At 44.1% G+C, this 576,716-nt stretch overlaps 1 protein-coding gene and 1 pseudogene across 2 annotated transcripts; one reads left to right on the forward strand and one right to left on the reverse strand.

Annotated features, from left to right (window-relative positions):
* The first annotated feature begins 200,420 nt into the window (after window positions 1-200,420).
* Window positions 200,421-468,785, forward strand: GNAT1 (G protein subunit alpha transducin 1). 2 transcript variants are annotated; one of them, XM_078661255.1, is made up of 10 exons: window positions 200,421-200,554; window positions 232,185-232,289; window positions 388,569-388,611; window positions 401,009-401,150; window positions 417,488-417,645; window positions 458,663-458,791; window positions 463,201-463,330; window positions 464,526-464,679; window positions 465,721-465,918; window positions 468,138-468,782. In XM_078661255.1, exons 2-9 carry the CDS (start codon window positions 232,283-232,285, stop codon window positions 465,909-465,911), a joined length of 954 nt encoding a protein of 317 aa, XP_078517381.1. In that variant the 5' UTR covers window positions 200,421-200,554; window positions 232,185-232,282; the 3' UTR covers window positions 465,912-465,918; window positions 468,138-468,782. The 2 variants fall into 2 exon arrangements, with proteins under 2 accessions (XP_078517381.1, XP_078517380.1); XM_078661254.1 differs by lacking the exons at window positions 200,421-200,554; window positions 232,185-232,289 and adding an exon at window positions 311,652-311,956 and having other exon boundaries at window positions 468,138-468,785.
* Window positions 468,786-498,395: 29,610 nt separating this feature from the next.
* On the reverse strand, window positions 498,396-515,455 carry LOC144783332 (homeobox protein Hox-B1-like; annotated as a pseudogene).
* Window positions 515,456-576,716: the final 61,261 nt, after the last annotated feature.

Genomic DNA, 576,716 nt, shown 5'->3' on the forward strand with positions numbered 1-576,716 from the left:
TCTTCGCTGAGGAGAGACGCACTCCTGTGATTTCCGCTTCTTTACTTCAATAAATCTTATCTTGAATACTTGGAGCAATTTTCATCGATTCATTGCCAAGCTCCACATTTTACACTTACCTGTAGTAATGTTATCTGCGTTTAGTGCTGTAGATTCCAATTCACCCTCTCATTCCCCACATTCAAGCTCACTGTGTGACATGTGTACTACATACATATTTATCTACCAGTACACATTCACCTCACTTCGTCTACTCCTACACCTACTATTACCCATAGAGAAGAAACACAATTTAAGGTGGAATTTGTGTCCTGATGCATTTTGGGTTTCATAGGAGGTATCACCAGTCACTACAAAGAAAAACAGATTGCAATGACTGCACCAACACTAGATGGCAGTAGTCTGCACAGCATGTGATCTACTGCACTACACTCTATACATTTTGATTGTTATAAGTAAGAAATGTTTTCCCCAGGGTGGATACATAGGCTTCCTGCAAATTCTTCATATATAAATGGACGGTGCACAGAAAGAAAGGGGTGCTCGGAAGCTCCAACGTGTATTCCAAGAATCCTTTATTTCATATTCGTAAAACAACCTCTTCAGCCAACGCGTTTCGTTCACAACGAACTTCGTCAGGGCTGCAATCATTAAAAATATACAAAACTCAGTACCAAAAATAGAAAACCCAAATACAAAAGAAACACCAATACAAAAACTTCATTGGCGGCCAAGACATGGAACTCCCTACCCATCCACCTTCGGCTGACCCAGGACCACCTCACCTTCAGGAGACAACTCAAGACCTGGCTGTTCGAGCAGTAGCGGACCCCCTCCCCCAAGCGCCTTGAGACCCTCCGGGTGAGTAGCGCGCTATACAAGTATTATGATTGATTGATTGATTGATACATGTTAAAAACACTACTTCTTGAAGTTAAAAATTCATATAATCAAATTGTAGTTCTTAGCTTGAAAAGGGATGACCCAAAAAGGGCCTACATATCACAATGTGATACATAGCATCAATGTCTTCACATAATTTAAAATTTGGCAGAAAATCTATCTAGTTTAAAGCATAGTAATACATCAATCAGTACTTATCTATAGCACAAAGCATATCATATACATATCTTTTTGAACGGACCAAGATAGACATAATTTCACAAACTCATATTGCAGTCCAAAAGATAATAAAATGAAACAGTAGAGTGATATTATCAAACAGGGAGCGCTGTCATACCAGAATTGGACTAATGTCAGTTCATTATGTAAAATGGTTCTCAATCCATACCAGCAAGTAGTAAAAGAAGGTGAATGTGTGACACCAAAGTTTGGATTCAAAATGCAAAATCACGAGAGGAGAGGAACTCCAAGTTTCTATAAAGGAAAAGAATATATACTTTGTGTCCAGAAAAAGTCTGAATGATATAATGCTTCCGTTATCAAAAAGGGCACGAATTTAGATAAGTATAGTTATTCCCAAATCTCTCTCCAACCATTACTAACTAGGGAAAAAACTCCTCACCTTACAAATATGCGATTTTCGTAGTCCAAGTTATTTATGGGTCAATATGATAATCGCCCACTGGTCAAGAAAATAGATGTATATACTGCAAAAATATTTAATCAAAAACTGGGATCAGTCATCAGAACCCTACGTATCTATCACAAAACTAAACACCAATAAAGTATCTGGTGTATTTCACATATAACTAAGACTAAAAAGGGGAAAAAGGTAAACAAGGGGTGGAAAGAGGAGTGGAGTGGGAACGTGGGGAGAAAAGAGGGAGAGAGGGCGCACCCACTCGTGCTGAGGACACATCTTACCTCGATAGTATGATGAACAGGTCCCCACCGTGTGGTAGCGTTGGGAGGGTCGGACCTAGTTCTTATATATATGTTCTATCGAAAAATAAAAAACGAGATATAACTAAGGGCTGATAGACGTTCTAAGTAACAAAAGTACATATTCAAGCCAATCGACATAACACTCATGGATAAATATGCCTATAATGAATATGTATTATATAATGCAAGATTAAAGACAATGCGGCAATGTTAATATTTTCGACAAGTACCGGCATGGGGGTGCCCAAGAAGAAATGTTCTTCTATATACTATGATGCGCTCAGTAGGAGGTAATGCTACTCAGAAACTAAAAAGAAATATATACACATCAATACGATCTGAGTTACTTGAGAAATCAACCTAAGCAGAAAGTTTTATATTCAAATTCCGCCCACATCGACCAAAAGGTAAGAGTCACATAATAAAATATATCTGGGTAATGTCAAACGACTCAAAGAAAAAGAAGTTTGCGCCCCAACTATTATGTCCCCAATCACTTACCGTGTACAAACAGCAACAAGTCGATATGGTAATCGCAAACCGAGCCATCGTTCTTGCTTGGTTTAAATATCCCGGCAAAACCCTCAGTCGGGTCCCACCCCCGCATTTCCATCGCAAAACGGAAAAAGTCATGTGTCACTGTGATCGTATGTGTCCGCCATCTTCAAATGTGTGATTGCTATTGTTAGGAATATAGTATATCCATATGTATAAATAAGATTGTAGGCCAAATACAATAAACAAATGTGGAAGTAATGTGTATTTCACCAAAAAGGAATATATCGATTAAAGTATGACGATTCCCACAACATTCTTATAGGTTTATGATTCGACGTCGAAAAATGATTAAACTTCCAAATAAGTGCCTAACGAATTCGGCAGGACAACATATCACTCCCCAGCCTCCCATGTACTCATCTTGTATCATGATGCAACTTATCGGACAAATGATTCGATATCCATACGCACGCCATCTTTGAATATCCGAAGGCTAGAAACATACATTATATAATTATAATTTAAACGAGTTTCGATATAAATCTAATACAGCAAGTTGGGTTGAAATTATATATACCGATTCCAAAAAGATAAATAGTTGTCACTATGATGCCTATCTCAAGTTATGTTATGTTAATTTTATTTTTATAGCGCGCTGCTGCCCCAGCAAAGGGGCGTCCAGGCGCTCAGACAGGTACTATAACATAACACGCAGAAAAATAGGAGGGAGCGGCTACTCAGAGACAGGAAACAAAAAAGTTTTAATAGCACGCCTGAAGGTGGACAGGTCATTCAGAGCTCGGATGTGCACCGGGAGCGAGTTCCACAGTCCCGCGGCAAGCACCCGGTAAGAGCGGCCACCCATTCTACTGAGTTTGAAACGGGGGCAGACCGCCAGATGCAAAGCCTCTGATCTTAAAGATCTCGGAGGAATGTAGGGAATGAGCAAGTTAACAAGAGCCGGCGGCGAGGAAAGTTTCATGATTTTAAAAGGCAGACAGAGCGCTTTAAACTTAATCCTCTGTCTGACCGGTAACCAGTGAAGGGCAGAGATAGTGCCAGAAACAGAGCAATGTCTGGGAAGTCCAACAATGGCCCGCGCCGCGGCGTTTTGTACCCTCTGAAGCCTGGATGCCTCAGCCTGATTAACCCCTAACATCAACGCACTTCCGTAGTCCAACCGAGATAAAACCGAGGCTTGAACCACGAGCTGCCGAGTGGGAGGGTCGAAGTATTTAAGAACCGGCCTTATGCCTCGCAAAATACCGTAACAAGTGGCTGCAACCTTCTTCGTATGACCTGTGAAAGTGAGCGCAGGATCCAGCCAGATCCCTAAGTTTTTCACTTCGGACGCTGGAATGGGAGTAATGCCCAGCTCTGGAGGCCACCACTGGTCTCCCCATAGCTCAGCATGTTTCCCTAAAACCAACACTTCAGTTTTAGTGGCATTCAATTGTAAACAATTGGTACGTAGCCAACTAGCTACTGCCACAAGTCCAGCTCGGAATCTGGGGGCCTCCACTTCCGGGTCTCCACTCAGTGTCACCGCCAGCTGCGTGTCGTCAGCATATGAGGTCATCGTCAAACCCCACTGTTTGACGACTGCTGCTAGCGGTTTCACATATAGGTTGAACAGAGTGGGGCTCAACGAGGAGCCCTGTGGGACCCCCAGATCCAAGGGATGAATGGTGGATTGGCAGGGTGGTATAGCCACTTTAAAGGTTCGATCTGAGAGGGAAGATCGAAACCACTGGAGAGCGGTTCCAGCTACTCCGGCTTCCTCAAGGCGCTGAATCAGTATATGGTGGGACACAGTATCGAAAGCAGCGCTCAGATCTAATAATAGGCGCGCTGCCGTACGTCCGGAGTCAAGCACCAGGCGTAAATGCTCGATAATATGGAGCAAAGCGGTCTCAGTACTGTGTCCTGGCCGGAAGCCAGAATGCTGCAACGAGAATTTCACAAAAGATACATTAAACAAGCCAGCGTCGTCGGTGTATAATACAACACCAGCGTCTTCAGTCCATCGTTAATCAAAAATAGGACAAATAAAAATCCGTCCTGTTTCAACAACAGTCATAACCATAATAGTGTAGGCCTGCATATCATGGACTTTTCTATCCTGCAATACTGGATATGCAAAAGAAAGAAAAAGAAAAAGAAAAAGGGAGGGGGTGGGGGTTTAGAGATAAATATAAAAGGAAGGAAAAAGGTAGAGAGAACCAAGGGTGGAACACGATAAGTCAAGGTTAATTCCTTAGTGCATTTGTGGTTACTCTCATTTGTGATATTAATAAAAAAACAGACCCCACATAGCGTATTATTCTGAGTATGATTCATATATACATATTTTCACATGGTTTCATACAGTTCTATTCTCGAAAAGATGATATCACTACAGACAACTCACATATTGTCATATTCCTTATAATTGACATACTTTTGTACATTGATTCTTAGTGGAGGGTATATATAGACAATTCCACTGAGCCCAGTGGAATAACTACAGTTCATATACTTTACAGAAAATAGTGCATCTCACCATCAGTATTGTGCCCCAAACTGGTCGCCCTCAAACGACAAATCCACCTTGCCTCTTTTTGTCGAAAAGCGAGTTCTCTATTTCCACCTCGTTTGGGCACTGGGCTGTGATCAATGGCATGAAACCAGAAGTTAAGATCGTTAGGATGTTCAATGGCATAATGATTTGTTGTAGGATATCTCGTGTCTTTGGTCATTATGGCACGTCTGTGTTCTTGAATCCTGAGTTTCAGCGGACGCACAGTGCTGCCCACATAGATAATTTTACATCTACAGCCCAGGACATATACCAATATATTTTCCATCAAATTCTTTATCACACTCCCACCTGAGCGAGTACCATATAATACGATTCCTGTTAGAACCACTTTGAGAGGGCATTGGGGCAAGAAGGAGCTACTGGGCCCAACTGTGGAGGATGAGGGCTTTTCCTCACAATATGCCAGAGACTGACATACTATGGGCTCGGAATAACTGGGCCAGGTACTACTGGATTCCTTCTTCCCTGCCCATTTTTCTCCAGATTGACCTCTGTGCCCATGGGTGGACAAGGGAGGCAACCCAAGGTGTAGCCCCACTAGCGTGGGCATCAAAGTCTAGCTTGCTGCCATTACGGTTTTACTCACAGATGGATTACCACCAAGCTCCAACAAGTCTCACTCAGGCCTACAACCCTGTTTCCACCTTACAACATCCACGACTTTCAGAAGAGTCCAGGAGCCAGGGTCCTTCTCTCTGCCTTATTACCCATTGAGCAGGTCGTACCGCACCCTTCCAGCGGTTGGTGAGTCGGTGCAAAAGGGAGGTCACAGATGGCTACCTGGTGTAGCAGATAATTCGTTTTCCTGCTTTCCATAGGTAAATCTGTGAAGCAGCTGTGCCCTTATAGGTGACGTCTCAACTTGCTCCTGGGTCCCTTCTGAATTGCGGGGGCTCCTTGGCACAGCAACAGCTTCAACTGTCCTTGGTGACCCTCTCCTGTTATATGGTGTTAAAGACATGGGCAACAGTCTCGATGTGGTCAGGTCCTCTGGGTGTTAGCCCCATTCATCCTGGGTGGGCCCCCCTGGCACACAGAGGGTCACAGACACTGGTGACGTGCCCACAGTTTCAGTCGTATGGTTGACAACAGCCCTTAGCCTCAGTAGTACAGATTATCATTATTATTATTATTATTATTATTATTCTTGATTGGCCAATTAATAAAAATCGTTACAATCATGGAAAACAACTAATTTCATAAAACAGAGCTATTAAATAAGTTAATTACAAATACTGTGGTAGAGATATCATACCATAATAAACCATTGAAATTGCATAAAATATCATAAAACAGTATTTCCTTCATAGCCTAGTAAGAACATTTTATCACATTATTGATCACCATAACTCTATATATTGATAAAAAAAACATACGATCAATCTTAGCAGCCTCTCTCAACCAATAATTAAAATATCTTTGTGAAGTCCCCTGAAACAAACTATACATAGAACAAAGCGGTACAAAAGGGGGTAGTGATGGACGGAGCATCTGAACCAATCAAACACTCACACCCAGTCAACAGATCTGGGTTTAAGCCATCACCGTTCTTTAGCCCACTCTGCCACCCCAGTTCAGACATGGCCATATGCAAATCAGTCTGACCCTGTGCCTGCCTCATGGGAACAGTCCAGCCCAAACTGCCAAGCCATGCCTTCCCTGGACCGGATTCAAGCTTCCTAGGACCGGTTTCTGGCATTACAGCCGCCTTGCTTGAATCCAGTGGCAAAGTGAGCAAGGGACTCACGTCTGAGCATACCCTGCCAACTTATGGCGAACAAAGCGGTACAAAAAGGGGTGGCATGTGGCCATGTCTGAACTGGGGTGGCAGAGTGGGCTAAAGAACGGTGATGGATTAAACCCAGATCTGTTGACTGGGTGTGAGTGTTTGATTGGTTCAGATGCTCCGTCCATCACCACCCCCTTCTGTACCGCTTTGTTTGCCATAAGTTGGCAGGGTATGCTCAGACGTGAGTAGTAAAGTTCTAACTTTAGGACTCCTAAACTGAGAAAAATCCTAGCTTTAAGACTTTCGGTATTCACAGAAGGCATTTAGGAGTCCTAAAGTTAGGACTCCTAACTTCTGTGAATACCGAAATTAGTAAGTGCCTTCTGTGAATACCAAAATGAGTAAGTGCCTTCTGTGAATACCAAAATGGTAGTAAGTTTAGGATTTTGTCTTAAGTTAGTTCTGTGAATCGTGCCCAGAGATTAGTAATATGCCCTTGAAGGCACAATATAATCGCTTTGCGGCACGTTCTCACCCCTAATTCCTTGAATACCTGTTTTAACAGTTTTACCCTCGCTTGACGCAATCTGAGTCAAATACATACAATGTGCAATAATGTTTAATGATACAGGCACATAATCTACAATTTTGCGATTGCCAATTTTGTACCCATCTTTGGGTCCCATCCTTTTTTGGATAGTGGCCAAATCTTAATTTAAGGAATCTATCCCTTATCACCAGTTTTAAGTAGGAGGTTAAATAAGATTGAGGCTTGATTTTATTATACAAGTTAATAACCGACCAGGCATGCTTTTCTTTTTGCAATCATCTCCTGATCCAATAATAATGATATAAAATTATTTGTCTGATTTAAAATCAGTTTTAAAACAGTCCTATTTCTATCCAAATGGTCAAAAGATGGGAGCTTGAAGGTATTCAGTCTCTCCGTTAAATATAACCTCAGTACACTGGTATACACTTTCTTATTTATTTTTTGCCAGCACATATATGCAAGGGACTCAAGGTCCAATAAATAGAATGAAAATAAACATTTTAGAAACACAGTTTGCCTCACCTGCTGTCTTTGCCCCAAACAATTATTGACCCATATGTGAGTGAAGGAATCAGTTTTGCCTTCATTACCTTCAATAAATACTTGTAACTCGGGCATAATAGCTTATCTCACAATAATCTAAAAGCAAAAGTCAAGGAAGTTGCTTTAGCCTTTAAGTTATCAAAATGTTGTTTATATGTAATTCTGTCATCAAGCGTAACTCCTAAATATTTATAGTAGTACAGGTGATGGTGATGGTCCACAGTCTTGGTTGCCTGGACAATGGCCTGAATACTCCAAGTGGCTCTCTTCTGACACATGGAGGGTCATGGGCATGGGTGACGGTCCCAGCACGAGCAACTACTCTGGGTGATGGTCTTCAAATTCATGGCAGTCCCGACAGGGGTTTCCGACTTCCGCAGGAGAGTGGGCAGCTCTCTTGCAACACCGGTCCCAACTGGAGACCGGACGCCTCACACTCTGCTCAATTGGATTCACTCGCCTTGGACCCTGCTGGGCCTCACTCACTTCAGGCTCTCTCCTCTTCCTCGCAGAATCCACTAATCTTGGCAGGCAGGCTTCTAAACACTCTCTTCCTCCTCAAAGAGGCCACTAGTCTTGGCAGTCAGTAAGGCAAGCAGAAAGCAAGCTAGTGGTCCAGGGTCAGGGCAATTCCTGCCTCCTGGTTGATGGCCCCTCATCCTAGATGGGTGGTTGGTAGACATTGGCCCCCAGTCCTGATTCCAGCAGCAAAGTAGTTTTGGAAGTTTTCCTTCTCCTGATCAGACAGTGCTGCTCAACGAAATATGGGGTACATGTCCCACCTTATAGTCCAAATCCAGATACCTATGTGATTTAGAGTCTGGCCTTTGAAATTCATGTTAGGGGTGTCAGCTTCTTCAAACTGCTCTCTTCTATGCACTGCTCAACAGGACAGTCTGCCACAGCAGGAATAGCTCTAATTTTGAGCCCATGACACAGGCCTAGAAAGTTATGAGGGATCACACCTACCTCTCAACCTCCACTGAAATATGCCCCATAAAGGTTCTAAGAACTAAGCCTTCCTCTCTACCAGATTCCCTGGTAGTGTCAATGTTATCAGTGCCACCATCTCCCTGACAATGAGCCCTGGCCGAGCTGACCAGTAACCCTTCCCGGAACCAAAAAAACATTTGATGTGCAGAGAGGATGCTCTGCTACTCTCTCTTCAGTGCATGTGTCCCACCCAGCCCTCAAGAATGTCAGCAATACACATCTCCTGTATGGGGATTGTAGTCCTTACCTCTCCGGTCTCTCAAGTCCCTGGGCTTCCATAATAGAACCCAAAGGTCTCCATGTTATGTACTATACACAGGCACACACATGCAACCCAGCAAGCACATGCCTGTTTCACATCCTGTCCAGTTCTACACACACTTCATGCAGCCCAATGGTGAGTTAAGTAAACAGCCACGGAATTTCACATGAGTGGGCCAGTAGGCCCCACTCCTGTGACACAGGTAAAAAGGCCTGGTCACATTACTGTGTTTAGAGAACACAAATACAGGTATGCTGCCATCACCAAACTCATATCACTTAGCTCCAGATAAGCACAGTAGCCTCCACCTTCACAAGGTTAGTGCTTGCTGCACCCCTCTTGGTTAAGCAGACTGCTTTACCATGAGACCTGCCAAGGTCATGGCACACACGTAATCTGTGTTCACCATGACCAATGATCATTACAGGAGGACCAGGTGTCATTCCAGCTGGGTTACACAGGGCAGGTGTGCGTGTCCAACCCCATGCCAGGGACTTTGCTGTCCCAAAAATCCCGATATATGCAAAAGTGCTATGTGTTGTTATTATTCCTACGATTGGTGTACTCTCAGTTCCTCTCACCTTGTCTCTGAGGAATACATGATTGACCACCACACATTCAAACAAGACTGAAACAGCCAGATTTGCCTCTGCAGGAATAACTTTAATATTTTTCACTTCTTTTTTTTTTTAAGTTCAAAGATAAGTTTATTAGAATAAATAATAACATTAGTGTACAAAATATAGGAATAAAGAAGGTAAAAGAATTTCATACAATGCATCAGTTGGAAGAGATAAGCACAAAGTATGTAAAACAATCAATCAAATACATCATATAGATACAAGATAACGATCACATAAGTTACATTGGTTCTGTAAAGAATTATAATATACAATAACAATATGAAGGAGGTCATGGAGGTTCAGTAACTTCTTGTTGTAGAGGAGCAGGGAGCACAGAGCATCTAACATTAGTATCAAGGAATAGTGTAACTGGTGCCCACAGATCTAAACGTTTGGAAGCCATATGTATTGGGTACACAAATGTCGTGTCTAGCCTATGATGGTAGCAAACAGCATAACACCATGCTTGATATGAGAGTTTAGTGAAATCTTTCCAATTCTTAGTAATTTGTTGCAAGGCCACTGCTAATAACAGGTCAATTATTTTTACGTTGGTGTCGCAATTTTCCCATATAGGAGATAAGCTACCTAAAAAGATATGTGAAACTGAGAAGAGATGAGTGGATTGAAAAATGGAATTAAGTTGTGACCCTACCTTTTCCCAGAAAACCCGGACAAACTTGCATGTGAAAAGCAAATGAAATAAGTCAGCATGTGGAACCGAACAAGACCAGCAGTTATCCGAAAAATCGGAATGTCTTGCATTGAGGGTGAATGGAGATAGTAGGAGCTTATTGTAAATGAAAAATAGTGTCTGTGTAGTATTTGCGGCCCTGGAAGACTTCCTGAGTTTGAGCCATATTCTATCCCAGAAGTCTACAGGCCAGGAAACCTCAAGCTCCTTCTCCCACGATAATTCTACCTTAGTTTTGTCTCTTTGAATAAGAGAGCTATGTAAAAGTTTATATATGTTGGAAGCTCTGGGACCATGAATCTGGTGGGTTCGCAGTTTATCCATATGATCTGATACAGTGGGGGGGGGGCTTATGCTGGGATGATGTGTGCTGTAGTCGAGCAGATTGGATGGCTTGTGTTAAGAGATAATATTTGAGGTGGAAAGTGGAAGGAAAACCAAAAACGGTGCTGGCATGTGAAAAGGATATAATTACGTCCTGACTATATAATTGGTTCACCCAAATCAACCCTCGTTGTCTCCAGGATTTCCAAAATAAAGGTTTATTATTTATTAAAATGTGTATGTTGTGCCATATAGGAGTACAGAGAAAGGATGTCAAGGGGGCCAGTAAAATGATCTTGGAAGCATGTTTAATTATGGGAGTGGAAACAGATGGCGGCTAGCGTGTGAAGGATAGATATACTTGTAAGGAGAAGGGGGAAATAAAAGATTGTTCAAGTGTAGTCCAAAGAGGACAATTTGTGAAAGGATCCAATAGCCAACGTGACGACTGATTTAGTATGAAGGACTTATGGTAGATAGGGAAGTCAGGGAAATATACCCCACCCTCCGATTTTGGACGAATCAATTTTAGGATGGACATATGTGACTGTTGTGCCCCCAATTGAGTTTTTAAAAATATTTGAGAGGAATCGATCGTGGGATATTAGAAATTGTATATAAGACTATGGGAGAAAGCATCATTTTTATAGTGTCTAAACGACCCCACCAGGACAAATATAGTGGATGCCTTTTTGTTGTTAAAGAGGATAATCTCTGTATGCAATTGTCCATGCAACGTGATACTGTTCCCGAAATGGAAGAAGTAAAGTGAAGTCCTAAATATTTAATGAATTGGGGACTCCATGCGAAACCCGAAGTAGCAAAGTCAGCCTTAAAAGTATATTTTGTTAAAGGTAGTATCTCACACTTGTCTTTATTCAATTTATAGCCAGAAACATACGCAAAAGAGTCTACTTCTTCTAGAAAAGCAGGGAGAGAAACTTGAGCTTGCGAAAGAAATAAAATCACATAATCAGCATAAGCTGCCATTTTAATACTGGTATCCTTAAAAGTGAAGGCGTGAACGTTACTGTTTTGGCGAATTCTCAGCAAAAAAGGTTTTAAAGCGAGGTTAAAAAGAAATGGAGAGAGTGAGCATCCCTGTCTAACTCCCCCACCAAGGTTAAAATTGAAAGGCGATACCACCATTCGCTGTTACAGCTGCTCTAGGATTTGAATACAAAATAGAGATTAAAGCAATAATTTTTGGACCAAAGGCAAACCACTGAAGTGTACGAAAAAGATAGGGCCATTCGACTCTGTCGAATGCTTTTTCTGCATCCAAGGCAATGGCTGCCAAGGGATGAGAAATATGTAAGACTTTGGAGAGAATATCAAAAAATAAACGAGTGTTGTCTGTAATGAGCCTTACCTTAACAAAGCCGGATTGCTCTGCTCCCAGCTAATCAGGCATGTGAGATTCTAAACGTAATGCTAGAGCTTTTGAAAAGATCTTATAGTCTATGTTGACCAGGGAGATAGGTCGATCATTTTTACAATGTTGAGGGTCCTTACCATCCTTAGGTATGAGACAGATAAGAGCATCGGAAAAAGAGCCAGTAGACTCTCCAGATTGCAAAAAGGTATGTATAAGGGTATGCAATTTGGGAATTAGTCGGTGTGCCAAATGAGTAAAACATTCTACAGTGAAGCCATCTGGGCCAGGGGCCTTATCTTTTTTTTAGTATTTTTAAAGCAGCATGAATTTCTTTCTGTGTAAAGTCTGAATCTAAAAGGGTCAACTCTGGGCGTGTATCAGGGGAGCGATGTATTTTAGAGAGAAATTCAGAGATAGAATGGTCAGAAGAAAGGGTCTCAGATGTATATAATGATTTATAAAAGTGAAGAAATTCATTCAAGATCTCTTCGTCTTTACGTTTTAGTGAATTATCTGTGCCGAAAATAGAATCTATATTGAGTTTGTTTTGTTTAACTTTTAAATAGTTACCCAATAATTTCCCGGCTTTATTCTGACCACCATAGAATTTCGCGCTGGATTTCAGTAAATAATTTGAAGCATTATTAGTAGTATCTTGATTTAATTGAAATTTGACTTTTAGGAGCTCAGATAGACACGTTTTTGATTTAGAGCACTAATAAGAATGTTCCAGTTGTTTTATTTTAGCTAACAGAGCAGTGGTGACTTGTTGTGCTTTTTTGCGTTTTTTGGAGACAAAACGGATAATAAAGTCTCTGGCTGATGCCTTGAAAGCATCCCACCACATGAAAAGATATGGCATCTGAGTAAAATATTCGTTAAAGAAAGAGGTGAAGGATTATGTGAAAAGCGGGTCCAAAAGGAGGGCAATATTAAAGTGCCATTTCCTGAGCAACTTGGGTTTCTGCAAAATATCAAGGTTAATAGTCACAGGGGCATGATCTGATATTAGTATGGAACAAATATCCGCCGCCGTTAATGATTGAGAAATTTTATGAGATACAAAGATATAGTCTAGGTGGGACTGGGTATGATGAGCTGGTGAGTAAAAGGAATATTCTCTCAAGGTGGGATTGCAGAGTCTCCAAGCATCTATGAGTTTGTGTTGTTTTATAATTCGTGTAAATAGTTTATGAGATTTATGAGGTACAAAGTGAGATGATGAGTTCCGATCTAAAAAAGGGTCCAAAATTTCATTGCAGTCTCCTGCAAGAATAAAGTTGTGGTCGTAATATTGTGTGATGTGTTGGGCCAGGGAAACCCAGAAAGAGGGATCACCAACTGTGGGTGCGTAAATATTCAATAAAGAGACTGGAACATTATCCACCACGAATTTAACCAGTACCCATCTACCTATTTGGTCTGTACAATGTGATGGTATCTTAACAAAAAGGGACTTGCGAAAAAGAATAAGGACTCCATTGCGTTTGCCATCACCTGGGGAGAAGAAAGCATCACCCACCCAACCTCTTTTTAATTTTTGCAGCTTCTTCATCTGTTAAATGAGATTCTTGTATACATGCAATATCTACTCCCAATTTAGCCAAATGGGTCAAAACTCTCTGTCGTTTGATAGGTGAATGTAAACCTTTGACATTCCATGAAATGGTTTTTAAAGGCATAGATTAGGACTAAGAATATATGAAAAATGCTGATGAAAGCAACATCTTGAACTATTTAAGCTATAATTGATAACAAACCAACTGTACATAAACTGAAATATTTGAAACAGAAAAACAAAGTAAGAAGAAGAAGAGAAGGGAATACAACAAATAAACAACCTTTTAAGAATAGAAGAAAGATGTGAAGAAAAAAGAGGCAATGAGAAGGATACAGATTGAGATAAAGCGGTCAGAAGTAAAGAAAGAGAGAAAGAGAGAAAAGTGGCACAAAATAGGTAAAGCGCAATTGAAGAAAAAGACTTACATGAAATACAGGACATACGAGGGGTGGAGGGATGGAAGGCCACACGGGACAATGACACGTCCAAGACCCATGTGGGAAGGCGGGACGGAGGACAGAACGAACAGACGTCATAACATAGGGAAGACAATAACACGCAGGGGCAACCTGTTTGGAGAGAAAAGAGGTTAGTTATATAATAAAAACAGTAACAATGAAAAGTAACTTCTGTTAACAAATTAATAAATGACAAATGAGTCAAATTCAAATCCAAAGGTCATGAAAACAGTAGAAAACATAACAGAGTCCATAGATTGTCTATTTGGCAATAAATGAGGAAGTAGTATCCATCGTGTCAGCATTGTAGGAGTATAAGAAACTCTTCAGCTTTATTGGGTCCTCATATGTGGTAGTTTTATTGTTGATGGTCACTTTAAATAGACATGGGTGAAAGAGACCATATTGTGCACCTATTGAGCGTAGTTGCGGTCATAGTGCTAGGAATTCCTTGCGTCGATCAGCAATCGGCTTAGCATAGTCTTGAGGGAAAAATAAGGAATTTCCTGACCACGTTATGCGATTCATTGCTCTGGCTGCTGACAAAACTTTTAATAAATCAGTATATTAGAGAAAATATAAGATCACTTCTTTTGGTCGTTTTGCTGGGGAAGAAGACTTTAGATGTGATGGTGGACCTAATGGATGTGCTCTTTGGATGTTTAGAATAGTGCTCTCAGGTAACTTAAGAAGTCGCGCAAGAAAGGACTTGAAAAAAGTGATTGGATCTGAGCCTTCTGTTTCCTCAGGAAGTCCATAAATACGAAGGTTATTACTCCTATTTCTGTTTTCCAAATTTTCAATTTGCTTGTGTAGTGAGGATACCTGAGAACATAGAGAGTCTACTCTAGAAGTAGAGGAAGAAAGAGAGCCAACATTCTGTTCCAATGTAGTAACTCTTTCATCCATATTTAAACATTTATCAGAGAGCATCTGAAGCTTAGAACTAGTCTCCTCAACAAATGGGCGTAATCTCTAATTTCTTCTATCAACAAGTCCATTGTGCCAGAAGTAGATTGTTTAGGAGGAGAAGGAGGGTTCTTCTTCAACCTCTTCGTTGATGCTTTAGCGGTGCTAGAGCCTGAAGTCGTAAGAGGTGTAAATGAACACTTAGGTGAGGTATTGGCTAGGTCATCCATGGAAAGACAGTTGTAGCGTGAGCTAGTATGGACCAAACATCTATGAGATAAAGGTTTAGATAAAGGGAGATTCCTAGGTAATCTTCCCATAAGAAAAATGAACTTTGACAACAAGTATCAGCATATACTACAAATCAGGCTATAATAGCCCCCCAAAAAAAAGTAACTTTGTGGCATAAACACATAAAGCAATGGTCAAGGTTTTGTGCAATTAAACAATTTGGTTTATCATTGGAAGCACATCTCAAGTAATATCATGAAAGTAAAAAGAAGAAAGAAGGAATGGTCCTAAGAGACAGGCATCCAGAAGACGTCAAAGAGACTGGAACAGAGACTTATAGAATTAACTTCGTGCCACAAAGGAGCGCGCTCAAAAGTGTATCATGACCAAACCAGTTAATTATTTGAGAAAAAGACATATAATCAACATAATATACATTGCTTAAATCATAACAATTGAAACACCATAGGGAGAAAACCTAAAAAACATATTATCCTCACATTAGAAATGAAATATGCTAGACTAAAAGTTCAGTCAAAATTTTGGGGAAGGCACATCTTTTGGGGTGAAGTGTGAAACTGTAGATTTCAAAAATGTCCAAGAGCACTAGTAGGAGGCCCAAATTTAAAAGAGCACGTGAAGAGAAATGCTGTGTTATTCAGCGCTCAACTCCCTTAAGATTAGATGGCAAGGCAATACACAAGGAAGAGGGTCATAACGTAGGAGCATAAAATGCCTGGCGTATGATCAGCGAGGCTGTGCTGAAAATGCGCTTGCAGGTTGAAAGGCTTCACAGTACCTGCAGTAGCATGCGGGAACATTAGGAACGTCTTCTGACATAAAACGAGCCACTAGGAAAGAACTCCGTCAGCGGCTGAAGAATCCCACAAAATGGCGGACGCGTGCTCATCGGAGCTGCGCCGCGATCCACTCACAAGCACCTATGCCGGCAGACCTCGGAAAGCCTAAAAAACAGACTCCTTTAGCTCCGGATATATTCGCACAACATCTCCTCTGTTTTAGATATGCTACGTGTAGAAAAACACAGCGTTCGCTCCGTCCTCCCCACCGTCGTCCCAGGAGAGTCACGGAGGAGCCGCCATTTCCTTTGGGCATTAGCCACGCCCCCCAATATTTTTCACTTCTAATATTAAGGAAACTGTCCTTTGCGCTCTTTTGGCTTTTGGGTATACTCTCCTCTGAGTCCTTTCAAAAAGTTTCATCTTCTGTATTCTGTATGTATTTAATTTTGCTCCAACCACTGCAAATGGCAACCAATTTTACCAGCCATGAATCAGCAAAAACACACACCAACTGGATCAGATTTTTTTCATAGAACAATAAATGCTGTTTATTCAATGTAAACAACACATCAAAGGACTATGAATACAAATATTGTCTTCTTTAAACTAACATGGCCTATTCAGTAATAAGTTGAAGTATATAACATTATATTGCTAACTTAAATTTCATTAAAGTAATATTTTGCAGTGTCATTCCTCTGGCCAAAAAAATGTTGTGTTTTAGTTGTGTGCAGAGCTTTTAATTTTTTGGTGATTGATGCTTTCAACCACATGAAGTTTGACATATTTAAAATTATACCGGTTAATCCATTTTACTTTTTCATTGTATGCATCACTGGCCGTCTTAGCAGAGGCAGGCTGAAACCTGGCTTCTTTCTGTCTAGCACAAATTGTGTTTCTGATGTAAAATCGATGATGTAACAAAGCTGATTGACGTCACAGAAGTAGTGTGGAACAGTAGCTTTTTTAACTGGCAGTTATTGTGCCATCCTGCTGACTTGAACAACAAGTCTGTCTTTATCATGAAGCTAGTGATTTTATGTCAAGACAGGAGGCTAGCATTATGCGTCAACTTGTAGTCCCTTCTTCTGAGCATCAAACGATTAAAAGCTTCTAAAACAGAACCTTATAACATCACAAAGTGAAATGAATGTTCAGAACCATTATATACTGTCCGTACTCCATCTTCCTCATCTTTTGTTTGCTGCTTCTAAACAGATAAGTATATAGGAGATATAAGTAGTATGATTTGTTGGCTGCGAGTATGGTTTGAGTATGACTAATTTTACCTAATTTCGGGTTTTATTATGAATGGGAGAATGTTTTGTTGTATCTAGTATAAAGTTTCTTATTCCTAGAGAGAATGGAAATTTTATATTTTACACAGTAAAATACTTTCAGGATTATTCTGTAGCTTACTCGATTGGGTGATTGTGGGGGATGGGCCTTCTGGCTCGAGCACATGAAACCTTTGTTGTCGGTTCTGTGCAGACAGCAGGCCGCTCTGCACGCAGCAGTGCGTTTGGATTTGGAGGCCATATTGGGTCTTGAATGTGTTGCGTATGCAACCGCTCAATGTCTTTAAGTAGTTTTGGGTTTGTTTAAGGGGCAGTTGCCCTTATTTCATTTTTAGGGCATTTAGGCTTCTATTATTATTGTTTTGCGCAACGAGGCATTCCTTTAAAGGAATTAAGGCCTTTTTCAACGTTGCCGCTTTTTTCTAAGGGTGGTAGGCGTGTGCGGATGTAACCACGAGAGCGAAGCGATGTGTTGCACAGTCATTAGTCGGGAACAGTCTCAAAAGTATTGTTTGAACTGAGGAGAGTAGTTTTTTTAATAAAAATGTAGTATATTTAGATGGGAGGTTTATGAAACCTTTTTTTAAAGTGACACAGTTGGTGTTACATTTGTAATTTAGGTTTGCTGTTTGATTTTGCACAAAAAAAGTCAATATTTATTTAAGATGGAAATAGATAAGAATGAGCACGAGATAAAAGGAAGAGATGTTAAGGAAGTTGGTGAGTGAGGCTGTACAAAGAAAGTTTTAGGGAATAGAGAACATACAGTGGTCGATGAGGAGGAATTATTCTCTGTGTCAGATAATGAAGACACAAATAGAGGTCCTCGGGGAAAATGTCTCAGGAAAAAGAGGCACTTGGATGTTTCATTCAAAAATAGAGGGGGAGCAAGCAGCTTGCAAGGAGTGGGTGTCCGAGGTGGCACGCCAGGGGGTAAGTTTAACACAGACAGAGGAAAAATATTTAGAGGTGAGTTGGAGATGAGAAAAGATGTAACAAGTGAGGATTTAGATGAATATGTACTAGATTTGGAGTACAAAGATGGTCTGGATTAGGAAAGTGAGCTGAGCAGTTAGCCTAAGACTAGGGATGCATTAACTGTAATGGATCCTTTTTGGGGGCAAATTGTTTGATCCTCTGGAGATAAGACATCCCAGGGCCAAAAACTGGTGGGCCTTAGCTCATGTTGTGGACTGTATAAAGTTTACATAGATCCTTAGAGAAGGTTGCGTAGATCCTTAGAGAAGGAAGAAAGCAATATTATTAGGGTGGAATGTTCTAGGCCTGTCATAGAAGAAAAGTAACTCAGACACCAAATATAAAGCCTGATTTAATCACATATATGTTTAAAATGGGGAAAGGTCCCAGGAAGGTTCAGAGAAATCACTTAAAATATGTCAGGACAAAGTTTTGGATTTCCTAGGGTCCCTTGGAAAGATTTTCGATTCAGTGGAAGCGGCCTACTTGAAAGGCACTAATGTAGATTAAACTCTTTTAAGAGGATGGTGACAGAAGGCGATATGTTTTCTGGGCAAAGCAAATGCGGGTTTGTTGGCTGAAAGTAAAACCCTGCTTATGAGAATTAATAGAAAATTAAGTGATTTGGCAAAAAGAGAATAATCTGAGGAAGCTAAAGAATTGTTTTTCGGAGAAGTATGTGGCAAAATATGTGAAGACTTTCACCAGTCTAGATACAGTGCAGTATTCCATACACAGAGTTTTTTCAAATGGACGCTTTAATGGCAGGGTTGGTAGGAGAGGGCACCCTATTGGTGGGGCAGGTTTCAGAGCACAGTACCAAAATGTATCATACCAAGGTTATGGAGCATACAGGGGAAACCCTAGTAGCGGACAGTTTTACCCACAGAGGGGTAGAAACCAAGGAAGGAGAGGCAATCGAGGAAGGGGTCATCTACCCAATCAGAGTCAAGGACAAGGTGAGTACAGGGACTTCTCGCTTTACCCCTTCAGGTGTAGGAGGAAGGTTTAGGTTTTTCAAGGTTCAGTGGGAGATAATAACGAAAGATGCATGGATGTTGCAGGATGTTGCAGGCAATAAATGGGTATTGAGTGGAGTTCAAATCAGAACCACGTCAACTGGCAGAGCCAAATAAGTTGGCGTGTTAAAAAGATTTGGAAAATGTGGTTCTGGAAGAGATGAGCCAAATGTAGAGAAGAATGCAATCTGAAAAGTATCAGGGTACGAAAGAGGATTTGTAAGTACCTTGTTCCTGGTAGAGAAAAAAAGACAAGGGTTGGAGGCCTGTAATTAATATGCGGAATTTCAAGATGGAGGGAATTCATTTGTTAAGGGATTTCTTTCAGGACATAGATTAGATGGTAAAAAGAGACATAAAGAAATGCTTATTTCACTGTGCCGATAGCAGAGGAACGTTAGTGTTACTTGCAATTCAGGTGTAAGGGACAGTTGCATCTGTTCCTAGCTCTTCCTTCCGGGCTGTCAGCAGCTCCTTTTGCTTCATGAAAGCGATGCGTCCAGTGGTAGGTTTCTTGAAGGAAAGAGGGTTGAGAATGATTTTATTTGGACAACATACTTATAATGAATCAGGATCTGAATGAGTTACAGAAGGAGTTGGAGGTGGTGGTAAGTCTACTTCAGAGTTTAGGGTTTTACATAAACATTGACAAGTCGGTAATGGTACACTGTGACAAGTCACTTGCGTTTACCTGAGAAGAAGGTGAGGAAGATAAGACAATATGTTTGCTCTATGTCAAGAAAGGATTCAGTGAAGTTGAGGGGGTTGGCACGTGTAATAGGTCTCTTGTCATCATCAATACACACAGTGTTTCCGGGTCCTTTGCACTACAGGGCTCTTCAGTGGTTAAAGAGATCTGGTCTAGCGAAGGGTTTATGGTATGGAGACACGGTTTGTCTAAGCAAAGATGTAAAGGAAGAGTTAGTGCGATGGAAGGAGAATTCGGTGGCCTGGAATGGAAGAGCAATTTCAGGAATTTCAGAAATGTGGGAGTTTTCAGCGACCAAAAATTGAGAGAGGATGTTTTTTAATACATCAATGTTGATGGGTCGGTTGGTAGTGGATCCTTTTGCTTCTAGACTGGCTTATCAATTGCCAAGTTATGTGTGTTGGAGACCGGATCCAGGAACAGTGGCGATAGAAATCTTTTTTTACAGGATTGGAGCGAAGCGAGGGATTATGCCTTTCCCACTTTTCGATGTTTCAGAGAGTGTTGGTTCATGTAAGGAGACAGAGATGTCAGTTGGGCCTGGTAACTCCCTTTTGGAAGACTCAATCTTGGTTCCCAGCGGTGATGGAACTGGGAGTGGAACAGCCATATTTGATAAGGCCCTTCAAGGGACTGTTGAGAGGAAGGAATTTTCTTCGGTGGAGTCGGGCTTTCTCAACCTACTAGTTTAGAGGATGTCAGGTGTTCCGGAAGAGGCACAGGGCTTTCAGAGTCAGCTTCAAGTTTACTCAATGAGTCATGGGCTCCTGGGACCAAGAAGAGATCAAGAGGAGCATGGAGAGTGTGGCGACGTTAGTGCGTGAAAAGAGATTTGGACCAATTAGAAGCCAATGGCATAGAGAAAGTGAATTTTTTGGTGGAGCTTTTTGAGAAAGGAATGTCTTACAGGATGGTAAATTGTTACAGGTCAGCAGTGGCAGTGGGACATTCTTTGAGTGTTGAAGGAAATTCATATGAAGAAACCACCTAATGCAAAGTATCAGACGCTGTGGGATGCAGGTTTAGTGTTATGGTTATTTAGGGATTGGCCAGGCAATAGATATCTGGAGGTGAGAGAATTGATTTGGAGGTTGGCCATTTTAGTATGTCTTGTATCTTTTATAAGGATTTCAGACGCCAAGGCTTTAGAAGTGTCACATAGATTTTTTCAACCAGATGGTGTGTTTTTTAAAATTTGTAAGAGAACTAAGACCATGTCTGGTTCTATTTTTATCCAAGATTTGTGATGAGGCACCTAATTTATGTGTAGTGAACTGTATGAGCGAATATGAAGCAAGGATGTTGGATAAAAGGGGTGCAGGAGTTGAACAGCTGTTGATTTACGACGTGAAACTACTTAAGCCAGTGACAAATGCTACGATTGCAAGGTGAGGGTAAGCAACTGTGAAGAAAGAAGGAGTGGATGTGTCTATGTTTATAGCTCACTCAGTTAGGGAAGCTGTGGCAAATAAAGTTTATCTGTTGGGTGGTCGATTGGAAGATATTTTGAAAGCAGCTGATTGATCATCTGCAGAAATGTTTAGGAGAGTTTCTTTAAAGGTGGTGGATCATGTTTCAAAATGTGTTTTGAAAGATTTTGAACAGGCATAATGCTAGCCTCCTGTATTGCCAAAAAATGACAATTCTTATAGGTTAACTGAATGAATCGAGATTTTATTTAAAAAACGGAGGCTAGCATTATCCCACCCCCTTTCTCTTATGGGAGGAGGGGATGAGGATAGAGATATATGAAAGTATGTTCTTTCTAGGTTGTGTTAGTATAATGTTTTTTTCACATGATTGAATATGTTTGGAGTTGAATTTTGTTTCTTAATGTATTTTTTTGTTTACAGATAATTAAAGAGGATAGTCTTGTTGGAATGTTATTTCAAAGGAGTTTTAAGGTAGATCAAACAAAAGATTAAGAAGATGGAGGGTGGACAGTATATAATGGGACTGAACATTCTTTTCACTTTTTGATGTTATAAGTTTCTGTTTTGGAAGCTTTGAATGGTTTGCTGCTCAGATGAAGTGAATAAAAGTTGATGGATAATGCTAGCCTCATTGTCTTTAATAAAATCTTGATTCTTTCTACAGTTAACCTATGAGAATCGCCATTCTCATCAGTTTGCTGAACATAAGTGCATATAACATAATGAACATGGAATGGGAGGATGGCAAGCTGCATGTTTTCCTACGAGATTCCTCTGTGAGCAACAGATCACAAGTATCTTTCACTGCAAGATCCGTCCTGGAGAACTTTGAGGGATATTCTGACAGCAAAGCAAAGGAACCAATCTACATGAAAGGACATTTTGTTAACCTTGTGAGAAAGGCTGCTGTCTCTCTATTACAGATAGCTTGGTACCTGTTTCCTATGGTAACTTCTTCATGGTCCTATGTTGCTTTATGCTCTTCACCGGCGTCAAGATTGGCACAAGATGAGCTGTTCTTTGTCATTATTTTTAGGCTTTTTGTTTTTGGTTTACAAAAACAATCACATACATATTTACAGCAAAATGTAAAATGTGCACATTTTATGAAAAGCATTTCAAAAGTAAACACATTGGTTGAAATGACAGGAGAATGTAGCCCTTTATGCTTGCTCTCCCACCGTTAGTAAAAATGTCAACTGCATGGGAGATCTTAGGACTCCATATAGTAAGTGCTCTTACAGTCACAATGCATTTTGATCACATATTCACAAGTCGTAATATGCTAAAGGTAATTTCCACTGACTCATTCCAAATCCCAAATTGGAGGGGGTGTGAAATGGGCATCCCTCACATCACTGTGACTCGCAATAGTATGTGTCAATGCTATGGCAGCCACAATTGCAGGTTATTGCCAAGTGACATGATGCTTGAGAATAAGTTGCTGATAACACTACTGGCAATAATTATCAAGAACACCATGAATCTGTAATATTTTCACCAGAGATATCAGCTGCTAAAAGCAACGGAAATCTCTGGCCAGTGAAAATGACTGTGGAAAATGGAGAATTAATGGGCAATCAAACTTGGAATGAACTGATACCCCTGAAAATTCTTCAAAACAGGTGGGATTTTCCACCCATAATTGCTGTTCATTCAGCAGCCCCTGAAGCTAACAGGACCTCTGGTATCACTAACTGTGAGGTGCTGAATTAACACCCTATAAACTGGAGCACTGGCATCCAAGTGGTGGCAAGCAACCCATTCACAAAGTGGAAGCTACCTTTTGGACAGCTTTCACCTTGGGAATGATGCTGGGCGACAACTGGGGAAGTAACAGATCCATGGTTATACAGTATGCTCTTTCGATATAATTCCCTGCACTTCCATTTTTTCCTTTTAAAAACAGCCCCTGTCCCTTTAGTGGGAATGCGAATGCAGGGAGGGAAAGTTTGCTGTCTCGCATACGCCCTCTTCCCTGCATTCACAGGAGTGTCACAACATGCCTTCTGCCTCATTCACAAAAATGAGCCAGGAGGTTTTGCCACCTACTACGATTGTGCATTTTGGGACATAGCTTAGGGCATAATTAGTACATCAGTTGCATTGCAAAATGGGTGGGGCAGGTGGCAAGCTAGTTGCTGTGCAAAAAACACAGACTGCTTTACACGCTGCCCTTTGTTCATTAGGCCTATATTTCCCTATCCCAGTAGACAAAACCAGGATGGGCTCAACCTATATATCTAAAAAAACTAGAGGAAGCCCTCCAGTGCTGGAGTGGTGGAAAAGTGAGTGGTTTTTTTTTTGTGGTCCTCATTTTCCACCATGGTTTTCCCGTTAAGGTCAACAGAGAGCGACACGCTGCCACAGTAAACTGGATGGATCGGCTTACTATTCAATCAGCCTCACCAATCAGTGGTGTCATGAACTCCAGGACCCTCGAGCTGAGATCAATGGGGAGCGATATTGCTACAATTGTACACCAACAGCCTTGACCAGACTGGTATACATAAGTGCGCCAGAAATGGGAGAAAAACCCAAAGCAGCATAATCACTGGACCATGGGGGACAAAAACACCCAAAAAAATCATCAGTCAATTTACAGTTGGTCCCACTTCAAGAGGTGCCAAAAAGCTCTTTTATCTTGATTACCTGATCTCGCCAAGTCCAACTTCGACACCAGCAATACAGATGCCCACCAGTCGAGAAGGGAGCGTGGTATCGAGTCCTTCCATTTTTTACAAATTTCACTCCTGGCCAGCAAGATGGTGTAGAAAAGAAGATGTTTGGCCAGACCCCCAACCTCATCCGTGACACCAAATATTGCAAGAGCAGGATTTATCGTAATTTGGAAACCCAAAGAGGTCATAAGTGAAGAACTTATAGAATCCCAAAAGGGAGACAAGAAGGGACAGTCAAAAAACATGTGTAGGTCCGAGGCAGCCAGTACCCCACATCTAACACGCCACAGGAGAGTCCTTAGAGAATTTTGATAGCCTCTGTGGAAAGTAATAGGCCCTATGGAGAGTGAAGAGGTGATTCCTTCGGAGCCAAGCTGGCTTAACAATATCCCACAGTAACTTGAAGGAAGTAAGCCAAAGGTTTTCCACATCATAGTCCTCGAAGGAGGACCCCCACAGTTTCTCAGGCAGTTGGAATTCGCCGTCGATCTCTTCTAACATTAAATTATACCAAAACATGACCTCCTTTCTAGCCGGAGTTTTATCAAGAATGGACTCTAAATGACTACGCCCCCCCCCCTACTGGGAATCTACTCTTAACAATGATCTGTGAATGAGCCTAGCTGGCAATCTGTAAATATTTGAACCTAGAGAGGTTTGGTCCAATTCTATCTTTCAGAGATTCCCATGGTACCAGACCTCCTTCTACAAACAGATCGCCCCAAACCTCCACCCCCGCCTCTCTCAAGGGCAAAGCTATGGTATCAGCGAGTCAACCCGGGCTCCCAGGTGAGTCCCACAGCGGTGACCTACTCGAAAAATACCCCAACCTTATGGAGCTCCTGAGCTTGACCCATGTTCTCGCCATACCCTGCAAGATCTTCAGTTTTATCTTTTAAAAAAATGTAGGATCTCCAAATTTAAACAAAAAGCCTACCTGTGCTGCATTTACCCCTCTAAGCTTGGCCCTAAACATGCAACCAATCCCGATGTCAGTGGGCATCTTCAATAGCATGCAAGCATGGGTGAATTGAAATGCCCATGCATACAATTGGAGATCTGGAGCTGCTAAGCCTCCCTTTTCTCTACAACGCCTACGTTTTTTCCAGGCGATCCTGGGTATATTTTGGGCCCAAATAAAGGAACTAATATCGCTCTGTAACTTAGACAAAAGTGAGGGTTCAAAGTAAAGAGGAATAGTATTAAACAAAAAAGTGATTTTTGGTAAGGTCATCTTTATCAGATTTACCCTTCCTAGAATAGACAAAGGGAGCGAAGACCATGATCGCATAAGTCTACGGCAATCTTTAGCTACAGCAGAAAAGTTATTTTTGACAATCTTATTAACATCATGGACGATATTTAGACCGAGGTAGCGCATTTTTGGACTGGGCTGCACCCCTGCCCCTAGATCGTTATCATTCCACACCATGACCTCTGTTTTAGAGGCATTTACCTCATAACCAGAATTTCCCCAAAGTCTTGAGCCAATTTAATAGCCGATGGAAGGGCTGTACGTAATTCTGAAGAAAAAATCAGGATGTCATCAGCGTACAGGGCCACCTTCCTCTCCCATCCCCTATAGCTAAAGGACTTGATATTAAGATCGTCCCTCAGCCGTTGGGCGAAGGGTTCGATGTATAGGTCGAATAGGAGAGGGGAGAGAGGGCAGCGTTGACGTGTTCCCCTTGTGATGTTAAATGGGTCTGATAGTACTCCATTCACCATAAGGCAAGCTGAGGGATTCTCGTAAAGCAGTCTCACTGCTCGGCGAAATCCATCCCCGATGTTAAATCTGCCTAAAACCCTGACAGGTATGACCAGTCACCCTGTCAAAAGCCTTAGTAGCATCGAGCGTAAGAACAGCCAAGGGAAGAGAGTCAGTGGTTGCCATGTCGATTGCCCCTATAAGATCGTAGGTCAATTCATAAAGTTGTCGACTCCTCACAAAACCCCTCTGGTCTCGGTGTAAGATGTCAGCAGCTACCGCGCCCAATCTATTGGCCATAACAGTAGCAAAGATTTTATAGTCGATAGAAATTGGTCTATACGACACACAGCTAGATGCCGGTTTACCCGGTTTTAAAATCAAAGTTATAGACGCACTATCCCAAGAGGCAGGGGATGACAACCCCTCCTGAAGGATCTGGTTAAATAAAGTGGTAAGGAAAGGAACAGTTGCCTGCTCCAAGGCCCTATAAATTTCGTCCGGAAGGCCGTCCGGGCCTACCGCCTTCCCATTCTTGCTACTTAGAATGGCAGCTTTAACCTCGTCCTGTGAAATCACCAGATCTAATGAGGCGAAATGTTGTTCCGAGGTCAATGAAGGCAATGGAATCCCCCTCAACCAGTCCTCAATGCGATCTGCCTCAATATATTTGTCTTCTCCTAATGTCATCATCTGAAGAGTAAACCTCATTATCATAGGTAATTGAGTCGTTATTGTTTCGAAACTGGTTAGTTTTTGCCTTCCAGGATAAAAGTTTCCCTGCTCCTTCTCCATGCTGGAAATGGGAAATTTTACTGGCTTCCCACCTTTGAAGGATACGTGCATTCAGGACTGAGCCCAAGTGCCCCTTTAGGTAGAGTAACTTATTTTACAATTCCTGCAGGGTATTGGTGGAAGCAGCTGAGTACAGGTCAATTTCCCCTTGTATCTTGGCAATCTCAGCTTCATTAGATGATACCTCCTCTCTATATACAGCTTCCTCCTATAAGTGACCCTGTTAGTTATTAGGCCCCTTAAAAAGGCCTTAAAGGAGTCCCAAACACATCCCAACAAAGCTGAGCTGATGTTCATGTTCATAAAGCACTCAGCTTCCATTACTAAAAAGGAAATATCCTCTGGTAATGAAAGAAGTGAACGGTCAAACAACCAAATTCCAGGGGAGACTTTAGGAAAACTTTCCAATACCATACATATAGCTGAATGATCTGATAGATTTGAGGGGAGGTAAAAGATGTTTTTAACTAAGTTAACCAATTTCTGGCTAATCAGAATAAAATCAATTCTTGATTGATGGTGGTATTTGTAATTGCGAAATGAAACACCCTGATGTTGACCTGACCTAATTCTCCAGATATCTGAATAACCATACTGCTTCATATTATCCAGTAAAAAAGCCCTTGTTTTAGAAGGAGTTAAGGCCCGACTGTTAGGAGTTTTATCAAGAAGAGAGTCCAAAACTATATTGAAGTCCCCAGCATGGATGGTGGGCTCTGAAAAAGATGATAAATGTGAAAAGATGGACTTCAAGACCGAGGGGTCATCCTGATTCTGACCGTAATATCCTAGTATAGTAATTTGTGCCCCTGCGATGATTACTGTTGCAATGACCCATCTGCCACCTGGGTGTACTAATTTAGAGACAAGTCAGGCTTTTACAGATTTCTTGAAAAGGATCGTAACTCCCCTAATATTCATGGATTGCGTTGTTGAAATACATAAATCAATCCATCTTTTTTTTAACCAAGGAAAGCATCTCCAACTCTATAAGATGCGTCTCCTGGAGAACAATGACATGCGCATCAGAATCACGAAGATACTGCAATATTTTGTCCCTTCTGGGTCTGGTGTGGAGGCCATTGATATTCCAGGAGAGAATTTGCAGACTATTCATGGAAAGAGGTGCCTCCCCCTTCATTCCCCCGATTACCAACCAGAACCCACCAAAAACCATACAATACTGCGATAAAGTACTAAATCCACCAAACATCTCTCTAATAAAAATAAAGAAAAACAGTACCAGGCAGAAAATGAGGAATATTTTACCTTTTCTCCCTTGCAACACCCTCCCACTAGCCCTGTGCCCTAATCTACCCACCCCACCCCCATGGGAAACCCTTGCCCTATCTATCCGGAACAAGTCCAGAAGATAGTGCTCCTCCGGACTCCCGCCATGCTTACTATCTAGTAAAAACCAGAAACACCTAAGTATCAATAGTTTGCTATTAAGATGCCTACAGATGATAATTCAGACGAAGTATAATTATTATTAATATTATTCTCTTCCATCCATTAAATTTAAGAGCCTAAAAGCAGCAAATTTTTTTTTTTATTTGTTCACCCCATTTCTTTTATTATAATTTTTTTTTGTTGAAACTTTTTCCTAATTTCCAGAACAGATGGGTAGGGATGAAGACACATAAAAAAGCTCGACACTAGCTGGGGGCTAACCTGATGGACCTTTCTCGTTCCCCAAAGCCAACAGTAATTAATCTGCCGCCTGTACAGATCTAATATTATGCATTTTATTGTTATTCATGATTTTTAATGCAGCAGGAAACATGAGTTGTGCGACTGCCCCTAAGTTCCTGAAAGCATCTAGCCTCCTCCCCAACTCCCACTGTTTATCCAAAGTAGCCCTGGATAAATCTGACCTTATCTGGAAGGTAAACCCCTTTCCGTTCAAGGATTTCTGCTTCAGGGCTAAATTAAGAATACTCTCTTTAACCGCATCGCTGCTAGAGCGATTCCCCTGCTGTGCTGGACAGCAATAAAAATGGGTGTGGTCATGACGAGCTCAGCTCGTCATGAGCACAGGAGCACTGTGCTGCATGACGAGCTGAGCACGTCATGAGCATGGAAGGGGTTAAAAGAGTGCGTATGAAAATTAACTAGAATTTTCTAGGTTTTGATCTTTGAGGATTCTTTCTAAAAGGGTCCCTGTGGATTAGTTGGATGTCAGTGCCTAGCTCTTCAGCTGACTGCTCAAGGCCTAAAGAATCCTTTAAAAGCAAGATAACGTACTGCTTTATATCGGAACCCTCACTCCCCTCGGGAACGTTAAGAATTCGGAGGTTGCTGCGCCGAGCATTGTTCTCCAAGGTCTCCATTCTTTCAGACAGAGCAAGATCTTCTTTTTTAAGTTTAGCAATATCAGCCTTGGCCTGGTCTAAATGTAGTGAAAGTCCCGCCACCGTGTCTTCTAACACCGCTGTTCGGGTGTTGAGACCATCGATTTTGTTGTCTAAGGATTCGCAGAAGTTCCTAATTTCTGTCTGATTGGCAGCTGACACCCCGAACCCACTTTATATATCGGATGACAAAGAAAAGAACATGGATTGCAAAGAGGCTCCCACCAAACCACTGCTACCCTCATCCACCAAACTGCTAGACAGTGTGGCCATGCTCTCCTGTAGAGCCTCACCTTGCATCACTGGCTCTGCCTCTACAACCACTAATGCATCTGATGTCCGCAGTTGTTGCTGAGGTTCTAAGGCCGCTTTGTCCGGACACCCTCTAGCTTCTAAACTTTCAACAACCACCTCCATTACCCCATCCTTACTGGAGTCCACGTTGCTAATATCAGGCTCCTTAGCCCCCAATGAGAGCCCCTCAAGATCCATTAAGACGAGAGGGACAGGGGACAGAGGAATAATAGGAGATATCGGCCCAGACAATAGTCGCTCTTTCGCCAGATCTAACACTTGCGGGACCACTATGAAGTAGGATCTTAAAGATGGTGTTATCTTTGAGTCAAGAATAGCAGCAGCCTTAGTTACCTTTGCCGATTTACAACCTTTAGAACGCTTAGCTTTAACCTCGCCGTATAAAAACGTAGAGGTTTTTTTTAGCAGCTGAGGAGCTAAGACCTAGTGTCTGAGTCTCATCACTCTTACTTGGCACTGATGAAGGGTCGTTGTCGTTGTCTCCTCTCACTTTGTTTTTCTTAGAGTGGATTTTAGCCCCTCGTCTGCCTTTTTTCTTCCCCGTAAAAGGCGCTAGCACCGCTGGCTCCATTGTTGTTAATAGTAAGCCAATCTCACTATGCTCACTAGACCCCCTCCGTAACGCACATAGGGGACGAAAGAAAGCCAAAAACCAAGAAATCAACTCGGCAGGCCTGGGCGTGCCCCCCGAACAAAACACAGCAAACGCAGCAAACGGCAACGAGACGCTAGGACACCGACCCAGCAACGCGCCCAGGTAAGAATATCGTATATACAAATTAACACGATTTACGCGTCTTGAAATCTTCATGCGTGGGTAAATGCCATATTTATGCTAAACCCCATCTCTGGCATCTCCGGCATCAATCCTCAAGTAGGAAAAACAAGCATTACGGGAGCCCGAGTCCGGAGCACTGTGGCGGCTCAACTTGCTGCCACCATGTTTCCCCCAGAGTCCAATGGTGGAAAAGTGAGTGTTGTGTGTTTCATGTTGTGTACGCCCATAAATATCTCCCAGTATGAAATAAACATCAGTTTCGTATACACCCCATCCATTTTGCATTAAGAGTAAAGAATTGCTATTTTTCGAGGGAGGGGGGGGCACTGGCGGTGGATCCCCCATTGTGCAATTTTTGTATCCCTGAAAGTAACAATTGATTGTAACAATGTCAAACTTGATGTGTATAAGACTCACCAGCTGATGTTTTGGTTGATGTTTAAACATTTGGGCTGAGGTTTAAAAATAAAAACAATTAAAAAAAAAAGAATTGCTAGTTCTCATAAATAACCCAGACTCACTTTTGGGACAGTTGCTCATTGGTGCTGAGAAATATGTGTGTAGTTCTTTACCAATGGTTTGAGGCGGTGGGAGGCATTATGGATGATAATGAAAGAGATCCCTGTGTAATAATTAAGAAGTTGCACTACCATCTGTGTTTTCAGAATTTGCCTAGGTTCAAGTGAACTGTTACAATAAGTGCATGTACCGCAGCTGAACCCTTACATGTATTTTAATTACCTCAATACCACAACTGCATCCTCCTTTTTACCTACTTTCATGATCTCCAGAGTATTCTCTCTTCTCTCATACCTAGGGGAGAATCATATCATATGTAGGTAGACACAGAAATATACTATATCAATTCAATTCTAAAATTATTATTTTTTTGAAGCCAGGGTTGAAAGTTTTTCTTAGGAGGGTGCCACCCATTTCTAATACTGGCACTATCCATTACCAGTGTCAGCATCACTATCTTTTGAAGCACTGTAAATCAGGATGTTATCTTCACCCAATTTAGCAGTGCTAAATTTATGAACTTTAAAAGAATTAACTCTGAGTTAGCATTGATTGGATGCAAACTCATGAGTTGCTTTAGGGCTTCATTAAGCACTTGAGACACAACATCACATAATAAAGCCATCAGATCACAACACATCAGAGTTTTGGCTACTTAGAAGCAAAACTATAAGTGCAAGAATGCAAAGCAATTCTGGGTAAAAATCAACAACTGGCCAAAGGTGATGGGCGACACTGGGCCCATTGCCCTCTGTGTATGTCACTCCAAATTCAGGTCAGAAACGTTTTTGACATATATATTTTTGTATAGTAATGATATTACACTTGTCCAGGTACATTAAAAACTGTATTAAAAGTGGCTCTGCAATTTCTGAAAACAAAACTAAAAGAGAATGCCATGAGTGGGAGAGCCCTCAAAGCTGTTCAAATAGATTCAGGGAGACAATTATTCAACTAAACAAGAAGTCCTAAATGCTTTTCTTCCAAATAATATCGTTACTCAAGCGCCATCTTCAAAAAAGAGATTCAGATGTTGTTGGTTAAAAAAAGGGATTCAATCTTTATTATTTATTGCATCTTTATTAAAAGCAGACAGCAACAGCCCAGTCAACATGTTTCGTTCCCACACAGGACTTCATCAGGGTCACATAAAATTTGCGATATGTTTGTACACCACGTGATTTCTTTCAAATTCCTTCGAATCCATGGATTCACAGGTATGTAGAAAAGCCTGTTGCTTGTATCGGTTGTTTTAGACATTTCGCGGCTGTGTCTTGTGCACAAGGCACAGCCGCGAAACATCTAAAACAACCGGTAAGACACCGAGCGGATCTCTAATCTAATCTGTTAAAGTAACGCGCATACCGATAAACCTCTGTGTACTAATTTGAATGTTTGTGTTCATTCTTGTGTAGAACGAGCACGTTCAGGATCCAACAAACAGGTCAGCCTATTATGTGTATGAGCTTCAGCTAAACCACCATGGACACACAGATTTATTTTGAATACGGGCACATTAGATCACAAAGCCGGCGCATGCAGCTAAACGAAGTAGCATAATTACAATCGATCGTAAATACCACGGAAAGTAGTTTAGACCACCATGCACATGAATTCACCTTTACACACTTTACACACTTTACACCGGGTGTAGTGGCAACAACATATTGATGTAGAAATGTACGAGTGACTATTTGTATTATATACTTTCAGATGTTACAAAGTCCCCCGATGAAGGGCAGTGCGCCCGAAATCCATTGGGCTCAAATTTGAAATATAAATCAACGAAGTGAATAATGAAAAGATTATGATTGAAATAGTCAAACATTATGAACAAATAAATACACCTTGAAGATAAGAAGAGTACGTACACTTGATTTTGAAAATTGATGATTGAGTGCGAGCTTGGTGATGTGTTTTGGAGTACAGAACACACATGTTAATACATCCAAATTACCATCAACATCATCTTATGAAAGAACTGAGTACCGATTCAACCCAAGTTCCCGGGGCCATTGCAGTGCCTCCTTGCGCATTTTCAGCACCCTCCTAGCTTTTTCTGGTGCACCTCCAGACTCCAACCCCACAGATCTGGGAAGGCCTCCAGTCAGGTTACCGCAGCAGGGTCCATCCTGACTCCAGAGCTGGTACACATCCCAGCTTTGACTTCGGCACCACAACCCATGTGGATTTCCCTCAGGTTGGCACTGACTACAACCCCGCAGATGCCTGAGGATGTACACATTGCGCTATCAGATTTAGACCCCTATTCGACACAATCTCAGCTGAAGTCACGTCCCCCAACACATTTGCCACAACCAAAAGCACAATCTCTTTCAAATAAGACTTTGCGATTGCCTCAAAATAGAAACTCCCCTGTAGAATCACTTTGTATCGGATTCAGAACATACCCAGAATATTCTTGATGATAATCAGGATAACATAGACAAGCCACTGTATGACAAAGACATAGACGAGCCAGTGTATGACAGACACTTTCTACATGGATCTTTGGAAGATCAGACGGATTGCTACTTCTCCTGATACTGGGTTGACTTCTTCTATAGCCCCTCTACTGAGGAATCATACTCCTTCACAGTGGTCGTACAATGTGCTGAGAAAGTCCTTGTCCGTGAACTACTTTCTGTGTACATTAAAGCCAATAGGTTCACAGAAGTCCTGAAGACTAGGCCAACCTCATTTGAACCACGCTTTCCCTTCAGCAATGCTTTGATTGCTTTTGGAAAAAAGGATATTCTCCTACACCAGCTCTGCCTTAAAATCAGTCATAGGTAACTGTCTTCTAGAACGTTGCTTGCACACATTGTGGGACATGGCTGTCAAGATCTTGACGACTGTCTCAGAGTAATACAGACTCTGCGTCAACATGGTACAGATTACCCAAGATGGGCAGGATGCAGCCAAGTACGTCATCCAATCAGGGCGGGATACTACCACCTGCTTGGGCAGGATGGTCAGTACCAGTGTAATCAAAATATTTCTTGAGAAAAAACTGTTATATGCGAAAGTGAAAAATAATGCATCATTTGTCAAAATATGATTAAGGAGGTTGTCGTAGAGAAATAATAGTTATAGATACACAAAAGTGTCTTGCACAAGACACAGCCGCGAAATGTCTAAAACAACCGGTAAGACACCGAGCGGATCTCTAATCTAATCTGTTAAAGTAACGCGCATACCGATAAACCTCCGTGTACTAATTTAAATGTTTGTGTTCATTCTTGTGTAGAACGAGCACGTTCAGGATCCAACAAACAGGTCAGCATATTATGTGTATGAGCTTTGGCTAAACCACCATGGACACAGATTTAGTTTGCATACGGGCACATTAGATCACAAAGCCGGCGCATGCAGCTTAACGAAGTAGCATAATTACAATTGATCGTAAATACCACGGAAAGTAGTTTAGACCACCATGCACATGAATTCACGTTTACACACTTTACAAACTTTACACCGGGTGTAGTGGCAACAACATATTGATGTAAAAATGTACGAGTGACTATTTGTATTATATACTTTCAGATGTTACAAAGTCCCCTGATGAAGGGAAGTGCGCCCGAAATGCATTGGGCTCAAATTTGAAATATAAATCAACAAAGTGAATAATGAAAAGACTATGACTGAAATAGTAAAAAATTATGAACAAACAAAAATACACCTTGAAGATAAGAAGAGTACGTACACTTGATTTTGAACATTGATGATTGAGTGCGAGCTTGGTGATGTGTTTTGGAGTACAGAACACACATGTTAATACATCCAAAATACCATCAACATCATCTTCCACGCCAAGAAAGCGAGGGAAAGTGAACCCACCCTCTCCTACTAACTCTTCTTCACCACTTTCCTTGGAGCTTCTCCTTGAAGAGATTCGCTCTCAAACCATATATGGAAGAAATCAACACTCGTTTGCAGAGTCTGGAAGATAACTGGTCTCATACTGAGCAAAGAGTTGATGTCCTGGAGAAACGAGTGGACTCTGTTCAAGAATTCACTGTTCAAGTTCCTCTTATACATAAAGAGATAGAACAACTCAAACAACAGGTTGAAAATTTGGAAAATCCCAATAGGCGTAACAAATTGCGCATTTATGGTATGACTGAGGGCCTTGAAGGATCTGACCCAATATCCTATTTTCAATCCTTTCTTCCAACTCTTCTTGGTCTTCCAGATGCTCCACCATTGAATATCCAACATGCGCAACGCTTGGGGCAAAACACTTGTTCTACATCTTCTTCAGCGAAACCTAGAGGAGTCATTTTGTACTTCCTAGAGTACACTGATTTACTTAAGGTCCTACATGCTGCCAAACAATGAGAAAAAATCACTTGGGACGGATCAAACCTATTTTTTGCCCAGGACTATGCCAAAATAACTGCTGATCGTCGGAAGAAGTTCTGAGATATGAGACCAGCACTTCGCAGCCTGAATACCCAATATGGCCTATTTCATTCCTGCCTCTTCAAAGTGACTTACAATGACAGAACAACAAACTATGAAAATCCTGCTCTGCTACAACAATTTATGAACTCTTGTAGGGGAAACTAGATGGATACTCCATAAGCAATAAAATTGCCTGATTATCTCAATGCCAACTGTTTGTTGTTTGTTTTTTGTTTGTTCTTAGTCATAAATTCGTTTAACTCCTGATGTACTTGTAATTTTGGTATTATTATAATATTCCTCATTAGTTAATATTTTATATTTCTCTTTTACCAGGATGCGGTTTTTGTGATCGCTCGTTTTCTGTTCCCTTAATTTTTTCCTGGATGATGTTCTCCGTGTTGTTCTCGTCCTGGAATCTGCCGTCCGGCGTCTGATCTCCCCCATGTGGCTCCACCTACCCCGTCATTATTGTCCTTTTGTGGTATGTTTCTTGTTACCGTATCTTCTTATCAGATGTTTGTTTTGTTTTGTCTCTCTGTTTTTTGTTGTGCTCACTCCTTCCCCCTTCTTCTCCCTAATTTCTTGTTTCACCTTAATGTCTGGTCTTTCTTTTATTTTTCTTGTTCATATCAACCTTTTTCTCATCTTCACTTCTTTTTCTATTCTACACTTTTGTGTTTCTATAACTATTATTTCTCTACGACAACCTCCTTAATCATATTTTGACAAATGATGCATTATTTTTCACTTTCGCATATAACAGTTTTTTCTCAAGAAATGTTTTGATTATAATGTATAAGATTTAGATGTCGTTAAATATCATATCTTGGAATGTTAAAGGTTTGGGCTCTCATATTAAGCCTCAGCGAGTTTTATCGCATATTGCAAATTTAAAAGGAGATATTGCTTTACTGCAAGAAATTCATGTAACAGATACTGAGATAACTAAACTACGACATCATTGGGTAGGACATGTTTTTGCTTCACCAGGATCAGGAAAACGCAATGGCATTGCTATTCTTTGCCATAAACGCTTGATTGTTCAACTCATAAGACAAGATAATGATTCCGAAGGTAGATGGGTTGCAGTTTCCTCATTGATTAACAAGATCCTTCTCACTATTTTTAATGTCTATGCTCCCACTAACCAAGATAAATTGTTCTGGCCCCAAACCCTTTCCTCTCTGATACAATACACTGATGAGTATCTGATTTTTGGTGGTGACTGTAATAATTAGGGGCGACCCACGTTGCTATCGCCCGATTTCCTTAATAGATGCTTCATGCAAAATCCTGGGTAGGGTAATCCTAGCGAGATTAGAAAGTTGGGCAGATTCTACAGGACTTATAGTTGACTCCCAATACGGTTTTAGGCGTGGAAAGGGGACCAACGAGCAGTGTCTCAACCTGGCACTAATTCTAGGCAAGTACATGAAGGCAAAAAAGTCCTCAATACATCTTGCCTTCATGGACTTGACAAGTGCATTCGACACTGTTTGTAGACATAAGTTGTGGCGCATGATGGATGACATGGGCTTTGAGGAACCTTTGGTCACATTGCTTCGTAGGTTACATGCAGTAACAACTGTATCAGTTAGATTTGGCTCTGGAGGTGAAATGACAAAACCAATTCCTTCTACTGAGGGTGTGCGTCAAGGATGCATTTTGGCGCCTTTTCTTTTTCCGGTTTATACAAATGGGCTAGAAAAGTATCTACTAAACCAGGGTTGTGACTTTCCAAAAATTAAAGGCAAAAGTATTCCCATGCTTTCTTATGCAGACGATACTGTCCTAATGACATTAACTGGAAATAGCATGCAAGTATGTCTAGAAGCCTTCAATACTTTCATGCTTGACCTTGACTTAAAAGTGAACTTTGATAAATCCTTTGTAATGTCTTGTGGCCCTAAGGGGTCAAACATTAGGAAGTTTGTGGTAAATAATCGCATAATTGGAAAAGTGGAAAATTTTAATTACCTTGGTAACTTGTTTAATAGCAAATTAATCTGGACGCCAGTCATGAAGGTTCGAGCCCAGAGCGCGACTCGGGCTATAGAGGGCATCTTCCGTTTCTGTAGCAAACTGGGGCAAAAACATGTTACGCACCTCAAAACCCTCTATACATCAAAATGTATACCGGTGGCCACCTATGGGGCAGGGGTGTGGGGGACTGAAACACCATCTATGATACAGGTGGTGGAAAATAATTTTATAAAAAGGGTTTTATCAGTTCCCAAAGGCTGTTCAAACATCTTCTGCCACAAGGAAATTGGAATGGTCAGTGTTTCGGATACGATTCGTTTGTCCCCTTTATTGTTATGGGGCAAAGTATGGCAATCTGAAGACCTGCAACTTACTAAAGACATTATCACTGATTGCATGGCTTTAGAAAATTCAAAACAGATCCCCTGGTTGTCCTATGTTTGTAATATGTAATATGTTAAACAAAATTGGATTGGGTTCCTATTATGACAATCCTGAAAAAATAGAGGGAAACCATAAGGCGGACATAAAGGCAATGTATTGGAAATCATTGAATCCACCATCCTCGGACAATGTTAATGTTTATGCTCGTAAGCTCCAATCTCAGCTTTACCTAACATTTACCCTTAATGTGCAATGGCGATTCCTACTAACAAGGTTTAGACTGGACATTTTGCATTTTTTGCTTGCCTTCCCGAAACAAGGGGGTTGGTGTGAGAGGCTGCCCCCTTGTCCATGTAATAATAGGGATAGCCAAAGCACTATACATGTGGTCCTTTTTTGCTCCTTATATCAAGAGCCAAGACTCCGGTTTATTAAACCAATCTTGAAGGGGAGGCAACCTTGCACCTATAAGGAAGGGTATGATTATTTGTCAGCATTATCCTCTGTAGAAATTTGCTGTGCCATGCTAAATTTTATCAGAGTTTCGCTAAAGATCAGGAAGGCCTATGGTTAGCATCACATTATATAGAATATCCTCTGGTGAAAATCATGTATTATATATTTTTATAACAGTCATTATTATGTCTTTTTAAATTTCGGAAAAATGTGTATTTAAACAAAACTTTTCTTTGTTATGAGGTATGAAATATTGTATGTTCAGTACTTTTATGATCCATTTTATGAATCGAATAAAGTTTTTTGAATACGAATACGACTGTAATATGATTCTGGACCCCTTTATTGTTAGAAGATCTAACTCCAGATTCTCTCCCTCTTGCATGCATTCTCAATTCACTTCAAATATCTCTCAAAGGTCTCTTGTGGACTCCTGGAGACTCTGTCATCCGATGCTACAAGAATACACCTATTTCTCACCTGCTAACTCCTCACAATCCTGAATAGACTATTTTTTTATTTCCAAAGCCCTAATTCAACACATTTCCAACTCTGATTGTTCTATTTTAATTTCCGACCATGCTCCAGTTTCATTAAGTTTGGACCTACTCCCTCCCATTAAAGGTACTAGACGCCTAAATTCACAACAGCCTTTCTTGATTTTGCAACCTTGTTTTTTGAAGAAACCAAATCTCCCCAGTTATCCCCTCAACTTATTTGGGATTCCTTTAAAGCTACCTCCAGAGACTTTATTATTTCTTTTGTTGCTCAAAAGCGACGTGCAGCTTCTCAATCAAAACGATTGCTTTATATGCAGATAAAAAAATAAAACACCTCTATTACTTAACAAATAGCCAATCTGACTTAAAGAAACTTATGAAAGACAAGCTTTCTTTTAATAAACTTTCTACTGATTCTGCAAATCTGTACCTACTTAAATCCAGTGCTAAATTCTATAATGCACTAAATACATCTGGCAATTTCTTGCTAATTATCTCAAAGTCAAAAAAGAATGTACTAAAATTGAATCTATTTTATCCTCATCAAATTCTATAATCCATAAAGGCGAAGGAATTCTCTTAGAATTCTCCAACTTCTATCGATCATTGTATACACCTGAATCTTCTCCCCATCCAAATGCCATTGCTCATTATTTATCCTCTATTTCTCCACCTTCCTCCCTAGATGTAGAATTCGCTTCCTTGGAAGCTGATATACAAACTAAAGACATTCTCACAGCCATTCAAACACTTAAAAAAGGAATAGCTCCTGGACCTGATGGTTTTACCATAGAATTTTATACTCATTTTTCCAATCTACTCATTCCCAAATTACATCAATTATTCTTATTTTTTATAGCATCCCAGAAATCTGAAGGCTCATTTCAAGAAGCTTTGCTTTGTCTCATCCCTAAAGAAAATAAATATCATACATTGTGTAAGAATTACAGACCCATTTCTATAATTAATCTGGATTATAAGATATTTGCGGAAATTCTTGCACTGCGTTTGGACAACATTCTACCGAAATTAATTGGCAAAGAAAAATGTGGCTTCATTAAGGGCCGCCACCTATCTGATAATACTCGTCTCTTTTTCAATGTTCTTAGTAAATCCCACTCCTATAGTCATTCGTTAGCAGCTGTTGCATGCGATGCTGAGAAAGCATTTGACATGGTTAATTGGCAGTTTATCTTTTCAACACTCACTTGGTTTGGCTTTGGCCCTAAATTTCTTTCTAATATCTCACTTCTTTATTCTTTTCCTAGATCCTTTATTCTAGCAAATGGCCTCGTCTCCTCCTCATTTCCTATTTTCAGAGGCGTCCAACAAGGCTGTCCTATTTCTCCTCTTTTATTTATTTTGGCTTTAGAACCTTCCCAACTAAAATTAGTTTGCACAAGGATATTACAGGCTTTACATATGGTGATAAACAGTTAAAACTCTCAGCATATGCCGATGATATCCTTTTATTTATATCTAATCCTCAAACTTCTATACCAACTTTTCTTTCAGAGGTTTCCACTTTTGCTTTAGTTTCAGGATATAAACTCAATGTTCATAAATGCGAAATCCTTCCTTTAAATAAACATTGTTTCCATGCTGATTTCTTAGCTTCCTCTTTTCACTGGAGCCCTACAAAGATCAAATACTTAGGCCTATGATTTACTCCTTCTATTAAAGATACTGTATCACTCAATTAAAAAAATCTACAATCAAGCCTAACTAATTCCACGTCACAATGGCATCCCTTATTTCTATCCTGGTGGGGTAGATTAGATTCTGTGAAAATGATGTTAGTTTCAATAATTTTATTTTTCCTATCTAATCTTCCAATTAATATTCCTAAATCCTGTTACAAGAATATCTATCCCATTTTATAATTTTTTTGTGGCAAAACAAAAAAGCTAGGATGTCTGTTTCTAAACTTAAGCGACCTAAACATTTCAGTGGGGTCAATTTTCCAGATTTTTCTTCGTATCATACTTCATTTGTTCTTAAATACTCTTCCTCTCTGTTAACACAGAATATGAATGATTCTATATCTTTATCTTTATGGGTAGAAATTGAATCTTCTTTCATTTATCCTTTCTCATTTGAAGAATTTGTGTATATCTCTAATACCCCTAAAAATATTTCTCTCCGCATTCTTAAAAATATTCTTAAAATCTTTCATCCATTCATATTAGACGGCCTAGATGATCGTAACCGTTTTTTTGCAATCCCCGATTTGGTATAACACTTACATCAAAATGAACAATAGAACTCTTTTTTGGAAAGATTGGCTCAATCTTGGTCTTAAATGGACTCATCAACTTTTTCAAGTTGGTACTTGTATACCCTTCTCTAATGCAAATCCGTTATTCTCTCCCTTCTTCTTATCACTCTAAATATATATTATTGACTCTCGCTGCTCAAACTTCCTATGATACTCTCATGGTCTCCTCATCTCATACTAAGGCTTCGCCTGTTACCCTTTCATTCTTAAGTTCTTTCCCCTCTGCATCTCAAATGTATAATAAATTAAGAGAAACTGTTCATACTCGTGTTTATAGAGAAGGTATTGTATTGTAATTTAAATGCTATATTTAAAAAAAAAACAGTCCAGTTATACTAGTATTGGATTTACTATTCCCCCTACCCTTTCCCTCCCTACATATCCTACTTTCTTTATGGTATAAAACATATTAATATTATATAGTCATTATACATTGTCTTGTATTACTGTTATATCTTACCCAATAAGCTTTCTTTTAAACTTAAAAAAATAAATAAATGTGTGAGACTGACCATTCCTAAGTGTGTTTCTGATGTCTCGGATAATCATTCGATTCCAGGTTTTGCAAAGTCTCTTCCAGAATGAATCCAAAGGTAAACCATTAATTAGAAGCCAATTTGTACATCGCAGAACATTGTCATATTCAAAGAAAGACTGTTACTGATTAAAGTTGAGGGCGTACACTTGCTTGCCCTGGCGAGGCTCTTCTCGTAAAAGATCAACATCCTACTGCAGATGTTTACATAAGTCCAGTTCTAAAAAGAAGCACAAGAAGTTGACTTTCATTCTGAGAAGTTACACGGACACGAGGACAGCACTAAGTCTAGTTCTTCAACTCTTATGAAAGAACTGAGTACCGATTCAACCCAAGTTCCCGGGGCCATTGCAGTGCCTCCTTGCGCATTTTCAGCACCCTCCTAGCTTTTTCTGGTGCACCTCCAGACTCCAACCCCACAGATCTGGGAAGGCCTCCAGTCAGGTTACCGCAGCAGGGTCCATCCTGACTCCAGAGCTGGTACACATCCCAGCTTTGACTTCGGCACCACAACCCATGTGGATTTCCCTCAGGTTGGCACTGACTACAACCCCGCAGATGCCGAGGATGTACACATTGCGCTATCAGATTTAGACCCCTATTCGACACGATCTCAGCTGAAGTCACGTCCCCCAACACATTTGCCACAACCAAAAGCACAATCTCTTTCAAATAAGACTTTGCGATTTCCTCAAAATAGAAACTCCCCTGTAGGATCACTTTGTATCGGATTCAGAACATACCCAGCATATTCTTGATGATAATCAGGATAACATAGACAAGCCACTGTATGACAAAGACATAGACGAGCCAGTGCATGACAGACACTTTCTACATGGATCTTCGGAAGATCAGACGGATTGCTACTTCTCCTGATACTGGGTTGACTTCTTCTATGGCCCCTCTACTGAGGAATCATACTCCTTCACAGTGGTCGTACAATGTGCTGAGAAAGTCCTTGTCCGTGAACTACTTTCTGTGTACATTAAAGCCAACAGGCTCACAGAAGTCCTGAAGACTAGGCCAACCTCATTTGAACCACGCTTTCCCTTCAGCAATGCTTTGACTGCTTTTGGAAAAAAGGATATTCTCCTACACCAGCTCTGCCTTAAAATCAGTCATAGGTAACTGTCTTCTAGAACGTTGCTTGCACACATTGTGGGACATGGCTGGCAAGATCTTGACGACTGTCTCAGAGTAATACAGACTCTGCGTCAACATGGTACAGATTACCGGGTTTTGAGCGCCGATGGTGGAGGTCGCCTGAGCGCTCGGCTCCGCGATCGAGCCACCTTTTATCCTGATTCCTGGGAGTTCCGGGCGCCCCGACCCCCGCACCGCTGGGCGCTGTGGGTGCTGAGCCGGGAGGAGACTTTGGGGCGCTGGAGCGAGGTCCGCTTGGGGAGAACGAGAGCTCACGAAGCGAGCAGTGCGGAGCTTAAGATGGTGCCTGCTCCGTCTCCATAGTCCGGAAGCGGCCCGTTGGCCTGAGGGGGCCAGTGCCTCTGGCGTCATCTTCCTTTTCCTTTCCCCCTGGAGGGGTGACGACATTGCCTGCCACCTGGGCGACTGCGGACACCGGTGAACTTTTCAGGCGGTGTCTATCGAGACCGCCGCTTGCCCTGGCTGCGCCACGGAGCCTTGAGAGGGGAGCGGCTGGACACGTCGTGCTGCTCGGAGCGGCACGGACTTGCACTATCTTGGCCCCCGGAATCGGCAGCGGGCGTGCCCACTCGCACCGCACCGCACTGGGAGGGATTTGAGCCCCGCCCGCGATCTGCGGAACAACGAGAGTGGCTGTGCGGTGCTCGGACTAGTTGCCTGGGGGTCGGCTGGGCCTGCAGCTGGTGGCGGAGGCGACGGTGCCTCGTGGACTTTGAAGGCCCCGGCGGAATACAACTGCCTAGCAGTGTCCCCTCCCTCTCCCCCTTTTGCTTCCGAGGACGGGGCCGCTGGCCCCCGCCCGACCTTCTGCCTCTGTGGACCGCGGACCGGCGAAAGAGAGGGTGCGCTGGATGCCCGCGCCACGTGGCATTAGCGAAGGACGCCATCGTTGACTGTTTCCAGTGTCCTCAATGACCCTGTGATGTTCCGCTGTCGGTCTCACTGGCTTCCCTGATACTCGTCGGACAGCCAAGCCCTTTTGGGAGCATACCTCTCTCGGTGCAATTGGTGTCTGGATAGCTGGGGAGTCCCCTACTACTACACCGGGGTCCTGCCCGTGGCCCGCACCGCCACGGATCTTCCGACGACGACCGGGGGCACTCTGATTGGCCCCCCCTCGACTGGGTGTCCACCTGGTTCCCCGCTGGAGACCACGGCCGCTATGGGGAAGCCGAGGGGCGCTAAGGGTGGCACTCAGGCTACCTCGGATGTGGAGGCGCCTGATAAAGAAGATCGATCGGATCCGGAGAGGTCGGGGAGCCCACACCTTCACCAACAACTCGACAGGATCTTGGTGGCGATCACTGACACACGATCGGCCCTTCAACAAGATATCGCCCAAGTCGCTGCGAGCCTGGGTTTGCTCAGGGCGGACCACGGTAAGCTCTCGGACAGAGTCAAGGAAGTGGAGAGCTCGGTAGGAATCTTGGAACCCACACAAAAGACTTTGGCCGCTGCCGTGAAGGACGCTCTGACCCGCATAGATGCTCTGGAGAGACGGGCGGAAGACGCGGAAGGGCGTAATAGAAGGAATAACATCCGTGTAGTGGGCCTACCGGAAAAAATTGAAGATGATGACATGGTGGCCTATCTGGAGGATTGGCTTCGGACTGTGGTGGCACCCGAGGGGCTTTCCTCCTTCTACACTCTGGAATGGGCACACAGGGTGCCGGCTAGACCGCCGCAGCAGGGCCGATCCCCACGCCCGGTAGTGGCGCGGCTACTACATTTTCGCGACAGGGACTTCCTTCTCAACGCCGCCAGACAAAATGGACCGTACCAGGTGGCAAACAGTAGAGTGAATATCTTTCCAGATTACACCTACGAAACCCAGCGGAAACGGGCCTCCTTCTTGGCGATCAAACGAGAACTGCGGAGTGAGAGCATCCAGTACTCTTTGCTGTTTCCGGCAAGGCTCCGCATCATCCTGGACGGCATGACCAAATTCTTCGATAACCCGGAGGACGCGTGCAGTTGGCTTGAGCTATACAGAGCTGGCAAAGATGGCTTTGGGTCCTCCTTCCAGTCTACCTCGGAGACAGGCCTACAACGGAGGTCTAAAAGGATCCGGAATCGCCGAGGTAGACCTGGCCGTCCCTCTACGGTGGAGACTGCGGCGGAGCGGCGGGGGGTGCTGGAGATGGTTTCCAGTATATCTGGCTCCCAAGGCGGACCCATCATTGAAGAGTCGGAGCCCGGCGGGGGTGGAGGCCACTCGGACACGGGGGACTCTGAAACTGATGCGTGAACCTCCCTGTGATTACCCCAGAGACGGCGGAAGGCCTGCTTGATGGACAAGGATGATTTCGGGTGAGCCGGTGCCGGTTGGAGGAGGGGAGGTGGCGGGGGGAGGGGGGCAACTTTGTGGGAACTGTTGGGTAACTGATTATTAGGTGGGTTGGGGTCGCACCCTTATCCGGCCCTCATAATTTAGGGCTCGGCTGCACTTTAGTAGCATTGTGGTGCGGAGACCCCCTATCGACGCTCGGCCCCCCACTTTGCCCTTAAGGCACACCTGCGGTGGCTAACGTCAGGTTAGTTTGGGAGGGTTTTTTCTTTGTGGGTGCAGTTTGGATGGGAACTAGATGGTACTATTTGGGACCTGTTCTGGGGAGGGTGGAGGGGGGACGGGGCTCGGGGGGTGTTGTGTTGTTGTTGGGGGGGGACTCGCCACCGGTGTGGGACTACCACTGTGTTTAATTGCATTTGGGCTTTGTTGGGGGAGACTTGATGAGAAACCATGGGACAATGGCTGATCTATCCACTTTGAAATGCATCACCTGGAATGTACGGGGGCTGCACTCCATGTCCAGGCGACACAAGGTCCACGCTTACCTGGTGCGCAGGTGTATACAGATCGCGCTGCTACAGGAGACACACCTCACCAAGTCAGAGGGGTTGGCGTTGCAGCATAGGTGGAGAGGGCAGGTATACAACACCGCATACTCAGCTTATGCTAGAGGCGCGCTGATTTGGGTGCGGGCCGGGGTTCCCTTGCAGGTAACTAAGTACACTGTGGATCCGGAGGGGAGATTCGTGGCAATTGCGGGCAAACTAGGGGGACGGGAACTGAACATTTGCTGCATTTATGCGCCCAACGTGGACCAGCTCGCCTTCTTGGCTGCGCTGTCGGGCTCCCTGGCCCACTACTTTTCGGGACCGCTTTTGATAGGGGGAGACTTCAACTCGGTGGTGGACGTTGAGCTCGACAGATCTCATCCTCCTCTCCCGGACTCGCCAACCCACCGGGTTGCCAAGGGCAGGAGGGACTGGCAGACTAAATGGGGACTGACGGACATTTGGCGAGCCCAGCACCCTCATGTTCGAGACTACACCCACTTCTCCGGCATGCACGAGCTGCATGTGCGGTTGGACGGTTTGTTGGGGTCGACGGAGCTGGTATCCTCGGCCGTGAGGTCTGAGTATCTGACAAGGACCATCTCCGACCACAACCCTCTAGTGGCTGACTTTCGGTGGCTTCTGAGTACCCCCTGCGTACCTGCTTGGAGGCTGCGCCCCGAGCTATTGGAAGATCTGGTGTTCAAGAGGGAACTGGAAGACAGAATAGTTGAGTACTTCGCGGAGAACGAGGGCACAGCTGGGGCGAGGGCCGTGGAATGGGACGCATTTAAAGTGGTGGTTAGGGGCTACTGCATAACAAAGAAGGTGGGAGTGCGACGGGTCCTTCTGGCAGACCTGGCTAACGCTGATCAGAAACTCCGTGAGATGGAGCTCCTCCGTCCCGGCCGCCCGGAGCTACAACAACAGACTTCGGCGGCGAGGGAAGCGGTAGCTGTGGAAGTTGAACGGCTGCGTAGCTTCGACTACAAGGCTTATCTGACTAGGTCGCTAGCTGAGGGGGATGAATCAGGAGCGCTCCTGGCTTGGCTGGCCAACCCTGCGAGGCGTACTTCTCCCACGGTGGCCATGCACAATGCGGAGGGCATGGAGGTTTATACCCAACCTGAGATCCTTGGTTGCTTTCTGCGCTACTATGAGGGATTGTACCGCAGCAGACTATCACTGGACACTACCCCGATAGACGAATTCCTACATGATTTGCCAATCCCCGCCCTGGAGCCTGATCAGGCGAAGGACCTGGGGCGAGACGTGGAGCTGAGGGAGATCCGCAGCGCCATAAAAGGGATGGCGCGAAACAAGACCCCAGGCCTAGACGGACTTCCGGTGGAGTTTTACTCCACCTACGCTGACCTCCTAGCCCCACGGCTTTTGGTAGTCTACAGGGAGGCGAAGCGCCTGGGACGCCTCCCTGGCTCGATGCGTGAGGCCCTGGTGGTCGCCCTACTCAAACCCGGTAAGGAGGGCAATGACCCGGCGTCTTATAGGCCGCTTTCGATGCTCACGGTCGATTATAAGATTTTGAGCAGCATTTTAGCCTCGAGATTGCTGGGTCATATGGGCTCCCTCGTGCATGACGACCAAGCGGGATTCATCCCGAAGCGCAATACTACAATGAATATCCGCTGCCTGTTCCACCTGCTGGAGGGGGACCACGCTGAGGCCCCCAGACCCATGATCATCTCGATTGATCTGGAGAAGGCTTTTGACAGCTTGGAATGGGAATACCTCCGTAGAGTGCTTGGCTCCTTTGGCCTGGGGGAGGGGTTCCTGCGATGGACCTCGGTGCTATACGCCTCGGCGGTGGCTACAGTACGATCGGGCCAGCTGATTTCCCAACAATACTCAGTGGAACGGGGCACGATGCAGGGATGCTCGTTGTCCCCGCTGCTCTTTGCGCTCGCGGTGGAACCCCTGGCGTTGTCGATTCGTACCGGGGCTTATTACAGGGGATTGCGGGTCTTAACGGGGCAGCAATACATTTCCCTCTATGCTGACGACCTATTGCTTTTCCTAGAGGATGCTGGAGAAGCGTTGGCCGGGGCCGACGCAGTACTCACGGCTTTCGGAGAACTTTCGGGCCTCAGAGTGAATTGGGCGAAAACTTGCCTGTTCCCGGTTCGAAGGGTAGAGACCAGACCTGACACCCCCAGAGCGATCAGATGGGAGCCTAGCTGCCTTAAATATCTAGGGGTGTACGTATATCATTGCCCTGCTGACATCCTTGAGGGCAACATTTCCCGATGCGTCCGGGCGTTGAAGGGTAGTATGTCCTTTTGGGCCACCCTGCCGCTGCCGGTGGCAGGACGTATTGCACTGCTGAAGATGGTGGTGCTTCCTCGGCTACTATATTACTTCAGGACGCTTCCGGTCTGGATTCCGCCGACCGTCTTTCGGAACTTGAACTCTTTGCTTGTGGCGTTCCTTTGGGGATCGGGACGCCGCAGGGTGGCGCTTAAGACCCTGATGAGACCTAAAGCGGAGGTGGGTTAGCTGTGCCAGACTTTGAAACGTATTACTTGGCTGCCCAACTGCAGTCTTACACCCAGGAGGTAGCGCAAGAGTTTCAAGGCCCGGAGGAGGAACGGGGGCGCGGCATACCCAGGCACGTCCTATCCTATATTGCACTACAACAGAGGCTGGCTCTGAGGGACCTCACACAAGAGGAACGCACTATACGATCGTGCTGGAACCGGGTGCACCGCAGGTCGGGAATGAAACGCCCTTATGCCCCAGAAATCCCGTTGGGGATGCTCACTGCTTTGCCGCATGGTGGCGATTGGTCGCAGCTGCGGATTTGGGAAGACGCGGGGATACAGCTCGTAGGCGACCTTTATGAGGATGGAGTGCTGCTGCCCTTTCGGGTGATTCTAGACCGTTTCGACATCCCCCCGGGCGACTTCTTGCTTCTTGCGGCGGTCACGAGAGCACTCCAGGCGCACTGGCAGAATGGTTTTGAGGAACCACAGACGTCAGCGGCGTGTCAGTATGTCATGATGGCGGCGGGGACGGTCAAGGCCGTAACGTGCTTGTACTCCAGGATGGTCAACGAGAGGCTACCCCCACTGGACACACTCAGGACACGATGGGAGGCTGACATAGGGAAGGACATCCCGGAGACCACGTGGGCCCAGCTGATGCGCCGGGCCTGGAAGAGCACACGTAACGCTCGATTCCAGTTGGTCCACTTTTATATACTGCATCGGGCCTACCTGACCCCGGAGAAAATACAAAAATACTTTGCCTCGGACACGGTGGCCTGCCCGAGATGCCGGACGCTCTGGGCTGACCTCATTCACATGTTGTGGTCCTGCTCCGCGTTGTCCTTATACTGGACGCTGATTGGGGACACTCTTAACAGGGTCACTGAAAGGTCCCTGTAGTTTGACGCCGCGGTGGGGATCCTGCACTGGTTTCCGCATACCCCCAAAAACAAAATGACTAGTAAATTTATCGACATGGGGCTACTCCTGGCGAAGCGGGAAATAACCAGACACTGGAAGGCACGGGTTGGTCCAACAGGCACTAAATGGCGCAATGAACTTCTTAAATGGGCTGAGGGCGAGAGCACCTTGAGATATCAGTTGGCGAGGCGGCAGCGGAACGAGAAGGCGCTAGAATCAGCACAGGCATGCGAGGCATTGGTGCAGGCCCTGCGCGATCACGACACACCCAGTGACACTGATAGTGATGATGGTGCACAACCTCCGTCCCTGTAGAGTTGCATGGACGTGGTATCCCCGTCAGGAAGGATACTGTCTCCTACCACACGCTCTTTGCACGTATACTAGATCACCGATGGCGGGGTGGGAGGGGGGAGGTGGATAGACTGAAGGGGGAGTGACATAAGCTCCCACCAGCATCGAGGATTTCTTGCACCGAAGGTTTGGAACTTAGTCCTCTGGGGGTGTTTGTTTCATTGGGAGGGGAGGGGTGTTTTTCATGTTGTTTAGAAAAGCAGAAGAGAACCTTTCATTTATAGCTGGTCAACCCTAGAAGGCCGCTGGACCCTCATGCATCGATTCAATGTCAACGCAGCGGGTTGTGGGCTGAATGGCCGTGGATTAGTGTTAATTCGTCACCGATGTTTTCGGTACTGATTACCGTACAGCAGCCCAACGTGCAACTTGTGCCAATCCCTGCAATAAAAATATATTTACAAAAAAAAAAACCATGGTACAGATTACCCAAGATGGGCAGGATGCAGCCAAGTACGTCATCCAATCAGGGCGGGATACTACCACCTGCTTGGGCAGGATGGTCAGTACCAGTGTAATCAAAATATTTCTTGAGAAAAAACTGTTATATGCGAAAGTGAAAAATAATGCATCATTTGTCAAAATATGATTAAGGAGGTTGTCGTAGAGAAATAATAGTTATAGATACACAAAAGTGTCTTGTGCACAAGACACAGCCGCGAAATGTCTAAAACAACCGGTAAGACACCGAGCGCATCTCTAATCTAATCTGTTAAAGTAACGCGCATACCGATGAACCTTTGTGTACTAATTTGAATGTTTGTGTTCATTCTTGTGTAGAACGAGCACGTTCAGGATCCAACAAACAGGTCAGCATATTATGTGTATGAGGTTTGGCTAAACCACCATGGACACGGATTAGGTTTGCATACGGGCACATTAGATCACAAAGCCGGAGCATGCAGCTAAACGAAGTAGCATAATTACAATCGATCGTAAATACCACGGAAAGTAGTTTAGACCACCATGCACATGAATTCACGTTTACACACTTTACACCGGGTGTAGTGGCAACAACATATTGATGTAAAAATGTACGAGTGACTATTTGTATTATATACTTTCAGATGTTACAAAGTCCCCTGATGAAAGGAAGTGCGCCCGAAATGCATTGGGCTCAAATTTGAAATATAAATCAACAAAGTGAATAATGAAAAGACTATGACTGAAATAGTAAAAAATTATGAACAAATAAATACACCTTGAAGATAAGAAGAGTACGTACACTTGATTTTGAGCATTGATGATTGAGTGCGAGCTTGGTGATGTCTTTTGGAGTACAGAACACACATGTTAATACATCCAAAATACCATCAACATCATCTTCCACGTCAAGAAAGCGAGGGAAAGTGAACCCACCCTCTCCTACTAACTCTTCTTCACCACTTTCCTTGGAGCTTCTACTTGAAGAGATTCGCTCTCAAACCATATATGGAAGAAATCAACACTCGTTTGCGGAGTCTGGAAGATAACTGGTCTCATACTGAGCAAAGAGTTGATGTCCTGGAGAAACGAGTGGACTCTGTTCAAGAATTCACTGTTCAAGTTCCTCTTATACATAAAGAGATAGAACAACTCAAACAACAGGTTGAAAATTTGCAAAATCCCAATAGGCGTAACAACTTACGCATTTATGGTATGACTGAGGGCCTTGAAGGATCTGACCCAATATCCTATTTTCAATCCTTTCTTCCAACTCTTCTTGGTCTTCCAGATGCTCCACCATTGAATATCCAACATGCACATCGCTTGGGGCAAAACACTTGTTCTACATCTTCTTCAGCGAAACCTAGAGGAGTCATTTTGTACTTCCTAGAGTACACTGATTTACTTAAGGCCCTACATGCTGCCAAACAACGAGAAAAAATCACTTGGAACGGATGAAACCTCTTTTTTGCCCAGGACTATGCCAAAATAACTACTGATCGTCGGAAGAAGTTCTTAGATCTGAGACCATGACTTCGCAGCCTGAATGCCCGATATGGCCTATTTCATCCCTGCCTCTTCAAAGTGACTTACAATAACAGAACAACAAACTATGAAGATCCTGCTCTGCTACAACAATTTATGAACTCTAGTAGGGGAAACTAGATGGATACTCCTAGGCCATAAAATGGCCTGATTATCTCAATGCCAACTGTTTGTTGTTTGCTTTTTGTTTGTTCTTAGTCATAAATTCGTTTAACTCCTCATGTATTTGTAATTTTTGTATTATTATATCATTATAATATTCCTCATTAATTAATGTTTTATATTTCTCTTTTACCAGGATGCGGTTTTTGTGATCCCTCGTTTTTTGTTTCCTTCATTTTTTCCTGGATGATGTTCTCCGTGTTGGTCTCGTCCTGGAATCTGCCGTCCGGCGTCTGATCTCCCCCATGTGGCTCCACCTACCTAGTCATTATTGTCCTTTTGTGGTATGTTTTCTTGTTACCGTATCTTCTTATCAGATGTTTGTTTTGTTTTGTCTGTCTGTTTTTTGTTGTGCTCACTCCTTTCCCCTTCTTCTCCCTAATTTCTTGTTTCACCTTAATTTCTGGTCTTTCTTTTCTTTTTCTTGTTCATATCAACCTTTTTCTCATCTTCCCTTCTTTTTCTATTCTACACTTTTGTGTATCTATAACTATTATTTCTCTACGACAACCTCCTTAATCATATTTTGACAAATGATGCATTATTTTTCACTTTCGCATATAACAGTTTTTTCTCAAGAAATGTTTTGATTATAATGTATAAGATTTAGATGTCGTTAAATATCATATCTTGGAATGTTAAAGGTTTGGGCTCTCATATTAAGCGTCAGCGAGTTTTATAGCATATTGCAAATTTAAAAGGAGATATTGCTTTACTGCAAGAAATTCATGTAACAGATACTGAGATAACTAAACTACGACATCATTGGGTAGGACATGTTTTTGCATCACCAGGATCAGGAAAACGCAATTGCATTGCTATTCATTGCCATAAACGCTTGATTGTTCAACTCATAAGACAAGATAATGATTCCGAAGGTAGATGGGTTGCAGTTTCCTCATTGATTAACAAGATTCTTCTCACTATTTTTAATGTCTATGCTCCCACTAACCAAGATAAATTGTTCTGGCCCCAAACCCTTTCCTCTTTGATACAATAAACTGATGAGTATCTGATTTTTGGTGGTGACTGTAATATGATTCTGGACCCCTTTATTGTTAGAAGATCTAACTCCAGATTCTCTCCCTCTTGCATGCAGTCTCAATTCACTTCCAATATCTCTCAAAGGTCTCTTGTGGACTCCTGGAGACTCTGTCATCCGATGCTACAAGAATACACCTATTTCTCACCTGCTAACTCCTCACAATCCTGAATAGACTATTTTTTTATTTCCAAAGCCCTAATTCAACACATTTCCAACTCTGATTGTTCTATTTTAATTTCCGACCATGCTCCAGTTTCATTAAGTTTGGACCTACTCCCTCCCATTAAAGGTACTAGACGCCTAAATTCACGACAGCCTTTCTTGATTTTGCAACCTTGTTTTTTGAAGAAACCAAATCTCCCCAGTTATCCCCTCAACTTATTTGGGATTCCTTTAAAGCTACCTCCAGAGACTTTATTATTTCTTTTGTTGCTCAAAAGCGACTTGCAGCTTCTCAATCAATACGATTTCTTTATATGCAGATGAAAAAAAATAAAACACCTCTATTACTTAACAAATAGCCAATCTGACTTAAAGCAACTTATTAAAGACAAGCTTTCTTTTAATAAACTTTCTACTGATTCTGCAAATCTGTACCTACTTAAATCCAGTGCTAAATTCTATAATGCACTAAATAAATCTGGCAATTTCTTGCTAATTATCTCAAAGTCAAAAAAGAATGTACTAAAATTGAATCTATTTTATCCCCATCAAATTCTATAATCCATAAAGACGAAGGAATTCTCTTAGAATTCTCCAACTTCTATCGATCATTGTATACACCTGAATCTTCTCCCCATCCAAATGCCATTGCTCATTATTTATCCTCTATTTCTCCACCTTCCTCCCTAGATGTAGAATTCGCTTCCTTGGAAGCTGATATACAAACTAAAGACATTCTCACAGCCATTCAAACACTTAAAAAAGGAATAGCTCCTGGACCTGATGGTTTTACCATAGAATTTTATACTCATTTTTCCAATCTACTCATTCCCAAATTACATCAATTATTCTTATTTTTTATAGCATCCCAGAAAACTGAAGGCTCATTTCAAGAAGCTTTGATTTGTCTCGTCCATAAAGAAAATAAAGATCATACATTGTGTAAGAATTACAGACCCATTTCTATAATTAATCTGGATTATAAAATATATGCGGAAATTCTTGCACTGCGTTTGGACAACATTCTACCGAAATTAATTGGCAAAGAACAATGTGGCTTCATTAAGGGCCGCCACCTATATGATAATACTCGTCTCTTTTTCAATGTTCTTAGTAAATCCCACTCCTATAGTCATTCGTTAGCAGCTGTTGCATTAGATGCTGAGAAAGCATTTGACAGTGTTAATTGGCAGTTTATCTTTTCAACACTCACTTGGTTTGGCTTTGGCCCTAAATTTCTTTCTAATATCTCACTTCTTTATTCTTTTCCTAGATCCTTTATTCTAGCAAATGGCCTTGTCTCCTCCTCATTTCCTATTTTCAGAGGCGTCCAACAAGGCTGTCCTCTTTCTCCTCTTTTATTTATTTTGGCTTTAGAACCTTCCCTAACTAAATTTAGTTTGCACAAGGATATTACAGGCTTTACGTATGGTGATAAACAGTTAAAACTCTCAGCATATGCCGATGATATCCTTTTATTTATATCTAATCCTCAAACTTCTATACCAACTTTTCTTTCAGAGGTTTCCACTTTTGCTTTAGTTTCAGGATATAAACTCAATGTTCATAAATGCGAAATCCTTCCTTTAAATAAACATTGTTTCCATGCTGATTTCTTAGCTTCCTCTTTTCACTGGAGCCCTACAAAGATCAAATACTTAGGCCTATGATTTACTCCTTCTATTAAAGATACTGTATCACTCAATTAAAATAATCTACAATCAAGCCTAACTAATTCCACATCACAATGGCATCCCTTATTTCTATCCTGGTGGGGTAGATTAGATTCTGTGAAAATGATGTTAGTTTCAATATTTTATTTTTCTTATCTAATCTTCCAATTAATATTCCTAAATCCTGTTACAAGAATATCTATACCATTTTATCATTTTTTTGTGGCAAAACAAAAAAGCTAGGATGTCTGTTTCTAAACTTAAGCGACCTAAACATTTCAGTGGGGTCAATTTTCCAGATTTTTCTTCGTATCATACTTCATTTGTTCTTAAATACTCTTCCTCTCTGTTAACACAGAATATGAATGATTCTATATCTTTATCTTTATGGGTAGAAATTGAATCTTCTTTCATTCATCCTTTCTCATTTGAAGAATTTGTGTATATCTCTAATACCCCTTAAAATATTTCTCTCCGCATTCCTAAAAATATTCTTAAAATCTTTCATCCACTCATATTAGACGGCCTAGATGATCGTAACCGTTTTTTTGCAATCCCCGATTTGGTATAACACTTACATCAAAATGAACAATAGAACTCTTTTTTGGAAAGATTGGCTCAATCTTGGTCTTAAATGGACTCATCAACTTTTTCAAGGTGGTACTTGTATACCCTTCTCTAATGCAAATCCGTTATTCTCTCCCTTCTTCTTATCACTCTAAATATCTATTTTTGACTCTGGCTGCTCAAACTTCCTATGATACTCTTATGGTCTCCTCCTCTCATACTAAGGCTTCGCCTGTTACCCTTTCATTCTTAAGTTCTTCCCCCTCTGCATCTCAAATTTATAATAAATTAAGAGAAACTGTTCATACTCGTGATAAAGCTAAAGCAGAAATTAGTTGGGAATTTGATTTGAACACATCCTTTTCTATTCCTACGTGGGACAAAATTTGGACAAAATGAAGGAAGTCTTCTAGAGCAGCAAATACTACACAAACATTATTTTTCATATATAATAAACTTTTCACCACTCTGGCCAAACTTCATCATATTGACCCTATCACTCTCTTTACTTGTTGGTCTTGCCCTGCCCCTGTAGCAGACCTTAAACATATGGTATTCACATGTCCAGTTATTGATCAGTTCTGGGTCAAAGTATAGCAACAAATCAACAACATTTTCATACACATATATCTTTTTCTTTCTCCCATATTTTTCTAGGTAGTGTTTCAGAGGTTTGGTCCTCGTCCACCACTATTAATGTCTCCATTATTGATTTACCTATAGCTGTTGCATTTCAACAAATCACTAAGTCATGGAAAAATGCCCCAAATGTTTCTTTTCAAGCCTGGTGGTATGGAATTTGTTATAATCACACACTAGATAGGGCTTATGTACATCCAATTGCAATTGTTATTAAGCGTGATTTATTATGGTTACCCATTACTAATTTTCTAAATACGTCTGCTCAATCGTTACCTTTATGTTATGTTATGTTACTTTATTTCTTTTATAGCGCACGGCGACTCCAGAGGAGCATCCCGGCGCTTTGGCAAAGAAAGACAGCATAGAAAGCAACCACACAACAGAAAAAAACAGAAAAGGAGACTATTTCCTAAAAAGCCATGTCTTCAGATCCTTTCTAAAAGTCAGAAGACAAGGAGCCGATCTCAGGGACAATGGTAATTCGTTCCATGCCTTGGGCGTCAGGTAGCGGAAAGATCGACCTCCCAATCGTGCACGACGAATTACAGGAACAGTAAGCAGAAACCGACCAGATGACCTGAGATTCCTGCTTGGCACATACCGGGAGATACGTTTCCCAATATATTTGGGGCCAATACCATGTAAGGCCGTAAAGGCCACAGTCAGGCATTTAAAAAGGACTCGCTTGGAGATAGGTAGCCAATGAAGAGTGTTCAATAAGGCAGTGGCTCCAGCTCTCCTCGGGAGTCCAAAGATGGCACGGGCTGCCGAATTCTGGACTACTTGCAAACGGGTCATGAGATATTTTGGTAGACCCAAAAAAAGAGCGTTTTGCATAGTCCAGTCGCGACCCGATTAACGCCTGAACGACTGTTTTCCTGTGGTTGAGTGATAGTAGAGGGAGAAATTTCCTCAGCATCCGTAAGATGCCAAAGCATTTCCCAACAATGGACAAGATGTGGGGTCCAAAGGATAAATCACAGTCCACTACCACTCCCAAATTCTTGGCCTTCACAGCAACCTTGTCAGGAGGAAACATATCCTGTGGCCACCAAGATTTCCAGTCGTGTTCCGGTGCGCAACCGAAAAAAAGCAACTCTGACTTGTCAGAGTTGCATTTTAAGCCATGACCTCTGAACCACTCAAACACCGCACCAAGGCAATCCCTGATCTTTATGCCATCAAATGACCCACCCCTGTCACATGTGAACAGGAGTTGGGTGTCATCAGCATAAGACACGATCCGGGCGCCAAAAGATTCCGCGACTTCCGCCAGAGGGGCCATAAAGATGTTAAACAGCATAGGGCTAAGAATGGAGCCCTGCGGGACTCCCACCTCTAGCGGAGCCATATCAGCGGAAAAAGGAGGCGCCCAGATCGTTTGTCGGCGGTCGGCTAGAAATGATTTTAGCCAGTTCCACACCGTTCCTCGAAGGCCACACTCCCAGAGTCTTACAAGGAGGGCATCATGAGGAACGGTGTCGAAAGCCGCCGACAAGTCAAGCATGACTAACACGGCCTTTCCCCCCAAGTCGAGTACTTCCCTGATGGCATCAGTGACCTCCAGCAGAGCCGACTCCGTGCTAAAATTAGCACGGAAGCCGGACTGCGAGGTGTGCAATAGGTCGTTTCCTTCGATGAAACTGGAAATTGTCCTATGCACATAACGCTCGGCCACTTTTGCCAGAGCAGGGAGAAGGGAGATTGGCCTGTAGTTGGCATGTATCAGGGGGTCCAAGGTGGGCTTTTTGAGCAGTGGTAAAATCATGGCTCGCTTCCAGGCCTGAGGCACCTCCCCTGTCGACAAAGATGTGTTCAGCAGGGGATTCACCAAGATGTTAATGGCGGAAGCCACTTTTCCCAAGCATTTAGCCGGACATGGATCTAGAGGAGAGCCGGATTTCAAGCCGGACAACAACTCTAAAGATGTACTGAGATCCATAGGAGGAAATGCAGAGAGGAAAGGGCCATGGTCTTCCACAGAACAAGGTAGCGATAGATGGCTCACATCCGATTGCGCACTAGAGAGAGAGGCCTGGATGGCTGTGATCTTACTGACAAAGAAGGTGGCAAGTTGTTGTATCCACGCATCCGTATGAGTGTGGCTGGGGGTGCAAACCGCAGGAGAGATAAAATCCTGGACCACTTTGAAAATTTCCTTGCAGACATTGTCAGCCTCATCAATACGATGCTCAAAATAGGCCTTTTTTCCGTCCCAAATAGAATGATGATAGGCTTTAATGGCTGCCCGAAATTTCAATTTCTCAGTTGGGTCGTAAGTCCGCCTCCAGGCCCTCTCCGCCCTTTTACACTCCTGACGTTGAATCCTCAACTGAGGAGAAAACCATGGGGCAGACGCCCTACGCTCTCCTAGTTTAGATCTTTTTTTGGGGATTAGGGTCTCAAATCTTGCTAAAAGCCATTTATGCAAGAGGACAAGATTCTCCTCCAGACTTCCCAAAAGAGGGCAAGGTGAGGAGATGAGAGCCTCGGACAGCATGTCCCCAGAGAGCAGATGAAACGGGCGTGAAGTTCTCGTGGCCGCAATTTCTCTCACCCGAACAAAGGCAGTAGCCGGCAAAGAAAAGGAGATTAAGAAGTGATCCGACCAAAGTACTGGCTGTATGGCACAGACCGAAATGGGTTTTGTTGAAAATACCTGATCTAAGGTATGGCCTTTATTATGTGTAGGGCCTTTCACAAAGGGAAATAACCCTAATGAAGCCGTGATATCGTTGAGTTTTATAGTGTCGGGTCACAGCTATTGTCCATGTGGACATTGAGGTCTCCGAGAAGAATACAGTGATCTGACCTGAGACAAGAGACTGCTAATGCTTCTTGCAGTTCATCAAAGAAAGGCCCTATAGATCCAGGGGTTCTATATACTAGTATCCCAGTACAGGCCTGGAGGGGGGAAAGGTGTAAGGTGAAACCAAGTGCTTCACATCCCTGAATATTCTCCACCGAAAAGGTAGAGCAGGGAGTACTCTTTTCCACAATAAGAGCAACTCCGCCACCTCTGCCCGATGTTCTATCCCTCCTAAAGATGGTATAATTCGGAGGGATGGCATTTGCCAGGTCTGGTGCAGAGAAATCGCCCAACCAGGTCTCGGTCAAAAACAAACACGTAATGTTTGAATTATACAACAAATTCCAAATGTCACTAGAGTGACTGTTCACGGACCTGGTATTGAGGAGGAGGCATTGAAAGGGGACAGGAGTATTGTCGAACCTTTACATGATCCTACCAGTGAGGAAGTTTCCAAACCTCCCTGAAGTTAATGTTACTTATTTGTTATCGTATTTTATTGATGTCCTAAATATATTAGAAAGTTTATAATAGAGAAGTTATTGTAATTTAAATGCTATATTTAAAAGAAATAGTCCAGTTATACTAGTATTGGATTTACTATTCCCCCTACCCTTTCCCTCCCTACATATCCTACTTTCTTTATGGTATAAAACATATTAATATTATATTGTCATTATACATTGTATTGTATTACTGTTATATCTTACCCAATAAGCTTTCTTTTAAACTTAAAAAAATAAATAAATGTGTGAGACTGACCATTCCTAAGTGTGTTTCTGATGTCTCGGATAATCATTCGATTCCAGGTTTTGCAAAGTCTCTTCCAGAATGAATCCAAAGGTAAACCATAATTAGAAGCCAATTTGTACATCGCAGAACATTGTCATATTCAAAGAAAGACTGTTACTGATTAAAGTTGAGGGCGTAGACTTGCTTGCCCTGGCGAGGCCCTTCTCGTAAAAGATCAACATCCTACTGCAGATGTTTACATAAGTCCAGTTCTAAAAAGAAGCACAAGAAGTTGACTTTCATTCTGAGAAGTTACACGGACACGAGGACAGCACTAAGTCTAGGTCTTCAACTCTTATGAAAGAACTGAGTACCGATTCAACCCAAGTTCCCGGGGCCATTGCAGTGCCTCCTTGCGCATTTTCAGCACCCTCCTAACTTTTTCTGGTGCACCTCCAGACTCCAACCCCACAGATCTGGGAAGGCTTCCAGTCAGGTTACCGCAGCAGGGTCCATTCTGACTCCAGAGCTGGTACACATCCCAGCTTTGACTTCAGCACCACAACCCATGTGGATTTCCCTCAGGTTGGCACTGACAACAACCCCGCAGATGCCTGAGGATGTACACATTGCGCTATCAGATTCAGACCCCTATTCGACACGATCTCAGCTGAAGTCACGTCCCCCAACACATTTGCCACAACCAAAAGCACAATCTCTTTCAAATAAGACTTTGCGATTGCCTCAAAATAGAAACTCCCCTGTAGAATCACTTTGTATCGGATTCAGAACATACCCAGCATATTCTTGATGATAATCAGGATAACATAGACAAGCCACTGTATGACAAAGACATAGACGAGCCAGTGTATGACAGACACTTTCTACATGGATCTTCGGAAGATCAGACGGATTGCTACTTCTCCTGATACTGGGTTGACTTCTTCTATAGCCCCTCTACTGAGGAATCATACTCCTTCACAGTGGTCGTACAATGTGCTGAGAAAGTCCTTGTCCGTGAACAACTTTCTGTGTACATTAAAGCCAATAGGTTCACAGAAGTCCTGAAGACTAGGCCAACCTCATTTGAACCACCCTTTCCCTTCAGCAATGCTTTGACTGCTTTTGGAAAAAAGGATATTCTCCTACACCAGCTCTGCCTTAAAATCAGTCATAGGTAACTGTCTTCTAGAACGTTGCTTGCACACATTGTGGGACATGGCTGGCAAGATCTTGACGACTGTCTCAGAGTAATACAGACTCTGCGTCAACATGGTACAGATTACCCAAGATGGGCAGGATGCAGCCAAGTACGTCATCCAATCAGGGCGGGATACTACCACCTGCTTGGGCAGGATGGTCAGTACCAGTGTAATCAAAATATTTCTTGAGAAAAAACTGTTATATGCGAAAGTGAAAAATAATGCATCATTTGTCAAAATATGATTAAGGAGGTTGTCGTAGAGAAATAATAGTTATAGATACACAAAAGTGTCTTGCACAAGACACAGCCGGGAAATGTCTAAAACAACCGGTGAGACACCAGGCGGATCTCTAATCTAATCTGTTAAAGTAACGCGCATACCGATAAACCTCCGTGTACTAATTTGAATGTTTGTGTTCATTCTTGTGTAGAACGAGCACGTTCAGGATCCAACAAACAGGTCAGCATATTATGTGTATGAGCTTTGGCTAAACCACCATGTACACAGATTTAGTTTGCATAGGGGCACATTAGATCACAAAGCCGGCGCATGCAGCTTAACGAAGTAGCATAATTACAATTGATCGTAAATACCACGGAAAGTAGTTTAGACCACCATGCACATGAATTCACGTTTACACACTTTACAAACTTTACACCGGGTGTAGTGGCAACAACATATTGATGTAAAAATGTACGAGTGACTATTTGTATTATATACTTTCAGATGTTACAAAGTCCCCTGATGAAGGGAAGTGCGCCCGAAATGCATTGGGCTCAAATTTGAAATGTAAATCAACGAAGTGAATAATGAAAAGACTATGACTGAAATAGTAAAAAATTATGAACAAATAAATACACCTTGAAGATAAGAAGAGTACGTACACTTGATTTTGAACATTGATGATTGAGTGCGAGCTTGGTGATGTGTTTTGGAGTACAGAACACACATGTTAATACATCCAAAATACCATCAACATCATCTTCCACGCCAAGAAAGCGAGGGAAAGTGAACCCACCCTCTCCTACTAACTCTTCTTCACCACTTTTCTTGGAGCTTTTACTTGAAGAGATTCGCTCTCAAACCATATATGGAAGAAATCAACACTCGTTTGCAGAGTCTGGAAGATAACTGGTCTCATACTGAGCAAAGAGTTGATGTCCTGGAGAAACGAGTGGACTCTGTTCAAGAATTCACTGTTCAAGTTCCTCTTATACATAAAGAGATAGAACAACTCAAACAACAGGTTGAAAATTTGCAAAATCCCAATAGGCCTAACAACTTACGCATTTATGGTATGACTGAGGGCCTTGAAGGATCTGACCCAATATCCTATTTTCAATCCTTTCTTCCAACTCTTCTTGGTCTTCCAGATGCTCCACCATTGAATATCCAACATGCACATCGCTTGGGGCAAAACACTTGTTCTACATCTTCTTCAGCGAAACCTAGAGGAGTAATTTTGTACTTCCTAGAGTACACTGATTTACTTAAGGCCCTACATGCTGCCAAACAACGAAAAAAATCACTTGGAACGGATCAAACCTCTTTTTTGCCCAGGACTATGCCAAACTAACTACTGATCGTCGGAAGAAGTTCTTAGATTTGAGACCATGACTTCGCAGCCTGAATGCCCGATATGGCCTATTTCATCCCTGCCTCTTCAAAGTGACTTACAATAACAGAACAACAAACTATGAAGATCCTGCTCTGCTACAACAATTTATGAACTCTTGTAGGGGAAACTAGATGGATACTCCTAGGCCATAAAAGGGGCTGACTATCTCAATGCCAACTGTTTGTTGTTTGCTTTTTGTATGTTCTTAGTCATAAATTCGTTTAACTCCTCATGTATTTGTAATTTTTGTCTTATTATAATATTCCTCATTAATTAATGTTTTATATTTCTCTTTTACCAGGATGCGGTTTTTGTGATCCCTCGTTTTTTGTTTCCTTCATTTTTTCCTGGATGATGTTCTCCGTGTTGTTCTCGTCCTGGAATCTGCCATCCGGCGTCTGATCTCCCCCATGTGGCTCCACCTACCTAGTCATTATTGTCCTTTTGTGGTATGTTTTCTTGTTACCGTATCTTCTTATCAGATGTTTGTTTTGTTTTGTCTCTCTGTTTTTTGTTGTGCTCACTCCTTCCCCCTTCTTCTCCCTAATTTCTTGTTTCACCTTAATTTCTGGTCTTTCTTTTCTTTTTCTTGTTCATATCAACCTTTTTCTCATCTTCACTTCTTTTTCTATTCTACACTTTTGTGTATCTATAACTATTATTTCTCTACGACAACCTCCTTAATCATATTTTGACAAATGATGCATTATTTTTCACTTTCGCATATAACAGTTTTTTCTCAAGAAATGTTTTGATTATAATGTATAAGATGTAGATGTCGTTAAATATCATATCTTGGAATGTTAAAGGTTTGGGCTCTCATATTAAGCGTCAGCGAGTTTTATCGCATATTGCAAATTTAAAAGGAGATATTGCTTTACTGCAAGAAATTCATGTAACAGATACTGAGATAACTAAACTACGACATCATTGGGTAGGACATGTTTTTGCATCACCAGGATCAGGAAAACGCAATGGCATTGCTATTCTTTGCCATAAACGCTTGATTGTTCAACTCATAAGACAAGATAATGATTCCGAAGGTAGATGGGTTGCAGTTTCCTCATTGATTAACACGATTCTTCTCACTATTTTTAATGTCTATGCTCCCACTAACCAAGCTAAATTGTTCTGGCCCCAAACCCTTTCCTCTTTGATACAATACACTGATGAGTATCAGATTGTTGGTGGTGACTGTAATATGATTCTGGACCCCTTTATTGTTAGAAGATCTAACTCCAGATTCTCTCCCTCTTGCATGCATTCTCAATTCACTTCCAATATCTCTCAAAGGTCTCTTGTGGACTCCTGGAGACTCTGTCATCCGATGCTACAAGAATACACCTATTTCTCACCTGCTAACTCCTCACAATCCTGAATAGACTATTTTTTTATTTCCAAAGCCCTAATTCAACACATTTCCAACTCTGATTGTTCTATTTTAATTTCCGACCATGCTCCAGTTTCATTAAGTTTGGACCTACTCCCTCCCATTAAAGGTACTAGACGCCTAAATTCACGACAGCCTTTCTTGATTTTGCAACCTTGTTTTTTTAAGAAACCGAGGGGCATATTATCAAGGGGGTTTATCTCCGTTTTTTTGGCTTTAAAAGCCAAGAAAGCGGAGATAAAATTATCTCCCTATTACCTAGCTGTCGCTAACACCAGTTAGCGACAGCTAGTAGGAGATAGCGACCATCTTGGGCCCCACTTTGCATGTCAGTGATATTTATCACTAATGACATGCAAAGTGGGCGTGCCAAGATGTTAGCAACTGGAAACAGTCGCTAACATCGCTATCTCCTATTACCAACTTTTGGAGATAGTCGCGCTAAGCGCGAATATCTCCAAAAACTAACACCTGCCCTGAGCAGTTCTTAGCCATTTTATCCAATGGGAGGTGGATAACATGGCTAAGAGCATTAGCTCGGTAATCCATGAATATCGCGGACTTTTCAGCGATATTCATGCATTGTGGCCGTTTTTTATCGCATTTGCGATAAACCTTGATAATAGCAAGGTTTATCTGCGATAATTTTTAGCGTTAAAAAATTTGTTGCTAAGCATCGTTAGCGATAAATATCGCTTAACGTTGGTAATATGCCCCCAAAGCTCCCCAGTTATCCCCTCAACTTATTTGGGATTCCTTTAAAGCTACCTCCAGAGACTTTATTATTTCTTTTGTTGCTCAAAAGCGACGTGCAGCTTCTCAATCAATACGATTTCTTTATATGCAGATTAAAAAAATAAAACACCTCTATTACTTAACAAATAGCCAATCTGACTTAAAGCAACTTATTAAAGACAAGCTTTCTTTTAATATACTTTCTACTGATTCTGCAAATCTGTACCTACTTAAATCCAGTGCTAAATTCTATAATGCACTAAATAAATCTGGCAATTTCTTGCTAATTATCTCAAAGTCAAAAAAGAATGTACTAAAATTGAATCTATTTTATCCTCATCAAATTCTATAATCCATAAAGACGAAGGAATTCTCTTAGAATTCTCCAACTTCTATCGATCATTGTATACACCTGAATCTTCTCCCCATCCAAATGCCATTGCTCATTATTTATCCTCTATTTCTCCACCTTCCTCCCTAGATGTAGAATTCGCTTCCTTGGAAGCTGATATACAAACTAAAGACATTCTCACAGCCATTCAAACATTTAAAAAAGGAATAGCTCCTGGACCTGATGGTTTTACCATAGAATTTTATACTCATTTTTCCAATCTACTCATTCCCAAATTACATCAATTATTCTTATTTTTTATAGCATCCCAGAAATCTGAAGGCTCATTTCAAGAAGCTTTGATTTGTCTCGTCCCTAAAGAAAATAAAGATCATACATTGTGTAAGAATTACAGGCCCATTTCTATAATTAATCTGGATTATAAAATATATGCGGAAATTCTTGTACTGCGTTTGGACAACATTCTACCGAAATTAATTGGCAAAGAACAATGTGGCTTCATTAAGGGCCGCCACCTATCTGATAATACTCGTCTCTTTTTCAATGTTCTTAGTAAATCCCACTCCTATAGTCATTCGTTAGCAGCTGTTGCATTAGATGGTGAGAAAGCATTTGACAGGGTTAATTAGCAGTTTATCTTTTCAACACTCACTTGGTTTGGCTTTGGCCCTAAATTTCTTTGTAATATCTCACTTCTTTATTCTTTTCCTAGATCCTTTATTCTAGCAAATGGCCTCGTCTCCTCCTCATTTCCTATTTTCAGAGGCGTCCAACAAGGCTGTCCTCTTTCTCCTCTTTTATTTATTTTGGCTTTAGAACCTTCCCTAACTAAATTTAGTTTGCACAAGGATATTACAGGCTTTACATATGGTGATAAACAGTTAAAACTCTCAGCATATGCCGATGATATCCTTTTATTTATATCTAATCCTCAAACTTCTATACCAACTTTTCTTTCAGAGGTTTCCACTTTTGCTTTAGTTTCAGGATATAAACTCAATGTTCATAAATGCGAAATCCTTCCTTTAAATAAACATTGTTTCCATGCTGATTTCTTAGCTTCCTCTTTTCACTGGAGCCCTACAAAGATCAAATACTTAGGCCTATGATTTACTCCTTCTATTAAAGATACTGTATCACTCAATTAAAAAAAATCTACAATCAGGCCTAACTAATTCCACATCACAATGGCATCCCTTATTTCTATCCTGGTGGGGTAGATTAGATTCTGTGAAAATGATGTTAGTTTCAATAATTTTATTTTTCTTATCTAATCTTCCAATTAATATTCCTAAATCCTGTTACAAGAATATCTATACCATTTTATCATTTTTTTGTGGCAAAACAAAAAAGCTAGTATGTCTGTTTCTAAACTTAAGCGACCTAAACATTTCAGTGGGGTCAATTTTCCAGATTTTTCTTCGTATCATACTTCATTTGTTCTTAAATACTCTTCCTCTCTGTTAACACAGAATATGAATGATTCTATATCTTTATCTTTATGGGTAGAAATTGAATCTTCTTTCATTTATCCTTTCTCATTTGAAGAATTTGTGTATATCTCTAATACCCCTTAAAATATTTCTCTCCGCATTCTTAAAAATATTCTTAAAATCTTTCATCCACTCATATTAGACGGCCTAGATGATCGTAACCGTTTTTTTTGCAATCCCTGATTTGGTATAACACTTACATCAAAATGAACAATAGAACTCTTTTTTGGAAAGATTGGCTCAATCTTGGTCTTAAATGGACTCATCAACTTTTTCAAGGTGGTACTTGTATACCCTTCTCTAATTCAAATCCGTTATTCTCTCCCTTCTTCTTATCACTCTAAATATGTATTATTGACTCGGGCTGCTCAAACTTCCTATGATACTCTCATAGTCTCCTCCTCTCATACTAAGGCTTCGCCTGTTACCCTTTCATTCTTAAGTTCTTCCCCCTCTGCATCTCAAATTTATAATAAATTAAGAGAAACTGTTCATACTCGTGATAAAGCTAAAGCAGAAATTAGTTGGGAATTTGATTTGAACACATCCTTTTCTATTCCTACGTGGGACAAAATTTGGACAAAATGAAGGAAGTCTTCTAGAGCAGCAAATACTACACAAACGTTATTTTTCATATATAATAAACCTTTCACCACTCTGGCCAAACTTCATCATATTGACTCTATCACTCTCTTTACTTGTTGGTCTTGCCCTGCCCCTGTAGCAGACCTTAAACATATGGTATTCACATGTCCAGTTATTGATCAGTTCTGGGTCAAAGTATAGCAACAAATCAACAACATTTTCATACACATATATCTTTTTCTTTCTCCCATATTTTTCTAGGTATTGTTTCAGAGGTTTGGTTCTCGTCCACCACTATTAATGTCTCCATTATTGATTTACCTATAGCTGTTGCATTTCAACAAATCACTAAGTCATGGAAAAATGCCCCAAATGTTTCTTTTCAAGCCTGGTGGTATGGAATTTGTTATAATCACACACTAGATAGGGCTTATGTACATCCAATTGCAATTGTTATTAAGCGTGATTTATTATGGTTACCCATTACTAATTTTCTAAATACGTCTGCTCAATCGTTACCTTTACATGATCCTACCAGTGAGGAAGTTTCCAAACTTCCCTGAAGTTAATGTTACTTATTTGTTATCGTATTTAATTTATGTCCTAAATATATTATAAAGTTTATAATAGAGAAGTTATTGTAATTTAAATGCTATATTTAAAAAACAATAGTCCAGTTATACTAGTATTGGATTAACTATTCCCCCTACCCTTTCACTCCCTACATATCCTACTTTCTTTATGGTATAAAACATATTAATATTATATTGTCATTATACATTGTATTGTATTACTGTTATATCTTACCCAATAAGCGTTCTTTTAAACTTAAAAAAATAAATAAATGTGTGAGACTGACCATTCCTAAGTGTGTTTCTGATGTCTCGGATAATCATTCGATTCCAGGTTTTACAAAGTCTCTTCCAGAATGAATCCAAAGGTAGACCATAATTAGAAGCCAATTTGTACATCGCAGAACATTGTCATATTCAAAGAAAGACTGTTACTGATTAAAGTTGAGGGCGTAGACTTGCTTGCCCTGGCGAGGCCCTTCTCGTAAAAGATCAACATCCTACTGCAGATGTTTACATAAGTCCAGTTCTAAAAAGAAGCACAAGAAGTTGACTTTCATTCTGAGAAGTTACACGGACACGAGGACAGCACTAAGTCTAGTTCTTCAACTCTTATGAAAGAACTGAGTACCGATTCAACCCAAGTTCCCGGGGCCATTGCAGTGCCTCCTTGCGCATTTTCAGCACCCTCCTAGCTTTTTCTGGTGCACCTCCAGACTCCAACCCCACAGATCTGGGAAGGCCTCCAGTCAGGTTACCGCAGCAGGGTCCATCCTGACTCCAGAGCTGGTACACATCCCAGCTTTGACTTCGGCACCACAACCCATGTGGATTTCCCTCAGGTTGGCACTGACTACAACCCCGCAGATGCCTGAGGATGTACACATTGCGCTATCAGATTTAGACCCCTATTCAACACAATCTCAGCTGAAGTCACGTCCCCCAACACATTTGCCACAACCAAAAGCACAATCTCTTTCAAATAAGACTTTGCGATTGCCTCAAAATAGAAACTCCCCTGTAGAATCACTTTGTATCGGATTCAGAACATACCCAGCATATTCTTGATGATAATCAGGATAACATAGACAAGCCACTGTATGACAAAGACATAGACGAGCCAGTGTATGACAGACACTTTCTACATGGATCTTTGGAAGATCAGACGGATTGCTACTTCTCCTGATACTGGGTTGACTTCTTCTATAGCCCCTCTACTGAGGAATCATACTCCTTCACAGTGGTCGTACAATGTGCTGAGAAAGTCCTTGTCCGTGAACTACTTTCTGTGTACATTAAAGCCAATAGGTTCACAGAAGTCCTGAAGACTAGGCCAACCTCATTTGAACCACGCTTTCCCTTCAGCAATGCTTTGATTGCTTTTGGAAAAAAGGATATTCTCCTACACCAGCTCTGCCTTAAAATCAGTCATAGGTAACTGTCTTCTAGAACGTTGCTTGCACACATTGTGGGACATGGCTGTCAAGATCTTGACGACTGTCTCAGAGTAATACAGACTCTGCGTCAACATGGTACAGATTACCCAAGATGGGCAGGATGCAGCCAAGTACGTCATCCAATCAGGGCGGGATACTACCACCTGCTTGGGCAGGATGGTCAGTACCAGTGTAATCAAAATATTTCTTGAGAAAAAACTGTTATATGCGAAAGTGAAAAATAATGCATCATTTGTCAAAATATGATTAAGGAGGTTGTCGTAGAGAAATAATAGTTATAGATACACAAAAGTGTCTTGCACAAGACACAGCCGCGAAATGTCTAAAACAACCGGTAAGACACCGAGCGGATCTCTAATCTAATCTGTTAAAGTAACGCGCATACCGATAAACCTCCGTGTACTAATTTAAATGTTTGTGTTCATTCTTGTGTAGAACGAGCACGTTCAGGATCCAACAAACAGGTCAGCATATTATGTGTATGAGCTTTGGCTAAACCACCATGGACACAGATTTAGTTTGCATACGGGCACATTAGATCACAAAGCCGGCGCATGCAGCTTAACGAAGTAGCATAATTACAATTGATCGTAAATACCACGGAAAGTAGTTTAGACCACCATGCACATGAATTCACGTTTACACACTTTACAAACTTTACACCGGGTGTAGTGGCAACAACATATTGATGTAAAAATGTACGAGTGACTATTTGTATTATATACTTTCAGATTTTACAAAGTCCCCTGATGAAGGGAAGTGCGCCCGAAATGCATTGGGCTCAAATTTGAAATATAAATCAACAAAGTGAATAATGAAAAGACTATGACTGAAATAGTAAAAAATTATGAACAAACAAAAATACACCTTGAAGATAAGAAGAGTACGTACACTTGATTTTGAACATTGATGATTGAGTGCGAGCTTGGTGATGTGTTTTGGAGTACAGAACACACATGTTAATACATCCAAAATACCATCAACATCATCTTCCACGCCAAGAAAGCGAGGGAAAGTAAACCCACCCTCTCCTACTAACTCTTCTTCACCACTTTTCTTGGAGCTTTTACTTGAAGAGATTCGCTCTCAAACCATATATGGAAGAAATCAACACTCGTTTGCAGAGTCTGGAAGATAACTGGTCTCATACTGAGCAAAGAGTTGATGTCCTGGAGAAACGAGTGGACTCTGTTCAAGAATTCACTGTTCAAGTTCCTCTTATACATAAAGAGATAGAACAACTCAAACAACAGGTTGAAAATTTGCAAAATCCCAATAGGCCTAACAACTTACGCATTTATGGTATGACTGAGGGCCTTGAAGGATCTGACCCAATATCCTATTTTCAATCCTTTCTTCCAACTCTTCTTGGTCTTCCAGATGCTCCACCATTGAATATCCAACATGCACATCGCTTGGGGCAAAACACTTGTTCTACATCTTCTTCAGCAAAACAAAGAGGAGTCATTTTGTACTTCCTAGAGTACACTGATTTACTTAAGGCCCTACATGCTGCCAAACAACGAGAAAAAATCACTTGGAATGGATCAAACCTCTTTTTTGCCCAGGACTATGCCAAACTAACTACTGATCGTCGGAAGAAGTTCTTAGATTTGAGACCATGACTTCGCAGCCTGAATGCCCGATATGGCCTATTTCATCCCTGCCTCTTCAAAGTGCCTTACAATAACAGAACAACAAACTATGAAGATCCTGCTCTGCTACAACAATTTATGAACTCTTGTAGGGGAAACTAGATGGATACTCCTAGGCCATAAAAGGGCCTGATTATCTCAATGCCAACTGTTTGTTGTTTGCTTTTTGTATGTTCTTAGTCATAAATTCGTTTAACTCCTCATGTATTTGTAATTTTTGTATTATTATAATATTCCTCATTAATTAATGTTTTATATTTCTCTTTTACCAGGATGCGGTTTTTGTGATCCCTCGTTTTTTGTTTCCTTCATTTTTTCCTGGATGATGTTCTCCGTGTTGTTCTCGTCCTGGAATCTGCCGTCCGGCGTCTGATCTCCCCCATGTGGCTCCACCTACCTAGTCATTATTGTCCTTTTGTGGTATGTTTTCTTGTTACCGTATCTTCTTATCAGATGTTTGTTTTGTTTTGTCTCTCTGTTTTTTGTTGTGCTCACTCCTTCCCCCTTCTTCTCCCTAATTTCTTGTTTCACCTTAATTTCTGGTCTTTCTTTTCTTTTTCTTGTTCATATCAATCTTTTTCTCATCTTCACTTCTTTTTCTATTCTACACTTTTGTGTATCTATAACTATTATTTCTCTACGACAACCTCCTTAATCATATTTTGACAAATGATGCATTATTTTTCACTTTCGCATATAACAGTTTTTTCTCAAGAAATGTTTTGATTATAATGTATAAGATTTAGATGTCGTTAAATATCATATCTTGGAATGTTAAAGGTTTGGGCTCTCATATTAAGCGTCAGCGAGTTTTATCGCATATTGCAAATTTAAAAGGAGATATTGCTTTACTGCAAGAAATTCATGTAACAGATACTGAGATAACTAAACTACGACATCATTGGGTAGGACATGTTTTTGCATCACCAGGATCAGGAAAACGCAATGGCATTGCTATTCTTTGCCATAAACGCTTGATTGTTCAACTCATAAGACAAGATAATGATTCCGAAGGTAGATGGGTTGCAGTTTCCTCATTGATTTACAAGATTCTTCTCACTATTTTTAATGTCTATGCTCCCACTAACCAAGATAAATTGTTCTGGCCCCAAACCCTTTCCTCTTTGATACAATACACTGATGAGTATCTGATTTTTGGTGGTGACTGTAATATGATTCTGGACCCCTTTATTGTTAGAAGATCTAACTCCAGATTCTCTCCCTCTTGCATGCATTCTCAATTCACTTCCAATATCTCTCAAAGGTCTCTTGTGGACTCCTGGAGACTCTGTCATCCGATGCTACAAGAATACACCTATTTCTCACCTGCTAACTCCTCGCAATCCTGATTAGACTATTTTTTTTATTTCCAAAGCCCTAATTCAACACATTTCCAACTCTGATTGTTCTATTTTAATTTCCGACCATGCTCCAGTTTCATTAAGTTTGGACCTACTCCCTCCCATTAAAGGTACTAGACGCCTAAATTCACGACAGCCTTTCTTGATTTTGCAACCTTGTTTTTTGAAGAAACCAAATCTCCCCAGTTATCCCCTCAACTTATTTGGGATTCCTTTAAAGCTACCTCCAGAGACTTTATTATTTCTTTTGTTGCTCAAAAGCGACGTGCAGCTTCTCAATCAATACAATTTCTTTATATGCAGATAAAAAAAATAAAACACCTCTATTACTTAACAAATAGCCAATCTGACTTAAAGCAACTTATTAAAGACAAGCTTTCTTTTAATATACTTTCTACTGATTCTGCAAATCTGTACCTACTTAAATCCAGTGCTAAATTCTATAATGCACTAAATAAATCTGGCAATTTCTTGCTAATTATCTCAAAGTCAAAAAAGAATGTACTAAAATTGAATCTATTTTATCCTCATCAAATTCTATAATCCATAAAGACGAAGGAATTCTCTTAGAATTCTCCAACTTCTATCGATCATTGTATACACCTGAATCTTCTCCCCATCCAAATGCCATTGCTCATTATTTATCCTCTATTTCTCCACCTTCCTCCCTAGATGTAGAATTCGCTTCCTTGGAAGCTGATATACAAACTAAAGACATTCTCACAGCCATTCAAACACTTAAAAAAGGAATAGCTCCTGGACCTGATGGTTTTACCATAGAATTTTATACTCATTTTTCCAATCTACTCATTCCCAAATCACATCAATTATTCTTGTTTTTTTATAGCATCCCAGAAATCTGAAGGCTCATTTCAAGAAGCTTTGATTTGTCTCGTCCCTAAAGAAAATAAAGATCATACATTGTGTAAGAATTACAGGCCCATTTCTATAATTAATCTGGATTATAAAATATATGCGGAAATTCTTGTACTGCGTTTGGACAACATTCTACCGAAATTAATTGGCAAAGAACAATGTGGCTTCATTAAGGGCCGCCACCTATCTGATAATACTCGTCTCTTTTTCAATGTTCTTAGTAAATCCCACTCCTATAGTCATTCGTTAGCAGCTGTTGCATTAGATGGTGAGAAAGCATTTGACAGGGTTAATTGGCAGTTTATCTTTTCAACACTCACTTGGTTTGGCTTTGGCCCTAAATTTCTTTGTAATATCTCACTTCTTTATTCTTTTCCTAGATCCTTTATTCTAGCAAATGGCCTCGTCTCCTCCTCATTTCCTATTTTCAGAGGCGTCCAACAAGGCTGTCCTCTTTCTCCTCTTTTATTTATTTTGGCTTTAGAACCTTCCCTAACTAAATTTAGTTTGCACAAGGATATTACAGGCTTTACATATGGTGATAAACAGTTAAAACTCTCAGCATATGCCGATGATATCCTTTTATTTATATCTAATCCTCAAACTTCTATACCAACTTTTCTTTCAGAGGTTTCCACTTTTGCTTTAGTTTCAGGATATAAACTCAATGTTCATAAATGCGAAATCCTTCCTTTAAATAAACATTGTTTCCATGCTGATTTCTTAGCTTCCTCTTTTCACTGGAGCCCTACAAAGATCAAATACTTAGGCCTATGATTTACTCCTTCTATTAAAGATACTGTATCACTCAATTAAAAAAATCTACAATCAAGCCTAACTAATTCCACATCACAATGGCATCCCTTATTTCTATCCTGGTGGGGTAGATTAGATTCTGTGAAAATGATGTTAGTTTCAATAATTTTATTTTTCTTATCTAATCTTCCAATTAATATTCCTAAATCCTGTTACAAGAATATCTATACAATTTTATCATTTTTTTGTGGCAAAACAAAAAAGCTAGTATGTCTGTTTCTAAACTTAAGCGACCTAAACATTTCAGTGGGGTCAATTTTCCAGATTTTTCTTCGTATCATACTTCTTTGGTCTTAAATACTCTTCCTCTCTGTTAACACAGAATATGAATGATTCTATATCTTTATCTTTATGGGTAGAAATTGAATCTTCTTTCATTTATCCTTTCTCATTTGAAGAATTTGTGTATATCTCTAATACCCCTTAAAATATTTCTCTCCGCATTCTTAAAAATATTCTTAAAATCTTTCATCCACTCATATTAGACGGCCTAGATGATCGTAACCGTTTTTTTTGCAATCCCTGATTTGGTATAACACTTACATCAAAATGAACAATAGAACTCTTTTTTGGAAAGATTGGCTCAATCTTGGTCTTAAATGGACTCATCAACTTTTTCAAGGTGGTACTTGTATACCCTTCTCTAATTCAAATCCGTTATTCTCTCCCTTCTTCTTATCACTCTAAATATATATTATTGACTCTGGCTGCTCAAACTTCCTATGATACTCTCATAGTCTCCTCCTCTCATACTAAGGCTTCGCCTGTTACCCTTTCATTCTTAAGTTCTTCCCCCTCTGCATCTCAAATTTATAATAAATTAAGAGAAACTGTTCATACTCGTGATAAAGCTAAAGCAGAAATTAGTTGGGAATTTGATTTGAACACATCCTTTTCTATTCCTACGTGGGACAAAATTTGGACAAAATGAAGGAAGTCTTCTAGAGCAGCAAATACTACACAAACGTTATTTTTCATATATAATAAACTTTTCACCACTCTGGCCAAACTTCATCATATTGACTCTATCACTCTCTTTACTTGTTGGTCTTGCCCTGCCCCTGTAGCAGACCTTAAAGATATGGTATTCACATGTCCAGTTATTGATCAGTTCTGGGTCAAAGTATAGCAACAAATCAACAACATTTTCATACACATATATCTTTTTCTTTCTCCCATATTTTTCTAGGTAGTGTTTCAGAGGTTTGGTCCTCGTCCACCACTATTAATGTCTCCATTATTGATTTACCTATAGCTGTTGCATTTCAACAAATCACTAAGTCATGGAAAAATGCCCCAAATGTTTCTTTTCAAGCCTGGTGGTATGGAATTTGTTATAATCACACACTAGATAGGGCTTATGTACATCCAATTGCAATTGTTATTAAGCGTGATTTATTATGGTTACCCATTACTAATTTTCTAAATACGTCTGCTCAATCGTTACCTTTACATGATCCTACCAGTGAGGAAGTTTCCAAACCTCCCTGAAGTTAATGTTACTTATTTGTTATCGTATTTTATTTATGTCCTAAATATATTATAAAGTTTATAATAGAGAAGTTATTGTAATTTAAATGCTATATTTAAAAAACAATAGTCCAGTTATACTAGTATTGGATTAACTATTTCCCCCTACCCTTTCACTCCCTACATATCCTACTTTCTTTATGGTATAAAACATATTAATATTATATTGTCATTATACATTGTATTGTATTACTGTTATATCTTACCCAATAAGCGTTCTTTTAAACTTAAAAAAATAAATAAATGTGTGAGACTGACCATTCCTAAGTGTGTTTCTGATGTCTCGGATAATCATTCGATTCCAGGTTTTACAAAGTCTCTTCCAGAATGAATCCAAAGGTAGACCATAATTAGAAGCCAATTTGTACATCGCAGAACATTGTCATATTCAAAGAAAGACTGTTACTGATTAAAGTTGAGGGCGTAGGCTTGCTTGCCCTGGCGAGGCCCTTCTCGTAAAAGATCAACATCCTACTGCAGATGTTTACATAAGTCCAGTTCTAAAAAGAAGCACAAGAAGTTGACTTTCATTCTGAGAAGTTACACGGACACGAGGACAGCACTAAGTCTAGTTCTTCAACTCTTATGAAAGAACTGAGTACCGATTCAACCCAAGTTCCCGGGGCCATTGCAGTGCCTCCTTGCGCATTTTCAGCACCCTCCTAGCTTTTTCTGGTGCACCTCCAGACTCCAACCCCACAGATCTGGGAAGGCCTCCAGTCAGGTTACCGCAGCAGGGTCCATCCTGACTCCAGAGCTGGTACACATCCCAGCTTTGACTTCGGCACCACAACCCATGTGGATTTCCCTCAGGTTGGCACTGACTACAACCCCGCAGATGCCTGAGGATGTACACATTGCGCTATCAGATTTAGACCCCTATTCGACACGATCTCAGCTGAAGTCACGTCCCCCAACACATTTGCCACAACCAAAAGCACAATCTCTTTCAAATAAGACTTTGCGATTGCCTCAAAATAGAAACTCTTCTGTAGAATCACTTTGTATCGGATTCAGAACATACCCAGCATATTCTTGATGATAATCAGGATAACATAGACAAGCCACTGTATGACAAAGACATAGACGAGCCAGTGTATGACAGACACTTTCTACATGGATCTTTGGAAGATCAGACGGATTGCTACTTCTCCTGATACTGGGTTGACTTCTTCTATAGCCCCTCTACTGAGGAATCATACTCCTTCACAGTGGTCGTACAATGTGCTGAGAAAGTCCTTGTCCGTGAACTACTTTCTGTGTACATTAAAGCCAATAGGTTCACAGAAGTCCTGAAGACTAGGCCAACCTCATTTGAACCACGCTTTCCCTTCAGCAATGCTTTGACTGCTTTTGGAAAAAAGGATATTCTCCTACACCAGCTCTGCCTTAAAATCAGTCATAGGTAACTGTCTTCTAGAACGTTGCTTGCACACATTGTGGGACATGGCTGGCAAGATCTTGACGACTGTCTCAGAGTAATACAGACTCTGCGTCAACATGGTACAGATTACCCAAGATGGGCAGGATGCAGCCAAGTACGTCATCCAATCAGGGCGGGATACTACCACCTGCTTGGGCAGGATGGTCAGTACCAGTGTAATCAAAATATTTCTTGAGAAAAAACTGTTATATGCGAAAGTGAAAAATAATGCATCATTTGTCAAAATATGATTAAGGAGGTTGTCGTAGAGAAATAATAGTTATAGATACACAAAAGTGTCTTGCACAAGACACAGCCGCGAAATGTCTAAAACAACCGGTAAGACACCGAGCGGATCTCTAATCTAATCTGTTAAAGTAATGCGCATACCGATAAACCTCCGTGTACTAATTTGAATGTTTGTGTTCATTCTTGTGTAGAACGAGCACGTTCAGGATCCAACAAACAGGTCAGCATATTATGTGTATGAGCTTTGGCTAAACCACCATGGACACAGATTTAGTTTGCATACGGGCACATTAGATCACAAAGCCGGCGCATGCAGCTTAACGAAGTAGCATAATTACAATTGATCGTAAATACCACGGAAAGAAGTTTAGACCACCATGCACATGAATTCACGTTTACACACTTTACAAACTTTACACCGGGTGTAGTGGCAACAACATATTGATGTAAAAATGTACGAGTGACTATTTGTATTATATACTTTCAGATGTTACAAAGTCCCCTGATGAAGGGAAGTGCGCCCGAAATGCATTGGGCTCAAATTTGAAATATAAATCAACGAAGTGAATAATGAAAAGACTATGACTGAAATAGTAAAAAATTATGAACAAATAAATACACCTTGAAGATAAGAAGAGTACGTACACTTGATTTTGAACATTGATGATTGAGTGCGAGCTTGGTGATGTGTTTTGGAGTACAGAACACACATGTTAATACATCCAAAATACCATCAACATCATCTTCCACGCCAAGAAAGCGAGGGAAAGTGAACCCACCCTCTCCTACTAACTCTTCTTTACCACTTTTCTTGGAGCTTTTACTTGAAGAGATTCGCTCTCAAACCATATATGGAAGAAATCAACACTCGTTTGCAGAGTCTGGAAGATAACTGGTCTCATACTGAGCAAAGAGTTGATGTCCTGGAGAAACGAGTGGACTCTGTTCAAGAATTCACTGTTCAAGTTCCTCTTATACATAAAGAGATAGAACAACTCAAACAACAGGTTGAAAATTTGCAAAATCCCAATAGGCCTAACAACTTACGCATTTATGGTATGACTGAGGGCCTTGAAGGATCTGACCCAATATCCTATTTTCAATCCTTTCTTCCAACTCTTCTTGGTCTTCCAGATGCTCCACCATTGAATATCCAACATGCACATCGCTTGGGGCAAAACACTTGTTCTACATCTTCTTCAGCGAAACCTAGAGGAGTCATTTTGTACTTCCTAGAGTACACTGATTTACGTAAGGCCCTACATGCTGCCAAACAACGAGAAAAAATCACTTGGAACGAATCAAACCTCTTTTTTGCCCAGGACTATGCCAAACTAACTACTGATCGTCGGAAGAAGTTCTTAGATTTGAGCCCATGACTTCGCAGCCTGAATGCCCGATATGGCCTATTTCATCCCTGCCTCTTCAAAGTGACTTACAATAACAGAACAACAAACTATGAAGATCCTGCTCTGCTACAGCAATTTATGAACTCTTGTAGGGGAAACTAGATGGATACTCCTAGGCCATAAAAGGGCCTGATTATCTCAATGCCAACTGTTTGTTGTTTGCTTTTTGTATGTTCTTAGTCATAAATTCGTTTAACTCCTCATGTATTTGTAATTTTTGTATTATTATAATATTCCTCATTAATTAATGTTTTATATTTCTCTTTTACCAGGATGCGGTTTTTGTGATCCCTCGTTTTTTGTTTCCTTCATTTTTTCCTGGATGATGTTCTCCGTGTTGTTCTCGTCCTGGAATTTGCCGTCCGGCGTCTGATCTCCCCCATGTGGCTCCACCTACCTAGTCATTATTGTCCTTTTGTGGTATGTTTTCTTGTTACCGTATCTTCTTATCAGATGTTTGTTTTGTTTTGTCTCTCTGTTTTTTGTTGTGCTCACTCCTTCCCCCTTCTTCTCCCTAATTTCTTGTTTCACCTTAATTTCTGGTCTTTCTTTTCTTTTTCTTGTTCATATCAACCTTTTTCTCATCTTCACTTCTTTTTCTATTCTACACTTTTGTGTATCTATAACTATTATTTCTCTACGACAACCTCCTTAATCATATTTTGACAAATGATGCATTATTTTTCACTTTCGCATATAACAGTTTTTTCTCAAGAAATGTTTTGATTATAATGTATAAGATTTAGATGTCGTTAAATATCATATCTTGGAATGTTAAAGGTTTGGGCTCTCATATTAAGCGTCAGCGAGTTTTATCGCATATTGCAAATTTAAAAGGAGATATTGCTTTACTGCAAGAAATTCATGTAACAGATACTGAGATAACTAAACTACGACATCATTGGGTAGGACATGTTTTTGCATCACCAGGATCAGGAAACCGCAATGGCATTGCTATTCTTTGCCATAAACGCTTGATTGTTCAACTCATAAGACAAGATAATGATTCCGAAGGTAGATGGGTTGCAGTTTCCTCATTGATTTACAAGATTCTTCTCACTATTTTTAATGTCTATGCTCCCACTAACCAAGATAAATTGTTCTGGCCCCAAACCCTTTCCTCTTTGATACAATACACTGATGAGTATCTGATTTTTGGTGGTGACTGTAATATGATTCTGGACCCCTTTATTGTTAGAAGATCTAACTCCAAATTCTCTCCCTCTTGCATGCATTCTCAATTCACTTCCAATATCTCTCAAAGGTCTCTTGTGGACTCCTGGAGACTCTGTCATCCGATGCTACAAGAATACACCTATTTCTCACCTGCTAACTCCTCACAATCCTGAATAGACTATTTTTTTATTTCCAAAGCCCTAATTCAACACATTTCCAACTCTGATTGTTCTATTTTAATTTCCGACCATGCTCCAGTTTCATTAAGTTTGGACCTACTCCCTCCCATTAAAGGTACTAGACGCCTAAATTCACGACAGCCTTTCTTGATTTTGCAACCTTGTTTTTTGAAGAAACCAAATCTCCCCAGTTATCCCCTCAACTTATTTGGGATTCCTTTAAAGCTACCTCCAGAGACTTTATTATTTCTTTTGTTGCTCAAAAGCGACGTGCAGCTTCTCAATCAATACGATTTCTTTATATGCAGATAAAAAAAATAAAACACCTCTATTACTTAACAAATAGCCAATCTGACTTAAAGCAACTTATTAAAGACAAGCTTTCTTTTAATATACTTTCTACTGATTCTGCAAATCTGTACCTACTTAAATCCTGTGCTAAATTCTATAATGCACTAAATAAATCTGGCAATTTCTTGCTAATTATCTCAAAGTCAAAAAATAATGTACTAAAATTGAATCTATTTTATCCTCATCAAATTCTATAATCCATAAAGACGAAGGAATTCTCTTAGAATTCTCCAACTTCTATCGATCAATGTATACACCTGAATCTTCTCCCCATCCAAATGCCATTGCTCATTATTTCTCCTCTATTTCTCCACCTTCCTCCCTAGATGTAGAATTTGCTTCCTTGGAAGCTGATATACAAACTAAAGACATTCTCACAGCCATTCAAACACTTAAAAAAGGAATAGCTCCTGGACCTGATGCTTTTACCATAGAATTTTATACTCATTTTTCCAATCTACTCATTCCCACATTACATCAATTATTCTTATTTTTTTATAGCATCCCAGAAATCTGAAGGCTCATTTCAAGAAGCTTTGATTTGTCTCGTCCCTAAAGAAAATAAAGATCATACATTGTGTAAGAATTACAGGCCCATTTCTATAATTAATCTGGATTATAAAATATATACTGAAATTCTTGTACTGCGTTTGGACAACATTCTACCGAAATTAATTGGCAAAGAACAATGTGGCTTCATTAAGGGCCGCCACCTATCTGATAATACTCGTCTCTTTTTCAATGTTCTTAGTAAATCCCACTCCTATAGTCATTCGTTAGCAGCTGTTGCATTAGATGGTGAGAAAGCATTTGACAGGGTTAATTGGCAGTTTATCTTTTCAACACTCACTTGGTTTGGCTTTGGCCCTAAATTTCTTTGTAATATCTCACTTCTTTATTCTTTTCCTAGATCCTTTATTCTAGCAAATGGCCTCGTCTCCTCCTCATTTCCTATTTTCAGAGGCGTCCAACAAGGCTGTCCTCTTTCTCCTCTTTTATTTATTTTGGCTTTAGAACCTTCCCTAACTAAATTTAGTTTGCACAAGGATATTACAGGCTTTACATATGGTGATAAACAGTTAAAACTCTCAGCATATGCCGATGATATCCTTTTATTTATATCTAATCCTCAAACTTCTATACCAACTTTTCTTTCAAAGGTTTCCACTTTTGCTTTAGTTTCAGGATATAAACTCAATGTTCATAAATGCGAAATCTTTCCTTTAAATAAACATTGTTTCCATGCTGATTTCTTAGCTTCCTCTTTTCACTGGAGCCCTACAAAGATCAAATACTTAGGCCTATGATTTACTCCTTCTATTAAAGATACTGTATCACTCAATTAAAAAAATCTACAATCAAGCCTAACTAATTCCACATCACAATGGCATCCCTTATTTCTATCCTGGTGGGGTAGATTAGATTCTGTGAAAATGATGTTAGTTTCAATAATTTTATTTTTCTTATCTAATCTTCCAATTAATATTCCTAAATCCTGTTACAAGAATATCTATACAATTTTATCATTTTTTTGTGGCAAAACAAAAAAGCTAGTATGTCTGTTTCTAAACTTAAGCGACCTAAACATTTCAGTCGGGTCAATTTTCCAGATTTTTCTTCGTATCATACTTCATTTGTTCTTAAATACTCTTCCTCTCTGTTAACACAGAATATGAATGATTCTATATCTTTATCTTCATGGGTAGAAATTGAATCTTCTTTCATTTATCCTTTCTCATTTGAAGAATTTGTGTATATCTCTAATACCCCTTAAAATATTTCTCTCCGCATTCTTAAAAATATTCTTAAAATCTTTCATCCACTCATATTAGACGGCCTAGATGATCGTAACCGTTTTTTTTTTGCAATCCCTGATTTGGTATAACACTTACATCAAAATGAACAATAGAACTCTTTTTTGGAAAGATTGGCTCAATCTTGGTCTTAAATGGACTCATCAACTTTTTCAAGGTGGTACTTGTATACCCTTCTCTAATTCAAATCCGTTATTCTCTCCCTTCTTCTTATCACTCTAAATATATATTATTGACTCTGGCTGCTCAAACTTCCTATGATACTCTCATGGTCTCCTCCTCTCATACTAAGGCTTCGCCTGTTACCCTTTCATTCTTAAGTTCTTCCCCCACTGCATCTCAAATTTATAATAAATTAAGAGAAACTGTTCATACTCGTGATAAAGCAAAAGCAGAAATTAGTTGGGAATTTGATTTGAACACATCCTTTTCTATTCCTACGTGGGACAAAATTTGGACAAAATGAAGGAAGTCTTCTAGAGCAGCAAATACTACACAAACGTTATTTTTCATATATAATAAACTTTTCACCACTCTGGCCAAACTTCATCATATTGACTCTATCACTCTCTTTACTTGTTGGTCTTGCCCTGCCCCTGTAGCAGACCTTAAACATATGGTATTCACATGTCCAGTTATTGATCAGTTCTGGGTCAAAGTATAGCAACAAATCAACAACATTTTCATACACATATCTTTTTCTTTCTCCCATATTTTTCTAGGTAGTGTTTCAGAGGTTTGGTCCTCGTCCACCACTATTAATGTCTCCATTATTGATTTACCTATAGCTGTTGCATTTCAACAAATCACTAAGTCATGGAAAAATGCCCCAAATGTTTCTTTTCAAGCCTGGTGGTATGGAATTTGTTATAATCACACACTAGATAGGGCTTATGTACATCCAATTGCAATTGTTATTAAGCGTGATTTATTATGGTTACCCATTACTAATTTTCTAAATACGTCTGCTCAATCGTTACCTTTACATGATCCTACCAGTGAGGAAGTTTCCAAACCTCCCTGAAGTTAATGTTACTTATTTGTTATCGTATTTTATTTATGTCCTAAATATATTATAAAGTTTATAATAGAGAAGTTATTGTAATTTAAATGCTATATTTAAAAAACAATAGTCCAGTTATACTAGTATTGGATTTACTATTCCCCCTACCCTTTCCCTCCCTACATATCCTACTTTCTTTATGGTATAAAACATATTAATATTATATTGTCATTATACATTGTATTGTATTACTGTTATATCTTACCCAATAAGCGTTCTTTTAAACTTAAAAAAATAAATAAATGTGTGAGACTGACCATTCCTAAGTGTGTTTCTGATGTCTCGGATAATCATTCGATTCCAGGTTTTGCAAAGTCTCTTCCAGAATGAATCCAAAGGTAGACCATAATTAGAAGCCAATTTGTACATCGCAGAACATTGTCATATTCAAAGAAAGACTGTTACTGATTAAAGTTGAGGGCGTAGACTTGCTTGCCCTGGCGAGGCCCTTCTCGTAAAAGATCAACATCCTACTGCAGATGTTTACATAAGTCCAGTTCAAAAAAGAAGCACAAGAAGTTGACTTTCATTCTGAGAAGTTACACGGACACGAGGACAGCACTAAGTCTAGTTCTTCAACTCTTATGAAAGAACTGAGTACCGATTCAACCCAAGTTCCCGGGGCCATTGCAGTTCCTCCTTGCGCATTTTCAGCACCCTCCTAGCTTTTTCTGGTGCACCTCCAGACTCCAACCCCACAGATCTGGGAAGGCCTCCAGTCAGGTTACCGCAACAGGGTCCATCCTGACTCCAGAGCTGGTACACATCCCAGCTTTGACTTCGGCACCACAACCCATGTGGATTTCCCTCAGGTTGGCACTGACTACAACCCCGCAGATGCCTGAGGATGTACCCATTGCGCTATCAGATTTAGACCCCTATTCGACACGATCTCAGCTGAAGTCACGTCCCCCAACACATTTGCCACAACCAAAAGCACAATCTCTTTCAAATAAGACTTTGCGATTGCCTCAAAATAGAAACTCCCCTGTAGAATCACTTTGTATCGGATTCAGAACATACCCAGCATATTCTTGATGATAATCAGGATAACATAGACAAGCCACTGTATGGCAAAGACATAGACGAGCCAGTGTATGACAGACACTTTCTACATGGATCTTTGGAAGATCAGACGGATTGCTACTTCTCCTGATACTGGGTTGACTTCTTCTATAGCCCCTCTACTGAGGAATCATACTCCTTCACAGTGGTCGTACAATGTGCTGAGAAAGTCCTTGTCCGTGAACTACTTTCTGTGTACATTAAAGCCAATAGGTTCACAGAAGTCCTGAAGACTAGGCCAACCTCATTTGAACCACGCTTTCCCTTCAGCAATGCTTTGACTGCTTTTGGAAAAAAGGATATTCTCCTACACCAGCTCTGCCTTAAAATCAGTCATAGGTAACTGTCTTCTAGAACGTTGCTTGCACACATTGTGGGACATGGCTGGCAAGATCTTGACGACTGTCTCAGAGTAATACAGACCCTGCGTCAACATGGTACAGATTACCCAAGATGGGCAGGATGCAGCCAAGTACGTCATCCAATCAGGGCGGGATACTACCACCTGCTTGGGCAGGATGGTCAGTACCAGTGTAATCAAAATATTTCTTGAGAAAAAACTGTTATATGCGAAAGTGAAAAATAATGCATCATTTGTCAAAATATGATTAAGGAGGTTGTCGTAGAGAAATAATAGTTATAGATACACAAAAGTGTCTTGCACAAGACACAGCCGCGAAATGTCTAAAACAACCGGTAAGACACCGAGCGGATCTCTAATCTAATCTGTTAAAGTAACGCGCATACCGATAAACCTCCGTGTACTAATTTGAATGTTTGTGTTTATTCTTGTGTAGAACGAGCACGTTCAGGATCCAACAAACAGGTCAGCATATTATGTGTATGAGCTTTGGCTAAACCACCATGGACACAGATTTAGTTTGCATACGGGCACATTAGATCACAAAGCCGGCGCATGCAGCTTAACGAAGTAGCATAATTACAATTGATCGTAAATACCACGGAAAGTAGTTTAGACCACCATGCACATGAATTCACGTTTACACACTTTACAAACTTTACACCGGGTGTAGTGGCAACAACATATTGATGTAAAAATGTACGAGTGACTATTTGTATTATATACTTTCAGATGTTACAAAGTCCCCTGATGAAGGGAAGTGCGCCCGAAATGCATTGGGCTCAAATTTGAAATATAAATCAACGAAGTGAATAATGAAAAGACTATGACTGAAATAGTAAAAAATTATGAACAAATAAATACACCTTGAAGATAAGAAGAGTATGTACACTTGATTTTGAACATTGATGATTGAGTGCGAGCTTGGTGATGTGTTTTGGAGTACAGAACACACATGTTAATACATCCAAAATACCATCAACATCATCTTCCACGCCAAGAAAGCGAGGGAAAGTGAACCCACCCTCTCCTACTAACTCTTCTTTACCACTTTTCTTGGAGCATTTACTTGAAGAGATTCGCTCTCAAACCATATATGGAAGAAATCAACACTCGTTTGCAGAGTCTGGAAGATAACTGGTCTCATACTGAGCAAAGAGTTGATGTCCTGGAGAAACGAGTGGACTCTGTTCAAGAATTCACTGTTCAAGTTCCTCTTATACATAAAGAGATAGAACAACTCAAACAACAGGTTGAAAATTTGCAAAATCCCAATAGGCCTAACAACTTACGCATTTATGGTATGACTGAGGGCCTTGAAGGATCTGACCCAATATCCTATTTTCAATCCTTTCTTCCAACTCTTCTTGGTCTTCCAGATGCTCCACCATTGAATATCCAACATGCACATCGCTTGGGGCAAAACACTTGTTCTACATCTTCTTCAGCGAAACCTAGAGGAGTCATTTTGTACGTCCTAGAGTACACTGATTTACTTAAGGCCCTACATGCTGCCAAACAACGAGAAAAAATCACTTGGAACGGATCAAACCTCTTTTTTGCCCAGGACTATGCCAAACTAACTACTGATCGTCGGAAGAAGTTCTTAGATTTGAGACCATGACTTCGCAGCCTGAATGCCCGATATGGCCTATTTCATCCCTGCCTCTTCAAAGTGACTTACAATAACAGAACAACAAACTATGAAGATCCTGCTCTGCTACAACAATTTATGAACTCTTGTAGGGGAAACTAGATGGATACTCCTAGGCCATAAAAGGGCCTGATTATCTCAATGCCAACTGTTTGTTGTTTGCTTTTTGTATGTTCTTAGTCATAAATTCGTTTAACTCCTCATGTATTTGTAATTTTTGTATTATTATAATATTCCTCATTAATTAATGTTTTATATTTCTCTTTTACCAGGATGCGGTTTTTGTGATCCCTCGTTTTTTGTTTCCTTCATTTTTTCCTGGATGATGTTCTCCGTGTTGTTATCGTCCTGGAATCTGCCGTCCGGCGTCTGATCTCCCCCATGTGGCTCCACCTACCTAGTCATTATTGTCCTTTTGTGGTATGTTTTCTTGTTACCGTATCTTCTTATCAGATGTTTGTTTTGTTTTGTCTCTCTGTTTTTTGTTGTGCTCACTCCTTCCCCCTTCTTCTCCCTAATTTCTTGTTTCACCTTAATTTCTGGTCTTTCTTTTCTTTTTCTTGTTCATATCAATCTTTTTCTCATCTTCACTTCTTTTTCTATTCTACACTTTTGTGTATCTATAACTATTATTTCTCTACGACAACCTCCTTAATCATATTTTGACAAATGATGCATTATTTTTCACTTTCGCATATAACAGTTTTTTCTCAAGAAATGTTTTGATTATAATGTATAAGATTTAGATGTCGTTAAATATCATATCTTGGAATGTTAAAGGTTTGGGCTCTCATATTAAGCGTCAGCGAGTTTTATCGCATATTGCAAATTTAAAAGGAGATATTGCTTTACTGCAAGAAATTCATGTAACAGATACTGAGATAACTAAACTACGACATCATTGGGTAGGACATGTTTTTGCATCACCAGGATCAGGAAACCGCAATGGCATTGCTATTCTTTGCCATAAACGCTTGATTGTTCAACTCATAAGACAAGATAATGATTCCGAAGGTAGATGGGTTGCAGTTTCCTCATTGATTTACAAGATTCTTCTCACTATTTTTAATGTCTATGCTCCCACTAACCAAGATAAATTTTTCTGGCCCCAAACCCTTTCCTCTTTGATACAATACACTGATGAGTATCTGATTTTTGGTGGTGACTGTAATATGATTCTGGACCCCTTTATTGTTAGAAGATCTAACTCCAGATTCTCTCCCTCTTGCATGCATTCTCAATTCACTTCCAATATCTCTCAAAGGTCTCTTGTGGACTCCTGGAGACTCTGTCATCCGATGCTACAAGAATACACCTATTTCTCACCTGCTAACTCCTCGCAATCCTGATTAGACTATTTTTTTATTTCCAAAGCCCTAATTCAACACATTTCCAACTCTGATTGTTCTATTTTAATTTCCGACCATGCTCCAGTTTCATTAAGTTTGGACCTACTCCCTCCCATTAAAGGTACTAGACGCCTAAATTCACGACAGCCTTTCTTGATTTTGCAACCTTGTTTTTTGAAGAAACCAAATCTCCCCAGTTATCCCCTCAACTTATTTGGGATTCCTTTAAAGCTACCTCCAGAGACTTTATTATTTCTTTTGTTGCTCAAAAGCGACGTGCAGCTTCTCAATCAATACGATTTCTTTATATGCAGATAAAAAAAATAAAACACCTCTATTACTTAACAAATAGCCAATCTGACTTAAAGCAACTTATTAAAGACAAGCTTTCTTTTAATATACTTTCTACTGATTCTGCAAATCTGTACCTACTTAAATCCAGTGCTAAATTCTATAATGCACTAAATAAATCTGGCAATTTCTTGCTAATTATCTCAAAGTCAAAAAAGAATGTACTAAAATTGAATCTATTTTATCCTCATCAAATTCTATAATCCATAAAGACGAAGGAATTCTCTTAGAATTCTCCAACTTCTATCGATCATTGTATACACCTGAATCTTCTCCCCATCCAAATGCCATTGCTCATTATTTATCCTCTATTTCTCCACCTTCCTCCCTAGATGTAGAATTCGCTTCCTTGGAAGCTGATATACAAACTAAAGACATTCTCACAGCCATTCAAACACTTAAAAAAGGAATAGCTCCTGGACCTGATGGTTTTACCATATAATTTTATACTCATTTTTCCAATCTACTCATTCCCAAAGTACATCAATTATTCTTATTTTTTTATAGCATCCCAGAAATCTGAAGGCTCATTTCAAGAAGCTTTGATTTGTCTCGTCCCTAAAGAAAATAAAGATCATACATTGTGTAAGAATTACAGGCCCATTTCTATAATTAATCTGGATTATAAAATAAAATTCTTGTACTGCTTTTGGACAACATTCTACCGAAATTAATTGGCAAAGAACAATGTGGCTTCATTAAGGGCCGCCACCTATCTGATAATACTCGTCTCTTTTTCAATGTTCTTAGTAAATCCCACTCCTATAGTCATTCGTTAGCAGCTGTTGCATTAGATGGTGAGAAAGCATTTGACAGGGTTAATTGGCAGTTTATCTTTTCAACACTCACTTGGTTTGGCTTTGGCCCTAAATTTCTTTGTAATATCTCACTTCTTTATTCTTTTCCTAGATCCTTTATTCTAGCAAATGGCCTCGTCTCCTCCTCATTTCCTATTTTCAGAGGCGTCCAACAAGGCTGTCCTCTTTCTCCTCTTTTATTTATTTTGGCTTTAGAACCTTCCCTAACTAAATTTAGTTTGCACAAGGATATTACAGGCTTTACAAATGGTGATAAACAGTTAAAACTCTCAGCATATGCCGATGATATCCTTTTATTTATATCTAATCCTCAAACTTCTATACCAACTTTTCTTTCAGAGGTTTCCACTTTTGCTTTAGTTTCAGGATATAAACTCAATGTTCATAAATGCGAAATCCTTCCTTTAAATAAACATTGTTTCCATGCTGATTTCTTAGCTTCCTCTTTTCACTGGAGCCCTACAAAGATCAAATACTTAGGCCTATGATTTACTCCTTCTATTAAAGATACTGTATCACTCAATTAAAAAAATCTACAATCAAGCCTAACTAATTCCACATCACAATGGCATCCCTTATTTCTATCCTGGTGGGGTAGATTAGATTCTGTGAAAATGATGTTAGTTTCAATAATTTTATTTTTCTTATCTAATCTTCCAATTAATATTCCTAAATCCTGTTACAAGAATATCTATACAATTTTATCATTTTATTTGTGGCAAAACAAAAAAGCTAGTATGTCTGTTTCTAAACTTAAGCGACCTAAACATTTCAGTCGGGTCAATTTTCCAGATTTTTCTTCGTATCATACTTCATTTGTTCTTAAATACTCTTCCTCTCTGTTAACACAGAATATGAATGATTCTATATCTTTATCTTTATGGGTAGAAATTGAATCTTCTTTCATTTATCCTTTCTCATTTGAAGAATTTGTGTATATCTCTAATACTCCTTAAAATATTTCTCTCCGCATTCTTAAAAATATTCTTAAAATCTTTCATCCACTCATATTAGACGGCCTAGATTATCGTAACCGTTTTTTTTGCAATCCCTGATTTGGTATAACACTTACATCAAAATGAACAATAGAACTCTTTTTTGGAAAGATTGGCTCAATCTTGGTCTTAAATAGACTCATCAACTTTTTCAAGGTGGTACTTGTATACCCTTCTCTAATTCAAATCCGTTATTCTCTCCCTTCTTCTTATCACTCTAAATATATATTATTGACTCTGGCTGCTCAAACTTCCTATGATACTCTCATGGTCTCCTCCTCTCATACTAAGGCTTCGCCTGTTACCCTTTCATTCTTAAGTTCTTCCCCCTCTGCATCTCAAATTTATAATAAATTAAGAGAAACTGTTCATACTCGTGATAAAGCTAAAGCAGAAATTAGTTGGGAATTTGATTTGAACACATCCTTTTCTATTCCTACGTGGGACAAAATTTGGACAAAATGAAGGAAGTCTTCTAGAGCAGCAAATACTACACAAACGTTATTTTTCATATATAATAAACTTTTCACCACTCTGGCCAAACTTCATCATATTGACTCTATCACTCTCTTTACTTGTTGGTCTTGCCCTGCCCCTGTAGCAGACCTTAAACATATGGTATTCACATGTCCAGTTATTGATCAGTTCTGGGTCAAAGTATAGCAACAAATCAACAACATTTTCATACACATATCTTTTTCTTTCTCCCATATTTTTCTAGGTAGTGTTTCAGAGGTTTGGTCCTCGTCCACCACTATTAATGTCTCCATTATTGATTTACCTATAGCTGTTGCATTTCAACAAATCACTAAGTCATGGAAAAATGCCCCAAATGTTTCTTTTCAAGCCTGGTGGTATGGAATTTGTTATAATCACACACTAGATAGGGCTTATGTACATCCAATTGCAATTGTTATTAAGCGTGATTTATTATGGTTACCCATTACTAATTTTCTAAATACGTCTGCTCAATCGTTACCTTTACATGATCCTACCAGTGAGGAAGTTTCCAAACCTCCCTGAAGTTAATGTTACTTATTTGTTATCGTATTTTATTTATGTCCTAAATATATTATAAAGTTTATAATAGAGAAGTTATTGTAATTTAAATGCTATATTTAAAAAACAATAGTCCAGTTATACTAGTATTGGATTTACTATTCCCCCTACCCTTTCCCTCCCTACATATCCTACTTTCTTTATGGTATAAAACATATTAATATTATATTGTCATTATACATTGTATTGTATTACTGTTATATCTTACCCAATAAGCGTTCTTTTAAACTTAAAAAAACTAAATAAATGTGTGAGACTGACCATTCCTAAGTGTGTTTCTGATGTCTCGGATAATCATTCGATTCCAGGTTTTACAAAGTCTCTTCCAGAATGAATCCAAAGGTAGACCATAATTAGAAGCCAATTTGTACATCGCAGAACATTGTCATATTCAAAGAAAGACTGTTACTGATTAAAGTTGAGGGCGTACACTTGCTTGCCCTGGCGAGGCCCTTCTCGTAAAAGATCAACATCCTACTGCAGATGTTTACATAAGTCCAGTTCTAAAAAGAAGCACAAGAAGTTGACTTTCATTCTGAGAAGTTACACGGACACGAGGACAGCACTAAGTCTAGTTCTTCAACTCTTATGAAAGAACTGAGTACCGATTCAACCCAAGTTCCCGGGGCCATTGCAGTGCCTCCTTGCGCATTTTCAGCACCCTCCTAGCTTTTTCTGGTGCACCTCCAGACTCCAACCCCACAGATCTGGGAAGGCCTCCAGTCAGGTTACCGCAGCAGGGTCCATCCTGACTCCAGAGCTGGTACACATCCCAGCTTTGACTTCGGCACCACAACCCATGTGGATTTCCCTCAGGTTGGCACTGACTACAACCCCGCAGATGCCTGAGGATGTACACATTGCGCTATCAGATTTAGACCCCTATTCGACACGATCTCAGCTGAAGTCACGTCCCCCAACACATTTGCCACAACCAAAAGCACAATCTCTTTCAAATAAGACTTTGCGATTGCCTCAGAATAGAAACTCCCCTGTAGAATCACTTTGTATCAGATTCAGAACATACCCAGCATATTCTTGATGATAATCAGGATAACATAGACAAGCCACTGTATGACAAAGACATAGACGAGCCAGTGTATGACAGACACTTTCTACATGGATCTTTGGAAGATCAGACGGATTGCTACTTCTCCTGATACTGGGTTGACTTCTTCTATAGCCCCTCTACTGAGGAATCATACTCCTTCACAGTGGTCGTACAATGTGCTGAGAAAGTCCTTGTCCGTGAACTACTTTCTGTGTACATTAAAGCCAATAGGTTCACAGAAGTCCTGAAGACTAGGCCAACCTCATTTGAACCACGCTTTCCCTTCAGCAATGCTTTGACTGCTTTTGGAAAAAAGGATATTCTCCTACACCAGCTCTGCCTTAAAATCAGTCATAGGTAACTGTCTTCTAGAACGTTGCTTGCACACATTGTGGGACATGGCTGGCAAGATCTTGACGACTGTCTCAGAGTAATACAGACTCTGCGTCAACATGGTACAGATTACCCAAGATGGGCAGGATGCAGCCAAGTACGTCATCCAATCAGGGCGGGATACTACCACCTGCTTGGGCAGGATGGTCAGTACCAGTGTAATCAAAATATTTCTTGAGAAAAAACTGTTATATGCGAAAGTGAAAAATAATGCATCATTTGTCAAAATATGATTAAGGAGGTTGTCGTAGAGAAATAATAGTTATAGATACACAAAAGTGTCTTGCACAAGACACAGCCGCGAAATGTCTAAAACAACCGGTAAGACACCGAGCGGATCTCTAATCTAATCTGTTAAAGTAACGCGCATACCGATAAACCTCCGTGTACTAATTTGAATGTTTGTGTTCATTCTTGTGTAGAACGAGCACGTTCAGGATCCAACAAACAGGTCAGCATATTATGTGTATGAGCTTTGGCTAAACCACCATGGACACAGATTTAGTTTGCATACGGGCACATTAGATCACAAAGCCGGCGCATGCAGCTTAACGAAGTAGCATAATTACAATTGATCGTAAATACCACGGAAAGTAGTTTAGACCACCATGCACATGAATTCACGTTTACACACTTTACAAACTTTACACCGGGTGTAGTGGCAACAACATATTGATGTAAAAATGTACGAGTGACTATTTGTATTATATACTTTCAGATGTTACAAAGTCCCCTGATGAAGGGAAGTGCGCCCGAAATGCATTGGGCTCAAATTTGAAATATAAATCAACGAAGTGAATAATGAAAAGACTATGACTGAAATAGTAAAAAATTATGAACAAATAAATACACCTTGAAGATAAGAAGAGTACGTACACTTGATTTTGAACATTGATGATTGAGTGCGAGCTTGGTGATGTGTTTTGGAGTACAGAACACACATGTTAATACATCCAAAATACCATCAACATCATCTTCCACGCCAAGAAAGCGAGGGAAAGTGAACCCACCCTCTCCTACTAACTCTTCTTCACCACTTTTCTTGGAGCTTTTACTTGAAGAGATTCGCTCTCAAACCATATATGGAAGAAATCAACACTCGTTTGCAGAGTCTGGAAGATAACTGGTCTCATACTGAGCAAAGAGTTGATGTCCTGGAGAAACGAGTGGACTCTGTTCAAGAATTCACTGTTCAAGTTCCTCTTATACATAAAGAGATAGAACAACTCAAACAACAGGTTGAAAATTTGCAAAATCCCAATAGGCCTAACAACTTACGCATTTATGGTATGACTGAGGGCCTTGAAGGATCTGACCCAATATCCTATTTTCAATCCTTTCTTCCAACTCTTCTTGGTCTTCCAGATGCTCCACCATTGAATATCCAACATGCACATCGCTTGGGGCAAAACACTTGTTCTACATCTTCTTCAGCGAAACCTAGAGGAGTCATTTTGTACTTCCTAGAGTACACTGATTTACTTAAGGCCCTACATGCTGCCAAACAACGAGAAAAAATCACTTGGAACGGATCAAACCTCTTTTTTGCCCAGGACTATGCCAAACTAACTACTGATCGTCGGAAGAAGTTCTTAGATTTGAGACCATGACTTCGCAGCCTGAATGCCCGATATGGCCTATTTCATCCCTGCCTCTTCAAAGTGACTTACAATAACAGAACAACAAACTATGAAGATCCTGCTCTGCTACAACAATTTATGAACTCTTGTAGGGGAAACTAGATGGATACTCCTAGGCCATAAAAGGGCCTGATTATCTCAATGCCAACTGTTTGTTGTTTGCTTTTTGTATGTTCTTAGTCATAAATTCGTTTAACTCCTCATGTATTTGTAATTTTTGTATTATTATAATATTCCTCATTAATTAATGTTTTATATTTCTCTTTTACCAGGATGCGGTTTTTGTGATCCCTCGTTTTTTTTCCTTCATTTTTTCCTGGATGATGTTCTCCGTGTTGTTCTCGTCCTGGAATCTGCTGTCCGGCGTCTGATCTCCCCCATGTGGCTCCACCTACCTAGTCATTATTGTCCTTTTGTGGTATATTTTCTTGTTACCGTATCTTCTTATCAGATGTTTGTTTTGTTTTGTCTCTCTGTTTTTTGTTGTGCTCACTCCTTCCCCCTTCTTCTCCCTAATTTCTTGTTTCACCTTAATTTCTAGTCTTTCTTTTCTTTTTCTTGTTCATATCAACCTTTTTCTCATCTTCACTTCTTTTTCTAGTCTACACTTTTGTGTATCTATAACTATTATTTCTCTACGACAACCTCCTTAATCATATTTTGACAAATGATGCATTATTTTTCACTTTCGCATATAACAGTTTTTTCTCAAGAAATGTTTTGATTATAATGTATAAGATTTAGATGTCGTTAAATATCATATCTTGGAATGTTAAAGGTTTGGGCTCTTATATTAAGCGTCAGAGAGTTTTATCGCATATTGCAAATTTAAAAGGAGATATTGCTTTACTGCAAGAAATTCATGTAACAGATACTGAGATAACTAAACTACGACATCATTGGGTAGGACATGTTTTTGTATCACCAGGATCAGGAAAACGCAATGGCATTGCTATTCTTTGCCATAAACGCTTGATTGTTCAACTCATAAGACAAGATAATGATTCCGAAGGTAGATGGGTTGCAGTTTCCTCATTGATTAACAAGATTCTTCTCACTATTTTTAATGTCTATGCTCCCACTAACCAAGATAAATTGTTCTGGCCCCAAACCCTTTCCTCTTTGATACAATACACTGATGAGTATCTGATTTTTGGTGGTGACTGTAATATGATTCTGGACCCCTTTATTGTTAGAAGATCTAACTCCAGATTCTCTCCCTCTTGCATGCATTCTCAATTCACTTCCAATATCTCTCAAAGGTCTCTTGTGGACTCCTGGAGACTCTGTCATCCGATGCTACAAGAATACACCTATTTCTCACCTGCTAACTCCTCACAATCCTGAATAGACTATTTTTTTATTTCCAAAGCCCTAATTCAACACATTTCCAACTCTGATTGTTCTATTTTAATTTCCGACCATGCTCCAGTTTCATTAAGTTTGGACCTACTCCCTCCCATTAAAGGTACTAGACGCCTAAATTCACGACAGCCTTTCTTGATTTTGCAACCTTGTTTTTTGAAGAAACCAAATCTCCCCAGTTATCCCCTCAACTTATTTGGGATTCCTTTAAAGCTACCTCCAGAGACTTTATTATTTCTTTTGTTGCTCAAAAGCGACGTGCAGCTTCTCAATCAATACGATTTCTTTATATGCAGATAAAAAAAATAAAACACCTCTATTACTTAACAAATAGCCAATCTGACTTAAAGCAACTTATTAAAGACAAGCTTTCTTTTAATATACTTTCTACTGATTCTGCAAATCTGTACCTACTTAAATCCAGTGCTAAATTTTATAATGCACTAAATAAATCTGCCATTTTCTTGCTAATTATCTCAAAGTCAAAAAAGAATGTACTAAAATTGAATCTATTTTATCCTCATCAAATTCTATAATCCATAAAGACGAAGGAATTCTCTTAGAATTCTCCAACTTCTATCGATCATTGTATACACCTGAATCTTCTCCCCATCCAAATGCCATTGCTCATTATTTATCCTCTATTTCTCCACCTTCCTCCCTAGATGTAGAATTCGCTTCCTTGGAAGCTGATATACAAACTAAAGACATTCTCACAGCCATTCAAACACTTAAAAAAGGAATAGCTCCTGGACCTGATGGTTTTACCATAGAATTTTATACTCATTTTTCCAATCTACTCATTCCCAAATTACATCAATTATTCTTATTTTTTATAGCATCCCAGAAATCTGAAGGCTCATTTCAAGAAGCTTTGATTTGTCTCGTCCCTAAAGAAAATAAAGATCATACATTGTGTAAGAATTACAGGCCCATTTCTATAATTAATCTGGATTATAAAATATATGCGGAAATTCTTGTACTGCGTTTGGACAACATTCTACCTAAATTAATTGGCAAAGAACAATGTGGCTTCATTAAGGGCCGCCACCTATCTGATAATACTCGTCTCTTTTTCAATGTTCTCAGTAAATCCCACTCCTATAGTCATTCGTTAGCAGCTGTTGCATTAGATGGTGAGAAAGCATTTGACAGGGTTAATTGGCAGTTTATCTTTTCAACACTCACTTGGTTTGGCTTTGGCCCTAAATTTCTTTCTAATATCTCACTTCTTTATTCTTTTCTTAGATCCTTTATTCTAGCAAATGGCCTCGTCTCCTCCTCATTTCCTATTTTCAGAGGCATCCAACAAGGCTGTCCTCTTTCTCCTCTTTTATTTATTTTGGCTTTAGAACCTTCCCTAACTAAATTTAGTTTGCACAAGGATATTACAGGCTTTACATATGGTGATAAACAGTTAAAACTCTCAGCATATGCCGATGATATCCTATTATTTATATCTAATCCTCAAACTTCTATACCAACTTTTCTTTCAGAGGTTTCCACTTTTGCTTTAGTTTCAGGATATAAACTCAATGTTCATAAATGCGAAATCCTTCCTTTAAATAAACATCGTTTCCATGCTGATTTCTTAGCTTCCTCTTTTCACTGGAGCCCTACAAAGATCAAAAACTTAGGCCTATGATTTACTCCTTCTATTAAAGATACTGTATCACTCAATTAAAAAAATCTACAATCAAGCCTAACTAATTCCACATCACAATGGCATCCCTTATTTCTATCCTGGTGGGGTAGATTAGATTCTGTGAAAATGATGTTAGTTTCAATAATTTTATTTTTCTTATCTAATCTTCCAATTAATATTCCTAAATCCTGTTACAAGAATATCTATACAATTTTATCATTTTTTTGTGGCAAAACAAAAAAGCTAGTATGTCTGTTTCTAAACTTAAGCGACCTAAACATTTCAGTGGGGTCAATTTTCCAGATTTTTCTTCGTATCATACTTCATTTGTTCTTAAATACTCTTCCTCTCTGTTAACACAGAATATGAATGATTCTATATCTTTATCTTTATGGGTAGAAATTGAATCTTCTTTCATTTATCCTTTCTCATTTGAAGAATTTGTGTATATCTCTAATACCCCTTAAAATATTTCTCTCCGCATTCTTAAAAATATTCTTAAAATCCTTCATCCACTCATATTAGACGGCCTAGATGATCGTAACCGTTTTTTTTGCAATCCCTGATTTGGTATAACACTTACATCAAAATGAACAATAGAACTCTTTTTTGGAAAGATTGGCTCAATCTTGGTCTTAAATGGACTCATCAACTTTTTCAAGGTGGTACTTGTATACCCTTCTCTAATTCAAATCCGTTATTCTCTCCCTTCTTCTTATCACTCTAAATATATATTATTGACTCTGGCTGCTCAAACTTCCTATGATACTCTCATGGTCTCCTCCTCTCATACTAAGGCTTCGCCTGTTACCCTTTCATTCTTAAGTTCTTCCCCCTCTGCATCTCAAATTTATAATAAATTAAGAGAAACTGTTCATACTCGTGATAAAGCTAAAGCAGAAATTAGTTGGGAATTTGATTTGAACACATCCTTTTCTACTCCTACGTGGGACAAAATTTGGACAAAATGAAGGAAGTCTTCTAGAGCAGCAAATACTACACAAACGTTATTTTTCATATATAATAAACTTTTCACCACTCTGGCCAAACTTCATCATATTGACTCTATCACTCTCTTTACTTGTTGGTCTTGCCATGCCCCTGTAGCAGATCTTAAACATATGGTATTCACATGTCCAGTTATTGATCAGTTCTGGGTCAAAGTATAGCAACAAATCAACAACATTTTCATACACATATCTTTTTCTTTCTCCCATATTTTTCTAGGTAGTGTTTCAGAGGTTTGGTCCTCGTCCACCACTATTAATGTCTCCATTATTGATTTACCTATAGCTGTTGCATTTCAACAAATCACTAAGTCATGGAAAAATGCCCCAAATGTTTCTTTTCAAGCCTGGTGGTATGGAATTTGTTATAATCACACACTAGATAGGGCTTATGTACATCCAATTGCAATTGTTATTAAGCGTGATTTATTATGGTTACCCATTACTAATTTTCTAAATACGTCTGCTCAATCGTTACCTTTACATGATCCTACCAGTGAGGAAGTTTCCAAACCTCCCTGAAGTTAATGTTACTTATTTGTTATCGTATTTTATTTATGTCCTAAATATATTATAAAGTTTATAATAGAGAAGTTATTGTAATTTAAATGCTATATTTAAAAAACAATAGTCCAGTTATACTAGTATTGGATTTACTATTCCCCCTACCCTTTCCCTCCCTACATATCCTACTTTCTTTATGGTATAAAACATATTAATATTATATTGTCATTATACATTGTATTGTATTACTCTTATATCTTACCCAATAAGCGTTCTTTTAAACTTAAAAAAATAAATAAATGTGTGAGACTGACCATTCCTAAGTGTGTTTCTGATGTCTCGGATAATCATTCGATTCCAGGTTTTGCAAAGTCTCTTCCAGAATGAATCCAAAGGTAGACCATAATTAGAAGCCAATTTGTACATCGCAGAACATTGTCATATTCAAAGAAAGACTGTTACTGATTAAAGTTGAGGGCGTAGACTTGCTTGCCCTGGCGAGGCCCTTCTCGTAAAAGATCAACATCCTACTGCAGATGTTTACATAAGTCCAGTTCTAAAAAGAAGCACAAGAAGTTGACTTTCATTCTGAGAAGTTACACGGACACGAGGACAGCACTAAGTCTAGTTCTTCAACTCTTATGAAAGAACTGAGTACCGATTCAACCCAAGTTCCCGGGGCCATTGCAGTGCCTCCTTGCGCATTTTCAGCACCCTCCTAGATTTTTCTGGTGCACCTCCAGACTCCAACCCCACAGATCTGGGAAGGCCTCCAGTCAGGTTACCGCAGCAGGGTCCATCCTGACTCCAGAGCTGGTACACATCCCAGCTTTGACTTCGGCACCACTACCCATGTGGATTTCCCTCAGGTTGGCACTGACTACAACCCCGCAGATGCCTGAGGATGTACACATTGCGCTATCAGATTTAGACCCCTATTCGACACGATCTCAGCTGAAGTCACGTCCCCCAACACATTTGCCACAACCAAAAGCACAATCTCTTTCAAATAAGACTTTGCGATTGCCTCAAAATAGAAACTCCCCTGTAGAATCACTTTGTATCGAATTCAGAACATACCCAGCATATTCTTGATGATAATCAGGATAACATAGACAAGCCACTGTATGACAAAGACATAGACGAGCCAGTGTATGACAGACACTTTCTACATGGATCTTTGGAAGATCAGACGGATTGCTACTTCTCCTGATACTGGGTTGACTTCTTCTATAGCCCCTCTACTGAGGAATCATACTCCTTCACAGTGGTCGTACAATGTGCTGAGAAAGTCCTTGTCCGTGAACTACTTTCTGTGTACATTAAAGCCAATAGGTTCACAGAAGTCCTGAAGACTAGGCCAACCTCATTTGAACCACGCTTTCCCTTCAGCAATGCTTTGACTGCTTTTGGAAAAAAGGATATTCTCCTACACCAGCTCTGCCTTAAAATCAGTCATAGGTAACTGTCTTCTAGAACGTTGCTTGCACACATTGTGGGACATGGCTGGCAAGATCTTGACGACTGTCTCAGAGTAATACAGACTCTGCGTCAACATGGTACAGATTACCCAAGATGGGCAGGATGCAGCCAAGTACGTCATCCAATCAGGGCGGGATACTACCACCTGCTTGGGCAGGATGGTCAGTACCAGTGTAATCAAAATATTTCTTGAGAAAAAACTGTTATATGCGAAAGTGAAAAATAATGCATCATTTGTCAAAATATGATTAAGGAGGTTGTCGTAGAGAAATAATAGTTATAGATACACAAAAGTGTCTTGCACAAGACACAGCCGCGAAATGTCTAAAACAACCGGTAAGACACCGAGCGGATCTCTAATCTAATCTGTTAAAGTAACGCGCATACCGATAAACCTCCGTGTACTAATTTGAATGTTTGTGTTCATTCTTGTGTAGAACGAGCACGTTCAGGATCCAACAAACAGGTCAGCATATTATGTGTATGAGCTTTGGCTAAACCACCATGGACACAGATTTCGTTTGCATACGGGCACATTAGATCACAAAGCCGGCGCATGCAGCTTAACGAAGTAGCATAATTACAATTGATCGTAAATACCACGGAAAGTAGTTTAGACCACCATGCACATGAATTCACATTTACACACTTTACAAACTTTACACCGGGTGTAGTGGCAACAACATATTGATGTAAAAATGTACGAGTGACTATTTGTATTATATACTTTCAGATGTTACAAAGTCCCCTGATGAAGGGAAGTGCGCCCGAAATGCATTGGGCTCAAATTTGAAATATAAATCAACGAAGTGAATAATGAAAAGACTATGACTGAAATAGTAAAAAATTATGAACAAATAAATACACCTTGAAGATAAGAAGAGTACGTACACTTGATTTTGAACATTGATGATTGAGTGCGAGCTTGGTGATGTGTTTTGGAGTACAGAACACACATGTTAATACATCCAAAATACCATCAACATCATCTTCCACGCCAAGAAAGCGAGGGAAAGTGAACCCACCCTCTCCTACTAACTCTTCTTCACCACTTTTCTTGGAGCTTTTACTTGAAGAGATTCGCTCTCAAACCATATATGGAAGAAATCAACACTCGTTTGCAGAGTCTGGAAGATAACTGGTCTCATACTGAGCAAAGAGCTGATGTCCTGGAGAAACGAGTGGACTCTGTTCAAGAATTCACTGTTCAAGTTCCTCTTATACATAAAGAGATAGAACAACTCAAACAACAGGTTGAAAATTTGCAAAATCCCAATAGGCCTAACAACTTACGCATTTATGGTATGACTGAGGGCCTTGAAGGATCTGACCCAATATCCTATTTTCAATCCTTTCTTCCAACTCTTCTTGGTCTTCCAGATGCTCCACCATTGAATATCCAACATGCACATCGCTTGGGGCAAAACACTTGTTCTACATCTTCTTCAGCGAAACCTAGATGAGTCATTTTGTACTTCCTAGAGTACACTGATTTACTTAAGGCCCTACATGCTGCCAAACAACGAGAAAAAATCACTTGGAACGGATCAAACCTCTTTTTTGCCCAGGACTATGCCAAACTAACTACTGATCGTCGGAAGAAGTTCTTAGATTTGAGACCATGACTTCGCAGCCTGAATGCCCGATCCGGCGTATTTCATCCCTGCCTCTTCAAAGTGACTTACAATAACAGAACAACAAACTATGAAGATCCTGCTCTGCTACAACAATTTATGAACTCTTGTAGGGGAAACTAGATGGATACTCCTAGGCCATAAAAGGGCCTGATTATCTCAATGCCAACTGTTTGGTTTTTTTTTTAAATCTGTTTATTAGTATAGTATTTCGAGCAGCAACATGTATACATTTGCATATATATACGAGTACATTAACAATCTCGGTGGTACATGTATGCATTGCTCAGATCATAGTAAGAAACACAGTGTATTTGATTTTACATTTTCAGATTGTACCAAACTAACAATCCCCAACTATACCGGATCCCACCCTCCACCCTCATGGAATCCCACCCGACACTCTCTCAACAGGTACATCATTGAAAGATCGACAAATGGGCGACACCCACCTTATGAACACATATTGGAAGTCGAACACACAGATAAGGTGTGGTAGCGTGTACTGTGGGTCAGGGCCCCCGTATCCCATCGCAGTGCACCGTATGCTGCGTCCGTGCATGGAAAAGTGAAGCAGGGCTTAGTTATACTACTAGTGGCTACTCACTCGTGTCTCCTTCATCTTCGGTATTGTCAGCCTCAAATGCCCCCACCATGGCAAACCAATCCAGTGAGATCGGATTTTTCCTGAGCCCCCTGCGTTCCTCTCTCTGTAGGGCCTCACCCTCCGCTTTACCCCAGCGCACTACTTCTGCCCGCCATAGGTCAGGGTTAGGTGGTTTAGACGATTTCCATCTGATCGTGACAGCGCGCTTCGCCAGCAACAGAGCCAGATCTGAGAAGCGCGTCGCCACGGACCTGGTGCGTGTTGATGGTCCTAGTCCCAGTATGGTATGTTCTAGTGTAGGGGATCTGGACAGAGTACCAGCTTGCTCAAGGGAGGCATGTACAGAGGACCAGAAATACCCTAGTTTAGGGCATTGCCATAACATATGTACCAATGTTGCATCGTCTGCATCACATCTGGGGCAGTTGCTCTTGGAGGCAGGGAACATCACATGGAGGCGGTGTGGTGTCAGGTACGCTCTGTGTAGTAACATCAGTTGGATAAACTTGTATTTGGGGTTTCTAGCTACTTTTTTGGGGAACTGAAGTATGCGCTTCCACTCAGTGTCTCGCAACGGCCTTCCTAAGTCTGTTTCCCATGCCGCCCTCAGTGGTGACAGTGTAAGTGCCCTCCCTGTTTTTATGCCAGCCGTGAGCCACCTGGTCAGATGGCCACCCGTTCCCATGAGGTAGAGCATGGCGAAATGCCAACAGTTTTTTGTTTGCTTTTTGTATGTTCTTAGTCATAAATTCGTTTAACTCCTCATGTATTTGTAATTTTTGTATTATTATAATATTCCTCATTAATTAATGTTTTATTTTACTCTTTTACCAGGATGCGGTTTTTGTGATCCCTCGTTTTTTGTTTCCTTCATTTTTTCCTGGATGATGTTCTCCGTGTTGTTCTCGTCCTGGAATCTGCCGTCCGGCTTCTGATCTCCCCCATGTGGCTCCACCTACCTAGTCATTATTGTCCTTTTGTGGTATGTTTTCTTGTTACCGTATCTTCTTATCAGATGTTTGTTTTGTTTTGTCTCTCTGTTTTTTGTTGTGCTCACTCCTTCCCCCTTCTTCTCCCTAATTTCTTGTTTCACCTTAATTTCTGGTCTTTCTTTTCTTTTTCTTGTTCATATCAACCTTTTTCTCATCTTCACTTCTTTTTCTAGTCTACACTTTTGTGTATCTATAACTATTATTTCTATACGACAACCTCCTTAATCATATTTTGACAAATGATGCATTATTTTTTACTTTCGCATATAACAGTTTTTTCTCAAGAAATGTTTTGATTATAATGTATAAGATTTAGATGTCGTTAAATATCATATCTTGGAATGTTAAAGGTTTGGGCTCTCATATTAAGCGTCAGAGAGTTTTATCGCATATTGCAAATTTAAAAGGAGATATTGCTTTACTGCAAGAAATTCATGTAACAGATACTGAGATAACTAAACTACAACATCATTGGGTAGGACATGTTTTTGCATCACCAGGATCAGGAAAACGCAATGGCATTGCTATTCTTTACCATAAACGCTTGATTGTTCAACTCATAAGACAAGATAATGATTCCGAAGGTAGATGGGTTGCAGTTTCCTCATTGATTAACAAGATTCTTCTCACTATTTTTAATGTCTATGCTCCCACTAACCAAGATAAATTGTTCTGGCCCCAAACCCTTTCCTCTTTGATATAATACACTGATGAGTATCTGATTTTTGGTGGTGACTGTAATATGATTCTGGACCCCTTTATTGTTAGAAGATCTAACTCCAGATTCTCTCCCTCTTGCATGCATTCTCAATTCACTTCCAATATCTCTCAAAGGTCTCTTGTGGACTCCTGGAGACTCTGTCATCCGATGCTACAAGAATACACCTATTTCTCACCTGCTAACTCCTCACAATCCTGAATAGACTATTTTTTTATTTCCAAAGCCCTAATTCAACACATTTCCAACTCTGATTGTTCTATTTTAATTTCCGACCATGCTCCAGTTTCATTAAGTTTGGACCTACTCCCTCCCATTAAAGGTACTAGACGCCTAAATTCACAACAGCCTTTCTTGATTTTGCAACCTTGTTTTTTGAAGAAACCAAATCTCCCCAGTTATCCCCTCAACTTATTTGGGATTCCTTTAAAGCTACCTCCAGAGACTTTATTATTTCTTTTGTTGCTCAAAAGCGACGTGCAGCTTCTCAATCAATACGATTTCTTTATATGCAGATAAAAAAATAAAACACCTCTATTACTTAACAAATAGCCAATCTGACTTAAAGCAACTTATTAAAGACAAGCTTTCTTTTAATAAACTTTCTACTGATTCTGCAAATCTGTACCTACTTAAATCCAGTGCTAAATTTTATAATGCACTAAATAAATCTGGTAATTCCTTGCTAATTATCTCAAAGTCAAAAAAGAATGTACTAAAATTGAATCTATTTTATCCTCATCAAATTCTATAATCCATAAAGACGAAGGAATTCTCTTAGAATTCTCCAACTTCTATCGATCATTGTATACACCTGAATCTTCTCCCCATCCAAATGCCATTGCTCATTATTTATCCTCTATTTCTCCACCTTCCTCCCTAGATGTAGAATTTGCTTCCTTGGAAGCTGATATACAAACTAAAGACATTCTCACAGCCATTCAAACACTTAAAAAAGGAATAGCTCCTGGACCTGATGGTTTTACCATAGAATTTTATACTCATTTTTCCAATCTACTCATTCCCAAATTACATCAATTATTCTTATTTTTTATAGCATCCCAGAAATCTGAAGGCTCATTTCAAGAAGCTTTGATTTGTCTCGTCCCTAAAGAAAATAAAGATCATACATTGTGTAAGAATTACAGGCCCATTTCTATAATTAATCTGGATTATAAAATATATGCGGAAATTCTTGTACTGCGTTTGGACAACATTCTACCGAAATTAATTGGCAAAGAACAATGTGGCTTCATTAAGGGCCGCCACCTATCTGATAATACTCGTCTCTTTTTCAATGTTCTTAGTAAATCCCACTCCTATAGTCATTCGTTAGCAGCTGTTGCATTAGATGGTGAGAAAGCATTTGACAGGGTTAATTGGCAGTTTATCTTTTCAACACTCACTTGGTTTGGCTTTGGCCCTAAATTTCTTTCTAATATCTCACTTCTTTATTCTTTTCTTAGATCCTTTATTCTAGCAAATGGCCTCGTCTCCTCCTCATTTCCTATTTTCAGAGGCGTCCAACAAGGCTGTCCTCTTTCTCCTCTTTTATTTATTTTGGCTTTAGAACCTTCCCTAACTAAATTTAGTTTGCACAAGGATATTACAGGCTTTACATATGGTGATAAACAGTTAAAACTCTCAGCATATGCCGATGATATCCTTTTATTTATATCTAATCCTCAAACTTCTATACCAACTTTTCTTTCAGAGGTTTCCACTTTTGCTTTAGTTTCAGGATATAAACTCAATGTTCATAAATGCGAAATCCTTCCTTTAAATAAACATTGTTTCCATGCTGATTTCTTAGCTTCCTCTTTTCACTGGAGCCCTACAAAGATCAAATACTTAGGCCTATGATTTACTCCTTCTATTAAAGATACTGTATCACTCAATTAAAAAAATCTACAATCAAGCCTAACTAATTCCACATCACAATGGCATCCCTTATTTCTATCCTGGCGGGGTAGATTAGATTCTGTGAAAATGATGTTAGTTTCAATAATTTTATTTTTCTTATCTAATCTTCCAATTAATATTCCTAAATCCTGTTACAAGAATATCTATACAATTTTATCATTTTTTTGTGGCAAAACAAAAAAGCTAGTATGTCTGTTTCTAAACTTAAGCGACCTAAACATTTCAGTGGGGTCAATTTTCCAGATTTTTCTTCGTATCATACTTCATTTGTTCTTAAATACTCTTCCTCTCTGTTAACACAGAATATGAATGATTCTATATCTTTATCTTTATGGGTAGAAATTGAATCTTCTTTCATTCATCCTTTCTCATTTGAAGAATTTGTGTATATCTCTAATACCCCTTAAAATATTTCTCTCCGCATTCTTAAAAATATTCTTAAAATCTTTCATCCACTCATATTAGACGGCCTAGATGATCGTAACCGTTTTTTTTGCAATCCCTGATTTGGTATAACACTTACATCAAAATGAACAATAGAACTCTTTTTTGGAAAGATTGGCTCAATCTTGGTCTTAAATGGACTCATCAACTTTTTCAAGGTGGTACTTGTATACCCTTCTCTAATTCAAATCCGTTATTCTCTCCCTTCTTCTTATCACTCTAAATATATATTATTGACTCTGGCTGCTCAAACTTCCTATGATACTCTCATGGTCTCCTCCTCTCATACTAAGGCTTCGCCTGTTACCCTTTCATTCTTAAGTTCTTCCCCCTCTGCATCTCAAATTTATAATAAATTAAGAGAAACTGTTCATACTCGTGATAAAGCTAAAGCAGAAATTAGTTGGGAATTTGATTTGAACACATCCTTTTCTATTCCTACGTGGGACAAAATTTGGACAAAATGAAGGAAGTCTTCTAGAGCAGCAAATACTACACAAACGTTATTTTTCATATATAATAAACTTTTCACCACTCTGGCCAAACTTCATCATATTGACTCTATCACTCTCTTTACTTGTTGGTCTTGCCATGCCCCTGTAGCAGACCTTAAACATATGGTATTCACATGTCCAGTTATTGATCAGTTCTGGGTCAAAGTATAGCAACAAATCAACAACATTTTCATACACATATCTTTTTCTTTCTCCCATATTTTTCTAGGTAGTGTTTCAGAGGTTTGGTCCTCGTCCACCACTATTAATGTCTCCATTATTGATTTACCTATAGCTGTTGCATTTCAACAAATGACTAAGTCATGGAAAAATGCCCCAAATGTTTCTTTTCAAGCCTGGTGGTATGGAATTTGTTATAATCACACACTAGATAGGGCTTATGTACATCCAATTGCAATTGTTATTAAGCGTGATTTATTATGGTTACCCATTACTAATTTTCTAAATACGTCTGCTCAATCGTTACCTTTACATGATCCTACCAGTGAGGAAGTTTCCAAACCTCCCTGAAGTTAATGTTACTTATTTGTTATCGTATTTTATTTACGTCCTAAATATATTATAAAGTATATAATAGAGAAGTTATTGTAATTTAAATGCTATATTTAAAAAACAATAGTCCAGTTATACTAGTATTGGATTTACTATTCCCCCTACCCTTTCCCTCCCTACATATCCTACTTTCTTTATGGTATAAAACATATTAATATTATATTGTCATTATACATTGTATTGTATTACTGTTATATCTTACCCAATAAGCGTTCTTTTAAACTTAAAAAAATAAATAAATGTGTGAGACTGACCATTCCTAAGTGTGTTTCTGATGTCTCGGATAATCATTCGATTCCAGGTTTTGCAAAGTCTCTTCCAGAATGAATCCAAAGGTAGACCATAATTAGAAGCCAATTTGTACATCGCAGAACATTGTCATATTCAAAGAAAGACTGTTACTGATTAAAGTTGAGGGCGTAGACTTGCTTGCCCTGGCGAGGCCCTTCTCGTAAAAGATCAACATCCTACTGCAGATGTTTACATAAGTCCAGTTCTAAAAAGAAGCACAAGAAGTTGACTTTCATTCTGAGAAGTTACACGGACACGAGGACAGCACTAAGTCTAGTTCTTCAACTCTTATGAAAGAACTGAGTACCGATTCAACCCAAGTTCCCGGGGCCATTGCAGTGCCTCCTTGCGCATTTTCAGCACCCTCCTAGCTTTTTCTGGTGCACCTCCAGACTCCAACCCCACAGATCTGGGAAGGCCTCCAGTCAGGTTACCGCAGCAGGGTCCATCCTGACTCCAGAGCTGGTACACATCCCAGCTTTGACTTCGGCACCACAACCCATGTGGATTTCCCTCAGGTTGGCACTGACTACAACCCCGCAGATGCCTGAGGATGTACACATTGCGCTATCAGATTTAGACCCCTATTCGACACGATCTCAGCTGAAGTCACGTCCCCCAACACATTTGCCACAACCAAAAGCACAATCTCTTTCAAATAAGACTTTGCGATTGCCTCAAAATAGAAACTCCCCTGTAGAATCACTTTGTATCGAATTCAGAACATACCCAGCATATTCTTGATGATAATCAGGATAACATAGACAAGCCACTGTATGACAAAGACATAGACGAGCCAGTGTATGACAGACACTTTCTACATGGATCTTTGGAAGATCAGACGGATTGCTACTTCTCCTGATACTGGGTTGACTTCTTCTATAGCCCCTCTACTGAGGAATCATACTCCTTCACAGTGGTCGTACAATGTGCTGAGAAAGTCCTTGTCCGTGAACTACTTTCTGTGTACATTAAAGCCAATAGGTTCACAGAAGTCCTGAAGACTAGGCCAACCTCATTTGAACCACGCTTTCCCTTCAGCAATGCTTTGACTGCTTTTGGAAAAAAGGATATTCTCCTACACCAGCTCTGCCTTAAAATCAGTCATAGGTAACTGTCTTCTAGAACGTTGCTTGCACACATTGTGGGACATGGCTGGCAAGATCTTGACGACTGTCTCAGAGTAATACAGACTCTGCGTCAACATGGTACAGATTACCCAAGATGGGCAGGATGCAGCCAAGTACGTCATCCAATCAGGGCGGGATACTACCACCTGCTTGGGCAGGATGGTCAGTACCAGTGTAATCAAAATATTTCTTGAGAAAAAACTGTTATATGCGAAAGTGAAAAATAATGCATCATTTGTCAAAATATGATTAAGGAGGTTGTCGTAGAGAAATAATAGTTATAGATACACAAAAGTGTCTTGCACAAGACACAGCCGCGAAATGTCTAAAACAACCGGTAAGACACCGAGCGGATCTCTAATCTAATCTGTTAAAGTAACGCGCATACCGATAAACCTCCGTGTACTAATTTGAATGTTTGTGTTCATTCTTGTGTAGAACGAGCACGTTCAGGATCCAACAAACAGGTCAGCATATTATGTGTATGAGCTTTGGCTAAACCACCATGGACACAGATTTCGTTTGCATACGGGCACATTAGATCACAAAGCCGGCGCATGCAGCTTAACGAAGTAGCATAATTACAATTGATCGTAAATACCACGGAAAGTAGTTTAGACCACCATGCACATGAATTCACGTTTACACACTTTACAAACTTTACACCGGGTGTAGTGGCAACAACATATTGATGTAAAAATGTACGAGTGGGGGCGTGGCCAGCAGCCGGAGATGGCGGCAGCCTAACAGGAGAGCTCCGTGATTGAAGCGGCCTCCTAGCTTATCCGTGCAATCATCCGCTTGTAATACTTCCCAGGCGGGAAGGCTACGAAGCCCAGGACCGGGCGGCAGCGTCCTGTGCTATCGGGATCACGATCGGTGATCAGAATCATCAGTTCTAGCCGACGCAAGTGGGGGCCTGTACTCGGCACCCGGACCGGGGAGTGTCCTGCCCTGCCCAGCGGACAGGAAGTGTGCTGTTCCGGGCGGAGGAACACCGGAAGCGCCCGCCGGAGCCTGGCGACGGGAAGGAGGGACCCGCAACATCCTTGCGCACTGCAGGCGTCTGCCGGTGCGGAGTATACACCCGGACGCCCCGCCGAGTAGGAGAGGTGAGGAGGGGGCCGCTCAAATCTTGTCGGCCTGCGGAGTCGGGAGGAACGGTGAGGAGAGTGAACTCCGGTGGTGAGGAGCCGCCATTTTGGGACACATACTGCGGACCCGGGCTCACACGCAGTGGATCCCACCCTGAGCTGAACCGGCGGTGCTGGGTCTTGGGGCTCGGCTGCTGGGCGGTGCACACTGGCCCGCCGGGGATCTTCCGATACGTAAGGCCCTCACTGGAACTATCTGAAATAGCGGGGGGCCTGGCGCTTGGCCCTGATTCCCTGGGTTTGGCCCGTTCAATATACCGGTATCCACTGCCCTGACAGCTTGACCGGGACAGCGGGCTGAATGCCCCGAGGACACCGAGGCAGTGGTGCCGAATAAGACGCTGCGGTTGGGGCACCTCCACACTTCTTGGATTGGCAGCTCCCACACCCACCCCACACACGAGCGGGGCGGAATTGTTTCTACGCTTCAGCGGAGCACTGTGGGAGGGCCCGGTGCTGCCTGGCAATCCGAACTAGCACATTGTGCGTGCCCTGGGAACGGCTTGAACCGACATACTGACTCAGTGGCGTGGGACGCCGACTTCACTCGGTTTGGCCGTCCGCCACGGATAAGATGGCTGGCAAAGGTCCGAAGGCGGGGGGGTCGCAATCCCGCCTTGACCGATTCGCGTATGAAAAGCCCACTTCTGCATCGTCACCCCCCGACGCCAAATCGCAGCAGGGCAAGTCAGCGGAGACGGCGGGGACCAAGAAGGCGACCCTGGACGATGTTATGAGAGCCCTCACGCAAGTACAAGCCACGGTTGGTTCGATCTCGGCCGAAATCACGCTCATAAGGGCGGATTTCCATAAGATGTCGGAGAAAGTGAACAGTATGGAAGTGGTGACCAAGTCCTTAGTGGAAGATGTGTCGGAGCTGCAGATTGGTATGGAACGAGTGCTGAAAGAGAATAAGGTCCTACGTGAGAAACTCGATGACCAGGAGGGACGCTCGAGGCGGAACAACGTTCGTATCGTAGGTGTGCCGGAATCGGAAGACACAAGGGCAATGGATCTATATGTGGAGGACTTAATCAAGCAGAAACTTCAACCTAAAGGCCTCTCCGCATTCTTCACGGTGGAAAGGGCGCACAGGGTCCCTGGAGGACGCAGGCAGACGGGGGCCAACCCTAGACCGATCATTGCACGACTTTTTAACTTCAGGGATCGTGATGCCATCCTGCAGGCGGCAAGGAACTCTCCACCTCTTAAGATACAGAACTCTACTGTAGCCTTTTTTCCTGATTACACGGCCGAAGTCGCACGGAGGAGGAGAACCTTTTTCGAAGTGAAGAAGGAACTAAGGGCGAGAGAAATTTCATACTCCATGCTGTTTCCGGCCAAGCTTCGAATTGTGGCAGACAATAAGACGTGGTTTTTTGACTCCCCAGAAGTGGCACAGGAGTGGCTGGAGGGTTGGAGACAGGTGGACCCCCCGCGTCGCTCTAACAGGCACAACAAGAACCGTAATGCAGGCTCCCGACAGAGCTCACAGTCCGCTGAGGAGGGTGCAGTGGCACTTTCCCCCTTGAACGACCTTCAGGAGGATGATGCGGAGGAGGAACAGTGATTCACGATTCTTGGACGGCTGAACTGAGCAATGTGTTGATTGACGATGCCGCCTTGGACACTGGGCGGAGGGCCTCCGCGGCCGTAGGTGGAGGCCGCTGATACCGGAGGGTCCTTCACCCCAGCAAGCAAGTACTTTGTTTTGGGTTGGGATCGGGCACTCTGCTGAGTTGGGGGGGCGGGCAGTTCTGAGTCCGTTGAGCAGGGGGGCAGGGAGGGGGGAGTTGGGGGTAGGATGGGTTCTTGGTTTTCAAATGCTACGCAGGGTCAGGGTCTGTTCCGTGAGAGTAGAGCGTGCAGAGTAGGGGTACCGCAAGGGGGACTACATGTTCACTTTTTAGATTGTTTATTGCTAGGCGACGGTCGGCCGCCCGACCACTTCCTTTGCCATGGGGGGGGGAGGATGCTAATATGGGGCGGGTGTCACCATTGACCCTGATGTCTTGGAATGTGAGGGGCCTGGGGGATAAGGTGAAGCGGGGTTTGGTCTTACAAAGTATAAAGAGGGCGACCCCGGCCCTGGTTTTGTTGCAGGAAACTCATTTGACGGGCACGGCCACCAGGGCCCTTGATAGGAAAGGATATAGAATGCTTGTTCACTCAGAATTTACTAGAGGGTCCAGGGGGACTGGGATACTGATGCATCGTTCGTCCAGGTTTATTCTACAATCAGTTAGCGCCGACACACAGGGTCGCTTTGCGGCGGCTCACGGACATTGGGAAGGGAGGCCGCTTAATGTGGTCTCAGTGTACATCCCGCCAGCCTTGCACGCCATAGCCCTCCCAGAACTGGGCACCTTTTTGTTAGGCCTCCCGGAAGGGGATCTTATAGTGGGGGGTGATTTCAATGCGGTGGTACATAGCTCTATGGACCGCTACCCCGTGCACTCGCGCTCGTCAGGGCCCTCCAAGCTACATGATTTTCTGGAAGCACAGGGGTTGGTGGACATATGGAGGCAGTTACATCCAGAGGACCGCCAGTACACATACCACTCGGCAGTACACGACAGCCTGTCGAGGATTGACTACTTCCTCACACTAGGGGGGGCCGTCCTAATATTACTGACACCCACATCAAACCACGAGGAATTTCAGACCACTCCCCGCTGATACTCACTCTGTCCAGCCAAATTTGCACCTATAAGCGCCTCTATCCCATATACCCGGGTTTCCTCAAAGAGCCGGTCGTAGCTAAGGCTTTAAAGGCGGGCACGAGATCTTATTTCGCTGACAATGAGGGTTCGGTGACTTCCCATGTAACGTTATGGGAGGCTTATAAAACGGTCCTACGAGGGCAGGCAATCTCGGCTATCACACAACACAAGCGCACACAGAGCCGGGACCTACTAGATCTGGAAGAGCAGCTTGGCAAGGCGACACAAGACCATGAACATAACCCGAGTGAAGCAACCCAACACACGCTCCGGTTGTGTCAGCAAAGATACACGGACCATATGCGATGCAAAGTGATGGGCAATATGGCGGCAACTAGGAATAGAATCTATGAAATGGGCGATAAGGCAGGTAGATTGTTGGCCTGGTTGGAGAGGAAGCGTGGAGGGCAGAGAGCGATACTGCAGCTGAAAGATTCGGAGGGGGCGTTACAGACCAACCCGGTTAGGATAGTAGAGCTCCTGGCAGACCACTTTCATTCTGTCTATTCCCCTGAAATTGAGGTCACACGTGAGATGGTGGAGGGGTCGCTCCTAGGGGTGCCGACCCGTACTCTCCCCCAGGACGCTCGGGACGAACTTGAATCGAACTTAACGTCTGAAGAGATACAGCTGGCCATAGCGGCGCTCCACCCTGGGAAGGCGATGGGCCCTAATGGGGTGCCGATAGAATGGTACAAGATCATGGGTGAAGCGCTTTCCGCGCCCATGCTCGCTATGTATATGGAAAGCCGGGAGCGTGGGTTGCTTCCCCCTGACCAGCGTGTGGCTACCATAGTGGCGATACCGAAGCCCGGCAAACCCCCTGAGGACTGCGGGTCTTACCGCCCTATTTCACTCCTTAATGCGGAGAATAAAATTTTGGCGAAATTACTGGCCACCAGACTCCTGCCCCACCTACCGCTTCTGGTCCATCCTGACCAGTCGGGCTTTATGCCACACCGGAGCACGGCGCTGAATCTGCGACGGCTCCACGGAGTGCTGGCTCGCGCCCCGTCATTGACGGAACCGGCAGCGGTGCTCTCCTTGGATGCCAAAATGGCGTTCGACATGGTGGAGTGGCGGTATCTCTTTGCGGTCTTGGAGCACATGGGTATAGGACCCGGATTCATCTCATGGGTCAGATTGCTATATGCCGAACCGGTTGCGAGGGTGACGGCCAATGGTTGTATCTCGAGGGAATTTCCACTGGCAAGGGGCACGAGACAGGGATGCCCTCTCTCGCCGTTGCTTTTTGCTTTAGTGCTGGAACCCCTGGCTGTGATAATCAGATCCACTCAGCTGTTGAGGGGCATACATTGGGGAGATGGTTGGGAGGATAGGGTATCCCTGTATGCGGATGATATGCTCATCTACCTGATGGACCTCGAGAGCAGTATTTCGGTACTGCTAGCCCTGTGCGAGAAGCATGGCGCGGCGTCAGGCTATAAGCTTAACTGGTCCAAGTCCATACTATATATGATACGGGGCGACCCACCGGTTCTGCCTCCGGATTGCCAGTTAGTAGTGGAGCACCGTGCCTTCAGATACCTGGGGATCCAAATCGCGAGAGACTCGGCAACCTTTTTGGAGCTGAATCTTGTGCCCCTAGTGACTAGGTTGAAGGCGGATGTACGCCATTGGAAGGCCCTTCCGCTGACGTTGTTGGGTAGAGCGGCACTATTTAAAATGCTGGCGTTGCCCCGCTTCCTCTATGCACTGGAGAACGCACCGGAGATGGTTCCACCATTGTTCTTCCGCCGAGTGTCGGCGCAGCTGTCGGCCTTGCTGTGGAGTGGCAAACCAGCTAGAGTGGCGCACCTAAAAATGGTTAGGGACTGGTACAGTGGAGGGATAGCGCTCCCGCACCTTGAACTGTACTACTGGGCTGCGCACCTCAAGGTAATCAACCAGTGGATACACGGTGCACAGGATGACCCGGCATTTATGGCGGATAGGCGGCAACTGGGTGCGAACACTCTTCTGGCCCCGCTTTACGACAAAGGCCTGGTGGGAAGGCTGGAGGGCCCTACCAAACACACGATCGCTATCTGGCATAAGGCTCAGAGACGGCTGGGCTGGGAGGGAGTGATTACTAATCTCACGCCGCTGTGGGATTCCAAAGCCCTTGGTAATTTGCGCACTAGCAAGGGGTTTGATCGATGGGACACCATCGGGATATCCACGGTTGGAGATTTGTGGTCCAGGGGTGCGGTGATAACCTTCGAGACACTGAGAGAACAATATGACCTTGGGGTGACAGAAACATACCGATACATACAGGTTAGACACGCACTCATGTCAGTGTTGGAATTGGGAGCGCAGATCCCGGAATCGGCTCCGTTGGAGGATCGGCTCCTTACCGACTACATGGAGAGTGGTGCAACATCCCTCACCTACCGTAAACTGTTAAACAACCTACCGGATCCGCTGGTGCGTCTGAAGGAGAAATGGGTGGAGGAGATTGGGGACTTGAATGACACGGAGTGGAATGCAGCGCTGGCGTCCCCTAGGGAGGCAGGTATATCCACACGTTTTAGACTGGTCCAATTTAAGGTACTACATAGGGTGTACTATACCCGCACAACACTACACAAGATACGTAGGGCAGACCATCCATACTGTCTGAGGAACTGTGGGGAGGAGGGTACGCTGTTCCATACTCTGTGGGATTGTCCTGCTATACACACCTATTGGACGCGGGTAGCACGGACGATCAGTCAAACACTAGGGTCATCATTCTCGCATGACCCTCGGATATGCTTACTGAATGTGTGGGGTCCAACTGATCTGTCACCGCAGGGGAAGCGCTGGGCGATCATTGGTGTGATGCTGGCGAAGAGGGATATAGCACAGAACTGGGGGGCACCGACTACTCCGACACTGTCGCAGTGGTGCCGGAACATGGACATGCTTATGGTGACGGAGAGAGCGATTTACAAACAGAGGCTTAATCCACGCAAGTGGAACAAGACGTGGTCACCGTGGAATTCGTACAGAGGAGACATTTGTGAACCTTTGCCTGAGGAAGAGGATCTAGATAGCTCTGAGGAGGGTGAAGACATGGAGTAATGATGGAACTAAAAGGTTCAGTTAAGAGGGGTGGGATTGCCCGGGCGTCTGACACTGAACATGTGGATGTACTTAATTCGGAACGACAATGTGAATACTGCTTGTTATGCCTCTATTGACGCTAATGATATCATTGATTCGCGAAACGATATGTTGTCCCTGACCTTTGAGTAGTATGTTTTCTGTTGGGGAGAAAAATGTGAAAATTTGAAAAGTTGCTATTTTGACTGCATGCAGCTGAATGTTGACGCTGCAATATACTTTGAATGTGTATGCATAATTCTTCTGTGTTGGCAACAATAAAAACACATTTCACAAAAATGTACGAGTGACTATTTGTATTATATACTTTCAGATGTTACAAAGTCCCCTGATGAAGGGAAGTGCGCCCGAAATGCATTGGGCTCAAATTTGAAATATAAATCAACGAAGTGAATAATGAAAAGACTATGACTGAAATAGTAAAAAATTATGAACAAATAAATACACCTTGAAGATAAGAAGAGTACGTACACTTGATTTTGAACATTGATGATTGAGTGCGAGCTTGGTGATGTGTTTTGGAGTACAGAACACACATGTTAATACATCCAAAATACCATCAACATCATCTTCCACGCCAAGAAAGCGAGGGAAAGTGAACCCACCCTCTCCTACTAACTCTTCTTCACCACTTTTCTTGGAGCTTTTACTTGAAGAGATTCGCTCTCAAACCATATATGGAAGAAATCAACACTTGTTTGCAGAGTCTGGAAGATAACTGGTCTCATACTGAGCAAAGAGTTGATGTCCTGGAGAAACGAGTGGACTCTGTTCAAGAATTCACTGTTCAAGTTCCTCTTATACATAAAGAGATAGAACAACTCAAACAACAGGTTGAAAATTTGCAAAATCCCAATAGGCCTAACAACTTACGCATTTATGGTATGACTGAGGGCCTTGAAGGATCTGACCCAATATCCTATTTTCAATCCTTTCTTCCAACTCTTCTTGGTCTTCCAGATGCTCCACCATTGAATATCCAACATGCACATCGCTTGGGGCAAAACACTTGTTCTACATCTTCTTCAGCGAAACCTAGAGGAGTCATTTTGTACTTCCTAGAGTACACTGATTTACTTAAGGCCCTACATGCTGCCAAACAACGAGAAAAAATCACTTGGAACGGATCAAACCTCTTTTTTGCCCAGGACTATGCCAAACTAACTACTGATCGTCGGAAGAAGTTCTTAGATTTGAGACCATGACTTCGCAGCCTGAATGCCCGATATGGCGTATTTCATCCCTGCCTCTTCAAAGTGACTTACAATAACAGAACAACAAACTATGAAGATCCTGCTCTGCTACAACAATTTATGAACTCTTGTAGGGGAAACTAGATGGATACTCCTAGGCCATAAAAGGGCCTGATTATCTCAATGCCAACTGTTTTTTTTTTTTTTTAAATCTGTTTATTAGTATAGTATTTCGAGCAGCAACATGTATACATTTGCATATATATACGAGTACATTAACAATCTCGGTGGTACATGTATGCATTGCTCAGATCATAGTAAGAAACACAGTGTATTTGATTTTACATTTTCAGATTGTACCAAACTAACAATCCCCAACTATACCGGATCCCACCCTCCACCCTCATGGAATCCCACCCGACACTCTCTCAACAGGTACATCATTGAAAGATCGACAAATGGGCGACACCCACCTTATGAACACATATTGGAAGTCGAACACACAGATAAGGTGTGGTAGCGTGTACTGTGGGTCAGGGCCCCCGTATCCCATCGCAGTGCACCGTATGCTGCGTCCGTGCATGGAAAAGTGAAGCAGGGCTTAGTTATACTACTAGTGGCTACTCACTCGTGTCTCCTTCATCTTCGGTATTGTCAGCCTCAAATGCCCCCACCATGGCAAACCAATCCAGTGAGATCGGATTTTTCCTGAGCCCCCTGCGTTCCTCTCTCTGTAGGGCCTCACCCTCCGCTTTACCCCAGCGCACTACTTCTGCCCGCCATAGGTCAGGGTTAGGTGGTTTAGACGATTTCCATCTGATCGTGACAGCGCGCTTCGCCAGCAACAGAGCCAGATCTGAGAAGCGCGTCGCCACGGAACTGGTGCGTGTTGATGGTCCTAGTCCCAGTATGGTATGTTCTAGTGTAGGGGATCTGGACAGAGTACCAGCTTGCTCAAGGGAGGCATGTACAGAGGACCAGAAATACCCTAGTTTAGGGCATTGCCATAACATATGTACCAATGTTGCATCGTCTGCATCACATCTGGGGCAGTTGCTCTTGGAGGCAGGGAACATCACATGGAGGCGGTGTGGTGTCAGGTACGCTCTGTGTAGTAACATCAGTTGGATAAACTTGTATTTGGGGTTTCTAGCTACTTTTTTGGGGAACTGAAGTATGCGCTTCCACTCAGTGTCTCGCAACGGCTTTCCTAAGTCTGTTTCCCATGCCGCCCTCAGTGGTGACAGTGTAAGTGCCCTCCCTGTTTTTATGCCAGCCGTGAGCCACCTGGTCAGAAGGCCACCCATTCCCATGAGGTAGAGCATGGCGAAATGCCAACTGTTTGTTGTTTGCTTTTTGTATGTTCTTAGTCATAAATTCGTTTAACTCCTCATGTATTTGTAATTTTTGTATTATTATAATATTCCTCATTAATTAATGTTTTATATTTCTCTTTTACCAGGATGCGGTTTTTGTGATCCCTCGTTTTTTGTTTCCTTCATTTTTTCCTGGATGATGTTCTCCGTGTTGTTCTCGTCCTGGAATCTGCCGTCCGGCTTCTGATCTCCCCCATGTGGCTCCACCTACCTAGTCATTATTGTCCTTTTGTGGTATGTTTTCTTGTTACCGTATCTTCTTATCAGATGTTTGTTTTGTTTTGTCTCTCTGTTTTTTGTTGTGCTCACTCCTTCCCCCTTCTTCTCCCTAATTTCTTGTTTCACCTTAATTTCTGGTCTTTCTTTTCTTTTTCTTGTTCATATCAACCTTTTTCTCATCTTCACTTCTTTTTCTAGTCTACACTTTTGTGTATCTATAACTATTATTTCTCTACGACAACCTCCTTAATCATATTTTGACAAATGATGCATTATTTTTTACTTTCGCATATAACAGTTTTTTCTCAAGAAATGTTTTGATTATAATGTATAAGATTTAGATGTCGTTAAATATCATATCTTGGAATGTTAAAGGTTTGGGCTCTCATATTAAGCGTCAGAGAGTTTTATCGCATATTGCAAATTTAAAAGGAGATATTGCTTTACTGCAAGAAATTCATGTAACAGATACTGAGATAACTAAACTACGACATCATTGGGTAGGACATGTTTTTGCATCACCAGGATCAGGAAAACGCAATGGCATTGCTATTCTTTGCCATAAACGCTTGATTGTTCAACTCATAAGACAAGATAATGATTCAGAAGGTAGATGGGTTGCAGTTTCCTCATTGATTAACAAGATTCTTCTCACTATTTTTAATGTCTATGCTCCCACTAACCAAGATAAATTGTTCTGGCCCCAAACCCTTTCCTCTTTGATATAATACACTAATGAGTATCTGATTTTTGGTGGTGACTGTAATATGATTCTGGACCCCTTTATTGTTAGAAGATCTAACTCCAGATTCTCTCCCTCTTGCATGCATTCTCAATTCACTTCCAATATCTCTCAAAGGTCTCTTGTGGACTCCTGGAGACTCTGTCATCCGATGCTACAAGAATACACCTATTTCTCACCTGCTAACTCCTCACAATCCTGAATAGACTATTTTTTTATTTCCAAAGCCCTAATTCAACAAATTTCCAACTCTGATTGTTCTATTTTAATTTCCGACCATGCTCCAGTTTCATTAAGTTTGGACCTACTCCCTCCCATTAAAGGTACTAGACGCCTAAATTCACGACAGCCTTTCTTGATTTTGCAACCTTGTTTTTTGAAGAAACCAAATCTCCCCAGTTATCCCCTCAACTTATTTGGGATTCCTTTAAAGCTACCTCCAGAGACTTTATTATTTCTTTTGTTGCTCAAAAGCGACGTGCAGCTTCTCAATCAATACGATTTCTTTATATGCAGATAAAAAAATAAAACACCTCTATTACTTAACAAATAGCCAATCTGACTTAAAGCAACTTATTAAAGACAAGCTTTCTTTTAATAAACTTTCTACTGATTCTGCAAATCTGTACCTACTTAAATCCAGTGCTAAATTTTATAATGCACTAAATAAATCTGGTAATTTCTTGCTAATTATCTCAAAGTCAAAAAAGAATGTACTAAAATTGAATCTATTTTATCCTCATCAAATTCTATAATCCATAAAGACGAAGGAATTCTCTTAGAATTCTCCAACTTCTATCGATCATTGTATACACCTGAATCTTCTCCCCATCCAAATGCCATTGCTCATTATTTATCCTCTATTTCTCCACCTTCCTCCCTAGATGTAGAATTTGCTTCCTTGGAAGCTGATATACAAACTAAAGACATTCTCACAGCCATTCAAACACTTAAAAAAGGAATAGCTCCTGGACCTGATGGTTTTACCATAGAATTTTATACTCATTTTTCCAATCTACTCATTCCCAAATTACATCAATTATTCTTATTTTTTATAGCATCCCAGAAATCTGAAGGCTCATTTCAAGAAGCTTTGATTTGTCTCGTCCCTAAAGAAAATAAAGATCATACATTGTGTAAGAATTACAGGCCCATTTCTATAATTAATCTGGATTATAAAATATATGCGGAAATTCTTGTACTGCGTTTGGACAACATTCTACCGAAATTAATTGGCAAAGAACAATGTGGCTTCATTAAGGGCAGCCACCTATCTGATAATACTCGTCTCTTTTTCAATGTTCTTAGTAAATCCCACTCCTATAGTCATTCGTTAGCAGCTGTTGCATTAGATGGTGAGAAAGCATTTGACAGGGTTAATTGGCAGTTTATCTTTTCAACACTCACTTGGTTTGGCTTTGGCCCTAAATTTCTTTCTAATATCTCACTTCTTTATTCTTTTCTTAGATCCTTTATTCTAGCAAATGGCCTCGTCTCCTCCTCATTTCCTATTTTCAGAGGCGTCCAACAAGGCTGTCCTCTTTCTCCTCTTTTATTTATTTTGGCTTTAGAACCTTCCCTAACTAAATTTAGTTTGCACAAGGATATTACAGGCTTTACATATGGTGATAAACAGTTAAAACTCTTAGCATATGCCGATGATATCCTTTTATTTATATCTAATCCTCAAACTTCTATACCAACTTTTCTTTCAGAGGTTTCCACTTTTGCTTTAGTTTCAGGATATAAACTCAATGTTCATAAATGCGAAATCCTTCCTTTAAATAAACATTGTTTCCATACTGATTTCTTAGCTTCCTCTTTTCACTGGAGCCCTACAAAGATCAAATACTTAGGCCTATGATTTACTCCTTCTATTAAAGATACTGTATCACTCAATTAAAAAAATCTACAATCAAGCCTAACTAATTCCACATCACAATGGCATCCCTTATTTCTATCCTGGCGGGGTAGATTAGATTCTGTGAAAATTATGTTAGTTTCAATAATTTTATTTTTCTTATCTAATCTTCCAATTAATATTCCTAAATCCTGTTACAAGAATATCTATAAAATGTTATCATTTTTTTGTGGCAAAACAAAAAAGCTAGTATGTCTGTTTCTAAACTTAAGCGACCTAAACATTTCAGTGGGGTCAATTTTCCAGATTTTTCTTCGTATCATACTTCATTTGTTCTTAAATACTCTTCCTCTCTGTTAACACAGAATATGAATGATTCTATATCTTTATCTTTATGGGTAGAAATTGAATCTTCTTTCATTTATCCTTTCTCATTTGAAGAATTTGTGTATATCTCTAATACCCCTTAAAATATTTCTCTCCGCATTCTTAAAAATATTCTTAAAATCTTTCATCCACTCATATTAGACGGCCTAGATGATCGTAACCGTTTTTTTTGCAATCCCTGATTTGGTATAACACTTACATCAAAATGAACAATAGAACTCTTTTTTGGAAAGATTGGCTCAATCTTGGTCTTAAATGGACTCATCAACTTTTTCAAGGTGGTACTTGTATACCCTTCTCTAATTCAAATCCGTTATTCTCTCCCTTCTTCTTATCACTCTAAATATATATTATTGACTCTGGCTGCTCAAACTTCCTATGATACTCTCATGGTCTCCTCCTCTCATACTAAGGCTTCGCCTGTTACCCTTTCATTCTTAAGTTCTTCCCCCTCTGCATCTCAAATTTATAATAAATTAAGAGAAACTGTTCATACTCGTGATAAAGCTAAAGCAGAAATTAGTTGGGAATTTGATTTGAACACATCCTTTTCTATTCCTACGTGGGACAAAATTTGGACAAAATGAAGGAAGTCTTCTAGAGCAGCAAATACTACACAAACGTTATTTTTCATATATAATAAACTTTTCACCACTCTGGCCAAACTTCATCATATTGACTCTATCACTCTCTTTACTTGTTGGTCTTGCCCTGCCCCTGTAGCAGACCTTAAACATATGGTATTCACATGTCCAGTTATTGATCAGTTCTGGGTCAAAGTATAGCAACAAATCAACAACATTTTCATACACATATCTTCTTCTTTCTCCCATATTTTTCTAGGTAGTGTTTCAGAGGTTTGGTCCTCGTCCACCACTATTAATGTCTCCATTATTGATTTACCTATAGCTGTTGCATTTCAACAAATCACTAAGTCATGGAAAAATGCCCCAAATGTTTCTTTTCAAGCCTGGTGGTATGGAATTTGTTATAATCACACACTAGATAGGGCTTATGTACATCCAATTGCAATTGTTATTAAGCGTGATTTATTATGGTTACCCATTACTAATTTTCTAAATACGTCTGCTCAATCGTTACCTTTACATGATCCTACCAGTGAGGAAGTTTCCAAACCTCCCTGAAGTTAATGTTACTTATTTGTTATCGTATTTTATTTATGTCCTAAATATATTATAAAGTTTATAATAGAGAAGTTATTGTAATTTAAATGCTATATTTAAAAAACAATAGTCCAGTTATACTAGTATTGGATTTACTATTCCCCCTACCCTTTCCCTCCCTACATATCCTACTTTCTTTATGGTATAAAACATATTAATATTATATTGTCATTATACATTGTATTGTATTACTGTTATATCTTACCCAATAAGCGTTCTTTTAAACTTAAAAAAATAAATAAATGTGTGAGACTGACCATTCCTAAGTGTGTTTCTGATGTCTCGGATAATCATTCGATTCCAGGTTTTGCAAAGTCTCTTCCAGAATGAATCCAAAGGTAGACCATAATTAGAAGCCAATTTGTACATCGCAGAACATTGTCATATTCAAAGAAAGACTGTTACTGATTAAAGTTGAGGGCGTAGACTTGCTTGCCCTGGCGAGGCCCTTCTCGTAAAAGATCAACATCCTACTGCAGATGTTTACATAAGTCCAGTTCTAAAAAGAAGCACAAGAAGTTGACTTTCATTCTGAGAAGTTACACGGACACGAGGACAGCACTAAGTCTAGTTCTTCAACTCTTATGAAAGAACTGAGTACCGATTCAACCCAAGTTCCCGGGGCCATTGCAGTGCCTCCTTGCGCATTTTCAGCACCCTCCTAGCTTTTTCTGGTGCACCTCCAGACTCCAACCCCACAGATCTGGGAAGGCCTCCAGTCAGGTTACCGCAGCAGGGTCCATCCTGACTCCAGAGCTGGTACACATCCCAGCTTTGACTTCGGCACCACAACCCATGTGGATTTCCCTCAAGTTGGCACTGACTACAACCCCGCAGATGCCTGAGGATGTACACATTGCGCTATCAGATTTAGACCCCTATTCGACACGATCTCAGCTGAAGTCACGTCCCCCAACACATTTGCCACAACCAAAAGCACAATCTCTTTCAAATAAGACTTTGCGATTGCCTCAAAATAGAAACTCCCCTGTAGAATCACTTTGTATCGGATTCAGAACATACCCAGCATATTCTTGATGATAATCAGGATAACATAGACAAGCCACTGTATGACAAAGACATAGACGAGCCAGTGTATGACAGACACTTTCTACATGGATCTTTGGAAGATCAGACGGATTGCTACTTCTCCTGATACTGGGTTGACTTCTTCTATAGCCCCTCTACTGAGGAATCATACTCCTTCACAGTGGTCGTACAATGTGCTGAGAAAGTCCTTGTCCGTGAACTACTTTCTGTGTACATTAAAGCCAATAGGTTCACAGAAGTCCTGAAGACTAGGCCAACCTCATTTGAACCACGCTTTCCCTTCAGCAATGCTTTGACTGCTTTTGGAAAAAAGGATATTCTCCTACACCAGCTCTGCCTTAAAATCAGTCATAGGTAATTGTCTTCTAGAACGTTGCTTGCACACATTGTGGGACATGGCTGGCAAGATCTTGACGACTGTCTCAGAGTAATACAGACTCTGCGTCAACATGGTACAGATTACCCAAGATGGGCAGGATGCAGCCAAGTACGTCATCCAATCAGGGCGGGATACTACCACCTGCTTGGGCAGGATGGTCAGTACCAGTGTAATCAAAATATTTCTTGAGAAAAAACTGTTATATGCGAAAGTGAAAAATAATGCATCATTTGTCAAAATATGATTAAGGAGGTTGTCGTAGAGAAATAATAGTTATAGATACACAAAAGTGTCTTGCACAAGACACAGCCACGAAATGTCTAAAACAACCGGTAAGACACCGAGCGGATCTCTAATCTAATCTGTTAAAGTAACGCGCATACCGATAAACCTCCGTGTACTAATTTGAATGTTTGTGTTCATTCTTGTGTAGAACGAGCACGTTCAGGATCCAACAAACAGGTCAGCATATTATGTGTATGAGCTTTGGCTAAACCACCATGGACACAGATTTAGTTTGCATACGGGCACATTAGATCACAAAGCCGGCGCATGCAGCTTAACGAAGTAGCATAATTACAATTGATCGTAAATACCACGGAAAGTAGTTTAGACCACCATGCACATGAGTTCACGTTTACACACTTTACAAACTTTACACCGGGTGTAGTGGCAACAACATATTGATGTAAAAATGTACGAGTGACTATTTGTATTATATACTTTCAGATGTTACAAAGTCCCCTGATGAAGGGAAGTGCGCCCGAAATGCATTGGGCTCAAATTTGAAATATAAATCAACGAAGTGAATAATGAAAAGACTATGACTGAAATAGTAAAAAATTATGAACAAATAAATACACCTTGAAGATAAGAAGAGTACGTACACTTGATTTTGAACATTGATGATTGAGTGCGAGCTTGGTGATGTGTTTTGGAGTACAGAACACACATGTTAATACATCCAAAATACCATCAACATCATCTTCCACGCCAAGAAAGCGAGGGAAAGTGAACCCACCCTCTCCTACTAACTCTTCTTCACCACTTTTCTTGGAGCTTTTACTTGAAGAGATTCGCTCTCAAACCATATATGGAAGAAATCAACACTCGTTTGCAGAGTCTGGAAGATAACTGGTCTCATACTGAGCAAAGAGTTGATGTCCTGGAGAAACGAGTGGACTCTGTTCAAGAATTCACTGTTCAAGTTCCTCTTATACATAAAGAGATAGAACAACTCAAACAACAGGTTGAAAATTTGCAAAATCCCAATAGGCCTAACAACGTACGCATTTATGGTATGACTGAGGGCCTTGAAGGATCTGACCCAATATCCTATTTTCAATCCTTTCTTCCAACTCTTCTTGGTCTTCCAGATGCTCCTCCATTGAATATCCAACATGCACATCGCTTGGGGCAAAACACTTGTTCTACATCTTCTTGAGCGAAACCTAGAGGAGTCATTTTGTACTTCCTAGAGTACACTGATTTACTTAAGGCCCTACATGCTGCCAAACAACGAGAAAAAATCACTTGGAACGGATCAAACCTCTTTTTTGCCCAGGACTATGCCAAACTAACTACTGATCGTCGGAAGAAGTTCTTAGATTTGAGACCATGACTTCGCAGCCTGAATGCCCGATATGGCGTATTTCATCCCTGCCTCTTCAAAGTGACTTACAATAACAGAACAACAAACTATGAAGATCCTGCTCTGCTACAACAATTTATGAACTCTTGTAGGGGAAACTAGATGGATACTCCTAGGCCATAAAAGGGCCTGATTATCTCAATGCCAACTGTTTGTTGTTTGCTTTTTGTATGTTCTTAGTCATAAATTCGTTTAACTCCTCATGTATTTGTAATTTTTGTATTATTATAATATTCCTCATTAATTAATGTTTTATATTTCTCTTTTACCAGGATGCGGTTTTTGTGATCCCTCGTTTTTTGTTTCCTTCATTTTTTCCTGGATGATGTTCTCCGTGTTGTTCTCGTCCTGGAATCTGCTGTCCGGCGTCTGATCTCCCCCATGTGGCTCCACCTACCTAGTCATTATTGTCCTTTTGTGGTATGTTTTCTTGTTACCGTATCTTCTTATCAGATGTTTGTTTTGTTTTGTCTCTCTGTTTTTTGTTGTGCTCACTCCTTCCCCCTTCTTCTCCCTAATTTCTTGTTTCACCTTAATTTCTGGTCTTTCTTTTCTTTTTCTTGTTCATATCAACCTTTTTCTCATCTTCACTTCTTTTTCTAGTCTACACTTTTGTGTATCTATAACTATTATTTCTCTACGACAACCTCCTTAATCATATTTTGACAAATGATGCATTATTTTTTACTTTCGCATATAACAGTTTTTTCTCAAGAAATGTTTTGATTATAATGTATAAGATTTAGATGTCGTTAAATATCATATCTTGGAATGTTAAAGGTTTGGGCTCTCATATTAAGCGTCAGAGAGTTTTATCGCATATTGCAAATTTAAAAGGAGATATTGCTTTACTGCAAGAAATTCATGTAACAGATACTGAGATAACTAAACTACGACATCATTGGGTAGGACATGTTTTTGCATCACCAGGATCAGGAAAACGCAATGGCATTGCTATTCTTTGCCATAAACGCTTGATTGTTCAACTCATAAGACAAGATAATGATTCCGAAGGTAGATGGGTTGCAGTTTCCTCATTGATTAACAAGATTCTTCTCACTATTTTTAATGTCTATGCTCCCACTAACCAAGATAAATTGTTCTGGCCCCAAACCCTTTCCTCTTTGATACAATACACTGATGAGTATCTGATTTTTGGTGGTGACTGTAATATGATTCTGGACCCCTTTATTGTTAGAAGATCTAACTCCAGATTCTCTCCCTCTTGCATGCATTCTCAATTCACTTCCAATATCTCTCAAAGGTCTCTTGTGGACTCCTGGAGACTCTGTCATCCGATGCTACAAGAATACACCTATTTCTCACCTGCTAACTCCTCACAATCCTGAATAGACTATTTTTTTATTTCCAAAGCCCTAATTCAACACATTTCCAACTCTGATTGTTCTATTTTAATTTCCGACCATGCTCCAGTTTCATTAAGTTTGGACCTACTCCCTCCCATTAAAGGTACTAGACGCCTAAATTCACGACAGCCTTTCTTGATTTTGCAACCTTGTTTTTTGAAGAAACCAAATCTCCCCAGTTATCCCCTCAACTTATTTGGGATTCCTTTAAAGCTACCTCCAGAGACTTTATTATTTCTTTTGTTGCTCAAAAGCGACGTGCAGCTTCTCAATCAATATGATTTCTTTATATGCAGATAAAAAAAATAAAACACCTCTATTACTTAACAAATAGCCAATCTGACTTAAAGCAACTTATTAAAGACAAGCTTTCTTTTAATAAACTTTCTACTGATTCTGCAAATCTGTACCTACTTAAATCCAGTGCTAAATTCTATAATGCACTAAATAAATCTGGTAATTTCTTGCTAATTATCTCAAAGTCAAAAAAGAATGTACTAAAATTGAATCTATTTTATCCTCATCAAATTCTATAATCCATAAAGACGAAGGAATTCTCTTAGAATTCTCCAACTTCTATCGATCATTGTATACACCTGAATCTTCTCCCCATCCAAATGCCATTGCTCATTATTTATCCTCTATTTCTCCACCTTCCTCCCTAGATGTAGAATTTGCTTCCTTGGAAGCTGATATACAAACAAAAGACATTCTCACAGCCATTCAAACACTTAAAAAAGGAATAGCTCCTGGACCTGATGGTTTTACCATAGAATTTTATACTCATTTTTCCAATCTACTCATTCCCAAATTACATCAATTATTCTTATTTTTTATAGCATCCCAGAAATCTGAAGGCTCATTTCAAGAAGCTTTGATTTGTCTTGTCCCTAAAGAAAATAAAGATCATACATTGTGTAAGAATTACAGACCCATTTCTATAATTAATCTGGATTATAAAATATATGCGGAAATTCTTGTACTGCGTTTGGACAACATTCTACCGAAATTAATTGGCAAAGAACAATGTGGCTTCATTAAGGGCCGCCACCTATCTGATAATACTCGTCTCTTTTTCAATGTTCTTAGTAAATCCCACTCCTATAGTCATTCGTTAGCAGCTGTTGCATTAGATGGTGAGAAAGCATTTGACAGGGTTAATTGGCAGTTTATCTTTTCAACACTCACTTGGTTTGGCTTTGGCCCTAAATTTCTTTCTAATATCTCACTTCTTTATTCTTTTCCTAGATCCTTTATTCTAGCAAATGGCCTCGTCTCCTCCTCATTTCCTATTTTCAGAGGCGTCCAACAAGGCTGTCCTCTTTCTCCTCTTTTATTTATTTTGGCTTTAGAACCTTCCCTAACTAAATTTAGTTTGCACAAGGATATTACAGGCTTTACATATGGTGATAAACAGTTAAAACTCTCAGCATATGCCGATGATATCCTTTTATTTATATCTAATCCTCAAACTTCTATACCAACTTTTCTTTCAGAGGTTTCCACTTTTGCTTTAGTTTCAGGATATAAACTCAATGTTCATAAATGAAAAATCCTTCCTTTAAATAAACATTGTTTCCATGCTGATTTCTTAGCTTCCTCTTTTCACTGGAGCCCTACAAAGATCAAATACTTAGGCCTATGATTTACTCCTTCTATTAAAGATACTGTATCACTCAATTAAAAAAATCTACAATCAAGCCTAACTAATTCCACATCACAATGGCATCCCTTATTTCTATCCTGGTGGGGTAGATTAGATTCTGTGAAAATGATGTTAGTTTCAATAATTTTATTTTTCTTATCTAATCTTCCAATTAATATTCCTAAATCCTGTTACAAGAATATCTATACAATTTTATCATTTTTTGTGGCAAAACAAAAAAGCTAGTATGTCTGTTTCTAAACTTAAGCGACCTAAACATTTCAGTGGGGTCAATTTTCCAGATTTTTCTTCGTATCATACTTCATTTGTTCTTAAATACTCTTCCTCTCTGTTAACACAGAATATGAATGATTCTATATCTTTATCTTTATGGGTAGAAATTGAATCTTCTTTCATTTATCCTTTCTCATTTGAAGAATTTTGTGTATATCTCTAATACCCCTTAAAATATTTCTCTCCGCATTCTTAAAAATATTCTTAAAATCTTTCATCCACTCATATTAGACGGCCTAGATGATCGTAACCGTTTTTTTGCAATCCCTGATTTGGTATAACACTTACATCAAAATGAACAATAGAACTCTTTTTTGGAAAGATTGGCTGAATCTTGGTCTTAAATGGACTCATCAACTTTTTCAAGGTGGTACTTGTATACCCTTCTCTAATTCAAATCCGTTATTCTCTCCCTTCTTCTTATCACTCTAAATATATATTATTGACTCTGGCTGCTCAAACTTCCTATGATACTCTCATGGTCTCCTCCTCTCATACTAAGACTTCGCCTGTTACCCTTTCATTCTTAAGTTCTTCCCCCTCTGCATCTCAAATTTATAATAAATTAAGAGAAACTGTTCATACTCGTGATAAAGCTAAAGCAGAAATTAGTTGGGAATTTGATTTGAACACATCCTTTTCTATTCCTACGTGGGACAAAATTTGGACAAAAAGAAGGAAGTCTTCTAGAGCAGCAAATACTACACAAACGTTATTTTTCATATATAATAAACTTTTCACCACTCTGGCCAAACTTCATCATATTGACTCTATCACTCTCTTTACTTGTTGGTCTTGCCCTGCCCCTGTAGCAGACCTTAAACATATGGTATTCACATGTCCAGTTATTGATCAGTTCTGGGTCAAAGTATAGCAACAAATCAACAACATTTTCATACACATATATCTTTTTCTTTCTCCCATATTTTTCTAGGTAGTGTTTCAGAGGTTTGGTCCTCGTCCACCACTATTAATGTCTCCATTATTGATTTACCTATAGCTGTTGCATTTCAACAAATCACTAAGTCATGGAAAAATGCCCCAAATGTTTCTTTTCAAGCCTGGTGGTATGGAGTTTGTTATAATCACACACTAGATAGGGCTTATGTACATCCAATTGCAATTGTTATTAAGCGTGATTTATTATGGTTACCCATTATTAATTTTCAAAATACGTCTGCTCAATCGTTACCTTTACATGATCCTACCAGTGAGGAAGTTTCCAAACCTCCCTGAAGTTAATGTTACTTATTTGTTATCGTATTTTATTTATGTCCTAAATATATTATAAAGTTTATAATAGAGAAGTTATTGTAATTTAAATGCTATATTTAAAAAACAATAGTCCAGTTATACTAGTATTGGATTTACTATTCCCCCTACCCTTTCCCTCCCTACATATCCTACTTTCTTTATGGTATAAAACATATTAATATTATATTGTCATTATACATTGTATTGTATTACTGTTATATCTTACCCAATAGGCGTTCTTTTAAACTTAAAAAAATAAATAAATGTGTGAGACTGACCATTCATAAGTGTGTTTCTGATGTCTCGGATAATCATTCGATTCCAGGTTTTGCAAAGTCTCTTCCAGAATGAATCCAAAGGGAGACCATAATTAGAAGCCAATTTGTACATCGCAGAACATTGTCATATTCAAAGAAAGACTGTTACTGATTAAAGTTGAGGGCGTAGACTTGCTTGCCCTGGCGAGGCCCTTCTCGTAAAAGATCAACATCCTACTGCAGATGTTTACATAAGTCCAGTTCTAAAAAGAAGCACAAGAAGTTGACTTTCATTCTGAGAAGTTACACGGACACGAGGACAGCACTAAGTCTAGTTCTTCAACTCTTATGAAAGAACTGAGTACCGATTCAACCCAAGTTCCCGGGGCCATTGCAGTGCCTCCTTGCGCATTTTCAGCACCCTCCTAGCTTTTTCTGGTGCACCTCCAGACTCCAACCCCACAGATCTGGGAAGGCCTCCAGTCAGGTTACCGCAGCAGGGTCCATCCTGACTCCAGAGCTGGTACACATCCCAGCTTTGACTTCGGCACCACAACCCATGTGGATTTCCCTCAGGTTGGCACTGACTACAACCCCGCCGATGCCTGAGGATGTACACATTGCGCTATCAGATTTAGACCCCTATTCGACACGATCTCAGCTGAAGTCACGTCCCCCAACACATTTGCCACAACCAAAAGCACAATCTCTTTCAAATAAGACTTTGCGATTGCCTCAAAATAGAAACTCCCCTGTAGAATCACTTTGTATCGGATTCAGAACATACCCAGCATATTCTTGATGATAATCAGGATAACATAGACAAGCCACTGTATGACAAAGATATAGACGAGCCAGTGTATGACAGACACTTTCTACATGGATCTTTGGAAGATCAGACGGATTGCTACTTCTCCTGATACTGGGTTGACTTCTTCTATAGCCCCTCTACTGAGGAATCATACTCCTTCACAGTGGTCGTACAATGTGCTGAGAAAGTCCTTATCCAAGAACTACTTTCTGTGTACATTAAAGCCAATAGGTTCACAGAAGTCCTGAAGACTAGGCCAACCTCATTTGAACCATGCTTTCCCTTCAGCAATGCTTTGACTGCTTTTGGAAAAAAGGATATTCTCCTACACCAGCTCTGCCTTAAAATCAGTCATAGGTAAGAGTCTTCTAGAACGTTGCTTGCACACATTGTGGGACATGGCTGGCAAGATCTTGACGACTGTCTCAGAGTAGTACAGACTCTGCGTCAACATGGTACAGATTACCCAAGATGGGCAGGATGCAGCCAAGTACGTCATCCAATCAGGGCGGGATACTACCACCTGCTTGGGCAGGATGGTCAGTACCAGTGTAATCAAAATATTTCTTGAGAAAAAAACTGTTATATGCGAAAGTGAAAAATAATGCATCATTTGTCAAAATATGATTAAGGAGGTTGTCGTAGAGAAATAATAGTTATAGATACACAAAAGTGTCTTGCACAAGACACAGCCGCGAAATGTCTAAAACAACCGGTAAGACACCAAGCGTCTCTCTAATCTAATCTGTTAAAGTAACGCGCATACCGATAAACCTCCGTGTACTAATTTGAATGTTTGTGTTCATTCTTGTGTAGAACGAGCACGTTCAGGATCCAACAAACAGGTCAGCATATTATGTGTATGAGCTTTGGCTAAACCACCATGGACACAGATTTAGTTTGCACACGGGCACATTAGATCACAAAGCCGGAGCATGCAGCTTAACGAAGTAGCATAATTACAATCGATCGTAAATACCACGGAAAGTAGTTTAGACCACCATGCACATGAATTCACGTTTACACACTTTACAAACTTTACACCGGGTGTAGTGGCAACAACATATTGATGTAAAAATGTACGAGTGACTATTTGTATTATATACTTTCAGATGTTACAAAGTCCCCTGATGAAGGGAAGTGCGCCCGAAATGCATTGGGCTCAAATTTGAAATATAAATCAACGAAGTGAATAATGAAAAGACTATGACTGAAATAGTAAAAAATTATCAACAAATAAATACACCTTGAAGATAAGAAGAGTACGTACACTTGATTTTGAACATTGATGATTGAGTGCGAGCTTGGTGATGTGTTTTGGAGTACAGAACACACATGTTAATACATCCAAAATACCATCAACATCATCTTCCACGTCAAGAAAGCGAGGGAAAATGAACCCACCCTCTCTTATTAACTCTTCTTCACCACTTTTCTTGGAGCTTCTACTTGAAGAGATTCGCTCTCAAACCATATATGGAAGAAATCAACACTCGTTTGCAGAGTCTGGAAGATAACTGGTCTCATACTGAGCAAAGAGTTGATGTCCTGGAGAAACGAGTGGACTCTGTTCAAGAATTCACTGTTCAAGTTCCTCTTATACATAAAGAGATAGAACAACTCAAACAACAGGTTGAAAATTTGCAAAATCTCAATAGGCCTAACAACTTACGCATTTATGGTATGACTGGGGGCCTTGAAGGATCTGACCCAATATCCTATTTTCAATCCTTTCTTCCAACTCTTCTTGGTCTTCCAGATGCTCCACCATTGAATATCCAACATGCGCATCGCTTGGGGCAAAACACTTGTTCTACATCTTCTTCTGCGAAACCTAGAGGAGTCATTTTGTACTTTCTAGAGTACACTGATTTACTTAAGGCCCTACATGCTGCCAAACAACGAGAAAAATCATTTGGAACGGATCAAACCACTTTTTTGCCCAGGACTATGCCAAAATAACTACTGATCGTCGGAAGAAGTTCTTAGATCTGAGACCATGACTTCGCAGCCTGAATGCCCGATATGGCCTATTTCATCCCTGCCTCTTCAAAGTGACTTACAATAACAGAACAACAAACTATGAAGATCCTGCTCTGCTACAACAATTTATGAACTCTTGTAGGGGAAACTAGATGGATACTCCTAGGCCATAAAATGGCCTGATTATCTCAATGCCAACTGTTTGTTGTTTGCTTTTTGTTTGTTCTTAGTCATAAATTCGTTTAACTCCTCATGTATTTGTAATTTTTGTATTATTATAATATTCCTCATTAATTAATGTTTTATATTTCTCTTTTACCAGGATGCGGTTTTTGTGATCCCTCGTTTTTTGTTTCCTTCATTTTTTCCTGGATGATGTGCTCCGTGTTGTTCTCGTCCTGGAATCTGCCGTACGGCGTCTGATCTCCCCCATGTGGCTCCACCTACCCCGTCATTATTGTCCTTTTGTGGTATGTTTTCTTGTTACCGTATCTTCTTATCAGATGTTTATTTTGTTTTGTCTCTCTGTTTTTTGTTGTGCTCACTCCTTCCCCCTTCTTCTCCCTAATTTCTTGTTTCACCTTAATTTCTGGTCTTACTTTTATTTTTCTTGTTCATATCAACCTTTTTCTCATCTTCACTTCTTTTTCTAGTCTACACTTTTGTGTATCTATAACTATTATTTCTCTACGACAACCTCCTTAATCATATTTTGACAAAAGATGCATTATTTTTTACTTTCGCATATAACAGTTTTTTCTCAAGAAATGTTTTGATTATAATGTATAAGATTTAGATGTCGTTAAATATCATATCTTGGAATGTTAAAGGTTTGGGCTCTCATATTAAGCGTCAGAGAGTTTTATCGCATATTGCAAATTTAAAAGGAGATATTGCTTTACTGCAAGAAATTCATGTAACAGATACTGAGATAACTAAACTACGACATCATTGGGTAGGACATGTTTTTGCATCACCAGGATCAGGAAAACGCAATGGCATTGCTATTCTTTGCCATAAACGCTTGATTGTTCAACTCATAAGACAAGATAATGATTCCGAAGGTAGATGGGTTGCAGTTTCCTCATTGATTAACAAGATTCTTCTCACTATTTTTAATGTCTATGCTCCCACTAACCAAGATAAATTGTTCTGGCCCCAAACCCTTTCCTCTTTGATATAATACACTGATGAGTATCTGATTTTTGGTGGTGACTGTAATATGATTCTGGACCCCTTTATTGTTAGAAGATCTAACTCCAGATTCTCTCCCTCTTGCATGCATTCTCAATTCACTTCCAATATCTCTCAAAGGTCTCTTGTGGACTCCTGGAGACTCTGTCATCCGATGCTACAAGAATACACCTATTTCTCACCTGCTAACTCCTCACAATCCTGAATAGACTATTTTTTTATTTCCAAAGCCCTAATTCAACACATTTCCAACTCTGATTGTTCTATTTTAATTTCCGACCATGCTCCAGTTTCATTAAGTTTGGACCTACTCCCTCCCATTAAAGGTACTAGACGCCTAAATTCACGACAGCCTTTCTTGATTTTGCAACCTTGTTTTTTGAAGAAACCAAATCTCCCCAGTTATCCCCTCAACTTATTTGGGATTCCTTTAAAGCTACCTCCAGAGACTTTATTATTTCTTTTGTTGCTCAAAAGCGACGTGCAGCTTCTCAATCAATACGATTTCTTTATATGCAGATAAAAAAATAAAACACCTCTATTACTTAACAAATAGCCAATCTGACTTAAAGCAACTTATTAAAGACAAGCTTTCTTTTAATAAACTTTCTACTGATTCTGCAAATCTGTACCTACTTAAATCCAGTGCTAAATTCTATAATGCACTAAATAAATCTGGTAATTTCTTGCTAATTATCTCAAAGTCAAAAAAGAATGTACTAAAATTGAATCTATTTTATCCTCATCAAATTCTATAATCCATAAAGACGAAGGAATTCTCTTAGAATTCTCCAACTTCTATCGATCATTGTATACACCTGAATCTTCTCCCCATCCAAATGCCATTGCTCATTATTTATCCTCTATTTCTCCACCTTCCTCCCTAGATGTAGAATTCGCTTCCTTGGAAGCTGATATACAAACTAGACATTCTCACAGCCATTCAAACACTTAAAAAAGGAATAGCTCCTGGACCTGATGGTTTTACCATAGAATTTTATACTCATTTTTCCAATCTACTCATTCCCAAATTACATCAATTATTCTTATTTTTTATAGCATCCCAGAAATCTGAAGGCTCATTTCAAGAAGCTTTGATTTGTCTCGTCCCTAAAGAAAATAAAGATCATACATTGTGTAAGAATTACAGGCCCATTTCTATAATTAATCTGGATTATAAAATATATGCGGAAATTCTTGTACTGCGTTTGGACAACATTCTACCGAAATTAATTGGCAAAGAACAATGTGGCTTCATTAAGGGCCGCCACCTATCTGATAATACTCGTCTCTTTTTCAATGTTCTTAGTAAATCCCACTCCTATAGTCATTCGTTAGCAGCTGTTGCATTAGATGGTGAGAAAGCATTTGACAGGGTTAATTGGCAGTTTATCTTTTCAACACTCACTTGGTTTGGCTTTGGCCCTAAATTTCTTTCTAATATCTCACTTCTTTATTCTTTTCTTAGATCCTTTATTCTAGCAAATGGCCTCGTCTCCTCCTCATTTCCTATTTTCAGAGGCGTCCAACAAGGCTTTCCTCTTTCTCCTCTTTTATTTATTTTGGCTTTAGAACCTTCCCTAACAAAATTTAGTTTGCACAAGGATATTACAGGCTTTACATATGGTGATAAACAGTTAAAACTCTCAGCATATGCCGATGATATCCTTTTATTTATATCTAATCCTCAAACTTCTATACCAACTTTTCTTTCAGAGGTTTCCACTTTTGCTTTAGTTTCAGGATATAAACTCAATGTTCATAAATGCGAAATCCTTCCTTTAAATAAACATTGTTTCCATGCTGATTTCTTAGCTTCCTCTTTTCACTGGAGCCCTACAAAGATCAAATACTTAGGCCTATGATTTACTCCTTCTATTAAAGATACTGTATCACTCAATTAAAAAAATCTACAATCAAGCCTAACTAATTCCACATCACAATGGCATCCCTTATTTCTATCCTGGTGGGGTAGATTAGATTTTGTGAAAATGATGTTAGTTTCAATAATTTTATTTTTCTTATCTAATCTTCCAATTAATATTCCTAAATCCTGTTACAAGAATATCTATACAATTTTATCATTTTTTTGTGGCAAAACAAAAAAGCTAGTATGTCTGTTTCTAAACTTAAGCGACCTAAACATTTCAGTGGGGTCAATTTTCCAGATTTTTCTTCGTATCATACTTCATTTGTTCTTAAATACTCTTCCTCTCTGTTAACACAGAATATGAATGATTCTATATCTTTATCTTTATGGGTAGAAATTGAATCTTCTTTCATTTATCCTTTCTCATTTGAAGAATTTGTGTATATCTCTAATACCCCTTAAAATATTTCTCTCCGCATTCTTAAAAATATTCTTAAAATCTTTCATCCACTCATATTAGACGGCCTAGATGACCGTAACCGGTTTTTTTGCAATCCCTGATTTGGTATAACACTTACATCAAAATGAACAATAGAACTCTTTTTTGGAAAGATTGGCTCAATCTTGGTCTTAAATGGACTCATCAACTTTTTCAAGGTGGTACTTGTATACCCTTCTCTAATTCAAATCCGTTATTCTCTCCCTTCTTCTTATCACTCTAAATATATATTATTGACTCTGGCTGCTCAAACTTCCTATGATACTCTCATGGTCTCCTCCTCTCATACTAAGGTTTCGCCTGTTACCCTTTCATTCTTAAGTTCTTCCCCCTCTGCATCTCAAATTTATAATAAATTAAGAGAAACTGTTCATACTCGTGATAAAGCTAAAGCAGAAATTAGTTGGGAATTTGATTTGAACACATCCTTTTCTATTCCTACGTGGGACAAAATTTGGACAAAATGAAGGAAGTCTTCTAGAGCAGCAAATACTACACAAACGTTATTTTTCATATATAATAAACTTTTCACCACTCTGGCCAAACTTCATCATATTGACTCTATCACTCTCTTTACTTGTTGGTCTTGCCCTGCCCCTGTAGCAGACCTTAAACATATGGTATTCACATGTCCAGTTATTGATCAGTTCTGGGTCAAAGTATAGCAACAAATCAACAACATTTTCATACACATATCTTTTTCTTTCTCCCATATTTTTCTAGGTAGTGTTTAAGAGGTTTGGTCCTCGTCCACCACTATTAATGTCTCCATTATTGATTTACCTATAGCTGTTGCATTTCAACAAATCACTAAGTCATGGAAAAATGCCCCAAATGTTTCTTTTCAAGCCTGGTGGTATGGAATTTGTTATAATCACACACTAGATAGGGCTTATGTACATCCAATTGCAATTGTTATTAAGCGTGATTTATTATGGTTACCCATTACTAATTTTCTAAATACGTCTGCTCAATCGTTACCTTTACATGATCCTACCAGTGAGGAAGTTTCCAAACCTCCCTGAAGTTAATGTTACTTATTTGTTATCGTATTTTATTTATGTCCTAAATATATTATAAAGTTTATAATAGAGAAGTTATTGTAATTTAAATGCTATATTTAAAAAACAATAGTCCAGTTATACTAGTATTGGATTTACTATTCCCCCTACCCTTTCCCTCCCTACATATCCTACTTTCTTTATGGTATAAAACATATTAATATTATATTGTCATTATACATTGTATTGTATTACTGTTATATCTTACCCAATAAGCGTTCTTTTAAACTTAAAAAAATAAATAAATGTGTGAGACTGACCATTCCTAAGTGTGTTTCTGATGTCTCGGATAATCATTCGATTCCAGGTTTTGCAAAGTCTCTTCCAGAATGAATCCAAAGGTAGACCATAATTAGAAGCCAATTTGTACATCGCAGAACATTGTCATATTCAAAGAAAGACTGTTACTGATTAAAGTTGAGGGCGTAGACTTGCTTGCCCTGGCGAGGCCCTTCTCGTAAAAGATCAACATCCTACTGCAGATGTTTACATAAGTCCAGTTCTAAAAAGAAGCACAAGAAGTTGACTTTCATTCTGAGAAGTTACACGGACACGAGGACAGCACTAAGTCTAGTTCTTCAACTCTTATGAAAGAACTGAGTACCGATTCAACCCAAGTTCCCGGGGCCATTGCAGTGCCTCCTTGCGCATTTTCAGCACCCTCCTAGCTTTTTCTGGTGCACCTCCAGACTCCAACCCCACAGATCTGGGAAGGCCTCCAGTCAGGTTACCGCAGCAGGGTCCATCCTGACTCCAGAGCTGGTACACATCCCAGCTTTGACTTCGGCACCACAACCCATGTGGATTTCCCTCAGGTTGGCACTGACTACAACCCCGCAGATGCCTGAGGATGTACACATTGCGCTATCAGATTTAGACCCCTATTCGACACGATCTCAGCTGAAGTCACGTCCCCCAACACATTTGCCACAACCAAAAGCACAATCTCTTTCAAATAAGACTTTGCGATTGCCTCAAAATAGAAACTCCCCTGTAGAATCACTTTGTATCGGATTCAGAACATACCCAGCATATTCTTGATGATAATCAGGATAACATAGACAAGCCACTGTATGACAAAGACATAGACGAGCCAGTGTATGACAGACACTTTCTACATGGATCTTTGGAAGATCAGACGGATTGCTACTTCTCCTGATACTGGGTTGACTTCTTCTATAGCCCCTCTACTGAGGAATCATACTCCTTCACAGTGGTCGTACAATGTGCTGAGAAAGTCCTTGTCCGTGAACTACTTTCTGTGTACATTAAAGCCAATAGGTTCACAGAAGTCCTGAAGACTAGGCCAACCTCATTTGAACCACGCTTTCCCTTCAGCAATGCTTTGACTGCTTTTGGAAAAAAGGATATTCTCCTACACCAGCTCTGCCTTAAAATCAGTCATAGGTAACTGTCTTCTAGAACGTTGCTTGCACACATTGTGGGACATGGCTGGCAAGATCTTGACGACTGTCTCAGAGTAATACAGACTCTGCGTCAACATGGTACAGATTACCCAAGATGGGCAGGATGCAGCCAAGTACGTCATCCAATCAGGGCGGGATACTACCACCTGCTTGGGCAGGATGGTCAGTACCAGTGTAATCAAAATATTTCTTGAGAAAAAACTGTTATATGCGAAAGTGAAAAATAATGCATCATTTGTCAAAATATGATTAAGGAGGTTGTCGTAGAGAAATAATAGTTATAGATACACAAAAGTGTCTTGCACAAGACACAGCCGCGAAATGTGTAAAACAACCGGTAAGACACCGAGCGGATCTCTAATCTAATCTGTTAAAGTAACGCGCATACCGATAAACCTCCGTGTACTAATTTGAATGTTTGTGTTCATTCTTGTGTAGAACGAGCACGTTCAGGATCCAACAAACAGGTCAGCATATTATGTGTATGAGCTTTGGCTAAACCACCATGGACACAGATTTAGTTTGCATACGGGCACATTAGATCACAAAGCCGGCGCATGCAGCTTAACGAAGTAGCATAATTACAATTGATTCTAAATACCACGGAAAGTAGTTTAGACCACCATGCACATGAATTCACGTTTACACACTTTACAAATTTTACACCGGGTGTAGTGGCAACAACATATTGATGTAAAAATGTACGAGTGACTATTTGTATTATATACTTTCAGATGTTACAAAGTCCCCTGATGAAGGGAAGTGCGCCCGAAATGCATTGGGCTCAAATTTGAAATATAAATCAACGAAGTGAATAATGAAAAGACTATGACTGAAATAGTAAAAAATTATGAACAAATAAATACACCTTGAAGATAAGAAGAGTACGTACACTTGATTTTGAACATTGATGATTGAGTGCGAGCTTGGTGATGTGTTTTGGAGTACAGAACACACATGTTAATACATCCAAAATACCATCAACATCATCTTCCACGCCAAGAAAGCGAGGGAAAGTGAACCCACCCTCTCCTACTAACTCTTCTTCACCACTTTTCTTGGAGCTTTTACTTGAAGAGATTCGCTCTTAATCCATATATGGAAGAAATCAACACTTGTTTGCAGAGTCTGGAAGATAACTGGTCTCATACTGAGCAAAGAGTTGATGTCCTGGAGAAACGAGTGGACTCTGTTCAAGAATTCACTGTTCAAGTTCCTCTTATACATAAAGAGATAGAACAACTCAAACAACAGGTTGAAAATTTGCAAAATCCCAATAGGCCTAACAACGTACGCATTTATGGTATGACTGAGGGCCTTGAAGGATCTGACCCAATATCCTATTTTCAATCCTTTCTTCCAACTCTTCTTGGTCTTCCAGATGCTCCTCCATTGAATATCCAACATGCACATCGCTTGGGGCAAAACACTTGTTCTACATCTTCTTCAGCGAAACCTAGAGGAGTCATTTTGTACTTCCTAGAGTACACTGATTTACTTAAGGCCCTACATGCTGCCAAACAACGAGAAAAAATCACTTGGAACGGATCAAACCTCTTTTTTGCCCAGGACTATGCCAAACTAACTACTGATCGTCGGAAGAAGTTCTTAGATTTGAGACCATGACTTCGCAGCCTGAATGCCCGATATGGCGTATTTCATCCCTGCCTCTTCAAAGTGACTTACAATAACAGAACAACAAACTATGAAGATCCTGCTCTTGTGGTATATAAATAAATAATACCGGATCTAGGTTTGACTAGGCATAGCAATAACAGATAGCTCAATAAATAAGAGTCAAGATTCGAGGTAGTAGGAGTTTGCAGGTTTATTACAGCATAAAGGACAGGAACAGGACAACCTGCATAGGAATAGGATGGCAGGGCCCGGCAGCTGCCGGGGCTGGATCTGGGATGAGCGCGCTAGCTTTTAATAACAATACACAAGTATATATAGTAAAACAGTTGCATTACAGTACATATGACAGGCGGAGCAGTGGGTGGAGCAAAGGGTGTGACGCGTAGCAGTCGCGAAAGATAAGGGTGAAAGTAGGTGTAACAGGGCGTATACATAGACATGTGATGCAAACGTAACAGAATATGTCATGAATGGGGCGGAAACATGGAGGGGGCTACCTAAGGAGCCGGGACCTCTAACCTGATGGTGCGCGCAAACTGGCAATGACGTATTACTAGGAGAAGCTGGGGGCTACGAACTCTGTGCTAGGAGCAGAGACTGAAGTCTGGAGAGTCAGGGCGACATGTACCTAAGCAGTATCTAGTATCTGATGTTTAGAGAACATGTTGATAGAATCCAAAAGCTATCGGGGTAAAGGCTATCAGACTCTAAGACTGGAGCATGCATTATTCTACATGTAGTGCGTGATGAAGAATATTAAATGACCATTAATACAGTATTTCTCTTACATGGAGACGTAAAGGCTAGACAATGACGGAAACTATTGATGCGATTCAGTAGCTTTAGGAATGCAGAGAAGGAGGGCTGGACTGATAACTAGGATCATAACATACTCTTGGCAGACTCAGAGGTAGAGCCAGGCTGAACCGGGCACTGTGAGGCAGGAAGTAAGTGAAGGGTCAGGGATACAGGTGGGGGCTGTATCGCTCCTCAGCGAGGGCTCAGGAGACAGGAGCTGAATCTGGTGTCCGGGCCCTTTTGAGGCCTAGAAACGGGGACTTTACAATGGAATAACGTGCACACTGAGAAACGTGGCAACGTAACTTTACATAGGCCTGATATTCGTAGTATTCACGAGAACTGGAAATTGACATACTAGAGATGGACACAACTATAATTGCGTCTTTAATCGAACATGGGGAATACATATGCATATTAATCATGCACAGATAACATATGATGGAGGACGCGTAGGGACACAGAACATGGCAAAATTTACTTTTCCACATTCCCTCCTTGTCACTACGTTTCCATCAGGAAACATCAATATTCATGATACCATCTATCATTTCATACAGTATCATTTGCTCGTCTCGAATTTTCTTGGAACGGGATTTAGAACGGGGCTTGGGACTAGGAATACAAGAGGTAGCACAAATGCCGCAAATCGCAGGGCCACATTGTATACAGAGGCAGCAACTGAATATGATCGCTACTGCAATACCTAGAAAGGACAATACTTTCCATCCCCAGGTGGAAATTATATTCCAGAACCAACCGGACCATGTCCAGGTGCCTGGATCCTGGTGTAACAGATGGGCAATTTTATGGAGTCTGGTTATAGCTGAATAAACAGACGGCGCGTTATTTGGAATGAAAATGCAGCAACTAGATCCGATGACTCTACAGGCCCCGCCCCTATCGGCCAGTATGACGTCAAGGACGAGACGATTCTGTAAAACGACAAATCTCATAGCAGATTGCTCTTCAGTCAAATTACCTAGGGCAGAGGCAGTCTCATTAACTACTGCTTCAAGGGTTCTGGTTAACCTACGAATTAGCTTGCTATTCTGGATAGGGCCTATAAAAAAGAAGAAACCTCTATTGAAATCTGTATACTGTTCTAGAGCAGTTTCAGTATAATCGACAATCGGGGACTCGATCTCCCTTCTATGTCTAATGTGTACTAGATGTGTATTTCTGTGATAATCAGATGGGGCTAGGAAAACTGGTGGCAGTAGGAAGGCAATGTAACAGGTTCCCTCCCAATCGAGGGGCAGACGAACATATGCGGTTTGGCCACAAATAAAATAAGAATGACGTGAAGCTTTGAAAATAGATTTCCTACTGTCACTATACTTGACAATAGTAGTACAATCACTATGTCCTACATGTACGGAACCATTATTTCGGACACATAATTCGCCTTTGACTGGTAATACTGAAATAGCAGGTAAGTTCGGAGTAGAATCAGACTGAACATTCAGGACCATGAAATTCGAAGAATAATTTCCTAAATTGTAAACTTCGTTTTCTAGATCTAACCCGGTTCTGTGGGGAAGACCTTGCTTGTCTGGAAAACATGTACTGTTAAGGAAAGACATATCTGTTGAGGATGACGTTAACGTGGACCATGCTCCACACGAACCATTATGTGAAAATGGATAAGGAAAGAGTGGCAGAACTCCCTTCGGTGTCTGGAAAGGGGGGAGTCGACCACACACCCAACAATTAGTGGCATTGCTGGTCTGGTGTGAGTAATGTAACATGCGGATAAAAGAATTGTTACGCATAGCGAGGCGGTAAGAGAGTTCATGAGGAGGCAGATCACTAAACGTGTGCTCTACTGTAACATTAGAAGACTTATTTACATGAGAAACTGGAAAATACAAGTAAAATGCATAACTGGTGCAGGAAATCATAATGCTGAGAAATAAAACGAAACTTAGAAAAACGATACATCGGATTGAGTTTTGACTAACTCTCTCACTATGTGGGTCTATTTTATACATGTCAGAAACCGGTCTAACCGTTTCACCTAGGGGAGGACTTAGACAATCAAACTGGCTGACTTATTTTACTAGACCTTAACTTTTTCTTATACTCCTGTTGCGGAGTTGTCTCTAACAGGGAGGGTGCAATATCATTGTCTTTTGCGGGACAGTCCTTAAGAATAGTACTTTGGCAGTCCTTTAAATCCTCGGAAATGTTCTTTGAAACTGGTTTCAATCCATAAAACTTTTTGATATGCGAAAGATGCACCCAGCCTTTTCGTCCCTCCAACTTCACGGCTGTACGGGTGGCCAAGAGGACCTGTCGGGGCTCCTTCCAGCGAGGCTCCAGCGGACTTGAGCGATCAAAATTTCGCACTAGGACCATGGATCCGGGAACGATTTCATGCGGTGCCACCTCGGTATTGTCTGGAAATGCGGCGGCAACCTGTGAACGACAAGAGTTGAGGGCAGACATCAAGGAAGCTAGGTAATCTGTCAGCATATTACTTGAAACATCGGTAATACTTCGGGGTCTAGGAGTACCCCACATGTTAGGGGGGCGGCCGAATACGACCTCATACGGGGACAGACCTGATCTGGAATGTGCGACCATGCGCATATAGAACAGGGCAACTGGCAGAGCTATTAGCCAGTCCACACCTTTCTCTTGACAAACTTTTGCAATTCGAATTTTCAGGGTCTGATTATGTCTCTCTACGAGACCAGCTGCTTCTGGATGGCGTACACAATGGAACTTCCACTGGTACCCTAACAACAGGGAAACGTGTTTCATCAACTCAGATGAGAATGGCTGGCTGTTATCAGAATATACGACTCTAGGGAGTCCATAACGGGGGAAGAACTCACGAACCAACTGCTTGGCAGTGGTCGCGGCTGTGTAATCTGGGACTGGATATGCTTCTGTCCACCTGGACAAAGCGCATACAGCTACAAGGACATACTTGAAACCTCGACATCGCTCCATCTGAATGTAATCCATCTGGAGGACTTCAAAAGGGTGGTCAGGGGGCTGGAATCCACCTTGTTCCACCGGGACACTTTTACCTGGATTAAACTGACAACATATCATACAGGTACGGACTTTCTGCTTGGCTGCAGCTCGTAAATGCTTGTTGAACCAAATGTTCTGGATACTGTCTAACATTGCTTTTTCTCCTAAATGTGCTGGACTATGTGCGGTATTGATAATGACTTGAACCATGGAGTCGGGGAGAAACCATGTGGTTTTACCCCTCGTCACCCATCCCTGATCTGTCTGGACCCCTCCTTGTTCGGACCATTTCTTGATTTCTCCAGGAGTAGCATGTAACTGGATATCTATGACATCTTGAGTAGGGTCCTTAACTGTCATACATGTAGTCGGACCTGGAGTGTGTGTCAGTGTCATGTTAACTGGAATGTCTGGAGTCTGAGCTGTGAGCTTGGCTGTTCGATCTGCTAGATCATTACCTTGAGAAATAATGTCAGTGACTTTCGTATGTGCTTTGCACTTCATGATAGCGATAGCTGTCGGTAAATGTATTGCATCTAACAGAGCTTGAATAAGGAGACCATGCTGAATCTTGGTTCCATGAGAAGTCATGAAACCTCTCTCCTGCCAGAGCACTCCGAAGTCGTGTACAACTCCAAATGCGTAACGTGAATCTGTGTAAACATTAACTTTCAGGTTCTTGGCGTGTATGCAGGCTTGTGTCAGAGCAACTAGCTCTGCTGCTTGAGCAGACAGGGTGTCAATGCGGTGTGTCTCTATAACTTCGGTGTCGGTAGTCACTGCATACGCGGCTACTAGTTCTCCTGTACTTGTTCTCATGCATGAACCATCCACATAAAGTGTCAGGTCGGGATCTGGTAATGGAATATCTGTCAGATCTTGTCTTGGCTTGGTCATGATGTTAACTACTTCCACACAGTCGTGTGTGGCAGGATTTGGATTAGCTGATGGTAACAGTGTAGCAGGATTTAGAACATTGCAGCGTCTGATTTCTATGTGTGGCTGGAACAGTGTCAATTCATAACCTGTTAAACGTGCAATTGTCAAGTGCTGAGTTTGTGTTCGGTTTAAAAGAACTTCCACGGAGTGTGGAACTTGTACTGTCAGGGAGTGTCCTAAGACTATGGAATCACTTTGTCTGATAGCTAGTGCTGTGGCTGCAACTGACTTGAGGCACGCAGGCAGAGCCTGGGCTACAGGATCTAATGTGCTCGAAAAATAAGCACAAGGCTTGTATTGTCCTGCTTGATCTTGTGTGAGAACAGATAATGCTGTACCTTCGCGTTCAGTTACGAAAAGTGTAAAAGGCTTACTGTAGTTCGGTGTAGCTAGAACTGGAGCTTGGCATAGGGCTTTCTTTAACTCATTGAAACTAAGCGTATGTTCAGATGTCCAAGGGAGAACAGTCGATACGGCTGCCTCCTGTGTTGTTAACTGTATCAGTGGCTTGGCTAGAAATGCATACTGAGGAATCCATTGTCTGCAATAAGAAGTAAGGCCAATAAAAGCACGTACCTCCTTCTGGGTCCTTGGCTGAGGAAGACTCGCTATTAACTGGATACGGTCTGGTGTCAACTGCCTACCCCTCTTGGACAGTAAGTGTCCCAAGTAGACCACTTGCTGGACACAGAATTGAAGCTTCGAAGGGGACACCTTGTGTCCCATCTCGGCTAGGAAATACAAGACTGTAAGTGAGGCTCGCTCGCAAGCACGTTCAGAACGGGCTGTGATCAGTAGATCATCGACATACTGGAGCAGGGCAGTGTCAGTTGGCATGTGAATATTGTCTAGTTGTCTCTTGAGTGCTTGACTGTAAATACTAGGACTTTCTGTGAAACCTTGAGGAGCGCGTGTGAACATATAGCTCCTTCCATTTAAACAAAATCCGAAAAGGAACTGGCTGTCCGGATGAATGGGGACACTAAAAAATGCGTTCTTGAGGTCTATGACAGTGAAAAATGAGGCTTCGGAATCAATGGCTGTCAATAGGGAAGAGATATCTGGGACAACTGGGTACTGGGGAATAATACATTTATTAAGTTCTCGAAGGTCAATCACTAAACGATATACTGGAGGTGCATTTGGATCAGTACGTTTCATGACAGGAATGATCGGAGAATTACATACATTGGAGTCAGTTTCTACCACTACTCCTTGAGCCATGAGCTCGTCAATAATTTTGGATAAGGCTGCTACAGCCTCAGGCGGCAATCTGTACTGTCTGATTCGTGGCAGGACTACACCTGGCTTGAGAGTCACACGATGGGGTGTGATTTGCATATAGCCAACATCAGTTGGACCTTGCGCCCATAGATGCTGCGGAACATTAGACAATCTCGGATCAAAATCTCGTAATACATAGTGACCCTTGAAGTCACGTAGGAACAATCGTATTCCCTCTGGGGAACAGCATATGACTGCACCTAACTCTTTCAGTGTTTTAATGCCTAACAAATTCTCTGGACATAACTTCGTAAGTAACAGATCAGTAGTGCGGGACAATGGACCTACTTCTAGAGTAACTGGCTTTGAAATTTCATTTACAATACGCTTACCTGAAAATCCAAGGGAAACATTTCTAGAGCCTGAGAGCGGAGCCCCTGGAACTTCGGCGTGACTGATGGTGGTCCTACTTGCCCCTGTATCAATCAGAAACTTTCTGTCTTTCCCTAGTACTTGACTATGAACATAGGGACCCTCTTGATCTACAGGTATCTCGATGAGAGGCAAGCCTACCTCCCTCTCTAGGCTGTTTCATGAATATGGCTGATACTCTGGATACTCGGACTGCGCATACTGGTACATCTGCTGTGTAACATGCTGTGTTGCAGCGATGGGCTGCGGTACAGTAACTGTCTGTGGTGCATTCTGTGGCTGAGAAATCTGTGAAACTTGCTCTTGTCTAGGCGGACGTGGTCTTTCTTTAGTCTTACCGGTAGCTATGTTGTGTTTCAGAACTGCACACTCGTTTATAAAATGACCTGGCTGTTTACAATAATTGCAGGTCCCTTTAACGGGAGCTGCAGGGTGACTGGCTTGATTCGGACCCCTCTTCTGACTGTCTTGAGGAACAGATTGTGCAACTAGTACTTTCATTTTCGTGTCTTTCATACGCTTTCTCTCGTGTTCTTGCTCTTCTCTGATTCTATTCTGGTGATATTGAAGCATCTGTAACATCTGGGACGGGGTATTAGCTTGCCAGGTACTTTCGACTTTCAAAACTCGATTCTTAACTTGTGGACTTGAATTCTCGACTAGTTTAGTAACAAAAAGATGAGGGTATGACTCGCTACTCGTCTTGAGGCCACTGTTTATAATAAAACATTTTTCAAATCTAGAGTAAAAATCACTAGTGTCTTCGTCTTGTTTCTGTTTACATGCTGAGATTGCATCCCAGTCTTCCTTTTTAGTGGTTAATAATCTGGGCAAAACTTGTATTAACAGTTCAGGTAATTCTTTACATTTATCTCCAAGACCGGTACCTGGTACTCGTGCCTTATCTTCAGCTTCTAGAACTGCCCAATCGATCTTTTTCTCTCCCACCTCCCATTCCTTTTCCTTGAGTTTCTCATATACCCCTGCGGGCAACAAGACTTTTAACATTTTAATGATATCTGGATACGTGTATTCTCCCATACGGAGCATGTCTTTTAATTCTCGGTGGAACCCTGCTGGATCTTTATCATGACAGGGAATTAACTTTTTCATCTCTAAGAGTTCCATCTTTGTGATCGGGGTGTAAACAAACACTCGTTCTAGTTCGCCACCCGTTCCTCTAACTGGGTGGACTTCTCGTAACGGATTCTGTCTGTCTATGTAAAAGGGTTTACTTTCTGGGGGTGAGACATGAACAAAATGCGGGTTCAGGAACGTTCTATATTTGTGGCGCTGTTCTAGAATGACACTAATTAAATCAGTACCTAAACCTTTCCATTTATACTGGAGTAACTCGTTCAGGACATCGTGTAACGGACCTGGATCAGAATGTTGACCCTCATACAATGTAATGAGGTGCTGGATCATATACTTACCCACCAGTCGCTGTTCGGCTGGGGGCATTTTCAGAAACATTTGTGCCACTATTTCGTCTGGAAAAGTGGTAGAATCAGTAATCCATCGGACTGCTGATCGGGCTAGTTCTTGTTCATGCATAGTACTTAATTCACTGTAACCGATTCGTGATTTCAGAATGTGATCGGTAGCTTGAAATACTTGTTCCAGAGAACCTTGTTCTGGTGCTGGATGATGAAAAATTTTCTTGTGTTCTAGGCGTAAATGGTGGTCTGGAAATCTAGATTTTCCTACATACGCAATTCTGTCGGGATTCTCGTCCTCTACCTCTTCAGTATCTGAGTTACTTTCTTTCTCGCTTACTTGTGCTGCTTTACGTTGTTCGTGTAACTTTATTATTTCTTTACGAATTTTCTTGTACATACTCTCTATACTACTGATAGTCTTGTGCTTACCCTCGGCTATATTATCACTCCACTTTGTCAGGATTTTCATTTCGGCTTGATCTTTGGTCGGATAATCTTGTTCTCTTATTAGACAATTAATCAGAAACTTTAATAGCATGAGCTGGACTTCAACTTTTCTTTGGCACATGACGTCACTAATACTTTCTGGATCATTCCCTGTACGGATGAAACGATATATTCTGTCTAGATCTCCTTTCATATCTGGTAGGGTGACTAGATACTCGGTCACCTTTCTCACGCGTAATGAATATAGAACCATATTATCCTCGCCTGGGACTGGATCATAGCCACATTCGTTAAGGGCTTTTCTTATTTCTGCAACAGACTGATACCTGGGCGTACGCTGTGACGCTTGTGCATGTAATTCGGCTAACGTTAAACGCTTGTGTGGCGGCGGGGTTCCTGGAGGACCTCCCCCTGCGGCCCCTAAACTAGAGTCGTCTACTGATGCTCTTCGTCCTGGCAGAGTGGGAAATGGAAATGCAGGCTGGACTTGTATGGCGGGCTGGACCGGGGGTACCGTAACAGGTACTCCGGTGTCTGGAGGAGCGGGAAGTGCCTGATTTACAGGGACTGGCGGAGCGGGATTTGCATATTCTGGGACTGTGTCGTCCAAATAGGACGAAATGAAAATATCAGCTGCGGTCGGTTTGTGACGTAGCTTGGTCGGAACTAAGGGTGGCGGAAAATTACTGAATGCCTCCGGGGTCGCTTTTGGCAAGCCCTCGGCAAGAAGAGGATACATACCCTTAATAAGAGCATGCCTCTGTCTGTCTTACTGTTCGGCTTTAACTCGTTCACCTATCTCGATTAATTCTTTTTCTTGTGCTCGCTCTAAGGATTCTCTACTTAATTCAGACTTTCTGATTTCTTTTTCGGTTCTTTTATGAGATTCTTTGCGCCATAACTCAATGGCATCTTTCTGTGACTGTCTGGCTTTCTTTTTCCATAATGCCTCTTCTACTCTCATGATGCACTCGGCATCCCACGTACCTGATACGGGCCATCTATATTTTTCCTCTAACTCTTTGGTATACTCTACCCATAAATCTAGATATAATATGGCACTTATGCCGTGCTTCTGATACATAAAATGACCTGGACTGTCCCTAGGCGGGACAGGAACTGCTTCTTCTAGCAGACCCTTTCTAGTTTTTAACTGACGTAATCTCGAAAAGAGGGACATTGCAAACTTGAATCTGAACACAATACAATACACGAGGAACAATAACAATTGAGAAAACAATTCAGGCATACCACGACACTGAAAATACATTGAATAACATTATGAAGCAACAGTTCGGACAGAATACTACCTGGAACACTGAGAACAGAAACACATGAATTTCTCGAGAACGGAACAGGCTAGAATTACTGGATGCGCTGCTGAAACAGCACGGAACATACCGGTCCCATAAAGGGACGCATCAAGACCCGTATCCACCTAGGTGAACACTTCGTTTCAGATCTGCGTACCCGGACCCATCGGACCAGAGACAATTTAGATTGACCCTGTCTAGATACTACCCCAGCAACGGTACTCACCGGGCAGCAAGAACGGAAAGCCTCGGACTGGACTGGACTGCTTCGACGCCGGACGGACGAACTTCGAACTTCTGTTACGGGTGGGCCTCCGGATACCTCGGACCTTGGACTCTCGGCTTGGGCTCTGGTCGGGACTTGCCGCGTTCCTCCACCGCCTCGTCTGGATGCTGGACCGCCACCTCCGTCTCCTCTGTGGGCCTGAGGGATACTTGAAGCAGAAATATCTGCCGGTGCACGGTATGGTTCCGTCACGGCTGCAGAGGGTCAGGGGGCCGGCGTGGCTTCACCGGCGCGTGGGGAAAGGGCAAGTCCCTGTTCGGGCGCCATTATGTGGTATATAAATAAATAATACCGGATCTAGGTTTGACTAGGCATAGCAATAACAGATAGCTCAATAAATAAGAGTCAAGATTCGAGGTAGTAGGAGTTTGCAGGTTTATTACAGCATAAAGGACAGGAACAGGACAACCTGCATAGGAATAGGATGGCAGGGCCCGGCAGCTGCCGGGGCTGGATCTGGGATGAGCGCGCTAGCTTTTAATAACAATACACAAGTATATATAGTAAAACAGTTGCATTACAGTACATATGACAGGCGGAGCAGTGGGTGGAGCAAAGGGTGTGACGCGTAGCAGTCGCGAAAGATAAGGGTGAAAGTAGGTGTTACAGGGCGTATACATAGACATGTGATGCAAACGTAACAGAATATGTCATGAATGGGGCGGAAACATGGAGGGGGCTACCTAAGGAGCCGGGACCTCTAACCTGATGGTGCGCGCAAACTGGCAATGACGTATTACTAGGAGAAGCTGGGGGCTACGAACTCTGTGCTAGGAGCAGAGACTGAAGTCTGGAGAGTCAGGGCGACATGTACCTAAGCAGTATCTAGTATCTGATGTTTAGAGAACATGTTGATAGAATCCAAAAGCTATCGGGGTAAAGGCTAACAGACTCTAAGACTGGAGCATGCATTATTCTACATGTAGTGCGTGATGAAGAATATTAAATGACCATTAATACAGTATTTCTCTTACATGGAGACGTAAAGGCTAGACAATGACGGAAACTATTGATGCGATTCAGTAGCTTTAGGAATGCAGAGAAGGAGGGCTGGACTGATAACTAGGATCATAACATACTCTTGGCAGACTCAGAGGTAGAGCCAGGCTGAACCGGGCACTGTGAGGCAGGAAGTAAGTGAAGGGTCAGGGATACAGGTGGGGGCTGTATCGCTCCTCAGCGAGGGCTCAGGAGACAGGAGCTGAATCTGGTGTCCGGGCCCTTTTGAGGCCTAGAAACGGGGACTTTACAATGGAATAACGTGCACACTGAGAAACGTGGCAACGTAACTTTACATAGGCCTGATATTCGTAGTATTCACGAGAACTGGAAATTGACATACTAGAGATGGACACAACTATAATTGCGTCTTTAATCGAACATGGGGAATACATATGCATATTAATCATGCACAGATAACATATGATGGAGGACGCGTAGGGACACAGAACATGGCAAAATTTACTTTTCCACACTCTGCTACAACAATTTATGAACTCTTGTAGGGGAAACTAGATGGATACTCCTAGGCCATAAAAGGGCCTGATTATCTCAATGCCAACTGTTTGTTGTTTGCTTTTTGTATGTTCTTAGTCATAAATTTGTTTAACTCCTCATGTATTTGTAATTTTTGTATTATTATAATATTCCTCATTAATTAATGTTTTATATTTCTCTTTTACCAGGATGCGGTTTTTGTGATCCCTCGTTTTTTGTTTCCTTCATTTTTTCCTGGATGATGTTCTCCGTGTTGTTCTTGTCCTGGAATCTGCTGTCCGGCGTCTGATCTCCCCCATGTGGCTCCACCTACCTAGTCATTATTGTCCTTTTGTGGTATGTTTTCTTGTTACCGTATCTTCTTATCAGATGTTTGTTTTGTTTTGTCTCTCTGTTTTTTGTTGTGCTCACTCCTTCCCCCTTCTTCTCCCTAATTTCTTGTTTCACCTTAATTTCTGGTCTTTCTTTTCTTTTTCTTGTTCATATCAACCTTTTTCTCATCTTCACTTCTTTTTCTAGTCTACACTTTTGTGTATCTATAACTATTATTTCTCTACGACAACCTCCTTAATCATATTTTGACAAATGATGCATTATTTTTTACTTTCGCATATAACAGTTTTTTCTCAAGAAATGTTTTGATTATAATGTATAAGATTTAGATGTCGTTAAATATCATATCTTGGAATGTTAAAGGTTTGGGCTCTCATATTAAGCGTCAGAGAGTTTTATCGCATATTGCAAATTTATGTTTACAGTATTTTATTAGAAAGGTACAGTCGCATAGTAGAACAAACATACAGATATGCCCAATACGTAGCAGGAACAGTCCCATGAGTAGAGTGCAAATGTCCCAGCCCCGGGGGCTGCCTCAATATCCTGCCACTGGCATGGGAACGTGCAAAAAAGGGGAAAAAGAAGGAGCGTCGCCCCCACATCCTATACCTCTCTTTAAGTAAACAACACCCCCCAACAAACTTCCCCCCTCCCACCACCCTCCCTGTCCAGTGCTGCGTATCGTGGAAGTAAATTGCCATCCGCATCATCCATCCCGAATCCCTTAGCTCCTGAATGGCCCTGCTCCCCCCCCTCAATGAAACAGTGCTTCAAAACGGGGGCGTAAGCCTCAGCAGTCTCAGATACCTAGGGCATGTAATTTCCTTAAATTCAGTGGCCAATAGCGAGTGAAAGGGCTGCCACAGTTCCTCAAAACAGGTCACGTCTCCCGCCAGTGTGAGAGACAGCTTTTCCATCCCCAGAACATGCCACAATCTGTGCAGCCAACCTGTGTGTGATGGAATGGTAGGCGTGCGCCAGTGTATCAGTATGTTTTGGACTGCCGAACCCAGCATGATAGCAATCTGCCGTCCCCTCCTAGATTTCAGTGGGTACATCAAGCTATTCGGGAGACCCAGCAAGGCATACGCTGGAAATCGGGGCAATTCAATCTCAAAGCATGCATCAATCTCATCAATCACCGCCGACCAGTAGGCGTGCAGTACGGGGCAGCCCCAGAGGATGTGTGTCAATGTACCAACCCTCCCACATTCCCGCCAGCATTTGTCACTAAGGAGCCCGTTCATTTCATGCAATCGCTCAGGGGTGTGGTACCAATATGTGGAAATCTTGGTAAAGGTTTCCGTGAGGCCCACGTGATAAGCTGAGTGTCGCGCCCTATACGAAATATGGTCCCACTCCGTAGGGCTAAGCGTCCTCCCCAGCTCCCTGTTCCAGCGCTCCCGACCAGGAATGTGGAAGTGGGAAGATGGGAGCTGGAGCATCCTGTACAGGTCAGTTATGAGTTTGGCGTCCGAGGTGCGGGTTATTAGCCACTTTTCATACGGCAGCAACTTCCTATCTGCGGACTCTCTAACGCTCGGCTGCAGGGCCCAGTGTCTTACCTGCCAATAACGCATGCGCTCTGACTCGGCCATCTGATATTCATCTCTAAAGCTCTGGAAGGGAATGACCCCCTCCGTAGTGTACATGTGGAAAAGTGCCCTACATCCCCGGTCCCTCCAGTGTGAGAAGGCCCCCTGCTCTGTCCCCGGCACGAAATCAGGATTGTCCACAATAGGTGTGAATGGCGAGGGAAAGGTGGTGAGATCGAAAGTGCGACAGGTAGAGTCCCACACTTTCAGCGGAACACGCGTGATATAAGACGCATAGAGATTCGGGGGCGGTGTGGCCTGCCTAGGAACGGTATTTCCTGTAAAGGGCGCCCAGCCACAGCCTGGTCCTGGAAGAGCCAGTGTTTGTCGGACTCCCACCTACTCCACTCCACCAAGTATCGCAATTGGGACGCTTGGAAGTATTTGCGGAGGTCGGGGACTCCCAGCCCCCCAGCCTCCGGCGCCAGAGTCGTGAGGGCGCGGCGCATTCGGGGCTTACGGCCCTGCCACACAAAGCGGGACACTTCAGTTTGCATCCGTTGAATCCAACCCTTGGGGGGCTGTAGTGGTAGTGCTCGGAATAGGTACAAAATTTGGGGTAAAACTGTCATTTTGACCGCCGCAACCCTGCCCAGCCAAGAGATCGTCCCTTTGCTCCATCTACCAAGTTCCTCCCTCACCTTCACACCCATGGCCTCATAGTTACTGGAGACCATTGCCTGCAGTGTCGGGGCCAGTGCAATCCCCAGGTATTGCACCTGATCCCGTGACCAACGCAGGGGAAAGAGCCTCTGCAGGTCGTTTCTCGTCGCCGGAGACAGGGAAATGTCCAAGGCTGTGGATTTCTCCACATTCATCCGAAAGCCAGCTACACTCTCAAAGGCCTTAAGTTCAGCCATACAAGCGGGCAGGGCGCGTCCCGGATTCTCCAACGTAAAAAGTACATCGTCCGCGTACAGGCTTACAGCATGGGAGAAGCCACCCATTCGTACCCCAGTGACGGCTACATTCTGCCGAACCCGCTGGGCGAAGGGCTCCATGTAGAGCGCGAAGAGGAGGGGGGAGAGCGGGCATCCCTGTCTTGTACCGCGTTCGATAGCAAACCTTCGGGATCCACAGCCATTCACCCGTACAGTTGCAGAAGGGAATTTATAGCAGTTAAACACCATGTTCCGGAATTTCTCTCCCAATCCCAACCGCGCCATCACCCTTTCGAGGTAGGGCCAATGCACCCGGTCAAACGCCTTCTCGGCGTCAACCGAGAGCAGCATCCTCTCCCCGGGAATACGGGAGGCCTTTTCCAAGATGTGAGCTATTCTCTTAGTGTTATCCACAGTCTGCCGTCCGGGCACGAAGCCAGCCTGATCAGGGTCAATCAGGCCGGGAAGGTACTGTGCCAATCTCGTCGCCAGGATCCCCGTGTAGAGTTTCAGGTCCACGTTCAGTAGGGAGATTGGTCTATAGGAGCCGCACTGTGTCCTATCTTTCCCCGGTTTGGGAATTACCGATACCGTCGCCTGTAGGAGATCTGGAGGAATAGCCCCTGAGTCAGAGAAAGAGTTAAACAGCCTGGTCAAGATTGGGGCTAGCGTCGTGCAGAACGTCCTGTAGAAGAGGGCGGTATAACCGTCCGGACCCGGGGCCTTCCCTAATTTAAGCCTAGAAATCGCTGCTATAACCTCCTCTACCCTAATCTCTCTCTCTAGGTAGTCTGCTTGCTCGGGGGTTAGGGAGGACAGTGATACCGAGTCAAGGTAATCTTCCGGGTTCCCCATTTGTGCGGCCTCAGCTGCATATAGGTCGCATAGAATCGACGGAAGGCCTCGGCAATTTCAGCATCACCCGTAATCCCCTGTCCCGCGCTCCCCGCCAACTCCTTCACTTGGCGACTCTGGTGTGCTACTCTCAGTTTGGCCGCAAGGAGGCGGCCACAGCGGTCCCCTCCTGTGTAGTAAGCGTGTTTTAAGTGCAGCGCCGCGTATTCAGCCCTATCCAGGTCTAGTGAGGACAAGAGTTTCCTGGCCACCTTCAGCTGTTTCCAGACTCTCGGAGCCCCTGTGCGACGGTGTACGTGCTCAAGCTCCCTAACCCTCTGAGTGAGCTCGTCCCGCTTCATTTTCCTATCGCGGTTGTCTGCGGTCGAGATCGCAATGAATTCTCCCCGAATTACCGCCTTAAGAGCCCCCCATTGAGTCGATAGCGAGGTGTCAGGGTTAGAATTGTGTAGCTGAAAATCCCTAATAGAATCCACTATACTCTGCACTACCGCTTTTTTATGCAGAAGCGTGTCTCGGAGCCTCCAGACCCCCTTCCGGGGCGAGCCCGGCGGGAGAAGGAAGGTCCCCGAGACCGGTGCGTGGTCCGAAAGGGATAGGACTCCCATATCCGAGGCGGTAGCTAAGGCACGAGCCGGTCCAGAGACCAGTAGGTAATCTAGCCTGGCATACGTCTTGTGTGCGTGCGAGTAGTAGGAAAAGTCCCTGTCGGTTGGGTGGAGCTCGCGCCAGAGGTCGTGCAGGTCTGATTCAACTAGCTGCGCCTTCACCGCTTGCGAGAGTTCCCCAGTCTGCGGGTATCGCTGCGCTGATCTGTCTTTCGAGGAATCAAAGACTAAATTAATGTCCCCTCCCAGTATTATATACATGTCCGGTGACGCTGTGACATCCTCCAAAGCCTTGCGTAAAAATCTATCTTGCTGTTCGTTCGGGCCATAAACTGTGCCCACCGTGAATACCAGGGTGCCCAATTTAAATCTGTAGGCTAGAAGTCTCCCCTTTTGTTCCACTAGTTTGTGCAGCACCTCCCCCTTGAATGATTTGGACAAAAGAATGGCCACCCCCGCCGTTTTGGCCGTGTTGGAGGAGAAGAACTGTGTAGGGAAGTGGCGGGACCTCAACCTGTGACAGTCCCCGGCTAACCGGTGGGTTTCCTGGAGCAGACAGATGTCAGCCTGGGAGTTTTCCAATAACGAGAGGACAGCCCTCCTCTTCGCGGGATTATTCAGGCCCTTAACATTCAGGGTGACTATCTTTAACTCAGCCATGGACAGTCGGGACTACTGTTTCTATATGTGTGGACCATAGTGTGTGGCACCATGATGACTCCCAAGTGAGCATACGTTCCTAGTGGGATATTCGCAGACACCGAAGAAGCACTGGACAAGGCAAACCCCAACTCACCCCCATCAACTATCCCCTTCCCCAACCCCCAACCCCCATTCCCCTCCCTCCCTCTCAAGCCACCCCCCAACTCCCCCCCCCTCTCCCGCACAACCCCTAGCATCAGAACCCCAGCCCTCCGCCCCAAACTACCCAAAACTTCCTGAAATAGTCCCAGACAGGCCCTAACGGACCAGTCCGTGGAATGTTACCTTAGTGGACGTCCAGCCACACGTGTCCAACCTTCGCCCCCCCCCCCCTTCAGCCAGCTGTTGGAACAGTGCTGTAACGAACTCCCCCCGGAGCACGATTAAGCGGTCGATGCGACAACCACCGGATCTCTAAGTTCCTCGGACGCTGTCCGAACAGCAGCCTCACGTTCTGCTCTAATAGTCGGAGACCCTGGCCTCCGGGACCTCTCCGTCGTCCTTCTCCTGCGTGCAACCTGTTGCCAATCTCCCTCCGCTGTGCGCCGTCTTCTTGGTGTGCTGGGCTCTTCCCCTTCCGTGGTGATGCCCAGGATCTCGCAGGTGTCCTGTAGGTTCCGCAATTGGTGAGTCTTTCCCTGCCACTGAAAGATGATACGGAAGGGGTGCCCCCAGGAGTAAGGCGTGTCGTGTTGCCTGAGAAAATCCGTCACAATCTTAAATGATTTACGCTTCTGAAGCGTGAGGGTAGACAAGTCCTGATATAGCGCCACAGGGTGATCTCGGAAGGTGAGCGAGTGCGCTTTTCGTGCTTCTGCCATGATCCTTTCCTTCAGCGGGTAGTCCGGGAGGAACGCCAGGATGTCCGGGGGGGGGCCATTAGCCCTTCTGCGGGGTCCTACTCTGTGTGCTCTGTCAATTCTAATGAGGAAATCGTCCCCTTCTCCCAAGACCATGCGAAAGAGTTCCTGCAGGTACCTAACTATATCAGGGTTCTCTTCCGATGACGGCACACCCCGGACCCTAATGTTATTTCTTCGTGACCTATTCTCCAAGTCTTCATTGTGCGATTGGAGATCCAAGTGCTGTTCCCTGAGAGTCAGTACTTCCTGCTGCAAAAGAGCGATCTCCTCATCCTGTCTGTTCGTGGAGTTCTCCACAGTGTCCACTCTCTCGCCCAAACCTTCCACTTCCCTGCGGACTTCTCTCACCTCACCTGCCACTTCCTGCTTCAAGGTTTGGAAGTCGTCCCTCAATGTGCTGAATAGAGACTCCAAAAAGGATCTGGTGACCGGGGGTTCCATCGCCGCACCCAAGTGCGAGCTCCCAGCTGCTCCAGGCGAAGAGGAGGTCTTGTCACCCTTGGACGGCTGTCTGTTGAGCATCTCTGGAAGCGTGCGGTCATTGCGTTTACCCCCTCGCTGACCAGCCATGATGTAAGCTCCTCCACCCGGCCTATCGCCCGTCTCGGCTCCTTAGCACGTCCACTCCCGTGCCCCTAGGGGTCCACCTCCAGGCCAGGGCGGGCGGCGGTCCACTGCAGCACCAGAAACCACGGGGAGATCCGCGCTCGCTATTCACAGGGGGTCACAGGCGCTGCTTTTCCGGGGCGAACAGCGGCTCAGGGGTTCCGGTGTCTTCACCGATGTCCAGCCGGTACTCGTGGCCAAAGGGCTCACCACGTCAGCCCGGTCGTGTTCCTGCGTCACCCCGTGGACGACTGTAGACGTGGCAAACGTCGAGAGGGGAGGCCAGAACCCCCATGTCACCCCCCTGTATCTGGGGGACGTGAGCTCCGTCCAGGGTGTGACCGCTGTTCCCCCACTCGCCTCAAATCTCTGCAGGCCTCGCTGGTGGCCTCATGCACAAGTGAGTCAGTGCCAGGGGCGTGGGGGCGCCACAAGTAGGCGAGGCGCTTGTGCCCATGCAGTCTCAATCCGGGCTCGATATGGCCGATCTTGCAGGAAGTAGCGCCCGGCTCCTCGCAAAGGTCGGGGAGGCCTCCAAGCCGGGCGCTCGCGTAGGTCCTACCCCGGTCACGTCTGTACCTTGAGTGGGGAGATCACCCAGCACCGGCCGGAGGGACCGCTGTGTCCGGCGCCTCGTCCGCCTCGTTGCCAGGGAGGCCCCGCCTAGCAGCGGGGAGCAACCGCTCCTGCCAGCGCACTCACTTGTCAGTCCCAGGGCTGTCGGCCAGTCCGGGCGGGGATCTCCGGTCCCGGCGCGCCGCCATCTTGGGGCATAGAGGGGACAGCAGGGACGCCCCGGACACCGCGCCGCACCACACCGCTATAGGGGCTCCGAAGTCCGTTGCCCTCCAGGTGCTCCGTACTCTCCAGCTTGGAAGATCAGCGCCCCCTCGCCGTCCCGATGCTACTGATCCGGCGGGACCCAGGCGCGGCGCCGTCACCGGTCCGCAGCTCGTCACCGCGAACTCGGTGAGTTTTGCTCTGCGGGGCACCGGCGGCGGCGACCAGGCGGCGACCAGCCCCTGGACAGCACAGCTGCTCTGTATGGCTCTGGGGGGGAGTTCTAGCAGCAATCAGGGCTTAGGGCCTCGGATGGGGTCGGGAGCTCCGGCAAACACGTCTTCCTACCCCGCCATCTTGGCCACGCCCCCCATATTGCAAATTTAAAAGGAGATATTGCTTTACTGCAAGAAATTCATGTAACAGATACTGAGATAACTAAACTACGACATCATTGGGTAGGACATGTTTTTGCATCACCAGGATCAGGAAAACGCAATGGCATTGCTATTCTTTGCCATAAACGCTTGATTGTTCAACTCATAAGACAAGATAATGATTCCGAAGGTAGATGGGTTGCAGTTTCCTCATTGATTAACAAGATTCTTCTCACTATTTTTAATGTCTATGCTCCCACTAACCAAGATAAATTGTTCTGGCCCCAAACCCTTTCCTCTTTGATACAATACACTGATGAGTATCTGATTTTTGGTGGTGACTGTAATATGATTCTGGACCCCTTTATTGTTAGAAGATCTAACTCCAGATTCTCTCCCTCTTGCATGCATTCTCAATTCACTTCCAATATCTCTCAAAGGTCTCTTGTGGACTCCTGGAGACTCTGTCATCCGATGCTACAAGAATACACCTATTTCTCACCTGCTAACTCCTCACAATCCTGAATAGACTATTTTTTTATTTCCAAAGCCCTAATTCAACACATTTCTCACTCTGATTGTTCTATTTTAATTTCCGACCATGCTCCAGTTTCATTAAGTTTGGACCTACTCCCTCCCATTAAAGGTACTAGACGCCTAAATTCACGACAGCCTTTCTTGATTTTGCAACCTTGTTTTTTGAAAAAACCAAATCTCCCCAGTTATCACCTCAACTTATTTGGGATTCCTTTAAAGCTACCTCCAGAGACTTTATTATTTCTTTTGTTGCTCAAAAGCGACGTGCAGCTTCTCAATCAATACGATTTCTTTATATGCAGATAAAAAAAATAAAACACCTCTATTACTTAACAAAGAGCCAATCTGACTTAAAGGAACTTATTAAAGACAAGCTTTCTTTTAATAAACTTTCTACTGATTCTGCAAATCTGTACCTACTTAAATCCAGCGCTAAATTCTATAATGCACTAAATAAATCTGGCAATTTCTTGCTAATTATCTCAAAGTCAAAAAAGAATGTACTAAAATTGAATCTATTTTATCCTCATCAAATTCTATAATCCATGAAGACGAAGAAATTCTCTTAGAATTCTCTAACTTCTATAGATCATTGTATACACCTGAATCTTCTCCCCATCCAAATGTCATTGCTCAATATTTATCCTCTATTTATCCACCTTCCTCCCTAGATGTAGAATTCGCTTCCTTGGAAGCTGATATACAAACTAAAGACATTCTCACAGCCATTCAATAACTTAAAAAAGGAATAGCTCCTGGACCTTATGGTTTTACCATAGAATTTTATACTCATTTTTCCAATCTACTCATTCCCAAATTACATCAATTATTCTTATTTTTTATAGCATCCCAGAAATCTGAAGGCATTTCAAGAAGCTTTGATTTGTCTCATCCCTAAAGAAAATAAAGATCATACATTGTGTAAGAATTACAGACCCATTTCTATAATTAATCTGGATTATAAGATATTTGCGGAAATTCTTGCACTGCGTTTGGACAACATTCTACCGAAATTAATTGGCAAAGAACAATGAGGCTTCATTAAGGGCCGCCACCTTTCTGATAATACTCGTCTCGTTTTCAATGTTCTTAGTAAATCCCACTCCTATAGTCATTCATTAGCAGCTGTTGCATTAGATGCTGAGAAAGCATTTGACAGGGTTAATTGGCAGTTTATCTTTTCAACACTCACTTGGTTTGGCTTTGGCCCTAAATTTCTTTCTAATATCTCACTTCTTTATTCTTTTCCTAGATCCTTTATTCTAGCAAATGGCCTCGTCTTCTCCTCATTTCCTCTTTTCAGAGGCGTCCAACAAGGCTGTCCTCTTTCTCCTCTTTTATTTATTTTGGCTTTAGAACCTTTCCTAACTAAAATTAGTTTGCACAAGGATATTACAGGCTTTACATATGGTGATAAACAAAGATCAATGTAGAGGGAAGGGAGGAATTCGTGATCCGTCCAATTTCCTGTAATTATATACTCTGATCAAGGAGGGGAGGATCACTTGTCCTGCATAACGTCGGGTATGCCGGAACGGTTCTGACTAGTCCCAAAAAAAAACCCTCATGCACGTGTTGGTGAGTTAACGATGTTAAGCGGTATATATTGGTTCTCCGCTGTCCCTCACACGTGTCTGCATAATCATTGGGTTTAGTAGTTTATGCAACCTCCATCCAGGAGGCAATACCCTCAGTTAAAAACAGTAGTGATCAGTGATAGTGACTGTGACGTGATAAAGTGCAAAATAGTAAAATGTCTCTCTCATCCAGAAAAGATTATTTATTTGTTCTGAGTTTAGGAGGCAACATTTTAATTTTTTTTAGAGGTGAACTAGAGTGGTTATGACTCTTTCACGCTAAGGTTGTGGTATAGGTCGACATGTTTCAGCCCTAGAATCGCCAGAAGGTCGTTGGGGCTTTCATCAGGACCACGGTGCAAAGTGCATAGAGACCTCTCACGTCTCTATTTGTGAAAAGAAAAGAACATTTTAAGTCTAAAGGAACATGTCGTTATGCTGCTCCTTTGCGTTACATATTTTCATAAGGGCTGGGAGTGGCTTTGAACCTACCCTCTTTGCAAAACCCAAGACGGCCCCCGAAGACCTAGATAGGCTATTCTTTTTTAAAGTACGCTGCATAGCCCATGATCTTCTTTCATCAAATACTATCCCTAGATATGGGAAGGTTGGTACTTTAGTGAGTTCCAGGTCTTTACAGAAAAATCTTGCCCTTTTCGCCCGCTTCCCACATATCGTCATAGATTGTGACGTCTTAAAATTGATTATTAGATCGAGAGAGTCCATAAAACTAATAAAACGGTCTAAAAGCAATGGCAGCCCTCTTGCTGTTCTAGCCACCAAAACTGCATTGTCTGCGTATAGTAGTGCTGGGATCTTTTTTAAACCTAGCCTTGGGATATCTTTGCAGGATGATATTAATGCATCTCCCAAGTTATTTATATAAAGCGAGAACAGTAAAGGGGCAAGGATACATCCTTGCCTTACTCCACATTTAACTGGCCACGCTTCAGTTAAACTCCCATTTTCATTATAACGGACCGCTGCAGTATTGTTCGCATGTATATCAGCCAGGAAGGATACTAGAGTAGGTTCCAGCCCAATGTCAGAAAGAGAGGCCCATAACTTTTGCCTATTTACAAGGTCAAAAGCAGTGGACAAATCCATGAAGGCTAAATGGATGTCCCCCTGCTTTACGACCGTGTACTTTCCTATAACCAAGTATAAATTAAGGCATTGGCCTACCGTACTTTTCCCCTGTCTGAAACCATACTGCAAATCCGAAATGATGGAGTTTTTGTCCAGCCAATCTGAAAGACGTGTTAGTATAACTTTTCCCATTATCTTAGCAGCAGAGTCCAAGAGTGAGATTGGCCTATAACAGGCCGGATCTTCTCTTGAACCCTTTTTAGGTCTCGCTGGAGTTAGCATCCGAAGGATGCGTCCAGCTAGAGACGTATAGCTGCCCGTCTCGGGGGAATTAGGGACAGGAGGGTGTTATGAGCTTTTCGTGTGGATTTGGGTGCGCGAACGCGCACGTCCAGCACGGCGCCGTGCACACTGTCTTAAACACGGGCACCCGCAGGGAGGGAAAGCACACGGGGGGGCGGCCACCGGCAATGTGCCCCGACGCCCCCCTCTGCTACCACAACACCGGCCCCACTTACCGGTAGGCTGCTGGTCTGCTCTGGAGCTCCCGTTCTTAGGGGCTCCTGCGGCGGCATCTCCTCATGTAGCGCGGGGCTCGCTCCATCATACAGGAGCCCCGCGCAGCTCCACCGGCTTCCCCTTCACCCGGCAGCTCCACCGGCTTCCCCTTCACCCGTACCCCCTCCTGGGACCCGGGGCTTTCTGCAGCAACTCCGGTCTCCCTCCACCGCATGGGAGACTGGCAACAACAGCTAAAGTTTCCCCCAGGCAGGGGAAAGCGGAAACCTCGATCAGGCCCCGCCCACGTCTCCTACGCGTTTGCCTGTCTTCCTCCCTCGGCGGCCGCCAATGACAGCGCGGCCCCGAGCAGGGAGGCGGGCACAGCGTCTCCCGTCCACAGTACAGCGAGGTAGGCTCTCGCTTGGAGAAATCCATTGTTTGGAAGGCATTGCACCCGGGGATCTTGTTCCATAACAAAGCGTGCTGCATTTCAGCTGCTCTCTTGGCAGGGGTCACAGGAGACAGCCAAGCTTCTTCCCGCCTTGGCACCAACACAGCTGGGGAAGATGATCACATTAGCATATCTATAGAATCTGGGGAGCAACCCCGCCCCCCATCGAGTCTCCCCTCCCATTCTCCCCCAAGAGACAAACTTTAAGGAGCTGAGAGGGCTTGGGGGTCACAATCCTACAATCCTGAGCGAAAGCAGAGCAAGATGGCGAGCCTTCTGACTCTGGCAGGTGGAACCAGCGAGGAGAGGGGGGTCCGCAGGGACCCAGGCGCCTGCGCAGAGCCCGAGGTATGGCAGATCTTCATTCCGGTGCTCTCCCTCTCGCCCACCGTGCTGGGCCTCCAGAGACACCAGGGTGCACCGGGGCCAAGGAGCGCACCCAAGAGCCGGCCTTTAGGAGCCAGAGGATGGCACAGAGGTGAGAACCGATGACTGTACACTAGAGGGCAGCCCCGTTCACCACTGACGTCTGGGCAAGTGGGCAGGCCAAGAGGTGCACACTCAGTGCCACATAATTATATGCCACACAATTACACTATACTGAATACAACATACACTCACACAATACCACTCAGTGCCACGTAATTATATGCTACATAATTACACTGCGCTCAACGCAACATACACTCCAAATACCACTCAATGCCACATCATTCCACACCACATAATTACACTCTACTGAATGCAGCACACACTCCACACAATACCACTCAGTGCCACATAATTACACGCCACACAATTAACTGAATACAACATACACTCCTCATAATACCACTCAGTGCCACATTATTATATGCTACATAATTACTGCGCTCACACAACATACACTCCAAATACCACTCAATGCCATATAATTACACGCCACATAATTACACTGCACTCAATGCAACATACACTCCAAATACCACTTAGTGCCACATAATTACATGCTACATAATTACACTGCACTCAATGCAACATACAATCCAAATACTACTCAGTGCCACATAATTACACGCCACATAATTACACTGCTCTCAATGCAACATACACTCCAAATACCACTCAATGCCACATAATTACACTGCACTCAATGCAACATACACTCCAAATACCACTCAGTGCCATATAATTACAAGCCACATAATTACACTGTACTCAATGCAACACACTCCACACAATACCACTCAGTGCCACATAATTATATGTTACATAATTACACTGCACTCAATGCAACATACACTCCAAATACCACTCAGTGCCACATAATTACACGCCACATAATTACACTGCTCTCAATGCAACATACACTCCAAATACCACTCAATGCCACATAATTACACTGCACTCAATGCAACATACACTCCAAATACCACTCAGTGCCATATAATTACAAGCCACATAATTACACTGTACTCAATGCAACACACACTCCACACAATACCACTCAGTGCCACAAAATTATATGTTACATAATTACACTGCACTCAATGCAACATACACTCCAAATACCACTCAGTGCCACATAATTACACGCCACATAATTACACTCTACTAAATATAACATACACTCCAGACAATACCACTCAGTGCCACATAATTATATGCTACATAATTACACTGCGCTCAATGCAACATACACTCCAAATACTACTCAGTGCACATAATTACACAACACATAATTACACTGCACTCAATGCAACATACACTCCAAATACCACTCAGTGCCACATAATTACACGCCACATAATTACACTGCACTCAATGCAACATACACTCCAAATACCTCTCCGTGCCACATAATTACACGCCACATAATTACACTGCACGCAATGCAACATACACTCCAAATATCACTCAGTGCCACATAATTACACACCACATAATTACACTGCACTCAATGCAACATACACTCCAAATACAACTCAGTGCCACATAATTACACGCCACATAATTACACTGCACTCAATGCTACATACACTCTAAATACCACTCAGTGCCACATAATTACACGCCACACATTTACACTGCTCTCAATGCAACATACACTCCAAATACCACTCAGTGCCACATAATTACACGCCACAAAATTACACTGCACTCAATGCAACATACACTCCAAATACCACTCAGTGCCACATAATTACACGCCACATAATTACACTGCACGCAATGCAACATACACTCTAAATATCACTCAGTGCCACATAATTACACGCCGCATAATTACGCTGCACTCAATGCAGCAATACACTCCAAATACCACTCAGTGCCACACAGTTACACGCCACATAATTACACTGCACTCAATGCAACATACACTCCAAATACAACTCAGTGCCACATAATTACACGCCACATAATTACACTGCACTCAATGCTACATACACTCCAAATACCACTCAGTGCCACATAATTACACGCCACATAATTACACTGCACTCAATGCAACATACACTCCAAATACCACTCAGTGCCACATAATTGCACGGCACATAATTACACTGCACGCAATGCAACATACACTCCAAATATCACTCAGTGCCACATAATTACACGGCACATAATTACACTGCACTCGATGCAACAATACACTCCAAATACCACTCAGTGCCACATAGTTACACGCCACATAATTACACTGCACTCAATGCAACATATTTTTTTTTTTTTTTTTGCAGAGTTTTATATAGCGCGAACTAGACCCGAACCGAATCAGGTATCAGAGCGCTTTACATATTTTTCCCAGTTACGTTACATTTTTACGTTTTCATTTTAGGCACGGGGAGATTAAGTGATTTGCCCAGAATCACAGGAGGTTTTGGCGTCGTTACCGAGACTCGAACCCAGTTCCTCCAGGTCCGAGGTCGAGCGCCCTAGCCGTTAGGCCAAACATACACTCCAAATACAACTCAGTGCCACATAATTACATGCCACATAATTACACTGCACTCAATGCAACATACACTCCAAATACCACTCAGTGCTACATAATTACACGCCCCATAATTACACTCTACTGAATGCAACACACACACTCCACACAATACCACTCAGTGCCACATAATTATATCTATCTATCGCCCTCACTCTATCTATCGCCCTCACTCTATCAATCTATCTATCTATCTATCTATCTATCTATCTATCTATCTATCTATCTATCTATCTATCTATCTATCTATCTATCTATCTATCTATCTATCTATCTATCTATCTATCTATCACCCTCACTCTATTTATCTATCGCCCCCACTTTATCCATCGCCCCCACTCTATCACCCTTTCTCTATCTATATATCGCCCTCACTCTATATATCACATCACCACAACATCACTCAGCACCACCACAGCATCACTCAGGGGCACCACAACATCACTCAGCGCCACCACAGCATCAATCTGTGCAACCATTCAACAACAACTAGTTCAAATATGTTCTCTCAATATTTCAAGCTTTATTATAAATGTCACAAAAAAGATGTTAATATTTCACATCTATTCTTGGATTTTCGTCACAATAAAATACACTGAACATAATCTTCACAAAAGTTATTTACAAAACTTTAAGCTATTGCCATTATAAATTACAATAACTTTTATTTAAGTATTAATTATTAAAAAATAAATAAAAGCCATTTATTTGTAATATCAATACATGTAAGTCACGTAAATAAAACACATATTGCATTACAAATGCTATAGGTGTCACATTTGCGAAAGCTATACCTATTAGCATTGTAAATGACAAAGCTATTAATTTCGCTATTTTCAAAACCAACACATAAATACAAAATTTGTCATTTACAATACCAATAGCTCAAACTTTCCTAATGCGAGACCTATTGCATTGCAAATGCTTGTTATATATTGGGACTATGACTGCTTTGCCCCAGGACGCTGGGAAACCAGCCTTGGTAGCAGCGTTAAAAACACAAGTTTAAATCTTTGCCCACACACTTGAGTCAGACCTGTACAAATCCACCGGGACCCCATCCGGGCCCGGTGCTTTCCCCTTGGCTGTGGACACAATTGCCTCCATAACTTCCTCCTCTCGGAAAATAATTTTTGGTGCCTGGTTAAAATCCCTATGAGGAGTATGTAACAAGTTAATTCTCACGGAGTACAGGCCACTAAAATGTTCCACACATCTTTCTGGAGAAATGAGGCAGTCCTTGATAGTGTTATCTGCCTCATTAAAAACTGGACTATTTATTACTTTCCAGAAATGGGTACTACTTTTTAGGGTACTAGCTTGACTCAGCTCATCCCAAGCCATCTCCTTGAGCTCAGTTTTCCGCTATCTAATTGCATTTTTATAGATCCTCCTAGCTTCAGTGATCCTAATAGTGTCCCTTACAGGATCCTTCAGGACCGCCATAAGGGCATTGTGTGCAGGAATGCACACTTGGTCAAAACAATTTTTTAATTTCTTTAGCCTCGGTTTGCCCCGCCGAGTCAGATTGACCGCTATCTGATTAGTGATGCGGTCGAAGGCACCTAAGATTTCTTTGGATTCAGCGCCCATATTAGTACAGAGGCTAAAATCTTCATGGTTACTATAATACAAGTTACCAAGAAAATCGACTGGAGCAATTACCTCCCATCTCAGCCTTCGACCCTGGCAATTAGCAACTATATTAGAATTTGAGATAAGAGTCAGAGGTGACTCATATTTAAGGGCCTTAATTTTAATGTCCATCCTAAGGGGATTGCGATCACTCATCCTAACCTGTCTAACTTCAAAAGAGCCAATACGGTCCATCAAGGGACATGACACTAAAATGTAATCAATAATGCTGTCATGGCCTTGACCTATATAGGTTGGGATCGGGTTTGAAATGTCTGATTGCTCAGTGCAAAACAAGTAGTGGGCGGCTAAAAGACTCTCTAGATACAACCCGCTTCTCGTATGCTCAAAATGTGTGAGCCCCTGCGAAACGAATTCATACTCAATACTTTGCAAACAATTTAGGTGACAAACATGAATATTAAAATCTCCAAGAAATATTAGATGGTAAGGAGCATCATTGTTTACTTCAAAGTCATCTAAAAATGAGGACAGTGCTTTTAAATGATCTAATTCTTCTTTCCTAGTAAAGGAGTTGTAAAAATGTACCACTAGTAAGGCTGGAAGAATATTATTTCCCTCCAGCTTCACAGCTAAAATATTTGGAGAATTTGACACAACTAACTCTGGGCTATATAATAATTTTAAACTAAATAATAACAAGAGGCCCCCCCTTGGTCTCCCCATTAACGATGGTTCAGCAAACTTATTAAAGGAGAGATAACCATCTAAATGATAACAATCTCTAGTCTCCCATGTCTCCTGCGACGCAATAATATGACATGTAGACAGGAAACCCTCCCAATTTATATCCCCTCTTTTTGACCGCAACCCAGCGATATTCCATGAGAGGATCTCTACTTTATTCCTGGTTGCGGTCTGCCCTGTTACATTTTCCCCCAAGGTCAGTGTACTCACTAAATTAGATTGGGCAGACTGGTGAGTGGGGTCTGTCTCAAGGTCGGCTATAATGGGAGGCAAACTCCCCTCTGCCATTTGCCTAATAACTGGCTGTGGCATTTCGGGCTCATGCCTGTCCTGCAGTCAGCCTTGATCATCTAAACCAGATAGAACCTCATATCTGTTTGAGACCGGAGTTGGTAAATTGGTCCCCCCTTGTAATCTTACTTGTGGTTTTTTAAAAATAGCCCAAAGGGAGGGCAGCAATACATGTGGTAATAAAAGAATAATCCTGTGCTTCCAAAACCGTTTGGACAAAATCACCCTTATTTTATTAGGCGAGTTCCCCAGCCAGGCCACTCTGCGAACCATCAATATATGGTTTGAAAGAAAGGGTCTAAAGCCTTTGTGCCTAATAAGCCAATCCACAGTTTTGTTCTTTAACTCGGCCCATGTCTCAGTTTGTTCTGCCCTCAGTGAGGGGACGCCAGCCAAGACTACCACCAGGGGTTTGCTGCTGGGGGTAAATCTATAACGTATTGAGCTGGTATCGGCCCACGACCATGGATTTGGTTATCAGGCCCGCATGCTTGCCCTATTTTAGGCACATTTTTCAGTCCAGATGGGTCATTCACAGCTTGCACATGGTTCACCCCTGGGTGCTGTAAATTACTTTTTGGGGCTGAATTCTGCTGTGATTGGCCAGCTGCTCGTATCTGACTATCAAGAGGCACACTCCCATCTGGCACTAATGGTTTTGGGACAACTTTCCTAATATTCCTAATATTCAGAGGGTTTGCAGCCGTAGGATTTCCCTGGTTGCCCAAAGTCCCACCTAACTCTAAACTCCCTATAGGAGTAAAGGGTATGCCTTCTCCCCTCGCATTTAATTGGTATATGCTATTTCCTTCTTTAACATCTTTGGCCAAACTACTAATCTTACTCTCCAAGACCTCTAGCTTAGACCAAAAAGGGGCGAGAGAAGACGATATCAGTGACTCCATGCGCACCCAGAATGCCTGAGAGCCCCCTGGGTCACTTGGGTCGAATGTATGACGATACAACACATGCTTTTACCACGCATGCTGTTACAACGCAGGTTTTACCACGCATACCATTACAACGCATTACACTTGGGGGTGCTGGATAGTGAATAGTTTAATTTACTATTCCAACTCCAGTCCCCGTGGATAGTAGGGAAGGTGTTGGATAGTAAATTAAACTTATTCCCTATCCTAGAGCGCCCCCCCAGTGTAATGCGTTGTAATGGTATGCGTGGTAAAACCTGCGTTGTAACAGCACTGCGTGGTAAAAGTTTTGTTGTAATGGTTGTAAACCCTTGGGTCACTTACAATGGAGGTAACAGCTTCCTCGTGATCATCCCCGGCATCAAGAGTACTTGTCGTTTTAGCCTTAGGGGCTTCACTTTTCCCTTTGGTCTTATTTTATGACCGAGTTGCTGGGCCACCCCTTGTTCGTTTTGCCAAAGGCTCAATCCGCCCGCCATTTGCTCAAATACATTCGCTGGCTGGCCTTCTTGGCCTAGTAGATCGAGTGTCACAAGTTTCCCTCTTGTTAATAGTTGCGTGAGTGCTGATGTCAGAGGGAATCTCATCAGGACGACTGGACACAGTAGGGGGATTTAGAGGTATCACACTCCTATCTTGGACAGCCACAGAAACAGTACTAACCACATCAGTAATACACTCAACAAATGATTGATTATGCCCAGCCCTCACTTCAATTATTGGACTTAGGGCTATATCCCCCGTGGCCCCCTGTGAATGATCTAAAATATCTACATGGATTAAAGGTTGGGCGTTAACTCTGGAGACTTGACAAGTTGAATATGGCCCATAGAAGATCTTTTTGGGCAGCATAGACTCCAAGTGAGAGCCTTTTTTCTGTTAGCGTTATTTCCTGCTGGAGCATATTCCCAGCTCTAATCAGAAATGCGCCCATAGTACCAACAAAACTTCCCCCAGCCCCTGATTTTAGCCCTGCTCCATTTTGCTTAGAGGTTATGATCACGCTACACACCTTGTAAGATTTCAAATATCCAAGTGTGTTTAAGGGGGATTTTATCATGCAATTTAAGGAGCTATTAAATATCTGGGAAGCACTTAAATGGACCTAGGTAGAGTGGTTACAACGTGCAATCAGGTATTAAAAGTGTAACACTCTTCCAACTACCATCAACTTTAATTTGCTTGCTTGGTCCCCCCAAAATCAGGTAATTATGCGGCCCAGTATACCTTATTGAGAGGCGCAAAACATAATCCCAACATAAACATAAGCAAGGCCCTCCTGTTACAATACACACTCTAGTAGCACAGAGTAAGTAGATAAGGATAGTCTTTCAAATAGGCTCCGAAACTGGCCAAACGCCACCGTACATAGAATATTACCAACTACTGACCATAATGTCTGAAATGTCAGGGAAAGGGCCCAGCCCAGCCTCTTCTGGCCTCGGACGGCCTCAGACGGTCCCGCCCTTGTCCCGGGCTTCTCCCGGGATGCTCCCGTGCAGCGGGTGCCCAAGCTTATTATATGTCACGTGTGATATCCTGTGGGCGGGGCTGGCGGCAGAACGCGAGACCAGGTGTTATTAGTCAAGCAGGGACACCTGGTACATCGAGTACCTACTGGTGTTCAGTGCGTGATCTCCTTCCTTGCAGAACCGCCCCAGGTCTCAGGCAGCAACGATAGCCCAGGTAGGATGCTCTCTCCTCGCTCAGAACGGCAATGCGGCACCCGCGAAGCGGGTGGGGCAAGCAGTAGCAAAAGTTCTCTCCCAAAGCGGCAAACAGTAACAGAGCACTCCTCACTCCTCTAAAGATGCGTCACCCAGGGAGTGGTTGTAGCAAGGGGTTTTAAATGCGTGTGATATCCTGTGGGCGGGGCTGGCAGCAGAACGCAGGACCAGGTGTTATTAGTCAAGCAGGGACTTCTGATACATCGAGTCCCTGCTGGCGTTCAGTGCGTGATCTCCTTGTTGTAGAACCGCCCCAGGTCTCAGGCAGCATCGAGAGCCCAGGTAGGATGCTCTCTCCTGGCTCAGAACGGCGATGCGGCACCCGTGAAGTGGGTGTGGCAAGCAGTGGCGAAAGTTCTCTCCCAAAGCGGCAAACAGTAACAAAGCACTCCTCACTCCTCTAAAGATGCGGCACCCCGCAGAGAATCATGTCAGAACCATGGGTGCTTCAGATCATTCAACAAGGATATGCCTTATCATTCTTGGCTAATCTACCACATATTCTTCTGGTTCCATGCCAGCTTTCTGGGGACCATTTGTCCATCCTCCAGCAGAGAGCCCATGCTATTTTAGCCAAAGGAGCCACAGAGAGGCTTCCGACATCTGAAGTAGGTACTAGAAGCTACACCTGCTATTTCCTTGTGCCGAAGAAGCAAGAAGACCTTTGACCTATTTTAGATCTCCGCACTCTCAACGTCTTTCTATAGAAGGAAACATTGAAGATGGTCACTCTCGACTAAATTCTATCTGCTATGGATCCAGGTGACTGAATGGTGGTGTTGGATTTGCAGGACACCTATTTTCACATTCTGTGCAGATCATAATTGGCAAGAACTTTAATCCCCTTCTAACTCTAGGTTGGCTGGACTGCCTGGGGCACGCCTCTTGCCCCCAATGCTGTTATTAAAAGTCTGGGAGTATGAATGGATATTTCTCTTACCATGGAAGCTAAGCAGCAAAGCATTTGGCCAGCTGCTACAGCATTCTTAGGCTGCTTCGCAAAATCCTTCATCTGCTTCCATTCCTTTCCAGAAGGCTGTTGGTCCAGGCACTAATTCTCTCCCGCCTGGACTATGGGAATTCTCTATACTTAGGAGCACCAAAAGCCATAACCAAAACATCCCAGGTGGTACAGAATGCTGCTGCTTGAACCTTGCTCACCATCCCCAGACACAACTCTGCCCAGAAGGCTCTAGCCACCCTCCATTGGCTTCCGGTCGAGCAGGGAGTCAAATTCAAGGCCCTGTGCATTGACCATAGGGCACTTCTAATCAAATGCCCTTCCATCCTCCAACCTCTGGTCTCACAGTACACCCTGAGCAGAACCCTTAGATCCACCAGTGCTAGACTTGCCACGGTCTCAACCATATGAAGACCAAGACGAGTAGGGTGCTCATTCAGCTACAATGTGGCCAAGTTGTGGAGCTTCCTTCCTCACAACATGCGGCTAATGAACAATGAACTGGTATTTGGGAAATCTCTAAAAACATGGCTATCTGACAGCTAATATTTCCCAAACTCTGTTAAGCGTAGTGTAGTGTTGTAATCTATGTTGTTTCTGTCACTGAGATGCTCAAGGGTAGCCCATGTGCTCTATAAATGTGCATAAGATAAGATGAGATCAAGGGAGTCAAGTCCATTTTCAGTTCTCAGTGCTCACCTTCCGTCTCAGTGGTGCCCCTTGAGTGTTCAGAAAAATGATGGCAGTGTTTGCAGCACATCTTCGGAGGTTGGCAACACCAGTCTTTCCGTACCTCGACATCTGGCTGGTGGAAACAAGTTCACCACAGTTAATCGTAGACCATCTCAAGATGACTGCAAACCTCCTCATGTCTTTGAGGTTTGAGATCAACGTGCCAAAGTCACACATGACTCCTTCCCAGAGGCTCTCATTCATCTTAGCTGTTTTGAATAAGGAACTTTTGTTTGAACTTTTCCTCCGGCTCACTGACGTTTAGACTATGAACCCGAAGCTCCTTCCTCTGTCGTGGGCCTCCGTGTGAGCAGCTCTAAGGCTTATGAGCCTGATGGCACATTCTAGTTCTGCTGTAGGATTAGTATCAGTGGACTAAGCACCAAGGAAACCTGGTGGAATCCAATTAGGTGTTGGCGTAGGCTACAAAGGATCCGCAGTGGTTGCTGGCAGACAGCAACTTCACCTGCAGCTGACCCCTCTCCCTTCCTCACCCACAGTTGACATTGGTGAACAATGCATCCTTGCTAGCTTGGGCGGCATGTGGGAGAGGAGGAGATCAGAGGGTGCTGGTGTCTGGCAGAAACCCGGATCCACATACATCTGTTGGATCTTTGGGCCATTCGCTTGGCACTGAAAGCTTTCCTGACGTCAAGGGAAAGCTGGTACAGGTCTCATGAACAACACTCCCACTAGCTGGTGAATGGGTGTTGTGCTTCTGGAGTTGGCTTGAGTGACAGGAGACATTACCCATATTGTGAACCACCTAGCTGGATTCCTATACGCCAGGGCAGACTAAATCAGTCGCTGACATCTTGTGGATAACGATTAGCAACTGCATCCAGAAGTGATGTATGGCGTCTTCCAACTATTTGGGGAGCCCTGGCTAGATCTCTTCTCCGCCACCGAGAACGCATGTGTCAAAACGTTTGCGTATTGAAGTTCCCAAGAAGGCTGACTCTCGGAGATACATTCCTCATAGAGTGGGTCACAGGACTCCTGTATGCTTTTCCACCACGGTCTCTCCTGCTCAAAGTTATGAAAAAAATCAAGAACGACCGAGTCCAAGTCATCCTAGTGTTTCCTGATTGGGCCAGGAGAATATGGTACCCATAACATCTGGGATTGAGCATATGTTCTAAGATCAGAATACAGCTTCGGGAGGATCTTCTGTCACAGCAACATAGCATCGCAGAGTTCTTCACCCAGGACTGCGCAGTCTGCACCTCATTGCAACACTGACAGCTGACTGCTTTGGCCCTCCCTCCCAAGATAGCAGATGTCATCTTGGCAACCAGGCGTCCATCTGCAAAGAACGTCTTTACTAGATGCTGGTAGTTTGTTGCTTTGTGCACCTCTCATCGGTTAGATCCAATACAAGCCAAATTATCAGATGTGCTGCTCTTTATCCTCATATTGGCCCAGCAAGAATTAGAAATGACCATTGTCATAGGTTACTTGTCAGCCTTTTTTATGTTTACCAGTCTAACCATCATTCTTTAAATCATCTGTTGTGGTGCTTTTTTTTTTAAAAGGTTAGTCTAGATGTTTTCACATTAACCTTTTGTAGTACGACAGTGGAACCTTCCCTTGGTTTCCATGTATTTGATGTGCACTCTGTTTTCACTAATGCATATGTGTTCCCTATGACTTCTGACTTTGAAGACAGTCATTCGCATATCGATATCCGTTTGCCTTGTGAACAGATTACAAGCACTGTCGGACCTGCATCCACAAAACTCTTTTATTCCGGACAAACTGATACTATGGTTTAGGGCAGCATTGCTGCCCAAGTACATGACGCATTTTCCCTTCAAACAGTGCATAACCCCTCATACATTCTTTGGACCACCTCATCCCGTGAAAGAGGCAGAAAGGCTCTATCCTAACAGCACCTAATCTTCTCTAGCTCATCAACAATTAACCCCACCAAACATCTGCATGAACTCACATATCTCCCTTTTCCTACTAATGATCACACCTAACTCCTGTTACTTTAATCTACTACGAAGAAATTGGAGTGAATGCGTGGGACGGTTTGAATGCACAAGACTAATCCCAATAACCAACAATAACCAATAATACTTGACTACCTACTAATCTTGGGTTCCAGAGCAGTGTGCTGCCCAGTGTAAACTAAAACACTTCAACTCCACATCTGCGGAAGTAAGTAATACATAAATTCAATTACATTTAAATAACAATCGCCCCAGCTAAGCATAACAGGCTGATGTGGTGAAGCTTCATGAAAATGTCTAGTCTTGCTTATTTGCCTGGTGTTGATTTCAGTAATGTGTGTTCATGATATTCAGAATGGTATGAAGAACATTCTATGTGGACTCCAAGCACATGATCTGATGCTATAGGTTTACTAGAATGAGCTAATGCAAAAATGTGATAGCCCTAGGAACGTGGCAGAGACTAACACTTGTTTTGAGCATAATGTGATTCTACCAGTGTTAATTCTTGCCCTTTGTATCTGGCCATCCTTTAACTCATTTGCTCTGCTTCTGTAATAGAGGTTGCTGTACACATCGTTGTCAAATCACCTAGCTTTTACATAGTTTTTTGTTAAGCCACTAGGCACGCACATATCATTTCTCATTGTCTCTCTGCACAATTAGTGGACCCTGCTTGCTATACTCTCGTCTCACTTCCCCTCTGATGTCCTTTACGTATTATCTCTGGGGCAGATTTACTACTTCTGGCGCATCTCTGCTAATCAGCAGGAATACACCAGAAGAGTTGCGATGCATCTGCCCACCCGTGCGCCACCACTGATGCGCCGCAATTACAATGCGGCGCACAGATGGGCAGATGCGTGTCGCATACCCCGTCTAAAGGCAGCGCATTGCTGGAGTTAGCAGGGGTTGGGGGTGCCCTATCCCTAACATGCTGCGTCAATCGTTATGGCTGCTTCAAGCAGGCGCAGGGTTTTGACGCAGCATGGCCTCAAAAGTGACTGAGTGAAATCGTGTAGATTTTACTCAGTCACTTTTAGGAGGCGTTCCTGCTCCAGAACACCCCCCCCCTGCACCGGAACGCCTACATGTGGCGCAGGGCTTTACAATGTGACGCATCTGCCAGGTGCATCACATTGTAAATACCCCGTAGCATGGCGCTGGCTTTGCGCCGCCGCTGCGTCACAAAAAATGACGCAACGGTGGCCGAAAATTGGCGCAAAGGGCTTGTAAATCTGCCCCTACGTATTTTGGGCGTGCCCCTTAACCTCCTCTCTCTTCCATAGTTTAGCTTGGTTTTCCACATCTTCACTGCATCCAAATGCATCATGTTCCTCTTTCACGCTTGTCCGTCTTCCTCTTTTTTGTACCATTTCTGCTTATATCTCCGAGTAGGAACAGGAAGGGGTGGGAGAACACTGATGACCTCCCAGCACAGTTCGCCCCTTAGCATTATGGTAAATGCAGTTTGCAGTGCGCGCTTACTTGGTATTTTGCTAGAGTGTTCCACCAAAGTTGGTGCAGATTAGTGCTGTCATCTCTAGACACATGTGTTTCTGGATTTTATCCGTCATCAGTAGAGATCAAAAACGATTTTCTTCTGGGGTTTGCTGAGCAGGCTGCCACAATTCTTACAGGTCTCAGTACCTCTCACAGGTTTCTTCACTGTTCTCTTTCAAGGCTTTGCACTAACAATGCATCTGCATTGCACTGTACTGGAAGAAGAGACAGAAAAAGCAGCCTCACATAGACCCATTTAATGTAAATTAGGTATAAAGTAAAGAGGATGAAGCATAGAGCACATTTCTTATATGCAGTAAGATAGAGCTGATGACACCTCTCTTGGATGTGATGTGGAACAATTTTTCCTCCAAATTTCATTTTATGAAGGATTGTCCCAATATAGTTAAGATTAGTTGCCGACCTATTTTTATACAAACAAGTCCACAGTAACTATAACTTTAATTTTACACCGTCTTGTTCATCGATGAAATGTATCCTCCCTTGTTGCAGTAAATGTGAGAGAAAAAGAGAAAGGAATACTGTTTATGAATGCAGGCCTAACACCACAATCAGGTGAGACTATGTAGGTGCCTTTGAGTACCACTAGAAGAGGAGTGAGAGCACATAAAAAACAAAATGTAATAATACCTTAGACCAGTGGTTCCCAGACTGTGGTCCTCAGGGGTCCACGACACATTCCCAGAGGGTCCGCAGGCAGCAGTTTTAAAAGCACTGCAAAGTTTCTTGTATAATCAGCAGTTTTCGGGCAACAATAAAATTGTCACAATAACTCTGCTGATTAATGTATCTGCTGGAGAGAGAGGTGAGTTTTATCCACTGGAAGCTATGACTCATCTAAGGTAGCGCAGAGGTTTAATATGCCCCCTGCAAAGAATATATACCATGCATTTCAAAAAACAATATTTTATGTGCATAGCTCAGTGGGTTACTGCTGTTGTCACAAAGATTCTGAAGTTACTGTGTAGTTCATAAGTTACAATCGCAATCTAGCAGTGAGCTGTGAACTGCCATCAAAGAGCTGCATGCAACTGTATGGTACAAGTTTGTAAGTTATGTTTTTTCCCAGTCTTTCATTATCCTGATGCTGCTAAAAAATAGGTTTGTTTGGGTAGAAATAAATTATTTGTATTAAAGTCAACGGTAACCACTTTGTTATGTTCTGAATCCTGAATTTGTGCATCTCCAGACCAAGCACTCTTACAAAATGCCTACCAGTATGGATGACATGTGAATCCTACACCTTGTAGTCCCCTATGCCTTATGTAACATTTTCTATAAACTGATTTACACACGTAATATTCATTTTGTCTGTATGTGTGTGATGTGAAGCACCCTACACCCTACACTGGTATGAGGGGTGCTATAAAACTAATGACATACATGTGGCAGAGGGGCTATGGAGCGACAAGAAGCACTGTTTGCAATAGTGAGGGAATCACTGAAGAGCCCCAACAAGGATTGTCGCATTCTAGTACACAGTAAGGTCATCATTTACTTGCTTTAAAAGCTAATACAATTCAAAATATAATGACAAATGTGTTGAAGAACGCACCAATTTTCCACTAATTTTCTCAGGGGAGAGCCCCCCAAAAACCCTGTTGTAGTTGTCAGGCTCACTCGTTGCACTTGGTGTGCACCGCACGGGGACAGGTCTGACAACATTTGCCAGGGCTGCTTTGGGTTTCCAGTCCGGCCCTGGCAAGAGCAGAAGCCTCGTACCGCAAAATAAAACCAAGTATTGAAAAGTTAATTGCCGAGATGCAGCACCAACCTCCCCATTGAAAAGTTTAGTTTTTTGCAAATGTTTTCAATATAAAATATTAAAATCTTTACTAATTCGAGTATTTGCTTGGAGTGCACTTGTTTGTGTATTTTTTGAGAATTCTTGTTTTAATGTTTAAAATTTAAATAGTATAAATTGCTTGGAGGCCCTTCACTTCCGTAGTTACCAAATGGGGGTCCTCAGGAGTCAAAAGTTTGGGAACTATGTAAATCCTCTTCTTCTTGATTGTTGCAGGTGCCTAAACCTATGATTTTTATTACACATTGATGCATGTATACTAACCAGAAGCAGCTAGAGGTTGCAGCTGTTACTCCTGTTTTGCCCCATTGGTATACATGGTACTGCACCTGCAAAGTCTGGTCCTAGGGGTGATGAAGCTGTTAGGCAGGAGTAACATAAAGGAAACAGGCTCAGAAATGCTTCTCTTGCTGTTCCCTCCGCCTCTCTGTAGTCACTAGGAGACTGATGATGGGCTAAAATTGTGATATTTTTTGGATTTGAAAGGTGTGCAATGTTGCTTCTGCTACTGTTGGCATTTTGGTAAATCATTATCCAAGCTCCGCAGGACACATTGAGATACCAGAAGGCCTGCTGCAGAGTGTTGGTGTCCAAGGTACAATTGCCAAGTACACCCCATCATACCTCTCCTCGTGAACAGCAAGGACAGTGATTCAGACCTTTCAACAGCCACAAACAATATCAGAGATTCCCCACTACCTAGACAGCCTCTGAAACTGGTATAGAGACATTCAAACACCCTGAGGCCAGAATAACAGCCCCTCAAAATCTCAGAAACTTCATAAGTAACATTCACACTTTTAAAGAAACTGATGCACAGTGCCTAATCTGATTGATAATCCTAACTGCAGATTCCTCATATTGGGAATACCATCAGGTTCCAGACTGGATTCATATATTTTTCTTAGCAGTTCATTTACACGCCGGTAGATGACATCAAACGTATCTATGTCAAGTCCAACCTGCCCCGGAAGTGACTCATGAGTCACATATAGCTACAAACCCTGCTAGCTGACATGAGCTCACTCCCTCATTATTCTGTCACTGACAGAAGATTTGTTTCCGAACAATGTACGCAATGTGCAGTGGAAATGTCTCCACCAATACCTTTGAAGGCTGCTTTAAGCAGATGTGGGTGACAGATCCACATGAGGTCATCTCTCATGTCCAACTCCTCACACAGCTCAAAGTTGTGCAACAACTGTGTTCGAATGAACCTGAAGTCAATCGAAGACTGTGAGGGCATGCTGTACACTACTGAACACCACCGGACCATGAGTAAAGGCCATGTCTTATTCAAAGTTGAGGACATGTCCTCAAGATCGCTTGAGAGAGATGTGCACATCCCAGTCCAAGTTGTCTGTGTAGTGTGTAGCCACTGCAAGCATATTGTTTCCTCGTGCTGATGTTCTGGGTCGAGGATGTCTTGGTCTTTCATTTATGTTAATTTGAAAAGGATTCCACGATCGGACGAAGCGCGGCGTGTTTCAGGGTTCTGACAACGTTAATCAGTTGTCAGTAATCCTGGTGTGCGGCGGAGGCGTCTGGTCGTGGGAGTAGTATTTCTAAGAATACATTTCTTCATTTCATCTACAAAGCCTCCAGTCTTTTATACAACAATTTGGCAACGAGCGGACGAATCTACGCGCTCTGCACCCTCCAGCCAAACCTTTTATTCTCGGCATTTCTTCATTGGGCATCCCTCTCCTCTCTCCTCAGTGCCACCTATCCAGGCGGAAGATCGCAGGCGGTTTCTGTTTGTCTACACCTCCCCTCAGAAGATCGCTGAGGGTTCCGGTTTGTCTATCTCCACTTACAGGCAGGATTTCAAGCAAATTGGGAGTCTGCTAGATGACGTCAGGTTCTTCGGCGTTGGTCTCCCATCACCTTGCAACGGGAGCTGAACACCGATGTTCCTGTGACGTTATCCGACGCATCTTCTGAACTCCGCAAAGTCTTCCTGCAAACGTCATCACGCGGGCAGCCATCTTTGTTTTTCCCGGTTCCTTAGCAACTTTTCACCTCAACTATTATATATACGCATCGCAACGCTCCAGGAAAAGGCATCCTACGCAGGTCACAGGTAGGATTTAGCCTGCACGCCATCGCGGTGACAAGCACACCTTATTAGCTTCAAATTTTAAACTATCAGCACGTGTAGAATAATTTAGCCTGCACAATTTAACGATGACAGGCACACCTTCAGTCTTATATTCAAACTCTTTTCTCTTCTGAGCCTCATCTTTCGGTGATAGGCTCACCTTTTTCAACTGTTTTATACTCATTTTAAAGGTGACTTTCCTGTGAAAATTTGCTGACATTCTCATTTGTATACTGTCTATTCACTGATTGTTACAATTTGAGAATTTTGTTTTAACCACAATTTTTATTCAGTTATTTTTCATTCTTCATTTCTCCTTCGCTCATTTAATCTGCATTAATGGCTACTTCTCAACAATTTGCGCAGCCTCCCCTTTTTTACAACAGCCTGGCAAACCCAGTATTCCTTGGCGTCAATGGGTAAAAGCTTTCGAGAACCATATTGTTGCCATTGATGTTGTCAAGTTTTCACCGGAACGTAAAGTTGCAATTTTGTACGGATTTTTAGGTCTTGCTGCGCAACATGTCTTTGAGAACTTACCTAAATTTCCTACACCTAGTGGAGAAGCAGGCGATGCTGAACATTGGAATTCCTATAAGGAAGCCTTATCTCGCCTAGCAAGACATTATGATGAAGAGTCAAATATAATGCTTGAAAGACACCAAAACAACGTGAAGATGAAACTGTTGAGGAATACATTGCACAGTTGCGAATCTTAGCCTCAACTTGTGAATTTGAGGCAGATCCTGACATTTATATTCGTGATCAATTTGTCTTCGCTTGTTATTCTAGGAAAATTCAAGAACGTCTCCTCAGCTGCAGAAAACCAACAATCCAGGAAACAGTAGATATTGCCAAGAGCATTGAGAGGTCCATCATCACATCTAAAGTTCTGCAAAATGACCAATCTCTCACCTCTTTTAAAACTCCTGTGCAAGACAGTGTGAATTCTGTTAACTCTGTATCCACAAACAAACCATTTAGACAAGCTGTAAACAAAAGGGAACTTTTTTGTAACAGATGTGGATCGAAATCACACCTAGGAAACTACCCTATGTGTCCTGCTCTTGGTAAAAGATGTATCCTATGTAAGAAAATAGGTCATTTTCAAGGCTTATGTAGATCTTCTAAAAGACCTACCAGAATCAACAGTGTTGATTGTTCTGAAACTGTTAATGACTGTACTGATCATTTTCAAAATATGATTGTATCAATTGAGTGTAACTCTGTTTTTACTCCTCATTTGGTCAAGGGCCCTATAGGTACAGCATTCTTTGGGAATATAGAAATTTCATTACAAGACAGGAGGCTACATTATGCATTAATCCTTTAATGCAGCTCACAAACAGCCGATTACATCACAAAGACTAGAACAATAACAAAATGACATCATAGTATCAATAAAAGGCATGTGCCAGAGAAGATCAGCCTCTTTTAAATGCAGCTCTCAAACAGATAAGTTGTCTTGCTTACTCTTTCTTTCAATTTGTTTTTACTGATATTGTTTAGACCATATATTGATAAGCTACTCTATATATGTTAAGCTATATTTGGTATACATAGATGTCTTAGAGGTTGAAAGGATGCTTATTTCCTAATTTGTGATCGCCATGCTTTAACTCTTCATCATTTTGGCTCAACCCTTGCCTTTCGTACTTCTTGGTTACCCTCGCCGTAACCCCCTTCATCAAGGACTTCCAATTTATGGTTGTCTTTCCCCTTTCCTTTCTTCACCCATGTCCGAATTAAAGGACTCTCCCTTTCTCCAACGTTCTCACCTCCCGCAATCCGCCTAGATGCGCGATCCGTGTAGATGACATTATCGCGCATAAAATTAATTTAATATTGACCTCTCCCTTTTCAAGTTTTTCTGGCTCGCGCTCGAAACGCATATAGATTCCCCCGCATTAGAGGAATGACCCTCGGCAGCGGTGGCGCAGCGCGCCCTGCCTTCTAAGGGTCATTCCTCTTTCCTTTGAGGCTTCCGTGGTTCAAGCGCGTCGGTTGCTCTGTAGAGCCTTTCCGACTCGACGATCAGCTGTTTTCCTTCGTCTGCCTTGATAGCTTTGCACTAAATAGCATTTCAGTGCCAAACGGAAGCATACCTAGTTTATTTGGACCCTTTGGTAAAAAATATTTTTAAAAATTAAAAAAAAGAGGGCAAGGTCTATTTATAACATTATAATTAACATGATATAGTATATTTGTTGATAAATACCATTAGCATACGATAGCATACTTGATAAATACCATTTGGAGTACACTTAATAAAACTATTTGAGACATTATATAACAACGATCAGTTGTACCACCTTAAACTTCCTTAAATCAATTATTAATTCACTCCCCATATTTTAAAGACATATATTGATACTATGTCTGACATGGAGTCCGAGGACGCAGTTGCCAGCACCCCTGGCCACGCTAGTGACTCTTTTAAAAAATTTCTAAAGAAAGAGATGAGGTCATGCATGATAGATACCCTTAAAGAGGTGATGTCACACAAAAGAGCGCTAAGTAATGATGGCGAAACCCCTCTTGAACCCTCTTTCTCGAAAACCCTCAAGAAAGTCAAGCACAATGTAGGCACTACTGGTGGTATTGCTGCCCCAATTGACATGGGAGGTCCTAGCACCTCACGCAGTATGGGAGGCCATAGCGCCTCAAAAGGTGTTGGTGCCCCTCGAAGCACAATCAGGTTGGGTGTCCCTGGCGGCACAGCTTTGGCAGGTGCCCACAGCGGCAAAAGTGGTGACAATGCATGTGCTGACTCAGACTCACACTCAGACTCATGCTCTGACGTAGAAGAAGTCTATGAGCCTTACGACGAGTTCGTATTTGACCTTAACGATAATGACTTAGACGACATGGATCTAAAAGCACTTTCTGAGGCTGATTCTTACCCTACCTCGAAAGATGCGATCCTTGACGCGGTGAGATGTTCTCCCCTAACAACATTTCCCGTCCTAACACCTCTAAATGGTTCCCTCATGACCATGTCGCTAAGTTTGTTACCAGATGGCTAAGGAACACTCTCGAGAGAGATACACGTAATACCATGCGGTCCGAATGCCCCAGACCATGTATTGATGATAAGGTCTGTCAGACCCCTAATCTAGATCCAGACCTCATTAAGTTTCTATTTAAACTAGGGAAATATCCCAGGAAAGGTCTTGAAAGGGCCCTTAAGGCGTGTCAAGATCGCCTTCTGGATATCCTGGGACCACTTACCAGAATCCTCGACCTAGCAGAGGAATTGCATATTTCAAATACTCCCCTTGACACCGATCTAATAAGAGGATGGAGCCAGAGGGCAATTGTACTCTTAGGCAACGCTAACTCCGGTCTTAACATGGAGAGAAGGAAAACTATCCTTAACAGGATTAATCCTAAACTCGGCGACCTCGCAGAAAAAGAGCCCTCCAATAAGCCTAAAGGTCTCCTCTTTGGGGAAGACATGATCAAAACAATCAGCAAATATGTTGCCACAGCTTTAGACAGGGCACAGAACAACATGAGAAAAGTCTTTCCAACAAATGTTTTTGGACAGGCCGGAAGAAGGGGCCGCGTTTCCGGCCGTGGAAACTTTCGGCCCTTCTCATCAGGCAGAGGAAGAGGCGCCAGTGGTAGAGGCTTCTACCCCTCCAACAGACAATTTTACCGTCAGAGAGGACGAGGTTCACGTGGCAGAGGCATCTCCTCCCGTGGAGCATCAAACAACAACTCCCAAAGTAAGTGCCTTTACTTCTCTCTCCCCTCCCAGGGTTGGGGGAAGACTCAAACTCTTTTTTCATGTTTGGAAAAGATTTACCCAGGACCCGTGGGTTCTAGAGACAGTCCAGGGCTTCAAGATAGACCTGATGACATTCCTTCCCGGACAATTACACCCAGACCCCTGGATCTGCCTTTGGAACATCTAGCAATCGTCAAAGATGACGTTTCTTCTATGCTCAAGAAAGGTGCCATTGTCGAGGTACCTTGGTCCCAAAGGAAATTTGTAAGTACCCTCTTCTTTGTCAAAAAGAAAGACAAAGGTTGGAGACCAGTGATAAACCTTCGGGAGGTAAACAAATACCTCGTTTATCGACACTTCAAGATGGAAGGGATCCATCTTCTCAGGGACCTTCTCCTTCATGGAGACTGGTTGGTCAAACTGGACCTAAAAGACGCCTATTTTACCATCCCTATGGCCAAGGAACATCAACCCTTTCTCCAATTTATTTGGGGGGGACACCTTTTTCAATTTCAGGCACTCCCTTTCGGTCTCTCATCCGCCCCTTGGTGTTTCACCAAGGTCATGAGAACGATCGTATCCATTCTGAGAGAAAGAGGTATTCGTCTTATTATCTACTTAGACGACATCCTCATCATGTCTCAAACTCATTCCCAAATTTTGGAAGATCTCAAGGTCTCCATGGATCTGATAGAGAACCTCGGGTTCATTATAAACAGGGAAAAATCCATCCTTTCCCCCTCAAAATCCATAGAATTCCTAGGTTTCACTGTGGACACCTCCAACTGTCTCCTATTGCTCCCCAAAAAGAAAATTGCCAAAATCCGGAAAGAAATCAGGTTTGTTCTGAAACAGCAATCTCTCTCCCTGCAAGAACTGGCCAGACTCCTTGGTCTACTCTCTTCTTCAATCCAAGCTATCTTCCCGGGTCCACTAAATTACCGTGCTCTTCAGAGAGTGAAAGCCAATGCTCTCCGGTCCGTTCTTTGGTACGGGGACCATGTTTCACTAGATCAACAAGCCAGGCTGGAACTCCCTTGGTGGCTGGACAATTTGGACGCTTGGAATGGAAGGGCTATCTTCGGCGCGACTCCGGACTTTGTTTTGGAGTCAGACGCCAGCCTTCACGGTTGGGGAGCACGTCTCCTCGACCAAGACACCGGTGGAGTATTGACCCATTCAGAGTCCTCCAACCATATAAACTTCTTAGAATTGACTGCCGGTCTCTATGCCTTGATGAGTTTCAGACACTCTCTTCAAGGCAGATCTGTTCTTCTGAAAATGGACAACGTTTCCGCAGTCTCTTATTTATATCAACCGACTCGGTGGTATGAGGTCTGCGGACCTATCAGATCTGGCCAAGAAACTCTGGATGTTCTGTTTGGAACACAAGATTTCTTTGAGGGCAGAATATCTTCCAGGGAAATCCAACCTTTCGGCAGATTAGAACTCGAGATTCCTTCAAGACTTCAGCGATTGGAAACTCGATGTGTCCATTTTCAATTCCCTGGATCACTTTTGGGGTCCTTTCGACATGGACCTTTTCCCCAGCTGGTTGACCTTCCAACTCCCTCACTATTTCAGCTGGATGCCAGACCCGGGCGCCCTGGCTGTGAACGCTTTTCTGCAGTCTTGGGCTCCTCACCGCCCTCATGCGTTCCCGCCATTCGCAATGTTTCAAAGGGTTCCGCAGAAAGTGAGACAGGAACAGTCCTCTCTTGTCCTGATAACTCCTTTCTGGCCGTCTCAAGCCTGGTTACCCGCAGCTCTGGAACTTTCTTGCGACGTTCCCTTCCTGATTCCCGCAACTCAGGGCCTCCTTATAAACACAAACGGAGAGGATCACCACCTGGTTCTTTAAGGGAGTTTGAACCTTCTTGCCTGGAAAGTGTCAGGCAATCTAACCAATTGTCTGGACTTTCGTCATCTGCTCTCACTCTCCTTGGTGAATCATGGGCACCAGGAACCCACTACAGATATAATAACATCTGGAAGAAATGGTCTTGTTGGTGCTTGGAGAGGAACTTGGATCCCGTGGAGGCTCCTATCGTTAATATAGTTAACTTTTTGGGAGAACTGTTCAACAACGGTCTCTCCTATAGATCAATTAATTGCTTAAGATCTGCAATTTCAGCGGGACATTCTCTCGTCAACGGTAAGACGGTAGGTAAGAATGTTATCATTTGTAGAGTGCTCAAAAGTATTAGACTTAAAAGGCCTCCTCGCCCTAAACACCAGTCTGTTTGGGATGTTAAATTTCTGCTTGACCTTTTTTGTTCATGGCCTGACAATTCTCTCCTTAACAGGAAATGTCTTTCTATTAAGCTTGCCTCTCTTCTTTGCTTAGTTTCTTGTCGCAGAGTTTCAGATGTCAAAGCTCTGGAAATCTCTAATAGATGTTATGACATGTTTGGTGTTAAATTTGAAATCTTTAGGAGAACTAAAACCATGTCTGACTTTATCTTCTATCCGCGTTTTGATTTCTACAAAAAACTCTGTGTGGTTGATTGCATGAAGGAATACGATTCCAGGATGTCTAATCTTCGTCCTCCTGATGCAAATCAAATTCTTGTTTCCTATGTCAAACCCTTCAAACCCATCTCATCCTGCTCTATAGCAAGGTGGGTTAAATTGGCTATGAACTTTGCTGGTATTGACCTGTCTAAATTTCAAGCTCATTCACTAAGAAGCGCAATGGCCAGCAAGTCATACTGGTCTGGTGGTACGTTGGATGCTATCCTTAAGGCTGCTGATTGGTCTAATGCCTCTACCTTTGTCCATCATTATTGTAAACCAATTGAACATGTTTCTGACGTTGTGATTCAAGGACTCCCAACATGCATAATGTAGCCTCCTGTCTTGTAATGAAATTGCGATTCTCCTATTAACATGACTAGAGAATCTGGATTTCATTAAAGACACGGAGGCTAACATTATCCCTCCCTTCCCTCCCTGGAGGATTAATTTGGTTTACAATGTTTTATACCTTTCATAATCTTATGTTTTACCTATCTTATTGGGCTTGTTTTTAAGGATACTGTTCCATATCTTATTGTGCCTCTTTTGAAGGATACTCTGTTCCTTTTTTTATTTGCTTTTTTTAAATGTTCAGACAATCCAAATTAATGGATCTCCATGGACCTTTCATCGTTTGCTAACCCTTCTTTCAAGATTACAGATTGATTCTTCGTTTGCAGCTTGATCTGATGTTCGGATGCATTTAAAAGAGGCTGATCTTCTCTGGCACATGCCTTTTATTGATACTATGATGTCATTTTGTTATTGTTCTAGTCTTTGTGATGTAAGCGGCTGTTTGTGAGCTGCATTAAAGGATTAATGCATAATGTTAGCCTCCGTGTCTTTAATGAAATCCAGATTCTCTGGTCATGTTAATAGGAGAATCGCAATTCCCATTATGGCAGATTCTGGTTCACCAATTACTATCCTATAAGATGTCATGTTTTTTGAGAAATGGCAAGAATCTATATCCTTATTTGAAACTGATGTCAACCCATAAGCTTTTGGCGAGTTTGATATTGACATGCTAGGCTTCTTCACTTCAAGATTAGAATGTTTGGGAAGGTCTATATTTACAAAAGTATATGTTGCAGTTAAGGGACGCAACATCATTGGCTTGCAGGACCTTGCCAAAATGGGTTTACATCTTGCTCTGATAACCCAATCACTCTTGGTGATCCCCCCCAAGGATACTGTCCTGCTGGGTCTAGGAATGATCCACACCCCAGAACTGATTGCTTATGTCTCACTGACCACACCTCTGATCGTAAAAAAGTTCTTGACACATTTCCCAGACTTTTTTCAAACACATTGGGGACGGTTCAAGGGTTCCAACATCAGATTAGATTTAAACCACACGCTCAGCACTTTGTCCATAAGGTGCGTCCCTTGCCTCTTAGTGCAGAGGAAGAACTCAAAGTCTTTGTGTGATGATGGTGTTATTGCTCCTTCTGACTCCTCAGAATAGGTTTCTCCCATCGTCATTGTCCGAAAGAAATCTGGAGAGGTCAGATTATGTGCGGATTTAAGCACCTTGAATAAAAACATTTTAATTGACTGTCACCCTCTTCCCAAAATCCATGAACTACTTGCCAACTTGGGAGGAGAATTTTTTTTTTCGATCATTGACCTGCTTTCAGCCTACAACCAGATTCCTTTAACTGCAGATTCCCAAGAGTTCACCACATTCATCACACCATTTGGGGTTTACAAGTACCTCAGACTCCCTTTTGGCCTGGCCTCCGCGGCCAGTGTTTTCCAGAAGATTATGGATAATCTTTTTCAAAACATGCCGGGGGTCCAGGCCTACCAAGATGATATTTTGTTTTTTTCTGATTACTGGGAGTCACACTTACTCAATTTGTCTTCAGTTCTGACCAAATTAGATGAGACAGGCATGACAATTAGGGCTGACAAATGTAAATTTGCCACACAGCAATTGGATTATTTGAGTCATACCTTGCCTCCAGAAGGAATCAAACCCTAAGAATCCCTCATTAAAGCCATCATCCACGCTACTCCTCCCAAAGACAAAGACTCACTTCGATCGCTCTTGGGCCTGGCAGAATACTACGCCCATTTTGTCAAAGGATATGCACAAACAGTTGAACCATTATGTGACCTTTTGCGGAAAGGCTCAAAGTTTGATTGGTCTGAAGAAGTTTCTTCTTCGTTTGATCAAGTCAAAAAGCTAATTGTCGAAGCGCCTGCCCTGCATCCCTTTCATGATTCTTCAAAGTGTTTCATAATGGTGGATGCCAGTCTTACAGGATTTGGGGGCTATCCTTGGTCAGTGGGTGTCAGGAAAAGAGCACACTATAACTTTTTAATCTAGAATGCTTAAACCATCTGAAACCCATTACAGTACAATTGAACGCGAATCTCTCGCGTGTTTGGGCTATCGATCGAAAAATTAAAAAATTACATTTGGGGACGTGAATTTGATCTATTTACGGATCACACACATCTTACACAACTACTCAATGGCAATGGACTTGGTAAAGCCTCAGCCAGGCTTGTTAGACTGCTTTCGAGGTTACAGGAATTCCACTTCTCCATAAAACACATTTCTGGAGGCAGAAACATCAAGGCTGATTGCCTCTCACATATGGCTTTTCATGATCCTTCTGAAATTGAGAATTTTAAAGACACTGAGTGCGTGGTTGCTGCCATAGATGCTGTCAAATTATGACCCGTTATAGGAAACAAGGGAACCCGAAGGTAGTACACTAGGGACCTTGGGCGTTTAGCTTATTACAAAAAACAGTGGACCCTAGTAGTTTGGGTGATGAGGGTAAGAATAGACACAAACTGGAATAGTATTTATGTCCTTTGTGCAGCCGGACAGGAATTTATTTGGCGATGCACACAAACAGAAAGTAATGTCAAGAGGGCACAGCCCGCTTTTGAGTCAATTAGACCGTCCAGATCACGGCTCGAGTTGTGCCGGTTGCAAAATCGCAGGACGCGGCATCGCAGGATGCGATCCCCGCCAGAGATGCCGCGTCCTGCAATTCTGCAACCGGCACAACTCGAGCCGTGATCTGGACGGTCTAATTGACTCAAAAGCGGGATAATCTGAAATACACGCTATCATTGGTCCAAATCGATCCACTTCTCTCGACCTGTACTACCTACCCGCCTAAGGATCTGTCTTGCATGAAAGGCAATTGTTTATAATTCCAAGACAAACATGATTTATATATTTGTCCTGAAGATGATGCCATTTATCTTGTTTTTTGGCATCGAATGGTCGTACGATGGTCACTCAAACTACAATCAAGTCTGTTCACTGATTATAAGTATACAGACCGATTTGCTCGTTCTTGGCTATACTTGTTGTTTTGTCTTGTTCACTGTGGGTCACGGGCTGTGCCCCCTTGACATTACTTTCTGATTGTGTGCATCGCCAAATAAATTCCTGTCCGGCTGGACAAAGGACATAAATACTATTCCAGTTTGTGTCTATTCTTACCCTGATCACCCAACCTACTAGGGTCCACTGTCAAATTATGTCCCAGCATTACAGAGCAATCTTAGTTGGAAGCTCACAACAAGGATGAAAATCTAAAACTTGTAACTGATTATATTGTTAAGGGTTGGCCGGAAAATAGGAAGCTTTCCAATGAGTTGAAAGCCTTTGCTATGGTTGCATCTGAATTATCTTTGGTTAACGGCTTGGTCATGAGACATGATTCTTTTGTGCCACCATTCAGTCTCAGAAATGACATCATGAAATTTGCTCACCACGGTCATCTTGGAATTTCTAAGACTTCACAACTCATTAAGTCACACTCTAGAATCTCAGGTCAAGTTTTATATTTATTCATGTGCTGAATGTCTTTTATCTGACAAAAAATGGAAAGTTATGAACCCACCTTTACATCCTGTTCCTTTTCCCAATAAACCTTGGGATAAAGTTGGTTTAGACTTCTCTGGATCTTATGATCTCCTGCCACATGACCTCAAATATCTTATTTTGTTTATTGATTATCACTCCAAATGGGTTTACCATATGTTTTGTGACTCAGCTAATTCCACCAATGCCATTAAGTTCTTAAAAAAATATTTTCTGTAGAAGGTTCACCTTCTGTTTTTGTTACAGACAATGGCACTCATTTCATTTCTGAAAAGTTTAGTTCATTCCTAAATGAGCGTGATTTCAGACATTATAAGGTCGATCTATATTCACCTACCTCGAATGGTTTGGTGGAAAGGGCAACAGGTTAGTTTGGCAGGGCTCGACAAATCCGAAAAATGGTAGTAGTCCTGCAGGTCTAGTACCATGGAAAATCCCCTCGATCTGACTCCAACCCACGTGACCTCCGTCTCTGAAAACGGAGCAAAAGTGACAAGATAAGATTTAAAGGCATGTTTATTGCTCATTTCCTTTGTGAGCAATAAAAATGCCTTTAAATCGTGTTATCTTGTCACTTTTGCTCTGTTTTTAAAGACAGAGGACAAACGTTAGTTTGATTTCCTACTCACCAGAAAGGGCGAGTAGGACCTAAAAATAGCTCGTCCTCCTCCATTCTCCCTCGCAAATGCGAGCGGGCGAGTGGATTTGTCGAGCCCTGTTAAGGATACCATTCAAACTGCAATTTTCTCTCATCAAGATGTACAAGACTTCCTTGAAGCTAAGCTGTGGTCTTATAATATTTCCCCTCATTGTACAACATGTGTTTCTCCATTTCCTCTTTTAAGGGGTAGAACTGCTCACACTAATGTATGTCCTAATTGGTTACTTATCAAAAACATGGGCATTGTTTGCAATCAAGAATTGGCATCCAAAGTTTTACACAAACAGAATCTCATGAAATCCATGCATGACTCTGCAAAAAAATGTTATACGCTAGAATTGAAAGTTGGTGATTAGGTTCTCATCAAAAAAATTTTAAAAATAGCAAAAGGTTTATCTAAATTCTCCCCAACTATACAAGTTACTTGGCCGTAAGGGATGGTGGAACAAGAGATCGCTGGTACATCTTTCTGATTCACAGGTTCGTTCCTTACTTAACCTAACAAAACAGGAATTTGAGCATTGCGACTGGTCCTATTGGTTACATGTTCCAACATCTGATTTAAAAAACTCTTCCACATTTCAGAGTCCCATTGTGTATCCCAGCTAAGTACATGTCCCTTCCCCAGACACTGCTGTAACTACTGCTGACACCTATTCATTACCACCGGCATTGGGAGTTCGTTGTAGAAGGTTACGTTCCAAGTGGAATCATTATGTTTTGTCATAATTTATGTTCATTGTTTTCGTTTTTGACTTTTCACTTTGTCTATTGTGGAAAGGGAGAAGTTGTCGTGTGTAGCCACTGCGAGCATATTGTTTTCCTCGTGCTGATGTTCTGGATCAAGGATGTCTCGCTCTTTCATTTATGTTCATTTGAAAAGGATTCCATGATTAGACGCTGCACGGCGTGTTCCAGGGTTCTGACAATTGTCCGTAATCCTGGTGTGCGGCAGAGGCGTCTGGTCGAGGGTGCACCATTTCTAACAATAAATGTATTCATTTCTTCTACAAAGCCTCCAGTCTTTTATACAACAGTCTGGAAAGTCAAATTCATGAGAGAAGAACAGGAAGTCTGGCAGAGATCAGGTGTCTCCCGATCTCAGTCTCTGACCTTGGAACCTATTCTTCAACTCATCTCGATTCAGCCCAAATTCCTGGATCCATCGGTGACTGTGCAATAGAACGAAGCCTTCAAACAGACCATGTTGCACATCTTGGCAACCTTCCGGTTTCCTCTGGCACACTCTCAGGCCCCAAGGATCTGAGGAGGCAACCAGTTGTTCTTCCATCCTTGACACTGACTGTGTCTCTTGAATACCGTTCCTAGCTCCACCCCGAATCTGTGCTGATGCTTGTTGTGACTAGTCGCTCAGCATCTAAATTCTCGCCAGGTCCATGTACCTCAGCTACACTGACCCTGGAAGAACCACCCACCTTGATCTCAAACATAACCCATCCAGCCTCATTCGGGCTCAAAATAGACACTTCCTTACCCACAGCATGTCTCTGACCCTGAACACCATGAGGTTGATGATGGGGACAATGAGTCTCAATTTTATGAAAATCTGAATTTATGTTTGGATCTCCAAGACATTTGTGGCCCTTGTGTGTCCACTAAGACCAGCCTGAATTCTCAAACCTGGACCTTTTCAAGGAGAAGTCATCAACTCCCAACTGCCCTCACTGGTGGTGAAAACAAATGTCCTAAGAGTTATCCTGCAGCTAGGGCAGATTTCTTCAGAGCCTCTCCTCCCATCCAACAAAGTACTGGGGATACCTTAATGAGCACTTGGGAAAAACCTGGTTCTTCTCCACCTGCAAACATGCTAATTACGAGACAGCATAGACCAACTCCAGGGTACCCATCTTTCCTTCTCCAGCCCCCAATTAGAGTGTCTTGTGTTGGCAAGCCCCAACTGGCAGGTTGAACTCTAACTCTTTCCCTGCCATGCCTCCAGAGATAGGTTCAAAATGCATGAGTATTTTAGAAAAAGGGTGTCCCCATCTGCCAGTTTAGCCCTCATGTCAGTCAACTCTAGTTGCCTTTTGGGATGCTATTAACTCTTATGGGTCATGATGAGTGATATCTTGCCAGTGGTCCGAGATGAGGTTTGTGCCAATTGAGCACAAACTGCTCAAGACGGTCAGGAAGCAGCAAAGCACATCATTAGGTCGATCTGGACATCACCGATAGGCTGGATAGGCAGTCCGTACCAGCTCGATGCATTTGGCACCGTACATAAATAATATTCAGAGGCTTTTCCACTGGCATACAGATGTCACTGATAGAGATGCTGTTCGATGGTATTTGTCTCTTTGGGGGCTAGGTAGACATGGCCCTAAAGTACTTCAAGGAAAGCAAACCCACAGCGACAGGACATTCAGGCTTTTATCCTGATGTTTCAACCTTTAACCTTGGAGAAAAGATCTGAGACTTCTTGGCCTCCTGCTTCAAGGAAAGCAAACCCACAGCACTCTCCCTTGATTTCTTACAGCCTGTGCAGTAGGGCCATAATATTAACACCCATTTTGAGGCTTTGAAAGGGGTGTCCTGCAGAGGTAACACTAAGGCCTGCCCTTTCAGAGCAGATATCGAGAATGTGGCTCACAGCTTCTAGCCTCACAGGGGCAATACACTACCCAATCACCTGACCTGCCTCCACTGCCTTTTCAAAACCCCTTCATTTTGCCCTTTTTGGCACACTGTCACCCTGTCAAAAGGCAGAATAAGTTACTACTTACAAGGGTGGTAAAGCATTTTGTTCAGGATGGCTACATCGTACCCTTCCTCTCTACCTCTCATATGCCACCTACACCATAGCATCTCTTGAACAACCAATTGTGCATCCCACAAAGAAAAGTTCATCTTCTCTTGGACAAGGGAGCCATGAAATGGATGCTGGCATCAGAACAAGGGATTAGATGCTCTTCCTGTACTTCATCCTATTCACCACCTGAACTTGTTCCTCACAAAAAGGTCAAGTTCAAAATGCCCACCATGACTCAAGTTCTGTTTGCCCTAGATTCAGTAGACTGGATGGTACCATTGGATTTGCAGGTCAGCAATTTACACATCTCCCTACAATTCCACAAAACTGCCTACGGTTTCAAGTGGACCACAAACATTTTCTGTTCTCTGTGCTCCCATTTGGCCACACGAGTTTCCCTCTGGTGTTCATGAAAATGATAGTGGTGGTTGTGGCACATCTTTGGAGGTTGGAAATACCAGTCTTTCCATACCTAAACAACTGGCTGTTCAAGGCAAGCTCATCTCAAACAGTCATGGACCACAATGGCAAACCTCCTTGTATCTTTGGGGTTTTCAATAAACATGCGGAAGTCACACCTAATTCTTTCACAAAGACTCCCCTTCATCAAAGCCATTCTATGTATGGTGTAGTTATGAGTCCAGGACATTCAGGCTTTTATCCTGATGTTTCAACCTTTAACCTTGGAGAAAAGATCTGAGACTTCTTGGCCTCCTGCATCAACCTGGGCGTCCTTGCCAGGTGGCACCTACGGCTCTGCAGTTGGATCTGAGATGTCAGTGGGCTCAGTACCAAGGAATCCTGTTGGATTCCATCAATGTGTCGAAGTAGACTGCAAACGATCTGCTATGGTGGCTGCTAGTCTGCCACTGGATCAGTGGCAGACCTCTCTCCTTATCTCACCCAGAGATGATGGTCATGACTGATGCATTGTTGCTGGGTTGGGAGGCCACCTGAGAGTCACCTCTGGTCTAACCACCTGACTTGTCACCCACTTGGCAGGATCTGCAAGTAGTGCAGAACTTTGCTACAAGCTGTCTCATATTGAGCCAATAGAAGAGAGCCAACAGCCTCTTCTTTCTTTTGACTACACTGGTCTATTGAACGAACAAGTGCCTCATTGGCCAGCTGCATCTGGAACGTGATGTTATCTTGGAAAACTTCTAGCCTTTGGCTAGTGCCTGGTTCAAGGTCAGATGTCAAAGTCACTGTACAGGAGGTCATCCTCACAACCGGCACTCAAACAGAGTCCTATGCCTGACCTGAGTGGGGCACTCTGTCTGGGCAAGTCCAAATTCCTCCCTGGATGGCTCTTCAGCAATTATTAATTCTTGCAGCTCTTGAAGGTAATCCAAGTTACAACACAATGTATGCCTCAGAACACTCCTCTTATCTTCTGTCCAGAGCTTGAGTTCCTGGTCCTGACATAGTGTTGTCTTGGAGCCTTTGTTTTATCGATCATGATTACCCTTTTAAGATTGTCACTTAAGGAGGTTCCATAATCAGGGGTGGTGGTTGCTAGTTGCTTGGCAGGCTATGCTCCCGTGAAGACAATAGACAAAAACGTTGGTGCAATGAAATCAGTGCCCTCCTTTTGTATTTCCCTGATGTCTGCAACAACAGTTCTGCCATTGGTTTCCACCTCCATGCGGGTGAAGGGGTGTGCCACGTTAGCTCCACTTGTCACCATAGTTCGGCCTCTGCTATTTGGAAAGATTTATATAGGCTTAATTTACCATTGTCCCATAGTCAGTAGCATCCTGCATTGTCAGGAAATTCCTAACCATCAATGTGGGTCACCTGAATAAAATATAATGAATTGGAATGCTCACATTTGGACTGGAGCAAAGACCAGTGGGTCAGATGTGCTAAACACTGGTCATAAAATACTGGTCGCACTTTGCTACTAGTATTATTGCAACCAGCATGCATTTTGCTTTAAGAACCAACCTATGTACTAATAGGTCACTTGGCCAGTGGCGTAGCATTGGGGGAGGTCTTTGGCGGCATGGGTTTTGGCGGCGGCCTCCTCCACGCTTAACTGCGGTTGTCGTGGACGGCAAAGGCAGGAATCGCCCGCACCCCCGCTTTTATATGCAGCCACCTCGGTTGGTAAATGCAGGGACCGCTACAGGCAGTCAAAGGTCTAGCTAAGCCGCTGCACTTAGCAAAATACTGAATCATAGTGGGCCGCAATTTTACCTACCTCATGAAAGTTAACAAGGAAGGTAGCAAGTTGCGACCCAATACTATTCTCAGTTATCACAGCAATGATGTCAGTAAGGGTCAGCAGACCACCATGTCTGTGACTGCTTTTAAATAAAATAAAGTCATAATTTTTTTAAGTGCAGCCTGTTTTTCTTAAAGGAAAACAGGATGGTTCATGGCACTACCGCCTAGCCTTAGAAAACGATTTTGGCAACATTCGCCAAGGGAAAGGGGTCACTTGGGGCCCCCTTCCTATTTGCAAATGGGTTCCCACTACCTTTGTGAAGGCTGTTGTATATTAATGTTTTGATGCTGGATTTTGGTTGCAAAACATGAATAAGTTTATTTAGAATTGTCATATAGAAAGAAGGTTGTGTTCATACCCCTTCCAAACACCAATTCTTATCTAGTCGTAAACTTAAATTGCGATTACAATTTTGGTTTGGTACATAACAAAGGGCCATTTTACTGTCGCATGTCAAGAGGTCCAATTTTCGAATCAGGCCCTTTGTGAATGTAAAATGGCCTCGGACTTTTAGCCCTATGTGTAGTAATTTTATAGTGTTCGGAGAGTGAAAAATCCATGACAGTGGTTATCTGGGTGTGTCTGGCACTCTAAACTGCAGTTTTAAATGATATCCATAATGGTGGGATAATTAAAGACAATTGGTATTATTCTTTGATTAGGTTTAGTGCAAGTGTACTGAATACACTTAAAGTAGTTAGGAGTAAAGTTAGAAGAATGAAGCTTCAAACCTGGAATAAACTAAAGGAAACAAATAATGGCGGAGGGCAAAGTTATGTCTATGATAAGGCTGTTAAAAAAAGCATTGGCAAAACCAGTAGGTCTCGACTAAGCCAATGATTTTGCCAATCGTATAATTATGCACGTGTCAAGATGCATGCACACGCATAACCAGAAATCTTGCTGGTGATAAAAAAAAAAAAAATTCTGTAGCAGGATGCAGTATTATAGGTCATTAGTAGATATTCCTGGAGTCAGACACAACTCTTCTCTGTACCAGGCTGCAGCACCCAGGGTAGTTACTAGTGGTCTCTGTGTCAAAAACAAGACTTATCTGTAATTAGGCTGCATTACTTCAGGCCACTCCTTGGTGGAGGCCCCAGAGGGCAGCATGGAATTAGGAAATTTGCACCAGACATCTGTGACCTTCTCTCAGTGGAGAAACAGTATGGCATCAAGCTGCAAGTACATGAGCACATCAGTAACTGCCTGCATTTCAATAATTACATCTGTGGACTATGAAAGACAATTTATGTCAATGACAATTTATTTCCCTGGAATGACCTGGACATGAGTGAACATGACGTGATGTTGTCAGTCAAGTAAGTAAAAGTTATTGCAAACTGTCTTTGAGGAGCACATTTGACAGCTGAAATTTAAGTAAATTGAATTCCCTAATATTAAACCAGGAACTTTAAATAGCCATCCATTTGGAAGAAAAATGCAAAATACTGCTGATGCCCATTACATTAAAAATGCAATAACTTCAGGCTGATTACCAGACAATATACCAGTGGTTTTAACATTCATACTTCTGAGGACTCCAATAATTAACTATTGGAAGCAGAGAACCACTGCATAAGCAATTTCTATCGTTTGAGCTTAAAAACCATATACAAAAATGCAGGAAGAAGTATACATCAAACAGATATACAAATTATGAAATATTTAATTTAATTCACAAACGAAACAAATACAGAAAACAAAAATTATGGGAAGGTTGTATCTTTTCAATATGTAGATTTGTTTCTAAAACACAAAGTGCTTGAGTCTAAAATATCACTTTGTTTTTTGCTCCAGTCCATGCAATTTTGTTGTTGGCACTCAACAGTGCTGCTTCAGTTGAAGTTAACAATCGTCCATACTCAATTCCATTTACTGTATTTGCCTTGCTCCCACAAATCAAATTAAGGATCGGAACTTTATTTTTAGCATCAAATTTCAATTTTTCTCAAATGCACAGGGCATTTTAAAACTTTACGTTTTCAGTATTACTTTTTTATATATATGTACGTTTTTGGTCTACTAATATTTAATTTTCTAAACAATCGCAGACCCCGTGATTAGACATTGTGAACCCCCAGGCGTCCACGGACGTAGGTTAATAAAGACATCTGTAGACCCTCAGCTTGCATGGCAATGGTAAACTGGAACAAATTGACAGACTGAAATGAGACAGGAAACAGGAAAATTCAACCTGAAGTCAGTTCAGCGATCATCTGCTTTAGCTTTGTGTACAAGTCACTTATTGACAGAAGTTAGACACCTTGGTAAGGCGGGAGCCATGCATTTGTTATATGACACTAAGATGCCTCCCTCTTTATCGGACGCCACCAAATCGATGGTGCAAGCCTACCAGAGCATGTTGAAACATATAGGCTTGGGAAACCCCCACTATCAACACCACTTTGGAGGGAACCTGACTGGTGAGCTCAGCAATTTGTAGGATGGGACCACATAGGCCGCTCCCTGTTGGGGTATGTGTGGGTGTGCAAACACATAATATCATATGATTTGCACCACATAATTTACAATTGTTTCAGTTCCTGCAACAGAAGGGTCTGTTAGACCCTTTGTGAACAACTGCAAGCCCACTTCCTAAATACAACGCAATAGAAGTTAAGCTGACGCTGGAACCTCTCATGAGGAGAAACATTTCACAACTATCTCTTTCTCTTGTTGCAGACACATAAGACCCACGAGATGCCTTGCAACACTGATGAAAGGAGGACCATTGAAGGATGATGAATGGAGGGAGGTTTGTACGGACAGATTTAAGTTAATTATCTACACAAGACGTATACTCCAGACAGACTTAGAAGATGGGCCTCAGATCAAATCCCACATGTCCCCTCTGTTTAGCAGAGAAGGGCTCTATCTTTAACAGGGTTTGGAATTACCCTGCCATTCAGCGTTTCTGGTCCCTGATTGAAGGGTCCATGTCAGCCATGTTAGGTAGAACACTGAGATTTACCTCCAAGATGACATCCCTTGGTTTGCTTGAGGAAGGAGATGGACCAAGGCACAACCGATTCCTGTTGGGGATAGGCTGTATGCTCGCTAAACATGACATCGCCTGCTGGTGGAATTCTGATTCAACCCTTACTGCGTGAATGGGTGATTGGGATGGACTAATGTGCCACTATGGACGAGAAGTATGCAAAGGGTTACTTCTGAAAATACAATAAGAGTTGGATACTCTGGTTGCAAAACTCTTAATCATTAATCGAACCTCAGCCTGGGTCCCAACCTGCCTCCAACAACTCTTATCCTAGCCCAAACCCAAACCCTAGCCCTAACCATAACCATCACCCTTTCCCTCTAACCTTTTTGCCTAAAATTACTCTACACCACGAACCTATGCCTAACCCAAACAATGATGACTTTAAATCTAACACCAACAGCACTCCTTGTCCTGGGCCTATCCCTAAACGTAACACTAACATTAACACTTACCTTAGCTCCTGTCCTAACACCATACCAAAATCCTAACACTGACTCTAACATTAACTCTAACCAAATCCCTGTATTTATTGTCATTGTAACGGGATCACTACAATGGTGACTGTATAAAGGTTTACAACGTAAGTGTTGTAGATGTTATGTGGTTGCACTCAGTACACCTTTCATGGTCCTCTTGGCAAACAGATGCCCCGACCACACTCACCCATTTGATTAAGAGTCAGAGCTAGAATTAGATTGAGTTTGAAGACATCTGCATTATCATGTCCGCCACAGGCACTTTCAAGGACCCCTACTGAATGATCTGAGCACACAACCTATTGCCGCAGGCCAAACTGTACCTGTGAATGGAGCAGACCTTTTATCCCCACAATATCCCCTGTAGAAGCATTCTAACAACATCCTGTGACCTGACGACAAGCTTTTTGCTCATTACACAGGTTTGTTGCCCACCACGAAATGCTGTATCTATGTACGAGTGAGGCCGATCTAATCAAATAACCAATACCACAACTGCTAGTAGTGGTACCTTTGGCGCACCTTTATAACACGCGCCATTTTCTTACAGAAAACCATTGTCTAAATAATACCATTTTGATAAGAACATTCTTCTTCTGAGTGCTCATAACCTCTACCTCATAATTATTCGGGTGGAATCGTTAGGTTTTTAAAAAATTCATTATTTGTCGCAACTATTTTGAAAATGTTTACAGGACGTCTCTTTTGTGTTCCAGTTCCAGATCAGGAACACGTGTCGCAGTATATATAAAAATCAAACCGAGAGAACTATCGCTTGTTTGTTCTGTGCGCCAACTGCCTGGTACGTACGGCGGGTGAGACGTTTATTTCACAGCGACAGCGTGTTTACGTCATAGCCAAAACCAACCGGGCACACTTCGGGGGTGTCCGCCCGTCTCGTGCACACTTGCGATGGTACAATTCCATATACATATATGTATTCTGTCCGAAACCGGCGGGCCACAAGGGTTGATCATTGACTAAGTGAGTTATTAAAAGTTACTTTGTCATGTGTAATGTCAGGCAATTGCACTTACCCTCTTCGTGACGTTTCACGTAGTCCAGTTATGACCCTGGTCAGCCTTGCTTACCAATGGACAACCGGTCTAAATCCTCCACTAACAGACTGCATTTTTGGCATGGCAGACTCCGCAATTGACCCCATCAAATCGAAATTGCAAATGAATCTCTGTAAAAAGTTCAACTCATTTAGCACTTCTGCTTAGTTCCAATCTGTCTCAGCATTCACGCCTCATCCTAAATTACAATGTTTTCAACTCCACCAATCCCCCTTTGCTTCCCTCCTAATTCAGATCCAGGTTCCAGATTTTCACCTTTATTCAAGTATTTATTCCTTAATAATAAACCTGAAAAAAGGGTTGATTATGGTTTTGTCATTTTGAGCCATTCGTGATTTTAGTACATTATACCCCATCTACTCTACATGCTCTGTTGCACTTCAAATATTTCAAAGCCACTACATTGACCTAACCACTACAGGGTAAGTGTATTAGAAAAGTGTTTTTTAACCTGTGGTCCAGGGACCCCTGGCTGGTCTGTGAAGCCTACTCAGGTGGTCTGCGACCACTTAGATAATTAAATAATATTAACACACTAATAAAGTGTATAAAAAAAGAAGCAAAATGTACTATTGAAAATTTTAAAACATTCCCTAAATGTGAAGGAATATGAAATGGGAGGCTAACAATGAAATCAGTATCTTCAGATTGATTAATGGGAGTGGTGTAAGTGCATGAAACTGAATATAGGCCCCCATTAGGATGGCGGGCAGACTTTGCCCGCCTGCCACCCTTGCGGAAAACGGGACCGCCCGCGAGCTGAGCGGCGGTCCCACACTGCATATTAGGATGCGCCCGCCACAGTGGCGGGCGCATCATGCATTTTTAACATTGTGGCGGGCCGTGCTCTCAGCACCGCCCGCTACAATGCTAAAAATGCATGTATGCATTTGCATACACAAAGCGTCAGGCACCGCTTGGTGCCTGCCGCATTGTGTATGCAAATGCAGGGGAGTACCACAGGTACCCCCCATGTGCGCCCCCCACCCCCCCTTCACCATGGGGGCCCGCAGGGGGCCCCGAAGTGAAGACCGCATGCCTTTCCATGGCGGCATTGCCGCCACAGAAAGGCATCTTTCACAACCCAAGGGAACCCCCACCCCACCCAAGGGAACCCCCCCCCCTGAAAATAACCTAGTTAAGATGAAAAAATACCTTAATGGAGCTCACCTCGCACTCCCAAATGTAGCTACTTCAACAAAAGACTGGTAAAATTAACCCTGAGCCTTTGTTTGATCCATAAAAATCCCAACCTCATTAGGATCCCTAAAATTGATCATTTTATTATTCCACATAACTTTAATGAGAGCTGGGAACCTCAACTGGACTGTTGCCCCTAAAGACCGTAAAGTCTGTATAAATTTTCCCAGCTCCCACTGCCTATCCTGCGTGGTTCTTGAGAGATCCGATCTAATCCGAAATTTCCACTCCCCTTTGGAAAAACTCCCAGCTTGTAAAGCCTCTGACAGGACTTGCTCTATTAAAGTGTATGATTTGAAATTAACCAAGATTCTCCTAGGGGTCTTCCTATTTGACTTTTATAGAAGGGATCTCTATGAATTCTCTGGATATCAGCCTCTAGGTCATGGGAATTAATAGAGGGAATAAACTCTTTTACTAAGTTTATAAGAAAGCTTTTAATGTTATCCCCCTCTAGGCCGTCTGGGACAATGAGAACCATAACATTGTTCCGTCTTTCATTATTTTCTAGTGCTTCAATTTTATCCAACATAACTTTTTCACCATTTTTCAAAGTTTGAATCTCAGTCCGATCGATTTCTACTTGGGGGCTAGGGGAACATGGCGGCGGGTTAACTCAGCTGCGAGCTCCTTCGAAACCCTCACCGATGTAGCTGCTTAAACCATCTTGGGCCACGCGCTCCCATTTTTCTTTCCCTGCCTCTGTGCTGGACTTATCTTTTGCGTAATTTGGGCGTACTTACTCTACTTTTTTCCTTCTGAGCCTTCTGTGCTTTCGCCTATCTCATCTGTGGTGTGCGGTGGTTTACTTTTGAAGCCCCGCGGCCCAACTGTGATTTGCTGCGTCTTTGCTATCTTGGTCCCCCGGCTTCGGGCTTTAGGCTCAGGAACGCTGCAGAGCTGGCTGCAGGACATGGTTTGATCCCGGGATCTGCCGGGCGTTTGCTAGATGCAGAAGACTGCGTATGCCTGGATAGGCGCGCCGCTTTCAGGATCTCCTTCCGGGGCACGCCAGGCAGAGCTAGTCCCTATCAGCTGCCCCGTTCTACGAGCTGCATTACGAGCTTCATTACAGGAGGCTCGCAGGGGTATGATTACAGAATACAGAAACTACATCAGATTACCTTCGTTTATTTAGCTCTTTCCTTGCCATCAGTTCTCTCTCTGCCCATGAGCCTCAGACGGATTAAAAGCTTGGGTAGTAAGGAAATCAGCATCCCTCCTCAGGATAAGCAAACTCCACGAAGGAGAGGAAAAGCGAAATTGAGATCGATAAATCTGATGAATCCAGAGCCTGCACAGGAGGAGCAAGTAAGGCAGGGGGAGGCATTGAATGTTGACTGTTTACAATCTGTTAATTGTCTTACATTAGCTCCTCAAACTGGGGGCTCAGCAGGTAAAAAAAGAGTGGAATGCCCTAGTAGGTACGCTCTACGTAATAAAAACGTTAGCGTCCTGGGTGCCCCTCTAAATCCTTCTACAATTCCCCCTGCTCCTATTTTTGGGAAAACTCTTTCTAAAAAATCTAGTAGGAAAACAGGAGAAGCCCACCTCTCATTCCTCAGAATTCTTCCTCAGTATCCTCGGGGAGAAAGCAAAAAGAAGCTCAACAAGTCAAGATAACTCCTTCTCTAAGATCTTTTTTTAAGGTGCATAATAAAGTCCAACGGGTTGGCTAAACTGCCTTGGGAATGACTGATTCACACCTACAGGAGCTATAGGAGCTTCTTACCGCCATACCGTGTTTTAGACTCTGAATCCTGGGCATTGTGTTATTGGACCCTGAACCCTGGGCGCTACTACATCGCCGCAAATTGCCCCCTCCCACCGCTGCAGTGGTCACCTTTAGCGGCCGCAGTGTGGAGGGCGGCAGCAGCAACTACATTTCCCAGGCTCCCTCAGTGGCGGACAGACGCCACACAATCGCGCCGGGCGGCGCATAAAGCAGGCGTCACCCCGGTGGAGCGGGGGACGCCTACAGGAGCTATAGGAGCTTCTTACCGCCATACCGTGTTTTGGACTCTGAATCCTGGGCATTGTGTTATTGGACCCTGAACCCTGGGCGCTACTACATCGCCGCAAATTGCCCCCCTCCCGCCGCCGCAGTGGTCACCTTTAGCGGCCGCAGTGTGGAGGGCGGCAGCAGCAACTACATTTCCCAGGCTCCCTCAGTGGCGGACAGACGCCACACAATCGCGCCGGGCGGCGCATAAAGCAGGCGTCACCCCGGTGGAGCGGGGGACGCCTACAGGAGCTATAGGAGCTTCTTACCGCCATACCGTGTTTTGGACTCTGAATCCTGGGCATTGTGTTATTGGACCCTGAACCCTGGGCGCTACTACATCGCCGCAAATTGCACGCCGCCGCAGTGGTCACCTTTAGCAGCCACAGTGTGGAGGGCGGCAGCAGCAACTACATTTCCCAGGCTCCCTCAGTGGCGGACAGACGCCACAAAATCGCGCCGGGCGGCGCATAAAGCAGGCGTCACCCCGGTGGAGCGGGGGACGCCTACAGGAGCTATAGGAGCTACTTACCGCCATACCGTGTTTTGGACTCTGAATCCTGGGCATTGTGTTATTGGACCCTGAACCCTGGGTGCTACTACATCGCTGCAAATTGCCCCCCTCCCGCTGCCGCAGTGGTCACCTTTAGCGGCCGCAGTGTGGAGGGCGGCAGCAGCAACTACATTTCCCAGGCTCCCTCAGTGGCGGACAGACGCCACACAATCGCGCCGGGCAGCGCATAAAGCAGGCGTCACCCCAGCTCCGCGGGACGCGAGCGAGACGCCGTGCGAAGCCTGGGCAAAGGGCGGGCCCTCTGATGCCCTCAGAGACCGTAAGAGACTGGGCTGGGCCCCCCCTCTTTCTGTGACTGATTCATGATACAGTAGATCTGGAATTACATGTAGAAAGTTGCAGTATCTATAACCACACTACCATATTGTTTGATAGGTTGCAGTTTGTGGGTCCACATTGCTTGAACCACTGTAGTTGCTCTGTTTAGTTAGATTTGGCTTTACTATTAAACTATGACGTTATCTCCCACGAAAGACAGGTATTCACTGATAGGAGGAGTCAACCAGCGTACGCTGGATGATTTCTTATTCAGGGTTAACACTGGGACAGACAAGGAAATCGCTATGTCTGAGCGATGGGCGGAGAGACGCCGTTCTATCGAATGTATCAATAACAAGAGAACATTGGGGACAGTGAGGCTACCCTAAACATCAGCATCCCACTACTTTTACTAGAAAACACCCCCCCTCCAGCTGTAGTTAATGTTTTAACTATAATGACTCATATTTGAATTGCAGTCTGATTGCAGATGCAGAACCCTTGCCCGACACTTTGCCAACGCAAGTGGACTCATCTATCATAGCAAAGGGAGCATCACAAAAACATAGAGCCCAAGGTCCACCACCCAAAAGAAGAAAAAAGAGGGGGGACTCTCTACTTAAAAACAAGGTGATTGGTAAAAAGGGGGGGACCTCTATTAAATCTACCCCCAATGTATCTGCATCTACACCAATCCTGATGGTTAAGTCAATACCCACCCTGCTAAATGACCCATCTAGTACAAACTTATTGGGCAGCATAGAGCAGTTATTAAGATCGTTCATGTTGCCACTAGTTGAGAGATTAAAGGGATTAACCAGCCAAATGGAGAAGTTAGAAAAAGATTTAGGGGACATTAAAGCGGCAATTATAGATCCCTCCAAACCTGAACTAGAGCACAATCACCTTGTACCATCGCTAAATACCGTTGCTCAGAAGGGAACTAAAACCACGTCCTTGCCCAAACCGAAACCCCGTAAAACATTAACCACTATCACTGAAGCGATAAATAGTAGGAATACTGCCAAGAAGACACAAGATGGGGCAATATTAGACAAACCAGGAAATGGACCATTATTACACCCCCTCACAAAAACCTCTAAACCCATTGAGCAAGAAAAAATCGTCAGGACACTCCCAGTGAAGAAACCCAGAGTAGAGCTGCCCCCGGAAGCGGCGCCATTTGTTGCAGTCCTGACCGGGGTACCAGCACTTGTGGATGGATGTGTAGAAGACCAACGTGGGCTAAAAAATAAAGTCATACACTGGCTGAGGCAGAACTGCCCACTTCCACCAGATATAAACGGGACAATACTTAACGTTAGACGTTTAGCTTGGTTGGGGAAAAGAATTAAGGATTTAGCGGGTGACATTGTCTTCATAAATTTTCAGGATGACAGAGTAGTTAGGTACATTATAAATGGGTTTCCACAAAATGTAGGCAATGCCATCACTATACGTGATCTAACTTACTTTTACCCAAGAGGAATGGTTGCTCCGATACCCACCATTAGGCCCTTGAGTTACCAACAGAACAATCACGTAACCCCCTTATTCAGCCACCAGAACCTGGGTCGTGGGCACTCTACTCAGAGACTGGATGGTTATTTTAGACCCATTCTTTACCATCAGCAGAACAACCAAGCAACCCCCTCATACTTCCCCGGGAATTTTGGTTTTGGGCCACCCACTCAGAGGCAGGATGATTATCCTAGACCACCTCCGTTCCATCAAAGTGATTATTACTGGCCCACTTTTAACCGCTTTACAGCATTAGCGGACATGGAGGGTGTCGACTGACTCTGTTCAGGGGATATAGCAGATAATCTTGCCGCTGAAAAGGGCCCCTGTTCAACTGTAAAGTTACCCATAATTTGTAAGGTGCATGTTTCCCCCCCAAAGCTTAACTACCCCCAAAAATTAGCGCATGTTTGTGTGAGCATAGACAAGGGGCAACCAGCACACGCGCAAGTTACAGGCAGGGGAGACATAAGGGGGAAGGTGGCAAATGAGGCAGTTAGAATGGTGTCTTGGATTATTGCTGGTTTGGCGACTAAAATTAGCAACAAAGAATGGTGCCAGTATATACACCAATTCCCCATAATTTGTTTACAGGAAACTTGGGCAGTTGACAACCATTCTTTACACCTACAAGGGTACAAATGTTTTTTTTGTTCCAGCAAGAAAATCTACATCAGGCAGGGCAAAGGGTGGGCTATCGGTATATGTGGACCTGAATCTCCCTGGCACATGGTCAACCACTAATCATCATTCTCATGATATCCAAGAGGTGCGGCTCAAGGGTAAAGGATTTAACCTGACAATATTGAATTTGTATTATAATGTGGCGGGCGGGGGATGTAATGCTCTGATACGGGAACTGGAGTATAGACTGTGCCAAGTCCCTACCTGCAAAGCCAAAAATCACACCCCAAATAGTCTAATCGTGGGGGACTTTAACTGTCATCTTTGCCCAGCCCTTCTTCCAATAGACTTGACATGGTCGCGATGCCCAAAGGACAACGGGGCCCACTTTGAGCATACTGCAGAAGGCGAGGCTTTAACAAAATTTCTAGCGAACCAGGATTTGGTCCACACCCTGGATATGGTGCATATGTTAAAAGACGAGACCCTGCCACCTACCTTCAAGGGGAGAGGATGCTTTTCGTATATCGACTATATCATCGCCTCAAGGGCCATTATAAATAGAGTCTCTAGGGTTGGCATAGAATGGAACCCGTTCAGCGACCATAACCCCCTGTTGTTGGATATACTGTACCAGTCCGCCCCAATTAGGGAAAAGTTTGCAGCGGTATCTGAGAGGGCTATTGACCTGGGTAGACGCCTAAGGTGGTCTAGGATCAATGGGGAAAGGTTTGATGAATCACTAATGGAGAAGGGGAAAAAATCCATTGAGGCATGTTTAGATGAGAGAATTGAAGGGCGGCAATTACTCACAGCATTTGACCAAATAGCACACCTGGTAGATGGGTTGTTAAAGTCTAGCGCCCCAGCAAAAGAGACTGGTAGCAAGCCGCGATGGTTTGACCGAGACTGCTCTAAAGCCCTGAGGGATCTCAAAGACAGTATTAAAGCAAAGCCGAGGGATGCCACTCGGGTTGCGTCCTGCAGGAAAAAATATAAAAGTGAGTTGAGCAGGAGGAAAAAGGCATTACAAGCAGAAGGTTGGGCGGACCTTAGAGAAGCTGGGGAAAAGAGGGGCATGACCGAATTCTGGAAAATAATTATTAGACCCACATTCCAGGATGATATGGTCCCTAAATTAGGAACGAACATCACGCCCGATATGTGGATCACTCACTATAGGGGTCTATATAACCATGAAACAGACACCCAGTATGATAAAGGGAATACAGACCTAGGTCAGCTGGTAGTTTTTTCCTTAACGGAAATCAGGATCGGGATCGAGGGGCTATCAAAAAATAAAGCACCAGGCCCGGATGGAATCCCGCCTGACTTGTTCCTTAGTTCAGTGGAATTATGGGCCCCTATAATGACGAGAGTCATTAATACTGCAATCCGCTATGGCTTACCGCCCTCATGGTCTACTGCCACCATCGTCCCCATTTTTAAAAAGGGTAACAGGGACGACCCACAATGCTATCGCCCCATTTCCCTAATTGATGTATCCGCTAAAATCTTGGGAAGGGGTATACTAAACCGATTGACTGGGTGGACTGAAGCAAATAACATCGTCTCAGACGCACAGTATGGCTTTAGGATGGGTCGTTCTACGAGCGACCAATGCTTGAACCTTTATATGATAGCAGCCAAATACACTATGGCCAGTGATGAATCTCTCTTTTTGGGGTTTATGGATCTGGCAGCTGCCTTTGATCATGTTAATAGAGGTAAGCTCTGGAACATGATGACTAGCATGGGGATTGAGGTTGGCATCATTAACATATTAAGGGAATTGCACAGTAACACATCAGCACAAGTTAGGTATAATATGCAGGGTGGATGCACAGACTCCTTCCAATGTAACAGTGGGGTCCGCCAGGGTTGCATCCTGGCGCCTTTTTTGTTTTCCCTTTATATTAATAATCTCGAACAGCACCTCTTACAGTTGGGATCCGACTGTCCACAAGTAGGGTCGCGTCATGTCCCTGTGTTACTCTACGCAGATGACGCGGTCCTCCTCGGGCGCACACCAAAGAGTCTACAGATTTTAATTGATGGTTTTGTTTCTTTCATGGGTTCATTAGACCTTTCTGTTAACTTGGGCAAATCCTATGTTTTAACTGTCGGTAAAAAACCCTCTAACAAATGCATTTTTACAATAGGGAGTCATAAGATTGAGAAGGTCAAGTCGTTCTCATATCTAGGCGTTCTGTTTGATGGGTTATTAAAATTTAACGCCCTGGTAGAGGATCGTTGTCGTAAAATGATTGCCGCCAGTGGGGCAATAGCCGGTTATGGCCGAAGGCTGGGGAGGTGGTGCCCCGAACAGGGGATGATCCTATATAACTCAGTATGTTGCTCTAAAGTTACCTATGGGGCAGAGGTGTGGGGCTTTGCTAATGTTTGCCAACTGCAGCGGGTGGAGAATAAACATCTACGATCCATCCTGAAAGCCCCACACAGTGTAACAGCCGCAATAGCTCATAGGGAGTTAGGGATCCCCTACCTTGAAGATTTGATTAAGGTTAGGCCAATTTTAGCCTGGCTTAAGCTCTGGATAAATCATGAGGCTAGCCTAAGCAGGGAAATACTGAAGGACTGCTTGGGCAGAGAAAAATGGTCGCGAATCCCGTGGCTCAGTTATGTAAAATCTGTACTGGTAACTCTGGGTCTAGGGAATCTTTTTATTGACCCGACATCGATCACCCCCCAGCACAAGACAATTGTTAAAAAAGCTTTCTTTGCACACAAAGCCGCACAAAGAATAGAACAAGAAAGGGCTAAAACTACGGTGTGTGCATACAATCTTGTAAAGACCACAGAAGGAATGGAACCCTATCTATATCTGTTACACAATGCACAGGAAAGGTTTTTAATGACTCGTTATAGGCTCAATTTTTTACCTTATTTATTGGGATCACCACTAGGGTACTTACCCTCTATTGAGCAGAAGGGAACCTGCGGCTGCGACAATAGGTCTCCGCAGGATTCCCTTCATTTTGTATTAATATGCCCGTTTTATTCTGAACACAGACGTAGATTCCTGGTAGAGATTTTAAAAAAATCAAATATTAAATGTGCAAAAGAGGCCTTGATTTTTTTACAACAGGCGTCGGACCCCCTTACATTGTGCTGTATCATAAATTTTATCAAAGTAGCTGTCCGATTAAGAGCAACTAGGGGGGGGGGGATCATGAGAATTTTGTGATTGTTTTTAATGGATTATAATGTCTTATTTTATTCATTGGGATCTTGCTGTTGTACTTACATCAAGTCACATGTTAACTTGACTGTTTGTCCTTTTTTAAGAAATGTACTTATAATGTTTGTTTGTACTTTTATGGTGATTTTTAATCACTGAATAAAGAACCCAAATAAAAATAAGACTGATTCACACCAGAATATAGTGCCATTAACTGAGGCAGCTGTGGTAAGCGTAGATGTCATGGACTCTATCAATGTGAATTCAATAGCAGAGGGGGTAGTGCAGTTCAATGTCACCACTTCTAATAGGTTTCAGGTTCTAGGCGGCTGTGAGGGTAGCGTCGTGGGCGATCCTTTCATCTCTCCTGCGGTAATGTCTCAATCGCCCATTTCTTCGGCCGCTGGAGGCCCGCATCATCAATCCTAAACATGGTTGCCAGGTCCTAAACAATTGGACCTGGCAACCATGTTAGTGACCCTCTCGTCAGACATGAGAAATAGATTTGCCATCTCGGAGAGGAATCAGGCTACAATCCAAGACTCTTGTGAGACTTTAGAAGCTAAGATGTCTGCAATTACAGAGAGAATCTGTGCTATGGAAGCTACAGTGGTGGCCCTTAATAAGGAAGTAGAAATCTATCTCTGCAATATTACCCAGGTCAACTAACAAGGAGTAAATTCTTATTTGGGTTGGTAATTACCGAGACGTGAAATTTGTTATCGTTAATTGGCAAACAATTTGCTAGGTATTGTAGTGCTCTTTTGAAGTATTGGGTGCTACAAGATCACCCGGAAGGACCGCGTCAATTAAACCGGAGGAGGAATCGCCATCGTCTACAGGAACACCATCAACATCACGACCGCCACCGAAGACACACTCTCCGCCGCCGAACACCTACACTTCCAGATTCACACCGACCTCAAGACTACCCTTAGTGGAACGCTCATCTACAGACCCCCGGGCCCACGCACACAATTCAGCGAAACCATCACCGACTTCATCAGCTCGTACGCCCTCGCCTCACCAGAATACATCCTCCTAGGGGACCTGAACTTTCCCCTGGAGAAAACCAGCGCCAACAACACCATCACCCTGCTCGACAACCTCGCCAACCTCGGACTCAAGCAACTATTGAACACCCCCACCCACATCGCTGGCCACACGCTCGACCCCATCTTCTCCGCCAGCAACCACGTCTCCTTCAGCCACTCCACCGGACTACACTGGACCGACCACAGATGCCTCCACTTCACCTTCAAAAAGAATACATCCCACCACCGCAAGCAACAAATCCCCCACAGAGGCTGGAGCAAAATCACCACAGACCAGCTCCTCTCATCGCTGAGCCAGAACCCACCAGCCAACACTGCTGACACCAATGACGCAGCCCACAAACTCACACAGTGGATCACCAACTGCGCCGACGCCCTCGCACCACTGAAGAACCCCCCAGGCACGACCAGCAACAGGAAAACCTTGTGGTTCACAGACGCCCTCAAAGAATCAAAAAAATCCTGCCGAAACCTCTAAAAAACCGGGCACCACAAACAAACCACAGGAAACATGACAACCCTCAAGAACGCCACCCGTAAACACCACCAGCTGATCCGCACCACCAAAAGGACAGCATTCAAAGAGCGGCTAGACAACAACACCCATAACAGCAAGGAACTCTTCAACATCGTCAAAGAGCTCTCCAACCCCCACGCTAGCAACAACAACATCACACCATCACAAGAACTCTGCAACTCCCTCACCACGCTCTTCCACCGAAAGATCGCAGACATACACGACAGGTTCGGCCCCAGACTCCGCCTCCAGCCACCGAACCAGCGACCCCCAACACCACCCTCAGCACCTGGACCCCCATCGGCACTGAAGATACCACCAACGTCATGAACTCCATCCACTCTGGCTCCCCCTCGGACCCATGCCCCCATCATATCTTCAACAAAGCTGACACCATCATCGCACCCCATCTCCCGAACATCATAAACAGCTCCTTCACGTCAGCCACCTTCCCGGAGAGCTGGAAGCACGCAGAAATCAACGCCCTCCTGAAGAAACTCACAGCGGACCCCAAAGACCTCAAGAACTTCCGCCCCATCTCTCATCTTCCCTTCCCGGCCAAAGTCATCGAGAAGACCGTCAACAAACAGTTGACTGCTTCTCTCGAGGCAAACAACTTGCTCGACCCATCCCAGTCCGGATTCCGAGCCAACGACAGCACCGAGACTGCCCTCATCGCAGCCACCGACGACATCAGGACCCTGATGGACAACGGAGAAACAACCGCCCTCATCCTCCTAGACCTCTCGGCAGCCGGTATGCCACTGCACCCTAATAACCCACCTCTTCACCACTGGGATCCAAGGAAAGGTCCTGAACTGGATTACCTCGTTCCTCTCCGACAGAACCCAGAGAGTCCGCCTCCCTCCCTTCCGCTCAGAGGCCACGAGAACATCTGCGGCGTACCCCAAGGCTCCTCGCTCAGCCCAACCCTCTTCAATATCTACATGAGCCCCCTCGCCACCATCGCACGCAAACACAACATCAACATCATCTCCTATGCCGACGACACCCAGCTGATACTATCCCTCACCAAAGACCCAGCCGCCGCCAAAACCAACCTCCAGGAAGGAATGAAAAACGTCGCAGATTGGATGAAGCTCAGCCGCCTGAAGCTGAACTCGACAAGACGGAGGTCCTCATCCTCGGAAAATCCCCATCCGCCTGGGACGACTCCTGGTGGCCGTCAGCACTGGGCTCCTCGCCGACACCCTCGGACCACGCACGCAACCTAGGATTCATCCTGGACTCCTCCCTCACAATGGCCAAACAAGTCAACGCCGTCTCGTCCTTCTGCTTCAACACCCTGCGCATGCTCCGAAAAATCTTCAGGTGGATCCCCATCGAAACCAGAAAAACCGTCACCCAGGCCCTCGTCACCAGCCGACTGGACTACGGAAACGCCCTATACGCGGGAACCGCCGCCAGACTTCAGAAACGAGTACAACGCATACAGAACGCCTCCGCACGACTCATCCTCGACATCCCTCGCCGCAGCTACATATCCGCCCACCTGAGAAACCTGCACTGGCTCCCCGTCAACAAGAGGATCACATTCAGGCTCCTCACCCACGCACATAAAGCACTCCACGACACGGGCCCCGAATACCTCAACAGCCGCCTCTCGTTCTACACTCCCACTCGTCAGCTCCGCTCCGCCGACCTCGCCACCGTCCCACGGATTCCCAGAACCACCGCCGGAGGAAGATCGTTCTCCTACCTGGCAACCAAGACATGGAACTCCCTCCCCGCACACCTACGAATGACCAAGGACCATCTCACCTTCAGGAAACACCTCAAGACCTGGCTGTTCAAGCAGTAGCAGCACCCTCCCCCCTTTCAGCGCCTTGAGACCCTCACGGGTGAGTAGCGCGCTCTATTGATTGATTGACTTTCCAGATGTTTCCATTGTAGACCAGAGATAGATTAGCTTCTGTGCAGGTGTGTGTGTAGTCAAAGCTCATTAGAATCTGATTGTCCATAGGCAATTACATGCATATGGGAATTTTTAATTTTAGCATAATTTTGGGAATGCGTGCAAATCTATGAAAAAATATGGGTGGAAAAAAAACTGGCAAAAAAGTACTTGAGTGGGAGAAAATCCCAAACCCCTACTTTTTGCAGGACAACCCATAAAACTAATGGAAGAACCACATAAAAATGCCACTACTTAAAAACAAACAGGAAACAGTGGAAGCTATTAGCAGTATCTAAAGCATGGGCCCAATTTGCATACCTCAACGTGCTTCCAGGTGCAATATTCACGTAAACGGCTTCTGTGCATGATTAGGTTTTAGACATACTATTGTGTACTAAACTGTCAGTGCACAGAATTGACAAGGAAAGGTCGCGCTGACATTTTTCCCCGTGTTGTAGTTATGTCCTTTCTTTTGTCATGCGTTTATTGGCATTTATTGACATATTGTCAAAATATAATAATTGCTGAGTGTTAGCACAAATTGCCAGTCTGTCAATACTGAAATACGTACTAAAACATGCGGCAGAACGAGAGTAGTATGTTTGTATTCCCAGCATTTGTTTTACCACACACCACAGGCTGTAATCTTTAGGAATTGCAACTGGCATTGCATCTGGAAATGGTATCAGCACACTGGGCTGTTTTGTGTAGCATTAGCTTAATACTCTACAGGAGCCCATCAGAGCCTGATTTCTCAATGAAGTTCGAAAGTCTACATTTGCAGATTTACATTTACATTTATGTGTAGATTTTGTCATTTCTGGGATTCACAAAGGTCTGGAACAGTACTTCTGGAAAGAGGTGGACCATCAAGCTTCTCAGGACATTTCGGAAAATGTTATAATTTTCCAATTATGTTACTGTGAAGTAATCTCTCTATGCTTAATATGTACATAGAGTATAACTGAGGGGAATATTAGCAAGAACCTTTTTAAAATTATCGCCGTTTTAGCGGCAGAAAACTGCCGCTAAAACGGCGATAATGGGCTTGCTAATATTCGTTATAGATTTCCAATAGAAGCCCAGGTTAGATGTCCTGCATATCTAACCTGGGCTTCTATTGGAATTCTATAACGCATATTAGCAAGCCCATTATTGCTATTTTAGCTGCAGTTTCCTGCCGCTAAAACAGCGATAATTTTAACCAGGTTCTTGCTAATATGCCCCTTAGTGTGTTAAAATGTCAGTGCTATGGAGGAACTGGATTTTTTTCCCAGTTTTTCCTTTTTTTCTCCAATGTAAAAAATATATTTACCCCGGGAGAACCCCTTTCCCTGACACTCCCATAGTTTTTGAGGTTTTGCCTGTTGATTTCAGTCCTGGAAATCGATTTACTTCTGCCCTTGATACGGGTAAATCTCCCACCTTTTTGACAATGAGACCGGGCTGAAAAACAGTTTCTAATTACACATAAACTCACAAGTTTGTAGGTCTGCAGGGACTTCCCAAAGCAGCTCCACGTTTGAACACACACCCCTAGGACTATGGGCCATAATATCAAGCAAGGGCGATACATTATCGCAGCTTTTATCAGCAGGAAACTGCTGCTAAAACGGCGATAATGGGCTTGATAATATGCCCTTGTGAATTCCCATAGAAGCCCATGTTAACACCACAACATGGGCTTCTATGGGAATTCACAAGGGCATATTATCAAGCCCATTATCGCCGCTTTAGCGGCAGTTTCCTGCCGATAAAAGCGGCGATAACATATCGCCCTTGCTTGATAATATGGCCCCTATATATTCTCCTACCTACTATATATTACACCGTGCTGGTGTAATAGTACATCTGGGGGCTTATTATCAAGAAACGGCGTTAAAATTATCGCCGCTTTAGCGGCAGGAAACTGCCGCTAAAGCGGCGGTAATGGGCTTGATAATATGCCCTTGTGAATTTCACATAGAAGCCCAGGTTCTGGTGTGAACCTGTGCTTCTATGGGAATTCACAAGGCCATATTATCAAGCCCATTATCGCCGCTTTAGCGGCAGTTACCTGCTGCTAAAGCGGCGATAATTTTAAGCCGTTCTTGATAATATGGCCCTATTTTCTATGGCCGGTCGTCATGTTGGCGCAGTGGGGCGAGAGTAATTGAGTTGCGCCTGTGCTGTGTTTTATAGCCATGGCCGCGCGCGCGTCGCCCCTTCACAGCTTCTGCAGACAATGCCCCCTTGTTCCCGCGCAGGGCTCGCGCTCCGCTACACGACCCCCGTGGAGCTGGAGGGAGCCCAGAGGCAGACACTTAAGTAAACACGCGGAGGAATCTGAGCAAGGTCAGAGCTCAATTTCCTGCCCCACGTCTGGACTGTTCTCGCGCCTTCTCCATCATGAGTCACAGCAAATCCATCAAGCATATTGGGTGCGCCTGTCTTTACATCTGTAAAAAAAAATACCTGTGTTCGTGAACCCCATGGGTACGCGTTATGGAGGCCTGTGTTTATGGGTTATGTTTCCGCGTGAATTTATCGGTGTCTGTTACATACGCTTGTCTACATGATTTGTATGATGTCGCTCCGAGACAGAAGCCCAGCTCGGTTCTAATTTCCCAACAAGCCTTTTGCAATTATTGATGAATGTTGTCAAGCCCGTCTGTATTTCTCTACGCATGCCTCCAGTTTTAGGGGTGCAAGGCCGTATTAACTTCTATTAGATTATCTTCATATTAGGCTGTCATTGCAAGGGAGCCAGTAAGAGTGAGGTATTTCCTGCAGAAGGTAAAGATAACATGGTGTATGGTAGTATCTGGGCAAATCTAAATACATCCTATTGTGTTTTTGCCTCGTGAAATGAGGGTGCAAATTTGGTGTTGAAAAGACTGATTTGCATATGGCTGGGTTCAAACTAAGGTGACATGGTGTGCAAAATAACAATGGATTGGGATGTGGCCCGAGTAATTACCAGTGGCTGAGGTTAATTCAAGCATTCCATCCGGATGTATGACGTTACAACGCACACTTTTACAACGCATACCTTTACAACTCATTTTTTACACCGCAACATCCATTACAACACACACCATTACAACGCATACCATTACAACGAATTCTTAAAAAATACCTTTACAACCCGTTCAGATCGGAGGCCACCGAAGTCATCTGCAGCGTTCCTCAAGGCTCCTCGCTCAGCCCAACACTCTTCAACGTCTACATGAGCCCCCACGCAGCCATCGCACGCCAGCACAACCTGAACATCATCTCCTACGCCGACGACACCCAGCTGATCCTCTCCCTCACTAACGACCCAGCCACCGCCAGAGCCAACCTGCACGAAGGGATGACAGACGTAGCCAAATGGATGTCGAACAGCCGCCTGAAACTGAACTCGGACAAGACGGAAGTCCTCATCCTGGGATCCTCACCCTCCGCCTGGGACGACTCCTGGTGGCCCCCCGCCCTGGGCAGCGCACCCAAACCAACAGACCACGCACGCAACCTGGGCTTCATCCTGGACTCCTCCCTCTCCATGACCAGACAAGTCAACACCGTCTCCTCGTCGTGCTTCAACATCCTGCGCATGCTACGTAAGATCTTCCGATGGATCCCCACCGAGACCAGGAAGACGGTCACCCAGGCCCTCGTCACCAGCGGTCTGGACTACGGCAACTCCCTCTACGCCGGAACCACCGCCAAACTCCAGAAGAGACTCCAGCGGATCCAGAACACCTCAGCACGACTCATCCTGGACATCCCCCGCCGCAGCCACATCTCCGGACACCTGAGAGACCTGCACTGGCTCCCGGTCAACAAGAGAATCACCTTCCGGCTCCTCACCCACGCACACAAAGCCCTACACAACCAAGGACCAGGATACCTCAACAGCCGCCTCAACTTCTACGCTCCCAAACGCCAGCTTCGATCGACCAGCCACGCCCTCGCCGCCATCCCCCGCATCCGAAGAGCCACCACAGGAGGAAGGTCCTTCTCCTACCTGGCCGCCAAGACTTGGAACTCCCTTCCGACCCACCTCCGCCTGACCCAGGACCACCTCGTCTTCAGGAAGCAGCTCAAGACCTGGCTGTTCGAGCAGTAGCGGACCCCCTCCCCCCAGCGCCTTGAGACCCTCCGGGTGAGTAGTGCGCTATATAAATGCTCTGATTGATTGATTGATTGATTCCACTACAACCCATACTACATTTACAACGCATACCATTACAACGCATTACATTACATTGCATATAAGGTAAGTGTTGGATAGTGTAGGGGTTAAAATTACTATTCTAACTCCAGGGGGTGCAACAGTAGGGAAAGTTTTGGATAGTGTAGGGGTTAAAATTACTATTCTAACTCCAGGGGGTGCAACAGTAGGGTAAGTGTTGGATGGTAAGTTTTGCGTTGTAATGGTATGCGTTGTAATGACTGCGTTGTAATGGTATGCGTTGTAGTGGTGTGCGTTGTAGTGTCATGCGTTGTAATGACTGCATTGTAAATGTATGCGTTGTAATGGATGTTGCGTTGTAAAAGTTTCGTTGTAATGGTAGTGCGTTGTAAAAGTTGCGTTGTAAACGTTGTATACCATTCCATCCAGCACTTCTTTGTATAGTTCAGTACAATGCACTAAGTGGGATGGGAATGTCCAGATGTGGGTTCTGTGCACACTGTGCCACTGGAACCAAGCTATAACCGACTGGTGAACCTAAACAAGAGTGAAACACATCTTGGGTTGCTTACGTTCCACGGGTTGGACTGTCCCCATTGGAGCAGGGTCAAGACTAATTTGCATATGGATGGGTTCAAACTGAGGTGGCATGATGTGAAAAATAATTCAAGCATTCCATCCATCACTATTTGTATACATCATGGCATTTTATTCAGGCTGCTCCCACCACAGAAAATACGGAGGCTATCCACCCACTGGACCCATAAATGTCCACATCAACCTTCACCCATATACAATCCTAATTATTTGAGGACATAGTGACAAGACACAGTCAATCTAATTTGACAACTTTTTCCAATGTCCGTTGTATATATTTTTTTAACTAACATGCACCAGTAAAGTGTATTATAAAATGATGGAGCTGTTTCACGAGGAATGCATACCATAGTTAAACTGAAATAGTCGTTTCGAGGCCATGTGAGAGGCAATCAGACGGAGGCCACAGGAAAGTGAGTCACAGATTTCAGAGGCACATAATCAATCAATCAATCAATCATAGACATTTATAGAGCGCTCTACTTACCCGGAGGGTCTCAAGGCGCTAGGGGGGGGGGGGGTGCTGCTACTGCCCGAACAGCCAGGTCTTGAGCTTCTTCCTGAAGGCGAGGTGGTCTTGGGTCAGGCGCAGGTCGGTCGGGAGGGAGTTCCAGGTCTTGGCAGCCAGGTAGGAGAAGGACCTTCCTCCTGTTGTCGTTCTTCGGATGCGGGGGACGGCGGCGAGGGCGTGACTGGCTGATCGGAGGTGTCGTTTGGGAGCGTAGAAGTTGATGCGGTTGTTGAGGTAGCTCGGGCCTTGATCGTGTAGGGCTTTGTGTGCGTGGGTGAGGAGACGGAAGGTGATTCTCTTGTTGACCGGGAGCCAGTGCAGGTCTCTTAGGTGTCCGGAGATGTGGCTGTGTCGTGGGATGTCGAGGATGAGTCTGGCTGAGGCGTTCTGGATCCGTTGGAGTCTCTTCTGGAGCGTGGCGGTGGTTCCGGCGTAGAGGGCGTTGCCGTAGTCCAGTCGGCTGGTGACGAGGGCCTGGGTGACAGTCTTCCTGGTCTCGGTGGGGATCCACCGGAAGATTTTCCGTAGCATGCGCAGGATGTTGAAGCACGACAAGGAGACTGCGTTGACTTGCTTGGTCATGGAGAGGGAGGAGTCCAGGATGAAGCCCAGGTTGCGTGCGTGGTCTGTCGGTTTGGGTGCAGTTCCCAGGGCGGGGGGCAACCAGGAGTCGTCCCAGGCGGAGGGCGAGGATCCCAGGATGAGGACTTCCGTCTTGTCCGAGTTCAGCTTCAGGCGGCTGGTCGACATCCACTCGGCTACTTCTTTCATTCCTTCGTGAAGGTTGGCTCTGGCGGCGGCGGGGTCGTTGGTAAGGGAGAGGATCAGCTGGGTATCGTCGGCGTAGGAGATGATGTTCAGGTTGTGTTGGCGTGCGATGGCCGCGAGGGGGCTCATGTAGACGTTGAAGAGGGTTGGGCTCAGCGAGGATCCTTGGGGTACGCCGCAGATGACTTCGGTGGCCTTTGATTTGTACGGAGGTAGGCGGACTCTCTGGGTTCTTCCGTCGAGGAAGGAGATGATCCATTCCAGTGCCTTCTCCTGGATTCCGACGTTGTAGAGGCGCTGCACTAGGGTGCGGTGGCAGACGGTGTTGAAGGCCGCGGAGAGGTCTAGGAGGATGAGGGCCGCTGTTTCTCCGTTATCCATCAGGGTTCGGATGTCATCGGTGGCAGCGATGAGGGCGGTCTCGGTGCTGTGGTTGGCTCGGAAGCCAGACTGTGAGGGGTCGAGGGATCCGTTCGTCTCGAGGAAGGCGGCCAGTTGCTTGTTGACGGTCTTCTCGATGACTTTGGCTGGAAACGGGAGGAGCGAGATGGGGCGGTAATTCTTCAGTTCGGTGGGGTCCGCTGTTGGTTTCTTGAGTAGAGCGCTGAGTTCGGCGTGCTTCCAGCTCTCAGGGAAGGTGGCGGTGTCGAATGAGGTGTTGATGATGTCCCGCAGGTGGGGTGCGATGACAGCGTCGGCCTTGTTGAAGACGTGGTGAGGGCAAGGGTCGGTCGGAGATCCGGAGTGGATGGAGTTCATCGTGCGGACGGTGTCTTCGGTGCTGATAGGAGTCCAGGCGCGGAGGGTGGTGGTGGGGGGGGTGGTTCGGTTGAGTCGGGCGTGGCGTTCGTCGGTTGGGTGTTGAAGCTGTTGTGTATGTCCGCGATCTTGTTGTGGAAGTAGGAGGCGAGGGAGTTGCAGAGTTCTTGCGATGGGGTGATGTCGTTGTTTCCGGCGTTGGGGTTGGAGAGCTCTTTCACGATGTTGAAGAGTTCCTTGCAGTTGTGTGCGTTGTTGTCCAGTCGGTCCTTGAATGCAGTTTTCTTGGTGTCGCGGATCAGCTGGTGGTGCTTCCGGGTGGCAAGCTTGAGGGTGGTCATGTTGTCCGGTGTTGGCTCCCTTCTCCAGGCTTTCTCGAGGGCTCGGCAGTTCTTCTTGGAGCTCTTGAGTTCGTCGGTGAACCATGGGGCCTTCTTGCTGCCGGGTCTGCTGGGCGGGGTCTTCAGTGGGGCGAGTACGTCCGCGCAGTTGCTGATCCACTTCGTGAGGTTGTCGGCGGCCTGGCTGGGGTTCGCTGAGCTGGCGGGAGGGTGCTGGCTCAGGGAAGCGGCGAGCTGGTCGGCTGTGATCTTGCTCCAGCTTCCGCGGGCAACCTGTTGCTGGTGGTGGTGGATCGTCGTTCTTCTGAAGGTGAAGTGGACGCAGCTGTGGTCCGTCCAGTGGAGTCCAGTGGCGTGGCTGAAGGTGATGTCTTTGCTGGATGAGAAGACGGCGTCGAGTGTGTGTCCGGCGAGGTGGGTGGGGGTGGTCACCAGCTGCTTGAGTCCGAGGTTGGCGAGGTTGTCCAGCAGGGTGGTGGTGTTGCGGTCGTTGTTGTTCTCCAGGTGGAAGTTGATGTCCCCCAGGAGGATGTAGTCAGCGGAGGGGAGGGCATGCGGGCTGACGAAGTCGGCGATGTCCTCGCTGAATCGTGTGCGTGGTCCAGGGGGTCGATAGATCAGGGTGCCTCTGAGGGTGGTCTTCGGGTCGGTGTGGATCTGGAAGTGTAGGTGTTCGGCGGTGGTCAGGATGTCGTCTGTGCTGGTCGTGATGCGGATGGTGTCCCTGTGGATGATGGCGATGCCTCCTCCTATCTGGTTGGCAGTGCGGTCCCTCCGGGTGATCTTGTAGCCCTCTGGGATGGCGATGGCGATGTCGGGCGCTGAAGAGGCGTTCATCCAGGTCTCCGTGAGGAAGGCAACGTCAGGAGCTGTGGTGTCGATGAGGTTCCAGAGTTCGATGGCGTGTCTGTGGACTGAGCGGGTGTTGAGCAGGATGCACTTGAGGTGGTTGGTGCTGGTGTTCGTCTTGGCGGGTGCTGGTGCGAGGCAAGTCCGGATGCAGGTGAACTTGCAGGCGGTGCAGCAGAAGGGTCCGTGGGAGCGCCTCGGGGTGGCACGGTAGCATCCCGGGGCTCGTCCGTCGTTGAGTGCGATGAGGGTGGCGGCGTCGTACGTCCGGCGGGTGGGCTGGGATCTGCGGGGGCCAGGGGTCCTGGCCCTGGGCGCGGTCCAGGCACGGACGGGCGCAGACGGGCTTACCTTTGGCGCACCTTCGGCGCTCAGTCGGCGCTCCCGCTGCGCGCGTCCGCTGCGCGGTCGCTGAGGGGGCGTCATAAGAAGGGATCCGGGAGGGCGGGTCAGGCGGGAGGCGGGGAGCGCGTGGACCTACCGGTAGGTGGGGGGGCGGGGTCGCGTCAAAAACCGGCGCGAAATCCAGGCGGCCGGCCCTGCGGCGGCTGGGGCGCCGGGCTGGATCCGCGATCAAGGCGGGCGGCCCTGCGGCGGCTGGGGCGCCGGGATGGATCGGCAGCAGGCAGGCAGGCAGCAGGTAAGTGGCAGGCAGCAGGCGGGGAGCGAGGGGGCAACCAGGCCGAGGGCACAGTGGTCGCTGCAAGTCTGGGGTCGGGGTCCCCTTAAGAAGGGATCCGGGAGGGCGGGTCAGGCGGGAGGCGGGGAGCGCGTGGGCCTATCGGTAGGCGGGGGGGCGGGGTCGCGTCAAAAACCGGCGCGAAATCCAGGCGGCCGGCCCTGCGGCGGCTGGGGCGCCGGGCTGGATCGGCGAGCAAGGCGGGCGGCCCTGCGGCGGCTGGGGCGCCGGGATGGATCGGCAGCAGGCAGGCAGGCAGCAGGTAAGTGGCAGGCAGCAGGCGGGGAGCGAGGGGGCAACCAGGCCGAGGGCACAGTGGTCGCTGCAAGTCTGGGGTCGGGGTCCCCTTAAGAAGGGATCCGGGAGGGCGGGTCAGGCGGGAGGCGGGGAGCGCGTGGGCCTATCGGTAGGCGGGGGGGTGGGGTCGCGTCAAAAACCGGCGCGAAATCCAGGCGGCCGGCCCTGCGGCGGCTGGGGCGCCAGGCTGGATCGGCGATCAAGGCGGGCGGCCCTGTGGTGGCTGGGGCGCCGGGATCGATCGGCAGCAGGCAGGCAGGCAGCAGGTAAGTGGCAGGCAGCAGGCGGGGAGCGAGGGGGCAACCAGGCCGAGGGCACAGTGGTCACATACATACCTGTGTAGCACCAGGCCAACATGCCAATCACCTCACCTCTAGGATATAATCATGCCCTGGGGTTTAGGGACACAGAAGTGCTTCGAAGGTGGCACTGCCAAATGAGAAGGGCTCGAGTCGAGGGTAGACGTGGGTAGATGATGTCTACACACTACTTTCAGAGGGTAGATGCTGTCTACCCTGCGGCAAAGTTGGCCACTTTCAGCAGAGTGCCACGTTCCTTTCCTACTTCTCCCTGAATTCACAGAAACATGCTGAACTTGTCCTGGTATCATTTTCTGACACAGGGACACTTTCAGCAGCCCCTGCACGTTGCCTGCTTTTGTTCCGAGCAGCAACAAGCATGCTGGGAAGGGGCTAATCAGAATCCACCTTCCGCCATAACAAAGTCAGAGTTAAGAGGCCATTAGGCATCTTTTTGTTGGAGTATCCTGGCTGGGAGCTATCTGGAACCTCACCAGTAGATGCAATAGAGGGAAAACAAAAACTCACATCTTATCACTTCACAGGTACTTAGAGAAATGCTTTTGACTTTGTTCGATCTCTGTATATAAGAAATATGCATACCCTGTAAGAATGTCAGACATGTTGGTTGCATCCGTTTTTACACAAATAGAAATTTAAATACTACTATTTTGTTTTATTTCTTTTATAGGACTTTAGCACTACTCTTCCCAATGCAGGGTGCCAGAGTGCTTTAAATCACACATACAGATTTCACATTGACAATAAATCATATGTGGGTACATCAATATAAAGGATGTGTTACATAAGACAGTGAGGGTTACAAGGTGTAGGAGCAGGCACGGCCCGTGTAGGGCGTTACACCGGGCGGTGATGTCAGGCGGGGGAGGGGCAGGATGGGGGGTTGTAAAATGCGGGATATGGATGATTTCAGGTAAGTACCGGAAAAAGAAAAAAAAAGAATTTCGCTGCGCGCGCTTCATCACTTTTGGCGATGCAGTTCACGGAACGAAATTCGCTTTATTTATTTTTTCCAGTACTTACCTGAAATCGTCCATATCCCGCATTTTACAACCCCCCACCCTGCCCCTCCCCCGCCTGACATCACCGCTCGGTGTAACGCCCTACATGGGCCGTGCCTGTGTAGGAGTCACATGTCCATCATACCTCACTGTGCTATATTTGAAGGATTACAATCAATGAACTGCAAGTAACAAAAGGATCCCTGTCGTAAATGCAATAACCCACTTACTGCTTTGTAGGAGACATATTAACCCTCTATGCTACTTTGATTCAAAACTAGGACTAGGCAAAACACAGATCTCTCCAGCAAATGTTAGCCTCCAGAGTGATTTTACCTTTATTATTATTATTCTCTGAGATTTAGCTGGCACTCAAAGATCTCTGCAGCAGGTGCCTTAACCCCATTAGATATAATAAAATACAGACATTGCAACAAATTAAGCATAACAAATTTACTGCCAAGTTTCTCATAGTTGCCACTTTCTTTGTGGCAGGGTTTAAACAAAACATAAATGTATAAGTTGAGGCCAAGATTTTGCCTTGGGTTTGCTTCAATATTTTGGCACAACTGCAATGCATAATCACATTTTTTAAATATTGTAATGCGCTCAAATGTACTCATGATAAACCTGCTAAATATTTATTTATTTATTGAAGAGTTTTATATAGCGCTAGCCAGACCTGAAGGTATTGGAGCGCTTCACAGCATGGGTAAAAACACACAGTTTGGCAGTCGTATACATATTGAGTCATGGCGCATTGGAAGTCTCGGCACACTGAACAGTATTGCAGGAAAGGAAGACACAGAAAATCCCAATATTGAGCACATTGACTGGAGCCGAGCCACTGTTAGGGAAGGGGGAAAGAGGGAGGGGTCAGGATGGGGATGAGGTAGAAGTCTTAGTGAGAAAGTGTCTGTGTCCTGAAATGTGCAAGCTTAAGCATTTCAGCAGCGGCTATCCATTCGGGAGAGAACGGTTGGTGAAGAAGTCTTTGAGCTGCCTTTTGAATTGTACAAAGGAGGGGGTAGTCCTGATGTGGACTGGGATGGAGTTCTAGATTTTGGGCGCATTTCCAGAGAATGATCGAGAAGCGTTTTTTGTTTGAGGATTGTCGGCGGGATGAGGAGTAGAGTGTTGGAACTTCTGAGGCTCCTTGTCTGACCGGCCTTCTTGAGTTTGGCGGCCAGGTAGTCGGGTTTCCCTGTGTGCAGGGCTCTGTGCGTGAGGCAAGCCATTCTGAAATTGGCATGAATTTCGGTTGGGAGCTATTTTAGCTCTCTGAGTGCAGGCGAGATGTGTTCATACTTCTTTACTCCGGTGACCATTTCTCCTGCTGCATTGAGAGTTGATCTAAGGGGAACTAAGTGGGATTTTGCTGTAACTGTGAGGGAAGCATTCCCGTAGTCTAGTCTGGACAGCACCAGGGATTGAGTAGCTTGTTTAAGGTCGTTAGGCAGGATGAAGGGTTTTATTTTGTTGAGTAGCTTCAGGTTAAGGAAGGTGCTCTTTTCAGTGTTCTTGATGTGTTTAGTCATGTCTAGTTTTGGGTCTAGGGTGATTCCCAGTGATTTTACGGAATCCGCCAGGGTGAGATTGCCGTTTAGAGCATCAATTGCTTTTATCCATTTTATAATTTGGGGGTTCTCCTCTTTGTTGGAGATGAGGAGGATTTCTGTTTTGTCTTTGTTGAGTTTCAGGTGGTTTAGTAATAACCAGTGTTGGACTTCTCTTACAGTGTCATTGAGTCTATGAATGTCATCAATGGAGGAGGTTTCAAGGTAGATCTGGGTGTCGTCACCATAGAGGTGGAAGGGAATGTTTTTCTTTTTGAGTATGGTGGTGAGGGGTTCCATGTAGATGTTGAACAGTAGTGGGGAAAGAACTGATCCTTGAGGGACACCCCTGCTGACAAGCTGTAGGTCTGATGAGAAGTTTCTGATCTTTATTCTTTGGGTGCGGTTCTGGAGAAAGGAGGAGAACCACTTTTTTTTTAAGTACCTTGATGAGTGGGTTATGGTCCACCGTGTCGAAGGCAGCCGATAAGTCCAGGAGTACGAGTAGGGAGCATTGGCCTGCATCAAGTGATTTGTGTAAATCGTCCATGACATTGAGGATCGCTGTCTCTGTGCTACAGCCTTTTTTGAAACCTGATTGGTGGGTGTCTAAGAGATTGGTGCTGTCTATGTGTTGAGTCAGTTGGAGGATAACACACCTTTCCAGGATTTTAGCTAGGAGAGAAAGATTGGAGACTGGTCTGAAGTTATTCAGATCATTAGTGTCTAAGCCCGTTTTTTTCAGTAATGGCGGGACTTGGCCGACTTTGAGGCAGTCCGGTATGACTCCGGTTCTAAGGGAGCTGTTAATGATCTTGGTCCAGAGCGGGGCTATGGAGAGATTAGGCTTTTTGGCCAGCTGGGCCGGTATAGGATCCGAGCCGTGTGAAGAGGGTTTGGAGATGGAGATCATTTTGACTCTCTCTGCTTCGGAGATGGGGTTGAAGGCTTTCCAATGTTTTGTTGGGAGCGTGGGTGTGATAGCTTCTATCCCTAGGGACGCGCTCCTGTAAGGGGGACTGCGGTTGTCATCTAGGGAGAGCTCAATCTTGGTGATTTTGTCATTGAGGAAGTTGGCGAAGTTCTCACACAGGTCTTTGGAGGCCAGAACTGAGGATGCAGGGGGTTTGGAAGTTTTTTCCGAATGAGGTTAAAGAGTTCCTTAGGCCTTTTTTTTTGCGTTGTCTAAATCATTGCAAAAGAAGGACGTCTTTTCATTCTTGATATTTTTTTGTACTTCCTGCGTATTGCTTTGAGTTGGTGGCGGAGGATTGTGGATGGGTTGTTCCGCCAGAGTCTTTCTGCAGCTCTTAGTTGTCTTCTTTTGGAGTTAATGTCTGTGTTAAACTAAGATCTAGATGGAGTGTTTTTGACTCTGTTTTGTTTCAATGGTGCTAGTTCGTCAAGAATGTCAGTCATAGTTGTGTTGTAGTGAGAGGTGAGTTCTATTGTGGTGAGATCCTCAGTGGAGATGGGAAGGAGAGAGCGTATCCTTTCCTCCAAGTCAGCCGGGGATCTGAATTACATTTTCACCCAGTGAGGGGGGTCCTTCGTAGGGGGCTGACCTAGGAGCACTTGGTTGATGTGGAATAAGATGATGTGGTGGTCGGACCAGTCAACGGGCAGGATGTAGTCGATCATGACTGAGTCTGGTTGGGCAATATTGGCATCCAGGATTGATCCCCCATTGTGGGTTTCCTCTGCGCAGTGTTGGGTGAGGTTGTTGTTGTGTAGAAGCACGTTCAGGGTTTGGATCAGAAAGTTGTTTTCCTTATTCCAGTGAAGGTTGAGGGCACCTTGGATTAAGTTATTGGTGTCACGGAGTGAACAGTGAGTTATCAGGTCAGACCAGTGTTATCTGGAGGTGTAACCAGGCGGATGGTAGAGGAGGTTTGTTGTCGCTCGTCTTGATGTTGGTGGTTAGACATTCAAATGTGTTGTAGTTGAAGGTATCGGTTTCCGTCACGGAGATGTTGTGTCTTGTGTATGATTGCTACACCCCCTCCTCATTTGTCTTTTCTGTCTTTGTTGATGATTGCAAAGCCTGGGGTACAAGCATGTCCAAAATTGGGGAGGAAAACTCATTTAGCCATGTCTTGGTGATGAACGTGATGTCGATGTCATGGGTAAGGATGGTTTCTGCCAGCTCTGTTGCATGTTTGGTGGCTGATCTGCAGTTTATGAGCATGAAATTGGTGGAAGTCCTCCCGGTTTTGTGTTTCTTCATTAGGGGTGCCCTGGGAATGTTAGTGAGGAAGGATGGGGGTCTTGGAGTTGTGGGTGGAGAATGGTATCTTCTAAATCCTGTGATGACCTGTATCTTGGCTTTTGGGGAGATAGTGGAGGGAGTGTCGTACGGGGAGGCAAGCTCCATTGCTTCACTTGTGGACATTGCAGCTCTTGTTCTTTTGGGTCTCTGTGTCTGGTTCAGGAGAGGGGTTGAGCTCCAACTGTGCCCAAGAGCCTTGGAGGGCCTTTGATGTTTAGTGCTGGAAATAGTGCAGGGTGGGTGAGGGCTTAGGCTGGGCTCTCGGAGTGTGTTGAGGTTCAGTAAGATTTTGTTAAGGCCCTTGCAAGTGGGTGCAGTCAGTGACTGCTCCCGCTTGCAAGAGGATATCTGGGGATCGATGGAACACCCTTCCCCCTCCAGAGGGCTGCCATCAGGAGGCACACTGACAGGACACCACCTTTTAGGTGGCGCCCTGTCATTGCGCAGCCTTTGAGTTTATTCACCTCTGCTCCCTCGTCTGTAATACAGCGCAGGTGCAAAGGCAAAGGGATTCCCTCTTTTGCATGGGGCATGCCCCCATGCAAATGAGGGAATGCCCCCTGAAGATAGCGCTGGTGACTTATGTGCACCAGATCTATCAGTATTACAGCAGGGGCCGATTAAGCATCTGTGGCACTTCTGTAATACCAAAGTGCCACAGGGGCACGCAAAGCGGGTGCAAGCGCCCATTATGCCCCCGGGGCACTTGTGTAATATGGATCCCAGTGCCTTATGACAGAAAGCACCATCTGGTACAGTGATACCCTCACTGACAGGCTGTTGGCTAAATACTTTTTAGCATATTCAATTGTAGAGAACAACAGTTTATGGCATGTCATTGCTTTCTTGGCACTGTACTAGAGCATACCAAGTTACTACTACCTTTCCAAGATAACAGTGACAGAACTTTATCAGTTAGTTGTGAGTGTATTACATTCAGCACTGAGCAATGTGGAACAAGGTTTTGTAGACTTCACCATGGACATTTAGACAAGCGAACCTAGCACTGACTATGTGCATTGAGTATTATGTTAGAGGTTAGGTTTATATAAAGCACAAATGTTCACCCATGAGGGTATCTTGGCTCTGGAGAAAAAATCCAAAAGCCCATAAACTGTACCCCAAAACACCAGGCTAAGAGGACGACCTTAGGTGAAACACAAAAAAAGACTAAGAAGTACGATCCTTTCCGATCTCTGAAGCTGGCTAACCCTTTGACGTAAAACATGTTGCATTGAGTTTCTTGCTGGTATTTGTTGCTGGTGCTTCCAGCGGCGGCTCTTCCGATATGGCAGAGGAACGCCGCTCCACCTGCCAGCAGCAAACAAAATAAAAATCAAAATGATAATAAACACTTGTTTATTATCATTTTTTTTCTCTTGGAGTCATGGCTTTGGGGCGAGGCCATGGTAATGACAGGCTGGTGGAAGAGTGGTTGCACTGCTTCTAAGTGCACATGATGGTTTGGCCGACTGTCTCAGGCACTGTAGCTCTCTCCAACCCTAGCAGTGTTGCCGGGTTGGAGAGCTCAGTTACAGGCTCCCAGTCTGACTGTGAGCACAAATCTTTGGCACACAGGCCAATCCTGATGCTGCTTTCAGCAGCATGAAAGCAGCATCAGGATTGGCCGGAGTGCAGTCTGTGAGCCTGTGCCTGCTGAAGAAAGGCGCACAATGCAGCGATGCGGCAAGTACGTGTATTTTTTTTGTTTCGTCCCTCCCCATCCCTCTATCAACACACTTGCCATTACTGGGTGCTTCCTCTTCAGGCTCCTACTACGTTAGCCTACAACATCAAGAAACATTCTGCCTTTTGACTCATGCGCAAGGGTCAAGTTGTGAGGGTTGAGATGGAGGTTGGGGTGCATGACTGGCTGCAGGCACATTCCTTGGAGTTTGATGTTGTAATAGCTGACAACGAAAATAATGTTGCTGCTGCCCTGAACCTAGGAAATATTTCCCACAAACTGTGTTTTGCATAAGTGTTGGATCTTTTTGTTTACTGATTCCTGAAGGATGCTGCGATCACAGAAAGTCTGGTTCACTCTCACACGTTATGCTCACACTTTAGCCAGTCCACCACAGCATGTATAGCCCTGAATTCCTACCAGAATAGACACAATCTTCTGGATCACCAAATGAAAGTTGAGGTGCCCACTAGCTGGTACTCTGCTCTACATGCTGCAGCGATCCCTGGAGCAATGACTTTAATACATGAGAAGCTCATCTCTAATTTCCTTATTACACTAGAGTTGTAACACCTCTTGTTATCTGCTATAACAAAATTATATAGCTGCTAAACTATAATAAGTTATTACAGTTGAGTTGTGATGTCATAATGCCTTGTGCCGGAGCCAGAAGGCAAGATGAAAAAGACAGGTCAATGAACATTATTCTAGCTGTACTTCTAAACAATGAAAACTTGATCTGGGTTTTTGTTGGTCGATTGTTTTTTCCCAAATGAACAGTGATCAGCAGGAAGGAGACATTTGTTGCAATATGTTTGTTTTCATGCACACTATGGGTCAATACAGGAAATATAGAATCTCTGTGAATGTTTCTACCCATTCTGAGCTACAGCATTTTTTGATCTAGCTTCCATTAAATGAATTCTAATATTTTTTGCAACAAGTTACTGAATACTTTGTACTAAGTTTAATTTCAAACTACAGATTCTGCTTTTATTTTTCATATCTGCAATCATACTATCTCTTTTAAATGAAAGAGCAAAATACCAAAGATTTAAGTTTTTTGTGGGAAGCGTGATGGTGTGACCATGTTTTATGAGGAATAATCCACCACTTGCCGCACATTAAAAGGATATTGAAAGTCACCTCAGCATTGCATGGCCTTACAAATAAATGTAGCCTTTGTTATCATGCATCTACATGGTCACCAAATTATGCAATGTCTTGTAATATCTTTATAATGGATGACAGGAGGGTACTTTATTCAATATATAGCAGAAAAGCACACAGAGACCCCTGTTGGCGCATCCTTGATGGCAAGCCAGTGGGAGAGCTCATCCGGCTTGTATGGAAAGTCCTGAGGTCTTTTAAGGAGACCATCATCAGGATCAACAGATTTAAATTGGTCTCCGCGAGATTCTGCAATTGATGCACTTGATGAGGGTAGGCTTGGCAAACTTGCACCTGCACAAAACGGGATACTCGCCCACTGAGATGAAGGGCCTTGTGATGAAATGATTGTTTGCTTACAGGCTGAAAGAACATTAGCAGGTACTAGTCACTGCCTTTGGCAACTTTCTGGACCCAAGCTTCAGAGACTGTATCTGTGCCTTGTTTTCTGAGACGCAATGCAGTGATTATACTCTGCAGCACTGCAAGTAGATATTATGAGACTCCAACAGTGGTTTAACAAAACTTGAGGGATCCCCCTGCAAAGTACATGATGGGAGCCCTGGTGCTCCGGACTCATTCAGGAGCTCTCAGGCCAGGGGCCCCTTCCTGTGCACAGTGCCAGAGGGGACCCCTGCACTACGGGGGCTGTGTGGGCTAATATTACGCCACTGGACTCCAAAGGAGGCTGGACTTTCAAGCTGATGTCAGAGTGGTAATTGCTGATGGTCAGAGATTGTCCCACAGGGCTGCAGCTCCTTACAGAAGGGCAGTCTGTGTTGAGCTTGAAATCTGACAGGCTTTCTTTTGCAACATGGGTCAATTGGTTCTGTGCCTCAATGATGGCTGCTGCTTCAAGTATGAACGCTTGCATGAACAGTGTAAATGGGTACTTTGTAAAAGCTTTTGCTGTGCTGGAAGAACAACAGGAAGATGTGGTCCTCATTATTGCAGTAAGCAGCTGAAACGCTCAGTTGCCCAAAGGCCAGCTTCGAGTCAGGGCAGGTGTTTAGTGCTGCTAGGGGCAGAGTGACAGACTAAAGAACCTGCTTACCAGTCAACAGAGCAGATAGACTTACCTTTGTGAAGACAAAACCTAAATTTTGTCTAAATAATTTTGTATACTCCCATATATTACAATTAATAAGCACACATATAGCTCTGAAGGAATCAACAATTTTAAGCAAATATGGATTTCGTTTTACCTTAGTTTAAACCTTCCTGGGACACTGAATATGCTTGCAATTTTCTTGGCGGCTCTAGTAGCCCCGAATCCCTAGAACTTGAGGTTTTACCCTTTTCAGTTCCTAGCAGCACAACCTTGTGTTCAAACCTGGCAGTTGGAAGCAGGTTTTTGAGAGAATAATGAGCCTAGTGTAATATTTATTAATCATATCTTCTGTTCCATGTCATCCAGCACTTCCTCATGGAAAAGATCCTGCCACCTGCTCGTTAGATACAATTGTACTGAGAATAACAGGTTTCTGTCTTAGGTTCAGTTCCATTGGCATATCATGAGAGAAAACATAGCTATACTGTCCCAATTTTCTCCGAATTTTAGCACCATCTTCTATTGAGGGTGCTGGTCAGTTGAAAGGACAATTGTCTTTGATCGTTTGCTGTGCTTCTTGCTATTTTGCAATAAACGCTACTAGGACTTTAGGCTTCCTGATGTATTCTGTGTGTTTTTTACACCTTCCTCAGGATGGGTCAGCACCAGCAACCAGGGGAGCACGATGTTTAGATGGCACAATGACAAAGCTAGAGTATCCTGAAAAAGGCCAAAGAGCTGGAGAAGAGTAATGGGAGGTAAGTGGAAAGTGTGGGGACAAGAGGAACTACGAAAAAAGCACAGAACTAAGGCAATTTTGTTTTTATCAGCCTGTTGCTGATGAAACCCCTCCACATTCAATGCATTCTGCTGACTGACAAATCTGTGAAAAAAAGTGGAAACTGACCAAATGTTGCTTTCACCATCTGCTAAAACGAAAAGACACAATTCGCCCATCCTGCAAGTGGAGGTGATGGCCATAAAGCACAGCTAGGGAATGTTTTGTTTTTCAATTTATAGTTGTAGCTGTAATGTTCTAACCAGGCCTGAGGGAACTTACCATTATGCCAGCGAAATTGTTATTCATTTTGGTAGTTTCACATAATGCTTGGTAAGAGAAAATGCCGAAACGGCATTACACCACGATGTTGCATAATTACGCACGTTTTTGCTTAGCACAGGTGCACTGAAACAATGCAAATGACCAGTACACAAACTGCGTCATCACATCCAAAATGGACAAATGGAATCATTTTGTGCTACAATATAGCACCACATGCTGGTTTTGCTTTTTATGTAATGATGCATAATTTCTCATATTTTTCCTGGAATTTTACGTAAGTACACACATGTAAATTAGACGAATTTCAGATACCGATAGCTCTTACAAGTCCCTTTTTTAATATTTATTAATATATGGCCCACCTAACAATTTTGCCTGACACGTTTAACATCTTAGATAGTGATGTTACAGAAATTTGTGCAGATTTGCCACAGAATTACACCAAACTATGCAATAAGGAAGTGGTTGCTGAAACGTATCTTATTTTGTGGTCTGTTATTGTTCTGTGTATTTGAAAAGCTCACTATCACCCATTAGGGTATCCAGGCACTGAGCAGGTGTTTGTGCTCCTAGCCCTGCCTATGGTAGATTGGTTAATTGAAAAGTCAAGTTTTTAGCGTCTTGCTGAATTCAAGAGGAGAGGAGGAGCCTCTGATGAGGTGTGGTAGGACGTTCCACAGTTTAGGAGAGATGTAAGAGATTTCCCATCCTCCTGATATGGTTCTGTGTATGCCTGGCATGTGTGCAAGTAGGAGTCCTGTGAAGCAGAGGTGTCTGGTTGGTTGGTGGAAGGAAATCTGACTGGTCAGGTAGGTGGGGCCTAAGTTGTGTAGTTCCTTGAATGTGTGAGTAAGGAGTTTGAAATTAGATCATTTGTATATCGGAGCCAGTGGAGCTCCCTGAGGCGTGGTATGATGTCAGTTCTGTGTGGGAGGTTGAGAATAAATCTGCCTGCCAAGTTCTTGATGGTTTGTCGTCTTCTAGTGAGTTGCTCGGTGATTCCTGCATGAAGGGTGTTCCCAAAGTCCACATAGCTGGTGACTAGAATGCGAGTCACAGTTTTTCTAGTGTTGCTTGGGAGCCATTTGAAGATCTCCCTTAACATCTATAGGGGGTGCAAGCAGGATGTAATAACGGTGTTTAATCGTACCGTCATGTACAGTTTGCTGTCGATAATTATTCCAATGTTCCTGGCATGGGTGCTGGGTGTGGGTCTGAGTTTAGCCGGCCACCATTTGAATTCCCATGGTGAGGTGCTCTTGCGAAAGATCACTACTTCTGTCTTTTCGGTGTGGAGCTTGAGACAGTTGTCTTTCATCCAGTTAGCAACATCGGACATGCAGACAGTGAACTTGTTTCTTATGTTGGGGTCTGGAGGAAGAGTATGAGTTGTGTGTTGATGTAGGACACAATGTTGATGTTGTGCATGTGGTTTACTTTGGCCAGAGGAATCTGGTGCAGATTTATTGAGTAGTTTCTTTGATATTACAAGTGTAAAACTGACTCACTGTTGATAGGTTAAGTGTAATGGTACCCATGCATTAGGTTTGCATAATGGTTCAAACAATTAAACAATATTTTGACCTGATTGGCGAAGAACTAGTGCTGTTTTGAGATAGTCAATGCATCTGATTGGCTGAAGGTAAATAGGATTTTTTCTTGACACCACCAGTAAGTGCTTCTTGAATTTGCGTTCCAGATTCGAGACCTGCAATCTATAAAACAAATTTCAGAGTCCATGTCGGAGCATTGTAAACACACCTCATCTTTTGGCATGTGGGCTAGAATATGTCTTCCAACCTAAAGATCTGAAGAAAAAGCTTGGTATATATTAGTAGGTTCACTAACCCTTTCAGAGAACTGAAGCCCGTGACATTTATGGAATAAGTGATTTAGAACATTTGTACCGACCATGCCAATCACAATTTTAGCACTTACAATTGTATATTTTCAATACAGTAAAAGGTAGAGATGGAAAATACGAGATGAAAGGCAACATAAAGAGAGATGGGAAGAATATCATAAAAAACCTAGGAATTATGCAGACTACTGCTGTGAGGAATGAGACATATGCAACACTGCCATTTGCAAAATACATTGTGCCTGATGCACAAAGGATTCAGATGTGAAGCTTTTGCATTGGTCTTTGCAGGGTGAAGGTTGTACAAAGCCTGTACTCCAAAGGTTGTAAAACAGGCATGATGCAAAGGGCATGGAAGGAGCATGCATCAGCCCTTCTGCTACTTTCCAAACGGCCACATTTGCAAAGTGGAAGCTGTCCCTCATAAGTGTTTTTACCTAGCCAGTTTGCAGCCAGCATGACCATATGTTAATATTCCTGTTCCGTCTGGTACAGAGAGTAGAAAAATAACAGAAAGACAGTATTTCCCCCCTTATCATTATGTCCTTCAAATAGCAAATATAAGAAAGCAATTTAAAATGTGCCCTATATTTACCTTAATGGCCCTTTTCGGATAGGGAAAGTAAACGAAAACAAAAAAGCCATGTTACAAATGAATACAGTTGACTTTGCATGACGTTCTATTTCAGCATCATGTCTTTGCATCTGAAGACTCGATCGATTTCAATTCAAAGCTTTATTCGGCACAAGGCCATAAAAGAATAAATATCATACATTTAAATTCTTAAAATAAATAAAAACATTACAGTGCAATCTCAAGCCATTCTCAATGCCATTTTCAAATTCCATCCACAATACAATGTTAATAAACATAGCATTAATCAATAAAAGAGGTCAAAGTCTTCTTGATTTGGAGTGCTCGACAAATGTAGTCCAAAACTGCTGAAGTCTGTTTATGTGTTCAAAATGTTTTTATTGAAGTTTTATGCAACAAAAGAAATAAACAAGTACAATACAGAAAGAATAATTCGTAAATGCGTAAATGAGTAATTGATAAGTATGAAATGCAATAATCCAAAAATGAAGAGGAAGGGAAAGGGTAAGAAAAGGAAGGGAGAATGGGGGAATGAACATATCATAGAATCATAAAATCAGAACATATAGAGTTACCAGTTGGTTGAGTATAACAAAGGTGGCAAATAAAGAAAAAATAATCATCAAGAGACATAAAAACATACTAATCATGTCATTTCAGAACATACGAATCAATAGGCGACCAAAAAGATTGAAATGACTGTGAATTGTGAGTTATGCCTTTAAGAGACAGCTGAGCTCCTCTTCTTGTAAAGGTAATCCAAGACCACCAAGCATGAACTGAAAGAGAAGAAGCGTCTTTCCAACAAAAAGTAATGGATTTTAAAGCAGTTGTTATTAAAAAATTAAATAACTTTGTCTCTGAATCATTAAGAGGATGGGAGAGAGCAACCGATTTGCATATTAACACAGCATAAGAAATATCATCATGTAAAGGCAAAATTTTCAAAATAACATTCCAAACATCCAACCAAAATGTCATAATAATTGTACATTCAAATAACATATGACGAAGTGATCCAGAAGTTGACTTGCAGTGCCAACAAACATCAGATGGTATCAATTTAGCATGACTTAATCAAGATGGGGTCCATAAAGCGTTAAATAAAATATAAGCATTAGTCTGATAAAGGGACACCGGAAGCCAACCGGAGATGCTGCTGAGCCATATTGAGGACCATGAGTCATCTGATAGGGAAGTGGAAAGTTCAGTGTTCCAAAAAGATGATATTGCACCAACATTAGAGCCCTGGAAAGTAGAATTTTTTTAATAAAAAACAGAGACAGCTTTGGAGGTTTACGTAACAGCCTTAAGGTAAATCAAAAGGTCGTTAGTGGTGGAAGAGGGAATACCATCGGGAAAGAAATCTAAAATAGAGTTACATAAAAACTGGTATTTTGAAAAATCAGAAACCGGGATATCAAACTGTAACTGTAGTTGCTCAAAAGGAATAAAGGCATTGTTATAAAAGACATCTTTAAGATATACAATTCCTTTTGAAATCCATGAAGACCAAAAATTAATGTTTCTGTTTAGTTTAAGTAGAGCACTGTGCCATAAAGACAAGTGGACTGTAGAGAGTAAGGGTAATTCAAAATTAGAGTCTAAGTCATTAAGTATTAATCTAGAAGATTTAATTATAGATGACCGATGAACTACCTTAGAAGCAGAGGACATTGACATCAAAGAAAGCAATGTAAAGGGGCGTACAATTGAGGTTTCAATATCTAACCAAATTGGAGGCTTGACCACAGGTGAATTTGAAAACCACAAGGAACTTTGTTTTAAGATAAAAGCTTTATGGTAAAGGTAAAAGTCTGGAAGGGCAAATCCCGCCTGGGACTTGGGGAGTTTTAATTTTCTGTAAGCAATACGAGGAACTTTGCTGGACCAAAGGAATTTAGATAACAGCTTATCAACATCTTTATAGAATTTGAGAGGAAATTGAGTGGGAATCATAGCCAAAGTTTAAAAGATTTTTGGTGCAATATTCATTTTTATAGCCTCCATTCTTCCCCACCAGGTGAGATGAAGGGGAGACCATTTGGACGTTTTGTCTTTGATGTAATCAAGTATAAAATCCGTATTTAATTTTAATGTAGCAGGCAATGAAGAGGCAAATAGAATACCCAAGTACTTAAGCTTAATGCTTTGCCAAAGAATATTTGCGTTTGGTAGCATATCCGGCGTACAAAAAGCATTTAAAGGAAAAAAATCAGTTTTACTTACATTTAACTTGTAACCTGAAACTACAGAATAATTTGTAATAATGTCTAAGAGGGAGGGAACAGAGGAGAGAGGATTGCTAATAAACAATAACACATCATCTGCATATGCTAAAGTTTTAACAGTGACATCATTTATCGCAACACCTTGAATAGTATCACAGCAGCGGACATAATTAAGAAAAGGCTCAATTCCTAATAAAAATAACAGTGGGGAAAGGGGACAACCCTGCCTAGTACCTCTAAAGAGTGGAAATTGAGTAGAAATTTGACCATTAATAAACAAACGAGCAGTAGGGGCAAAATATAAAGCAGAAATCATACGAATAAAATGGATACCAAAATTAAAAGACAATAAAGTTTTAAATAAAAATTGCCAATGAATTTGTCAAATGCTTTTTCTGCATCTAAAGCCATCACTCCCGCAGGAGAAGTAAGGTGGAAGCTCTGTTCAATAACGTGTAAAAGCGTTCTGGTATTATTCGCAGAGTATCTATTTTTCATGAAACCAGATTGATCTGGATGAATGATGGAATGAAGGATAGGAGCCAATCTAGTAGCAAGGATTTTAGCATAAAGTTTACAATCCTGGTTTATTAGGGAAATGGGACGATAATTAGAAACCAGGGTAGGGTCCTTATCAGGTTTTGGCAAAACAATGATTAAAGCGTCCGTAAAGGAGCCCAAAATAGTACCAGAGGAACCAAAATGGGAAAAAAGGGCACTTAAATAAGGTAAAAGGTGAGAATTAAATTCTTTATAAAATTCAGCTGGGATACCATCCGGGCTTGGGGATTTATTCTTAGGAAGTGATTTAATAGCAAGTAAGATCTCATCACAAGTGATTGGGGAATCTAAAGTTAATCTATCGGATGGAGAAACTTGAGGCAAATTACATTTATTTAAAAAGGAATCAATTAAAGAATCATCACAGGTATCAGGTTTACTATATAAGGTAGAGTAAAAAGTTATAAATTCTTGGACAATATCATTATGGGAAATAGCTACTTGGCCATTAGCACCACGTATCGAGGTTATTTGGGTCTTATCCTTCTTGATTCGTAAATAATTTGCAAGGAGTTTCCCAGACCTATTGGTATTAAAGCGAAATTTAGCATTGGATTTTGCGAGTTGAATCCCTGCTCTAGTACTAAGTAGAGCATTAAATTCATAACCAAGCTTTTGTAGTGTAAATTTGTGTTGAGGGTCATTAGAAGAAATAAATAAACTTTCATATTTGGCAATTTGTTTGTCCAAAAGTTTAATTTTAGAGTTAAATTGCTTGTTTGCATGGGCCATAATAGAAATTGTGGTACCTCTAATGTAGACTTTAAACGCATCCCATCTATTGACAAGTGAAGTTGAACCTTCAGGGTTAAATAAAAAATAGTCCTGAATAGCTTGTAATAGTTTAGGTTTATGCGTGTCATTAAGTACAACATTCGTGTTCATACGCCACCTACTTTGTTTGGTAAACATAGAGGAGACATTTAAAACAAAGGAAATTAAGGCATGGTCCGAGATATCAATATTACCTACAACAGGATTGTCAGCTGATTGGAGTAAAGAAGGCGAAAGCAAAAAGTAATCAATCCGTGAATGAGAATTATGGGAATTAGAGAAAAAGGAAAACCATTTATCAGTAGGAAAGTGTATTCTCCAAATATCAGCCAACTTGGTGGATCGAAGGAAAGATTTAAAGGCATAAAAAACTTTAGGAGGGCGGAATTTTGCAGAGGAAAGCCTATCTAACAACGGATCAATAATAACATTGAAATCCCCCCCAACAATCAAAGGAACTTGTCCCAACTTCAGAACTTCAGTAGTTATAGCAGACCAGAACGAAGGGTCATCAGCCGTAGGGCCATAAATATTAAGCAAATAGAAGGTTGAGTCATAAATTTTTACCTTAACTACAATATATCTACCTTCTGTGTCATTAAACTTACTAAGAATCTGACAGTGTAACTTTTTTGCAAAGAAAATTGCAACTCCATTTTTCATCCCCAGCGCAGGCGAGGAAACAATATTATCAACCCATTTTTTCCTCATATATTGTAAAATCTTATCATCAACATGCGTTTCTTGAAGAAAACAAATGTCAGCTTTGCATGCACCCAGGTAGTCCAAGACTTTCGTACATTTTACTGGATGCCGCAGGCCCTTGACATTAAGTGAAACAAGTTTAATAGAATGAGTATTAGCCATTAGGAGTTAGAAGGAAGAGGATAGGAAAAGATTCAAAGGAAGAGGAACTGAAAAACAGCCATAGAGAAAGAGTAACTCTACGCAGAGAGTAATAAAAGGAAGGACACAAAAGGGAGAAACACAAAGGAAGGGAAAAAGAACAAACAAGAAACAGAAACATAAATAAGAAGATAGAGACGCACACCCGTTCCTCAAGCATGGCCATATAAACCGTTGGAGCCCGTGAAGAGAGAGAATTATAGATGTCAGGAGAAATCAGAGTAGACGTCTTCAAGTAACAGGATCATGAGTGTCCATTGACGGTGAAGCTTGTTGTTCCAGAAAGAGTCTCAAATCTTCAGGGCGATGAAAAGATTTAGCGAAGGTGTCTTTCCAGATTCTCATTGTAGAGGGATCAAATAGACCATACTTAAAACCAAGGCTTTGCAATTGTGGACGAAAAGAGGAAAATTCCTTGCGAATAGCAACCGTTTCCTTAGCAAAATCTTGATGGATAAAGATTTTACAGCCATCTACTAAGAGGGAGGGAATGTCTCTTGCTGCTTTCCTGATAAGGACCAAATGATGGTGTCGCAGAACCTTAAAAATCATTTGCCGGGGTTTATTGTGGCGAGGATTCCTGTGTGAGGGAATTCTGTGAGCCTTATCTATTTCAAATTTTTCGGGAAATTTGATATTTAGGAGGCCAGGAAGCAAGGACTCTAGATATAATCGACAATCAGATCCCTCAACCTCTTCAGGAAGATTGAAAATACGAAGATTGTATTGTCTATTACGGTTTTCCAATTCCAGTAGTTGAGTATGCATTGGTACTATTTGACTCACCAAAGGAGTAAAAGCGTCCAATTTATTTTTATTGTCCTGAATTTTGATAGTATTATCAGACACTTTCATGGAGATAGAAGCCATATCTTTGCGCACATTTTTCACTTCAGTGGCAATAGTGTCTGTATTCAGACGCAGCGCTTGAATTTCCTCGAAAATCAGAGCAAGGGAAGGTTCAGAAGATTCAATAGCCTTGGACTTAGTTGGAGGAGGCGAAATCTGCTGTTTCCTTTTATTAGTAGGCAAATTTTTATTTTCCACCTTGAGGTGAAAAAACAACCTTTTGCGTCAGAAAACTGCAAAAAATAAAAATCACCCCAAATTTTTAATAAATATGTGGGAAAAAGCATGTAAAGTCCCCAAAAGTACTGCAAAAGTACTGGTGCAGCAGCTAAACAGGACCGTAGGTGTGGCCAGGCCAAAGCCAGGCCCTTTCTTTATTTTCACTCCGCCCCCCAAGCAGAGCAAGCCGGCAGAAGCTGAAGCAGAGGCAGGGGAGAGGACCAAGGAGCGAGCAGAAACACTTTCCCTTGACGAAATCGCCCAGAAATAGAGAAGCAGGTAGGGGACAGTGAGAAAAAACAAGCGCCGCTATAAATTGGCGGGTCCTGACAAAAAATTCATCGTTTTCCGGCTAATTGGGCCGGGAGACTTACGGAGCACCGGCGGTGGCGGCCATCTTGGTCGACGCGCTCGCGCGACTCCCCTGCTGAAGACTGTTTAAACATAAGGAAATAGCTGGGTTTTTTTCAGTTTGAAAGGTGGCAACCCTATCCCTCATGGACAGCTTCCACTATGCAAATCCAAATGTACCTCCTTCGAGAAGATGTCGAGGAATGCTTTGTGATATACATGCCATTGCGACTCAGAAGGGACAGGTACCTTTCAACAGCCGTCCTCCTTCCCACCAGTGCTTCTGAAGTGAGTGTGCTTCAATGAGTATTACATCACTGAAGTCACAGAGATTGTGAGAAATCCACACATCACAGAAAGAAAATGTATACCAAATAAACCTCGCCTATTCCGCATGTAAGTGGAAAAGGTGTAATATGCAGCTTGTGGTGCATTTTGGAACACACTATAGGAAATATGCTATATAAGCAGGGTGTGGTTGTTTACTGTTATTTACAGACAGCACATTTTACATTGAATTGGCTATCAAATGTACGCAGACATACCGCTTTACTGATAAAAAACTATGTCATATACAAACGATAATGTGAACAAACCGGGCCTCAGCAAATATTTATCATTTTGCATGACCAAGTGCATTGATTTGTTATTATCCTATTCAAATTTTTGTTTCCATCACACTTAAAGAAACAAAAATGTGCTTCATATGTGCTTTTCTAACTGCTGATATATTTTAAAATACTTGTTCATTTGCAAGTATTTAAACGTTACTGTATGAAATGACATCCTACAGCCTTTCCTTTTTTCAGACTCCCTGTACCCCAACAAGATTGTCATATAGTTTACTTTACAGTCCGAGAAAGAAAATCAATCAACCAATCATATCATTTGTTAAGCGCACTACTCACCCGTGAGGGTCTCAAGGCGCTGGGGTGGGGAATGCTGCTACTGCTCGAAAAGCCAGGTCTTGAGGAGTTTTCTGAAGGTCAGAAGGTCTTGGGTCTGCCGTAAGTGGAAGGGGATGGTGTTCCAGGTCTTGGCGGCGAGGTGGGAGAATGATCTGCCGCCGGAGGTCACTCTTCGGAAGCGGGGGACTGTGGCGAGGGCGAGGTCGGCGGAGCGGAGCTGGCGGGTGTGGGTGTAGAAGCTGAGTCGTCTGTTGAGGAATGTTGGTCCGATGTTGTGGAGTGCCTTGTGTGCGTGGGTGAGGAGCTTGAAGGTTATCCCCTTGATCGGGAACCAGTGCAGGTCTCTCAGGTGGGGTGTGATGTGTGATGTGGCTGCAGCGACGGATGTTGGGGATCAGGCGTGCAGAGGCGTTCTGGATGCTTTGTAGCCATCTCAGGAGTTTGGCCGAGGCTCCTGCATAGAGGGTGTTTCCGTAGTCCAACCAGCTGCTGACGAGGGCCGGGGTGACCGTTCTTCTCGTTTCAGTGCGGATCCACTTGTAGATCCTGCAGAGCATGCGGAGGGTGTTGAAGCAGGAGGAGGAGACGGCGTTGACCTGTTTAGTCATGGAGAGGGTGGAGTCGAGGATGACCCCTAGGTTGCGTGCGTGGTCGGTGGGTGTTGGGTCGGTTCCCAGTGCGGTCGGCCACCAGGAGTCGTCCCAGGCCTAAGGGGCGATCCGAGGATGAGGACATTTGTCTTGTCCGAATTCAGCTTCAGTCGGCTGTTCCTCATCCATTCAGCGACGGCCTTCATTCCTTCGTGAAGGTTGGTTCTGGTGGTGTGGGGGTCCTTGGTGAGGGAGAGGATCAGCTGGGTGTCATCGGCGTAGGAGATGATGTTGAGGTTGTGTCGACGGGCGACGTGCGCGAGCGGTGCCTTGTAGATGTTAAACAGAGTTGGACTGAGGGATGAGCCCTGGGGTACGCCGCAAATGATCTCGGTGGCTTCGGAGCGGAAGGGGGGAAAGGCGGTCGCTCTGTGTTCTGCCGGAGAGGAAGGAGGTGGTCCTGTCAGGATTCTTACCTTGGTGCCAGATTTCTTCCACTGAAGCAGAAGACAAGTCCCAAATCCCCAGCGCAGTTACAGAGACAGAATTATTCTGACTCGACACCCACGGGGGGAAAGGGGAATGGGAAAAGAAAGAGAGACCGCCTGCGAACACAGGAGCTGCCACCTTCTCAATTCTGAATCTTCTGTACTTCGTTTTCTCCTCTGTTTTCTAGATTCAGAAAGTATCTGGCTGACCTGCAAAAGGGGGGAAAAGAACAACCTTACAATTCTAAATCCTCCCTATCGTTGGGCTCCCTCTCTTTACCCATATAGAACAAATTCTACCTGATGTATTCACAGTTTTAGCCTCTCTCTGGATAGTTGAGGAGTTAGTGTTCCTGTAGTGCTACAGTTCTACGTTTAACAACCTGGAATGGATAAGGATACTATTATGTCATTGATCTTAACTCTAACCCAACTCTAACTCTCATAGGGAACTGCTTCTCATACCTGAAGTGCGCAGCACTAAGCTTTATCTCAAGAAAGGCTGAAGAACTATGGCGCTCTTCTCAGTTGTCTAAATAGGCTCCAATATTCAGAAAGGTGATAACTCTTACTCTCGGACAATTGTGGAAAAAGTCTATATCATATATAAGTATCTCTTCTGTCTCCAGTACCCATAAACAAGAAGTCTCTGTCTCACTTGGTTTCGTAGTGTACTCGGAAGCTTTCTCTGGAATCACTGTGATGAGCACTGACTGGAAACTGTAATTGGTTCTACTGAAGTCAATGAATTCTCTTACTCGGAATACTCACTCAGGAACTCTGGCTGAAAACGTTTAGACGTCCGCTTCACTTTGCGTGTCTACAACATTTGAACTCAAGAGTTTTTTCAAATGGGGTAGAGGAAAATAAGGGAAGTCACAGAAAAAATGCGTGGGCTCTAGTCTGGGGAAAACAAGTTCCCGGTGTGCACACCCTACAAAAACTACAGAGAATTTTAGGGGAGAATTCTGACAGGAATCTAGTCTCTTCTCAGGAACAGCTGAGAGACGCAGCTGTCATCACGGAATTCTTCAGTTGAAGTGCGCGGCTCACCGGGTGCTCACGCACCAGATTGGCTTGAGCTCGAGCCTTTCTCCAGAAGACTAGAGCGTGTCGCATTGAATAGACGGCGGCCGCCATCCTGGATGAAGTTCGAGCCGGCTTGCTCAATCAACAGGAGCAATCTGTTAAACAGGAGCCACAGATGAGGACGCAACCTTCTCAGCCAGAGGTGCCGAGTAGACTTTCTTGGAACGGAAGTGGTAAGGGTGCTAGCAATTGAGTTCCTGACAGGTCCAGTCCCGGGCCTTTTCTTGGATCTCGGCGTTGTGGAGGCTTGTTCGTAGTGTGTGGTGGCAGACCATGTCGAAGTCGGCTGACAGGTCCAGGAGGATGAGGGCCGCCGTTTCTCCGTTGTCCAGCAGGGACTTGATGTCATCGGTGGCGGCGATGAGGGCAGTCTCGGTGCTGTGGTTGCTGCGGAACCCGGAATGGGAAGGGTCCAGGATGTTGTTCTCCTTGAGGTAGCGGGTCAGTTGTTCGTTGACTGTCTTCTCGATGACCTTTGCCGGGAACGGGAGCAGGGAGATGGGCCGGAAGTTCTTGAGGTCCTTGGGGTCCGCCTTGGGTTTTTTGAGTAGGGCGTTGATCTCGGCGTGCTTTCAGCTCTCCAGGGAAGGATGCTGTCTCGAAGGAGGTGTTGATGACTTTCCGGAGATGGGGTGCGATGGCTGTGCTGGCTTTGTTGAAGATGTGGTGTGGGCATGGGTGTGACAGAGATCCGGAGTGGATGGTGTTCATGAAATTGATGGTGTCGTCGTCATTGATGTTGGTCCAGGAGAGCAGGCGGTTGGTGTGGATGGTGGTGGTGGAGGCGGAGGTCTCAGTGGTAGTCGGGCGGTTCTGGCATTGAAGCTGTCGTGGATGTCTGCGATCTTGCGGTGGAAGAAGGTGGCCAGCGAGTCGCACAGGTCTTGCAAGGGTGGGACCTCGTTGATATTGGAGCTGGGGTTGGAGAGTTCCTTCACAATGTTGAAGAGCTCTTTGCTGTTGTGCGCGTTGTTGTATAGGCGGTCTTTGAAGGAGGCCCTTTTGGCAGATCTGATGAGGTGATGGTGTATACGGGTGGCATTCTTGTGGATTGCAGGGCTGTCCGGTGTTCGTTCACAGAGCCAGATCTTCTCCAGCTTTCGGCAGGTTTGCTTTGAGGCCCCTTAGGTCTTCAGTGAACCAGCTGGCTTTCTCTTTGGTGTGACTGTTGGAGGGTTTCTTGATCGGGCGAGGGTGTTGGCGCAGTAGTTGATCCACTGTTTGAGGTTGTGGGCGGCGGTGTCGGGATCGGTGGGGTCGGCGGGTGCGCTCAGGGCGAGTGTGGTGGTTTGCTGGTCTTCGGTGACTTTGCTCCAGCAGTGGTGAGGCATCTGTTGAGTGTGGTGGTGTTTCAGAACCTACGGAGCTCAAGTGGCCACCATTCAACATAAAGGGTCAAGCTGTAAAAGAATTAGCCCAGTAAAGAGTTCATGATCCGAGCTAACGCGAATTCGGCACTCTAAGATGTCCTGCGGGTTCGCGCTTGGGTTAGCAGTCTAGACTTCAGCTTAGGTCATCGCTTGAGTCCAGGTGACGCACACGCTAGATTGAAGCTGCGCACTTCACCAAGGATTCTACCCTGAGAGGAAGCGTCACGAAAGATCGGAGAGCACAACTAAAGTATAAATCTTGTGAGAGTTTAAGTACTAGTTTGCCGAGGCTCTAGCATTAGCTAGAGAAGACAGTTACCGTAGTCAGAGCACAGAATCCAACGGAGGTTGGGTACCTCAGAAGACTTCGTGCTGCGTAGTCGTTTGAGTTCCTGAGGAGAGAGAGAGAGGACAACATTCCATGAGAGCTAAGTCAATAGACAATTTCAAAAATTACAGCAAGAGTTAAGGAAAAGGAATTAAAGAATACTTACCATATTTTGAGACAACTAATTATAGTACTGAAGTAGCATCATAGTGGAAGTGAACCTTGTTCTTGAATGCCTAGAGAGTGAAAGAAAATTAAACGATTTATAAGGTTAAGTTCAACAAAACAACAAGTAGCAATACACAAAAGAATATTTATCAAGAAAGAAAGAAAGACAACGATTTAGCTGATAACTTATAAAGTTACAGACTAGAAGAGAGAGAGCCATTAGGAAGAAGCCTACAAGTGAAGAAAAGACTGAACCTAATGCGAACGATAGGAGAGAGGCTAGTTCTTGGAAGTAGTGGGTACAATAGAAACAGTCTGCAGGACGGGCTGGGCGAATTGGACCACCCAAGAAAGTCTCTTCTCATCTCTTTTCTGTTTATTATTTTATCCAATATCCCCCTTCCCCCAAGATAATAATTCAGAGACTCGTATACTCCGAGCTCTGGATTGTTGTTAAGGTATATTTGGGACAAGGCATCTCTGTTCCTGTGCGGCCAAGCCAAATTGAGTTTTCTCAGATCTGACAGAGTGAAGTGCCCACGTTGCACACAGCACCCGAGCAGAGATGGCTGAAGGAATAGACGTCCAAAGTTTATGAGTTATTCTAAATACAATCCAAAAAGAGTTAAGAGCAGTTAGAGAGGAAAATCAAAATCTTAGGGCAGAGATAGTAAGTTCTAGAAAAGAAACCGCAGAATTGGCTTAGACAACCTTTTAGTTCAGGACCAGACGCACAGGGCTCCTTACAAGAGAGTTCTAATAGAGGGACCACTCAGGTAATCCATTCTTTGTCCCCAGTTGTTCCACTAGCCGCCCCAGAACGGTTTAGCGGAGACCCACAAAAGGCACAAATATTTATCTCTCAGTGTTCATTACATTTCCTATGCCGCCCTTCAATTTTCCCTGACGCACAGTCTAGAGTCGCCTATGTGTTGTCGTACCTAAGCGGAGATGCAGCGTCATGGTCCTTGCCTTTAATAACTAAAGATGACCCAATATTACGAAATTATGAAGAATTCAAACAAGAATTCCTTCGAATGTTTGACAGGAGAAGAATATCACAGGCGGTGGATAACGAATTGCTCGAATTAAAACAAGGAAATCGAGACTTGGTATCCTATCTGGCACAGTTTAACAAATTAGTGGTGGAAACTGACTGGCCAGCAAGCAAGAGAGCGTCTGTCTTCTACCGAGGGTTAAGGGACGAGCTGAAAGATGTGTTAGCGGGTATACCAAATAGACCAACAGAGATTTCAGCACTGGTGGACCTGAATCTGGAGTTAGATTTTCGACAAGGAGAAAGGAAAGGAGAAAAAAGAAAAGACTTCAGACCAGCGGTTCCTAGGTTCGACAGAGTTAGGTCAGAAAATAATCGAAGTAGCGATGGGGAACCTGGCCCTGAGCCTATGCAAATTGGAACCATACGAGGCCCTTTGACGAAGGAGGAAAAAGAGAAAAAAAGATCAGGCAACTTATGTATGTACTGTGGATCTGGAGGCCATTTTGTTAGAAATTGCCCACGGAAACCTAAAACAACCTTCAAGCCGAAGGAAAACTAGCAGCACCACCGGTTGGAGGAGTTGAACAGGTGGGTGCAATCCAAGAAGAAACTCCCAAAGAACATAGAGTGGCAAACACTTTGCAGTCTGCAGCACCTCGTTTAATTCTGTCCATGGAGATCAGATTTAGAGATCAAACGTTAGCAGAAGTTTCTGTGATGATAGATTCGGGTGCCACAGGGAACTTCTGCGACTTGAAATTTGCCAAGAAAACTGGAATCCAATCAATCAAAAAACCCAAGAGCGAACCAGTCAGAGCCGTAGACGGTACTAATTTGTCTTCAGGTCCAATCGTGAGCCACACAGAGATAATTCACCTTATTTCCAGTGATGGGCATGAAGAAAAAATCCAATTTAACCTGATCGATGCTCCTCAATTTGAATTGATATTTGGTCTTCCTTGGCTCACTGAGCATAATCCCAAAATAGATTGGTGTGCAAGGACCATACAGATGAATTCGAAATACTGTCTGGAAAATTGCTTTGGAATTCACCGAAGGACTCAGGAACCGAACCCAGCTTATTCTCTGTGTCAAACTGGAGAGTCAATCTGTGTCATAGACGCTCAAGAGATACCAGCGGAGTATAAGGAGTTCGAAGAAGTTTTTAATGAGGTTGAGGCAGAACAACTCCCTCCCCACAGAATTTACGATTGCAAAATAGAAATTGAACCGGGTACTAATTTACCTTGCAGTAGAGTGTACGCCCTGACGGAGAAGGAACACCAACACCTGAAGGAGTACTTGGATAAGTACCTAGCCAACGGTTTCATTCGACCTTCACAATCCCCAGTTTCGTAGCCCCTCTTTTTTTGTGCCAAAAAAGGAAGGGGATTTAAGATCGTGCATCGATTACCGAGCCATGAACAAGATTACTAAAAAGAACAGATACCCTCTCCCCCTTATTTCGGTATTACTGGATCAGGTAAAAGGAGCTCAGATATTTATGAAACTCGACCTGAGAGGAGCTTATCATCTGGTTAGAATGCGCGAAGGCGACGAGTGGAAGACGGCCTTTCGGACTAAATTTGGATTGTTCGAATATCAGGTTATGTCTTACGGACTTTGCAACGCCCCGGCTGCCTTCCAACACTTCATAAACAATGTTCTAAAGGAATACATAGACCAATGCGTTATTGTATACATTGATGACATCTTCATTTATTCCACAGATACGGAGAAACATCAGGATCAAGTCAAGGGAGTGCTTAGAAAATTAAAGGACAATCGGCTATTTGTGAAACTTGAAAAATGTGCATTCAACGTGTCTAAGGTGGAATTTTTGGGGTTCGTCATCTCTCCTAATGGTATCCTAATGGACAAAAAGAAGATTGAAGCAGTAATCAATTGGAAGTCTCCAGCAAGTGTCAAAGAAGTGCAGAGCTTTATTGGGTTCGCGAACTTCTATCGAAGATTCATTAGTGAATTTTCACGAAAAATTCTACCGCTTACCAAGTTGTTGAAAAAAGGAATTCCATTTGAATGGTCGAAAGATGCTGAAGAAGCCTTTGAAGCCTTGAAGCAGGACTTCACCTCGGCCCCGATTCTACAACATCCGGATCCTTCCGAGCCTTTTTACGAAGAAACTGATGCCTTGGATCAAGCGGTAGGAGGTGTTCTATCTCAACGGAGCAAGATAACAGGACAACTGCATCCAGTCGCTTATAGATCCAGGAAGTTGAACCCTGCTGAGATAAACTATACCATTACCGAGAAAGAATTATTGGCAATAAAAGATGCATTTAAGGAATGGCGACATTATCTCATGGGGGCACAGCATCAGGTGACAGTATTTAGGGACCATCGTAATCTAAAATTTTTGAAAACAACAAGAACTCTTACTCCAAGACAGTTGAGATGGTCACTGTATTTTGCGGATTATGACTTTGTAATCACTTACAGACCTGGGGCACAAAATGGAAAAGCAGATGCGCTATCCCGGATAGATACAGAAAATTCAAAAGCTCCTTTAGAAAACCAATCAATCATTCCGAGTAACAAGATAATAGGTGCAACGACCTCAATTTATCTTGAAAAAGGAATCTCAGAAGTTATGAATACAGAAGCAATGCAAGATTGGGTGAAAGAGAAGGAAGGTAGAAGTATCATCCGACAATTGCCTTATTTTCAGGACGCCTTATTTATACCTACTAAGGAACGGCAACGACAAGTTATGCAAGAGGGTCATGACGACAAGTTGGCAGGACATAAAGGAGAAGCGAAGACGAAGGAACTAATCAAAAGACACTATTGGTGGCCAGAAATGTCTAAAGACATTGAGAACTATGTAAACACTTGTGAGATTTGCGCCCAGGGAAAATCTGAACGGCAGGCCCCGAAGGGGTTACTTCAGCCTTTGCCCACTCCACCTTATCCCTGGCACACAGTAACTCTAGACCTTATCACAGACTTACCACTTAGTCAAGGTCATAACACAATGTTAGTGGTAGTTGATACTCTCACCAAGATGGCACATTTCACTGCCTTGAAGGGAATCCCAAATGCCAAACAGTTAGCTAATCACTTTAGTACTGAAATAGTGAAAAAACATGGCATTCCTAAGATTATAATCCCTGACAGAGGTACTCAATTCCTTTCCCATTTCTGGAAATCGTTCATGGAAGGTTTAGGAACAGAGGTGAGGTACTCCACCAGTTATCACCCAGAGACAGATGGCCAGACAGAGAGGGTGAACCAGGAGCTTGAACAATATTTAAGATTGTTTCTCTTGAAACAAGAAGGGAATTGGTCAGATTATTTGTGGGCAGCGGAGTTTGCCCACAATAATGCCAAAAATGTATCCACAGGGTTTTCACCGTTCTATGTGAATTATGGTAGACATACAAACTCAACTATCAGGCAAACCGATATTTCAGTTCCAGCAGTTGAGGAAATAGTGTCCCATTTAGAACAGGTACATCAGAATGCTAAAGAAAATCTTGAACTGGCGAAAGAAAGGTATAAAACTTATGCAGACAAAAAAAGAAGAGAAGGTCCTCCAATCGAAAAAGGAGATCAAGTCTGGCTAAGTACTAAGAACCTGAGACTAAAAGGAAACCGGAAATTCCAACCCAGGTTCATTGGCCCCTATCCAGGGGAAGAAAAGATAAATCAGGTGACTTATCGGATTACCTTACCACCTAGACTAAAGATACAACCGGTTTTCCATGTTTCCTTGCTGAAGAAAACGTCAACTAATTTACAGAAAACTGTGCCTCCCAAACCTGTGCAGTTAGAAACTGGAATTGAGTTTGAGGTAAAATAAATGTTAGACTCAAAATGGGCTAAGGGTCAGTTATTCTATTTGGTGGACTGGAAAGGTTACGGCCCAGAGGAACGATCTTGGGGAAAAGATGAAGATGTCCACGCTCCCAGGTTACTAAGACAGTTTCACCAACGATTTCCTACCAAGCCGAGACGGAGAGAATCTACCTTGTTGGGGGATACTGTCAGAACCTACGGAGCTTAAGTGGCCACCTTCAACATAAAGGGTCAAGCTGTAAAAGAATTAGCCCAGTAAAGAGTTCATGGTCCGAGCTAACGCGAATTCGGCACTCTAAGATGTCCGCCGGGTTCGCGCTCGGGTTAGCAGTCTAGTCTTCAGCTTAGGTCATCGCTTGAGTCCAGGTGACGCGCGCGCTAGATTGAAGCTGCGCACTTCACCAAGGATTCTACCCTGAGAGGAAGCGTCCCAAAAGACCGGAGAGCACAACTAAAGTATAAATCTTGTGAGAGTTTAAGTACTAGTTTGCCGAGTCTCTAGCGTTAGCTAGAGAAGACAGTTACCGTAGTCAGAGCACAGAATCCAACGGAGGTTGGGTACCTCAGAAGACTTCGTGCTGCGTAGTCATTTGAGTTCCTGAGGAGAGAGAGAGGACAACATTCCATGAGAGCTAAGTCAATAGACAATTTAAAAAATTACAGCAAGAGTTAAAGAAAAGGAATGAAAGAATACTTACCATATTTTCAGACAACGAATTATAGTACTGAAGTAGCATCATAGTGGAAGTGAACCTTGTTCTTGAATGCCTAGAGAGTTAAAGAAAATTAAACGATTTATAAGGTTAAGTTCAACAAAACAACAAGTAGCAATACACAAAAGAATATTTATCAAGAAAGAAAAAAAGACAACGATTTAGCTGATAACTTATAAAGTTACAGACTAGAAGAGAGAGAGCCATTAGGAAGAAGCCTACAAGTGAAGAAAAGACTGAACCTAATGCGAACGATAGGAGAGAGGCTAGTTCTTGGAAGTAGTGGGTACAATAGAAACAGTCTGCAGGACGGGCTGGACGAATTGGACCACCCAAGAAAGTCTCTTCTCATCTCTTTTCTGTTTATTATTTTATCCAATATACCCCTTCCCCCAAGATAATAATTCAGAGACTCGTATACTCCGAGCTCTGGATTGTTGTTAAGGTGGATTTGGGACAAGGCATCTCTGTTCCTGTGCGGCCAAGCCAAATTGAGTTTTCTCAGATCTGACATGGTGCGTGGTGGGTTTCTTGAAGGTGAAGTGCATGCAGCGATGGTCGGTCCAGTGGAGTTCGGTGGTGTGGTTGAAGGAGACGCAGGGGCTTGCGGAGAAGATGGGGGTCAATCGTGTGACTGGCGGAGTGGGTGGGTGCTGTGACGAGTTGTCTGAGTCCGAGGTTGGCTAGGTTGTCAATCAGGGTGGTGGAGTTGGTGGCGTTCTTGTTCTAGAGGTGGAAGTTCAGGTCACCGAAGACGATGTAGTCTGTGGAGGCGGAGGTGTGTGTGCTGACGGAGTCGGCGATGGAGTCGCTGAACTGTGGTCGGGGTCCGAGGGGTCTGTAGATGAGGGTTCCTCTGAGGGTGGTGTTGGGGTCGGTGTGGATCTGGAAGTGCAGGTGTTCGGCGGTGCTGAGGGTGTCGTCGGTGTTGGTCGAGACTCTGAGAGTGTTCCTGTGGACGATGGCGATTCCTCCTCCTGCTCCGTTGGTGGGACCCTGCGGGTGATCTTGTAGCCTTCTGGGATGGCTATGGCTATGCCGGGTGCCCGAGGCGGGGTTCAGCCAGGTCTCCGTCAGGAAGGTGACGTCTGGGGAGGTTGAGTCGAGTAGGTCCCAGAGTTCAACGGCATGTTGGCGGGCGGAGGGGGTATTGAGAAGGTGAGCAAACAGACAGGGGATAGATTCAGTTGAGGTAATCAGAGGCTGGAATCAAGTTAAATTATAGCAAATAAGGGTTGCCTCTGACACCATAGATTGTACACATGATTTTGATCAATGTCCTAATTTATTGACATTGTCGGCAATATATACTTTTGCATTCTCTTCAGAGTTATTCAATGGTACACATTTGGGTGTAAGCACCGTGTTTTATATCATCTCCTTTGATAAAAAGCATTCAACGAGTATCAAAAAAATGATAATAAATTCATGACATAAACATTTGTCAACACAACATTTGACATTACTTCTACATAACACTTAACAATACTCTACGTAAATACAAAACATTAAAGAGACCTATTTTACTAGTGTTTATGCTCCTAAATACACAAAGTCTTGGCTGTTCTTCCAAGTTGGCTCACGAAAGAAAAGAAAGGTCCTACTTAGGATCAATTAGCTGACTTTGGGATATGGGTACTTTTCCACAAAAGAACAATGAATGTAGTCCTGTATAGGGTCGGAGAATTCTTTTTAGAAAAACAAAGTTTTTTAGCCGTAACGTGAGACGCTTGTCTCACTATATGTCCTCTTGAATTGTTGGGTCATAAGGCATACACTTCTCCTGGCCCAAACGATAAGCCTACGCGTTTCGACCTTCTATACAATGACAGGAGGTAAATTGGAGGAAGGTCTTCATCAGGGCTCACTGCTGTTTGTGGTAGGACATCATGCTACACCTGTAAGGGTGTAAGGGGCATGTTTTAGTTTGAAGTTAGGAGTCTTATATACAATTTCTAAACTAGTTCTAGGTACTGTTGAAAAGAAAAGGGGGGGTCACGTACCCTTGAGGTAGAAAGGGGGTTCCTCTAGAGTTATTCGTATCTTTGAATGGCATAGATCACTGGTCCCAGCGTCGTGGCGTTTCTTGGGATTTGTCAGCAGAGTAGAATCAGTACTCGAGTTGATCATCAATGTGCTGGTTTTCATGAAAGGGAAGAGGAAAAGAGGAGATGTATGGTTTCCTTGAGTACTGTTCTGCCATTATTCGATTGCTGCTTAAGGTTAACAGTATAGAGGAGTTATGTGCTTTGGATACGATGGTAGTGTTATCCCTGGTCATGTGACATGCTCCGTTATGAGTTAGTGTCGTGTTATGGTGCGCTGTGGCTGTGGGAGGCCATCCCAGGGTAGGCTTGCTTTAGAAGGTTTTCGACTAGCGGACGTGGCATACCTGCTAGGCGCATGGTGTACGTCCTTAAACCATTCCTTATTTTCTTCGGTGGAGTCGAGGTGGCGTCTCCTCGCTGCGAGGCATTCCCTCGGGGTCAAACTCGTCTGTTTCTTGGTCAGTACAGAGAACACCGTTCATTGGTTCTAGCGGGGCTTAGTTACAATGCGTCTTCTTCCTGATTGGTCGGGCCACCTCTCGACATGGAAGCTACTTCCCGATTGGTTAAGCCTAAAGCCTCGGGTGTTGGATCGCTTTGCTGGGATACATGACGCTTTCCATGACTTCGGGTTTGTTTTGGCTGTTGTTAAGCCCGGGCGGTCTCGTGAATGTGTTGTTTATGTCGCGAAGACGGGTTGTCTTTAGTGTTTTATGAAGGAATCACGTTGTGATTTCAACAGGTTGTCAGAGGTATAGGGGCCTTTGGAATTCTCAGTCGTGCACAATTCATGCATTATAAGGGTTTTGGCTACGGTACCACGCTTCAAATGTTGCTCGATATTTCTGCCCTTATAATGCATGAATTGTGCACGACTGAGAATTCCAAAGGCCCCTTCATAAAACACTAAAGACAACCCGTCTTCGCGACATAAACAACACATTCACGAGACCGCCCGGGCTTAACAACAGCCAAAACAAACCCGAAGTCATGGAAAGCGTCATGTATCCCAGCAACGCGATCCAACACCCGAGGCTTTAGGCTTAACCAATCGGGAAGTAGCTTCCATGTCGAGAGGTGGCCCGACCAATCAGGAAGAAGACGCATTGTAACTAAGCCCCGCTAGAACCAATGAACGGTGTTCTCTGTACTGACCAAGAAACAGACGAGTTTGACCCCGAGGGAATGCCTCGCAGCGAGGAGACGCCACCTCGACTCCACCGAAGAAAATAAGGAATGGTTTAAGGACGTACACCATGCGCCTAGCAGGTATGCCACGTCCGCTATTCGAAAACCTTCTAAAGCAAGCCTACCCTGGGATGGCCTCCCACAGCCACAGCGCACCATAACACGACACTAACTCATAACGGAGCATGTCACATGACCAGGGATAACACTACCATCGTATCCAAAGCACATAACTCCTCTATACTGTTAACCTTAAGCAGCAATCGAATAATGGCAGAACAGTACTCAAGGAAACCATACATCTCCTCTTTTCCTCTTCCCTTTCATGAAAACCAGCACATTGATGATCAACTCGAGTACTGATTCTACTCTGCTGACAAATCCCAAGAAACGCCACGACGCTGGGACCAGTGATCTATGCCATTCAAAGATACGAATAACTCTAGAGGAACCCCCTTTCTACCTCAAGGGTACGTGACCCCCCCCTTTTCTTTTCAACAGTACCTAGAACTAGTTTAGAAATTGTATATAAGACTCCTAACTTCAAACTAAAACATGCCCCTTACACCCTTACAGGTGTAGCATGATGTCCTACCACAAACAGCAGTGAGCCCTGATGAAGACCTTCCTCCAATTTACCTCCTGTCATTGTATAGAAGGTCGAAACGCGTAGGCTTATCGTTTGGGCCAGGAGAAGTGTATGCCTTATGACCCAACAATTCAAGAGGACATATAGTGAGACAAGCGTCTCACGTTACGGCTAAAAAACTTTGTTTTTCTAAAAAGAATTCTCCGACCCTATACAGGACTACATTCATTGTTCTTTTGTGGAAAAGTACCCATATCCCAAAGTCAGCTAATTGATCCTAAGTAGGACCTTTCTTTTCTTTCGTGAGCCAACTTGGAAGAACAGCCAAGACTTTGTGTATTTAGGAGCATAAACACTAGTAAAATAGGTCTCTTTAATGTTTTGTATTTACGTAGAGTATTGTTAAGTGTTATGTAGAAGTAATGTCAAATGTTGTGTTGACAAATGTTTATGTCATGAATTTATTATCATTTTTTTGATACTCGTTGAATGCTTTTTATCAAAGGAGATGATATAAAACACGGTGCTTACACCCAAATGTGTACCATTGAATAACTCTGAAGAAAATGCAAAAGTATATATTGCCGACAATGTCAATAAATTAGGACATTGATCAAAATCATGTGTACAATCTATGGTGTCAGAGGCAACCCTTATTTGCTATGGTATTGAGAAGGTTGCATCTGAGGTGGTTGCTTTTTTTTCTGGTCGGCAGCATGGTGGGGCGGATGCTTGTGAAGCTGCAGTTCCGGCAGGTGAAAGCTCAGTGGGTGCGCTTCAGGGCGGCCAGGAAGTAGGTGTGTGACCGTCCGGTGTTGAGTGAGTGAAGAGTTCTGACATCGTAGCGGTGTCGGGCGTCGTGGCGTTCGCGGGGTCCATGGATCCTGGCGCTGGGCTCGGTCCAGTCGCGGACAGGTGCAGGCGGGCTTGCCTTAGGTGCGCCTTCGGCGCGCCAGCCGTGTGGCCGCTGTGCGGCCGCCATATGAGGGGATGTGAGAGGGAGAAGCAGCTGGGAGACGGGAGCGGGCGACGAATGGGATTGCAGGGGGTGGGGCCGCAGGGACGCAGCGGCGGGAAAATGGGCAGGGGCCGCGGGAGAACCGGGCTCAGGAAGGAAAAACAAGTATAGGCAAGAAAACAAGTACAGGCACAGAAGAATAAAAACAAGTCTGGGCAAGAAAGCAAGTACAGACACAGAGGAATAAAAACAAGTCTGGGCAAGAAAGCAAGTACAGGCACAGAGAAATAAAAACAAGTCTGGGCAAGAAAACAAGTACAGGCACAGAGAAATAAAAACAAGGCTGGGCAAGAAAACAAGTACAGGCGCAGAGGAATAAAAACAAGTCTGGGCAAGAAAGCAAGAACAGGCACAGAGAAATAAAAACAAGTCTGGGCAAGAAAACAAGTACAGGCACAGAGGAATAAAAACAAGTCTGGGAAAGAAAGCAAGTACAGGCACAGAGGAATAAAAACAAGTCTGGGCAAGAAAGCAAGTTAGGTACAGGGGAAAAATACAAGATTAGGCAAAAACAATGCAGGCAGAGCCGTGCAGCAGCGTGGGGAGCGACCTGCCTGCGAGCAGGTCGCTCCCCATAACAAGCAATTTCTCAGAAGACACAGCTGGACATTTGACCTCTGTTTTAAACACACTGCAAATGTGACAAAATAAAAAACAAATTTAAAAGCAGTTTTATTGCTCATTCACCCTCTACACTCTAGCACGGTTATTTTGGGGGGCTCTGCAGCACCCCCGCACTCCTTCTTCCAGTGCCTATGCTCCTTCCAACCTACACGTTGTCACTAAGTGCAAACTGTAGGTCGGAAAGACATTTCTAACGAACAATGAGGGCTTATTTACAAGTCCCATATAAAAAGTGACGAACCGGCAGCGCAAGGGGCATGTAAATAAGACCCCATGTTCCTTTTTTGCACATTGCAACATAGAGCTTTGCAGTCATTAAGCCTGTGATTTTGTGAATTGCAGGATTTTTGCGACCACAAACAATTTTGTGCATCTTGCGTTTTTGTTCGCACTTTTATCTTTTTTCAGTTTACAGAGTCAAACTAGCTAGATAAAATCAAAGTAAATGAATTTTAAAGGGTATTTTGCTGTCCTGGTCATGCAGTATTTTAAACTGGGATTCGCAGTGTGCGTTTATGGCATCCCCCCTGCTCTGTACGCTTGGTTATGAATATAGGACTATATACCAGATGATGAAACCCGGGTGTGATGCACACTACCGGTGTTACATAATGTCTAAAAATGAACAAACTCGGAGATCTTGATGCAGTGTCTGGAATGTGAACAGTAAAAATAACCCGATAAGTCTGAAAGACGCTGTGACTCATTTAAAAAGCCTTAAACGTGGACATAGACCCTATTCAGGGAGAACAGCAAGAAGCAAAAGCACTGAAGGTGACTAGAGAGTGGCTCGGCAGTGGTTTCACGTCATGCAATAATAACAAATACAGCAGGAATTTTTAGCCCAAAAACAGAATCTAAAATACATTTCTTGTTCAATCAGCAACGAGTGTAATCCTTGGCAAGCCTCCAGCTTGATGGGGGTTAGGTACACTGTAGAGTGTAGACGAACATAAACCTGTTGGAAATGGGGTCTTTCTTACAAAGTGAGGTATTGACATCCACTGTTACTGGCACACTGACGCATTGCTTTCAGTAATGTCACCGCCACACAAGAAGTGTGTGCACCACCTGCAGGCAATTGCGTCATTTTTTTTGTTTTGATCGCAATTTCATTTTGATCTGAATTTATTTTTTACTTACTGTTTTATTTAAGTTTTTATATTTTAACTATGTTGGTATAGGCGTACAAATTTCAACTCTGTAATATGTTTATCATCCGAGGCGCAGCTCAAGACACAAGTAATGGTACTAGCTCTCTGACATTGCCGTTCCTCCTAGGGTCGAGATCATTCACAATCAGTACCGGCTTTATGGCAGTGCGACAGGTGCAGTCGCACTGGGCACTGACTTGTGAAGGGGGGGCTAACCTCGGGGGATGAGGGCACTCTTTTTTAGCAATAACTTATGATTGGAGAGATATGGGGCACTTTTGACTGGTGGTAGTGAGAGAATCCGATGAGGCAGACATGGGGAGAGGGGGCGCCAAAAATGATTGTTGCACCGGGTACCACCAGCACCAAAGCCGGCTCTATTCACAAGAACAGACTTCATAAAGTGGGCATGGCACTGTGATTATTTTTAGAGCCAACTCATTGGTCTCTCTCACTGAGCGCAACCATTTCACCTCGTTTATTTACTCGCCTGAACTCTATGCTACCATGTCTTTTTCTGTCACAGACATGCTTTATTGTCTATCAACTTCTGAGCATTCATGTTGTAAACAAATGGAAGTCCGGACTTCTGGTGTAGATTAATTAGATTCCTTTATTTAAGTTGTTGCAAGAAGTTAAGAGGAAAACCCCACCAGGAGCAGCTGCCCTGATGCTCAGCCCTTACCCAACTGACACTCACAGACATCCAACATTCCATCCAACATTCCACACCACACACATTCTAGCTGAGCAGCAGGTAAACTAAAGTTACAACAATTCAACTAATTTTAATCTGACCTTGGCTGACTTTCTTACTCTTTATGTTCTGAGTATTTCTTAACTTTTGCTCCTCTGGGACTTTACCATACGGACCAATGAGAATAGCCGCTCATAAGATCCCTCTCTTACTGAGGCCTCTGGATCTCTAGGTATGTCTCAGTGAAGACACTGTTATGTGTAAAAAACAAGGACCCCCTGAAATAATAGGTACAACAAGTCCAAGGTCAGGGAAAAACAGCGTGCAAAATAACAACCATGGCACTTGATTCAAGAATTCTATCTGATCAAATCAATAAATGTAAAGAAGAAAAATAGCGGTCTGTACTCAAAATTTATTATTGACTTTGTCTAAAAATAAAACATACAGGACATACATAATAGTTATCAATTTAAACAGTTTCCAATTATTCATAAAAAACACAAAACATCATCATTATACAATAAAAAGTAATAAAAAGTCACAATTTATTTAAAAATGCAACAATTAATTCAAAATCACAATATTAAAAAGCTTGCATAACTGATGGTTCTCTACGCGCGTTTCGGCGACCAGCGCCTTCTTCTGGAGTAGCCATGTATCACACGTTCTTTATCGAGTTCTGTTTTAGCAGGCGATCATACGGCAATCCTGCGCTGCTGGTAACACGAGCACGTGTTACCAGCAGCGCAGGATTGCTGTGCCTTGCTCCCAGTCGTATCAACTTTAGAAGCGTTTCTCTAGACGGAATAAAAGAAGTTTTTTCCACATCAGGAAGACTTCTCCGCTACGATTTGTGCATCGTGTTTACTAACTTTAAGTAATGTATACGCTATCAAATACGCTATTAACTATACATACTGGGAAGCGAGGCAGGATTTCTTTCCCAAGTTCAGACAGCTTATCCAGTTTTACCCTTTCACTCACTATCAAATTAGAATCCTTTCGTATGATCGCCTGCTAAAACAGAACTCGATAAAGAACGTGTGATACGTGGCTACTCCAGAAGAAGGCGCTGGTCGCCGAAACGCGCGTAGAGAACCATTTGTTATGCCACCTTTTTAATATTGTGATTTTCAATTAATTGTTGCATTTTTTTATAAATTGTGACTTGTTATTACTTTTTATTGTATAATGATGATGTTTTGTGTTTTTTATGAATAATTGGAAACTGTTTAAATTGATAACTATTATGTATGTCCTGTATGTTTTATTTTTAGACAAAGTCAATAATAAATTTTGAGTACAGACCGCTATTTTTCTTCTTTACATTTATTGATTTGATCAGATAGAATTCTTGAATCAAGTGCCATGGTTGTTATTTTGCACGCTCAGTGAAGACACTGCCCATTCAAAACACTGGTCATTGGTTACACCTTGCTTTTAATTCATCCAAAAGAACTTCTCTTTCTGGTCAATTCATCTAGCCTTACCCTTCAAGATTTTCCAGAATACTTATTTAACAAGAGAGCCTTTCCCCATTGCTGTTACTTTCCCCTGTCTTAGATAACGCAGATTTATTCAACCCACATTTGTGCAAGCACTTTTGAGTAAAAATCGTAGATACCTGTCTGTCTTGGTCACACTTCCCCTTTATGTCACCACCCCCCAGGAGCATCCTCTGCTGCTTGGCATTCTGTGGGATTCATAGCAGCCACACATTACAACTTGGAGCACCTGTGGAGCCTTGATAATTTCCCTGTGGCCAAGACTACTTATGGCACAGCCAATAAGCACTACAGAAAATATCAAAAAGGAAAATCTAAATCCTGAGCCACATTCACAGAACAACGTACAGTCTAAGTAATAGTCTTCTTAGTCCATTTTCATGATGGTTTATTCAGTTTTCATGTATATTCAAATACAGTGTGCTTCACTCCTTCAATTTAACAAGTGGCCACAAGTTGAGCCAACACGTGTTTCGTCTAGGCACATAACCTCAGACTTCATCAGGGCACAAAACTCAAATATCCAACTAAGGGTCTATATGCATGGTAACCACAAATTCAGCCAAGCATCAATATTGCTGACATCTCAAAACATGGCAAAGTCCTAAAATCACTAATTATCCAAGCGTTTAATATCTCATTGTAACCTTCGTATTAGATGAAAAACCATTCTAGGCAGCAGCAGTGCATAATCTGTGAAAAAACGAAGAACGAAGCGAATAGTACTCCTTTCTAAGATAAGATATCTGCGTGTTAACAACGAGGGACAGTCGTCGTTCAGATTCCTTGGAGCACTATCACAGATGAAGTTGATATAATTGTTTCCTAATATACAGTAGCATCGCCGTGCACAGCCTATATACCCCTACTGTCCTCCTTTTGCCTTTGTTCACTACAGGAAATATATCCAATATCTTTAGTCCAAAGGCTACAAATCTTGTATTGCCAAAGCCACCAAGGATACCAAAGAGGTTTGTATTATTGTGAATGGCCTCATCGCCTCTCTCTGTTGCTCTACTTCGATCATTCCTACAGCCAAATCTGCAAATTCCTATCAATGTGTGTATCAGACACTCACGCAGGCCAAATACCTCCATATTTTTTTTTGCTCCTCTGTTGAACCTTCTCTTTTGGTAGATCACAATATTGCTTATGCCCACAACTTTGACCCATCACACAACAAACTCATTCAGCTTCTCTGTACATTAAAGTTGACAGTCCAGTTGAAACTTATCCCTTGCCACTCACACATACTGTAGCTTGCTCTGGACCAGGCTTCCACCACACTTCAAACACTTTGCAATCTATCTATCTGCTCAGCTGTGATGGTCCCTCTACAAACCACTCCTGCAATTAATCCTTTCATGAATGAATTAATTAATTAAGGCATTTATAAAGCACATCGTTCACTCAGAAGAGCATCCTGGCGCTATCGAATGCGGGGAAGTCTGAGGTGAGGGAAATAGTGGACCTAGTGGAGTGTAAGGATCAGATGAGTGATAAAACTGTATGGTTCGGGCCGAAAAAAATCCAGGTCTTCAGGAGTTTCTTGAACATAGGTTCAGACTGCGCCAGTCTCAGCTGGGTGGGCAAGCTATTCAAGGCTTTTGTTCCTAGGACTGCCATTGACTTTCCCCCTCTGGATGTCAAGTGGAATAAAACCTGGTGCCGATCCTTTCATATTAGTCAACTCTCTTCCCATCATTCTCTTTCTTTCTCTTTTAAAATCATTGAGAATGAGATTGAAGGCAAGGCTTTCTTTGAGAACTCAGGGCTACTTGACCCTGCTCAGGTTAATATTAGGCCCCTTCATGAGAATGAATCATTTCTTCCAACTTTTAGGCAAGTTCGGAGTTTTGCTGGATAATAATAATAATAATAAGGTGTGGCGCCGCGGCCAGGGCGACTGACGCTGGAATCTGGGGATCAGGGTTCGATCCCCGGCTCCAGCGGCAGGTTAGCCCAGCACCATGTGACTCTGGGCAATAGCTCGCTTAATCTTCCCGACGGCCCCCAGCGCCTAGAGACCCTTACGGGTGATTGTGCGCTTTACAAATGTGGATTATTATTATTATTATTATTATTAATCTTGCTCCTTTAAAATTATTTTCCTTCACATATCCTCCCTAGTGGCATAAGTCAGTGGCTCTCTTTGAACCCCATCCTTTTTAATATATTTACCACCATCCCTGGCTTGATCATATGGTCCCTTGGATTCTCTTTCTACATTACTCAGGTGAGACTTAGCTTGAGTCTTTCGGTAAATGTTGAAAATTGATTAGTTCTAAAAAGGTCACCGCGAATCAACTTTACCAAAATTGTGGTAAGTTATTTGGCTTTACGAGCCTTGTTTATGCTCTATTTATTAATATGGTATATATTTGAATGAGGAAGGCCTGGTGAAGAAGCTTCAGTTTAGGGGTTTGCCTGTGGCAGTAGACCATGATAATTTACTCCAGCTAGACTGCTTTCATGTTGTGGGTCCCCACTGAAGAATAAACTTTATTGGAATTCACTTACATGTGCTGGAGTGATTTCACTTGACTGTGGATGCTTTGGATTGACGAGGAGCTGTGTGGATATTCTTTTCTGTTCTGGATGATGTTGTTTTGATCAATTGACAAAGGACTCACTGTCCGAAGCTCCAAGATCCAAAGTGGAACTCTGGGAGTGTTGTGGATTTGGTTGCTCATGGTGTGATTAGAGAGGCCCATTGGTTTTGAGCTTTTGGTCTTGTATAGCACAAGCACATCTTGGATACTCCGTGCAGACAATGTAAGCAGACAAAATGCATGTGTGTGTGTGTGTGTGTGTGTGGGTGTGGTTGTGTGCGTGTGGTTGTGTGTGTTTGTGCGTGGGTGTGGGTGTGTGTGTGGTTGGGCGTGGTTGTGTGTGGTTGTGTGTGTGGTTGTGGTTGTGTGGGTGTGTGTGTGTGGTTGTGTGTGTGTGGTTGTGTGTGGTTGTGTGTGTGTGGTTGTATGTGTGGTTGGGTGTTGTTGTGTGTATGGTTGTGTGTGTGGTTGTGTGTGTGGTTGTGTATGTGTGTGTGTGGTTGTTTAGTGTGTGGTTGTGGGTGTGGTTGTGGTTGTGGGTGTGGTTGTGTGAGTGTTTTTGTGTGTGTGGGTGTGGTTGTGGGTGTTTGTGTGTGTGGTTGTTTTAGTGTGTGTGGTTGTGTGTGGTTGTATGTGGTTGTGTGTGTGGTTGTGTGTGTGGTTGTGTGTGGTTGTGTGTGTGGTTGTGTTTGTTTGTGTGTGCTTTGTGTGTGGTTGTGTGTGTGTGGTTAGTTTGTGTGGTTGTTTTTGGGTGTGTGTGTGTCTGTGGTTGTGTGTGTGGATAGTTTGTGTGGTTGTGTGTGGGTGTGTGTGTGGTTGTGTGTATGTGGTTGTGTGTGGTTGTGTGTGTGGTTGAGTGTGTTGTGTGTGTGGTTGTGTGTGTGGTTGTGTCTGTGTGTGTGGTAGTAGGGGTGTGGGTTGTCTGTGTGTGGTTGTGTGTGTGATGTGTGTGTGGTTGTGTGTGGCTGTGTGTGTGTGGTTGTGTGTGTGATTGTGTGTGGTTGTGTTTGTGTTTGTGGTTGTGCGTGTGTATGTGTGGTTGTGTGTGTGGTTCTGTGTGTGTGGTTGTGTTTGTGGGTGGGTGTGTGTGTGGTTGTGTGTGTGGTTGTGTGTGTGTAGTGTGTGTGTGTGTGGTTGTGTGTGTGGTTGTGTTTGTGGGTGTGTGTGTGTGGTTGTGTGTGTGTGGTTGTGTGTTTGGTTTAGTACGTGGTTGTGTGTGTGGTTGTGTGTGTGTGTGGTTCTGTGTGTGGTTTTGTGTGGTTGTGTGTGTGGGTGTGGTTGTGTGTGTGTGTGTGTGTGGTTGTGTGTGTGTGGTTTGTGTGTGTGTGTGGTTGTGTGTATGGGTGTGGTTGTGGGTGTGGTTGTGTGTGGGTGGGTGTGTGTGGTTGTGTGTGGTTGTGTGTGTGTGTGGTTGTGTGTGGTTGTGGTTACGTGTGTGGTTGTTCGTGTGTGTTTTTGTGTGTGGTTGTGTGTGTGGTTTTGTGTGGTTGTGTGTGGTTGTGTGTGTGGTTGTGTGTGTGGTTGTGTGTGGTTGTGTGTTGTGTGTGTGTGTGTGGTTGTGTGTGGGTGTGGTTGTGTGTGCGTGCATACTCTAATCCATGCAAGTTGAATGTTAGGAGCAATTAAATTAGGCCAATACCAATTTGTATAGTTGGTAGGCATTGACAAGCAGAGTAAATACGTGGTTGTGCACGGAAGAAACTACAAAGTTTGAGACCAATAAGTTTATTCATAAGACTAATAATAATAAGACTATTTTGATGCAACTCGAAAAAGTTTGTACCCCACGGTAATTTACAGTTGGATTCAAACAAAAGTGAAAGTGATCGGACGAAGGCAGAGGGGAAAGCACAGGAACTAAAAAAACAAGCAACTTAATGACCCGTGATGGAGGAGACAGATGGCGGCAAAGGAGACAAATGCACGCTGGCGTGCACTCAAGCTTTAGGCCACAGGCAGTGCTTTGAAAACTCACCTACTAAATGTCTCGGCCAGGCAGCGCATGCCCTGCATGAGGCAAGACCTAAAAAGCATGTGATTTCAATGAAGGAGCAATGCTGCCATCTGCAGGTAAGATTGTGTTTAATTTTCAAATTAGATTTCAAAACTCACGTACATTTAGGTCAATCTGATGCTGTGGTTTATTGTCATTTTTAGTTTTAAGTAGGCCCGGGAGACATTTTCGTTAAAATTGTGTAATCTCGTGTAATTTCATGCGACAAAACATTATTGCAAGCCCACAGGAACAAAACGGATGAATCCCCCCCCCCCCCTAGCAGTTTCTGTTTGGGGCGCTTGTGCTTTTTCAATTTTTCCACTTTTTTAGGGCGAAATACATTCTCGTGGATGCAGTTTGTGCAAAAATAGGACGCAAAATGCCAGTTTTGAATTACGTGTACTTATGAGTAATTTCATCAAAATTTTGCATAGTTACGAAAATGCATATTTCTCTAATATCAGACATACCTACTTTTAAGATTATTGCCTTTAATGAGAACATTGGTCCCATCATCATAGAGACAATGAGGTATATTAACGAGAAAATTCTGGAGCTGCGCCAAATTTGGCAGCGCTGTGTTCCGAAATTTGCAAAACTCAGGGATGCACTGTATATACTACAATATAGCACACCCCTGTGTTTCCCCTAGCGCTGGCACCAAAATTAGCTACCTAGCACTAAAGCAGGCACCCTTGCACCATGAATAATCATTCATGGCATTTTGCTCTCTATCTGTGCTGTAGAATGCAGCACACATAGAAAAAGCAAAACAGAGGAGAAATAAAAGCATTTTTCCTTGTGCGCCATTCTAACGCCTGCTCTTGCATGGCATTTGCTTTTGGAGCTGCCACAGATTTAAACCTGATTGTAAATCTGGGATAGCGTCAAAAAGCAATGGGTGTTGCAGTGGAACGCCCACAGCAACACCCATTTCATGCCCCTTTGCCACAGGGGACTAAGGTGACAAGGGACATGTTACAAGGTGGCGTTAAGCCACCCTAAGTGGCTTAGCGCCACCTTGTATATATTGAAAATAGCGCTTCGCTACCAGAGCATCAAAAAAAAGTTACGCTCCCGTGGTGATAGGGGCTTGTAAATATGCCCCACTATTTATTAGTGCAATATAAATAATGCGGCTTATTTACAAGCCGCTGGTATGTCACTTTTAAGATGGGAAATAGTGGCATACTGGCCGCACAAGGGGCTTGTAAATAAACCAAAAGTCTTTAAAAATTAAGAAAGCTGCACATTACATCTACTTCCTTTGTCTTCGACACAGTCATTACGCCTTGAGGCAGTTTTGAATACCAAACAGAAAATCCAGTCCAACACGCTTCCAGCATCTTTATATTATTCTTTCAGGTTTTTTTTATCCATTCTTTTTCACTTTGCCACTGTTTTTACGTCTTTGTCGCTCTCTTTTTTCACTTGTGTGTGATTTTCTTTCTATGGATAAAAGTTTGATGAGGAAAAATAAGTACAGGTCCCCTAAAATGAGTGCCGGTGGGCCCCACCTGCAACCGCTAGCTCAAATTAGGCACTGAAAGGTGTAACTTAATACGGGAGATACCCAATTACATACAAAGAACCCAAGTGTAATCAATTACAATAGAACAATGATTCCTGAGTGAATAGTCACATGAGTAATCATAAGCAGCACAATAAATGTCTCAATTTTTGTTGTTTTAGACCAAATGCAAGAAGATTTATAATAAAAAGAGAAATGTGTCTATTTAGAACAGGGCAATATAATATATAAATAGTAAGGTGAACAAGCATGCATAGTACTCAGGTGATTCACACACATGATAAAAAATACAAGGTATAAAAAAAAGAAAGGCATTTGACTGGCAAAAAACGTATTGGGGTGTGCTATAGACAATTCAACAGGTACATTTCAGGCATAATTCAAAATATCATGTATATGTGCATTGTTTTTTAAAAACTTTATTTTTCATTTTAAATGTTTTAAACAACCAACATTACAGCATACAATAGTTTGTGGGTAATGTGTGCACAACCTCTAAGCTGCCAAGGCTATCATCATGATTAGAAGCAGTAATATACTTGACAATGAGGGATACAACTTGGGCTTCATTGTAGTAAACCATAAGCAATGGGGTAAGCCTTCACTCAACCTGCACGCCCTCGCCCTCCTCTCCCTGGTTTTCAACTTCATCTGTTCCACTCACACTGGATGCAATCTTACTCTGCTCACTCTCCGATACCTCTGAGTTGAGGGCAGAATTATAGAGCTCTCGCCATTCCATGAGGTCTGCCTGTAGTCTATCATGCTTGAAATTTCATTTCATGTGTATTTCTTCCACTAGGGCCCACTCCCTGACATCCACAAGCTATGTATATCCGGGCTTCTCTGTCCCATCCAATTTATGGCTACTCTGAGTCTGGCCAGGACTATCATTAGCTGCAGCAGTTTGTATGCTATTTTTCATTTCTTGGGTTTGCGTACATGGACCAGCAGACATTGGATTGTCTTTTCTCTTATGGGGAGACATGAGCTTGTTTGCACCTTTTCTACCACTAGTGCTCAAAACTGTCACAGCTCAGGACATGCCGAAGTGGTATTCAGGAAGTCTGCTTCCTCTGTGCCACACCGGAGGCACCTGCCATGGTTGTTTTGTGAAATACATCGTAGTTTCGCTGGTGTGAGATAGGTGCGATGCAGGACGTTGTAGTGTATCAATGTAAACCTTGCGATGCAGGAGACTGTGTGTGTGAGCTCGCATATGGCCGCCCAAGCCTGTACTCTGTTTATTTAGGTCCCTCTCCCATGCTGCTCTTCACCCGGGCGACTGGGTAGACGAGTCCTGCCTCATGACTTTGTACAGGAGGAATATAATCCTACACCCAGATCCGCATGTGAGCAGCAGATCCAGCTTATTTTTCGGTTGCTGGGCGTCTGGGTACTGGGGCCAGGTAACTTTAGCTACCTCTTGAATCCCCCTATACTGTAGATAGTGACCCTGTCCGAGAGCGAAGCTTTCACAGGCTTGTTCATACGTTATGAACGTTTCACTCTGATAGAAGTCCACCAGGACCTCACATCCACCTTTCCTCCAAGCTTGAAAAGACATGTAAGTGCTCATGCTTCTAATGGGGACCAATATCCATATGGGGAGCTCTCTGTGGAATGGCGCATGTCGCAGCTCTGTTTCTTCATACTGCTGCCAAATACCAGCGGTTTGGCGCAATAGGTAAGTAAGGACCCCTTCAACTCCCCTCCCCTTCATCAGCGCTATTGGGAGGGCTTCTGGATCTGCTCGGCCAAGTAGGAGCCGCTTTTCCCAGCTGTCCCCTTCCTGCATCCAGCAAGAAGCGTGCTGCAGTTGGGCAGCAAGTATTATAAGTCAAAGCGTGGGGCCTCCAGTCCCCCTTCTTCGTATCTACATGTCAATGTATTGAGGGCTATTCTACTACGCCGTCCCGCTCACAGCAGTGAGATAAGAATCGTGTTCAACTGCTTGAAGATTCATGCCGGAATCAGGCAGAGTGAGTTCCGGAGTGCATAGAGGCACCTGAGTGGCATCACCATCTTGGACACTGCTAGCCTGCCCATAAATTATTCCAAAAGGTCACCGAGCATCTCAGGGCCTCCAGAACCCTATCCAGATTTATGGCTATTAACTGGGGGTTGTCTAGTGCAATCTGGACACCAAGGTACCGGAAGTGAGCTCATTCCCATCTAAGTTCCAATCTTGGAAGGCCCTCCAAAGGTATAGCGGCCATGCGTGCCAGAGGGATGAACAGCGATTTATTACACTTGAGTCACAGTCAGAGACCTCATCAAATCTTTCGAGGTGCTGCAGGAGTCTGGGTACAGCCACTCGGGAATATGCTAAATAGAAGAGGGCGTCATCGCCGTATAGGGAAACAACATGGTTCGTGTCTCCTACCTGGATGCCCCACTGTTCCATCGCAGCTCTCACCCACACCACCAAAGGCTCAATGGCCAGGGCAAAGAGGAGGGGAGAGACAGAGCCCCTCCCAGTCTCACCTTTTGCATATGGCTCTGTGTACAATATGTTGACCCATCAGCAGAAGCAGGATCCAAACCCCACTGCTCTAAGGACCTCAAGGACGTAACCTCAGTGAACAGTGTTGAATGCCTTTGCCAGGTCTATCAACATGAGTAGCATCTCTTCCTCCCAATGTTTCACTTCCTGCATAATGTGGGTTAGGCGATGCAGGTTAGTCTCAGTAATACGGCCTGGGTTGAAACTGGATTGATCCTCGTGCACAAGGTGCGTCTGGGGTCCAAGGAGAGAAGCAACGAGTTTCCATAGTATTTTCGTGTCTGCATTAATCATGGTAATTGGGCAGTAGTAGGAAGGTTTGCAACTGTCCCACCCGGCTTCAATACCATACGTAATTTGCCTTGTCTCATAGTAGGAGGGAGTATACCTTTGACAAAGGCCTCCTCATATACCTGTAGCAGTGCCAGGGCCAGTGTTTCTGAGTATGCCCAGGTAAAACTCAGGCGTGAATCCATCGCTACCCAGAGACTGCTCCTGGAAACATTAGTAGCACTTCCTGTATTTCCTCAGTGGTAAGCGGAGCCTCCAGTTCCTCCCTTGCCTGTGCGGGGAGCTCGTCAAGTTCATGGTCTATAATTATGGAAGGTAAGAGTCTTCCCCTACTGTCGGGTCCGCCGTGTATACGGTCTGGAGATGGCGCTGCAGCTCTTGTAGAATTGCAGCCCTGGTGCGCACCACTGAAGCCGTAGGTGCACGTATCGCCACTATTGGGGCGGGATGTGTTCCCTACGGTGGATCCATGCCAGTAATTCCCCTGACTTGTCACCCTCCCTGTGCAGACATTGTTGATATTGAGTAAGTGTGTACTTATCCAGCATGTCCCAGATTTCCCTAATTTGTGTCTGTATTTCCGATTTTCAGGCCGCATCAGTTGGATCAGCCCGGTCCTGGGTTTGTAACTCCAGCAGCGCAGCCTCCTCTGCCCCCAGCTCACGTTGCTGCTTACGAACACCACATGCTAGACTCAGGCAGGCCCCTCTCAACAGTGCTTTCAAAGCCTCCCATTTTGTGGCCCTAGAGATATCCGCCCATCCCAGTTAATTGCCATATAATCAGCCAATGCGCCAGCTATATGCTGCCTTCCAACAGCGTCTTCCAGTATGTTTGAATACATCCGCCATACTCTTGGGAGGTACCTGTGAAGTCCCCATTGGACTGTTCAAATGACCCGGGAGTGGTCGGAGAGGAATTGGGCCTGATGGGTCACCTCAACATTTCTCCAGATATCCTGCACTCCCAGGTTCCCCATTACCTCTTGTAGTCTCTCTCTCATTTGGGGTTTTGTACCTCAGTGAGGAGGGTACCTGTCCAACTCAGGGTCCAAGACACAGTTGAAGTCTCCCACCCAAAGGATCGGGGCACCCAGGTCCGACGGAAATAGCACCTGCAGAGATTGGTAAAAGTCAGGGTCATCTACATTTGGCGCATAAAGGTTTAGTATTACTATGTCCCGGCCATCTAGCTTAGCCCTCAGAAGTATGTATCTACCATTAATGTCAGCTTCCATATATTGCAGTGAAAACGGTGTCCCCGGGGCAACCCATACGAGCATGCCTCTGGCCTATGTAGAGTATGATGAGTGAAAAATCTGTCCCCTCCACTTTCTCGCCAGCCTCTTGGGTCCTGCGTCATCCAGGTGAGTTTCTTGTAGACATGTCACAGATACGTGGTGCCTCCAAGGAATGAGAGAACCCTATAGCGCTTGGTGCATGTGCCCAGCCCCCTTACATTCCAGCTCATGAACTTAGTCCCCATTGTTGTGAGGGTACTCTGCTCTTGTGACCCCTGGCCACTTGTCATGCCTAGTCATCCTACCCATCATATGCTGCAAAAAACAAGTAAAAACATGCAATGGAAACCGATCCCAACGTCCCTCCCACCGGCAAATGACCTGCAACAGTGCATACGATTAAGCCTTCCCCATGCTTGTGCCAGGACGTAGAGTCTCCCCTTCAGCCTAAATGGCGTCCCCATCACATATGTCCTCCTGACCTAGCCTAGCCAATGGAGCAAGAGGACCAATCCCGTAAGCACCCCCATAAATGAGGTCTATACTCATGGTTCCCTAGTGTACATATGTGTTTTAGCAGGGCTGTGGCTCAACACAGATTCCCTCATACCCCCGAAAAACATTCCCCCCTCCCCTCCCCGCCTCCCAACTAAGGATCTCACTGGTCATACACCACATGAGCAGTTAAGTAAACCTTGGTGTGTCTATTCCAAATGGCCTCCCAGATGAAAACCATGTTATCAGAGAGTCCATATTATCATACAGTGTCCTGTAGGGACAGGGCTGAGTCTAGGATGGTCTGCGGGATTGCTTCTTCTGTCAGGGTTAGCGTTGCTGAGACAGGCACCAAGACCGATCCCTGCTCCATCGCTTGTGGAGAGGAGACACTCAGATGCAGGATCTCCACCTGCATAGTTCCGTCATCACCCACAGTAATTCTCTGATGGCTCGGCGGGTCGCTGTCCGCCGGTTTGCCCCCCGGGCCGGCCGGGTTCCCCAACCCTTCCGGTTTCCTCTCTGCTCTGGGTGTGGGAGAGCATCCCCCGAGATCTTCAACCACTCACAGACATCCTTGTGGGTTTCGAAGTAGTGGGTCTTCCCCTGCGTCATCACCTTCAACTGGCAGGTTAGAGTAGCATATACTGTAAATGATTCTGCTTCACTCCCAGGAAAGTTTTTCTTAGCTCCCAGACCTGACTGGTGTAAATGGGGTATTCGGATACTTTGCTGTTTTCGTAGCATAGGGCCGGCGCTTCCCTCGCTGCTCGCAGGATACTGTCTCTATCTTCGTAGGTTAGAATGTTTGCGATTATTGCCCTGTGGGAGCCCCTGGAGGCGGGGGGAACAAATGCCCGGTGCGCTCTCTCCTTCACAAACATCTCTAAGAGGCCCCTGGGACAGAGCTTGGTATGTATCCAACCTTCCTGGAAGATTTCACTCTTGCCCTCCTCAGCCCTTTCAGGTATCCCCAGGACTCTGATGTTGCTGCGACACGCACAGCCCTCCCCCTCATCAGCCCTACGCTCCAACTCTCCTGTGAAGCTAGTCAGTTGTGTCACTTGCTGTTTTAGAGAGGCCACCCCTCCTTTAAGCTGTATAATGTCCATCTCAGCTGTTGACACTTTATCTGCCACTTTACGTAGATTGGCTCTCAGCAGATTCACGCCTATTGACACAGTTTCTATTTGCTTCTCCAGAGCAGTTCAGGACCCCTGGATGGCCGACAGAATCTCTGCTTGAGAGGGCTCGCCAGCACTATCACTATTCCCATCTGGACCCATCTGTCTGGTGATACGCTGTGGGGGCGGGGGTGCTGCTTAGTGTACTGAGTAATTGTGTTAGGAGCAGAGGAGCGAACAGGCTTATCCTTTCCCATCTTTCTGGCTATAAAGTAACCCTGCACAGGTCGGTGGCCGGTCTCTGTTGAGAATCCTGGCCCGTAAGTCCTCTCAGGTACTCTGTTTCCAAGGCAGAGTCACCAGCGCCCACGGTCTAGGTGACCAGGACGGAAAGCAGTCCACGCACCTCCCACCCCACCAGGCCACTTCCGTAATCCGTACCCAGGCTCCTGGAACGCCCATTTGGGGCACTCTCTGTCACACATAGCCACATGCACAGGGCTCCCAGTCTAGCCCTGGGGGTCCCAGTGGTCCAATAACGGGGACAGAGAGGAGGCCTGACAGCGGGGAGTACAAATAAAGAGGTCCCTATAGGCCGATGACCCGGGAGGACACACAATCTTCCCAGTCAGTTGCGGCAGCCGAGGTGGTCTGGGGGGGGGAGAGGCCCACTGCAGCTCATGATGGGCCGGTTGCTCAGCTTAGTCCCCCGTGCCAAGTGCACCCACGTCTGTACTGTTCTTGTAGGTGTCGTCACTCTCCAGAGTCAGGGCCTTCTCCAACGATCTGGGACCCCCCTCCTGATACTGCAGCAGGCGCTTCTAGCCTTTCCCCTTTCTTGCAGGCCCTCTGATCCACTTGGGCCCTCCCAGAGGCCAGACTGTGCCACCACGCCACCACAGAGGCTCCCCAGGAGCAGCGCCACTCAGCGTGTCAGGACAGCCGATTAGGACCTGTAGTAGTGAGAAGACTTCAGATGGTATACGCACCATGTGGGCACCCAGTGGACCTCGCTCCACCAGCACCAATCACCTCTTCAGGTGGAGAAGTGTGGCTCAATGGTTAGAGCGGCAGACCCTGATGCAGAGGTCTGGCCCGGGACCAGGGTTCAATTCCCGCCTCGGCAGGTCTTGGGCTTAATTTCCTCGGACCTGATAATTCTCGCCTCGGTGCCTATTCTAATCATGGGTCCCACTCTGCAACTCTGGGCAATAGCTTGCTTAATCTCCACAACGGCCCCAACAGCGCTGGGATGCCTGGCTGAACCAGGGTGGTGCCCAGGAGTGGACATTTCACAGGGAAGCCAGGAAGGGTTCCTAAGCGGTATACGGACAGCGCCGGGACACCTCCAGTGGAGGTAGCTGTGCGCTTTACAAATACCGGCAAAACAAAAAAAACAAAAAATCGCCCCGGGGGCCATCGATGGGGGAGACACCCGTCCATCCTCACTCCGACTCACTTCTATGTTACCCAGGGGTCCGCAGCACCAGCGGGGTCCTCCTCCCTCAGGCTGAGCCCCTGCAGGCAAGGCTCCCCCTCAGCAGGGCCCGGAGTCAGCAGTCAGCCAGGGGCCGAGTCACAAAACTAACTTAAGACCAAATCCTAAACTTACTACTTTTGGTATTCACAGAAGGCATTTAGTAGTAGTAAAGTTAGGATTTTGTCTTAAGTTTGACTCAAGACAAACTTAAGACAGACTTAAGACAAACTTAAGACAGACTTAAGACAGACTTAAGACAGACTTAAGACAAAATCCTAACTTAAGTCTGTCTTAAGTTAAGGGCCTTTTCTCTCCTCATACATTTTGAGGACAAACAATATTCCCCCCCCCCCCCGGGGTGCAGAGGGAGGCAGTAGCCCCCGATCAGCCCCCCGGGGGGGCAGAAAGCACCCCAGACCAGGGATTATTTTTCTTTAGGCCAGGGGTGGGGGCTGCCCAGAATGGGAATCCCAATGCACCCACCCTACTCCCCAGAAAGAAGGCAAAATATGGTATGCCCCTCCAAAGGGCCAAAAACTTATTGAGGAGATATCAAAATGACCTATCACAAAACAACCTGGTTTTGCAAGGGGAGTCACCTGGGTTTTGGCCCCGGTCTCGGCGGCCACCTTGGGAAACCTACCAAACCCACACATTTCTGAAAACTAGACACCGCCTGGGGGAATCCAGCGAGGTATGGCTTGCGTAGGTCCCCCAACGTTTTCCTACCCAGAATTCCCTGCAAACCTCAAATTTAGCTGAAAGATCACTTTTTTTCAAATTTCTGTGTGGGAAAGTTCTGCAAACTACATGGATCCACAAATTTGCTACCACCCAGCGTTCCCCCAGGTCTCCCAATAACAATGGCATCTCTCTCGTATTGTGGAGACATCAACATTTCCTATCACAAAACAACCGGGTTTTGCAAATGCTGGACTTGACCGTGTGCCTAGTTTTCAGAAATGTGTGAGTTTGGTAGTTTCCCAACGTGGCCCGCCGAGCCCGGGGCCAAAACCCAGGTGACCCCCTTGCAAAACCAGGTTGTTTCGTGACAGGTAATTTTGACGTCTCCTCAATACGTTTTGGGCCCTTGCCTGTCATGAGTACTTGAACCACCCACGTGAGTGGAGTGCCATTTTTATCAGGAGACCTGGTGGGAATGTTGGGTGGTAGGAAATTTGTGGACCCAAGGAGATTCCAGAACTTTGCCACACAGAAATGTGAGAAAAATTTGATTTTTTCAGCTACATTTGAGGTTTGCAGGGGATTCTGGGCAGGAAAACGTTGGGGGTCCACATAAGCCATACCTCGTTGGCATCCCCCAGGTGTCTAGTTTTTAGAAATATGTAGGTTTTGAAGTTTCCGAAGATGGCCGCCGAGCCCGGGGACAAAAACCCAGGTGACCCCCATGCAACACCATGTTGTTTTGTGATAGGTAAGTTTGATGTCTCCTCAATACGTTTTGGGTCCCTGTCTGTCACGGGTACTTGACCCACCCATTCGAGTGAGGTACCATTTTTATCGGGAGACCTGGTGGGAATACTGGGTGGTAGGAAATTTGTGGATCCATGCAGATACCTGAACTTTCCCACACAGAAATTTGAGAAAAATTAAAATGTTTTCAGCTAAATATGAGGTTTGCAGGGGATTCTGGGTAAACAACTTTGGGGGTCCACGCAAGTTCAAGTTCAAGTTCAGAAATTTGTATAGCGCACTACTCACCCAGAGGGTCTCAAGGCGCTTGAGGGAAGGAGGGTGCTTTACTTATCGAATAGCCAGGTTTTTAGCTGCTTTCTGAAGGAGAGGTGGTTCTGTGTAAGGTGGAGGTGGGTGGGGAGAGAATTCCAGGTTTTGGCCGCTAAGTAGGAGAAGGATCTTCCTCCCATGGTGGATCTATGGATGCGCGGAATTGCGGCGAGGGCTTGATTGGACGATCGTAGTTGGCGGGTGGGGGTGTAGAAGGACAGTCGTGTGTTGAGGCATTCGGGTCCTAGGTCGTAGAGGGCCTTGTGTGCGTGGGTGAGGAGACGAACGTTATTCTTTTGTTGATGGGGAGCCAGTGGAGGTCTTTCTGGTGACCGGAAATGTGAGCTTGACGGGGGATGTCCAGTATGAGTCTGGCTGAGGCGTTTTGGATGCGTTGGAGTTTTTTCTGTAGTTTGGCTGTGGTTCCGGCGTAAAGGGTATTTCCATAATCCATTCGGCTTGTGACCAGTGCGTGGGTGACTGTCTTTCTTGTTTCGGTGGGGATCCAACGGAAGATTTTTTTGAGCATGCGTAGGATGTTGAAGCATGATGATGAGACGGCGTTGACTTGTCTGGTCATCGAGAGGGAGGAGTCCAGGATGAAGCCCAGGTTACGTGCGTGATCAGTAGGTATGGGTGCTGTACCCAAGGCCGGTGGCCACCATGAGTCGTCCCAGGCAGAGGGGGATGATCCTAAGATGAGGACTTCCGTTTTGTCCGAGTTTAATTTTAGACGGCTGTTCTTCATCCATTCGGCTACTTCTTTCATTCCTTTGTGTAGGTTGGTTTTGGCGGTGTTTGGGTCTTTGGTGAGGGAGAGGATCAGCTGGGTGTCGTCAGCGTAGGAGATGATGTGGAGGTTGTGTTGTCACGCGATGGATGCGAGGGGACTCATGTAAACGTTGAAGAGGGTGGGACTGAGTGATGATCCTTGTGTTACGCCGCAGATGACTTCGGTGGCCTCTGATTTGAATGGAGGGAGGCGGACTCTCTGGGTTCTTCCGGCGAGGAACGAGATGATCCAGTCCAAAGCTTTTCCTTGTATTCCGACGTTGCTGAGGCGTTGTATAAGGGTGTTGTGGCAGACTGTGTCGAAGGCGGCGGAGAGGTCAAGTAGGATGAGGGCAGCTGTTTCTCCGTTGTCCAGTAGCGTACGGATGTCGTCTGTAGCTGCGATGAGGGCGGTTTCGGTGCTGTGTTTGGCTCGGAAGCCGGACTGTGAGGGGTCGAGGGATTTGTTGGTTTCAAGGAAGGAGGTGAGCTGATTGTTGACGGCTTTCTCAATGACTTTGGCAGGGAATGGCAGGAGCGAGATGGGGCGGTAGTTCTTAAGTTCAGAGGGGTCTGCTGTGGGTTTCTTCAGAAGGGCGCTGAGTTCGGCATGTTTCCAGATTTCCGGGAAGGTGGCGGAGTTGAAGGAACAGTTAATGACATCGCGGAGGTGGGGGGCGATGATGGAGTCTGCTTTGTTGAAGATGTGGTGGGGGCATGGGTCGGTTGGCGATCATGAGTGGATGGAGTTCATCAGACGGATGGTGTCTTCAGTAGTGATTGGGTTCCAGGCGCAAAGGTTGTTAGAGTGCTGTTTTGGTTCGGGTGTGGGTGGTGTTGACTGGTCTTCGGACTGGTTTTCAAAGCTGTTGTGTATGTCGGCGATTTTGTTGTGGAAGAATCAGGATAAAGAGTCGCAGAGGTCTTGGGAGGGAGTGATGTCGTTGGTGCCGGCGGTGGGGTTGGTAAATTCTTTTACGATGATGAATAGTTCCTTGCTGTTTTGGGTGTTGTTGTCAAGTCGATCTTTGAGTGCTGATTTCTTGGTGGATCGGATAAGTTGGTGGTGTTTGCGGGTGGCGTTCTTGAAGGTGGCCAGGTTGTCAGTGGTTGAGTTTTTTCTCCATGCTTTCTCGAGGGTGCGGCAGAGTTTCTTGGATTTCTTAAGGTCATCGTTGAACCAGGGGGCTTTTTTGCTACCTTGCTTGATTTGGTGACTTTTCAAGGGTGCTAGTTCGTCGGCGCTGAGGGTGATCCATTGTGTGTGGTTGGTGGCTGCTTGGTTTGGGTTCGATGATTTGGCAGGAGGGTTTAGGTGAAGCGATGTGAAGAGCTGGTCGGTGGTGATTTTGTTCCAATTTCTTCGGGGAATAGGTTGTTGGGGGTTGTGGGTCATGGTCTTTTTGTAGTTGAAGTGAACGCAGCTATGGTCCGACCAATGGAGAGCTGTGGTGTGGTTGAAGGAGATGTGCTTGCTGGAGGTGAAGATAGGGTCCAGCGTGTGTCCGGCAAGGTGGGTGGGGGTGTCAACAAGTTGTTTGAGTCCGAGATTGGCTAGGTTGTCCAGAAGGGTGGTGGTGTTGTTGTCGTTATTCTTTTCCAGGTGGAAGTTGAGGTCTCCCAGTAGGATGTAGTTCTCGGAGGAGAGGGCATGTGGGCTGATGAAGTCGGTGATGTCTTCGCTGAATTTTTTGCGGGGTCCTGGAGGTCTGTAGATGAGGGTGCCTCTAAGTGTGGTCTTGGGGTCGGTGTGGATCTGAAAGTGAAGGTGTTCGGCGGTAGCGAGGTTATCGTCGGAACTGGTCGTGATGCGGATGGTGTTCTTATAGACGATGGCTATGCCTCCTTCCGTTTGGTTGATGCGGTCCTTTCGGGTGATCTTGTAGCCGTCCGGGATGGCTATGGCGATGTCGGGCGCTGATGAGGCGTTCATCCAGGTTTCTGTAAGGAAGGCGATGTCCGGCGATGTGGTGTCGAGTAGGTTCCAAAGTTCTATGGAGTGTCTGTGGACCGAGCGGGTGTTGAGCAGGATGCACTTTAGGTGGTTGTTGTCGGAGCTCTGTTTGAGATTAGTTGATTTGGTGTGGGTCCTGATGCAGTCGAACTTGCAGGAGTGGCAGGTGAAGGGTCCATGGGTGTGACCTGGGGCGGCTTTGTAGCAGTTAGGGAATCAGCCGGGGTTAAGTGCTGAGAGGGAAGCGGCGTCGTACGTTAAGCGGGAGAAATGGGAAATACGGGGAGCAGGGGGTCTGGCGCTGGGCGCGGTCCAGGCGCGGACGGGCGTAGACGGGCTTACCTTTGGCGCACCTTCGGCGCGCATGGGGCGCGACCGCTGCACGTGAACGCTGCGCGTTAAAGCATCTGACATATGTGGACAGTGGGAGGGGAGGGGCGAGGGAGGAGCAGCTGGGAGGCGGGAGCGCGGTGGATATCCGGCCAGGGAGTCACCACAACAACAACAAAAAACAAAATGGCAGCAAGCCAAGATCGAGACAGGATTGGGGCACATTCACATAAAGCGCGATGCGAATGGCAGTGGCACCGGCACAATCAGGCAAGGGTGATATCTTCAGGCAGCACAGTACAATTGAAAAGAAAGTTACAGCGCACTTTGGCAGTCTCGCGCTACGAAATAATTATGCTTAGCGATAAGTTAAACAGTCAGGCAATCTAGCGCTACGTTATAATAATGTGCACGATCTGGCAATAGCAATAGTGGTAGCAAGGCGAGGTGGCAGGCAGCAGTTAGGCGGTATACCCCTACGATACCAGGTAGAGCAGGGGAGCAGCGTGAGGAGCGGCCGCTTCTGGTGGGAACAGGGCGGTCACAGGGCAACAAACGTGAGAGCAGGGCTAATAGTATCAGTGGGAGGGAGGAGCAGCTGGGAGGCGGGAGCGGGGTGGATATCCGGCCAGGGAGTCACCACAACAACAACAAAAACCAAAATGGCAGCAAGCCAAGATCGAGACAGGATTGGGGCACAGTCACATAAAGCGCGATGCGAATGGCAGTGGCACCGGCACAATCAGGCAAGGGTGATATCTTCAGGCAGCACAGTACAATTGAAAAGAAAGTTACAGCGCACTTTGGCAGTCTCGCGCTATGAAATAATTATGCTTAGCGATAAGTTAAACAGTCAGGCAATCTAGCGCTACGTTATAATAATGTGCACGATCTGGCAATAGCAATAGTGGTAACAAGGCGAGGTGGCAGGCAGCAGTTAGGCGGTATAGCGCTACGATACCAGGTAGAGCAGGGGAGCAGCGTGAGGAGCGGCCGCTTCTGGTGGGAACAGGGCGGTCACCTCGCTGGACTCCTCGCTCGGTGGTTGTGGATTAATTGTTATTATGTATTGATTTTCAATGCATTTCTGCCTTCCAAATGTAAGACAAGGTGTAAAAAAGAAGTCACTTTGAAAAATGACCTATAATTCACATGCTGGTATGGGTACCCACAATTTTGGAGATGTGCAAATATCTACTGTTTCTAAACTCTATATTTTTTTCCAATTTTAGAAATACATAAGTGACTTTCATACCGATTTTTCCCCGTTTAGATTTTTCCAAATGAATTGCTATATACCTGGTACACAATAACAAAATCATTGCAAGCTGCTGCTAAGTTATTGGCTCTGGGTTCCTCGGGTTCTTGGTGAACCTACAAGTCCTATATATCCCTACAACCAGAAGGGTCCAGCGGATCTAACCGTATATTGCTTTCAAACATCTGTCATACTTAGTAGAAGTTACAGGTGAACACATTCGCACAAATGGCTGTTTTCTTCAACTCATTTTTAATTTTTTCTATTTTTAACTGTTAGTTTCTATGCAAAAACCTTGTAGGAGCTACACAAATGACCCCTTACTGAATTCAAAAGTGTGTCTACTATTCAAAAATGTATAGCTTTCCACGATCCATTATTGCTTTCATACACATTTTTACCATTAACTGGAAGGAGGTTGAAAGCAGAAAAAATAGCAAAAATAGGCTACGTCTCAGCCAAAACTGTGTAAAAAGTTTTGGTTTTCTGACAAAAGTCTGCTTGTCCCTGAAAGCAGGGAAGATGGTGATTGCAGCACTGCAACCCCTTTGTTGATACCATTTGCAGGGGAAAAAACAGACGCGTTCATCTGTAGCCCTTTTCCCAAAAAAACAAAATGTAACTGTATTTTGGCTAATTTCTGGGTCCCCTCGAGGGGAATCCACAAACCCCGGGTATCTTTAGAATCCCTGTGATGTTGGAAGAAAAGGACGGAAATTTGGCGTGGATACCTTATGTGGTCAAAAAGTTACAGGGGCCTAAGTGCGAAGTACTCCAAATAGCCAAAAAAGGCTTAGCACGGGAGGGGGGGGGGGGACAGGCCTAGCAGCAAAGGGGTTAAAAGATAGGCCCAGTATGTCAACAAAAAGATGTGGTCTCTAGGAAACAGTTGTTTTATATTGCCTATAATTCTGTTAGGGGGCACTCTTTGTGGGATTCCTCTGGTTAGGGAAGTGGGAAAAACCATTTGCCTCATGTGACATGTAGAACTTCCCCACCATCATCACCTATTTTGCCTTTTGTTAAAGAATTCCCTTGTATGTCACTATATACCAGGTCCTATTGTATAGAGGCAGAAGTGGCTTGATTGCCCATTGGTCTCCCTAGATGCCGGTTTCTTTTTTCCACAGGCTGCCAGTATTAGTTAGAGAATCTGTTTTTGTAGAAGGCCTGTTTGGCTGAGCATGAGATCAATATTAAACAGAGATTATGATATCAAACAATTAGCCATTCCGACATTCTTCTTTTTTTATATTTTGAGATTGCAATATGAACCTCTCAGTAGAAATCATAGCTCACCTTTAGTATTTCTAGCCCTTGTTGCTATATTTTACCTCATAATATTGAAGACCATTTTTGACTCCAATGCATGTTTCTCAAAGGTCCATGGTAAAGATGTTGAATAAATAGAATTTTAAAAGGTTTTCTGGCAGGTTTCTGCTAGGATACATTTTATTTATTTAAATATTGGATTATCATTTGTAAAGTACACTTGTTTTTGCCTACCATGATTGTGCCAGTAATGATTGTGCAACTGTTTATTGAGGATATTATGAATGAATTATATATATAGAGAAAATATTGTAACTCATGTAATTGATAGTTGAGAGCTGACATAATATTTATACTTGAAAAGGAAGTGCATGCTCCATAGATTATGGAATATGAAGAGCATAACCCGGTATTTGTAAAGCGTAAACTAATCACCCGTAGGGGTCTCAGCGGTATAAGTCCTGATGAAGGCTAAACAAAGAATTATAGATGAAACGCTGTTCAATGGCATAAACAAGTGAGACTTGACATTGTATAAGAAGTGATGAAAGAATGGGTAGGTGCGTAGGAGTGGATAGTGCTATTTGAGCTCTTTAATGAACTGTTGTGTATTAGATTTTTGTAAAAGATTGAAAAAACAATGTTAAAAACTATATGTAAGGAGTGAGGAAATAAAAATAAAAGTATGTGTTTTTAATGAAAGATAATGAACAAGCATATGTTATTGATCAAAGATAATTGTGGAGAACAAATAAGGTTTTAACACATGTATATTTCTGCTAGTTTAAACTTAGGTTACAGTCATTCTAAGTACCACACTTTCGTATATCTTTTTTTCACCGGAGAAGGCATCAGTGGAATTTGTCAGCCTATTATAGAAGCTATATTATGCTGCAGCATTCATGTTCTCTGAATGTGCCACCTCTTCAATTATTCCTTATGTAGCATATTAGATTAATCATGTGCAAAGTGTAAACATCTATATACGTCGCTTTTTTGAGTCTGAGAAATGCGTTCCCTGTGTCATTCCTTCTAATACATGATTTATTTTTAAACCTGAATGTATCTGGAATTTAAAATGTAAATGAGTAAAAACACACTTATGATTTATTCAGGACTTCAAACTCAAAACAGTATTAGTAACAACATAAATTGCTTGTGGTTTTCTGATCTCATGGTGTGCATGCAGAAGTTTTCATTATAATGTTTTTTTAGCAGTCATTAAACTCTGAAATTGGATTATTTCTGTGCCAAGGTAGACATAAATAGTCATCTATGCCTTCAAGTAAATATTGTGCCATGCGTTCCAAAGCTGTTGGTGATTGGTTGGAAGAGTAAAGAGACTAAGAGTGGAGGGGCTAGAAAATAGTATATTCATTGTGTGGTTTACTTCTATCGCCTAAGTGTTGCATGCTTGTTTTGCCAGGTTAACATTTTGTTTAGTTGCATTAAGGATCCAGGAAAAAAAAAAAGTAAAAGAAGCATTGTTTATTTCTATATAATCCCTTTTCATCCTCACATTTGCCTCTTACTCTTTCAATGGCTGTTACTACAAAAGACATGGTGCTGATGGTTTACTCTCACCCTCCTGAGATTACCTCTTGGTCAGGGAGTATTGTCGGGGGTACTTATATTATATGCTAATGCTTCAGATATGTATTTATTTACTAGTTTTGTATGTTTGTCACTCGTCTCCCAGGTCACTTCAGAGCCCTGAGCAGGTTGGAAAAATTTATTTATTTATTTATATTTATGCTTCTTTAAATGTGTCCTACAGCTCTATTGGCATTTTCCACAGCGGTTTCAACCTCATACTGCTATAGAGTCAGATGCTGTTCTTTCAATGCCGCTGCAGGCGGCAACTCTTTCCGGGGGTGCGGGTGGCCCTAGGACTGAAATCAACCCTGTACAATGTACTGCTTGGGGTTGGAGGCCTCTAGCCAAAAGGTCACAACTTCCCTATCTATATGACCCATTGCTACCACTGGCTGCACGGGAAGAGTCCGCGCTGATGGAGTTGGCGGCTGTCAGGATCACCCGTATGGGGGATCTGTATAAACAGGATCCGTTTCGGTCCTTACAGGATGTTCAGGGTGTCGGAGTGGAGGGTTTTTGCTGGGTTTTGTATAGGTCAGAGTGAGACAGGCAATTAGAGCCATCTACCCGAAGTTTCCGATGGAACCTACAGTTCTGCTAGAGCTGCAGGCGGTGCTGGCAGGAGAGGAGAGGAATGGGTTGATCACAAGGCTATATAATGCTTCTCCATGGGAGCGTGAGCCAGGTGAGCACCCCTTTTATCTTAGATGGAATGCCGCTTTAGGTTCCATGCTCACGCTCGAGCAATGGAAGTCTTGCTGTGCGCTCACTGGTCGCTTCACGGCAAATTGCAATCTTTGCATAATCCACTTTAAGTATCTGCATCAATTATATATTATATCCCAATACAACTTTGTAGGTTTGGGCTGCGAGAAACTGTGGGCTGCACGCGGTGTGGGCAGGCAGACGCTGATTTTCTGCATCTGGCATGGATGTATGCAGGTATATTTGCATTTTGGTCCAAGGTGGTGAATGTGCTCACTGATATTATGCTGGAACCTGTGCGATGTGCTCTAGAGATTTGCCTACTTGGGAGTGTTAAGAGTTTAAAGCCTTGCAACCGATGCATAGTTTTGGTCCCAACCTTATTGGCTAAAAGGGCTGTAGCGCAATGATGGGGGGCGAAAACCACTCCTACTGTAAAAAAATTGATCCGCGGTTTACTTTACTGTAGAGACCAGTTGGGGGTCTATGCCGAGGAGCTACCTGAGGCTTTGTGCCCGAAAGCTTTCTGGGCCCCACTAACTGTAAATTTGCTGAACAATCCTGACCCGTAATAATTTGTTTGACCATGTGCTGCTCTATGCTCGGACCTCGTTTACTTGATTGTGGGACTCCATCCTTTGATGGTGTTTATGATATACCACTCATATGTGTCTGCGATGCTCAGGATTCAATAAATTACCAATGTACTACATTTGCTATGCAGGGGGTGTGTAGGGGGGTTTGTTTCTTGCTGATTTTTTGATTTGTATCTTCATGTACGTTACCATGTTTATTGAAAACTTAATAAACATAAATAAAATAAAAAAGATGTGTCCTACAAAGCAATACATAAGGCGGTCTGGGCAATGTCGGGGCGGGCGGGGGCCGGGGCGGGAGTGCACCCAAGCATGAAATGTTGCCCCCAGCCCCCTTCTGCCCCGGGCAACCCTGCCGCAATCCGGAAATGCTGCCCCCAGCCCCCTTCTGCCCCAGGCAACGCTGGGGCGGGCTGCTAGTCTATGATAAAACAATGTCTTAGTATATACAATTTAGGTTACCATCATTCTGCAATTTTTTTTCTACCAGAGGCAAGCACTTTATGCTTCTCTCTGGTATTAAAAAAACAAAAATGAGACTTGGCTGCTTTAATTCTCACGCAAATTTTCCAGATGGTTTAAAGGGCCGAAAAACATGGTTCTATGGTGCAACCATGTATGCACTACCCTGACCCTAGCCCCCTGAAATGAGCCCTTAAACTTACCCCGAGCCCTGAAAACTGCCAGTTCCCCTACCTCTGCCTTGAAGCCTAAAACCTTGCCCCCTGTCAAAAAACTACCCTAACCCCAGATCCGCCGCCTTGCGCTCTAAAACATGGTGCCAGCCTTCAAAACAACCCCGACCCCCTGCCCTGAGCACTAAAACCAACCCACACCCCAAAAAACGACATCCCGCCTCCAAACCCAGCCCCAGTTAACAGGACGCGTTCCAGAAGTTCCTCTCCTGGTCCTTCCTGTTCCTCTCCCCGTGCATTCGCACATCTAGACCACTGACTGCCTTGAGGCAGATGCTTGGTTTAGGCAAGTGTTGTTCCACTTCCATGAAAATGCATGCGTGGTTGAGCCCGAGTTATAAAGGCCGTTTCTGGAAAAATATTAGTCAGGTTCGTCCTCATCAAGAAAAATTGCATGTGGAAAAACCTAACAACTGGAAATCAGGTGGAACTTAAACGCAGACATTAATGCGTGAAAGCACACATTCATTTTGTTCCACCAGACTCGTAATAAGGCCCAAAATCTCTAAATGTGTCACCTGATCAAGAAGAAACAATGTATATAATCAAAAGTATCTCCTCCCACGTAGGTTGGAAAAATGAGGTGACCAACCTTTTCCCCCTAGGAATGCTATATCCACCTGACAACATTTTTGTTGGAGACGGCTGTGAATGAGACAAATGCTAAGGTAATCTGCCAAATAAAAGCCAAAAAGTGATGGTGCAAGGATATGTCAGGGGCGTAACGCAGACTCCTGCGATACAGAGGGATGATAGCTCTTCCTGTGGCCCCAAACCTTCATTCCAAGGCCAATTAATATCAGTGAGATATTGTACACTCAAAGGCCCTCATCTGATTCTACATGGTACCCTACATCCTCGCTTTAAAACATGTTCAAGTGGCAAGTGGGGTGTCAAGCAGCACCTTCTATCACACTCTACCCCAACGAGATATCAATATGCAGTTTCTGACAAAATGCCTAAAATTTATAAAGCATACAAAACAGTGATGGGTGGAATGCTTAAATTAATCTCAGCCACTGGTAATCTTTCGGGCCGTTTCCCAATCCATCGTTATTTTGCACACCAGGTAACCTTAGTTTGGATCCAGGTATATGCAAATCAGTCTTGACCCTACTCCAATCGGAACAGTCCAGCACAAACTGGTCCTAGGTTGCTTGTGATACAGTTAAGGGAGGACCACGTCTGGCAGTCTGGGCAGGATTGTTCCCATGAGGAGCAGGGTCAAGACTGATTTGCCTATGTCTGAGTCTAAACTAAGGTGGCATGGTGGGCAAAGAAAATGGATTGGGATGTGGCCCAGAGTGATTGCCAGAGGCTGAAATTAATTCTAGCATTCCATCCACCACATTGTTGTTTTTGCATTTGCCACCCTAAGTGAGTCAGGTGTGCCCAGACGTCGGTCCCAGGCTCACTGTGCCACTGGAACCAAATTATATCTGGCTGAAAAGACCTAACCAGAGTGATACTGGTTCTAGGTTGCTTGTGTTCTGGTCAGGGCTGTGATTAATTGGAGCAATCCATCCATCACCTTGTTGGTTTTGAAAGATTACAAAGCAGCAACTCATTGAACCAACTATGTCTATAGATCTTTGAAGAGTTTTCCATAATACAAAGTAAAGGTCCCGAGTAGAATTATTTGGTCTTGATTCACATAGGCAGCTTACATGTCTCCACCAAGTTAAAGGACCTGAGGGCTAAACACCTTTGAGTAATTTACACTTTTGAGTAAATTTAATTTATGGATGTTTACTAAATCTGAGTTTAAATTGCAGTTGTGGAGTAAACTTATACTTGGATTTTGTAAATTACCAAAAAGTAGAAAAGATGCTCAAAAGTGTATAGCTCCCCAGCCCTTCAATTTGTTGGGCATGTGTAATTTCAATTTAAGGAGTAAATTTACACTCGGATTTTGTGAATAGTCAAAAAGTAGTAAACTTACTCAAAAGTGTAAATTACTCAAAAGTTTAAGTTATTTTTGTGAATCAGGCCCATAATCTCTAAAAACTTCTTTGTATTATGTTCAACCCTATTGTTCTGCCCTGCAAACACTTTAATACTATTCGAACATGCGCATATATTTTTGCTGTAGCATCCAATAAAGAAATCAATCTGTAATTACTTAGAACCTTTATAGTAGGGGTGGGCGAATTAATGGAGTTTCATTCCATGGAATTCTGCAGAATTACCTTAAAATCCTGTGAGATTCCATGGAATTCTGTGAAAGGGTAGAGTGGGTACCGCAATCAGCAGTGCATATCCCTTGGTGCCCTTACCGAAGTAAGTAAGGGCGATGAGTGGTATGCACTGGAGTGGATACCACTCTGTGCCCTTACCGAAGTAAGTAAGGGCGATGAGTGGTATGCACTGGAGTGGATACCCCTTGGTGCCCTTACATACTTGTAATTGTAATTGTAATTTATATTTATATAGCGCATTATCACCAACTGTCTCTAAGCGCTTGCTTTGGGAACCCGTCCTGGTTTTTCCCTGTGGGATAACCTGTACTGGGCACCCCCAAGGTGAAAGCCAGGCATCCCGCCGCGGGGGGCCATAGTGGAGATTAAGCAAGCTATTGCCCGGAGTTGCAGAGTGTGAACCCATGATTCGAGCAGGCACCGAAGCGAGAATCATCGAGTCCGTGGACATTTTGGGCTCAAGACCCTGCCACGTCGGGAATTGAACCCTGGTCCCCGGGTCTGACCTCTGCTTCATGGTCTGCCTCTTCTAACCATTGAGCCACACTTCTCCATACTTATGTAGGGGGCAAAACGGGGTATGCACAGCACTGCACTTATACTATGAGATGTGCAGCCACTCGTTTGGCACTGCGTCATATTTTGCTAGTAAATCGACCCAATGATTTGCATTGCTTTGAGCTACACTAGTGAATTGTGGACTAATGGGAGTAAATGTTTATCTCAGTTGTAAAGACTTTTGGTCCACTTTGGTCTTCCCTCTGTTACCCCTCTATTTGCCTTTACCAGTCCCTAGACAATTGCACTTCTCTCTGTTTAGCTGCTCTTCCCTTCCCCCTCACTTCCTCTCATACATTTTATCCTATTAAGTTACTACAGGGAATCCTTGCTGTCAGCTTGATCCATCTTCAATGACGTCCGTAGTTTAATCCCATTTCACTGCAAAGCATTCAACAATCCATCTTTAGAAATGTGATGTATATGGTCATTCCTCCCTGCCTCACATAAGAAATATTAATTTAACTACTGAAGGAACTTTATGTACTCAGCGTTTCCAAATGTGCTTGCCATTTGTAGACAGGTCACAATGAATTCTAATTCACGTTTATTCCAGTTTGGAGTGACTTTCCTTCATCATGCATACCATTGTCCGGGAACAGATAAAAGTAAGATTTAGGAAAAAACTTGGAAGAATATACTTTCCTCGTTACACTGCATTGAATTGTAGGGGTTTATTTTAAGTGGGAGAAATATCCAATACAAATCGTGAATCTCCCCCTAACAGGCCCTTACTTCGACTGCTTTTGTGTTAGCTCTAATAAATAGTACACCAAATAAAATCCCAAACTAAGGTGTTTGGAATTTTTTGCTGTGATAATTATCGCCTATTTTGAGTTGTGCCCTGAAAATGGGGCATGGCATGCGTATTTTGTTGCTTATCTCACCAAAATCTGCATGTCCTGATATTCACTAGCCATTTTTACCCTGCTAAATTCCTGCAGATTTGACCTACCATGGTTTACTTGTGGAAAAATGTGGGGGGGCTACAAAACTCATGATTACGGTATAACTGGTACCAGGCCTTTCCACACATACCAAAACTCTTAGGAGACTCGTAACAAAGGCCTCATTTGGAGCATTGACATGTATGTTTCATGGGACGACGTTACCATAGGAAGAGTTTTTATTTTATTACAATAATCCTAGCCTACTGCCTAATGCATACTAAGCAAAGCTAATTTATTCTTCCCTATTTTGCACAAAGTTAGTGGTGATTTTGAGGAAAAAATGCTGGGGCTATTTACAAGCCTCTTGCACCGCCGTGACGCACCGGCAGTGCAACCTGCTGCCCCATATTTACAAAGACACGTAAAGCCTCCAAGCGTGGCTTTTTGTGTCCTTGTAAATATGACCCCTTTACATGCAACACTTTGCGTGAAAGGGGCGTGCCATGGGTTTTGCTGTGGGCATTCTCACGCAAAACCCATGGCTTTTGCCACATTTCCAGATTTACAAGACATTGTAAACCATAAAATGCGTCAGAATGCCATGCCTCCTCAGGGGAGGCATAGGGAGGCGTAACGAGGAGAAATGTTTTTATTTCTCCCCGTTTTTTTTCTCTTTCAAAGCCTGCTGCATTCTGCAGCACACATAGAACGAGGACATCACCTCGTGTGATTGTATATGTGCAGGAAGGTGTCCCTTCCTGCACATAAACAATCATTTAAAAAATGAAATTTTACAACTTCTATGTGTGCTGCGTTAAGCAGGTCCTTCAGGTGCTGGGTAATATGTGTTCGCTTGCGCAGGTTAAGGATCAATCTGGCTACTGCGTTCTGGATTGTCTGGAGTCTTTGCATGAGTTTGGAGGTTGTGCCAGTATAGAGTCCATTGACATAGTCGAGCCGGCTGGTTATGAGGGCCTGCATCATTATTTTCCTGGTGCAGATGGGGAGATTTTTCAGGGCATACAGATCGTGTGTAAGCATGCCAAGGTGACAGCATTGACTTGGCATTTCATGGAGAATTTTCTGTCTAGTACGATGACGAGGTTTGGGACATGATCTTTTGGTATGGGGTAGGTCCGAGCTCCATTGACCACCAGTGGTTGTTCAAGAGGGCTGTGTGTCTTCTGAAGTTCAGGACTTCCATCTTGTCTGTGTTCAGTTTGAGGCAGTTGTTGTTACGTTCTTCATGCAGTTGTGGAAGTTGATCTTTGTCTGGGTGGGGTTCGCTGAGCGAGAGAGGGCAAGTTGGGTGTCATCAGCATAGGAGATGATGTTGATGTGTAATCTGACGATGTCTGCGAGTGGTGTCATGTAGATGTTGAAGAGGGCAGGCTGAGAGATGAGCCTTGGGGTACTCCACAGATGGTGTGTTTGGAGTGCCAGGTGAAGGGGGGAGACGTACTATCTGTGTGCGTTCTGTGAGGAAGGACACCATTTGTCTGAGCGCATCATCTTTGAATCCGATCTTGTGAAGACACCGGATGAGTGTGTGGTCAGAAATGGTGTTGAAGGCTTACGAGAGGTCTAGCAAGATGAGGGCGGCTGTTTCCACTCTGACGAGTAGGGATCGAATGCCGTCTGTTGCTACAATGAGGGCTGTCACAGTGCTGTGGTTGGCTCTGAAGACTGATTGGAATGGGTCCAGTAGCTTTTATTTTTTCAGATGATTGGTGAGTTGGTAGTTGACGCCCTTCTCCAGGAGTTTGGCAGGGAACGGGAGGAGGGAGATGGGACTGTAGTTCTGGAGATCTCTGGGATCTGCAGCCGGTTTCTTGAGGAGGGTCCTGACCTCCGCATATTTCCATGATTCGGGGAAGGTGGATGTCATTATGGATGCATTGAGGATGGTTTTGAGTTGGTGGAAGATCTCATTGCTTCTGAGGTTGGAGAGCTGATGGGGCAGGGTAGGTTGGTGCCCCTGAGTGGATGATCTCATCTGGGTGGTGGTAGTTGGTGTGCTGAGTTGTTCCAAAGTGGTGAGTGCGTGGTTGATGTTTGTGGTCTATGGGTTGCTGAAGATGTCGGAGGGTTGAGGTTCAACATTTTTGTAGATATTTGCTATCTTGTTGTGCAAATGGTCAGCGAGGAACTCGCAGAGTTCTTGTGATGGAGGGATCGTGTTTTCTGTTGCTCAGGAGCAAAATAATTCTCTGATGATGGTGAAGTTCCTTGGTTTGGTTAACATTGGTTTCGATGCAGTGTGTGAGGGCCTCCTTTTTTGCTGCTTTAAGCTGGTGGTGGTAGTTGTAAACGGTTACTTTGTAGGCGGCTTGGTCGGTGATGTCCTTGCTGGTTCGCCATCTTCTTTATTGTTGCTTACACTTACTTTAGCTGTGCAGATTTCTGGCATGTACCAACTGGCTCGCCTGGTGGTTTTGTGCATCTTTGGTGGTTTTGGAGGGAGTGGCTTGCTTGGCAGCATTGGTGATCCTGGTGTTGAAGTTCTCTATTGATTGGTCCAGGTCGGCAGTGCTGTGGGCATCTGTCCATTGTTGCTGAGTTACTTTGGTCCAGCTGCGATAGGGAGCATTGTCTGGGAAGGGGGTGCTGTGCAGTGGGCTGGCAAGGGTGAAGTGTACTATGGTGCGGACCATCCAGGTGAGTTCTGATGTGTGGCTGTGTCTGATTCTGTCGCTGTTAGCGAGCGTTGATAGAGAGGTCAGTACGGTTTAATGGAAAATCTGTAACACTTTCAGTGTATTATGCATATAGGTGAAATAAGTCTTAGAGTGCAGTTTTGCTCCACTTTGGCCTGTACATTCCAGTGAAGTGTCAAGCTGGGGTAAAACATGCACACTGAGTTTGATTTTGCAGGTTCCAATAACATGCATTGATATCTTATCTGTCATCCAGAATTAGCATATTTCTCTGGCTCAGCTCATGATCGGATTCCAGGACTTTGTCCCATCTGCTGGCTCAAGTAAATTACTCTGCTTCACAGAAGGAACAAGGGCCGTCTTACACAAAGGGAGCAATTATCAGTGATTGCTCCTGTTCCTGGGAGATGAAAGGGAAGTGGGGAAATGTGCATCTGATAGCTAGCTTTCACACTGCACTTAGGGTGAGTCAACCTAAACCCAATGAACAAAGGAGGAAACCCAGTCATTTGGAGCCAAAACATAAGAGGCTCTCCTTTGATGTTTTGGTGAGAAGGTATGTGGCAGTGATGTTGGTTAGGGGTGAAGATGAGGCCCTCAGAGAAGCTCTTCACAGAGAAACCTTGACAGCACCATTTTGGATTGCACTAGTATGTTGTGTGGAATGGTTGGGGCAAGGTGTGGAGGGATGATATGGCATCCTAGGATTGGCCATGGGTGTCTGACATCTAGAACTTTCCAACCTCACTTCTAAACCCTTGTATAAGGGAGAGACAGTAAACAAGACCTTAGATCTGGAAAGCAGATGCCAGGACAGCTAGAAGGAGTATGGCTATCTACTACCGTGCAGATATGGACTAAGAACTTTGTCTGCAGCAAACCATAGGACCAGATGGGTCTCTCCAAGGACAGCACCTGAGGACCAGTTGGGGAAAGATCTGGACTCATCTGCCATCCTAAATGCTCTGAAACATACCTCGGAGGCTCTGTGGCTGGTAGTAGAGGAGCAGTGCAAAATGTATCCAACAGCAGGAGAGGCGCATCATAAGCCAATAGAAAATAAGACTGGTGCAGGGAGCCAGTAAAACCAGCTCCCTGCACCCATTACAGACCAAGTGGCCAGTTGAAAATGCTACAGGTGGTTATAGTTCACCTCCAGGAGCAAATCAAGCCAAATAATTGGTGCAACAGGGCCAGAAATATTACTGTTTCAAGATTTTACCCTTTTCAGAAATCGAGAAGGAGGGCTGGTGGGGCACCGTCTCGATCATTCAAAATGAATCCCGAGGTGGGCCAAAACCTGGGGGCCAGTGGAAAGCTCCATTTCCTTTCATTTAATATGCGCATAGTGTGGGTAAGTATTGGGGCCCCTCCGCAAACTTATATTCGTCCCTGGGGACCCCTTCCCCTGGGGACTGGCACAATATTTACTGGGGCCTTGGACCCCATCCCTGGACCCCAATGTGGGGGTTATAGTGGGAGCACTCATGCACCATCCCCCAGTGGTGATGTGCTGCACCCCTCCCCATGCCCATGTCCATGGGGAGTTGAGCAGCTACTCAGAATAAATACCCTGCCTGCATGGAGCAGAAGTGGAGAATTGAGACACCTACTCCTGCACTGGCAGCCAGTGGTGCCGGATAGGCAGGGAACTGGCAGCGGCAACCAAGAATGGGCTAACCCTATTCTACCCTAATATCACTGAAAAGGTTGTGCGTGCCCCGGGTGGAACCAGGTCACCCAAACACAAAAATGTATGCAGCGCAAGTTACAATAAACAAACAACCACTGCAAAGCCCCAAAAACAAAAGCAAAGCCTTCCCCAGCATCAGGAGACAATCTCATAAAGTATTCACAGAGCTGGGCAAGGCGTGCCCCATAATGCCCTGCTGGGGAGTATTTGGCATATTTATCTTCTTTGTAGTGCCCGAAGGAGGGGCAGTGGCACCACCAACATATTTCAAAAGTGTTGTGGGCAGCTGCAGGGAGTGCAGCAGCCCTGCCCACCCATGAATGTGTTTAAATGCTTAACCCTAAGTCTCCAGGGTCATTGAGTTCCTGACCTCTGGAGAGGTTATTGTTGTTCTAAAATAACTCCAGAGTTGCAGCTTTTGCTCTTGGGCTCAGAACTGCAGGGATTCGTTGTGTGTTTGATTTCATGACTGCATTTTGTGGTTTAAGTGTTTAAACAAAGATAAGGAATCATGTTTGTGATTGTTTGCATAAATGCTTTATTTATACTTTTCTATTAATAATGGTATTGCTGAACATTAGCATGATTATTAATTAATGCATTCAATTATGATTGCTTCAATGGTTTTAATAATTAGTCTGAATAGTTGCCTATTTTCAAGTCATGTGGAGGCTCCTTGACAAAGTCAATTGGCTTGTCTTATTGATTGATGTAAAGAACCCTTGAAAAGTAAATAGGCTTGATTTCTATATTGTTGTGATGACTCCTTGCTAAAGCCAATAGACACCCCCTTATGTTGTGATGCTGCATGTGGTATAGGTGGTGTGGGGAATTGTGATATGGGGTTCATGTCCTAATAGGGGCAAATGTGATTTGAGAATGTCATAAAAAGTATTTTCATCTGCTTGCTGTATATATTTGCAATTGAATATATAGTACTTAGTAGTATGTGTGTAATCAATGTACTTTTCCTTTTTTCAAATAAAAAGCACTGCTTGGACAATAATTTATTGAGTGTTGTTGTTGATGTGAGTCAAGGAAGATTACTAGCCCCTACAACCATCGCTGAATAGACCTTAGACTGCTCCGCCTCTCTACCCTCAGAGTGTTGAGTGCAACAATAGAACACTTGGGGACAGATGTAAAAAGCAAATTTTTGGTTGCAAATGGCTTGATTTATAGCATCGGCCAATTTGCAAATGAAAAAATGCTTTTTTACATGTACCAAGCCCTATTTGCAATTCAGTAACCTATTACCCAATCGCAAATAGGGTTTGAGATTCAGTATTAGGGGCGTGTTTACGTCATCCCTTCCTAATACCGACTCGCAGTGGTATATGTGAATGTTTTGTAACCGAAGTGCGGTCGCAAAACATTTGCATTTTACCACCAACTCCAAGCTGGTAGTAATCCATTTGCAAATGGGAAGGGGTCCGCAAGGCACCCTTTCTCCTTTGTGAATGTTGGTTAAAGAGCAGGCAGTGGTCCCGGTAAGGAGACAATTTTGTACCTACTACTTGTGCAGGACTCACATCTTATACAACTACTAACTAGGGGGCTTATTCTTGTGCCGTTGGTGCGTCACTTTTTTGTGATGCTTGGGTGGATCAAAAGCCTGCTCCATATTTACCAGGCAGCACATAGCCACTTTTTTGGTTTAATGCTGCCTTATAAATATCGTTGGGCCTCATTTATGAGTTTTTGCTGTAGTGCAGTTCCGCAGGCCTTCCTGCTGTGCTACCCTGTGGCAAAAGAAAAGGGCAGGAATGTACCATATCTATTAGGCACTGCGCATTCCTGTCCTTTTCCTCTGTGCTGGCACACACTGGCCTGCTGTGCGCCAACACAAGCACTTTTGCACCATGGTGCAAGGGTGCCTGCATACCAGGGATGATTATTTTTGTGCAGGAAGGGAAACCATAGTGCACAAAAATAATCATAAGAGGCGTTTCCCTCTTTCTATGTGTGCTGCAGAATGCAGCACACATAGAAAAGGGAATAAAGATATTTCTCCTTGTTGTGCATCCCTTGCATCTCCCCTGGGGAGGCGTACGTTTTTGGCACTGTCTCAGACTTACGATTTCTCATAAATCGAGGGCAATTGTCAAAAATCCATTGCTGTTGGGGGAACGCCCCCAGCAACACCCATTGTACACCCCTTTACCTTAAAACTGTGTTAAAGGGAACAATATTTACAAGGCAGCATTAAGCCAAAAAAAGTGGCTTAGTGCTGCCTTGGTAAATATAGAGCCGGATCCTGCACCACCGGAGCATCACAAAAAGTGATGCACCAGCAGCGCAGAGGGTTATAAATAGGCCTGTTCCCTTTAACGCAGTTGTCTGCGTTAAAAGGGCATCCACAGAAATGTTGCAGAGCGCCAAAGACTCCTCAGCTAGGATGTTTAAATAACCACATTTTCAAATGTGCATATCTCGGACCTCATTGGACTGCTTTTCCTGATATTGGGCTCATTTTGTTCCTGGTGGCCAGATATGGCCACCTGGAACAGTGTCAGAAGGCCTCCTGGCCTAAAAAAGACTCTGCAGGAAGCTGGTTTTACTGGCACTGTGCACCAGTTTTCTCCATTGCCTGACACCTGGTGCTTCGCTTGTCCTGCTGGGGCATAGAAATAGAAGTCCAGATCGTCCCCCAACTGGTATCCATAAGTGTGTGTGCAATTCCATATTGATAGTCCTGCTGAGATCATCAAAGGTGTAATTTATGGGAAAAATAATCCCTCACCCACCAAAAGGTGGCATGAATCATCACTGGGTTGCACTCCTCTTCAGGTTGGCGCTGCAATTCTGGATGGGCTCCTTTGGGGGACTCTTGGCTAGAGTTCTTTGTCTTCTGCCTAAAGGTCTGGGGTTCCAGGCTTAATCTAACAGAATTTTATGAGGGGAAGGGGGATATTTGAAAAGTAGGTTGGACTGAAAGGTGAGAAGTTAAAATTACCTAATGGAACCCAAAAGACCTTTATTTTAATGGGGCCTTTGTTAAGGGTTAGAAACAATGAGAACTCCTAGGGTAATGATGTTCTGTGCATGTGGTTAATTGCTCTGTAACAACAAAGATTTTGGCACAATATTTGCACATTAAACGCAGGATGTCAAATTGATTGCCATTTTTATGTTGTTTTTCTTTTGTACATATCTTTTCTAGGTCACACACCATTATACCACTTTACCTCTAAATTCGGGACTTAAATTGCAATATAAAGTTTTTTTCTTTTGTACACTATTGTAGGTCACTTTAGGTGAGCTTTAATTATTTTCTGATTATGAAACCCATGTGAATAGATTCAGTGCCTCATTCTGATCCTAGCAAATTGCCATTGATTTTGTTTGGGACGAAGAAGGCAAGAAACATGTTGACAATATCTTGGTGAATTCTGGAAACCTCATTATTCTAAGAGTTCTCACTGTTTTTAAACCTTAACAATCACTCTGTTTAAAGAAATGTATTTGGGTGCCCCATCATCCTTCCAGCCCTGTCCTAACCAGATGTATGATGATACAACACGTACCATCACAACGCGGTATGTTACATCGCGGTTTTGACAACTCAAGTCGTTACATCGACTTGCGCTGGAGGGCACTGGATTTAGGAATAGTGTGAATTACTATTCCAACTCCAGTCTACGTACAGTAGGGAAGGTGTTGAAATAGTAATTCACACTATTCCTTAGTCTAGAACGCCCTCCAGGGCAAGTCGATGTAACGACTTGCGTTGCCAAAACCGCAATGTAACCATACCACGTTGTAATGGTTTCTTGATAAAGGATGTTTCCTGTCCTAACCCTGCTGCACAGCATTCTGGGAAAATCCAATATGGCAACATCAAGTTCTTATGTGCAGAGCTGCTCTGCACATAACAGCTCCACTCAGCTCCAATCCTAGCTCACTTTACTGCCAGGGACGTTCCCATCAAAACTTTAAATGGGAGCCCCTCCTGTGTTGGCCCTTCCTTTGTTCAGTGAGCCTGGGCTGTCGGAGCCCCAGTGCAGTGTGACAACTAATTACCAGATGCAGATTTTCTGCTACCTATTCCTTCTCAGAAACTTAGTTAAGCACTAATAAGTGTTCCTTTTGTGTGGGGAGGCCGTTGTTCCCTTTGCTGGAGAGCAGAGTAATTAACTTGATCCAGCAGGAGGCAAAAGGCCTGGAATCTGATTCTGAACTGATCCAGAGAAATATGGCACTGATGGAAGACCCATAAGATGTACATGTAGGTTTTTGGGACCTGATAATTGAACCCAGCGTGCATGTTTTACCCCAGTTTGACACCTCACTCGACTGTGTAGGCCTAAGGGGAACGAAAAGGACTTTAAGGTGGTAATTTCACCTATGTATATAATACAGGAACACTACAGATAATCTAGTAGCCCCTACAGACTTATCTGTATACCCACTAGTCTTATAAGGCCCATCTCAGGTCAATCTCTATCCTTATAGAGTCTCTTCTGCACAAGGCTACCAGTGCGCAATTACTGGGCTGCGCACAATGGTAGTCCCACATGTGTGCGCACACATGTATGTGCACATGTAATCATCCACGTTGCCCTTACCCTACCTGTGTCGCAGCACCCTTATCTTGAAAGTCGGACACTGACGGTAAACATGTGCAGTCCAATTACCATGTGATTACCATGAATGAGACTCGAGTAGTGAGACTTGCCCACAGCAAAGGTCCAAAAAGTGTGTTAGCAAAAAGTAAAAAATCTGAGTGGAATAAGTAGGTGGAACCCATTTTACTACACCTTTACTCAGCTAGCCTTCTCTTTCTTCTGTACCTTGCATCCAAAAAGCCAAAACCAACAGCTGTGCCTCTTTATACCTGGCTTCTAAAGTCTGGAATGATCTCCCCATATCAGAGCTGCCAACACAGGCTTAGAATTCGAAAATAAATTGAAAACCTGGCTCTTCCAATAGGTCACAGATTGGACAGTTTCCCCTTCTCCAAGCCCCAGGATACCAACGGATTGATTTGTGAACTATACAAGCAATAATAACATAACATACTATGACATCCTATCCTTGCTCATCCACATATTTAAAGTACTTTGACAGGCCAGTTTCAGTACCAAAAAAAATGCAGGCACTTAGTCACATTGGGCCTCATTTATGAGAAATGACGCATCGCTGCGTGAAATCAGCGATGCGTCACTTCTCAGTGTGCACTCCTTGCGACATACCTGATGCGTCATATTTAATGTAGGACGCATCATGTCGCAAGGAGTTACAGATACGTCAGTTTTTCTGACGTATCTGTAAGCGCAAAAGTGACGCATTGCTGGAGTGTGTCACAAAAATGACGCAACTCCAGCAATGCGTCCTTTCGCATGGGGCAAGCCCCATGTGAAAGGGCTTGCGTCAGTCTTACGCCTGCTGTGAGGCAGGCACAAGATTTTGACGCAACGGCGTCCTAGAAGTGACGCAATGAAATCTCAGTCCTGAAGATGATCTAAAATCATACAGATCGAAACATCGTCGACCTACTCAAGGAAATATCACCCCCAATTATATATATTTATGTGGTCTTTTACCTTGTTGTTGTGTGAAATTTCGTTTTTCACTATGTTCACTCGTGTCACATTATGCACCTTGTCACTCATATGAGCACCTGAAACTTTTTTATAACTGTTGAAAAATAAAATAAAAGATTTTATATGTACCCACATCCCTAGCTCCCTAGCGTGAATTAATTAAACGCTATACTTCTCTTAGGACCTTATCAGGCCACCCCTGAACCATTGTTTTTCAAAAATACACTATCACCCCAGGTTCGCTTTATGGGGTACCCTTGATCTCAAAATATATGAATGTGTGTGGGGGCACAACTTGTGTCCCCAGGGCAACATTACAGTTGACCACAGTCCACGGAGGCTCTGCTTGGGGCCTCCAAAGTCCCTTTATGGCTACCTTTTCATGGCGGTTGGTCCGCCATAAACAGGCAGTCGTAATGGGACTGAGCAGCCGGTGCCTCCATCCAAGATCAGTAGATCCTGTCAGAGGCAGCGGACCATCCCCTGACAGTCAAGGGTCTGATCGCTGCCATCGTAATGAGGCCTACGGCCCGAAGAGCTCTCTGTCAGTGGGACCACCACCGACAGCCTGTTGGTGGTGGTCCCACCGGCATTGTAATGATGCCCTAAGTTTGAAGTTAATAATAGTGATCGGGCAAAGGCATCAAAAGTATCCGAACAGCAGGAGAACATCCCTGGGCTCAAAATTTTTATATCTCTTCCTCTGATCTTTTCCTCCCATAACCAACCGCTTCAACTGTTCTTCACCTAATGCTGATCAGACTTCATGACTACTTCCTCGGATACAGCCTTGCACGACTAAAGGATGGTGACTTTCAGAAAAAGGCAAGTTCCAAGGCAAAACCTCATGCTGGGCAAAACCTCTGTCGCCGTCAGCTTAATCGTGCCTTGGGCATGGTCTAATATGACCATTGGCTACCATTGGCGCTTTGCACATTTGGCTCTGTTTTTTACTAACATTTTTAAAAGTTCATATCTCCGATTGCTCTTAATTTGTTTTTGTTGCTTTGGTGTCATTTGTTTCATTACATTTCATTCTATTTTTATAAATTGAAGTGGGATTTTATTGTGTTGGGTTTTTGACTTCTGAGTTGTTTTGGCATTTTTAAATGCTAAATACATTTTCACGACGTCAATCCTGTCTGCACTATGTCGCAGCTACCATGAGTTGAGCTTAGGTTTCAATTACTGAAACCTTTAAGTGGACCTACAAGATAGTGCCTTTATTACTTGTGATGGACCCCAATTCAGCCCAAGAACTAAACCACCTTCTCTCATCAACCATAAAAGGAAGAGAAACCAAGCTTCCAAAGTCTGGAAGCATTCCAACAGAATTTGTTTAATACTGCCATAAGCGCTACAAGTGTTGAGCAAGTCTGCATTTAAAATGATTGTGATTCCTACTGTATCTCCTATCAGTTCTGTCATGGATCATTGGTAGAGTACCATCGAATATGGCGTTAGTTACAATACAAAATAGGATAGACAATACAAAACTCAGCGCAAGACTCATCCTCGACCTCCCCAAACGGACCCACATCACCCCAACATAACATCATACATCAACAAAAGCATGTTTTCCACCAACTGACCAGACAGCTACGATCCGCCTTCCTTTTCATTGTAGACACCCCCCAGATCCAAAGAGGCAACAGAGTAGGACGATCCTTCTCACACCTGGTGGACTAAGACTGGAACGACCTTCCTCTGCACAGCCTCATCACACCGGTAATTGAGGAAAGGGCTCAATATCTGGCTGTTCGAATGAACAAGATCCTGACGAAGCAGCTAGCAACCCCCGCGCCTTGAAACCTTCAAGGGTGATTTACTGCTCTTTATAAATCTTTTATTTCAGTAAAGAAGGTAGAAAAGGGACATCATCCGCTGCCATGAAATTATAATAGAAATAGAAACCCCATTTTGTTATTTGCAGTAGGACAGGAGCAGGACCAAAACACCCACCATCCTTCGCAGCATGTGCCGCCTCGCCATTTCTGCGGCCGGAGACGCTTTATAATCTGGTCAGGGCTCCCGCAGTGTGGGACCCCATTTTGTTTTTTGCAGTGGGGCAGGAGCAGGACCACAACACCCACCATCCTTCGCAGCCAGAGCCACCTCGCCATATCCATGCCTAGAGGCACTTTAGAAACCGGTCAGGGCTCCCGCAGTGCAGACCCCATTTTGTTGTTTGCAGTGGGGAAGGTGTATGACCACAACACCCAACATCCTTCGCGGCTAGTGCTGCCTCGCCATTTCCATGCCCGCAGGCACTTTGAAAACCGGTCAGGGCTCCCGCAGCATTGGACCCCACTTTGTTGTTTGCAGTGGGGCAGGAGCAGGACCACAACACCCACCATCCTTCGCGGCCGGTGTCACCTCACCATTTCCGTGCCCGGAGGCACTTTAAAAACCGGTCAGGGCTCCAGCAACATGGGAGGCGTATGGGCCCGTCTGAGCCCGTCAGAGACCGGAGGAGGCTGGGCTGCGCCCCCCTTAACATCTGACTCCAAGAGCTCCTAGCCACTGGAAACCCACCTAAATGAGGAAGAAGAAGGTTACTGCGACTGATTCTGATGGGGTGACCATGACAGCTTTTGACTCTTTTCTGGCCAAAGCTACTACTGCCATTTCAAAGGAAATTGCACTAACTGAGCAGAGGCTTTCACTTGGCGGTGAAGGAACTTTGGACAATAAAAACAAAACGAGTGACACTATCATTAGTTTGTCTCAAGGGAATTTAGTCAGCAAAGGAGTCGGAGGAGGTGATAGTGTTTCGCATGGTGATTTAGTTCCCTATCCTATTCCCCCAGGCAGCGTTTTAACTCCCCCAAAGCAAGATATACTGGGTAAAAGGAAAAGAGGCCCTCTTGAAGAACCCTTACTCAAGAAATCGAAGAGACCCAGAAAGACCTCATCTATTCTGACTACTCCTAATCCTCAGTTAGAAACACAGGAAACAACACGGTCTCCGACAAATTTAGATATTTTGCTGGACAAGCTTATTTTAATTTTGCAACCTATAAAGCAACGGCTAGACTCTATTGAGTTAAAGATCCAAAATATAATGGAAAATGACTTACTTGTTCTGAGAAATGTAGATGTAAATGCAAAACAACCGCTCTCACAAGAGAACCCATCTCTAAATGCACTAGCTACTTTTTCTGAATCTGAATCTAGCATTTTCATTCAGAAGAAACATGGGCCAAATACTACCAAGTGTCAGTCTATTCTTGAGCCATTGCCTAGAGTACAGGGCACATTTGTCCCGGCTGCGGTCCCAAATGGAAGTAATAACTGTTTAGGGACGCATGCCACATTGAAGGCTAGTTATTGCATTACCCAAAAATCAGCAGTAGGGACAGATGCTAGACCGCCCCAGAAAATAAGAAACTCTCCTATCGGGAACCAATTGCCCTGCCCTATTTTTGAGCATAAGTGGGAAGGTAATTGTCAGACATTACATCTTCCACCAGCTGCCTGCCCTCTTGTCCTAGTATTGGTTAATGCACCAGCCTTAAATTTGGCACAAGAAAAATCAGCTGCCCAACATATGAACAAAGCTAGGCAATGGATTTCCAAGTATGCCAGGATGGGGCCTTATATTCAAGACCATCTGATTATGGCTAGGAGAAACCCATGTGTTGGCCAATCACCTAAGAATTGTATTGGGGGTTGTATTGTTCCTAATTTTGATAACGTTAAGGTTCTTGGAGAATTATTAACACAACTTCCACTAGTGCTATCACCAGGGTCTCAGATATATCCTGTCCCTCTTGCTTATTTTTACAGATCAGCTTACAATTTGAAACCACAGCCTTATAGGACAGATATTGGTTCAGAGATTGATAGAAATTGTTATATTTTAAGAGAGTTAACTCAACTAATTCCCACCACAAATAGATTTCTCCCACTAGAAAATCTGGACTCTTGTGATTGACTTGTGAGCCCTTTTCCCCACCTATTCTAACTGACTTATCAGTGCCAAATAGAAAAAATGCAGAAAGCGATGATTTTGGAGCAATCGGAAATGTAATTACTAAGGCATCAGAGGCAGTTGGTTCTATTGGGACACTAGAAGATGCACACTATAATGGAGACTGAGTTAGCTGTAATAGAGAGATCTGAGTTAAATTACCCTTTTTTATCGTGGAATATTTTGGGATATAAAAATAAAAAAGATAGTAAGGAGTAGCTAAGTAAAATAATACATTTTCAGATTATATGTTTCCAGGAAACTTGGGAAGTGGAACTGATCTATTTAAATGGCTATCAGTCATTTAATACACCAGCCCCATCATCAATAGGAGGGAGAGCGAAGGGGGGTATTCTTATTATGTTAGCAAATACAACCACTTTTAAACACTTGACATTCTGGAGTAATTCTCCCTACTTCCACATATTAATATTAAATGGGTATAGAATAGAATAGAATAGAATAAAAGGGTATAACAACTGGGATTTATAGTTAATAAATTATTACAACAATAATTTTGAGAATCCTGCATCAGTCACAGAGGGCCTAGATAGGGTTATTGAAAACCTAATTCTTCGTCAGCCGATTCCTTTACAAATTCTCTGGGCAGGTGATTTTAATACAAGAAAGTGTCCAAGAGATGAACCAAGACTCTGCGGGATAGTGAACCAAAATGGTGACCAAATACCCCATTTATGCACTCACCTTATGGAACCCTGCTATATTCCATCTTGATGACTTGGCCATTAGAACCTAGAAATTAGCATATCTTAGATAGCATCCACACAGTTCCTACCCTACGATTTGCTCCTACCTTTCAAAGATCAGATCATTGGTCTACAATCGATTATGTAATTACCTGTGATAAGTTTAAAAACAATATCACGAAAGTCAAAGTTAAAATGGCAGAATTTAGTGACCATGGGATGCCTGCATGCAATATGGTTTGGAGGGATGATGGTAAAACTATCAGGAAATCTGCACCCAAATCCATTCTTGCAAGAAAAAATGGGTATACATTAAGGTGGGATAAAGTGGATGGTGTCTCTTTAATTACAAAGACCATAAATACCAATTACAATGATGTTCTGCTTTGCTTAGATCCCATGACAAATGACATAGAGGTTGTGAAAGCATTTAAAAAGATCCTAGTAGAAATAAAACTACAATTAACCCACCCAAGGCCTACCCATATGGTTATCGAATATCATTAGTTTGATAAAACCTACTCTGAAGCTTCAGCAAATTTACACAAAGCTCTAAAAACTCAACCAAGTGAAAAAGATCTAATCCGAACCTAAGGGCTAATTATACCGGTTAGAGAAATTAGGCAGAAGCAATTGAAGGCGGAGGCATGGGATAATTTAAAGCAAGCTTCACTTCAAAATGATAGCAAAGCCTTCTGGTTTGTGATTAATTCCTCATTATGGCACGAAAAGGGGTGATGTGCACATACATGAAAATAACTGGGTAGCCCATTTCAAAGCTATATTCCAAAAGGATAAACATCTCGCTCAATTTGAACCAGTCTGCCATTTTAAGGAGATACATTTTATGTCCTTTAATTTAGAAGAAATTGAACTTTCTCTTTCTCAGTCCCCATCTATCAAAGCAGCAGGGCCAGACTGGATCCCGGTGGATGTTTTTCTTGCGAATAGAGAATTATGGTCCCCCCCTAATGACAACTGTTTTTAATTCAATAGCCAAAAAAGGGCTGCTACCTTCCTGGAAGCATTCACTAATAATACCTGTTTACAAAACAGGCGAACCATCCAATCCTGCTAATTATCACCCTATATCACTGATAGACAGCACGTTAAAACGTATGGGGCTGGTTCTATTAAACAGGCTTGAGAACTGGGCAGAGGATATGAAACTCTTGGCTGAAGTTTAGTGTGGTTTCAGGAAGGGGAGGGGATCCCTCGACCAATGTCTGAACTTGAGCCTAATAGCGGCAAAATACACAATTGCGAAGACAGGCCATCTTTACATGGCATTTATGGACCTCTCTGGAACTTTTGATTGTGTTGCACATAGCAAACTGTGGTCCATCATAGAGGCTATGGGAGAGGAGAAATCGCTAATTGGTTTTATAAGTCAACTGTGTACATATGCACAGTGACTTATAGGAAGGGACGGAATTGGTCTAAATTACCAAAGGATAAAACAAAGCCTATATTTATAAGCAATATATCCTATGATCCAGAGGAATCGGTAGACTTGAACTATCAAAAGTATTGTAAACACATCATAAATACCCTGGATACATTTGCCCCTCTGAAAAATAGACAAAATAAGAGGAAACCATCTGCTCCCTGGTTTAATGAGGAGCTGAAATCCCTACGCAATGCACGCCGACAGGCAGAAAAGAAATGGCGTAGATGCTATTCAGAGCCGGATAAAAAACTGCTGAAAATGGAACAGGCAAAATATAAAGGAGCTATTGCCAAAGGTAAGGCACTCTTCTATGCCGCTACTATTCTTCAGTCCCCTAACAGTACTAAAACCCTTTTTAATATCATAAGGGATCTCTCACACCCCACTTGTATGAGTAATAAGGTGGTTCCTACTCAAGAACTATGTGATGAGATTGCATTCCATTTTGAGGAAAAGATTGCTAAAATTGTGGGGGACTGAAGGAGGAAAGGGCTAGCTGTAAAGAAGCAGTGGCACAGACAGAAGAAGAGGAACCTCTACCAATATGGTCATCATTGGAAAATGTCACCCCTCTTACAGAGGAGCTCTTTTTTAGTCTGGCCCATAATGTGTCATCAGGGTCGCCTCTAGACCCCCTTCCGCATAGGATCTGGAAGGAATATGGGCCACAGCTGTTCCCCTGGATGCATCAGATTTGCCGTCAATCTCTTGAGGAAGGCACAGTGCCGGAAGCATGGAAGCAGGCAGTGGTTACCCCCCTGCTTAAAAATCCTTCGCTGGACCCTACTACTCCGGCACACTTCAGGCCCATATCCCTCCTGCCCTACCCAATAAAAATCGTGGAAAAGGTGGTCAGTAGATCCATGTCAGGATATCTGGAAGACAACTGTCTACTGGACAAGGACCAATTTGGCTTCCGCCCAGGCCACGGAACAGAAACTGCATTGGCAACCATGCTGGACGCCCTTCGAATGCGAGCCGACATTGGCAACTCCTCAGTCTTGGTGCTGTTGGACATGTCGGCCGCATTCGATACGGTTAGCCATGCAGTTCTGCTAAGTAGGCTGGAAAAACTGGGTGTGAAGGGCAAGGCCCTGAGGTGGATACAATCCTACCTGACAGGCAGTCAACAGGTGGTGACCCTAGCACCCTTTTCATCTCCCAAGTCCCCAGTCAGTCATGGAGTACCTCAGGGCTCCTCGATCAGCCCTATTCTTTTTAATCTTTATCTGCAGCCTCTGATCCCATGATCAAATCCTATGGAATAGATTTGATAAACTACGCCGACGACACCCAACTGGTGTTCTCCTTAGAAGGAAGACAGGCGGTGACCATGGAGACCTTTCAGAACTGCATGAGCAGGGTCTCCAGGTGGCTGAAAATAAACTCCCTCCAATTTAATGAGGGTAAGACAGAGGTAGTCTACTGCTCGTCAGCCAAATTGAGTCAGCAACCCTCCTACGAGATCAGGCTTGCGCCGGGAGCTGATCCTTGCATCCCAGTTAAGACCGTGCGCAATCTAGGGGTAATGTTTGATGCGGATCTCCAAATGACTTCTCAGACCAATAAAACCATCAGTGTCTGCTTTGGATTGCTTAAAGCGCTCAGACAGATTTTGCCCCTTCTGCCTGATGAGTCTAGACCGCTAGTGGTTAGGAGTGTGATCCTGGCCAGACTGGACTACGGTAACTCCCTATATCTAGGGGACCCCTTATACATCTTACAGGGGCTCCAGAGGGTCCAGTCCATAGCGGCCAAGCTGGCACTTAAAAGACCTCGCAGCTCTTCCACTACGTTGGCACTCAGAGATCTACACTGGCTGCCAATCGGGAGTAGAGTCGCTTGTAAGTCCTTATGTATTGTGTATAGAGCCCTGCACAACACGGGACCTATTCCTTTACAGGAAAGGCTCAACTGGTATAAGCTCACCAGGTCCCTGCGTTCCTCTAGCCTGGGTTTGGCAGCAACCACCAGGATCAGGAGATCGAGGATGGGAGGCAGAGCTTTCTGCACTTCCGCATCTAGGCTGTGGAACGAGCTTCCCCAGAACATCAGGCAAATTGACACTCTGCTAGGATTCAGAAAGAGCCTGAAAACATGGCTGTTTGCCAAAGTATAATCCCCTTGATTCTATCTAATAGATCTGGCAGGTGTTTTATATGTCATGACAGCCAGTGTATTGTTGTTCCATCTGACTACTTCCTGTTTGGGCGCCAGGATACCCGTAGGGTGACAGTTGCGCGATACAAATAATAAATACAATACAATACAATACAATATGGGATTGAAGGGGAGTGTACCAGATCTTTCAGGATAGAGAAATGAGTTAGACAATGCTGTGTACTGGCTCCTTTTTTATTTGCTCTTTATATGAACAACTTGAACGAGGCCCTGAAGGATGTTCCAAAAGCACAGGAAACTACTCATCTGATCTTATTATATGCATATGACGCTGTATTATTGGCTCCTACCCCATTGGCCCTCAAAACACTCATATAAGAATATACGGCATTTATGGCCGATTTAGACCTGAGGTTAATAAAAAGAAATCTTTTATAACGACCGTAGTTGGAACCCCAAAGAAGCTGCCGAGTTTTTATTTAGATGGAAATAAGACTGAACAGTTAAATCATTTTAGCCATCTTGGTGTCCTTTTTGACTCTAAATTAAGCTGGAAAGAGATGATTCAAAATAGAACAAATCATCTAAGCAGGAGTATAGCAGGAATTTTCGGATTTTCTAAAAAATTGGGAGACAAACCCAGTCAAGAAATGGCTAAAGTGTATCTTGCAAAAGCTAAATCATTAGGTACATATGGGGCAGCAATCTGGGGTACAGAAGATGTGGGGGGATTACAAAAGATGGAAGACAGATTTGTGAAATGACTACTGTCTGTCCCTGAAGCATGCTCAACTTTTATATTACACAAAGATTTAGATTTCCCTTTTATTTGTGGTGCTATTAAAATGGCTCCACTTTTATTATGGTTATCAATTTGGAAACATAAAACGGGACCGCTGAACAAAATAATTTTAAACGATGTGATGAAGTTAGATTATGCTCTAAAAATACCATGGATATCATATGTTAGCGAATCCTTTATCTCGCTGGGTTTGGTGGATTTTTATGTTACTCCAACATTGGGCAAAAGCTTTTCTGAAAGTAAGTTGAAAGACATTTCATGGAGAAATGTAAAAGGGGCAGATGGGAGAGCCATAAAGGGAAAAGTACAGTACTGACATATCAAGCCTTACCGGAAGCACAATAAGGCTCTTCATCAAACCTCTCCTTTGTACCCAACACCATTTTATTCTCACCTGAACTACATACTGCTTATGCTGGGTTATCCTCTAAATGTATATTCATTAAGCCATCTATGACGTTACAACGAATTCAGTTGCAACGCATGCCTTTACCACGCATGCGTTACAACGGAATTCGTTTTCTACGCATAACCTTTACCACTAATATTCCTTTACCACGCATAGATTAACAACGTTTTTCGTTGTTAATTTATGCATGGTGAGGGCATATTCTTGTTAAAGGTTACACCTGTCCTCCTTCACGTCCCCAGCCTCTACTCCTTTTAATTAACCCTGCCATTAACCCTTATTAAAAAAAAATAATAATAATTTTCCCTTACCTTTTTAACTTGTCTCCTGTCCATCTTCTTTGTTACGTCTTTCTTCTTGGTTACGTCGGCCGTACGTCCTAAAGAGGAAGCGGAAGTTTAATTCCGTTTCCTCTTTTACAACGCTGATCGCTTGATGTTCGTCACTTCAGGTTAGTCCTTTTTTTATCCCCCCTTTTTTTTCATTTACCACACATACCTTTACTACGTATTTCGTAGTAAAGATATGCGTGGTAAATCCTCTCGTTACCACGCATGCGTTGTAATGCATGCGTGGTAAAGGTTTTTGTGGAAACGGCCGCGTTGTAGTGGCCGTTTCCCCCAAATAAGGGGATGAGCGCGATGGTTGCTTTAAAAGGACTGTCAATGTTTAGAATACATGCTGAACATAGAACATAAAATATCAAATATGTGTGTGATTTTAATTGGAAACGGTTTTGCCGCTATGCTCTTAAATGGACTGTGATAAATTAGGTTTTAGTTGACCGGTTTTAGACTATGGCTCTTTTTTAAAATATTTTTTTATAATCTTGATTGATTTACCTGCTAATTTACATTGTGTTGCAATCATTTTTAATGTCTCGTATGTACGAAATTAATTCTTGTCAAATGTACTTTTATGCATTTTATCTTTGAAATGCGAAATAAAGTTTAATGATGATGATGATTGATTGATTGATAAAGAAGTGATCTAGTATATAGGCCAACAAACCCAATTCAGGCGTGAGACTCCCTTTATTTTAGCAGTCTCCCACCCCAAATTGCCTCTGCTTCAGTACAAGTTATTAGGAAAAATACATTCTCACGATGTCTTTTCTCAAATTCCCTCACTTTCCTGTTCTAAAATGTTGTAGTCGTGTGCAGTGTCACATGTATGTGCACACATGTATTTTGTTTGACCATCAAATAAGGTAGAGTGTCTGATTATGTCTTTGCAAGACTGCCATCCTGTTTGGTTACTTCATGACATAAATGAGAAAAGTGTCATAGAAAGCAGTCTTTGATGCCTCTGTCATCCTGTGGGCTGCTCTGCAATGTGACAAAGTGTAGACTAGATTGGCAATAGGTGTAGTCGACCTGCCTGCTCACCTAGGGGCAGATTTACAATAAAATAACACAGCGCAGTGCAGCAAGTAATTTTGCTGCGCTGCGTTCGTCTGGAAGCACAGGGATGCAACATATTTACAACAATATGTCGCGTCTCTGTGCTTTCCCCTGCGCTGGCGCACAAACTGCTGCCATGCGCCGGCACAGGCACTCTTGCACCATGTGCAAGAATGCCTGCATCACGGGGATGATTGTTTATGTGCAGGAAGGATTCCAGAAATTGCTTTTTACAACTTCAATGGGTGCTGCATTAGCATACATGGAACTTGTAAAACGTCTTTACTTAAAGAATTCTTTATGTGCAGGAAGGGACTCCTTCGTGTACATACACAGTCATTAGAGGGTATTTTCTCATTCTACGTGTGCTGCAGAATACAGCACGCATAGAAGGAGGAAAAAAAACGAGGAGAAATTAATACATTCCTCCTCGTTGCGCCTCCTTACGCCTCTCCTGGGGAGGCGTAGCATTCAGACACATTTCCAGATTTAGGATTTCTTGTAAATCTAGAAAAGAGTCAGGTTTGGTGGGTGTTGCGTGGGAACACCCACAGCAACACCCAAAGAACGCCCCTTTCATGCAAAGTGCTGCATGCAAAGGGGCCATATTTACAAGGACAGGAAAAGCAACACAGGGTAGCTTTTCATGTCCTTGTAAATATGGAGCAGCAAAATGCGCCACAGGTGCGTCACAAAAAGTGATGTACTGGCAGCGCAAAGGTCTTGTAAATCTGCCCCTTAATCTTCCGTAAATGCCACTAGATTTGCTTTTGCGTACCCTGGGGCAGATTTACAAGCCCCTTGCGCCACTTTTACGTCGCTTTTAATATGGGAAAAGTGACGCAAAAGTGACGCAAGTGTCTTGTAAATCTGCCCCTCTGTATCTCCAGTCAGAAAATCTCTTTCTCTACCCTGTCCCTTATGCACAGTGCTTCACTGCCTTCGTCGGAGGGGTGTTGTGGCTGACCAGTACTCTAAACACGAGTTTAATGTGTGGGATAAAGCACTGCAGTTACCTGTACAATATATTGCTTTTCGGAGTTGTTCTTATGCACATCATACAATTGATTCTGATGTAACACTAATGCACTTGTTTTGCATACAATTTTGAAATTGTTGTCCATTTTAACCCTTGCTGCTGTTATTAAATAAATTTGCTTTGTACATTCATGTGTATCATATAATATTAGACGCATATTGTTGCACATAGCAAATCGAGTGGCGGCTGTTTTTGGAGATGATTTGCAATGTTTTTTTCTCGGGGTGGCCCAATTCTTTGTTCTCATATGTTTCTTCGTTCTCTTTTTGCTCTGCTGCACTGGCCACGTCCACATATGAAATCTCGATATATACACGAAAATGAGGTGTTCCATACGTGCATCTCAGGGAATTCAGCGGAAATGTATCTAAGCCTGCTGTATGTTTGCTCCATGCGATAATTGCCATTTTCTAGAAATTGCACTATTTTTTTAATTCAAATTCTTTTTCACGATGCCATGTTCTTCCTTTTTTGCTCTACTATGCATTTACCCTCTTCAAAACCGACCTCAAAAAATTGTGATTGACTTTATCTCTCCATACACTTAGGGGCAGATGTATCAAGCCTTTTGCGACTCGCTGAGACGGCCGAAATTCGCAGAATTTCGCCATTGCGAATCGCAAAAGGCCTTTTTGCATGTTTTGGCATGCATCAAAATTTCGCAAAATAAGTAATAGCAAAAATTTGCGATTCCTTATTTTGCCATAGCATTTATGGAATCGCAATTTTGCGATTCCTTAAATGCTATGTATGTAGCATTTTTGAAATGCGATTTTTGTTTAAGAATTCGCAAATTACCACCAACTTGTAGTTGATGGTACTTTGCGAAGTCTTTACAAAATGCACAATTTGGCATTTTTGATGGTGGCATGTGATGCACACACATGCCCATAGGGCATGTACCTGCACCATATGTACACACATGTACATTTCAGGGGTGCAGCAGGGTATCTTTCAGACACCCCTGCATCCTTGAAATAATTCTCAAATTGCGATTAGCAAATTCCGAATTCGCAATTTGAGAATTACTTCACAATCATTCCTTTGGTACTCCTGGCCCATAGGAATGCATGGGAAATGATTCCTTATTTGCGAATTCGCAAAATGCGAATTCGCAAATAAGGAAGATTAAGGAATCGCAAAAAAATAGCGATTTTTTTCATACATTCCATTTTGCTATTTCTAAATAGCGATTCCTTAAAAATCGCTATTTAGGAATCGCAAAATGGAATCTTGATATATCTGCCCCTTAATATCTTGCTCTGAAAAGCTCAGAACTTCATATGATGTAAAATATCTAATATCTCACAAAGCGGTCTTCTCTATACCGAGCAACAAGCATTTCGCTCTTAAGGAAGCACAGTTTGCTCAAAGACAAAGCCGCTCGAATTGTGATAACTTTATGTTGAGGCATAATAAATAGTTTAATTCTTTGCTTAAGATGGGACAGACGGCGGATATGGGAGGAGGTTCGCGCAGGTCACAGTCTTGCCATTTTATAGCCCGGATCACTCGGTCCCAACGATCAAATCTTCTGGACTCAGCGCAGGGAAAGACTTAAAGACCTTTATCCCAGAAAGTGGCTTAGCTTTCAGCTGAGAGCAGCAACTCTGAGGGAAAGCCACGGCTTGCACATCACACCTGCTGCCCACCTAGGCACCTGCCCTTGGCTGACATTGGTCCTTGGAGACCAGGTGACCACCGTGGACTGCACAATCCTTCTAAGAAGTAGAGCAGCAGGGATTTGGGACAGAGCTGGGGGTGGAGGGGGTTGGGGGGTGGGGTCTATCAGATCATTCCTTCTACATCCTCAGCCAGTGATCGGCAAGGAAGAACGTGTCGCGAGGAGGCGAGAGCTGGGGCTCCCCACCTGGATCCCCCCCAAAAAAAATCTGGAAAGCCATTCAAGCAAGGAGAGGGCTTAAGGAAATTGAAAAACTGGAAAAAGCCCTGTCAAAAGGAGTTCTTCCAAAAAATCAGCCATTTGCTGCTGCCCGTGAAACCGTGGTCCTTGTGACTCCAGAAGATGGGGGCCGGTGCCAGTGCCGAGGCGAAGCACTCCAGGGAGTTGGAGAAGAAGTTGAAGGAGGACGCGGAGATGGATGCCCGCACAGTCAAGCTGCTCCTGCTGGGTAAATGCCATCTTTTGAAACTAGTGGTCCAGTGTGAGGCTTTGGAAGCTTGCATAGACTTTTGGGTCTCTGGCCAATGGTGGTCTTTCTTTAGGACACCTGCTCCTTACCCTCTGAGGCAACAGCAGAACGGTGTACGATAGACAGCGTCTGGCTTTGACGTACTTTATCACCTTATCAGGGAACCTAATGCTGAGCTGATAGAGAGTATCTGCCACACCTTTGAGGTGCTATCTATCCTTTTCAATCCAAATAACAGACTAACATGTCCACCGCTCAAATTAATTTCATATGTCCTCTGGAGCAGTGGTCTTTTAAATCCCGCTCTCTCCCAGTGGAAAACATAAAATCACTGGGGCCCCCCTCAAAATGTTTCACAATTATTCCTTTAAACTGCCAATGTTTAAATATGCATAAACATATTTAAACATTGCAGTTAAGTTCTGTTATAGTTTTAAAAATGCAATCAAATACATGATTGCCACACATATTGTACTGGTCAGGCAGGCCTTACTAACGTGTAAAGTATCCATAGTGTTATTGTTAGAAATGGGGGTGGGAGTTTTGAAGAATATTTGGAGTCCCTTCCCTTTTGACACCTCATTCCAGCCAGGATATAAATGAAAAAGACGCTAGTGATGGCCCATTACAGTGCAGCTTAGTGCCTCTTGTGTTTTTCAGCTTAAAACAAAGCACTGTGCTGTGTTATTAGCATTGTGCTTCTTTTGGCCAGAGCCTGGGATCACTTGAGGCCCTCCATAGGGGGGCCTGACCCCGCCCCCCCCCCCCCCCCACAGTTTTAAGACCTCTGCTCTAGAGTAACTCACCACTAATCCTTTTTGGATGCCGTAGTAGCGTGCTACTCGCCGAAAAGCGCTTTAACACCTCATCAGGGGTAGCAAGCGCTATATAAATGCAATTCCAAGTCCAATATGAAACGCATAGAACAGGGGTAGCACGAGCATGTGTAGGGCTGTAGTGAGCAGAAGAGGTGAAACACACTGCTTGCAGCCTCAGTTTGAAAAGGAGGTGAGAGTCAGATGGATGCCTGTCTTCATGTGAGTTGTGTTGGGAAAATGGACTGTGCCCATGTTTGCCCTCAGCTTGGACAGAGGTGAAAGAATGTATATCAGGGTCTCCTACAACGCAGGAGATAATGAGTCTGGAAAACCTGTCTCTTCAGCTTGGATGGGTTAAAAATAATTAGAACCTGAGTCTTCGAGAGCTGAGTGTTCAGATTATACAGCTATTGCCTTCAGTTGAGACCCATAGGTTGAAATGCTGCCTGTTTGTCTGAGAGCTCTCAAAGCTGCTGAGAAGAGACTGCACTGATCAGTAAAGCTGTGTTTAATGCCGCTAATAATAAAGCTGATGTGTATCCAGTGCTTAATTTGTGGGGGAGGGGGGAAGTGCAGGCTCCTAAACTTTTTTCTTAGAAGCCCATCGTCGATGTTTCCGAATTTCGAGCTTGGCAAAATACCAAAATGTCATAGTCTTGATTCCACCTCATGCATTTTTTCTATTACCTGTTCTTTTTCTTCCCTGCGTTTTCTCTCTTGTCAATGTTTTCCTCTCTTTCTCTTCCACCTTCTTTTCCCCTTTTTATTCTTTCTCCCTCTTGCTCTGGGTCAAAGTATGCTGACTATAAATACGTTCTGTGTCCTACCAATGAGTGCTAGTGCCCACCTACTGCACACACTGGCATAAATTAAGCACGGTAGGGTATCCCTGAGTGTCACAAAGGGGCTTAGAATGCACAAACTTGTGTTATAGTACAAATCTGTTTTTATTGTCGCGTGGCAATACAAGAATATCGAGACAACGACAACAAGCATCGCAGCGCTTAGGAGGAGGGTCATGAAAACATAATGCAACAATTTTAACAATCCCCACACCCCCACTTCCCCCCCCCCCCCCCCCCCCCAGAGGCACTCACTAGGTTCAATGCTATCACGGGTCTTAGATATCTGGCACAGTGGAAGGTGCTAGATCACGTAAGCATAGCAAACTAAAATAGTTGGGGTACGTCAGTTCTCTGAACTCTGTAGACAGGAGAGTGATGTATGGTCACCCGAGTTCTCTATAGGAGTCCCCTTGGGAGGTCAGTACCAAAGAGAGCTTCTCCATGCCCAAGATAGCCCTTAGGTGGTGGAGCTAACCCAGGTGCGTCAGAAGCTTAGATGTACCCCAATGTGCAAGGATGGTCTGCTGAGACACTCCTCATTCCAGGTCAATGTGATGGCCTTTGTGGGACTTGAGCAGGAAGGTGAGCCTGCTGGGGAGGCCCAGTATGGTGTAAGCAGGGAATCAGGGTAATTGCATGCCTGGATGCAAATCAATGTCTGTAAGGAACGCTTCCCAAAATTGTGCAAGCTTAGGGCACTTCCAGACACTATGGAGCTGAGTCCAGGTTGGCCCACAGTGCCGCCAACAGTCCGTGCTTACCGCTGGGTTGCCCTGGGGTTTAAAAACCTGGCTTTTCCAGCAGTGATCAGAGCAGTCTTTTCTAGTAGTTTGCTTGGCAGTTCTTTCCCTCTTTAGTCTGTCCCTTGGCGCCGGGAAACCCATTGCGGGTAGCTGTGCGCCTTGTAAGTTTAAATAAATAAATAAATGAGGAGGAGTCAGATACCAGTAGGTGACAATCTTGGTGGCCGTCTCAATGGCAGCAGCATTGCGTGCTGTGCGTCCAGCTCTATGATACACCTCGTGCTACTCTTTTGGAGTTAGCTGTCTACCTAATTCAAGTTTCCAGGGTTTCTGAGCTGAAGAATTAGGAGATGGGAGGGTGTGCAGTATAACACTGTACAGTTCGGTGACCATGAGTTTTTCTGTGGTTTTTGTCAACAGCCACTTCTCATATGCTGTCATGGTTTGTTGTGCTCCTGCTTGCACGGTAGGGTGCAGAACTAGTGCCTGATCTGCAGGTAATGCAGTCGTACCTTCTCCAGGAGTGTAAAGTCCTCATGCAGGCATTCAAAGGGGAGTAACACTTTAAGTAAAGGTCTGTAGCCAGTTAAGTCAAACGATTAACATATACAGTTCTAGGTCTCATCATAATGTACAACCAACACATAGTCCCTGTTGAAACATCCCAAATTGACCAGAGATAACACACATATGTCTACGAAATTCTATTTCATTTTATTGTGCAGTCTGCTTAAATTTTTTATTATTATCATTTTTATCTCCTTTTTTTGTGTATATCTATGTATAAAAGTTATTTTATCTCATCAGAACATTCTTTGCATAACAATCATATAAATAATATGTGATAAAATTCATGCTGTTCAATATAAGAAATTGCAACATCGATAGACGTAACGTTCATGGGGCAATGCAGTAGATGTGGACTACGCGCGTTTCGACATTACTGCCTTCATCAGGAAACCGTCTATTGCTCTAGAATTTAGGGCCATATGTATCAAGCTAATTAGCATTCGCAAAGGCCGAAATTCGCAGAATTTCGGCCTTGCGAATGCTAATTTGCTAAATGGTATGTATGTAACTTTTTTGCTGCAAAATAAGGAATCGCAAAATTTGCTATTCTTTATTTTGCGATTGCACTTAAGGAATCGCAAATTTTGCGATTCCTTAAATGCAATGTATCAAAGAAAAAATAATGCAAAAATGCCCATAAGGATTCGCAAATTACCAGCAACTTCTAGTTGGTGGTAAGTTGCAAATTCTTATAAAAAAGAAATTCTCCAAAAAACCAAAGGTGCCATATGACGCTCATACATGCCCTTAGGGCATGTACTTGCGCCATATGCCCCCACATGTCATTTTCAGGGGTGCAGCAGGGTGTTCTTGAGACACCCCTGCACCCTTGAAAATATTCCTAATTTGCGATTAGCAAATTTCTAATCGCACATTTCCCCTTCATTCCTATGGGCCTCCTGGCCCATAGAAATGAATGGGTAATTTGCGATTAGCAATTTGCTAATCGCAAATTAGGAATGGTAAGGAATCGCTAAAAAGAAGCGATTTTTTACATACATACCGTTTTGCGAATTCTAAATAGCGATTCCTTAAAAATCGCTATTTAGAATTCGCAAAACAGAACTGTGATACTTATGGCCCTAAGTGTCTGTAAGATGGATTCAGAAATAAGGACCCGAAGTATCTGCTGACAGCGGACGTTAAAAGTAATCACCATATGTTCATGGATTTAAAAATTCACTTAGCACGAAGTTGCTGGTAATCTGTGGCACAATTACGTTAGGACCAGATATAGGCCTCCCAGAGTAGTGGCTATTTTATTGAAAACAACAACAGGAACAGGATGTCTTCGAAAATCACGAAGTTGCTGATGGTCTGTGACGCAATAACACTAGACCCGGATATTGCACTCCCAAAGATTTCAATGACATGATAAAAACCACCAGGGACAGGATTCCTTAGAAATGCTCGAATAGCTGCTCCACACGGGATCCAGTGCGATAACAGACGTCCGTCTGTCATGAAGTAACCGCCATTCAAAGGGGAGTAAGCCACATTTGTCAAATAAGTGGCCTATGGATCGACAACCAACCGTCTGCCACAGGTGGAATGCAGTTTGATCAAGGCCTGGTGAAAAGTCTGTACTACCCACTATTAGTGTCAAATGTAGAGGGGAATGAAGATAAACCTTTAAAAGCTTCTACACTGTCCCAAACCTTCAACAACGATCTAGTAACCGGGGAAGAGTAAAGGCAACACGCCTGTCGTGTCAATGGATGCCAGCAAGTGCGCGGTCCATAAAAAGCCCATGTTTTTCTGATTCTGCCCACAACCATTCCACCATGTAGCGTAAATGGGCCATTTGATAGTAAAGTAGAAGATTAGGGATTCCAAGTGCACCCTGGACTGGAGGTCGGTAGCTCTGCTCCTGGCTCAGTGTGGGTGCCTGTCCACCTAGACAAAGTCATGCATCGCAGCTTGTAGATTAGATCATCCCAGTAGGAGGTTCAATCAAGAGGGTCTGAAAGAGAAAAAACATTTACAGGAGGGCAGTCATCTTTAACACTGCGGTTCGACCTAGCAAGGAAGGATGGTATAATTTAGATTGTGCAAGATCCATGATAACCTGGTGGAGAAGAGTCTGATAATTTAGAGTCAAGGTATCAGCAACTGTCATAGCTAACTATAACTAGCAAAAGGGTGGATGTCAATGTCCACTGTATTGGGTATTGTTGCTGCTAGAAACCAGCCGCCCCATCGAATAGCTCCACCACCTCTAAAAATGCCCGGAGATCAATAAGAGGGTTGTCCAATGCCACAATCACATTGTCTGTGTAAAGGCTAATGGCATGTTCCTCCCTGCCAAAACAAACCCAAGTGATGTTTGGTTTGTCACACACTCTTTGAGGAAATGGCTCCATGTATAGTGCAAACAGCAAGGGCGACAATTGCACCCTTGCTGCGTCCCTCTGCAAATGGAGAATGGATCTGATATCTGGCCATTGACCCCAACAGTTGCCCTTGGGCAGCCATATTTGCTCAAGATCCAAGTAAAAAAACGCGCCCCAAAGTGGAAGCGATTGAATGCTGCCGCCAAGTACAGCCAGTGAACGTGGTTGAATGCCTTCTTGGCATCTATGACCATCAATATTATTTACCGCTTAGATCGCCCTGCTTTGTCAATGAGATGTAGAATTCTCTTGGGGTTGTCACTGCATTGCCAGTGCGGGACAATCCCTGCCTGATCTGGGACTATGAGGCCTGGCATGAGCGGATTCAGGCAGCCTGTAAGATACTCATAAAAAGCTCAGCATCTATGAAAAGGAGGGAAATTGGGAAAGAAGACCCACATTGTATGTTATCCTTCCCAGGCTTGGGGATGACAACTATAGAGGCTTCCAGAATCTAGGCTGGAGCCGTGGAGGGGGGGTGATCGAATTGTAGAGCGGGGTTAGTATCGGGCCAGTGTGGTACGGAGGAACTTATAAAACAAAGCCGGAAACCCATTCGGTCCTGGTAACTTAAGCAACTTCTGTCGCACTATAGCAGATATTACTTCCTCTATACAAATTGGGCTGTCCAACCAGTTTGCTTGGTCCTCCTTGAGCAATGGTGTACACAACCCTTGGAGGTCTGGCTTATTGGGGGGGGGGGGGGTAGTGATTGGGCTGAGTTGCATTCCTTATAAAAAAAACTGGAAGTGGGAAGGTATGAGGCTGTCTCCCACAATTTCTAAGCTGTCTCTCATTATTGAGGGCTCAACAGTCACAGCCTATCATTGAGCTTGCTGCCTGTTAGCTTTATTTATTTATTTTATTTGCAAAGTTTTATATAGCGCTGGCTAGACCCTGAGGTATCAGAGCACTTTACATGAGGATCAGCGAGTTACAGGTTACATAGTTACATCACTTAAAACAAAGAATGAGGGCAGGAGGAGGCGGGGGAGGGAAGGAACCAAAACAGGGAGACGAGGAAAACAATGTCAGTTGTCCGACTGGGTAGGTGATGGCCAAGGGGGTAAACCAGAGCCAAACTCCTCTATAGCTTCATAGGACAGCTCCACTGGGCATCGGCCAAGGTTGCTCGGGCTCTGCGGTAAGAACAAATAGTTATGGTATCCACCCAGGGGGCATCGTCCTAGTTCCATCGAAAGCTCCGGTCCCGGTGTTACTGGGAAGTGCTGCCCGCCTCGTCCTCCAGCTCCCCCTAGGTCAAGAATGGTGAGAGGAGAGGTGGAAGGGACCATTCCAAAGTCTGCATATTGTGGGACAACCCATCGTTCTTGCCTCCAACCCTCTTGGCGGGTGTGAAACTGAAGAGGAGTTGTGCATAGAAACCTAATCCTCATCACGGCACTTCCTTGTTCGGGCGATTGTTTCTTCTCTGCGGGTGAGAAGTAGTTTGATACCTTGGCTGTGGACTTTTTGGTGGCATATGTGCGGCCTCCCCCATCTACCAGAGGCTCCCTGACTCCTCTGCACGTCGTGGTTGCCCAGCCCAGGTTTCCTTAACTTGACGCGCTTCCCTATAAACTTCTCTGGAGTAAGTCTGTGGTTCTTGTCACCAGTGTGAGAATCATAGTTCATCGTGGTAAAGGACCACTGTGGCTGCCATCTTGGGGTCAGGCATGACAATTCTGCCCCTGGTGTTCTATTAGGCCGGTCCGCCAGCCACCATATTGCTAAACTCATGAGAGGGCGATATGATCACCCAGCCCAAGGATCACGCCAATATTGTGATTTCGCCCTCTTTTTCAGTATGATGCAGTGTCTCTTAACAAAAGCTCTGGGCCTCACTATGTCTCAGTAATGCTTTTCAGACGCCATCTTGGAGTCAGGAAAATGTTATCTCTAGTTGGTTACTGCATCGCTGCCCTTGCTTGCATTTTTAAAGGATAGGGTTTCCGCTTGACTCCCTCATACCCCAGTCACATCGACATGCTACCTGTGCAGCCTCTCTGAGCACCCTTTGCTGCTAGGCCGCCAACATATGGACGCCACCTTCGGGTCAGACAGGCTTACTTAACTCCCTCCTGGGCTCCGTTGAGTTATGCCCCGGTGTTAGCAAGTCTAATTGTGGGGGGGATGTCATCCATGCTTCTTTGAGGCTCAATCTCCGCCCCTGCCTCAGCTGGGACAGACAGGATTTTTCACGTCCTGCGGACCCTCCGCAATGCTCGGAGTTCCCGCTACCACTTTTGCCCAGTATCACCGGGTAGAGGCCCACCCGCTAGGCTCACCTCCAGCATTGTGTCTTGCCTCCACAAGGCACTTCATTGCGCCCCCGTTCCTCCAGGCACGTCAGTGGGCCCTCCGGGTCACTCCTGCAACGGTCTTTTCAATTACGTACTCACCGGCGCCATCTTGATTCTGCAGCAGCCTCCAGTCCGGAACCTGGATCACTGCAGTTCTCACTACTGTGGCATCTCCTCCATCGCCGACGGCTCCGCTAATAGTTTAATAGTCTCCCACATCTATTCCCTCCCACATAAAAGGAATTTTTAAGACCGAGAAGGGAATATTTTGCTTAGTCAAAAATCAACCCTGCAAGTTGTTTCCTTGCTGACTCCAGATGACGCCATACCTAGGGGCGCCAGTACAGTGGTGTATGCATTCCAGTTCTTGCACCTGCTGCTATAATTGTCTCTGTTTATCCCAATGCAATTTATTGTCCACTTCTGATATCGCACTGAGTTTCCCCCTAACCACTATTTTCAGGGTTACCCACTAAAACAAGTTGGAAGAGACAGAGGTATCATTGATAGCCAAAAATTATTAATGGCCAGTGTGACTTGCTTGGGCACTTTGTGTCTGTGGAGGAGGGTTTCACTTAGGCGACAAATCTGGCGCATATGTCTCATCGGGAAAAGTGTCAGATCCAGAGTCTCTGAGAATAAAAGGTATAATCACAGGATTGGGGATGGCACTCCCTCCATAGATCCTGCAATCCCATCTCCCGAAGCCATTGGACATCCTCCTGGAGCACCTTACTGGTCCCCCCGTGTCTGTGTGCAGAAGCAGTCTAGTTCATTATGGAATACCAGGCTGAGGTCCCCCCCAGCAGAACCAACCTATCCCCAGAGGCCATTACCTCTGCCACCGCCCTGCAGAGGAATTGTTCCGGGTCCTCATTACGGGAATACAAGGAGGCAACACAAAGCATATTCCCCCAACGTATATGTCATATCCTGGGAGCCAGGCCCTAAATTCAGTAAGTTTGGCACCTACTTACCTTCGGAAAGATCTAGAGATCAGAATGGCTACCCCCGCTGTCTTGGTCAATCCGGAGGAAAATAATCGCGGTGGGAAGGCTTGTGACTTGAGTCTATGCCAAGCGCTTGAGACCAAGTTAGTCTCCTGGAGGAGGTAAATATCTGCCTCCGATGATGGCTCGTCTCTTAACCTGTTTGTTAAGTCCTTTCACATTAAGTGTAATAATCTGTATGATATTTTGTGGTATAGGAGTGTAATGCAGCTCCCCTCCTGTTTCCTCCATCTACAAGGTCTCTGCATTCCCCTTGTGTGCTGTCCACTTTCAGCTCGAATCCTCGTGGAGAATGGGCTTGAGTGTGATGTGCCCCAAGAAAGTGTGTGTGCCCCCCATAACACACATGAAAAATAACAAACAGTCTCACTGGTAGGTCAAGAGCTCCACCCTGACCCCGTGGCATCCCAGTGGTATCTGGCGTGTAGGGATCTGAGGTGAAACTAAGTCTCTCAAGCATTTCACCTATGGCCCCACTCCCCCCTGGCAGACCCCACCACCATCAACTAAAGGTATCAAGTGGCCACATCCACCTCAGGGCTCTTCTTGCTTGTTGAAGTCAACATACAGTGTCTCTAGAACTTCCCACCGGTATCTGTGCTATGGTTTCGGGTTGGGCCGGAGGCATCTAGATGTTATGGGGCTCCTCTGCAGCATTTCGGTCCTTGGGGCTTGAATGAGCTGTGGCGTTAGTGTATCTCAGCACTTCACATGTAGCTGTCAAGGAGCAGACTTGAGGAAGTTTCCCTTTCCAGCAGAAGACAATGCCAAATGGATGCACCCAGGAGTGGTGTCCCCTTTCTCCCCAGATAGGTAGTCACTGGGCAAATATTGTGCCTCTTTTGAAGCGTAAGGCTGAGAGATTCTGGTAAAGCATTAGTGATGACCTCAAAACTGTAGGGGATGCGTCTCTCTCGCTTTACGAAGTATTCGCTCCTTCAGGGAGGAAATCTTGGATGCATACTAGAATGTCAGCCAGATGGGAGTTTTCTGTGTGGGGGGGCCCCACTCTGTGCAACCGGTTTCAGCTGTCTCTTGTGATCCGGAAGGGGCAGCTGCAGCGTGACGCGAGGCGCGAGGAGCGGAGCGTGAGCCCCCTCGAAGCCCTTGTCACACCCGAAGGAGGTGTAACTGATGTACACTTCAGGTACATCGCGACCTTGAAGAAAAGAAACAGGTTGATAATTTCCCTTTTCTAACACTTGCTTGCTAAAATTTAGTAAACCAGTATCACTTTCACCTATCACTACTGGTCCTGAAGAAAGCCCTTAAGTCCGAATCCCGGCATAGAGGGCTGAAACATGTCGGCCATTTTAAATCTTTATGAATGCCAGTGCGTCCTGAAAACCTAATCTTTTCAACAGAGCGCACGTCAATTGAGCATTCCCTCAAGGGATCCACCCGAACCCAGACCTAATAAAATTCCTATTCTGGTTATCCGGGGGATTTTTAACTTTTTTGCACATTGTCCACATCACTGGGTCACTAATGTTTTTACCAAGGGTAAGATCCTCCTGGTGGAGGCTGCATACCGAGACTAACCCTATGATTATGCACACACGTGTTTGAAGAGCGGAGAACCAAGATATACCGCTTACCACACTACCCAACACGTGCATGAGGGTTTTTTATTGGAGACACCGTTGTACGATCTCCTGCATACCCTGGTTCATGCAGGACAAGTGATTCTTCCCCATTTGATTTTTTGCATTAACTTAAGGAAACTGAGGGATCAGACATTTCCTTCTCCCCCTTCCATTTGATTAGTATACACCTGTAAGGTGCTCATGAAATGTATGATAATATTCTTAACAGTGTCTTTATGAACATATGTTCTAAATGTCATGGTGTGGATGCTTATAAATGTTAAGTGTTAAATGTTGTCCACAAATCTTGTAGGGTTATTCTCTGGGACCTCCTAGATAGATGGGACATTGATAAGAGAACTCTAGAGGATATCGACTGGGAAGCGGCTCTGATGCACCCCAGGGAGGTAGCAATCAAAGCTAGATTGAGTTGGATACAGTTCAATATTCGACACTGGATATACTACAATAGGACCAAATTATCTAACATGCAGAGGAAGACAGATCCATATTGCCTATGTTATATCACTGAAGAGGGTACATTTCTACATGCAATTTGGAGCTGTCCCAAGGTGAGTGTGTGCTGGAGGAAGTCATACAGGAATTGCAAACTATTATGGAAATAGCTATTTCTATGATGCCCCACCTGGTTATACTGGGCATCCCAAATGATGTAAATATCCCTAGAACCCAATTTCGGTTTTGCATGTAAATATTTATAGTAACGAAAAGGGATGTGGTGGAAGACACAAACACCAATGAAAACGATATGGCAGGAGTGTATGAATAGGTGTGTGGATGAGGAAAAGGTGGTATACGGAGGAAGCGCATGCCCGAAAACATTTGACAAGGTCTGGAGGAACTGGAGAACTTACTATAGACTACTTAAAGACATAGGTCGATCAACAGGTACTGCTGCCCCCTTTAGGTGCCCTTCGGGGGGGGGGAATATTTCCGTGAGGGACTATGAAATATCTACCTCAATGCTTGGGCAGGGTGAAAGTGAGGGTGGTGGTAGGGGAGCCTTGCTTTGGAAGTGATTGTATCCTCATGTGGTTTAATGTTTGCATTGTGCAATAATTTGTATGGCAATGTTCATGCAGACTGATGTACTGGTAAAAACACAAATATTTTTTTAGAAAAACCAATCAAGAGTCAATCTGTTGAATAAAATTTGGATGTTAACATTATAAGCAACTCTAGATTCATTTAAAGCTAGCGAGGGAAATCATAAATATAAATGAGTTTAACTGGGTCTCTTCTTCGCCAGGCTTACCAGGATCAATTCATTCCCACCGATATATGATACACCACCGGAGAAGTGGCAGACCTTAGACAAGGCATAGGTCCATCTAGGAAAGAAATAGAGTGTCCAGGACTGTAGAGGGGAACCTAGCATACTGCAAATGGAATGAAAAGTAATGGTGGGTGCAATATGACCTTTCAGTTAAGTGGAGCAGGAGAAGTGCTTAATTTGAGGAGGAGGTGGTTGCCGGTAGGGCAAGTATTCATTTTTGAGGACCAGCACTTATTTTCCTTGATCAACCATTTCCCGAGAACAAGAGAGGGAAAAATAAGCAAAGCGGAAAGAAGGAGGAAGAGAAAGATAAAATGAACGTCGCGAGAAAGAAGGAACCTGAAAGAGTGAGATAAAGGGGCAAGGAGTGTCTGGAAGTGGATTAAAGAGGCAAGAGGTGGATTGAAGACTTTGCAGCCTTGGTATTCAGAGTGATGACATTTAATTGTGATGGTTGTGGGCTTCTGATCACAGCTTTGGGCACAGGCACTCCTTCCTTTACAAATTAAGCAGGAGAGCCCAATTGGGGAGTCAATTAGGCCCCTGCCCAGAGTTCATGTGACATACTCTCAGACTGCAGAAGATAGCCAGTGAATATGTGGTGTTCTTTTTGTATTTCAGCCAACTTTATTGATCACACGTCATAAGTGTTACATTATATAATGTTTCTTTTATGCCCCTGTGAATCATTTGGGAATATTTTGACAAGTGCAAATTGCACATATACCTCACACTGAGGCAGAACCAAATTACGTTGAATGTATTGATCTCCATTTTGGGTGGATTAAGTGGTACCCGTTATGGATTCCACCTGCTGCAACCACCCCTCATCAGACAACCATTGTTTTTTCCCTGTTCTCGAAGCCTTCTCTTAGTTAGTGAATAGACACGTGTTTTGTATAAGACAACTGATAATGCGTTCTCACCAGGAGGAGAGGAGGCGCCTAGGAGAGTGAGTCATGAGATCACAAAATATCAATGATGTAACCTTTCAAAGTCTAATGTCTGAAAGTCTATTTTGCCTGTATGGGAAAATGGGGAGTTTGCCTATTCACAGGAGTTTGCTGTATTTCTATTGGAGGGCCCAGAGGATGAAAGAAAATAATGTTGCCACTCATAATATATTCCTGTTTCAGAATCAGCTATTTAGACAAATGTCTGGGACAGCGATGGGCACCTGCTTCGCCCCCCAGTGACGCAACTCTTTTCGTGGGCTGGCGGGAGGAGCAGGTGGCCTGGGCAAGACCTAACCAGACTTGGAACACTAGAATAATAGCGTGGCATCGGTACATCAATGATCTTTTCATTGTGTTCGGTGGTTCCACGGAACTGGCCAGGTCATACATTGAGACACTGAACTGTAATGATGTCAATTTGAGACTTACAGGGGAAGTAAGTACTGTGGAGGTCAACTATTTGGACCTCACAGTCCATATATCAGGAGGCCATATATGTACCAAACTCTTTAGGAAAACAATTGCGGGCAATTCTACCCTGTTTGCTACCAGCAGTCATCCGAAAAAAGTTATTGACTGTACCCCCTATGGGGAGCTTTTAAGACTTAAGAGGAACAATACTAGTGACTTGGAGTTTCAGAAGGCAGCTCAATCCAGCATGCAACGCTTTAGAGTGAGAGGCTATAGCAAGGCCTTATCTAGAGTTAATTGTATCCAGAGAGGTGAATTGCTATCGGGCAAGAATATAAAAAAATCCAACAGTGGGGCATTTAGGATGGTTATGACTTTTCTCATAATGCCAATTAATTGAAAAGATTATTGTGTAAAAATTGGCATATCCTACTCACTGACAATATCATAAGGGATGATCTACCATCCAACCCTCTAGTTACTTTCAGGAAAGCCAGGTCACTAAAATATCATCTAGTACATAGCTATCATGATGTAAAACCCACTATAACATCTCTGAAAGCACTTAATGGATTTTATCCATGTGGTAAGTGCAAAGCATGTAAAAAAGAGCAAACAGACCCTGTTATATGATGTTCTCGGACTTGATACCCCTAAAAAAATCATGACATTTCTTACCTGCTCCACCCCTTATGCTATATACTGTTTGGTTTGCCTGTGTGGACTTCGTTATATCGGAAGCACTATCCATCCGGTTAAGATACGGATATTGGAACACATACGGGCGATAAATAATGTTGATGAGTCATACCCTGTGGTAAGACATTACAATAAGGTGCATTATCGTAACCGGGATGTCTTGACATATTTTTGCCTGGACCATGTACCAGTTAAACCGAGGGGCGGTGACCGTATACAGAAACTAAGATGCTTAGAATCACGCTATATAATAGATCTGCATAGCAAGAGTCCTCTGGGTCTTAATAGCAGTGAGGAGCTTGCTGTACATCTGGGATAAATTTATTTCGTATGAATTCTGTATATGAATTTGAAGTTGGGTAACTTATTTCAATACTGTTTTTGATGAATTCCCTCCAATTTATTTTGAATCGCCTTACTCATGAAATGTAACATCCGTATAATGATGAAATTCTTTGTGATGACATTTATGTCGATGAACTTAATGATTGGAATGATATATATATAAAGTTTGAATATAAGTATTTCCGGGGAAATTAATTTGAAACTGGCCCATTCAGAGTATAATTAAGAATTGCATGTGGCGGCAGGCTACGGTTTCAAAGCCCATTCAGGGGTTTATTATGTAGCTGTATTTGGATCGGTTCACATAGGTTCGTCTATATATGGCTTTCGGTGAACACGATTTTGTATGCATTGTTGTGTTAAATTACATGCATTACAGTTCCACATTTGTTATTTAAAGATGGCGGAACCTTGAGTAGTGGAAAATGCCTGCTTCGAGAAATTGTCCTTTTTCTGTGTTCACGTACCGGAAATCAATAATGAATGTGCATAGATAAAAAGCAATTACGGCTGCGGCATTTTCCTGCAAATATTGACAAAGGCTAAGTGCCAAAAAGCGTCTTGTGTGCCCGAGGTCCGAGTTTGTGAATAAAACTTTTCAGAACTCTTCCCCGCGAGTGCTGTCATCTGTTACAGGTACGACTACCTGGTGGAACTAGGAGCGGAACAGGCGGGAACACCCCCGTCTGACGTGCGCCCGTTCACGAGTGCAGCAGGCTGGTGTTCATGGAGCTGCAATATTTATATATATCAACCAAAGTCCACTGGTAACCTTCCTAGAATGATAACGGGATACAACACATATCACAATCAAGTCAGGAGAATTTTGCAAAAGCACTGGCCACTTATACGCAATGACCCCATAATAGGCCAATTGAATGGTAACACACCTTCAATAACATTCAGAAAGGCAAAGTCGATGCGAAGCCAATTGGTTTGCAATGCACCGGCAGTGGTCAAAAATGTCACATGGCCCCCACCTCAGAAAGGTTTCAAAAAATGCGCTAAATGTAAAGCGTGTAAACAAGTTATCAACACGAAAGAGGTGATAGTACCCTTTAGAAATAGACCTTACACGATCAGAGGCGGGTACTCTTGTAAGACAGAGTATGCTGTCTATGTACTTGTTTGCAGCTGTGGAAAACGCTATGTAGGGAGTACCATCCATCAGGCACATGTCAGAATCCTACAACATTTGCGAGCCATAACCAATGATGATCAAACGTACCCAGTGGCTAGACATATAAACAAGGTACATGAAGGCAACATAAAACATCTCTCCTATTTTGTAATTGACAGTGTCCCAAAGAACCCTAGAGGAGGAAACCGCAGGTTAGCCCTGAGACGCCTGGAATCTAGGTACATTATCTTGTTAGATTCCAAGATCCCGAATGGACTAAATTCGGATGAAGCGTTAACAGTACATCTATAGTCCAGCGCAGTCCTTTTCCTTAACTGAAACCCACTCTTTAAATACATCTGCAACTTCATTTATGTAAATACTTTGTTTTAGCTTAAAAATTTCCTTTATGTACACGATATCTAACACATAATTACTTTAAGAGATAGTACAGATTACATCATCTAGAAGCACAGAAAGATACATTTAAGACCAGCTATTGATACAAATAGACATATAAATGGGTTGTCAGCGAGGCAATTAGCCTGATATTGTCTTTACCCAAGATAACTCCCCTTACTCCACTTGGAGATGTGGACTGTTTCATATTTGGGCTCAATTTATACGATTAACTGAGTTACACTTAACCTTTGATAGAGCTATGTAGTTATTTTGGCTCATGGAACATTGTGTATGAGTGCTCTCTACATAGAAGCAGCTCGTATTTAAAAATAGCCCCAAAACCCATAGTCTATTAATATAATGTCTTCAATCACAATGGATAATTTAACTCTGTGCTAGATGTCTTATAATGATATTTAAGTTTGATTAATGAATTCGTAGAGTATTTCACTAATGTTTGTACACAAGCGCTTAAATGTGGCCTTTGCAATGTATTAGAATTGTAAAAATCGGTTTGTTTATAATTTTTGTTAGGCGGCTGATACAGTGTAACAATAATATTACCCTCGTGATAAATGTGAAAAATGTAAAGAACATGTTACTCTGCCAGAACTATGAAGGTGATATGCTCCGGTAAAAGTGTTTTTAAACTCTTCCATGTCCATTATGTTTAGTGGAGTGACCCATGGTTACTATGGTGACGAACAGCCAGTCACACCATAGGGTTGTGTAGATGTGTTGGAATGCATAAAACATGTTAGCATTACCTTGTGCAGATGAAGTGAGCAAGGCGGAGGCTTCCGCCGAAACGCGTCTTTGTGCAGTTTCATGGAATAAACTTTTCTTGAGTTGAAGATTCACGGTGTCAGTGCCTTCTGTAATTGGGTGGAGTTGGACTGGTAATTAATATATATATATATATATATATATATATATATATATATATATATATATATATATATATATATATATATTTATGTAAAAAACAAAAAAAATTAAAAATTTCAAAATGAAAACTTGAAAAATAAATTTAGCAAAATAACCCTTGTCTCACAAATCCGTGAACTATTCAACAGGGCCCTAAACGAGATCGTTGGGAGCCTTGTGAATCAACGGCACTAGTAAAGATAGGCGATCAGTAGTATGCTTGACAAAACTACTTATGCATATCACAGATACCTAATCAATTGTGATAGTTATATGAATTCAATATACGAATGTCCGTCAAACACAATGAAATGTTTGAAAGCTATATACTATGATTGATTACTTATGCAATGTAACCACTATAAGATGGCCGCCACAAGTAATGCTTGAATTACATGATTTGTGCCGTTTTTTATGTTCATTCTATTTTTAAACCACGTGACAGGAAGTCACCATGAACTTTATTTAATTCACAATACGAAAAAGTGCTGGTTCACACTGACGAAGGCGGCAACGCCGAAACGCGTTTGTAACCTTGCTAAATCTGCAAAGATTGAAATAAAATTTGGCAAACCACGCTGGAGCGGCTCTGAGTGCTCTTTATTGGAAACCAGTCCCGGGGATTAAGGAACTGGGCGTTGGAATATATATATATATATATATATATATATATATATATATATATATATATATATATATATATATATTACGCTCAAAATTTCCCTTTCGTTACTCCAGGAAAAAGATAGCAGCACTCAAGAGGATTCAGGAGTCCACATATTTATTTTCGTGCAGGAGCTACACAGACGCGTTTCGGCATGCTGCCTTAGTCAGTGTATAAAGCACTCAATTTTTTACATGTTAATAAAGTTTTTCTCTTTCTCTACATCAAGGTAACATGGACATAGACATAGGACATTACCCCTCTATGACGCTTATGGGCGCCATCTTGTAGTGATGTTATTACACAATTACTTTTGAATGCATTGATTGTACAACATTTGTCATGCCCACAAATGGATTACAATTCTGCGTCAGAGGGTATAATTATGATGAAATGCAATGCAATAACATTGTTATTAAGCCGTGGATCGGCGTATGTCCCATGTTTTACCATAGCCCATGTAATTATAGTTTCAAAGTGCACTGAGACAATGTATCTTTTTCAAATCAGAAAGAAAACAGATCCAAAGGTCAAAAAACCCAAAAACCCACAGAACCTCAAATAGTGATAATTCATGGCAATACATGATCTCATTAGAAAAAGACATCATATTTATCATATTTTTCAAAAAGGCCACCTATGGCTTCAGAGGTCTAGGTAAAACTTCCGAAAACCAATATAAATGAGAGCAGCCAGCAAAATTTCATGAAGTGTCACCCAATCACGGTAATCTCTATGTTGTTAAATAGTTCATGTCCAAAAAAGGTTTTCAAAAACTCCAGATACAGTCCCTCTTGCTGTACAAATCACATCATACAGTATAGGCAAATTTAGCAGTTCATATAAATCACAGTCCAACATTATTTGCCCAGATGGAAAGCCATTTCTTCCCCGCTATTTAGACCTCGAGGATATTTAGTTGATAGGTCAATAATGTACCTAGACTCAAGTCTGCGTAATCGTCTAAGTCTATCTCCACCTCTTACATTCGGTTGAATGGTATCTAAGCTGAAGTACTATAGCTGATTTCGATCTTTGTTGTGACTCTCTGCGAAATGCCGGGCCACAGGATACGATAGATCTGCCTTGTCTATGGCTCTCAGGTGTTCTAATATTCGCAGTTTCAGCTGGTTGATGGTGCTGCCGATGTCTCGAAGGCCACATGGGCATACCAAGCAGTAGATTGCAAAAGGGGTGCTACAGGTAATTAACTGTTTTATGTGCATCGTTCTACCTGTGTCTGGTATGACATAGGATAGAATTTGTTTGCTACCTGAGCAGGCTTTACAACGCCCGCAGGGAAAGAAACCCCTCATTTCTTTCAATGTATTGTTTCTAGGTAGCGGTTTTTTAAGATGGCTGGTGACTAATAGATCCCCCAGGGATCTAGCTTTGCTGAATGTCACCAGTGGTTATGCGGGCAGGTCTTCACTGAGCACGCTGTCCGTTTGGAGAATGTGCCAGTTTTTCTGTAGCATGGCTCTCAGATCTTTTGCTCCTGAGGAGAAGGGAGTTATCATTCTGAATTTCCCTTCCCCTGTCACTATCTTTTTCCCTCTTCCTCCCTTGGATGAATTAGATGTGAACAGTGTACATCTAGGGATCAGTCTCACCCTCGTTAGTGTATCTTGCAACAATGCTTTCCCATATCCTCTTGCTAAAAACCTAGTCAGACATTCTGAGTCAGCCGCCTCAAAATCTAGATCTCTTGAACTATTCCTACGCAGCCGTAATAGCTCTCCGTACGGAATGCTCCTGACTAGTTGGGGTGGGTGGCTACTACTGGCAAAAAGGGTTGAGTTCCCAGCAGTTTCTTTCCTATAGAGAGAGGTATGAAGCTGGCCCCCTTCCACGAACACTCTCAGTTCCAAGTACTCCGCTGCCACCGGACTAATTGTACCTGAGAAATGTAAGTTATACTCGTTGTCATTGAGTAGCTCAATGTAGGCTTCTGCTGTGTCTTGAGAGCCTCGCCATATGATGAAGAGATCATCGATATAGCGATGCCAGCATATTGCTTCCCCTGTCTCCTGCCCCACCAGACAGCTCCTAGGCACCTGCTCCTCCCACCAGCCCACAAATAAATTCGCGTAGCTGGGAGCGAAGCAGGTGCCCATCGCCGTTCCAGACACTTGTTTATATAGTTGTTCTTCAAACAAGAAGATATTGTTATTGAGACAAAATTTTACAAATTCCAAAATCATGATGTTATGTTTTGCAAATCTCATTTGGCGAAGACTTAAAAAATGTTCCATTGCCTCTAGGCCGTGACCATGCTCTATAATCGTATAGAGACTGGAGATGTCCAATACCATCAGAAGGCAGTCTGGTTCCCATCTTATGTCTTGAATTTTATTCAAGAAATCCTTAGTATCTTGGACATAAGATTTTAGATTTATCACTAAAGGAAATAGGATGTGGTCTATTAGTCGGGACATATTTTCTGTAAGACTGCCTATAGGATGGCCTGGAGGGTGCTTGCTGTCTTTGTGGAGTTTTGGTAAGTGGTAAAAGGTAGGGGTCAGAGGTTGGCTGTTTCGTAGGAATAGATGTTCATCCTTGCTAAGCATTTGGGCATCATACCATTTCCTTATCAGCATATCATAGTCCCTTATACTCTGCTGATAGAGGTCATTGCTGCATTTGGTGTAGAATTTGTCGTCCGACAATTGTCTTAATGCTTCACCCCTGTAATATTCCCTACTCATCAATACCACGTTGCCTCCTTTATCCGAGGGTTTTATTATGATGTTTTTGTCATTCATTAGATTTTGGAGGGCCCGTTTCTGTTGTTCTGTGATATTGTTTTTTATCCTGTGATTGGCTTTCCTGTATTTCTTGGGATCATTATTCATCGCTTCCACAAAGACATCCACAGCGCCCAATGGAGTTTGTGGGACAAATACCGATATTGGTTTAAAACCGGTTTCCTCTCTTTCTTGCTCTATGCCCTGGAGTTCTGCTCGTTAAGCTAGATCCAACATTTCAGTATGGGGAGACTGTTCAGTTCTTAAATTCTCAAGAGTCTCAAGTGCTGAAATATCTTTCCCCGTTAGTGTATCGGTGGCAGTTATTCTAGAGCCTTTACTTCCTTGATCTTTCAGATGCAGATGCGGTCGAAGTTTAAAGTACTTGTGGAGTTTTAATTTCCTTGTGAAGCGGAACAGGTCGATACGAGTTTGTGTGTACTCAAGAGTATTATTCGGGCAGAATGTTAAGCCCAGACTTAGTAAATCAATTTCACAATCCGTTAGACATTTGTCCGTTAAATTAACCACCGTTAGACTGGTGGTCTCTGCGGTATCATCGGGCGTTACTTCCTCTTGTTGTAAGTTCGGTTGGCCCAATTCAAGGACTTTGCTCTTCCTCGTCCTCCTCTTGCCGCCCCCGACCTCCCCGACATATATATATATATATATATATATATATATATATATATATATTACCTACTGGCGGTCGCCAGTAGGTATATATAGTTAGGATTTTTTCTCTATGGGATTTTTGAAAATTCTATGTCTAATAACTTTGGCGTTTGTGGACGGAATTGGCTGAAATTTTCAGGAAAATGGCACATTTTGTTTCTGAGCAGCCCTTGAACATTTGGGGGGGGTTCGTCAAGGGGGGGCCGAGAAAAAAGGGGGGTCCCAAAACGTGTTTTTAACATTGAGTTTTCCATAGGGCGGTTGGCCTCACTTTTAGCCCGAACGGCTGAATGGATTTGCACGAAACTTGGCAAAATTGTAGGGACTGGTAGCCCGATGTGCCTTTGCTAGGTCTCAATATATGTGCTCCAGTGGATTTTGAGAAATTAACGTTCAAAAAAAGATATATATCTGTAACAGCGGACCGGGCATCGCTCCGGTACGCGGACTTTTCGCGGTACGGAACTTTGTGAAGCGAAGCTGATTGGTTCTCCGGCGTCTGTGAACATTCCAAACAGTCCATAGCGGCCGCCATCTTGTCTCTCGGTAGGATCGAGAGACAAGAGGAGGCCAAAGCGAAGGGGCAAATGACCATAAGGGGGCATAGTAGATCCTCGCTGACCCCCTAGGTTTGATGTGGAGGTTTTAAAAGGGCCCCGCGGGGCAAAAAAAAAACATAATAATAATAATCGAACGGCTGAATGGATTTGCACGAAACTTGGTAAAATATTAGGGACTGGTAGCCCGATGTGCCTTTGCTAGGTCTCAATATATGTGCTCCAGTGGATTTTGAGAAATTAACGTTCAAAAAAAGATATATATCTGTAACAGCGCTCCGCTTCGCGTAACGGAGGTTTGCGAAGCTGATTGGTTCTCCGGCGTCTGTAAACATTCCAAACAGTCCGTAGCGGCCGCCATCTTGTCTCTCGGTAGGATCGAGAGACAAGAGGAGGCCAAAGCGAAGGGGCAAATAACCATAAGGGGGCATAGTAGATCCTCCCTGACCTCTTAGGTTTGATGTACCTAAGAAGGTAAATATCGCTTAACTTTAGTAATATGCCCCAACGTCTGTTAACGTTCGATTCGAAGGAAATCAGGAAGTGTTGAAAAACATTGTCTGCGCCATCTTGCCATTTTTCAAATGCCACACTTTTGTCGTGCACGGCAGTCATTTTAGATGCCTTGACCAGACCCACTCTCTGCACTCTGTCGATTCTTAGCAATGCTCCCCACCCTCGCAAGCATCTTCCCCAGGCACTGGTCACCCCCGCTCTCTGTCTTATGCATGGGCAATAAACCTCCCCCCATCTGCGCTGCTCTTCCCTGAGAATCACACTCTGTGCCCGCCCGACACCTCCCTTTCGCCCTATTCACTACCGCACCCTCTGACACTCCTCTTCCTCTGTGTCCGATTGTCCAGGCTATCAGCTAGCCCTGCAGATGTAGTTTATGGCTCCAGCTGTAAAGAATCACCCCTCTTCAAAGGAGTTATAGTAGATCAAGGCCCACACCCGATGAGATCCGTCACACCACACGTGTTCCTACTATCTGAAAACCATCCTGTATTGTGATTGGGGAGGGGACCGAGCCTGAAGCGGAAGATTCCAGGAATGACTCTTTGTACATCAAAGTTTTTACAATTATGTGTCACATTAAAAATATATAGCACTCCAACAAAGTAGTAGGAATATAAAACTTTAATAACATATAAATATATACAACAAAACAAAAACAGTAAAAACATTTAAACAACGAAGAGACCGTGGCAATTTCTTTTGAATTCCTGATGAGGACATGTTACTAGTTCTTTCAAATTATGAAAATTCAGAAGATGTTGCCTGGGGGTGGGTCGTCAGTAGCAGTCTGTTGTGCGAATAGTTCCAAGGCAGCAGAACGCGCTGAAATCTAGATGGCACGAAAGTGATGTCTAGTAAGTTGCCGCCCAGCAAATAACGGCGTGGGGCGCCGCGGGGGTGAGTGAGTCCAGTAGGCACCACAGCTATTCTTACCGGCATTGCAGAATTACTGCTGGGGACAATGCCTGTGCTGTAGCAGGGTCACAGCAGAAACAAAAAGGATTCTGTTGAAGATGTTGTTGGTTTTCAATTTGAAAACAGTTCTGGTGTCAACTGCTATGGTAATGTAGTGGTTAATGTTTTGTTTTCTCTAGAAAATGTAAAAGAGGGGGAGGCAGTCCAAAGTTCCGTTAAAAGGGCAAAGGAAAGGATCGGTGGTTTGAACTATCACTCAAAAAGGGGAGGGGGTGCAACAATTTTTCCTACCGGGTCACAATGTGCTTTCACCGGAACTGAGGTCTGCAGGATTCTAGTAATTCAAAGTGAGGCTGGCGCCAGCATGGGAGCGCCGACGTCCCGCGGATACAGTTTCGTCACTCCACGGGCGATCATGGCAGTCATTCCCCATCGGGGGTCGGAGACTCCTGCGGCTCCTCTAGAATCTTCAAGGTCGTGGAGGACTACGGTGGTGGAGTCAACCAGTGACCGGGCCATTTCTTCATGCTGGGCCCGCTCTTGCCAGGTCGATCGCCATTTTGAGAGTTCGGCAGCTACCGGCGATCGCGGGGTCACATGAGCGGACGGGCTCCACCCTGCCGGGCGAGACGTTGCAGCATCGCCACAGTGGACGAACCCTTTTCGGGGCGCCTGGAGCGCTGAGGGTGCAGCTGGGAAGCCTTCACCTGAGGAGGCGGGAGAGGCCTGTTCGCGCCGTCTCTCCCTCCCAGTGCACCCCACGGCGCCCCGCTTGACATTTGTTATGGCCGGTGGCGATGAGGACGGGGGGGAGGGGGTCGGAGGCATGTGCAAGACATCCCCCCCAGTGTTGTCAAAGCCATTTTTGAAGAAAGAAGTGGTGCCTGGCGTGTTGCCGCTGCTATTACGAAGGAGAAAAGAAAAAATGTCCCGTCCGTCTTTGGGCCGGGCTTCCGGTGGATGTCGGCCGGACGCCCCTGGCTCTGGCCCCATGAACGGGTTCCTTGGTTTATCGGCTGCAGCCGGATCCCGTCGGCCTCGGCCCCCCGACCGTTGGTGGCCGGACCGGAAGAGCATGTGGCGGGACTACCTGAAACTCTCAAGGGCCACCGCGGCCGGACTGGGAGAGAGAGGGGAGGGTCGAGGAGACATTCCCCCCCCTGCAACTCTTCAGCGTTGTAAAGGCAATCCCCTGGCCGGGTCCCGCTGGCCTCGGCCTCTCCTCCGGCTACACCCTACGTTAGGATCTCCTGGCCGAGGCGTGGCAGCAGGACCCGCCTTATATGGGCTGCTCCCGGCTGGGCGTAGCCGCAACCCTGCCCCACCTTGGAAGTTTCCAGAGTGGGGGCGGATGTTCTACTGACTTGCATTTTCCCTAGTCTATCGATTTTTTTGGCGTGGCAGGCGGTGGGACAGCGAGGGGTGATTTGGTTTCTCTTACTGTTTTTCTGGTCTCTCACCACTGGCATATTTCTAACGTTTTCTTGTTTCTAGGACATTAATAGGTTTTATCATTACGTTATGTTATCGTTTCTTTGTTCGTTGTTTAATAAAAGTTCATGTTCATCAGTGGCCTACTGATTTTCGTTTTCCTATTCTTTTCTTTCCAGGTTGTTTCATGCTAAAGTTTCTGTTAACAGGATACAGTGATCACTTCGTTATTATTGCATATGTCCTTTTCACTAGGGGTGCTCTCTGGTCGGGCCAGATGACGTATCTCTAGTAAATGGTCCGGGTGAAACAGGTGCATCAATCAGTGGGGAGTAGATAGGCATGACAGATTACAACGGGGGAGAAAGGTCCGCATTACGTACCCTTTCACTATTTGCAAAGATTTTCCTACGTATATTTTCAAACAGGGAATACCTCCAAAAAGAACCAATTCCCAAACAGTCAATGTTTGGGGAAACAATCAATCAATGAGGAACGAAATAGGCACGACGTGTTAAAGGTTTGCGTTACCTACCCTTCACTATCTGCAAAGGGAGAGAGAATATTCCTATTCTTCCTCGTTTGCAGGCAGAGAAGATTCTTAAGAGAACCAACTTCGAACAATTCAATGCTCGATTCAAACAATCGACAAGGGGTACTGTGAACACAAATGAACGCCGCTTATGTACATACACATTGGTATTATCAACAGGTTGTTCCTAATGTTTCTATTTTAGGGAGGTCAAAAAGAGATCCCATTAGTGGCCTACTGATTTTGCTCGATTCCTTTTGTTTTTTTACACGATTTTTCGCTATCTGCAAAGACTAAACAGAGTATTGCGACTCTGTGCTTGTTTGTAAATAGAGAATGAACCAAAGAGAACAATCAATCAAATGGAGAGAGAAGCAGGCACGACGGATTACAACGGGGGCAAAGGCCTGCGTTAACTACCCTTCACTATCTGCAAAGAGAGAGTACTCCTAATAGAAATGAGGGGTGGGGGCAGCATTCAAAGCAGATCAGTGTGCATAAACACGAAAATGTTTTTACTTACCACGTACTTGACATTCGACAGCTTATGATATTTGCTATTAAAAAACCATTGAAATTCACTGAAAAAACCATAGGTTAGAGACCATATATAGTTAGGAATTAGCATTTACAAAACCTTGAAAATTCACTGAAAAAACCATAGGTTATAGACCATATATAGTTAGGAATTAGCATTTAAAAAACCTTATTTTACTCACACAAAACCATTGAAATTCCATATATAGTTAGTTGCACTAACTATATATCGCGCACCCGCAATCCACTGCTGATCATGTCACATATTACATCATTCATGACATGGTCAGTGACATCACTGATGACATCACTGATGACATCTCAAATGACATCACTGATGACATCACTGATGACATCTCATTTGACATCATTCTTGTGCTAATACGATAAACCTCTTCAGTCTCTAATATAACCTTAGATACACTCAGTGTATACAGACACTCACACACTGCCACTCATCCATGGAGTTACTCACACACCCAGTCAGTCATGCAAGGAAACAATCTCACCTCCATTTCTTCAACTATACAGTTATACACACCTTACTTATTGAAACATATACTAACACATATTTACTCTCTTATACAATCCCTGATACAAGTTCACAATGATCGATACAACCACTCACTCATTCAGTGGCTCTCATGCACAGTTATTTATATATGCCAACTCTCACATGTACTGTGTTTTACATATGTACTTACTATGAAATGTAGCATTGAGATATCCATTCACTCATCAATACACTCATGCACACAGTCAACTGCCCATGTAGCTGTTTCCACATGCACTCTTGAACTCATACACCTAGTGAATAAACTGCTCACACATCTATGCACAGAGTCACACACCTTCCAGCCACCCCCACACAAACTCAATCTCCCATAGAAATACTTGGGCAACCAATTAATAACACATATAGCCTCTCGTATAGCTAATGATCAACACATGCAGCAGTTTACATCACAACAGACATAATGATGCACAAATTAAGACAGTTTAGTCACTAACCCATGCATTCAGTGAGACACATTTAATCACTCACTCATACAGTCAGTCACGCACCTACTAAATCCTTCATCCAGACACTTATACATCCACTCATTCTTCAATATGTAAGACATATTTTAACTTTACAGAAACATACAGTCACTGGATGTTGTCATCAGTGATGTCATCAGTGATGTCATTTGAGATGTCATCAGTGATGTCATCAGTGATGTCACTGACCATGTCATGAATGATGTAATATGTGACATGATCAGCAGTGGATTGCGGGTGCGCGATATATAGTTAGTGCAACTAACTATATATGGAATTTCAATGGTTTTGTGTGAGTAAAATAAGGTTTTTTAAATGCTTATTCCTAACTATATATGGTCTATAACCTATGGTTTTTTCAGTGAATATATATATATATATATATATATATATATATATATATATATATTATAAACAATTATGTCTTAGTTGCATCCTCACACACTGATGAGATTTTCACAAAGAAATAATTCACATTCAAAGCCTTTCATAACTACATTCAAACTGATTCTGTTCAATAGATATACATAATAGTGGGTTTATGATAACTCCGAAAATGTATCTCAAACTATGCGGCCGATTCCGATGATGGTGGATCCACCACCAACAGCTCATAGGTGGCGGTCCCACTGCCATCGAAACCATGTTATCCGCCCGCCATATTACCGTGGCTTACAACAAAATTTGGTCATAGTCAAACACAAATTTTATAAGAAACGTATTTTTAAGTTATTGAAACATCACCATGATATATTCAAATGAATGCGATTTTATTCTCTTCGTCATCACATGACTATAGAAGACAGCAATATTGTCTGTACATTTTATTAAAATGGTCTGAAAAGGGAATAGAGTGCTTGGTGGTAGAATTGTGCTGGTGAGGGTTGTAGGAGAGGAAAAGCAATGTGTAATATATACATTAGTTAAAGATTAAACCTATCCAGCCAAAGGATGGCAAATTGGTATGACTCAGACATAGCAAATAGGCTCAAATAATTCGTGTTGTCTGTGCTTGAATGTTAGTGGAAGAGTGTCGACATTTCGACCCCTATGTACAGTAAAGGTTATTTGATCCTTATCCTGGGGTCTTCATCAGGATGAAAGCCTGGAGGAATGGGGGAAGGGAGCCCCTAGAAGCAATTAAATATTGGACATTTGTCAGGTGATGGGGGTGAATAATTCATAGAGAAACAGGAAAACAGCAATGGATGGTTACTGGTTTGATGCAGCAAGGGAAATCAGGCAGCAGACTGTAAGATGGTGGGCCTTTGGGCTCCTAAATCAGAGAGGATGAGAGAGGGGGGGGAAACATTAGGCCCCTGTCGCAGCAGGCTTATCATGAGGGGGAGAGGCGAAAGAAAAATCTGCCACTCTCTAAGGTGAAGAAAGCACTTACTTCAAAATGTGAAGTTGGATCACAAACAAATCTGGAATGTTGGTTTCGAATCCTCACAATATATTGGTGGGTGGGTCGCGACTTCCACACATCTGGAACAAGGTTGATTAGTAACCTCCTAGGAGAACAAACAACAGCCTAAAAACCCTAGTATCACAGGGACATGGAATGAATAATAAAGACTGCTTATGAACGAATGCGACCTGCATGGTATAAAATTCTCAAAGATAAAGGGCAAAGTCCTTGATCCAATCGGAGCGTGACATGGCCTCCAGTGTCCTAGCAACAGCCTGGACACCTTTCAGAAGTAAAACTTTGTTGCAATTACCCAGGTTGTTTGGCATGTAAATGTGCAAGTCTTAGAGACATTAAATGTAACTGCAACTAAAAGTAGTATGTAAACTGTGCTGCCACAAAAGACTAAGGGGCAGATTTACAAGCCCCTTGCACCTCATTTACGCCGCCGTTGCGTCACTTTTGTGACGCAGCGGCGGTGCAAATCCTGCTCCATGGTGCAGGGGTACTTACAACGTGACGCATCTGGGAGATGCGTCACGTTGTAATGCCCTGCACCACATGTAGGCGTTCCTGTGCAGGAACGCCTCCTAAAAGTGGCTGAGTGAAATCTACAAGATTTCACTCAGTCACTTTAGTTTATATTCTTCTTTCTACTTTGACCCTTTTCTGCCTTTGACGCTCTCTAGTTTTGGGTCAAAGTTTGATAATAAAAAACAAGACTGGATCTCCCAAAATATGTGCAAGTGCCTAAGATCTTCAGACCACCATGAACAAATTGAGCACTGGACCAGACACTGAAGAAACTTATGAACTGGTTGGAACAATGATCACAAGTTTGACTATATCCTTGGCAGACAGGTTTTAAAAGGTGCATCACAGCTTCACCTCAGGTGCTGTAAAAAAAAAGAAAAAAAGAGAAACTTGCAGATTGAAAAGGTTGCAGTAGACAAAGACATCTAAGGAAATTTGGACTCATAAAATAATTTAGAAAATCAGGTATGGTTAAAAACATTTAAACAGGCCTTTGCCTTCCTAGCACCCAGCCTATGGAACCATGGGCCAGATTTACTAGCAATCCATTTTGCGGGTCGCAAATTGCAACTTTTTGTGACTTGCAATTTGTGACTCTCAAAATGGAATGTACTAATGTGTCTCAGACACAATAGCGATTCTCAATGGGTTCACAATGACCTGCCCTTATTAATATTCATGAGGCAGGTGGCAATTTGCAACCCATTGGGAATGGGCAATAGCACAGGTATAGTGGCCTTCTGGGAACAGGAGACCATCACGTCTGTGTCTGCTTTTTAAATAAAGTAATTTTTTCCCCAAATGGAGGAAAAGCACAAGAGGCTACTTAAAACTAGCGCTGTCCTCACGTGCAGCGCCCTTAGTACCTGTCGAAGCGTGACCATGCATGTTGAAGAAATGAAGGCATTTGCATGGAAATAATGAATCAAATATGGTACTAATAGGAAAAAATGCTCCAAATTATTGGGATGTTTACAATAAAACCAAAACACTGTAGTTGTGCAAGCAGACTGCCATTCAATCTATTTTTAACGAACTTTCTGAATGTACTTGCTTCATTGTTTAAATTATACACATTATGTATAAAAATGCATTTTTTGGTGAACATGGGTGCCTACATACAAAACACTAGGACACACAGTGTTAATTTTGAGTTCATACCATCTTCTATTTTTATGCTACATTTGTCTGTTATTCTGCTAATGCTGTGCAGGAAAACGAAAATTGAAATTGTATTTCTTCCAGATCAATGAGAGATCAATTTGCCTCTCACTACCCACTATTATCAAATTCAAGTGAAGGACATTTGTTGTTGGAATGACTGCGGACAGACTGAGCAAACCAGCCAGGCCAGACATTCATTTTTAAAGGAGACTGTAAAAATTCCCAAACAATTCAATTGAGATCAGGAAGCCTCTAAAAGGAGATAGAGTGTCTATAGTTCATGCAGTAACACATTTCCAACCTATAGCAATTCAAAACCAACGACCCAATATCATTGACGTACTTGAATTGATCAGAGACTCTGAAGACTGCTGTACAATCTTGAATACATTTTACAGGCAAGGTGAGCCGGTGTTCCTCAGATCAAGGGAGAAGCCAGAAAATTAAAATACACCCCACTTTCAAACAAAGGTCTGATGGCACCAAGCAGGCAAAGCAAATCATTGTGACCCTTCCCAGAAGAATGTGTTTGTCTCTTCCACCCAAGCATCTATCCATTCATTTTTTCATCCTTCCATCCACCTTCCACCATTTAATCAGTACTGTTTGTCATCCATTCAGTCTTTCGTCCAAAATTGTCTGTCACCAGTCCGCCTATCCATCCGCCCGTCCATATCCAAACCTCTCCATCTGTCTTTAAACCTATCCAAAACAAAAACCTATCCTTTCACTCAGACGTCCATTCTTCCACTTATCCATCCACCCTGTCATCCATTCTTCAGTCTATGTTATGTTATGTTATGTTATGTTAAAATGGGACTTTTATAGCGCATCCTCCATCTATCCATCCTTTCAGTCATCCATCCATCCATCCTTTCACTCATCAACCCATCCTTTCACTCTGCCATCCATCCTTTCACTCAGCCATCCATCCTTTCACTCATCCATCCATCCTTTAACCCATTCATCCATTTACCTTTTTACTCAAAAATCTTTTCACTAACTCATCCATCTACCCTTTGACTTATTCCTCCATCCATTCACTTTTCCACTCATCCATCCGTCCACGCTTTCATCCAGCCATCTACCTAACCTCCTTTTCACTCAACCATCCATTTCTTCGGTCATCCATCCTCACAGCAATTCCTTCACTCACCCATCCATCCATTCACTCATCCATCCACCTGTCACTCAGTCCATCCATCCGCTCATTGATCCATCCATTTACCCTTTCACTCAGTGATCCATCCTTTCATTCATTCATCCACTCACCCTTTCTCTCATCCATCCATCCATCCATCCACCCATCCATCCATTCTTTCACTCACTCATCCATCCTTCCTCTTTCATTCAGCCATCATTAAAGCAATCATTATTCTCATTTATCCATGCATGTATCCATCCATCTTTTTACTCACGTGTAATTCACCATTTTACTCACTCATCTATCCCTCCAGGTATGCTTTCACTCATGCATCCACCCTTTCACTCATCCTTCCATCCATTCACCCTTTCCATGCTTTCATCCACCATCCATTTGTACTCCCTTTCACTCATTAATTTATTCTTTCACTCATCTGTCCTTACATCCATCCTTTCACTCACCCATCCATCCATCATCCATTCAACATGTCCATCGATCCAGTTTTTTATCCATACATCCACCCAGTTACTCTTTCATTCATCATCCATCCTTTCACTCATTAATCCATCCTTCTTTTTGTTCATCATCCATCCACCCTTTCACACATCCATTCATTCATTCATCCATCATTCCTTCAACCCTTTCACTCATCCATCCATACATCAATCCTTTCACTCGTTCATCCATGCATGTATCCATCCACCCCTTCACTCAACCCCCATCCAGCATTTCACTCATACATCCTTTCACTCACTCACCTTCCCACCCTTTCACACAGCTATGCAAAAATAAAAATAACACCCTTATTATTAAAAGCAACAGTACTGTTTTCATTATGTGACAATGGACACTTGGAAAATGCAGACGCTGGCTAGAGTGAGCAGTAGTAAAAGAACTATTATACCAGGCAACCCTATCATGTCATTAGTGGGAAAAAAAATTAATCTTCGCTGTCCTTGTCTTTTTTTTACCCTGACACCCCAAAACACAGATCTGGAGCTTAGGTCCTATTTGTTTTTTCATGTCCCCAAAAAGGCAAAGCTATCCTCACAATCTACGCTGCACAATTCAACTCCACACATTCCCAATCCACACCACATAACTCAACACTAAACCACATAAAAATACACACCACGCCACATACATCCAATGCAAACGACAAAAATTCTGCATCATGCTACAAAATTCAGCAGCACACCACATAATTAAACTCCACTACATACCACTACTCTACACAAAAAACTATTCACATAATTACACTCCATAACACATAATCCCACTTTACATAATTTCAGTACACTCAATACCACATAATTACTATGCACATAATTCCACTACACAAATCCACTACACACTAAGCAATTCCATGCCACACAATTCCAATCCAACCCACATAATTCCACTACACACCAAAAAGGTAACACAGGCCCCGCAGCCCCAGCGGTACCAACCTCCAGGGGGCCCCCTCAGCACCGCACTTCGGCTGGAGAGCTCCAGAATGAGTCCGGAGGGGGCCCCTCCACGTACCCTGCAGCGGGAACACCTCAAGCTTCGTTACGCCCGTGCTACACACTACATACATAAACTCCATAATACATGGGTAAAAGACATTGGGCCAGATGTAGCTCGCCAATTACCGGTCGGTAACGGCCGATTTCGGCCGTTACCGACCGGTATTTGGGAATTGACATGTAGGGGGCATATATAATTTACAGAATCGGTATATTTACCGATTCGGTAAATTTACAGAATCGGTAAAATACCGAATCGGTAAATTTACAGATTCTGTAAATCAATATGTCGGTGGCACTGTAATCAGTGCCACAGGCCCTTACCGAATCGTCATTTACGATGGAATACTATTCCATGGTAAATAACGAATTCCAGTGTACATGCACATCTGTGCATGTACACCTGTGCCATGTGGCACACAGACATGCCCAGGGCATGTCTGTGTGTCACATGGCACACAAGCCTGAAACAGGGGTGCAACAGGGTGTCAAAGTGACACCCTGTCCCCCTTGTAAAATCGGTAATTTTACCGATTCGGGTATTACCGAATCGGTATTTGCTATTGAATCCTATGGGCTTCAAGGCCCATAGGAATCAATGGCAAATACCGATTCGGTAATTACCGAATCGGTAATTACCAAATCTTACAGATTCGGTATTTGTACCGAATTATTTACCTACATAGCAATTACCGAATTGTAAATACCGAATCAGTAAAATTCGGTATTTACCATTCGGTAAATTGCTATTACCTACATCTGGGCCATTGTCATTTACAACACCCATAGCTCTAACTCAACCAAATGCGAGACCTATGTTTATTCATATGTGGAGTGGGTTAGAATGTTACTTCTAAACGAGCAAAGCAGCTGAAAACAGCCTTGGGGTATTAAACATCAGGGGCCTGGTGCATCAAAGCAGCATCAAGGCACGTGCCATCCATTCATCCCTTCCTTCTGTGTTATCCGTTCTCGACTTTCCCGACCTCCTTTTTCCGAGACAAGGTCAGGTGTTGTCTTGTCCATCACCTAGCAACCGAGCTATTCGGTGAAACTGACACGTTTAATCCGCTAATCCTTGTTATTCCTGGGCCCTATTACACTGATCCCACAATCGCTGGATTCTAGCGGTTTGCCCATTGGCTAAACGGACGCTGCTAACTAAAGAACAAATGTTTACACTAGAGTGGATAACTGACAGTACTGACAGAGGAGAGGGCTGCACTTCAGCTCTGGCAAACATATTCAATTCAGCCTCACATTGCTCCCTCCCTGGGAGAGAGTAGCACGAACTTCAATTTAAGGTTTCTTTGTTTAACACCTAAGAAAAGGTTGTAGAAGGCCTAAATGGTACACACTGAAACACGATATATGAAATGGATTGGCAAATGCCTTCAGAGCAGTGTCGTAGCAGGCGATTACTTCCTAGCAACCCCATACCTTCCACCCGGAAGTGCCAGAAAGTCCAATAGCCCATTCCGTACGTACACCGTTGGGTGTGTCCAGGCCCCGCCCATTTCTTCTGTGGCCACGGTGCACTTGATGCCTGCGCCAACTGCCGTCTCCCTCCTCTTTCTTAAATGTAAGGTTCTGGAATGTGTGTTGCCCATGTGTTACAAAATACGAACATGTATAAATACCCATGACCTAACGCCCTCCCACCGCCATAGGGGTTCTCTTCTTAGTCAGAGGTAGGTGTTTCTCAAACTTTTCAGTGACGTGGCCCCATGTCCCCAGCCGTGACTAATCCATGTCCGACATTGTTGTGATCTATCTTCCTATGTTTACAATATCGCTTAAATGATTACTGTGGTACCCCACCGCATGAGGAGTACTCAGGGTTCAGTCGGGTAGAGGAAGTACTCCCTAGGGCTTACAGCCAAGGCGGCACCCTACTTCTTAGGTGTGAAGGCTGGGGGGGGGGGGGTGCTATCCTACACCAGCGGAGCAGCAATAAGGCACAACCACTCATGTGCTCCGTTCGTGCCGTCGGTCACGTGCCCCGACGTCACCTTTTATTAAATACTCCCCGGTCCGCGCCCTGCCCAGGGAGTTGCGTGCAAACAATGTATTGTAGTGGCCAGGTGGCTCACCACATCCCATCTAACCTCGGGATTTGAAATAATAATAATGTTTACACAAACAAAATGTCATCAGTCCCACAATTTCCCTAGAACAGCTCGGGGACCTGCCGTCGGGTACTTCCCTGGTCATGCTTCCTCCAGGAAACCATAGCGCACAAAGTCCCTCAGCCGAGTGCTCGGTGCAGGGTTGTTGCCTAGCTCATAGCGATGGTGTCGGCCCCGGTCTTCTCCACTCTCAGCACCCGGTTGGTTACTCTGGCGGCTGGGGGCAGGCCCAATTGGTTTGGCCACCCCACTCGGTCTTTCTCTTTCTGGGGTCACCCCCCACTGTCTGGCTTCCTTCCCCAGCTACATCCTCCTCTTCCCATAAGCCCACCTCAGGCTCCAGTGCGGCCTCGCTAGGTCTTGGAAACTTCTTAAACCAGGACATGTTGCAAGCTATGCGCTTGTTCCCTTTTTCAGCCACTACGAGAGTCCCCTGGATTCGCACCACCTTCCACGGATCAGGCTCAAAACGGTGTGAGAAACTTGGACCCACCACATAGTCTCCTACCTGGATATCAGCCCGCCGGGCCCCTCTTTTCTTGCTGGCCCGGTCATTGTTCTTTTGTCCGCAGGCCTGAGACTGTTCCACATCCAGAACGGCAGGGGTCCAGGCTTAGCTGCTTGGTATGCCGTCGAGCACAGCTCGTTTTAGTAGGCGACCATGGGGCGCACATTTGGTCGTGCAATGTGGCATTTGACAGTAGGCCCTCAGAAACTGTTGTAGGCAGGGTTCCAAAATGACACTCTGAGCCACCCCAATCCTCAAAGCTTTGTTTAATGTCCTCATAAGAGCTCCACATCGCCGTTAGCCTGCGGCCACTGAGGCGTTATCTTCCGATGCCTTATGCCATACTGCTTAAGGAATTCGTGAAACTCTTGCCCTGGGAATGGTGGTCCATTGACCGTTCGGAGTTCCAATGGCAATTCCAGCAGGGCAAAGGTCTTCTCCAGTGCCGGCTGAAGGTGTTCAAAGGCCGTCGAAGATACCAACTCCACTATGGGGAATTTCGAATGGCTGTCCACCAACACCGCCATTTGCCTGCAATCCGGGAAACTCCCAAAATCCAAACTCACTCGCTCCCAAGGTGACATGCTGGGACCTTCAGTGATGATTGGTGCCTCTGGGGGGTCAGCTCCTGTTATTAGGCACGCATGGCACCTCCTTATTTTGTCTTCCACAAACCTGTCCACACCCGGGAACCATACTTTCATTCGCAGGCGGGCGTTGGTCTTCTCTATTCCATGGTGCCCCTGGTGTGCCAAGTCGATCGTGCGGTCACGGAGAGTGGCAGGTATCACTATCCTCGATCCCCGCAGGATTATGCCGTCTCCCGCTGCGCTCAGTTCCCCTCGGCACCTCCATACGCTTTCCCAGTAGTCCTTGTCTTCGGCAGACCTTTGTTCATTCCCGCTGAGAAAACCATTTCCTCTGGTGATCATGTAGCATTCGGGCAACGGCCTGCAAACATTCATCTTCTTGCGATGCCTTCCTGATGTCTTCCAGCCGCAAGGCCTGGGGACAGGCTTGTTACAGCAGCTGCCTCACGAAACCTTCGGCACCCTCATCCACTTCTGGCCCTTGGATCCCACTCGGAGCCATAGGGTGCTGTGACAGATAGTCGGCCGGGTTACTTGCTCCTGGACGGTGCACCACCTCAAACCGGTACTGCTGGATCTGGACAGCCCACCTCTCGATTCGCAGGGGCCCATTCCATGCCGTTCCCGCACAGAGGGGCACCAGTGGCTTGTGGTCCGTCACTACAGTGAAAGCGTGTCCACACAAATAGATGTGAAAGTGTTGACATGCCCAACGGATGGCCAGGGCTTCTCTCTCAATCTGTGCATATCGGGTTTCCACCGCTGTGAGCACCCAGCTGGCATAGGCAATGGGCACCCACTCATCCAGGTCAGACCTCTGTAGGAGTACGGCTCCCAGCCCCACCGGGCTAGCATCCACTATCAGTTCTGTCGCCACTCCCGGACGAAAGTACGCTACAGTTGCCCCTTTTAGCAAGGCTTTCTTGATGTCAGCAAATGCTTGGGCCTCCTTATCTGTCCACTGCCACCCGGTATCCATTTTGGTGAGCTGCCGTAAGGGTTCCGAGATGGTGGCCAACTGCTGAATAAATCGGCCACAGTAGTTCGCCATTCCCAAAATGCTCCTCACTTCGGATGGTGTTTGAGGAATAGCCGCTGTTCTAATCGCCTCGACCTTGGCCAGATCCACCTGCAGCCATCGGGCGGAGAAACGATACCCGAAGAACTCGACCTCTGTGGTATAGAAATCAAACTTCGTTAGATGCAGGGTTAGACCTTGTTCCACCAGTCGCTGGAGAGTCGCCCTCAACCTCACATGGTGATCCTCCAACGACTTCGAGTAAATGAGAATGTCATAGCTGACATTGATGACTTCTACTAGGCCAAATAATGCTTCCCGCACTGCCTCTTGAAACACCTCTGCACCGAGGACACTCCAAAGTAGGGGTGGGCGGAATTTGCGGAATTGCGTTAAGCAAATCTCTGCAAAACGGTAAAAAATGTCCGCGAACACGCAGAAATTTCACGAACACACGGAATTGCTTGATCGCGATGCTTTTTTCCTGTTAGCAATCACTGTTTGCGTGCTCGGCGGGAAATATCGTGCGAACACGCATTTTGAGAACGTGAACAAGCAAAAAATTTCGCGAAGTCGAGGAACGCAGAATTTTGGGCAATTTGGTGTTCTCCGCGGAACGTGAAATTACCCAAATTCGGCAAATTCCACGAGCGGAACGGAATTTACCGCCCAGGCCTACTCCAAAGCTCAATCTTTTGAAACGGTGTAACCCCACATGGGTGGAGAACGTGGTGATGTACCTACTTTCTTCCGTCAACCTCAGTTGATGGTACCCAGAGTCTAAGTCCACTTTCGAGAACAACTGTGCTCCATTCAAATCTGTCACAATCCCATCAATGGTCAGGTTGATGTGTCTTTCCCGTCGGATGGCCTCGTTCGGGAGCCTTATGTCCATGCACAGCCGAATGGCCCCAGGTTGCTTCGGCTTGGGTGCTATGACCAGGGGGACACCCATGGCGTGGGGCCCAACACCTTTTCAATAACTTCATCTTGTTCCAGACGGTCCAGCTCTGCTTCCACCAATGGTCTCAGATGAAAGGGTACCCTTCGGTGGCGAAGCGTGACAGGCATGACTGACTCCCTAATGTGCAGCCAGACCTCTACTCCTTTCAGGCATCCCAGTCCCTTAAACAGCTGAGGGAACTCTTTAAGAATCCGGTCCGCCTGTGACTGATGTATGTGTTTTGCGAACATCACCAATCCTAGATCTTCGGCCATGTGACACTTCAGTAACACCTGATCACAGGTGACATAGAACCGGGTTGTGGTGGCTCTGTCTTTGTACTTCACTTCCGCATCGATGACCCCCTGTAGTGGAATCGGTGTTGTTTCACCATATGTGAAAATTTTCGCCACCGTTGGCATCAGAAGGGGCCTGGAGTTGTGCCTCCTGTACTGATCAGTGTCCAATATATTGACGGATGTCCCCTTGTCAATCAGTGCCCGTATACATGACTCCCCTATCCACACTTGGCAGGTAGGCAGTGGCCTTTTGGTAGTGTTCGAATCCCGGATGTGTGAGATTACAAAGACATTATCCTCCTCATCCTTGGTGGCTGGCGACTGTTACCCCCTGTCGTCCACCTCTTCTTCCTCCTGCACCGTCATGGCCGCCTTTGTGGGTCTCTGTCCTGGGGGCCTGCTTCCGCCTTGTTGCCCCCCACTCTGGCATTCTTTTGAAAAGTGTCTGTACTTGTTACATTTCAGGCACTGCCTTCCTTGTGCTGGGCATACTCTTGGGGCATGTGTCCCCATGCCACAGTCCCGGCATTACTGCCTTGGGCGCCGGTCTTGCTGCTTGGTACCATTTCCGGCCCCTCGGCCATTCGACTTCTTGATCGCCTCGACCCTTTCCTCTTTGATGGGAGTTGGAAACACCGGCTGGCCTCCCTCCGACTTCTTTGCTAGCGCCATCTCCATTACGCTAGCTCGTGCATCTGCCAGCTCATGTGACCCCCCCAAAATCAGTATTTCGTCCGACATGATTCCCGGTTAGCGAAGAATTATTTTGCGCAGCTCAGAGGACTTACACGCAGCAATCAACTGGGCCCTTGTCTCAAATGCCCAATCGGGTACAGTACAGGTACTGGCTAGCTTCCCCAACCTCACATAGTACATATCAATCGACTCCTCCCTTTGTTGTTTCTCTTGTCGCAGTTTGAAATGTTCATAATCCGGGTTAACTTGCGGTTCAAAGTAGCATCTCAGGGTCTGTATAGCTTTGTCATAGTCACCACTATCTCCAGTATCAGGCAGATCTTGGAATAGCTCATAGAGCTCATCGCCACCCATCAACAACAACAACGATCTCTTGACTGTGTTGTCCGTCTCCCGAGTGGCGACAATGTAGTTCTACAGCTGTCCCAACCACTTCTTCCAGCGTGGCGCCGCTGTCGCGGGATCTGGCAGCTGACTGAATTCTGGGAGGCTCTTCGCAGCCGTGCGACCCGACCTCCCTCCTGCTGCCCCGTGGCAGATGCTCTTTCCGGCGAGTCCGTCATTGCCTCCGCATATTACACGCCACACCTCTGGAACAGCCGCTGGGCAACGATCCGCCAACACTCCAGCCTAGCCAGGCTGCCCCTCCTCTTTCAAGCAATCGTAAACGTTGCCCACCTGCTGGTGCTATTCCATGTGATCCGTGGTCCCTGTTGACCTCCAGGCGCGTACTAGCCTGTTCCGCTCCAAGCGAGCTCCAGCCGCCCGACCTCCGACAAGGCCAGCCCACGTGCAGGCCACGAGGTCGCTCGCAGAGTCCGATCCCGCCCCTGTCACCAATGTGGTACCCCACAGCCTGAGGAGTACTCAGGGTTCAGTCGGGTGGAGGAAGTACTCCCTAGGGCATACAGCCAAGGCGACACCCTACTTCTTAGGTGTGAAGGCTGGGGAGGCTATCCTACACCAGCAGAACAGCAATAAGGCACAACCACTCGTGTGCTCCGTTCGTGCCGTCGGTCACGTGCCCCGACATCACCCTTTATTAAATACTCCCCGGTCCGCGCCCGGCCCAGGGAGTTGCGTGCAAACAATGTATTGTAGTGGCCAGGTGGCTCACCACAATTACCACTTAAGACCGGTTCAATAGCTCAGTGAGCTAAATACTTGTTGCTGATTAGTGTGTGTGGCAAGCAGCTAACAGGTTTGACTTTCATCTTTCCAGTAGGCATGTGCCATATAAAACCCAGTGAACACTACAATAATTGATTGATATGGCTTCTAAGGTCACTGTATCACAGGTTTTCGTCACTCCTTCTGACCTTGCGCCCTAGTTTTAGGAAACCCGGAGGCAGATTTACAAGCCCCGTGCACCACTTTTGCGTCAATTTTAACATGGGAAAAGTGACGCTAAAATGGTGCAAGGGGCTTGTAAATCTGCCCCCTGGAATCTAACAATCTTGAAAACATATCTATATATACATAGCATCAGAACACAGAGAGAGAAAGGAATTATAGTGGAGCCACTCTTGGTCCCCTTGTAATCTATCAATAAACAACAAATGAGTGATTCCAAATGGTTGGCTTACCTAAGGAGTCACAACTGTGTTTTAAAAGAACCCTCACTCACCAACCTAGTTGGTGACATGCTTCATCATAGAGTTCCCACCCGAGGGGCCGAGTGCCTCTTGGGTGTGCTGCGACGCCTGATTACGGCGTTACGGGTTTTGTGGGAATGTGCAGTGAGTGAACAATAACCCCGTGAGTATTAAAATTGCCTTTACTTATCCTATTCAGTTTTAATAGTGGAAAAGTAAGGCAAGATCAAAATCGGTGGTAGTAGTGGATGTATTAACTGGTTAAATTGCCCAGTAGCATCCTTAAGTGAATATGTGATGGCCGGTCTACATGTTTCAGCCTCAGAACGCAAATAGTGAGGCGTTCGTCAGCACCAGGTTTTTTCACAGGGGTATGCACACGCTAAGATGCACCCTCACCTGTGGCAATGATTACCGGAAACTTATGGTTTCGGACATTCAGCCTCAGATAGGCAAGTTATCAGGTGCCGAGAGGGCCTTTGGTCTTGGCTTAGTGAGTGTGTATGAGCCCAATGATATTGTGATGCTCATCGATCAGACATGTTCACAACTTCTTTCTCCATCGAAAATTATATTGTTAAAACCAGCAATCCGTAAGAAACGGAGTGCTAATGAAAGATAAATGTAGTGCCAATACGCACTGATTGTATGTTGAAGTCTCACACAGTACTTTGGATAAATATAGTCCACATGATGTACTATCGACTAATATAGTGCTAAAATCCATGCACTTCACGATAATCACTGTAGGTTGAACAGCCAGTTATTGACACGTTTGAATAGCATGTATGGCAGCAAGAGGGTCGTCTCACACACTGTGTCACCGCTTTTCAGTGCATACCTACGATATGACATGACTGTCTTGACTTGTGCTTTATTTTTTCAGAATTCATTTCTTTTCAGACTACACTGAATGTCCAAAACCGTAGGCTTATGGTAATCATTGCCACAGGTGAGGGTGCACCTTAGCATGTGCATACCCCAGGGACAAAACATGGGGGCATATTACCAAGGGCCTTATCGCCGCTTTAGCGGGAATTTTTCCTGCTAAAGCAGCGATAATTTTATCGCCCTATTACCTAGCTGTCGCTAACACCAGTTAGCGACAGCTAATAGGCGATAGCGGGCATTTAAGGGCCCACTATGCATGTCAGTGATAATTATCACTAATGACATGCAAAGTGGCCGTGCAAAGATGTTAGCGACTGGAAACAGTCGCTAACATCGCTATCACCTATTACCAACTTTTGGAAATAATCGCGCTAAGCGCGATTATATCTAAAAGCTAACGCCTGCCCAGAGCAGTTCTTAGCCATGTTATCCAATGGAAGGTGGATAACATGGCTAAGAGCATTGTCACAATAATGCATGAATATAGCTGATTTTACAGCGATATTCATGCATTTCCCACAATTTTTACCGCTTTTGAGATAAACCTTGATAATATCAAGGTATCTCAGCGGTAAAAATCGTCGGAGCGCGGCGATATTTTAATACCCGCTAACCAAGCTTAGCGATAATTATCTCTATAACTTGGTAATATGCCCCCTCGTCCTGACGAAAGCCTCGCTATTTGCGTTCTGAGACTGAAACATGTAGACCGGCCATCTACATGGCAGGGCGACGCTCCTCCGCTCTCATGCAGGAGCCACTCCTAAGGATATTTATATTAAGAAATGCTAAAGCAAGGGTGACATTCAGCCTAAGGCCCTCCTTGCAGCCTCCCGAAAAAAGTGGTGCACATGTAAAGCGCACAAATGCCCTCTGGGCATGTGTGTGCTTATTACACTTTAAATTGAAGTGCTTTTTTCAAATTGCACATGGTTACAATCAACTTTGATTGTAATAGCATTTCATAAAGGCCCAATTCGCATTTAGGAAATGCTTTCTACATGTGCATAGGAAATCGTAACTAGGAAATCCCTATTTGCGATTTCCTTTTTGGGTGTCGTATAATGCGATTTCTACTGGGCAGAAATCACATTTTGCGATTCTCAAACGGTCTTTGTGCATGCCAAAAGGCAATTTAGCATATCTTAACGCGCGGAAGTAGCAATTTGGCCAGTTAAGAAATGCTAAATAGCTTCGGACATCTGGCCCTTACATACCTATTCAGGCCTTGGTTATTGTAGTGGAAATGATATGTTCTGTGGCTTGAAGATTTTGGTTACTTTATCCACTAAGAAGATTCAGTAACATGAGATCTCTTCAAGACTGCCATTACACAGTGGTTTCAACTTGTTTTTAAGTGAACTGAGGGGAACAGGTTCCTTTTGCTGAAAACATGCATCGTTGCTCTTTCTCAAAATCTGTCGTCTCTGCAAATTATTTGGCTTGAAATACGTGATTATTAGGGCTAGCGACTATTGCCAGCTGAGGGCACTAAAATGCATGTCTCCATTTGAAGAGCAATTTCTGAAAGTAAACATACTAGAGTTATGTAATCTTACAAAGTGCCAAATCTTATAAGGCTTACAAAAGCGAAATATTTTCAGGAATTTTGTATTAAAGTACGATTTATGGCTATTTGTTGCTATCCCCTCAACACCATGATTGTGCTGTTTCTTTCCTTGCTGCGGTTAGTAGGAAGAGAATTCCATACACTGGGGCCATGGCACAAGACACCAAGGGGCATATTATCAACAACAGCGTTAAAATTATCACCGGTTTAGCGGCGATAATGGGCTTGATAATATGCCCTTGAGAATTCCAATAGAAGCCCATGTTCACACCAGTGTGAGTGTAGAAGGGGTAGGCCCTTAAAACTCAGGACCTGGGTCCGTGGATCAGTACAAATGAGAGTTGGTCTGAGTTACAGGTATATTAATATCATACAGTTCTGTAATATTTAGTTCAACACACAATCACCATCAAATTCGAAATGATTGAAAGAGAATTATTGCGCAGGAATAAATTATTCATTTCAGTTACATTGGCCTTTATTCATGCAAAGTCAGTGTTTGATCAAATTGCAGCCAATAGTTCCTCATGTCAAACAGAAGTACTAACATGTAATTGTGAAATCATTACAATTGGTATTCAAATTAGGTGCTCTCAGTGAAGAAGGGAGGGGTAAGTGAAAATGTGAAGGGGACAGGGTAAAGGTGTTGTGACATAATTACAGCATCATGTTAAAATTAGAAAAACCTTTACAACCAAGTTAATGGGCAAAGGTTCCCAGGTTACATCACACATAGACAGGGAGAATCAATCTCATATTTTGATCCTATGGTGTGTAGAGAAGCGGCGTAGTTCTACGTTTCGACCCCTGATTACGCTAAAGGGTGGGTTCAGGCCTCATGTTGGGGTCTTCATCAGGAAGGTAAGGAGAGCATCATAAGACGGTCACCATCTATTCCGTCCAACAGTGGGCTCGCACCAAGCTCCAAGGATTGTTTAGTGACGTACTCGCAGTCACTAGGCCATTGTGTGCAGGCAGGTCAATCCTCTCAACTGGGGTCGTGATGAGCTTCTTACTTAGATTAGGGATCTCCCAGGAGGGTTACTGCTCCGCCGGCGTTCTGCATCGGACTGTGTTCACACCAGAACATCGACTTCTATTGGAATTCTCAAGGGCATATTATCAAGCCCATTATCGCCATTTTAGCTGCAGTTTTCTGCCGCTAAACCGGCGATAATTTTTAACGCCATTCTTGATAATATGCCCCCCATTTTTGCTCTTGTTATAGGTGTTAGCTTGTAATTAGTTGTGGTTTTGTGAGCTAGACCTGAGCTTTTGGTTGATTCTGTGTGTCTTGGTTTCGTTTCATGAGTAGACCATGCCACTGCAAGGCGATGCTCTTGTGGATCTGTAAGACTGCTTGGTACCCAACTCTAGCCACATGTGGCAGACACTGTACGTTTCATTTGGTCATGTCCTTTTTTAAATCTAAGACTCAAGATGAATCTGGCAAAAGCATTTTAGGGTTTTTGAAATTAATCTAAAATCTCTTTTATGGGCGGAGCCAGACCGGCGGCCAAGATGGTCGCCCGGGCTCCCGGCTCCGTCGACCTTCTTCCCCCACCGCCGGATCCTGCCATCCATTCTGCGCTGCTGCCGGGATCCCGAACGTCGGAGCGGGCGCTGCCCCTCCGTGTGAGACTCCGGCTGATCTCCGAGCCCTGAGGACGAAGATATGCCCTCCTGAGCACTGTTATTTACAACAAGGGGTGGTGATGGACAGAGTCTCTGAATTAAGCAGAGTACTCTCACCCAGTCAAGAGATCAGGGCTAGATCCAACACCGTTTTTTAGCTCATTGCACCATCCCAGTTTCAGAACCTGGCTGTATGCAAATTAGTCTGTCCCTGGCCCAGTGCATCATGGGAACAGGGCAGACCAGACTACAAAAGCCAATTCTTACACTGGGAAGGAAACAAGCTTCCGGGGACCGGTTTCTGCCATTTCAGGCGTCTTCGGCCCGGCTTGCTTGAATCCTGATGGTGCAATGAGCAAGGGACTCACATCTGAGTATACCCTTCCACGCTTAGGGTGGACAAAATTATTTACAACAAGGGGTGGTGATGGACAGAGTCTCTGAATTAAGCAGAGTACTCTCACCCAGTCAAGAGATCAGGGCTAGATCCAACACCGTTTTTTAGCTCATTGCACCATCCCAGTTTCAGAACCTGGCTGTATGCAAATTAGTCTGTCCCTGGCCCAGTGCATCATGGGAACAGGGCAGACCAGACTACAAAAGCCAATTCTTACACTGGGAAGGAAACAAGCTTCCGGGGACCGGTTTCTGCCATTTCAGGCGTCTTCGGCCCGGCTTGCTTGAATCCTGATGGTGCAATGAGCAAGGGACTCACATCTGAGTATACCCTTCCACGCTTAGGGTGGACAAAATTATTTACAACAAGGGGTGGTGATGGACAGAGTCTCTGAATTAAGCAGAGTACTCTCACCCAGTCAAGAGATCAGGGCTAGATCCAACACCGTTTTTTAGCTCATTGCACCATCCCAGTTTCAGAACCTGGCTGTATGCAAATTAGTCTGTCCCTGGCCCAGTGCATCATGGGAACAGGGCAGACCAGACTACAAAAGCCAATTCTTACACTGGGAAGGAAACAAGCTTCCGGGGACCGGTTTCTGCCATTTCAGGCGTCTTCGGCCCGGCTTGCTTGAATCCTGATGGTGCCATGAGCAAGGGACTCACATCTGAGTATACCCTTCCACGCTTAGGGTGGACAAAATTCCCCCACCGCCGGATCCTGCCATCCATTCTGCGCTGCTGCCGGGATCCCGAACGTCGGAGCAGGCGCTGCCCCTCCGTGTGAGACTCCGGCTGATCTCCGAGCCCTGAGGACGAAGATATGCCCTCCTGAGCACTGTGGCCTGCAAGAGCCCCGGGACCCCGACCCCGCGTAATGCGGCTGCCGGCTGCGAATCGAACAACAGCGGCCACACTGACCCGGAAGGTGCCGGTCCACTGATATGGATGTTATTATTTTTTATTATTTATCGATTTGTTGAGCGCGGTTGCTGCCCAGAGGCGTCCAAGCGCTGAGATTAAACAGAGACGTGACGGGGCCGGGGGTGCAGGAACTAGAGGGATTTGGCGAATAAGACTGTTTTCAGCTTCTTACGGAAAGAGAGCAGGTCGGGTGTGTCCGCCCACCTCTGAAATAAGCACCCGACACCCGCTCTGTTGCGCCTGGTGTCTCTCCGCGTTGTGCCACCGCTCCATACATGTCGTGGCCCCCCATCGATTGCTGCTTTGTCGACCAGGAAAATGCGCCATCGCTCTTTGTCTCCCTAACATGGCTTTGTGTGACCCGCGTAAAGCTGACTATATTTCGCGCTCTAGGGGACAGGAGCCGATTGATTCGCAGCAGCTTCGAAGGCGCCTTGAGATCCAGGGGGCGAATATATGAACCTTTTGCGGGGAAATGGAGATGGCACCCACACTGTGTGCGGCATGGAGGAATTGGTGCTGGGCCCCCCCTTTTCTTATATCTCGGGCTGGCTGCTCGGATATACACCCATGCGGCATTTATGCTGGGGGTCCCAGTTTGTGCGGTCGCATTCGCTGAGCCGTACCTGCCCGGGGTGATACTGGCGCAAGCTGAAGATCGGGGAGCGGGGATCGGAGGCCCCCCCCCTGTGTGCTGGTGGTTTTCAATTCGGATTGGATGGCCATCGTGCTCAACCTTGACACGTCTGTAATGAGGGACAGCCTGATATCGGTATTGTCGTGGGAGACTTCGCCTTTTTGTCCCCTCCGAAGGTACTGGTGGGGACATTGCTGTGAGTGTTTCCGTGTTTTACTTGTGGCTGTGAGGCGAGAGTTCGTCTGTTGGGAGTCTCCCTGTCTGTTTCAACACGGATCGCCCCATTGACGCCGGCTTCCCTGGGTACAAGGACTATCGGAGACTCCATGGGATGTGCGTGTCTTGGAGTCTCGTACCATGTCCTTTCTCCGGTGGCTGTTATCGTCATCCACACCTTACGCAAAGCCATGACTACTCTTTTTGGACTGTACTTTGTTCGTTTGCGCTGAAGCTGCCGGATGGGTTGTAGATGGCTTTCGAATGTGTAGTGTCCTGGTGTACTGCAAGCTTCCCTGCCTTTCTCCGGACTTACCTGTTTGTATTATTTTCGGTATCCTGCTTTACTGATCCTGCATTCACTGGACTGTGATATGTTTATCTTAAGGCTGGGTGGGTCTGGGTTGTATGATGGCTGTCTGTCTCCTTTGATTGCTGCACGGGGGGCTTTCGCCTTAGCTATGTTACTTGTGGAGCCGGAGGAGTAACCGCCATCCTGTTTTAGTTTGTTGCCTTCGGAGTCTTGGTAGCGGCGCTGGGGTGATCGAATTATTGAGCGGCGATGTGTGGGGGGGGGGGGCCGGGGGCCTGTGCTGGGGACCCCTCCACGTTTTTTTTTTCTTCTCTTATATTTCTTCTTCTTTCTGCTTTTCTTCTCTCTGCTATATTTCGGGTTTAGGTACTGGGCGACAGGCACGCTGCTATGGGGGGTAGGCCGTAGCCATCTGCAGAGGTGCGGGGTGGAGGGTTGGGGGAGGGGTTTATTGTTTCTTCCTTTTTTGTTTCTATGGCCTTTTTCTTCGCTCTTTTGGTTTTCCTTTCTCTTTTTCTCTTTCTTTGGGTTTGGGATCAGTTTATTGGGATGACCGCTGTGCCTCCATTGATTTGTCGTGATATGTGCCTCAGCTGTGGTTGTATTGCGGGTAGGACTGGGCGGACGACTAATCGCACTCATGGTAATTGTAGGTTGGTGTATCCTGACTTTTTTATGCAGTGCCCATGCCTTATCTGCTGGACTTCTTGTTTGACCCGCCTGTTCTATAGATATAGCTTATGGTTTGGCACCTGGTCCCCATATTTCTTTACACTATATTGTAACCTTTTACGTTTTTGATGTCATCCTCCTCAAACAGTAAAATTAAACCTCGCATATCCGGAAATCTGATTGATGTGTGCCATGATATTATGTCTTTAACGAGCTGCCGTGCCCCTGGGATGTTCGGCTGAATAGCGGTGTACACTTTTACGTAAATAAAGGTTTTAAAAAATTTTTTTTTTTTTAAATCTCTTTTATTATCTCGAGGTATACACTATGTTCACAAACCAGGCAAGAGTTTTTATTTGATTTAATCACAATAGCTCAAAGTCCTGTGGAATAAAGTCCAAGATACCTTTTTGGTTATAAAATCGATCAAATAGTCCTATTGTTACACTCAACAGCATTGTTCGACAGTGACTTCACAATCGTGCATATTTCTTTGGCTTCTGGCTGGTGAGGTCAGGGTTGAAAATAGCTTTTCTTGTATAGATTGGCCCGGCTTTGTTCCATTCACGCCTAAATATTATTTAAGGCACATTTTCAATGTATTAATCTGACACAGCATAGCTTTTGTTCACACAAATACCTGTGTATTGTCAATGCAAGAGTGGATAGGAATCCCCCAAAATTATCTTATCTTCTCCTTCACTGTACCAGGTATATCTGATGTGCTATAGGGGTGCATCTGTACATTACATCAGGTCAATAATCCAGTGACCGTGAATGGCTTGACCAGTAGCTGTGCAAATGTCCACTGAGTTCCAAGTTTGCAAGTTAACCAAAACACCAGGGATAGCGGAAGAGTCATGCAACACATCCTTTGACTTCTTGTGGCATGACAGGGCTGACTCCCTGTCCCGTGACTAGCCCCCAGTAGCCTTCTTGTTGCTTTCAGGGGGCTAGGGGAAGAGGGAGGGGGGCAATATAGAGTAAATAAAAACAGTGTAAAGAGCAATGCTTATTTTCTCCTCCTGCCTCTGCATCCATGACCCGTGTGATCACGTATGTCAAGGTCAGTGCTAGGGGAGCCAAAAGGATCAGTCGAACGTAGTAGCTGCAAAATGTTGGTGAACCCATATTGTAGACAGCTGGATTCATCCATCATATTGATGTTCATGCTGACTCTGCTGGTGTACCTAAAGTCCAGGTCCAGTGGGACCTAAGATGACAATGGGTACTCTAAATCTCCAAATTTGTCAAGATTTGTTTCTGTTATGAAAAGCCAACAACCAAAATGTGTCGAACTATGATGTGCGATGATGTGATGTGATGGAGAGGGAAACCATATTTTGGCAATCAGATTGGGACCTCCAATTTCCTTTGAAAAAATCTGCTGAACGGCGGTATATTTAGAACAGTTAGACAACTTGTGGTCAATGCATGCTTTATATGTCCTGTATCTGACTGTAGAAAAGTGCCTCTTTTGGACATGGTTAGCCTCCACTTTTTAGCTGGAAAATGATGTAATTTCAACTGGAAGTGCCCAGGATCATTGCCAAACAGGTCTCCTGTGCCTGAGTTCCTTCCCTAAACTGCACCTTTTGTTTCCACAATAGGCACCACTTTAGTGCACATATAAGTCCCTAGTAAAGGCCGCAGCACAAATTGGGCCACCCTAATGGACCCCTCACCAAGCACATGCACACTGCCACTGCAGCCTGCATGTCTTGGTGCAGCCCAAACTGAGGAGCCGACATGACACTCATCCTTGGGTGCCATGCCCACAGACTCTGCATAGGATATAGGTAAGACACACCTCTAGCAAGCCCTAGCCCTAAGGCGAAGTGCAATATATCGGATGTGAGGGCATACCTGCATGAGCAAATATGCCCCTGCAATATCCCTGTTGATTCCTGGAAATTGTAAGTGACAAGGGAAGCCATAGTAAGTACATGGGCTTGACACTCTTAATTACGAGTTCCCCAGCTCCATGATGGCTTCACTGAGGTACGGGATGTATAGTACCAAACATCGCTTCATAATAAACATGCATTGATTCCAGTATCAGATTTATTAAAAAATTGCACATAGAGGACCCCTTAGAGGAGTACCTGAAACCATACATGCCAACATTTTAGAAGAGAAAAGTGGGAAATATTTAAAAAGAAAATCAGGAGAATGTATTTTCCTCATTGATTTCTATTGGGGACTAAATTGGGTTACCGTCATGTATGGACTTTGCAAGTCTGATGCTGCAGGATCGGATATTAGAAACACAAATTTACTTTTTTTTCTTATTTGTCAGAAGCACGGAGAAATTGCTATGGCAGGCAGAGAGAGCGTGATTGAAGTGCTGTGCACTGACATGCAGGAGCAGTTTATTGGCCGTGCATACGCCGAGTTACACAATTCCAGTCCCTGTCAGCTGAAGCCCACTGAGGAATCTGGTTTTCGTATGCCGAAATTGGAGGGTGGGAGATTAGCATTCAAATCGGAATTCTCTGAATCGGGAGGGTTGGCAAGTATGCCTGAAACCTATCAAGCCTTAGTGTGGTCACTGACTGGCCTAAGCCAGCCCGCTCCCACCAGACAGTGTTCTGACATCATTGGGTGAGTGCCTGTGTGGTCAGAGGTCGAGAGCAATACCTTTCCACAGGGTAGGTGTTCACACCTCCTCCTGGTCAGGAAGAGTTGCGGGAAGCTTCAAAGGCCTTGCTACCTTTGTAACAAGACTTCAGCCCCTCCTGTTAGAAGGAGCAAGCCCCCTTTCTGTCCTCACCCCCTTTTGGTGGGAGAAGAGGCTGGAAAACTCAGCAAGAGTAGGAGGTGTGCACCCTCTTTGCCAACCCCACCCCTCAGATGCTGGAGTCGAGGTGAAGTACAGTTTTCAGTGTCCACCATCTTAAAGGTGGTGGGACTTATCCAATTAGTGCTAAGGCTATGTCCCCCTCCCACATAGGTGGACATAATAGAGGGTGTTGACACCCCAGATAAGGGGCCTATTGGCAACTACCCGTCACTTCCTTGTAATGCCCCTAAATCTAGTATTTAGGTGACATCCCCACACCCTGAACTTTAGTTCCTAATGACCTAAGAAGAGCTGGACACCACCGAGTCACACCAGCGGAGAAGACTGCAGAGAACTACAGACTTGACCCCAGCCCTACTGGCAGGTCTACAGCCCTTCACGATCCTGCACCAAAAAACACTCGTCCTGCAGCCTAGTGACCTTGAAAACCTTGGGAGGACTGAATGTCTTCGACAAAGATCAAGATCTCCTGAGAACAGCGGTTACTTACCTGTAAGCAGCATCTGTCCAATTGCCCCATTCTTCATTGAGTTGTATTGGGCGCTCAACACCGTATTTGCACCCTGCACCTGGCCGTCCCTGAGCCCCTAGCGATGTACTGTCGGTGCTGAACTCAACCTTGTCCAATACTGATCTTAACTCTCGGAGACTGGTTTTGTAAGTCGATATTACCTATTTGTATGCTAAATGATTTTTTCCTCTTATAGGTTAACATTGAAAAGTCTAAAACTTGCACTTAGGGCCACTTTTGATATTGAAAAGTATTTCTATTGCAAAACGTATTTACCCTAGATGACGATCTGTAGTGCTACAAAAATAAATTTAACCAAGTATTTATTTTTATAAATTGGTCTCAGATTTATTTATTGAGTGTGTGTCTCATTTATTGCCACTGTGTGTACAACAAATGTCTAACACTGCCCTCTGATAAGCCTAACTGCTCGCCCACACCACCACAAAAGGGAGCATTATTATTATCTACTTTAGCCTCTGTAAAGCCTCTGGGGATTCACTGGACTCTCTGCACACTATATCTCTTTTTGTTATGGTATATAGAGAGCCAGCTTCATACACAGACTATCGAAAGATTTCAAATAATGCCAGTGGCATCACCTACCGCCTAAGGATTGTAGAAGAACTGGATGTGACGCAGACAGGACCCACCTTCTATCACAAGCTGAGAGATTCCACTCTGGGAGCCAAAATACACTGAGTAAAGTCCACCTAATTAGTTTTAGAGGTGCATTGCTTCCTTGGATGATAATACATATATAAGTGATCTTCATATACAGAGATGGCAATTTCAGAACTAAACACCGTAGTATGCCTTCATGTTAGCTGCCGAGAGGTGTCTTCAGTGTGCTCCATTTCTTGTCTCGGCCTTGAACCTGCTTGGCCTGTATTCTAATGTTTAATGCCTCTAATCTGCTTAAGGCCTGGAGGGCCTCTTTAAGAGGGGTAATTGTAATCCATCTACACAGGGATAAGATTGATTTCAGAGCCGGTAATCCGGCCTGCCTCAGCTGGCATCTCTGGCTAGTCTGACTGTAGAGGTCTATTATGAGACAAACATTGGCAAATCCAATAAGTCTCTCATATGCAAATGTGTTTTAGCCATGTGTAGACCAGTGTGGCCGCTGTTTACTTTGGCTAAAAGGTAGTGGCATAGAGGAGCGTGCATGAAGTGTCGTAGAGTAGAATTTCAAAGAGTGGAGTTATGTAGAATGTCATGGAGTGGCATAGAGTGTCTTGGAGTGGCATAAAGTAGCATAGAGTGGCATAAAGTAGCATAGAGTGGAGTAATGGAGTAGAGTGGAGTAGTGTCTCATAGAGCAAAATGGAGTTGCGTATATGGGAGTAGAGTCGTGTAGAGTGGAGTGTCATAGAATGGAGTGTCGTGGAGCAGAGTGAAGTAGAGTAATGTACAGTGGAGTCTTGTCGAGGGGAGTGTTGTAAAGTGGAGTACAGTGGAGTACAGTGGCGTAGAGTGGAGTTGCTTAGAGAGCCATGGAGTGTCTTAGAGTGGCACACAGTTGAATGGTGTAGAGTGTCGTAGAGTGGAGGGGCATAGAGGGAGGGTCATAGAGTGAAGGGGCATAGAGTGCCATAGAATGGGGTAGAGTGGTGTTTTGTAAGGTAGAGTAGAGTGGCATAGTGTGGAGTACAGTATCGTAGACTGGAGTGGCGTAGAGTGGAGAAGCATAGAGTGGTATAGCGCAGAGTGGAGTAAAGTAGTAAAGTATCCTAGAGTGAAGTAAAGGGTCATAGCGTGGAGTGGGGTAGAATGGAATGCTGTAGAGTGGAGTGCAGTGTAGAGGAGTAGAGTGGAGTAAAGTGCCATAGAGTGGAGTGGTGTAGCGTGGAGTGCCACAGACTGGAGTAAAGTAGCGTGCAGTGGCATAGAGTGTTGTAGAGTGGCATAATGTGGCATAGAGTGGAGCATCATAGAGGGTTGTAGAGTGAAGTGGTGTAGAGTGGAGAGGTAAACAGTAGAGTGGAGTAAAGTACAGTGTCTTACAGTACAGTGGTGTAGAGTACAGTGGCGTAGAGTCGTGCTGAGTGGAGTAGAGTGGAGTAAAGTTGTGTAGAGGGGCACGGAGTGATGTAGAGTGGTGTGGAGTGGCACAGAGTAGCTCAGGGTGTCAAAGAGTGGAGTAGAGTAAAGTGGCATACAGTGTAGTAGTTTGGAGTGCTGTAGAGTGTTGTGGAGTGTTATACAGTGGCTTGGAGGGTCATAGAGTGGAGGGGCGTAGAGTGAAGGGGCCTAGAGTGGAGGTGACTAGAGTAGAGGCGTAGAGTGGAGGGGTGTAGACTTATAGAGTGTCATAAAGTGGAGTGTAATGGAACAGAAGGTCATACAGTGGATGGTTCTAGAGCGGAGGAGTGCAGAGTAAAATGTTGTAGATAGAGTGGCACAGCGTAGAGTGGAGAACAGTGTTGTAGAGTGGAGTGGCGTAGGGTGGAGAACAATGGAGTGGAGTAGCACGGAGTGGTGTAGAGTGACATAGATTGTCGAGGAGTAGAGTGTCATTGAGCAGACCATCATTGAGTTGAGTGTCGTAGAGTGGAGTGTTTAGAGTGGCCTAGAGCTAAGTGGCATAATGTGACGTAGAGTAATGCAGAGTGTCGTAGAGTGACATAAAGTGTAGTGGAGTCTCATAGGGAGGAGGGGTGTAGATTGGAGGGATGTAGAGTGGTGTAGCATAGAGTGGAGTAAAGAGTCTTAAGGCCCGATTCACAAAAGTGATCTGAGACAAGATCCTAACTTTACGACTTTCGGTATTCACAAAGGGCCCTTCGGAGTAATAAAGTTAGGATTTTGTCTCAGTTAAATTTAAATTGGGGTCTTAAATTTAACTTTAGTTAAACTTAAGTTTAACTGAGACAAAATCCTAACTTTACTACTCCTTAATGCCCTTTGTGAATACCGAAAGACATAAAGTTCGGATTTTGTCTCAGTTAAACTTAAGTTTTGGTCTTAATTTTAACTTAAGACCAAAACTTGAGTTTAACTGAGACAGAATCCTAACTTTACTACTCCTAAATGACAATCAAAATCTAACTTTAGGTAACCAGGTATACTGCGAGGCGCTCTACTCTAATTCTGGGTAAACGTAACTTAATTATCCATAACATCAGCGGTGCTCATAGGGGAAGAAAGATTGGTTACCTGTACAAACTTATCTTTACCCTCTTCTGGAAAGTAACAACACTTTTGTTATATATATTGGGAAGCTGGACAGAACTATTCGAGACATTATGCTTAACCGCGAGATATAACACGGTGTCGAGATAGGAGTTCGAAAGAGGAGGGATCTACACATCCTCCCTGCTAGCGGTTTCGTCAATAGAGTGGTTGCATTTCAGCCCTGAAGAAGTCAATGGTGCATTACGGTGCATGACGAAACACGTGTTGGCTGCTATTCTTTGCTTGAACTGAAGAACTGTTTATTCTTATTTGTGGATGTGGACTCTAAGCTGTGCCAAGAAAAGAATATTTGTTTTGAAGAAACTCAATAAAATCATGGGCATTGAAACGTAAATCATTTAGATTCTTATATCAACTTAAGAACTGTTTATACAACATTTGTTAGTTGTTATATATCTAGTGTGCTTGGGGCAGACTTTTGAATTACTCCTAAATGACCTTTGTGAATACCGAAAGTCGTAAAGTTAGGATTTTGTCTCAGATTACTTTTGTGACTCAGACCCTTAGAGTGGAGTAAAGTGACTTAGAGTGGGTAAAGTGTCATAGAGTGGAGTGGCATAGAGAGGAGTGGAGTAGAGTGGAGTAAAGTGTCATAGAGTAGAGTGGTGTAGCATGAAGTACCAGAGGCTGGAGTAAAGTAGTGTGGCATGGAGTGGCATAGAGTAGAGTATGATAGAGTGACGTAGAGTGTAGTAGTGTAGAGTGAAGTGGCAAAGAGTAGAATAGAGTTGAGTAGAGTACAGTGGCGTAGATTATAGTTGCATAGAGTGGCGTTGTGTGGAGTAGAGTGGTGTAGAGTGGGGTGGAGTGGGGTGGAGTGGTGTGGAGGGGCGTGGAGTGGTACAGGGTGTCATAGAGTGCAGTAGAGTGAAGTGTTGTAGAGTGCGGCGGAGTGTTGTAGAGTGTCTTGGAAGAACATAGAGTGGAGGGGCCTAGAGTGAAGGGGCCTAGAGTGGAGGGGCCTCGAGTGGAGGGTGTAGAGTGTCGTAGAGTGGAGTGCCATAGAGTGGAGGGTTATAAAGTGGATGTTTTTAGAGCGGAGGCGCATAGAACAGAGGAGTGCAGAGTAAAATGTCGTAGAGTGGAGTGACGTAGATAGAGTGGCATAGCGTACAGTGGATAAAAGTATTGCAGAGTGGAGTGACGTAGAGTGGTGTGGAGTAGCATGGAGTGGTATAGAGTAACATAGAGTGTCGTAGAGTAGAGTCAATGAGTGGACTGTCATAGAGTGGAGTGTCGTAGAGTGGAGTGTTGTAGAGTGGCCTAGAGTTAATTGACATAGAGTGATGTAGAGAATTTTAGAGTGTCGCAGAATGGTATAGAGTGGAATCTCATGGAGAGAAGGGGTGTAGAATGGAGGGGCGTAGTGTGACATAGTGTAGAGTGGAGTAAAGTGTCTTACAGTGCAGTAAAGTGTCATAGAGTGGAGTAGCATAGAGTGGAGTAAAGTGTCAAAGAGTGGAGTGGCGTAGGGTGGAGTGTCATAGAGTGGAGTAAATTGGCATGGAGTGTAGCAAAGTGGAGTGGCATAGAGTGGCATAACGTGTCATAGAGTGGTGTAGAGTTGAGTGTCATAGAGTGATGTAAAGTAGAGTGTTGTAGAGCATACTGTCACTAAGAGGAGTAGAGTGCCCTAGAGTGAAGTGGTGTAGAGTGTTATTAAATACAGTGGCATAGAATGGAGTGGTGTAGAGTGGCATGCAGTAGAGTGTCGTAGCGTGAAATGACGTAAACTGAAATAGAGTGTCATAGAGTGGCGTATAGTGAAATGGTGTGGGATAGAGTGGAGTGTCGTATAGTGGAGTAGAGTGACCTAGAGTGGTGTAGAGTTAAGTTGCATATGTGGAGTGCAATGTAATAGAGTGAAGTGGCATTCAGTGTCAGAGTGTGTTGTAGAGTGTTGTAGTGTGCCCTGTTTATATGATCACTCTTAACTCTCTGTCGTTTTCTTTCTCATTTGCTTTTCCAGATCCCTCCCTTTAAATCCCTCACTTGCACCTCTGCATTTAGGCCCCCTTCCATTCTCCTCTCTTCTTCTCCCTATCGTTGGACCTTTCTAGTATGTCTCTCTCACGGGGAACATCCTTTTCAACGCGGATGTTACCCCGCAGTGCTTTTATGACGCGTCCTTTACAACGTAAGTCGTAACCACGACTTGCGCTGGAGGGCGCTAAAGGATAAAGAATAGTATATTTACTATTCCAACACCTTCCCTACTATCCACGGGGACTGGTGTTAGAATAGTAAATTATACTATTCACTATCCGCGCCCAACAACGCAAGTCATTATAACGACTTGCGTTGTTAAAGACGCGTTGTAAAGGCACGCGTTGAAACGGTACGCGTTATACCGCCATACATCCCTCTCTCACACTCTCTCCGCCATACATCCCTCTCTCACACTCTCTCCACTCTTTTTTTTCACTCTCCATATTCCACACTTATCATACTCCTTTTTACCAAATGCCAAAGCCTTCATTTGATTTCCCTTTCCTGCTCTCGCATGAATGCCTTTTTAAAGTATATTTTGTCATATGGGGTTGTTTATGTCAGTTAGTCAAATTACAGTGTGTATTGAACTCTGCGGTGTGTTTCGCGTGGGGCAGGCCTTGCCTTGCATTGTGTGCTGCTAGCTGGCAGGGACCTTCATTGATGGTTGTCTGTTAAATGTTTGTGGCTGGTACAAGCCCCTCGCCTACAGAACCACTACATTCTGTTTAGTGGTTAAAGTCGTATCCCACATAGTTTTAAAAGCTGTCCATAGTAAGATTTCAAGGGTTGAATCGTGTGTTGCTAAGTGAACATTTCCTGATTATATGTTTCTGGGAGTTACCATTCTTCCTCTCTTAGATCCATTAAAGGCCAGATGTACAAAACATTTTTCAGCTTGCAAATGAATCGGACAGTTTGCGACCTGAAAAAAGCATTTTTAAATGTACAAAGCCCTATTTGCGGTTCGGTAAGCTGTTACCGAATCGCAAATTGGGTTTGTGAGACGCTTTTAGGAAGGGGCGTGGAAAGGGTGTCCTTCCTAATAGTGGGTTGCACTGGTATGTTGGAATGTTTTACAGCCAGGAATGTGATCGCAAAACATTCAAAGAATCCACCAACTTCAAGTTGGTGGTAACCCATTTGCAAGCGGGAAAGGGTCCACAATGAAAACATTTATTTTAATTTTCGGAATGCATCCCGTTTTCCTTTAAGGACACACAGAAAGAGAGCAATGTCTCAGGGGATTGTTTTTGTGCAGGAAGGTGCTCCTTACGGCTTCTATTAGATGGCCTTGGATAAAGGCACATCAGCAGTTCTGCAGGCTCTCAGAAACACTTGACAATGAGCTCCAGTATCATTGTATTCAACCTGGAGGAGCTTTTCCCCAACTTCATGTTGAGACAACTACCACTGGAGTGGACTGGTTTGGTTAAAAAAGGACTATCTGCTAAAATAACTACTTTGACAGTGCTCAATCTGCAGATTAAAGCCATTCATTTCCATTTATAGCGCAACCCTTCATATTTCATTATTTCTCTGAAATTGTATGTATTTCTCTTATTAGGACTACATAGACTCAGGTTTAAATAATCATTTTAAATGATTTCCATAGAAATTATATGAACAGCTTTTCTCAATTTCCCCTTTGGCCACTTCTTCATAGTTGGTCATTTTTTCACCATAACGTTCTCCTGATTATCAGGCACAGCATTTGGGTTAAGTAAAACCTAGGCATATTGTAAAGCAGGAGTCCAGTATTGAGACAAGATTATGCTTTTTCTGAAAAAGTTAAGAAACAGGTAGGTGAGAGTTTAAGTCATGTAGAGTGGCACTTCTTGATCCTTCAGAGAATTTGGGCTCAAGCAGAAGGATACGTTCAAGATCACTGCAAGGTGGATATGCCTGGGGTAAGTCTTAATTTCTCTAGGTGGTTGCAGGCAGTGGACACCGGCTCTTAGTTGTGGGGACTGGAATGTATTTTTCTTCATCAGAATTTAGTCCATAGCAAGAATAAACAAGCATTTGCAATGCAATAGGTCTCGCATTATTGAAAGTTTGAGCTATTGTGATTGCAAATAATAATGCAACGGCAATAGTTAAAACTTTAATTAATGTGAGGCGGAGTGGGGGACCCTAATGGTGACTGCGGAGGTAATGAAGGTGGTAACCTGGGAGGTGGTGGAGCCTGTGAAGGAGATGGAAAAGGAGGAAGAATTGGAACACAAGGGAGAAGGATTGTGTGCCTATCCTTGTGTTTTAGGATTAGGAGCTGGAGACGGCTCCAAGGGCAGCTGTTTTGAAAAAGTCTGTTTTTTATTTCTGAGACAAAATCTCCAAAGGCGTTCTTGACGGGAGCTTCGTGGTGATCCTCCCTATCTGTGGATGGATGAACAGTTGCTTTTGCCTTTCATCCAGCTGCTCCTGCAGTCTCTGTAGGTATGGTTGCTATTCATCATCCGAGTCAGCCTCAGTGCCGATGACAGTTTCAGCATCAGTGGTGGCCTCAGATTAGACTGCGGGTTCAGCATGGAGGTTGGCCTTGGTACCGGCACCTAGGGTACCTGCTCCAAAGGTCTCCAAGCTTGTAGAGGACCTTGGGTCTCGGTGACCCAAGAGGGTCAATGCCTGGAGCCAGGACCAGCGTCAGTTCTAAAGCTGTTCGGAGCAGACTGTAACCCGAAAATGGTGAAGCCCCTAAGTCTGTGTGGTGGTGGGAAGACTGGATGCCCGACCCTTTTGTTGGCGGTGCAATGCTTCTGTCTGAGCCCTTCTCCGAGGCTGGGCATAGGTGTCAACCATACTCCTGACCCATCTGTTCAAGGCTCGGAGATTGTCAAGGTGATCAGATTTCTTGTTCCTCTTCCTACTGGTCACAGTCGGGGAAAACACCGCCTCTAGGCAGTCTGGGTGGTGTCTGAATCGGTGGAATGCCCGAGGGTCCAGAGTCCTCACCTTCTTCAACGTCGAGCTGGGTCCCTACTCTGAAGAGGTCATTGGTGTGGTCGGAGGCTTGCAACCCCAACTTCTGGTCATCCCACCTTTGTTATCAGATAACAGGTGGTCTTTTTTGGGCACATGGTGAGGGAGGGGTGGCACATAGTATCATCTTAGTCAGTTGTAGAGGCAGAGAGAGGACACCTACTGGTGATCAGACCACTGATAGCTGCCGTGGTTCTGTGGGACGGGAATTAGAATGTAGTCCGTTCTATTACCCTGAGGGCATTCTCTGTGGAGAAGCAGTCGAAGATGCAGGCACATGGCCCTGTAGACGGCCTCAGACCCTCATGTCAGAAGTCAAGGTTTAAGTCAGTTAAGTCAGTCTCCAGAGGCTGTTGCTGAGAACCCAGACAAATGGAATCAAATTTGACTGCGTCAGCCCAACAGAAGCATGAAGAATGCGATGAACTCGCAGTCCTGGTAATCCATGTTGGAATCAGATGGAGGGGAAAAAAAATAACATAGAGTCGGTGCCTATGTATACTGCCATTAGATTCTGTTGTGGCAGCTGTGGTCTTCCAACAAAGAATTCTTTGAGCAAGTGCCATACAAACAACCCACCCTGCTTAGAACCCGTGATCGAGGCGCCGCCATGTTTGAAGAGGACACCTCCATATAAAACATGCTCGCGGCCAAGCTGGACAAAGCCGTTGAGCCTCAAACTGAGGTATTCACGCCAAGTTATCGCACTCCCAGTCACAAACCAGACACGTTCCATTTTCCTTCTTAGTGGTGAATGACATTTCAAGATAAAAAAAAAAAAACACTGTTGTGAAAGGATGTTTGCCCTGCTTCCATTGTTTTCTTATTTGGTTCAATCTTAGCACAGGTCTTTTGTGGACTATGAGCCTTGCAAAATTACCTTTTACATGTGTCTGGGCATGTTAACTTTCCTTTGGATGTCCTCTGTCTAGTCCCTTCCAACTCTCTCTCACCCTCCATCCCCCATTACCTCTGCTCTCACCTCTATCAGGAGTCCTTTGAACCAATAGTATCCAGGAGGTGTGTTGTTTCTTGTTCTACACAACACATACTTCAGCTCCTCTGAATCCCGGCTCTAGACAGCAGAGTCTGTTGAATAATTGTATTGGATACTTTTGCTCAAGTCTGACCTGCGAGAGCAAAGCTTTTGCCTGTCTTGTTCATCCAAGAACTCTGGCCTTGGGCTCTCTAGGCAATAGTTAGGAAATGATAAAACGATCCTTACTACGTTCAGGCTAGTCACAATGTTTTGGGCTAGCACGACTGATCTCAGTGCACTTGGCTACATCCTTTTGACCCTTCCCACTGAGAAGATGTGATTCGTAATCTGCCGTTATCAGCATTAGAGGATGAAAGTATACCGAGCCCCGCAAGTCAGATATAAATTAAACTTCCTCCGACCAGTTTAAGGCTGGTTGACAGGTACCAGGCCAACCTAGCTGATTCCTGTACTCTTGCCCTCAACCTGATAACCCTTCCCACTTTGAAGATGTGATAAATAATCTGGCTTTATATGCGTTGGAAGATGAAATTATGCTGTGCCCAACCAGCCAGGAAAAAGCAAACTACCCCCCAACACTTGACGAATGGTACCAAACTGTCAGGCTAGCCTTGCTGATTCCTTTGGCATTTGGTCCCCTCCTGATGACTTGTCCTTTTACGAAGACTTGACCCACAGTCTGTGTTTACCAGATTTATAAGGTGAAAGTATGCTGCACAGATTACCCACTACCACTTCAAGGCTGGTTGCAATGTCTTAGGAGAGCCTTGCTGATTCCTGTGCTCTTGGATCCATCTTGTTGACCCTCAGCAGTGGAGAGATGCCCTCCACAATCTGCAGGTGTCAGTGTTTGAAGGTGAAGTACATTGAACTATGTCCATGGTAACTTCACACATGTCTAACTTTGACTTCTTGGTGGCAGGGGCGTCAGAGGGTGCAGGTGTCAGGACTTTCCTGCTCAAGTTGCCCCTTTTAGGAGAGGAGCCTCTTCTTCACTTGTAGTATTGTATTGTATCATTTATATAGCGCTTATTACCCCTGTGTGAGTGTGTGGAGCACTCCACGCACCTACACACATGAATAGGAAGCCACCCTGTGTAGTGTGTATGGTTGGAAAGTTGCTTGACATTATAGCCTATTCGAGAATTGTTTGCATGCGGCGTTTTTTTACCCCCGAGGCGGTTATTGTGTTATGGGACAAAGCTGAAAGTGGCGAGAGAGACAGACACACAAACCATATTTAGACCAGCACTTGGGCCATTTTACTACAAACGGACTTTATTAAAGGAACTTTTTTCAGGAACAGTCTTTTAAACAGAGGAAAGATATTTGCAGCAAAATCTGGACGGAAAATGTTACCTCATCAAAACCCCTTTTTCCCAACCATTATTGTGCCATGAGGTGAGTGTGCTACACAAAAAAACACAACATCCTCGGCCACACCTGGAAGCTAATTGCACGTGTCAGAGAAAAGCTGTATTACATCCAGAATGCCCCAAAAATTCTTTGATACCTACGTTATACTGTTTATCAATATTTTGATAGAAATTGAGTTAAAATGGTGAGATAAGGTGTCATTGCTGTTGTTTAATCCATGCTTGTTATGCTACATGCTTTTTATAAAGCGCATATTCACGAAGCGCTTTATGGTGCGAACACGTGACTGTGGTTGAGTTGTACCCTGAGGATCTCCCCGGGGGCGGGGGGAAGGGGGGCAGGGGGTCCTTGGTCAAGAGCATACACATGCATTTCGGGTTTTGTGCTGTACTTCAGGTGATGAACGTTTGCGTGATAGAAACATAGAATATCTACTTTTTTTTAGTGTGCAAGACCTTTATTATGGTAATTGATAAACATTGGTAAAATAACACCATTTACAATCACAGTATTATATAAAATGCAGTATTATAAAATGGATATAAAAAAAATGCAGCCAAATAGGTTTTGTGCAAAGATAACAGAATATCTACTTAGCAAACCTCGTGTTTTTATTAAATAAGGCAATTACCACCATTTGTGTAGCTCCTTCTACCATTAGTTTGGCATCAATGCGCTTTCTTAAAGTTGTGATCTTGGGATTTGGTTCTGGGATTTCCACCCAAAGGTTGTGTGCATAGTTATTTGGTAGTGTTTGGTTGTCTGTGGTCGGTGGAGATCTGTTCACTGTCTGGTTTAGTTACGGTTTGCGTTGGTTAATGTGAAAGTAAATTGAGTGTGGCGCTGTTGAACATGTGCCTGTGATGGGCAGGGGTTGGTGTCCACCCACCTTGTTTTCTAACCACCATCACTAGCCACATAAATAGCTCTGCGGTCAACTTTTTACGGTCTGTATTGATTTATTCCCCAGCTCCACTTGGCAATTTATTTCAGATCCAGGAAGCCAGAGGGGATTTTGTAGGTCGACAGAATTTTCCAATTTGTTACTAATGCGAGTACACAAGCTGACACGCATCTGTAGGCGCTCGGCCGAGCTTGGGTGGGCAGATTCCATGTCACCAGGATCCACCCCGCTCCCCGCATCTGCACTCATCGGAACCAAAGGATCGGTGAGCTGCAGGGAGTCATCAGATGTCTGAAGTAATAGCCCCGACACGTTCTTGGAGCATTTTTGAGCAAGAGGTTGCCTACTATTAAACAAAAGAATAACCAGGGTACTCACTGCAGACTACCCCCTGACGCACTGCTAATGTGCAGGCTCACTGCCGGGATCAGTGCGCAGCATGCCCAGATGAACTCAACCGAGGAGCACGTCCGTGATTGGCTAGGGGTAAAATCTATGTGTTGCTAGAACAACTAGTTTTAACCTGGCTGGGCAAAGCACTACGCTACGCTCGCGTAGTTTGCGAAGTTTGTGCAACTTCGCACTACACGAACTGCACGTAGCACAGTGCAAACACGCGTAGCGTAGCGTAGTGCAGCGGTCATTTTTTGCTTGCTCGTGCTCCTTAACGTCAAGTTGGCGACCGCGAGCTAGCAAAATTACATCCTGGTGAGACTTTTTTCTCATTCGCAAGTTGCCGATCGCGAGTGTGGAAAATAAACCTCCCGGCGACATTATCAGCGTGGGGAGGTCAGGTTTCTCATTGCAAGTGGTCGCGTATGCTCGCGACAGCTTGCGATGAGAAACTAACAGTCCGCGTTGAAAAAGCAGCCACTCGCGTAAAAATCTCTTCGAGCGGCAGAAAACTACAGCTCGCACTGTGCAAGATGCCGTTTTCAATTATTGCACAGTGCCGGATGCTTGTCTGCACTGTGCAATTATTGAAAACTGTATCTTGCACAGTGCGAACAGGGTACTACGCAGTTGGCGTAGTGCTACGCGTAGCTCGCGTAGTGCGAAGTGCACTTTGCGTAGCTGCGCGTAGCGCTACTTTGCGAACTACGCCCAGGGTTAGTTTTAACAACGGTTCATAGACGGTAGAATAAAAGGCCTGTCCGGTCTGGGTCCCAAAAGAATTACTTTTATCATAATTAGGAGCGAACATACCCCACTCTGTGAAATGTAGGCATCACGCCTGGTGTCTGGCCTGGACAAACATGGCTGCCGTGACGTCAGAATCCTTGTGAGACATGCCGCTGTTATGGCTTTTTGATCACAAAAACAATATTTGTTGGAAATTGGTTTTATGGGACAGCTGTGATGCCCCAAAAGCTGCACTCGAGGCCATGAGGGCAGATCTGATGGCACTGGAGAACCTATCAAGTTTAAAGCTGCTTTTGTGTTTTTGTTGAGGTCAGGACAGAATCCAGAGGCAGGCATTGTCCAACGACACTAAGGACAAGGCACCCACTCCCAAGAACTTGTGCCTTCTTGCACAACGCAAGATATGCAGCCCTCCGTTTTGTAAGGAAAAAAAAAGTTTTGTTGCTGCCTTGTGAAATGGATCCAAAAATAGAAGCGCGAGCGCACGCAATGTGTTTCAATTATCGTGCCTGTGTCTGGGCACGATAATTGAAACCACATGGCCTATTGGTGTCTATTACGCGCACCAAGCATTTAATAGACACCAATAGGCCGTGGGCCGAGCAACACGCCCGCCTTTGGCCAATTGCGTGAAGTCTTTTACAAAAAGACGCACGCAAAGGCCAATGGGGTAGCACAAAAGGAATCACACACGCATGAGCGTGTGCGAATCCTAGGTCAGTGCTAAAACCCCGTTTTTCACTGACTAGAGGTCTTGTGCTGCGCAGGCACTGCTGCGCAGTGCAACGCAGGCGCGAGACCTAAAAAGGCAGAAAAGGGAGAAAAAAGGAAGAGGAAAACAGGAAAACAGTGATAAAGAGGTGAAATACCGTTCAAATGTGACGTAAAGAGACAGAAGCATAGTGTGTTGCAAGTAAAAGGCATGATGTGGAACCAAAATTAAGCTGCCTTTGTATTTGGCAAACTAAACATCCGGCATCACTGACGGGGGCTCCTAGAAAAAAAAAGCATTGGCAAAGTCAATAGGTCTTACCTACATGAAAGCCTTTGGCTTTGTTAATGTGTTTTAGCCTTGTTGTACACCAGTGTGGCTGCTGTTTAACATGGTTAAAAGTTAGTGGGATGGGGTGGAGTGGGTGGGGTGGGGTGGGGTGGGGTAGATTGGAGTGGAGTAGATTGGGGCAGAGCGGAGTGGGTAGATTGAGATAGAGTGGAGGGGGTAGAATGGAGTGGTGTAGATTGGAGTGAGGTAAATTAGTGTTACTTGCATTGGAGTGGAGTATGCTAGAGTGGAGTTGGGTAGAGTGGGGTAGATTGGAGTGGAGTCAGGTAGATGGTGTAGAGTGTGGTAGATTGGGGTAGATTGGAATGGTGGAACAGAATGGAGTGGAGTAAGATGGAGTGGGATGGAGTGGAGGGGGAGTGGGGTGGGCTGGTGTGGGGTAGATTGGAGTGGGGTAGACTGGGGTTGAGTGGGGTGGAGCAGGGTAGTTTGGATTGAAGTGGGGTGGGGTGGGGTAGATTAGAGTGGAGTGGGGTAGATTGTAATGGGGTAGATTGTAGTTGGGAAGATTGTGGTAGTGTGGAGTGGAGTGTGGTAGATTGCAGTGTAGAGGAGTGGGATAGATTAAGTTGACGTGCATTAGAGTGGGATAGAGTAAAGTGGGGTAGATTGGAGTGGAGTGGGGTAGGTTGGAGTGGAGTTGATTGCAGTGGGATAGTTTGGAGTGAGGTAAATTTGAGTGGGAGATTGGAGTTATGTAGATAAGAGAGAGGTAGAGTAGAGTGGGGTAGAGTGGGATGGAGCAGAGCGGAGTGGAGTAGATTGGGTTAGGGTAGATTGGAGTGGGGTGTAGTTGATTGGGGTTGAATGGGATTGAGTGGGGTAAACAGTGGTCTCATTTCGTAGATTGGTATGGAGTGAGATAGATTGGAGTTGAGTGGGGTACATTGGGTAGATTGGAGTGACGTGAAGTAGATGGGAAACATCCTCAACAAAGTCTCCAGAGCAGCGAGTCCTGGAGTCACGCAAGCCTAACAACAACTTGCACGGACAAAGGCTTAGCCTGAACCACACATGTGCATGGTTCAGGCTAAGACAGTCTAGTGTTCGTGCAAGTCGTTGTTCGGAGGAGCTTCAAAACAGGAACAGGTGAGAGGGGCTATGGACAGATGAGGGGTGCCATTGAGGGTTATAGTGATTTAATCAGATTGTGGTAGTGTGGAGTGGAGTGGGGTAGATTGCAGTGGAGAGGAGTGGGATAGATTACGTTGACGTGCATTAGAGTGGGGTAGAGTGGAGTGGGGTAGATTGGTGTGGAGTGTGGTAGATTTTGGAAGATTGGGGTAGATTGGGATGGAGTGGGGTAGATTGGAGTGGAGTTGATTGCAGTGAGATAGTTTGGATGAGGTAAATTTGAGTGGGAGATTGGAGTTATATAGATAAGAGTGATGTAGAGTAGAGTGGGGTAGAGTGGGATGGAGCAGAGCGGAGTGGAGTACATTGGGTTCGGGTAGATTGGAGTGGGGTGTAGTTGATTGGGGTTGAATGGGATTGAGTGGGGTAAATAGTGGTCTAGTTTGGTAGATTGGCATGGAGTGGGGTAGATTGGAGTTGAGTGGGGTACATTGGGTAGATTGGAGTGACGTGGAGTAGATGGGAAACATCCTCAGCAATGTCTCCAGAACAACGAGTTCCGGAGCCACACAAGCCTAACAACGACATACACGAACAACGACTTAGCCTGAACCACACATGTGCATGGTTCAGGCTAAGACTGTCTAGGGTTTGTGCAAGTCGTTGTTCGGAGGAGCTTCAAAACAGGAACAGGTAAGAGGGGCTATGGACAGATGAGGTGCGCCGTTGAGGGTTATAGTGAAATAATCAATTGAGAAGAAGGTTGTTTTGGGAAGGCGGTTGTGCTAACAAAGATTGTCGCACAGGGCGCCACCAACAGGAAAGCCAGCCCTGACTCCATTTGCCAGATACCTGAATACAAAGTGAAGATAAATAAAAATCTATCTGCTGCATTAAAACGCATAGTTTCAGTGATCATTTATTACATTCAAGGTTACGTTCCTTTTCTTTCACTTAGACGCTGTCTTTTTGCAAATATTTTTCCCAGAAGTTTCATCGCAGTAGATGTCTTATGCCAGGTGCAGCTGCGTCAGCAGAAATTTTCAGATGGTGCTGCTGTTCTCTCCCACGACTCTCAGCAGATTTTCAGTCCATTCTTTTTTTTGCAAAAAAACCAATTCATGGACAGAATGCAGAACAATGTCATGCATTCACCCCAGTACAGAGATCTAGGCCTAAATCCATAGTTTTTTTGCTCACCATACCATTCCAGTTTGGACCCAGCCATATGCAAATCAGTCTTGACCCTGCGCCCACTGGGATCAGTCCAGCCTGAACTGACAGGCCAGGTCCTCGCTAGACTGAAAACAAGTATCCTAGGACCAGTTTCAGCCAGGATAGCTTGTCTCCAGTGGCATGGAGCGCACGGGACCTATGTCTGGGCATACCCGTACCACTCGGGGTGACAAATGCAAAAAGAACAATTGATGGACAGAATGCAAAACAATTTCATACATTCACCCCAGTACAGAGATCTGGGTGTAAAGCCATCGTTTTCTTGCTCACCATGCCATTCCAGTTTGGACCCATCCATCTTTTCTGGGGGGAATATTTTGATTTGTTCTGCATTCCATTCATCAATTGTGTGTCTTTTGCATTCTTTTTTTTGCCCACTACAGATTTATAACATGTAACATATTTCAGGAAAGCTTTTCTTCCCACATCCTTATCTGCTTCTTGACGCGTTAAAGGAACTCCTAAGGCAAATTTATGACTTTCAAAGGGAGTCTTCCCAATCACAGGACACAGATTATTTTTCATTTTCGTAGTGTTTGGTGTGGCTCGTAAAAGAGCTTGTTGACCAGTGTTTCATCCGTAGCCAACTCAGCAGCTCTACGCAAACATTTTGTTTCCCATATTCAAACTTTACGAGGGGGCCATGAGATAGTGGAAGCTCGTGACGGCGTTTTTAGGTCGAGCTAGAAGAGCGCATGCGCTGTTGCTCGAGTTATAGTAAAGGGGCTTTTCAAAGTGCGACCCACTGGCCTAAAGCTTGCGTTCATGTGGCCTAAAGCTTGCGTTCATGTGCGCGTGAACGCGCGCAGACGCCATTTGCCTTAAACAGCCTGACCATTTAATGCTCCACTTGGATGTTTTTTATCTCTTCCTTGCATCGCTGGCCTTCCTCGCATCGCTGGCCTAATTACTTTCACTTTCGCGGCAATTGAAACTTATGGGCTTTGATTTATTCTTGTGGTACAAGTTCCTCAGACAACCACCGGAGGGCACCCAAACACTTCTATTGTAATCCTTATCATTGGATTCTTTTATGGCTTGTTAGAACTGACAGCAGGCGAAGCGCATCGAACACTAACGAAGACGAGCCTCGCCTGCGGGTGTTGACTTTACAGTCTGCCAAATCAACCCCATCTGCACCTTCTAGGAGCACGCAGGTTCTCTGTGGTTGATTTACCAAACCTTTTACAAGACATGAGTGTAATTTCTTTTCTTTTGCTCTTACGTTCTCTTTATGCTCAATATTGAGTCATTTGACCTTAATGTAGCTTTCTGTGAGATCCTGTCATTCTTGCTTTCGTTACCATTGTTCCTATGTTACTGCCAACCCATGTTGGTTGTCTCCTTTCTCTTCTTCCCCTCTTTCTAGACCTGCTACCCCTCACATGCACTGCTCACCGCCCCTTCTCTCTGATTCTCGCCTTACTTCCCTTATATTTGTCACTTGCTGTTTCTTCCCTAGTCTGTGCTTTACCCTCTATCCTGGCTCACCCACACTTTCTTTATCATGCACTGACTGTGGATCCATCCCTTCCCCCCAGCCCACCCTTCCCTGGCACACACAACCCCACACACAACCACACACACACAACCACAACCACACACACAACCACACACAACCACACACAACCACACACCCAACCACACACACAACCACATGCACAACCACACAACCACACACACACAATCACACACACAACCACCTAACCACACACACACAACCACACACAACCACACATACAACCACACACACACAACCCCACACAACCACGCCCAAACACACAAACAAACACCCACACCCACACCTACAACCAACGCACACACAACCACACCCACAACCAACACACACACAACCACAACCAACCACACAACCACACACAACCACAAACACAACCACACACACACAATCACACACACATAAACACACACAACCACACACAACCACACACACAACCACACCCACACAACCGCTCACACAACCACACCCAACCACACACACAACCACCAGCACAACCACACACACAACACACACAACCACACACACAACCACACACTCACAACTACACACACACACAACCACACACACAAAACACACAACCACAACCACACACAACCACACAACCACACACACACCCACATACACTACCACACACACAACTCACACAAAACCACACACAACCACATACTACCACACCCACACAACCACACCCACACAGCCACACACACAACCACAACCACACACCCAACCACACACAACCACAACCACACACACAACCACATTGTCAGTGCACACTTTCACCAGGCACAGACACCATCAGTCGTCAGTGCACGCTTTTACCGGGCACAAACACCACCAGCCGTCAGTGCACACTTTCACCGGGCACAGACACCACCAGCCGTCAGTGCACGCTTCCACCAGGCACTCACCACCAGAAGCCAGTGCACGCTTTCATGAGGCACACACACACACCACCAGCCGTCAGTGCACGCTTTCACCAGGCACATACACCACTAGCCATCAGTGCACGCTTCCACCAGGCGCACACACCACCAGCCGGCAGTGCACACTTCCACCAGGCACACACCACCAGCCATCAGTGCACAATTTCTACAGGCACACACGCCACCAGCCATCAGTGCACACATCAATTATTAACGCATCCACAATTAACTATTGTAGCAATCGCAGTATGGCACACTTTACTTTTAAACATATTCATCTAAAGCGCAGCATGCCACCATTGCTACAAAAATAAATACACATTTTTTTGGCCACCAATTTATAGACTTTTGTTGCAATTTGTGTTGCAATATTTAGCAATGCCAATAGCTCAAACTTAATTAATGTGAGACCTATTGCATTGCAAATGCTTGTTCTTTTTTACTTTAATTCATCTGCTTTCATGTGCTTCCATTTTTCTAACATCTGGAAGTAGAAGTGGTTAGCAATCCGAAGCTTGGAGCATGCTCTTCTTATTTAATTTTCGCTGCACGAGAGGCAGCAGTGTTTGCCTACACAGATTTTGGTGATTTAAGCCAATTCTTGCTTTCACCTGACAAGGCTGCAGCTTGCTGCTGCTTGGCAGCACGCGCCTCTGGGAACTCTCTCCAGGATTCTGACGTTATGATGGATGGATTCTTTTGAGTTCGTTGGGTGTAGTGGTTAATCGTGGAGCTCGTGGTTCAATAAGTCGTGGTTAAATAGTTAGTGGTTTGGCTTTGGTGGTTGTTTAGCCTTCATGGTTCAGGCACTTGTGATTTTGTAGGTAGTTGTTTAGTCATACAACCAGAGTGGATAGATTGGAGTGGAGTGGGATAGATTGGCGTAAAGTAGAGTGGAGTTGGGTAGGTTGGGATAGAGTGGAATGGGGTAGATTTGGGTAGATTGCAGTTGGGTGGACAGGGGTAGATTGGGGTAGAATGGGGTGGATTGGAGTGGGGTAGATTGGATGGGGTGGATTGGAGTGGAGTGGATTGGAGTGAATTGGGGTATATTGGGCTGGAGTGGGGTAGATTGGAGTGGAGTGGCGTAGATTGGGACGGACTGGAGTGGAATAGGGTAGATTGGAGTGGAGTGGGATAGATTGGGTAGAGTGGAGAGGGGTAGAATGGACTGGTGTAGATTTGGGTAAATTGGAGTGGGTTAGAGTAAATTGGGATAGACTGGGGCGGCGTGGGGTAGATTGGGGTGGAGCAGAATAGATTGGCGCTGAGTGGGGTAGATTGGAGTGGATTGAAGATCATTGGAATTGAGTTGGGTAGAATGGGGTAGATTAGAGTGGAGTGGGGTAGTTTGGAGTGGGGTGGATTGTTGTAATTGGAGTGGAATGGGTAAATTCGCATGAGTGCAGTAGATTGGGGTGGACTAAATTGGGGTAGATTGGGGTGGATTGGAGTAGAGTGGTATAGAGTGGAGTGGGATAAATTATGGGAGATTGCGATTGGAGGGGGTGGACTGGGGTAGATTGAAGGAAGTGGGGTGGAGTGGATTGGAGTAGGGTAGATTGGAGTGAAGTGGTATAGAATGGAGTGGACTAGAGTGGAGTGGGATAGGATAGAGTGGAGTGGGGTAGATTGGAGTGGAGTGGGGTAGACTGTGGTAGATTGCAGAGGAGTAGTGTGGAGTATATTGGGGTAGATTGGAAGTGGATTGGGATAGATTTGAAAGGATTGGGGTAGGTTGGGGTGGAGTGAAGTGAGGTAGATTGGAATAGATTGGAGTGGGGAGGAGTGGGGTAGATTGAGGTAGATTGAAATGGAGTGGGCTAGATTGGAGTGGGGTGAGATAGATTGGAGTGGAGCCCCAATCCACCCCACTCCTATGACCCCAATGTACCTAACACTACTCCACCCCAATCTTTCCCACTCCACTCCAATCTACCACACTCCATTCCAATCTACCACTTCCTTTCCCACTCCTCTCCAGTCCACCACATTCTATCCCACTACGCTCCAATCTACAAAACTACACTCCAATCTACTGACTCCACTCCAGTCTGCCACATCCACCCCACTCCACCCTACTCCACTTCAGTAAATGGTAAGTAATTGGTGGGCTTCAAGCCCATTACTGTATACAATACCCCTCTCAGCAGTAGTGCATCCCCACTGTTAGGGGCGAACAACAATGGGCCACTGCACTTATTTTTGTTCCAATTTAAGTGCTGCCTGGGTTCTCACTGACATGTAAGCAGTCTAAGATCACATTTGGCTGAGGAAGAGGGTAGGTCTACAGAAAGAATCCATCTTTTGAGCTAGCAGGCTACTATTTTATACTGTATTATATTGTATGGTATTGTAATCCCATTTATATATCGCTTACTGCCCAGGACGAGGCATCGAAACGCTTTTTCGGCGAGTAGCACGCTACTCCCAAACACTTAAAGGATTAATGGTGAATTAGTATAGTAACATTTTGAAAATAATTTGAGTGGTGAATATGTTAGTCAGTTATTTGGATTGAGAAGGAAACTGGAGGGATAGAAGAGGGAAAAGGTTTGCAAGCATTTGCTACCCTTGATGAAGTGTTGAAATGCTTTTTCGGCGAGTAGCACGCTACTTCGGAGCCCATAAAGGATTGCCTTAAGTCTCATAAAAATGTAAAGTGTTGTGACCCAAAGTTAAGAATGTCAGATGTACATTTCCGGCAGGAAAGGATAGATGCCATAGTTAAGGGGGCTGTCTAAAGGAGACTGCACTAGCATTGCTTATACTATAAGAACTAAAGCTGAGACATAAACCATTGGTTCCCATCTTGAGGCTAAGTTTGTTGACTGATTACTTTCACTCTTCTCTCATTGGTAGTTGCACTATTAGGTGGTCCTAGCCTGCTGGGCATGTGTAGTCCTCACTGGTCGGTGGTGATAAGCCTCTCCGTCCTCATTTACCAGATAAAGCCCACAATCTAATTGTGTTAAGAAAGTATTTGTAAATACAGTCTATGTTTTGCATACTCATTAGAGACTTAAGGCCAGCAGTGTAGAACTCCATCCCTGTCCACCCCCCAAGGTGTAAGAAATGGGGAGGCCTAAGATTCTCATTCCTGGCCCCATCTCTCTGGAACGCCCTTCCTCTGGACATAAGGCTGGCTTCATCCTACACCCACTTTAGATCCCTCCTTAAGACTCACCTATTTCGCACAGCATACAATCAAAACTAACATCTTCCTCCCCTTCCCCTCTTCTTTCTACTCCTTTGACCTTCTGCCTTTCCCCCCTGCCACTGCAATCATCTCCCTGGCACTACCCAGGAAGCTGCCTACTGTCCTTTTGCCTCAGCGCCAAGAAACTGTACAGTGTATGTTGCGCTTTATAAATGCCTTTCACATCACATCACATCACAAGGGGCAGACAATAAAGAAGATTAAGTTCAGTGCTTTAAATAATCAAATCTATTATGCCCACCATACATTTTATGGCTCTGAGCAGTGGCGGCCGCCACGGCTCGCTAGTGTCGGGTTTGGCTCGGGGAGGGCAGAGGGGCACAATGTAAAAAAAAAATACAGGTACCTTGCCACCGTGTCCCGCGTCTCCGCTCCTGCTCTCCACTGCCTCAGACTCCAGGAAGCACAGCCAGGCTCTCCTGACCAATCACAACGTTGCAATGCAGCGTTGTGATTGGTCTGAGCGCCGTGCTTCAGCACTCAGCCAGGGAGTGGGGGTCTGGAAATGTTCTCCATGCAGGCTGTAATGCAGCCTGCATGGAGAACAGGGAAAGCGCGCTGACTGTTTTGGGCGGTCCAAGAGGGCCGACCAAACAGTCATAGAGCACTTAGGGGGGTTCTACCCCTCCTCTTCCCTGCTCTGCAGCCCCGTCGGCCCCGTCACGCAAAGCTGCTGCAGCAGGAGGACAAAATAAAATGATAAAAACAATATGTTATTATATTTTATTTTTTACCTTTTTTTACTGCTTCAAGACAGCAGGGCGAAGCTCCTCCGCCTTAGCAGAGGAGCTGCCACTGCCTCTGAGCCTGTATTTCAAAGAGTGATCCAACATGGCCAAACATTGGTCGGGCAGATCTTCTTACAGTCATGCTCAGAAGTGCGTGTTTTTTTCCTGTCATGTATCTTATCATGTTTGCAGAATATGGCATAATAAAGACGAATCGAAAAAGTACCTGCCAGGGCGCTCTCGCTAATTCCTTTGTTAGCCAGGAGTACTTTACCCTTATGATCATCCTAGAGTTGCAGTGGTACCTGTAAGAGTGACATAGACCTTCCCACTGACAGACTGCATTGCTGTAAGGGTGTCATAGAGCATATTGAGCTAAATAGGGGTGCCAAATGGTACTTTGGATACCCTGGCATTGCCCTCTGGCCCCTGACCATCTTCTGCTGATGCGTTTGAAAGTGTGTTTCTAATAATGATGCATTATGTGAGCCATCCAATGTAAGTAAAATGCATAACATTTGAAGAAAGTTTTTATTTTATTTTCCACATTGAAATCAAATAAAGAATTTGGCATTAAAAAACAGTTGCGTTCTATTTTGGTATGCCAGATTAAAAGGGGAAATGTGTTATTGTTTAAATATCGTGAATGTCACACATCTTCATTTTAAGTTGTCTTCCATTTTTCAACTTGCGACTTTGTTTTTAAATGTTGGAAAAGTGAGCTCCAAACACATTTGCAATATATTGCCATGTTTTTTTATCATAAATAAGCCCATAGGGGCAGATTTACAAGCCCCTTGTGACTCTCTTGCACTGCTGTTGCGTCACTTTTGGTGATGCAGCGCCGGCGTAAACAATGCGCCACATTGCGGCCCATTTACATTGTGACGCATCTAGGGAGATGCGTCACGTTAAAGCCCTGCATCACATATTACCTGCGTCAGGTATAATGTATGCAGAGTGGGCATTCCCACACAAAAAAGCCATGTAGAACTGACTCAGTGCAATTTACAAAATTTCACTGCGTCAAAATCACTACGCCTGCTAAAACCAGGCATAAGGAATGACGCAGGGCTTTTTGAATGGGACTCCCCTATCTGTTGTGGCGTAGTGCTGGAGTTGCGTAATTTTCATGAGCAACTCCAGAAATGCCTCACTTGTGTGCTAAAAGATGCATCAGAATTTATGCCGCATCTGATAACCCTTGTGCCATGAAGCACTGTATTGTAAATACAATGCATCCATGGTGGCACAAGGACATTTGGCGCTGGCACAAGGAAACTGACGCATCTATTCAAATGCATCAGTTCATTGTAAATGAGGCCCCAAATGCTTTCGATTTTGACAAACAACTTGTTCAAAGTCCTCAAAATTATGCGCCATAAAAAACGAGTCACAATACTATCTTCTTTCTACCAAACGTACAGTTCTACCACACGTGTACACCAATTTCTGAAAATCTTCATGGATAGGCCAGCCTTATTTGTAAACCAAATGATTTGTCCTACCATACAGGTGTAACACATTCTCATCTAGTAATTGATAAGCCTGCCTCATCATTCTCAAAGAAGGTATGCTTTTATATTGTGTACATTTCACTATTCATTAGTATTCAACTATTACACTACTACTATTATACCAGAGGCTTAAAACATATTGATCAAGCCTAGGGATTGGGCATAACTCGCGTAATTCAGTGTAGCGTAATCATGCTGAATTACCTTAAATTTCAAAGACATTATGCTTGAATTACACAAGAAGACTAATTCTGACTTTAGTGCTTTTACTTAGTGTAAAAATGCCACCCACCTCGCGTCCGAGATCGATGCAATGATGCATGTTGCACTAAAATAAGTGCCAAATACAACAGAACATGAATTGTGAGCATGAGTGGCTGCTCACGCTGGCTAAGTGCGCTCTCAGGGTTGGATTTTTCCCCAACTTACTACCGACATTTAGCACTATTTTCTCAGTGCAAAATGCTCCCTCGAGTCCAAAATGAATGTGAGGATGCATTTTGTGCTCAGAAACATCGCTAAATGCAGCAGAACACGAATAGCAAGCATGGGCCTCATTTATGAGAAATGACGCATCGCTGCGTGAAAGCAGCGATGCGTCACTTTTCACTGCGCCCTCCTTGCGACATACCTGTGCGTCATATTTAATGTATGACGCATCATGTCGCAAGGAGTTACAGATACATCAGTATTTCTGACGTATCTGTAAGCGCAAAAGTGACGCATTGCTGGAGTGTGTCACAAAAGTGACGCAACTCCAGCAATGTGTCCTTTCACATGGGGCAAGCTCCATGTGAAAGGGCCTGCGCCAGTCTTAGGCCTGCTGTGAGGCAGGCGCAAGAAATTGACGCATTTGTGTCCTAGAAGTGGCGCAGTGAAATCTCATAGATTTCACTGCGTCACTTCTATGACTCTTTCTTGCGTCAGAACGCCCCCCCTGCATACATTATACCTGTCGCAGGTATAATGTGGCGCAGGGGTTTACAAAGTGACCCATCTATCTAGATGCGTCACTTTGTAAATATGGTGCAACACGGCACAGTTTTTTACGCCGCTGCACAAAAAGTGATGCACCGGCGGCGTAAAAGTGACGCACGGCCTCATAAATGAGGCCCCATGAGCTGCTGCTTTGGATCTCATTGGATGCATCAGACCCCCTATTTCGGGAGCTCCACTCTATGCTACCGGCTTATGACCGGAAATTAATCGAGCAACTCCATGGATTGAAGCTTTATTTATTTATTTATTTTTTCGTCGTCAAAACGCCCAAGACTCCCCATTTTTGGAGCCGTCACTTTAATCTACTGGAGTACAACACAAAAGCATCTGCTTTTTTACCGACGTTAGAGCTTCACTACCTTTTACTAAATCTGAGGAGCCCACGTTTGATGTAAACTGGTCAACCTTGCCTAAAATAACATTAGGAGAGCTAAATACAACTCGAGTAAAGGCATGTATTGATATGTCCTGATGATGGTCCTGAATTAAATAAGGATCGAAACGTCGTCGACACCTTACACTTGATGATTTGTATATTTCTCTATTGTGAAATCACAGAAGTGTATTTAATTAATAATTGTCTGTCCTAATTTTTTGATCAATTTACAGACTTTTTCTTGCCTTGTATTTGTTTGTTTTTCTATGGTTGTGTATATGTGGTAGCTGGACACAGGCTTGTGTCCCACTTGGAAATTGTCAGATATTTTGCCACATCTGAGTGTATTTACTATTAAAATATGTCCGGCTGGACATTGAACAAAGATTCCAATTTTGGTCTATTTGTATCTTTGTTTTTAAATTGATATTGAAGTTTGGGACCACTGTTTCGTGAAATATTGCATACTCCCAAAGACCCAGACCTATTGCTACTTTGGGTTCCCCTTGTTATATATAGTACCATGAGCTGCTGCTGGCGCATGCTAAATGTGCTCTCTGGTTAGCGGGTTTTCACCCAAATTGCTCTTAATTGCATGAGGAGTAGTATTTGTGTAATTATCTGTAATTCTTCTTCAAATAGTAATGCAAAACTACCAAAATTACTCTAGCGTAATTGAAATGCCTCCCTGGATTATTCCGGTCCGATGTAAAGAAACTTCATGATCGTCAATCATATTAGAAATGCAAACCAAATAGTTCAATATGCCTCTTTAGTAATTATATAGAAATGTACTTTTATTCAAATTACCTCTCTAAAAAGTACTATGATGTTATTTCACATCATTGGAGGCCAATGGCACATGACCTCACATTCTATGTTCTCATCAAGATCAAAGGAATAATATCACTTCCTGTGTGATCATGTCGAGATAGGAGGTGCAATGTCACTTCTGGTAATCAATCAATCAGGGATTTGTATAGCGCGGCTACTCACCCGCGAGGTTCTCAAGGCTCAACTACTGTTACAACGAAATGATGGCGAATCAACATCCTTATTGTGGATCACCACACACAGAACAGTTAAAGATGCTTGCATGTTCGTAAAAACTATGCAAAGTTGCTGATTTTGTATTTGTGAGCAGGCCATCCTGATGCATTTTGTTCATTTTCTTATCTTTCTCCTTTTAGGAGCTGGTGAGTCTGGGAAAAGTACAATTGTTAAACAGATGAAGTAAGTATACTTCTCGCACACTTCTGGGCGATGTTCACAAGCCTTACTCAAACCTTCACCCTACTCAGTACAGTACTGAGGGGCATATTATCAACAACTAGCGATATTTATCGATAAAGCGGCTTAGCGAATTTTTTTTTAGCGCCAAGCATCGGCAGATTTTATCGCAGAGATAACGTGCTATTAGCAGCGTTTATCTCCAAAGCGATAAAATATCCGGCGATAGCTCTGAAATGCGTGAATATCGCTGGAAATCCAGCGATATTCAGGCATTATCGCTAATAGGGTCTTAGCCTGAATATCCACCTTCCATTGGATATACAGGCTTAGAACTGGTCTGAGCAGGCGTTAGTTTTCAGAGATATTCGCGCTTAGCGTGAATTTTTTTATCGCTACGCCTGCCTTGCTAATAGGCGATAGCGACGTTAGCGACTGCTTTCAGTCGCTAACTGGTTGGGTACGCCCACTTTGCATGTCATTAGCGATAAATATAGCCGACATGCAAAGTGGGCCCCAAACCACTCGCTATCACCTAAAAGCTGTCGCTAACTGTTGTTAGCGACAGCTTGCTAATAGGGCTATAATTCAATTTCGCCTGCCTTGATAATATGCCCCTGAGTTCCCAGTACAGTACAGTACTGAGCAGCCTTATTCTCTACAGCTAGGATACTTACCTCATCCCAAAAGTGAGCTCTCCTATATAGTTGTCCAGGCTCCATTTTCCAAACACACCCCCACAGCCAGCACGACTACATTGTTCTCCTTATTGTGCCAAATTCCATCACAGTCAGCGCGGCCTTTACAATTCTTGTTTAATCTATTAAGGTCAACACTTCTATAAAGTCGGTACACTAAGCACTTCAATATTATTTACCACAGTCTGCCCTCTCACACATTCCAGCACTGTAACAACTCTAAGACTATCCCCTAAGTCAGACCCTGCTATGACATTCACCAATTGTTCATTTATCCTGGCTGACAGGAACTAGTGCATTCCTATGGGTTGCTCCCCTGTCTCTCTGGGGTGGACACAGTAGAGAAAGGTTAATAGTCACTGACAAATGCCTGAATGTGACTTGTAGGATCTTGGAATTAGGCCATTCAGCGTCTTTCTTTGTGACCTGCCACATTTGTTAGAGTCTTTCCTTGGCATGTTGCCCAGCTTCATTTCATTGTCTGTCAGCATACTCCACCTTGTCTTGATGCCTTACCTACCTGTATCTGCAGCAGGACTTATCATCTGTTATTTCTGGGTAGTTTAAATAGCATTTTCCGAGTCTACAGGATTACTTCTCTGACGTTCCTGGATAGACTCTTTGGAGCATTGCACCTTGGCTGCTTGTCTCTAGGGCATTGTTGCTGGTTGCACCCTCATGGCCGTCTGTGTCAAGCGCATGTCATGGGTTACCCCTCTGACACTCCTAAATGACTCTTCAAATTATTTACCATTGTAGCCTAAAAGCACTGGAAGTCTGGGGGTGGCCCTTGCTGAAAGGAACCTTTACCATGGCTACTGTCATCAATAGTAGCGGCCTTGCAGGTAAGCGTGGTGGGGGTAGGGCGGGATGTGGATGTAAGTCGACATACGATGGGATAGTGAACATAAAATAAATAAAAACCACTTACCTTGCGCTCACCGCATCGCAGCATTGCGGCGAGCGCAAGGTAAGTGGTTTTTATTATTTATTGATTTTATGTTCACTATCACGTCGTATGCCGACTGCCACCCACCCACCCCTGTGCCACTATGCGTGCCTGCACATGCTGCCACTGGTAATCAAGAGCATTCTTCTAGGTTCCTCCTCTGACTCTCCTGTGTGGCCTATGTAAAGCATTTACCCTTGGTGTCTGTAATTAGTGCAACATGATGAATTGTTTCAATACCACTCAAATTAACCCAAGAAGCAGAACCTATTCCTTCTCAAGGGTGCTAGGTAATTCCACATGTGCAGATAACTCTCTCTATTTATTCCACTCCACTTGCATGTGCAGCAACAACAATATCACAGCGATGAGAGGAGTGCATTCCACGACTCACCTTGAATAACACAATGAGAATATCATATCCACATAGACCATACTTATAACACACACTATTTCAACAACAATGAATAAAGGTAAAGTGCATGTCTTCTATCAATCACTCCTCTTCCATTACATGTTTAGCCAAAAACAGACTCCACTCTCCTGAGGCACAGCCGGGAGATAGGCTTTAGACATTGTTTTTAATGTAAAATTGCTTGCGTTTTTAAAATTCGTCCTGCTGCTTAGCCTTACCCGTGCACTGCTGCACCACCACCAAATTCCCGCGTAGCGGATCAAACGCTGCCACGGCCCTTGCTAATTGCCTGTGACCACACTGACGGGGACCCCCTGAGGCCACGCCCACCACGGTCGGCCACGCCCACCCCTCCTACGACTACTTACCGCGCTGACCACTAGCGCGACGGTAAAACAGACTCCACTCTCCTGAGGCACAGCCGGGAGATAGGCTTTAGACATTGTTTTTAATGTAAAATTGCTTGTGTTTTTAAAATTCGTCCTGCTGCTTAGCCTTACCCGTGCACTGCTGCACCACCACCAAATTCCCGCGTAGCGGATCAAACGCTGCCACGGCCCTTGCTAATTGCCTGTGACCACACTGACGGGGACCCCCTGAGGCCACGCCCACCACGGTCGGCCACGCCCACCCCTCCTACGACTACTTAACGCGCTGACCACTAGCGCGACGGTAAAACAGACTCCACTCTCCTGAGGCACAGCCGGGAGATAGGCTTTAGACATTGTTTTTAATGTAAAATTGCTTGTGTTTTTAAAATTCGTCCTGCTGCTTAGCCTTACCCGTGCACTGCTGCACCACCACCAAATTCCCGCGTAGCGGATCAAACGCTGCCGCGGCCCTTGCTAATTGCCTGTGACCACACTGACGGGGAACCCTTGAGGCCACGCCCACCACGGTCGGCCACGCCCACCCCTCCTACGACTACTTAACGCGCTGACCACTAGCGCGACGGTAAAACAGACTCCACTCTCCTGAGGCACAGCCGGGAGATAGGCTTTAGACATTGTTTTTAATGTAAAATTGCTTGTGTTTTTAAAATTCGTCCTGCTGCTTAGCCTTACCCGTGCACTGCTGCACCACCACCAAATTCCCGCGTAGCGGATCAAACGCTGCCGCGGCCCTTGCTAATTGCCTGTGACCACACTGACGGGGACCCCCTGAGGCCACGCCCACCACGGTCGGCCACGCCCACCCCTCCTACGACTCTCAACCCCTATAAACATGTGCAATCACAGGACGCGCAGCGGGCGCGCCGTTTGCGCGCCGAAGGCGCGCCTAAGGCAAGCCCGTCTGCGCCCGTCCGCGCCGGTACCGTGCCTACTGCCAGAAACCCTGCTCGTTTTCCCTACCCTCAATACTCTAAACCCGACCTTTATAAATTAGATCATTGCCCCTGCGACCAACCGACTAAAATGGATCCCACTAACATCTATAGTCCCTTTACATGTCCTTCCTGTGGCACTCAAATACCAGTTATCTCACTGAGCCTCACTCATAATCCACCCAAACCTTCCCCTACCAAAACTTCGCAGCCTGATAAAAGCAACCCTCTACTAGCTTCCCCCTCCACCTCTAACAACAGATCCCACACTATGGCCCACAAAAATAGGTCACTTAAATGCATACTCCTTAATGTAAGATCTATGCCCAAACATAAACATGAGATTGAAGACTTACTTAATGACAACAGCATTGACCTCATGTTTTTAACGGAAACCTGGGCCTCTTCGACCTCTGGTCCTGATTGGAACACCGCCACACCCATAGGCTACTCGGTTGAATCCCTGAATCGCACAGGAACGACCGGAGGAGGTATAGCGATAATCCATTGATCGCACCTCAAAATTACCTCCTGCCCCCAACTTGAACTCGTAGCAGAAGCAATGACCTTTAAAATCAAAGAAAACAATCATTTGATTTTTGAGGGACTGCTGGTGTACCGCCCTCCCGGACCCAGGACTTCATTCACCAAAGCTCTACTCACCTTTCTAGAAACCACCTTTGATGCAGCCTCTTATACCATCTTGGGCGACTTCAATTTTCATCTAGAGCTAAAGAACGACTCAGACTCTGGCGCCCTCATTGATAACTTTCTTAGCTTTGACATGAAACAACTGATTGATACGCCTACCCACATAGCAGGGCACACCCTTGACGGGATCTTTTCCAACTGCCACTCCATCAAAATCTTATCCATTGCTCCCATACCCTGGTCCGACCACAACGCCATCTACTTTAATTTACAAATAAAAAACTATGCAAATCAACGCAGAAGTTACCTACCCCCCGAAACCTCTCGCCCCTGGAAAAAACTTGAATCCAGCCAACTTGCCGAGACTCTGGAAAATACCTCTCCCGAATTCGACTTCGGAAGTAGTGAAGACTGGGCTTCCAACTTTAATCAATGGATTATTGATGCAATGAACAAACTGGCCCCACTTGAATTAAAGAAACCCAGCAGACGGCTAGCTACCGCTCAATGGTATACGGCAGAGGTAAAATCTGCTAAGATTAAGTGCCGACGCGCAGAACGTAGCTGGCGCTCTGATTATAGCCGTGAGAAAAAACTTGAATACTCAAATACCTTACAGGAATACAAATCCATAATAGTGCAGGCAAAGGCCGCTTATTTCACAGAAAAAATCCAGACATCGGCTAACTCCTCCAGGGAACTTTTTAAAACTGTGGCCCACTTAACAAAAACTCCACGAGACACAGTACTTAACCCTGATCAGAGCTTCGTTGATGAAATGGCCACCTTCTTCCAAAAAAAGGTACAATCAGTATATGATGACCTTAGCACCATGGTATCCACCTTACCTCCTTACACAGATGGACATACCGACATAACTCCCCCCTGCTTTTCCAGCTTCCCTGTACTCGAAAAACAACAAGTGCATGACCTACTAATCCAGATAAAATCTGGCTCTCCTATGGACCCATGCCCCCCCTATGTGCTCCATCAAATTCCAGAGACCATCGCAAACACCCTGACTCCCCTGCTCAATAAAATCATCTCCCACAGAGAATTTCCCAAAAACTGGAAAAAGGCCTGCATCAGACCTATCCTCAAGAAAGAATCCCTCGACCCTCTTGAACCCAAACACTATCGGCCCATTTCCTGTCTGCCCCTACCTTCAAAAATCTTGGAAAAAGCTATAAATCAGGAAATAATGCGTCATGTGGAGGGAAAAAAGCTACTTGACCCATCTCAACACGGCTTTAGGCCCCTACACTCCACAGAATCAGCCCTTATTATGGCCACTGAAAAAATTAGCAAACCATGGATAAAGGTGGGCGATCGGCCCTGATACTTTTACACCTCACAGCGGCCTTCGACACTGTGAATCATGCCGTCCTTTTAAAAAGACTCACATTACTCGGATTCACCGGTTCCGCACTGGCCCTTATTGCCTCCTTCCTAACCAATCGCACTAATCATCTGGTCTGGAATGGATTGCAATCCACTGAATTCTCCCTTCCGGGTGGAGTCCCCCAAGGCTCAGCACTGTCTCCAACTCTTTTTAACCTTTACGTCACCCCCCTAGCTGCCCTGATCAGATCCCACGGCCTGCAATTGGTGTCTTACGCCGATGACACACAAATCATTGTGTCCATCTCCCAATCCATCGACGCCACAGCAGAACGATTCAGGAACTGCCTTTCTCAGGTTAAGAACTGGATGTGCAACAACTTTTTAAGACTGAATACGGATAAAACCAAAGTCATCGAGTTCGGCCACAAAACTTCCATCTGGAACGACCTATGGTGGCCTCCCGAAGCAGGAACTTGTCCTCTTCCCGTAGACAAGGTCAGAAACCTTGGTTTCTTATTTGACAAAGAACTCTCCTGCAAAGCCCAGGTGAACCAGGTGACCTCAGCTTGCTTTTATAACATCAAGCTGATCAGGAAAGTCCTCCCTTACATCCCTGTCACCCTTAGGAAAACGGTGATGGGAGCCCTGGTCTTATCCCGCATTGACTACTGTAATTCCCTCTATTTGGGAGCAGGAGAAAAACAGATGTCTAAACTTCAGGCAATCCAAAACGCGGCAGCCAGAGGCCTGTTAAACATTCCCAGACGCCATCCCACATCCAAGGTGATTCGAAGGCTACATTGGCTCCCGGTCAGGCGCCGCATCCACTTTAAAGCTCTCTGCCTGGTCCACAGATCTCTCCACGGTAAGGGACCAGACGACCTCAATAACCTACTACCCCGATACATCCCCCCGCGCGCATTAAGGTCATCTACCCTTGACCTCGTCTGTCAACCCAGAATAAATAAAGCTCGGTGGGGGGGAAAGTCCTTCTCATACCAAGCGGCAAAAATGTGGAACTCATTACCCCCAACTCTTCGTGCCCAAAAATCTAAAATGAGTTTCAGAAAAGAACTAAAAACCTGGCTCTTTGTCTAGATTTACCTGCTTTCTGCCTCTCTTGCTTCTGGATCTGTTAGCGCCAAGACGCCGCGGCATTCGTGCGCTTTACAAATATTTCAGTCAGTCAGTCAGTCAGTCACAGTGATTCATGTTAGCATACCAGCAACCCTCTGGACATTCACACACTACACCAACAAGCTTCTCATCTAGGCCACACTGCAGTTCAACTTTCATCAACTAAAGTCCTTTGACTCCTTGTCAAGGGTATGAGGTGGTCTATAAATACAACTACAAATACAGTAAGTACTGTCTGCATGTTTAATTCAGACGACATTATAAGAATCCACAATTCATAAATGATATACTGTTTCAGGCATTTTTTAAACGTCTGACATTGCCAGCAGTGTTACATCACTCAATATCACATAAAATACATTAACACTACACATAGTGTTTACACTTCTACAAAAGGCAGAGCTTCTCCATCATCCACATCATACAATTCTGTACAACTTCACATTTAACACAACAAAGGGCTGCCCCACTGCCTGCACAGTGACACCCGTCCTGACAACCAGAACCTCTAACCCATGCCAGTGGTTCATCTCAGAAGCCACTAACCCAACTTCTAACCCAACCCAACTCCGCCAACCCGACCAACCTGCAAAGCTAATAGTTCTTGTTACATTTGTCAGTCTTGTTTAACATTTTCCTGATTTCTCTCTTCTCTGATGAATACAACTGTCTTCCACTCCCAAACCAACATGCACATTTTTCTCCTTCTAAATGTAGGCCTTGAAGGCACAAAATTCAAACATTGAGCATCAATTGATGACAAACAAACTACCTCATATTAAACGTTGGCAAGACCAAGAACCTAGTGTTCAGTTAAAGAGACAAACTCTGCTCCATCATTCCTGAGCCACACGCTATCTGCCATCACCAAAACTGCAAGAGAAAATTCTTCTTAGTGTTTCCACTGAGCAAGTGTATCTTCCTGGATGGTCAAGTGAAAGCCACCTCTAGCTCTGTTTACTAAATTCTGTAGATGCTCAGAAACAACCTTCCTCTCTTCTTAAAACCTAAAAAGTTCATGTCAATTCTGATCTTCTGTCTTCCAGACTAGATTGCAGGAACAGCCTGTACAAAGACATGGCTACTTACTTAATGCAGAAGCTCCAACTAATTTGGATTGGTGATTTAGGCCTAGTAACGAAGAGCCAGCAACATCCAGTCTGACAACCTTCACTCGCTACCCATAAGAATAAATGACAAATTCAAGACTTTCTACAGGGTCCACAAAAATGACCACCACACCTCTTCCTTTCTTATCAGCAGGCTCTACAACTATGTACCTACCAGAGATATCAGAAGTTGGTAATTCTCATGTTCAGATAAATACAATCAAGAAAAGAGCATTCTAAGCTAAGAGAGCTATGCTTTGGGTCTCTCACCAATGGCCACAGCCTATCCATATGGGCAGAGAGGCCTTGCCTTTCACCTTTTTCCAGCAAAGAAGAGTGTCTGTCAGGCTGTGCAAAGGTCAAACTGAGAGACACTCTTCTTGTTCAGGTCAGGCAGCAAGGAGCTAGACATGCACTGAATGCACAGGCTGTCTAAGCTGAACTTTGCCAGGCTGAGAATTTCATAGTTCTGTAGGCGTGACCTCGTGAGCCTTGCAAAAGTGACTTGAGGCCCTCTCCCTCATGACGAGGGAGATTGTGACGGATTGCCTCGTAACTGGGCACCTTTGCTTTAAGCCCTGAAGTGCCCAGAGCCAAGTGTCAATCAGTGACACTTCGTCACAGAGTGGGGTGTGGCGGGCTCAGCAGTTTCACTGACCCCATCCCACTCTGTGACGAGGGAGGAACTGCTGCCTCGCCTCATTGGCTGACCAAAGGTCAGTCAGTGAGAGAAGACAGCAGTCTCAACCCTCCTGGGACCTTCGATGCTTTCCTCTCCCAGAGCTGCAGGACAGGTACGTTTTAAGTTTCTGAATGTTCATTGCATGCCTGCATGTCTGCATAAGTATGTGAATTTGTTGTGAGTGTTGTGAATGGGTGTATGTGTGAGAGCACATTTATGAATGTATGGGTGTGAGTGAGTTAGTGTATGTGTGTGTGTGTGGCCCGCTAGCCTCTCTGCCAAAATTAGCTTTTTAAAATCCCATAAAAAAAAATCTTTTTCCTGATTCTAATCAGACGTGAACAAATAAACTACAACCAAAGCATGGAATTTTCATTGTCAAGACCCACCCAGTTGTTATCAAAGAGTCCTTCAAAATGATTGAGACTTTAACACTAGACAGCATTCCGAAGTAAATTTACCAGAGCTGATGTGATAATCCAAAACGCATTGTATGTTCTTTAAGCCCTTTGACCATCAAGGGCCTCGTTTATGAGGTTTTGCTGTAGGGCAGCACCACAGGTCTTCCTGCTCCACTGCCCTATGGCAAAAGAAAAGAGCTGGAATGTGTTGTATCTATCAGATACGGCACAATCCTTTCCTTTTCCCATGCGCCAGCGTACAATGGGCTGCCGTGCTCATACACTGGCAATTTTGCACAATGGTGCCTGCGTTGCAGGAGGATTATATTTGTGCAGGGAGGGAAACCTTCCTGCACAAAAACAATCACAAGTGGCTTTTTTCTCTTTCTATGTGTGCTGCAGAATGCAGCACACACAGAAAAAAGGAAAAACAGGAAGAAATAAAGATATTTCCCTTTGTTGTACCTCCCTTACAGCTCCCCTGGGGAGGCATAAGTTTTGGGTGCTGCCTCAGATTTATGATTTTTTGTAAATCTGGGGCAGTGTCAAAAAGCCATGGATGTTGCTGGGAACGCACACAGCAACACCCATTGCACGCCCCTTTAACGCAGAATCTACTTTAAAGGGAATAATATTCACAAGGCAACATTAAGCCAGAAAAGTTGCTTAGTGCTGCCTCGTACATATGGAGCAGGCTCCTGCGCCACGGAACGTCACAAAAAGTGACGTTCCGGCGGTACAAGGGGCCTCATAAAGAGGCCCCAGGCTTCTTACATCCATATCTAACAGTACCAACATGTCCATCTTTATAGGAATTCCTGCATCATCCCCTGCCTCTCATATCCCCTCAGTAGCCAGCAACTGTCCCAACGCTTTACCCCAGACCAGTTGTTTTGCATCTTCACTCACAGCCTGCTGTTCTTTTTCATTACCCTCCCTCAGCACTTCCACATGTACCCCAGTCCACAAACAGTGACCTTTCTCGCCCCCTCTGTAGTAAGCACAACCACCAACAATCAATACCCTAATTAAATCCCACAAACATTGCTACTACAAGAACCCCACAAACACTAAGAACCCATATAAAGTCAGCAGTACTACAAGATTACCAATAATAACCAGTGCTCCCACAAATTTCCGCACAATCATGACTCCTACAACATCCTTTTATTGAGTATATATTTATTAAAACATGAAGGACCTCATTTACGAAGAAATGATGCAGCGCAGTGCCAAAAGCCATTTTGCCCGCGCTGAGCTGCGTCATTTTAAAAGCACAGGGAAGCCCCATATTGATAACTATATGACACATTTGTGTGCTCTGCACTAAAACAGCTGCCATGCGTCAACTCAGGCACCCTTGCACCATGGTGGAAGGGTGCCTGCATTGCAGGAATGATTGTTGTTGTGCAGGAAGGGATGCCTTCCTGCACAAAAGCAATCATTGATGGTGTTTTCATCTTTCTATGTGTACTACAGAATGCAGTACACATAGAAAGAGGTAAAAATGAGGAAAAAATAAAAGTATTTCTCCTCGTTGCTCCACTTTTATGTCTCCCCTGAGGAGGTGTAGGATTCTGTGCATTCCCAGGTTTACGAAACGTAAATCTGCGAATGCAGCAGGAATCCCTAGCTGTTGCGTGGGAACACCCACAGCAACACCCATGGCATGCCTGTTTCACACAACGTAATGTATGAAAAGGGGCCATATTTACAACACCATGAAAAACCACTCAGGGTACCTTTGCGTGGCCTTGTAAATATAGGCAAGCACACTGCGCTGCAGGTGCGCCCAAAAAAGTGAATCACCGCTAAAGCAAGGAGCTTGTAAATAAGCCCTGTGGCATCACTTACAGCTGATGACACAGTGCAGCAAACCTTCCTGCTGCATTTCCATGTGTAAAAAAAAAGCAGGAATGCGCAGTATCTACAAGATACAGCGCATTCATATTCTTTTCCCCAGAGCCGGCGCACAGTGGACTGCCATGCGCCAAAGCAGGCACCCTTGAGCCATGATGCACAGGTGTCTGCATTGTAGGGGTGATTGTTTTTGTACATAAAGATGTACCTTCCTGCACAATAAAAATCACAAGAGGTGTTTTCCTCTTTCTACGTGTATTGCAGGTTGTATGACAGAGCAACGACTCCTTAAACCATGCATGCCTTAACAACACAGTCATAACAATGACCACTTCTTTACCACACATGCCTTTACCACACATGCCTTAACAACAAATGTCATTGTAAATGCATGATTAGTAAAGACATACGTGTGGTAAAGATCACACCCACCCCTTCTGCCCTGAGTTCTAAAAACCTGGATCCCAGACCTTCAACCTACCAGCCCAAGCCCTGAAAACTACCCATCCCCTCACCCTGAGCCCTAAAACCTGTCCCCAGGCCAAAAACGACCCCAACCCCAGCCCCCAACCAGGAGACATAAAACTGGCCTCCAGCCCTGAAAACTGTCCCCCGCCACTCTGAGCCCTAAAACTTGGCCCCCAGCCCTTAAAACAACTCCGACCCCAGCACCCAAACCAGCCCTAAAAAGTACCATAACCCCAGCCCTAAAAACTAACCCAACTCCACCAGCTCCTGGCCCTAGTCCTACCTACTAAGCCTCGTCCCAGTCCTTCCTGTCACGATCCTTCCTGTTCCCCTACCCGCCAATCCGCTCTGCATCAAGAGCGCTGACTGCCTTAACTACGCATATCTGTGGTTAAGGCTTATGCTTGGTTAAAGCAAGCGATGTTCCGCCTACGTTGAAGTGAAAAACACGATTAAGCCTGCGTTGTAAATGCTATTTCCCGTGCTGCAGAATGCAGCACACATAGAGAAAGGAAAAACAAGAAGAAATAAAAGTATTTCTCCTTGTTGTGCCTCGCTTGCGCACCCCGGGGGAGGCGTCGGAATCTATCCGATTTCCCAGGTTTACAAAACCGTGCCAATCTGGGAATGTGTCAGGTCCCATGGATGATGTATGGGAACACCCACTACAACACCCATGGAACACCCCTTTCACGCAGAGTAATGCGTGAATGGGGCCCATATTTACAAGGCCTTCAAAAGCCACACATCGCGACTTTACATGGCCTTGTGAATATGGGCAGGCACACTGCACTGCCAGTGGCCTCAAAAAAAGTGATGCACCAGCGGCAGAAGGGGCTTGTAAATAAGTCCCAAAATGTATTACAATGACCTAAATCCTACAACATCCCTCACAGCCAGCGCCCCTTAATAGATCGATCACCTATGACTAAATCTGACTCAATATCTCCAATAACCAGTGCTTCAAAAAGATTCTTCACAGCCAACACTTACAGAACAACTCAAAATGTATATTTGCATTAGACACCTTGTAGCAAGTGACGTAACAGACCATTCACAGATAACACTCAAGATCCCCCACAGAGAACATTGATGCAGTTTCCCTCCCAACCAAAGCATCTACAATATCACACAGTCAGCCCTTCTGCATTACCACTCACAGATAACACTTATAAACATTTACCACAGGCACTACATGTATTAAATCTCTCATATATGTTCATACTCAAACATTAAAAAACAGACATCCATATCATGTAGCACTGCCCCTATGTTGTTGGTAAAGATGCTGTGTACACAGCGTAGTCATATCTAAAGTTATGGATCCGCACTTATGTCTTTTATCACCTTCCTCCTACCCAGAATTATTCATCAGGATGGTTATACAAAGGAAGAGTGTTTGGAGTTCATCTCCATCATCAACAGCAACACACTGCAGTCAATGCTGGCCATTGTGCGGGCCATGAACACTCTCAACATAAACTACGGGGACTCAGGACGACAGGTGAGTCTAAGACGATCTCAGAATGTGTTGCTCAAATCTCATTTAACTACAAAGGGGCATATTATCAAGGACGGCGTTCAAATTATCGCCGGTTTAGCGGCAGAAAACTGCCTCTAAATCGGCGATAATGGGCTTGATAATATGCCCTGGAGAATTCCAATAGAAGCCCATGTTCACACCAGAACATGGACTTCTATTGGAATTTTCAAGGGCATATTATCAAGCCCATTATCGCCGCTTTAGCTGCAGTTTTCTGCTGCTAAACCGGCGATACTTGTTAACTCCGTTCTTGATAATATGCCCCTAAGATATCACCCACATAGAACACAGGCATCTGTTTCTTGCCCAGGCACACTGCTTTGTCCCTTGCCATTGGAGCATTGTCAGCGTCGAAGTGAAGACAAGCCAACAGCATGAAAATAGGACGCCATGTTGACAAAGCAAATATCTCAAGAAGATTTATTTTTGCCACCGGAGGAAAATTTCAACATTCAATCCTCCGTTTTTATTTTTTTTTACTAATGTGGGGGCATATTATCAAGAAGGACGCTAAAATTATCGCCGCTTTAGCGGCAGGAAACTGCCGCTAGAGCGGCGATAAAGGGCTTGATAATATGCCCTTGTGAAATCCCATAGAAGCCCAGGTTCTGGTGTGAACCCTTGCTTCTATGGGAATTCACAAGGGCAGATTATCAAGCCCCTTATCGCCGCTTTAGTGGCAGTTTCCTGATGCTAAAGTGGTGATAATGTTATCGCCGTTATTGATAATATGGCCTGTGGTCATTTACTAATATTGTATTGTATTGTATTGTATTGTGGCATACTTATATAGCGCAACCTGTCACCACCAAGGGCATCCTGGCGCTTTGAACCCTACTCAGTGGAAACAGTAGCTCATACGTTAATACGTTAATGAGAATACATTATAATGTTGCCAGTCAATCCTAGAGATGCTTTCTTCGTTAGTAATGTCTGATGATTTGTCAACAGTCTAATGGTTACTACAGAGTGTGTGCTTTATCAAAGGGGTACATGTCCAGCTAGAGTATAGTTTGAAGGTTGTATAACACTAGAACGTGGTGGATAATATCAACCTACAATAATTTGACAGCCACTACGTGAACGGCCTCTATTTACATCATCATGATAGGTATAATATAATCATTATCATTCATAGGTTCACACCTATTTACCTCTACTTATATTGCAATGCAGCTGTTAAAATGGGTCTTCTTCAAGTTTTGTGCAAACTCATGGCCCTTGTGACTGTTACTGATGTGATAGTGTGTCCCTTAATCCCTAGCTTATTCCAGGGCATAGGTAATATGCAGATCCTATCAAAGGATCTACACCATGGGTTTCACCCATACTTCCGTTACCAAAACATTAAGGGGCCCATTAGGATGGCGGGCAGACTTTAACCGCCTGCCACCCTAGTGTGCTGGGACCGGCCGCCTGTGGTGCGGCGGTCCCACACCGGCGAGTAGGATGCCACCGTGGCATCCTCCATTTCCAGCATTGTGGCGGGCGGTGCTCACAGCTCCGCCCGCCACAATCTTGGGAATGCACTGTGTGCATTGTCATGCACAAGGTGACAGGCGCCGCGAGGTGCCTGCCACCATGTCCATGACAATGCAGCGGGGTACCATAGGTACCCCCCATGGGCACCCCCCCACCCCCCCAATACCCTCAGGCCCTGCAACGGGCCCCCATAAACTAATTCCGCATGCCTTTCCGTGGCGGCAACGCCACAACAAAGAATTAAACAACATGCCACAAAATTCAACTGCATACCGCATAACACACAATCCCAATCCACATAATTCAAGTACATGATATACCACATAAATACTATTCATATATTATTTACACTGCACACCATGCCACATAATTTCACTCCACAAATCCACTCCACACAAAATAATTCCACGGCACACAATTCCATAACTAAAAAATCCATTCCAATCCACATAATTCACTACACACCACATACATGCACTCTATAACAAATAGGTAAAACGCCAATATTTCTAGCTCAAGCTAATGCGAAACCTATTGCATTGCCAATGCTTGTTTCTATAACCGTCCTTTTTGAGAGTCGAACTTTTCCTCTCAGTTTCGGTCATGGAAGACAGGCAGCACTTATCAATCAATCACGTCACGTTCTTATGTAGCACTGAAAATCCAAAGGTAGCTCCAAATCAAAGCTCCTGGTCGTCTGATTTGTTAATCAAGATTCCAATTTCTCGAAAAAAAATGATTCAGATGACATTGTTAGAGCAATAATTTCTCAGGGTCACAGAGCTGAATTTGCATTACTTCTCAGAAGACGACGATTCAAATGAAGAGTATCGCTCCCACTAAAGGGCCAGGAGCTCTCTGATTATTCTGCTATTTGTATTACAAAATTATTTTACCTGTTAGTTTGGAGTGCTTACAAAACTCCGGCAACTCTCGCTGTGGCCACTTAGTGGCAGACTTTACCCATCTTTTCACCGAACAGGATAAAGATATAGTGAAACCGCTTTTAAAAAGACCCGTGCTCCGTATGTGAAATGGAGAAGTTTCTCAAGCTGCCAAATAAATGCTCGAAGTGTCTACTATCAGAAACCTGCTAAGCTGTGTCGACAAAGAAACCAGGGGCCGTAATATTTCAAATTTACCTGTTCCAGTCTCCGCCAATCCCATTGTCAATTGAGGGGCATATTATCAAGGGGGGCAATAGGCACTTTTCGCCGGTTTAGCGGCCGTTTTCGGCCGCTAAACGGCGAAAATTCTATCGCCCTATTATCAAGCTGTCGCTAATAGCAGTTAGCGACAGCTTGAAGGCGATAGCGAGCGGTTTGGGGCCCGCTTTGCATGTCAGCGATATTTATCGCTAATGACATGCAAAGTGGGCGTACCCAACCCGTTAGCGACTGAAAGCAGTCGATAACGTCGCTATCGCCTATTCACAAGGCTGGCGTAGCGATGGAAATATTCCCACTATCGGCAAAAACTAACGCCTGCTCTGACCAGTTCTTAGCCATGTTATCCAATGGGAGGTGGATAACAGGGCTAAGAGCATTTCGTCGCTAATGCGAGAATATCGCTATATTCTCAGCGATATTCTCGCATTACGCCGCTATCGCTGGATATTTGAGCGCTATAGAGAAAAACGTTGCTAATAGCATGTTTTCTCCGCTAAAATATCCAGCGATAGGCAGCGATAAAAAAAAGTCGCTAAGCGCATTTAGCGATAAATATCGCGAGTTGTTGGTAATATGCCCCTGAGTTCGCACAGCGCAGTCAGGGACAGTACAGCATACTTACATTAAAATGTTCTAATGTTCATAAGCCCCCTTGAATAAGTGTACTCCTGTATCTACTCACTTTCCTTACTCTCTCGCTTATGCCGTTTTATACTTCATAATATGTTATTTACTGCCTTTAGACCATATATTTTCTCGTTATTTATAGTCATTGGTGCTTTTACTGTACTTTCTCATGCATGTTGTTCATAATTACTGCAATCTTCCGTTTATGACTTATTGCCAGGTTTTCTCTTACTCCCCCCCCTTTTTCCCCTCCCTCCTTTCCCCCCCCCTTACAAAACAAAACAAAAAAACGCTTAAAATGCTTTGTTACTCATTTGTACCATCAGCTTTATTTTTATCCTCTCATCATATTCCCTCTTCCTCATTTATATATGCTGGTGTTACCTTGTTGGATTGATTATTTACTTTAATAAAGCTTTCAAACATAAAAAAAAAAAAACTGTTCTAATGTTCTGCTTCCATCGTAGGGACAAACATACGCCTTTACGGGGGGGGGGGCACACTGAAACGCCAGTCCTTCTGAGTAACCCTGCCAAGTACCACTCATCAAGGGTTAAAATGTGCATTTCAGGCCATATCACCGCATTAAGGGGAAGATTTTCAATAAATGGGGCATCCCTGCATATCAGCAGGGATTCGCCAGTTATTGTGCGCCACGGCTCCGCCACCATGGATGCGCCGCATTTACAATGCGGCGCACCATGGGGCAAAAACGGCAAAGATGCGTGTCGCATCTGTGCCGTAAAGGCGGCACATTGCTGGAGTTGCGTTGCAAGCGCGACGCAGCTCCAGCAATGCTCTGGGGGTCCCTATCTTTACAATGCTGCGTCAATCCTTACGCCTGCTTCTAGCAGGCGCAGGGTTTTGACGCAGCATGGGCTTAAAAGTGACTGAGTGAAATCTTGTAGATTTAGCTCAGCCACTTTTGGAAGGCGTTCCTACGCCGGAACGCCCACCCCTGCGCAGGAACGCCTACTTCTGGCGCAGGGCTTTTCAACTGAAGCATCTCCCAGATGCGTCACATTGTAAATACCCCGCAGCATGGCGCATCTTTTGCGCCGCCGCTGCATCACAAAAGTGACGCAACAACGGCATAAAAGAGGCACAAGGGGCTTGTAAATCTTCCCCAAAATATGCATTAGTCACGTATATTTAAAGCTCCTGGGACCAGTGGTAGCTACCACTCACGGAGAGTGGTGAGGCGGGCAAATGGGTGGTGGGTGAGTGCGGTGCAAAATTACTCTAACAAAATTAAAACGGTAATGTATTGCATGTCAATGATTTAGTGTAAATTACCACACATATAAAATACATTTAAAACATAAAAAAATAAAATAAAGCTAACTTACATGCTGCACGTCCTCGCTCCAGTCCGGTGTCTTTCTCTCCTCCAGCGCGGGCCCCAGCCAACTTCCCTAACCAATCCTGGCGCTGCTCTCATGCTGTTAATTAGCATGAGAGAAGAGCCAGGATTGAATAGAGAAGGCCCTCTCGGCGCTCCAAAGAGCACTAGAGGCCTTTGCTTGCACTCAACCAAGCTGTCTAAGACAGATGGGGTGAAAGGTTTAAAGTGTGTATGTGCACTGAGGCACTGCAGCACTCCTATGAACAGTGGGGTGAATTGCTATGTGTTGGTGGCTGTGTGAGAAGCTGCAATGTCATCATAAGCAGGCCAGGAGTTTTTGCTGGGCTATAAAGTGTAAAAAGTTAAAAAAATAACATTTTTGGAGACATTTGTCTGCTGTGATTACACAAATTGGGCCTTGATTTGTGTATTTATAGTTCCAGGCTATAATAGATAGAGAGAGAGAGAGAGAGAGAAAGAGGGAGTGTCTGTGTGTGCTTGAATCCTGTTTGGTTCAGTGGTGAATAGTGACGTGTATTTATATTGCTAGGATGTCCAAGGCTGCAACCAAAAGCACTTTAATTATCAAAGTTGTTAATTTAAAATAGGGACAGTAGGTTTGGTGACTTCCTATTTCGGGGTTTTCCAGAAGTTTCCAGATTTTTCCAGAGCTTCTCGTTGCTCAAAAGCGTGTGCATATCAGAAATGATCTCTTTCCATGAACTTCATTGCTTGGTCTAACTTGCGAGAAAGTGTCACTTTAAGTGTCGCACATTTGGCAGTTTGATGTCACTCATAGGTACATTGAAACCATGGAAATGTCACACGTAAGCAATCTAAACACTTGGCAGCTAGAGGGACCGGCAGCACGTTTAGTAGGTGGCACCCAGCCGCGCGTGAATACATGGGGAATTCCTAGGACCCCCACATCTCACTCCAAAGAGGATAAATGTGTGGTACTTCATATGGGGACACACTCAGTGCACATCCTGTTGGCCTGCTTGCCCCAGAGCCCACATTTGTAGTTTGATGCAGGTGCAAACACAAAGGCGTTCCCTCACTTGCATGGTGCCACGTTCCCTTACCAATAATAATAATAATAATAATAGGGAAGCTTATAAAGCGCCTGGTTACGCACACCGGGAAAACCCCCTTAAAATCGTGTGGTGAGAAATGTGCACTAGTGTGATCCATGTTACAGTAGGGGCTGCACATGTGTCTGCAGCAACGTCAGTAATATAAAAGTGCCTTTTGTGTAAAAAAAACAAAAAAAAGTAGGGCAAACACTTGTTGCACCCCTGGGAGAACTTTCTGTAATACATACCCTTGATGCACAGTAACTACTGCAGTGACAAGGGTTCAGGGTAGGAACAGAATTCGAAGCAATGTATTGATGGTATGTTTGGCAGATACATTTTCTCTGACCCCCATGATTTGTTATAGTGTGGCATTAGCTTTACTGTCACAGTTTCATAGATATCATTTTTGTTTATTATTTTGATCAGTGCCACTATATTGGCACAGTTGAACTGTTTCACAATGTCAGTGCTGCGATGGGCCCTGGGTAATAGTAAAAGAGGTTTCTAATACTATCACCAAGCATCCTGATCAGCTGATTTTTATTTTGATCCACTGCATTTTGCAGTCTGTTACTGAGCATCAGGTTGTGTTTGTCCATCATTGTGAAGGCCAGCAGACCCTGGAGGGGTGCAGTTCTTGAGCAATGAGAAACATCAGCCTCCTGGGCCTTTTATTGGGTAGGTTTTTAGTGCAATGTCTGGAAGCTCCTCTCTCTCTCTCTCTCTCTCTCTCTCACTCTCTCTGAGGAGGCATATGTCAGTGTAGGTCAGATAACTGACTCAGGGGTGTAAAACAGGCCTCTGCATCCTCTTCGAAGATGAATTGGGTCCTCCATTTCTTGAGGGGACACCAATGCATCCGGGGGATCCCGTTCAGCCCAAAGCCTATGAATATTTGTGAGATATTGGAGACTTGAGTGTCCCTTACAACACTGAACTGCCTTTCAGTAAAAGGTTTTCCTGTGGCATGGCTGGGCTGGGAAGCAAAAGTAATCTGGCAAAAGCAGCCGGCTCCATTCTTCTGCTCGCATCGCTCTTTCTCACTCTCTGTATCTCTCTCTCCTACAGCACCAGTTGTGCCTGCCGCAATTAATCTGGTGGAGCTGGACAAAGTTGGGTAGGCCACCTGTAGTGGCTTGTTGCCTTCAAAAATCAAATCAGCCTGCAAAAACTCCAGGCACTGTTTGGAAATGATGATGGAATAGATGGGCAATATGGCCCTGCTGTTTGGGCATTGACATGTCTTCTTGGGTCTTGCTGTCTTTTTGCAATGGCATCAGTGTGGTACTCACTACTTTAGGTGTCTTGTTAGGCATAAAGTATTCCCCTGTCTATATATATGTAAATAAGTGTTCTTTGTATAGCACAAAACTAGCCAAAAGGCAACTGAGTACAATATGGGGTCAAAGGCCGGGACACAGTCAAGGAGTGCTTGGAGAGGCAGTTGCTTTCTGGAAGCAAACCCGTACTCTTGCTACATCATGATGCAATGTCTTGATGAAGGTGCCTCCTCTACTCTTTCATTGTTATACATGGAGAAGCATTTTGTAATTCGCTTTGAAAGGATGCACATATGAAATTGTTCATGGCCTGTTAATTTTTCTTTTTTTTATATATATTTTTGTTTTGCCATAAATAACAGTGCAAATTGCAGCAATAAATCGTGATGCTTACTATACCATACATAAAATATCAATATATAGCTAATAAAACAGTAATCAGCTAAAACAGTATACCAAAGGCTAGAGAAATTATGATATTTAGGGCTATATACAGGCTATAAAAAGATTTAAAGGTTATAGCAATCACTTTTCTGTCTTCAGGTAAACAGAACTAAAATGCAATAGAAGAATATAAGAGAGACTATAAGAGAGAAATAAAGCCTGTTAATTTTTCAAATGTGTTTAAAGGACCATAAATCCTATCATTGATTAGATTTTCCTTTTAGGGAGTAAGGTCTGTCCAGTTCTGGTCCCATGCCTTCAATTTCTTATTGACTCACTGAAAGAAATAATAACTATGTTGTGATATGAAGTTAGATGACCAAGAGTTTCCATCGTTGGATATTGAGCAAGGCTTCCTAGAAGAAGGATGTCTAGGGTCTGGTTTGTGGTTATGCTTTGACAGTGTGTGGGATTGGTAGTGGCAGCCTATACAGTGTCATTATCTCTTGAATTGCTAGAGAAACGCTTAGTGCTCGATTCACAGAACTAACTTAAGGCAAAATCCTAAACTTACTACCATTTTGGGATTCACAGAAGGCACTTACTCATTTTGGTATTCACAGAAGGCACTTACTCATTTCAGTATTCACAGAAGTTAGGAGTCCTAACTTTAGGACTCCTAAATGCCTTCTGTGAATACCGAAAGTCTCAAAGTTAGGATTTTTCTCAGTTTAGGAGTCCTAACTTTACAACTCCTAAACTGAGAAAAATCCTAACTTTAAGACTTTTGGTATTCACAGAAGGCATTTAGGAGTCCTAAAGTTAGGAGTCTTAACTTTACTACTCCTAAACTGAGAAAAATCCTAACTTTAAGACTTTCGGTATTCACAGAAGGCATTTAGGAGTCCTAAAGTTAGAACTACTCCTAAACTGAGAAAAATCCTAACTTTAGGACTTTCGGTGTTCACAGAAGGCATTTAGGAGTCCCAAAGTTAGGACTCCTAACTTCTGTGAATACCGAAATGAGTAAGTGCCTTCTGTGAATACCAAAATGAGTAAGTGCCTTCTGTGAATACCAAAATGGTAGTAAGTTTAGGATTTTGTCTTAAGTTAGTTCTGTGAATCGGGCGCAAACACCCTGTATCTGGCTGTCCAGTAAGTTCCAGCATGTGTCCCTGGCATTCAGGCCACCTCCCACAGTGGTTCGGTGGCTGGAGATTAGTGGCACCTAGAGCCTTCATACTAGTGGAGTACTTGATGGTCATCAATCAAAGTGGCTCAGCACTAGAATGCCTTCAGTTCTTCGCTTTATGTTTGTACTCACTTTTAGAGCTGTGATGCTTTTGACTTTTGTTGGGTCATTTGTATGGAAAACTATGATTTGTAAGGCTAATTTGTGCTTTGCTTGGAGAGGAGCCTTAGATAGAAATGCTTAGCTCACAGATTTGGATTCTACGAGGTGTGGGAGTTCATGCATTGTCTTACGGATGCTATCTACTGTCGACATCAGAATGTAGAATCAGCTCTTAGGGTTGGCTGGCACATTGACGGGTTCCTGTATTTTGAAGCAGGCTGGGAATAAACGCTGTTTTATATACAAGGATAAACATAGCAATATGAATTGTAGTGATGGGAGACTGTTAATATAAGAAGGTACTATTTTCACAGATGGTGGTGGAATTGACCGTAAATGATGATTGTTTTGCTGTAGTCTAATGATGCTTGTATAAGGCTGTCTGTCAGTTCTCATCTGCTTTTGTTCCATGCTGAATCGTGGTAGATATTGTGGTTTGTGGTGTTTTCTCGTCTCTGTGGTTTTAGTGCATAGATCCTGGTATTCGTTTGCAGGACATTTCTTATTGGTCTGTTGGCTTATACATTTACTTCTCATCTCTCTTGGCTTTCAACAGATAGTACCATGCACTATAGGTTAGAGGGTGTTTACCTTCGAGGTTACACATTTTGCTGGTTCCTGTATTTGCTCATAAAGGCGTCCTTGTGATAGTTGGTCCTCACTACATCACACGTAGTATAGTTGCTAAGGGTTCAAATGTACCCACGGTTCTGACAGATGTATCGAGCATATGGAGGGATTTCATATCCTCTTTGGTGCCACTGTAGTGGCAGTATAGCTGTAGAAACATGGATCCATTCAAAGGTCTACAGGCTGTACCTCTGGGTTTGTTGTCATTGAACAATGGGAGCTTCTTGTTGTTCTCAATGAGAGGTAATCAGTGCAGTGCTTTTCACTGGCAGTCTAGCTCTGATGCAATGTTTGAGATTTCTCCCCAAAATGCCCGTATTTTGAAACATGTGATGATTGAGGGCATGCATGATGAACAGTTTGGTTACACTTCTGTAGCGTTTCAATGTTCTATGAGAGATTTTACCAAAGTTGTCTTACAGGCTAATTGTGAAAATGGTGGCAAAAAAGGAATGGTGCAGCTACGGCTCCTCCGCTAAGGTGGAGGAGCATCGCCTCACTGTCTGTGAGCAGTTCAAAAAGGAAAAATAAAATAATAATAACAGAATGTTATTATTTTACTTTTCCGTTGTGGCTTTGCTGGTTAGGAGTGTGCAGGACAGGTCTGTCACAGGAACAGAGGGAGGAGTGGTGGGCACTCTCTTAAGTGCACATGGCTGTTTAGCTGGCCGCCTTGGTCCGGCCAAACATTCATGCGCACTTTTCATGTTCTCCACCAGCTGTATTGCACCGCCTGGGTGGAGAACATGCACAGTCTCTCAGTCCCTCTCTGAGTGCCGATCCACGGCGCTCAGACCAACCATAACACTGCTTTAGGGCAGTATTGTGATTGGCTAGGGAAGTCTGGTAACCTGTGTGCTTCCTAGTTCCTTGTTCCTGCTCCTGGATTCGAACGAAGAGCCAAAGAGGACTGAGAGGCGGTGGGTGGCCTGCAGGCAAGTGTTTTTTTCTTTGTTTTTCATTTAACCACCCCCCACTCCCTCCGCCCGTCACCCCCGTTAAGTAGCGGCCACCATTGGTTTGCAGTTGATCCAAATTGTCACTGTTTGCCTTAATATAACTTAAATCACAGGCTGCTTCGTTGTCTGCCTATCATGGAGAAGAACAGTCTCATAGTGTAATTTAGAGTATGGTGGAATAGGGCATCTACCATAAACCAGGGTGCACCATTTCACCGAATTCAGGTTTTCCCCACCACATATAGAGGTTGGGGAGCCACCACCATGTCCAGCTGGCTTGCGGCCAGCAGGTCAGTGAAGGTCAGTTCACGCAGGTTATTTTACATGCCAGGAACACCATACATGATATAGCACTCCTAGTTACAGAAGTCATGCAATGGCCCTCATTCACAGAGAAAAAGTCCCTGTGCGCTGAGGTCCATTGTTGTTTTGTTCTTAAAGATCAAAATACCAGTTTATCAAAATAATTTGCTGAACAAGAGCATAAAAAATTGCTCCGACCTTGCAAATTTCAGTTCATTCAGTGCAGGTGCCTCACCTACCTGCTTGGAGGAGTTCTGTAAATTTGGTAGGTGGTCCTCTGCCAGGGGAGCATGGCATAACATCCCCATAACTGGTTCCAGGGCATGCTTTAGTGTTGGTGTTTGGTGTTGACGTCTCCCCGGTTCGTGGTGGATGTCATGATCCCCTCTATCATGGATTCCCTCACCACCAACATCTTTTAAAAGTGCCCCTCAAGTCTCCATAACCACTCTCTTTTAGATGCATTTAATTAGTTATATAGCGCCACTCAAACCATTGTAGCGTGTCTGAGCACTTTGTCTCACACACACATTAAACAGAGACAATCAATCATATGTGTGCAAATCAGTGTATAGGAAACGTTACATAAGATAGAGGACTACAAGGTGTAGGAGTCACCTCATCTATACCAGTAGGCAGTATCATTTTAAGTGCTTGGTCTGGAGAAGCACAAACTTAGAATTGAAAAACGAACACCATAGTTGGGGGTTCTCTTTAATAATAAGAATCAATTTCTACCCAAATTAACCCTTTTTGCAACATTAATTTATGCTCTAATCTATACTTTGCAGTATGCATGCTAGTTTTCTGATGACAGTTACTTTTTTCACTGTTCTATATTAGGATTTTAACTTATAAACTGTAAGTAACAACAGGATGTCTCTTAGAAAAGCAGTAGCCCACTCACCTGTTTACATTATATGCATGTTGTGATCTGCATGGCACAGTTCTTTGCAGCAAACATATTAATACGCTGTGTTATTTTATGATCAGTCAAACCTCAAACAGAGAAAACTCCGACATCTCTCCAAGAAGAACATTAATCACTGGAGTTACCTTGACATTTGTATTGTTGCCTGGAAATTGCTGGAGGCCCTTCCTGGCTTTCAGGCGAAAATGCAGTGAATTTAATTACTTAGGTTTATGCGATATACTCTCCATGTCTGCTTGTTACTATGAAGGGTGTTTTCTTCCAAAATGACGGTATTGGTAGAAAATAATGAAGGTATTTTTTGCTACCAATGGGTGAAATTGTTGAGTCAACACTGCAATCCAACAGTGAAACTGTTGATCAGGTGCAGAAATTTGTTAAACATAGCAGGCCTAGTGGTATCTCCGTCAACCTTGGAGGAGAAGGAGGCCCTGCAGCAGAAAACAGAAGTGGAGGCTTTTTGGAGCAGCAGAAAGAGCTTCAGGGGGAACATGCTCTGGGAAACCTATTTCCTCCTTAGCTGGGAAGATGAGTCCAGACATCACATGAGATGAAGGCTGTCAGTGAGTAACAACTGGACACCATATCTTGCCTTTATCCACCAGCTTGAAGCCTCTACACATCAGATCTCTTGCTGTTAATCATGACCCACACTTCCAGCTATTAACGTAAGCCAACTCTTTTTGCCAAAAGCCCCTGGATCAAGCTCTTGTGTAACATAGGCCCCCCGCAGCCCCTGTGGTGCGGGGGGGGGCCTGAGCTCCGGGGGGGGGAGGGGGGCTCCCCAGCACAGTACCTTAGCCTGAGAGCTCCTGACTGACTCCGGCAGGGGTGGGGGTCTCCATGTACTTTGCAGTGGGGCCACCTCAAGTTTTATTACGCCACCCAAGTTTCGTTATGCCACAGAGATCAAGCTCTCTTCCACTAAAACGTGGACTATATCCTATCATACACTTCTTGACCCTATATCTACCTCTACTAACTCTTCACTCAAGTAAGCCCCTAGACCATGGCTACTGCTGTTTATTACTATTCAACACCTAGGTCTGTTAACTCGGACACATCATTTGATAGGTTGTTATTAAAGTCAGAGGGGCTTATTTATAAGCCCTGGCGTCACAATAACCCAGCGGCGTAAAAAAGGAGCCTTGTTGCACCATATGTACAAAATGACGCTTCTAGGTAGATGCGTCACTTTGTAAATCCCTGTGCCACATTATGCCTGCGCCAGGTATAATGTATGCAGGGGGAGTTCCGACGCAAGAAAGGGACGTAAAAGTGACGCAGTGAAATCTATAAGATTTCACTGCCCCACTTCTAGGACGCAAAAGCATCAATATCTTACGCCTACCTCATGGCAGGCATAAGACTGAGGCAGGCACATTTAACATGGGACTTGCCCATGTGTAATGACCCTTTGCTGGTGTCACGTTTGTGATACACTCCAGCAATGCATAATTTTTGCGCCTACAGATACGTCAGAAATACTGATGTATCTGTAACTTCTTGGGACATGATGCCTCATACTGTAAATATGACGCATCATTGATGTCGCAAGAAGGGCGCAATAAAAAGTGATGCATCGTTGTTTTCTCGCAGCGATGCCTCACTTTTCATTAATGAGGCCCAGAATTTTTTGGGCTGACATTTTAAATATTTTAAGCACAAAATAGAAATAGTACAACTGGGCACCTTGCCTGCCATTAAAAATACAAAATGACTGACTGGCTGCTGTGCAAAAGCCTCCAAAGTGCCATGTTAGAGGAAGGATACAGGTGTCAATGTATCACTTGCATTTCCGCCCTGCATGTGAGTTTGGAGGATAATTCCAATCCCTGTCTAGTCAAGATTCAAATTTTGAATTTATGGTGATGTCTGCAACCCTGCAGCAGTCCCTTAATAATGTTCAGCAGGTCACCCTTGCTAAATTTTATCTAGGGAAAATGTGAGGAAAACTCAATTACATGTTGACATTGTTATAATAAGCATCTCTTTCTGCATGTAATTCCCCATTTCTCCATGATGAACTCCTTAATGGAGGTATTTACAACACGTGTGAAACAGTATGTACAGCTTTTGGTAAATATCTACAAAGTTATGCTACACCTGCATTGGGCCTTAGTTTCGGGCAAAATGGGGTTTTATCGTAAGAATCTGAAGCAACCTTTAATTTGCCTCTGATAAATAGAAGTTTCTACCGTCCACTTTTTTTCTATATTGGCCAGGAAACAGAATGATGGGTGCAGCACCAACCTGAAGTAGGGTAAGGGGGTTCTTTTAAAAATTTGCCAGTAGGAAATGTGAGTTTACAAAATAGAAGGGGACCCAATTGAGCCCACATTTCGAGTTTGCTGGTGTTTCGGCCAATAGTTACGGCACCCAATAAAATCTGACACTCACTGGAGTTTACCAGTGTGATAAATAGCAACTATTACAAGTTTTGGGGGGATTAATAATATTATTTACTTTCGAAGCTCACTAATACCAGTAGCATCCTGGTGCTAAAAGCAGCAAGGGAGACTAGGAGAAAGGAAAGACCATTGGTCTCACAAAATAGGGGCGTTTTCAGAGCTTGCCTGAAAGTGAGATGGATTTCTAGTGCTTGGGTCTTCAAAGGGCGGGCATTGCAGAGCTTTGATATAACAAGCCAAAAGGACCTCTCATCAATTAAACTTTTGTTAACACCAGGGACTGTGAACACTATCTGAACAGTGCATCCGAAGTGCCAATTAGACTCTAAGGAGTGAACAAATCCTTTATCCCCTTGGCCGCGGCGGTAATTCCGCCGCGGCGCGGGGGTGGGGGGGGTCGCGCGGCACTGACATGCTTGTGACAGAACCACTCCGTCACGAGCCACGGGCGTGCTATGCTTATGACGGAGTGGTTCCGTCACGGCTCCGCCCACTCACTAATTCGCCCGCACAGGCGGGGAATCAGTGCCGTGTGGGCAGAGCGGCCGCTGCGTGACGAAACCACTCCGTCATGAGCACATGCCACCCGTGGCTCGTGACCGAGTGATTCCGTCACTAGCATGGAAGGAGTTAAGTAAGACAGTACTTCACCGTAGAAGATTCTATGCGCAATGCATAGGGCTTTTAACTGGACACATTGTTCTATATTGACAGTTAGTGTAAGGAGCATCGGGCACCGGAGACCTGTTCGTATTTGTGTAGCGAGCACACAATCCGGAATTACACTAATATTTTGGGGTTTATGGCACCAAATTGACCAAAATATGAACTTCCTGTAATTACAGGGCATTTTTCCCGCAGTAAATTTTTCACGGACTTGGCCTGCCAACATTTACATCCAGAAAATTGTTGGGGTGCAGTGTTAGCCACAAAACTCATAATTTCTATAAGAACAGTAGCAGGAGTTACCAAACATATTAGAATTTAACAGGCCACTTGTAATGAGGGCCTCATGGTTTGGTGAAATAGGAATCATGCTGCAAATTTGGGGAACTCCTTCCCACCAAACCCATGAGTCCACCACCTCATTTAGCGGTGGGGCAATCTTTAGGTTCCTGACAGCAGAGCCTCAGCTAACTCCCCACTTAAAAGCCTATAGCCAGCTACTCTTTCGCCAAAAGGCCGCCGGCATCTTTGAATCAGAAGGCACAAGGCCTGGCAGATCTCAGCACGGAAAATTATTAAGCACCACAAGTGCACAGAGAAAACTCTCTGAGCATGAGGACTATGATTTATTGTTTGAAGAAAAAATGTCCCACTTTGTATTTTTTTCTGCAAAATGAAAATAATGTTAACAGCAGCGGCTCCTCCACTATGGCATAGGAGCGTTGCCCCACTTGCAAGCAGCCGAAAAAATGAAAAATAAAACAATGATAAACCCTGCTTTATTATCGTTTTATTTTTCTCTCCGAGCCGAGGTTTTGGGGCGGGCCAGGTGATGACAGGCTGGAGGGGGAGTGTGTTTGGCACTGCTGTTCAGTGCGCATGACGGTCTGGCCGGCCGTCGTTGGTCGTCTAAACCGTCAATCACTTAGAAGCTCTCTCTAACCCTAGCTGCATTGCGGGGTTGGAGAGAGCAGGCACAGGCTCCCAGTCTGTGTGGGAGCGCAAATCATTGGCGCTCAGACCAATCCTGACACTGCTTTCAGCTGCATGAAAGCAGTGTTAGAATTAGCCACAGTGCACTCTGGGAGCCTGCACCTGGAGAAGAAAGGGGCACAATGCAGCGAGCAGGTAAGTGTCTTTTTTTATTTTTTGTTGTCTCCCCATGCCTCGTTCCCCACCGCCCTCCCTCCCCCCGCTCTGCCTCTCTGCCAACACACCAACCTCTTCTGAATGCTAAGCATTACATTTTTGACAAAAGTGCTACCACTGTATCAGTTGAAAGACTTTTGCAAAAAATGTTCCCATCCTTAATCACACAAAGAATAAAAAATCTGTAAGACTTCTCATAAGGATATGATTTCAAGTTCGTCCATTTTTTGACAGCAATTTCTTTCTTTAATTTCTTGCCATTGAAATTATTAAATCACCTGACTCCCAAAACACTTGCTCTGGGGCATTGACATCTGCATATGATTTTCAAACAAGATCATTTATGCACTGCATCTGCAGAGGAAATTGTGCCTTGATGAAATACCCTTAATTCGAATAATGTATTTTTAGATGATTTTCTTGTTCTTACTCTTGCCTCAACTTAAATTGATTGCTGTTGGTAAATGCCCCTTCAGGCAATTTTCTGCTTTTCAAATTTTCAAACATATCCTTACTTTTTGTCCTGCAGGATGATGCTCGGAAATTGATGCACTTGGCTGATACGATTGATGAGGGACAGATGCCTAAGGAGATGTCTGACATCATCTCGCGTCTTTGGAAAGACTCAGGCATCCAGGCCTGCTTCGACCGGGCCTCGGAGTACCAACTCAATGACTCGGCCAGCTAGTAAGGGATTTTTTTGATGCAAATATTACATCTTTAAGAAATGGGCTTTATTTATACACAATATGAGGGCATATGAGAAAATTGAATTTAGAAAATTCCCATAATGAAGTGGATAGGCACTAGTGTTTGCGTTGTTTAGACGTATTTTCAGAGTTTTGGTGCTTGGAAAAAGCTCAAAAGTTCTCCATGAGGGAAATGTTTAAAGGCACAGTGAAAGAGACAGGTAGTAAAAGACAACATAAATGGGTGAATTGTGTGACAGAGGATAGAACTGAAGAGAATGAGATCTTTCATTGGAGAGCTTTGTCAGCAGAGTAATAATCACTGAGAAGGGAAGGATTCAAGAGGTTGCAAATGAAGACTCAGTAAGAATAGCCAGGAAAGGTAGATTGAATCTGGCACTTAAGAGGATGCTAAGAAATATGATGATAGTATGTTTCATGCCTAGCCTACAAATGTATATAATCAACACATATGATAATTGAAAGACCCGGTGCAGTCCGCATTATAGATTATAAGTACGATAAAGATTGAAAATTCTGCCTGTGATGGTTAAAAGGGTCATCATGGAGCTAGATGCTCGTCTAGATCATAAAGGAAGGACTAGAAAAGAGTAGCAGAGTAAGAGAGAGATATACATACAGAAAGAGAGAATGAAAGACTGGGACAAGAAGAACATGAGAATGTACAAAAAGATAGAGGCTCTACAAGAATTGGAAAAGAGAGAGAGAGAGAACTAAAGAGCTAAGCTTCTTCTTCAGCCTACAGATGTCTAGTCTGCTTTCGGAGCTTCCCTCTAGCTTTTAAATGTTCCATATGTGTTGGTATCAAGGTTCAGGTGTCTCTTTTTCTTTCGATTCAACCAAAGATGCTGCTTTTGGGAACAATGTTATCCTGTGATCACTGCTGGTCGTCTGGCTTCCAAGAAGCACTGTCATTAGCTCAAAATAAAAGAGGGAAATTCTAAAATCGAACAAATTTCCAGGTCCACTTTTTTAAATGGCTAAGTTTGCCAATCGTGGTCATTGGTTTACATGCTTTATAGGTTACAGACTGAAGGTTCTTTTCATGAACTGCAGTTTGTAGTAATTTTTTTGTGGTTCTAAAGTAATGCTACTCATGTCTACACATGCTATACACAAACCTACAAGAGGAGACCTCCGCCTCCACCTCTCCAATCTTTAATGTGGGGAGATCTCCTTACATGTGCAGCTCAATTTTAATAGTAAATGTGGGAGGGACGGAAATAGTGTCTGGAAAATGGGAAATATTCACTACTAAATGGGAGCGGTGAAGAGAGAAAAAAGGATGGGTTAATGAAGGAATAAGGCGGGGTTTAGGTTGGGACATGCACCCATCCACAAAGGAGTAAGCTCATTCCTATTTACAAACTGTGCTAATAAAGGTACTACAGCCAATAGGGACCCACAACAGTAGTAAATAATGTACTCTAGCTCAAACCCAGAGAAGTCCAGCAGCCACACACGGTCAACCCCTGCTACTGCAACACCTCCCACAGAAAATAATGGAGGCAAGGACTTAAACTAACACCCCACAGGAAATAATGTTAAAAAAAAGTAATTTATTTTTAATTCGTAAAAATATATATAAATCAAATTAAATTATCTCTCTACCTATCTATCTATATATATATATATTTTATTTCAAAGGCTCAGCTTTCAGAAAAACACACAACAGCAGATAAGGGAAAAGCTTCCTTTTATTTGCATAATTGAAGGTTGCTTTAGTCCGTCATTATTCCTGTTGGCCGACGCGTTTCAGAGCTGTCTGCTCTTTCTTCCTGGGCAATGGACTAGCGATTCAATCAGGCTCTGCCCCATGCTTCAGTGACTTTAGTAGTCGCCGCTTCAGGTGTATTCACTTTAGTAGTCTCTGCGCACTCGCAGAGTATGCTGGGAGAGGAGGAGGGTACCGCTGGAGCAAGGGGCCACCGGCAGGAACTTTTCATGCTGGAATCGGCACAGCAGATTGCAAGATCAACGAAGGTGTACTTGAAATCCGGAGCACACTGGAGTGCTTTTAAATATCGCAGTGATGCGTACTTAATCACTGTGAACCTGCATCAATATAATGAACTGGTGACACCCACTGATGGTGAAAAAACGTGGCAGATCAAAAACTTCATGTCCCAGCATACTCTGAAACGCGTCGGCCAACAGGAATAATGACGGACTAAAGCAACCTTCAATTATGCAAATAAAAGGAAGCTTTTCCCTTATCTGCTGTCGTGTGTTTTTCTGAAAGCTGAACCTTTGAAATAAAATATATATATATATATATATTCACTGAAAAACATAGGTTTTAGGGGTGTTATAGTTAGCTGGACATTGAAATCCCTCTGTTATAGTTATTTGTACTAACTATAACTCGCACACCCGCAATCCACTGGTGATGATGTCACATATTACATCATTCATGACATGGTCAGCGACATCTCTGATGACATCACTGATGACATCATCCAGTGAATGTGGTTTGGTTTGATATTTAAATAAGTATTATATATATAGGACTCTGTATTGAAGACTGGGTGGATGTATAAGTGTGTAGATGGAGAATTTAGTAGCACTGTGATTGACTGTGTAAGTGCCTAATTTAAAGTGTCTCATTAAACATATGGGATAGTGATTAAACTGTGTGAATATCTGTATCACTTTGTCTCTTGTTGTGTAAACTACTTCATAAGTTGGTTACTACCTATGTGAAACTCTATATTCGTTTTGAATTAGTTAAGTGAGTATTTGTATGGGAGAGTGAATGTGTGTGTGATTGGTTGACATGTGTGTTACTGTCCAAAGATGTGTAAATAGTTGTTTTAGTAGGTATATGATGTTAAGACTGCATGTGGAAACAGTTGTTTGGGTGAGTGAATCTCTTTATGGCTGTGTTGATGAGTAAATATATTTCTCAATGATACACGTCCAACAATGTTGAAATATAAAAGGCACTGTATGTGACAGTTGGTGTATATAAATAAGAATATATAAGAATCAGTGGTTGTCTGAATAACTGTATGGAAAACTGTATACTTATAAAAAGATTTTATAGCTCACTAAGTATGAGTTACTTTCTATAGCAATAAATAAAGTTATGTTTGTATAAGTGTGTAGCTGAGTAAAAGTATGTATGATCAATTGTTTGCATAAGTGAGTAGGATGACTGCATAACTGAGTAGGATATGTGCTGCTGTGTCATGTTGATATACGTGTATAAGTATATTTAATATTGTTCTATTGATCTTTGTCAGCATGTATGAGTGAATGTATAGGTAAGTGTTTAGATGTGTGTGTGTGTAGATGTACAAATCAGTGAGTGGGTTTTTAGAAACTTGTGTTGGCATGTCAATGGTATCAAAAATGCTTGTTTATATTTTATAGTGAGTGATGAAAGCCTATACTAGTGTATGATGAGGTGTATTTCATTGTCACGTGGATGATGTCATCAGTGATGTCATCCGTGATGTCATTTGAGATGTCATCAGTGATGTCATCAGTGATGTCACTGACCATGTCATGAATGATGTAATATGTGACATCATCAGCAGTGGATTGCGGGCACGCGAGTTACAGTTAGTACAACTAACTATAACGGAGGAATTTCAATGGTTTTGTACGAGTGAAATGTCCAGTTAACTATAACACCCGTAAAACCTATGGTTTTTCAGTGAATTTCTAAGGTTTTTTAAATGTGTATCCCTAACTATAACAAGCCTCAAACCTATGGTTTTTTCAGAGAATTTCAAAGGTTTTTTCAATGATAATTTTTAAATGTATTTATTGTTATATTTTTATCATATTCTTTTACTAAAATTTTTTAATCTATTTATTTTTAGATATCTTATTTTGAAATTACTTTACACATATTTAATAAAAATATATATTTTTTTAAATAAAACCAATATTTTTTATTATTTTATATTCTTTTAAATATATTTATATTATTTCCTTTAAATTTTTTTTCGAATTTTTTTTGGGTAGTTGTGCACCCAAAGCGCACCTTTCTCGATCACTGTGCAGAACCTAGCCGCCATTTTAGGGTTGCTGTGTAGGATCCGTGTAGGGTGTGCGACGGGTACAAATTTTCCTACGCAATTGCTATGCGACTGGTACGCGACATGTATGAATAATGCTACGTGACAGTCGCACCGTTGCGCATGATGTCATACGCATGTTGGACTCGGTGTGTGCGCCACTCCCGCAAAAAAATGTTATGTCCCAAAACATATATATATATTTAATATAAATATTAAGGCAAGACATTATCTGAGCTAATTCTTTTACTTTTAATAAAGTTACATTACTTTTAAATGCAATTTCGCGAAGTCACGATGGGTGCGAGCTGTGTGCGCACACCCTACGCGGACCTCATGTGACCAGAAAAAAAGAGATTTGATTGGTTCATGACACTTCCTATTCTAACTAATGAAGAACCCCACCCATTTCAATCACTCTTCTTAGACCTTCATTGATAGAAGACCTGTCCTGAGAAGAACATCACATTTTCTTTCATTGGAGACCTCAATTTGTTTTTTGGAGACAAAAATGGCTACACCAGTGGTAGAATCTTCTGAGTCTGATCATTCTGGGGCAGAAGAATTTCTACCAGAACTTCCCACTCCTGAAAGATATACATCCATTGTTTGGAAAAATGTTACTTTCCCGGAGGGGCAAAAGAAAGTAAATGCCACCAAGATCACGTGCAAGATTTGCCAAGCAGTGCTCTCCAGAGGAGATCCAAACAAGAAATACTCCTGTGGCACTTCTAGCATGCGGAAACACCTGCAATCACTGCATCCTGTAAACTATGCACACGAGGAATGCAGAAGTGCTCCTCCACCACCGGCATTATCTAGTACCTCTGGGGCATCACCATCAACATCAGCAGTCAGCACCAGAGATACGTCCCCAATTTGGGAAAGTGAAAATGCATTACGTAAAATGCAATCATTTAACCCCTTCACTGCGGAGGCTATTCCGCCGCAGTGCTAAGGGGGCGGGGCGGCCGTGCGGCGGCCGCATGCTGGTGACGGAACCGCTCCGTCACCAGCTGCGGTTGAGCTGTGCTCATGACGGAGCGGTTCCGTCACGGCCCCGCCCGCTCAATGGAACGCTCAGCGCAGGCGCAGAATCCACACCGCACAGGCGCGCCGAGCGGGCCGTGACGGAACCGCTCCGTCATCAGCACAGCGCGACCGCAGCTGATGACGGAGTGGTTCCGTCACCAGCAGGGGAGGGGTTAATTTGTTATGGGGAGCAATCAGTGGAGCTTGTTTGTCGCGCCATCGTTAACCATCGATGCTAGTTTTTTTTTTCCCCTCAAAGTTTTTGGTTTTGTTTGTCCTGTTGACTTTTTCTTCCTGTTAAAAAAAAAACCAAAAAAACAAAATATCAGAAAAAAAACTACAAAAAAAAAAGTTCTTTTTAGAACTAACTACTCTGCTTAAAAAAAAGAGCAACATTTGTATGCTAGTGTGTGAAAGTTTACATGAATGTATGTCTAGTGGATAATTGACTGAAAGAATGCATTTCTGGTGTATGGTGAATGTATAGGTGCAGAACTATACGGAAGTGCTGTAGCATGGCACTGTAATTCTTTAGCTACAGCGTGCTGTGGTACTTCCGAAGCACAGGGATGTAACATACGTACATAAATGTGTTGCAAGTCAGTGCCTCCCTCTGCAATGCTGCTTAAACTGCAGCCATGTGGTGACAGAGGCACTCTTGCACCATGGTGCCAAGATATCTGTGTCGTGTGGAGTTTGTTTTTGTGCAAAAAGATACACCTTCCTGCACAAAAACAATGTGTGAAGGCACTTTTCTTCTTCAATGTATACTGTACATTTTAGCATACATTCAAAGAGAAAAAATGAGGAGAAATGAAAATAATTCTTCTTGTTGTGCCGTGCTACACCAATTGGAGGACTCTGCAGCATTCACACACATGTCCAGATTAATGATTTCTGATAAATCTGGAGATGTGTCTTTTTCTATCAGTGTTCCGTGCTAACACGCACAGCAACACCCACAGAACACCCTTTCAATGCAAAGTGGTATGTATAATAAGGTTGTATTTACATGGAGAAGAAACGGTACACAGACTGCCTTTTCCTCACTTTGTAAATATGTTATGTTATGTTATGTTAATTTTATTTATATAGCGCATGGCTACCCCAGCAACGGGGCGTCCCAGCGCTTATGGACATAAAGGAGATGCAAAAGCGCGGCCGGTGAGAGTAAGTTAGAAAGAGGAGAACAACCAGGTTTTGATCTGTCTTCTGAAGAGCATGTGGTTAGTGGGGGCCCGAGCCTTTAGGGGGATCGAATTCCATAGCTTTGGGGCCAGGTACCTGAAGGAGTGGCCACCGGCTCTACTTCTCCGGATCTTGATTGTGCCAGCAAGAGATAGATCCGCCGAGCGGAGGGTACGCGTGGGGACATAAAAGGCGTAGAGTCCCTGCAGAATTTGGGGACCGGAGCCATACAAAATTCTATGGGTTATGCATAGAGTTTTAAATTGGATGCGTTGTTTGATTGGCAGCCAATGCAGGCGTCTAAGAATCGGGGAGGTGTGACAAGTTTTTGGTAGGGCAAACAAAATACGGGCAGCCGCATTCTGAGCTCTTTGTAGCCTATTAATCACTGTCAGGTTAGAGCCCAGCATGAGAGCATTACAATAGTCTAGGTGGGATAAGACTAGAGCCTGGACTATAACCTGGCGAGTGGGAGGCTCAAAGAAGCCAAGAATGGGTTTGAGGGAACGTAAGCGACCTTGGCAGGTGCCTGCCACTTTTTTGGCATGTGACTCTAGAGAGAGTGAGTTGTCCAATATCACGCCTAGGTTTTTTACTACCTCCTTAAGAATAGGTGGAGGTCCTAATGTGGAGGGCCACCAATGATTGTTTCATCTCTGGGTTTACTTGCCTATTACAAGTAACTCCGTTTTGGAGGAGTTTAGCTGTAGACAGTTCTGGGACAGCCAGTTAGAGATGGCCAGGATGTTTTCCTGGAATTTGATTAGGTCCAACTCAATGTTTTGGGAGAAAGTGAAAACAAGCTGAGTATCGTCAGCGTGCGATATCAGCTTAATCTCACGATCTCGGGCCAACATAGCCAGGGGGCGGACGTACACATTAAACATGAGAGCATTACAATAGTCTAGGTGGGATAAGACTAGAGCCTGGACTATAACCTGGTGAGTGGGAGGCTCAAAGAAGCCAAGAATGGGTTTGAGGGAACGTAAGCGACCTTGGCAGGTGCCTGCCACTTTTTTGGCATGTGACTCTAGAGAGAGTGAGTTGTCCAACATCACGCCTAGGTTTTTTACTACCTCCTTAAGAATAGGTGGAGGTCCTAATGTGGAGGGCCACCAATGATTGTTTCATCTCTGGGTTTCCTTGCCTATTACAAGTACCTCCGTTTTGGAGGAGTTTAGCTGTAGACAGTTCTGGGACAGGCAGTTAGAGATGGCCAGGATGTTTTCCTGGAATTTGATTAGGTCCAACTCAATGTTTTTGGAGAAAGTGAAAACAAGCTGAGTATCGTCAGCGTGCGATATCAGCTTAATCTCACGATCTCGGGCCAACATAGCCAGGGGGCGGACGTACACATTAAACAATGTGGGACTAAGCGCAGAGCCCTGCAGGACCCCACACTCCACAGAGTGTCTGCTGGACGAGTACGGCGGGGCATGCACCTGGAAGGAACGGTCAGATAGGAAAGACACGAACCAGTCCAAGGCACTCCCTCTGACTCCGATCTCCCACAGTTGCTCAAGCAAGATCCTGTGGGAGACCGTGTCAAAGGCCGCACTCAAGTCAAGCAGAATCAAAAACGAGATCTCGCCCTGGTCCTGCACCTCCCTTAGATGTTCCGTAACAGCCAATAGGGCAGATTCCGTGCTATGTTTGGCACGGAAACCATTTTGGGACTCGTCCAGAATTCCATTGGATTCCAGGTGAGTGGTCAGAATGGAATTCACATGGGCTTCCGCTATCTTGGCGAGGTATCGGAGTAGGGAAATAGGTCTGTAACTATCCGGCCTAGCGGGGTCTAGCGTTGGCTTTTTTAGGAGAGGGACTACCTTAGCATGTTTCCAGGATTTAGGGATGGCTGCTAACTGAAGAGAGTTGTTAATCAGCGCCAGCCCCTCCCGCAAAATGGACCCCTGGAAAGCTCTAAACAAATCAGGTTTTACAGGGTCTTCCGGGGAGCCAGACTTGACCCTAGAGGCCAGAGATTCCATCTCTGTCAGCTCGATAGGTGGCAGAATTTGAAGAGGGCATGAAAGGGCAACTGGACCTATGGTGGGACTGGGGGTCATAGTGTGTCCGTCCGGATGTAGAGAGTTATAAATCCCTTTGATTTTGTCCAGGAAGAAACCTGATAGCTCTTCGCACTGTGCATCCGATACAATCAGGTTACCTGTTCCTTCCGGAGCCTTGGTCAGATCCTTCACTAAGGCAAAGATAGTTTTGGAGCGGTTAGTGCTAGAGTTGATCAGATCAGAGTAGTACTTTACTTTAGTTGATTTAATAAGTTTATGATATTCTTTAGTGGCAGATCTAAAGTTGGTTTTAGCCAAGTGGTCATATGATCGCCTCCAGATGCGCTCCAGTAACTTACATTGCTTTTTTTTCCCTGCGAGAGCCTCAGAGTACCACAGGTGGGATTGCACACACTTGGGCCTCGACAGTTTCATGGGGATAAAATGGTCGAGTTGAGGAAAATTGAATTTTGCCTTGTCATGTGTGCCTACGTGTTCCACATCCTATGTAATATGTGCATGATCGATATGCATATATCCCCCTATGATCGATTAAAGACGCAATTCTAGTTGTGTCCAACTTTAGTATGCCAGTTTCCAGTCCCCGTGAAAGCAACGAGTATTAGGCCTATGTTGCCAACGTTTTACATTATGCACGTTTATTCATTGAATTGTCCCCGTTTCCAGGCCTCAAAAAGGGCTCGGACACCAGATTCAAGCTCCAGTCTCCTGAAACCATTCCGAGGAGCGATGCAGCCCCCACCTGCATCCCTGACCCTTCGCTTACTTCCTGCCGCGCAGCGCAGTGCCCGGCCTGGCTCTGCCTGCCTGTCTGCCAAGAATATGTTATGCCTCTAGTTATCAGTTCAGCTCTCCGTCTTCACATTCCTAAGCTAACGAACCGCATAAACATCTTCAATTATAGTCTAGTCTTTCTGTCTCCATGCAAGTGAATTACTGTATTAATATTCATAGAAGATTCATAGCACACGCAATACATGTAGAATATATGCCTACACCAGCCTTAGTGTCCAGTAGCTTTTGCTCTGATAACTTTTAGATTCTGTCAACATGTACTCCAAACACAAGATACCAGATATGCTATAGGTACATGTCGTCCTGACATCGCGGACTTTAGTCTCCTCTTCTAGCACAGAAGTCAGAGCCCCCAGCTCTCCCCAGTTACACGTCATGGCCCGTTTGCGCGCACCACTAGGTTAAAGGTTCCAGCTGCCCAGGTAGCCCCCTCCATGTATCCACCCATTTTATGACACTTCTGTGACGTTCCCATCACATGTCTACGTGCACGCCCTGTGCACGCCTTCTTTTCACGCCCATGTGTTCTTATCTTACGCTTGTCACTTGTTACGCCTACTGTATGCAATGTAATTCTAATGTTTTACTATATATACCTTGTACTGTTAATGAGACGTTGCAGCTGCCTCTCGTGCCATTCTATTTCAGGCTGTTCAGATCCTGTCCCTTCCCTTGTGCCTGATTAAAGCCTGTTAGACTCAGATTCCCCGGATCCTGCCTCTTATTTATTGAGCTATCTGTTTTATTAATGTATTCAAAAATAGTACCGGTAATTAATTATTTATTTACCACATAATGGCGCCCGAACAGGGACGAGCCCCTTCCCCACGCGCCGGCGATGTAACGCAGGCCCCCTGACCCTTCTACAGCCGTGACGGAACTCTACCGTGCACGTGCAGATATTTCTGCTTCATCAAGTCTCCCTCAGGCCCACGGAGGAGACGGAGACTGCGGTCCGGCATCCAGACGAGGCGGTGAGGAATGCGGTTCGTCCCGACCAGAGCCCAAGCCGAGAGAGCAAGGTCCGAGGTATCCGGAGGCCCACCTGTAACCGAAGCCCGAGGTCCGAAGCGCATGCGTAGTAACCAGACGTCGTAGCAGTCCAGTCCAGTCCGAGGCCTTCAGTTTCTGCTTCCCGGTGAGTACCGTTGCGGGGGAAGTATCTAGACAGGTTCATTAGTTTGTTCCTGGTCCGATGGGTTTGGGTACGCAGATCCAGTCCGACGTGTCCACCTGGGTGGATACGGTATGACGTGTCTCTTTACGAGACCGGTATGTTCTGTACTGTTTTAGCAGTGCATCCAGTAATTCTAGTAAGTCCGTTCTCGAGAAATTCAAGTGTTATGTTTTCAGTGTATCAGGTAGTATTCTGTTTGAACTGTTATTAATGTATTTCTATGTCGTGGTATGAGTGATTTGTTTGCCATTCCATTACTGTGATTATTGTGTATTGTGTTTAGTTTAAGTACGACCCGATTATGCCTCTATTTTCGAAATTACGTCAGATCAAAACCAGAAAAGGGTTACTCGAAGAATCAGTTCCTGTCCCTCCTAGGGACAGTCCTGGACATTTTATGTATCACAAGCATGGCTTAAATGCCATATTATATCTAGACTTATGGGTGTATTACACCAAGGATCTTGAAGAGAAATATAGATGGCCTGTATCAGGTACATGGGATGCCGAGTGCATCATGCGAGTAGAAGAAGCATTATGGAAAAAGAAAGCCAGACAGTCCCAGAAAGATGCCATCGAGTTATGGCGCAAAGAATCTCATAGAAGAACCGAAAAAGAATTCAGAAAGGCAGAGTTAAGTAGGGAATCCGCAGAAAAAGCCCAAGAAAGGGAACTCCTAGAAGAAGGTGAACGAGTTAGAGCAGAACAGTCAGACAGACAGAGAAATGCCCTTATTAAAGGTATGTATCCTCTTCTTGCCGAGGGCTTGCCGAAGGCAACCCCGGAAGCACCCTGTAATTTACCGCCACCATTGGTCCCGATTAAGCTACGTCATAAACCGACTGCAGCTGAAATTTTTCTTTCGTCCTACTTGGACGATACAGTCCCAGAATATACAAATCCTATTCCGCCTGCTCACCCGCAGCACCATGTGAATAATGTAATTCCTGCTCCTCCAGCCACTGGTCCCGGGGACCAAGTTAATGTGCCAGTGCCCCCGGACCAGCCCACATTAGGTGTGCCCGTTTTGCCAGCCACTCTACCAGCACATACAGTATTAACTGACGATTCCAGTTCAGGAGGTGCGGGGGGAGGTGCTCCTATCACCCCGCCTCAAGTAAGACGACTGACGCCGCGAGAAGCAGCGTTACAGCGTACGCCAAAAGTGGCTACATACGCAGACCTCAAGCGACTTCTTACTGACTGCATATATGATCCAGTTCCAGGCGAAGATCACATGATATTATATTCAGTACGTTTAAGACGGGTTGCCAACTTTTTGGCCACCCTGCCCGACATGAAAGAACATCTAGACAGAATATATCATTTTGTCCGTACAGGGGAGAATCCAGGAAGTATTCACGAAGCTATGGCACACAGGAAAGCCGAGATTCAAAATATGATTTTACAGTTCTTAATTAACTGTTTAATAAGAGAACAAGATTATCCTGATAAAGACCAAGACGAGATGAAAGGCCTGACTAGGTGGAGTGACAATATAGCCGAGGGAAAACACAAGTCACAAGGTAGTATAGAAAATATGTACAGGAAAATTCGTAAGGAAATTATAAGTATACACCAAAAGGAGGAAGCAAAAAGAGCAACCGAGAAAGAGAATGACTCTTCAAGTGAAGAGGTAGATAGCGAGAATCCCTCCAGAATAGCGTATGTAGGTAGAACTAGACTTTCTGACAGACATTCACGCCTAGATTACAAGAAAGTTTTTCCTCCTCCCGTACCAGAACAGTGTTCTCTTGAACAAGTATTCCAGGCCACCGATAAAATTCTGAAATTACGAATAGGTTATAGTGAGCTTAGTACCATGCATGAACAAGAACTAGCCCGATCAGCAGTCCGATGGACTAGTGATTCTACCACGTTTCCAGATGAAATAGTGGCCCAAACGTTTCTGAAACTGCCCCCAGCCGAGCAGCGTCTGGTGGGTATGTATATGATCCAGCACCTCATTACCCTGTATGAGGATCAGCATTCTGATCCAGGTCCTTTACATGATGTACTGAACGAGTTACTCCTAAACAGATGGAAAGGTCTAGGTACCGATTTAATTAGTGTCATTTTAGAACAGCGCCACAAATACAGAACGTTCCTGAATCCACATTTTGTTCCTGTTCCACCCCCAGTAAGGAAATCATTCTACATAGATAGACAGAATCAGTTGAGAGAAGTACATCCAGTTAAGGGAGAGGGGGGTGATCTAGAACGAGTATTTGTTTACACCCCTATCACGAAAATAGAACTTCTAGAAATGAAAAAGTTAATACCCTGTCACGATAAAGATCCAGCAGGGTTCCACCGTGAACTAAAGGACATGCTCCGTATGGGAGAATACACGTATCCTGATATCATTAAAATGTTAAAGGTCCTGTTGCCTGCGGGCATATATGAAAAACTCAAAGAAAAAGAATGGGAGGTGGGAGAGAAAAAGATAGATTGGACCGCATTAGAGACTGAAGATAACACACGAGTTCCAGGTACCGGTCTTGGGGAAAAAGCTAAAGCATTACCCGAGTTGTTAATACAAGTCTTGCCAAGATTACTAGCCACGAAAAAGGAAGACTGGGATGCCATCTCAGCCTGTAAACAGAAACAAGACGAAGACACTAGTGATTTTTATTCTAGATTTGAGAAATGTTTCATTATAAATAGTGGTCTGAAAACAAGTAGTGAATCGTATCCACATCTTTTTGTTACCAAACTAGTTGAGAATTCTTTACCACAAGTTAAAAATCGAGTACTGAAAGTCGAAAGTACCTGGCAAGCTAATACTCCGTCACAAATGCTCCAGATGCTCCAGTATCACTTGAACAGAATTAGGGAGGAGCAGGAACATGAAAGGAGACGTATGAAAGACACGAAAATGAAAGTACTAGTGGCACAGTCTGTTCCACAAGACAGTCAGAAGAGGGGTCCGAATCAAGCTAGTCATCCGGCAGCTCCCGTTAAAGGGACCTGCAATTACTGTAAACAGCCAGGTCATTATATAAACGAATGTGCAGTTCTGAAACACAACATAGCTACTGGTAAAACGAAAGAGAGACCACGTCCGCCTAGACAAGAACAGGTTCCGCAGAATTCTCAGCTACCGCAGAACGCACAACAGACAGTTACAGTACCGCAGCCTATAGCTGCCACACAGCACGTTACACAGCAGATGTACCAGTATGCACAGTCAGAATATCCAGATTACCAGCAGTATTCATGAAACAGCCTAGAGAGGGAGGTTGGCTTGCCTCTCATCGAGATACCTGTAGATCAAGAGGGTCCCTATGTACACAGTCAAGTATTAGGGAAAGACAGAAAGTTTCTGATTGATACAGGGGCAAGTAGGACTACCATCAGTCATGACGAGGTTCCAGGGGCTCCACTCTCAGGCTCTAGAAATGTTTCCCTTGGATTTTCAGGAAAGCCTATTGTTAATGAAATATCGAAACCAGTTTCCCTAGAAGTTGGTCCATTGTCCCGAACTACAGACTTGTTACTCACGAAATCATGTCCAGAGAATTTACTAGGCATTAAGACTCTGAAAGAATTAGGAGCAGTTATATGCTGTTCCCCAGAAGGAGTACGATTGTTTTTGCGAGATTTTAAAGGTCATTATGTATTACGTGATTTTGATCCAAGATTATTGAATGTACCTCAGCATTTATGGGCGCAAGGTCCAACTGATGTAGGTTGTATGCACATTACACCCTATCGTGTCACTCTAAAGCAAGGGGTTGTATTACCACGAATCCGACAGTACAAATTGCCACCTAAGGCTGTAGCAGCCTTATCCAAAATTATTGACGAACTCATTGCTCAAGGAGTAGTTGTAGAAACTGACTCCAATGTATGTAATTCTCCTATCATTCCGATTCTAAAACGTGCAGATCCCAATGCACCTTCAGTTTATCGATTAGTGATTGACCTTCGAGAACTTAATAAATGTATCATACCCCAGTACCCAGTGGTTCCAGATATTTCTTCCCTATTGACTGCCATTGATTCCGAAGCTACCTTCTTTACTGTTATTGATCTCAAGAACGCATTCTTTAGTGTCCCCATTCATCCAGACAGCCAGTTTCTTTTCGGATTCTGTTTAAATGGAAGGAGCTATAAATTTACACGAGCTCCTCAAGGTTTCACAGAAAGTCCTAGCATTTACAGTCAAGCACTTAAAAGACAACTAGACAATATTCACATGCCAACTGACACTGCCCTGCTCCAGTATGTCGATGATCTATTGATCACAGCCCGTTCTGAACGTGACTGCGAACGTGCGTCACTTACAGTCTTGTATTTTCTGGCCGAGATGGGGCACAAGGTGTCCCCTTCTAAATTGCAATTCTGTGTCCAGCAAGTGGTCTACCTAGGACACTTACTGTCCAAGAGGGGTAGGCAGTTGACACCTGACCGTATCCAGTTAATAGCACATCTTCCACAGCCCAAGACTCAAAAGGAGGTGCGAGCTTTTATCGGCCTCACTTCCTACTGCAGACAATGGATTCCTCAGTACGCATATCTAGCCAAGCCACTGATATAGTTAACGACACAGGAGGCAGCCACATCGACTGTCCTCCCTTGGACCCAAGAACATACACTTGTTTTCAATGAGTTAAAGAAAGCTTTATGCCAAGCACCTGTTCTAGCGACACCAAACTACAGTAAGCCTTTTACACTTTTTGTTACTGAACGTGATGGTACTGCATTATCTGTTCTCACACAAGATCAAGCAGGACAATACAAGCCCTGTGCTTATTTCTCTAGCACATTAGATCCGGTGGCCCAGGCTCTGCCTGCGTGCCTCAAGTCAGTTGCAGCCACAGGTCTAGCTATCAGACAAAGTGATTCCATAGTGTTAGGACACTCCCTGACAGTACAGGTTCCACACTCCGTGGAAGTTCTTTTAAACCGAACACAGACTCAGCACTTGACAATTGCACGTTTAACAGGATATGAACTGACATTGTTTCAGCCACACATAGAAATCAGACACTGCAACATTTTAAATTCAGCTACATTGTTACCCTCAGTTACTTCAAATCCTGCCACACATGACTGTGTGGAAGTTGTTAACACCATGACAAAGCCAAGACAAGACTTGACCGACATCGCATTACCTGATCCCGACCTGACACTTTATGTGGATGGTTCATGTATGAGAACAAGTACAGGAGAACTAGTAGCCGCGTATGCAGTGACTACTGAAACTGAAGTTACAGAAACACATCGTATTGACACCCTGTCTGCTCAAGCAGCAGAGCTCGTCGCTCTGACCCAAGCCTGCATACGAGCCAAGAACCTGAAAGTAAACATATACACAGATTCACGTTATGCATTCGGAGTCGTACACGACTTTGGAGTACTCTGGCAAGAAAGAGGTTTCATGACTTCTCATGGAACCAAGATTCAGCATGGCCCCCTCATTCAAGCTCTGTTAGATGCAATACATTTACCGACAGCTATCGCTATCATGAAGTGCAAGGCACATACGAAAGTCACTGATATCATTTCCCAGGGTAACGACCTGGCAGATCGAACAGCCAAGCTTACAGCTCAGACTCCAGACATTTCAGTTAACACGACACAGACAGACATTCCCGATCAGACTACTTGTATGACAGTTAAGGACCCTACACAAGACGTACTAGATATACAGTCACATGCTACTCCCGATGAAATCAAGAAATGGTCTGAACAAGGAGGGGTCCAGACAGATCAAGGATGGTTGACGAAGGGAAAAGCCACATGGTTTCTCCCCGACTCTATGGTTCAAGTCATTATTAACACCGCACATAGTCCAGCACACTTGGGAGAAAAAGCCATGATAGACAGTATTCAGAACCTTTGGTTTAACAAGCATTTACGAGCAGCAGCCAAGCAGAAAGTGCGTACCTGTATGATATGTTGTCAGTTCAATCCAGGTAAAGGTGTTCCGGTGGAACAAGGTGGATTCCATCCTCCTGACCACCCTTTTGAAGTCCTCCAGATGGATTATATTCAGATGGATCGATGTCGAGGTTTCAAGTATGTCCTCGTAGTTGTATGCGCTTTGTCCAGATGGACAGAAGCATATCCAGTTCCAGATTACACTGCTGCGACCACTGCTAGACAGTTGGTTCGTGAGTATTTCCCCCGCTATGGATTACCTAGGGTCGTGTATTCAGATAACGGCCAGCCATTCTCATCCGAACTCATGAAACAAGTATCCCTTCTGTTAGGGTACCAGTGGAAGTTCCACTGTGTACGACATCCTGAAGCAGCTGGTCTTGTAGAGAGACATAATCAGACTCTGAAAATCCGCATTGCCAAAATATGCGCAGAAAAAGGCGTAGATTGGATGGTAGCCCTGCCAGTCGCCCTTTTTTACATGAGAATGGTCGCTCACTCCCGTTCAGGTCTCTCACCTTTCGAGGTAGTTTTCGGTCGTCCCCCGAACATGTGGGGTACACCTAGGCCACGTACAATTACAGATGTTGACAGTAATATGCTGACAGATTACCTGGCTTCCTTGATGTCTGCACTACTCTCTTGTCGTTCACAGGTCGCCGCTGCTTTTCCCGACAACACTCAAGTGAAACCGCACGAGGTCATACCAGGCGACCTCGTTTTGATTCGTAATTTTGATCGTTCCAGTCCGCTGGAGCCCCGCTGGAAAGAGCCAAAACTCGTCCTGCTAACAACAAGGACTGCAATCAAGGTCGAAGGTCGCAAGGGGTGGTTGCACTCCAGTCACGTGAAGCGATTCCATGGACTCTCTCCAAAAACTGTTTTCAAAGACTGCCCCGTTTTCAAGGACTGCCCAGATACTGACTCTAAACTTCCTCTGTTAGAGAAAACTCCGCAGCAGGAGTATAAAGAAAAGTTAAGGTCTAGTAAGTCAGCCAGTTTAATTGTCTAAGTCCCTCTCGGGTGAAACGGTTAGACAGGTTCCTGACATGTATGAGATAGACCAACCCAGTGAGAGAGTTAGTCAAAACTCTAAGAGAATACGTTATTGTAAAAATCTTCGAAGTCGATGTATTATTACTCTATTATTAATGTTATTTCTGAGTCTTATGGTTACCTGCATAAGTTATGCCTTACATCTATGTTTTCCTATTAATTCACATGTACATATGTTCTCTAATGTTACAGTAGAGCACACATTTAGTGAACTGCCTCCTCACGAGTTATCCTATCGTCTTGCCATGCACAATAATACTTTTATCCGAATGTTACACTATTCACACCAGACCAGCAATACCACAAATTGTTGGGTGTGTGGTCGACTCCCCCCTTTCCAGACACCGAAGGGAGTTCTGCCACTCTTTCCCTACCCGTTTTCACACAATGGTTCGTGTGGAGCATGGTCCACGTTAACGTCATCTTCGGCTGATATGTCCCTTCTGAATAGAACATGTTTCCCAGACAAGGAAGGTCTTTCCCACAGAACAGGGTTAGATCTAGAGAAATTAAGTATATGATCTAGGTAATTATTCCTCGAATTTCATGGTTTTGAATGTTCAGTCCGAGACTACTCCAGATTTGCCTGCTATTACAGTTCTACCAGTGAAAGGCGAATTATGTGTCAGAAAGAATGGTTCAGTACATCTAGGACACAGTGATTGTACTACTGTGGTCAAGTATAGGGACAGTGGGAAATCTACTTTCAAAGCCTCACGTCATTCATATTTTGTGTGTGGTCAGACCGCATATGTACGTCTGCCCCTCGATTGGGATGGAACATGTTACATTGCCTTCCTACTGCCACCAGTTTTTCTAGCCCCATCCGATTATCACAGAAACACACATCTAGTACACGTAAGACATAGAAGGGAGATCGAGTCCCCAAATTGTCGATCAGACTGAAACTGCTTTAGAACAGTATCAAGACTTCAATAAAGGTTTCTTTTTCTTCATAGGTCCTGTCCAGAATAGTAAGCTAATACGTAGGCTAACCAGAAACCTTGAAGCAGTAGTGAATGAGACTACTTCCGCTCTAGGTAACTTAACTGAAGAGCAATCTGCTAAGAGATTTGTTGTGCTCCAAAATCGTCTCGTCCTTGACGTCATACTGGCCGATAGGGGCGGAGCTTGTAGAGTCATCGGATCTAGTTGCTGCATTTTCATTCCTAATAACGCACCGTCTGTTTATTCAGCTATAACCAGACTTCATAAAATTGCCCATCAGTTACACCAGAATCCAGGCACCTGGACATGGTCCGGTTGGCTCTGGAATATAATATCTGCCTGGGGATGGAAAGTATTATCATTCCTGGGTATAACAGTAATGATCATATTCAGTTGCTGTCTCTGTTTACAATGTGGCCCTGCGATTTGCGGCTTGTGTACTACCTCTTGTAGTCCTAGTCCTAAGTCCCGTTCCAAGAAAATTTGAGACGAGCAAATGATGCTCCATGAACAGATAGATGGAATCATGAATATTGATGTTTCCTGATGGAAACGTAGGGCACAAGGAGGGAATGAGGAAAATTGAATTTTGCCTTGTCATGTGTGCCTACGTGTTCCACATCCTATGTAATATGTGCATGATCGATATGCATATATCCCCCTATGATCGATTAAAGACGCAATTCTAGTTGTGTCCAACTTTAGTATGCCAGTTTCCAGTCCCCGTGAAAGCAACGAGTATTAGGCCTATGTTGCCAACGTTTTACATTATGCACGTTTATTCATTGAATTGTCCCCGTTTCCAGGCCTCAAAAAGGGCTCGGACACCAGATTCAAGCTCCAGTCTCCTGAAACCATTCCGAGGAGCGATGCAGCCCCCACCTGCATCCCTGACCCTTCGCTTACTTCCTGCCGCGCAGCGCAGTGCCCGGCCTGGCTCTGCCTGCCTGTCTGCCAAGAATATGTTATGCCTCTAGTTATCAGTTCAGCTCTCCGTCTTCACATTCCTAAGCTAACGAACCGCATAAACATCTTCAATTATAGTCTAGTCTTTCTTTCTCCATGCAAGTGAATTACTGTATTAATATTCATAGAAGATTCATAGCACACGCAATACATGTAGAATATATGCCTACACCAGCCTTAGTGTCCAGTAGCTTTTGCTCTGATAACTTTTAGATTCTGTCAACATGTACTCCAAACACAAGATACCAGATATGCTATAGGTACATGTCGTCCTGACATCGCGGACTTTAGTCTCCTCTTCTAGCACAGAAGTCAGAGCCCCCAGCTCTCCCCAGTTACACGTCATGGCCCGTTTGCGCGCACCACTAGGTTAAAGGTTCCAGCTGCCCAGGTAGCCCCCTCCATGTATCCACCCATTTTATGACACTTCTGTGACGTTCCCATCACATGTCTACGTGCACGCCCTGTGCACGCCTTCTTTTCACGCCCATGTGTTCTTATCTTACGCTTGTCACTTGTTACGCCTACTGTATGGAAAGTAATTCTAATGTTTTACTATATATACCTTGTACTGTTAATGAGACGTTGCAGCTGCCTCTCGTGCCATTCTATTTCAGGCTGTTCAGATCCTGTCCCTTCCCTTGTGCCTGATTAAAGCCTGTTAGACTCAGATTCCCCGGATCCTGCCTCTTATTTATTGAGCTATCTGTTTTATTAATGTATTCAAAAATAGTACCGGTAATTAATTATTTATTTACCACAGAGTGACTCATTTATCCATTCCCTATAGGCTGTGTCGGCCTCATCAATATTGCTAGGCCAGACTGGACAGGATGTTTTCAGTCTGGTTTCAAACAGGACATTATCCAGTTTGTTCCACGGGCGTCTCCACCGTAGGGGGGAGGCTTATCCCTGCGGCCAACTGGGATCTTAATCGAGATGAAGACCGGGAAGTGATCGGTCCAGCTAAGGGGGCTGGGAGTAGTGATTTTGACTTCCTGGATGTTAGTAAAAACTGGGTCCCGAAGATGACCTGCCTGGTGTGATGCCCCATTGACTAGCTGAATCAGCTGACAGGCCTCTAGGTCACTCAGAAATTTTAGGATAGCGGGTGAGTCACGGCGCTCAAGGTGGAGATTGAGGTCCCCCAACACAGTGAAGTTTGCTGATCGAAGAGCTAGCGCCGAGATGGTCGATACCATGAAACAGTGTCTTGCGCTATAAGTATGATGTACATGCATAGTATATAAAGACATTCATTTGTACTAGGGTTAATGGCTAGGCAATTCTTATTATATCAGTAATAAGTAGAAACATTTCAGTACTGCAAACAGAAAACCAGATAAATGTATAAGTACTTACATTTTGGCAGAATTATAGGACATGTTTATAGATTACTGAAGGGAAGGGATGGGGCTTGATGTGATTTGTGCAAACACACTCTGTGATGTGTTTTAAGTAATGAAATGTTATCTCTTTTAATCCTGAAATTCCCTGGGCCCTACTAGTCCACCATCTCTCTCTATTGAATACCATACCATGTGTGTTGCAGACAGGTGCTCTGAAGCTGTGTCCTATTTGATACCTGTCTTCAATGGAATTCTCTGGCACATATCTACTCCATCCTTCTCCTCTTTTTTCAACTGTGTGCAAACACAGGCCATTGTGCATTTTAATACTTACTTAAACTTACCTCAACATTAATACACCTAAAAAACGCTACACATTTTATTCAGTTGTTTTTTATTATCTAAATTGTGGTAAATTGCATATTTTAGAATTCGGATCTGTAAAAGAAAAGAAAAATAGTTATAATATTTAATAATACACAGCATAATTTTAACATTTTACAAACTATTTTCTTTGCCTTTTTTGCTGTTCTCAGAATATATTGAAGCACCCAAATGCTTCTCTCACAATTTTCCCAAATGCACACTGACTCACAGTGTGATTCTAGACAAATAACAGTATCCCTTGCACTTTAGCAAAAACCATTTACTAGTCTGGAACAGGTGACATAACTGCACTCATTCCACATTGTTTAGAAATGCACTGTACTGTGAAAGCCTTACTCATTTTGCAAATACATAAGCAATGGCTGCTTTCAAATTCTACCAAAGCTTGGCAACAGCATACGTTTTTAACCAGTTATATATCTGCAAGCACATGAAATACCCACAGGCTTCTCTCACAACAGTTCCCAAATGTACACAGACTCACAGTGTGATTCGAGACAACCAGACTTTATCAAAACACATTGACTTATCTATAAAAACTAAGGTGACAGCACACATTCCACATATTTCATTACTGCCTTTCAGTATTAAAGCCTAACTCATTTTCCAAATACATAAGCAATGTCTATTTTCTAATTGTACCGAAACTTAACAACAAGAAAGGTTTTTAAGCACTTATGTGTCTGCAAACAGATCAAGCAACCAAATATTCTCTCACACTTTTCCCAAATGCACACTGACTCCCAGTGTGATTCTAGACAAATAACAGTGGGGCATATTATCAAGAAAGGGCCTTACATTATCGCCGCTTTTATCGGCAGGATACTGCCGATAAAGAGGCGATAATGTGATTGATAATATGCTCTATGAATTCCAATCAAAGCCCATGTTAGATGTGAAGACATCTAACATGGGCTTCGATTGGAACTCCATAGAACCTATTATCAAGCACATTATCGCCGTTTTATTGGCAGTTTTCTGCCGATAAAAGCGGCGATAATGTAACGCCCTTTCTTGATAATATGCCTCAGTATCCCTTGCACTTTAGCAAAAAACATTTAGTAGTCTGGAACAGGTGACATGGCTGCACACATTCCACATATTTTAGAACACAGTCTCACAAAGTGAATCTAGACAAGCAAGACTGCTCCCTGGACTTTACCAAGAGATACACATTAATCTTATTAAAAAAACACACCACATACAACCTCTCACAAAAGAATAAGTTACCTTTCAAATTGATTTGTAGATTAAGAAGTATGTCAGTCACACACCAGATTTTCTTATACAGAATCTCTGTACTGTGCAGCTCTTTGCAGGACCAAAAAAATGGGAAGCTTTTCCTCTCATTCTGCACACATATACATGTAAATATCAAATCACATTGCTTCCCACATTAATTCAAAAGCTAACATTTCTGTGGGTTACACATTTCAGCCCTTTCCAAATGACCTAAAATTGAACCCTACCCCCAATCTGCTCACTGCCTGTTACCATAGAAACAATTCATGGAACACTCAACTAAACTCATAGGTCCCAAGTTCAGCACACAATGCTGCTAATCCAAACAGCAGGTGTGTTTGACTTTTCAAAATATCAGCTTATCCTTTCAAATACTTTTTCTTAACCAATAAGAAACATGCCTTTAACAAACAAAAACATGCAACCTGGTTCTATGCTCCTGAGGCGGAAGCCGGGAGACGCTGTATTTTAAAGTGTGTAACTTGTGTTTTTATACCTTACCTGCTGCTATTTGCTGACTTGCACATCGAGGGCTCCGTGCAGCGGATCCATCGCTCACGTGACGCCCTCCCAACGGCTGGCCACGCCCACCTCCAGGCCACGCCCCTTCCCGCCCTTCTTAAGCGCCAGCTAGCGAGCGCTCATTTGGTTCTATGCTCCTGAGGCGGAAGCCGGGAGACGCTGTATTTTAAAGTGTGTAACTTGTGTTTTTATACCTTACCTGCTGCTATTTGCTGACTTGCACATCGAGGGCTCCGTGCAGCGGATCCATCGCTCACGTGACGCCCTCCCAACGGCTGGCCACGCCCACCTCCAGGCCACGCCCCTTCCCGCCCTTACGGCCGCCTTTATCTATGTGTCAATATAGAACGCGCAGCGGACGAGCGCAGCGGGAGCGCCGACTTCGCGCCGAAGTCGCGCACAAGTCAAGCCCGTCTGCGCCCGTCCGCGGCCGAACGGGGCAAGGGGCACGACGCTATGCCCAAATTATATCATATTCCTCCAAAGACCTTATCGCCCTCCAAGGCACCTGGCCACTTCCGGACCCTGTCCGTAGACTCGTCGATTCATTGGGCCTTGCCCCCACCCTCCCTGCACTGCCGCACTCCCCGCCGCAATCTCCCCTCCCACCCTGCCTCCCCTGCCCTGACCCACCCCCCTCCACCCCAGCTCTGTCCGTTATTCTACTCAATACCAGGTCGGCGGTCAAGCATCACCACGAGCTGTTCGTCCTACTCGATACCGAGAAACCTGACCTACTGCTCTTGACCGAGACCTGGTATTGCGATACCTCCCTTCCCGCTCTCCTGGCCACCCTTCCACCGTCTTACGTGGCCCTACGTGCCGATCGACCGGCCGGCAGGGCGGGCGGTGGGGTCGCACTAATTACTAGGTCAGACCTGCACTTCCAGTTACTTCCCTCTCCCCCTATGGCCCCTGTCGACTTCCTGGTGGCCCGTTCCCTCCAGACCGCCCCTCCCATCACTTGTCTCCTCTTGTACCGCCCCCCTCAGCCCTCGCCTTCATTTCTACCTGCCTTCCAAGACCTGCTGGCAAATCTGGCGGTCAACTTTGCCTCGGTTTTGGTGCTGGGGGATTTTAATTACTGGCCCTCAGACCCACACGAGTGCTCCGCCTCAAAAGAATTTACCGAATCTCTGTCTTCCCTCAACTTTGTCCCACACATTTCTGTCCCCACTCATTCTCACGGGCACACACTTGATCAGGTCTGGGCTCTTAACCTCCCTCTGGCTTCGGTGGCGGTCTCCCCTTGCCCTTGGTCCGATCATGCCCTCATCTCTTTCACCATCCCCCACAACTCATCCCCCAAAACCCCGCTTGCCAAAAACACCTGGGCGCGGAACTGGAACAGGCTGGATCTCCCCTCCCTGACCTCCCTGCTTCACAATTCCACCCCCCCCCTCTCTGGCTTATCATCGGCCTCACAGGCCAAGGCCATTAACACCTGGCTGGCTGGAGCCTGTGACTCAGAGGCCCCCTTACGACGCATCTCCATCCGCCGGCTTAAGGACTCTAACCGATGGTTTAACGACCATCTAAAAGAACTTAAGCTGAGCGTTCGGAGGGCGGAGAGGCAGTGGAGGAAGAACTACTGCCCGTTATTAAAAACCCACTTTCTGACACTGTTGGCTGATTACAAATCAGCAATTCTAGCTGCTAAGACCGACTACTTCTCTACGAGAATAATGTCGGCCGCCAACAAACCCAGGGCTATTTTTGACATCGTAAACGACCTGGCGTTCTCAGATCGAGCCTCGCCCCAAATCCCTCCTTCCCAGCTTCTCTGCGACCAATTAAACAACTACTTCGTGGATAAGATCACCAATATCAAGGCCAATATCCCTCTACCCTCGCCTACCTTCGTCGATCCCTCCCCCCCCCCAGTTCAAAATCATCTCACTGTCATCCCTCCCCTCACTCAGGAATCCTTTCTGTCGATCCTTCCCAAAGTTAAATCTGGGTCACCGGCGGATGTCTGCCCTGCTCGCATCCTACAGCAAATCTATTCTAGCTGCCCTGATCCCCCGATTGCCTTCCTCAACAGCGCCTTGGCACAGGGTGTGGTGCCCCCGGTACTAAAAGCAGCCACCATAGTACCCCTGCTGAAGAAACCCGGCTCGGACCCTTCTATCTCGTCCAACTTTCGCCCCATCTCCCTGCTGCCCTTTCTGGGCAAGGTGATGGAACGCCATGTTACCGCGGCTCTGAGCACCCACATTGAGGCGAATGGGGGGCTGGCTTCTCGTCAGGCAGGATTCCGCCCCAGGCACTCAACAGAATCGGTCGTAGTCGCCGTCCTAGACAACCTCAGAAAGGGCATGGATGACAACAACCACCAGGCACTGGTCCTCCTCGATCTTTCCGCCGCCTTTGACACGGTGGACCATACCATCCTACTCACCCGTGTCAAGGCGGCTGGCATCGGGGGATCAGCCCTTGTCTGGCTCTCCTCCTTTCTGAGGGACCGCACCCAGGCGGTCCGTCTAGGCGACTTCACCTCCACTCCCCTCCCTGTCACTTGTGGTGTTCCCCAGGGTTCCTCTCTCTCCCCTCTTCTCTTTAACCTTTATATCTTTCCTCTCATCTTTGCTCTCCAGCAGTTGGAGGTCACCGTCTTTAACTACGCGGATGACCTCCAGCTCATCTTTGATCTGTCCCCCTCTTCTCTCTCGGTCTCCAATTTCCAGTCTACTATGACATTCATCAGGGACTGGATGAATCACAACCACCTTAAACTGAACCCTGATAAAACTGAGCTGGTTCTCACTGGTGGTTCGTCCAGTCCCTGGAACTCTCTTTTCTGGCCCCCCTCTCTTGGCCCTGCACCCTCCCCCTCCACCACTGTCAAAACACTGGGTGTAAAAATGAACAATCAGCTCACTCTTCACTCTCACATCAGCTCCGTGGTCTCCTCCTGTTTCCTCACTCTTCGAACTATCCGTTCTGTCTCCCGCTTCTTCACCCCTCAGGCCCTCAAGACCATCATGGCCGCCCTGGTAATCTCGCGTTTGGACTACGCCAACGCTCTTTTCCATGGCATCCCTGCCTATAGTTTGCGTAGACTCCAAGCCATCCAGAACCAGGCGGCCAGACTGATATTTGGCCTCCCACGTTATCACCACTCCACCCCCCTCCTAAAGAAACTCCACTGGCTCCCCGTGAAACAACGTTCCCTCTTCAAAATCGGGTGCATGGTTTTCCAGGCCCGTCAGGGCACTGCCCCTGCTTTCATCACTTCACTTATCAAACCCTACGTCCCCGCAAGAAATCTCCGGTCCTCCTCCAAGTCCCTTCTCCTGATCCCCCGTTTCTCGCGCAAAAAATGGGGTGGATCCAATTTCTCTACTCTGGCCCCTTCCTTTTGGAACTCTCTCCCTGATAACCTCCGCTCCGCAACTCAGTACCTTTCTTTCCGTGGAGATTTGAAAACTTTCCTATTTAGCCAGGCTTTCCCCGCCTAAATTTTCTCCCCGGTCTTCCTTCCCCTCAGCCACTGAACCTTCAGCGCCAAGAAACCGCAAGGTGTATGCTGCGCTTTACAAGCATTTTAAATTAGAATTAGAACCTACTTTTCAGACTAGAATGATCTCAAACAGCCAATCATTTCTTTTCTTTTTCAAAACTGCATCTTATCCACTATTTTAGAAAAATCTCACTTCTCAAACTGCCATTTCACATACAGAGACCATCTGAGTGCATCCAGACCTCCCTTCAAGATGCTTAGAGTGTGGTTTGTGGGACACAGCTATATTTTCTGGAGCCAAATGTATGCAGAAAACAGAGACATGGACAAAGACCTCGCTTTGCCAAATGTAGACATTAAATGGATTGGACAGAGAGGGTTAAATTGGCACCAATTGATGCCATTGGTTAAATCCTTTTTGCATCTCCAACACCCTGACCTCATTGTGCACTGCGGTGGCAATGACCTAGGCACTTTGACTGGGGTAGGTCTGGAAATGCTTATAAAAGACACCTTTACAGAATTGATGTCACTTTTCTCCCAAACTGCCTTTGTCTATTCTAACATATGCCAAAGCCAGAAATGGAACTGGTCCTTTCAATTTTGTCCACAGATTGAGAAAGCTAGGAAACATGTCAATAAATCTGTTTCTGCTTTTCATCGAGATTATAAGATGGGGTCCATTTACCACAACAATCTGCGTTTAAATATGGATGACATCTGTAGGAGAGATGGTGTACATTTTACAGAAGAGGGTAACAGAGTCTTCCTCTTGAACTTTAGACTCTGCATAGGTACTTACTTGTAGGTACCAAAATCTCTCAATAAACACAAGGGCTCTTTTTAGAGCCACCCAAGAACTAAACACAAAAGCTTGATGTATATCTGAAAAATATATATATTTTTTTGCTTGGAGTAACGCACCCAACGCATCAGAGTCGTGCACCCAATGCGTAGAAGTCGTGCACCAAACGTGCTTGAGTCGCACACCCTACACGTTAGGAGTCGTGCTTGCACACCAGGGGGCCGCGCTGAGCGCCGCTCTGGGTGCGCGACTCTACGTCCTTCGGGAGCCGGCATTGCTTTTTCACATGGGGAGCTGCTAACATGCAGCTCCCCGTGTGGAAAAGCAATCTGGTTTGGATTTTGAAAGAGAGAGATGTCATCAGTGATGTCACTGACCATGTCATTAATGATCTAATATGTGACATCATCAGCAGTGGATTGCGGCCGCGCGAGATATAGTTAGTACAACTATATCGGAGGAATTTCAATGGTTTTGTATGAGTGAAATGTCCAGCTAACTAAAACACCCCTAAAATCTACAGTTTTTTCAGTGAATTTCTAAGGTTTTTTAAATGCTAATTCCTAACTATATCAGGCCCGAAACCTATGGTTTTTTCAGTGAATTTCAAAGGTTTTTTAAATGCTAATTCCTAACTATATCAGGCCTGAAACCTATGGTTTTTTCAGTGAATTTCAAAGGTTTTTAAAATGCTAATTCCAAACTATAACGTTTGTGAAACCTATGGTTTTTTCAGTGAATTTGCAATGTTTTTTAAATGCTAATTCCTAACTATAACGTGGCTGAAGCCTATGGTTTTTTCAGTGAATTTTAAAGGTTTTTTGAATGGTAATTCCTAACTATAACGTGACCAGATCGCTGCTTTTCTCCCAGTATGCCTAGCCTGGGAACGCGGTGGCAACTTCATATGGAATATATTGTGGCCTGCCTGGGCCACGAAGACACCCCACCGCGTGTGAGCGGGTCCTTGTGCCTGTTGAAAATTCGGGCGCCAAAAAAGAAGCAACATACCTTTCCAATGAGGCGCGAGAAAAGCAGCGAACTGGTCCAGAGGTAACAAGCGACACAATGGGATATATATAGTTGGAGGCTGAGGCAAAGCGCATCCACTAAGGAAATACCAAAGGACTATAACATCCAGAATCCTCAACTTGAGACACGCCCAGGAGGGCGGTACTGAGAACTGTGAAACACCTGAAAAACAAAGCGCGAGTGTCCCCGCCCCAGTATGCCTAGCCTGTGAACAAGGGGACATGATTCCCAGAGGCGCGTAAGACGATATGGCGTCATGACTGCTCTGAATCATGTGCCATGTAACCCTGCTGCCTGTTGTAAATTAAAGGTGGAATCTGAAGTTGAGTGCGGTGTCTTCATTTGCGGTGGCAACATCATATGGAATATATTGTGGCCTGCCTGGGCCACAAAGTCACCCCACGCGTGTGAGCGGGTCCTTGTGCCTGTTGAAAATTCGGGCGCCAAAAAAGGAGCAACATACCTTTCCAACAAGGCGCGAGAAAAGCAGCGAACTGGTCCAGAGGTAACAAGCGACCCGATGGGATATATATTGTTGGAGGCTGAGGCAAAGTTCATCCACTAAGGAAATTCCAAGGGACTATAACATCCAGAATCTTCTACTTGAGACACGCCCAGGAGGGCGGTACTGAGAACTGTGAAACACCTGAAAAACAAAGCGCGAGTGTCCCCGCCCCAGTATGCCTAGCCTGTGAACAAGGGGAAATGATTCCCAGAAACGCGTAAGGCGATATGGCGTAATGACTGCTATGAATCCTGTGCCATGTAACCCTGCTGCCTGGTGGAAATTAAAGGTGGAATCTGAAGTTGAGTGTGGTGTCTTCATTCGCGGTGGCAACTTCATATGGAATATATATATATATATATATTCACTTAAAAAACCATAGGTTTCAGGCCTTATATAGTTAGGAATTAGCTTTTAAAAAACCTTTGAAATTCACTCAAAAAACTATAAGTTTTAGGGGTGTTATATTTAGCTGGACATTTCACTCATACAAAACCATTGAAATTGCTCCTATATAGTTAGTTGTACTAACTATATTTCGCGCACCCGCAATCCACTGCTGATGATGTCATATATTAGATCATTCATGACATGGTCAGTGATATCACTGATGACATCTCAAATGACATCACTGATGACATCACTGATGACATCATCCAGTGAATGTGGTTTGCTTCGGTATTTAAATATGCATTATATATATAGCAATTTGCATTGAAGAATGAGTGGATATATATAAATAAATATTTGGATGGAGGATTTAGTAGCAGTGTAATTGACTGTTTTCTTGACCAATTTATAATGTCTCACTCAGTATAGTGGATAGTGACTAAACTGTGTGAATATCTGTATCACTTTGTCAGTTGTTGTGTAAACTGATTCTACAGTTGGTTACTAGCTATGTGAAAGTCTATATTAGTTATTGATTAGTTAACTGAGTATTTGTATGGGAGTGTGAAAGTGTGTGTGGTTCGGTGGGGGGGGTGTGACTGTCCAAAGATGTGTGAATAGTTGATTCAGTAGATATATGAAGTTAAAACTACATGTTCTAACAGTTTGGGTGAGTGAATCTCTTTATGGGTGTGGTGATGAGCAAATATATTTCTCAATGGTACATGTCCCACAAACTAGAAAAATAAAAGGCAGTGTATGTGTCAGTTGTTGTATATAAATAAGTATACATACGACTCAATGATTGTGTGAGTGACTGTATGGATAACTGTATACTTGTAATAATGATTTTATAATTCACTAAGTATGACTTACTATCTAAATGAATAGATGAAGTGGTGTTAGTATAAGTGTTTTGCTAAGTAAATATGTAAGTATGATCCATTGTTTGCATAAGTGAGTAGGATGACTTCATATGTGTCGATATAGGTGTATAAGTATTTTTGATAGTGTTCTATTGTTCATTGACAGCATGTATGAGTGAATCTACAGGTAAGTGATTAGATGTGTGTATACATCTATGAATCACTGAGTGGATTTTTAGATACTTGTATTGCTGTGACAATGGATTCAAATATGATACTCTGTGTTTTACAAAGAGTGATGAAAAATGTTAATAGTGTATGAAAAGGTGTATGTGAATGTCACATGGATGATGTCATCAGTGATGTCATCAGTGATGTCATTTGAGATGTCATCAGTGATGTCACTGACCATGTCATGAATGATCTAATATGTGACATCATCAGCAGTGGATTGCGGGTGTGCGAAATATAGTTAGTACAACTAACTATATAGGAGCAATTTCAATGGTTTTGTATGAGTGAAATGTCCAGCTAACTATAACACCCCTAAAACTTATAGTTTTTTGAGTGAATTTCAAAGGTTTTTTAAAAGCTAATTCCTAACTATATAAGGCCTGAAACCTATGGTGTTTTCAGTGAATTTCAAAGGTTTTTTAAATGCTAATTCCTAACTATATAAGGCCTAAAACCTATGTTTTTTTCAGTGAATTTGCAAGGTTTTTTAAATGCTAATTCCTAACTATATAAGGCCTGAAACCTATGGTTTTTTCAGTGAATTTGCAAGGTTTTTTAAATGCTAATTCCTAACTATATAAGGCCTGAAACCTATGGTTTTTTCAGTGAATTTCAAAGGTTTTTTAAATGCTAATTCCTAACTATATAAGGCCTGAAACCTATGTTTTTTTCAGTGAATTTGCAAGGTTTTTTAAATGCTAATTCCTAACTATATAAGGCCTGAAACCTATGGTTTTTTCAGTGAATTTGCAAGGTTTTTTAAATGCTAATTCCTAACTATATAAGGCCTGAAACCTATGGTTTTTTCAGTAAATTTGCAAGGCTTTTTAAATGCTAATTCCTAACTATGGGGCTGATTAGGATGGCGGACAGAGAGGTGGAGAGACCGTCCGCAGGGGCAGCGGCGGTCCTTCCGTGCAAATTAGGATGTGACCGCCACCTTGGCGGTCACATCCTGTATGTTTAACATTGCGGCGGGAGCTGCTTGAAGCAGCACCCGCCACAATGTTAAAACTGCATGTTTTACATTTACATGCACAAATCGGCAGGCACCGCATGGTGCCTGCTGCTTTGTGCATGTAAATGTTGGGGGATAGGTACCCCCATGTGCACCTCCCACCCCCCGACACCGTGGGGGCCCGCCACGGGCCCCCAAACACCAATGTCCACATGCTTTTCCATGGCGGAAAAGCCGCCGCGGAAAAGCATGTGTCTGTGCACATCCTAATTTGGCTGACGGTGACTTGCAGACACCGTCACCAAATAGCCCTACACACCCCGTGGATCAGCGGCGGACGGACCAGCGGTCCGCCGCTGGTCCCACCGCCGCCTAATCTGGCGGTGGGTGTTGTCTGTGGCCGCGGCGGTTAATCCACATCCTCCAGGCCGGCGGTGACTTCCGCCGGCCCGGGGGATGCGGATTAACCGCCATCCTAATCGGCCCCAAATTAAGGCCTGAAACCTATGGTTTTTTAAGTGAATTTGCAAGGTTTTTTAAATGCTAATTCCTAACTATATAAGGCCTGAAACCTATGGTTTTTTCATTGAATTTCGAAGGTTTTTTAAATGTATTAATTGTTATTTTTTTATACCTATTTACTACATTTTTGCAGGCAGGTGTTCAGAGGGCACGCCCCCTTTTTACAACATTCTGCAGCGCAACCCCTGGCGCGTTTGCAGAGGAGGAACTAATTCCCCTTGCATACTGGGGGTCCCTGGGGGGCAACTAGCCCACCAGGAGTCTCCAGTATAAGCCAGGGAGCTGCATTACAGAGAGGTGTAATGAGGCCACACCCTTTTTTACACCTCTCTGCAACGCAGCCCCCGGGCGTGTTTGCAGAGGGGGAACTAATTCCCCTTGCATACTGCGGGTCCCTGGGGGCCAACTAGCCCACCTGGAACCTGCAGTATGCGCCATGGGGCTGCATTGCAGCGAGGTGTAATGAGGCCACACCCTTTTTTACACCTCTCTGCAGCTCAACCCCTGGCGTGTTTGCAGAATAGGAACTAATTCCCCTTGCATACTGGGGGTCCCTGGGGGCCAAGTAGCCCACCAGGAGCTTCCAGTATGCGCCAAGGGGCTGCGTTGCTTTGCCCCGGGGACGGCGGTCCCCGGGCCAGTGTGGGGGGGATTGTGGACCCCCCACACTTCTTTATCACTATGCCGCCGCGATTTGGTCCCCCCGGGGGGGTAATTTTTAAAAAACAGACCAGGTTTTTTTTTTTTAAATGTGGGCCTTTTTTGTCCTTGTGGGACCACCTGGGCAGGCCTAGGGGGTCAGGGTGTATCTACCCTGCCCCCTTTTTGTGTTCTTCATGTTTGTTTTTCTACTTTCTTGTGCTTCGGTCTATCTACACGCACACATATACACATATATATATATGCATATATATGCATTTATATATATATGTATGTGTATATATATATATATATATATATATATATACACATACATATATAAACATATATAATCTGCATATCTATATAAATACAAATATAAATGCATGCATACATTTACATATATGCATACATATGCATGTTATTTAAATGAAAGTTTGAAAAACACTATTAAAAACAAAGCTAAAAAGCCACCTCATTACAAACAGAATGGCTTTAACTTAAACGAGGGCGAGATCTGTTGCATTTTCAATGCTTGTTTACTTTGGTTCCATCAAGAAGGCATTCAGATGTGTCACACATTTGCCATAGATTCTGAATGTTAGCACTCTAGTTGCTCATTATATCACTGTAGTAAAGATACTGCTCACCAGGGAAGTCTGCTGCTGGTATTCAAAGTGCATGTTTCAGTCTGCATGTCAGAATTTTTTTTATGAAATAGAAGAGGATTTGAGAAGTCACTCAAAATGTGCCCTAATTTTTCTTTCTGTAGCACTAATCATACTTTCTATGGCAAAATATACCCCCTCATTTTGTTCCTTTTTAAATTAAATGTTTTAAGAGTTACCACTTCATTCCAATCAAGATGGCTTCTGGTGTGTCATACTTTTGTCATAAGTAAGACTGTTAGCGCTCTAGTTGTTCTTTAGAACACTCTGGGACATTCTGTCATTGGGCTATACTTGGGCTACATCTGGGTGCTATTTGGGCTAGATTTGGGCTCTTTTGTCTCTGGTGGCCATCTTGGGAGACTGCATGTCAGAATTTTTTAATGAAATAGAAGAGAATTTGAGAAGTCACTCAAAATGTGCCCTAATTTTTCTTTCTGAAGCACTAATCATACTTGCTATGGCAAAATGAACCCCCTCATTTTGTTCCTTTTTAAATTAGATGTTTTCACTTACCACTTGATTCCAATCAAGATGGCTTCTGTTGTGCCATACTTTTGTCATAAGTAAGACTGTTAGCGCTCTAGTTGTTCTTTAGAACACTCTGGGACATTCTGTCATTGGGCTATACTTGGGCTACATCTGGGTGATATTTGGGCTACATTTGGGCTCTTTTGTCTCTGGTGGCCATCTTGGGAGACTGCATGTCAGAATTTTTTAATGAAATACAAGAGGATTTGAGAAGTCACTCAAAATGTGCCCTAATTTTTCTTTCTGCAGCACTAATCATACTTTCTATGGCAAAATATACCCCCCTCATTTTGTTCCTTTTTAAATTAAATGTTTTAAGAGTTATCACTTTATTACAATCAAGATGGCTTCAGGTGTGCCATACCTTTGTAATAAGTAGGACTGTTAGTGCTCTAGTTGTTCTTTAGAACACTCTGGGAAGCTGCAGTAGAACACAAAGGAATCAACTGACAGTCTCTGTCCTTGTTGGATGTTCATGTTTTACTGAGAATGTCAGACTTCATTCTCACGTGACTGAGAAAGATAATGTGAATTTACAGAAAATATGCTTCATGGTAAAATCACCTTAGAACACACCACAATTCCTAAAATGAGTATGGTACCATCAACAAGTGATTTATAATGTAACTAAAGTCCTAAAACCTTCTATTAACTGCAATGCTTTTTAATAAGGTGCTATCATGTACATTGGTCCCAAGATGGCTGCCAACACTTCTTGGATGAAGTGCTGACAGCCAATCAGATCTCACGATGAGATGTGTGGTTAGGCTCCGCCCAGATATATATATTTTTTAAAGTTAATTTTCGTAAAACCCACTGGAGCAATTTTCACCAAATATAGAAAAGGCACTTCTGCGTACCAGTCCCTACAATTTTGCAAAGTTTGGTGTAATTCCATTCAGCGGTTCGGGCTGTAGCCTTGTCTATTCGTCCTATGGAAATTAACATGGGGAAAACACGTTTTGGGACCCCCCTTTTTTCTCGGCCCCCGCATGACGAATCCCCCCGAAACTTCCAGGGAAGAAGCGGAGCAGAGCTGGCCTAAATTTTGGAAAATTACACGCAAATTCCTCCACCGGCCCCAAAGTTATTCCCAATAGAATGTTGCGGATTTCCTATGATAGCTAGGTCCTAACTATATATACCTACTGGCTATGCAAAAATGGCGCAAGTGGCTTGTACATAAGACCCCAAGAATTCACCATCTTTTCTAGCACCTTGCAAGCGAAGGGCAAAAGTGAAAAGGGCCGATAATTGGAGAGGTTTGAGGGATCTGCAGTTTGTGTTCTTCAAGAGGGGAACAGCTCTGGCATGTTTCCAAGTAGCTGGAACCTCTACTGAGGAGTTAGAAAGGTTAAACAGTTGACATAGAGGGAAAGTAAATATGTTTCAGGGTCTATTTTAAAGATGTAGGGTGGGAAAGGTTAATCAGGTGAAACTGAGTGACAGATTGTAAGAGCCTTGTGGGTTTCCTGGCTAATAATGGGCTGGGATAAGGACTGGCTTAGGTTGTGTAATAGAATTACCTTTGACCTGAAGGGAGGGATGATGGGGCTGGACTAGGAAGATGGTGCAGAACACATCTACTTTGCTGTGGAAGTATTTTGTGAGGTTCTCATAAAATTCTTGTGAAGGGATAACTCCTGTAACAAAGGAAGTAGGATTGAGTAGGGATTTGACAGTTTTAAATGCTTCTTTGCTCGGGAAGTAGCTTGAATTCTATCTTTGTAGAATTGAGCCCTGGCTAGCATAATCTGTTTGTGCTAAGAGTGAGGCTTTGTATATTTTTTGGGATTCCGTTGAATACTGGATCCTCCAACTGTGTTCAGGTTTTTTGCACTTTTTCCTCTTTGCCCAAATAGTAGATGAGCATCAGGGTGAAGAAGGAGACCAGCTCTTGGGGCGGGTGCAGATATTTATAATATGGGAAAATAAATCTATGCCTTTAATTTATCATGGTCTGTGGTAATGTCCCTCTGTAAGAGGGGATGTTTGAAGTAGAGTAGCCTGGGAGAATTCTGTGAGTTAATTTTGTGCCAGTGTCTGCTGGTGATGGTGTTCGAAGGAGCACACTGGCTTGGGGCTAAAAGACATTAAAAAGGGATGACATAGTGGTCCATCCAAGTTAGAGGAATAGGGCTGCTGGTATTCAATGTGTAGAAGTTAGAGAAAATTTGGTTGATTATGTTTCTAGCCATATGTGTAGGGGCTGTAATACGCCGGGTGAGGTTGAGGTCAGCCAGCCAGGAATCTGAAGTCAGAGTCAGTGTGGAAATTGAAATCACCAATCAGAGTAAAGATGGATAGCTTAAGCATATGCATGGATAGGGCCTTGGAAATGCATGATGCAACCTTGGGTGCAAGGCAAGAAGGGTTATAAAAGAATGCCCTGGTGAAGGAAAGCTGATTGTTAATTTTAATGCTAAATATGAGGAATTCAGTGTTGCTCATCCCTTTTAAGGTTGAATTGGTGCAGGAAAACTCTAAGCAGTGAGTAATAGCCATGCCACCTCCTTGTTGGCTTTTTCTATTAAGGCATGCAACGATGTAGTTGTCAGGGAGGGCTGAAGCAATGTCTGGGGCTCAGTGTTCTTTAATGCATTTAGTAATGAAGATGACATCTACTTTGTGTGATGTGATAAAATCTCAGAGACTGATACTCTGTTTGCGGAGGGAGATAGGATTTAGTTGGTATCAGTTGAGAGTGTTTATGATGAGGTGATTACGCCTTCAAGTGTGTGTGGGCCTAATGTGAAAAAACGTTTGCAATGGAGGGAAGAGGCTGGCCAAACAAGCATAAGGCAATACAAAGGGCCGAATATTCATCAGAAGTATGATTGAGGTGGTGTTAGGCAAAGTAATATATAATTCCTTGTTGATCTAGATAAGAAGGAGCAGGGGTTCTGGTGTGAGATGAGGCTGAGTTGTGGATGAGCACAGATGGGTTTGATTTTGGTTCATCTTTGCCCGTTGCATGCCCACTGGGCGCAGCCATGCAATAACACCACCCTGAACGCTACTCATTCTAAGCAGTAAATGATGCTCAGAGCCCACAAAGAGAAAAGTGCAAAACAGACTCAATTGAGTCTCTGAATCCACTCAGCGGAGAGAAACTATTCAGGTTGTTGGTTGGGAGCCAAGAACCTCTCTAACATACAAGGAAAGAACAACACAGAAGTAGAGTATAGACAGACTACTCAACATCACCAGCTATGAGGTGCATCATGCAGAGGAGTGTGACCCACTACAAAACAATAAAAGTAATGTGTTGGCAAGAAAGATAAATATCAAAGCTAAAATAGGAGTGAGAATGTAATCATAAAAATATAACAAAGGCTCAGTTGAGTCTCTGAATCAACTCAGTGGGGATAAACTGTATCAGGTGTTGAGCCAACTTCCTTACCTAAAATTCAAGGAAAGACCAACGCAGTATGCCGGGCACTCACCTCTGAAATGTAATTTAAGTTTACCCAAAAAATGGATTACATGAAGTTAAATTAATGCTATTCATAACTTTAGCAGTTTTTACTACATATGACATAAATATAAACATTTTACTTTAGGTGTTTTTTGCTTTTTACATATGTAATGAATAATTGTAATTTACCATATTTTAATTAATTAAATATTTCATTAAAAATGAAGTTAATAGTGCTGCAACATTTTTTATTTTGTTCTACTTTTAAAATGAATATAAGGCGAATTTGCCTTAAGATTGACTATAAAATTATTTTAGTCTTTTTTTGAAGTTTAGTGAACATTTTTACTTTTCCCTTTACTTTACTGCCATAGAGAGATCTCCTCTCTGAGTGGCAGAAAGCTCCTCTTACTTGTGAAAAGTTACTAGTAGTAGCTTTACACATATAAATTAGGCTTCACCCTCGAAATTTAGGGTGAGACATGTAAGTCTACAAACACATTGTAGTAAATTTACACTAGTAAATGGCAACTAGCCAAAATTAGCAATTGCACTACGTATTATAAGACTAAATTTACATGGGTAGATCTACTCTTGTGTATTTTTACCTTTACGAATAAGCCTCAGAGATCTTACCTCTGGTGGACCATGTCTAATAGTTTAGAAAATTGTCACTGGCGTTTAAGTACATTTATTTTGATATCAGTGATGAGCAAATCTGACTTGCATCTGTGTTGCAGTTGGGCTCCAACCATTCAGTACACACAGATTGTTTGCTTTTTGGACTACCTAGTGTTGGACTTCTTACTGGGGGGAGGGGTGTCTCACCCACAGTAATCACAAGGCAAATGGAATGTACATGTTTGCTGCCAGTGTCTGCCTTTTAAGATGAAGACACTGTCATACAGTAAGGGGCACTTGGCTGGTTCCGCAGCCCAATAACTGCACAGGTAGCGTGTTGCGCAGCCCACAAAACTGTACAGGTAGCCTGGTGCAGTGGGAACTCTGCAGGATTAGATACTGACCTGGGGTAGGTCTTATAATGTTAGTGTACACTATTAGGGAAAGTCAGTGTGATGTACTGTTTTGTCTGTAGTAATACTTTATTAGACACATAGGGAGAGGACAGCTTTAGAGTGCAGTTTTGCTTCCCTTTGGCCTACAGAGACCAGGGATGTATCGAAACGGGGTGTAACCTGTCAGAGGAAATACAATCTGCAAGTCCAAAACGATATCTCTACAATTTATGGATCATCCATAATTGTCATGTTTCTCTGGCTCAGCTCAGGATCAGAACCCAGGCCTCTTGTCGCCCTGCTGTGCCCAGTTAATTACATGTCTTTCCAGCAGCGGGAACCAAGGCCTCCACACACAAAGGGAGTAATTAACAGTTCTTCACTCAGCTACTGAGGAAGAAACGGGGGGCGGAAGGATCTGCAACACTCAGTCAGCTGTTACACTGTCTCAGGGATGGGCCTGCCCAAGCCCACTGAACAAAGAAGGAAGGCCAGACCTCTGGAGCCAACACAGGAGGGAGATTCCTTTTGAAAACTTGGTGAGAAAGGCCCTGGCAGTGATATCAGCGAGGGGCAGAGATGAGGCCCCCAGATGAGATGTGACTAGTGACACCTGGATGACGTCATCTTGAACTGTCCAGCATGCTGTGTGGGAGGTTTGAAACAGGGGTGGAGAGGTGACATGACACACTATGATTGGCCTAGGATGTTTCCCCTTTAGAAACTCTTTAACAATGGGGAGACTTTCTCTTGCTTGGTGTTTTCTGCACTTCGCTTCTGGACCCTTGGGCTACATGGAGGACTGGAATAAGAACCCCCTGATGCCCAGAAAAGACTAAGGACTCTACACCATTTGACCCCAGGACCTATGGGTCTCCCCAAGAGTCAGTGAGGCTGGCCCCCTTAAACTCCCTGAGGACCATTTTGGGGAAATCATTGGACTTCTGTGCTCAGAGACGAGGAGGAGGGTTGGGGCAGGGAGACAGAAGAACCAGTGCTCTGTGGATTGCACTGCTTTGGAGGTGAGGAGGTCTGTTAGCACTGCTTCTGGTGGCTAGAGCGTGCCACCAGGACTAAAACGAGGCCATGATTGGCAAATTCAGCCCAACAGGGCATGAGTTAGAGCATTCTTAAATATTGGCAACCTTTGACTTTTTTTACGGACAAAGTCCGTGGGGTTCTGCTGCCATTGCTTAATTTACCCTTGGGGTGGGCCAAGATCCTGGGTGTCAGTGCGGGAGTTATTTATTAATTTCATCAAGGAGCATGGGGCCCCCTTCCTGAGATCTCTACTGGCCCGGGGACCCATCCCCAAGCAATTTACACTAAAAGGGGGGGCTGAGACCTCATGCCCGGTCCCCAGGTATGATGATCGGAGAGCTCCATTGGAACCCCCACAATGGCTGTAGCATTCCACCCATCCCCCATGTCAGTGACTGGGGGCAGCAAGGTGGCCACCTTGCGGGTACATGAAGAGAAGCTGTCGGCTTTGTTGTTTCATGCAGAATTCCAGGCTGTGTAGGAGCCAGTACGGGAGTGGGTTGGGGCTGCTCCCTTGACTGTGTCCAATGACTGGAGGCATAGGGTGCCTGGATGGGACCAGGCGCCCTCCCAAAAAATAAGAACCAAAGGAAGGAGAAGCAGTGTGAGGCTGAAACCAGGCAGCAGCTCTCTCCAGCCCAGCGAGAGAGCAGCTCATAAAATATTCATAGCTTCCCATAATGCCCAGCGGGACTATTGCATTTGCCTATTTGTATGCTTGTGGTGGCCCCCAAAATGGGCAGGGGCACCACCAACTAAGTCAAGGAGGTGTGGGTGGCCTACAGGAGGGAAGCAGCACCCTCCCCCCCTAAAGACTGTTTTTCAGGGAACAGAATTTATATCTGTGGAATTCTCACATCCAGGGCCCCTCTGGAACTTTACCTAATGTTTTCACAGTACTCCTAAGGCTGAAGTTTCTGCTGTACAGCTGGGAGTGCAGCACCCTCTAGGGGCTCATTCTATGGGTGCATTTATGGTAATCTGAACATGTTTTAAAAAGGTACATGTTGTACAGTGCCCTCTATGGGTTAAGTCCATGGTTCCATGTGTTGTAGTCAAAAGGTGATGCCCTTAAGGGTTGTTTTTATGATTGCATTTTCATGACTGAACATTTACAAAAAGTATTCAGAATGTTTGTCACATTTTAAAATGCTTCATTGTTTTAATGATGTTGGCAATGATTGTGGATCACAGTGAATATGCTTTATTAACAGTATTATGTGCATTCCTACTTGATTACAATTATTGGTGATGTAATTTACAGACAGAAGGATATCTTAAACTATGGTTTGCTGCTCCTGAACCTTTGACGAAGCCAGTAGACTTACCTTATATGTTTGCACGACCCCTTTAAGGATTCAAAGGTTGATCATGCAATGTCATCTATGGTATTTCCTGTCTGTCAATGTACATATTTGTAAATTAATGTGTAGTATGTGTGTAATATTTGTACCTTTCTTTTTTCTAAAGAATAAGCACTGTCTGGACATGCATTTATTGAGTGTTATTACTGGGTGCCAGAGAATGGTGATTACTAGCCCTGAGTAGGCCTTGAACTGCTCTGCTTCGCTACTTTGAGAGAGTCAAGCACTACAATGAGATGCTTGGTTCCCAGTAAGGAGAAATTGTGGTCCTATTAAGGGTGCAGACCACACGTCTAATAACCCAATATCCTACATCCTGTATAGTTGAAATTAGTTTGCTTCTGACACAATTTGAACATTTTATATTTATGTATAGTATTTCAATCGAAGACCAAAAATACCATTTGGCCTACCACACCAAAGGGCACATTAAAATATTAAGGGGGTTCTTTAACCGCATGCGCGCTAGTGGTTTTCCCGCGTTACATGACGAGCTCAGCTCGTCATCAGCGTGCGAGCGGCGCAACTCATGACGAGCTGAGCTCGTCATGAGCGTCGAAGTGGTTAAAAGCCGTTTGCACGACTTTTTTCCATATAAAAAGTGATGCACCAGCAGTGGAAGGGGCTTGTGAATAAGCCCCTTGGTGTGAAATAACCTATATTACTCTTGAGATTTACAAACATAGTTGAGCCAGATGGAAATGGAGACATATCACAGAGGTACATGATAGTCATTTAGAAAATTGACATGTAAGAAGGATTACGGAGAAAGGTTACTTTTTTAAAAGTTTAAGACACTTCAACTGATAAAAGATGAACAACTAAAAAAGAGAAGATTGATCATAGAAGGGAGTCCGGTAGGAAGTCAGCAAAGTAAGGTGCCTAAAAAGAGCCAATCAACTTTTAACTCTTTGCTTTCTAATTGGACAGTTACCTGAACGATCTCGACCGATTGGTTAAACCAGGATACGTCCCCACTGAGCAGGATGTCCTGAGGTCTAGAGTCAAGACAACGGGTATTATTGAAACCCAATTCGGCTTGAAAGATCTCAACTTCAGGTAATTAAGGGTGAAGCGAAATATTTCTGGCACCAATATTCATACTGTTTTAATTCTGAGACAGAAAAAAATGTTGACATGCACTGAGAAATGATCTTTAGCACTTATGGGATCAAAGATATGTGTCTCTTGCATACCCCTACCTTCTCCCACCCAAACAGACCCAGACTTTGTTTTCTGATGTCTTTCACTAGCGGTAGATATAGCTGCTACATAACAGGAAAATGCTGACATTTAAATAAATGCACCTTCTTCAACATTGGACAACCCAACCACAGACGTACAGAAACCATTGGCAGAACCTGTTAAAATGTTTTGTGAAATTCAATAAATGTCAAACAGAAATAAATGTGCTTGACATTGAGAGCTTCAATTTTTAAAAGTATATCCTATGAATTCCATCTGACCTCCTTGCTTTCTGCCTTCGTAGAGTGTGAAAGTGGACAAGAGATGTGCAGGAAAGTCTAAGCATTTTAGAATACTCTTCACGATTTCAAGACAGAGTCATACCAGTACCCTTGGTTTCTAACACATGCCCAGAACATCCAGCGCCGAGCACATTCTCTGGATAATTTTACTATGTAATAACCTATCTTTGAATTGTTTATAACTTCCTCTTATGTGGATATAAAGAAAAAAAACTGGCATGGGCAAAAGCCTTCTCTGTCCTAAACAGGCAAACCCTGAACTAGATGTTGATACTAAAATGTCTGAGATGGCCATTAACTTCTGTAAAATAAATCTTGGTGCCCACTGCTGATGCGCAAGACAGACATTATATATTGGAGAACTGACACCCCAAGTGTGCATTGTAAGGATATTGCAAGTCATCGGGGAGCATCTTCATCATACAGTGGCACTAGGTTGAGTGCGTTAATGAGGCCAAAGAACTCTGAAGTGATTGGCAGCATCCTTTTAAATGTACCATTGGCTGGGTCATTACTCTCTATAATAATTGGGTGTTTCCATTACAGTTTGAGATTAGCCTGGGACAGGCATGGGTAGGTCATCAAGTCCTGTTTATCTAATCCTAAAACTTGTAGTTTTGCCATTCAGGATACAAAACAAAGACTACAGATCCCAGAATGCAAGTAAAAACAATGGAATGCAATGGGTATGCCAAGTCTAGAACACCGCTTGCGAACTACAATGCTTTAGTACCAAGTACGACTACAAAGCAGCACCAAAAACAATCCATGGGCTCAAACACTATACCATCAGAAATTACGTTGCCAACCAAATTAAGGCTTCTGATTACTCCTCTAAGGACGTCTTCAAAATTGTGCAGGGCTTTATGAAACCTCAAGCTATGAAGAATACTTGCTCCCTCTGCCACTCTATGTGATAATTTATCTCTTTTCTTTTAGGAGAAGGTTCAAGCCATTTATTCGTCCTTCACAGTGACGGGGTCTCCTACCACAAATCTTCCATCTCTCCTGTTCACTCCAGTTTTTGGGCTGAATTTTGCCCATTCTGGCCAGAGGCTTCCCTTTTAGATTTGAACAGAGTTAAGTCTGGCTTGCCCCTTGACCCCTGCCCAGCTAGATTCTTCAAGCTGTTGGTCCCTCTGCTTAACCCCTATTTAAACTTGATTTGGAATGCTTCTCTAACAACGGGCAGTTATCCTTCCATCTGGAAAAAGGCATACGTCGTGTCGATCCGTAAGCAAGAGGACGCGGACCCAGCTGTACTTAAGAACTTTAGGCCGATCTCTCTCCTACCAGCAACTGCTAAAATCCTAGAGAATGAAGTTCAGAGGCAGTTATCTGACTTCCTGGAGGCTAATACCCATCTCCATGACTCTCAATCTGGCTTTAGATTGGGCTACAATACAGAGACTGCCCTGCTGGAAGTGGCCGAAACTATACGTGAATCTTTAGACCAGAGAAGCTGTGCAATGCTTGTGCTGCTCGACTTGTCCGCAGCTTTTGACACAGTATCGCACCAGATTCTGCTGGAGAGACTGGCGTTTTTAGGAGTGACAGGAACCACTCTAGCTTGGTTCCACTCTTTTCTCAATGCCCGGTCATTGCAGTATTTCTCCGCCCACTTGTTTCCTCCTCTAGTCCTCTTGTGTGTGGAGTCCCCAGGGATCGGCGTTGAGCCCTAATCTTTTTATTGCCTATCTTTCCCCCCCTGGCATCGTCGTTAGTCGAGCAATGTGGGGTCAGAGTGGTCTCATACACTGACGACACTCAGCTGGTGTTCTCTTTTAATGATCACACAGAGGCTGCATTTGACAGTTTTACGCTCTGTTTGAACAATATTTCATCCTGGATAACAGACAGTTGCTTGAAATTAAATGCTGACAAAACGGAGGTACTGTTTTTTAATCAACATTCTCCTCCACAGTCCGATCTCTGGTGGCCGGCGGAGCTAAACCCCCCACCCACTCCTGTCAACTCAGTTAGAAATCTAGGCTTTAAATTTGATTCTAACCACTCAGGCAAAGCCCAGATTGGTCAAGTTTCCGTATCCAGCGTTTGGAACCTGAAGCCTTGCGGAGATTCCTCCATCTTCTGCCTATGGACTGCCGGGAAATGGTGGTCCATGCTCTAGTCACGTCTCAGCTTGACTATGCCAACAGCCTGTACCTGGGTCTCCCAGCCTACTTGAATAGGAAACTGAAAACTATTTAGACCGCCGCGGCTAGTCTCATTAGAAACGTGCCGCTCCACCATCATATCTCCCCTCATCTGCGTAGCCTCCACTGGCTCCCAATCAAAAGGAGAATAGAGGGGGTTATTTTTTGTTTGTTCAAAAACAAAATCCCAAACAGGATTTTATTTTTGGATGAACAAAAACAAGTTCAACATTTGATAAGCGGTCATCATGTTTGGTGGAGCCGTTCATCAAACTTGTAACATATCGACAGGAAATGCCCTGACGGCTGTTTCTACCAATGTTAAGAGCTGCCCGCAGGGCTGATGAACATCTCTAAATGAAGAGGAGGTGTACTCCAACAGGGCCATGGAATTTCTTACTCTGTTTCCCTGATGGAGTAAAGCCCATCTTCTATGATTTAAGTCAGGCCCTAAGTATCCTCTGCTTTAAGACGGGGTTATCAGTATAATACGAAAAGACCTCATTCTTGGCCTGCTTCAAAGTCTACTTTTCCAGTGGGGCTTGTGTACCAAATTTGTGACAGGCAGCGTCCCCAACAAGTTTTACCACTGGAACTCAACCTACCGTCCTGCTAATCCATTTCACTCTGGAACTGAACCCCAGCCCTGAAAATAATAATTCATACTTTAAAACACACCTGCCTTAGGGCTGCGATTTAAAAAACTCTAACAGAACTCTCTATTGGGCTGAAAGAGGGAGTGCAACATGCATTAGGTTTCATCTTCTTTATAATTTGTAAAACAGTAAATCACTTCTGCATTACCATTTTGTTATTATGATGTGATTGCTAACATTGCCATTGTATTAAGATAATGCAATTTATGACATTACCCAGGGGTTATTATATTGTAAAATGGATTTGTGGAGGAGTCTTCAAAAGAGGGTAGAGATCTGTGTCTTCTTCATCAAGGAAATTCAGAACTATGGCCTGATTTAGAGGTTGATGGACTAAGTAAATGTAATCAGGGTGGCTAAGGGCTTTTTATCCTAGGGTGAACTTATGTATTTTTTTAGGCTGCTGTCCCTCACCACCAGGATATCGCTAGCGGCAGTGAACGGTAAGAAAGCCACCCGACGACCCTCTCACATTTTACTCTGTTGGCTTGAACCTGGTGGTCCTTCCAACTCAAAATTGGGAGGCAGACCAAGAGTTTGGCCAACAGGCTACTCCAACACCATTTTAAATTGTGCCCTAAATCAGACCTACTGTCTAGCAAGTGAATGTATGCTACTTCAAGAAGTGGTCGAGGGACATCTAAAATACTCAATATTCATCTAAACCTCTAGTGCAGGGTGGGGACGTCTTCCAAATGCATATATTTTTACGACAATATTGACGAATAATGAGAGGAAGAAGTACGCAAAATGTGTTGTATCTTAAATACCTAAATACACTTCGACGCTAAAAACATATGGCATGGAAGGCAGACCATCAAGCTTATGGGTGTAACTTTATTTAAGTTGCTTATTTCGCTCATTGAACTTGGACATAAAACATGTGGGAAACAATCTAATGAGAATTACGGGATAAATGAACATAATAACAATGATGGACTGCTTCTAAGCCCCTTTAATTAACTGATGACAAAAGAGATGATAATATGACTGCCTAGTTGCTCCTCCAAAGAATGACGTGCTCTCGTGTTTTCCGTTAAAAAGATAGCCCTTAGTGTTTCCAGCAGTCAACATCTTCTTGGTCCGCCTCTTCCAAGCATACTCATTGAGGAGCATGCCTCTTGTGCAAGGAACAATAATACATTGATTAACTTATGTGCTGTCTTTAGAATGTTTGATGTCGGTGGACAGCGCTCTGAGCGTAAGAAGTGGATCCATTGTTTCGAGGGGGTGACGTGTATCATCTTCATCGCTGCGCTCAGTGCATACGACATGGTCCTGGTGGAAGATGATGAAGTGGTGAGTATGGCATGCAAACTATCTGCCTTCAGAGGGAGACAATCATTCATCTAGTTGATTTACCACCTATAAAATCTGAGTGAGATCAAATCAAATCAAATCAGGTGTTTGTTGAGTGCAACTACTCACCCGTAAGGGTCTCAAGGCGCTGGGGGGGAGGGGTTTGCAGGTTTAAGTCCATCAAGGAGGGGGTCTGTCAAAGAGCCAGGTTTTGAGGTTTCTTGCGAAGATGGGGAACGATGTTATCTGGCTGAGGTGGAGCGGAAGGTCGTTCCAGGCTCTGGCCGCGAGGAAGGAGAAGGAGCCGCCTCCCGATCTGGTCTTTCTGGTGCGGGGGACCATGGCGTAGGAGAGCTGGGCTGAGCGCAGGATCCTTTGGGGAGCGTGGAATTTGAGTCGTCTGTTCAGATATGCTGGTCCGGTGAGACGGAGATAATGCTCCCTGCCCGGGATTCTACCTTAGATAAATACAGATTCATAGGTGCCTATTTAGAAATGTGAATTCAATTGTAAATCTATATTTACATTTGAATCTATCTTAATTAACCCTTCCAGAAATAAACAAAGTCGTTCCTAACAAGCCTAAGCCCATATACTTGCGCAGAGATTTCTGACATGAGTGCTGAGTTTCTCTGCACTCATAAATCCCATTGAAGGGGTGGTAAGTGAGTTTTCCAGTCCCATTTAGCCTCTGAGGCTTGTGCACGTCCACAACATGGCTGTATTTTGCTATTCACAAGTTCTTCTTCTTCTCCCTTGAACCAAAGCTGGGGTAACTCCCCTGTCAAAGTGGGAAGTGGAACAAATCACCCCCTGATTTGCTGGGGGAGAATGGGAAGGAATTTCTCCATGGGAAACAAATTCCCTGTGAATAAGAAAAAAAAAATTGCATTTGCACAGGAAATCTTATTTTCTCTTTTATTGTGTACATTTCTTCTGCATTTCTTTTGGGTATGTCTGTAAAGGCCAATGTGTCACCATTCCTGGTATTGCAGGCCAGTTTGAGCCCACATATCCTTCCACATGCTCGCTCTTCTTCACAATCCAAAAACCTTTCATTAATTTATTCATCAATGTTTGACCTTCACTTTAGTCTATCTGCTCATCTGCCTGCCTGCTCAGCAAGCTCTGTTTCCAGTTTGGGATAGGACAGAGTGTACCAAATAAATGTTCCTTCTTTTGCAATTTTCTCTAGAACCGAATGCACGAGAGTCTTCATCTCTTCAACAGCATCTGCAACCACCGGTACTTTGCGGCAACTTCTATCGTCCTTTTCCTCAACAAGAAGGATGTCTTCACGGAGAAGATCAAGAAGGCCCACCTGAGCATTTGCTTCCCTGATTATGATGGTAAGAGATATACAGGTGCATACTGCGTAGTATTCCTAATATAATCTGAACTCAACACATTATCTAATGAGCCTCACTCAGAAATATAAGGACTTTGGTTTAGAGTAAGAGATCAGCACTATGGGAAGGATTGACATGTTATCCAAGTATATAACAATGTTAATGAATGGATAAGTAATCCTTTGAAAGATATGAGTTCATCATCCCTGGAATGTGATCAACAATGGGATCAACAATGTGATCAACAATGCATTATTAAATAAGACTCTATAGAATGTACAAAATCAGTAATAGGGGTTGGGGATGAAGCTCTATCAAACTTTACAAGATCAGGAATGTGGGGAAGAGTATCTGAAGTACATGAGCTGAGCAGTGTAAGGACGAGTAAGACTATTAAAGTGTATGAGATCAACAATTCAAGAAAGAGTGCCATGCTGTTTTATGGCATGAGTCAACTGACTGCGTGAGCCTCCATCGATGTACACAGTGTAATCAACTCATACCACGAGTACATATTTTGGGGCATTGCCTGGTGTTATGTGAAGATCAATGATATTAAAGGGAACTACTGGTCTAAAGGCTAGTGGTCAACTGATGGGCTAATTGGGAAGAATGAGGGATTTGATACTTTTATCGCTGACTTCACATGCCAAACATTCCTTTACCACACACTCAACATCTCATCCCATGCGGTCTACACATGCAACTCATTTACTATTCTCCTAGTAATATTCCTGTCTAAATATCCTACTTGGGGCAGTTTCACAATAGGCCTTGAAGTGGAGCAATTCGTTGGAAGCTTGTGTGCCTCTGTATGCGTACCCCTGTGTATGTCTGTGTGTGTGTGTGTGTGTGTGTGTGTGTGTCCAAGCCTCCAACCTGTATGTTTTCTGGTCAAATCCTGGTATGGTGGCATATCCTGACTCAGAAATGTATCCACCTAGGTGAATGGAACTAATACCGATAATTTGATTATAATAACACTTTTTATTTCAGTAGCAGACAACTAACCTTGATGCTTGAATATGTGTCTGCCCACAGGATCCAACACATATGAAGATGCTGGGAACTACATAAAGCAACAGTTTCTAGAGCTGAACATGAGGCGAGATATCAAGGAGATCTACTCCCATATGACCTGTGCTACCGATACAGAGAACGTCAAGTTTGTGTTTGATGCCGTTACAGACATTATCATAAAGGAGAACCTGAAAGACTGTGGTCTCTTCTAAACACCAGGTAAGGTTTTTGATGCCCTGCCTCCATCCTGCTGTAGAGTCCAGTCTGTCAGCTCTGGATTTTGGTAGTCTCTCTCTCTATGATGGGACGGAATAGTCCTCTGCATGGCAATGGATGTGCATCCCTTCCCTGAGTGACCCAAATGTACTGATGTCTGAATCCCTAAAGCTGATTTTTGTTGCCAGAGGCAAACATGGATATTGCATGTGTGCTCTGACATAGGCCTATTTCACGGATTGCAGTCTTGTTAGACCGGGACACCAAAGCGGTCCCCTCATTGTGGTGGAAGGCTACTGCCTTCACCAGGAACTAAGCAGCACAAGCGTGATGGTGTCAACATACCATGTAGTGATCAGTGGGAGTGCACCCACCTTAACCTGTGTCACTGGAATGAGGTCTACAGTATCACTCATTCAATGTTCCACTGCTGGGTGCTTAACTCCCCCCTTGGCCTACATTGGGTTACTTTTGAGTGCTGCTCAGTGCATGAGTGATGTAGCTGTGCAGTGTTTATGTATGCCTGGGAAGGTTGCAATAGAGGAATAATGCAGCACTGTGCAGAGAGCATGCATGTTGAATGAAGGCACTGGATGTATGCATGCCTGAGTGGTACAGTACATGAAGGATTTAGTGTTGCGCAGTGGTGCATGTTTAATACAGGCACTGGATGTATGTGTGCCTGTGAGTGGTATAATACAAAAAGGGTATAGAGCAGCGCAGGCATGTTGAATGTGTGTGCTTGATGTATGTGTTACAGGTGAGTTATACGGTACATGGCGGAACAGTGCTGTGCAGTGAGAGTATGTTACATGCATGTGCTGGGTGTATGTGTGCCGGCCTGTGAATGGTACAATACATGGCAGACTCTGTGTTCCATTTTTGGGAGACCCAGACCTGCATGGAGAGGAGGTAGAGCAATCCCCCAGACAGATTTGTGCATTGCTGCATTCCTGTAAGCTGGGTAGGACACACTGGAGAGTAGAGAGACAGGTGCCACTTAAATGGGTACTCTTTGATTCAGAGAGAGGTCGCAAGAAAGGGGCCTGGTCTCATCTCAGGAAGGAGATGAGGCTGACCGACTAAAGAAACACTAGAGCCCTGACCTTGGGGGGCTGTGTTGTTATCTTTGGATGCAGTATTTCCCTTTGTTTAAGCAGTAATAAAATACAATACTTGTTTTATCACAAATATAAGTATTTGCCTGGACAATTTTTTATTGCTGCATGCATGTTGAGTTTTGAGCCCATGTCCACCCACTGAATCCAACTTCCCCCACTGAGGAAATTTGGACTGCTCGGACTACACTTTCCTTCGAGTCATGTGCTGGAGGGGTACTTGGCTCACTTGCTCAGAATCCATAGTTGGTAGGGCTGTGGTACATCAGGAGTAAAAGGTCCCATCCCCCATGGTTGGGTCCAGTAACCTCTGCTTGCCCTTTGGCCCTCTGAAAGGGGTTCTGACACTCTACTTACTACCCCTTCTATTTAGCACATGATCTTCCCCAAAGTGCCTTCCCTCTGTCTCTTTCTTTTCAGCGGTTGGCTCTGATTAGGAGTTATGTGAAGTGGAATTCCTGTGTGGATTTCCACTCCACACAAATACTCAGATTTTTTCTGTGCTGCATTGTGCAGCACACATAGAATGTGCAAATAGTAATTTTTTTAAATGATTGTTTACGTGCAGGAAGGGACACCTTTCTGCACATAAACAATCATTCATGGCAATTTTCTGTCTCTGTGTGCTGCACATATAAGCAAAACCAAAGAGAAATAAAGCATTTCTCCCCGTTTCGCCATGTTAAGACCAGCCTTTTCCTGATCTTAACTTTGGCGCTGCCTCCTATTTACGCCACCCTTGTAAATAGGGAGTAGCATCAAAATCAATGGGTATTGTGGCGGACCGCACAAAACAACACCCATTGCACGCCCCTTTCACGTTAAGGGTAGAGTGAAAGGGGTCTTTATATACCAGGCAGTGTTAAGCCATGTTAAGTGGTTTAACGCCACCTTGTAAATAAGGCAAAAGGGTTTATCGCCATAGGAACATCACTTAAAGTGGCATTCCTGTGGCGATAGGTGCTTGTAAATATGCCCCTAAGTGTCTTATCAGGATTCCTAAACTGTTACCTTGATGCTGTTTGCACAGGTTCCTCCTTTAGTGTTGTCATAGTTTTAAAATGCATACAAGTAACTCTCACTTTCTCTTCTCTTTTTCCTCAGGGACTCATAGGATGTATCACTCCTGTAGCATTGTTTCACTATTCCTGTAAACGTTGATATTTGGGGGACCTGCCTCCCTCCAAAGCAGCAAACCGCTCCCCTACTGTCCTCTTTCTTACGCTGATGATGCAAGAACATTTTAAAATCCCCCAAAAACTGTGACTGAGTTCCCCTGGTACACTCCCAGGGTAAGACTGCAGTAGGCCTGGAATCTGGGCTATAGAAGCACATGTACAAAGAACACACAGAGTTACAGAAGGAATTTCCAGAGAAAAACAGTACATGGTCTTTCATGAAGATTGACACATCCATGTACAATCTATTTGATATGTGTACATCGTAGCCATATTCAAGCTTCATCTTCAGTCTCCCCTATATTCATGCAACCCTATTTTACTATAGTGTTTGTGGTTATTCATTTCAAGCTGATGTTTAAAAGAATGGTACCCATTTGGCGATACACACAAACCAGTGGAAATATACCAAAATAGTTTATTGACCCAACAAATGGATGACTTAGATGAACGATGACTAAGGCAAGTGAGCTTTTTTTAAAGACAGTGGGCCATATTCACAAAAGTAGTCTGAGACAAAATCTTAACTTTACAGCTTTCGGCATTCACAAAGGGCTTTTAGGAGTAGTAGTTTAAGTTAAACTTAGACCAAAACTTAAGTTTAACTGAGACAAAATCCTAACATTACTACTCCTAAATGCCCTTTGTGAATACCAAAAGTCGTAAAGTTAGGATTTTGTCTCAAATTACTTTTGTGAATCGGGCCCAGTGATTCCGATACAAATTTTCCCCATTTTGCAGGCCAGATGGCACAGGCGACTTAAGGAGTATGGATGGGTGATAGTTTTGTGATTTGCCGTATTCTTTACCTTCACAGAAATTGAGGGCTGGCCACTTTTAACATGGGTTTAACGTATCATTGGGATTTCGGCCTATTCCAGTGACTACAGAGCACTGAGGAAACTACGCCCCACTATTCTAAAGGGAGGAGATGACAAGGTATGGTTTCCAGGGGACATGCCCAAATTCTTTCATTTTCTCTTGTGCCTAGGATATAACCTTTCAATAGCAAATCCACTGTATCCATGTCCTAGCATTGTATCTTCCAGTTAGCAAACAAAATAGGGCAGCCAACAACAAGAATGCCACTGTAATTACTCATAAGTAAGGGCAGCTTAGTTTCAGCTTTTTCCATGACAGCATAGCACAGAGCCTTAGTTCTTAGATGACCATGCTTTCTTTAACAACTTTTCATACAAGGTCTTCCAGAACAACTAGTTTAATGCATTTCCTTTGCTGTTGATGATATTTCTGCCCATGAATACAGGTTGAAAGTCATACAGACAGATTCATCAAGCCAAAATCGGCTTGCAAAGGGACATATTCTGAGAATCTGGCCCTTTGCAAGCGCTATTTTTGCATTTGGGATTCATCATCCCAAATGCAAAAATCGCAAATCTAGAAATCGCTAAATTGCGAATAATTGCATTTAAGGAATCTCAATTTGAGATTGCTTAAATGCAATTCATGAACCATTTTAAAATCGCGAATTCTCAATCTGGGGCCGCTATTTACCGCGAAGTCTAACTACGTGGTAAATAGCGAAAACTTAGAAAAATGCACTTTAGTGCATTTTTCTAAGTTGTATGTTACACACACACATGTCCTTTGGACATGTGTGTGCGCAACACCAGTGTACATTACCATTTCAGGGGTGCTACAGGGTGTCCTTAGGACACCCTGGCACCCTTGAAATCGCTTCCTTATTTGCAATCGCTAATTGCTAATCGCAAATAAGGAATGACTCCCCATTCATTCCTATGGGCCTTTAGGCCCATAGGAATGAATGGGAAAGCCATTCCTTATTTGTGATTAGCAATCAGCGAATCGCAAATAAGGAAGCAGTAGAAATCGCAAAAAATATTGCGATTTCTACATGCATCCCGTTTTGCGAGTCTTTAATAGTGATTCCTTAATATTCGCTATTAAGGACTCGCAAAACAGGACTTTGATGAATCTGGGGGATAGACTTGCATTCCCACCACTCTAAAGTCTATTTGAATTTCCTCACCAGCTCCTTTGCCATTCCTCCACCTCTACAATAACTTCATAAGTCTCTCCACTAGCTACACAATCGCAATTATTTGCTTCTTGAATTGAAGAGTGAAAATAGGAAAACCCTTAGATAGGTGCACACTCACAACTCAGAAGAAAGTGAGGGGCATATTATCAAGACAGGCGATAAAATTATCGCCGTTTTAGCTGCAGAAAACTGCCGCTAAAACGGCGATAATGAGCTTGATAATATGGTCTATGGAATTCCAATTGAAGCCCATGTTAAATGTCCTTCACATCTAACATGGGCTTCAATTGGAATTCCAAAGAGCATATTATCAAGCCCATTATCGCCATTTTAGCGGCAGTATTCTGGTGCTAAAACTGCGATAATTTTATCGCCTGTCTTGATAATATGCCCCTGAGCTCCGATGTTGGTGGTCAGTCAGCAAAGACCTAGACAGACAACCTCACTAATAATATTTCGCAGCGGATCAGAACATTGGTGAATGATGAAAGGCCTCCTAAAAGGATCTTGCAAGCCCAACAGTATGCTGGTCTCATATCCTGAGCTGAACTTTTCCAGGAAACCAGAACATCTTCTCTATTCTTCTACTGAAGTCTCTATCTCCAAGTCGGTAATCGAGAAAAGGAAGTGCAACTTTATTTCCCCACACGTCAACATCTCACTTCTAGGTAGCAACACCAGTTCATGTCTTCATATGCATTGTTTACAGGAACACAGGGTCCTTCAAGTACATCAATCTGTATTGCTCCCTCTGTATTTATTGTAAAATATTCCTCCCGTCAGATGGAGGGGTTTGTTTGAAAGTCATAGGTGGGCTCAAAATCCAAAACCCTGTATGCAAATAATGTATTTTGTTTGAATATGTTAGCCATTGTGGCATTTCCCCATTTAGATTAAGGAACTATTTTGTATGTTTAGCATCCACTGTGGAGGAGTAGTGCAGGTAAGGAGTCCCTCACTGAGGCTCATTATTACTGCATGAAAGCTTGATTGTGCTGTCCCATTAGATGTAAAGCTTTAATAAACAATGTTAATCGATGTAGGATCCTTGATTTATTCTTAGTAATATTTGCTTATATTGTTAGGCTTATATAGCACCTTATGTTGGGACTTTATCTCTTGGGCAGTTGAGGGGTATTCTATCAAATCTAAAAGGGTTGCTGATTGTCCTTGGGTACTTTATCCAGGTTAAATGGGTGTTCCTGCTGACCCGCACCCCAGATCTAGGTAGCCCGAGCTTGCCCTTTTCTTTACAGTGTTGTAAGGAAACGTTGTGGCAAAAGGAATTGTGCAAAGATTGTCACCGAAGGCAAAATGCATCTTTGCCTTTGGCGCACCTCCCCAGGTAAAAACCTAATCTCTGCAGCTCCCAGATGGAATGTTGTACCCTTTATTACCTTTCGCTGATGGAGCAATAACACAGCCACATTTCAAGATGGTACTGAGCTGATTGTTTGTTGCTCTTGTCAGTAGCCAAATCACATCTTTTAGCTTCAAGGATTGACCATATGGAAACCTGCATATGGACTATTGCAAGATTATTTCTAGCAGTCACTAGGCACACATTCCAACTAAAGGATGTATTTACTAAGTTTTAAACCTGGTTTGGAGGACTTACATCTAAGGTCTAAAGTACCATATTAGGCTAGACCACACCTCTAACATGGACAAATATTCATTATAATATAGTATTCTATAGTAATTTAATTCAATGCTATGTACTTTAGTTGAATAACTGTAGCCTTAATATGTTTGGAACATCATATAAACACACTGGTTTGAGTAGATATTTGTGCAATAAAACAAATAATATTTTTTTCAATCACTAAGACTGTTTAACAGTGAAACTAAGGCACATTTATGAGCATATGATCATTTCAGTGGCTCATGTAGTTGGGTCATCATCAGGACAGCATAACTGATTGAGCACAAAATGCTTGTCACAATGTGAAAGTTCTACGTTAAGTATACAAATATCAACTTAATGAAAGGGAGAATGCCCACTGCCTTCAAAGATGTGATATCTGTGCAATCAAATTTTTAAATTAGACTTTGACTTTTCTAGATGAGCAGGATTCATAATCTCCTCAATTTATTTCTGATCAAGAAACGTTTTCATAATAGAGGCTTGCAGAAAAAAATATTTTGGAAAATTGGGTAATAGTTACCTTACATCTTCACTCGCCTTTGTTTCTATTCACATTTCAGAGGAGTAATATTATGTCGCACAACGTAGCATGGTCAAACGCATGTGCAGTAAATGACTGTGACACCCATCTCTGACATTGTTACGATGGTGTGCAATTCTTGAAATGTATTCTATATTCCATCTTACTGAATACCAAGACCTATAGGTGTAGGCCTTAAATGTGGTCTCTTTTTCATATTTCTGAATACAGAGTACTATAACTCCTTTTTACTTCTAATTCATTCTGTTTCCAAGTTTATTGGATAAACCGAAACGCTGTATGTAAATCGTGAAGAGGGGTTCAATGTGCATGTCATTGTCAGCAATACAACTCCCAACAACATGTTTCCTATCATAGTCTGTATTGAAACCAGTGTATTAGTCCAGATTCCATGCTGATTCGTTTCCTCAGGCCAGCACATGCAATAGAGAAAATGTTTCTCCTGCAATTCCTCACTTAGAAGGAAGACTCAATTTCTGACCATGGGCCTCGCCTACCTGGATCCTTTATTAAACAAACCTCGAGCATTCTGCAATGTACTTTCCAACTTCTTCCATATTAAATCACCAAAATGTGTGGCATAACTCAAAAGAACATGGAAGTGACTAATGGGTATTGAACAGATCTGGCACTGACCGACGAATCCCAACATTCACACTCAACCTCATTTCAATCAACACCACACTTTAATCACAAAATGCAGTGAATGAATAGACACCTAGTGACGTCATTGCAATTAAACTATCAAACGAGTTAGAAGAAAGAAGTCATTGTCCCACCTAGGATGAATGAATTGATTTATGAGGGGAATTTATACAGTGCGAACAGCTAATCAGGAGTTAGTATCGAAGCACTGCTAACGAGGAAATACAGAGAGGAGTGAGTGAGATAAGATATAGGCCAAACAGATAGGTTTTTGTAGATTTGCAAAAGGCAGATTCCGTTTCTGTGCTTCTGAGCTGAAAGGAGAGGTGAGTCCAGATTTTGGCAATGCATACTAGAAAAGACGTCCCACCACGTCTAGTTTTTTTAAAGCGGGGGATTACTATGAGGTGGGCCTTACTGGAACCGATATTTCTACTAGGCTGGCATTCATTGATTCTAAAGTTCAGATAATCTGTACTTCTGTTATACAGGGTCCTGTGAGTTAAAGTGAGTGCTTTAAAGATGATCCTTCTATTGACAGGGAGCTAGTGCAGTTTGATAAGGAAGGGTGAGGTGCGGGTACCTTTTTGCAAATTGGAAAGGAGGCGCACTGCCGTGTTTTGGACCACCGGATTAAATATGCAGGTAAGCACAGGTACAAGGTGTTCTTGTAGTCTAGCCAAGAGGTTATCGGAGCTCGAACTAAGGTTTTGCGGGCTTCCCATGGAAGAAGGGGGAGTGATTTCCTGAGAGCCTTAAGGATCTACATGCAGTTTAAATCTAATAACAATAGCATAAGTGAAGTTCATGAGACTGCGATTCAAACATCAGCGCATGGTTAATTAATGCATGTCGAATTGTTTATTTTCAGTTGTCCCTGACGAAGGATCCTTGAGGTCTGAAATGCATTGGGTTTAATAAACTGCTTTTTAATGGACCTGGCTTTTGCACGTGTTCTTGGGAGAGGTTCGGATGGCCCCGCATGAACATAAGAAACTTGGGAAATGTCCGTTCTTTGCATGCGGACGTAAAACTGCGATGAGCTTAAAAGTGGATAATCAATACAGGATAAAAGGATGAAAACAAAGCAATAAGTGTTAAAGTATGAAGCATGGCTGCAAATGCATTTGTGAAATAATGCTGTGCCACGGGTTTGGGGCATGAAGGTGTCCCATTATGATGATGTTCAGTTTACTCACGTGCTGGTTGGGCTGAGCACGTCGCTAGTGAGCACGCGACGTTTAAACTTTGATGAATTCAGTAAAAGGACAAAATTGTTGGATATAAAAAGGTGTGCTACCCTATATATATGTTGTTTACATTACAACTGGCACATGATTCGCGGTCAGAAACTGCTGAGCTAAAAATCCCAGATCCTTAAATGCACAAAACTCCATATGAGATCTCACCAGATATGGTCAATGAAGTATCTTGAGCGAGATACTGTCTAGTTCCCCTTTTCAAATCCTTCTTCAACGATCTACGTACTGCAACTCAAACTAGAACCATTCAAATCTAATCTGACCTTGAGGAGTACAAAGATTGGGATTCCTCAAAGTATACCCAGTATGGCATATTGCATTCATCTACCTGCAATCTCTTCTCAATATTACTTGCTGCTAGAAATTCCTTAACTACTCTTAAACCAGCAATTAGATGCACAGCTTTACCTATGCCCCACCAAACAAAATGAAGAACATTAAAACTTTGTTTTGGCAACACCCCATCAAAACATGTCATTGAATGTACAAAAGGACTCTGCATGTGGGATGGCAGAGCAGCACAATTGTTGTTGAGCCTTCACAGGCGTATGTCATTGTACAGAAGGTACAACAGATTTCTTAGTTGCCATTGTGATTGGCAGTAGCCACACTGCAATCTCTAGAAAGTAGCAAGGCAACTATGTGGTTATAATCCACTTTGCACACCTAGTACCCAAGTACATAATCATGATCACAACTGTAGCCTTTGACAAAATGTATTGGAATCCCTGTCAGTTTATGGGGTATGAAGGCCATGAAGGTATGCAATTCCTTGCACAACAGTTTCCATCTTGGCTTGTGCTACTGTGCCTAATCATGCATACATGCTAAAACCGCCTTGTTAATATTCATGATACTATGTCCATATGAATAATTGGAAACAGGCCTTTGCAATGCACCAGTTACACACACATATATATATATATATATATATATATATATATATATATATATATATATATATATATATATATATATATATATATATATATATATATATATGAATCAATGAATTGCCCTGAAGCAAGGACGCCCACGCAGAAGAGTGCTTCCTGAAAAAGCTTTTATTTTCGGAACCGGCATATTTCACTTCATTAGCAAAGTTCCTTACGCGTTTCAGAGCCGGGAGGCTCCTTCATCAGAGGATGGCACTTGTTCCAACTGACAAACTTGCAGGGGCGCCATTAACTGGATGCTCGTATCTTCCCCACGTGACTCTCACAGGTGAGTAATTATTCAGGCATGCTGGAACCCGTAGTTTTAGTGTTTGCAAAATAAGTTTTCCCCATGTGGGTGCAGTTCCAGAACAGTGTCTTTTCTTTAAAATAAATGTCCAAGTGGACTGGAGTAAAAACGCTGATTCCCTTTCATTCCTCTCAACTGCGCTGCAAGGTCCGATTCTCTGTGACCTTTCAGCCCCATAATTCAGTCCAAGGTGGGGCATCCTTCTCGGCCAGGCTGCCGAGTTTAAGTGAATCAATGAATTGCCCTGAAGCAAGGACGCCCACGCAGAAGAGTGCTTCCTGAAAAAGCTTTTATTTTCGGAACCGGCATATTTCACTTCATTAGCAAAGTTCCTTACGCGTTTCAGAGCCGGGAGGCTCCTTCATCAGAGGATGGCACTTGTTCCAACTGACAAACTTGCAGGGGCGCCATTAACTGGATGCTCGTATCTTCCCCACGTGACTCTCACAGGTGAGTAATTATTCAGGCATGCTGGAACCCGTAGTTTTAGTGTTTGCAAAATAAGTTTTCCCCATGTGGGTGCAGTTCCAGAACAGTGTCTTTTCTTTAAAATAAATGTCCAAGTGGACTGGAGTAAAAACGCTGATTCCCTTTCATTCCTCTCAACTGCGCTGCAAGGTCCGATTCTCTGTGACCTTTCAGCCCCATAATTCAGTCCAAGGTGGGGCATCCTTCTCGGCCAGGCTGCCGAGTTTAAGTGAATCAATGAATTGCCCTGAAGCAAGGACGCCCACGCAGAAGAGTGCTTCCTGAAAAAGCTTTTATTTTCGGAACCGGCATATTTCACTTCATTAGCAAAGTTCCTTACGCGTTTCAGAGCCGGGAGGCTCCTTCATCAGAGGATGGCACTTGTTCCAACTGACAAACTTGCAGGGGCGCCATTAACTGGATGCTCGTATCTTCCCCACGTGACTCTCACAGGTGAGTAATTATTCAGGCATGCTGGAACCCGTAGTTTTAGTGTTTGCAAAATAAGTTTTCCCCATGTGGGTGCAGTTCCAGAACAGTGTCTTTTCTTTAAAATAAATGTCCAAGTGGACTGGAGTAAAAACGCTGATTCCCTTTCATTCCTCTCAACTGCGCTGCAAGGTCCGATTCTCTGTGACCTTTCAGCCCCATAATTCAGTCCAAGGTGGGGCATCCTTCTCGGCCAGGCTGCCGAGTTTAAATGAATCTATGAATTGCCCTGAAGCAAGGACGCCCACGCAGAAGAGTGCTTCCTGAAAAAGCTTTTATTTTCGGAACCGGCATATTTCACTTCATTAGCAAAGTTCCTTACGCGTTTCAGAGCCGGAAGTCTCCTTCATCAGAGGATGGCACTTGTTCCAACTGACAAACTTGCAGGGGCGCCATTAACTGCATGCTCGTATCTTCCCCACGTGACTCTCACAGGTGAGTAATTATTCAGGCATGCTGGAACCCGTAGTTTTAGTGTTTGCAAAATAAGTTTTCCCCATGTGGGTGCAGTTCCAGAACAGTGTATTTTCTTTAAAATAAATGTCCAAGTGGACTGGAGTAAAAACGCTGATTCCCTTTCATTCCTCTCAACTGCGCTGCAAGGTCCATTCTCTGTGACCTTTCAGCCCCATAATTCAGTCCAAGGTGGGGCATCCTTCTCGGCCAGGGTGCCAAGTTTAAATTAATCAATGAATTGCCCTGAAGCAAGGACGCCCACGCAGAAGAGTGCTTCCTGAAAAAGCTTTTATTTTCGGAACCGGCATATTTCACTTCATTAGCAAAGTTCCTTACGCGTTTCAGAGCCGGGAGGCTCCTTCATCAGAGGATGGCACTTGTTCCAACTGACAAACTTGCAGGGGCGCCATTAACTGCATGCTCGTATCTTCCCCACGTGACTCTCACAGGTGAGTAATTATTCAGGCATGCTGGAACCCGTAGTTTTAGTGTTTGCAAAATAAGTTTTCCCCATGTGGGTGCAGTTCCAGAACAGTGTCTTTTCTTTAAAATAAATGTCCAAGTGGACTGGAGTAAAAACGCTGATTCCCTTTCATTCCTCTCAACTGCGCTGCAAGGTCCGATTCTCTGTGACCTTTCAGCCCCATAATTCAGTCCAAGGTGGGGCATCCTTCTCGGCCAGGCTGCCGAGTTTAAGTGAATCAATGAATTGCCCTGAAGCAAGGACGCCCACGCAGAAGAGTGCTTCCTGAAAAAGCTTTTATTTTCGGAGCCGGCATATTTCACTTCATTAGCAAAGTTCCTTATGCGTTTCAGAGTCGGGAGGCTCCTTCATCAGAGGATGGCACTTGTTCCAACTGACAAACTTGCAGGGGCGCCATTAACTGCATGCTCGTATCTTCCCCACGTGACTCTCACAGGTGAGTAATTATTCAGGCATGCTGGAACCCGTACTTTTAGTGTTTGCAAAATAAGTTTTCCCCATGTGGGTGCAGTTCCAGAACAGTGTCTTTTCTTTAAAATAAATGTCCAAGTGGACTGGAGTAAAAACGCTGATTCCCTTTCATTCCTCTCAACTGCGCTGCAAGGTCCGATTCTCTGTGACCTTTCAGCCCCATAATTCAGTCCAAGGTGGGGCATCCTTCTCGGCCAGGCTGCCGAGTTTAAGTGAATCAATGAATTGCCCTGAAGCAAGGACGCCCACGCAGAAGAGTGCTTCCTGAAAAAGCTTTTATTTTCGGAGCCGGCATATTTCACTTCATTAGCAAAGTTCCTTATGCGTTTCAGAGTCGGGAGGCTCCTTCATCAGAGGATGGCACTTGTTCCAACTGACAAACTTGCAGGGGCGCCATTAACTGCATGCTCGTATCTTCCCCACGTGACTCTCACAGGTGAGTAATTATTCAGGCATGCTGGAACCCGTAGTTTTAGTGTTTGCAAAATAAGTTTTCCCCATGTGGGTGCAGTTCCAGAACAGTGTCTTTTCTTTAAAATAAATGTCCAAGTGGACTGGAGTAAAAACGCTGATTCCCTTTCATTCCTCTCAACTGCGCTGCAAGGTCCGATTCTCTGTGACCTTTCAGCCCCATAATTCAGTCCAAGGTGGGGCATCCTTCTCGGCCAGGCTGCCGAGTTTAAATGAATCTATGAATTGCCCTGAAGCAAGGACGCCCACGCAGAAGAGTGCTTCCTGAAAAAGCTTTTATTTTCGGAACCGGCATATTTCACTTCATTAGCAAAGTTCCTTACGCGTTTCAGAGCCGGGAGTCTCCTTCATCAGAGGATGGCACTTGTTCCAACTGACAAACTTGCAGGGGCGCCATTAACTGCATGCTCGTATCTTCCCCACGTGACTCTCACAGGTGAGTAATTATTCAGGCATGCTGGAACCCGTAGTTTTAGTGTTTGGAAAATAAGTTTTCCCCATGTGGGTGCAGTTCCAGAACAGTGTCTTTTCTTTAAAATAAATGTCCAAGTGGACTGGAGTAAAAACGCTGATTCCCTTTCATTCATCTCAACTGCGCTGCAAGGTCCATTCTCTGTGACCTTTCAGCCCCATAATTCAGTCCAAGGTGGGGCATCCTTCTCGGCCAGGCTGCCGAGTTTAAATTAATCAATGAATTGCCCTGAAGCAAGGACGCCCACGCAGAAGAGTGCTTCCTGAAAAAGCTTTTATTTTCGGAACCGGCATATTTCACTTCATTAGCAAAGTTCCTTACGCGTTTCAGAGCCGGGAGGCTCCTTCATCAGAGGATGGCACTTGTTCCAACTGACAAACTTGCAGGGGCGCCATTAACTGCATGCTCGTATCTTCCCCACGTGACTCTCACAGGTGAGTAATTATTCAGGCATGCTGGAACCCGTAGTTTTAGTGTTTGCAAAATAAGTTTTCCCCATGTGGGTGCAGTTCCAGAACAGTGTCTTTTCTTTAAAATAAATGTCCAAGTGGACTGGAGTAAAAACGCTGATTCCCTTTCATTCCTCTCAACTGCGCTGCAAGGTCCGATTCTCTGTGACCTTTCAGCCCCATAATTCAGTCCAAGGTGGGGCATCCTTCTCGGCCAGGCTGCCGAGTTTAAGTGAATCAATGAATTGCCCTGAAGCAAGGACGCCCACGCAGAAGAGTGCTTCCTGAAAAAGCTTTTATTTTCGGAGCCGGCATATTTCACTTCATTAGCAAAGTTCCTTATGCGTTTCAGAGTCGGGAGGCTCCTTCATCAGAGGATGGCACTTGTTCCAACTGACAAACTTGCAGGGGCGCCATTAACTGCATGCTCGTATCTTCCCCACGTGACTCTCACAGGTGAGTAATTATTCAGGCATGCTGGAACCCGTACTTTTAGTGTTTGCAAAATAAGTTTTCCCCATGTGGGTGCAGTTCCAGAACAGTGTCTTTTCTTTAAAATAAATGTCCAAGTGGACTGGAGTAAAAACGCTGATTCCCTTTCATTCCTCTCAACTGCGCTGCAAGGTCCGATTCTCTGTGACCTTTCAGCCCCATAATTCAGTCCAAGGTGGGGCATCCTTCTCGGCCAGGCTGCCGAGTTTAAATGAATCAATGAATTGCCCTGAAGTGGGCGTCCTTGCTTCAGGGCAACTTTTGGACTTATTTAAACTCGGCAGCCTGGCCGAGAAGGATGCCCCGCCATCTACTTGTAAATGGAGCCACGGTTTGAATGTGCAGACCTCGATGGCGCTTCTGAGGACAGTAAGCGGTTGCTGGTATTTTGTGCTCAGCCCACTCGGGCAGGAATTGTGAAAGACTAAGACACTGTATTTTGAACTGCACCCACTTGGGGAATATCGTTTTGCTTTAATGGAACTACGTGCCCCAGCATGCTTAATTGATGACTCACTAATGAGACCCACGAGGGCGGATATGTTTGCATGCAGTCCCGAGGCACGTGAGCAAGCTTGTCAGTTCATACAGCGCCACCTCTGATGAAGGAGCTTCCAGGCTCTGAAACGCGTTGGGACTTTGCTTTGAGCTGTAAATACCGTTTCTGCTAAATAAAGGCTTGTGTTGAAGCACTCAGCAAGCGTGGGCGTCCTTGCTTCAGGGCAACTTTTGGACTTATTTAAACTCGGCAGCCTGGCCGAGAAGGATGCCCCGCCATCTACTTGTAAATGGAGCCAAGGTTTGAATGTGCAGACCTCGATGGCGCTTCTGAGGACAGTAAGTGGTTGCTGGTATTTTGTGCTCAGCCCACTCGGGCAGGAATTGTGAAAGACTAAGACACTGTATTTTGAACTGCACCCACTTGGGGAATATCGTTTTGCTTTAATGGAACTACGTGCCCCAGCATGCTTAATTGATGACTCACTAATGAGACCCACGAGGGCGGATATGTTTGCATGCAGTCCCGAGGCAAGTGAGCAAGCTTGTCAGTTCATACAGCGCCACCTCTGATGAAGGAGCTTCCAGGCTCTGAAACGCGTTGGGACTTTGCTTTGAGCTGTAAATACCGTTTCTGCTAAATAAAGTCTTGTGTTGAAGCACTCAGCAAGCGTGGGCGTCCTTGCTTCAGGGCAACTTTTGGACTTATTTAAACTCGGCAGCCTGGCCGAGAAGGATGCCCCGCCATCTACTTGTAAATGGAGCCAAGGTTTGAATGTGCAGACCTCGATGGCGCTTCTGAGGACAGTAAGCGGTTGCTGGTATTTTGTGCTCAGCCCACTCGGGCAGGAATTGTGAAAGACTAAGACACTGTATTTTGAACTGCACCCACTTGGGGAATATCGTTTTGCTTTAATGGAACTACGTGCCCCAGCATGCTTAATTGATGACTCACTAATGAGACCCACGAGGGCGGATATGTTTGCATGCAGTCCCGAGGCACGTGAGCAAGCTTGTCAGTTCATACAGCGCCACCTCTGATGAAGGAGCTTCCAGGCTCTGAAACGCGTTGGGACTTTGCTTTGAGCTGTAAATACCGTTTCTGCTAAATAAAGGCTTGTGTTGAAGCACTCAGCAAGCGTGGGCGTCCTTGCTTCAGGGCAACTTTTGGACATATATATATATATATATATATATATATATATATATATATATATATATATATATATATATATATATATACATTGCATTGAAAATAGCTGGTTTGACTGCAATATAGTCCAAAATTGTCTTGCCCTGCTACCTGCTTAGTAGTAGATATCTGGCCTGTGGATAGAGATAAGCTTTTTCAAACCCTAACATTTTCCTGCTTGCAAACACAGCCAGCAGTACCCCACTCATCGCCCTTACTAAATCTGTCATGCTGTGGTTGTCTGTCATCAAAGATTATAAGCCAAGTGCCCAAGGGTCACTCTCCTTTTACCTGTGCCATAAAATGCTTGATTGGATGAGTGGTCAAGACCTCCCACCACATTCTAAATTGCACATCTCCTCTGATCTCTACCACTCCAGCAGCAGTAGTCAGAAGTCCCAAAAAATAAAAACTGGGTTAAACAAAATCCATTTCGATTCAGTTTCCACAATAGAAACTTCTCATCTCAGTGGAGTCCAGAATCCAGTTACTAGGCTGGTGGCACTGAAGAGTACAAAAATGTTCGAATAAAATCTCACCTTGTAGTAATTACTCAGGCCACACCCTTGGTCTCCCATTATATTGCACACCATGCTAACTCAGTTTGGGCCCAGACACATGCAACTCCAGCTCAACCATGCTCCAATAGCAACAGCCAAGCCCAAACTTCCAGGTCTTTTGTCTACAGTGGCATGGACTGGACAGTGGCCCAAGTGATTGGCAGTGGCTGAGATTAATTCAAGAATTTCGCCCATCATCTTGTTGTTGATGAAGTTTATGCCCTAAATGCAATTGGTATGCCCAGAAATGGATCCTTTGTTTACTGTGGCATCAGACTCAAGCTACACCCTACTGACGAACCCCAAGCAGAGTGCAACCGGTCTGGGGTTGCTCTTGGTTCATTCTGGAAGAGACCTTGCCTTTCAGTTCAGACCTGTTCCCATAAGGAGCATCGTTGACACTTATTTACATAATTCAGGCCTCTGTCTAGGGTGGCATGGTGAGTGAGAAATAATGGACTGCAGTGCCGCACAAGTGATTGTTAGTGGCTGAGACTAATTCAAATATTCCATTCATTGTCTATCTGTTGTTGCTCTAAGCTGGTGGCTTCAGAAACAATGACTCACCAGAAGGGTTTCATGTACAAATAAATAGACAATTATTGAGTTTTGACACATATTTACACTTTGTTGAAAAAATAGTACTTTCTCACCCATTTTGGAACTTAATAATAACATAAAGTACAAAAAGAGCAGGAGCTCGCACATCATATTTGCTGTTATTGCACAAAGTGGTGCAGATAGTTTTTACATCTCTAAGTGAGGCCTTAATGCTGTTATAACACTCCTCTCCTTCCTTGCTGCTGCACATGCAGCAGCAGTTCAGCACGTCAGGTGTAAGTGTTTCCATTTAGTCTAGTGCTAATTGTTCTTGTTTTTCCTTAACATCATCCATATAGTAATGGGACCTCTGATAGAACAAACCAGATGCGTTTAGAATGCTCATCGCTGCTGCAGCCTTATTGCTGCTTGCCTCAGGGAGGCAGGGAAACCAGAGGAGAGGTGAAAAGCTGTGTTCATCCCATGGGTGTGGGTGTGGATGCTGGAGGTGGAGGGGAGCTCAGATTCAAAATTGCAAATAAAGAGACAGCCAGGATTAGTGGTGCACCGTGCGCCTTCTAGATATGCCTCTCTCATTCATTTGTTCATAAATAGCACAAGATTTAATAAAGTATTAATTTTCAAATATTTTTAAAGAATCCTTTATTTTCCATTGGGTATTTTAAAAATGTTGTAAAAAAATGTTTGTTTACCACCTGGGGGTAATTGACTAACTCCTCATAAATACTTCAGTGGCCTTTATGCCTTTGAGATTACAACAAATTAGATGGGCTCATACTCCAGCAAGCTTATAGCTTCCTTGCTTCATTTAGATGAGGGGAAACTACTAGGTTTCCTATGATGGAATCTCAGCTTGTTCCATCAGCTCCACTGAACAGGTGACCTAGTGAACCGTCATCCAGAGGGGTCTATGTGTCAGACTGACAGAGTTATTTAAGGTAGGTTTCCAATTAATACATTTCAAGGCTGGATTACCATGAGAAATATGGCCCGCCGGGCAGTTAATAATAAACACGCTGCTTATAAACTCCCTGTGGGTGTAGGCCACAGATCTTTTATCTTTTGTTTGCAGAAATACACATTAACTGGAGGGCGATTGTATCTGCTAATCAAAAAACAATGCAGACCAGCTCCCATGGCACAGGAGATATCTCTACATAGGGTGGTGACCTTCCACTATGATGGTACATGCACCCCACCCACAAGCTCTAACTGACCACCTTAGTCTCTTTTGTGGAATTCCAGCATCTTCACCAGGGCTATGATGAGTTCTTAGGGGTCTCACATGTTGAATTTCCAATCTCGATGAAGCCTTAAAGTGTGGTGCCAAAGGTTCAGAGTACTACGAAATTGAAAATACAGTTGTTAAGGTCACTTTGCTGCTAGCATTGCTTTGCCACCTTGTGCTGCCTTTTGTGTTTAACGTTGTGGCTTAGTGACTCTTTTTCGAAGCTTGACATTTTCAGTGGGGCAAGGTTGGAAGCCATGTCATTGAGGGCTCCAAGAGATCAAACTTCTGGTTTGCATGGTCCTTTGAAAGCCACAACCTTCCCTACAAAAAGCTTAGAGCAAGATGAACCATAACATTTTGCCTTCTTAAGGTGCATCTCTATTAAGTAGACTCTGCACCTTCTCCAAGTCCCCTGAGAATCAAACAATTTAAAATTTGCTAATGACTGTAGGTCTTTATGCTGGTCACTCCCAAAGTTCCTACACTTTTAGGAACAATTTCCATAGTGTCAGGCCACAGTTAGTCACTGGGGACAGGCGTCTCACCACTTTCTTCAGCAATGGTTCAAGCCCCACTAGCCTGCTGAGGCTTCTTCTAAGATGCCTTTAGTCCTCTACATCCAAGTGGCCAACCTGTCTGTTTCTGGTGGGAGAATGATTTCAGCTCTATAGTGTCACACTGAATCAAGATTTCCTTCAGTCTTTCCCTATTGGCACAAGCATGCATTCCGCAGTCTCCTCTGGCGGGAGTACCTCAGCAGTGAATTGTTTAGCATATAAACATATACCTGTTGAGTTCCATTGCTGTCTGCCTAAAGGTTTTGCAGCACTGCTTACATTTTCTAGCAGGAGCTATCACAGGAAGTGCCATTCCTGGGTTTTCAAACATGGAGATGGGGAGTCTCATGCTAACCTAGCAGTGTGGGCTCCCTAGGCCTGCTCATTGATAAGCCTATTCTAATCAAGTAACACCTACTCTCCATCAGAGTAAAACCAATTGAACTGACCATCTTTCTATTGTCCCCACTTGGAGCGGGGAGCACGTTTGCCTATGGGAAGGCCTGCTTCAAAGACATTGACTGACTGAGTCCTTTCTTTGACACCTGAATTAAAATAAAAAGAGTATGTATGTATCTAACGATACTTGTACAACATGAACCTAGCTGAGAAGCAACAAAGTTCCAGTCTATGTTTGTGAGAGCTGCCCCACAACTTCCCTCTCACCACAGAACTACCTTATAAAGCCTGGACGGGTTTTCCTGGCATTGTCAGCTTCTATAATTATATTTCCTGGTCTGATTGATGGCCCACATCAGTATGCACAGAGCCAAAGGCTCTTTTGTCTGCAAGCAGAGCACTTATTACAGCATTTGACACCTTTCCGTCAGAACTCTGGCCAGACACAATATCTAATTGCCATAACTGCAGACGGTTTTAGGCCTGATTCTACTGCTTTCAATGGCAATTGAATAATGGCAAACTTTAAAAGCCTTACTAAAAATTATTTTTGTAAAACTCTGAGCTTACCATTGAATTAGATTTTCACTGATTGGTAAAATGTTGCAAGAATTAAGGGATATACTTACTAAAGTTTCACACAATGCATGGTAAACAAAGTTGCTGGGAAGCATTGCTTCCTGGCGCTGGCCCACTGGGTGCTGCCTAGTAAATGTAAATGTAAATGTGCTGGATTTGTAAAGCGCACGGCTGCCCGTGAGCGTCCCGGCGCTTGCTTAGGGAACCCGTCCTGGTATTCCCCTGTGAGAAACCCCGGCAGGGTGTCCACAAGGTGAAAGCCAGGCATCCCGCCGCGAGGGGCCGTAGAAGACACCTTATACCATCCTGTAAGGGTGCCAGTGTAACGGGTAGGAGGGTTTTTGTACAGGAAGGTGTACCTTCCTGCATAAAAACAATCCCAAGAGGCATGTTCTGTTTACTACATGGATGCAGAATGCATCACGCATAGAAAGAGGAAATAACAATGGGGAAAAAGCATTTCTCCTTGTTACACCATTCTCTGAGAAGTGTACAGATTTGATTCAATCACAAGTTTGCAAACCTTTCTGAATATCAGATTGTGTACGCTATCCATTATTATTGATGATTGTTACTTTGTAAGCCTAACAGCACCACACATCCACCCACTCCAGCATAATTCCTGCAAAAATATTTGATGGTTCCTCAAGATATTGACCAATAACTGAACACAGTGTCAGGAAGCATGGCTGGATCCCAGGCTTCCCATCCAAGAATCAGCAAGTGCAGGAAAACAATACTCCAAACCCGCTGTTATGGAGTCCATCTCAGGAAGGAAAAGTTGACGACCAATGTAGAGTGTCAGTGCTGTCTGGATATAGAATTTGTGTATGAGGAACACACAACACAATAGCGCCTCAATGACAAACTACATTTCCAAGAATGCCATGAACTCTCACGCAGTTAAGAGACATGGAGGCCCTTTGGCCTTATGGGCGTAACTTTCTTCGTGGCCATGGCCTCTTTGGTTGGCAATCATAATATTCTTCAACTGTATCCATGATTTTTTTTGTACAGAACTGTTGATGTTGGTTGTAATTGTTTAAAGAATATCGGAAATATAAACAAGTGTTCTGAAAGTCGAGCTGAACATTTTAAGCTGAACTTTTCCAGACTGAAGGTTTACTATTATCAATTAAAGTTATCCTGTGATGGAACTAGAAGGATTCTTAAGTCAGAACTGTTTTAAAAATGTTATGCATTTATGATTACTGCCTAAGGTGACCGCCAACCATGGTCATGATTCTTTTAGGTACTCTTTTTTTTCAAGGCACTTGGGAGGTGTCTTGATACCTTGCTGATTGCCTCAGTGGAAATTCTTGGCACTAAATCATCTAGGCACTTTGAGAATATATTGATGAAACCTGCTGACTGCAGTTGCCATACTTTAGAACAGGCTTCTCCAACGAGCAGCTTGCGAGCTACTGGTAGGTCTTAAGCTACCTATAAGGAGTTCTCCTGTATGCACCCTAAGTTTACAAATTGGAAGAATTTGCTTGATTGAATTATTTTATGTATAGAGTAACTCGTTTCATGGAGAAACGTTTCTTTATTTTTTGGGGCATATGCAAAAATACCATACCTCCCTCTGTCTCTATCCATCCCTGAACCCCAACAAAGCTTTACCCCTTTACCTTTACCCATCCCCTTAACCCTAAAATCACCCTTTAACTCCTTTATCTTTACCCACATCTTAACCCTAAAGTCACCCTTACCCTCATTTACTTTTCTCACACCTTACCTCTCAAATTACCCTTACCCTCCATTATCTACACACACCTCTAAACCCTAAAATGGCCCTTAACCTCTATCCATGCCTTAACCACAAAATCACCCTGGCCCCCTTTACCTCTACCCGCCCGTCAACCCTAAAACATGTGGCATGTGGAGTAAAGGTACATGCAAAGTAATGGCTGGGAAATAAAGTCTATTCAGACTAAAACTGGAGAGTAAATGACGCATACCTTTCAGCACATTTAATTTGGTCCTCAGATAACTAATGGATGGGTCTCTAAGTGGCCCACCATCTATAATCAATTGAGTCTGTGATTGCCTTGACCTGCAGTTGTGGGACATTCCACCTTCAGGTAGTGACCATGGCCCTCTCACCTTAATATTGGAAGAAAAGACGGCTGGACTGGGATCAATACAGACAGCCCCTCAAATGGCCTTGAATAAAGGAACTGTCTGTTGCAAATGCTTTTGAAAACCCCATGTCAGGTATTGTATCAATGGATTACATCCCTCTGGACAGTGTCGGAGAAGATTTTGGGTTGTTTAGTAATAATCCAAGTTCATAAAGGGTCCTGAGTAGAATTGATAATTGGCAAGATACCTTTACCATCCCATTAGGTATTACAGTGGGCCATCTGCAGGCCACATTTGTTACTATGGGGTGGGTATAGTTGACAAAGACTCAAAAGACTGTATTCAGGGTTAAGGGCTGTCTTTAATACTGATAGCCATGGATGCCTTAGTAATCGTACAAATTGACTGGAAACCTTCTCGGCAAGAACATGTTCCTTTCATCCTCACTGAAAGTAACCAGTTGTTGGAATGAACTTCTTCCAGCACCTTAGCCAAAGTCAGTAGCATAAACATCTTGTAGTAGAGAAGCTGCTTCTGATTGTATAAGTATCATAATGGAATAAGTCTGCATGCCTTCATATTAACAATTAAGTTGGGGGGAGGAGGAGCTTCGCGCGCACCCAAGATGGTCGCGTGAGCACAGGGCTCCCGGACCCTCGCCACCTCCATCGACTATCCTGTACTTTATCCTGGTTCGGACGACGGGTGTTTATTGGCGCAGTTCTATTGATCATTTATCTGTTCCCAAAAACTTTTTTGGACTTCGGGGTCCAGAGCTACAGATCGCCGCAGTTTTCTGGCCTGCTCCAAGGTGACGCCCCGAGCTATCTTGTCTGGCCTGCCGTCCAGTAAGTGAACAACAACGGATTGCCTGACTTGCATGGGCTGGCGACCGCTTTTGGTTTCGATTCCTGTCCGGAGATCAACCTGACTTTGTTAGCTACGTAGACGGCGGGACGTGCCTATACTTTTGGTCTATCCGCTTCTGATGCCGATCTGTCGTGGCTTTCAGTTTTGAGACTGGCACCATCTTCGCTCTTTTGGTCCTGCATTTGCCACCGCAGTCACCATTTTCACCCGACAACAGGCGACCCGCACGGGTCCAGGATCTAAGATGGCCACCAAGCCAGAGAGCGAGAGGCGCAAGACTAAACCAGGCGTTCGAGGGAGTGCTTTGCAAACGAACATTATGGACCGGTACACCCTTACTAAAGGATCGCCGGGCGCAGCATCTAAACCCTCGACGGCAATGCCGGAGGACTCATCGATTGAGGAAGAGCCCTCGTTGCGAGATCTCATGGGCGCCATTACCGGTATGAAGGCTTCATTGGGGCAACAATATGAGGCCTTGACTCTCAAACTGGATACTGTGTCGATTGATGTCAATCTGATCAGGGCGGATTTGGCGAAGACAAACGAAAAGGTCAAATCCCTGGATCTCAAGACCACTAGCCTGGTCACTGACGTCTCTGACTTACAGGCTGAAGTCGGGAATCTGCGGAAAGCTAATGACTATTTCTCTGGGCGCCTAGAGGACTATGAAAGCCGTGCCAGGCGCAATAACATCCACCTGATTGGGGTCCCGGAATCATCGACTGCTGCCTCAACGGACTTATTGGTGGAAGACCTGGTGCTGAATCACTTGGCGCCCAAGGGTCTCAGCAAGTTTTTCGCTGTCGAGCGTGCACATAGGATCCCCGGCGGTACACCTAAATCGGGTGCTAACCCACGACCCATCATTGCGAGGATCTTTCATTTCCGGGACAGAGACGCTATCCTGCAGGCTTCGAGGCAGTCTGGTCCCATTGCCTTTGAGAACTCTACTGTCAGCTTCTATCCGGACTTTACACAACAGGTCCAGAAACAGAGGCTGGGGTTTCAAGGGGTCAAGAAGAGACTCCGGGAAAGGTCTATGAAGTATGCCATGCTCTTCCCGGCCCGTTTGCGGGTGGTTCATAGGGATCGTACTTTTTTCTTTGACCATCCTGGGGTCGTGAGTGACTGGCTTGACTCGCTGCCTACGGATCAAGAACCTTTTGAGGACTCTGGCAGATCGGATCGGGCGGAGGGTGGCCCGACAGAGCAGGAGTAGATGTTGACTTTGACCCCGTACCCTTCATGTTGGCTTTGAACTGTGCTATGCTGTGTCATTAATGTTTGCAAGTATTAGTCCTTTTGGGGGTGGGTGGGGGGTGAGCGGGTCCTTTCTCCTCCTGGGTTTTCTTTTCGTAGATTAGTTGGGTGGTTGGGCGACAGGCACACTGCAAGTTTATGGGGCTTTTTGGTCTTCAGCAGGGGTGCGGGGTGGGGGGTATAGTTGTTTTGGCATTGTTGGGGGGACTGGGTTGTTGGTTTGAATTTTATTGTTATTTGCAAGGCGAAGAAAAGGCAAACTCCTGTTTTATGCAGTTGCTTTGGGTGTGGGGCGGGGGAGGGGCTGAATTCGGGGATGGGGGGTAGGGGACTTCAGATATTGTGTTGGAACGTGAACGGGTTGGGGGATGGGATCAAGAGTAGGGTGGTGCTGCAATTCCTGATGTTGTCTTACTGCAGGAGACTCATTTGCTCGGCAACAAGTGCTACGCTCTGAATAGGCGTGGTTATCGCCTTGTGGCGCACTCGGGTTTCACTTCGGACTCCAGAGGGGCGGGCATTCTGGTTCGGACCTCCCTCCCCTTGGCCATTGATGATGTCATACTGGATGATAAGGGACGATACGCCGCCATTGTGGGGCGCTGGGAAGGGAAGGTTCTTATTCTGCTTTCCGTGTACGTGCCCCCGGGCCTCCAAGCCACCACATTCGCTGATCTGAGTGGACTTATCCTGGGTCTCCCCGAGGGTCTGCTTTTGGTTGGGGGTGATTTTAATGCGGTGGTCTCGGGGATGTGTGACCGTCACCCTCCCAGGGAACTGCCGAAGGCCCAGACTTGGTTGAGTGACTTCCTAGAGACGCTGGGGCTCACTGATTGCTGGCGCTTGCTTCACCCGGGGCAGTTGCAATATACCTATCATTCTGGTGCTCATGGTAGTCTCTCGAGGTTAGATCATATATTGCTGCCCTCGGCCCATGCATCCCTCATACGGGAAGTTAAACATCTGGCAAGGGGTATCTCGACCATTCTCCGCTTTGGCTGGTGGTTGATGCACGGCAGGGTTCGGCGGGCCGAGTGGCTCCGATTAACCCCTGGTATTTGAAGGACCCCAGGGTCAGGGCTGAGCTGGTTAAAACACATGATTGTTATTTTGCGGAAAATGTGGGCTCTGTTTCCTCCCCAAGTTTGCTTTGGGAAGCTTACAAGACTGTCATTCGTGGCCAGGCCCTCTCGTTGATTGGTAGCGTGAAGTTGGCCAACCGTGCTGAGATGGTTCGCCTTGAGGGGGAGGTCACAGCCCTGGAGGGGTGCTTGGAATCTGAGGTCACCGCTGAGGGGTTACATCTATTGGAGTTGAAACAACATGAATACAGGGCTCTGGTTACGAAAGCTGCTAAGGAAATGGGAAGGGAACAGCAGGGCCGCCTGTATGATGTGGGTGATAAGGCTGGGAAATTACTTGCTTGGCTGGATAAGAGGGAGAATGCAAGTCGTGTCGTCCCTGTGATTGTTGCGGAGAATGGCGAGTGTTGTACTGACCCTGCTGATATTGTCACATGTTTTGCCGATTACTTCCGCGAGGTGTATTCCCAGGTGTCTGATCGATCTGAGCAGTATTCCCACCTGCTATTGCGGGATATTGCACTTCCCCGATTGCCTGACATTGACAGGGATGCTCTGGATGCGCCGCCTACTGTGGACGAGATTGCCGCTGCTGTCCGTTTGGTCCGATCCGGCAAGGCTTCGGGCCCTAATGGGCTCCCCTTTGAGCTATATAAACTACGCCCGGACACGCTAGCTCCACATCTGCGCTCTATGTTTCTCGAGTCTTTGGAGGTGGGTTCTCTCCCACCAGACCAGAGAGTGGCCACTATAGTCGTCATCCACAAAGATGGTAAACCTCGGGATCGCTGTGCCTCTTTTAGACCCATTTCATTGATTAATGCGGAGCCTAAAATCTTGGCCAGGCTGCTGGCGACACGTTTGGCGACTGTCATTGGGGACCTGGTTCACCCTGATCAATCCGGCTTTATACCGCAACGCAACACGGCGCTTAACCTCCGAAGGTTGCATGGCGTCTTGGCACGAGCCGAGACGCTACGTGAGCCCGCCATCTTGGCGTCCTTGGACGCTACGATGGCGTTTGATACGATTGAATGGCCGTATTTGTGGGCGGTTCTTGCCAAGTTTGGTTTCGGTCCGGAGTTTGTTCGGTGGGTCAAATTGCTTTACTCCGGTCCCATGGCTCAGGTGGTGGTCAATGGTCGGGTCTCTGCACCCTTTGCACTGGGCAGGGGAACGCGACAGGGCTGTCCCCTGTCCCCCTTGTTGTTTGCTCTCGCCTTGGAACCGCTGGCGGCCTGGTTGAGGTGGGAGCCGTCCCTGAAGGGCATTAGATGGAATTCGGAGTTTGAGGACCGTGTATCTCTCTATGCTGATGATATTCTGCTGTATCTCACATCTCCCCGTAAATCCCTCATTGTACTGTTCGATGTCTTAACGTCCTTTTGCAAAAACTCGGGTCTTGTCATCAATTGGTCGAAGTCCTGTGTATACGTCCTGTCGGGAGACGCCCCTCTTCTGCCAAGTGGTTGTCCTATCGCGATTGTGAGAGATGGATTTAAATACCTAGGCATTTTTATCACTCTGAAACCTGAACTGCGGTTTGACCGGAACTTGCTGCCCCCTCTTCAGCGCCTTCGGGCAGATGTTGTCGCTTGGGGGAAACTCCCTCTCTCTCCCCTAGGTAGGGCGGCATTGTTTAAGATGATGTCACTGCCCCGCTTCCTCTATGCATTGCAAAACACACTTGACGTTGTCCCGGCTAAATATTTCCGTGAGGTTGAGAGTTTACAGAGACAACTGGTGTGGGGGGGGTAGGCCCCGGATCGCCATCGCTAAACTGTCGCTCCCGTGGTACGACGGTGGAATTGCTTTGCCTGATATTCGTCGCTATTATTGGGCGTCTCAATTGGGGGCAATAAATCATTGCATGTATGGCCCTTTGCCCAATCCGGCCTTCGAGATGGACAAATGGTTGTTACCGGGGGGTGACTATAATAGAGCCCTCTACTCGAGAATCACCCCTCGAAACGTAACGGGCCCCACTAGGACGGCTGTCCAGGTGTGGAGACATGCTTCCATGGCGCTTGGGTGGACTGATAAATTGACTCGTGCCACCCCACTGTATGCATCCGATAGACTTGGCTCTCTCTGGCAGTCGAAGGGGTTTGATAGGTGGGACTTGATAGGTATCAGCAGGATTGATGATGTTTGGACTAAGGGGAGAATGAAGACGTTTGAGGAATTGAAAACTGAGTACGCTCTGAGCAATCGCGAGTTTTTTCGCTATGCGCAGGTCCGCCACGCGGTGCTCTCGGTCTTCCCTTCGGGTGTGGAGATTCCGGAGTCGTCCCCGCTTGAGGACAGGGTACTAGACGGACATGTTCCTGATAGTACGATTTCGCTTATTTATAAAAAATTGATCAACTCCAGGTCTGATCTCCTGTTTCTCCTTAGAGAGGTCTGGATTGGTGATGGGCTGGAGCTGGACGATGAGGACTGGCAGGCGGCGATCTCCTCCCCTAAAGAGGTGGCCATCCAGGCGCGCCTTAGATTTGTGCAACTTAAAATCCTGCATAGAGTGTATGTGACTGGTCCCCGTTTGGTACACATGGGCTTTTCTGTGGATGGTTTGTGTCGGCATGGATGCGGTCTCCTGGGCACCTTTTTACATATCATTTGGGAGTGCCCTGAGATAGTGCGATTCTGGACCAATGTGCACAAGGTGATGAGTGAGGTTACGGGGGTGCGATCGATGCCGGAGGCTAGGAGATGCTTGCTGAATGTATGGGAACCGAACGACTACTCCGTATCGCAGCTTCGATGGGTGACCTTGGGCAATATGATCGCCAAAAGAGACATTGCGCAACTGTGGGGCGCTCAGGGACCACCCGGGATTCGGAAGTGGAAACAAAACATGGACTGGTGCATGTTCAGGGAAAAAACTGTATATACTTCCCAGGGTACGCCCCGAAAATGGGTGAAGATATGGACTCAGTGGAACACTTACCGTGGCGATATATGTACCCCCCTCTCCCTGACCCAGATGTTGCGCCTACGTCCCCGTAACCCGAGGGTTCCTCCACTTCTTACTGTGTATTGGATACATTTTGTTCCTTCTGCCCCCCCCCCATGCGAGACTCTTTCTTGATGGAAAATACGCTCATTGGTTGACCTTCCCCGCTCCCGCACCATGTAATGCAACGTTGTTTATATTGCTGTCTTCTCTTTTTCTTTATTCCTTGCAAGTTGTTTGTGTTTGTATTTATAAAATTAATAAAAAGTTTCACAAAAAAAAAACAATTAAGTTGGGTAATAGTACTCATGCCCCATTCAGATGTTTGGTAGAGATCTTTGTCCCATAAGAGAAGGAGCAGTGCCACATACACTGGAACATCTTGGTATCCTTGGGAGTCCTGTTTTTTCAGTCCAGAAACCTGGAGATTGTGATCTGCACGAGAGACTTCTTCATTAGATCTGAGCCTGCTTGAGAAGTTGGGCGCCATCTCACACAAAGGGTTTGGTGAGTGAGCAAAGTCAGACACCAACCATAATTGTTCCCATTCTCTCATAGCCTATCTCAGTTCATGTTACTTCAAGCAATTTTGCCTATCATGAAAAACATCTGATTGTTGGATGACCTTGATACCAAGATCATGTTTTCATGTATGTAGAATATAAGGAATAAGGAAGGGGCAAAGGCCTGCGACTAGCATGATCAGTACCAAGCAGCACCAAGCACAGTAAAGTGTTTGCACCATGGTCACTTGCAGCAGAAAGACCAGTATCGCTTCAGGCTGTGGTACGATGGGTACTGGTACCAGCTGATACCGGAGTGCATGAACGAGAAGGAACCGTGGTCCCTGTTACATTGACTGGCACCCAAAATGTGCTAGAAGGATTCTGAGACCAAGATGGAAGACATATGGTTATTTAAGCACTGTTTTTGGCTAGATCATTCATGTCATAGTTGTGCTATGGATATTCCTGTTAGTTTTCCTCATAATGTGAGTGGGTGTCCATGCAGCCAACCATTCTTGAGTGTGGTACATTAACTGGTGACCCCTATACCAATGAAGCATGGCACAGATGAACTAGGGAACTCCAGACCATGTAGTCATTAGTCAGAGAGTCTGGAACCGAGGAAATAGAATAGACCCACACATCCTGGAGAGGATGCCTGTCTAGAGGACTGGCCTTGGCAGATGCTCAATCCCCTATGCAGCTCCTAGTGCTACAGGCCACATATGTTGGCGTCAGGACTGAGCATTTTAACACTCCTAACCAGTGCTAAAGTGCATGTGCGCTCTCCTCTAAACATGGTGATATTGGCTCATACTCAATTGGCATATTTAATGTACTTATAAGTCCCTAGTAAAGTGCGCTACATGTGCCCAGGGCCTGAATATTAAATGCTATTAGTGGGCCTGCAGCACTGATTGTGCCACCCTCTTAAGTAACCCCTTAACCATGTTTCAGGCCTCCTGCAGAGCATTTGTGTGCAGTTTTAAACTCCAATGTCGACCTGGCAAGTTAAACCTCTTATGCATGTATAGAAAACTACATGCGTCCCCTTAAGCAGTACTTCAGGTACTGTGAGGAGTCTCCACTCTTAATCAGTATTATTCTATATTATTGTAGTTTCATTCCAGCTGTTTTAATAATCTTAAAGTTCCAGTTTTCATGAATCATTCATTTTATTAGTGTTTTGTTTCCACAGTGTTACCAACTTCGGGGGAAGTATTACACTAGGTGCCCCGGAGGTGCAACGGGTGTTTGGGACCGCTTTGCGCGCCAGGGGTGCTTTGCTATTACAGAAAAGGGCCGCAGACATTTGGCGGTCCATTCTGTAATACTAAAAGCGCTAGTGCACATGCAGCACCAGCACTTTCTCAAGAGGTCGTTCCCTTATTTGCATGGGGAGTTCCCCATGCAAATGAGGGAATCCCTTTGCCTATGTGCCCCCGCTGTCTTATAGACACTGGTGGAGAGACAAAAAAGCTCTTAGGATGCGCACTGACAGTGCCCACTTTCAGAGCGCCCCCTAATTGCAGCCCTCTGGAGACATCCCCTTGCAGGTGCTTGCTGCCACTCACTGCACCCACATTCAAGGGGATCTCTAATCCACTTTAAAAGTGCAGGCGGATCGCCGCCTGCACAGTGAAACATGGAGTGGCTGCTGCAAAGCTGCTTCATATTTCACTTGAATGCGCTGCCCCCAGGGCAGCACAACTTCACAGCTGCCCTGGGAGAAGCGCATTCTTTGAACTAGTGTGCACATTCTCTGTTTGCGCCCCGCGCACATGTTTTAAGGGGTACATAATAGGGCCCCAGTTGTGTAACCATTTAATTTCTTAATTCCCATCATAACAGATGGCTTTACACTCCTTAAAGCATATCAGACAGGGAGGCCTTTCATCAGTGGGAAAGTGTACTAAAATCAGAAGAAAACAATAACACAATTACATTTCTTTCATGTGGTACACTTCAGCAATAATTTCCACTCTCAAGTTTAGAATAACATGGAATAAATTCAAAAATCGAATTTTGCGTTTTGTATCAAAAGCATAAGTTAATTTCTTGCATTTCAGCATTATTCCTAATAATCAATTTAAATCAATCAGACACAAATCAATATGAAATTAAATCAAATGCTATCCTACAACCTAAAGTATGTGTCCTTAAAGGTTGCCTAACGTCCAAACAGCTGTATGAATGGAAGTAATTTTTTATATTGATAATTTACGTAATAATCAATTATGGAGCATTCTAAAAACACAGTACTCATCAAACTTTGAGTTAGCACCCCGGTCCATCCCTCACAAGTACCACACTGACAGAGATGTAAACCTATAGAGAAAAACATGGTGATATGAGAACAGCCTCTCAACTAATGGCTGAAACAATATCAACCCCAGTGGTAAATCTGCACATACATGCAGGTGAATGGTAAATTCTCCTTTTATTAGGAAAGTTAACCACATCAGTGCTCATGACAAGCTCAGCTCATCATGAGGTACAGTGGCGCTGTGCTCATGACGAGCTGAGCTTGTCATAACCTCCATGGAACGCCCACGCGGGGATAATTCCCCTGCTGTGCTGGGCCTTCCACTAAACAGGCGTGGTCATGACGAGCTCAGCTCCACCGTGCAGCGTGATGAGCCGAGATCGTCACAAGCACCGCGGCACTGTGCGCGCCTCCCTCCCCCCCATGCCGCGGGGGAATTAGCCCCGCGGCAAAGGGGTTAAACCAATCACAGTGGTTCCCCTAATTTCACTTACCCCAACAAGTAGGCTTCAAGTTATCGCCTCAAACTCCTGTGTCAAAATACAAACTCCCTGCGAGGAGACCTTGCTACGTATGTGCTCCCTGTTTGGAAACAGAAGTAGAACTTGCCACATGTGTCTGATGTATTAAAAATTGTTGCCCATTTTGGAATGGAGTGCCTAGGGGAGTAAAATGGATTCCAAAATATGACGAACAAAGAATTGAATATTCAGAAACAACTAGCATCTAATGACAATATTATCTTCCAAAAGGAAGATAAAGGGGGAGCACTGGTGCTGATAGACTATGAGCCCGATTCACAGAACTAACTTAAGACAAAATCCTAAACTTACTACTTTTGGTATTCACAGAAGTTAGGATTTTGTCCTAAATTTGTCTTAAGACAAAATCCAAACTTAAGTCTGTCTTAAATCTGTCTTAAGACAAACTTAAGACAAAATCCTAACTTCTGTGAATACCAAAAGTAGTAAGTTTAGGATTTAGTCTTAAGTTAGTTCTGTGAATCGGGCCATATGACTTTTACCATTGGAATGTACAAGAACATGTGGCAGATTTGGAAATCCGTAGAATTGTGCTGCCCCGAGCTATGCGAAGACCTTCATGATTATGTTTGCGCAAGATCATACTTTATCACACAAACTTTGGATCAACAATTTATCTTAATTTTTCAGATACATTGATGACATATTTTTGATATTGCAAGGATCCAGTGATACACTCGAGGAAGCCATACAATCCTTGAACCGGGTGGATACTAGATTACGGTTCACATCTGAGATAGATTCAAATAAAATATCACATTTAGATGTATTAGTTACAATAAATAATGGGAAATTTCAGACTGAGGTATATGTCTAGAAGACTGATCAGACTAATGTGTTACTTTGTCAAGGCTTTTATCAACCCTACTTGCTAAATCATCTACCATATTCTCAATTATTGAAGTTAAAAAGAATACGTTCAGACTACGATGGCTTTAACCGATGGAAAGAGCAGATGTTTGACACATTTGTTTAAAGGAGTTATCCCAGTCATAAAGTAAGGGAAGCAGAAGATAGAACACTTTCTAAGGATCGCAGAGCTTTAATAGAACGTGAAAAGCCATGCACCAATACATCCAAATGATGTATGTTTTTTCCGAAATACTTAACCAGCAGCTATAAAAGTAATCGTATCATACTGAACAATTGCCCGCTTTTGAGTAATGAACAAGAGCTGAGCAACATTTTCAGCAACCCTCCATTATTTGCCTATGAACGTTCACAAAACATTCACAAAATTTTGAAAACAAAGTTGAGAACACAGTTAACAACATATTATTGCACCAAACCTAGTGGTAATTGTAACAACATCATAAAAGGTACCAAGATCACAAACCCATTGACTGGCAGGCAGATCAATACAATACAATACTTTTCTAAAGCATGCAGCAACCTCACAAAGGTGCTAACGGAAAAGATCACCCATGGCATCCTAAAAAGAAAAAACATAGTTAGTAAATCATTATAGCAGAATCAAAAAGAAGGGGTTTTAATCCTTTACTAAAGGACATTTCTTAAGGGCTGCTTTTCAAGCCAAGCTGTCAGGTAGGTGAAGGATCTGCTACCTATGCTGGACTTATATATATATGGGTAGTTTGAAACAATTTAAGATTTTTGGAACTCAATGAGCAGACCTGAGAAGACAACTTGAAGCACCGCCTGAGTTTAATGAGATCCCTTTTGGTTGAATATCCTGAAGGCAAGGGTAAGGGCCTTAAACTGGAACCTTCTATTAATCAGAAGACAGTGAAGCCAGCACAGACGTCTTGATATCAAGACCCAAGGAGGGATTTTAAAAACCAGTCAGACAGCAGCATTCAAATAATTTGACGGCGCTCAATGAGAATGGCCAGGAGCCCTAGCTGCAAACTGTTGCAATAGTCTAGTTTTTAAGTGATCAGATCATGAGCAATTGTATTTCGGTCTTCCATAGGAATGAGGTGCAGCATTCGTCTCAAAGATCTCAGAGTAAGGAAACAGGAGGCAAATCTGAAGCTCAAAAGTGAGCTTGGTATCAAATTTAATCCCAAGGTTTCTTTCCACAGTGTAAGGGTGGGCCCAGGGGTAGACTTAACCTCAACAAAAAGAACCTCCGTTTTATCTGAGTTAAGCTTTAAAGAGCTGGTATTCATCCAGTCCACAACAGATTGGAGGCAAGACTTTAAAGAGCTCAAAGAGGAAGTAACATTTTTGTGAAATGCCAAAATGAGTTGCGTGCCATTGGCACATGAAACATCTCTCACTCCCTAGGACTCAACGATATCAGTCAACGGTGACAGGTAAATATTAAAAAGGGTAGGGCTAAGAGCCAAACCCTGTGGAACTCTGCAATCCAGGGGTTTTCTTTTGCTGCAGAGGTGAAAGGAGCAAAAAAAAACCTGAGTACTGTTGCTAATAAAAGACTTGAATTATAACAGGGTGTGGTCTTTAATGTCGATCATTTCCAGCCTCTTAAGCAAAATAGCAAGAGAGACCTATCAAACACTTCAGAAAAATCCAAAATCATTACCATGACTGGGAAGTTTAAATCAAGATTTGCTTTAATGTATTTAGAGACCTCAAGAGGAGCGGTCTCAGTACTATAACGAGGGCGAAATCTTGATTGTGAGTCATGGAGCAGACGGTTCTCCTCCAAAAAGTGTGTAAACTACTTATTCACCTTTTTCTCCAAAAGCTTCGCCTTGATGGGGAGAAGTCAGATGGGCCTAAAATTACTGAGAATCTTAGGATCGGCTGAGAGCTTCTTAAGTAGGGGGAGTATGAGAGACTGTTTCCAACCGGAGGGAACGATAGCCTAGGCAAGGAAATCTTTAAGTAAACTGTTCAGGGGGGATTTTCACTGAGACAGCCAAATTGAGAATGGCCAGGGGGCAAGAGTCGAGTAGAGATCCCAACTTGCATTCGACAAGTTCCTTGGAAGAGTCCTCAAGAGATATAGGGGTAAAACAGGACAGTAGTGAGTAGTGAGTAGGGAGTAGTAGAGGTAAATGAAGAGACAATCTGAAGAGTGGAAATAAGAATCGGAAATTGATTATAAATTGATTCAATCTTATTATGAAAAAATCTGAGAGGCCTTCACAGAGTTCCATCGATGGAGTGAGAGTATTTTTAGTAGCCAAGGAGGAGAGAAAGGAGCTAACCACCTGAAACAACTCCCTAGGTGAATTGTCAGCCTCAGAAACAGACATGACAATAAATGCTTTTTGAGCCGCACAAATTGCTTCATGATATTTCTTAAGAGTGGACTGATAAATCACTTTTTCGTCCTCATTATATTTGGTTCTCCATTGCTTTTCTAATTTTTGGCATTGAGATTTGTCTGATTTGAGTGCACCAGAGGAAGAAGGTGCTGTAGGATTCAGTCTCTTGGTTGAGTGGGATTTCATAGGCGCAATTGTGTCAGTAGCCTTCTCAACCCAGACCATTGAAGAGCACCGTATCTTGTTCTGGAACTCCAGTCCAAACTAAAGTGACCGACTAGAGGGCAGCTGAAGGAAGCAAATTATTTACTTTATGCCAAGGTCTAGACATCTTTTTTGTCACACAAGACAAAGCGTGTGAGGTGAAAGTTATAATCTCAAAAGGAATTAAGATATGGTTGGACCAAATAAGATTAACCACTGGCTGTACCTTGTAGGCACCTTAACAATTGCTCAAGGTTAAAACCCTCCAAGGTGCTCACAAATTGCTATGCAGATTTATTATTGGGGTTATCCACATGGAGAATAAAATCTCCTAATACCACAAAGTTGGCATGCAACAGATAAAGTTGGCTTAAAGTGTCAGTTAGGGATTGTAGGGATATGACATCTGGTACTGCCAAGGTAGAAATTAGAGTAGTAGTAAAATACATGCCGTCAATATTGTCAATATTAGAAAACTTAGAAGCAGTACAAGGGAAATCAGTATGGTGTATAATCTCAACCCCACCCCCGTTTTTATTATCTCTATCAAATTGCTTGATAGAGAAATCTTGTAGGATAGCTAGAGCAATGTTGGCAGCAGAACTGTCTTTGAGCCAAGTTTCTGTAAGGAACACTACATCCCAGTTCTTATCAATTAGTAGATTGAAGATACCCAGCATGTGTCTGGGTAGGCAACAGCAGTTTAAAAGGCCTGCAGTGAAAGATGTTATACAGGAAGGTAGACACACACCAGCTTCACCATCTAGAGTCCAAGGTCCATAGACCTGGTTAGCTAAGGAACTAAAGGGCATATTCACAATGAAGTGACGGAGTGCGCTGTTAGCCTTGTTCGCTTGACGCCGCGCTCTGCCACTTCAGAAATGCAGGACTGCACTGTATTTACAAGAATACAGTGCAGCCCTGCACTTCACCCTGTGCTGGCGCTAATTGCAGCTGCCTAGCACCAACGCAGGCACTCTTGCACCATTGTGCAAAGGTGCCTGCTTTGCAGGGAAAGATTGTTTATGTGCAGGAAGGTGTCCTTTCCTGCACATAAACATCACCAATGGCTTTTTGTAACTTATATGTGCGCTGCAGAATGCAGCACACAGAACTTGCCACACATGATTTATTTTTAAGATTGGACATGTGCAGGAAGGGACACAATGACGTTTTGCTTTTTCTCTGTGTACTGTACAATGTAGCACACATTGGAACAGCCAAATCGAGGAGAAATAATGCATTTCTCCTCGTTTTGCCAGGCTAAGACGAGGTTTTTTTTGGTCTTAATTTTGGCGCTGCCCCATATTTAGACCACCCTTGTAAATATGGGGCAGCGTCTAAATCAATGGGTGTTGCGGTGGAACGCCCACTGCAACACCCATTGCCCTCCCCTTTCACGATAAGTATAGTGTGAAAGGGTGCCTTATTTACAAGGCAGCGTTGAGCTATGTTAATTGGCTTATCACTGCCATGTAAATAAGGCAAAGCCCTTATCGCCACCAGAACATCGCTAAAACTGATTTTCTGGTGTTGATCGGGGCTTGTAAATATGCCCCTAGAATGTTCTGAAAGCCCAAGAGAAAAACTTCACCTAGAGCAGTTAAAACCTGCTCCAAGGTTAACAACTTAAGAAACTACGATTTGTACCCACTAAACAGGGTGTAATGCAAACAACTCAGTCCTAGTGTACTTAATAAGGGAAGCAGAATGTGAAGGATTACCAACAGCATGGCTGGTGCCACGATCCGGACGCAGCTGAGGGTAAATGGGTTTGCCTTCAGTGGGCCAATGAATGAAATGAAAGAATGAATGAATAAAACTGTAGTTATATAGCGTGCGCATACTCCAAAGAGTGCCCCGGCACTGAACTTTGAGGATACCCTGCCCAAAGGATGATTGTGTTGCTCATTTAGCTGGAGCAGCCAGGTGTTAAGTTTTCTTCTGAAAACTTGAAGCTCTGAAGTGGTCCGAAGTTCTCTAAGGAGTTTATTCCAAGTTGTTGAGCCATGGATAGAAGACGATTGTTATAAATGGGGGTCTCTAGTTGGCAATGGTTTGCACCTTTCTCCAAGTAGGGACCCTTCTTCCTAGTTAGGGTAAGGGAGTTACACTCCTAAAAGAACCCCGGCTCACCCCCTTTGTAGCTTGGCACAAGCAGTCAGGCTCAGAGGCAGTGTGTAAAGCATTTGCACAACACCAACAGTAATACAGTGAAAACACTACAAAAGGGCACCACACCAGTTTAGAAAAATTTCCAGTACTTTATATATTTTAAAACAGGACCAAAACGATGAAAATCCAACACATAGTTACTTAAAGATATGCATTTTGCAAGAATACTGTAAAAATGCAGTTCCTTAAAGTCGGCATCTCCGTCCGGTGCTGCCGTGGTACTGAAACTAACAGTTCACTCTGACCGCGTCGGTTGGGGTGTCGGCAGACTCGCAAACAGTACCTTTTGTGTTGCGGCCGACACGTTGTTGCGAGCTGGTCGTGTCAACCATTGCTTTTCCGGTGTGAAGAGGAGCGGTGTGGCGTGCGGTGCCCTCAAGTTGTGGTGCAGGCAGAGGCTCGTGATGGTAGTCCAGCGGTGTCGGTGAGACCAGGGCTGCAGTGCAGAGAGACGGCGGTGCTCGATGTGGTGCTGACAGATCACGGTGCAGGCGACAAAGTCGGTTGCGGAGAATGGCTATTGAAGTGCAATTGGCAGGTCTCTGATAAGTAAGGCAGTATCAGGACCTTTCTGTCCCAGCACAGAAAAAGGGCAGCCTCGGATGGAGTTGCTGTGGAAGGGAATCTGAGGCTAATAAGGACAAATAAATGTACAAAAAAAAGCTGGTTGCGGAGAGTTGGTGTCGGTTGGTTTGGACTGCGGTGTGGGATTGGGCGGTGAGTTGTGAGACTTACAAGTGGTGCCCCCAAGCCACGAGGCATTTGCGGAAGTCGCGGTCAGCGGTCAGCATTGGTGAGACCAAGGTGGAGAAGTGAAGGAAGGCAGTGAGGAGTGCGGCGGCCCCAGGTCACGGTGCAAGCAGCGGCTCGGCGGCAGCGGCGGCGGTTGTTGGTGGGACCAAGGTTGCAGTGCAAGATGCGGACGGTGCCCTCTACGGTTCCTTCTGGGCACAGAGTCAGTGACGAACTCAGTTTTCCCCCCTCTTTGGAAACTGAAACCATTGTTCCGTAGACAGTATCCAGAGGTCGGTGAAGTCTTTGCAGTCCCTGAGACTTCAGAATGTTAAATCTCGTATACTTGTAAAGCGCACAGCTGCCCCAGCAAAGGGGCGTCCCGGCGCTGTATACCGATGGAGAACCCGTCCTGGCTTTCCCTGTGGGATGGTCCCTACAGGGAATCCCCAAGGTGGTGCCAGGCATCCCTGGCGTTGATGGGGCCGTTTTGGAGATTAGGCAAGCTAATGCCCAGAGTTGCCGAGTGGGACCCCAGGTTAGAGTAGGCACCGAGGCGAGAATTGTCAAGTCCGCTGACCCTGGTCCAGGACCCTGCCGCGTCGGGAATTGAACCCTGGTCCCGGGCCGACTTCTGCTCCCGGGTCTGCCGCCTCTAACCAGTGAGCCACACCACTCCACTACAGAAGGCAAGCTCAATTTCAAGCCTTAGGAGATACTCAGCACAGGTTTAGAAAGTTCAGTCCAGTCCTTTCACTGCCCAATGCACAAGCAGTAACTGCACAACACAACAAAGGTACAGTACTCCAGGGGCGTAACACAGGGCCCCCCAGCCCACGCGGTGCGGGGGGGCCCCTAGCTCCAAAGGTCCCCCTCTGCACTGAACTCTGGCCGGGAGAGCTCCTGATTGAGCCCGAAGGGGGCCCCCCTAAGTACCGTGCAGGGAGGCCCCCTCACTTTTCATTACGCCAGTGCAGTACTCCTCCTAGCAGTTCTTCCATCTCTTCTTCCTGGCAGGTTCCTTGTTTCCAACGGGTTCTCTGAAGTCTTTTATCTCCCTGAGACGTCCAACAGGAAGCAAGCTCTACTTCAAGCCCTTGGAAAAAACTCTAACAGCAGGAGGATGAAAGTACAAAAGCAGCCAGCAGCAGGCCAACACAGCAGAGCACGCAGCATAGTGGCAGATCCTCCTGACAGTTTTTCCAGCCCTTCTGTCTGGCAGGTTCCTTAGTTCAGCAGTAATCTAAAATTCTCGGGTCTGGTCCCCTATATTTATACTCAGTTTCTCTTTGTGTTTTGGGAAGAGGGTGTCTGTGCTCAACCCAAACCAGTTCTGTCCTCTCTGGTCCATCTTCCCAGCAGGAGGTGGAGACAGCATTGTCCAAGGCAGACAGGGTATATTCAGGTACAAGGAAAATATCCTCCCACCACTCTAAATGCAGACCAGGCCAATTCAGGTGCTAGTGGAAACTCCTTCCACTAATCTGAATGCAGCCCAGGTCTATTCAGCCCAGCCCTGACTCATTCAGGAAAGGCAGGGCACACATCAAACTCCCCCCCCCCCCTTGGCAGTCTGAGAGAATGCACAAACCCCCTCTCCTGTCACTCCAGAGCCAGACAGTCGATCCACAAACCGGCAGAGGCACACAGGATGGCTAAGCAAGAAAACACCCACTTTCTAAAAGTGATATTTTCAAACACACAATATAAAAATCATCTTTACTAAAAGATGCATTTTTATATTCTAAGTTCAAACATACTAAACTCCATCTTTCTATCTTGTCCCAATGGGAAGTTATGTTTATAAGATCTTATAAATAAACTTTCATTCTATCTTATGGGACAGATAGCATTTCAATAGAAAAAAATGAAATACACTGTAAATCACTACCACCACCAGTGCATGTCCTACCTTTAACACCCTGCCCACAGGGGTACCTTAGGCCTACCTTAGGGTTGACTTTTATGTAACAAAAGGAAAGATTAGGGCCTGGCAAGCTGGTGCACTTACCAGGTCGATATAGTAGTTACAAACTGCACTTCGTAACTGAAGTGGTGGGTCTCAGTTACATTTAGAGGCTTCTCATGTGGGTGGCACAATCAGTGCTGCAGGCCCACTAGCAGCATTTGATTTACAGGCCCTGGGCACACACAATGCACTGTACTAGGGACTTACCAGTAAATCAAATATGCCAATCATGGAATCACAAACCCATAAACACAATTTCCAGGGGGCGCATATGCACTTTAGCACTGAATAGCAGTGGTAAAGCGCCCAGAGTCCTAAGACCACCAACAAAAGGGTCAAAAACAGGGGGCCAAAAAAGCAAAAGGTCTGGGGTACCCCCGCTGAAAAAGCAAAGTCTAACACAGATCTTCCGCCCATTCTTACCCGATGAACGGTCAACCGGAAATGGCAGCTCTATGTCCAGTGGAAATCAGGAAGTCTGAAAGTGCAATGTGCTATGAACGTGAATGAGGACTTGTAGGAGAGTATGGTCTGTTTCCTATGTTCACCCCCACTTTTTGCTGTGATTCTCTGGTTTTTCGACTTTAGTGTGGCTGTGGGCCTGCTATTCAGACCCACAGCCCAGCTGTTCTCTCTCTAAATTGATACCATGTACTTTAGGTACATACCAGATTGGTTACTGGGTCACCCTTGTGAGCCCCTGTATAGTGTACCATAGGTACCCAGGGCATAGGTGCACCTTAGGCCTACCAGGGGCTGCAGCATGTATTGTGCCACCCCTGTTTTGCCTTCCAAACTGACACCACAGGTCTGTTCACACAGCCTCGGTAAGGTGGTATAATCATCCCTTACTTAGATATAGTATACCTATATATAGCTTTATATATAGACACATATACACCTATAAGCCACTCCTATGGTAGGCCTCGAAAATCCTGTAGGCAGAGTGCTTGTTTTTATGTGAGAGGATGCCCTAGCATGAGCTGAGCCCCTCTGCAGCTTTCGGAACCATCTCCTTATAGCTGTTCTATGATATAGCCCTACCATATACTCTTAAGTGCATTATAATCCTCGCGGTTAATGCTAGCTTTGGTTTGGCTTTATCAAAACATGTCGTGTAAGGTGTCAAACACTTTGGAATACTACCACCCCGCCAATTCTGGCGGCGGGGGTAGCAATCCACCCTTCTAGAGGGAAAAGACATATAGCTTACTGCTTTACCCGGTTAAAGTTAAACAGAGCCTCAGCATCACAAAATGGATGCTGCTGCCACAGACACGAGTCTGACCTCCTGTTGCTGGACGAAACTCCAGCAGGGGAGGCCTGGACAATAGGTTTCCTGTCCAGGGAGGTGCTGGCACCTCCCCAGACAGGGGTTTTGTGTATTGGGGAAGGGAGGGCTGCTTTCAGTGAATGCATCTAGACATTGCCTGGGGCACACAAGGTGCTCAATGCATAGCCTGGTTCAATCCAGTGGCTGGGGCACTCCAGCCCTGCTCTGGTGTGAAACTGGACAAAGGGAAAGGGGTGTAACCACCCCCTTCTGAGGTCCACCCAAAGGAGGGACCTAGTCAGGTAATCCAGCGCCCATCCTTGGTATAAATGTAGGAGCTGTGTCCCTGGGACTTTAGATTATCCTGGATGAATCTTTGAAAGACATATCTTGGACCTTCGACATTCCATTCTGACTGGAAGATGGAAGACATCTCCCTTGTGGTAAAGGAGTGACCACCCTGTGCAAACAGGCACCAACAGCAACTTCGCTGGTCTGCAGTTTCAAGGCTCCCGTTGAAACCTGAAGACTTTGCGACTCAAGAACTGGACTTCCAGACTTTTCTGACCCTGATCCATATCCACAGCAAAGCTGAGACCCGTGCGGACACGAGAGACGTGGGACCGGACATCTTGGACATCCTGCATTTTGCTGTCTGCACTCCTTTCCTGAAAACTCAGTAAGTTGCGCATTGGGGTACAAGAAGCCCCAGCCCCGAGCACTATTTGTACTGAAGCCCAGGCCCCCACACTCCGCGAGTGTCCCGTGGGCCCCACCTTTGTATTTGAGCTTGATGCATCTTCCCGGTTTCTTGCCCATTGGCTAGTGAGCCCCCTGAAGACGCCATCTTGAATTTACTTTGCGGTCCTCGCTGCTACAGGCTTGCTCCAGATTCCCTGAAAAGGAGAAGCGACACAGATCTTGTTGCTCTGCAACAGAGCCAATGTCAACATCCTGCGTGGGTTGCGGTTGCCAAGGCTTGTTGAGTCAAATCCAGATACCGACACCGCAGTCATCTAGATCCATCGTGGGACAGCTCCAATCCAGTGCCTGGTCATCGTTGATGCCTCCTGGACCTCCTGGCTGAAGAGACAAACTCACCTTCTTCACCTTCAAGCACATGACATTGCCTGGTTCCATCCTGGTACCTTCCTGGTCACAGGCTAGTGACCCAGACTCTGTCCCCTCTGCTTTCAGGTTCTTCACATCACCGATCCACCCTTGGATCCACCCGGACACTTTTCCTCTGGTCGCCTGCAGCACTTCTTTGCAGCTCTCCATAGAAAACGACGGCGAAACCCGACACGAAAAAACACCTATGCACCCGGCTTCCCTGGGTGAGGTAACACGAGTACTCCGGTGCTCCCGTGGGTCTTGACTCTTGAAGTGTTCTAGTTTAAAAGGGTTCCATCCTAGTCCAGTCGGAAGTGTCCTTAAATTGCATATTTGTAACTCCTTCGTTTACCATAGAAAGTCAATGGTAACCCGCGTCAGTGTTTAGACACTGCACGCATCTCTCGTGGGCCTCCTACTTCCTAACCTTTGGTTGTTTAGTGTAGCCCGAGTGATTCCACAGGCCCCAGGCCTGCTTTCTAACTCTCACGTGGTACTGAAACTACTTTCCTAGGGTTGTATGTCGCTACAACGAATTCCGTTGCAAAGCATGCCTTTACCCCTGTTAGCACGGTTACAACACATTTTTTACAACGCACTACCATTACATCGCAACTTTTACCACGCAAACCATTACAACGCAATGCGCTGGGGGGCGCTCTAGGATAGGGAATGTATTTAATATACTATCCAACACCTTCCCTGCTATCCACGGGGACTGGAGTTGGAATAGTAAATTAAATAATTCACTATCCAGCGCCTAAAAGCATTATGCGTTGTAATGGACTGCGTGGTAAAAACCGCGTTGTAAAGGCATGCGTGGTAAAAGCATGGGTTGTAGTGACACCAATCCCTTTACCACGCATGCGTTACAACGGAATTCGTTTTCCACGCATCACCTTTACCACGAATATTCCTTTACCACGCATAGATTTACAACGATTTTCGTTGTAAATTTATGCATGGTGAGGGCATAGTTATGTTAAAGGTTATACCTCTTTCTAACATGACCCCGGCCCCCACTCCTTATAATTAGCCCAGCCCTTACCCCTTAAATGTATTTTTTTTTAAACTAAAATTACCCTTACCTTTTTAAGTCGTCTCCTCTTCATTGGTTACGTCGGTTGTACGTCGTAAAGAGGAAGCGGAAGTTTATTTCAGCTTCCTCTATAACGATGCTGATTGCTTCAGCTTCGGCACTTCAGGTTTGTTTTTTTGGGGGGGTGAGACCCCCCCAGCCCCCCTTTATAATCCCACGCTTTATTTTTTATTTTTGGGGGGGAGACCCCCCACACCCCCTTTTTTTGTTGCATTTACCACACATGCCTTTACTACGTATCTCATAGTAAAGATATGTGTGGTAAAGCCTGTCGTCGAAACGGTTGCATTGTAGTGGCCGTTTCCCCTTTCTTAGTATATGGTTTGTGAGGCCCCTAGGGCATAACGTATACTGTGCAACTTATCGTATATTAACTGTGTGACTTGTATTGTATTTTTACCTCTGACCTCATAAAGAGTGCAGAGGGGTTGTGTTTAGATTAAATACATATATAATTGATATATACCTTGTGTGGTGTCCTTTCATTTGGTATTCATGGGATTATATATGGTAAAACAACTTGCTTAACTCGCCTACTGAAGTCTTAGCCTGAAGACTGCTGGTTCATTCTACCACTAGGATAGCTTTCTATAAGGTTGACTTTACAACCACCATCAATAAGGGTCGATTAGACTGGTGCAAGGTGCCCACTAGAACTAGTCGACATCATATGCCAGGCTAACTTCTCACATTGGTGTGCAGCGGTTGGGATAAGAGCTTGCAATTTGTTTTACCAAATCATCTTGAGATATCATCTGAAAGATCATATCAAGGTACCTGTAGGTACATATAAATCAAGTCTTATATACATAAGTTCTACTGAACTTAGGGGCATATTATCAAGGGGGTTTATCTCCGCTTGTTTGGCTTTAAAAGCCAAGAAAGCGGAGATAAAATTATCTCCCTATTACCTAGCTGTTGCTAACACCAGTTAGCGACAGCTAGTAGGAGATAGCGACCATCTTGGGCCCCACTTTGCATGTCAGTGATATTTATCACTAATGACATGCAAAGTGGGCGTGCCAAGATGTTAGCGACTGGAAACAGTCGCTAACATCGCTATCTCCTATTACCAACTTTTGGAGATATTCGCGCTAAGCGCGAATATCTCCAAAAGCTAACACCTGCCCCTGAGCAGTTCTTAGCCATGTTATCCAATGGGAGGTGGATAACATGGCTAAGAGCATTAGCTCGGTAATGCATGAATATCGCTGATTTTTCAGCGATATTCATGCATTGCGGCCGTTTTTTATCGCATTTGCGATAAACCTTGGTAATACCAAGGTTTATCTGCGGTAAAAATCGCCGCAGCTTAGCGGTAAAATTTTCTCTCTAACCAAGCAATAGCGATAATTATCGCTATTGCTTGGTAATATGCCCCTACCTCTGACCTCATAAAGAGTGCAGAGGGATTGTGTTTAGAATAAATACATATATATTTGATATATACCTTGTGTGGTGTCCTTTCATTTGGTATTCAAGGGATTATATATGGTAAAACATCTTGCTTAACTCGCCTACTGAAGTCTTAGCCTGAAGACTGCTGGTTCATGCTACCACTAGGATAGCTTTCTATAAGGTTGACTTTACAACCACCATCAATAAGGGTCGATTAGACTGGTGCAAGGTGCCCACTAGAACTAGTGGACATCATATGCCAGGTTTACTTCTCACAGGACTAATGATTATAAGGATGTACGTTACAACGCATGCTTTTACCACGCATGCTTTTACAACGCAGGTTTTTCAACGCAAGTCGTTACAACGACTTGCGTTGGGGGGTGCTGGATACTGAATAGTTTAATTTACTATTCCAACTCCAGTCCTCGTGGATAGTAGGGAAGGTGTTGGATAGTAAATTAAATTTTTACCTATCCTAGAGCGCCCCCCAGCGCAATTCGTTGTAATGACATGCATTGAAAAACCAGCGTTGTAAAGGCACTGCGTGGTAAAAGTTGCGTCGTAAAGGATGTTTCCCTGATTAAAAAACACAGGTAATCACAGATCTTATTATCACAATATCACCCCAAAAGTGCAAGTGCAAAAAGTGAATGCTCTTGAACATGAGCGATCAAAAATACACCACGTCAGTGCCCCAGCAACAAAAAGAAGTAAGCGGCACACAGAAAAGACTAAAAAGTATAAAATTGCAGCAGCAGTACAACAACAGTATTGAGCCCTAAACATTGAAAAGAAAGTTACACACTTCAGCCACTTGCGATATCAAGAATGTTGTGTACCTGTTGAAATGCCCTTATGGGCTAGCTTACATAGGAAAAACAGATAGGAAACTCAAAACCAGGTCAATTGAACCCAAGAGTAATATCAAAACTAAGAACCCTCCATCTACTGTAGTGGTACATTTTAATACAGCACCACACAACATCAGTTAGTTGAAATATACAGCATTGGAATTAGTGTAATTGAAATCTGGGACTGACAATGGAAAATTAATGCTTCAAAGAGAACTTTATTGGAGCAGAAAACTGCAAACGGAGATACCGAAAGGTCTTAAGGACTGCATTGCATACAGTTGTTTTCTATGATCTGTTCTTATGTGCTCATGTTTATTCCTGGGATTATTTGTTTTCTATTTGGCCCAACATAATGATTGTATGGGTACACATGTTCCCTAGTAGAGCAGACACATTCATATCAGTATGTCTGGAACCCATTTACCTAGGGTTATCAATATGGTCAAATAGGTAGTGTATTCTTTTTTTTTAGCAAGTACAGAGATACTCTAATGCTGAGAAACATCTTTCTCCTGCAAACACTCCATTCCAAGAATGGCTGACTAGTTTTGATATATCATTCATAAGAGGCAAATCCTGTTTCTATCTTTAAACAGAGAGCTGATAAGCAATGATGTCTCCTAACAGGAAGTTTGTATTTGGACACAAGAGTTTGAGGGGATAACTTGAAGCTTACTTTTTCTGTGAGCACAGAGGATACTCCTATGCTGAGAAATGTATTTCTCCACTAGACACTCCAATCCACTATAGGCGATACTTTTTGATACATCAGGCACATGAGGCAAGTCCTGTTTCCATCTCCAAACAGGGAGCTCATAAATAGCAATGTCTCCAAGCAGAACTTTGGGGAATATTTACAAGGACGGAGTTAAAATTATCGCCGCTTTGGCGGCAGGAAACTGCTGCTAAAGCGGCTATAATGGGCTTGATATTAGGCTCTTGAGAATTCCAGAGATTTCCAATAGAAGCCCAAGTTTACACCAGAACATGGGCTTCTATTGGAATTCTCAAGAGCCTATTATCAAGCCCATTATCACCGCTTTAGCGGCAGTTTTATGCGTCTAAAGCGGCGATAATTTTAACTCTGTCCTTGTAAATATGTCCCACTGCATTTGGAGACAGGAGTTGGAGGAGACAACTTAAAGCCTACTTGTTGGGTGAGTAAATAGAACACTCAAGTGTTGAGAAATGCATTTCACCCCTAGCCACTCCATTCCAATATGGCCTACACTTCTTGATACATCAGACACATCAGGCAAGTCCTGTGTCTATCTCCAAACAAGTAGAACAAAAGTAGCACGGTCTCCTAACAGGAAGTTTGTATTTCAAAACAGGAGTTTGAGGAGATAACTTGAAGCTTACTTCTTGGGGAAAGTGAAATTAGGGGAACCACTGTGGTTAGTTAGACTGTTCTAATAAAGGAAAGATTTACCACTCACCTGCATTAATGTGCAGATTTACTTCTGGGGTTGAAATTGTTTTAGCTATTAGATGAGATGCTGTTCTCAAATCACCATGTTTTTCTATATGGGTTAATCTGGTACTTGTAAAAGACGGACCAGGGTGCTAACTCAATGTTTAATGAGTACCATGCTTTTAGAGTACCTATTGATTTGCGTCTGATTGATTTAAATTGATGATTAGGAATAATGCTGGTATGCAAGAAATAAGCTTATGCTTTTGAGCTAAAATTCGGATTTTGATTACTGGATTTGTTATGTGTAACTCTAAACTTACGATTGGAAATTGTAGCTGAAATGTACAACATACACGATATGTAATTGTGTTATTGTTTTTTTCTGAATCTAGTATACTTTTCCCCTGACGAAAGGCCTCCCAGGCCTGAAATGCATCGGGGATCGGGGCACACAGGATTGTAAAGCCATCTTTCAATGATGTAAAATAAGTGGGTACCCAGCTTGAAGTTGGTCACACTGTGGAAATGAAACACTAATAGAATGAATGATTCATAAAAACTGTAACTTGTTTGTTAGTAAGACGGAGGGAATTAAACTACAATAATAGTGATTAATACTAAGAGTGGAGACTCCTTGCAGTACCTGAAGTAGTGTTTAAGGGAACACATCTTTTTAGGTCTCGCTCGAGACCTATTGCTGCTAAGATGACTGTCAAGGGAGACAGACCGGTGCACGAGCTGCTCAGGGTCTGTGGACGCGCTTACGCAGGCCGGCTGTAGGCACGCACACACGCGCATACACACAGACAGACGCACACATAAACGCGCGCACACACACACACACACACACACAGACACACACATGCCGCCGCCCGCCCCCCCCTTACCCGCCGCCGCTGCATGGAATGACCCACATCTTCTTCTCCTGCCTCGATCTTTGTTGTCTCTCCTGTTACTGCTTCCTCCTCTATATCTTGCTCTATCTTCTTCGCCGGCGGCAGTCCCAGGGCCGGTCCTAGGCATGGTCTGTATGGGCAGCTGCCCAGGGGCCCCCGCAGAATAGACTGCCGATCAGTGGGCCCGGCCCGACATGAAATGCGGAAAGTGCACTCGCGCAGGCAGGAAGTGGAACTAGTGCACGTCACAATGCGCGCGCGCACCCCTAGTGGTGGTGGTGCCGTGTGCGGTGCATACGATGTCAATTTGGTAGCGCTACCAATGACGGCCCTGGACATCATTTTGGCCAGCCCCCACTCAGCAGTGACACAGCACGCCCGCCGCACGTGCTCCCTGGCCTACAGTCTGTACTCTCTTCAGCCAGGAGCAGGGTGGAGTCGGGAGTCGGTTTGGGCCGCGTTGGCATAACGTCTTAGATGAAGGTAAGATCACAGTCAGTTTACTATCTGGTTGTCACACAGGTATCACGGACTCTTGAACATGAGATATGTGTGAGTCCATTGCACATATCACACAGGCTTCTCCAGCCCGTGAACATGAGATCTTTGTAAATACACCTTACATATCACGCAGACACCAACAACCCCTGAACAAGAGATCTGTGAGACTACAAGTCAAGTCAAGTCAAGTCAAGTCAAAAGATTTATATAGCGCGCTACATACCCAGAGGGTCTCAAGGCGCTTGTAGAAGGGTGGGGAGTTACTTGTCGAATATCCACGTTTTGAGTTGCTTTCTGAATGCTAGGTGGTTCTGAGTAAGGCGAAGGTGAGTGGGAAGTGAGTTCCAAGTTTTAGCTGCTAGGTAAGAGAAGGATCTACCTCCCATGGTGGTTTTGTTGATGCGAGGTACAGTGGCAAGGGCTTGGTTGGAGGATCGTAGCTGGCGGGAGGGGGTGTAGAAGGATAGTCGTGTGTTGAGGCATTCGGGTCCGATTTCGTAGAGTGCTTTGTGTGCGTGGGTTAGGAGCCGGAAAGTGATCCTCTTATTGACGGGGAGCCAGTGGAGGTTTTTCAGGTGATCAGAGATGTGTTCTTTACGCGGGATGTCTAATATGAGCCTGGCTGAGGCGTTCTGGATGCGTTGTAGTTTTTTCTGGAGTTTTGCGGTGGTGCTGGCGTAGAGGGTGTTTCCGTAGTCCAGTCGGCTCGTGACCAGGGCGTGGGTGACTGTTTTTCTAGTTTCGGTAGGGATCCAGCGAAATGTTTTTTTGAGCTACAAAAAAAAAAAAAAAAAAAACTACACAGATCACACAGGCCTCTCGAGCCCCTGAACATGAAAACTGTGTGAGTCCACTGCAAGGATCACACAGGCCTCTCCGACGTGAGATCTGTTGGACTGCACTGGACAGATCGTGAGATCACTGTGAGTGCACTGTATAGATGACAGCTCTTCTGGTTGAAGCATTGCTGCTCACTAAAGAGCTCTATAAACTATAGTGAACAAAGCCACTTACCGGTTTTGGGGGGATTTCTCTTCACTTTCATCCAGTCGAAAGTGTGCGTGGTGGAGGCCTGTTCGGGGTCTCCGAGAGGCGAGGTGGGCATGTGAGTGTAGGTGCCCTGCAGGAAGCCCTGCTGATCCTGTAGAAAGGGGTGCTGCTGCTGGTAGAGGCCGGGCCCGGGGGAGGGGCAGTAGGTGTCCGTCAGGCCGCCGAGGAAGTATACCCCCTCGCCCTCCTGGCTCAGGTAAAACTGGTGCCCGTAACCCGTGCCGCAGCTTTGAGAAGGGTACACGGGGGCCTGGCCAGGGTATGCCAGGCCAGCCCCCGATGGGTAGGCTGAGACCTGTTGATGGAGCTGGCTGGACACAGCTACGCTGCCCCCACCATGAAGCGCCCATCTCCATTGTAAGTGTCAGCACCTGAGCAGGCCGGGAAGGCTGGGGCACCCTGGTCCAGGGGGTGGTGGTAGCCCTTGGGCGAGTAGGCGCTTGTCCCGCGGCTACAAATTGCATACTCTAAAAAGGAGTTCATCCTGGGATTGTCCATCTGCCACTGCCAGCGGAGTGGCAACCTGTGTGAGAAGACTCCTCCTGCCCCGAGACCTTTGGATAGACTGTCAGAGCTGTGAATGTTCCCTTCCATGGACGGCGAGCCTTCAATCCTCGTCCCCTGCACCCAGGACATGTGTCTCTGGTGAGGACCCAATGGCAGAGGACCTCCTGAAGCCTGTCACATATCTGAGCCCATCCATCACCCCTCTGACATTTGCATGACAAAGAAACTTCAATCAAACCCGGCCCATCAATCTGATAACAACACACTCTTTGCTGACGCTCACATTGAATAACAGAGGAAGCCGTGATTCAAATCCGCTTTCTATTCATACTGGTTTCAGTTCACTCCCAGGCTTTTCTTGTTATCACCGAGAAGCTTCAACACACCGAATACCTTTAACAATAGGATACTAGTGAGAAATCTCAGCGGGGCGCACACTCCACGAAGAGATCTGTGCGAATCTGCAAGTTACAGTTCTGCATACTACCTGAGCGGACTCAGCCTTTCATCATCCGGAGGTTCACACAATGAAGTTGGCAAATAAGGGCGTTGTTGTCTTGTTACAACTGTGATTACTGATGTTGTTAACTTGGCAAGAACAATTTTCGATTCTAACTTTTGAAATACCAGCCCCTTTCACCCTCTCAGATATTGCGTGTGTCTGTCTGTCTCTCTCTCTCTCCTGACTGGCATTCAGACTCCGAGTGTTTTGTTTTGAAAGCGTTTAAACATTGCAAATACTCCACCTTAGTGTTTTGGTTTAACTAGATAACAGTACAATAAAAGCCAAAATAATTTGATAATGGTGCATTTCTTAAACATTTGAAAAACGCTATGCATTCTGTCAAAATAAAACTCGTAAGTCAGAGAGACTCAGTGCCCTGTTGATGTATCATGTTAATTGGTCCTTTGTGCCTTTTGTTATTCACGATTCGCCTTTTGCACCTCTGCGTCTAGCACTCTTGTTACCTTTCTTCTATTCGCTGGGAAAAGACACAGTGCACAGAGCAACAATACGTTGGATTACTCGTAAAAGGACGTTTTCTTCCTACTTGCTTTTGTACTTGGTGTGCTTTTTATAAACATGGATAATTCAAAATCCCTTAAGAAGAAAATAGGTTGAGGCTTTAAGTAGTACTGCGCTATACCAACAGACGAGAAACAATTTGTGTCGGGCAAATAAAATAACAGAATCTCCTGCTGGTTCGGATCTTTTAATCTACCAAGGTCTGCACAATTAACCCCTGTTCCAAAACTACTAGCAGACAATTATGCTCATGGCAGAGCAGCTAGCGGTAAAGGCAAAGTGTGAATAGAATAACTGCGCATTGTTGCTACATTATACATACATTAACTAAAAAGGTGGTTGAGGGTCTAAGGGATGATTTAACGACCTAACAATGCTACTATCCCTAAATATAATGAAAACAACAACAGGTAGCAAAGGGTCAACAACTGTATGTACTAGTGAAAAACCCACGTGGTGAGATAGAAGGAAAAGAGGATAAGGAAAGAACTACTAAAGTGTTTTAAGAAATACACATAGGGTCTCTCATCACTGTGAAAAGATTCCCATCAGTCACCATTCGGATGCGCCCTTCATCATCTGGGATCCTTCTTCACCGAAGGTAGATTTTGAGACCCACTATGGATTGGCAGTTGTTATGAAGCCTAATCCTATAAGTGGTACCCAGTGTGAGGAAAACACATAATGAATAGTGTGGTGACTGAAAGCAGTGCTAGAACTAACGTGCAAAGTGAAGTTGTGAAGAAAAGATGTAAAATTAGGTAAGGAAGAGAAAAATAAATTTATTTGGATTCTCTTCTATCCTAAGGTAAAAAAGTGCGTAGTGGTGTAAACAAATAACCACTATTTTAGATATAAGGTCGACATGTTTCTGCAGACTAATAAGATCACCATAGTATCTGGCTGCTTCCTCAAGACCATTAACGCTACTGCTTGTATAGAGAAATTGTGAAGAAAAAAGAATAGATAAAATATCACCTATTTTGTAGTGATACAATCCTTCTCCTGACTATATAGTTCAGACCAGGTGGAGGGTCCATTTCCAACAGGACACACATGTGGAGAGAAACAAAAGGACACACAGAATTGGATACAGAACACTGTATTGAAGCTCATCTTTCTAACACAGTGTGCTCTTTCATGAGCATCTCATTCATAGCGGGAATGTGGTGTCCTATAATTAAAGACTATCCACATCCGTCACAAAACACACATATTTGTAGCTGCTCACTCACCAAATCAGCAGGAGAGAAAAGTCCCACCTCACCTGGCTACAGCGCAGGTAAAACAGGGCACCGCTCTGAGTAGCGAAACAAACACATAAAAAGAAGATTAGGACACACCAGGCGTCGCTCACAACAACACATACCATTAAGTCAAAATAATGAATTTGGAAAAAAGCACTTATTAGGTGTACCTAAAGTGCAACCACTTTATCTAGAAATAAACCCAGGGGTTTATCCACAATCATTAACGGGTGATCATTAACTGCATTTCTGTATCAGCGCTGAAATAGACAGATATTAACTAGAGACAGAGCTGTTATCTCGTAGTCCATAAGGAAGCATTAGTAGTTTTAGTAGATCAGGTGGTTTGTTAACGAGGGGTGGAGCATGTAGATTTATAATGGAGTTTGGAAACGTAGCCAAACACATAAGAATCTTCTGGTTGCAGGAAGCACTTGCTGAGCGACCATATGAAAATGAGCTAGCAGGTAAAGCGGCAAGTTTAATCATTTGGAATGCAGTTGTGCGAGCGTAATGAAAAATATGGCTTAGGCTAATGACAGTTAAACGTGCAGCTTTTGCATATACTGAAAGGGAAGGGGCCGTTTGGGAAACAAGAAAGTATGAAGAGGATTTGAACTGCTCTGTACTTGGAGAATAACATTAACCAATTGCTAGAATATGGTAAAAAAAGGATTCAGCAAAGAAATGTAAAAATGAACGTTAAGTATGCTTCACTTGAATAGAGGGTCTGAGCACAAAACTACTGGGGACAAGGAGTAATATTGGTGTTTATTGGATAATGTGACGATGTAGAGCCTGTTTGGTGGATACACGATGATTATTTTAGAATATTGAATTCTGAACATGAGGGTGAATTCTTTTGAGTAATAATATAGTATTTCGCGTATACTGTGAAAAACGCTATTTTGGCAATGACGTTTGTTTCTGTAATTGATTTTATAGTGACCCCCGACGAAGGGCTGATGCTACAGCCCGAAATGCATTGGGTTTGAAATAAAAAGATGCTGCTCAGAACTACCTGTTGTCGTTTTGGATCATATTTATGAAGAAGTCCGGATGGGCACACGCAAATATGAAAAGCCTCCAAAATACATTATGCTATGGATGTGGAGAAAATGAAAATTTTGAAAAGACTGTTTACCATTGGATTAACTTAGAGAAAAGTGGAACGTTATAAAATGTGTTGGATAGTTTATCCAGTTCTAGCAGTGCACCAGGGAGTGGAGCGTAGAATCTGCGCTCCCCACATTTGTATTTATTACATTGCATGGGCTTGCATATCCCTGGGACGCACGCGATAAGCCAAATAATAATGTTGACTATAAAATTAACCCTAAGAAAATATGGTGTGCATACCACCCCTTTCATGATTTAATTATAATAGCCCAACCTGTTGGTTCTGCACCCGTGATACTACTGAATAAAGTGTGAAAAAAACGAAATATCCCACATCTGGGAACACGCAAAGTTCAGGGCAGCAATCACGTTAAAAATTACGTTCCTAAAGCAAAAACAAATAGAAATTGCAAAGATGTTTTTCATGTTAACGATGTGTTTTACACCAACGATGTTTTTATATTGATGACAGTTATTTTCTTTCACAAGCAAATGCAGGCTGGGTCACGTAGTCCATAAGGAAGCATTAGTAGTTTTAGTAGATCAGGTGGTTTGTTAACGAGGGGTGGAGCATGTAGATTTATAATGGAGTTTGGAAACGTAGCCAAACACATAAGAATCTTCTGGTTGCAGGAAGCACTTGCTGAGCGACCATATGAAAATGAGCTAGCAGGTAAAGCGGCAAGTTTAATCATTTGGAATGCAGTTGTGCGAGCGTAATGAAAAATATGGCTTAGGCTAATGACAGTTAAACGTGCAGCTTTTGCATATACTGAAAGGGAAGGGGCCGTTTGGGAAACAAGAAAGTATGAAGAGGATTTGAACTGCTCTGTACTTGGAGAATAACATTAACCAATTGCTAGAATATGGTAAAAAAAAGGATTCAGCAAAGAAATGTAAAAATGAACGTTAAGTATGCTTCACTTGAATAGAGGGTCTGAGCACAAAACTACTGGGGACAAGGAGTAATATCGGTGTTTATTGGATAATGTGACGATGTAGAGCCTGTTTGGTGGATACACGATGATTATTTTAGAATATTGAATTCTGAACCTGAGGGTGAATTCTTTTGAGTAATAATATAGTATTTCGCGTATACTGTGAAATACGCTATTTTGGCAATGACGTTTGTTTCTGTAATTGATTTTATAGTGACCCCCGACGAAGGGCTGATGCTACAGCCCGAAATGCATTGGGTTTGAAATAAAAAGATGCTGCTCAGAACTACCTGTTGTCGTTTTGGATCATATTTATGAAGAAGTCCGGATGGGCACACGCAAATATGAAAAGCCTCCAAAATACATTATGCTATGGATGTGGCGAAAATGAAAATTTTGAAAAGACTGTTTACCATTGGATTAACTTAGAGAAAAGTGGAACGTTATAAAATGTGTTGGATAGTTTATCCAGTTCTAGCAGTGCACCAGGGAGTGGAGCGTAGAATCTGCGCTCCCCACATTTGTATTTATTACATTGCATGGGCTTGCATATCCCTGGGACGCACGCGATAAGCCAAATAATAATGTTGACTATAAAATTAACCCTAAGAAAATATGGTGTGCATACCACCCCTTTCATGATGTTTTTACTTCAGCCATTTCATGCCTGCTGCCTCTCTCTGAGCCCTTGTCTGGGGTGGGTGACAGCTATACCTTCTGTATTCCCTCTAGACAGCCGCAGACAATGGGAACTTAGAAGTGACTTGATGGGCCATCCTGAGAAGATGGGAGGAAGGAGCTGGGCACAGCCTCACACTTAAAACCTGAATTGGCTGTGCCCTGATCCCATGCAAAGGTCTGCATATCTCCCTGTAGTGAGTCTGGAGACAGGGAAGGAAGGGAGGACCTCTGTGCACTTCAAGACACTTCTTAGATGTCTTCCCCACTTCAAAGGTACAACTGGGAATACACACTGTACTTTGACACCACCACTTCAGTCCATTTCTGGACCTGTAACCACTCTGCCAGGAATAAGAACTGCTGTGCTGAAGGACTAAAACTCTGGTGGACTGCTGCTGCGGAAGAACTGCTGCCTTGCTGTGTTGCCCTGCTGCCTGCTGCTCTCTCTTACCTGGATGATAAAGGCTGGGCTTACATCACTTGAACCCAGAATGACTCCAAGGACTAACTGACTGGCCTCCTGATCTGAAGTCTCAGGGACATACAATACTTCCACCCTCCCTGCTCATGTACCTAGACCACTAATGTTGGCCGAAGGTGCTTGCTTCAGCGGAACTGATGCATCCCCTCTTGAGAGAGTATAATCGATGCATCTCTGCTGTTGAGCGAACAGGACCGGTGCCTCACCCTTGGAGCTGGCGCATCACCTTTGGAACCGACACATCGCTGCTTTTGCGTCAGAAAATCGACGCATCACCACGATTGCGATATTGATACCCACGCATCACTCGGCTGCACCCCATATCTTTGTTGTCCCAACCAGGATTAAGGTACTTTTGTTCAGCGAGCCTCACTCAGTCCCTGTATCCATCTTGTGCTCCATTGTGGTCATTCTTTTAAAATTCATATCTCAAGTACTACTTATTAGATTTTTGTCATTTTGGTCTTGTTTTATTTATTAATGAAGAGTTATTTTTCCAACGTGGTGTGGAATCTTTTTGTCTGGTGTTTCACTGTTTTACTGTTTGCAGTCTTGTTAAAATACTCTACACATTACCTCTTCAGTTAAGCCTGACTTCGCGGTGCCAAGTTACCACAGGGTGAGCACAAGATAATTTAATGTGTGTTTGTGATCACCCTGACCAGGACTGTGGTTACTGTTTGACCAGAGTTTTCACCCCAGTCAATCAGGAACCCAATTTCTAACAGTTGATTGACCTTCATTTGACCCCTAAAATTGCACTTTTTACCTCCATGAAGTGCTTCATTTTTTTTAACATAAAATGAGACATTAATTGAATAGAATTTGTTCAGTTTCAAAATGTACGTCACCCAGGTTCTGTCTAGGCATATTGTTGTTAGATACGTGTAATCAAACAGCATCCATGTAAAGCTAAATTGAGCATGGAAGGCCACATAAGCATTATATGATCAATCTGATGATGTAGACTGAAAAAAACCTGGGCCCGTGTTATACATGGGACGCACTGTCCCTGTTTGTATCATGGTGCACCTTTCAGTGGGTGCCTTATTGTGGTGAATATTCTGACCCAGGGCAGTCGTGCACTCCCACTGCCTTAGGGACAGCGCATTATGTGAATAAGGAGTGCCTGCTTCCAAACCCCCTGCAGGCTAGTCCAGTAAGTGACTGCATTCTTAGGCGTCCATGGGAGCCCATTTTATCACCTAGAAGGCTGCCCTCAGGGGGTGCACTGACAGGGCGCCACCGTTCTACTGCTGTTATTCGCAGTGTTGGAGCATAAGCAGACCATGGACAATTTTTTAACCATGGTACAGTGATGTATGCTTGATGTCTAGAGTAGGATTTGTACAGGAAGCATTCCCTTCGAGTTCAAAATTCTATGCCTAGGCAATTTCAAACACATTCCACATTTTGGATGTATACTGTGCTGTGCAGCATACATCCTATGCGTGAAATGTAGAAGAAATAAAAGCCTGTATCAAAATTGACACCTGCTTCAAGGAGGCATTATTTTGTGCCACATATCCCAGTCTGACAATTTTAGTAGATTGGGTTTTGCGCCAAAAACTATGGGAGTTTGTGCTGACCTGCCCAAAATACAGCCACATAACACCCCTTTGAGACAAAGTGGTGCAAATCTGCTGCTTCTTTGAGTACTGGTCTCTCCTGCTTTTTTCAGCTTTAACATGACCTCCCAAACCTTGGAACTTTGACATCTCTAACATTGATTTTCTTTCTATGTTGGTCTTGTTAAATTTATGATTACGTCACTTCAGAAAATCCACAACACCTGTCTTCTCATCTTTTCTCTGACTTACCACATTCACATGTTTCCCTTTAGACCTTCTATTTAGGATTTGTTTTCTGCATCCTGCTTTTGAAAGTGGTCACTCTCTGGAGTTCTTCCTATGCATGGTCCCTGGTTTCCATTTATGTTTCACCTCAGGCCCATCCGTCTGCTTCTCGGCATCAAACGTTTGACCGCAGCGCAAATTCCTCCCCAGTGCGGGTGATTTAATGAGTGGGCGGTTTTCGGACGGCCCCCAGACGTCCTCCGCACACACCCTCTGTGGCGTCGGAAGCCGGTGGCCGTCCACCGGTTAATGTGTTTCTTCTTGATGTCTCTCCTTTGTTCTCTTTGCTCTTAAACGTTAGAAACAGCTTCCTTTTCACATTGGATGGGCACCAGTTCAACCCACGTTTGAAGAACTCTGAAAAGTAGATTTCCTGGCACTCACTAACCAGCCGTGTGCCTTGAGAGCAAGGAGTGAAAGAGGGATTGAGGTGAATGAAAGAGAATACAAGAGAAGAGAGAGAGAAGTGGGATGGCGAGAGATAAGAGAGAGAGCAGGAGAGTAGAGAAACATGAAATTGATGCATGTCTGGAGAAAGACACACAAGAATAGAAAAAGAGATTGGGGCGGCTGGTTTGAAATTTTTTGCCAACACTGCTTTTTCCCATTCCAGTCTTGTTGTCCACTGACCATAAAATAGCATATTCAAAAAATGTTTCAAAGAATTAAAATACAAATTTCCTTTTTATAATCTCTAAAGGTGTGCACAGAAGTTAATTTTCTCCATAGACAATAATTTTTGGGGAAAAGGGTAGATTTAAACATTTGGTAATGCCCCAAGGGTAAATTTAAACACTTGGTACTGCATAAGGGTTAAACACATGGTAATGCCACAAGGGTGGACTTAAACATGTGGTAATGCCACAAGGGTAGACTTAAACACATGGTAATGCCACAAGGGTTGACTTAAACACATGGTAATGCCACAAGGGTGTACTTAAACACGTAGTAATGCCACAATGGTGGACTTAAACATGTGGCAATGCCTCAAGAGTAGATTTAAACACGTGGTAATGCCACAAGGGTGGAATTAAACATGTGGTAATCCCACATGAGTTACTTTCATAGCCTAAACTCTGGCACAACTCATTCCATCCCACCCCCCGCAGGCATCAGTGATAGTTGTCTGTGTTTGCAGGGCACCTGGAGAGTGGTGAGAAAATGTCAGAGCGATGGACTGCACCACCATGCTGTGTCTAGTTCAATTTGGCCGAAACAGTGGCCGGTGGAGATCTCCGTCCCTGGATAATCTCCAGGATGTACCACCGCCACTTTTGTTTGACCATTTGTGCCTGGCACTGCTGCCAAAAATATTGACGTTTGGTAATCCATGTTACAAGGGAGCTAGTGTACCCTGATAATCTCAAAGTTGAACTTTCCAGGAATGCGCTAATACTCCCTAAGAAAACTGGAATGCTGGATAGTGTGCATGCATGAGGCTTGGGCACGGAAATCCATAGAATTCACCTTTTATGGGGGTGTGGGGAGGGGAGTGGCACTACCTACAAATGATACTTTGAGCACCACAGGGAGGCAATCCGTGGCTTTACAAGAGTGTCTTTTGATGCCGCAGTATTGTGATCCGCCTCCCCATATACAAGGCTCAGAGAACCACTGGAGATTACCCCCTACACACTGCGGTAAATGAAGGCACACACTACCACTATCACCGCCATCTTTCCACCCTGCAAGGCCATGTGAAAATACCAACCAGCCCTAACACTGAAGGGAGTTTGGGTGGTTGCTTGTGAAGGAAGGGGTACCATCACTTAATTGGCACTGCCCTCACCTTTGCCACTACCTTGTGATACGCAGGCTGGTAGCAGGTGGCAGTTCACTGTAGTAGGGAGGGCAAGGCCACTCTTCACTAAAGTCTAATTTGAGACATAAATGGTCACTGGAGTGTTCTGCATATGGAAACATTGGCGTTCAACTTCCTCATGAAACTGAGCAGTTTAAACAGTTTTCAAAGAGCTATACTGCTTATTAAATATACCCATGTCATTCTGATAATTATCAGAATGCATCGTTAACAACTATAACTTGAATAAAGGTCAATTTGTCTAAAGGAGGGGAGTCTAACACCATGAAAAAAAATTGAAAGAAATACAGGGTATGTTTTCTTGAGAAAAAGTAAACGCCAGGTCGGATTGTACAAATCAGCCTTCTCAATCGAAAACATACGTTTAGGCATTTTCCACTTGTCCTTCTCATTATTGATCAACCGAGCCAAGAGACAAGCTGACATTTTTCAGCATAAGACCGGACCTTAACAAATTGTTTATATTATTACTAATGATTTTGACATCCTATGACATTCTGTGTATTTTTGCAATTAATTTGACATTTGAATTATGACTTGGCCATAGATTTCTGTTCCTTGACCTTGGTTTAAACTATTGAAAGTTCAATCTTTTGCCTTCAGTCTCTACAGGGTAAAACGTTAAACAGCTGCTGTACAGAATAGAAGCATAACAGGTCTCAATGGTGGCGAAAGATTGTTTGATGGTGGTAAGTCTGATATGATGGCGGAGCAAGGACTGTAGCATTTATTGGAGTCTTTAAAGAGAAGAAAAGTGAAGAAGTGGAACAGAGAAAAACAAGCACAACTATCAGTACTGGAAGCAAACATGCACAACGCAGGAAAACCCAGCAGCAGCAGCGGCTCCTCTACAATGGCGGAGGAGCGTCGCCCTACTGGCTCAGAGCCAGCAGCTGAAAAATAAAACAATATTTTATTATCGTTGTAGTTTTCAGCTGCCGGATGAGCCAGTGTGTGCAGGGCGGGGCAGAGCAGGGGTAACACAGAGGAGTAGTTGGTGCACATCAAAAGGCGCATGTCTGTTTGGCTGGCCGCTTCAGGCCAACCAAGCACACATGCGCACATGTTAGTTTTTTCTTACCCGGCTGTAAATAGATGGCACAGATACCCTGTGTCTGAGCGGACCGTCAAACCAGCCAGTTGAGGCCAATCCTGGCACTGCTCTCGTATGACAGCAGCATCTGGATTAGTTGGAAAGCCTGTCCCAGGGACTGTTAGGAGCAGCAGGGCTACAGAGCAGCATAAAAGCGTGAGGCGGCCGCAGGATCAGGTAAGTTTATTTATTTATTTTAATTTAACTACCCCCCCTTCCCCTGCTGCTGCCCCCCACCTCCCACTACCTACTAGCAGCAGCCGCCACTGTACAGCAGGACAACATTTTACCAGTCCAGCCCTCATGCTGCATGTAGGGTTGCAAGCACAGCATTTTCCCAGTGGACTGGAAGGATGGAGACAGTTTCCCTGATTGTGGATGGTGGGTTTTGCTGCTGGGGACTGGCCATCCACGTTTCTACCTGCAGGAGACAGGAACCACCCAAATGCAAAAATGGATGGTTTTAAAGCTCGCTTTAGAACCATTTTGAATTGTTTGTTTATAACGCTCGAGGCAGGAACACAGCAGATCCACAGCAACAAAACCAGTCCGCAGCAGCTGTAGCAGTGAAACCAGCCCTCACCGTACCAGCCCACGAGTAAAATAACTGGAAGCCCGGTGGCACCAGTCCCGACCTGCAGGGGATTCCAAACTGTACTATAGGAAAAAAAATGATGGACGGAATGCTGAATGAATCAAAAATTCACCCTCAGTCAAGAGATCAGGGTTAAATCCATTGTTCTTTTGCTCACTACGCCACCACAGTTTGGACCCTGCCATATGCAAATCAGTCTTGACCCTCTTCCTCATGGGAAGAGTCCAGCCCGAACTGCCAAGCCAGGTCCAGTCTGGACCGGAAATAAGCATCCTGGGACCGGTTTCGCGGTAACACCCCTCATCAGCCAGGCTAGCTTGAATCCATCTCACTTAGAGTGAAAAGTGTTGCAGGAACAAATGATGGACAGAATGCTGAATGAATCAAACATTCACCCCCAGTCAAGAGATCTGGTTTATTCCATTGTTCTTTTGCTCACTACGCCACCCCCATAGTGGTGCAATGCAACGCATCTCTTGCTGAGATCCTCTAAGTGTAATAATGTTGATCAGACTTGTCCAGAGATGAACAGTGATTCTTTTTTATAATGTAGTTGTGCTTACTTTGCTTGTAAAAAAATGCTGGTGCTGACCTTTTTCTTAGGGTGGCGTTGACCACAGTGTGGCCCACTTCTACTGGTCCATTAATTTATAGGAACCTCTATGTATAGGCCCAGCTTTAAAAAGATTTTGCATCAGGTTTGCGTCACATTTATGATCGGGTACTTTGGACTGGAGCTTCCACCAGCTATGGGCAAGGAGGCATTTATTTTCCAACCCAGAGACAGATGGTTGGAGAGGTTTACAAAGACCTGACACTAACTCAGTTTGGATAAGTAGAAACAATACATTCTAAGATAACAGTTGAAATGCTTTGCAATTTTTATTACAATTGCTTATGACTCCAGGATTATTGAAACAGCTATTTTGGAAGTTGGTGCAGATTTTATCTATAAACCCTAGATGGACATTGCTGTTTTGTAACACAAGTTAGTTACAATAAAATAAGAAAACTGACTATATATATATATATATATATATATATATATATATATATATATATATATATATATATATATATATATATATATTCAGCCACTGAAAAACCATAGGTTTCATGAGTGTTATAGTTAGCTGGACATTTAACTTGTACAAAACCATAGAAATTCCTCTGTTATAGTTAGTTGTGCTTACTATAACTCGCGCACCCACAATGCACTGATGATGATGTCACATATTACATCATTCATGACATGGTCAGTGACATCACCGATGACATCACTGATGACATCTCAAATTACATCACTGATGACATCATCCAGTGAATGTGGTTTTGTTTGAAATTGATATATCTATTATATATATATATATATATATATATATATATATATATATATATATATATATATATATATATATATATATATATATATATATATATATATATACCAATCTGTATTGAAGATTGAGTGGATATATAACTGTCTGGATGGAGGATTTAGTAGCTGTCTGACTGTTTGTTTAAGTGAGTAATTAAATGTGTCTCACTAAATATATGGGTTAGTAACCAAACTATGTGAATGTGTGTATCACTGTCTCTGTGTTGCATAACCTGCTGCATCAATTGGTCACTAACTCCATCAGTGTCTGAATTAGTTATTGATTAGTTGGCTGAGTATTTGTAATGGAGACTGAGTGTATCTGTGGTTGGGTGGGGGAGTTGTAACTCTATGCGTAGATGTGTGAGTGGTTGATTGTCTAGGCATATGGGTTTAGGAGTGTTTATGGAAACAGTTGTTTGGGTGTCTGAGTGTGTTTATTTGTGTGTTGGTAAGTGAATATATGTGTCATTGGTACATCTCCAATAAAGTAGAAAAATAAAAGGCATTGTATATGAGAGTTGGTGTATATAAATAAGTATATGTAAGAGTCAGTGATTGTGAGAGTAACTGTACGAATGAGTGTATCATTGTAATAGTGATTTTTTAACATAGTAACTATGATTTACTATGTGTATGTATAAATCAGGTGTTGTGTGTATAACTGTGTAGGTGAGTAAATGTAAGTGTGATTGATTCTTTTCATGAGTGAATAGCATCACTGCATAACCGACTAGGATGACTGCTGATGTGTCAATGTCTATATAGGTGTATGAGTACATTTGATAGTGTTACCATTGATCAGCGACTGCATGTATAAGTGATTCTGTGGGTTAAATGGACAGTTGTGTGTGTAGACTTAGGAATCAGTGAGTGCGTATGTAGTAACTGGTATGTTTGTGTCAATGCTTTCAAATATGGTACTCTGTATTTTACAGTGAGTGATCAAAGGTTATACTAGTGTGTGATGAGGTGTATCAGATTGTCACATGGATGATGTCATCAGTGATGTCATTTGAGATGTCATCAGTGATGTCATTTGAGATGTCATCAGTGATGTCATTTGAGATGTCATCAGTGATGTCATCAGTGATGTCACTGATCATGTCATGAATGATGTAATATGTGACATCATCAGTAGGGCATTGCGGGCGCGCGAGTTATAGTTAGCACAACTAACTATAACAGAGGAATTTCTATGGTTTTGTACGAGTGAAATGTCCAGCTAACTATAACACTCATGAAACCTATGTTTTTTTCCGTGAATTTCAAAGGTTTTTTAAATGCTAATTCCTAACTGTAACGTCTCTGAAACATATGATTTTTTCAGTGCATTTGAAAGGTTTTTTTAAATGCTAATTTCTAACTATCACGTCTCTGAAACCTATGGTTTTTTCAGTGAATTTCAAAGGTTTTTTAAATACTAATTCTTAAGTGCAATAGTAGTTATACCTATTTTTTTGTAGTGAATTTCTACAGTTTTTAACTGTTTATTTATAAATATTTTATTTATTAAACATTAGATATTTTTCTGAAAATTGCAAAACAGATTCAAATAAATTTAAAAGTGAAAATTTTTTAATTACTTTGTTTTTTGTGTTTTAATATATTTATATAATTTTCTTAAAACATTTTTTGGGGGAGTTGCGCACCTAAAGCGTACCTACCGCAGCGGGTCTGCGTATTCTAGCTGCCATTTTGGAAAAGTCGTGAAGGATCCGCGTATGGTGAGCGACGAGTGCATGTTTTTTTTAGTTACGCCATATACGTACAATGTTACGTGGTGTGGGCGACCGGTATGCGACTGGTCCGCGATTCCTGCTCCCACGTATTCGCGACACATGCGTATTACGGTACACAACGCTTGTGCGGTGGCGGGCCCCACGTGACGTCATATACATGCTGGGGCGTGCTGGGTGCGCTACTCCCGTGAAATTTTTTATGTTATAAAATTATATGTACGTGTCTTTAATGTACATATTAGGGCAAAAGATTATCTAAGGTATTCATAAAAATAATATATTTCTACTTATATTATTTTTAAATATATTTCGGCGAAGTCGCGTCGGGTGCGCGCTTCATGAGCACACGGTGCGCGGATCCCATGTGACCTATTGAAGGACCCCACCCATTTTAATTATCCTGTATGGAGCAGTTGATGAGAGACATCTCTTCTTCTTCCAGAGCTGGTTTTTGAATTTTTTTGGTGTTTAAAAAATATTGCATTGGAGAAATGGCATCTGGTTCGCAAGCTCCTCATTATTCTTTAGATGAAGATATCTTGGAGGAAGAGCCACCCAAGCAGAGGCCTGAATCAGTGGTATGGAAATTGTTGACCTTTCCTGCCGGAGAAAAAAAGGTCAACGCAAGAAAAGTCACATGCTTGCTGTGTGACAGGGTCCGGTCGCAAGACTGTGACAAGAAATGCTCATGTGGAACAGCGAGTAAGTATAAACATCTACGGACCATTCACCCGAAGAATCTGGCACAAGAAGAAATTAGGCGTGCAGCAAAATCCACCACCAGGCATTGCTAGCATCCACTTCAGCACCACTAGTAGACATTTGCCCAGAATTTGCTTTTCTGCAGCAGCACTGCACTAAGTGCAAAATCATCATCTGTTATGGTGAACAGTCAGTGGACGCTATTTATGCAGATCAATGGAACCACAAATGCAATTTTAAAAAATGTTTTTTGTTTTTGGAATGATGTTGAATTCTAAAAGCTAACTGTTTACTTAGTTCCTTTTTTGTTAAATTTTTAAAAAACACCAAAAAAAGTACAACATTGTTAAAAAAACTACAAAAAAAAAAAAAAAACAGAAGAAAAAAAGTTCAGAACTACCTTATCTGGTTTAAAAAAATAACTCTAATTGCATGGTAATATCTGAAAGTTTGGTTGAATGTATGTGTAGAGCATGATTGACTGAAATAATGCATTAGTACTGTATGGTGAATTTATAGAGGCAGATCTATGAGGAAGTGCTGCAGCGTGACACTGCACGCCATTTAGCTGCACTGCGCTGCGGTACTTCTGAAGCACAGGGATGTGACATATTTACATGAATATGTCGCAATTCTGTGCTCCCTCTGCACTAACATACAAACTGCAGTCATGCAGTGACGCAGGCACCCTTGCACCATGGTGCAAGGATATATGTGTCGTGGGGAGATTGTTTTTGTGCAGGAAGAGACTACTTTCTGCACAAAAACAATCACTAAAGGCATTTTCCTCCTTCAATGTGTGCTGTGGAATGCAGCATGCATTGAAAGAGGAAAAAACAAGGAGAATTGAAAACATTTCTCCTTGTTGTGCCTCACTACACCACCTCTAGGGCGGTGCACCATTCACACGTATCTACAGATTTACACTTTCTCGTAAGTCTTGAGATGTGTTATTCCATGGGTGTTGTGTCGGAACAGACACAGAAACACCCATGGAACGCCCCTTAAATGCAAAGTGCTGCATTTGAATGGGTCGTGTTTTCAAGGAGAGGAAAAGCCACGCAGGGTGGCTTTTCCTCTACTTGTAAATATGGAGGAGTCCCCAGCGCCATCACTACTTTACAAAAAGTGACGTACTAGTGGCGCAGGGGGCTTGTAAATATGCCCCATAAGTGCTTAGGTATTGGTAGAGTGATACAATAAGAACATAGTGCTGGATGGCTGATTGACTAACTGCATGAGACTGACAGGAGGTATCCTAGGCTGCATGAGTACTACTTCAGTATTTAGTGGAGTGTGCCAATAGTATGTATCTGCTTAGAGGTTTGTAGGGATTGTGCACAGAATATTGTACATGTACTTGTGTTGGTGGCTAGGTCATTCTATAAGAACATCACTAGTAACTAGAAGGATGACAGTGCTGCAAACAGAGTGCTCAGTTAATTTATAAGTGTTTAGGTATTGTCTCAATGCCTGAGTCATTCTGCAAGTGCATAGACAGTGACTGGGTTCCTAGAGTGCTAGTAGTTGACAGCAGGATACGTTTATAAGCACTTATATTTCAGCAGAATGATTAAATAAGGACATGCTTCTGTCAGGATGATTGTAGGAGTGGACACAGACTCACAGTGTGATTCCAGACAAGCATGACTATTACCTGGACTTTTGCAGGACTGACTCAGTAGTCTGCAAGGAGTTAAGGGACTGCATATATTGTGCACATTTGACTGTACCACTGCTTGTCTCAATGCCTGAGTCATTCTGCAAGTGCATAGACAGTGACTGGGGTCCTAGAGTGCTAATAGTTGAAAGCAGGATACGTTTATAAGCACTTATGTTTCAGCAGAGTGATTAGATAAGAACTTGCTTCTGTCAGGATGATTGTAGGAGTGGACAAAGCTGCTTTAGAGCCATAGAACAGGTCAGCAGAGCATCTTTAGAGCCAGAGAACCAGGTCAGCAGAGCCGTTGTAGAGCCAGAGACCCAGGTCAGCAGAGCTGCTGTAGAGCCAGAGAACCAGGTCAGCAGAGCTGCTTTAGAGAAATAGAACCAGGTCAGTAGAGCTCCTGTAAAGCCAGAGAAACCAGGTCAGCAGAGCTGCTTTAGGGCCAAAGAACCAGGTCAGCAGAGCTGCTCTAGAGCCTAAGACGCAGGTCAGCAGAGCTGCTCTAGAACCAGAGACCCAGGTCAGCAGAGCTGCTCTAGAGCCAGAGACCCAGGTCAGCAGAGCTGCTCTAGAGGCTGAGAACCAGGTCAGCAGAGCTGCTGTAGAGCCAGCGATACCAGGTCAGCAGAGCTGCTTTAGAGGGAGAGAACCAGGTAAGCAAAACTGCTTTAGAGCCAGAGAACCAGGTGAGCAGAGCTCTTTAGAGGGAGAGAACCAGGTCAGCAGAGCTGCTTTAGAGTCAGAGAACCAGGCCAGCAGTGCTGCTCTAGAGCTAGAGAACCAGGTCAGCAGAGCTGCTTTAGAGCCAGAGAAACAAGGTCAGCAGAGCTGCTTTAGAGCCAGAGAACCAGGTCAGCAGAGCTGCTTTAGAGCCAGAGAACCAGGCCAGCAATGCTGCTCTAGAAGCAGAGAACCAGGTCAGCAGAGCTGCTTTAAAGCCATAGAACCAGGTCAGCAGAGCTGCTCTACAGGCAGAGAACCTGGACAGCAGAGCTGCTCTAGAGCTAGAGAACCAGGTCAGCAGAGCTGCTTTAGAGCCAGAGAACCAGGCCAGCAGTGCTGCTCTAGAGCTAGAGAACCAGGTCAGCAGAGCTGCTTTAGAGCCAGAGAAACCAGATCAGCAGAGCTGCTTTAGAGCCAGAGAACCAGGTCAGCAGAGCTGCTTTAGAGCCAGAGAACCAGGCCAGCAGTGCTGCTCTAGAAGCAGAGAACCAGGTCAGCAGAGCTGCTTTAGAGCCATAGAACCAGGTCAGCAGAGCTGCTCTATAGGCAGAGAACCTGGACAGCAGAGCTGATTTAGAGGGAGAGAACCAGGTCAGTAGAGCTTTAGAGTGAGAGAACCAGGTTAGCAGAGCTGCTTTAGAGCCAAGGGACCAGGTCGGCAGAGCTGCTTTAGAGCCACAGAACCAGGTCAGCAGAGCTGATGTAGAGCCAGAGAACCATGTCAGCAGAGCTGCTCTAGAGCCTAAGAACTAGGTCAGCAGAGCTGTTCTAGAGCCTAAGAATCAGGTCAGCAGAGCTCCTCTAGAGCCAGAGAGTACCGGGTCAGCAGAGCTGCTGTAGAGCCAGAGAAACCAGGTCAGTAGAGCTGCTTTAGAGCGAGAGAACCAGGTCAGCAGAGCTGCTTTAGAGGTAGAGAATCAGGTCAGCAGAGCTGCTTTAGAGCCAAGGGACCAGGTCAGCAGAGCTGCTTTAGAGCCGGAGAACAAGGTCAGCAGAGCTGTTGCAGAGCCAAAGAACCATGTCAGCAGACCTGCTCTAGAGCCTAAGAACTAGGTCAGCAAAGCTGCTTTAGAGCCAGAGAACCAGGTCAGCAGAGCTGTTCTAGAGCCAGAGAACCAGGTCAGCAGAGCTGCTTTAGAGCCACAGAACCAGGTGAGCAGAGCTGCTTTAGAGCCTAAGAATCAGGTCAGCAGAGCCGCTCTAGAGCCAGAGAGTACCAGGTCAGCAGAGGTGCTGTAGAGCCAGAGAAACCAGGTCAGTAGAGCTGCTTTAGAAGGAGAGAACCAGGTCAGCAGAGCTACTTTAGAGCCAAGGGACTAGGTCAGCAGAGCTGCTTTAGAGCCAGAGAACCAGGTCAGCAGAGCTGTTGTAGAGCCAGAGAACCAGATCAGCAGAGCTGCTCTATAGCCTAAGAACTAGGTCAGCAGAGCTGCTCTAGAGCCAGAGAACCAGGTCAGCCAACCTGCTGTAGAGCCAGAGAAACCAGGTCAGCAGAGCTGCTTTAGAGGGAGGGAATCAGGTCAGCAGAGCTGCTTTACAGGGAGAGAACCAAGTCAGCAGAGCTCCCTTAGAGCCAGAGAACCAGGTCAGCAGAGCTGCTCTAGCTGACACTGACTGACTGACTGACACTGACTGACTGACACTGACTGACACTGATTGACTGATACTGACTGACTGACACTGATTGACACTGATTGACTGACACTGACTGACGGACTACTCTCTACTACTCTACTACTCACTCTCTACTACTCTCTCTCTACTACTCACTCTCTACTACTCACTCTCTACTACTCTACTACTCATTCTCTACTACTCACTCTACTTCTCTACTACTCTCTACTACTCACTCTCTACTACTACTCTCTCCTAATCTCTACTACTCAGTCTCTACTGCTCTCTACTATACACTCTCTACTACTCACTCTCTACTACTCTCTACTACTCAGTCTCTACTGCTCTCTACTATACACTCTCTACTACTCACTCTCTACTACTCTCTCTACTACTCACTCACTACTACCCTCTACTACTCACTCTCTACTACTCACTCTCTACTACTCTCTACTACTACTCTACTATTCACTCTCTACTACTCTCTACCACTCACTCTCTACTACTCTACTACTCACTCTCTACTACTCTCTACTATTCTCTCTCTACTACTCACTCTCTGCTATTCTCTCTACTACTCTCTACTACTCACTCTCTACTACTCTCTCTCTACTACTCACTCTCTACTATTCACTCTCTACTACTCTCTACTACTCACTCTCTACTACTCGCTCTCTACTACTCACTCCCCACTACTCACTCTCTACTACTCGCTCTCTACTACTCACTCCATACTACTCACTCTCTACTACTCTACTACTCTATGCTACTCTCTCTACTACTCACTCTCTACTACTCACTCTACTACTCTCTACAACCCTCTCTACTACTCACTCTCTACTACTCACTCTACTACTCTCCACTACTCCCTACCACTCACTTTCTACTTCTCTACTACTCACTCTCTACTACTCTCTCTACTACTCACTCTCTACTACTCACTCTACTACTCTCTACTACTCACTTTCTACTACTCTCTCTACTACTCACCCTCTACTACTCTCCACTACTCACTCTCTACTACTCACTCTCTACTACTCTCTCTCTACTACTCACCCTCTGCTACTCTCACTACTCACTCTCTACTACTCGCTCTCTAATACTCTCTGCTACTCACTTTCCACTACTCACTCTCTACTACCCGCTCTCTACTACTCTTTACTACTCACTCTACTACTCACTCTCTACTACTCTACTACTCACTACTGCTCTCTCTACGACTCACTGTCGACTACTCTCTCTACTACTCACTCTCTACTACTCTCTACTACTCACTCTCTACTACACACTCTCTACTACTTGCTCTCTACTACTCGCTCTGCTACTCACTCTCTACTACTCTCTACTACTCACTCTCTATTACTCTTTACTACTCACTCTCTACTATTCAACTACTCCCTACTACTCACTCTCTACTATTCACTCTCTACTACTCTACTACTTACTCTCTACTACTCACTCTCTACTACTCTCTCTCTACTACTCGCTCTCTACTACTCACTCCCTACTACTCTCCCTCTACTACTCTCTACTACTCTCTACTACTGACTCTCTACTACTGACTCTCTACAACTCACTCTACAACTCACCCTACTATACACTCTCTACTACTCACTCTCTACTACTCTCTACTACTCTCTCTACTACTATCTACTACTCACTCTACTACTCACTCTCTACTACTCTCTACTACTCTCTCTCTGCTACTCACTCTCTACTACTCACTCTCTACTACTCTCTACTACTCACTCTCTACTACTCTCTACTACTCATTCTCTACTACTCTCTACTACTCACTCTCTACTACTCACTCTACTACTCTCTACAACCCTCTCTACTACTCACTCTCTACTACTCACTCTACTACTCTCCACTACTCCCTACCACTCACTTTCTACTTCTCTACTACTCACTCTCTACTACTCTCTCTACTACTCACTCTCTACTACTCACTCTACTACTCTCTACTACTCACTTTCTACTACTCTCTCTACTACTCACCCTCTACTACTCTCCACTACTCACTCTCTACTACTCACTCTCTACTACTCTCTCTCTACTACTCACCCTCTGCTACTCTCACTACTCACTCTCTACTACTCGCTCTCTAATACTCTCTGCTACTCACTTTCCACTACTCACTCTCTACTACCCGCTCTCTACTACTCTTTACTACTCACTCTACTACTCACTCTCTACTACTCTACTACTCACTACTGCTCTCTCTACGACTCACTGTCGACTACTCTCTCTACTACTCACTCTCTACTACTCTCTACTACTCACTCTCTACTACACACTCTCTACTACTTGCTCTCTACTACTCGCTCTGCTACTCACTCTCTACTACTCTCTACTACTCATTCTCTATTACTCTTTACTACTCACTCTCTACTATTCAACTACTCCCTACTACTCACTCTCTACTATTCACTCTCTACTACTCTACTACTTACTCTCTACTACTCACTCTCTACTACTCTCTCTCTACTACTCGCTCTCTACTACTCACTCCCTACTACTCTCCCTCTACTACTCTCTACTACTCTCTACTACTGACTCTCTACTACTGACTCTCTACAACTCACTCTACAACTCACCCTACTATACACTCTCTACTACTCACTCTCTACTACTCTCTACTACTCTCTCTACTACTATCTACTACTCACTCTACTACTCACTCTCTACTACTCTCTACTACTCTCTCTCTGCTACTCACTCTCTACTACTCACTCTCTACTACTCTCTACTACTCACTCTCTACTACTCTCTACTACTCATTCTCTACTACTCTCTACTACTCACTCTCTACTACTCTCTACTACTCACTCTACTACTCACTCTCTACTACTCTCTACTACTCACTCTCTACTACTCACTCTCTACTACTCACTCTACTACTCTCTACTACTCACTCTCTGCTACTCTCTCTACTACTCTCTACTACTTACTCTCTACTCTCTATTACTCATTCTCTACGCTCTACCTCTCTCAACCTCTCTCTCTACCACTCTCTACCTCTCTAACTCTACCTCTCTACCTCTACACCTCTACCTCTACACCTCTAGACTCTCTACCTCTCTCTACACGCACACATATGCACATATATATATATATATATGCATATATATATGCATTTATATATATGTATGTGTATATATATATATACATACATACATATATAAAGAAATATATAATCTGCATATCTATATAAATACAAAAATAAACGCATGCATACATATACATATATGCATACATATGCAAGTTATGTACATGAAAGTTTGAAAAACACTAATAAAAGCAAAGCTAAAAAGCCACCAAATTACAAACAGAATTTCTTTAACTTAAACGAGGGCGAGACCTATTGCATTTTCAATGCTTGTTTACTTTGGTTCCATCAAGAGGGCATTCAGATGTGTCACACATTTGCCATAAATTCTGAATGTTAGCACTCTAGTTGCTCATTAGATCACTGTAGTAAAGCTACTGCTCACCAGGGAAGTCTGCTGCTGGTACTCAAAGTGCATGTTTCAGTCTGCATGTTAGAATTTTTTAATGAAATAGAAGAGGATTTGAGAAGTCAAAATGTGCCCTTATTTTTCTTTCTGCAGCACTAATCATAATTACTATGGCAAAATGAAGCCCCTCATTTTGTTTCATTGCAAATTAAATGTTTTAAGTGTTACCATTTTATTCCAATCAAGATGGCTTCAGGTGTTACATACTTTTGTCATAAGTAAGACTGTTAGGACTCTAGTTGTTCTTTAGAACACTCTGGGACATTCAGTCATTGGGCTATACTTGAGCTACATCTGGGTGATATTTGTGCTACATTTGGGCTCTTTTGTCTCTGGTGGCCATCTTGGGAGACTTATTTGTTACGAAGTTTCCTAATTTCCTCCTTTACTACAGGCTCCTCAGTAGGAAATATTTTCAGTTTTTTACTTTGGTTCCATCAAGAAGACATTCATATGTGTCACACATTTGCCATAAATTCTGAATGTTAGCTCTCTAGTTGCTCATTAGGTCACAGTGTTAAAGCTAGTGCTCACCCGGGAAGTCTGCTGCTGGTATTCAAAGTGCATGTTTCACTCTGCATGTTAGAATTTTTTAATGATATAGAAGAGGATTTAAGAAGTCACTCAAAATGTGCCTTAATTTTTCCAATCACCCCCAAACTTTCAGGATAGGAGCGGACCACAGCTTAGAAAATGTTGCGAAGATTCGTCAACCAGCGCAAAAGTTATTGCAAATAGAATGTTGCGGAACATAGGTCCTAAGTATAACTACCTGATGGCGACTGCCAGTAGGTAATATATATGTATGTATATATATATATATATATATATATATATATATATATATATATATATATATATATATATATATATATATATATATATATATATATTAGGTTTAAATTGGACATTCTCATCTGATGGGATATATTAAAGTATTTATTGTGGAAATCTTAAATACATTCTTGTTAGAATTAAAAAACTGGAATGCCTACATGTATCTAAATTCCTGCTGCTGTTAAAAATTGTTGTGAAACCTTTTATGTACACATATTGTTTATCTAGTAGGAAATTAGAGGCGGGTGCACTTGAGTTAAATGTCTATTTAAAAGAGAATTACAATCATGTGGGTTCAGTGGATGCTGTGATAGACCCAAACATTTTTAGGATGTTAATTAGCTCACTAAGAAAAAAGAAAAAATTCAATTTTCTGTTTGCTCTTTTTGAATGAAAGCAAATGTAATCTAATTCCTTAGGTGTGGCATATACTTGTTATTTTATCATGAATACTCTTTTGCGAGAGGTCCCTTAAAAAAACTTTTATTCCCCAGCCTGGAATTGCCTTCACCAAGACCCCATAAAAAAACTTTGTTTCCCACCCCCCGAATTGCCTTTACCAGTGTCCCCGCCCTTTCAGAGTGTGGGGAAATATGAAATGAAATTTCTAAAGCACACGAATACCCGCAGGTGTCTTGGCGCTAAGAATCAAAATAACATCTGGGACAAACTGACCGGGGGCACAACCCACTACAGGTGGTGCAGAACTCTGCAGCCCGGGCTATTTTTGGCCTACGCAGACGAGCTCGGGCTTCCGGGCTGCTTCAGGCGCTACACTGGCTGCCTATCAGGAAGCGGATCCAGTTTAAATCCCTGACTTTGATGCATAAAGCCCTGTTTGGATCAGGGGCTGGATATCTGCGGCGGAGACTGGCTTTCTATCGACCAGTCCGCTCCTTGCGTTCGGAATCCCTCTTTAAAGCGGTGGTCCCGCGGGTGAGGAAGGCCCGCGTGGGAGGGCGTTCTTTCAGCTGCAGAGCTCCCCAGCTGTGGAATTTGCTTCCTCTTTCGCTTCGCAGCACTGCTAATTTGCTCCAGTTCAGGAAGAGCCTGAAGACCTGGCTTTTTAATCTCTAGTCTGTTTGTACTGTTTATTGCTTTTATTGTTTTCCTCTGTTGTTTTTTCTTATCTTCACTGTGTTGTGTTATTTTTACTCTGAGCTGCAGGTGGAAAGCGCCGGGACACTCATCTCGAGTAGCCGTGCGCTATATAAAAGTCATATAACATAACATAACATAACATAAAGGAAACAACCAGGATTTCAGCTGATTCTATTGATTTTTAAGGTGCAATGGCATTTTGTTCCACAGTTGAAAGGTGGTATAGGCAAAGCTGCGGCCATCCCAGGAGGCTTTGTTTATACTGGGCACCAGAAGGGGGATTTGGGGGGCAGCCGAGCCGCGAGGTCTGCCCCCGGGCAGGTTTGGGAGGGGGAAGTGGAAATCATGGAGGCGGCCATTTTGCCGCTGATTGGGCTGCCTGGGGTAGCCCAAAAGCAGCCCAATTAGGACCAACAAGCCCAAAGGGGCTATATAGGGGAGTTACACTTCCTCCCAGCCACCATTTTAGGTATTGAAACCTGGTGGCTGGGAGCGTAATTAGCAGCTTGTCGTTTGTGGCGGTTTGGCGGTTTTAACGATGTCAGGCGTTGAGGATGTTCGTGTTCTGGAGGCCATCCGCCTGCTGAGCGAAGCAGGGCGGATGGACCTCTTGGTGGGGCCGCGGGTGGCGCGGCCGGTGAGGCAGGCTTCCTTCGGCGTGGCGGCGGCCGTTCTGGCCTGCTCGCCTCCGAGGAAGGCGCCAAAAATGCAGGTGAGTCTTCGTGGCAGCGCAGATGTCAGGAGCGCGGCCCCGAAAGACGGAGAGTTGCGGGCGGTTGGAGAGCGGGTGAGGCGCGTTGCCAGGGGCGCCTCGCCGCGCGTATGTGGAGCGGTTGGGGGCGGGCGGGGAGGCGGGGCGGCGGGAGGCAGGAAGGTCAATGAGGCCGCGCGGCTGCCCGGGTGTTGTAGAGCTCGGCGGGGGGGCCAGGAGAGGTGGCGGGGCCTCGGGGGAGAGCGAGAGGCAGGGCAAGCAAGAGCGAGGTAGGGGCGGGGTGGGGGGACGGGAGACAGGAGCGTGGTCTGGGCGGGGGGGGAAGGGACAGGGAGGAAGTGAGAAAGAAGGCCTGGCCATGAGGAGGCAGTATGAGAGCCCCTCGCCGGCCCGGCAGGGGGCAGGGGAGAGGGACAGGAGTGCTGGTAAACAGGGGGTGAAAGGGGGGGTGCGGGGAGGAGCAGGCAGGGGGCGTGGTAAGGGGGGGACGGTTGGGGGAGATGGGAGATGAGCAGGGGCATGTAGGGGGAGGGTCCCTGCTTTTGTTTGATTCGGAGGGCAGTGAGAGGGAGTGGGAGGGGCTGGATGTGTTTGCGTCCTGGGAGGAAGGGCTCAGGGAGGCACGCATGGTGGCGGGTCAGGAGGGGGAGGAGGCGGGTCCACCTGGGCGGGTAGAGGTGGTTTCGGGGCAGGGTGGCGGCGGGGATCTGGAGAGGGAGGGGTGGGTCGGGGAAGGGGGGGACTGGCGGTCGATGGGGGAGCAGGAGTAGGGGGGCTCAGCTGGAGCGAGGACGAGGATGAGGGTGGGGCGGGGGATGGCGCGCAGTGGCAGGGACCCAGCACACCAGCAATACCTTTTTTATTGCAGGGGGAAAGCCGGCGCGGGGGAGCGGACTTGGTAAGGCTTAGGGCGGCCCAGCTACGCCAAGGAGAAGGGAGGGCGGAGCTTCCTGCGGCGAGCCTGGAGACCACGAGGGATCACGGCGCGGCTGGCTCAAGAAGGCCCCTGGCAGGCTCGCCGGTCCCAGCACCCACAGGGCCCAAGCGGCTTGGGGAACAGCAGAGATCCTGGAGCACCGGCATAGAGGACTATTTTAGTTTGAGCGGGGACAGAGGCGAAAGGAGGGCCTCTGGCAGGTTTCAGTCGGCGCCGCCACGGGCGCGCCGGAAGTATAGGTGGGGAGGTATGGAGTTGACAGAAGGAGAGGATAGTGTGGAGGAAGGGGAAGTGAGAGATGGGCCGGGCGGACGGGGGTCCGGTAATGTTGTTAGTTCTTTGTTACAGGTGTCACGGGGCCTGGGTGCCGCGGCGGCCCGGACACAGCCGGGAGACGGATCGGCGTCGGACAGGAGAGTCGAGGAACGGTGAGGGGATGCTTTGTTTACAGATAAAAGCAGGGAGGCGCCGCAGATGGTGTCGGTAGGGGTGGAGGGCGGAGGGGAGGTGGGGGTGGAGGATCGGCTATGCAAGGGGAGGTATGTGGTGGACCGGGGTGTGGGGACGGATGTGGCTGCGCCTGGAGGGTCGGGCGGGGGCCCGGTGGGGTTGCCGGCTGAGGGGAAAGTGGCAAAGCCAGATGTGGAGGGGGATGCGGGCAGTGCAGCGGCGGATGTGGAGGGCGCGAAGAAGCCTGAGAGTAAAGAATTGAAGTTTAAACGGCTCCCTTATATGGGGGTCACGAAGCCGCTAGGGGCGCATTTGATGGCGACCACTAAAGAAAGAATATGGAAGGGAGAATATGTGGAGTTGTTGAAATTGTTGCACCGCGAGGTTCGGTCGAAAGAAGGGTCAAAAGAGGAGGAGTATGAGCTGCAGAAGCGCCCGAGGGTGCCGCTCACAATAGAGAACTGGACGGCAGCGTTTTTGATTTTCGCAAGTGTATACTGCGAGAAATTCCCTGAGAGGTCGGTGTCCCTTTTTAAGTACATGGACGTCATTCGGAAGGCGCAGATTACAGGGGGGGGGTTTGCGTGGGCGCAGTACGACGAGGAGTTCAGGGCAAGGATGGCGTGGGACACGGAGGCAAAGTGGGGAGAGCTGGATTGCGATCTGTGGCAGCACACGATGGGCCTGGCGGGGTCGGGTAAGACTATCTTTACCGCCAGCGGGCTCCCGATAATATATCAGCCCTTTCAAGGGCGCCCCACCCGGGGAGGGGTGGGGGCGGGAGGCAAGGGCCAGCCCGGGACCGCGGGGCCCTGCTGGGACTTTAATAAGGGGGCGTGTGCCAGAGAGCATTGCCGTTTTCGGCATGAGTGCTCTGGGTGCGGCAGATATGGGCACCCTGTGTTGCGCTGCTGGGGCACAACCGGACAGCAGCATGGCGGCACACACGCGGCGGCGGGAGCAGCACGACCCGGGAGCGGGCAGCCGTCAGGAAGCGGCCGGGGTGGCAAAGGGCCTGGGCCAAAGGGCTCGTACGCCGGTTAGATTGGACAGGTTAACGGCGGCCCTACAAACTTACCCGGACGCGGGGGCCGCGGAAGGTCTGCAGATCGGGTTTCGAGACGGGTTTCGGTTGGGATACGAGGGTCCTCGGGTGCGTCGGTGGGCGGACAATTTGCGTTCGGCACGGGCGCATGGCGGGGCCTTTTGAGGATTGGCCAATGGCAGACCTGATAGTGTCCCCTGTAGGTGTGGTGCCCAAAAAAGAGGCTGGGCAGTTCCGGCTTATACAGCATCTGTTGTGGGCCGGACGGCGGGCCGGTAAATGACTTTATCAATGAGAGCGAGGCCACAGTGGTGTACTCCTCAGTGGAGGCGGGAATGGCATTGGTGGTGAAGGAAGGAAGAGGCACGGTGATGGCCAAGTACGACGTCAAGTCGGCTTTCCAGCTACTACCTGTTCACCCAGACGACTGGGGCCTACTGGGGATCCAGTTTCGCGGCCGCTGGTATGTGGACAAGGCTCTGCCGATGGGCTGCTCGATGTCCTGCGTGCTTTTTTAATGTTTTAGCACGTTCCTGCAGTGGTTTTTTACGGAACGCACGGGTCACCAAGGAGTCACGCACTACCTGGATGACTTTTTCTTGGTAGGGGCCCCAGACTCCACGAACTGCCAGGTGGCTCTGGACAGATTTCAGGAGCTCATGGTGGACCTGGGGGTGCCGCTGGCACCGGAGAAGACAGTGGGGCCAGGCACTGCGCTGTCATTCTTGGGTATTGAGATTGACTCAAGCTTGATGGAGGCACGGCTACCGGTGGACAAACGGCAACAGATGCTGGGGCTACTGGAGGTGATGGTGGCCAGGAATAAGGTGACAGTGTTGGAAGTGCAAGTGCTTTTGGGGCACCTCAACTTCGCGTGCAGGGTGGTGCGGGTCGGTAGGACGTTTTGCAGACGACTAGGCCGGGCTTTGGCGGGGCGGAGGCCACCACATCATCACGTGTGCGTGTCGGCGGGGTTGCGGGAGGATTTGCGAATGTGCCGGTTTTTCCTGAACCAGTTCAACGGAGTGCCCTTACAGCGGGACGTGGACTTGGTATGGGATGTGCAGATCTTCTCGGACGCGGCGGGCAGCAAAGGCTTCGGGCTCTACTGGAACGGGAAGTGGTGCGCAGAGAGGTGGCCCCCAGAGTGGTCAGGGGGAGGAAGGAGCATTGCTTTCCTGGAGCTCTTTCCTTTGGTAGTGGCAATCTGGCTGTGGGGAGAGGTGCTGGCACATCGTCGGGTGACTTTAATGTGGACAATATGGCGGTGGTGCAAGTAGTGAATCGCCAGTCTGCCAGAGATGAACAAGTGTTGAAACTGTTGAGAGTGTTTGTGCTGGGCTGTTTGCGACATGACATTGCTTTTCGCGCGGTGCATGTCCCAGGAATTGACAATGACATTGCGGACGCTCTGTCTCGTTCGCAGTGGGGGAGATTCCGTGGGTTAGCCAAGGAAGCGGAACGGGACCCGACTCCACTGCCGGCGCGGATGTGGGACATAGGCAACACCGGATGTTGCAGCTGGTTCTAGGATCTTTGGCAGAGTCAACCAGAACAGCGTATGTGGCGGCCTGGGGGGAGTTTGTGGCGACAGGGGCGCGTTGGCGGCCGCCGGGCAGAGACAGGCAGAAAGAGGTGGTACAATACTTACTGGAATTGATTGGAAAGGGTTTGTCGAGAGTGACGATAAGGGGTAAGCTGGCGGGGATCAGTTTCATGGGTAAGCTGCTTTGGGGATACGCCCCGACTGCAGGTGAATTGGGGTCCAGTATGTTGGAGGGTTGGGCGCGGGAATGCGGGCGGGGGGGGGCAGTGCGGCGGCCGGTGTCAGAGGAAATGTTGGGCAGAGTGGTGAGGATGCTGCCGCGCGTGTGCAGGGATGTCAGGGAGGCATGCCTGTTCGGGACGCTGATGGTGTGGATGTTCGCGGGGGCTTTCGGAGTGTCTGAGCTGTTGGGGTCTAAGGAGGAACGGGGAGTGGAATGGGCGGAGGTGCAACTGACACAGTCGGAGGTGCGTTTGTGGCTGCGTAAGTCCAAGACGGATCAGAGGAGGGTTGGGTCTTGGGTGGTTTTGAGAAGGGGGGAAGAAAGAAGTGTGTGCCCGGTGATTTGGGGGTGGGAATGGATAACAGAAGGAGCAGCGAGTGGTCTGGTGTTTCAGCACGCGAATGGGAAGGGTGCGACGGGGCGTCAGCTCGTGGGAGTGTTGCGGAAGACCTTGGCCAGATTGGGAGTGGATGGGCGCAAGTTTGGTACGCACTCTTTTCGGATAGGGGCGGCGTCCGAGGCGCATCGTCGGGGGCAGGGCAGGGGGGCCATCATGCGTTTGGGTAGGTGGACATCGGATTGTTATCGCCGATATGTGCGCAGCGCGGAACCAGCAGGAGCGCGCGTTTTGGAAATGGGGGGACAGTGTTGATTGAAATTTGTTTTCTCATTTCAGGTTCGGTGGCGGGCCCCTCATCCAGGGATATGTTGATCTGGATTGTGGGGCATTCTTTTGTGAAGAGGGCGAAATTACAGGCACAGGATAGCTATTTCGGAGATTGTTTGGGGTTCCATCCGGATTTGTTCAAGATAATCTGGTCAGGGAGGGGGGGCATGAGATGGAAAGAGCTGGGTACAATCTTGAATGGATTGGTGTGCGGGGGGCGTTGCCCTGACGTGTTGGTCCTCCACTTGGGGGAAAACGATCTGGTGCAGGAAACGGGTTTGGTGCTGATGAGAGCGATGCGGCGGGATCTGGCAGAGCTGCGCAGGTGTTGGGCAGGGTGTGCGGTGGTCTGGACCGAGTTGGTGCCGCGTAGAGTGTGGCGGGGAGCGTTGAAGCCGCAGGCGGTGGATAAGGCAAGGCGGAAGTTAAACGTGGAAATGGTGCGGTTCTGTCGCCATTTGGGTTTTACGCGCATATGGCACAGGGACATCAAATACGATGCGCCGGAGATGTTCAGAGATGACGGAGTACATTTATCCCGCATTGGAATGGATCTGTATCTGTTGGAGCTTCGGGAGGTGTTGGCGAAGTTGTTGGGGGTTCGCCGGGAGTAAAGGTGTTTCGCGAGGTACGCGGAGGCGTGGGAGGGGGTGTGGGGGGGCAGGAAAAGGGGGGTGGAGGTGTAATCACCTACCCCACTTTCCCTGGGTGGCGGAGTTTGGGTTGATGTTGGCCAAGTTTGGCTGGAGTTCGGGTCTTTATCATTATGTTTGGGGATTTGGGGAACGGGAGCGGGGAAAGGGTAAACAGTTTTGGAGTTACATTAGAGGGGCTTAGTTACAGTTGCAATAAAGCAGATAGGTCTGTAGGTATTGACAGGTTTTGGAGTTAGGATGTAGGGGAGAAAAGTGGATACATGAGGATGTAATGGAATGGTATATTTGTATATGGAGGGTGGGGGGATTGTATCATGTGGGGATCGTAGGGGTGGGGGGAGACAAAACCCAAGGGGTCAGGTAACTCGATGTTTAGAGAGGTGTTAGTTTTGTGAGGCGGTTGCCAGTTTTAATATATGTGATGTGCACGTGTTTCAAATAAAGCGGCCTTTTACACACACAAAATGGTAGTCGGTCTTGATTGCCCCCTTCATCCCTCCCAAGGGGGATTTGGGGGCAGCCGAGCCGCGAGGTCTGCCCCCTGGGCAGGTTTGGGAGGGGGAAGTGGAAATCATGGAGGCGGCCATTTTGCCGCTGATTGGACTGCCTGGGGTAGCCCAAAAGCAGCCCAATTAGGACCAACAAGCCCAAAGGGGCTATATAGGGGAGTTACACTTCCTCCCAGCCACCATTTTAGGTATTGAAACCTGGTGGCTGGGAGCGTAATTAGCAGCTTGTCCCTCCCTCCCACCCTTAAGATGGGGGCTGCGGGGGGTGGGGATGCGGTTGCCGGGTGTTTTTGGGTGGCGGCGTTTGGGACAGGTGCGCAGGGGGGATTTATGTATGTATTTGTCGCTTTGAGCAGGTGCAGGCGGAGTTTGGGTTGTTGTTGGCCAAGTTTGGCTGGAGTTCGGGTCTTTATCATTATGTTTGGGGATTTGGGGAACGGGAGCGGGGAAAGGGTAAACAGTTTTGGAGTTACATTAGAGGGGCTTAGTTACAGTTGCAATAAAGCAGATAGGTCTGTAGGTATTGACAGGTTTTGGAGTTAGGATGTAGGGGAGAAAAGTGGATACATGAGGATGTAATGGAATGGTATATTTGTATATGCAGGGTGGGGGGATTGTATCATGTGTGGATCGTAGGGGTGGGGGGAGTCAAAACCCAAGGGGTCAGGTAACTCGATGTTTAGAGAGATGTTAGTTTTGTGAGGCGGTTGCCAGTTTTAATATATGTGATGTGCACCTGTTTCAAATAAAGCGGCCTTTTACACACACAAAATGGTAGTCGGTCTTGATTGCCCCCTTCATCCCTCCCAACTGAACGTGATGCAGCAGAACTAAGATTTCTATTTGGTTGATACCACCCAATTTTCCTGAAAGACCATCATGTCCAAATGCTTACAGCATGTTTTGGGGCATTAACTAGGGCGACCAGATTCTCAAAACATAAAACAGGGACAGGTCATAAACATAGAAGTAGGACTTCAGTTTATCACTGGTGGCTGGCTAGATCTTGGTGCAGGCAGGGACCTCTCACTGTAGTGAGCAGGGTCATGCTGGCGGCTCAGACACGCAATTGCCCGGATGGTGGCATCATGACATTTTTGCTGCGTTGTAGAAAGAGAAGGGAAATCCAGAGAGAAAATATCTCTCTTTAAATGATTTCCCTTCCCACAACAACCTCACCTGGAGTGATGTCACGTCGTAACATCTCCAGCAGTGAGAAGTGACCAGGCGCACATATTTTTAACACCAGTGCATACTCAGTCACTACCCAAAAATAGGGACATTTATGTGCTCATCCCAGCTAACATCCAAAAACCGGGACATTTATTCAGTTTGGAGGAAAGTGTCAGGACTCTGGCACACTTTATGAGAAACCGGGACCGTTCGGGGAAAACCGGGACGTCTGGTCACCCTAGTGTTAACATGCAGGAATCAACGTTTCTGCACCTATTACCGGATGCTTTCCACCTTTCAGCGGCCAACATCTCATGTGAAAAAAGCAAAACTCATAATTCCAAAGTTCACCTGGGAATAATATATTAATTGATTGTGAGGGGTAGTGCTTCTCAGTGAGTTCTTTTGGTCATGTTATAGGTTTTCACTCTACAGCTTGAAAGCAATGAGTTGTCTGGACACTTAACTGATGAAATCAGTGATTTTGTCCTCTGTGGCTTGTGGTAGCATAGATGAATGAACACTGGGATACCTGCCAAGGTTGCTGTTTGTGCTCTACAAGTATTGTTCATTCATTCATTTGTGCAAAAGAAAAATACAAAGAAAGATTTCATTTTATCATTACAGTAATGAGCAAATAAGAAGCTACTCCGCCATATAGTTCTATACACATTTTCAACAGAAATGGATTTACTCTGATTTACTCCATATCTACAGCCCTCAATATTGGAGGCACTTGAATTCCATTTTTGGCTGGTAGCAACAGCTACCAGCTAATCAGTACAGGACACTACTCTGCTAAGGTGGAAGAGCGTCGTCCCACTGCAGTTCAAAAAGGAAAAATAAGATTATAGTTACGCAGCGTTATTATCATTTTATTTCTCATAATGCAGTGGCTCAGTTTGTTATGTGCGGGCGGGGCTGGCTCAGTGACGCCAGAGCACTGCAGGGGGAGGAGTGGTGGGCACTCTCTGTAAGTGTGCATGAAGGTTTGGCCGGCTGTCTCGGGCCGGCCAAACCGTCATGCGCACTTGGCATCTTCTCCACCCATGCTGCATTACAGCCTGAGTGGAGAACATGCACAGGCTCCACTGCGACCAATCACGATGCTGCATTATAGCGTTGTAATTGTTTGTAGGGAGCCTGGGAGGCCGAGTGCTTCCTGCTGCCCTGCCGGGACTCCTACAAGCACAAGATAAGAAGATTAAGAGGACGGACGTCAGAGGCGAGGCAGCAGCCAACTGTTGCCAGGTAAGTGTTTTTAGTTTATTTCCCACTCCATGCCCCACCACCCCCGTCCGGTAGCAGCTGCTACTGCTAATCAGTTTTACACTTATTGCACAGGTCGACTGGAATTATGCACCAGGAGAAGGCCAAATTATGTGGCAGGGTTCCGCATATTATACAGCAAGAAAAAGTACATTATATGGTGTAATGTGGCACCTTTTGTGATTGTATTTCTTCATTATTTTGCCATTTTTAAACGTGTTAACACTGTCTGGGAATTCGTTACACCTTATTAGTTCCAGTTTAACACCACAAATATAGCAATAAGTAATAGAAAGATGACCATTTGCAAAGGGCCTTCCACTGCGCAGTAACACGTGACACTATGTTTTTAGTGACTTTTGAACCTTTTGAGCTAGAAATAATTTTGGGGTTAAAATCTGAAGATTATGCAACAGATGATGGATTATGTGGCAAATGTGGCAAATCTAAAAAAAATGCAAAAAACTCTGCAGCCACACAATCACATATTTCCAGTGGCCTTGCATTGGCTGGTAAACGTGACTTTAGTATTGCTTTGCACTTGCAACACCGTGCGTGATGCAAGGGCAACGCAATACAATAATAAATGTGGCCTTAGTGTCTAGCAGTCATTGCAACCCAATTTTAAGCATCCTACTCATTGAATGGCACATACCTTTGTGTCCTTCAATCACTTTAAACGGAGTGGTCAGAGTGCCTAAATAATCTCTGAGGAAGGTGCTTAGATCTGCGTTGTCTAATGGAGCTCTGCCACGGTCAGATACACAAAAAGACAGAGAAACAAATTCCAGAACCATCTGGTATGCATCTATTTTTAACCTTGTGTTAAACATTTTCAGCATATCTGTATACCTAGCACCTAGTGATGTCATTTATAACTTTCAGACTTGACTACTGCAACAGTCTTTATGCAGGAAGTTCTAAGCAACTGCTCCACAAACTTCAGATGGTAAAACAAGCATCGGCTTAATTGGTGCTCATGCTCCCCAGAGTTCAGCATTTGAAGCACTTAGAAAACTTAATTGGCTATCAAGCCACGATGACGTTCTTTTTAAGATCCTCATTTTGGCGTTCAGAGCCTTCAATGCCACTGGTCCTAAATATCTCACTGCCTGGTTCCGCAGCCATAGGACCCGGAGGATGTTAAGATCGTCCAGTGTTGACATTTTAAAGCATAGCGCTATGGTGTGTTCCTGAGTCTAAAAGGATACCCTTCCAGTATAATGTACTGTGGGCCAGATGTACGACCATTCAGTATTGCGAATCCCAAATTGCGTTGAATTGCGACTCACAATTTGCGACTGGCAAAACTGAATGTACAACAGTGTCTCAGACACTATTAGTGATTCCCAATGGGGTCATAAATTGCTTGCCTCATTAATATTGAGGAAGCTGGGATTCTTATCTAGATTGTTACCTTACAAATCTTCAGAATCCCAGATCAGGCCGACAAATCTTTTTACCTGCTAGAAGTGTAGAGGGAGAAATTTCCAATTTCATGACTTCAAACAGCTTTGTAAACGAACAATAAAATCCAATTAAAGAAACACTGACTACGAACCAAAGTTCAAAATGTATTACAAAGCCAAAAATAGTTGAACATACAGACACCTCAGCAAGAGGCTCAGAAAATAAACTGGCACTAATACAAACATAATCCTACGCAGGAGTCTCAGACGACTCAAGATAAAGAGCAAAGTCAATTCAAGAAGCATTAGGCATACAATGACAGTCCCCACTAGAAGTCTGGACTGCATTTACAGAAGGAAAAAAACGGGGGAAAAGGATTATTCTGTCCCTACACTAACTCTAAGGTGACATCCCTACTTAACATTTTCTCCCAAGCGAGAGTAAAGGTGTCAGCAGTGAAGACTTCCTAAGAAGTACATTCACTCAACTTAAGCTCCTGAGCTTGTTCTAAGATACTCCTTCCTACACCCCACTCTTCCTGAGTTCTCTAAAATCTACTATAAGACTGCCTACATCCTGCTCTTCCAAACTCCTGACCAAATCTGCGCTCCACCCTCGGGTGCTGTCCCTAATACAAAATCCCAAAACAGTAGGCACGCCCTCAGGCACACCCCTGGAGGCAGGTGTCGATTTGTGGATTTTTCCAATATGGCACCTCTCCATCCAGCGTCCGTTAAAGTGTCCTTGGATCCCAGGCACATTCTCCGCCAAATGTTTCACTCCCGCATTCTTGGGCACTCCTCTGCATTCGCGCCTACCATCCTAACCCCTAAAACAGTGGAGTATTTTACCTAACGAGCTACATTTCCTTGCACCTGCAAACCGAAATACGTGAGAAACAACCTTGCACACAGTCGAAGTTACAATTCAATGTCTGCTGAGTACAGCACCTTTCCCTAGGAAAGATTCGTTCCACTTTCAGCTAAGGCTAACTAAAGAAATTACAGTTAGGCCTCTACTGGCTTCTTCATGTCCCAGGCCTCTGCACATTCAAATGCATTTCTAACTCTACATTAGAAGTAATACATTCAAAATCATTATAAAGCATTATTACATTTTGATTCTGAAACCTAATTCCTACTCACGTTAATGCATTACAGTTTGTCTCCCTACACGTGCAACTCTTAATATGGCACGTCTATCCTAATGCAGCATTTCACATAATAAACAGCATTTCTATGTTATTCAAAGCACCACACCTCTGTTAAAGCTCTACATTAATCTGCAAATGTTAGGAATACATTTCTACTTATTGCACTGATCCCTGGCCCACTGTTACATTTTTAAAACCACTCATTAGTAAGGTCCCCTAAATATGCGGGTGCTGACTACTTATGGTTATGATGCACCCCTACAATTTTTAAGACATCATGGCGCTCTCTCTATATTCATGAGGTAAGTGCAATTTGCGACCCCATTGGGAATGGCTAGCACTCCCAGGGATGTTGGCCTGCTGGGGTCAGCTGACCACCATGTATGGGACTGCTTTTTAAATGAAGCAGTTTTTTTTAATGCATCCCGTTTTCCTTAAAGGAAAACTGGATGCATTTAAAAAAGAAAGATGAAACTTTTCAGTTTCATTTTTTGAGGTCAGGCTGTGGTCCCTGGGACCTCTACCTGCTCTTAAAAAATATTTACACACCCATTCACAAAGGGGAAAGGGTCCCGTTTGTGAAAGGTTTACCACCCTTTTGAAAAGGGTGTTAAACTGCGAGACATTTTGTGACCGCAAATGCAGTTGCAAAACAATGGTACATGCCATTTGCACTGGTATTAAGATGAGACGCCCTTGGCACGCCCCTTCCAAATGGCGAGTTGCAAACCATATGTTGCAAGTCGCTAATAGGTTAGAGACTCAACTAAATATGGTTTGTACATGGGGCTGACCTTTTTTGTGGTCGTAAATGGCCATATTCCAGTTTGTGACCGCAAAAAACGGTCGTACATCTTCCCCTATGTCTAGACACACTTCAAAGCTTTTCCTACTTTATAGTGTGCTGTATGATGTCGCACATATGCAAAGTCGGAAATAAACGGAGAAATGAAACTATTTCACCGGCGTTGATTTTTGGCTCTAAACCCTGTCTACTAAGGTTAGTACATAGGCGTTAGCAACAAAAAGCATGAGTGGTTGCATGGGAGCTCCCATGTACACCCATGTAATACCCCCTTCACGCACAGTAATGAAAAGCAGCGTTTCATGCATTTTTGAGTTACTCTTCTATACAAACCAACGCTAATACCAGTTAGTGTTGGTGTGTTAATCTCCAAATAGGTTTAGCGTCTAGTTAGTGTTACAAAAGTAATTCTAACCCAACGCTAAACCTTTATGAATCTGGGCCAAAATGTCAGCATGGTTTTTTTTAACATTTACTGCGAAATTTAATTTTGAAAAGCAATTTGCTAACGATGACCACAAGATGGCAGAATTTTACATGAAACAGCATTTCCACGCTCTTACTAACAATTCTCTGTAGTATTATAACCAGTCTTATGGCAAAATGTTAAATAATCTCCACAACATAGCAGGAGAATCAAGTAAAACGTGTTCAATATTATACCCAGATGTCGTTCACACAATATTAAATCCCATTGGGTGCAGATTTTCTATTTCTTCAATAGGGTGACATTTTATGACTTAATATTTATGTCAAACAATACTCTCAGTGTGATATTCTGATACCACACTTTTACCTCACACATCAGCTTTGCAATCTTATTGTCTGAAACAGCACCTCCAATTATTTTTTAATACACTAATCTAGCCCCCAATATGTGTTTCTTTTTTTTTTACAAATCTTTATTTTTCTTCACACATCTAATTGAATTTTTAAACAAAAATACACACGTTTTGTATACAAGCTTTCAATTTTCTATACATACAATTCAAGGCTGCATCCCACCAACAGAGTAGAGACAAGCTATATATGCTTAAAATTAGCAGATCCATAAAAACAAGGGTATGTGGACAAAATGGGAAATCTGGAACCAAAGAAGGTTTGTAGAACAGGGGGAGGACAGAAAGCAATATCTCTGAAAAACATCTATTCCAACTAGCTCTATAGTTTAGACACATGTATGTTCTTTGGGACTTATTTAAAGAGGCCTGTGCTGCCTGAGCATCACTTTTTGTTTACGCTATGTTAGAGCAGGCCTCCCAATCATATCCAAGAGGCAATGCAAAGCCAACCTGCGTGGCTTTGAAATGCCTCATGGATACTGGAGTTCGGCAAGGCAGCCCAAAGCGCTACGTTTCCTTACTCTGTGTCGAGGAGGAGTTCCATGGGCTTTGCAGTGGGTGTTCCCATGCACCACCCATGAATTTTGATGCTACCCCAGATTTACAAAAGCATGCAAAACTGGGCAGAGCCAAAAGCTTACACCTTCCAAGAGCAGGCGTAAATATTTCTATTTCTCCTTATTTTTTCCTCATTCCCTGTGTGCATTCTGCAGCACAAATAGAACAAGGAAAACAGCTCCATGGATTGTTTTTGTGCAGGAAGGTGCCCCTCCTCGCACAAAAACAATCCAGTGGTCAACGCAATCCACCAAAACTTTGTAGACCCCCCCATTCACAGATCTGGATTGAATACATCATTCTTTAGCTCACCTCCCTACCCCAGTTCAGACCCAGCCATATGAGGAGGAATATCATTATTTCTCCTTGTTTTTCCTTTTTGAGCATGAAGGTTTCCCTACCTGCACAAGAATGATCATCCATGCAGCCCATGGTGCATGCCTGCGTTGGTACACGGCAGCCCATTATGCACTGGCGCAGGGGAAAAAGACAGGAATGCGCAGTATCTGATAGATACAACACATTTCTGCCCTTTACTTTAGCCATAGGGCAGCGCAGCAGAAAGCCCTGCGGTGCTGCCCTACTGCAAAACCTCATAAATAAGGCCCTTAATTTGTAAAGGTATTTCAATAAATAAAGACATCTGTGAGGTATCCAGCATTGTTTTCTCAAAGTCTATTATGAATTTCTGTGGTTATACTAAATAAGGTGCTACCTACGTCATTATCGTACAAAATCTCATTATTTATGTTGTCACTATACATTTACAATTATTTATTAACTTTCTTGCTTTCTCAAATTTGCTTCAATATGCATCACTTGCCCATTCTTTTTTCAAAATGTTTCCGTGGGGAAGAGCCCCCACTAAACCCCTTCAGGATGGTCAGGCTGGCTTGCTTGCTACAAGACACTCATCCATCACTTTTAGGTCTCACCCAGTGGCGGCCGGCATGGCTCACGGGTGGCGGGGTGAAAGAGGGGTGTTGGGGAGGTTGCAGGGGGGCTGGGCTGCACAATATCAAAAATATATAAACTTACCTTGCCACTGGGTCATACGTTTCTGCTCCCGCTCGCCTCATCTTGGAACAGGAAGCACAGCCAGGCCCCACTGACAGGCCCGGACTGGCCGTTGCGGGCACCAGGTAATCCCCCGGTGGGCCGCATGGGTGGGGGCCGGTTTTGGGCCCCTGGAGGCCGTTTTTGTTACAGGGCCGTTTTTGCAGCAAAAACGTCCCTGTAACAAAATCGGCCGAAAACCGGCCCTGGCAAAGAGTGCGGTCGCACCCCCAACCCCCCCTACCCCCCCGCCAGGGGGAGGGGGGAGCCGGCCGAGCACTTTGCCAGGGCCGGTTTCGGTTCCCAGTCCGGCCCTGCCCACTGACAATCACAATGCTCCAATGCAGCGTTGTGATTGGTCTGAGCTCCATTACACAGCGCTCAGCCAGGGTTTGGAGTGGTGAGCATGTTGTCCATGCAGGTTGTAATGCAGCCTGCATGGAGAACAAGTAGTGGGCAACGCTTTTCAGCCATAGCGGAGAAGCTGCATATGTTACCAGCCTCCACTGATTTAATGCACTGAGTAGAAAAAGGTCCACTGATAAGGGTGCTGCTAACTTATCAGAAACCTTGCTGATTATCTAAAGCAGTATCAAGACATCCAGCCCGAAAAGAATTACCGCAGAAAAATAAAAGAACTGGCTGTCACAGCAACAGCAAGCGTAATCTTGCAAGGACTGTTCAATCTAAATCCAGCAGATGGCGCAAAAACCACGAATTCGAAGCTTCTGCCAACCTCCAAACAAAGTTTATCTGCTTTGACGTGGAACACTGTCGAAAAGAAACATTTGGCCTCAGTGCAACTTTCCTGGTTTTTAGTGCAGTGATATCGGGGTTTGACAAACATCATACATCAAATTCCATCTATTCCAAGTTATACCATTTCCACCTGGTATGAGAAATAATGTAAAACTAAAAGATTGACAGGTGGTGGGGTACAGATTGCGCAATTTGATACACCTAGAAGTATTCACACAATTAGTTCAATTCACTCATGTATAAGAGTGCTCACAAGGGCATTGAACAGCGACCACCCAGCGTTGTTAGATGAGTGCAGACACTGTCTACACACATTTGACATATAAAACAAAATCAATGTCCTGAGCAATGCTCATGTATTAACGCCAACAGTAAATCCACACCGTGGTCTTCTCAAATATTCTTCTTGGTACTTTATTATGCCAGATCTTGTCAGGTGAGTACTTCCGTTCTTATTTTTTTTTCAACAACAGATAGCCACAAAGCCAACACGTGTTTCGTCTTTATGGGCATTCACCCAAGACTTCCTCAGGGCGCGATCAATAGTCTCCAATAGAATTGTTAAATACGTGATGTCTCTATCTGAGACACTAAGGAGCTGTCGTCAAAGCAAATAGTGCCCAATTAGTTTGCAAGTCCTAAAAACGGCACTGTATTGTGGAGCCCCCCTTGCACATAAGACAGGAGGCAAGGTGAGGGTTATTTCTCTTTATTCCCCCGGAGCGCCGGGACAACACCGCTTAACTGATCGCGGTCTGCGCCTAAATAAAATGGCCGCCTTCCGCTTCCGCTCCCTTCCGGTTCCGGTCTCTTAACACTAGACCGTCACCACATATCTCCCCCCTTTATATAAACACATACACAATAACTGTTTGTCTTACTAGTAGTCCATCTCAAAGTCTTTGAACCTCTCCAGCATTCTGGTAACTCTTTCTGCTCTCGTTGGAGTCACTATCTCACGTTGCTCTCTTCCTTGTCCTTCTGCGTCTCGACCCTCGGTCCTTGTCTTCTCACCATAGACTACAGTCCCTTTTCCTTCCCTTCCTCTTTGACTTCCGCCATTCTCTTCGCCTGTGTCTCTGACTTCCTTGTCCTCTCTGCCTGCTCTATCTTCCACTTGCTGCATGCCTTCTTCTACTTCCCCTTTTATCCGTCCATCACTTCCTTCCTCGCTTCTCTCTACGTCCTCTATGTCCTCGTCTGTTTCTGCTCCCCAGTTCAAGATCTTGCTGCATTTCGCCATCCTGTCCTGCGACCATGCTTTGCCATCGCTGAGGAGAGCAGATCTGGCATACGGTTCTAGAACTTGCAGAGGTGGAGAAAATTTGCTTTCCCCTTTTCTTTTAAGGGTGGCTACCTTCACTCTTACCCAATCGCCTCTTTCTAATGTCGCTCCTTGGACGCTGTGTCTCTTGTTGAAATGTTCTGTGTATGTCTCCTCTGCTCTTTCCAGGTTTCTCTTGACAACGACTGGCGACCATTTGCTCTGCACGACCATCTTCCTCCACACTGCATTGTCCTTTGGGAAAGGTTCGCTCCCTCTTAGTACCTTGAAAGGGCTGTATCCCGTGCTTCCTGGTGTGATGCGGTAGGCCCATAACATTTTCGGTAGTTCTTTCTCCCAGTCTAATCCGTCGTTTATGGCTGCCTGAATGGTGCCCATGATCACCCTGTTGAAACGTTCCACTTGTCCATTCCCTGCAGGGTGATAAATTGGCGTGTGTTTGACCTCTATACCATTTCTTGATACAAACGCCTCCCATTTCGCCGATGTAAATTGTGGCCCATTGTCGCATGTGATCACCTTCGGGATTCCTTCCTTGATGAACGTGCTTCTCAAAATGTAATCACTGCCTCTGTATCCACCGTTTCTTTCACTTCCACCTCAGGCCATTTGGAGTGCTTGTCAATCAACACAATTGCGTACTTTTGTATTCCCTCCGTGTTGAGGACGGGTCCCATGATGTCGACGGACACCATCTCCCAGGGTCCATCAGGTATTTGGAACCTTCCCAACGGGGGCCTCAGCACGCACTGGGATTTGTCCGCTTTGGCACAAGACTCGCATTGCCTCACGAACCGTTCAACTTGGGAGTCGATGGCTGGCCACCAGTACATTTGCCTAGCCAATGCTTTAGTCTTTGTGACGCCCTGATGTCCTTCATGCAACAGTACTAATAAATGGTCTATCACTCCACGGGGAGGCACCACTTTGTCACCTCTCAGTAGGAGCAGGGGGTTCTCCCCCAGTGACATCTCGTCACGTACCTCCCAGTACCTCCGTAGGGTTTCTTTGAGGTGTCTTTTCTCAGGCCATCCGTGGACCATATATCCTTTAATCACTTCCAGATCTTCGTCTGATTTGTAAGCCTCTTCCCACTCCTGGGCACTGATCACTCCCTCCATGTCCTGGACGGTAGCTACCACGTAGCCGTCCCATCCCGGGGTCCCTTGATTGTCGGCTCCTTCTTGAGCCGCCGCTCGACTCAGGAAGTCAGCCACCTTATTTTGTGGTCCAGGTATGTGCTCCACCTCATACACAAAGTCCAGAAGTCGCAGCGTCATTTTCGCTATTCTGGGCATGGCGTGGGCATGTCCACTTGATGTCAACACTTTTACCAAAGGTTTATGGTCCGTCCTCACTAGAAACTTGGCCCCCCACAGGTACTGCCTGAATCGCTCCATCGCCCAGACCACTGCTAGCATCTCTTTTTCAATGACACTAAACTTTTCTTCGTTCGGTGCCAAGGGCCTCGAAGCGAAGCTGATGGTATTCATCTCGCCCCTCTCTGATTTCTGCATCAGCACTGCTCCCAAGCCTCTGTCGCTTGCATCGGTGGTGAGAAAAGAGTCCGCTTCAGGATCGAATCCTTTCAACGGTATGGTGTCGCTCAGTTCCTGTTTCAACCTGTCAAATTCTTCCTGCTCTCCATCGTTCCATTGGAATCCATTTCTCTCCTTGAGTAATTGACGCATGCAGTGAGTTTTGGTGGCGAAGTTGGGAATGAATTTGCCATAGTACTCGGCCATTCCCAGGAATGACCTGACATCCTCCTTCTTCCTCGGGGCTGGCGCGTCCAGGATGGCTTGCATGTTGGCTCTCTTTGGCTCAATGCCTCTTTCTCTCACTTCGTGTCCGAGGTACGTCACTGACGGTACCCCGAATTTGCATTTGGTCCACTCCGCCGTCAGCCCGTTTTCCTGCAGTGTGCGAAGTACCTGGTGCAGCTTCTCGTTATGTTCTTGCTTGGACGTTCCCATGACCAGAATGTCATCTTGGAAGAATTGGACTCCATCCACCTTCTTGAAGAGTCTGTGCATGAGGTTTTGAAACACTGCGGCTGCAGATGCCAATCCGAATGGCATTCTGACAAATTTGTAGCAACCGAACGGCGTGATAAAGGACGTAAGATGACTGCAGGAGGGATGCAGCTTCACCTGGTGATAGGCCGAGGATAGGTCCAAAGTGGAGAACCACTTGATGCCCTTCGTTTTGGTTAACATTTCGTTGATGAGGGGTAGGGGAAACTTGTCGACCATGATGTTTTTGTTTAGTTCTCTGAGATCGATGCACAGTCTCACCTTCCCATTTGGTTTCTGGGCCACCACCAAGGGCGAGAGCCACTCCGAGCTTTCAATTGCCTGTATCACCCCACTTTTTTCTAGTCTATCCAGCTCGGCTTGGACTGCCTCCCGGCACCTGAACGGAATGTTCCTCACTTTGTGTATGACTGGCTTTGCTCCTTCCTTCAACTTGATGAGGTGTTTGAACTTGACCAATTCACCTATTTGTCCATTGAACACCTTAGGGTACTCTCTGCGCCAAGCCTCGTTGTCGCAGTTTTGTTCCATGTCTATCAACATTATTTTCTCTATTCCACCTGGGTTCAGTTGTATTCCTAATGCTCCTTGGTCCTTCCAACTCAACACTGACGGCCCCTTTTCTGCAACGTACAGTTTGCACCTGGCATGCCGCCCTCTAAACTCGAAGAGCAGAGGACAGTATCCTAACATGGGTATCTTCTGCCCCGTGTACGTGACTGGCCGTAAGTCCATTGGTTGTAGCTCTTCCTTAATCGTTTTTGCGAATTCTTTTTCCCACACTTGCTTTTGGATTATGGTGATGGGAGCCCCACTGTCCGCTATCATCTCTATGGGCACTCCTCCTATATGCATGTTCAGCCTGGGTTTGTCCGACTCCGTGCACCCCACGTCCAGTATCTGGGCGTCGATGTAGAGGAATTCTTCCAGTTCTTCCTCTTCTGTTCGGTTCGCTTCATCTTCTTGTTGTTCGTGGTCCACATACCTGACCATTGCGCCCTTGGGCTTGCGCCGGCATACCTTTTCGTAGTGTCCGAAGATATTGCAGTATGTGCATTTAGCCTTGAACGCCGGACACGCTTTGTCGTTTTCCAGGTGCGCTGTGCTCCCACATCTGTAGCAGCTTGGTCTTCCTCCTCTGCCTGTCCTTTGGTTTGTTCCCACAGGTTGCGGGCCCCTTTTATTGTCTTGGTACCTCGTTGTGTCTTTCTGCTTGGTCTTCTCCCCTTTGTAGTTCGTCATGACTCTGCATACCGTCTGTGTGCTTCCTGTATCCTTCCGGGCCGCTTGCGCGCATCGTTTTGACATCTCCCCCTTCTTGACCATGGCCCAAACTTCTTTCAAGGGTGCATCACCATTAACCCATAACTTCTCCTGGACATGCGTGCTCGACGTGTGCATTATGATTTGGTCCCGTATCAACTCGTCATGGAGGGGACCAAATTTGCAGGTGAGAGCGAGTTTCTGAAGTGCGGCTATATATTCGTCGACGGTCTCACCTCCTGCTTGTTTTCTGTGGAAGAAACTGTGTATGTCGATGGCCACGCACACCACGGGTCTGTAGTGTGCATCGAGGTCTTCAATGGCATGTTTGAAAACATCAGTGTTGGTGTCATCTCTCTGCGCCTTGACAATGGTGTCGTACACTCTGATGCCCTGTGGGCCCAAGTTGTGCAATAAGATTTTCTTTCTTCTTTTGCTCGAATACGCAGCTCCACTTTCTTCTTCTAGTGCCTCCAAGTAGTTCTGGAAATACCTTTTCCAATCCTCCCAGGGCATAGCAGGCTCCCCTCTCGATGGAAGAAAGGGCACCATCTGCGTGAGAGAGGTGGATTGCGACGCCATCCTCCTATTCACCCTGTGGTCTGCTGGGACTGGGAACCCTCTGTTGGGTGGGCTGCCTGGTGCTAGTCTCGTGTCTACTTCCTCGTCACTGCGTTCGCTGCTGGTCGCGCCTCCTGACGCCTCAGCTGTAGCTTGTAGGGAACGTGACCTTTCCCCACCGTCCTCAACAGACCCTCCGCTTCGATCTCGCTGCTCCGCCAGCGTGGCACGGTGGGAAGTGCGCTGTGGACCCCTGCAGCCTCGCCCAATGTGGCGTGGAGAGACACAGCTGACTTCCACTTGTGTCCTCTTTGCGACCTGCCTTCTGCTTACTTGGCGCTCTGTGCGTGGTCCGAGCCCTTGTAGCCGTCTCCTACTTCCGTTGGTGCTGCCTGGTATGTAGTGGCAGACAGGGAGCAAGGCCTCTGCAGCAACCGCCGCGTGTGCTGTCCGCTGCCGCGCTCCGGGATAGTGTAGCGTCTCTCTCTCTGGCGGGACGCGCTCACCTATGTGCACCCGATTTCCTTGCTGCGCCGGCGGCCGCCGACGAGCGCCGCCTCAAACTTGGTGCCGCGGGTGATCCCACCCTCGTCGCCATTGTGGAGCCCCCCTTGCACATAAGACAGGAGGCAAGGTGAGGGTTATTTCTCTTTATTCCCCCGGAGCGCCGGGACAACACCGCTTAACTGATCGCGGTCGGCGCCTAAATAAAATGGCCGCCTTCCGCTTCCGCTCGCGCTCCCTTCCGGTTCCGGTCTCTTAACACTAGACCATCACCACATGTATTTTCAAGGAAGAATATTCTTTTCAATAAGTTGAAAGTCGTCCGAACTATTCGGGAAAACAAAACGTGCAACGGAGACTACTCAGATAGAGACATCACATATTTATCAATTCTATTGGAGACAATTGATCGCGGGGATCAGGAGGAGTGGTAGTGCACTGCCGTCAGTGCGCATGACGGTTTGGCCAGCCATTTCAGGACGGCCAAACCATAATGTGCATTGAAGCTGTCTCCAACCCTGCCGTGTTGCTGGGTTGGAGAGAGCAGGCACAGACTTTCAGTCTGTTTGTGAGCGCAAATTGAAGCCATGAAATCAGCTTCAGTATTGGCCACAGGGTAGACTGGTAGCCTGTGCCTGCCAGAATAGGAGGAGAAGGTGCCGGCTGAAGGTAGTTTTAAAAATAAAATTATTCTTATATTTTATTTTGCCCACCCGCAATCCTTATGTCCCCCACTCAACCCACCCCTGCCCACTGCGCCACTTGTCCACAACACTGGCGGCTACCGAGTAAATCATGTCATTAGAGCTGACATAGAACAGTAACCAGACAGATCCCCGTTCAAGCAGTTATTTTTGTGGCAGTGCTTAAGTGCTGAAGCCTGAAGTTTCGCTCAGAAGCCCACGGCCAGTGCTATTGATAGTGTGCTAAATACTAGGCTGCACACTCTTGATTCAACCTCATGGCTCTCCAATACACCACCAAGCACAGGCTGCCTCTTTATCTCACTTGTGCAGGTTCTCATTCATCCCTGTTTTCTCGTTTTGTCATTATTTTTCCCTCTCACGTCCTCCTTTTCCCCCTCTTTGTGTGTTTTTCTCTCTCTTGCTCTGTGGCAGGTATGATGGGCACATATAAGTACTGGTCCCCAGAAATGTGTGTTGGTGTCCCCACTGGCAACCACTGGCTCAAATTATGGACAGCTTGTGTCAGAACCTGTTTCCAGTCAAGTGATTTTTCCTAATGTTGTCTTAGAGCTCATTTCCGGCAGAGAATACATAGCAACAAGCAATGTTTTCACACTTTTTGCGTGTCTTAGACTGTGCTGTTTGGCAGTATTCAAAACCAAAGGGATAAAGCCACGTCTTCCCTACTTTGGCAGTAGTCTACAAGGGGTTTGAGAATATTGAAGATGCTCTTTTCACCACTAATGTCCCCTACTTCCAATGGTCACAGACAGTGATTAATTCCTGTCTGAGTAAAGTCCTAGCTGGGACAGGTAAATTAATCAATAGGAGTATAGGGGGAGAAAGGTAAGGCCGCCCCCCACTCAAGCCACTATAAACAAAAAGCGCCTTACCTAAATTCAAAACATCCAAACTTTATAGACCAACATGGATATTCTGATGCACCATCTAGATCAACCTGAGCGTGTTAAATAACACTAATCTCGTGGGTCAAGGATGTAGCTTAAAGCAATGAGAAAAGATACAGGTTCCCACAACCACCATGAAAAATGTGTGATAACAGAGAGAGTGCCTCACGGACGTAACTCCCGAGGGGGTTCCTGGTTTAACAATGTCCAGTGTACCCACTTCTCATCATCGGTCACTCTCTCTGTGTGCAGTGTGAGAAAACAACCAAATAACAACAATAAAGTGTGTAAATAATAATAATAGTGATAAAGACATTTTTTTAATACCAGGGTGCATAGAAAGATGTAACAGTGCACCACTCACCCCAACAAAAAATTAGCATATGAAGTGCAACCAAAATGGTTAAAAATACTTCCAAATTAAAAATGGATTCTCATATACCATAAAAGTTCAAAGGCACTTTGAACTTTTATGGTATATGAGAATCCATTTTAATTTGGAAAGTTTTTGCAGCACCAGAATAAAGACAGAGATCTAGCAACCCTTACCACTAAGTATTTTTAACCATTTTGGTTGCACTTCATACGCTAATTTTTTGTTGGGGTGAGTGGTGCACTGCTACATCTTTCTATGCATCCTGGTATTAGAAAAATTTCTTTATCACTATTATTATTATTTACACACTTTATTGTTGTTATTTGGTTGTTTTCTCACACTGCACACAGAGAGAGTGACCGATGATGAGAAGTGGGTACACTGGACATTGTTAAACCAGGAACCCCCGCAGGAGTTACGTCCGTGAGGCACTCTCTCTGTTATCACACATTTTTCATGGTGGTTGTGGGAACCTGTCTCTTTTTTCATTGCTTTAAGCTACATCCTTGACCCACGAGATTAGTGTTATTTAACACGCTCAGGATGATCTAGATGGTGCATCAGAATATCCATGTTGGTCTATAAAGTTTGGATGTTTTGAATTTAGGTAAGGCGCTTTTTGTTTATACTAGCTGGGACAGGTGTCAGACACCAAGAGGGAGATTTACAAAGATTTTACACCGTATTGTATCACAAAAGTGACACATTTCGGCCCCATATCTTTTTTCCCCTCATTACTTTCCAGTGCTAAACTTGTTTAGTGCTGGAAATAACATGAAAGTAATGCGAAGCAGCGCATAACTAAGAGCCAAGGCGACGTACCGTGGGTGGTGCATGGGCGTTCTCATGCAACCACCTAAGGTTTCTGACACTAAACCCTATTTATTAAATAAAGGAGTCAGGATTTAGCGTCAGAAAACTTCGACATTTGAAGTAGGTGCAATGAAAGCAGTTCTCCTTCCTTTTCCGACTTTGGAAGTGTGCTGCACTTTACAGCCACACACAAATAGGGACAAAAAGGGAAAAGGGTTAGAGATAGTCTAAGGACGGCATTTTGTCCTGGAAGGTTATCCTCCAGTACAAAACCTATGATACACTCACGGAGACACCCTTGCAATATGGGGCAAATGTGTCTCTGTGGCGCACAGCAGCTGATTTCGCGCTGGCACTAGGGAAAGGGCAGGCAAAAGACATATTTTTGTAAATATGGCGTCCTCCTCCACATCTCTCCTTTTCAGACAGTACAACACAACCCAGCATTTGTAGCTGCTGCACTGCAATGTGCTGTGTGAATAAGTGTTAAATCTGGTCCCAAACATAGTGTAGCTGAACAGGGAAACATCCTTTACAACGCAACTTTTACCACGGAGTGCTATTACAACGCAGATTTTACAACAAAAACCATTACAACGCATTGCGCTGAGGGGCGCTCTAGGATAGGGAATAGATTTAATTTACTATCCAACACCTTCCCTAGTGTCCACGGGGACTGGAGTTGGAATAGTAAATTAAACTATTCACTATCCAGCACCCCAAAGCGCTATGCGTTGTAATGGTATGCGTTGTAAAAACTGCGTTGTAACAGCATGCGTGGTAAAAGCATGCGTTGTAACGCCATACATCCAGCTGAACATTCCCACATTACTGAGCTATTTTGCCAGGGTAGGAACATGTGGCTGCTGCTCTGCAGATTATTGTCTATGAACCACACCAGTTTTGGCAATTATACGTTTTGTTCCTAGAATTGAGAATAACCGACTAGACTCCTGTCTTTTTCTGCTTGTTTTTGTTCACTATTAGAGGTAAATCTTGCCGCCATTCTGGTGAAAGATACCAGCAGAAGAATTGGCAGGAGTCATCGTGGGAGGCAGGGGTCAGGGAGTGAAAGGATTGTTGGGTAAGGCCAGTGGAAGAGTTGCCTGCTCTTCCATGGTACTGCAGAGATTGTGCAAGGCCTAGCTGTGCTCTTGCTTTGTAGCCTCTGCAGCAGTTTAAACTAGGTGCAAACCTGCCCGCAATGCAACAGGGGGCGGTGTTTCCGGACCCCGAATTATCTGGTCTGGAGGAACTGGTAATATGGCAGAGTAGAATTTCCCGTCTCTGTGAGAATTAGCGCCACACCTTGGTAGGGCTGGCTTTAGGGAGGTGTGGCCGGTGCGGCTGCACAGGGCGCTGACTTGGAGGGGAGGCACCCTGACCTCGGGGGTGCTGTATTTAGCATTAACCTAGGGTTTAAAAGCATCTGCTGCAGAGTTCCTTGTGCACTCAGATTTCGGCCAGCAATAAAAATGTCATGAAAACTCTTGTGATTAGTGTTCCTGCTGGAGAGAGAGATGGGAGTTTTGTCTAGTGACAGGTTTTGACTCGCCATTAAGTAGTGCAGAGGGTTAATATGACTGCTACAAAGAACAGATCTGTAGTTTGTGTAGATAGCTGAGTGGATTAGTACAGCCAGCCTTTACCAGCTCTTTAAAAACAAAATGACATGTATTTGAGAGAGGGGCTATGGAGAGATGCTGTGCACTTTTGACGGGTGGTAGTGAGGGAATCCAAGGATGAGGTCATATGGGGGATACCAAAAAAGATTGTCGCACCGGGTGTCACCAGCGCTAAAGCTGGCACTGCACCTGGGATTTCACCACTCATAATGAGGGCCATAGTAGGCTATCACCATGATTATAAAAGCCCTAACCACTAAAGGCTGTGGTACTGAAAATCCGAACTCGTGTACCCATCCCAGTCTTAGGAATAAAAACTTCGTTGTAATACGACGAATTTAGTGTCAAAAGACCGAGAATGGCGAGTACAGTATGTACAAGCATTTTCGTCGCATTCAGGTGATGATTTCACCTCGAAATCATCATTGATATCCTGAATCCTTGGCTTCCATTTTGTATATAGCCACCATTTGGTGTGTTGCCCTTTACATAGGCCTTAATCCAGCTGAATTCGATCCCACAAGGACACGTACACCTTAATCGACTTTCCTATGACCTGTACAAGTTGGAACCGTTGCCCCAGGCCGAACTCGTTAGGTCAGTTCCCCCTCCCAGTGGCCGAACAAGATATCATCAAGGCTCAACAAACCATAAAACCATTTCAGCGCGCACACCTGCCATATCTCGCTCACATCTATCTCCACTCTTTTTGCTTCACTTACTTTATGATGGGGAGGTGCCCGTTTTATTGAGGGTCCAGCGATATCTGATGAAATGTTAGGCCTTGCCGAGTGATTTGTTGTGGCCAGCACGACGTGAAATATGTACATGTCATCATGACTCTGTTTTTTCTTGTAAACCAATAACTGTAAATAACATACTACAAATGCGAAGAATGTTTGCCTGAAGCTAGAAACTTTGTATAAGAAGAGAAGCCTGACTTTGTGAAGTCGAGCAGTCTCCTGAGAATATACTCCCCGTGTGGTGTATTTCTAGGACACTTGTTACCTTGGTTGCAGCCAATAAATCGATCTTTGACTTCACCTAGAAGACTCTGAGTTTCTGTTGGTCTGGATCAGGAAAGAACCCGAGGTCTCTGGGTGTGCCCTGGCACCGCTGGGTTACCGGTTCTGTGCCGGTTCTTAAAAACCCAGTACCTCAGTTGGCGCCCAACGTTTGGGGCGATTCCAGTGGTACCAGTCAGCCAGAGGATCGTGAGGAGCTTCGTGTGGAAATTCCGAAGGACGGCCAACCACTTCAGCGACCCCTGCATGTCGACGTGGTCCGAAGGTCTTTGCTGCGAGGTTCCCCGCTTCCCGACGGCTACGAAGGACTGCTGCCTTTGCTATCGCCCTGATTTGGACCCTTGAAGTTTGGTAGAGCGAAACGCTAAGACGAGTCTTCTAAGTGACGTCATCGATATTTCAGTTAAGTATAAGTGGAGCGTCTCCCAGTCCTTAGGTGGTTCTTGAGTTTTTGGGTATTTTGAGTTTTGTATTGGTACTTGCAAGCACCAAAACCGAAGGACTTGTGTTGTCACAAGAAATATCGTAATCGATAATCCTTCGAAGTTTGGAACTAGACTAGTGAGCGAAAATGCCTGGTCTTAGACTTAGAAACTTGTTTTGTCTTAATACAAATAATAGGGACTCCCGATTGGAGGACTCGTGTCCGGTTCCTCAGGTTGGAACTCCAACATATGAGTTATATGTCAAACACGGAGTAGGTCCCATCGCATATAATGAGGTGTGGATTAAATACACCAGGAAAGATGGTGTTCTAAAATAGCCCCAATACGGTAGTTTTGACGCAGAAATTCTAGATAATCTTGAGGTCAAACTCTTTAAAAAGAAAGCCCGGCCGGCGATGTTTGACTCGTTCCGCCTATGGCGTAAGGAGGCCAAACAAAAGGAAATTAAATTAGAGAAGAAAAATAAGAGAGAAAGGGGTATTTCAGTAATGCAAGCCGCAATGAAATTTAAAGATAATCAAGAAGAACAAATAAGTGAGCAGTTGCACAGGCAACGTAAAATGGCAATAGATAAATGCTATCCCGTTTTGCCGTCTCTTCAACAAGAGGCAGCAAAAGAGCATGAAAAAGACCCATTAATGTCGCATTTACTAAATTCACCACCCCCCTATGCGCAGAATGCCACAGCACCCCCGCAACCTTTAGTTGCGCAAACTACACCTCCTGCTCCTCAACAGCACCCACCAGCTGTTCTTCAGCTGGCTCCTACTTCTTCGGTGCAGCCTCCTCCAGGCCCACCGACCAATTCTGTTTCACCTGTGTTTTCTACGATTTTGCCTACTGTACTTTTTACGTCTCCTAATGCTCCCTCTACGATTTTGCCTAGTGCCCCCTCTATTTCCCCGGATACCTCTTCTGCTATCTCTACCCTTGCCTTATCTCACCCCGTTTTTCCATCTGTTTGTCCTTCAGTTTCACCTTCCATTCGGCAGAAAATGGCCAGCACTGTTACTAACCTTCTTTTAACTCTTTTCGGGTCGCCTACTACGACCCCTAACATGGGAAGAAGACAGTTGCGAAGTCGACTGCCTGATTATCAAGAGAGAGATTCACTGAATAGTTTAGCACGGAAATGGGTCATGGACACTGTAAAATATGATGTACAGTCTGTCATGGAAGTCTTCCATCAATGGGAAGCAGCGACGCAGAGATATGTTTTTGAGCAGATGTGTGTTTTTCTGTGTGAAGATTTAGAAGACAATGATCAGGAATGCATCCCACAAGAGATGTGTCGTGTACGATTTAGGTTCGGAGAGGGTATGATTGTAGGTCCAGATGTGGAAAAAGCAGTTGAAATATTGTTATCATATCGAAGTAAGGGAAGTAGTTCTGGGTCACCGTCTGAATCTAGTACATCCAGTAGGAAAAAGGCGCGATAATACCCTATGAGAGAAGTTCCCCCACAATGGAGAGAGGGTGACACAACCGCTAACCCACCTATTCTGCCACACTTCCAGCGTGTATGGGTACATGTCCCATGGAAGCGAGCTGAAGTTTTAGCACTCAAACAGACGTTACCTGATCCGCGTAAAAATCCTGCAGGGTATTACAAGAGTTCTCACAGACTGCAGGGTCATGTATAATGAATTTATCGATATGTTATTTGGGAATGTTGTTCCACAGCCCTTATGGAGTAAAATTCGCCATATAGATCATGACCAGGAATTGGGTGACTCATGGGCTAACATTGCTATTGCAGACGCCCGACAAGTTGGTGGTGCCAAGCCTGAGCCTTTGATAGCAGAACTGCCAAGTAAAATAGTTGATTACATGAAAACGATAATGCCTGCAATACGTGTAAACTGGGACAAGTTATCCGCATGCAAGCAGAAGAAAGACGAAACTGTCTCAGATTTCTTCACCAGATTTGAAGAAACATTCATTGACCACAGCGGTCAAGATATGACCACAGAAGGTGGTCAGAGATTGTTTGTCGATAAATTCGTGCACAATTTACTTCCAGAATTATGTAAAAAGTTAAAGGATTCAGAAAGTTCTTGGGCTGTCTCGTCTTCGACGCAGATATTGGCTACTGCCCAATATTACGAAAATAGTGACAAAGATGAGAAGGATAAAGCAGACAAGAAAACAAAAGAGTTAAAAACGAAGGTTTTATTACAGCAAGCTTATCCGCCACGTGGCGCTGGTAACGGCCAGAATCACGGTGGTCAGAACAACTATCAGAATAATTTTCAGCATTCTCAGAGAAACTGGCAAAGGGCCGAGTATAATCAGCCACGTGTCACTGTAGGCCCCAATCAGTGTCTGTATTGCAAGGAAGAAGGTCATTTTAAGTATAATTGCCCTATCTTGTTACAACGAGCGAATGGGGTTTCACACGTAAGAGGTAGAGGTGTTCAGCAAGCACCTAGAGGTAGAGGACGTGGAAGCGTCCCCCAAAATGCGCAGTCTCTTCCACCACAGAATTCTATGAATAAATTCGATCAGCAGAATAACGCATCAAGTAGGACAGCTCAGTACTATACTGATGATTACTATACAGAAAGCGAACAATGGAACAATAATGATTGCTAGGACAGCCATGGACAAAGAGAGGGAGTTGTTTCAGTTCCAGTAGATCAGAGTGGACCATACGTTGAGGTGATTACATCAGGTGTGTCAGAACCTTTTCTCTTGGATACTGGTGCTACAAAGAGTTCTATTATGCACTCCAAACTCCCTGGCGCACCTTTGTCTGGCGAAATGAATGTTTCTGTGGGTTTTTCTGGCGCCCCGGTTAGAAATCCAATTTCTGACCCTCTGTCTCTTTCTGTTGGTCCTTGTGAATTCGAAGCACCCCTTATTCTGACAACAGGTTGTGGTGAAAATTTGCTAGGATTAGATTTGCTAAAAAGATTGTATGTGACTTTGTATTGTTCTCCTTCAGGAGTAGAACTTACTTTAGGTAAGAAAGTGGTTTCTCCCATGTACCTGTCAAGAGATAAGCTTCCAGCAGAATTGTCATTCCTACCGGATATCCTTTGGGCCACCGGTCCTAATGATGTAGGTCTTTTAGAAATTCCACCATATGTAGTAACACTAAAAACTAATGTTAAAATGCCACGAATTCCCCAATACCGAATTTCTAGTGAGGGCGAGAAAGCCTTGCTAGCGATCGTTTACGAGCTAATTGCAAAGGATGTGATTGAGGAAACAAGAGGAAACGTTTGCAACAGTCCAGTTCTGCCTGTTTTAAAACAAACTGACCCTTCCCAGCCACCTGTGTACAGATTCGTGATCGATCTTAGAGAAGTGAATAAAATAGTTGTGCCACAATTTCCAGTTGTTCCCGACATTACCACCTTATTGACTATGATCCCAGCTTCTGCCTCTTGGTTCTCAGTGATTGACCTGAAGAATGCTTACTTCAGCATCCCGATTGCTGAGGAGAGCAGGGACATTTTTTCCTTCACTTGAGGAGGTTGCAGTTTCCGCTTTAAACGCGCTCCTCAGGGCTACTGTGAAAGTCCGTCAATATACAGTCAAGCACTAAAAACACAGCTTGATGCAATCGTTTTGCCTAAAGGTGCCGCTCTTGTACAGTATGTGGACGATTTGCTCATTGCCGCAGACAATGCGAAAACTTGTAAAAAAGCGACACTGTCACTATTACATCATTTGTGTGAGTTACATCACAAGGTGCCACTTTCCAAGCTCCAATATTGCCGACAAGAAGTGACCTACTTAGGTCACCTCTTATCGAAGGAGGGAAGGAAACTGACACCAGAGAGAATTTAGGCAATAGCGAAATTGAGTGTGCCAAGAACACAGAGAGAAGTGCGTGCTTTCTTGGGCATTACCTCGTACTGTAGACAGTGGATTCCAAATTTCTCGTTATTAGCCAAACCTTTGGTGGCATTGACATGCAATAATACGCCCAATCCTGTACCTTGGTCTGAAGAGTGCCAGAAAAGTTTTCTCGAACTACGCGCAGCATTGTGTTCGGCTCCTGTGTTGGGTACCCCCGACTACAGTAAGCCTTTCACATTGTATGTCCATGAGAAAGACGGTTGTGCATTATCTGTGTTGACTCAGTTGTTTGGAGGTAGGCAGCGTCCATGCGCTTACTTTTCATCGACTTTGGACCTGGTAGCCAAAGCATTGCCAAGTTGTTTAAGAGCCACAGCAGCAGCAGCTGTTTCTATTCGACAGTCTGCTGGTCTGGTACACACTAGCTACCATCCCAAGTGCCAAAAGGATGGGATACCATTTAGTCAGTTTTTACGCATTAGGCGTAACTGCAGTGACAGAAAGAGCTTTGAAATACACGCAGATAAACTTAAATTCAAACTCACCCAACGAGGTTATCCAAAGCGCTTAATAAAAGAAGCCTATAAACGGGCAAAGTATTACAACCGGGACAGCCTTTTTGAAAATCAAACGAGAGTTAGGGAACCAAATGATGGAATCATCATGGTATCTGATTTCAATGGTTTCAGCAATAAAGTCAAAAACTTGATCAATAAAAATTGGTCCACTCTTAACAAAACAGGAGCCACACCCTTGGCTAAACCCATTTACGCATATAGGAGAAATAGAACCATTAGAAATCACCTTGTACAGACATTCCGAGAACCAAAAGTAGGGTTACAAAGAAATGTCCTAAATAACACCCCGATTAGAGGAAATCTGCCATGTGGGACGTGTACACATTGCAAAAATATCATAAAAACAGACAAGCTTGAAGTAAATGGAATCTCACATTGGATGAATGACCATGTCAATTGTCGTACATCCAATGTGATATACACCATTATTTGCCCATGCCAGAAGTGTTATATCGGTGAGACTGGACGCGGAATGCGCCTCCGCCTGACTGAACATCGATCAGCCATAAAAAATCAGAAAAGAAGTGCACCATTGGTGGAACACTGGTTATCGGAAAAACACGGTCTGGAGGATATAAAGTGGTTCATTTTGGAAAAAATAAAGGTGTCTGTTAGAGGAGGTGATCTGAACAAAAAGCGTAAACAGAGGGAACAATTCTTCATGTCTAAGTTCAAGTCCTATTATCTAGGACTGAATGGACGTGAAGAATGGGACAGGATAATTAAATAACCGCCCTCTTTTTTCTGAGCCAAGTCTATCAATAGATGGCGATGCTTTAAGTACCTGCAAGCCTCAGGCAAAATGTGTTGTTGTAATAATGTTGCACCCATGGATAGTTGTGGTTAATTTGAATACAGAGACTAAAACAAACTACAAATCTTTCCTATGAATATAATGATTGGGCGAGGATAGACTGCATTCTGCACGCTCATTATGTATAATGTTATTCTAGTTTATCTATTAGTGAAATTGTGTCTACATATATGACTTTCTAAAATGCAAAAATTGTACAAAATGACTAGTCACGATGCCATACAGAATATTCCATTGTATCAATGTGTAATAATGTTTTCATAACTGTGCTTAGACCACTGATAAGATTACATTCTGCACGCTCATTATGCACAAAGTTATTCTAGTGTTTATTTATCTATTAATGAAACTGTGTCTACATATATGACTTTCAAAAATGCAAAACTTGTACAAAATGACGAGGCAAGATGCCATATAACAAGAATATTCTATTGAATCAATGTGGAGTAATGTTTTCGTAACTGTGCTCAGACCACTGGTAGTATAAGATGGATATATGAGTGTTGTATATAAAAAAAAGAAGCCTATTGGAAGTGATGCCAAAACAATATGTACAATTCGTGTGAACCCACTTGTAAAACCCGATTTACCATCACTGTGCACTGTTAAAACTAGGCTAGAAACGGGAAGACATTATCCTGGTCGCAGGCATATGTATTAAATGGCTGCATACGAACTAAGGGAATATGAGTAATTAAAGAAGGAATTTTTCCTCTCCATAACAGCAGGAAACTATAAATTTTAACAGGAGATAGACATTAGGTTTGTTGTACCAAGAGATTAAACAGTATAGAATAAATTCGAGGTGATTAATAATGGGACATAAAAGCCTCCCCAATACCCTCACCAAAAAACGAATATTTCATGTTGAACGATAAAATAAACTCGCATCTGTATGACGCATTAGAAAAACAATACTTAACAGAGCTAGAGAAATGTATCTAAAACATCGTAACTGATAAATACATAGGTTTCTTTTCCCAAATTTGCCCGTGATAATACTACAAAAATGGCGCGCAGGTTCCGATATATGAGGGGTGGATATGACGCATTCCAATGGGAAAACTACAAAACTACAAAAATGGTGACCGCAGATGTCACAGGTGCGAACGATATCTTTTACGGACACCATAATTGAGTAATTGATTGAATATGTGGGCGGTATATATACAGCCCCGTCGGATCACATTTCGTTCCGAGTGCAGGGAGAAGGAAGGTGCAAATACACAGCGGTCTGCGTAAACACGGTAAGGAGGGGGGAGAGAACGAATCGAAGCACGAGAGGCCGGGTACTGTCCCACCCATGCTTTTAAACAGCATCAATATTTGATCTGTGCAATAATATAGAAGTAATACTGGGGTTTTCGGGACATAATTAAAAATTAAAATTCGATCTTTTAGAGTTTGAATGGCGTAGGTTTACCCCGAGTATAACAGACTTCCACTGAAAGTCTAAGCGAAGCGAGCATAGAAGTGTCAGTTTGGCCAAGGGGGTTCTGTTTAGAACTGTTAACACGTGATATATAGCTTAAGCCTGGTGGAACAGCACGGGCATTAAGTGCTAGCCACAAAATTCATTGAAAGCAATGAAGTGGTGGAAACTTATAGAATCATAGATCGTCAGAATAGGGTTTTAATTAACATCGCAGAACACAATTTCAAATAATTCCGATTATCCAGGGTAACTATATTTGTGGCGCCACTATAAAACCATAGAAATGTAACGAATAGAATGGCACTGAATAACTTAACGTGTTCAACTAGCTCTGCACGCCTAACAAATAAATTTTATTGTCTAGGACGCAATACAAAGAAAGCGATACTCTAAATAAAAACAAGCAACTCCACATGAGAAGAAAATCAACTGGAGGAGGCTATATACCGTCAACCAATCGGTAGGTGGCAAAACAAGTAGCAGCAACTGATGTGAATTATAGGTAGAATTCGACCAAAAATTCAGGATAATAATGTTTGATCAATTTACACAGGCGACAGGTGTATTAAAAGGATCAGCTGTTCTGCGCAGATTTAAAGACGCAGTAACAATATAGACACCGAAAATTCGATTCTCCCAGCTTTTAAGTAAGTTGGTAGTTAAATTGACTCTATATTTCATCTTGTGAGCAAATTAAAAACAGTGTAAATATCGTGTTTTTTTTAAATTATAGAATCCCTGAGAGCAATGAATACAGTGGCTCCCATTTTAAAGTGATTTTCGCCTGGCCCTAAATTACAAGAAGGACCAATAGCCAACTAAATCAAAGTAAGCAAAGTTAGATGGCTAAAACACTACTTTATTCTCTTCAAGAAAATGCTTTGACACAAGCAGTACGCAACCAGTAACATGACAATTTCTCAGCAATAAACTCAAACTAATTATACGCATTCCCTTTTTTAGAAAGAAGACTATACCTGTTTTTAACCACGTCTGTCCTGAGGAAGGTGTACTATTACCACACAAACACCGAAACGCGTCGACTAAAGGACTGTTTATGTATCATGTTTTAACTAATCGTAATTCTGGGATTGTCTGTCAAATTGCAAATTCGTGTGAAATATTGTGTAAAACATCTGGACCAGTGTCTCTGAGAAAGTTACCGTAAAGCGGAATTGTTAGATAGGCCTTTTTTGATGTACCAGAGCATTGAGCCCTCTTCACAATATAAATTGAATGTGTTATGAGTTTATGTTTTTAATTTTTAATTTTTAATTTTGAAAAAGAAAACGTTTTTAAAGAAAATAAAAACTGAGAATCAAACAGTAATTACTTGTGTTGTGGAAAATTATATATTTGTGTCACAATTATGGTATAAAATGCTAACCATGATTCTTATGTAGGCCCTTTGGTCACTCTTTCAAAGTCTAATAACACAGAAAGGAATTTTTCTTGTTTAATCTGGTAATGAATAACACACTAGTCGTGATGGTTCCACATGCAGTAGAGACGTTACTAAACAGAACTAAGACACAGCACTTAACTAGTGCTCGGTTGTCTAGTTACGAATTAACCCTACTAGCAAGTCATGTGCGCATAAAACGGTGCAGTACTTTGAACCTAGCTACATTGTTACCAATTGCAGAAGGATCAGATGTTTCAGGACAGCACGATTGTTTTCTTAGAACAGAGGAAGAGACGAAAGGGAGAATAGACTTGTCCGATACTCCTCTTACCGAATGTGATGGTACATTATGGGTGGATGGTTCATGCTTCAAGCTCCCGAATGGTGACACGACTGCAGCATATGCTGTCACAACATTGCACACAATTGTAGAAACTGCACGTGTGCCACATAATTCAGCTCAAGCAGCTGAATTAGTCGCACTAACGAGAGCATGTGTATTGTCTAAAGGAATGAGAGTGACCATCTACACTGATAGTCAGTATGCGTTTGGAGTGGCTCACAGTTTTGGACGATTGTGGAGAGAACGTGGATTCCTGACTTCGCATGGAGCAAAGATTCAGCATAGTCAGTTGGTGAATGAGCTTCTTGAATCACTGACCTTGCCCCTGCAAATGGCGATTGTGAAATGTAGTGCTAACAAGAAGGTGACTGATGATGTTGGTCGTGGAAATGCGTTTGCTGATGAGATTGCTAAAGAAACGGCAAAGAATGTGATGAGCCGAATGTATGTTGCAGGCCCTGCAAGATGGACTGGTGATATTGGAATATGTGAAGACACAATAGAGAGTGTGAAGTCCATCCAAGCTGAGGCCACAGAGAAAGAATTGAGCACGTGGAAAGAGAGTACAGGAAGAATGGATGCAAATGGTTGTTGGATCGAATTGACAGAGCATCAGAGATGGTTGTTACCCGATGCATATGTGCTTGCAGTGGTTACAATGGCCCATGGAATGGCTCATATCAGCGTGAAAGGGATTTGCGAGTTGTTGGCCCCAGTATGGAAGAATTCAGGGATTCCCAAGTGTGCAGAGAATGTTGTCAAGAATTGCATGGTATGTCTGAAACACAATCCTGGTAGGGGAACCCCAACTCCAGCTGGTCATTTTGCACCTCCTACGTATCCGTTCGAGGTTTTGCAGCTAGATTTCATCCACATGGAGAGGTGCAACAACTTAAAATACGTACTCGTTGTTGTTTGTGCTTTCTCAAGATGGGTAGAAGCATATCCCCTAAAAGACAATACTGCCTTGTCCACAGCAAAAGCCCTTGTAAAAGAGTACTTCCCCAGGTTCGGAATGCCTAGAATGATCTGGTCTGATAATGGGAGTGAATTTGTGGGTCGTGTGATGAAGAGAGTGTGTGAAGGGCTAGGCATTAGGCAGAAGTTCCACGCTGCAAATCACCCCCAATCAGCTGGACTAGTAGAATGTTACAATGGCACGCTTAAACTCCAACTGGCCAAAATCCAAGCGAGCACAGGTCTTAAATGGCCTGACGCTCTACCCTTAGCACTCCTATCCACCAGAATGACTGTGCATTTGCGAGTGAAACTTAGCCCTTATGAAATTGTCTTTGGCCGGCCAGCCAACATATGGGGAGTGCCTAGACCCACGAAGTTCAGCGAGCTGCAACACCCTATTTTGTTTGATTACTTGTATGAATTGACGGCTAAATTGCGTGTTTTGCATCAACAGATCCACAACACCCTGCCTCCGGTCTCTGAGACTCCAGGTCACTCCATTGTCCCTGGATCCTGGATTCTCGTGAAAAACTTTCAAAGGACAAAGAACGACCAGCCCAGG

This window comes from Lissotriton helveticus, chromosome 9 (genome assembly GCF_964261635.1).
Source record: "Lissotriton helveticus chromosome 9, aLisHel1.1, whole genome shotgun sequence".
NCBI classification, from domain to species: domain Eukaryota; kingdom Metazoa; phylum Chordata; class Amphibia; order Caudata; family Salamandridae; genus Lissotriton; species Lissotriton helveticus.

Bases quoted from the DNA above. Each gene is read 5' to 3' on its own strand.
- GNAT1 (XM_078661254.1), top strand. From the start codon at position 311,851: ATGGGGGCCGGTGCCAGTGCCGAGGCGAAGCACTCCAGGGAGTTGGAG. The intron at 463,331-464,525 runs GTGAGTATGGCA...AATTTTCTCTAG, and splicing joins TGGTGGAAGATGATGAAGTG to AACCGAATGCACGAGAGTCT. The intron at 464,680-465,720 runs GTAAGAGATATA...GTCTGCCCACAG, and splicing joins TTGCTTCCCTGATTATGATG to GATCCAACACATATGAAGAT.